At 34.3% G+C, this 576,716-nt stretch overlaps 1 protein-coding gene across 1 annotated transcript; it reads left to right on the top strand.

Annotated features, from left to right (window-relative positions):
- The first annotated feature begins 94,295 nt into the window (after positions 1–94,295).
- Positions 94,296–478,610, top strand: KLHL1 (kelch like family member 1). The gene is made up of 11 exons (XM_047756059.1): positions 94,296–95,603; positions 234,230–234,412; positions 253,892–254,028; positions 273,267–273,463; positions 341,154–341,366; positions 383,054–383,240; positions 403,113–403,337; positions 440,499–440,661; positions 461,245–461,457; positions 471,026–471,197; positions 477,910–478,610. Exons 1-11 carry the CDS (start codon positions 95,101–95,103, stop codon positions 477,967–477,969), a joined length of 2,253 nt encoding a protein of 750 aa, XP_047612015.1. The 5' UTR covers positions 94,296–95,100; the 3' UTR covers positions 477,970–478,610.
- Positions 478,611–576,716: the final 98,106 nt, after the last annotated feature.

Here is a 576,716-nt window from a genome sequence, read left to right as displayed (position 1 = left end):
CAGAAACCAACTTCTCTGCAATAATTATGAACATTCTATGTTGTATAAAGACTATATCTACATATAAATATGTACATACTCATAGAATGTGACATCTCCTTTTAGACTAGCCTTTTTTTTTTGTCTTTTCTGGGGCCTCACCAGAGCATATGGAGCTGTAGCTGCTGGCCTATGTCAGAGCCACAACATCGTGGGATCCGAGCCGAGTTTGCAACCTACACCACAGCTCAGGGCAACACTGGATCCTTAACCCACTGAGCAAGGCCAGGGATTGAACGGGCAACCTCATAGTTCCTAGTTGCATTTGTTAACCGCTGAGCCACAATGGGAACTCCTAGACCAGCTTTTTAAGGTAAAGACACATACATTGTTTGCTTTGGAAAATGTGGTGCCTTGAACATATTCACTTCTCCTTCAATATTCTTTGTAATTCAATTACAACATAGAAGAATGACAACTACTAAATAATATAGACATCTATTCAAAGATGGATCCTTAAAATATTGATAATCCCTTACACAAACTCTTGTTTGATGTGGATCTAAAACATCAATTTTTGTCATTTGATTTTGTGCTGACAGTTGATTCAAGACCTCAGGCTAGTGTTTTTTCTCATGTAATCTGAGGAATAACGTCTTTGTGTAGGATACGAGACCCCCATCATCTGCAATTACTCAGGATTCAAATATTAAGATGAAGTGTCATCAACCACATTTCTCTAGTTCTGATTATTATTTTTTCCTATTCACTACTGCTCATATATAATATAAATTTAATAATTCAGATATGCTTCTTATATAAAGATGCACACTCTAGAAAAACACCTGTACAGTGGCTTTCACTGTTGAGAAACTTAGAGAAGACTGATTTCTAGGCCAAAAAACACCTCTAAAATATTTTCCCTAGTAGGAGTTCCCTTCGTGGCTCAGCTGTTAATAAACCCAACCAGGATCCATGAAGATGCAATTTCGATCCCTGGCATTGCTCATTAGATTAAGGATCTGGCATTGCTGTGAGCTGTGGTGTAGGTCACAGATGTAGCTTGGATCCCATGTTGTGGCATAGGCCAGTGGCTGCAGCTCTGATTCAACCCCTAGCTTGGGAACCTCCACATGCTACAGGTATGACCCTAAAAAGCAATATATATTTTGTACTATATATTCCCTAGTACAAAAAAAAATAAGTCCTTAGCCATTTCTTTGGCTACATAATTAATTGCCCTACATTATCCTAACCCCCATCTTTACTTCAGCCTGCTAGCTCCACTAACACATATATAGGTAATCCATATCTGTTGGAAGTCTGATAGGAAAACAGAAACCATACTCATTATCTTAACTGGAAAAATTAATATGAGAAATTAAGCAGTAATTAGAAAGTTAAGGGGGAAAATGGAGGCAGAGAAAAAATTATATTTGTGGGAAGTAGCTATGGTCTCTAGGGCTTTGTGTAGAAAGGGCAGACATTGGGGTTTAGTAGACCCTAGAACCCATGGCAGAGTCCTCTGAAGATGAGATATAACACATCAGGAACTCAGGGCAGGGCTTCTTCAAAAACTGAGACTCAAAATATTGAATAGGAATACTACCCAGCTTGTCTCTGAAGGTAAACATGAACCACTTTGGGGGGGTGGGGAGATAACTAAACAAACTGCTTTGGACAGAATGATGAATCTCTGTTAAGATGACACAGGAACAAGTGGACAGAAGTCCTTTCTCTTTTCTCTTCCCTTCCAGTCTCCCCCTAGTGATCTGCCAGAGGGGGAATAGGATTTGTAAAAGCCCACCCCTGTACCAAAAAGGAAAATGGAAGTGGGAATGCAAAGGAGCAACAACAGCTAAATAACCAGCACACAAACCTTATAGGAACTAATGCCCCTAATTTGAAGGTCTGATCTACATATTGTCACAGAATAAAATGATCCATGAATTGGGTTCCTTGAACACAAGCTTCATGGTACAATGTAAGCAATATTTGGACTGCTATCAGACTATAGGTAATAAGGAAGACAAAATCATATTCCTGCTCAACTGTTTATTATTCACAGATATAAAGCTAAATTTTTGCAAATTTTTATTAGTAAGCAATTGTTGCTGAAACTCGGCTCAGTTCACTGGTATAGTATAGAAACATGGAGGACGAGTTTTGGGGAAGTAGAAAGCAATAGCTTTATTGTTCTTCAAGTTAAGGGACCACAGAAAGCTAGTGCCCTCAAAACTGAGTCCTTCTCTGGAGGGGTGGTGGGGACTCTGATAACATTCAAGGAGAAAAGCATGATCAGCTCAGGCATATTCTTCTGATTAGTTGGTGGTGAGGTAATTGGAAATCAGGGTCAACAACCTTCTGGCTCCAACCTGTATGGGGTCTGTGTGATTGTGTACAGCATACAATTAACCTCTTCCACCTAGTGGGGCTTTCAGTATCTGCAAAACACTCAAAGGACATGGCTCGAAATATTATCTATAGTCCTTGAGGAAGAACTAAAGGTCCTTGACTGTCTAATGGCAGAACTATTACTATTTTGTCTTGCTTGACCATTTTCCTTTCTTTTTGCATTTTCTCACATCTCTGATTATCAAATTTATTCTTTGACTAAAGTTTTTCTATAGATGGAAGGCAGACAGAGGACATGATTGTGGTCTCTTTGGGAAGGTCCCATAGGATCCTCCTCAATTACTCAATCAATGATATTACCTGAATTTTTATGTCTGTGGCCAAGGAGATAAAAATCAATCTACATAGTTCACAGATTGCTTTAACAGGCTGAACCAATTATGAATTAAATTATTCCTATGCTAATATTCATCAACATATTTCTCTATACATTAGACAAATGTCTAATCAATTTGAATTGCATTATTCAGGTAATCACACCGTTGCACTAGCATAAAGAGGCATGAGTGCAAGTGTCATTTTTTGCAATTGATGTGTCCCCAATATCTAGCACAGTGCCCTACTTAAAATGCACCCCCAGTATATTATTTGTATAAAAAGCAAATGTCACTTATTCTTTAAAATTTTAGCTTGAGACAAATTTTACATTTTTTCTGGCTAGAACACCAGGATAATATACAAAAAGTCAATGACTTGGAAGTATTAAACTTATTTCCAAAGTTTCTAGCTCTCATCCAAAGATGTATTCATTGCGAGAAGCTGTCTTCACAAGACAAAGGCAAATTTTATTTAATGCCTAATTATACAATGTAAATTCAATATATATGATTTAATGTTGATTTTAAAGCCTTAGTCTTTTTAGGTTCCTGCATTTTCATTAAGAGAAATGAAAGAATATACTACACGCTGATCTGGCTCTTTCAATCATAAAATGTTCCTTTAATTAGAATACATTTTAAAATGTGTTGTAAATCACATTGTGCCCTGTGGTCAGATAGAGGACAGTGCATTAAAGATCAAAAATACTCTTGAAAGCATCTATGTTAAATGTATCAGTGTAGGAAAAAAAAACACATCTATACATACTACATATATATGCATGGCTACTATATGTTTTATATATAGGCACATCTACAAGTTAGTGCGTATATTCAAATTAGCTTTAAAAGCAATGTATAAGATATTTCATAATAGTTTATATTTCAAAATATTCAAAATAATATTATATATTTTTTTGTCTTTTTATGACCACATCTGGAGATCTTAGAATTTCTTGGGGTAGGGGTCAAATCAACGCTGCAGCTGCAGGCGGGGCTACAGTACAATAGCCACAGCAACAATGGATCTGAGCTGCATCTATGACCTACACTGCAGTTTGTGGTAATGTCATATCCTTAACGCACTGAGCAAAGCCAAGTATCAAACCCACATCTTCATGGACATTATGTCATGTTCTTAACCCCTGAGCCACACTGGGAACTCCATTATATAATTACTTTACCATGTTTTACACTGGATATTACATCTGAATATTTCATATTTTTTGAGTGAGTTCCCATTGTGGCACAGTGATTTCAAACCCAACCAGTATCCATTAGGTTGTAGGTTCAATCCCTGGCCCCATTCAATGGGTTAAGGATCTGTTGATGCCTTGAGCTGTGGCATATGAAACAGACACAGTTCAGATCTGGCATTGATGTGGATGTGACATTGGCTAGCCACTGCAGCCCCAATTCAACTTTTAGCCTGGGAACTTCCATATGCTGCAGGTGTAGACTTTAAAATAAAATTTAAAAATACTTTATTTTTTATGTTTTATACATATTAATTATGTAATATAGCTTACATAAATATTTATCAATCTATCCAATTGGTTATTTTTGAAACTATCATGGTTAATTTTATATGTTTCATTGATTCAGATGCCCAGATTCACCACTGTTTCTGGGTATGTCAGTGAAAGTGTTTCTGCTTGAGATTAGCATTTGAATTGGTAGACTCAGTAAGGAAAATTGCCCTCCCAGGTATGGTTGGGCATCCTCCAAACTTCTGAGGGCCTAAGTAGAACATCGGGCAGAGGAAAAATGAATCCATTCCTATTTTCCTGCCTCACTGGTGGAACTGGAAGATCTCATCATCTTCATTTCCCTTGCTCTCCACCAATTCTCCTTGTTCTTAGGCTTTTTGACTCAGACTGAAGGACACCCTTGGCTTCCCTGTGTCTCTAGTTTGCAGACAACAAATTGTGGGACTTCTCAGCCTTCATAATCACAGGAACCAATTTCTCATAATAAAGCATCATGAGTATTCTATTGGTTTTATTTCTCTGAAAACCATGACTAACATAATAACCAAAAAAGGACTAATACATTCTATCCATGGCACAATACATAGGGAACCTATGTATTTCTCATGAAGAGAAATAAGATCACCTTTGTCCTCAAGGTATTTGCAGTCTTTTAATTTCTTTTTTTTTTTTTAAGTAATTGACTTCTCAATCTTAAAGTAGGTCACAAGTATTTTCAAATAATGGTGCTGTCAATAATAATAATAAATACTTAAACAATAAGAATAATAATAGTGTTTGGAATTTTCATAAGACTATACATTTCCCAAAGTGATTCCCTGATTTCTTTTTTTTTTTTCCTTCCTTTTTTAAGGGCTGTATCTGTGGCATGTGGATGTTCCCAGGCTATGGGTTGAATCAGAGCTACAGCTTCTGGCCTATGCCACAGCCACAGCATTGCAGGATCAGAGCCAAATCTTCAATCTACACCACAGCTCACAGCAAGGCTATATCCTTAACCCACTGAGTGAGGCCAAGGATTTAAGCTGCATCCTCATGGATACTAGTTGGGTTGCTACCACTGAACAACAATGGGAACTCCCCTGATTTCTGATTTTGATTCAAGTATTAATATTAATATGTAGAAAATTCATCATTTTATATAAAAGAAAAATTAGGTCAGTGAAAGTTCATAAATAATATTGTTTATATATTTTAACTTTTATGTATAATTACTCTTAAAATCTAAGTGTAAATATTTTTTCCATAATTAAATTATATAATTTTCCCACACTATACAACATTATATATTTCTAGAATTTGAAATAAAAATCTGTTTTTTGCCATTTGCTCATGAATGGTAAACTGTCTAACATTTCTAACTATGAAAGCCAATATGAAACTTTGTTTATTCTCCTACATTCCCTCAGGATCTAATTTATGTGTTTTCCTTTGTGAGTCACTATTCCCACACCAGAAAGTATTGCTTTCTTGCCTAAGCTCCAGCAGTAAAATTCTTGATTTTGCCTTATAAATTGTATCCTACATAACACTTCCTAGATCTTCTTAGATATATGCAGAAGACATTTTATTTGGATGCAAAAGGCAAAGAGTTAAAAATGTTTAAGAACATGAAGATACCTCATTTACACTTATCTATATAAACTCTCTCATATATGTTGGAAATTCAGGATGGCATTTAGGATCCTGGATATTCTTAAGTGGGTTTCCCAAAGAGGAAAAGCAAATGCCTTTATTGATCTAGGTAAGAATGTGACAGCCTCTGAATATAGGAAACTTCTCATAGGCCTGAATGATGCTAAGGCAGGAAATCCTGTAAAGAACATCTGTAAGTAAAGGCACTTCTTCCTCCATTTACACTCATGTCTTCAACTTGAGTATAATGAAATGCCAATCCTAAGTATTCTTAAGAGAGCAGGATCAAAAGGGAGGAACACTGACTCTAGTGCATTTATAATGCCACAACTAATCCTACAAGGGGCTATGGAGATGGGCTGGACCTTCACGAGTGTCCCAAATTTGAGGCACAAGGACAAGGCCTTTGTATCCTCACATCAGCCATTTGATGGGGGTTTGAGACATACTACCCCAAAACATGGCACCTTGGCATCTTCACTAAAGGAGGTTGAACAAAGGCGTTGCAGGAAGTTCACTGTGGCTTCCTCCACCTCTTGCTCATTTTCCCTGAAATTAGGAGACAGCCTTCCATGAGAAAGATACTTTCCCTGTACCAGGAGGAAGGAAGACATTCTTATCACCAGAGAAAGAGAATTTGGGGCCAATAAATCTGTAAAAACAAACTTTGTTATGCTAACCCTCATCCTTCTAGTTACTTCTTCACCATTTGCTATCCTTGGCCCAAATCTCTTTGTCTTATCCATTTATCTCAAATGCATCATTATTTTGGCCTAAAAGGTGTGAACACTCCCTATTCTGATCAATTCTTCAGGTCTTCATTCTCTTGGGAATACTCCCACATACATGTAAAAATTTAGTGAAATGTGTATGCTTTTCTGTTCGTAAGCTGTCTTTGCAAGTTTAATTTTCAGAACCTGTCAGGGCTGGAAAAGGGTAAGGAAAAACTTTTTTCTCTCCTCCAATGGCATTGACTGTGGGAAGACCACTGGAAGGAGGTATAACCTTAGGGAGATGTTTCTCTGCCATCTAGGGCAAGACCCAGTGAGAAACAGAAGTGTGAACATTTATCTGCTGATATTATTAGCAACAAGTGAAATTTGTGTGTTAGTCCTGAAAGGGGCAACTAGGGAGTTCATCACATTATTCATGATAATAATTTCTCAAAGATTAAATGTATCACATTAATATTAAATTTATTTACAGACATGTTATTCTTTTGTCACTATTATTAATGTGAAAATTTCTTCCATTATATTCGGTTTTCTTTTGTCTCTTTTTAGGGCAACACTCATGGGATATGGAAATTCCCAGGCTAGGGGTCAAATCAGAGCTACAGCTGCAGCTTACACCACAGCCACAGCAGTGCTAGATCCAAGCTGCATCTGCAACCTACACCACAGCTCAAAGCAATGCCTGATCCTTAATTTTCTGAGTGAGGCCAGGGATTGAACTTGCATCCTCATGGATGCTAGTCAGATTCCTTTCCACTGAACCATGGCAGGAACTGCTCTTCCATTATATTTCTTAAAAGATTTTTAATGAAAGGAAATTATTGATTTTGTCCAGTAGTTACATAACTAACCATTTTATTGAATTATTCTTTAATTTTGTTATCTATGGTTCCATATGTATATGATTACCCCTGTAAGCATATCTAGTATACTTTGACTTAAAATAGCACTTTGTTCCTGGAAAAACAAAATTAGGTCAATTATTATAATTAGAACATTAAGAATAAACAACATTATTGATTTACAACTTCTTCAGTAGTCAACTAACAAAGCAATCGTGTGATCATCAATGTAATTGAAGTTTTCATGCAAAAAATACAAAAGACCAGTCAATATTAACAAAGCAAAAGATGCATGAAATTGCAACTGCTCTACAGTGACAAAGTTATAGTAGGCTGAAAGAAGACCTTAATGCTACCATACCTAAAAGAGGTAACTGCCTGACTGCTCTCCTTTCTTTGGTCAGCTCTTCTCAAGCCCTGGGAAACCCAAATCAACTCAATCATGCAAAGAAATACCTCTCAGGAGAGAAAAGTATGTAGAAAGTAACTCCCTGCAATGTAAATTTCTTATAAATCAAATGGGCATTTTTCAGGGTATAACTGTTGTGATTTTATGTTTATTTCTTCCCAATGTTTATAAAATTGGACATTTAGGTAGGGAATTGTTTGACAACTTAAAAATGTTAAATAATAATAATAGCCATCATCTTTCCTTGTTCCTTATGTTAATGAGAGGTTTGTGTTTTTCACCATTAATTATGATAACAGAATTTTTTCTCTCTTACTTTATTGTTTCCCTATGCAAAAACATAATGATGGGATGGAGAAATATATGCATATATACGTACAGTTATAGAAAAATTATGTTAAATAGTATTTAATTTTTCATTATGTTCCAAAATAATTGACATGCTTAACGTTTTTCTCTTTCTATGCTGGTTGCTACAGACATGATTATTTATTGTCATTTATTTTTCTTGTCTAATTGTTTCTCCTGGTAATCTTCCTCATGAAACTATGGAGTGGGCCTAATTCATCCAGGTTTTCATATTTGAACATATCTTCTGTTGCTTTTCACTCTGAATGGGATTTTAACTGGAAATAAAATCTGTGAGATACTTATTTTCCTGAGATTTAAAATATTTGCTCCACTATGTTCTAGAATTGATTGTTTCACTAAAGAAATCTAAAATAAGTCTACTCTGACCTTCCTCTTTTAAGGTTTTCCCTGTGTGTTTGTATTTTCTGGTCTGGATGCTCAGGGAACTTTTTTATTGAAGATTTCTAGTGAATTTTTTTTTAATGTATGCTTGTATGAATCTATATAAATAAAGTTTCCCAGTAGTCAAGTTTTCTTCAAGTCTTCCTTCATTTAAATTATATTATTCATATAGCTTGCAAGATGGCAGAAAAGTAAGAGGTTGTACTCACACTCTCCCACAAATACATCAAAAAAACACATCTACATGTAAAATGATTTGCACAGAACATCACCTGAATGCTGGCAGAAGAACATAAACCTCCAAAAAGGGCAAGAAACTCTTAATGGAACTGCATAGAACAAAAGAAAAAATAGAGAGAGAGAGAAAAGGAATCAGGATGTGTCTAACACTGCCCTAAGGGAGTTGTGAAGGAGAAAGGGAACCCAAACCCTGGGAAGCCACCTAACCAAAGGAAAAAAAAAAAAAAAAAAAAACAACGAGTCAGAGGGAACTCAAAGAAGCTGAGAAGAGCACAGCAGCAGGTCTGAGATCCAAAAAGCAGAGTGAGAGACACACACCATCTGAACCACTGGTACAGGCACCACAGACTGAGAAGCTCGGTGGGGCTGGGTGCTGAGACTTAGGCTCTGGAGTTCAGTCCCGGGGAGTGGGCTGGCGTTGGTGGTGTGGAGACAGCCTAAGGGACTAGTGAGTGGTGTGCTGCGTGTGGGGGGAGTGCTACACTAAGGGCTGGGGAGTGGAAAGCCACAGCAGAGGGAACCAGGAGAAGGTCAGGACCCACAGGAGAGGCAAGGGGCCACTGTTGGGAAGGGGAGAGGAAGAGGGGCAGGCCACCATTGAAAACTCATTGGGCCCCAGTGTGCACACTTGCCCACTGGATCGCAGAGAGGTGAGTGCTCCTTCCTGGCACCTGCCCACATGGATCTGGCCCTGCCAGCACCCTCACGTGCTCCTGGTGCCTGCACCCCTCCCTCACAGAGCCGGCCCCACCAGCCCAACCTGGACTGTGCAAAACTACAATTTGGCTCCCCCAAATTCTCAGATAAAGAAAAACACAAACATGATAAAGAACCTCAGAAATCATTCCCAGTTAAAGCAGCAGGAAAATTCGTCTAAAGGAATCAACAATGAAACAGATCTCTGCAGTCTGATGGACTTTGAGTTCAAAAAGGAGATAGTGAAAATATGAAGGAATTGAGAGAGGAGATGAACAGTAATGCAGATTCCCTCAGAAAGAAGCTAGAAAATATAAGGAGGAGCCAAGATTAACTAGAAAATTCATCTGCAGAGATACAAACAGAGCTCAAGGCAATAAAGACCAGAATTCAAAGGAATGAATTAGTGACATAGTAGATAAAATGGTGGAAATCACTCAAACTGGACAGCAGACACAAAATCAAATGAAAAAACATGAAAGCAATATAAGAGACCTATGGGGTAACATAAAGCAGGCCAATCTACGCAAAATAGGAATTCCAGAAGGAGAAGAAAAAGGAAAAGGGATTGAAAATATGTTTGAAGAAATTATGGCTGAAAACTTTCCAAATCTAAAGGATACTGATATCAAGATACAGGAAGCACAGAGGGCCCTAAACAAGTGGAACCCAAACAGTCCCACACCAATACATATTATAATAAAAATGGCAAAAGTTAATGATAGAGAGGATTATAAAGGCAGCAAGAGAAAGGCAAAGTGTTATGTATAAGGGAATCCCAATAAGGCTATCAGCTGATTTCTCTACAGAAACACTACAGGCAAGGGAGTGGCAAGATATATTTAGAGCACTGCAAATAAAAAATCTGCAACCTAGAATACTCCATCCAGCAAAAATATCATTTAAAATAGAAGGGGAAATAAAGAATTTCTCCAACAAACACAAGCTGAAAGAGTACAGCAATACGAAACCCATTCTAAAAGAAATATTGAAGGGATTTCCCTAAATAAAAAATTAATTAATTAATTAATTAATAAAAAAGGAAGAACTAGGATGGAGAAAACCACAAGTGGAAACCAGCCACTGAAATAAGCCAAAAAACAGATCCGAACATAAAGGTGTTAAGTAAAAAGAAAAAAAAGAAGACATCAAAATCATACAATGTGGGTAAGGGAGGTAAGAAAAAATAGATTCTTTCTTTTATCTTAATGATGTGTTTGAGCCTATATGATTACCAGGCTAATGTAAGCAGATATATGAAGATGTTAATATACTTAAAAAACAGGGCAACCACAAATCAAAACTGAAGATTACATTCACAAAAACTGAAAAGAAAATTACTCAAGTATAAAATAAATGGAAACCTTCCAAACCAAAAAAGAAAAGAAGAAAAGAAAAACATACAGTCAACTGAAAAACAAGACTTAAAGTTGCAGTAAATAAATATCTATCAATAATCACTTTAAATGTAAATGTACTGAATGCTCCAATCAAAGACACAGAGGGGCAGGTTTGGATAAAAAAGCAAAAACCTTCAATCTACTGTTTACAAGAAACTCACCTTAGGGTAAAGATTGAAAGTGAGGGGATGAGAAAAGATATTTCATGCTAATGGACAAGACAGGAAAGCAGGAGCAGCAATATTCATATCAGACAAAATAGACTTTAAAATGAAGGCCACAGAGAAAGACAAAGAGAGACACTATTTAATGGTTAAAGAAACCATCCAAGAAGAGGATATTGCAATCGTCAACATATATGCCCGTAATATAGAAGCACACAGATACCTCCAACAAATATTAACAGATATGAAAGGAGAAATTGACAGGAATACAATCATAGTAGGAGACTTTAACACCCCACTCACATCAAAGGACAGATACTCTAGACAGAAAATCAATAAAGCAACAGAGATCTTGAAGGAAACAATAGAAAAGTTAGACTTAATTGACATTTTCAGGACATTACATTCAAAAAACTCAGAATACATATTCTTCTCAAGTGCACATGGAACATTCTCAAGAATTGATGACATATTAGGGCACAAAGCTAACCTCAACAAATTAAAGAGAATAGAAATTATTTCAAGTAAGTTCTCTGACCACAATGGCATGAAACTAGAAATAAAGCATAGGGAAAGAAATGAGAAAAAACCTACTTCATGGAGACTAAACAATATACTACTAAAAATACCAATGGGTCAATGAGGAAATCAAGAAGGAAACTTAAAAAAAAAAAAAAAAAAAACCTGGAGACAAATGAAAATGAGACATGACCACTCAAAAACTGTGGGATGCCACAAAAGCAGTGCTCAGAGGGAAATTCATAGCAATACAGGCCTTCTAAAAAAATAGAAGAAAAATCTCAAATCAACTTAACCCACAACCTAAATGAATTAGAAAAAGAACAAGAAAAACCTAAAGTCAGCAGAAGGAAGGAAATCATAAAGATCAAAGAGGAAATCAATAAAATAGAGACTAAAAAAACAATTAAAAAAATCAATAAAACCAAGAGCTGGTTCTTTGAAAAAGTAAGTAAAATTGTCAAAACTCTGGCTAGACTCACCAAGAAGAGGAGAGAAAAAACAAATAAAATAAGAAAAGAAAAAGGAGAAGTCACAACAGATAATACAGAAATACAAAAAAAAATTAGAATACTATAAACAATTATATGCCAATAAATTTGAAAACTTAGAAGAAATGGACAACTTTCTAGAGACTTACCATCTGCCAAAAAAGGAATCAAGAAGAAATAGATCAACTGAACAGACTGATCACTAGAAATGAAAATGAATATTTCATAAAAACACTCCTATGAACAAAAGTTCAGGACCAGATGGCTTCATAGGCAAATTCTTCCAAACATTCAAAGAGGAACTTATTCTCCTTAAACTTTTTCAAAAGTTTGAAGAAGTAGAAACACTCCCAAAGATATTCTATGATGACACCATCACCCTAATTCCAAAACCAGACAAAGATACCACTAAAAATGGAAACTACGGGCCAATATCTTGGATGATTATAGACACAAAAAATTCTCAACAAAATTTTAGCTAACCGAATCCAAAAACATATAAAAAGATCGTACACCGCAACCAAGTGGGATTTATCCCAAGTTCTCAAGGATGGTTCAACATATGCAAATCAATCAATGTCATACACCACATTAACAAAAGAAAAGTCAAAAACCATATGATCATCTCAATACACATAGAAAAAGATTTGACAAAGTCCAACATCCATTCATGATCAAAACTCTCACCAAAGTGGATATAGAGAGAACATTCCTGAACATAATCAAAGCCATTTATGACAAACCCACAGCAAATTTAATCCTCAATGGAGAAAAACTGAAAGCCTTCCCAGGAAAATCTAGAACAAGACAGGGATGCCCACTCTCACCACTGCTATCCAACATAATTTTGGAAGTCCTAGCCACAGCAATCAGACCAACAAAAGAAATTAAAGGCATCCAGATAGGAAGAGAAGAGGTAAAACTGTCACTGCATGCAGATGACATGATACTATATATAGAAAACCCTAAGGATTCTACTCAAAAACTACCTGAACTGATCCACAAATTCAGCAAAGTAGCAGGATATAAGATTAACATTCAGAAATCAATCACATTTCTGTATACCAACAATGAAATACTGGAAAAGGAATACAAAAATACGATACCTTTTAAAATTGCACCTCACAAAATCAAATAACTCAGAATATACCTGACTAAAGAGGTAGAGGACCTATATGCCAAGAACTATAAAACTTTAATCAAAGAAATCAAAGAAGATGTAAAGAAATGGAAAGATATTCCATGTTCCTGGACTGGGAAAATCAATATTGTAAAAATGGCCATACTATCCAAAGCAATCTACTGATTCACTGCAATCCCTATCCAATTACCCATGACATTTTTCACAGCACTAGAACAAACAATCCAAACATTTATATGGAACCACAAAAGACCCAGAATCGCCAAAGCAATCCTGAGAAACAAAAACCAAGCAGGAGGCATAACTCTCCCAGACTTCAAGAAATACTACAAAGCCACAGTCATCAAAACAGTGTGGTACTGGTATCAAAACAGACAGACAGACCAATGGAACAGAATAGAGAACCCGGAAATAAACCCTGACACCTATGGTCAATTAATCTTTGACAAGGGAGGCAAGAGCATAAAATGGGAAAAAGAAAGTCTATTCAGCAAGCATTGATGGGAAACCTGGACAGCTGCATGCAAAGCAATGAAACTAGAACACACCCTCACACCAGGCACAAAAATAAACTCCAAATGGCTGAAAGACTTAAATATACAACAGGACACCATCAAACTCCTAGAAGAGAACATAGGCAAAACACTCTCTGACATCAACCTCATGAATATTTTCTCAGGTCAGTCTCCCAAAACAATCGAAATTAGAGCAAAAATAAACCCATGAGACCTCATCAAACTGACAAGATTTGCACAGCAAAGGAAATCCAAAAGAAAACAAAAAGACAACTTTCAGAATGGGAGAAAACAGTTTCAAATGATGCAACCAACAAGGGCTTAATCTCTAGAATATATAAACAACGTATACAACCCAACAGCAAAAAAGCCAATCAATCAATGGAAAAATGGGCAAAAGACCTGAATAGACATTTCTCCAAAGAAGATAAACAGATGGCCAGCAAACACATGAGAAAATACTGAACATCGCTGATTATAAGAGAAATGCAAATCAAAACTACCATGAGATACCACCTCACACCAGTCAGAATGGCCATCATTAAAAAGTCCACAAATAGCAAGTGCTGGAGGGGGGTGTGGAGAAAAGGGAACCCTCCTGCACTGCTGGTGGGAATGTAAACTGGTACAGCCACTATGGAGAACAGTTTGGAGATACCTTAGAAATCTATACATAGAACTTCCATATGACCCCACAACCCCACTCTTGGGCATCTATCCGGACAAAACTCTACTTAGAAGAGACACGTGCACCCGCATGTTCATTGCAGCACGTTTCACAATAGCCAAGAGATGGAAACAACCCAAATGCCCATCAACAGATGATTGGATTTGGAAGATGTGGTATATATACACAATGGAATACTACTCAGCCATAGAGAAAGAATGATATAATGCCATTTGCAGAAACATGGATGGAACTAGAGAATCTCGTACTGAGTGAAATGAGCCAGAAAGACAAAGACAAATACCATATGATATCACTTATAACTGGAATCTAATATCCAGCACAAATGAACATCTCCTCAGAAAAGAAAATCGTGGACTTGGAGAAGAGACTTGTGGCTGCCTGATGGGAGGGGGAGGGAGTGGGAGGGATTGGGAGCTTGGGCTTATCAGACACAACTTAGAATAGATTTACAAGGAGATCCTGCTGAGTAGCATTGAGAACTTTGTCTAGATACTCATGTTGCAACAGAACAAAGGGTGGGGAAAAAATGTAATTGTAATGTATACATGTAAGATAACTTGATCCCCTTGCTGTACAGTGGGAAAATAAAAATAAATAAATAAATAAATAAATAAATAAATAAATAAATAAATAAAAAGAAAAAAAGAAAAAAAGAAAAAAAGAAAAAAAGAAAAAAAAGAAAAAAAAAGAAAATACCTTGGAATACACCTGACCAAGGAGGTAAAGGACTTATATGCCAAGAACTGTCAAACTTTAATCAAAGAAATTAAAGAAGATGTAAAGAAATGGAAAGATATTCCATGCTCCTGGGTTGGAAAAATTAATATTGCAGAATTAGTTATGCTGCCCAAAGAAATCTACAGATTCGATGCAATCCCTATCAAATTACCCATGACATTTTTCACAGAATTAGAACAAATAATACAAAAATTTATAGGGAAACACAAAAGACCCAGAACTGCCAAAGCAATCCTGAGAAACAAAAACCAAGCAGGAGGCATAACTCTCCCAGACTTCAGGCACTATTACAAAGCCACAGAGTGGTTCTGGTATCAAAATAGACATACAGAAAAATGGAACAGAATAGAGAACCCAGAAATAAACCCAAACACCTATGGTCATTTAATCTTTGACAAAGGAGGCAAGAACATAAAATGGGAAAAAGAAAGTCTTTTCAGAAAGTATTGGTGGGAAACCGGGACAGCTGAATGCAAATCCATGAAACTGGAACACACCCTCACACCATGCACAAAAATAAACTCAAAATGGCTGAAATCCTTAAATATAAGACAAGACACCATCAAACTCCTGGAAGAGAACATGGGCAAACCATTCTGACATCAACTTTACTAATGTTTTATTAGGTCATTTTCCAAGGCAACAGAAATAAAAGCAAAAATAAACCAATGGTACCTAATCAAACTGCCAAGAAATTGCATAGCAAAGGAAAGCAAAAAGAAAACAAAAAGACACCTTACAGAATGGGAGAAAATAGTTTCAAACGATGCAACTGACAAGGGCTTAATCTCTAGATTATACAAGCAATTTATACAATGCAACAGCAAAAAATCCAATAACCCAATTGAAAAATGGGCAAAAGACTTGAACAGATTTTTTTTTTCCAAGGAAGATGTGCAGATGGCCAACAAGCACATGAAAAAATGCTCAACATCGCTGATTATAAGAGAAATCCAAATCAAAACCACAGCAAGTTATCACCTCACACCAGTCAGAATGGCCATCATTAATAAGTCCACAAATAACAAGTGCTGGAGGGGGATGTGGAGAAAAGGTAACCCTCCTGCACTGTTGTTGGGAATTGCAAGCTGGTATAACCACTATGGAGAACAGTATGTCAGTACCTTAGAAATCTATACATAGAAGTAACATATGACCCCGCAATCCCATTCTTGGGCATATACCCAGACAAAACTTTCCTTGAAAAAGGAAAAAGACACATGCACCCGCATGTTCATTGCAGCGCTATTCACAATAGCCAAGACAAGGGAACACCCCAAAGGTCCATCAACAGATGATTGGATTAGGAAGAAGTGGTATATATACACAGCCATAAAAAAGAGTGAAATCATGCCATTTGCAGCAACATGGATGGAACTAGAGACTCTCATACTGAGTGACATGAGTCAGAAAGAGAAAGACAAATACCATATGACATCACATATCTGGAATCTAATATTAGGGCATAAATGAAACTTCCCACAGAAAAGAAAATCAAGTATTCAGAGAATAGACTTGTGGTTGCCAAGAGGGAGGGGGAGGGAGTGGGCTAGATTGGGAGCTTGGGATTAATGGATACAAATTGTTGCCTTTGGAATAGATTAGCAATGAGATCTTGCTGTGTAGCACTGGGAACTATGTCTAGTCACTTATGTCTAGTCACTTATGACGGAGCATGATAGTATGAGAAAATAGAACGTGTACATGTATTTGTAACTGAGTCATCATGCTGTACAGTAGAAAAAAATCATATTGGGGAAATAATTTAAAAAATAAAATAAAATTTAAAAATATTTCAAAACTAACTAAATTACCTTATTGAAGAAAATTATATTTTAATGATAATTTTCTGTTTTGTTTTTGTTATTTTTGTTCATTTATTCTTTATCCTCTTCAAAAAGACAATTACACCAATGCACATCAATTTTTTCTTTCATGTTTATTATTTGCTTTCTAGTTTTTGCTTCTCATTTCTTTTAACCTCATTTTTTACTCATTCTTTCTCTGCTATTACAACATATTCCTAACTAGATTACCTGTGGAGTTCTTTTGCATTTTTTTTCCAACAATATGACCTATATTTCCCAGATGTTTCTCTCTCTTTGCATTTATTTATCAAGCTCAAATTGATATCTTACTTAACATTTCTTCCTTGAGCCATTGTCATCTGCTCTGAGGCTATATTGCATTTAGGTTCTTACATTTTCTTTTTCTTTCTTTCTTTCTTTCTTTCTTTCTTTCTTTCTTTCTCTCTCTCTCTCTCTCTCTCTCTCTCTCTCTCTCTCTCTCTCTCTCTCTCTCTCTCTCCCTTTCTTTCTTTTTATCTTTTTGTCTTTTCTAGGGCTACACCTGTGGCATATGGAAGTTCCCAGGCTAGGGGTCTAATGGGAGCTGTAGCCACCAGCTTATGCCACAGCCATAGCAATGCCAGATCTGAGCTGCATCTGCGACCTATGCCACAATGCAACACCAGATCGTTAACCCACTGAGTGAGGCCAGTGATGGAACTCGCAACTTCATGGTTTGTAGTCGGATTTGTTTCCACTTCGCCACAATGGGAACTCCAGTTCTTAGATTTTATAGGCAATAATTGTTCTTAGTATTTTTCTCCTTTTCAGTATTATCTTATTGGGTTGGAGTTATTTCTATGAAAAAAAGATTACCATGCTATTTTTTTCCTCCTTGGCTGTATAGCACTATTATGTAGTGTCTGTCATAGTTATTTTTTTTTAAATCCCTATGTATAATTGAATGGGAACAGCTCATCCTAGACCAATCATTTCCCATTAAAAGTAGTGATAGTAAAGTCAGAAGACGGGAGAAGAGTTCCAGGCACCTAGAGCAGAGAAAATTGGTGTTCCATTCTACTGTCTACTAGACACTTCTCATGGCAATTGTACCTTTAGGTATTACTTTGTTTGGCTTAAACATAATTTACTCTGGCTCACCAGAAACAGTCCACAGTACATTTATGAGAAAATTTGAAAAATCTGTAGTATTATTATGTTTTGTTCATCCTTCAATGATAAAGATAAGCACCTGCAGATATCTCTCACATCTTACATATTTCCTCCATCCTACTTTATAGTACACTCTTGTGAAAAGATGGCACAGCTGAGATTTTTCTTTGTATCTTCATTTTCCTCATTCCTTCCTCTCTGGGATGTCCAACTAAGACCAGGAGGCAGATTTAATTTTGAGTCCAGACCACACATACTGATTTGATTGTTTCAAGTATGGCATTATTTCTTTTTTGTTTCTTGGATTTCATTTCATGGATTCCCATCTGGTTGATGGAACTCTGTGCTTTTCTTGCCAAAGAAAAAAAAAAGAGAAATCCATCCATATATATATATATATGGATATATATATATACATATATATACACACACATATACACATATACATATATATATATAGAGAGAGAGAGAGAGAGATAGAATAGCAATATCAGAATGACTATCTTCCAGAGGAGAAATTAATCTTGAGACAATTAAAATTCAAATGGAGTTAGAGGGAACATAACAACAGAAATTGAAATAATAGGTAATGGAACAGTGTTTTGGTTACTGTTTAAAACTTATTGTCCTGCTTCCAGATCTGGAAACAGAAATCTTCCAGCTTACAATTTTAGTAAATAAATTGAGTTAAATACTGCAAGCATCCATATTGAGCACATTCTTACTAGATGTATTCAAAGTAAGAGTTAATGGGGGAAATCTGCCATATATTTATTCTAGCAGGCAAAGTTTATTAATTTCTCGGGGCTACTGAAGTGCTTGATAACAAGAATAATGGTGGGCAAAAGAGAAAAAACAGATGTTAAAGAGAGTTTTCAAAATAATTTATTTACAAAGGAAAATATTTTAAAATGAATATGAATTTTAAACTAATACATTTTTCATATATTATACCTGGGTTTGATATCATCAATATTCTTGTAATTACAACTATTAGTAGTAATAAAATTGTACTTTAAGAAGAAAAATATCAAATGAGGGGAAACAATCACAAGGAGTTCAGAAGAATATGTGCCAAGAGTGTATAAAAACCCAATGTAGCCTGTGATCCCCATCAACTTGCTATTATTTAAAACACTAGTCTTAGAACTACAAGGTAGGGAGGTGGGGGAAGCTGACTGCAGTTTCTGGAGGATTAATCAGAGAAACATATAGGATCTGGACAAAAAAAATGAAGTAACATGAAGGCTGCAAATTAAAGAACTATGAATAGGAAACATTATTTGAAACCCAGTTAATCAAAAAGAGAATTAAGTCAGGAAAATTACAAAATGCTAATTCTTAGGGCAAAACATCAGAAGAAACTCAAAGAAAATCCTACTTGAGGTTGTGAGGTCTAACATTTTGCTTAAGGCATCCAAAACTTCTTCCATCGAGTCAGCTATTTGCAAAGAAATTTCCTTGAGTGTGAACTACTTTGTCTTGCCTGGAAATCTTGCTTTCTCCAATATTTACCAGGAGCCTTGATGTTCTGGCTTTTGCTTGAATTCCACAAACATGAACCATCAAAGGAATATTAGAGGGAAAGATGAAATGTGGTCAGGTTTCTTACTTCTTTGATCTCTTTCTGTGGCAATGACCTGGGCTACCAATTCCCTTTGATGAGTTTGCCATTTTCCTTTAGAGGTCCTTGGGTACCAGGCATGGGGACAGAATTCCACTACTACTGGCCCTGGGAATGCATTGTGCCTACTATGCCTCCAAACTTTCCTATACACTTATCCTTTTTAAATTAGTCACATATGGTAACTTCCCTCAGTTTTGATCTCAGTGAGCTATCTTCCTGACAAGACCCTGAGAGATTCAAAGACTTCAAGTGTCAATCTCCATTATACTTATCAAAGATCCTAGTCCCAAGAAAGAAACAAACAAAAAGCTCATTCTTTCCTTTCTCTCTTTCCCCTCTTTCCTTCCTCTTTACTCCTCTCCTTCCTTTTTTTCCTTCCTTCCTTTCTACAACATTTTATTTCTTTCTCCTCCTTTCCCATCTTCTTTTCTCCATTCTCCTCTGTTTTTCATTCTTCTTCTTTTTTTTTTTTCACTCAAAAATATCTGTAGACCAGCTACTGGATGTTAGATTGTTCCAAGGGATGGCAAGAGAATAGTAACGAAAATAAAGCCCTCTAGTCTTTTGGATTTTACGTTACAGTGGAGGAAGACAGAAAATAACCAATTATTTACTACAGAAGGCAATGATATCTACTTTGGGGAAAAAAAAAATAAAGCAAGGAAAGAAGCCACACTGGGGGTACCTGGTGGGTTGTGCTATTTCAGAAGTAATCAGAAAAAAAGCTGCTCTGAAAAAGGCACATTTAAGTACAGAATGAATGGTGTGGAACTAAGTAAGGAGCTTGGACATCATGCAAATATATGGGAGAAGAGCATGCCAGACAATGGGAAAAGCAAATGATAAATACCTAACACTAGGTCAAAGGAATAGGTGATTCTCTCTGCTGTTTTTACAGCCAATATCAATGAACTTTATGCTAATCTGATGAAATGAATAAATCAGGATGTTTCCAGTAAACAAAATAGTAAGATAAAAAATTTAGGGAGTTCCTGTCGTGGTGCAGTGGTTAACGAATCTGACTAGGAACCATGAGGTTGCGGGTTCGGTCCCTGCCCTTGCTCAGTGGCTTAACGATCCGGCGTTGCCGTGAGCTGTGGTGTAGGTTGCAGACATGGCTCGGATCCCGCATTGCTGTGGCTCTGGCGTAGGCCAGTGGCTACAGCTCCGATTCGACCCCTAGCCTGGGAACCTCCATATGCCGCAGAAGCGGCCCAAAGAAATAGCAAAAAAAAATTTAGTAAGATGTTTGCTGTTTTAATTCTAGAATATTTATTCTCTAAAAATATTGATTCACATAAAACTACATGTAAACACCTTATGTGGCAGTGAGGATTTATTTTCTACTTAAACTTCGTTTAGACTTTATTTTCTTCTGTTTAACCTTATTAAAATGTTCAACTTTGAAATATTTAATTTATTTGCTGGGTTACTTTTAATAAATCAATTCTAACATCATTAAAAGTCAAGACAAGTAGGTTTCAAAACACTTTCTAATTAAATTATTTATATCTAGAAATTTCAACTGCATAGTTACCTTTATATATCCTAATCATATTTTAAACAATTCCTTATTGTTCTAAATTATGTCATTCCACTGAAAATTTTATTCAAATAAATGCTATAACTATTCCATGTTTAATTCACTTAGATTGATATGTTTTATACAAAAATATGTGAATATATAAGTCTAAATCAGCTTTCTAAAACTCAGATCAGTTACTAGGGCATCTGTGCCAAAAACATTTTCTATACATTCTTTAACAAAATTCCTTTCATTAGTTTTATTATGAGGCCTGTCAGCTGATGCAAAATTATATTTTATACTGAACTGCAATTATGACAATTTATTAATGTTATAGGCTTCAAGCCCCCTTCAAGAATATTAAACCCAAAAGCCTCTGGACATGTCTCATTGTAATGTTCTTTCCCCCATCTTGAGCAGCCTGCTCACTCCCTACAAGGGCAGGAATGTTGGCCATTCCTCACCTGGCCTCTGTGTAACCTGTTCCTCATGCAAATAAGATCCTGCAGTATGGGGGAATAAAAAGCAATTGTAAAATGAGTCAGGCCCTCTTTTTTAACCACATGTGCATGCATGTGAGCTCTCTCTCTTTAAAAAACTTGTAAAAGTCCAGACCTCCCGCCTCTATCCCTAAGTGGCAAGACCACTGTCTCCATCTCTGTGCCTCTGCAGCACTTCCCAGCTGTGAGAGCACCCCCCTCCCCCAACAGACTGCCCACACCTCCAAATCCTTGCTGCATGTGGGCAAAAATTGAGAGAAATAGCACAGAGACACCTGACATTAATGCTACCTTGTGACTTGGATAAAGGTAGGAATCAGTGGTCCCTAGAGGGATTTGCTCTCCAATTTCCACCTAAGATGCACTATTCATGGGGCTGTGTGAAGGGGAGGTACTGAGATTTTTTTTCTTGCCACCACCACTGCTGCCTTACCTGCCTGGCTTATCCCAGCTGTGGCTGCCCAAGGTGAGCATGACAGGGCAAATGGTTGGGTACTGGGTCTTGGTGGTCATGCTAGGGCCTCTACTGCCATTGGACCTGGCCAAGTAAGCTCCCTCCACCAACTGAGGCCCAGCAGGCCTACTCCTGGGAACTGCTTGCCCTGTGCTGCTGATGATGCGGCATGGGCCAGACCACAGGGCTCCCTGGCCTGCCAGGCAACAGCCCCAGATGACCCCACCATTCATTTTGGTGCATGCTTTGGGCAAGTCGTATCACATCCAGGGCCACAAATGGTACCTACTGCTGGGCCGCTCTGACAGGAGCATCAGCAGACCAAGGTCTGCATGCAAATCTGTAGTGTTCCAACCCAGGAGAGGATTCATTGCACAAAGTGTACAAAGTCTCGTGTGCTGTAGAAGCATGGGCTGGTTTTGCGGGTGGCCTGCAATGTCTAAAAATGAAAACAAGTCCAATGCCTCTTCTTCCCTCTTTCTCATGGCTCATTCCTCTCTCTCTGAACACCTGTTTACCTCTGTTCCCCTCCCCCACAGGCTGTCTCTTGGCAGAAATGCCTGGGCATGTCTGGCATTAGTCCATACCCTTCCGCCACCTATTCCTCCCAGCAGGAGGAAAGCTCAGCAGGAGCTCCACTGGTCTGGAAGCAAATTAAAACACACCTAGCCTGTCTATAAGTGCTGTTTGTGCTTGCTTGCCTGCCTGCCTTCCTTCCTTCCATCTTTCTTTCTTCTATTTTCCTCTTTCTCTACTTCTCTTTCCAGAACCCTCTGTGAATGGGTAAATATCTACAGGAGCAAATAATGAGTTTGGGCCAGGGCTATACCTTGATGTGTTCTGAAGGTCTCATAGCTCACTGCCTTAGTAACTTTTGTCTAAAATTGGTGAGGATTCCTCCTCATTTCACCCCAGCCTTCTCTTTCTTAATAAATTCTCCACTCATAGGCCAATTTATTATTCATTTTATTTTATTTTTTTGTCTGCCAAGTTGTATATCTTAATTTAGTTTTTCATTATTCAATGTACTGTTTTTTAAAGTATAGTTGATTTACAATGTTTCTTCAATTTTTGTCATATACCAAAGTGATCTAATCACATATAGCTCCCTGTGCTGTACAGTAGGGTCCCATTTCTCATCCATTCAAAATTATAACAGTTTGCTTCTAAAACCCCAAATGCCTGTCCATCCTACTCCCTCCCCACTGGGAACCAGAAGTCTGCTCTCCTTGATTGTGATCTCTTTTGGTTTTGTAGATAGGATCATCCGTGCCATATATTATATTCCACAGATAAGTGACATCATATGGTATTTGTCTTTCTTTTTCTGACTTACTTCACTTAGTATGAGAGTCTCCAGTTCCATCCATGTTGCTACAAATGGCATTTTTTTTTTTTATGGCTGAGTAGTGTTCCATTGTGTATATATAACACATCTGCTTAATCCATTCATCTGTTAATGGCCATTTAGGCTTTTTCCGTGTCTTGGCTATTGTGAATAGTGCCACAGTGAACACAGGGATGCATGTATCTTTTTCAAGGAAAGTTTTGTCTGGATATATGTCCAGGAGTGGGATTTCTGGATCTTATGGTAATTCTATATTTAGTTTTCTGAGGTACATCCATACTGTTTTCCATAGTGGTTGCACCAATTTACATTTCTACCAATAATGAAAAAGGGTACCCTTTTTTTCCACACCCTCTTCAGCATTTGTTATTTGTTGACTTGTTAATGATGACCCTTCTGACTGGCAGGAGGTGGTACCTCACCGTTGTTTTGATTTGAACTTCTCTAATAATTAGTGATATGGAGCATTTTTTTATGTACCTGTTGGCCATCCATAAGTCTTCTTTGGAAAATTGTTTATTTAGGTCTTCTGCCCATTTTTCAATTGGGTTGTTTGGATTTTTGTTATTGAATTGTATGTGTTGTTTTTATCCTGGTCCACTTTAAAGGAACCTCAGAGCTTTTCTTCTTTGTCTGCAGAAACTATCTCTGAAGAAAACCTCAGTGCCCTTACCCAAAACTTGGGGCAACCCAGGACAATTTCTCTTCCTCCTATGGAACAAGCCATGCTCCCTCTGTCAAGAGAAGAGACATTGGGCCAGCCACTAATTCCACCACCACTAAGGACCCCTCTCAGGGGGATGATAACACCTGGACTGAATGACCTAATCTGAGATAAAATATACCTAACAATCTTCTGAAGTGTGGCATAGAGAACTCAGACAAGGGTGAAACCTACTTCCATCAGGGGGTTCACTGTGCTAGTTGGCCTGGAGATGACCAACACCAGTCGTGGGTCCTGTGAAGCAGCTGTAAATGGTCATAGAGCATGCAGATTTGACCTGGGATTGCCCAGCTCCGAAGCTGCCAGTACAATCCACAAATCCCTTTTTCACCCTGTGATAAATCTCATTTGTCAAGGCTAGGGATGCCCAGTCCTCTCCAGGATCTGGGAGTGCAAAGTCATGCCACAGAACCAGGCCTCTCTCTGAGCTAGGGATGTCCAGCTCTCAGAGATTATCCATTAACTGCCAGGGAATTTAACCCATCACCCTCTCCTGCCATGACTGTCATTTTAAACGAGAAACAAATAGTCGGCCCTGTTGAGGATGCCTCTAAAATAACTGGGATCTTTCCTGTCCCTGGGTTATAGAAACCAACATGACGTGTTCAGGGTTGGCTCTCCCTGATCATCAAAATTCCCACTGCATTTGCAGAGTCTCTTATCTCAATAAACTCTTTCTCTCCACCTTGGCAATCACTATGCATCTCTCTACTACTGCTTTGAAATGGAAACCTTGAAGCCTCTGTTTTGCATGTTTGTATGTATCTATATGTGTGCTCTACTTGTATAACATTGCCAAAATTAATTCATAAAATAATTCTACTTAATCGACTTAAAGGAAATTAAGCACTTACACAAATTCTTGAAATGCATAAGGTAACTGGCCAGAATTAATTCTAGATTCACATGAAATGGAAATAATCAATATTAATTTAATACCTAGTTTTAAAATTAAATTTAGTTTTTCGATATAATTATGATAGACATGTCCTTAGAGTCATCCACATTAAGTATAACACCTTTATTGTACCTAAGTTTTAATAAAAATTAAGTAAGATCTTGTTATATCTGTTATAAAATTGCCAGCAAGATGGAGTTCCCGTCGTGGCGCAGTGGTTAACGAATCCGACTAGGAACCATGAGGTTGCGGGTTCGGTCCCTGCCCTTGCTCAGTGGGTTAACGATCCAGCATTGCCGTGAGCTGTGGCGTAGGTTGCAGACGCGGCTCGGATCCCACGTTGCTGTGGCTCTGGCATAGGCCGGTGGCTGCGGCTCCGATTCGACCCCTAGCCTGGGAACCTCCATATGCCCTGGGAGCGGCCCAAGAAATAGCAACAACAAACAACAACAAAAAAAAGACAAAAAAAAATTGCCAGCAAGAAAAATAACTTGGCATGAAGAAATGAAATTTTCATAAATAAATTAAATGTAAGTAAAATAAGAGATTTTGGGTAAACTTTTGGGAATTATGGTTCTAGGAATAGCTACTTAAGAATGATATCTATAGCTACTTGGTAATGTAAAAATTTAGAGTTATGCTGAATTAAGATAATGATGGAAACTTACTGAATAGCTGGGTCTTCTCCAAATGAAATGAGACACTGAAACATTAATTAGTGTACATTGGTTTCATTTTACAAAGAAACTTATGTTTGGGGCCACACTGAGGCATTTTCTATTAAAAAAAGCTTGCTTTTTAAAAATTATTGGTATTTCTGTTTAACAATCTATAGAGTCCAGATATAAAAGACAGTTCATGGTTACATAAAAAGGTAGGATGTGTGTTTTCAATAAAACAGTATGAGAATTAAAAGTAAGCTGGTACAGAATTTGGATTTGGTTTCTCTGTTAAAAAAAGGTTTTCTTAGAATGATATCTTCAGTGATGAATTATCAATTTATTTGCCTTTAAGTGACTTCTCTTTACTTGTAAAATCTTTCGTTGCTTTGGTTAAGTAAATAAGTATATTTCACAATGATCTATGAATCTATTTGTCCAAGTGCTTTAAAACTTTTTGATGTTTACATCAAATTTCCAAATGTCAAATTCTAGTTAAAGTTCTGATCTCTACCTAATTCAAGGAGCTTCATATGGCCTCTGAGGCATTGAAGAAAAATATTAAACTAACTGGGATTACTTTATGGGTTAATTCATGGAATATTGTCAAATGAAAGATATGGTGCATGTAGATAAAGTTTATTGAACTTCTATGGACAATTAACTCCTTATTGTCAGACTTTTGTGCCATCTTGATGCTCCTGTAGCAGGACAGTGGTCTGTTCCTAAATCGGAGAAATTAAGATAGGTAAACAATGGCTGTGAATTAAACAGTCAGCACTATGGGAAACCCAAGATGTGAGATTATTTATTCTTCTTGGTTTCTCTTTTTAAATACATGAATGAAATATTTTCTATCATAAGCACCATCATATGTAAAATTTAGAAATCAATCCAGTTGTTGAGTTTTTAGTCAATTACCTACAACTAGTACTGCTGATTTACTTTGGTGTGTTTCTTCCCTCCATGGCCTTATTAGTCAGCCCTTTGGTAATTTGTTCTAGGAAAAATATAATTCTATCCAAGCCACTATTAATATCACTATGGAAAAGCCAGTATATAACTTCCTTTAAAGATAAGGAACAGACAAAGCCAGGTGAACTGGGATATATTGGGCTACATTTGGTAAAAGCTCTTGATTTAAATTCCTGTATTTAACTTTTACTAATACTACCAACTACATTATTTTCCATTAATTTTTTTTTACAAATTATTATTTCTTATATAATTGAGTCTCTGAAATAATATACATTTCCATTTTTTTTCCATTTTTTTTTACAAATTATTATTTCTTACATAATTGAGTCTCTGAAATAATATACATTTCCATATGATATCATAACTCCAGATATGGGAAAATGCAATAAGAGGAATAACTCCCTAAACCATAACAGACTAGTAAAACAGGAGCTCCAGAGATTTTTGGCTACTGTAAATAAGGCCTAGTCAAGTAATAGCATATTGAGTGGCCTATCAACAAAAACTTTGCCAAACCTGGGAATGAATATTCCTAGCACCATGGGACCAAATGGTCATGAAATGCCTCCCAAAATCATGGTCAAACTTTTGACCATGGAGGAACCCTGTGAACTAGAGATTAACACTTGCCATCTGCCTCTTCATGGATTAAATTATAAACTGCTGCACCTGTTGACCCTCTACCTCCCCTGAATGGAGTTCAGGGTGATCAGGAATCAGACCCTCTATGATCTGGAAAAACTGATGGAACATGCCTTCATATAGTTAGATATTTTCAGGTAAAGATCTTTATGAGCCCAAATTATTGCATCTTCTCATATCTAGGAAAACAATAAATAATTAACAGTGATATCTGCTTTTGTCATTTAGGAGAAAATAAAATTAAAAGGCAAAATGGGATAGCTGTGGTTCAATAGCCAAGGTATTGCCAGATAATATTTTGGGAGTAATTTTAGACAAATGCTTTTATTGCGAAGAACTTATGTTTTATACACACTTGATTCTACTAGCCATTCTCAAACAACATCAACTGGCATTTGTGAGCTGCGACCTTGCATTTTCAAGATCTCCTCTTATAACAACAGAAATATAAAAACATATAATGACTAATAGCTCTTGTTATTTATATGTTAATACCACTTTAACAGTGAAAACCTACTTAGATAAAAAGACAACTAACTACCTGGCTACAAATCTCTCCAACGTGCCAGGTCCAGAATTAATTTCAAGCCTATTTCCTTTAAAAAATGATATTTCTTTTGTCTATTATTTTATTCAAACTGTCACATATCCAATTATTTCTGACTGACAGTTAAATATATAACTGCACTAAGTGGCATCATCACTTTAGAATAATTCCCTTACTGATCTTTGTCCTTGGTTTTTAATCAGCTTGTTAAGTTTGTTTCTACTAGAATACAACAAAATCCCCAAATGATAATTTGATGGGGATATTGACTATTCAATAGCCAGACAATATTACAACAAGCTGTCCCATGGAGCTGCACCTTCCTCTTCAGGAATTCCCTGATGGAGAGCAGGCAAAGGGAACCAGAACCCAGAGCCCTACAATGCTCCCATTCAGCAGGAAGCAGGTAGAGGAGTTGCCAGCCTTTTTCCCTTATAATCTGGATTCCCAAATGCCGTAGAATGAAATAGGCAGGTAGTTAGACATGAGCAGGGTATTCAAAGGGGCCAAAGACTTGGCCCTCAAGAAGAAGAGGGGGGAATGTTATAGGCTTCAAGTCCCCATCAAAGAGATTATACCCAAAAGCCTCTGGCCATGTCTCATTGTAATTCCCTTCCCACCTTGAGCAGCCTGGGCTGTGCACTCCTTATTAGGGAAGGAATGTTGGCCATCCTCACCCCACCTTTGTGTAACCTGTTCCCCATGCAAATAGGGTCTGCAGCATGGGGATATAAAAACAATTGTAAAGTGAGTTGAGCCCTCTTTTTAGGCATAGGTGAGTGCTCTCTCTCTGAAAACGTGCCTTCATATTAATAAATTTGTAAAATACCATTCCTACAAGGTGAGATTGCTGGCTTGATCTTGGCATCACTGCAGCACTTCTCAGCCAGAACAGCTCCCCTGCCAGACTGCCCATACCTCCAAATTCTAGCTAGTGTGTGGGCAAGATTCAAGAGAAATAACACACAGAGACCTGATACTAACATTAGAATAACAATTTTCAGCAGTAAGAACTTCTATTCAAGTTCATTACCATAGCAAGAGATGTGCTAAATTAATGCCAAATTAACTTCAAATCTACCTGAAGTCAAATCGATACACAAAATCACACTGTGAATTCCTCTATGAACATCTTTAATAGTGCAGATGCTAGCTGCATATAGTTTGAACATGCTGTACTTAGAAGATAATTTCCTTTAAAGTAGTCAATTATATTCTACAACTTTTAGTACATTTTGCTGAGAAACATTCATTTCTAAAACCTACAAAATGTCTTCAATATTTTTAAGGAAAGCAAATTTTTATTGAGAATAATCACTGTAAATAGTATTATTCTGCTTTAGCTGCAATTCCTCTATGAAGATAAAATGTTATTTTAATATTTTAAGAGAAATGATTCACAACGTAAATATAAAAAGCATATATGAGATTCTTAATCATTCTAATTTTAGAATATTTTTGAAATTCTTAAGATAAAGAATTAACATTTTATATTATAACAAAGGTTATAAAATAAATAATGAAGATTGGATACGCTAAGATATTTTTGATAAGATGCCTAGTATAGTACTGCACAGTTCCAATAAAGAGTAAATTTAAGGAAGTTTCCTTTTGGTGCAGCATGTTAAGTATCTGGCATTGCCACAGCTGTGGTGCAGGTTCAGTCTCTTCCACATGTCTCTTGTGTGGATAAATAAATAAATAAATAAATTTAAATATGGAATGTTAACTAACAAGTGACACATAGGAAAATATTAGCAACTGTTATTTTTGTGTCTTTTCTTTTTCTGGGACAAAGGATGAAATAAGTGAATACAGAGATTTATATCCACGAGAGTGGACCATTCACTGCATCTCTTAGTCTTATATTGCACACACCTCCCAGACCACAACCCCAACCACATCCACCTTGCACTGAGTAATAATTTAAAGGTAACTTTCACAGATAAGTTGAATACATTTCTAAGTTTATAAAGTACAAATTAATCCAAAATTACAAAAATAGGTTCATATTCTTTCAGACTGTTATGAAACCATTCCCTTTTTATTTAAAAACAGTTTATCTTCCAATATTTTTATTATATATTTACTTAAGGGATATGGATTATTAGGATAATATGACCCTTTTAGTCTAAATGATGTTTTCTTAACGTTGCTCTCAGTGTCAACTTCTTTCCCTAGGGAAACGCCAACTACTTTGAAATTGTAAAAGTGATTTTTGGGGGTTGTTTAGTTGCCATTATTTTTACATCTGTATACTCATAATTTTATTTTTATCACATAAGATTTCATGCATTTATATTATATAGTGAAAAACAATCCAATTATTTTAAATGGTTAAAAAAAACTTTTCTTTATGGCTTTATTGAGGTATACTTAGTATGCAAAAATTGCACATATTAATGGATATACTTTAATGAGTTTGGACTTTTTAAACTTTGTACTTTTATTACTCCTTTGCAGAAACAATTCCTTTTAATTTTTTTCTGTCTTACATTTTCTTGAAGTTATCTTCATATTTCTAAATGATCAGCTTACATTATTTCTTGACTTAATTTACTCATTAACCATTGATCTAATATTAATTGTAGAAGAAGAGTTAATTGATTTATCTGAGCCCCGGCCTGGGAACTCTGTATTCTACAGGGTGGCCTAAAAATTAAAATAAATAAATAAATAAAATAGTTAATTGATTTACATCTCATATGCCTTTCATAAATCCGTCTTTTCTAATAATTGCATCATCACTTTTATTATATGTACTAGGTATTTTTTAAGCTTTAAATGATAAGTTAAAATCGGGACACCTTTATTAATATAGAGCTGTGTTTATGATTCTCTTATTCATGACAAAAAAAGGTTATAAGAATTAACAATTCTCCTGACTCCTGACCCCATATATCTTTTCCACTGTTATATTTATTTATATTTGATTGAAATAATTTATTTTTATTTTTAATGATAATTAAATTTTTGTGCTTAGTAGTTACTAATCAAAATTCTGTGTTAATAAAGAGCATTTAATATGGTGTGTTTATGTAAATACTATTTTAGAAATAAGCACTGAGTTAATTTGAGTTGTCCGCAGACATTGGGGGTTGGGACAGATTGTAATAAGCATGCTAGAATATCTTTAAAGTGTTTTAAGCAATATTATGGCAGATAAGCATGGTTTTGATTACTCCCTTCTGACATAGAATTTTCTACTGATACTTGACTTTGTTCTCTTCAGCAAGACAATTTGTAGAAGAAAAATTATGCAAGATAATATAGATGAGAAGATAGTTATCACTTGCCAACAATTAATTAATAATTTTAATTTTTGTTTAAAATTCCCAAGTATATACAAGAGTTGAGCAGAATATTTGTTATGCTGATTTTTTTTTAAATTATAGCTGATTTACTGTGTTCTGTCAAATACTGCTGTACAGTCGATTGACCCAGTTATGTGTGTGTGGGGGGTGGGTGTTTATATACTCTTTTTCTCATATTATCTTCCATCATGTTCTATCACTAGTGATTAAATATATCTCCCTGTGCTATACAGCAGGATCTCATTGCTTATCTACTCCACGTGCTATAGTTTGCATCCACTAACCCCAAACTCCCAGTCCAACCCACTACCTCCTCATTCCCTCTTAGCAACCACAAGTCTGTTCTCTATGTCCATGAGTATTTCTTTTCTGAGGATAGGTTAATTGGGCCATATATTAGATTCCAGAATAAGTGACATAATATGCTATTTGTCTTCCTCTTTCTGACTTACTTCACTTAGTATGAGAGTCTCCAGTTCCATCCATGTTGCTACAAATGGCATTATTTCGTTCTTTTTTATGGCTGAGTAGTATTCCATTGTGTATATATAACACATCTGCTTAATCCATTCATCTGTTAATGGCCATTTAGGTTTTTTCCATGTCTAGGCTATTGTGAATAGTGCCACAATGAACACAGAGGTACATGTATCTTTTTCAATGAAAGTTTTGTCTGAATATATGCCCAGGAATAGGATTGATAAATCATATGATAATTCTATATTTAGTTTTCTGGGGAATATCCATATTTTTTTCCATGTTGGTTGCACCAATTTACATTCTCACCAACAGTGTAGGAGAGTTCCCTTTCCTCCACACCCTTTCCAGCATTTGTTATTGGTAGAGTTATACTTGATGACCACTCTGTCTGGTGTGAAGCGGTACCCCATTTTCCTTTTATTTTAATCACTTGAAAGTCCTTAAAAGTAAAAACTAAGTTTCCAGGAGAAGGTAGAAATTCTACCTGAACAATATCATTCTTTATTGAGTCATAATAAAGTTTTCTTCTTTTTTCTTTTTAGGGCTGCACCCACAGCATATGGAAATTTCCAGGCTAGGGGCCTAATTGGAGCTACAACTGCCAGCCTATGGCACAGCCACAGACACACCAGATCTGAGCTGTGTCTGTGACTGATACCACAGTTCATGGCAATGCTGGATCCTTATCCCAATGAGTTGGGCCAGGCATTGAACCTACATCCTCATGGATACTAGTCAGATTCATTACCACTGAGCCACAGTGGGAATTCCTATAATAAACTTGTTTAAAAACAACTGAGCTGAAGCTAAAAGAATGCTTGTAAGTAAATTTATAATCCTAAATGCATGCACTGTTTTTAAAGTGCTAGAAAAATCAATGATTTATGCATTGATTACATCAAAATGCATTATATTAAAATGGGGAGAAAACAACAAATGCACTCTAACAAAAATAAAGGAAAAAAAATGATGATAGTAGTGAAAAAGTACAAAAAGAAGAGGACAGTTAACCATACTGATAGCTGATATTTTACAAAGATTAGTAACAATGTTAAAACCCTAAAAGTCCTCACAAGGAAAAGTATGAAGAAAGCAGAAACTGACTAACATAAGGTATGAAAACGGTATCCAGATTTTTCATAAATTACAAATTTTTAAGTTATCGTGATCAATTTTATAGCAATAGATTTATCAGTTTAGGTTAAGTAGATACATTTCTTTCCTTTTTTTTTTTCTTTTGGTCTTTTTGTCATTTCTTGGACCTCTCTTGTGGCATATGGAGGTTCCCAGGCTAGGGGTCGAATTGGAGCTGTAGCCACCGGCCTACGCCAGAGCCACAGCAATGCGGAATCCGAGCCGCATCTGCAACTTACACCACAGCTCACGGCAATGCCAGATCCTTAACCCAATGAGCAAGGCCAGAGATCAAACCCACAACCTCATGGTTCCTAGTCGGATTCGTTAACTACTGAGCCATGATGGGAACTCCAGTAGACACATTTCTGACCCAAAAGATAATGGAAAATAGGGAAGCTCTGTCTATATAATAAAGTCATTGAAAGTATTTTCCTTTTGTTTTCCTTAAAGAAAGCTCCATATTTAAATTGGAGAATTTCTTTAGTTTTTAAGAAAAAAATAATGCCAATCTTACACTAATTCTTCCAGAAAATAAAAAAGGTATGTCTACTCTCCAACCTATTAGGACAGCCTAAATTTGATACCAAAACTTGAAAAGAATATTACAAAAAAGGTAAAGTTATGGATCAATCTGTCTTAGGATCATAAATGCAAAAATACAAAGCAAGTATTAACAAATTGAACATAGAAACACATAACCAGGCAATTGAAAATGTAGGGATACATGGATAGTTTAGCATTTAAGAAAATTGCAATATAATTAATGATATTAAGTGAAAGAAGTAGGAAAAATGGAATTTTCTTCATAGATACAAATAATCATTTGATTATATTCAACAAATGACAGAACAAAATTTAAATTTAAAAAGTCTTTTTGATGCTCAGTTCATGAAACACTAGAATACAGCAATTAGAACCACAATGACATAACACTACACATTTATTAGAACAAAATATATAAAAATATGTAAAATTACAAAATGAAGACGTAATAAAACATGTCTATATATGTATATATATGCAATACATTAAAATACAATATATTATTAATATCAGGTGATAGCAAAGAGGTAAATAACTGGAACTTTCATTCATTGATGGCAGAAATGCTAAATAGTGCAGTCACTCTGGCATTTTCATATTAAATTATTCTTAAAATATAATGAACAATTCCACTTCTAGCTTTTGCCCAGGAGAAATGACATGTTGTACATGAATGTTTATGGCGACTCTATTCATAATTGACCAAAATTGGAATCACTGTTCATGAATAGATAAGTAAGCTATACCTATATATTCAGTTTAATAAAGAACTAACAATCTATTACCAATGATACAGATGAATTTCATATGTATTTCATTGAAAGAAAGAATCCAATCTAAAAAGGGTTGTATGCCATATGATTTCACTTGCATGAAATTCTAGGAAAAGCAAAACTATTGGAACCAAGAAAAGATTAGTTGTTGCAAGGGTTTGGGGTAGGAGGAAATTGTTGACTACAAATGAGAGAGCATAGTAAAAGTTGGTGGTGTTATAGAACTCTCTGTATTCTGACTGTGGCAGTGGTTTTACAAATGTACACAAATGCTAAAATTCATGGAATCGTACACTGAAATATATAAATTGCATGTTATGTATATAAAAATAATACTAATCATAAATAACACTGCATATAGAAGGAAATTTCTTTTTTGGTAGAGGACAAAAAAGTAGAACAAATATGAAATTTAATGAGGAATTCATAAAAATTTAGCCTGCTAATTAGACAAGAGGATCTATTGGTAATACTTCTCCAAAGCATTGTCCTAAAAAATCCTAAAAAGTATAAATATTGGAAATGAAATAAAACTTTTATTTTTGCACATGAAATGACCATATACAGACAAAATCCAAAGGGAATATTAAAAAAAAATCTTATCTCTTAAACAGAAATTTAGTTTTTATGTTTAATAGAAAAATTGAAAGAAAAAGAGTGAAAGAGATAAAAGAAACATACCATAAATGGTAACTTTTAGAGAGATCTGAAATAGGCTAAATTATAACATTACCTAATGAGGAGATTCCAATCTTGAGTAAATGAAATAAAGCTGTGAGTATGCACCCAAGATAAAGCATGAAATTAGAAGGAATAGGAATTTTCTTCTTAGGGAAAATGCAATGAAGAAGGATTATATTTTTGTTTATCACATTCATAATTTATTTTCAAGTCTATTTTATTAAAGCTAAAATCCTATGTGAAATGAACAAAGCTTTGAGTGGGCTAGAGGAAAATTTTCACTTAACAATAGTCTCTAGAAAATTGGCTACCATATGAAAATGAGAGCTGAGAGCAAACTACTCCTATTGGTACTGGATAGAATTGAAAGTTTGTTCAAATGAGAGACTGCTTTTATCAAAAGGCTACTTTCAATACTCTATCCAGCAAGAATATCATTTAAAATAGAAGGGGAAATAAATAATTCTCCAAAAAAAACCCCAAAAGCTAAAAGAATACAGCAATACTAAACTTATTCTAAAAGAAATACTGAAAGGGCTTCTCTAAATAAAAATAGAACTAAGGAGAAATAGGTCGGATAAAACCACATTTGGAAAGCAATCACTTAAATAATCCAGCATACAGATCTAAAATGGAAAAAAAAAAAAAAAAACTACTGTAAAAGTGATGATAAACACAAGGAACAGCAAAAGGACAAGCATGAAGATGTTAAAAAAGGATTTAAAAATCATAGAATATGGGGAAGGAAACTAAGAAAATAAAAAAAAATTAAATTATATGTTTTAGCCTATATGACTATAAGGCTTAAGCAAGCAGATAGAGGAAGAGGTTAACATACATATAAACAGGGCAATTACAAATCAAAAACAAGCATTACATTCACAAAACTAAAGAGAAAAGTACACAAGCATAAAATAAACGGAAATCATCCAACAAAAAAGATAGGAAGGAAGGAGAAACATGGAATCAACTGGGAAATAAGGATTGAAATGGCAGTAGATACCTATTTATCAATAATCACCTTAAATGTCAATGGACCGCATGCTCCAATGAAAAGACACAGAGGGGCAGATTGGATAAAAAAGCAAAAACCTTCAATCTACTGCCTACAAGAAACTCACTTTAGGGAAAAGGACATACATAGGCTGAAAGTGAGGGGATGGGAAAAGATATTTCATGCCAATGGACAAGACAGGAAAGCAAGACTTTCAATACCCATATCAGGCAAAATAGGCATTAAAATGAAGCCTCTAAAGAAAGAAAAAGAATGACACTGTGTAATGGTAAAAGGATCCATTCAAGAAGAGGATATTACAATTGTCAATATATATGCCCCTAATATAGGAGCACCCAGATACCTACAACAAATACTAACAGACATGAAAGGAGAAATTGATGGAAACACAATCATAGTAGGAGACTTTAACTCCCCACTCACATCAATGGACAGATCTTCTAGACAGAAAAATTAATATGGCAACAGGGAACCTAAATGAAAAAATAGAAAGGCTAGATTTAATTGATATTTTCTATACATTACATCCAAAAAATCAAAATATACATTCTTTTCAAGTGCACATGGAACATTCTCAAGGATCGATCTCATACTGGGGCACAAAGCTAATCTCAACAAATTTAAGCGTAGAAAAATTATTTCAAGAATTTTCTCTGACCACAATGGCATGAAACTAGAAATCAACCACAGGAAAAGAAATGAGAAAAAACCTACTACACGGAGACTAAACAACATGCTACTAAAAAAACAATGAGGAAATCAAGAAAGAAAACAAAAAATACCTTGAGGAAAATGATAAAGAAGACACAACAATTTAAAATCTCTGGGATGCTGCAAAAGCAGTGCTTAGAGGGAAATTCATAGGGATACAGGCCTTCCACAAAAAAGAAGAAAAATCTCAAATCAACAACTTAATCCACCACTTGAATGAATTAGAAAAGGAAGAACAAAGTCAGCAGAAGGAAATCATAAAGATCAGAGAGGAAATCAATAAAATAGAGACTAAAAAAACAATTAAAAAAATCAATAAAACCAAGAGCTGGTTCTTTGAAAAAGTAAACAAAATTGACAAACGTCTGGTGAGAATCACCAAGAAGAGGAGAGAAAAAAAAAAAACAAATAAATGAGAAATGAAAACAGAGAAATTACAAGAGATAATGCAGAAATACAAAAAAAAATGAGATAATACTATAAACAATTATATGCTAACAAATATGACAACCTAGAAGAAATGGACAACTTTCTAGAGACTTACAGCCTGCCAAAACTGAACCAAGGAGAAATATATCAACTGAACAGACAGATCACTAGATATGAAATTGAATATGTCATAAAAACACTCCCTACAAACAAAAGTCCAGAACCAAAGGCAAATTCTACCAACATACAAAGTTGAACTTAGATCCATCCACCTTAAACTTTTTCAAAAGTTTGAAGAAGTAGAAACACTCCCAAAGACATTCTATGATGACACCATCACCCTAATTCCAAAACCAAAGATACTATCAAAAAAGAAAACTATACTCCAATATCTTTGATGAATATAGATGCAAAATTCTCAACAAAATTTTAGCCAACTGAATCCAGCAACATATAAAAAAAAATCATACACCACAACCAAGTTGGATTTATCCTTGGTTCACAAGGATGGTTCAACATATTCAAATCAATCAACATCATACACCACATTATCAAAATAAAAGTCAAAAACCACATGATCATCTCAAAAGATGATGAAAAATCATTTGACAAATTCCAACATCCATTCATGATCAAAACTCTTACCAAAATAGGGATAGAGGGAACATATCTTAACAATAAAAGCCATTCACAACAAACCCACAGCAAATATAATACTCAATGGAGAAAAACTGAAAGCCTTCCCATGAAAATCTGGAACAAGACAGGGATGCCCACTCTCACCACTGCTCTTCAACATAGTTTTGGAAGTCCTAGCCACAGCAATCAGACCAACAAAAGAAATTAAAAGCATCCAAATAGGAAGAGAAGAGGTAAAACTGTCACTGTATGCAGATGACATGATACTATATATTGAAAACCCTAAAGACTCAACCCAAAAACTACTTGAACTGATCCACAAATTCAGCAAAGTAGCAGGATATAAGATGAACATTCAGAAATCAGTCACATTTCTATATACTAACAATGAAATATTAGAAAAGGAATACCAAAAAAACCTTTTAAAATCGCATCCCCAAAAATCAAATACCTTGGAATACACCTGATCAAGGAAGTAAAGGACTTAAATATCAAGAACTATATAAAACTTTAATCAAAGAAATTAAAGAAGATGTAAATAAATGGAAAAATATTCCATGCTCCTGGGCTGGAAAAATTAATATTGTAAAAATGGCCATACTGCCTAAAGCAATCTATAGATTCAACGCAATCAGTATGAAATTATCCATGGCATTGTTCACACAACTAGAACAAAATATCCAGAAATTTATATGGACCCACAAAAGACCCAGAATTGCCAAAACAATCCTGAGGAACAAAAACCAAGCAGGAGGCATCACTCTCCCAGACTTCAGGCAATACTATAAAACCACAGTCATCAAGACAGTGTGGTACTGGTACCAAAATAGAAATATAGACCAATGGAACAGAATAGAGAACCCAGAAACAAACCAGACACCGATGATCAATTAATCCTCAACAAAGGAGGCAAGAATATAAAATGGGAAAAATAAATTCTTTTTAGAAAGTATTGCTGGGAAAACTGGACAGCCTCATGTAAATCAATGAAACTGGAACACACCCTCACACCATGCACAAAAATAAAGTCAAAATGGCTTAAAGACTTAAACATAAGACAAGACACCATCAAACTCCTAGATGAGAAAATAGGCAAGGCATTCTCTGATATCAACCTTACAAATATTTTCTCAGGTCAGTCTCCCAAGGCAATGGAAATAAAAGCCAAAATAAAACAGTGGAACCTAATGAAACTGACAAGCTTTTTGCACAGCAAAGGAAACCATAAAAAAAAAAAACCTTACAAATGGAAGAAAATAGTTTCAAATTGACTGACAAAGTATTAATCTCTATAATATACAAACACCCTATACAACTCAACAGCAAGAAAACAAACAACCCAATTAAAAATGGGCAAAAGACCTGAATAGACATTTCTCCAAAGAAGGTATGCAGATGGCCAACCAGCACATGAAAAAATGCTCAACATCACTGATTATTAGATAAATGCAAATCAAAACTTCTATGAGATACCACCTCACACCAGTCAGAATCGCCATCATTAAGCCCACAAATAACAAATGCTGGAGAGGGTGTGGAGAAAAGGGAACCCTCCTGTATTCTTGGTCAGAATGTAAATTGTTATAACACTATGGAAAACAGTATAAATGTACCTCAGAAAACTAAATATAGAACTACCATATGACCGAGCAGTCCCACTCTTGGACATATAACCAGAGAAAACTTTCCTTGAAAATGACACTTGCACCTGTATGTTCATTGTAACATTATTCACAATAGCCAAGACATGGAAACAGCCTAAATATCCAGTGACAGATGAGTAGATTAAGAAGATGTGGTATATATACACAATCAAATACTACTCAGACATAAAAAAGACCAAAATAATGCCATTTGCAGCAACATGGATGGAGCTAGAGACTCTCATACTAAGTGAAGTAAGTCAGAAAAAGAAAGACAAATATCATATGATATCACATATCTGGAATCTAATATGGGGCACAAATGAACATTTCCATAGAAAAGAAAATCGTGGACTTGGAGAACAGACTTATGGTTGCCAAGAGGGAGGGAGAGGGATTGGGATGCACTGGGAATCTCGGGTTAATGGAAGTAAACTACTGCCTTTGGAATGGATAAGCAATGAGGTCCTGCTGTATAGCTTTGGGAATTATATCTAGTCACTTATGATGGAGCATGATAATATGAGAAAAAAGTATGTATATATGTCTGTGTGACTGGGTTACTTTTCTGTACAGTAGAAAATTGACAGAACACTGTAAGGCAACTATAATGGAAAAAATTAAAAATCTTAAAAGAATTTAAAAAAAATGAAAAGCCTACTTTCTAAAACTCAGAGCTTAAGAGAATGTAAGAAGTAAGCCCAAAATCTTTAAGGTAAATAAAAGTAGTATAAATGGATTAGCTATGATTACTTGACAGAGTTCAGTAAAATATACTTATGATTTTTAAATTCTATAAGTTTAGCTCTATATTTCACCATTTTTGCTAAGTTATAGCACTATTAAAGATGACATGAATTAACAGATGGAATATGATCTTATTCTTGATATACTTGTAAAAAATATTTTATTCATAACAGTTTTTGAGCCTGACAACATTTGATAAAATAATAATCACTTGGTGTTCCCTTTGGGACATAGCAGAAATAAATCCAACTAATATCCATGTATATGTGTGTTTGATTCCTGGCTTTGCTCAGTGGGTCAGGGATCTAGCATTGCCATGAGCTGGGGTGTAGGTCGCAGATGTGGCTTGGATCCTGCATTGCTGTGGCTGTGGTGTAGGCCAGCATCTACAGCTCCAAATCAGCCCCTAGCCTGGGGACTTCCATATGCCATGGGTGTGGCCTTAAAAAAACAAACAACAACAAAAAAGAATAAAAATCACTTTATGCATTAATATATGAAAACATGCACACATAAAATATTTTTATAATAAAATGCTATAAAAGTAATTCATTTATAAATAGCCAAAGTCAAATGTTTTAAATTATATTTCAACCCATCTCTTTCTTTCATAAGTCAAAGGCTTGAGATCTTGTGAGTCCTTTAACACAGGAGGTGACAAACTATGTCTCATGGACCAAAGCTGACCCTGTACTGGCTGCACACCCCATAACCTAAGAATGGTTTTTATGTTTTTAAATGGTTGGGAAAAAATAGAAGGATAAATATTTTCCTTGAAAAGTATAGGGAATGCAAATTTCAGTGCACATAATTGAAGTTTTCTTGTAGCAAAATGAGGTTTGTTTTTTCCTACGTCACCCATGGCTTTTTCATGCTGCTCAAAAGAGTCAAGTTGAGACAGAGACTATATGGCCTGTAGTACTGAAAATATTTACTATCTTCCCCTTTACAGATAAATTTACTGACCTTGGCTTTTTTTTTTTTTTTTTTTTTTTTGACATAGTGTACAGCAAAGGAGATCCCATTACATAGTTTTCTAGGCATATTTTTTTTTTTCTGAAAAAGATTGAAGCAGAGAGGAACTCAAATATTTCGAGTTCTGTATTACATAGTTTCACTCTTCTACCTTAAAGAAAATTGTAAAAAGCCCATGCTGAGGCTCTTCCTAGTGGCTTTAAACAAAACGTCCTATTTAGAAAAACTGGCAATATCATACAGGATAACTCTTTTATTGCATTTTAAATGCATGCGGGGTTAATGCACATTTTTCATGCTGAATGGAATTCTCACGACTCTAATAATTTTTGCAAGCTTATTTCAGGGCTGTGCTATTTGACAAATTTAAATCAGAGAGAGTTTGAAGCCACAGCCCATTTTGTTTTATGCAAACATATCTCTTGTCTTCCCAGTAGTCTTCATTTAGGGAGGATTCCTTATTCCTATCAGATGGTCATTGTTAGGCCAAATGGAGCTAGTGTGGGGGAAACATATACTAGAATTATTTTCCCCCTTAAGACTTTGAGTTCTGAAAGAGTAGAAGGTGGTCCATATGCCAGTATTCCCTATAGACATGCTTGGCTGTGTCAGTAGGAGAGAACGAGCCTGATGCTAAGAGAGAATCACTCAGATTAGAAAATAAAGAGTGAAAAACTAACAGAATTGTTTAAATGTCCAGTATAAGATGGGCCTATAATAAACAAACATCTGGATGTCAAAGTTGTGTGAGCTCCAAATCAATTCTTTATTTATTTTTCCTATAATTTAATCTTGTTGCAATTTAGATTATTATTATTGCTTTTTTTTTTTTTTTTTTTTTTTTTTTTAGGGCTGCAGGTACAGCATATGGAAGTTCCCAGACTAGGGGTCAAATCTGAACTGCAGCTACTGGCCTACACCATGGCCACAGCAATTCCAGATCTGAACCAAATCTCTAACCTACACCACAATTTTCTGCAATGCCCTACCCTTAACCCACTGAGAGGGGCCCAGGGGTCAAACCTGAATCTTCATTGCTACTAGTTGGGTTCATTTCTACTGAGCAACAATGGGACCTCCCAGATTTATTGATTTTTATAAACAATGTATCTTTGCTAAAACAGTCTATAACCCCTTAAGGGTTTTTCCCCTTTGACAATTATTCTGGATTGAAAGAATATCCTCCTTAAAGTATTTTCAGGGAGTGCTCTTGTGCAGTAGTTTAGGGATCTGGCATTAACCCTGGCCCAGGAACTTCCACATGTCATGGACACTGCCAAAAAAAAAAAAAAAAGTATTTTTTTGAATGAAAAGGGTCTTCCTATCTGTTTCTCAAAACCATTTCCTTAAGATTTAGCTAAATCCTTCTCAGGCTGTAATAAGTGATCAGCTGGAGCAAAAACTAGATTTAGTTAATCATCTGCTAGTTTCCATGCTAAATACTTCAGCACAAGTTTATCATATGGCAAAAATAGCAGTAGATCGGGGGAAAACAAGTAATTAAATCAATATGAGGATTTGAAAATGCATGTAATGGCCTTATAAGATGAATTAATGCTTTCTTTAAATCTATCCCTGCTCCACACTGGGCTCCTTCAAATAACAGACATATTTACACTGATGTTATTGCTATGCCCACAAAGTAAATGTTATGCTAAAGGTAGATGTTCAAACAAATATCATTTTGCTGTGAGAGAACCTTGGCTAAAGGCCACAAAGTGGCCATTAAAGTGAAGAAGTAATCTTGAAGAGAGGTCTTCTTTTTCTTAACTACTGAGAGGAGATCTCTAGGCTCTTGGAATATCATGCCTGGTAGAGGTATCTTTGTCTTGGTCTTTTGGCAGTCAAATAGACAAACAGTATAATTTCTGATGGATGTAATTTATTTGGGCCATGCAGTATCATTTTTAGCTCTGAAAGGAAATGGAAAATAAAGGTATCATTCCCAAATTCAGGAAAAGGCTGGAGACAAAAGATCAGTAATTCAGGCTGTGTGTGAGCTCCTTCCAAAACTCTGGAAGCCAAGTGTTCAGGTGAGTTTCCTTGGTAGGCAGTACTCAATGTGTATTGTCATACACAGAGGATGGGAAAGTAATGCAATCCTAACTCCACAGGGAGAAGAGGATGGTTTTGCATTCGGTACTTCCGAAATCTGCCCTGTATGTTTCTTCTTCTAGCTGATTTTAATCAGTACTCTTTCCATGTAACTGTCACTCTAAAAAGAATAGAAAAAAAGCCGCTCCAAAACAACAATGAAAAAATAAAAACAAAAATCAGAAAACAAAAACTGTTTCCTTATATTCAATAATTTATTTTAATAATGGATATAGTTCACATAAAATATCCCTTTATTTCTGTCATCTCCATTTGTAATAGAGTAAAAATATCTTTGAACTAGTTTCTAAAAGATTTAAAATGTTCTGTGAGACTCTAATCAAAAAATCCACTGGTCCATTAGAAAAATGAACCAATTCAAGAGGTTGCATTTGTTTCTAGAAGTGGCAATTCTTTTCCTCCCATTTTGTTATTTTTACTGTATATTGTTTTCTCATATAAAAAAAAGTATTTAAGGGTTATGATGCATTGATTAGCAATTAAAGAAGATGTAACATAAAAAGGGCCTCATAATGTCCCATTAGCAAACTGATTTTATAACTTCTATGACGTGGTAGAAATTTATTTGTATTTTACCTACATAACTGGAAGTAAAAATGGATAGTTTGTCGGTGAATCCAATTATGAATGTTGAAGACCATATAAACAAAAATTTGGAAATAATTTGATAGTATGGTATATCCTTTTTTCATTAATGATCTACTTATGAAGATAGTTTATGGAAACTCATGCTTTAGAGAAAACATAGGGCTTGAATTTGTCACTTTTTTTAGTGTACTAGTAATCTTTATTTCACTGACTCTAGTTTAAAAAAAGGAAATAACCAATGCTCTGAATGATTAATCAAGATCATTTTTACTATGTATATCTTCTAGGAAGATAAGTAAATATAAAGATAATTGGAAACTTGTTTCCCTTTCATATAGACATTTTCATAAAATACAATAGAACCATATTTCTTTGTAGTTTAAACCTTCAAAAATTTTTAACTATAAAGAACTTGGAGGAGTTCCCATCATGGCTCTGTGGTTAGTGAATCTGACTGGGAACCATGAGGTTGCGGGTTTGATCCCTGGCCTTTCTCAGTGGGTTAAGGATCTGGTTGTGGTGAGCTGTAGTGTAGGTTGCAGATATGGCTCAGATCCCCTGTTGCTGTGGCTGTGGTGTAGGCCGGTGGCTACGGCTCCGATTCGACCCTTAGCCTGGGAATCTCCATATGCCGCGGGAGTGGCCCAAGGAATGGCAAAAAGACAAAAAAAAAAAAAAAAAAAAGACAAAAAAAAAAACTTGGAATAAAAGTCAAATAATTTGAATGTATGAAGTAATTTAGTGGTTAAATCCCCATAAAATTATGTGACCAATTTTCAAATCACTTCTCAGACCAAATGGAATTTGAAACTTACTTAAGTAAATTACTTAAGTTGATTTAGTGAATACACACATACACACACACACACACAGAAACACACTATGATTAAAGATACCAATTTATATGATATGAATAAATTTATTTAACATTTCATGAAGCAGACAGTGTCTGTTTCAAAGAGTCCAGAGAAGTGCAAGATGGGGCAGAAGGCAGCAAGATTTTACAGGATAAAAAATAAAGATTAGGAAAAGAAAAATAGAAAATGTTTGACTGGCTGGGGCCACCTAGTCAACCCTGTTTGGGATGAAAAGGAATAAGGAAATAAATATTGAGCCCAGAGTAGACTCGGCCTTTGTGGATTTGTTGACTGGATAGACTGTGTTTCTGGTCAAGCAAACCATGTACAGGGACAGAAAGTTATCCAAGCATCGGTTTGCTGAAGTGACACCCCAGGCAGGCGCAGCTCCCTCTTGGGCCTAGAAGTTATCTCCACTGTTCCTACTTTGGAACATCCTCTTGACCGTTCAAGAGAGTTGATTGAAAGTATTGATCTTATAGTGACTCGTAAATACATAGAGAGCCGTAAGCGTTCAGACAGATGCAGAGATCTCTTAGCTTTCTTTTTACAATTTTAGTCATGAAATGGGCGTGATAATACAAAACTTGCTTTCTTATAAAAGAACAATAGGATCCAAATTGACTTTATGACAGATGGAGTAAATTAAGGTTACCATCACCTATGGCTTAAATTTATTACTAATATTTGTAGAGAAGAGTCTGAAGACTTTTCTTCTGCTTAATTTTCTCAGTGTCCCCCCTCCACCTTTTTTCCCTTTTGATAGGAATAATCTCCCTGAAGTTTGCATTTCAAAGAGATGAGTAAGGTAAATAGAATGTGTTTCTTGGATTAGAAAAGGTATGGGGGACATGTCACCATTTCGTGGAAGGGATTAGGAAAAAAGAGTAATTTTGTCCTAAAGTTAAATTATTAGTTTTTCGAAAGTGAGAAAGAGGAAAAACCTTGGCCAAAATTTGAATAGATGTAAAAATTTGTAGATGTTTTGTGAAAAAGGAATCTTGGGGAAAGAATTTTATGTGTGGTCTAACTGGCTAAGTTTGAAATGGATTTAGTTAATTTTTTAAACATAAATTTTAATATCAATATCACATTGATACAAAATTAGAATTTGGTTTTCTCTCTGTTAAAATAAAGAAATAATTTATTATATTATCTGTCTGCTCTTAATAAGAAATTATAAACAAAGGATTTTTGTTACTTCTATTTTTTATTTCCTTATTTATTTTTCAGTTTTTAAGGCCACACCTGTGTCATAAGGATGTTCCCAATCTAGGGGTTGAATCAGAGCATCAGCTGCCAACCTGAGACACATCTGTGACCTACACCACAGCTGATGGCAATACCAGATCCTTAACCCACTTAGCAAGGCCAGGGATCAAACCCACATCCTCATGGATATTAGTCAAGTTCATAACCCACTGAGCCACAATGGAAACTCTCTTTATTACCTTTTAAATAATCTCCCTGAAAAGCAAAGATTTCACGTTGTATTTATTTGATTATTTATTTATATACTATCTTATTAATATTGAGATAAATTTTTAATAACTATATAACTTTATGTATTTGCCTTTGACATCTTTAATTTTCACATTGATTAAATGAATATTTTTGACAAACCCCCTCAATTTGGAAGCTGATATTCAGAGCCCAATAAGAACTTTCATCTTTTTTTTTTTTAATACTTCTCTCCTTAGCTAAATGAAACTGTGCAGAGGGAAAGAAAAATATTCCAAAAACAAAGAGCTCTAAATCAAGATTATAGAAATCTTTTGAATTCTATCTTAAATAATGTTCTCCCTGATATTTATAAATAAACTAAAAATTCTGAACTTAAGACACAAAAGTCTTTCTTGGAGGAACTTGCATTCTTTCTTGGTGCCTATGAGAGGTAATTGTTCTACCAAGTCTTCATGGACAAGTTGTCTATGCTGTCCTCTGAATATTAGCTTGCAATTTGACAAGCTTCTGACCATAGTGCTACTTTAAAACAAAACAAAACAAAACAAAAACACAAACACACTCAAAAAACATTTTAAATATCAGGTTCAGTCAGGGCAAACAGTATATATTATTGGCAGTACTGAACAACCCCATGGATATAAGAAACATCCTCAAAAATGGTGCAAAGGATAATCCCTTCCCAAAATTCAGAGCCTCTCCAAAAAATTGTCAAAAAAGGAAAAACTTGGATAAGGTCCCTAAAGAGCTGGCATTAGTTGATAGGGCACTAGCTGAAAATGGAGTACAACCATATTTTTGTCTGATCTTATCTAGCCACAGATGGGGTAAAAAACACATTTCTGTTTGGCCATATTTGGAGCCACCAGTCTGACAGTTGAGTTGTCTGCATGCACAGAAACTGACAACATGTATGTTTTAGGCAGGCAGAAAGCCAAGCTGAGTTCTCAAGGCAGAAAACTGTAGTACAAACAAGAAGACAATAGCTGTCTGAAGTGAGAAAAAGGATCAATGACCAATAGGGGCAACATAAAATTTTACTTCCTCTCTCAACAGGGCAGTACAGATATCCAGGAGAGCTGACTCTGATAAGAATTCTCACGCTTTGCTGGCTTCTGCAAGTTTTCCTAGGATTTCATCTACAGATTTCAGTGAAAGTAGTATATATAAACATAGCTCTTGTATCTAGAAAGATTTGGCCAGATTTTCTTTTTCTTTTTCTTTTTCTTTTTTTTTTTTTGTAGTTTCTCACTAGTTTTAGGGAACTAGTAGCTGTTTACCAGAGAATCCCTCAGTGTCCCTTCAACATTGGGAGGGGACCTCTTTGAGAGTGGATTAGAGGATGTTGCATTTGGTGTGGAAGGATATGACCAGACCTCGAGAACAATCTTTTCTCCAGTGCACTGTTTGATTGCAAATGAGATGCTGATTTCTGGTCTAGTATTTTGATAATTGACTCCCTTGGAGGGTGTAATGGGAGAGGCCCAAGTGTTGTCTTAGCTTTCTGGATTTGGAAGTACTATAGTCAAAAGGCCAATGACTTGATAGATTTTTTTAGTGGTCTATGGTGTCTTCTGAGTGGAAGGGCCATTCAGATAGTCTAAGTAGACTGAGAGTACTCAAGTAAAGGAGGATAGAGGAGAGTAATAGGAGTCATGCCTGTCTTTAGAGTCTTTTGTTTTAAATACCCCTTGTTTCTTTAATTTTTCATTAACCTTTTGCAATGAATCTTGCAATGTAACTATAGTGGAATCTTAAAGTCTTTGGGAGTGGCTGTATAGCAATTAAAACAAGTATCCTGTTCTGTTTGTTTGATTTGGGAACACTTGGTTTCAAGTACATGTCTTAAATGGATGATTTTGCTTAATTATAACTTTCCCAATAATGTCTATTGTAATTCCAGTTTGTCTCAGTAAGATTTTTCTATTTTTATAGATATCCACAGATCCCAGGACCACAGTGCTTAGACGTAAAATAAACAGGCATGTCAAAACATAGTTGATTCAATTCTTTGAAAATTGAGAATTACATTTTTTGGGTAGGCCTGGTGTCTCTCAGAGCCGAATTAATACCTTAGAGGGGTGCATCTCTGGGTTGAGGATTTTGTGGTGTTTTACAGTATATCTCACTACATTAAAACTTTCTTATAAGAATATTTCTTATTCTTTTTTATTTAGCACTTACTTAAACAGACAGACTGTTTTTAAAGGCCTGTAGAACTGCAAAATGGGGCAGAAGGCAGGAAACTTACTAGATAGAGAATAAAGAAAAAGAAAGAGAAAAATAGAAAATAAAATGTATATATATATGTGTGAATGGGTCACTGTGCTGTACAGTAGAAAATTGACAGAACACAGCAAACCAACTATAACAGAAAAATAAAAATCCTAAAAAATGGAAAATATATGATTGACTGAAGCTGCATAGCCAAACTTGTTTACTATAAGAAAGAACAATGAAGTAATTATAGAGTCCAGAGCTGACTCAATGTTTGGTGATTGGCTGACTGAACAGACTACATATCTGGTAAAAAATACCAAAGAATTTATAGGAACAGAAAGTTATCTAGGTTTCCTTTATCTGATGTGGAACTCTGGGCAGGAGCAGGTCTATCTTGGGCCTAGAAAGTAGTTTCAACAAATATGCTCTCACAGGGGTTCACATAGCCTGCTTTTGAAAGAGAAGTAAAAGAGTTAAGTGAAGAGTTGAATGTTAATTATAGATAGTAAGATTATTTTTTTATTTTTTGTATTACATAAACCAGGGCTACATTTCAGGAAAATATAAAAATCAAAGGTTTACTTTCTGTACATAAAATCAATTCAATATTGTTAGTTAAAATATGAAAATCTGATTTGAAATTTTGCAACCTATGTATTGTGTTGACAGGGAAAATCAAAATCATATGACAAATAGATATAGAGCAAGACTCAAATGGAATTTGAAATAGCATATGTAAGTATTTGTGAGAAGTAAGAAATAGAAAAATAGGAAGTGACAAATAGTTGCTGTCTGACTTTTTTATTTCCTGGTGGTGCAATATATGAGAGAAAGTTAAAATCAGATTTATTTTTCAAGCTCAGTATTAGCTAATACCACAAAGGTTAAGAACATTCTTTTTTATAATTTATTTATTTATTTTCCACTGGAGAGCATGGGGACCAAGTTACACTTACATGTATATATAATTTTTCCTACCCTTTGTTCTGTTGCAATATAAGTATCTAGTTTTCAATGCTACTCAGCAGACTCTCCTTGTAAATCCATTCCAAGTTGTATCCGATAACCCCAAGCTCCAGACCCCTCCCAACTCCCTCCCTCTCCCCCCCAGGTGAGCACAAGTCTCTTCTCCAAGTCCATGATTTTCTTTTCTGTGGAGATGTTAATTTGTGCTGGATATTAGATTCCAGTTATAAGTGATATCATATGGTATTTGTCTTTGTCTTTCTGGGTTATTTCACTCAGTATTAAGAGTCTCTAGTTCCATCCATGTTGCTGCAAATGGCATTATGTCATTCTTTTTATGCCTGAGTAGTATTCCATTGTGTATATATACCACTTCTTCCTAATCCAATCATATGTTGATGGATATTTGGGTTGCTTCCATGTCTTGGCTATTATGAACAGTGCTGCACTGAACATGTGGGTGCATGTGTCTTTTTCAAGGAAACTTCTGTCTGGATGTATGACCAAGAGTGGGATTGTGGGGTCATATGGAAGTTCTATGTATAGATTTCTAAGGTATCTCCAAGCTGTTCTCCATAGTGGCTGTACCAGTTTATATTCCCACCAGCAGTGCAGGAGGGTTCCCTTTTCTCCACAGCCCCTCCAGCACTTGTTCTTTGTGGACTTATTAATGACGGCCATTCTGTCTGGTGTGAGGTGGTATCTCATGGTAGTTTTGATTTGCATTTCCCTTATAATCAGCGATGTTGAGCATTTTTTCATGTGTTTGCTGGCCATCTGTATATCTTCCTTGGAGAAATGTCTATTCAGGTCTTTTGCCCATTTTTCCATTGACTGATTGGATTTTTTGCTGTTGAGTTGTATAAGTTGCTTATATATTCTAGGGAATAAGCCCTTGTCTGTTGCATCGTTTGAAGCTCTTTTCTTCCCTTCTGTAAATTGTCTTTTTGTTTTCTTTTTGGTTTTCTTTGCTGCGCAGAAGCTTTTCAGTTTGATTAGGTCCCATGGATTTATTTTTGCTCTTATTTCTGTTCCCTGGGAGACTGACCTGAGAAAATATTCATGATGTGGATGTCAGAGAGTGTTTTGCCTATGTTTTCTTCTAGGAGTTTGATGGTGTCCTGTCGTATATTTAAGTCTTTCAGCCATTTTGAGTTTATTTTTGTGCCTGGTGTGAGGGTGTGTTCTAGTTTCATTGCTTTGCATGCAGCTGTCCAGGTTTCCCAGCAATGCTTGCTGAATAGACTTTCTTTTTCCCATTGTATGTTCTTGCCTCCCTTGTCAAAGATTCATTGACCATAGGTGTCAGGGTTTATTTCCAGGTTCTCTATTCTGCTCCATTGGTCTGTCTGTCTGTTTTGATACCAGTACTGTTTTGATGACTGTGGCTTTGTAATATTGTCTGAAGTCTGGAAAAGTTATGCCTCCTGCTTGGTTTTTGTTTCTCATGATTGCTTTGGTGATTCTGGGTCTTTTGTTGTTCCATATAAATGTTTGGATTGTTTGTTCTAGTTCTGTGAAAAATATCATGGGTAATTTGATAGGGATTGCATTAAATCTGTAGATTACTTTGGGTAGTATGGCCATTTTTACAATATTGATTTTTCCAATCCAGGAACATGGAATATCTTTCCATTTCTTTACATCTTCTTTAATTTCTTTGATTAAAGTTTTATAGTTTTTGGCATATAAGTCCTTGACTTCCTTGGTCAGGTGTATTCCAAGTTATTTGATTTTGTGAGGTGCAATTTTAAAAGGAATTGTATTTTTGTATTCCTTTTCTAATATTTCATTGCTGGTATACAGAAATGCAACTGACTTCTGAATGTTAATCTTATATCCTGCTAATTTGCTGAATTTGTGGATCAGTTCAGGTAGTTTTTGAGTAGAATCCTTAGGGTTTTCTATATATAGTATCATGTCATCTGCATACAGTATCAGTTTCAGCTCTTCTCTTCCTATTTGGATGCTTTTTACTTCTTTTGTTTGTCTGACTGCTGTGGCTAGGACTTCCAAAACTATGTTGAATAGCAGTGGTGAGAGCGGGCATCCCTGTCTTGTTCCAGATTTTCATGGGAAGGCTTTCAGTTTTTCTCCATTGAGGATTAAATTTGCTGTGGGTTTGTCATAAATGGCTTTGATTATTTTCAGGAATGTTCTCTCTATATCCACTTTGGCGAGGTTTTTGATCATGAATGGATGTTGGACTTTGTCAAATCTTTTTCTGCGTCTATTGAGATGATCATATGGTTTTTGACTTTTCTTTTGTTAATGTGGTGTATGACATTGATTGATTTGCATATGTTGAACCATCCTTGTGAACCTGGAATGAACCCCACCTGGTCATGGTGTATGATCTTTTTGATATGTAGTTGGATTCGGTAGGCTAAAATTTTGTTGAGAATATTTGTGTCTATATTCATCAAAGATATTGGCCAATAGTTTTCTTTTTTGGTGCTATCTTTGTCTGGTTTTGGAATTAGGGTATGGTGGCATCATAGAACATCTTTGGGAGTGTTCCTCCTTTTTCAACCTTTTGAAAAAGTTTAAGGAGGATGGGTACCAGATTCTCTTTATACGTTTTGTAGAATTCGCCTGGGAAGCTATCTGGTCCTGGGCTTTTATTTGTAGGAAGTGTTTTTATGACATATTCAATTTCATTTCTAGAAAACAACTTTTTTTTGTTTGATTGAAGTATAGTTGATTTAAAATTTTTGAATATTTCTTCTGTACAACATAGATGCAGTTCTATAAATATACACATTTATCCTCTTTCAGATCCTTTACCCACCTAGATTATCACAGAATATTGGGTAGAGATCTCTGTGCTATACTACAGGTCCCTGTTGGCCAATCATTCCATATAATGCAATGTACATATGCAAATCCCAAACCTCCAGTCTATCACCCTCTACCAGTCCCCTTTGGTAATCAAAAATTTGTTTTCAAAGTATAAGAGTCTGATTCTGTTCTGCAGATAAGTTCATTTGTATCCTTTTTTTAAGATTCCACATATGTGTTATCATATGTTTGTCTCACCATGTAACTTCACTTAGTATGATAATCCCTAAGTCCATCCATGTTGCTGCAAATGGCATTATTTCATTCTTTTTTAATGTTTGAGTGATACTCTTTTTTAAATTTTTTTAATTGTTATTTCCCCAATACAAATTTTTTTCTACTGTACAGCATGGTGACCCAGTTACACATACATGTATACATTCTTTTTTCTCCCATTATCATGATCCATCATAAGTGACTAGACATAGTTCTCAAAATGTATATATGTTCCGCATTTCTTTATCAATTCCTCTGTTGATGGATATTTAGGTTGCTTCCATGTCTTGGCTATTGTAAAGGGTGCTGCAATGCACATTGGAACACATGTATATTTTTTTTCTTTCTTTTTTTCTTTTTAGGGCCGCAGCTATGGCATATGGAAGTTCACAGGCTAGGGGTCAAATCAGAGCTAAAACTGCAGGCCTACACTGCAGCCACAGCACTACCATTAACAACCTGCACCTGTGACTGTAGCTTGAGACATTTGTTCCTTAACCCACTGAGCTAGGCCAAGGATCAAACTCACATCTTCATGGATACTGGTCAGATTCTTAACCTGCTGAGCCACATGGAAAGTCACGTGTATCTTTTTAAATTATGATCTTCTCCAGATAGAGGCCCCGTTGTGGAATCAAACTTAAGTTTTTTTTGTTTTTTTGCACAGCAAAGGAAACCATAAACAAAATGAAAAGACAGACCACAGGATGGTCAAAAATAGTTTCGAATGAAGCAGCTGACAAAGGATTCATCTCCAAAATATAAAAACACCTCCTGCAGCTCAATGTAAAAAAAAAAAATCAAATATTGTGCAGAAGATCTAAACAGACATTTCTTCAAAGAAGACATACAAATGGTGATAAAACACATGAAAAGATTCTCAACATTGCTAATTATTAGAAAAATGCAAATCAAAACTATAATGAGGTGCCACCTGAGAGCAGTCAGAATGGGCATCATCAAAAATTCTACAAACAATAAGAGCTGGAGAAGGTGTGGAGAAAAAGAAAACTCTTCACTCTTGGTATGAATGTAAATTGGTGCAGCCACTATGGAAAACAGTATGCATGTTCTGCAATAAACTAAAAATAGAACTACCACAAGGACAATTTAATAAATGCAAAGTACTGTCATTTCCTAAATTAAAGGTGCTCCACCTACTAAAGGCATATGTAGTTGTAAAATGGGTTCTGCTACCTCTGGACTGCATATGAATTGGACATTGAAAAATCCATCTGTGAGTGAGGATTGCAGATTCCTGCCTATAGTATTCTTTTCAGGAATGGAGAAAAGGGCTTTCCCCTTTCTTTAAAACAAACGTAGGGAAATTTTAAGACATCCACCTGACAGTTCACTGTGTTTCCTGAAGTTCAAGAGACACTGAGATACTATTTGATTCCTGCCAAGAGAAATCTTAATATGGAAGTTGTAGCTGGGGTTACCATTTTCGGCAATGTGGTAAAGAAAACCAGCATGGGGAGGTTCTGTCTGCATTCTACAGGAAGTATATTTCTTATCAAGCATAGAGAATTGAGCAAAGAAACCTATCTAGGATCAATCTAAAAGAAACCTAAAGGACCGCCTCCAAGTTTAAAGAGGAACAGATTTCTTAAAGTCTGAGGGCTGAGGAGATAGTGGAAACTGCTGGTCACAGCATTATAATATCATGGAAACTGCAATTTGATCAGAAATTGAAAAGCATTTGCTAGGAAGGGGGTACTGACATTAAAGCCCTCTCTATCAGTCAGATAACCATTCAGTGTATTATTGTTCCTCTGTCTCCCCACCATCATTTCAACTCAGAGGGGCTCAAAATAGCAGATTCAGAAGTGGATAGGAAGAGATGGAAAGAAGGAAAAAGAAATATCCTTCCCTAAATGTAAGCTTTGTGGTCTTGTTATAGGCTTCATGTCCCCTTCAAGGAAATTAAACCCAAAAGCCTCTGGCCATGTCTCATTGCAATGCCCATTCCCCCACCTTGAGAAGCCTGGACTGCTCACTCCCTACTAGGGAAGGAATGTAGGCCATTCCCCCTCTGTCTCCTGTAACCTGTTCCCTATGCACTGTTCCCTAGTGTGGGGATACAAAAACAATTGTAAAGTGAGCTGGGTCTCCTTCTTATATGCACAAGCCCTCTCTCTCTCTCTCTCCCTCTCTCTGAAAATGTATTTTCGCTTGTAAACCCCAGGCCACCTGCTCCATCCCTACATGGCAAGACCACTGGCTCTCTCAGTGCCACTGCAGCACTTCCTAGGGAGAACAGCCCACCCTCTGGGCCGGACTGCCCACACCTCCAAATTCTTGCTGCGTGTGGGCAAGAATCAAGAGAAATAAAACAGAGAGACCTGACATTAATATAGTCTGAAGTAGAATGAGGTGGAATTGGGAAGACTATTTATTTATTTATTATTTTGGGCCACATCTGTGGAATATGGAAATTCCCAGGCTAGGGATAGAACCTGAGGCATGACAGCTGTGACCTACACCATAGCAACAGCCATGCCAGATCACTAACTCAATGTGCCATAGCAGGAACTCTCGGAAGACCGTTTACATTGAATTTTAAAGTAAAGTTTTAATATCAGTGAAAAAAGGGATTATTTAATTACTAAATTGAAATTCTACTTGTGGCTGGCATGGAGTAGAAAAACAATGAAAGCTGCCTAAAATTTTATTTAAGGGCCCAAAAGAAAATTTAAAAAATACTATTTTAAAAAGGCTTTAAGCAATAAAAATAAAATTATTGACACTTAACTATGTCACATTTATTCAACATGATTACAAATGTAACGACCAAGGAGTCACACGAGGGAGATGAGTGAGACACTATGGACCTTCTGCGCCTGACTCTGAAGAAAGATAGGGGACAATTAGAAGAGCAGTACATGTATATTGACAATACTTTATGCAAATTATGATATTTTGAAGAGAATAGTCTTTGCGATCAAGTTTTATCTGCCTCATGACAAGAAACAAGCTAAAAACTGTGTCTAATACTTGTGTTAGATCAGACATATAGCTAGGTATGATGAGAGAAATGGGGGCATGGGCCAGGTGTAAACAGCCAGGTGTAAAGAGGCTGAAAAAGAAAAGCTGGAATCTTCAGGCTGACAGGAAACCATATATTTTGGGTGATAAGTGTCCTAGAGGCAGACAAAAAAAGTGGGAGAAGGCCAGAATCTTCAGCATTTAAATGTAACATTTTGCTCACTATGCTTTTCATTATAATAAAATAACCTTGCAAATAAGAAGTACCTATCATGCGTTGACATGCCATGACACTTCCTATCAAGGCTAAATAAGGACAAGAATCTCTTGGACCTCTGGTAAGCTGGAGCTGAGATGAAAGTCAGGGAATATGATTCCCAAACCCAACCTTCCCCATTGTATATTTTACCCCTTCATTTGTAAGCCCCTCATAACCAAAGAAACTCAGGGCAGCTGCTTACCTGTCTGTCCACACCCCCCACCCCCCACTCTAAGGGTATATTCACATTTAAATAAATCCTCACCATACCCTCTCAATCTCCCTGTCTCATTTCTGAACTTTTTCTGTGATGAGACAAGAAATTTTCATTGGGAACACATGTTAATTGTTTTGACTATCTAGCTGTTCCTTTCCTCTAATGTCTTCTGCTCACACACGTATAATGAAGCCACTTGAATATCACCATAAGATGAAAGTGAAATAAACAGCAATGCTAAAAAAAAGTCCTACTCTCTTGTCCTCCACTATTACCACCATGTGACTTATTCTCATACTACATATTTTTCTGATTCATTTTCTTTTTTTTTATTTTAATGATTTTTATTTTTTCCATTATTACTGATTTACACTGTTCTGTCAATTTTCTACTGTACAACAAGTTGACCCAGTAACACATACACATATACACTCTTTTTCTCACATTATCCTCCATCACTCTCCTTATTTCTCTCCTTCATGACATTTTCTTAGGATCCCTCATCTTATATATAAATATGGGTATGAGTTTTTTTTTTTTATTTTCTCTCTTTACATGTTATTAATAACCTGGTAATCTCTTCACTTCAATTACATAGACAAGGACCATCATGCTTGGAAAGTTTACAGATAGATAAATAGATGATAGATAGATAGGTAGATAGATAGATAGATGATAGATAGATAGATAGATAGATAGATAGATAGATAGATAGATAGATGGTAGATAGATAATTGATTGGGGTGATAGACTAACTAACCTCTGAATTTTTTGACAAATTCATTATAAATAATATTTTTTGAAGACTAACAAGCATAGGTGAAACAAAAATAATTTCTACTGCTAAATTAAAAGTTTGAGTTTCTCACTCTCATTTATTTATTAAAAAGTAGTATTAATCCTCTTCTCCATGCCACGTATTGCACTAGGCATAGAGCTACATGTATGCTGAATTGAATGGATAAAAAGCCTTCATTAATTGTGATATCAGAGGAAATGGAGGCTCAAGTAGCCTCTATAAAACAATTAAACACACACACACACACACACACACACACACACTGCAACATAGTGATAAAAGCTATAAGGGAAACATAGAAGACCAAGGAAAGTCCCCTCTGAAGAAGGATGGTTTCAGGTGAAACTTGCAATATATGTAACAATGAGCCTAATGAACAGAAATAGGAGCATTTCAAGAGAATTGGGATGTGTGAAATCACTTACAGAGAACTAGGAGTTTTAGAAAAATTATGAGAAAATTGTATGGATGAAACATGTGTAGAAAGGGTAGAAGAAATGACACAAATTGTGGAAGATAAAAAAAAAGTAAAAAAGGGCTAAATCATTAAGGGTTTTGTAGGTCAAGACAAAGATTCTGAAATTTATGCTAAGTGCAGTGGATGACAACCATTGAGGGGTTTTAAATTGCTGAGTGAAGTGATCAATCAAAGTCACATTTACTGATTGTACCTCAATAATATCTCTCAGAGTTGTTCTATATTCTCTGTTCTTGCGGCCACTACTCCCATAGTTCTAATAAATCCACTGATGCCAGAACTTCTTATTTCTCACCTGAACTATTATAGGAGACTGTTAAAAGACCTCTCAAATTTGGATTCTTATTAAAGTACAACTTTGATCATCTCCTTCCTGTTCACTGACTCTTCATTAGCTAAAGTACATATTACCTCATTCCTTGTCTTGACATTCAAAACTCTCTATTTCTGTCTCTTCTCTTATTCTATATTATGACTTAGCTAGAAATCAACTTGAACTCTTCCATATTTCCTATAAATACTTGTAACTATTGTTTCCCATTATTTTCCCCAAGCAGTTTCCTGTGCCCTTCCCTGGAGGGTAAATTCTACTTCTCTATAGTGTAACTTCTCTCTGTGCATAAAAATGTAACTCTAATACCCCTCCCAGTATCCACAAAATCTTTGGCCACCTCAAGCCAAAAATTGTGTCCTTCCCTCTTTTTGTATTATAATTTAATGAATGAATTAATCAGAAAAATATGGATACAGAGATGTCATGTGACAGACCCTTGGCTACACTGTTTTTTGTTTTTTTTTGTTTTTTTTTTTTAAGTAGGATAATTATGACAGGTTTTCTGGCACTGAGAAACATAGCTTTGTACGGAAATGAAAGGTGTATCACAGAGTCTTGTAATTTGATAACTCCTGCCATAGAATTTTATACTATCAATATGAGCTCACAAGTAAACACTAAGTACTTTCTAGAGATGTCAGAGATGGCTTTACAAAGGAGGTATGCCTGGGCATTGAAGAAGACTACTGTTTTTAGACTAAATGAGATCAAGGGCATTCCTGAGAGGAGGAATGTTTGTTCATGTATTAGCACTTCCCTGACTGTGGAAGCTGTCTCTATTTTATATATTCAGTTTTCCACTGTCCTACTGTGCACAGGGTAAACAGTAAGTTAAATGTAAAAAAATCAATTTTAATATATCTTGAAAATTCAAACTCTGTAAAATTAAAGAATGATAAATATATGTCACATGAAGAGTCCAAAATTTTTTTGTGTAATAAAAGTTGATCATTTTACTTTTACCCTTTCTCTCTTCCTTTTTATAAATTTACTACATATGTATAATCAGGTGTAGATCACACATATGTACCTGGTATTATTTACTTGAAGATATTTTCCTGTTAACATTAAACATATAAAGCATATTTATTTTATTAGGCCTATTTTGGGGGGGCTATTTGAAACTATTTTCTCTACCAGCAGGATGAAATATTATATGGGCACTTTAGAAAATCATAATTTCATTTCTTGTGTTTTTTTAAAGTAATAAAAATAGGTAAAGATTCTTGCTGGGGATTGAAAATGCTTATCTATAAAATTCTCCTAAAATGTCAAATTTAACTTACAAAAAAATCTTGACTGTTAAATTTCAAGTTATAAAACAGAAGGAAAAATTTAAAGTAAAAAGAAAGAGGGGAATAATTAGTAATAAATCTTAAATATAATAAATTCCTATATTTAAAATCAGTATCAATGGCATTGCAGTATTTGAAACATAAAGAAGATTAAATGAGTGATTCTAATTTATCCATATCTATGGGCACTCTATATACAACAATTTCTTTTCTCCTGATTGGAAAGTCACTAAGCTCAATTTTGATCATTCTTGAGATGTGAGACACGATTGACAAGAAGAAAACCTTGAGGAAAGTAGCATATGTTCTGTCTATACCATGAACCTCAGCTAAAGCTAACCTAGCAAATGGGGGCAAATTACATTTTCCAACAGATTCAACATCCCTCAGACTTTATCCCATTTTAGAACTAGAAAAAAAAATAAAAAAATTCCAATTAGTCACAGTCATTTCAAATTATATTTGAAATAACACAAGTTTCATTTTAATTTCTTTAACTTGGAAATACTTATTTTCAAATTGACATAAAATGTTTCTTGTGTTATTTATTGAGTGTTTTCAAATTAATATTAGTTCGCTAATTAAACTCCAAGTGACAAGAAATTAAGAAATGCCAAAGTCTTAAAGAAAAGAAATATATATGATTTCCAAAATTAAATTCAGTTCCAGCAGAAAATAACTCATTCTAAACAAGTACTGAAAATTAGACTGACATTTAATACGTGAATATGTTACAAATCACAAACCATAATTTTTCCAAGGTCATTTATCTTTTCTGAGAACAGTTTCATTTTAATTTCTTTAACTTGGAAATACTTATTTTCAAATGTTTCTTGTGTTATTTATACACTATATTGTTTTTTAGGTGGAATATGCAGACATGAGAATGTGATTCTAAACAGGGGGTTAAGAACGAATCTTATAAGTGGTAAGAATATATATTTGGGCATTTCCATTATTTGAATATCTTGAAACATATCAAATTTTAATGTCTGTCTAACCTCTGTTAAAGATGTTGAGGTCACCTAAATTATACTTTCATTCTGTGTAAATGTAAAATCAGACATCTGTGCATTTATTTAGGGTATCTACCTAGGACCTCGAGCCTTCAAGTCCGCCCCAGACCCTCCTTTTTTAGTATTAAAGTCCCATGAAACTTTTCCTTCAGATAAACTAGAATAGCTGGTTATCTTTTTATTTGATAAAATTAAAAAATAGAATTCAGAAAGAAGAATGTAGAACTTCAGTAACTTTCCCGTGGAAATCAAATCAATTACCTCTGTATCAACACTGATTGAATTTTATATGTGCAAAGACTGTAATTTTACACATATTGCAACCATTGGTTTTATTCAATAATTGCTTATTATGAGAACATTACATATCAGAGTCTACATTATGTTGTTGAATATAAAAATAAATAGATACATTGAATCCTCTATTCAGGAAAGAAAAAAGAAAAAAGAATTATTCAACTAGGTTATTATGACACAAAACACAAGCTTTATATGAAATGCCATAAAAGTTCACAAAAAGAAAAGAGTAATGATATTCAGAGTCACGTTGAAGGAGCACAAAAAGAATGGATTCCTAGGTGACCAACACAACATAATTAGAATGTAGCCACTGGAAATATAACCAGATAGAGGAAACTGTACTTATTAAAGGACAGTACACATATAAACCATTCTGCCAATTGAATTGGGAAAAGTGAAAAGGATAATATACCAGAGAAATATTTCTGGGTAATAAAATGTGAATGCTAAATATCAACATTTACCAAGTTTTTATTTTTTTGCCAGGAACTCTATTATGTATTTCATTAGGAAAACAAAAACAAAAACAAAAACAGTTTATCTCCTCAGCTCCATTCTGGACCTATTTTATTTTCTTACAAGTACCAGTGGAGGCATAGAATCAAATGATCTAATCTTTTCATTTTTATCCCAATTGCTATTACAGAAAGATGGAATTGGGAGCAAGACTTATTTTAGTCCTTCAACATATCATTAATTAAAAGGCAACTATTAAGGTTTCATGTCAACACACTCTGTAAAGTAACTAATTTCAGTACTTTTAAATTGAATTAGAAGACTTCTTATGCATAATTTTATTTTTAGAGAGACAGAGCATATAAAAATTGTTTCTGTTGGGAAAAAAAAAATCTCCATAGAATTCCAGGCATGTAGGTATGACATAAACTTGCTGCAATACACACCCCAAAACGTATGTGCCTAGAAGAAAGAAGGCAGATATGAGGCACCACAGGCTCAACCCCAAGTTCTGCATCACCAAGTGTATGTATTCATTGGAACTGAGAGGAGCAGATTGGCCACATTTACCCATAAAGCCAGTTTAACAGTTTAAACATTTGTTTATTTCCTCTGTAAGCATGCAGCATGCACATTAAAAAAAAAAAAATATATATATATATATATATATATATATATATATATATATATATATATATATATTCTTAATTCTTAGCTGGCTTAAACAACACCAACAGAGATAAGAGAAATAGTTTACAATTACTAATTAATTGAAACAAATTCACTGCCCGAAATGTTTCATCTTTATTGTTGCTGCTTGAAATTTGAAAAGCACATCAAGAGCAGCAGGCAAAATCCTCTGGATGATATGCCAGAGCTACAAATATTCTAGATGGGAAGGAAGGAGGGAGGGAAGGAAGGAGAGACAGGACAGATTGCGTGATCATTCTTAATCATAGAAACTTTAGGATAAGTCAAGGGACATTTTAAAAAAGCATGTAGGGAGTTCCTGTCATGGCACAGTGGAAATGAATCCTAATAGGAACCGTGAGGTTGCGGGTTCGATCCCTGGTCTCACTCAGTGAGTTAAGGATCTGGCATTGCTGTGAACTGTGGTGTAGGTTGCAGATGCAGGTTGGATCCTGCATTGCTGTGGCTGTGGCATAGGCCAGCAGCTGCAGATCCGATTTGACCCCTAGCCTGGGAACATCCATATGCTGTGGGCGCAGCCCTAAAAAGTGAAAAATAAAAATTAAAATTAAAAAGTATGTAAATAGGAAAACAGAGTGTAATCTTTCAACTGTAAATTATTTTAAATAATTCCCCCCAAACTGGTAAATTACCTTAGGAGAGTGAATTAGATATAGCAACATGAAAAACCCTCTACATACTCAAAATAACCAAATACATTTATTAATTTATATTATAGTCTACTATCTGTTCACATTTATTCCCTTTAAAATTAATATCAATTTCTCTTAAAAAGCAAAAATTGGTGAGATAATCTGGCCCAGAGTGTGAATGGATCTTTTTCCCCTAATAGCTATGCACTGGCTAATGCCGATTTCTACCAAGCACAGACTTAAAGTCATGAAATCACAAACAGGGCTTCAGTCACGCTTTACAAATTAATTCATATAAAGTAATTAAAACATTTTTCTATAAAATGATGAAAGCATGACTCAATGAAGGCCTCACAGAGGTCCAGATCCTTCCAAATCCTTCTCCCTCAGGGACAGGTTTTAAATCTGCTAAATTCAACAATATAGAAAATTATGACCTTAACTTCCCCTTTAAAGATAAACAATTAGCGCTGTTAAACGTAAATTAAATGATAAGAATTGTGGAAGGGAAGATTTCAGGCCAAGGCCCAGTGCATACACAGCCCCAAGTTCTAAAAACTTTATCACGAGATTTTGTTCAGACTTCTCCCTCATACACACATACATAATATAAACACTATCAAATGCCTGTATTCTGTAAATGCTAAAATACATTTTAATAAATCAGAACTACCAGAGATTTGACTATGCCAACCTTCTGAAATATTAATTTTGTATACAATGTAATTTAATAGACAATATTTCCCACAAAAAGACTCTCTTTTTCATTAGAGTTCTCAACTCCAAGGTCTCTAATCTCAGCGTAGAGTATATCTCCTGACAACAAACTCCTGAAACTGCTCAATACAAATTAAAATTTTTGACACTATTTACCATACATAATACTTTGTGTAATTGTTTTTATGCCTACTACAAAATTAAATTATTTTAAAAATTTTCAAACTTATTTTTTTTTTCCTTCTTCCTCTAGATTACAATCTTCATAGAAGAGGAGGGTTTGCCTGATATTTTTACTACTATATTTCCAACATCTATAGCAATCCTTGGAACATAGTAGGACCTATTTTGGTGAATCAATGAAAACATTATAACCATTTTTGCATTTGGGGTTTAGTGGGGCAGAGCAATATTATAAAGTTAAGGGAGTGATATATACATATATAGTGATATACACATAATGTATACAAATAATATATTGTATATATAAATGCATATAATATGTATGTATATTTTTTTTCCAGAATTGGTTAAGACACCACAATTTTCTTCTTCTCAAGGAACATTGCATCCTCTTGTATTCTGCAAAGAATAAATTACAGTTAAAATAAGAATGTTTCAAAATTTAACTGGAAAAAAATACACTATTTTGCAGTTATAAATATTTTATTATGCCAAATATCATTCAAGTAAAAAATATATGGTAAAAATCTGTAGGGCTGCCACATATAATTGGGAAAGTTGTACATTACACAAAATGTACAAAGGTACCATTCACATCATTTAACAAGGAACTGGGTAAAATGATCTGTAAATGCAAAAATAAAAACTTAGGGTTTAACAGAGGGAATTTTTAGTCATGTAACCTTGTTAACAGTATAATTTTTAAATGGAGATAAATTCAAAGCACCTACTACAGAGTTTTTAATATCAACTCAATGTTTGTTTGTATGTAGCATATGGTGTAGAGTCAGTACGTACTTACCATATATTAATTTTGTCAGTTTCTACCACTTTCAGCACAGAGTAATAATTAGGTATAATGTGATTTTAAAACCAACACTTAAAAATCACTACATATTCAACTCACAATTTATTTTTAAAAATATCACCAGCAGGATTGGAGTTCCTGTCGTGGTGCAGCGGAAACGAATCCAACTAGGAACCATGAGGTTGCGTGTTTGATCCCTGGCTTTACTCAGAGGGTTAAGGATCTGGCATTTCTGTGAGCTGTGGTGTAGGTCACAGACGTGGTTCAGATCTGGTGTTACTGTCGCTCTGGCATAGCCCAGCAGCTGTATCTCTGTTTAGACCCCTAGCCTGGGAACCTCCATATGCCTCAGAGACAAAAAAAAAAAAAAAAAGTCACTATCAGGATTAATCAGTGATTTAATAAATATCTTTGCTTAGGAAGAGGGATAAATAGGTAGAGTGGCAGAGCCCATAAATTACAGTCATGTATTCCCATAAAATTTGCAAAAACTTCAATAACTGAATCTTCCCCTATAACTTTGGTATCAATTTATATAAATTATCAATAAAAATTCAAATTGTTATTTTGATAAAAGATTAAAATGCTAATTCTTCAGATAACAAGTGTTTAGTGTACAAAGGCTCTATAAGTCTACAAAGTGTAAATTGATATTGGAATAAGATCTGGATCACGTCTATTTATCCTCCATCCTCTTCTCCCACTCTTTAACTCATAATGTTGTACAGATTAATTTTTAAATAAATATTGAGTTACTATTATCATTGACTGAGAAAAATCTGCCAATTATTTGTGTCCTTTGTGTTTATTGGTGACTCTCTAGAGCCTAGAACTGTTCCTGGGACACTGAAAAACTAATTTCTGAATGAATAAATATCATGAAATAAGTTTAGAAGAACCAGATTTTTAAGTAACCAGAATTATCTTTTAGAGTTGTAAAATTTCCAGCTTCAAATGAAAAAATAATCATGCAAGTATGATGAAAGCAATTTTAAAAATTTAATTTAGATTTCATGGCTTGATGATAAAAGTTAACTTAGATCTGACCACATATTCTGGATTGGAGCCATCCAATCTGAATCATCAATTTCAAAGTATAGCAAACAATCTGGTTAAATTTAATGAATTATTAGAGCAAAGTGGAATATTTAAATAGTCCTGAAAAATGGTGTGTAGTATAACACAGAAGACATTGCAAAATATGAAATAGTTATATTTTGTAGCATTTAATTGCAATCATCACAACTATTTAACCAATTATCAGAGTTTCCATTAAACCTACCTCAAAACAAACAGTAAATACTAAAATCCTAGAACCAAAACAGCGGTATGATTGACAAGGCACTTCATCTTAGAATTAGATATATGTTCAGGAAATGTGAATCACCCAGAGCAACACAAATTCAAAACTATTTGCTATAAACAAACTGATCACGTCTATTCACATAATATTTTTCACTTTGTTAAATATAATATAAATAAAAATGTCCACTTAATTATGCCAAATTAGAAGTATCCATGTAAATTTAAAAAATTAAAAATGCATCAATGACTTCATAGAAAAAATAACATCAGGTACAAATAATGTTTGGAATAAGTTGAACCAATAAGAGCTGTTTCATATTGACACCCTGGATTTCCATGAAAAAATCTAGTCATGGTTGTAGCACTTGACCCTGGAAACACATAAGAAGTGTTAAGGTAAATATGAAGAATGAAGCTTCTAATTGTTTTAATTACATTGGAGAGATGACACTGAATGCCAATTTTTTAAATTAGATTTTTAAAGAAATCAGCCAGTGACTACTAAGTATTATTATTTTATACTGGTGTTTGTTAGTTCTTATGAGATAGGTGTTCTGGGTATTCTAAATTCATGAGAGCTTCAGATGTTTGTTGAAATCTTCAACCTACAAGGAACTGTGCATGATTGACAGTGCATTTTCAGATTAGCAGATTTCTCTAATATATTACACCTTTTTGGACAATGGTTTCATTTCAAATGGAGTCCTGTTTCTAGCCGGCATCACAACTAAACACTGTGCCACATTTAGTGGAATGGCACAACACCCTTGTCTTAAAGCAAAAAAAAAAAAGTCTTGTCAAATAGTCCCCTGATTCTGATTTTCTAAATAGTTCTATTGTACTTACAAGAAATACACTTTTACATTGCTGTAAATTTAAGTGATTCTATGTTATTATATTTAATTAAATAATATAGTTTGGTTTAATTGAGTGTAGTTTGAAACATTTCAGGGTTAAGTTGAAAGTAAAAGAACCCTCAAAATACCTGTTTTTTGAGAAAAACATAACTTTTATTTCTTTCTGATACTAAGAGTCTACTGGTAGAAGGTCTAGGGCTGTAAGGGAATTTTCTTGCTCATGGTCTTGATGATTTCCTTAATATGAAAGAATCAGAGAAAAGAAAGACTGTAATGATTATAGGGTTACTTTGGGAAAATGAATGGAATGAATAATTTAAGTGAAACAGTAAAGAAATAATGAGTTGACATTTTGATAGGATGTGGTGAAGCTATAGATGTAAAGAATTTAAAATTTGTATCTGGATGTTGGAAGACTTTTTTTATTATTAATTTTTTTTTTCATTTTATGACTGCATCCACAGTATCTGGAAGTTCCTGGGTCAGGGACTGAATCCAAGCCACAGATGAGACCTAAAACAAAGCTGTGACAATCCTTTAATCCACTGTACCAAGCAGAGGACTGAACCCTCATCTCTGCAGGGACCTGAGCCACTGCAGTCAAATTCTTAACCCATTGCATCATGATGAAGACACTGGAAGACTGTTTTTAAATGATGTGCAATATTTGGGAGTAGTCTATTTACCCTTTGTAGTTTTGCTTTATTTTGATTTTCAGATAATTGATTCAATTTGGTCTTTTACTATGTATCCAGGTAATCACTATAAATTATTAAAAAATAAGTAAAATTAGTCTTAACAGTAGGATATCCATGAGAGTAACCAAGATGACTTTGTGCTGGATTACCTATCAGGTACTTTTCCATAATAGCTCATATAAAAATCCTGTTATTATGAATGGGGTATGAAAGGGAAAAATGCTTAATAATGGTAAATTAGAGATGTCTCCAGAACTTCTCAGTAAGAAAACAAAGTATAGGTCTGTAGTCAGGGAAGAAGTTGATACTGGGAATGGAGAAGTAGACAGTATCACAATTCACCTGCAGGTAAGCCATGCAATAGACAATTTTGCACAGAATAGAGTTGTCCAACAAGAAGCTGAAATCACAAATAAAAGCCATTTAAGTAAAAGACACAATAATCACTGAGAAGGACAGTTACTGTAGACAGTGAGATAGGAAGGAGTGTCTGGTGTCACAGAAGTCAAACTAGGAATTTAAAAATGAATCAGGGAGTCTGTACCGACAAACCTGAACCAAAGACCTGATGTGTTATATAGGATCCTGAAAAGGGAGGGGCTTCTGCAATTGCATTGAAATACTGATTTATGGTCAATTTCTAGAGTACTCAAATGATAATAAAGGATAGGTCAGGCAAAGGAAAGTAAAATGAGGAAGAGTGGATTGTGTGGACCTGCAACCTCTGCTTGTCCCTAGTCTTTGTTCCTTTCTCTAAAGACCAGCTGCTGGCCCCCAGGAAACATGTACCCAAATGTACGCCTGCCTGTAAGCACCCAGACCTATGAAGATAACCTTCCCCATGGGGCTGAGACATCAGTGTTCCATTCTTTGATCAACAGGCTAACACCTTTAAACCTATATATATATATATATATGTTATCCAGTTTTATTCCACCTAGGAAAAAGATTGAGGTTGCTTTTCTTTTATGAGGGGTGAAAAAATAACATTTTCTTAACTACACTTTGTTCAGTAATTTCAAATAGAACAAAGACTTAAAAAGTAATAAAATGATTACAAGTTCACTGCTTTCTTAAATGAAAGAGATTTAGCACACGGTTTAGAAAGAACCTAGATTGCGGTGTTTTGGGGAATGAATTTTCATCACTGAAAATTACTTAGTAAATGTGGCATTTTGGAAAAAAATTAGGTACCTATGAAAGGAAAAAAATAGGCCATTCATTTAATCAAGTAAAGTATATTATTTTTGAGTATAATGAATTTAAATGATAAATGGAGTGGAAGAAAAGGCTAGATTAGGTGAGAATGAAACAAGAAAAGGCAGTACTACTAGAGGCAAATCTGTATTTTGTGTGAAGTGAGATACGGAGTTGCTCTAAGATAGTCAGGAGGACAAAGTACATGGCTATAAAGAAATAGTGGGAAGAACTCTTTGCAGCCTTCATTTCTCCTTTGACCCCAACTGTACCTTCTATGCTTTGCAGAATGCATGTAGCTAGATAATATGGACAGTTGACAGCCATGAGTTACTCGTCTAATGAGCTCCATTCTAATATATAAGTTTTTGTCATTAAACTCATATCCCCAAGTGGCCATTAATTCTGGTACTTAGCTTGTTATTATCTATTTTTTTTAAGTCAGACAAAAGGAAAACGTTGTTGCTATTCTGTAAGTATCTAGAACATCAAAGAAATCTGCCTGATTTATCCTGAGTCCAATGAATAAAACATGATCCCATCTTATATCCTGAATTGTTTTACTTTTAAAAGTATATGGTTAACTTTCAACTTTTTTCCTTGCTTCTGTTTAACCAATTTTTTTTTTTTTTTTTTTTTTTTGCTTTTTAGGGCCATACCCACGGCATATGGAAGTTCCCAGGCTAGAGGTCAAATTGGAGCTGTAACTGCCGGTCTACACCACAGCCACAGCAACACCAGATCTAAGCCGCATCTGTGACCTAGGTCATGGCAACACTGGGTACTCAACCCACTGAGCAAGGCCAAGGATCAAACCTGCAACCTCATGGTCCCTAGTTGGATTCATTTCTACTGTGCCACTATGGGAACTCCACAAAAATCTTTAAGACTGACAAGGAGTTCCTGTTGTGGTTCATTGTGTTAAGGACCCAATATTGTCTCTGTGAGGTTGCAGGTTTGATCCCTGGCCTCTCTCAGTGCATTAAGCATCTGGCCTAATATTGGCTGACATAACAAAGTACCATAAACTGGTTGGCTTAAAATGAGCTAAATTTATGACCTTTTAGTTGTGGAGAATAGATGCCCTGAATCAAAGTATGGTTAACAGGACCATGCTTATTCCTCAACTTCTAGGTAAGGAGATTTCCTTGCCTCTTCCAGCTTCTGATTGTTTTAGAGGTCCCTGTATTATGGCAGCATTACATCAAGCTCTGCCTCCATCTTCATAGGGCTATCTCCCCTCTCTGTATGTGTGTTTCTCTCTTTTTCATGGCATTCTCCTTCTTCTGTTTCTGCTTTCTCTTCATACAGGGCCATTAGTCATATTGGACTAAGACCTACCCTGATTCATATCATCTTAATTATATCCAAAGACCCTATTTCCAAATAAGGTCACATTCACAGGTACTAGGGGTTAGGACTTCAAAGTATTTTTTTGGGAGACACGGTTTAACTGTAACAATTATAACAAAACCAAGGCTTACAATTTTGCAATTTATATTCCTTCCTTCTATTTCTAAAACATCCCTAAACTATGTTTGCCAGCTTGGAGTGAGGCTCACCTAGGTCAATGCAATGATAGTCAAGGGCTAAATACCAATCCCAGCTCTGGTTATGGAGATTTTAGAGGCCACCTTCTGAATACATGGCTTCCACACAATGGAATCTCCTTGGGTCACTGAGTCACATTTAAGTGAGAGCTTCCACAAATCTCAACAGGACTTTGCACACTTAAGAAATAAACTTTTATTGCTAAGCCAAGGAGAAGCCAAGAGACTACCTTAATGAAGATGCACATATATATTAAGAGAATTTTTTACTCTCAAATGTGATTATTGAATTCTTTAACAAAATGTCTAAAAATAGATTGCAAAAATATAATATGTGTAAAACTCCCTTAATCCACAATGTACTGTTGGTGTTATATCTATATAACATTTTCTCCCACGATTTAGTATACACTATAGATCTTACTGTGCAACATTTTTTAAGATGAAAAGACATGATTAGTGATCAGTTCCCATTTATTTTCAATGCACTATGAGAGTGAACTGCTTCTCTTTTTTTTTCCATTTTTTAATGTTTTATTGAATTACTGTTAATTTATAAGGCCATGATAATTTCTCCTGTACAACAAAGTGATTCAGTTATTTTATAGATTTCTTAAATAACATTTAAATATCTAAAAAGCAAAAATGTTACATGGCATTGTTCCTAGTAATGGTCAATTATCACTCTCCATCTTATTTGTTAACCACTCTTGTATAAGTATGTGTTGCAGAAACATGTTTAAGCTAGCATATTTGTATTCACATATTCATTCATTTGTGCATTCACACAATGATTTAACAGATACTTGGGTGCCTATTATGTTTAATACTCTTTGCCTGGCTTTAGGTGTAACATAGTGAAACAAATAGGCAGGTTTCAGCTTGCACTGAGTTTACAGAACATGAGAGTGACAAGGAATAAAAAATGATGATACAGGTGTATAATTACACACAACCCAAGGTGTTATGAATGAAAGGCAGAGGCAAAGTAAAAGCATAAAACAAGGTAACGTATTCTAGGTTGCACTGAATAGAGAATGTTTTCACAAGTAAGCGATATCTTTTCACTGAGCATGTAATGCTGAGTAAGAATTAACTGAGCTAAGGGGTGACTGGTGGAAAGTGGTTCATGCAAAGGAAACAGGCAGTCCACAGCCCTGAAAAAAAAAATAGCAAGATTAATTCCAGGAGTGTATAGAGCTTGTGAGAAAAATGTGTGAAATGAGACTGAAGAAAAAATCAGGGCCAGAAATGTCAGGAAGCTGTAGGCCATGTTAGAGACTTTGTTCTATATACTAAAATTGATAAATGATTGTCATGTATGTAATTTGAAGACATAATTCTGCCTATGATTTGGAGAGGAAAAATTGGTCAGGAAAACAATTTGACAGACAACTATAGTATTTCAGTTTAGAAATATTTGTATTTTAGACTATGGGGATTGGAAATGGAGAGCAGTAAATTAATTTGACAGATATTTAGGATGTGTAGCATGTATACAATATGCAACAGATATGCAAAAACATTTCACTATTTCCTATACTGTGTATTTGCCTTTCCCAAGAGTTATCAATTTTTTTAATGTATTAACAAAATACTGATCTTTCAAGCAAAACTTTGTTGGAAAGCACAAATACATTTTAAGTAAATAATTGTAACAAATAGCTATTATATTGGCATGTGCAATACATTTGACTTTCTAAAACATAATGTCCTGATTGAGGGAAAAAAATAACTTAAACATTGCTAAGAACTGTTCTTTTTCTTTGGGGGAGGGGACTACAATTTTAGAGGAATGTTTCCTGCAGAAATGCCCTAGTAAATCTATTCACACACACATAAGGACATAAAAGCCTTGGAACAGAAAATTACTATTAGAGTGAAGAAATAATATGACAGTGATTTTTGCATCATGGAAAACGATATGCCAATTGCTAGCGCTTGTTATATTGTATAAATGTTAGCCCTTTGAGTTATGAATTACTATCTGAATCAATAGTTCTGAACCTTTGAAATTTATTACTAAGATTCTTTTTTTTTTAATATTCAAGTCAATACAAACTCTATGGGCCCATTAATCTTAATGTTACTTCGAAAGTGAAATTTTTTTCCTCCCTGCAACCACCACCTCATTCTACTCCTCAGTATAAACATAGCTTAAGTCTTCTTATTCCTTCAGTAGAGTCAAGTGAAGGACCCAATGAATTATATTGTAAAAGACAGTTATGGAGCACTAATATTCAGAAAGAACAGTGGGCATGAACATCATGGAGCTTTCCAACTGCTGAAAAGAATCTTGGTAAAGTGGTCCCAAGCTGTTTTATTCCAGATGCCCATTTTCACTTAATGACCATTAGAACAGGCAACAAAGCAATTAGCAGGTCTATCTAATGAAAGAAAACAACTGTCAGGTAAATCAGTTTCTAAATGACTATGTGTGTAAGATGATACGGATAAAAATAGGATGAAAGTCAGTTTCTCAATTGAAATAAAACTTGTGTAAACATTTTTAACATGAGCTTGCCCCTGGCATAATTTATATGTAACTTAATGAAATATAACCAACAAAATCAAAAAATCAATAAATTTAAAATATAAAGCAGGAAGGGCTATTGGTAACAATTACCACACACCTATCTTTTTTTAATATATTTTTTTTTATTTTCCCACTGTACAGCAAGGGGGTCAGGTTATGCTTACATGTATACATTACAATTACATTTTCCCCCCCACCCTTTCTTCTGTTGCAACATGAGTATCTAGACAAAGTTCTCAATGCTATTCAGCAGGATCTCCTTGTAAATCTATTCTAAGTTGTGTATGATAAGCCCAAGCTCCCAATCCCTCCCACTCCCTCCCCCTCCCATCAGGCAGCCACAAGTCTCTTCTCCAAGTCCATGATTTTCTTTTCTGAGGAGATGTTCATTTGTGCTGGATAATAGATTCCAGTTATAAGTGATATCATATGGTATTTGTCTTTGTCTTTCTGGCTCATTTCACTCAGTATGAGATTCTCTAGCTCCATCCATGTTGCTGCAAATGGCATTATGTCATTCTTTTTTATGGCTGAGTAGTATTCCATTGTGTATATATACCACCTCTTCCGAATCCAATCATCTGTCAATGGACATTTAGGTTGTTTCCATGTCCTGGCTATTGACCACACACCTTTCTAAATGAAGAATTCTATTCAAAATTACACAAGCAGATGAACTCTACTTATATGATTCCAAAAATCAAAATTCACTATTTAATAAAAGAATATTTTATTATTAGAGAGCATTGCTTTTTAGATAATTCACAAGAATTCTATTCACAATTACATATTCAGGTGAACTCTGCTTAGATAATTCTAAAAAACGAAATTCACTACTTAATAAAAATATTTCATTATTAGAGGGCATTGCTTTTTACTGAGTTCTCATTATTAATGACTTGAAATGTGCACTCTAACTACTTCCACAAAAATGTGGCTTACTCTCTGAAGCGAGACAAAAATCATATTGATTTTTTACATGTCAGGCCTTTGGATATTTAGTTCAAGCATGTGTTTGTGGGAGATGACATCAGGGCTTTCTCTTTTTCATCTGTTTTCTAATATTTCCAATGCCTTTAAAACATTCCTTTTAGGAAATGAATGATTGTAGAACTCATGCTCAGAAATCTTAATATTCATATTCTTCTGTACATATTTCTAGATCACAAACCTAATTTATTTTGGCTATTTACATGCACTATTCTATGTACTTTTGTCCATGATATTTAATAATTAAGACTAGATTAAAGGATAATATCAACATCTTACCATGACTGGAAAACTTCAAGTGAGTTAGCACCTCATTTACTAAAGGACAGCTAGCAGTTCTTTCACCTAAATAACAAAGTTAATAGGATCTATATCTCCTACCATGAACAATTTTTTGTCTCATTAGATCATATCTATTTCAAGGGTTGATGCATAGCTAATTGATAGAAAGAATTAAATGACGAAAAATAAATAAATTATTAAATTATTATATAATTTGAATTAATTTTTCTTTCTAATTTCCTGTTTGGATCTTAAATTTGCGCCCTCTATAGATGTAGATACATAGATTACAAATATATTGATTTTCATAGATATATAGATTACATATGCATATATATATAATTAGTGTAACAATATAGTTTCATGTTAAATGAGTAATGTATTGCATTAATAGATCAGATTGAGTATTATGTTCATGTTTTCTCCTACCATGAATCAGAGGAATGTATTGTGGACCCTTCCTCTTGTGCCATAAGAGAGTAATAGAAAATTATCTATGTAGATTATATAGATAAAAATTTCTCATGTCATAAGAAAAATGATAGAAAATTAACTGTGTATATATTTCCAAAACATGTTTCTTTGTATTTATGTATGCGTATCTATTACTGTGCTTCCAAAGTATCATGAAGAATAAATAAACTGGAAATTCTCAGAAAAGAAAAAGATCTTTCACTTACAGTGACCAGAGAAATCTTGGTCTTAACACATGTAGTACTGTATAGTCCTTGGAGGGGTGTGTGTCTTGTGGACATGTTCCAAGAACAAAGATAAAATAAAATGAAGGATATCCTTAAAGCAATTATCAAAATGACTGATCATGAACCCACATTAATAGCACCAAATGATTTGACATTTCTTCCCTTTATACCACTTGTCCTTATCTTTAAAAAAGCAGCCATATTTGTACTTCCTCTCCTTCTTTCCACATGCCCTCTCCCAAAAGTGGGGTTTGAGAGCAGGAGATGCAGGGAATGAATCTCAGTTATGAGAAATGTCTAGTAGGAGTGCAGGAACCTGAAATTCACAAGGCAGGTCACCTGTATACCATAAAAAATAGCACACCCTATGTGACCCCACATCAGTGGAGGTATCTCTGATATCTCTGAGGGACAGACAGAAAGACAAATAGGGATTCCTTTATTGAAATTGAGCAGAGAAACAGGCATCACCAAACATATAAGAAAAGTCAAAACCACCTAAGTGGAAAAAAAAGTCAACCAAAAGACAAATTATTAAGGAAACAGGATAAGAAAAAAACAAAAAGATTAGAATATAAAAGTAATTTTTTGTTAAAATAAGTACCTTAGGAATTGAAAATATGAGCATCAATATAGTATGAATCTCTTGCATGCAAACTCAAGCAAACAAACACCTGATTGTTAAAAGCAGAGCAACAAGAACTCAAGAAAACATCATTTTAGTTTTTAATTTTTATTTTATAATTATAAAATTATGGTTGATTTACAATGTTTCTTTTGTCGTAGAGTGGAGTGACCCAATCACACGTAATTCCCTGTGCTCTACAGTAGGAGTCCATTGGCCCTCCATTCCAAATGTTACACTTCGTATCCACCAACCCCAAACTCACTTTCCATCCCTCTCCTTCCCCAACCCCATGGCATCCACAAGTCTGCTTTGCATGTCTGTGATCAGTTTCTCTTTTGTAGATAAGATTATGTGTGCCATATTTTATACTCCAGATATGTTTCACATATCATCATACGGTATTTATCTTTCTCTTTCTAACTTCACTTAGTATGAGAATCTCTATTTCCATCCATTTTTTCATAAATGGCATTATTTTGTTCTTTTTATGGCTGAGTAGTGTTCCACTGTATATACGTACCACATATTCTTAGTCCATTCATCTGCCATTGTGCATTTAGCCTGTTTCCAGGTCTTGGTATTGTGAATAGCACTGCAATGAACATAGGAGTACATGTATATTTTTGAATGAAAGTTTTATCCAAATATAAGCTTAGGAGTGGGATGCTGGATCATATGGTAGTTTTATATTTAGTTTTCTGAGATACCACCATACTGTTTTCCATAGTGCTTGTACCCATTTACATTCCAACCAGCAGTGAAAGTAGGTACCCTTTCCTCCAAACCCTCTCCAGCATTTGCTACTTCTTGACTTGTTAATGATGGCCATTCTGACTGGTGGTACCTCATTGTAGTTTCAATTTCCATTTTTCTAATAATTAGTGATGTTGAATATTTTTTCATGTGCCTATTGGCCATTCATATGTATTCTTCAGAAAAAAATGTCTTTTTAGGTCTTCTGCCCATTTTTCAATTAGGTTGTTTGTTTTTATGTTGTTGGGTTGTATGAGTTGTTCATATGTTTTGGAGATTAGACCTTTGTATCAATCATTGCATTGTTTGCAATGATTTTCTTGCATTATGTGGGTTATCTTTTCTTTTTTTAATGGTCCCTTTTGCTGTGCCAAAGCTTTTGAGTTTAATTAGGTCTCATGGGTTTATTTTTGTTTTTATTGTCATTATTCTAGGGGGTTGATCAAATAAGATTTTGCTGTGATTTAGGTCAAAGAGCATTCTGCTTACATTTTTCTCTAGGATTTTTATAGTATCTGGCCTTATATTTAGCTCTTTAATCCATTTGAGGTTTATTTTTGTGTATAATGTTAGAAAGTGTTCTAGTTTCATTCTTTTACAGGTAGCTTTCCAGTTTTCCCCATATCCTTTTTTGAAGAACCTATCTTTCCTCCACTGTATGTTCTTGCATTTTTTGTCATATATTAGCTGACCACAGGTGATTGGGTTTACTTCTGGGCTTTCTATCCTGTTCCATTGATCTATACTTCTGTGTTTGTTTTGTTTCTTGCCATTATCATATTGTTTGATAACTGTAACTTTGTAATATTGTCTGAAGTCAGGGAGTGTGATTCCTTGATTTCCATTTTTTTTTTCAATATTGCTCTGGCTATTTGGGGTCTTTTGTTTTTCCATACAAATTTTAAAATATTCTGTTCTAGTTCTGTGATGAATGTCTTTGGTAAATAATTTGACAGGGATTGCATTGAATCTGCAGATGTCCTTGGGTGGTATGGTCATTTTGACAATATTGATTCTTCCAATCCAGGATGATGGTATATCTTTCCATCTGTTTGTGTCATCTTTTATTTCTTTCATTAGTGTCTTATAGTTTTCAGAGTATAGGCTTTTTTCCCTTTAGGTAGGTTTATTCCTAAATATTTTATTCTTTTTGATGTGATGGTGAATAGGATCATTTCTCCAATTTTCTTTCTGATCTTTGTTTTGAAATTGAAAATGTGATTTTAAAAATTCCAAAAATCAGAAGACCTGATGGTTTACACAGGAAAATTTTATCAAACATTCAGAGAAGGCTTAAAACCTTTTCTTCTGAAACTCCTCCAAAAAAATAGAAGAGTAAGGAACACTCCCAAGCTCATTTTATGTGGCCACCATCACCCTGATACCAAAATCAGAGAAAGGTACCAAAAAAAAAAAAGAAAGAAAGAAAGAAAGAAAAGAAAATTACAGGCCAATATCACTGATAAACGAAGATGCAAAATCCTCAACAAAATATTAACAAACTGAATACAAATATGTTCTAAAAGGATCATACACCATGAGCAAGTGGAATTTACCCTAGGGACGCAAGGATTTTTCAATATCTGTAAATCAATCAGTGTGATATACCACATTAATAATTTGAAAAAAGAAAAATTATATGATCATCTCAATAGATGTGGAAAAATATTTTGAAAAAATTCAACACCCATTTTTGATAAAAACTCTCCAGAAAGTCAGCATAGAGGGAACATGCCTCAACATAATAAAAGCTGTGTATGACAAACACTCAGCTAACATCATTCTCAAAGGTGAAAAACTGAAAACATTTCCACTAAGATCAGGAATAAAATAAAGCATGTCCACTTTCACCAGTACTATTCAACATAATTTTGGAAGTCCTAGCAATGGCAATCAGAGAAGAAAAATAAATAAAAGGAATCCAAATTTGAAAAGAAGAAGTAAAACTATCACTGTTTACAAACGGCATGATACTACACTTCAAAAATTCTGAAGACACTACCAAAAACTGTTAGAGCCCTTTGATGAATTTGGCAAAGTGGCAGGTTACAAAATTAATACACAGAAATCTATTGTGTTTCTATATACCAAGGAACATTGTTTTAAAGCTAGATCACCATTAAAGTACAGGAATGTAGATGGCAAATATATTTATCTTCAACCCGACAGTGGTAGGAAAGACTGGATGAGATTTTTGAGGCTTGGGGACAGGCAGATTGTAGAGGGAAAACAACAAGAACAAAATCAGGCAAATGATAAACAAGGATACTGAGTATTGTTGAAATTTTCCATTACTTGGGATAAAAGAGTCATCCATGTAATTATTTTTCTACCCAATTTATTGTTGCTCCAACATGACAAATACATGGCTCAGAGCCTTTTCACGTGCTTTTTTCTTCTTTGATGGCTATTACCCTGGTAACTGCCAAGACTCCCTTTTCACCCTCCCACTTCATTATTCAGGCGTCTTCGCAAATGTCACTTCATCAGTGAGAATTTCTTTAACCATATTATCTAAAATAATTTTTGCAGCACCCACAGCATTCTCTAGTCCTTCCCTTTTTTCATTTTTCTACATAATAATTAAATCCCCATGACATTATTTACTTATTTATTTTCTTGTTTGTCTTTTTCCACTAGGATGTAAGCTCCACAAAAGCATCTAGAACAGGTTTTGCCATTAGTGTAAAATAAGAAACATTATTAATTATTTAATGTCTTGGAAAGGGAAGAGCTGAGACTCCCCACCAATGTCCCTTTTGGAAATGATGGTTACTTGCTAGTAGGCAAGAACAGAAAATCATAAAGGAAAAATATGTTATTTATATCTTCTTTAAATGTTAAGGGAAGGATATGAACAAAAATGACATATGAAATTCAATAACAAATGCTTTCCACTGGATTTAATGTTGGGTCTCTAAATATAATTCTTACAAACAAAATTAGCAAAATAAATTCAATTCTGTTTGTATTTTATCAAAGAAAATCTCATTTCAAAAGGCCTACATCTTGTACTTAACATTTCAGATGACAATTTGACTACAAATTATGAATAACCAAAATTATATATCCTTTCTATGTTGTGATCTTAAATAAATGCAAGAAATCAATAAAGGGGGATCTTCAGTGACAACCAGAAGCACAGAGTAAAATATTTATTGTGAGAAGGATTTTCTCAGTGCAAGTAGCTCCTTTCTCTGCAGGCTCCTTTTTTTTTCATATATATGTATGCTCCATTTCTTAGTGGTAAATTCTTATTGGTTTAAAATAATATATTTAAAATTTTTCCACTACCCACTTATTGCCATTTGCTTCCTGATGATAGACTTTAGGGATGTTACCAATCAGTGGCATCTGTAGCACATACCCCTATCCCCCGTGAAGGGAAAATGACATTCAGTGAGACTTCATCACCAGGCCACCGCCCTCCCAGGGTGATTCTACCTGGCCTGGTCATATAAAGGGAATATAGGGCTGCCACATTAGAAATTAGTAAAAAATATTTAAAATAATAAATATTTCTCACACTCTCAAGACTCACTCTGATAGCTGTGATCCATGATTGAAAATTTTAATAACGTAATTCTCATCATCGCCATAAATCAATCAAGGCAAAATCTGAAATTTTGCATTGATTTATGAAATCAAACTTTTGCATAAATTTATTGCAATGAAATTTATTGCAGTTGTTGGAGTACATCATTATTGTTGAAGTACATTATTTTTTTTTAATGTCATGTCAACTTCAGAAAAGTCTAATTTTTTTCTTTATAGTTTTGGGCATCAATGTATTATTTTAATAAACAACAAGAATATTTTCTATCTATAATTCTATTTGTCATAATTTATTTATTAATTGAGTCCCATAATTTACATATTAACTAATAGTGCATTTATTGTAAATCATTTCAATATAGACACAGGTGTACAAATATGGAGATGAAAAATTGCTGAGTAGCTTTTCTATGCTGGCCCCTATGATGAAAAATGTAATTGAATTTACTTTCCTAAAAACTTTTTGAAACATTATAGTTTCTATTTTACAGATTAAGAAAGAAAGGCTCTAGGAAGTTAATTAATACCAGTTAATTAGTAGCAGAGCTGGAATTCAAATCCAAGTCATTTCACCAAGAGTAAGTCGTAGCTATATCATTTTAAGATTTTGGTAGATTTTTACAGTTATTTAGTTCCTTTTATTTAGTCAAGATGGAAGACTCATCAACACAATTTTCCTCTTGGTGCTCCTCTTTACTCTTTTATTGTTGCAGTTTCTTCTTTATGGACTTTCTCCAATTCTATTATTTGTTTTCTATATACAATTTCAAAAGAATTTCAAGTCATAGAAACTACATTTTTATAGAAGAAATACACAAATAACTTATTTTTCATTATGCACATTAAAAATGTAAATTTTTACTTATGGAGAGCTTGTTTTTTCTTTTTTATTTATTTTTTCCACTTTACAGCATAACTTATGGAGAGTTTATATTTCTTTATGAAACTTTTTTTTTCTTTCAGCTAATGTTGATGTAGATCCCTGTCTAAGAAACAGTGTACATAACAGTTGACAGTAAATGTTTTATTCAGTTAATTTTCAAGAATCCATGGATATTTACAATCATGTTTTATTCAGAACTAACACTCTGAATTTAAATCATGGGATAAAATGGACTAATAATACTTCAGTGTTAGAAAAATTGAAACTGTACATTCATAAGTTCAAATTGCAGGCTAAATGCAGAATACTAGACAAGACAAGCAAATTGAGATAATCTTGAGGGTAATTTGAGTTAGAATTGGGAAAGACTAAAATCTTGGAGATTATCAAGATGCAATTTCTGGGCAATATGTCAGCTAACCTACATTAATAATATAGGTCAAAGTCTGCAGATTTACTTGGGACACAGTATTATTGGTTATAAACACTTTACCTCAATATTTGTAAGAAAGGATCAGTGTGGTATGGTACTCTTAGAGGCTCTAGATCTAGATTGTAATTCAGAAAATGCTGAAGACTAGTTAAAAAACAATTGTATAGGTTACATCATTTTTTGATCTTTAGGTTAATAATCTGGAAAAGAATACTAATTATCTCTGTTTCCCAAAAATTACTTCTTCCCACAATATCCATTGCACCAAGTTCTCCCTGATCCAGGGTATTTGCTTATAAAATTTCTTTCTCTTCTCACTTTTCCCATCACTTGTTTCTCCTCATCCATCAGGCCTCAGCTTTGTTATTAGTCCACAGAGTTCTGCTTTCCTCTTGAAAGCCAGGCAATTTATAAAAGTGAGATAACATATGGAAAACTGCTTCAAAAATAGAAACCCAGCACTGTAATTTATATCCATTTACTTAAACAAATTCTGATGCTAAAATCCTAAATTAAATTAAGATATCACCTCTGTATGAAATCGAGTATTAATACTACTCAGCTTATTTCCAACACTTATTAACAAATGATCCTTGGCTAAATTATTAAGTTTTTCTGATGGAGAAGAAAATGTTTCTCAATGATATATTTATTTATTTGGATTCTGGTACTTTTCAAATCTTAAAAAAAAAAAAAAAACTTAAATGAGAAAGTGCTTAACTGCTTAAAACCTTTCCTTAACTTTCCATTGTAGGTACAGTTAAGTAAGAACTCTATACTGTGAATTATACAGTAACACCACGGATCAACAGTCTTCTCCTGACATGGTCACTAAGGATGGCCTTTATGTTCTCCAATGTTCCAGGCTTGCTGCTTTCTAAGTAGCTTTCAGTAGCCATTCTCTCCCTCATTTGCTCTTTATCCTGTGTTTATGTTGATTGTTTTTTTCATTTTTTTGCATTTTGTAATGATTTTTATTTTTTCCATTATACCTCGTTTGTGGTGTTCTGCCAATTTTCTACTATACAGCAAGGTGACCCAGGCACACATACATATATACATTCTTTTTCTCACATTATCCTCCATCATGCTCCATCATAAGTGACTAGACAGTTTCCTTTGCTACACAGCAGGATCTCATTGCTTATCCCCTCCAAAGGCAATAGTTTGCATCTATTAACCCCAGATTCCCAATCTGCTCCACTCCCTTCCCCTCCCCCTTGGCAACCACAAGTCTGTTCTCCAAGTCCATGAATTTCTTTTCTGCATAAAGGTTTATTTGCGCCATATATTACATTCCAGATATGTAATAGCATATGGTATTTGTCTTTCTCTTTCTGACTAACTTCACTCAGTATGAGAGTCTTAGTTCCATCCATGTTGCTGAAAATGGCATTATTTTGGTCTTTTTATGACTGAGTAGTATTCCATTATGTAAATATACCACATCTTAATCCATTCATCTCTTGATGGACATTTAGGTTGTTTCCATGTCTTGGCTATTGTGAATAGTGTTGCGACTGAACATACTGTGCATGTATATTTTTCAAGGAAAGTTTTCTCTGGTTTTATGCCCAAGAGTGGGATTGCTGGATCATATGGTAGATCTATGCATAGTTTTATGCGGTACCTCCATACTGTTTTCCATAGTGGTTTTACCAATTTACACTCCCACCAACAGTGTAGGAAGGCACACTTTTTCCACAACCTTTCCAGCATTATTTATTTGCTGGTTTGTTAATGATGGCCATTCTCACAGCTGTGAGATGGTACCTCATAGTAGTTTTGAGTTGCATTTATCTAATAATTAGTGATGTTGAACATTTTGTCATGTACTGTTGGCCATCTGTACATCTTCTTTGGAGAAATGTCTATTTAGGTCTTCTGCCCATTTTTAAATTGGGTTGTTGGTTTTCCTGCTGTTGAGCAGTATATGCGGTTTGTATATTTTGGAGATTAAGCCCTTGTCAGTTGCATTGTTTGAAACTATTTTATTCCATTCCATAGGTTGTCTTTTTTTTTTTAATGGTTTCCTTTGCTGTGCAAATGTTTGTCAGTTTGATTAGGTCCCATTTGTTTATTTTTGCTTTTATTTCTGTTGACTTGGGAGATAGACCTAAGAAAACATTCATACGGTTGATGTCAGAGACGTATTTATTTATTTATTTATTTGCATTTTATAGCTCTCTTCTTATCTCTTCATCCATCTATTTTATATACATAAACATATTTATATTTCTCTCATTCAGGTGGGTCCTATAGTCAACTTTATAGGGAGTGCTTCTCTAAGGACTCTGTATAAAATAGAAGGCAATCTGCACAATGCCATTTGCTATCTCACTTCTCTCTCTTGATCACTTGATAACACATACAAAATGTCTGGGTTTGTTTTTGTTTTTTTTTTTTTTAGTTGTTTATAGCTTTTCTCCCCCAATAAAGCATAGGTTCTGCATGGACAGTGGGAAGCCCCCTTTATGGTGCATGTTATGAGCACATAGAAAAAGTTCAATAAATATTTTTTCCATGATTGAATAGATTCCAAGAGTTTAATAACACATTCAAGTAATAAATCATTTCTACTGGGCTGTCTAAGAATTATTAGAAATTTAGCTGTTTCAATGCAGGACAGTCTTTGTCTAACTAAATGGCAGATTAGACTAATCACTTATTTTATTGAATATTGTGAGTCTTTCCTTATTGCTAATTTCATTTTTTAAATTGTAATTCTCCTGGACATCACTGAAACCAGTTATCACCATAATCATAAAACTCCCTTCTCCACTGTCTTCTTTTGGAATACCCTATTGAAAGGAGATTGAGTGGGAGTTGTATGCGTCAGTGACGTCTCCCAAAATATCATACTCTCGATAGCAATAATAAAATAACCACTGTGAAAAATTCAGTATCTTCTGTGAATTGACTCCATTTAATGTTTTGAAACTATCTTTAATGTCCAGCAAACATTACTTATGACATAAACTGACCTAATATCTGTGAAAAAGAAATGGAGTTAAAGATATTTGTTTTTACTTTAATGTTGTTGATTGTATTGTTCCTTATGATTGAATCTCTTTCAAACCCTATGTGTATTCGTGCGTGTATAAATGTATATAAGCATACATAAGCATGTATGTGATACGTGTTTGAATAGCAAATAATATATTCACATTGCTTTATTCTATGGCTTCACTCTATGGCTTTATTGGAAAACAATGCTTAAGCAGAGGAAAAGAGACTCAAATGGGTTAGTGAAACACAACCTTATGTAAAGGAAGTAGGCAAAATTAGGAGTCACATTGCTTAAGGAAATTAAAATTTTATAACTCTAGGTAATCTATAAAATTCTTTCTTGTTAACTGAAGAAATAGAGTCAGGCATGGCTGATTAAATCTGCAGTACTTTGTTATTGGTAACTCGGCATTTCCATGCCTCACTTTTGCATGTTTGGGAAACAGGCAGGTGAAATAATTATGAAAAACCAGCTGCAAATCTGTATACACATTATAAAAAATAGAAAAAATATTTAAAACATTGTATATTGTGAGTTAGTCATAACATTAAATCTTTGTGTGTATATTTTCTACCAAAAAGTCCTATTCCTTTCACTGCACAGGCCTGAGTAAGTACACAGCCAACTCTCAATACTAATTGATTGATTTATTGAAATCTCCTGCGGTTTCAATTAGCTCTGCATGGCTAGACATTTTTGTGAGTGTCAGAAATCCATAGTCTAGGTTTTCAATGCTTATTTATAGAAGTATAGATTTGTAGCAGTAGATCAGAAATAATGAATGAATCTTCTAGTGAGCTTGTTCTATTGAATGTAAGTGTCAATCTTAGATTCCCCAGGCAAGACTATACAAAGCCAAAGAAAATCTGTCTATCCTATGGTATAAATTGTTCAAGTAGTCTCTGCATGCACATAAACATTAGCAAGTGAAGAAATATTTAATTGTTGAAAATGTGTTTCTTGAAAACTAATTTTTTATAATTTATTTTATTCGAGTATGGTTGATTTACAGTGTTGTGTTAATTTCTTCTGTACAGCAAAGTGATTTGGTTATATATATGTACACATACTTTTGCCTATTCTCTTCCATTCTGGTTTGTCACAGGATATTGAATATGGTTCCTTGTGCTATATAGTAAGAGAAACAAATTTTAACGATTTTTGATGAAATATAGCTAACATTCCTATGCAAAACCAGCAGTTTGGCTAGAACACATACTTTCTACATTTGACTAAGTTTTACTACAAATAAAAACAACGATGTCAGAGTTCTCATTGTGGCTCCAGCGGTTAAGAACCTGATGAGATCTCCATGAGGATGCAGGTTTGATCGCTGGCCTCACTCAGCAGGTAAAGTGTCTGGCGGTAAGGTTCAGCATAGGTCACAGATGTGGCTCAGTTCTGGTGTTGTTGTGGCTGTTGGGTAGGCCTCAGCTGTAGCTCTGATTTCACACCTAGTCTAGGAACTTGCATATGCCACAGGTACAGCTATTAAAAGGAAAAAAATGATATGTTTTAATAAATATATCATATCAGGTGATTAACATATTTAAATTCTATGTACATAGGTCAATAAATATTGGTGGACAAGTTCCATAACTGGCAAAATTGCCTCTAATTTCCTCAATAAAATTTGTTTTATACACATTATTGGGGATTTACATACTGTACTGGGATTTTGAATTTCTTAAATAATTATTCAGTTCCTCAAATCTAATGTCAGTATTATTTTTATAGTCTCTAAATTTATTTCTTCATTAACTTTTCCCTATCTTTTCCATTCACAAAAGAAAGATTAACTTAAATGATTTGTCATCTAGAGCAAATATTTTTAATATATTTCTCCTACTTGATTTTAGAATATAACTTTTATATAGACATTTGAATACTGGCTAATCCTACAATAAAATTATATTAAAAATATTTTCAATTTTGTCATTCAATTGCAAAACCCTTAAGTCACCAAGAAAAGCAATGTTGTGATTAGTTAGGAAACCATACGTTGTGAATACCCAAGTGTACAAGAAGTTATATTTTTTTACAAATTGTGTGTGAAAATTGTGAGACTAACTACTGAAAGTTTTATTCCAAAATTCTGTCTATTCCAAGATGAAGTTTTATTAAATTCACAAATAACTTCAAAATAAATATAAATATCTACAATTACTTAAGCACCAGAAAAGTCTGAGTTAACACTTTTGTTTTGTTTGTTTGTTTGTATTTTTTTAGGACCACACCTGTGGCAAAAGGAAGCTCCCAGGCTAGGGGTTGATGCAGAGCTGCAGCTGCCAGACTATATCACAGCCACAGCAATGCTGGATTCTGGCCACATCTGCAAACTAAGCCATGGCTTATGGCAATGCGAAATCCTTAACACACTGAGCGAGGCCAGGGATCTAACCTGCATCCTCATGGATTCTAGTCAGGTTCTTTACATACTGAATTCCAGATAGCAGGTTTTATTTTATATGACTCACACAAAAGTCCAATGAAGTTGTCTTCCTGTATTAATGCCCATTTTGCAGATGAGGAATTTGAGACAAATAAATTAAAAGCATTGCCCAAAGCCATATAGCTAATAAGTAGCAGAAAAGGATTTGGATCATGATTTGATTTGAAAACCTGTGAAGTTTCCAATCTGCAATATTGGTTCCTAATCAAAATTCAAATAGGAGGAACAGCACATATAAACTTTTGCAAATGTTGTAATTTAAATATTCTTATGTAAATCACATGCAAATATTTTATAAAATTTCAATAAACTTCTAGGTAGATATTCTATTTTCTCAATTACTAATGTACTTTGCCCATGATTGAATATTATACATGGTGGTATTATACTATTAATATTATTACTATTATGTTATTTTGTTATTAATAATTCTCATATTTAATGTTTCAGAATTGTTTTCTTACAATTACATTTATTAGACTATGTGAATTCATATTTGTATCTTCATTACCTGCCACTGTGCTTGCCATTTGATAGTGCTTAATAAGCATTTATCAGTGAATGAAATACAGGATAACAAAACTGACTTTCAAACACTTTTTTGGCCACACCCATGGCATGCAGAAATTTCAGGGCCAGGGATTAAATCTGAACCCAAGCAGTGAGGAAAGCCATGGCAGTGACAACACTGGATCCTTAAGCCAGTGAGCCACCAGGGAACACCTCAAATTTTTTTCTTTTGTTTTTTTTTTCCTTTTAAGGCAGCATCTGCAGCATATGGAAGTTCCCAGGCTGGGGGTTGAATCAGTGCTACAGCTGCAGCCTACACCACAGCCACAGCAACAGGGGACCCAAGCCTTGTCTGCAGCCTACACCACAGCTCATGGAAACACCAGATACTTAACCCATTGAGCGAGACCAAGGATCGAACCCGCATCCTCATGGATATTAGTCGGATTCATTTCCACTGTGCCATAATGGGAACTCCCCTTTTTTTTTTAATTAAATTTTCTTCTCTTTCAAACCATAACCTCTTGAGACACCCTTCTTCAAAAGGACATAGTATAAAATTTGGCATATGTTAGTACCATGCCCTTGGGAGAAATGAAATCATATACATAATAACATATTAGATAACATGGTGAGAGGGATTCAAAAAATAAGAGAGAAGTGTTCAGGAATAGCACACATTTTGTTTTGCCATCATGCCTGAAATTTTCTAAATTACATTCACCCTCCAATTATGACAGTTGTTTGAAAAAATAATTTTTAACAGTAGATGCTCTTCAGATATGTATACTCAGGCAGAAGCCAAATTTAGAAAAGCAAGGATGTCTTTATTCAAACCCAAGTGTACTCCGTAGGTTATAACTAACTGCTCTGCTCCTAACACTTTCAGTAGTCCCTAAAGAATGATAAAGTACTTTAAGTATCCCTGTGGTAAAATCTGAAAAAACTAAAAATCCAAAAACCTGTGGAAAAGCTTTGTTATTTACTAAATCTTGATGAAATATAAATTATTTTAGCTGGTTAAATAGCCCATTAATACTTAAACTTGACCTAAATTATGTGAGCATCTCAAATCATTGAACAAGACTAGAAAGATATGGAGAAACAGATTATCTTTGGGGAACAAAAATAGGATGAGATTTATAAAACATACATAGCCTAGAGAATAAAAAGAAAAAAAAAAAAAAAGACTGTGAGCTTTGAGAAATCTATTCCCTAGAAATGTTAGACCTTATCAGAACTCCTGCTGCATACTTATATCATCTCTTAACTTGCTTTATCTCCATAGCATCCTAATGTTTTCTTTTCCCTACCTTGCTTTCTTCCGTTTATTCTTAATATGATTGCCAAGCTATTCTTAGAGGGAAAAAAGCCATATGCCATCACACCAATGTTCCATATCCTCCAAAGGCTTCCCAGCTCATTCAGAATAAAAACTAAACTTCCTGCACTGGACTTTAAGAGCCTATAAGTATTCAGGTGCCTGATGCCACCCTGAGTTCACCTCCAGCTTGGCTCTCCTTTCCAATCTCAGCTCCAGGTTGTATGGTCCCATAAATATTCCAAAATGAATCATGCCCCAGGGCCCTTGGTTTTCTATTCCTTCTGCCTGGGCTACTGTCCCATATTCCAGAACAACATAAGCTTTCACTTCCTTCTGGACACTGCCATCTTCCAATGGAGTTTGGCCATTCAGACTACTTAAATTTCAACCCCTTTCCCTTCAAAATTTTATGCACACTATGGTGTATGGAATTATTGACCAACAAGGATCTGCTATATAGCACAGGGAACTCCACCCAATATTCTGTGATGTTCAATGTGGGAAAAGAATCTCAAAAAGAATGGATGTGTGTGCATGTATAACTGTTGAACACCAAAAATTATCACAACATGGTAAATTGACTGTGCTTCATAAAACTTTAAAAATGACAAAAACTCTTCCTACTTTCCTTCTATGATATTGACTCCATAGATGTCTTCATCACTTGATATACTTACTTACCAGTTGAATTTTAATTTCTATCCCTAACTTCAAAAATGTAAGGTCAAGGAGTTCCTGGTGTGGCTCAATGGTAGCAAACCCAGCTAGGATCCATGAAGATGTGGGTTTGATCCCTGGCCTCACTCAGTGGGTTAAGAATCCGGCATTGCCATGAGCTGTGGTGTAGGTCACATATGCGGTTCGTATCTTTCTTTGCTGTGGCTGTGTTATGGGCCAACAGCTGTAGTTCTGAATCAACTCTTAGCCTGGGAACTTCCATATGCTGCAGGTGCAGCCCTAAAATGAGAAAAAAAAATAATAATAAAAGTCAATGAGGGCACGGATCTTGGTTTACCTCTTTTTTTTTTTTTTAATTGCCACATCCTTATCACTTTGAACAGGACTGACACATATATTAGGTGCTCAATTAAAAAATAATATGTGTTTGATGGAGTTCCTTTCATGGCTCAGTAGTTAACGAACCCGACTAGGAACCAAGAGGTTGCAGGTTCAATCCCTGGCTTCGCTCAGTGGGTTAAAGATCCAGCATTGCCATGAGCTGTGGTGTAGGTCGCAGATGTGGCTTGGATCCTGCGTTGCTGTGGTTCTGGCATAGGCCGGTGGCTACAGTTCCAATTCGACCCTAGCCTGGGAACCTCCATATGCCTCAGGTATGGCCCTAGAAAAGACAAAAATAAAAAATAAAAAAATAATATGTCTTTGAATAAATAAATCAATGTGTGGGTGGATGAAATTTTTGTTAAAAACAACAAATTAATTAAAAGTTGTGGATTTAAATGGAGACACTTTTAAAATAAATGTAATAATAACAATGAGATATTCGTCTGAATATTTTGTATATTGGTTTGACTCTTCCTAAAAATGAACATGTGGAATATATGCTGAAATATTTAATTTAGAATCCTTTAGTAATGTGACTGCAATATTCCAGAAACAGCTCACTTATAATTTTATGTATTCTTACACTAATACAAAATAACTCCACACACAAAGTTTTATAGTTTTTGTTTTTGTTTTTGTTTTTGGCTCTGTACGTCACTAGTGCCATTCTTCCCCTAACCTCCAAACTGGTCATTATTATTAATTCAAAAAGTGTATGCTAATTTCCTATGCCATGATAGGCACTTGGTTAGATACTGTGAATTCAACATTAAGTAAGACACCCTCTGTGCTCTGGAACCATTCTATCCTAGTTAAATAATCTGTTTTTCAAGAAATTATTATCTCAATAACAATTACTTTGGTTTTTAAGTCTAAACAGACACACACACAAATTTGGAAAGATCACTTTTGAGAAGCCTTGGAGTCTCTTTCACTTGAGTAAGGCTAGTAGTCTCTCTTTCATTTGAACAGAGTAAATTTATAGATAATTATGAGTCTCTGAACTCTGAACCACACAATTGATGAAAGAATATTGAGAATCCTAACCTATAATGAGTGTATCTTTTTAAAAATGCATTCTTGTATATGATAGGAAAAAATATAGCTACTGGAAACTACCTGAGATAGATAATACAAAAAATACCTGTGGAAAGAAGAGTTTTTAATTAATTAATTATTTCTTTTCTTTTTAGGGCTGCACCTGCTGTATATGGATATTCCCAGGCTATGGGTCAAATCAGAACTGCAGCTGCCAGTTTATACCACAGCCACAGCAATGCCAGATCTGAGCCACATCCATGATCTATGCTGCAGCTTGTGGCAATGCTGGATCTTTAACCCTCTGAGCAAGCACAAGGATCTAACCCTCATCCTCAAGGATACTAGTCAGGTTCTTAACCCACTGAGCCACAATGGGAACTCATTTTTTATATTAAATTTTTTATGGTGACTAATAAAATTTTATAAGGATTATATGGAATAATTTTCTGGCGTTAAGATGTCATGAAATTACAGTTCTTATCTTTATTTTCCTAGATCATTATTTAGGAAGAAAATTAATGAAATCATTTTAAAACTCTATATTTTTACCTAACTCTTAGAGAAAATATTCCTTATTTGATATGAGTCTATGTAGTATTAATATATTTAAAGAATCTAATATACTCTGCAAATTCATCTCTTGTTTTCTCACTGTTATTTCATTTATAATTTTGTCCTAGAAGTATAACCTAAAGTAGACTAAATCTCAAGAGTTTATTTAGTGTTATGATTTTCAAATTTATCTATCGTAATATTTTCAGATCTTACAGTATGCCTGTATTCAACACATGTCGTATTTCAACAACAGGAAAAATAAATCATTTGTGAAAATATAAACTATTAAGCAGTTTTCTCCTTAAAAGATTTCAATGTTATACAAAATGGGTAATATAATGTTTCCAGATTTTTTTATATTAGTACATTCTTAAAAAATAAGTACATGTATTATTTCATATGTATATTAAATACACCTACGTATATATTTTTATTTATTATATTATTATTATTATTTTGATTTTTAGGGCCACACCTGTGGTATACGGAAGTTCCCAAGCTAGGGGTCAAATTGGAGCTGCAGCTGCTGGCCCTATGCCACAGCCACAGCAATGCCAGATACAAGCCCTGTCTGAGACCTACACCACAGCTCACAGCAACGCTGGATCATTAACCCACTGAGCAAGGCCAAGGATCAAACCTGCATCCTTATGGATACTAGTTGGGTGCACTACCACTGAGCCACAATGGAAACACCTGATATATATTTATATATTTGTAGAAATATTTCCATAAAATAGGTAAAATTTCTTTTAATTATATTGCCCAGAGCAGTGTTATTAATCAAACAGAATCTAGTACAAATGTCAAAATAATGAATTTTCACTTTGGACATTCTGCACACAATTTCAGGAAGTAAAAAGATATGCAAATGAAACCTGGGTCATCATTAACATGAATGGATTCTTTTGGTGTCATTTTGAATCCCTATGTTTATTTAATGAATTCAGAAATTTACATATGAGAATTTCTTAAGTGAATGCATTTACTGCCTGATTCAAGTCAAGAGGTCAAATAAACTACAGAGGTAGAGTGATTAAAATGGCCCCTGAGATCAATTAAAAGCCACAAATATTTGGTAAGCAGTCACTTAATTGCTACTTCACTAAACCATACATATACTGTAATGAAGATTAATAGACTTTGACAGGTTGTATTTAATTTGTTTTAAGAAGTAGAAGCCCTTGATGCTATACATGAACTCACTTAGTATTAGCGCTACATGGTATTCTATGGCATTCATTTTGGAACTGCATAACTACCTTCTTTTAATTTCCACATCTACATCCACTCATTTTAAATGATATTGTCTACTAATGTACATAAATATGTTTCATTAAAGTAAAACAAAGATGAACAAAAACCAATAAAAATATAGGAGGCTTTAACGTCTGAACTTTCAAATTGGATAATAATGAGTCATACAAATGCTTTTGTTGAGTGTTATTATATAGAGGCAACTTAGCAGACATTTTAGAAGTGCTGTCAAAAAGATTCAGAAGGAAGAGAATTTGCTTTTCCTGGGGTAAACATATATCTCATTGATGTCTTTAAAAAATAATTAGTAAAAGATAAAATGTTTCACTGAGAAAATGTTTGGATCTGCATCTAATTGTGTTTATTGCTTAAATGTGTGAATTATAGGAACTTTCAGTGAGGTATATTTAAATTTCATGTTAGATGTAATAATTATGTGAAGAGTTTTATGTATGGGTATAGTAGTAAATGCTTGAGTATTCCATGGATTATCAACGCCCTGATTAATCTTTTTGGTAGGATTTTGTCAAAGAACTATGGCAATGATACATATGAACTCTCATTTGAAAGACCCTGATTGATTGAGATGATAGCTCAATTTAATTAACCAATAGGATTGGAAAAATTAAGTTGATTTTGTCTTTAAAGCAAAGTGCAATGCGTTTATTAGAACTCTTAAAAAGTGATCTTTATTATGTATATGTCCTCTTCCCTATTAGTTTGGTTATATTGAATTTTAATTGACTCAGAAGTACATTTTAAATTATAACTGGCTAAATAATCATCCTTCGTTGGCCCTTAGAGATAGTTACAAGGAACTTAATTCTTCCATATTTGCTACTAGTTGGCATCAGACCTAATGTAAATACTCAATTTATATTCCTCAGTTTGAATAGTGGATAAAGAAATAAATGAGTGCAATATTTCACAAGGCATATTTTAATGCAGTTTTCTAATATGTAAAGGTAAGTCATCATATCTTAGTAAATAATTTACTATTTTCCTTCCTCCCTTTCTTCCCCCCTTCCTTCCTTTTCTTTTTTCCTTTCTTCCTCTCTTTCTTTCCCTTTCTTTCTTTCTTCATTTCCTTTTCTCATCTTTATTTTCCTTCCTTTCCTCCTTCCTTCTCTTATTCCTCATTTTGTCCTCCCTTCTATCCTTCTATCCCAATAACAGAAGAGGACACTAAAGTTAAACATACAGGTAATCAATTATCTGCTTCAATGATTTCACTTTTAGTATAATATCAGGTATACTTTATTTTCCAAATTCTATATATTTCATTTGATAGTTTAGATGAATTGAAGCAAGGATGAGTATTGTAAGCAGACTGAAAATACAGAAAAGTAGCTATTTTAAATAATAGGCTGCAACAGTGTTTTTAGCACAATAAATATTGCTATAAGACTAACAAGGCATCAGGCATCCTCTGTCAAATATACCTTAATATGTTTAATTCATGTTCCTTTTTACTAAAACTCAATATTTCATTTTTGGGAGGTAATAGAAATTACTGACTGACCTTTGAACAGATAACATTTAAGCTATATAATAATAATATTGATACTGCAAAGTAGAAGGGGGATACAAAATGGAATTTCAGAATAACAACAAAAATAAATTTTATATTACAGTTTTTAAATGGTTACAGGTAGTAACTAAGAAACTATAGATATAACAGACATATTATTTATATTATGTTTATAAAATAAAATAATTTGCATTATATATATTTATATTAAATTAAATATTATATCAAGATAGAAAATCCATGGAGCATAAATTTCTACAAAAAGTAGTTAATTATATGCACTTCATATTTCTAAACTACCTCTGATGGAAAGTTTTCTCTGTCCTGCTTGTGATGTGAAATTTCATACATTGTTTTCTTCCCTAAGGGAAATACTTACTTGATTCAGTTCTTGGATAAAAATGATCTGTCACCATTGTTTGCTTTAAAGGCCTCTTTGCTTTTTTTTTTTTCCCTTCTTCTTTTAAACACAGAATACTGAAAGAAAAAAATCAAGTCACAGGGGATTGCAGTCCAGCTGTTGTGGCATAAATCAATATTTAAAATGCATAATAGTGATTTTTCTTCCTCTGAAAGTAGGGATTTTATATGCTTAATTTCTTCTTTTATTAAAATGTCCAACTTTGTCTAGGAAGGACTTCAAATTTAGCTTTGTTTCCTGTTTAGATTTATTATTCAACAGTGGGGTAACGGAACAGTAATATAACTGCATTTTTAATCTTTGATGCCTGTGCCCTCTTGGGGGTTGCTGAAGCTGTGAATTTCATGAATTGACAACAATCACATTCCTTACCCAGTTTGGGCAACTGCTAATCCTCTGACCCCAGTTTGCCTTTAGCAAAGGTGACTTTAATGGCTCATTAAAGGAAAAGCTGAAAAATTTCTAAGTAGCCATACCTAGAAAGGGATCCTAATCTTCATCATTCTAAATATAAAGGAAAACACATCTTTCCTTCTAAAAACAAGAGATTTTTGCAGAATACTAGCCTTTGGCTATATTCCTTTATTGTCTAGGTTTTGTCTTGAAATTCTCTTTTATCATTTTAGTTCACTTCTTGATTTATACTGAGAACAGCTTTTATTCTAAGACTACGAACCAAATGCACTGATTTTGCAAAACTCGTCCCCGGAGCTCGGATGCCCATCTTCAAATTTCTACCGTGTGCCTCTGGCCCCCAGGGTGAAGCACTGCCTGAGTGCATTAATGGCAGAATCACAATGTTATTGTCAGAATGGTGGCATCATCACACTTTGACGCTGGCATCCTCCTTTCTTTCTTCTCACTGCAGAGACACTAAGGCTAAAGGTTAAAGGATGAGGTTTATTAAGTAATTCAAGCCATTAACCTGCAACCTGCAAACCCATGGCAGCCTATTAAGTTTACGCAGCCATGATTCATGTTTGGTGTTTACTGATGCTAAAACATATTGCCTGTTTGTTTTACTTTTATTGCTCCATAGTAATGTAGCGAGGAAGAAGAATGAAAAAAAGGTGACAGGACCCACGCAAAGGACAATAAGAGCAGCAGACTCACTTGCATAAAGAAGATTGAAGCCTTCCCTCCCTCCCTCCATCTCTCGGTATAGGCCCCAGTGCACATCTGCGTCACTTACGGGGAGGAGGCGCTGAGGCAAAGAGAAAATTGTACTGTGAGGACCTTGACAGCTTCACCCGCGCGGGCTTTTCCTTTTGCTTTCCTATGTTTTCGGGAATATTTATTTTTTTTTTCCCTTTTACAAACTGACTATACAAAACTACCCCTTTTCTCCTTGCAGAAGGCATCTGACTTTCTCAAAGAAACCCGCAAGCTCTTCTCAGGGCATCCTGGAGAGGCCAGGGAGAGGGGCGCAGGTGCACCGGAAAGGCTGCGGGAGTGCGCTTCTTCGCGACTTGGGGATCTTTCTCTCTCTCTGCGCTCTCCTGGCACTGAACTCTAAGCTGCCAGGATAGGAGAGCCAATAGCTTCTCGACTGAGGTTCTGCGACGGGTGCATCCCAGGGAGGTGTATCCAGCTGCCACCGCCTCCCAAGCTTCTAGCCTCAGGGTGCGCAGACCTCTCTCCCTTCCGCATCTCCAGCTTAAGGGTTGTCCCTCTCCGCGATAACCACCGGATCCCCGGGCCGGGATCTGAGATTCTCAGCCCTCTGCGTCCCGCTCCTGCCTCTGCTCCCCGCGATTGAGCTCCCCACGCGCAGGTTCTGCGGACCTGACCGCAGCTGAGCCCCGCGGCTCTCCTCTCCGCCCTCGGGTTGTCGCCAGGCAGGGCACGTAGCCGCCTGGCCCCATCTGATCCCGGGGTGCAGAGGGCGCCTCCCTCCTCTTCCTCCAACCCGGGCTCTATTTGCCTCCCCCATCCGCTGCCCCGTCTACTTCTGAGCCAACTCAGGTCCTTTCGCCTTCCTTGCATCAAGCATGTCAGGCTCTGGGCGAAAAGACTTCGATGTGAAGCATATCCTTCGACTCCGCTGGAAACTCTTCAGCCACCCGTCGCCGTCTCCAGGCGGCCCTGCTGGGGGCAGCTGCCTGCAACAGGACAGCAGCGGCAGCTTTGAGCACTGGGGACCCAGCCAGAGCCGCCTACTTAAAAGCCAAGAGAAAGGCAGCGTGAGCACTTTCTGGAAGAAGCCTTCGTCTTCTTCCTCCTCTTCTTCGTCTGCCTCCACGTCCTCTTCCTCCTCTTCCTTCAACCCACTGAATGGCACCCTGCTGCCGGTGGCTACAAGGCTGCAGCAAGGGGCTCCTGGACAGGGCACCCACCAACCGGCCAGGACCCTCTTCTACGTGGAGTCCTTAGAGGAGGAGGAGGTGGCAGGCATGGACTTTCCTGGACCACATGAGAAAGGACTTGTCCTGCAAGAGCTCAGAGTGGAGCCGACCACCTCCAACCAGGCAACAGGTGAAGGATGTGGACACAGGTACAGTAAATCCCCATGGGACATCCAAGTATCTCTGTTTCCACTCATTTCCCCCATCCTCTTTTGCTCTGGTAGTTCCTAAATCTAAAATCTTTCTAGATGAACATTTTGCTTAAGAGATGTCAGGCCCATTTCTACTAACCCAAGTTGTAATCTCATTAAAAGTTTCCTAATTAATTTCTATTGTCTCATGTATATTGCTTTTGTTTTTGCGAGTTTACAGATTTGTAATCACAGATGGAACCTGTGTGCATTTTGGTAAATCTCCAGATGGAATGGTTCTCTTATTTCTGAGATTATAGTATTCTTCTGTCATCTTCAGTCGTTAACAGTTGGAGATCCTAGTTATCTGATGTGAGAAGAAACTTCCTTTACACACCATTCAAATGCATCCATATACAGGCCTAGAAACTGACCTGGCAGTTTTTCTGGGATTCCTGTGGCTTGAGGCTATATTCCAGGAGTATGAAGAGAACAGGAGGCCACTGGATAACCACATTATCTTCTCTTTTGCCCCAAAAGACAGAGTTTCTATTCACTATCCCAACTTTCCTTTTTTATCCTACTTTGTGTTCAACTTTGCCTTGTTCAAAGTCTTGTAATTAAACTGTTGCTAAGCCCCTTTGCATTCATCTGTCCTGGTTTATTGCCTCACTATGGAACTGTGTATTCTTAGTAACCAGGTCATCATTTATTTCTTGTTAATTTCTAATATTACATTCCTTTGAGTACAGTTCTACGTTCAAGACTTAAAGAAAACCTCACAGAGGAAAACTTCTGAGTTTTACATTTTTAGAGAATTCACTCATTCTGGACTAGATCATTACTTCTTTTGGCATATAGTGAGGATATGAAAAGATTTCCTCTTAAATTCATTTATCAGAATATATTATTTAGGAAGAAATACAGGAGAACATAGGAAAATCATAAGGAAACAGTTAATAAAATTTACCTTTAATAAAAAGTTAGAAATAGAAGCAATGTTTTAAACTATTGGTTGATTGAATGAGCTTCTTAGAGAGTTAAGTCACACAAAAACACATCAAACAAAATAATATTGTAGATGTTCCTTAAATATGTTGATGGATGCAAAGTTAAAGATTCAAAAATTATCCTAATTAAAAAAAATTATATGTATTTGAATTTGAATTTTAAGAGACTTGAACATAATCTAATATATGAATATCCTTAATATAAAATTAGTATTTTAAAGAAAGAGAAATTTAATTTGCAATTTTCAAGTATGAAAAAGTTTTTCCATATATGGGAAAACTAAATATGATTTTATCTATTATTCAATTAAGATACTTTACAAAATGGCTATAACTTCTTGTACCATTAATTCTATGAAGTTATTTGATTTATGTAGTCACTAGTGACTCATAGATTAACATCTTCTTGTTAAATAAAATATGATGGACTTTACCCTCTCTAAATTAGGGTAAACATATATATATATTTAGTTTTTGGAAATTGTCCATAAACATTTACTAATTTACCTTATATATTTAAAAGAAAACCAGGTACAACTTTATTGAAAGTGATATTTTTGTGACTCAGTCTGGAAAAAAAAAATAGATCATTTTTTCAGTTTTATAAAGTCTTCAAATCAGCCTACAATATCTACCCTTTTGGTAATATTAATGTTGAATTATAAAAAAATTTGCTTCATAAAATATATTTTGATGTCAAGAAGGCATATTTGGCATGAATACTTTCAGAAGACTTTCAAGTAAGTTGGAGAATTTGGAAATACTCATAGAGTATTTACTTAAGTTAAAATAAATTAAAAAATAAAACTAACAACTAAAATCTCTTTTAGGGGTAAAACATCTATTCGATTTGACTTCCAGTCCCTTACTTTTGAATATACTTCAGTGTTTTCACTCACAAGGATATGGAAATAAAAAGAATTCTGAAAATAAACCAAGTCCATCCCAAATCATCTTTACTTTTGGTATGAGATTTTCCTAAGATGTCTTGCATGTATAAAATAGTGAAAATCAGGTCTAATTTTATTTTAAATTTCTTATTAATTATTAAATCCTTTAGATAAATTTGAATTTCTCACTGGACAAATCAGTAACCACTAATAGTATTCTCATGGATTTTATGTATTCCTAAACATTGATAGACCATTGGCCCTCTGTTCATTACTGATTGACACCATGCTACTAAGCCTAGCAATTAGTCATTATCAATATATATTATTCTAATATATTGTAAGAATAATCATTTCTCATAAAGGACAGCATTTCCAAAGTTAGATGCTGAATGGAAAACCATATATAAAATATTATAGTAACACGAATTTACTTTTGTTTCTATCTTAACCCATTTCAGGAAGAAATCTACACAGCCAATGAGCACGTGTATAAACCATATAAACCTGAATGATCATTTTGATTACTTGGATCATTACTCTGTCACTATTCTGTGATGTCACATTTGATATTTAGCATTTGGTTTCATCAATTCTGACCACTCTGCTAAGCTAATCCTCATGTATAAAAAAATAATTGGCCCTTTTTCTCTTTCTTCATTTTCAGAAATTCTCTTTATTGATTTGGTCTCACACATCTTAGGAAAAGTGTTTTAGATGAATATAAGTAGCTCATTTGGTTTAATTTGTTGTTCAAACAGCACCTGGAGTTTGCTCAGTGGAAAGTTGTTCACAATATCAGAATTCTGGAAAGGTCAAATTATCATGGAGTTCAAATATAGAGGTGGCAGGAAGAGAGTAGTAAACTGATTTGCTGCTGAAACCCAGCCTCTATCTTTGTCCCATCCTACCAGACAGACATGAACAAATCTCAGTATCCGACTACCTTAATCATGACACCATTAAGAATCCTAAGTCTTACATCCTGCTCTATGCCACACATAATTTATTTTCTCTACTTTACTGTATGAACTTGCTTGTTGGAGTGTATCATTTTATAGCCATTCAGATCACTATATATTTTTGCTATGCATTATTTTTGGTCCAAAATTCTATGCGTAGTAAACTAAGAAACCAAAGAGAAATATTTATATTCTTGCAGTCTTTAGTGATGTGAGTGAGAGAAAAGATGTCATGTTTAACTATTGCTTTTTTAGTTTTCTAAATTCTCACACCATGCAGGCATCTATTTCAGTGGTTTCAGTCGCCATCCATAAGTGCTATTTTAGAGTCACATCTGAAAACCTAGACCCTACTCCTAACCCCCCAATCCATTGACCTTTGGCCTCATACATTCACCTCTCCACTTGACCTCTCTTATGGATATCACAGAGGCAATATAAACACAACATGTACAAAACTGAGCTTATAATCTTTCTTTCTCTTGCTCAGTTTTCTTCTTCTCCATCTTAGAAAATAGCTCGCTATCCATTAAGTTGTGCAAGCCAGAAATTTAAGATCATATTTGCCAAAATCCTCTTTCCCCGGATATTCAATATTCAACTAAGTCCTGTCACTTTTACTTCAAAAATGTACTCCCCTATGTCTGCCCCACATCCCTCCAACTCCCTTGTCTGCACCTAATTTTAAGATTCTATTGTCTTCCAACTAATCTTCTCTAATCTTCCTTCATTAAGTTTGACACCTGTAATCCTTTCTCCATACTAAAGTCAATAAAAACATGTGAAATAAAAATCTAAGCTATTTTCCCACATTCTGATCCTCCTTTTATTTTTCAAAAACATTTCCACCACACTGTGACCTCAATCCATCCTATGAACAGGCCCTGAAAGTGCTGACCCTTTTATGCCATCCAGGTTCTTCACTCACAATACCCCCTCCCCTTCCCCTGTCTTCAAGTCACAATGTTCTTCTTTATTATTTTTCTCTGCCCTGGGACCTCACAAATATTTCCCTTCCTTGTTGTACGGTGGCTTGTTTTCTCTCAATCCACTCTTTCCTGGATTCATTCTGATTCATTCTTGAGATGTCTTAAACAAAAGTTCTGTACCTTTCTCAGAAAAGCATGTACTGATATCCAAAGAAAATTCATTTCTTCAATTTATTTGTCCCCTTACTTTATGTTCTTAGATTAACTGCTCAATGTCTTCAATTTCTTATTTTAACCATATCTTAATGTCCATATGGCTTTTATTATTTGTCTCTAACTACAGTTGCCCAGTGAACAAGGTGTTTCTGTTTTGCTCATCATTTATCCCCATCACAGAGCATGTAGTTCCTCAATAAATACTACTGAGTGAATAAATATTTGTCATAATCATAATGAGTGACATTGATTAAGAACTTGCTATTTGCAGGATAGCTTGTTGAATATTTATATTGTACAATTTAATATTCAGATCAGCACTATGATTCTGGTACAATTATGGATCCCTTCATTAAAATGATTACATAATCATCCTATGATTATGAGAAGACTGAGATAAAGACAGGTGATTAATTCACCCTGTATCACAAGAAGAGTAGTACAGCTGGATTCTTAACCCTTGCTGTCTTGACTTCTGACTCCATATTCCAGGACGGTTTGGCAACTCTTCCTTCCTCCCACTTAAACAAACAGAATGCAAGAAAAGAGTCTCCAGCTAAGACTATGCTGAAGCAATTCTCTTATTTCCTTGGTGGAAATCATGCTTGTGTATGAATTTTTAGACTTCTTAACGTGAAAATCATGGACGATGCCTGATAAGTTTCAGTCAAAAAGGACTTAGCCCAAGTTAAAAAAAAAAACACTAAATTATTCCCTGCAGTATGGTTCATTTAGGACACTTTACTTTTTAATTAAACAAAAGTATGAGGAAATAACCTAGACAGGGAAAAATAATTTAACTTTGGAGTCCAAAAAAGAGCTTTATGGCAGAAAATCTGCTTCTGAAATTCAGAACAACTGATACAAAAAGTGCCACAGAAAGAGAGTATACACCATGAGACTCTCATGGAAATTGGTGGTATTTGTTTAGAATAAAAAGAAATCAGCTTTGCTTCAGTCAAAAGGAAAAAAAAAAAAAAAAAAAAACTTTAAAAGTAGCGAAGGACTTTTTCTTCAGGAAAGTAATTCTCAAACTTCACTTCTATGGCACACTAAAATAAAATAATGTTCGTAGTTTCCCCATGATCATAATTTCACAGTGAAAAAGTGTATAGTTATTTTACTCAATTTCATGTCTTCCTTTATAATTTATTCCAAGCTTGAGTGTCATACAGTGTTTGACATTAGCATTTAAGCCAGAACTTTCAAAAGAATACCTTGTTTAGAGAACTTTTTTTTTTTTCACTTATCTTAGGATGGATTTGTAAAGGGTAACTTTTTTTTTCCACTTATCTTAGGATGGACTTATGAGAATAACATAAAGGAAAAAGTAATAAGATCACTAGGTTGAATCTGCAGGTACCTTAAACTCCAGAGCTATCTGAAGGAAAGAGGTGGATCCAAATGCAAGATGAAATAAGTAAAATTCCTAATTGTAACAAACAATAAAATCCCCTACATAATTGAATTTCATTGATACATTTCTACTGAATATGTGTAAGCTATGTCATGAACCACTTTAAAGTAGTAGTTTAAATAATTTAAAAATAATAAAGAAATCCTCTCTGTCCAATCAAAATCATGGTTAATATTGAATATACTATTGATCTGACATTTATTTATGCTGACTTATTTTTTCTAAGTCTCAAAAGATAATTTGAATATTTGGAGGTTGATATGCCACTGATAAGGACACTTTAAATTTCACTATTTTTGATCAAGAGCTCTTAAAGAATTTATAAAAAATGAGATTGGCAGGGTATTTTAGAGTTATATCAAGATTCTGAACATGAAAATGTACAACATTTTAAATGGAGTATCATGGTAAGACTCTATTTATTTTATTTTACCATGCAAACTAACTGCAGGTATTTTTTATAGTAGCTGTTAAAAAAAGGATATGGAATTTACATATTCATTTAGACCAGACAGTAATTAATTTATTTTCTGTGATTAAGATAAGGTTATTCAAAACTTTGTAGAAAATATCTGTAGACATAGATAACCTGAGTATAATTAAATACTTGAATTGTAAGCCAATGAGGAAGATGTTTTGGCTGAAGGTCATGACACAGAAATGGTACTTTTTGAAAATAATGAGGGTCTTCAATAATAGTAATGAGTGATATCAGTTGATATTCATTGTAAATTCAGCTTTTCCCATTCTCTAGGAAGCATTTCTCCAACTCTGATAACTGATTCTCATAGGAAATCTTTTAGTTTGATTTCCTAATGTAGTTCTGTTTGTGATACTGTGTCCTGGTAGATCAACAGGACTCCTTTTATCCTTAGTTATGTTGGTGGATATCCAATCATGTATATCAGCATTTTCATTTTGACTGAATCAGGCAGTGATACAGGGGAGGGGAAACCAAGAAGAATATGAAAACCACCCTGGATTCAGAGAGACCTAGGCAGTGAAAACTCAAAGGTCTGTATCATAAAAGAGAGATGCATAAAAAAAAAAAAAACACTCCAGAAATCTGAGGAGGGGCCCCTTTAGTACTCAGATCAGTACTCAGTAGAATAAAGACAGGTAGATGCATTTAAGGAAACTACCCAAGGTTGGAGAAAATAATCACCTCAGAATTACAGGGGATAGTACCTGTTCCTAACAATGAGAATGGGAAACCACATGATTCGTGAGATTAGATAAAGTATTTAGAAGGGTTTTAACTGAATAAGAAGAAATAAGTAGTTCTAGAATAAACATTGCCATGGCTTATTAACAGCAACACCCCAAGGTATTAAACTGTTCCCAAGTAATGTAACTGTGCCCTAGAACAAAGTTGAAGAATAATTCACATATTTAGAAATATTTAATACCAAAAAGGTGGTTTTATCAGTTTGATATCCAATTGAATATAATTAGACCATAAAGAAATGGAAAGTATTAACCATAATAAGGAGACAAATCAGTTAAAACTGATCTCAAACTGTAGCAAAAAAGTCATTAGGTGATTACAACAATATTCCATATGTTCAAATAGTGAACCAAGGTCACAATAGATGACTTTCTGTCCCTTTTCATAGTAATTGTTCCTCAGTAGGACAGTTGTTTTAGTCTTTTAAGATATTCTCTATTTTTAGTCTCACCCATCTTTTCTCTAGTCCATATTACATACTGTAAGAGAAAATTTTTCTAAAGTTTGAATCTTGTCAGCTAGATTCATTGTTTCACAGTTTCCATAGATTAAAGCCGAAGTTTTTAATATAATCTAGAAGCACTCTGTTTGTCTGACCATGGTCTGAAGCCCCAGCCAGATCATCTGACATTGTATCCAAACACAGTTATGCAAATTTACTTGCTGTATTTTCTTCTAATTAACAACTGTACACATTCATGCTGGTCTGAACTTTACTAAGACCCTTTGAAACCTTCCTTTTCTGTACCTTTGAAAGTCCACATATACATATTTAGTACATCACTAGTTAAATTTCTTTAATTACTTAATTGTTAATTTTTATTACTAATCTTTTACTCTGTAGAAAAAGAGAGTTTTCTATCCATCTTTGTATCTCAGGAAGCTGGCATATTGTCTGGAAAAGAATAACTGATTCAAAATAGTCTTCATTGAGTGAAAGACCCATCAGATTTTTCTTAGGCTATGTTCGGCTTAGAGGACACCTTAAGTGTTCAAAATAGAGCTTAATTTAATATCTTAAGTAGCTAAAGTACAGCCTAACTCATGCCATTATGCAAAGGGTCAAGCTGAGACAACTATAGGTTAAGATCCACTGTCTTATGGAAGCAAAGCTAGAAGACTTTATGTCAAATATGTATTACGTCCTCTCTCATCATATTGTAATGAAAAGATGAGGTAAGGAGTGATTTACATGATAATTGTGACATTTTCCTATACAGGCAGAGTTTATTCTAGAACTTAAATTTTCTAAAGCTGAGTCCAGTTTTTTTTCATTGTAATATGAAACTGCATGCTGATATATTAGAGTAAGGTAAACCATATGAACTTAGAGAAATGCATGCTATACAAAATTATCAACATTTATAGATTGTACATATTTTCAGTGTGTGGCATTATAAAGGCCAAAATATTTTTCTGGAGTTCATTGATGATAGAATTCATATATTTACCATACTTAAAGGAAAATTTGGGATGAGGCAAATAAAATAATGTGAAAATATAGGAGTAAGAGCAGATGCAAGTGAGTCTTCAACTTCAGTTAAGGTTTAAAATAGACATATATCAATTTTAAGAAAAAATATTTACATTCAGAAATGATTTAATTTGTAGCCTTCGATAGCCTCTTTAATAATAGAAATTTAATTTTACATTTGAAAAAGTATTCTGATAAGAAATATATTCACTCCTATTCCGTAGGTTGTCTTTTCATCTTGTTTATGATTTCCCTTGCTGTGCAGAAATTTGCAAGTTTGATTAGGTTCCAATAGTATATTTGATTATTATTTTTTTATTTCTGTTGCCTTGGGAGAATATTTGTGTGGTTTACATCAGAGAACATTTTGTCTTACATTTTCTTCTAGGAGTTTTATGGTATCTTGTCTTATGTTTAAGTCTTAAAGCCACTTTGAGTTCATTTTTATTCATGGTGTGAGGGTATGTTCTATTTTCTGGATGTACATGCAGCCGTCTAGTTTTCCTAGCACTACTTGCTAAAGAGATGGACTTTTTCCCATTTTATATTCTTGTTTCTTTTGTCAAAGATTAATTGGCCTTAGGTGTGTGGGGTTATTTCTGGGTTCCTTATTCTGTTCCATTGGTTTGTACGTTTGTTTTTGTACCATAACCACACTGTCTTGATTACTGTGGCTTTGTAATGTTGTCTGAAGTCTGAGATCTGGGAGATTTTTGCCTCCTGCTTTTTTTTTTCCTTTCCCCACCTCAGAATTTCTGTTGAATTAGGAATTCTGGGTCTTTTGTGGTTCCATGTAAATTTTTGGACTATTTTTTCTAGTTCTATGAAAAATGTCATGGGTGATTTGTTAATCTACATTAAATATGTAGATTACTTTGGTTAGTACAGACATTTTAACAATATTAACTCTTTCCATCCAGGAGCTTGGGATAGATTTCCATTTCTTTGAGTCCTCTTTAATTTCCTTGATTAATGTTTTATAGTTCTCAGCATATAAATCTTTCACCTCCTTGGTCAGGTTTATTTCTAGGATTTTTTGAGATCGCAATTCTAAAAGGTATTTTTTATATTCCTTTTATAATATATCATTTTAGTATATAGAAATGCAACCAATTTCTGGATGTTAATCTTGTATCCTGCTAATTTGCCAACTTATTTATCAGTTCAAATAGTTTTGGTATGGCATCATTAGGGTTTTCTATATATAGCATCATGCCATCTGCATAAAGTGACAATTTTACCTCTTCTCTTCCAACTTGGATATGGTCTGTGTCTTTTTTTGGTCTAATTATTGTGTCTAGGATTTCCAATACTATTTTGAGTAAAAGTGGTGAGAGCTGACATTCTTGAAATAGAGTAAAATTGTTACTTATGATGCAGCTGACAAGGGCTTAATCTCCAAAACATACAAAGGAATTACACAACTCATTAACAGCAACAACAAAAACAAACAAGCCAATCAAAAATGGGCAGAAGACCTAAATAGCCATTTCTCTGAAAAAGACATATGGATAGCCAATAGGAACATGAAAAAATGTTTGACATCACTAATTAACAGAGAAATGCAAATCAAAACTATGAAATCAATGAGGTCCACCTCACACTGGTCAGAATGGCCACCACTAATAAGTCCACAAATAACAAATGCTGGAGAGGGTGTGGAGAAAAGGGAACCCCCCTACACTGTTGGTGGGAATGTAAATTGGTACAACCACTATGGAAAGCAATATTGAGGTTCTTACGAAAACTAAACATATACCTACCATATGACCCATCAATCTTGCTCCTGGGCATATATCCAGACAAAATGTTAATTCAAAAATATACACACACCCCTATTTTCATTGCAACACTATTCACAATAGCTACCACATGGAAACAACCTAAACGGCCATCAACAGACGAACAGATTAAGAAGATGTGGTACATATACACAGTGGAATACTTCTCACTTGTAGAAACCTGGATGCAACCAAAGATTCTCGTACTAAGTGGAGTAAGTCAGAAAGAGAAGACAAATACCATATGATATTACTTGTATGCAAAATCTAAAATATGGCACAAAATAACCTATCTCCAAAAAAGAAACAGACTCACAGACATAGAGAATAGACTTGTAGTTGCTAATGGGGAGAAGGAGGGAGTGGGCTGGACTGGGAGTTTGGAGTTAGTAGATGTACATTATTACATTTAGAATAGATAACCAATGAGGTCTTATGCTATAGCTCAGGAAACTACATCAAATCTCTAGAGATAGACCATGATTAAAGATAATATAAGAAAGAGTGTGTGTGTGTGTGTGTGTGTGTGTGTGTGTGTGTGTGTTTGGGTCACTTTGCTTTACAGCAGAAATTGGCACAACATTGTAAATCAAATATACTTTAATACAAAAGTAAACTTTAAAAAGAAATCTAAAAAAAAAAAAAAAAAAAGGAGTTCCCGTCGTGGCGCAGCGGTTAACGAATCCGACTAGGAACCATGAGGTTGCGGGTTCGGTCCCTGCCCTTGCTCAGTGGGTTAACGATCCGGCGTTGACGTGAGCTGTGGTGTAGGTTGCAGATGCGGCTCGGATCCCACGTTGCTGTGGCTCTGGCGTAGGCCAGTGGCTACACCTCCGATTCGACCCCTAGCCTGGGAACCTCCATATGCCGCGGGAGCGGCCCAAGAAATGGCAAAAAAAGACAAAAAAAGACAAAAAATAAATAAATAAATAAATAAATAAATAAATAAATAAATAAATAAATAAAAAGAAATATATTTAAAAGTAACATAGGCTATTGCTAAAGATAATGATAAAATGTAAATATTTTATATTTGTTAGGACAAGAGACAGAGTGGGGAATGAACTTGTTTCTGTGTGGAAGAATATGTTTAGTAGTGCTTCCAAGTCATCTGGTAAAATATAAAGAGAAATAAGATATGAGGACAGCATAGTATTTTCTTTCCTGTCATTAAGGTAAAGCTCATGGTATTGCTGTTCCTCTAGTAGTAACAATAGAGAAGATTCCCCCTGCCTCAAGGTAAAAATTCTTGTGGTAATACAGCAAGAACTTCTGAGCTTTCTTTGCAGAAATACTTACTATAAAACTATACAGACTTCACTTTCTCATCTGCTACAAATAAGGCAGCAAAAAAATTAAGGTGAATATTTCATTATCAAGTTCTGCAAGGCAAATATTAATGATGACTCCAAAATCAAGAGATGTTTGACTCCAATCTATGATTCAAAGCAAATTAGAATTAAATTTCTATTCCAAATATGAATAATCAACACAATGGAGGAGTTTATCTGACTTACAGTTAATAAAAGTTAGGAAGAAGTATACCATACAATTGAGTATCTTTGGCTCATTATAACATTTTTTTCAATCAGACGTAAGTATTCAATGATGAATTGTTTATTCTTATTATGGTATAAAGTATTATGTTGTATGGCTATAATAAAAATAATTTATCCATTTTCCATTAATCTCTATGTATATTATGACCCTGACACCACACTATTTTGACTAACATGGCTTCATACTAAGTCTGGGATCACTTAGTGTTAGTCTTCATATTTCCTCATTTTTTCAAAGTTGTCTTTCTAGTTATTTTCCTAGTTCCTTTGAATTTCTTAGTGAATTTTAGATTTCATTCTCATTTTGTTCCATGCACATAAAACATCTTTCTACTACTCAGGGCTTTAATTTCTATTAGCCTGGTTTTATTTATTTTTTCAGCATCTAGGTCTTTCACACCTTTTGTTGTAAGTATTATTATTTCATACTTTATTGATCTACTATGAAATATATTATTTTGAAATTTCATATTCATGTTGTTCCTTAATGGTATCTAGAAATATAATTGATTATTTCATATTGATTCTGTATCCTGTATCTTTTTGTAGATTCCATAAATTTTTTCTAAAAAGAAATTATACCTGAAAATGAAAAAAAGTATTAATTTCAAAATAAATAATTAATTCTTATGCAAATGAAAATGATTTTGATTTTCCTTTCCAATATAGATATTTTTTATTTTATTTTTTGTTTCTTTATTGAAATGACTAGCATCTCCAATAAAATGTTGAGTAAAAGTAGTGAGAGGAGACATCCTCATTTTGTTCCAGATTTCAGAAGAAACACATTTAGTCTTCCGGCATTCTGTTATTGGCTCTAGGTTTTTCACAGATTCTGTTTATCAGATTGATATTCTTATCTCTGAGATATCCTTTGTCTGATATTAATATATCCATTGAGCTTTCTTTTGAGTAGTCTTAGCACACTGTATTTTTCCATCCCTTTTGTAACTAATATTTGTGTTTATATTTAAAGTATGTTTATTGTGAGAAGAATATGCTTGAGCCTGGCTTTTTATATAATTTGATAATAACTGCTTTTAATTATAGACATATAAAGCTGTTACTTTTTTTGTTTGTCTGTTTGCCTTTTGAGGGTCACATGCACGGCATATGGAGGTTCCAAGGCTAGGGGTCAGTCAGAGCTGTAGCTGTGTCTGCAACCTACACCACAGCTGATGAAACACTGGATCCTTAACTCACTGAGCGAGGCCAAGGTCTGAACCTGCATCCACACGGATGCCAAGCCAGTCAGTATCCACTGAGCCATGTTGGGAACTTCTAGAGCTGTTACTTTTAATGTGATTATTGATACAGTAATGTTTTAAATTATAACGGTACAATGGATTTTCTATTTTTCCCATCTTTGTTACCATTTCATTTTTTTCTTTTCTTAGATTAATTGAATAACTTTTATAAGAGCATTTTATCTTTGTTGAATTACTAGCTACTTATCATTGTTTTGTTACTTTACTGGTTGCTTTAGGGTTTATAGTATATTTCTGAAACTACCTTCAAATTATGTACCACTTCACATTTAGTGTAAGTCCTTTACAATACTATGCTTTTATTTCTTCCTTCCCATTCTCAATGCTACTGTAATCATACTTTTATCTTACACATATAGTAAAACCTCATATTATAATGCTTTTATTTATTTGAACATCATTTACTTTTTAAATGTTCCAGATTTAAATAAAAAAGAATAATCTTAACTTTTATCCATGTGGTTATAATTTCTGGCAGTTTTCTTTCATTTATGTCAACTGGTATGAAAGAACTCCCTTTAACATTTCTTATAGAGTATGGCCTCCACTGATGAACTGTTGCAACTATTCTATGTCTGAAAAATTTTTATATTGCTATTATTTTAAAAAATATTTTGAACATATATAGAATTTCAGTTAAACAGATTTTTTTTTTTACTTACAGTATTCAAAAGATGTTGGTCCACCTATCACTTGCATCTTTTCCAATGAAAAATGATCCATCATTCTTATATTTATCCCTCTCAAAATAAAATATTTTCTATAGAAGTTTTAATGCTTTTCTATTCATAACTGGTTTTGAGAATTTGACTAAAATGTGACCTGTAATAGCTCCTTTCATATTTCTTGTGCTTAGAACCCATTAAGGTTGTTGACTCTACGGGTTTATATTTCAAACATTTCTCTTTTATTAATTTTTAAATTTTTTTAATTTTTAATTTTTTAAATTTTTTTTTATATTTTTTGCTTTTTAAGGCTGCATCTGCAGCATATGGAAGTTCCCAGGCTAGTGGTTGAATTGGAGTGCAGCTGCCAATCACAGCCAAAGCCACAGGAACCCCAGAGGGGGTCACAGCAATGCCAGTTCCTTGACCAACTGAGCGAGGCCAGGGATTGAACTCCTATCCTCATGGATACTAGTCGGGTTTGTTTCCACTGCTCCACAATGGGAATTCCTACCATTGTTTTTTTAAATAATTTTTTGTCCCCTTCACTTTTGCTTTCCTTTTAGAATTCTAGGTATATATTCATTAAGCCTCTTAAAAGGCTAAAACAGACCTACTTAGGAAAAATTACTAAGAAAAGGGGAAGAAGGAAAATAATATGGAAAATAAGGAGTTCCCATTGTGGCTCAGCAGAAGCGAATCTGAAAACTAGCATCCAGGAGGATGCAGGTTTGATCCCTGGCTTTGCTCAGTGGGTTAAGGATCTGGTGTTGCCATGAGCTGTGGTGTAGGTTGCAGATGCATCTCAGATCTCACATTGCTATGGCTGTGGCATAGGCCAGGGGCTACAGCTCCAATTTGACCCCTAGCCTGGGAACCTCCATATGCAGTGGGTATGATGCTAAAAAAGACAAAAAAAGAAAGAAAAAGTCACAATTGTCAATTAATTAAAGTTTCAATTATAAATGAGAAAGAGAGCAATAGTTGCAGCATAGTAAAGATATTATAAGAATTAAAATTTAGAAAACTCTGATAGGAGAATATGTTGGGACTTTGGATTTCATATGAAGAATAGTCCTGGACAGTGAAAACATGAAATATGCTACCATGAGAATGAGTTGGTAACTTGGGATGAAGATGTGGATTTCAAAGCACTGGAAATAGGAGCTACATGGCTTGGTGGGTGATCTATAGAAGATTAAATATGTCCATGAATATAGTTGGACTTGAAGGGTTTCAATGTCCTCAGTGATTAAAGGGAATAAAAAAAATCAGTCCAAGGTATATTAATATAAACAACTTACTTGTGTCCATATACAAATTCGATTTGGTGAAACTCACTAAAGGTGTACTTTTAAAATTTATTTATAAATTTATATATTTATATATTACATATACATATTTATACATGAAGTTCTTCAGTTTATATAGAAATTTATCTGCATACATAACATAAAATATATAAACATCCATGTGTAAATGGACAACATATAATCACAACATACTTATTAAAATATGCTTTTTAAAATTTATTTATTTGAGGCGATAAATAACTTCCCCAAAGAGTATAGTGATTCTTAACTAGCCAACACATTATTTTGCTTGAAAGAAAAACTGCTGGAACCAAGGAGATAATACCAAACACTTTGGCCTTAGGAAATTTAAAAGTATGCGTTGTTAGGTCTATTTCAAAATAATTTTTCAACATTCACTCACATGCCTATAATTTTCTATGTTGAATTCAATGAAAAATTCTATTTCTATGTTGAGTTTATATGAATAAAAATTCCTACAATAATTCTTTAGAAAAAAAAATTATGGTTAGCTCTATATTTCACACAGCTTTATCCAATATTCTACTAGTTTGGAGAATTGCACTGGTCCAGAAACTAGCCCAAAGAGAAGCATGCCAGAGTGAGTGGATGCAATATCACCAATCCATAGACAAGAAAGTCAAAGTAATACAATCGCTTCTGAAAAATCGACTGTCACAATCTCAGAAAGCATCATTCTTATTATTTCATTTTGATTACAATTATATTATGATGTTAAATGTAATTTTCTTTTTTAATATTATATTTTATTTAAAAGTAAATAGGCAGTCATTTTGGACTTTGATTTCCTTAGAGGAACTTTGGCAGTTAAATTTTTAGAAAGAAGGAAGGATGCTGCACGTGAAGTTACAAATATACAATTCATTCAAAGTGTAATTATGGAAACTTTATGATAAAAAAGGTTAATCTCTCTCAAATAACACATATATCTGAATTAGAAATTACATTATAATGCTCCAGTCATTATTAATCAGTTAAATGGTTTAAATTTGTATAGTTATGATATCCAGATTAGAAATAATTAGAAATATATTTTTGCTGGTGGGAATGTAATTCACTATAATTTTCAGGGGGAATAATTGGACAATATCCATTGGCATGAAAATAAAAGGCTTTTTTCCCCAGTAATACACATTTCAGAATTAAAAGCGCTAGAAGTTCAGGAACACCCATGTTCCGTGCTTGTTCATCGATAAGAAGAATGATAAGAAATCATTTCATACCCATCATGTAAAATATATCAAATAAAATATATCATGTAAATAAATATATATCCAAATATATCATGCAAAATATATAGAGGTCGAATAAGAATGATTAAGCATAGAATGTCAGGTAAAACTAGTGTTTGGTGAATAAAGTAATTTGTAAAAATTTGTATGAGATATGTGTCAAAATAATGTGTGACACATGATCACATTATATTAAAACTAAAATAAAATATCTCCATGTGCATGTTTTTTAAGAGTAAATACCTATGTAAGATCAGAGAGAATGGTAAAATCAAATACCACATTTTTACATTTGTTACCTAATGATTATAAGATTCTTTTCTATTTCTTTATGTTTTATATTTAGCTTTATTGATATTATATTTTTAATTAATGTGCTATGTAAAAGTTGCAAAAAGTTTAATTTATTAAATATTTACTTTAATAGAAATGCATATAATTAGCATCAAAATTTAGTAAATTCCTCTAGGTATTCAAAACAGGGTAATGTTGCCATCTAATGGTCATTTATAGATATTGCAGCTACATGGCCCCTTGTGGGGGAAAAAAGGTGAGGTAAGATGACCAAGAAGCTAAAATACATAATATGGTAGATAAATAAGGACACTAAAATATTCTAAGATACTGAAAATTTTACCATGGAATTACTTTTTCATATTCATCATATTTTATTTTAACTACACTATCAGGTAATGCTGATCTCAAAATTAATTTGAGAATGTGTTTTTATTTTTTGATGATGTCTTTATCTTTGTTAAATTCTTCATTTTGTTTATGTATTGCTTAACAAAATTAGTTAATTTTCTATCTATGTGCTCTGGTAGTTTACTAAAGTCCTTTTAGAAGAAATATTCTGAATTCTTTGTCAGACCATTAAAGATTTCCATTTCTTTAAGGCCAGTTATTGAAACATGATTTACTTTGCTGGTGTCATGTTTATCTGATTCTTTGGGATCTGTATATCCTTGTATTTGCATCTGCATTTAAGTTAAGCAGTCTCTTCTTCCAGATTTTACATGTTCCCTTTGGCAGGGAAAGACTTTCACCAGTCTGCCAGGTTGGGCCACCGGACCCATCAGCTGTATTACCTGCAGGCAGACAGGGCTTACAATCAAGTACCCTGGGTGGGCAAAGCCACTGCCAGTGCTCTGAAGCTGAAAGTGAGGGATCACAAGGTCAACTCCACAATCGCATTGGCCTGCAGGTTGAGCTCCATATTCAAGTGGAGCTGTTGGGTGGGCTCCCTGATTAGATAGGACTGCTGACTGCTTCGTGGTCAAAAGGGGTCACTAGCTGGACTCTGTAATCACCTCTGGATGGGTGAGGTCACAGGTTATCTTCCCTGGCAGGGTGATAGTACTAGTCAGACTCTGCATGTGTAAAAGTCTGCCAGTTGGGCTCCACAATTGCTCCTGGTGTGATGGGGCCTCAGGCTGTACTTCCTGACTAGAAGGTGCTGTGCCCTAAAATTGAACAGGTCCACAGGCTGAGCTTGACAATTAGGTAGGCCACTGACTATGCTCCTCTCTTGTGTGAGGTCACTGTCTGGGCTCTTTGGCTGAGCAGAACCTCCAGCTATTGGGTGCAGTTGGGTGAGACTTCAGACTGTACTCTATGGTAGGGCAGGGTCACTGTCTATATTATCCTAGGCCTCTGGTTGTGTGGAACTTCACTCTATGGTCTGTGATTTAGTGGGGCTGCTAACTGGGCTCCCTGCTTGGGCAAAGCCACGGTCTTTTTTCAATAATTAAACAGGGCCAGAAGCTAGTCTGTGCTGTTAAATGGGGTTGTGGCCCATGTGGTACTGTCGGCCAGGCTCCAAGGCTGCTCTGTATCACTATTCAGGCTCTCTGGCTCTACTCAACAGTTGGGCAGGGCTTCTGGCTTGGTTGCCTTCCCAAGCATGTCAGTGGGATGTACTCCAGGCCTGTCTAGATTCTGTGGCCAGGACTCCTAGTAGGGTGGAACTGGAGGCTACCTTCAGCAGTTCTTTGGGGTACAGTTTTTTGTTTTTTTTTTTTGTTTTGTTTTGTTTTTTTTTGCTTTTGTTTTGGTTGCCTGTAGAATGTGTTTAGCACTAAGGTGGAGATTTGAGCTTCCTTACCTGTCTGATGGGGCCATAGAATGGCTTCAAGGCCAGTGTAGCCTGTTGGCTGTGGACTCAATTCAGGAAGACCTGCCAACTGAACTCTCTGACCAGATAGGGCCACCAGCTCAGTTCTGAAGATGGGCAGAGCCACTGGCTGGATCATTGCTTGGGTGTTGCTATCAGCAGGACCTCAGTTGTCTAAATCTGAGCGATGCCTATAGAAACACTTTCCCCTTCTATTTCGTCCCCAGTGCCTGAACCCATAGATTGCCCCTTGTGATCCTTGGGAAGTGAGATTGGATATTCCTTCTCCTTCCTTTTCCCGCTGGAAACCATAGTCTTGATGAGCAACTGTGCCAGCCTGGTGGAGAGATGATGCTGTCAAAGTGACACTGCTTTTCTTACCCTTCTAACGAGGTACTTCTCAGTCCTGATGGCTCCGGGGGAGCTTCAGACTTACCCCAGGTTCTGGGAGTTTCACAATAGTGTCTTTTCTATGGATAGTTGATCATTCATCACCTTGTGATGGGTACTAATGGTGGGAAAAATCTATGCCACCTTTCGATGGCCTCACTCTTCCCAACTTTTCAAATATTATCAAAATGGACTTCGTTTTTTTTTTTTTTTAAATAATGGAGAATTAAGAGTGTCTACCTCACAGTAATTTCAACTACTTAATATTCTATTTAACTACAATGTTAAAAAGATGCTCTCTTGCAATAATACTATATTTCTTGTGAAATCTTCTGTTTTAAAAAGACCACCCATTTAAAATATGCAAACCAAATTTATAGAGTCTAAATTATTAGAAGAAAATAATTAGTTACTCTTAAGTCTGTATCTTCCTGAACTATATGGTGTTTCCAAGTTTGCCTTACCCATCTCACATGCATATTTGTTGAGGAAATCAAGACAGAGCATCTGAAAGCACCTAGAGACATTAACACTCTGCACCATAATATATCCAGCAATATCGGTAGTGGGGTCCATAATACCAGAGTTAAAGAAACTAGATTGAAAACGGTTGAAGTGTCACTTTTTCTCATTAGAACTTTATTTAGGTTTCAATATTGTCATGTGTAATTTGCTAGAGAATTTTTATACAGGACTTGGTTAGTAAAACACATAACCATGAAATCAAGATTACACAATAAACTGATGGTGTTCTCCAGAATGAGTCATTGGCTGTTATTTTTTAGAAAGAAGGAAGAGACAAGAAAGAAAGAAAAGAAAAAAAAGAAAGAAAGAAAGAAAGAAAGAAGAAGAAGGAACGCAGGCATAAAACGGAAGGAGAGGAAGAAGGACTGACGAAAGAAAGAAAGAGAATAAGGACGAAGATTGCCAAGAAGGTCATGTCCTTCATCCTGAACCTCCCCTCCCCCTCCCGCACTCCCTCCTCCATCCCGACCGCCTCCTCCTCCACCCTCCCGCCCTCCCTCCTCCTCCTCACTCCCGCCTCCTCCGTTCTCCCCTGCCTTCTTCCCCCCCCTCCCTCCTCTCCCTCCCCTCCCCCTCTCACCTCCTCCACCCTCCTGCCGTCCTTCCTCTTCCTTCTTTTCCTTCGTTGTGCTTCTCTCGTTCCCCCCCTCCTCGCCTTTGTCCCATTCTCTTCCCTCTTCTGCGCTCCCCCTCCCCCTGGTTCCACGGCCCCACCTATCCATCTCCCTTACTGCTTTTTCTCTTATTCTGTGGTGTTCTTCGGGAATCCATCTTTTACTGTTCTTTGGAAAGGTGACTGATAGGACGTAGAGATTGGTGGCGTCTTCTTCTGTTTCTTATTAGCCTCTTTCCTTTTTTCTCTTCTCTTCCTGCCCTTACGGGGAAGGGCGTCTTTTGCTGCTTTGTTCTTTTTTTCTTCGCCGCGCTCTTTCCCCTTACGTTTTTTCTTTTCTTCTTTTTTCTCTCTCTCTTTTTTGGCTGTCTTTTTTTCTCTTGTCTTTCTTTTTCTTCCTTACTCCGCCTCCTTGTCCTTTTTTTTCGCTCCTTCTTCTCTGTTTTGTTACTCTCTCCCCCATCCGTCCCACACCCCGCCCCCCCGAAGACCTATGTCAGGGCACGCCCTCAGGGGGGAGAGTGCATGGGTGGTATCGAATGATTCGTAGAGGATGGTTAAGGTGGAGTGAGGGAGGAGTATGCGAGGGGGGTATGGGGAAGGTGATGTGAAGGGGGGGGAGGGTTGGGAAGCGGAGTGGTGGAGTAGAAGTAGTTGTGAATAGGTGTAGATGGGGTGGGGAAAAGAAGATTGTTGAGTTTGAGGGGGAGTGGGTAGTGAAGTGGGGAGGAGAGGGCGGAGGGGGGGGGAGCGATCTCCGTCGCGGTCGGGGGTTTGAAGCGGGAGAGGGGGTATAAAGAGGAGCGCTCCGCGCGTTCGGAAGGGTGGGGGGGAACTGGCGGCGCGGCTTTGAAACTCATAAAGAGGTGAGGACTATCTGTGGTGGGGATTGCTGGGGCACAGGAGCGGGCCGTGTCTCTGGCTGGTATTGGACTGGTACCGAAGAAGGCGTGATTGTCGTATGGCTCCGCGAGCGTTCTATTTACCTTGCGCGGTCCCAGCGAATTTTTTCAGCGGCATGCCGGCGCGGGCTGGGTTATAGCTGGTAGTGGGGTGGGGCACTTTCTCTGTCTGTCTCGTCTTCTATTCTTTTTCTTGCTTCTTTCTTTCTCCTCTCTTTTTTTCTTTTTTTCTCTTCTTGTTTTCTTTTTTGTTTTTTTTCTGCCTTCTTTTTGTCTCTCTTTTTCTTTGTTTTTCATCGTGCTTTTGTCTCTGTCTTTTCTCTCTCCTTTTCTCTTTGCTTCTCTTCTCTTTTTTGCTCTCTCTATCTTCTCTTTCTTTTTTTTATTTCTGTTTCTTTCTTTTTTTTCGTTCTCTTCTCTTTTTCGTCGTTTTTTTGTCTCCTTTTTCTTCTTTCTTTCTTTTTTTCCTCTTTCTTTTCTCTCTTTCTTTTTTTTGTCTTTCTTTTCTTTTTCGTCTTGTGTCTTTTGATTCTCTTCTTTATTCTTTTGCTTTTTTTATCATTTTCGCTTTTCTAGTTTATCTTTTTCTCTCTTGTTTTTCTTTTCCCTTTTTTTTTTTTTGGTATTCTTTTTCTTCTTTTTCTTTAATCAATTTTTTTTTTTCTTCTTTGTTGTTTTGCTCTTTCTCTTTTCTTCTTTTTCTTTTCTTTTCTCTCTTTGCTTCCTTTTTTTCTTTACTTCTCTGTTCTTTGTTCTATTTTTTTTTTCTTTTTTTTCTCCTTTCTTTGCTTTTCTCTGTCTGTTCTCTTCTGGCTAAGACGGCCAGTAACCGGCACTGGGCCTACAGTAAATGGAAATATTGAAAACCCCCGACAACCAACATAATCCTCTTCATTTCTCTGAATATTCTCAGTTTTTGAAATACAATATCAAGACAGCTCTTCTGAGACTTCCTCTTTCAAAGAAGTAACATATTTGCAGGTTTAACTCTAGCTATGTCTTTCAAAATGCCATCTTGCCCTGAAGCTGGTAATTGTAATTAGAGTTTTCTCATTTAGCTAATTGTTGCTATAATAATTTGAATTAAGTTTCATCTTCACTCTGGTTAGATAATGTGGCAACTGATTCTCTTTATTCCAGTTCCTTGAGAAGAAATTCTATCCTGATAAGTCTGCTAATCACATCTCTCTCCTAGTGGAATGTGAGGCCAAGTCTACAGAGCACAGAACTTTCCACTGATTTGAGGTTTTACTTATGTTGTGCTGTTATTGTTGTTTGTTTTGTTTCTAAGTCTATTCTCACAGCAAATGCTTTTCAGGACTCTTATTTGGAAGTAGAGACACTTTTTTCTACTCAGTAAATAGACACACTTACCAATTCCCAAAATAGAGTTGTTCTGAAAGGTCATTTTGAATCTTCTCCTAAGGACACTGGTCAAAAGTTCTCAAAATTCCCAGAATGCATGTTAATTACACTAGAATTGAATCACCTCTTTGGGAATGGCTTTAAAGTTCTCATTTGGGGGTTACAGAACAGTATCTCCTCCCTGATCCCCAATAATGTTCATGGCCATGTAATCAGGGATCCCATTATACACAGAATTAAGAAAAATAACCATTTACCATATTCATGATAAAGCCAAGTTCATGGCATGCAATCTGCCAAGTCTCACAAGGCCCCATCCTTTCAAGGGTCCTAAATTTGGTTTAAAGCTCTACTATCTCCCTCTTACTTACAACTCCTAATAATTTTGAATGAGAGGCCCTGCACTTCATTTTACATTGAGTCTTACAATTAGGTCATGAGTTCTTGATAATCCTAAAAATGCAAGCAGAACAAGTTTTTCTCTTTCTTGGGTCTAATGTATCTTTAACTTTCCCTTTGAGAGATCTGCCAACCACTGTAAAACAATTTACTTTAAAATTATTGCAATAAGGTTTCTCAAAAAGAGTCCCAAAGTCCTGGGATCTCCTCAAATTTTACTTAGATCCTGTAACTCATATCATTGATTATATTGAATAGATCAGTGACTGAAGCGATACTTATTATTTGCAACAGTAATTACATTTTTAATCACTCTTTGAGCTGCATGTATCAATGCTGTATCAGAGTCAGTGAAACAGAAACTTGAAAAGCAGTATATCAAGGCATAGACATGAGGAAGAAACTATTTTTAGTAGCAGTGTGATTGGGTAGAAGAAATGGTCTTTGAGATTTATTCAACTCACTCCTTTCCCACATCTCTTGTCATTAATTTGCTTAGCTGGCTCAGCATTTAAGGGGGTTGTAACACAGATTTATTTCCTTACTTTGTTAAGTTAGAACAGTATGAGAGGAAAATCATGTTAGCAGGAAGAAAAAAATTTGCCGTTGTGGTTTTTCAATGGAGAAGGCAGAGGAAGGAGTGGGAGGGATCAAAAAGTTGTCCTCTACCCACCAGGTCAGCTAAGGAAGCCAATCAAGTTGCTACAATTGTAAAAATGGCAATTCTACAGTGTTTTCTTAAATAGGTCAAAGTACACTCTGGGTAAAATGGATCATTCTGCTTTAGATAGAGAACTGCAATGTAGTGTCTCACAATTGAATTCTAAACTTTCTAAATACAATCTACCCAGAAGGCTTCAGATGTGAAAGAATGAAGATTTTATGTTTTAGTCTCCATGACTCTAATAATTTTAGCAGGTGAACTTTTGCCTTTTTGAAAGTAGCTTTATTTTCCCAAATTGAATCCAGTCAGCAATAATTGAGTTAATATGTTCTTACATCAAAAAAATTTAGAGGAGTGCTTTATATTTCTTTTATATAAATCTTAGAGAGGATTCTACATACTCTTTGATGACCTTTCTGTCTCCCATAAGAGGGCTCATTTCCACATAATATCTTGCTTAAAGAATCCAATTTTCTCATATTAAAAAAAAACAGTGGTAATTTAAAAATTCATTCTCATGATTGGTAAAATTAAACATCACATTTTTGTAAAATACATAATTTTATAATCAGTTGTGAATGTTATCCTCAAATTATGTCACAAGAGAAATTATGTTTAGTTAATTATTCAAGCCCATTAAATAACTTTATACATGCATATCATCTTGATAAAATGTATATGCCAGTTTATAGTATAAACTGAAAATCCTATTGTCATTTAGCTTTTATAACTTAACCTTCACATTCCACTCTTTGATCCCCCAAGTGAGATCAATCCACTTGTGCCAAAGCTCTTTGTGTATGATATAATTGGTTCAAATTATCATGAGAAAACAAATACTTCGTCAAAATCAGACTGAAGCCAAGTACAAACTTCAATTTGGAAATTCATTTAAAAGTTAGTCAAATTAAACCTTCCCATACATACATTCTGTGTCAAAACATTTATTTTTCTTACAGTGAGTCAGATATTTCAGGAGAAAGAAAAATGGAAAAACTGGGTATTGCTGTTCCATTTTGGGGGTGGGGGATGTAACTGTAATCCAGGGATACCTAGATTTCCCAACCCCCATTTCATTATCTGTCAGAAGTAAGTTATTTGCTTATCAAATTGACTTAGGAACTCAGAACCAGTTCACTTCACTTGGTCTTTGGAAGTATGATTGACAGAGGCTGTGTTCGCTCTTCTAGATGAGCTTCTCTGAACATAACAGAATTTATTTACTCTATCACAATAATGAGATCAGACATGTCCTCTGTTACTCTCTAACCTCTTCTCCTTCCTTCCTCTCTCCCTATCTGCCTGCTCTCTTTCTGTCTTTTTCTCAAATCTTAATTTCAACTCACTAAGGTATTAACTTCTAGAGAAGTATCACACAGTTTACTTTCATTTTTTTCTGCTGGGTAGCTTTCTTGTGGAAGGGGTGCACATGCAACTTGATATCACTTTCTTAAGAAGTTCTTATAAAGAGAAATATTTATAAATGTTATCACGAAAGGGGATTTTCCTATTTTTATCCAATGATACTGAAAATTAAAGTCATATCTCATTATTTCAAAATCTTTAAAATTTATGAACATATTTTTGGATATAAAGCTTCACAAATATCATTCTGCAGTATAGAATTTCTGTGACAATGAAATAGTCTATGGATGAACTGTCCAAAGCTGTAGACACAATATCCACATGTATCTGAGCACTTAAAATGTGGCTAGTCTAACTGAAACTCTTAATTTTAAAATTTATTTAATTTTATTTATTCTAAATAGAAATATAAACACTTGTAACTAGTCTTTGTCATATTGGACTAACATGGTCCTATAATGAAAAAGATGAGCAACTTATTAATATGTTCAGTATGCTATAATATCATAGTGTAATTAAGAGATAATTTAGCACAAAAAATTGTTAAACTTGTGACCATAAAATTTTGTATTTATAATCCAGTGGTCACTTTACATTCCATAAGTCATTTATTGTAATTACTAATACTGTTTTTCATTAATTAAAAGTAAAATTTTATAACATGTATGGTATCTTATAAGCAAAATTCATTGCTACTTTATGAAATATATGATTATAGTTTTGACTATTATGCTTAATATAATATGGTTAGTATTTCATTTTAAATAAGAAGTAAGGTTTTAGGCCAGGATACAGTAGGCAAATAGCGAGTTGAAATAGAATAAATGTTCTGAACAAAGTTATATATGTAGAACTAATCATAGAAGTAATAAGTAATAATAAGATAGCTGATCCAAAATATAAAAGATTTGGACTGAAGTGTATAAAGTTGTATTAGTTTTTATTTGCTTTGTAAACAGTTATCACAAAATTAGTGGCTTTAAACAGCAATTATTTTCTCTATTTCCTTGAGTGAGGAGAAGAATAATGGTGTGGATTAGTTGTTTCCTCTATTAAGCCTCATAAGCCTGAACTCAAAGTGCAGGCTGGGATTCATTCTCATCTAGAGGTTTGACAGGAAAAGCTATTTCCAGGCTCACTTGTATTGTTGTCACAGTTCTTTTTGTTGTGGCTGCATAACTGAGGGTCCTGGCTTATTATTGGCTATCAGCTGGAAGCTGCCCTCAGGTTTTCAAGGCCACCCACCATTTCCCACAGCATTGCCTTCTCCATAGGCAGTTCACACATTGCCTTGGTTCCCATTAGACCAGGAACAAAATTGATCTCTAAGCTCTCCTACAATGGAGTCTTATATAATACAACTTAAGATAGCTATATACCATCACCTGCTCCGCATTCTATTGGCTAAAAATCACAGGTTCCACCTGCCCTCAAGGAAAGGGGAGTATATTAGGATGCATCTCACAAGGGACCACCTTAGGTTGTGTGGAGCACAAAAAGATATTTGAAATTTAGTTATGGAATGTATTACACTTAGCATTTGAACATCACACGTTTTGAAAATAAAATTTAATTAAAAATAAGTGCTTTAAAGACAAAACTTACAGTGTGTGATGCGGAGGGATCAAGTCAATTCACATTTTCATTAAATTGAGGAAAACAAATCAGAAGAAATGTTTGTTTTGTTTTGTTTTAATAGAACTCAAGTCAAAGGATCAATTTTTAAAAACACCTTGAATTATTATAGATAGATATCAGATAATGAAATCTTATATTTGAGCAGCAGCTTCTATAGTTTGAGAAAGCTAATGCAGTAACTAAGGAAACTAAAGAGAGTTGAGGGTGCTGAATGGAATAGGAGATAAAATTGTATTAATCTTGTATGCACAATTTATGAGAGCATCTCTTCAAAACAAATCTAAGACAAAACCAAGAAAATGTTTTAAAACGATATTAGAAACAACAATAATAGTGGAAGCAACTACCCAAAGAAAACATCATGATATCAGCCATACAATTGTTATATGAGTTAATGGGCTGGTGCCAAAACCTGGCCAGGGGTGGTGGGGAAGGAAGGACAGCTATGTGTAGTGGAACATGTGTAAATGTTTTCTCAGTAGTTTTTGAGCTGTATAATTCTGCACAAATATTCATTCTGATCTTGATGTAATTGGAAGAGGAGATAAAATTTCAGATGTCAAAAAATTTTGAAAGATAACAAGTGGGTGGAGGAATAGCAGTAAATGCAAGAAACAAGTGAAACCCCTGCCCTAAAAGCCTGAAGAAGGGGACACTAAACAGACGAGATTGTTTGATTAGCAGAACCCAGGACAGGCTCAGGGTGTAGAGGTGCCAGAAGATGCAGATAGGTTTGTTTCTGTTCTCCTGACAGAAGATAAGAAGATTCTTCTCTATGGAAAATGAACAGTTTCAGAGAAGTAATCTACAGGTCCATTTGAAAAAAAAATGTTGTGAGGAAAAGCTACAAAAAACAATATGAGTTCTCATTTTATGTTGGCTTTGAGAGATTTTTGGCCACACTTACAGCATTCACTTGTTTAAGGGACACATACAAATTGGTAAGGCCATATTTGTTTGTCCTTCTCTCAAAACAAGCAGTTCTTTGAGGCAGCTGGTCCTTATGCAAAATTTTATTTTAATTTAAAAATCCTAAGTTCTAACAAAAAATCACTATACTCCTGTAGCAGATTGAATAATTAAGCTCTGAAAAGAAGATAAAGAAATCTCCAGGAAATTATGAAATTAGTTAAACAGTTAAAAGAAGACAGATTTACAGCCTGATTATTAAAAACATTGCTGCTGAGTTAAAATAAATGGAAGGTGGTGAAGTGGGTGATTTTTGATAGCAGGAGATGCTCACAACAGATGATCATTTTATGAGGAAACAACATGTGGACTCCAATAAAAATTAGAGCTACAGTCAATTTTTTTTAAACTTTTTTTTTGTCTTTTTTTTGTCTTTTTGCCATTTCTTGGGCCATGTGAGGCATATGGAGGTTCCCAGGCTAGGGGTCGAATCGGAGCCGTAGCCAGCAGCCTACGCCAGAGCAACAGCAACGCAGGGTCTGAGCCGCGTCTGCAACCTACACCACAGCTCACGGCAACGCCGGATCGTTAACCCACTGAGCAAGGGCAGGGACCGAACCTGCAACCTCATGGTTCCTAGTCAGATTCGTTAACCACTGCGCCACGACGGGAACTCCCAATTTTTAAATGAAAGAAAAAAGGAACTGAAGTGTCTGATCATAACGAATGGTTGAAAAGGGGGAAGCAAGAGCAAGGTGAAAGAGAAAATGAATGGGTGAGAAAAAAACGAAGAAAGAGAAAGCAAAAGAAGGTAAATGTATAAAGAGAAAAAGAGAGTTTGTGTAGTGAAATACAAAAGATAAGTTGTTCTTGGAATATGCACACAAGCCAAAGCTGCAATTGTGAATGAAGATATGGAAGACTTCAGAATCACAAAAGATTACAAAGTGGAGAATGAAGGTGAAGCAAATAGAGGTAGAAGCAGATGCCAGGATATATGAGGGGAAAAAGAAGTATAGATCTTGTAGTCAAGATCAAAGAAAGACATCAAACCAAGATAGAAGTCATATACGCACAGAAGCAATAATCAGACCAGAGAACAGTAACTATAGAAAGTCCAAGGAGAAGGAAAAGAATACATCTGATGATTTAAAAAAAAGAAAAGAAAAGAAAAATCAGAAAGAAAGAAAAGAAGTAGATAATGTGAAGTTGGGATTCAAAAAGTTGAGAGAAAGTGGTAATAAGAATGAGGTCAAAGGGACCAGTCAAGACATTAAATCTGAAGGTAATGAAAGCTAATATGGTAAGATCTGAGATCAAAAAGAGAACTATTGTTTGAAGATTTTTAGAATGATACTGAAAATGGCATAAATTGAAGAATTGAAGTGACATCAAAATGAGTTGAAAGAAAGCTGTAGTGAAATAGAAAAATCATAAAGCTCAGGTTTCTTTTTTTTTTTTTTTTTTCTTTTTAGGGCCGCATCTGTGGCACATGGAGGTTCCCAGTCTAGGGGTCTAATCGGAGCTACAGCTGCTGGCCTATGCCACAGCCACAGCAATGCCAGATCTGAACTGTCTGCAACCTACACCATAGCTCACAGCAACACCGGACCCTCAACCCAATGAGCGAGGCCAGGGATTGAAACTGCAACCTCATGGTTTCTGGTCGGATTTGTTTCTGCTGGGCCACAATGGGAACTCCAAGCTCAGATTTTTGTTATTTTTTTTTAAATTAAAAAGTAAATCAGGACTGATGTGACCTACCAGATTTCAGAATATATGTTAAAAGCATTTATACATTGATAATGTAGATCCTGTGTCATTTTTTTCTTTAGGTTTTTAAAGAACTATTGCCTAAGTGTATGGCTTGCTCAGTATTGAACTGCAAGTTTTCTTTCTTGAATTTTGAAAAGAGGTTTAAATATTACTGTTTATTTGAATGAGACTAAGCGGGATTCCATTTTTACAACTCTTCTATTGCTAACATTTCACTTTCTGTTATTTAAAAAATAAAATAATTTACATCATTTTTTTCAATTTTTTTACTTCCCCAAAGCATTATGTTTTTTTCCTACTGTATTCTCACATTATCATGCTCCAACATAAGTGACCAGACATAGTTCCCAGTGCTACACAGCAGGATATCATTGCTAACCCATTCCAAAGGCAATAGTCTGCATCTATTAACCCCAAGCTCCCCAACGACCCCAATCCCTCCCCCTCCCCCTTGGCAACCACAAGTCTATTCTCCAATCCATGATTTTCTTTTCTGTGGAAAGGTTCATTTGTACCATATATTTGATTCCAGATATAAGTGATAACATATGGTATTTGTCTTTCTCTTTCTGACTTACTTCACTCAGTATGAGTCTCTAGCTACATCCATGTTGCTGCAAATGGCATTATTTTGTTCTTTTTTATGGCTGAGTAGTATTCCATTGTGTATATATACCACATCTTCCTAATCCAATCATCTGCTGATGGACATTTTATTTGTTTCCATGTCTTTGCTATTGTGAATAGAGCTGCAATGAACATGTGGGTGCATGTGTCTTTTTTAAGGAAAGTTTGTCCAGATATATGCCCAAGAGTGGGATTTCTGAGTCATATGTTAGTTCTATGTATAGTTTTCTAAGGTACCTCTATACTCTTCTCCATAGTGCTCAGAGGGAAATTCATAGCAATACAGGCCTTCCTCAAAAAGGAAGAAAAATCTCAAATCGACAACTTAACCCACCACCTAAATGAATTAGAAAAAGAAGAACAAACAAAACCTAAAGTCAACAGAATGAAGGAAATCATAAAGATCAAACAGGAAATCAATAAAGTAGAGATTTAAAAAACAATAGAATCAGAAAACACTTTGAGATGATTGAAAATAGAAACCTGACTTTATAAAATCTATGGGCTACAGAAAAAAGCAATTCTAAGAGGAAAGTTCAAAATAATACAACCCTCCACAAAAAAATAAAATTTTAACCTAAAGGGATTAGAAAAAAAATGATCAAAGTACAAAATTTATAGAAGGAAAATAACAAGTTTTCAGTGGGAAAAAATGAAACATGGACAAAACATAAACAATAGAAAAGATCAGTGAAACTAAGAGCTGTTGTTTCTTAAAGATTAAAAAAAATGATAAATCATTAGACAGACTCATCAAGGAATAAAAGAGAGAAGGCATACATAAATAAAATTAGGAATGAAAGAGAAGTTACAACAAATATCACAGAAATTTTCAACACTTCTATTCATTGCAGTATTGAATATCCCAGAAAACCAGCAAGACAAGAAAAAGAAGTAAAAGGAATCCAAATTGGAAAGCAGAAAGAAAATTGTTGCTATTTACAGATAATATCATACTACCCATAGAAAGCCTAAAGACTTCATCAAAAAAACTATTAGAACTAATGAAAAAATTCAGGAAAGTTGCAGGGTACAAAATTAATTTACAAAAATCTGTTATCTTTCTAAACAGGAATAATGAATTATCATAGAAATCAAGAAAATAATCCCATTTATAATTACATTAAAAAGAAGAAAATATCCAGCAGTAAGTGATAGACTTGTACTTGAAAACTATATAAGACAGTCATGAAAGAAATTGAAGATGATACAAAGAAATGGAGAGATACACTGTGGTCATGGATAAAGTGAATAATATTGTTAAAATGTCTGTACTACCCCAAACAATCTACAGATTCAGAGCAATTTCTATGAAAATACATATGGCATTGTCCATAGAACTAGAACAAATAATTCTAAAATACATATGGAGCCACAAAAGATCCTGAATAGCCAAAGCAACCTTGAGAAAAAACAGCAAAGCTGGAGGTACCATGCTCCCTGATTTCAAATTATGGTACCAAACTATCTGTACAAAAATAAGCACATAGATCAGTGAAACAGAATAGAGAGCCCAGAGATGAACCCATGCACATATGGTCAGTTAACCTACAATAAAGGAGGAAATAATATAAAAGGAGGGAAAAAAAGTCTCTTCTGCAAGTGGTATTGAGAAACTGGATAGCTACAGGTAAAAATGGAAATGACCACTTTTTCACATCACACAAAAATAAAACCAATATATATTAAAGACTTAAATATGAGACCTGAGACCATAAAGGTCATAAAATAAAAAAATAGTTCACTCTTTGACATAGGTCTTAGTGGAATTTTTTGAATATTTCTTCAGGCAAAGGCAACAAAAGCAAAAATAAATGGAACCAAATCGAACTAAACTTATTAAATATTATAAGTCCATTATACTTCAGTTAAAAGGAATAGAAATTTATGTTTTGGAAAATCATAAACTGAATCTGTAAAAGTTAGATTTATGTGAATAGGTCAGCATAATTGGTAGAGTTATACTCTTAGATTCTATATATCTATGAAATAGATATTTATATATTACATATTACAGAGTAATGCATGTTATGTGTTATTTTATATATTTTATTCACTATATTTTATGAAAAATCGATAAAATTCAAATTGAACTTGAAACTATTTTATCTCAGGATGTCAGGTTATTTTAATGACCAGAAGGTATGTATTTCATGTCTTTGCCAATAAGATCAGACTTAGATTGGACGTGTTGGTCAAGCAGTTAGCTAACATTGTTCAAGCCTTCTGTTTCTCTGTTAGCATTTTCTCAGATATGTCTTCTAATCTTAATATACTGGGGAGAACCTTTGGTGATACACTAAAAACAATAAATAAAAACAAAAATAAAACTACTGATAAAAGTAACAGTAACACCACTCTCATGTAACTAGTGCATCCAGTATTAGCATAACATTATGAGCATAGGTAAGATTCAAGAAGAATTCTGGTCAAAAATTCAGGGTAAACCAGGATGTAATAGCAGCTAGCACTTAAGATTCAGGAGATGGATTACAGCATTATTACAGACAAGTGACCCTTTTGTACTTTTCATTTCCTCCTTTTTGAGCAGGAGTGTGTATAATTTCTCTTCTGTGCTTATCCATCTATTATATGCAATGAGCATTTTTTGTAGACATTTTGTCTGTACTTTCACAGACCCACAGATGAAAAAGAATACTGCAGTAATAGCTGCACTTAATGGACCACACACAGGAGTCTCAACTATGCTTGAACTTAATGTAAATGATGGTATTTCAGAATTTGAGTTGACAGTATAATAGGATGAGCCTCTTGGAAATTTTTGGAGAAGAATATGTGTATTTTGCATCTGGGTGAGACCTGAGTCATGGGCGTCAGAGGTAAACACTAGACTATCTGCCACAGATAGACCTTAGAACATGGCCATGATACTCACACTCTATATAATAACCTTTGCCTGAATGTGAAAGGGACAAGCAACTTTCTTCTAAGGAATACTTCAAAGATGATGGTATTTAACTCACATGATTATGTTACACTGTAAATGAAAAGAAATCAGATGATAGATGTAGATGATATAGATATGTAGATATATAGATACATCTACATTTTGCAGCATACACACAAAAGATCCTGCTTGCTAGCTTAGAGAGAGTGAAAAGCTATGTTGTGAAAGGACCTATAAAGAAATCCACATGGCATGTATTTGTTGAAAGATTTTAGCAGTAAGGATATGAATTCCACTATCCAACAAAGCAAACTTGAAAGCTCATTCTTCTCCAATTTCAGCCTCCACATGGAAAATCAGTCTTAAATTGATTGTAGGCTTGTGAGTTCTCCATCATGACTCAAGAAAATTGAGAGATAATAAATACATAGAGAGTTTGAAGCTGTTAAATTTGTAGTGGTATATTATATAACAATAGAAAATTAATATACCACTGTGGCAGTTACTCAGAAATGAGGTATTTCCCAGAAGGTGGTATTTTCAATTTTAAATCTGAGGCATCCTTGAGCAAATTGGGACAAATTAGTTATTCTTAACCTTCCTAACTTTCTTGTTGGATCTGATGTGCATTTTAAAGTATACTTTGCTTAATTTTTGCAAAATTTCTATACAAAAGTTTTGATGACATGTACTTTGCAGTATTTCTGGAACAGGAAGTCTCTAAATGGAGTGATTGAATTAAAATAAGTCTCCGATATCCCTAAAAATAATATTGAAACCAGACAGTAATCTTTTAGAATAGTTGAATATTTAAAAATTTAATAAAATAAATTGTTGAACAAAATCAATTTAAAAAGCAGTTGTATTTCCACATAATGGTAGCAAACAATTGGAAAGTAAAATTTTAAAATAATGCAACTTAAAAATCGTCAAGTACCAAAGTGTAAACTAATGAAAGATATGCAAACCTTTCACAAAGAAATATCTGAAACATTACTGAGAGGAGTTCAATAAGATCTAAAAAAAAAAAAAAATTGGAGACATACCCTTTCCATAGATTGGATGACTTACTGTTATTAGTTCGTTCAGTCTATTAAAATACATCTACAGATTTAGTAGAATTGGAATCCAAGCTCCAGACAGTTTTGTTGAAAAAATTGACAAGCTGATTTTAAAATCTGCATGGAAATTCAAAGGATCTAGAATAACCTTAACAATTTTGAAAAAGATAAATAGTTTTAGGATCTATATCTATATCTATACCTTCTTATTTCAGGGCTTATCATAAAACTGTTCTAATCAGAACATTATGGTATAAGTGAGTAAAACAGAGAAAACACATAAATAGAATATAATAGGAAATTCAGAAATAGATTGTCACACATTTATGATCAATCACCTTCTTAAGTAATGAATCAAGGTACCAAGTCAATTCAACGAGGAAAGAAAAGTTTCTTTTAACAAACTGCTAGAGTAACCAAAACCTTGGTGAGAGCAAATTCAATTTCAATTTTTACCATACTCCATACACAACAGCTAATTTCACATGGACCACAGACCCAGATGTAGAACCACAAATCTTTTAAAAGAAAATGTACTAAAATAGTTTAATAACATCAATGTAGGGAAATTTTTTAGAGAGAAAGAAAAAACTATGAATTTGAAAGAAGGGTGATATATTGGAGTTCATCAAAACTTAAAATAACTGTTAATCAAAAGACTATTATGAAATGAATGCATATGCCGCAGAATGGAAAAATTATTTATTAAATGACTATTTTGGTTAATAGAAATATTCTCTATTTTACATCAGATTATGAGTTACACTGTAAGTAACTGTCAAAAGAAAATATCTGTAAGTGGGAAACACACTATTAATTATGACTTGAAACTCAGAAGTAAGGAGAGTAAATGAAGTATGCAACGTTTTAATGGCCAAAATATCCCATCAAAATACAACTGAAAATAATTGCCTATAAAAAATAATTTGAGCTGAAAACCATAGGAAATTGAGCATGTAATATACAGGCATATACTAATAATACACAAAATAAATTGGTGTTAAAATATAAGAATATTTTTCAAACTCAGTAATAGTTTATGATGAAAAATATAAAGAAATCTCATTCACGTTCATCATCCTGGTAAAAAACTTAAATAGCTGTCACACAGATTGGGGTTGAAACTTTGAAACAGTTAACAAAAGAGGTACTCTTTAGTATTTTTGGAAGAATTGTGAAATGTTAAAGCATTGAAGGAACGTTATGATGACAGCTATAAATCTTAAAAATACAGATACTATTTAAGTGAGAGTTTCTCGACCTTGGTACCATTGATATTCTGCCCAGATTTTTGTAGCTGGGTCTGTTCTGTGCATTGTAGGATTTTTAGGACATCCATGACCTATACTCACTCTCCCCAGTGTGACAGCCTAAACTGCCTCCTGATTTTTCTCAATATCCTCTGGAGGAAAAAATTGCCCCTGGTTAGAACTTCAGTTTGACGTTAACCCCTCAAAATATGTTTGTTACATTGTTATGGTATCACTTTTCCTAAAGAATATGAAAGACCATCAAAAGTATAAAAAATGCAGAAACACCATAGAGTATTACGAAGTCACTGAAATGAGTTAGCATTATACTGGTTGATTAGATGGACTGCCATAAGGGGCTACTGAGTAGGAAGAAAAGAAGGAAAAAAGAGTTCCTGTTGTAGCTCAGCGTGTTAAGAAACTGACTGGTATCCATGAGGATGCAGGTTCAATCCCTGGCTTCGCTCAGTTGGTTAAGGATCCGGCATCCTATGAGCTGTGATGTGAGTCACAGACTCGTATCAGATCTGGCGTAAATGTAGCATCGGCTGAAAGCTGCAGCTCTGATTCGACCCCTAGCCTGGAAACTTACATATGCCACACCTGTGGCCCTAAAAAAAAAAAGAGAGAGAAAGATAAAGAAAAAAAATACACAAAAGGGAAACAAGGTAGGAAGAAAAATTCTCCTAAAACATAAAGAAGCACTTTTAATTTTCAAAGCATTCTATTCACACATTTGAATCCAATTTGTATCAATATGATGTAATAAAATAAATAAAATGGTTGAACATTAAAGAATTTTAACATGGCTGTGGCTGGCCAATATATGAATCTATCAACATATTTACAAAACAAATATGAGCAGAAGTTCTAGTGAGAAGAGGAGATATGAAAAAGATATAAGATTAATCTCTAAATTTATCTGAAAGATACAGAATTACTTTAAGAATATATTATAAATGATTAAATTTTAAATCTCATCCAGTTATCATATCTCTTTCTGCATTTATGATTTCCTTTTGGGAGGTAAAGATGTTACTGTGGTCACTTAATAGTTGCACTCTCACAGCCCTTGCCAAGTGTTGACGGGTGTTGGCAATAAGAGCCAAGCTATGTTGGCACACTCTTCAGATTCATCCCTTGGTCCAATCAGATAGCACACAGACTAGCAGATACACAAAGGCAGTCTGAGACCCATGCCAACCTGTATCTTTTCAGACTCTGCCAGACTTTGACCTGGCTGCATGTTGACTAATGAACAGCATGCCATGTTAGTGGCAGTAACTGCAACAAGAAGATTCATCTTGGCACCTGTCCACCACTCCCTTTTTTCAACTACTGAGTCAGAGAAAAATGAACTGTTAAGAACTAGAATATACCTTCATGTCCTGGTGTGTACGTGCACAGGATATCTGCTATGGAACCATTCTAAAAGTATTCTAAAAGAGCAAAATAAATTAAACCAATCAGATGAGGTATAAATTGAGAGCTCAATATCCTGAGCTCAAATCCCAGCTCTAACACTTACCTGGAGGTGTGATCAAGGACAAATTACTTAGCCTTTCTCAGCTTTTTTTTTCCTCTCTAATCTGTTTATAAAATGAAGAATCATATTACCTACTTCATTGTGTTGTTATAAAAAGTTAATATTCTTCAAAGACTTCGAACAGCACTTACATAAGCATTGTATTAATGTTTGCTGTTGTTTCTCCTCTTTTGGAAATATTGAGACCATAAGGTATGCTAAGTTGTCATAACATATATTTACTCTGTTCTAATTGTGCTGATGAAACTAAAGGATGTGTTGATCCTTAAGTTGGACATTAATAAAGTGAGGTAATATTTTAGACACGACGAAATGAAAGTGAAATAGCACAGATTACAGAGATGTCATAAAAAGAGTTAGCAAGTTACAAGTCTTGGAAATTTACAAAGTGTCTACTATAGCATATATGAAATGGACCATAAATTTCAGCATACTTGGGAGTCTTTGAGCAATAGACATTGCTATGCTTCACCTACCTTGTGGGACATTTTGATTCAGTGAATGTGGCATGGGTTCTGGGAATAGGAATTGTTAAGCTAAGAAACTTATATGTGATTTTTAGTGTTAACCTGGTATGGATACCTTTGATATGGATCAATTTTACTGAAGTGATTGACTCTGGCTTGCCCTAGGTCTATGTTCTGTGTAGCCTTGGAGAGTCTACGTCAAAGGCAATATGTATGGCATGGTAGATAATTGTCAAGTTTATATATTTCTGCAAATGGAATAACATTCTGTCTTTATTCAGGTTGAGTAGCATAAAACTGTTCCATTCCTCTGTTGGCCATCAAACTATGCAACTTGTCAAGTGGAAGGGCTGACAATTTTAGGTCTATGAGAAAACCAATGTGCGTATTTTGACATAGATAATTTTAGATAATTGATTGTTTTAACTGAGTCATTTCAACATAAATAGGTTTTCATGATTTTGACAAATATGTAATGAAGTATGTTGTTATTTATATTCTTATGTGTTTATTTTCATTTTTTGGTGAATAGCTCCAGTTGAAATGCATTTATAATTTCAAAAAATATTTGTGCCAGTGCACTAAATAGAGTGGTGACATTAACAGAACAGTAGAGCTGGCAGTGATCTTGATGAGCTGGATTGCATTCTCATTTTATAGATGAGAAGGCAAGGAGACTGAGTCTCTCAAATGTTAATTGACCTTTACAAGGCCCCAGATCTCATTAGTGACTTTCCAAGTTCTAGAAAATTATTTGTCTGACTGTGAAGCTAATATCCTTCGCTAAGCTCTCTGGCCTTCAAATAATTCTGAGTCTGCATCTTGTTTTTATTGTTGTTGCATTTTTATTAATATTTGGAGAGAATGTTTGGAAATTATACAAACAAAAGTTTTCTATGATTAAATTTGTCTTTAAAAACTTAATGGGGTATTTAAATAACTTTTTGAACATCATAAATTTTATAATACCAAATACTTTTTTTCTGTGTGACTTTGGAGCCTGCTGAATATGACCTTTTAAATATAAGCAGATGAAAGTGAATCTACCCTCCTCCCTGGGAATGCTGTACTAAGATTATTGGCTTGTGCTTAAAGTGGTCTAAGAACTGTCTGTGATTTTTTTTTTCTCCTTTACCCACATGAGTTAATTCCCTTTGTTAGAGCATTCTAGGCAGACTTACAGAGCTAAGCTATGCCAGCCCTGTAATTCTTCCCTAATTCAGTTTAAACCAGGCAGAACAGATGCAGAGAGAGACTCAGCTGGGTAAAGAATGGCTCTCTAGAAGGACACCTGTAAAGAACAGGTTAATAGAATCTTTTCCAGTAAAGGATTTTTAAAAGAATAATAAATATGGACTGAATTCTACTTGACCTTTTATTTAATGAGAGGAAAGTCTTTGGGAAAAAACACAAAACCTAACAAGGTAAATATCACAGAAAGGGCACAGAACATGTACAGAGGTTTTGCATGGTGGTTGTTTCATTGGGTAGAGTATTATTTTCCTTCTCTTTTTGTACTTATAGTTTCTAATATTTTATTAATATCATTTTAATTAGTAGAATTTATATTAGAACAGTTTAATTTTACTGTTGAAAAGTTGAGCAGAAAGTACAATTTCCTCTATTATTCATATCTCACATAAGTGTAAGAATACATTTGGTACAATTGATGAACAATGCTGATATATTATTTCAAAAAAGGTCCACTGCTTACATTAGGATGCACTTTATTCTGTATTGTTCCACAGATTTTGCCAAATGCCTAAAATAATGCACTAACCAGTCCAATAACATACAAAATATTTTCACTAACCTGAAAATTCCTTGTCCTCCACATATTTATTTCTGCTACCAAAGCTTTAAAAATTATTTTCTTAAGCCTATGTAGGCTTGACTTTTTCAGGATCTCATATAGCTGGAATCATACAATGTATAGCCTTTTCAGATTGGTTTCCTTCAGTTACCAATATATATTTAAAGTTCTTCCATGTCTTCTTGTACCTTGACAGCTCTTTTTTTAAAAAATCATTGAACAGTATTTTATTTTATGAATATATATACCACTGTTTTTTTTTTTTTTTATCCATCATCTATCGAAGGACATCTCAGTTGCTCCCATTTTTTTTGGAAATTATGAATAAAGCTTCTATAAATATTCATGTGCAAGTTTTGTACATACATAAGGTTTTGATACATTTGGTTAAATACCTAGGAGCACAATTGCTATATTATATGGTAAGAATATTTAGATTTGTAAGAACTGTCTTCCAAAGTGGCTGCACCATTTTACAATCCAGTCAACAATGAATGATAGTATTTGCTTACTCCACAACTTCACCAGCATTCTGTGTTGTCAGTATTTTGTATTTTGGGAATTTTAGTTAGTAGGTGCACAGTTGTATATCATTGTATTCTAATATCCAATTTCCTAATGAAATATGAAACATCTTTTTTTATGTTTGACTTCAGTATGTCTTTTTTTGGTGAGGTATCTGTTCAAATCTTTTGCTTACTTTTTTTCTTATTTTTTAAGATTTGAGAGTTCTTGTGTCTTTTGAATAATATTAATTTATTAGCTGTGCATTTTGCAGAAATTTTCTCCCTCTCTTCAACTTATTTTTTTCACTCTCTTTAAGAGAAATTTTGCAGAGCAGAAGTATGTAATTTTAATGAAGTCCAACTTACAATTTTTTTTCTTTAATGTATCAGGTTTTTGGAGTTGTTGTAAAAATTCATTGCCAATCTTGAGGTCACATAGATTTTCTTCTCTGTTAGCTTCTTGAAACTTTACAATTTCATATGTACTACCTACGCCATAGCTTGTGGCAATGCCAGATTCTTAACCTACTTAGCAAAGCCAGGGATTGAACCCACATCCTCATGGATATTGGATATGATGTCAGGTTCTTAACTTCCTGAGCCACAGTGGGAACTCCTATTTTTTATATATTGTCGTATTTTATTTACTAATATTATATTGAGGATTTTTGCATAGTCATGAGAGATACTGATCTGTAGTTTCCTTTTCTTGTAATGTCTTTGTCTGGATTTGTCTATGGGAATATTCCTTCTCCTTCTGTGTTCTTGAAAAGATCGTGAAGAGCTATATATAACCTTTTCTTCCTTAAATGATCAGAAAAAAATTTACCAGTGAAAAACATCTGAGTATTGTGTTTTCTGTTTTGGAATGTTATTTATTTTATTCAATTTTTTTTTTTTTTTGTCTCCACCTGCGAATGTGGAAGCTCCCTGAGGCAGAGATCAAACCCATGCCATACCAGTGAGCTGAGCCACTACAGTGACAATGCTGGATCCTTAACCTGCTGAAACACAGGAAAACTCCTTGATTCAATTTCTTTAAAGTTTATTCAGATGGTCTGTTTCTCCTTATGTGAGTTTTGGTACATTTTGTCTTTTATCAAATTGATGCATTTCATCTTAAGTTACTGAATCTGTGAGCATACAGTTGTTCATAATATCCCTTAATTATTCTGTAAATGTTCATGTGTTCAATAGTGATAGTTACACTTTTATTTTTGATATTAGTAATTTGTTTCTTCTCTCTTCTTGGTTAGCCTGAGTAGGAATCTATCAATCTTATTAATTAAATTAAAGAAACAGATTTTGATTTCTTTGATTTTCTCTATTGTTTTTCTAGTTTCAATTGCATTAATTTTTTTTCTGATTTTTATTTTATTTTCTTTTTCTTACTTTGGATTGAGTTTTCTCTTATTTTCCTAGTTCTAAGAGTAGAAACATAGACAATTGATTTTATTTCTTCTCTACTAATATATGATTTCAAAGCTAATAATTTCACTCTACTGCTTGATGCATATATTGATAGGTTGTGTTTTCATTTTCATTTAGTTCACAGTATGTTTAATATTTTCCTGAAATTTCTTATTGATCTATGTATTATAGAGAAATATCAAAACTCTCCAAATATTTTTTGGATTTTCCAGCCGTCCTTCTGTTATTGATTTCTAGTTTAATTCCACTGTAGTCTGAGAGTATACTTTGTATGATGTCTGCTTTTTAAAAGTTATTAAGGTAAGTTTTATGACCCAGAATGCCATCTATCTTGGTGAATGTTCCATATGAGATTGGAAAGAATGTGTATTCTGCTGTTGTTTGATGAAGTATTCTATAAATGTCAATTAGATCCAGTTGATTGATGGTCCCACTTAGTTCAACTATATTTTTACAGATTTTCTGCCTGCTGTATCTATCCACTACTTACAGAGGTATGTTGAACTCTCCAAATATAATAGTAGATTCATCTATTTCTCTTTGAAGTTCTATCAGTTTTGTCTCACATATTTTGACACTCTCTTATTAGGCACATAGAGATTAAGGATTGTTATGTCTTCTTGAAGAATTGACCCTTTATCACTATGACATGCTGCTTATTACAATTTTTATTGCTCTAAAGTCTGCTCTGCCTGTAAGTAACATAGCTGTTCCAGCTTTCTTTTGAATAGTATTAGCCTGGCATGTCTTTCTCTATCCTTTTACTTTTGATCTATTTGTGTATTTATATTTAAAGTGAGTTTCTTCTATGCAATATAGAGGTGAGTCTTATTCTTTTTTTTTTTCCTAATCTAAAATTCTCTGACTTTTAATTGTTTTATTTATACCATTCACATTTAAAATTAATAACTGAAATTATATCTACTATATCTTAACTGCTTTCTATGTGCTGTTTCTTTCCTCTTTTTTTTTTTTGGATAGGCAAGAAATAGATTTATTAGGATAGGATACTTGTGAGAGATGCAAGTGGGCAGGCATGGAAGCTCTGCCTGGAGGATCCAGTGGGCTAAAGGTTTATCATCCAAAGGGAGTTGGGGTTGGAAATCTTCCACTTTTTCCTGCCTTTTTTTGGTCTTCATTGGGAACTTCGTATGATTCAATATTTGGTCCTCTCAGCATATCAAGTATACTTCTTATTAAATTTTTATTGTTGTCTTCAAGTTTTAAATACACGAGTGATATAAACCCCCTTCCATAAAGCATGTCAGCTTTACAACTACTTTGTAAGTGTATCTTACAACATGTACCTCATAACACAGTGTTCCCAATATCCCCTCCATTGGCTTATCACATCTCTATCATTTATTTCACTTATCCACAAGCTACAACAACCAAATACATCATTGTTACTGCTTTGAACAAATTATTAAATTACAAAAAGAAAAGAAAATTTTGTATATTACCTTTGCTTATTCCTTCTCCAGTACTATTCCTCTCATTTTGCAGATATAATTCCTAACCTAAATCATATTCTTTCTCTTCGTATAACTTCTTTTAACATTTCTAGCAGTCCTACTGGTAACAAAGTCTATTTTTCTTCATCTGAGAATGTCTTTATTTCTCCTTCATGTTTGGATAATAATCTCAGTGTAAATAAAATTTTAGCTTGGTTTCCTTTGCGTTCTTGACTTCAACACTTTATTTATGCCACTCTTTTTGCTTGCATAGATGTGATATTTCAGAAGAAAAATTTGATGTAATTCTTATCTTATTCTTCTGGAGGACTGTTGCTTTCCCCTCTACCTGGTTTCTCTCAAGGTTTTCTCTTTGTCTTTGATTTTTGGAAATGTAAATATGATATGTCTAGATAAAGAATTTTTTAATATTTGCATTGCTTAGCGTTACCCAAGATTTATGGATCTGTGGTTTGGTATCTGTAATTAGTTTTGGAAAATTCTCAGCCATTATTATTATTATCTCAACTATTTTTTCTGTTTCTTTTTCCCAGTCTTCTCCTTCTGGTATGTCTCTTATATACAATGTTACACTTTTTGTAATTGCCCCACAGTTCTTGGATATTTTCATTGTTGTTTTTTTTCTCTTTCCAGCTTTTTAATTCTGGGAGTTTTTATTGACATGTCTTCAACCTCACTGAATATTTCCTTAACTTACATGGTCTATTGACGAGCCCCTCAAAGCCATTTATTTCTGTTACCTTTTCTTTTTTTTTCTTTCTTTTTTTTTTGGTTTGTTTGTGGTTTTTTTGTTTGTTTGTTTGTCTTACAGACACACCTTTGGCACATGGAAGTTTATGGTCTGGGAATCGAATTTGAGCTGCAGCTGCGGCCTATGCCATAGTCACAGCAACACCAGATCCAAGTCACATCTGTGGCCTACACTGCAGCTTTCTGCAATGCTGGATCCTTAACCCACTGAGTGAGGACAGGAATCGAACACACATCCTTACAACACTATATTAGATTCTTAACCCACTGAGCCATAATTCTTTTGTTTCTTTCTCAGAGTTTTACTTCTTTGCTTACATTGCCTATCTGTTTTTGCATGTTGTCCACTCTTCCCATTAAAGCCTTTAGCATGTTGTAAATGTAACATATTATAGCATGGTAGAGTAGCATTTAAAGTCCCTAGCAGAGTTATTGCAAGTTCCCAATTTGCTAATTTCAAAATCTCTTCCATATCTGAGTCTGGTTCTGATGCTTGCTCTGCTTCTTCAGACTATATTTTTCACCCTTTTAGCAAGCCTTGTGTGTTTTTTTTTTTTTTTTTTGAAAGCAATACATGGTGTATCAGGTACAAAGAACCTTAGGTTTTATGGGCATCTGGCTAGAAGATAGGCTTTGTTTACTGTTTGCTCAGGCTCTTATGTCAGATGCCAAAATTTGTTCTGTCCTTCTGTTTGTGCCTCTCCTCTGCCATTTTATTTGTTTAATCCCTAGATACTCTTTCAAAAGCATCTAAGTTTTACAGTTTTTTTAGCTGTAACCCCCTCAGGCATTATTAATGTGGTTGTAGAGGTAGGGTTGTGTAAGCCCTCTATAGTCTTCTAAGTATCAGTCTTTTAGTGAGCCAGAGTTTCTCCCAGGTGGATTAGGTTTTGACAAAATCCCAATAGGTTATGCTGCCGTAAAATGGTGTAATAGTTCCCTTGAGGTTCATTCTTCTTAAAGAGAACAGAGAAGTCTGAAATTATTTCAAAGGAATTTCTCCTTTTTCTCTTTCCCTGGTGGCAGCAAAAGATGATTTATACTCAGATCTTCACATTAATACTCTGCTAGTAGGTCCCTGAAGTTAAAATTAGAAAAAAATGTGGACCTCCACTAAGACCTTGCCCCTACAATATTTAAGTGTCAGGCTAAATTCCTCATGGCTTTATCTGAATTTTTAATGCGGAGGGAAAAAAACTGATAATATAAACAAGTAAATCGGAGTTCCCGTCATGGCGCAGTGGTTAACGAATCCGACTAGGAGCCATGAGGTTGCGGGTTCGATCCGTGGCCTTGCTCAGTGGGTTAAGGACCTGGCATTGCTGTGAGCTCTGGTGTGGGTCGAAGACGCGGCTCAGATCACATGTTGCTGTAGCTCTGGCGTAGGCTGGAGGCTACAGCTCCGATTGGACCCCTAGCCTGGGAACCTCCATATGCTGCGGGAGTGGCTCGAGAAAAGGCAAAAAGACAAAATAAATAAATAAATAAATAAAGTAAATCAATCTATTAAACTATTTAATAAATTTACTCTCAAATTTTTATGTCAGAATATGCATGAAGCCATAAGCTATTTAGTTCTTTAACAGATAAGCACACACATCTTCTTTATTTCAACTTACAAAATAGGCCCATTTTATACATTGCAGCATATGCACTACTGCACATAGTGACCCCAAATACATTGGAAGTTTCCTGTAGATAAGATGACATTTTTGAAATTTAACCTGGAGTCCACAACTCAGATATATGCTGCTACATAAGACAAAGGATTTAAAAAATGACATAGCAACATCCAAAACAATATACCTTTTCCTAGAAGACCTTAAAGATCTCAATAAAATCAACATGATTTTTTGATTCATGTCACTATAAATAAAATGAAAAATAGCGTTTTCACTTATACAATTTGATGGGTCCAATGGTCAGTACTTGAATGAACAACATATGGCTTTCCATGACAAAGAAAACTTTGAAAATGAATAGCATATTCTGCTGAAAGAATAACTCTCTGACAGCTAGTTTGTAAATACAAAGCCTTTCAAAAATTATTTATACTTTGTGTATTGCACCAAGTTTAGAAAGATTGACACATATTCCTGCTACTATAAAAACAAATTCTAATATTAATTAAAATAATATTAAGTAAATGCATACTTAGAAATATTATTCTCATAAATCATAACTAACAGAATATCAGAGACAATATTTAAAATAAATGTGAAATAAGCTAGACAAGGACAAATGCTGCATGGCATCACTTAAATGCAGAAACTAAAAAAAAGTCAAACTCTGAGAAACAGAGTAGAAAAGTGGTTGCCAGAGGCTGGAAGGTGGAGAAAAGAGGGAGAGGTTGGTAAAGTGCAAACTTTCAGCTGTAAGATGAATAAGGCCTAAGGATCTAAGGTAAGATATGGTAACCATAGCTGATAACACTGATGGTGATAACACTACATTACATAACTGACATTTACTAAGAAAGTAGAACTTAAATGTTCTCATAAACAAAAAATATGTGGGCTTTTTATTAACTAGATTTAGGGAGTCATTTCATATTGTGTGTATATATACATCATATTGTATGAGTGTGAATATATATATATATATATATATATATATATATCTCAAATCACCACAATGTACAATTTAAATATATTGTAATTTTATTTCTCAATTATATATTAATAAAGCTGAAGAAAATTTAATGAGAAAAATGAATTAGCATGTAAAAGACATTTGTAATAAAGTTGAATCCATGCTTCAAAAATTTTAAATTAAAATTGATTTAAAATTAGCTTGTTTCTCATATGATAATTAGGTGTCTGTACACACTCTGGACGGATCCTTAGGAAAACAAACTCAAGCTTTTTTTACTTGCTTTTTAGAGCTGCACCCACAGCATAAGGAAGTTCCCAGGTTAGGGGTAAGATTGGAGCTACAGCTGCCATACTAAGCCACAATCAGAGCAACACAGAATCCACACCACCTCTTCAACCTATACTGCTGCTCAGAGCAATGCTAGATCTTTTACCTACTGAGCAGGGCCAGGGATCAAACTGGCATCCTGAAGGTTGCTGGTTGGATTTGTAACCTCTGAGCCACAAGGGGCAATCCAAGCATTTTTATTTAGAGTAAAAAGCAGCCTTTGGTGTTACCAGGGTAATTAAACCTGTCACTCACTTCTCCATAAAGATGGATGGAGAATATTGATCGCTGTGTCTGAAATGGTCTCAATGTTCAAGATGGTTGGTATATCTGGACTAGTCACAGTGGGCTTGTCAATATTTCTAGAGTCTTCCTTCTTACCAGTCTTCGGGGATTGGGGGGGGGCAATTGTAACTTTCTATTTCCTTTGTACCTCCCTCTAGATCTGGGTAAAATTTTGCTCCACTGGTTAGTCATGTTATCTGAGGACAGCAGTGGCTATGGTGGAGGTAAGGATGGAGGGTGGTGCCTCTCACTGGCTTCAATGGTGATTCTAGAGTCCACAGTTCTTAAAAAGTCCCACTGTTTTTGTATTTCAATATCTAGAGCCTCCTCCAAAAACCTTTTGTGTAGGAATGTGTCATCTCCAGTACCTGCCCTAGTTCTGCCTCCCCTTTTCAATAGTAAGAAGGAATTCCACTTGAATAATATGCCCATGAAGGACCACAGCCTAGGAGGCAGGTGATCTGGATGGCAGCTTTGCCCTGGCTCCTCACAGGCTCCCCTAAGGCAGATAAAATAGAGAGTAAGTTATAATAAATGTAACATAGGAATGGGAAAAAAATTCTGCCTACCTCACAGGGCAAGCAAGATAATGCTATTAGATCAGTGCATTACATAGAATACACATTAAATCAAAGACATTGCTTATATACTACCTTTTTCTTTCTAAAGTACCATGTGAAAATGCTTCGATAGATTTTGCCAAAAAAGCCAAACAAACATTTAGTGCATTTTCTTGTAGCTTTTGAATACTTATTTAGTCACTCTGGAAGATCATGACATGATGGTTTTATCCAGTTGTGCCAAATTATAAAGCTGAATTGTGGAAATCAGAATGTGAAAACCATGAAGATAAAGAGTTGGTTTTCTTCATCTATATCCCTAGTGCTCTGGCGAGTATCCAGAAAGTGCTCAATAAATATTATTTTATATATTAACCTGGAAACTATGCTTTTGGAATCATAAAGAAAACCTGAATCTCTAAACAAGAGGAAATGTTCTTAGCTGGATAGTTAAATTAGTTTAATTTGAGAACTGTTATATACAAAACAATTGTTTTTCATTCTGTTATAATGTAATATTTCCACTTTCTGTGGAAGTGTAACATATACTGTGGTTACAAATAGGAATCTATGGCACAGGCTACAATGTGCCATGCAAATTATCCATTACAATGCCAATGACGACAGGGACAAGGACCATTTTGCTGCTGCTTTGTGAAGCCTGTCTCTAATGACAAGAGAAACAAATAAAAGAAAATGTCTCCAAAATGCAGTCTCTGCAATAAACCTTTCTCACTACCCAGGAAGGATTAGGAATCCAAGACCAAAATGGAAGTACTACATGGAGTTTCTGATACACAAACCTATTTTAAATGTAGCTCTAAAGAGGAATTTTGCTCATTTTCCTTATTTACTAAGTCATTAACCAGGAGTTAAATTATTCATCAAAAATGTTTTGATCTTGTCTCTATTGTTTTGTATTATTTACACTTTGAATGCCATATTTAAATCTCTTCTCTCATGCTTCACACAACTGCCATATATTAAGTGTCCAATAAATGCTTGTTAAACTTGATTCATAAAGATCTTTTTTAAAAAATATCTCATTGGCAGATGATTTAAACTGACTAAATTGGTAATTTTACCCTTACTTAATATGCTTCTAAAATGTGCTTCAATTTTCTACCACCTCTTGAGAACTCAAACCTTGTGTATAAATTCACAGTGCAGACAGTAAAAAGCACAGCTGGTAAACCACAGGGCAAATTTGCAAACCCTTGTGTTGCTTGATTTAGTTCAGTTAATTACTGTTTATTTTGAATAATTATGCTATAGTCTGTAGTTTAAAAAACATTTTTGTCTGAGCAAATTGATAGAAATATTTATCAATGTCTCTAGTTAATGCTTTAATTTCCCCCAGATAATCACTGTGGAATGCAAAATTTAGCACACTAGTCTCCATAATAGGAGTTGATATATGCTTAGCCTTCTCTTTTAAATATTTTTTGCTTTATCCTGGTTTTGATGAAGCAATGAATGTTAGCAGTAAACCTGGGAATTCTGATTACCATCTGTCTGATCCACCTGCTAAGCCCTTACATCAACTGATGCTCAGGTGTCATTGAACAAAGGCACTTCTTTTGACATTAAAGTAAATCTGTAAAAGTTCTCTTTATAATTGGTTTACATTACTTGTTTTTGCTCAGTGTATTTTCCCTCGAACACATAGATTTAAAGATTAAAATCCAAGGGAAAATGTGATGGTCTTTAAAATCTCTCACTCTTATTTTTTTTTATTTTAAACAGTAGCTGATGCTGCAAGGTGTACTTCTTCCCCAGTGTTAATGAACAATACAAGTAAATTTTACAAAATGACTGCTTTGCTGGTTGTGGTAGGAATAGGCAAGCATCTCAGCATTCAGATGTTCATTCTTAATTAGATTCTTCCTACCTCGTCCCAATCTATTATTCTCTCCTTGATATGGCTCAAGGTGTAGGGAGGATTGGTTCATATGCCACGGCCTAGTGAGATTTGATCAGGAAACTGGTCCTGGCGATGTTCCTGTGGTCATCTCTTACATGCAAAGTTCTTGGCTTGAATAACCCAGGGATATGAAATCCTGCATAAAAAGTACCAACAACTTTTAATAATTAGAGCGGTATTTGTCTTGTCACAAAGTTATAGTCAATAAACATCCTTAGTTTATCAAATCAACATCATTTAATTATGGTCTAGGTGTTTGCCAAAATCACCATCTTTGTCCTTTTAAACTGATTCATTTTTCTAAATGCACTCTTCCCAACTGTAATTAAATACAGCTGAACTTTAGTTTTTTAAATGATGTGTATATTGTAAAATATGAATTTCTTAAAGGTGAGCAACATGTGGTTATGGAAAAGCCTATCTCAGATTTTGGTTCTTTTCAAACAATATTAAATAAGCTAATGATAATTTTAAAGAAATATCAGAAGTGAAGAAATAAATAAGATATCATGTAATATTTATTTTCTTCTTACTTTTCCTATTTGCTTCCTTGTTCCCTCTCATAACATATTTGTGTTAGCAAGTGAAGAACTGATGTGGGGAGAACTGACCTTGGGCCAGGAATTGCAATTGAGCTGGTGAGCAGACTGGGCCCCAAGACAATGTGTGATGTGTTTCAGAACAAAAGTAAATGAGATCAACAGCTTTCATTTATTTTGGGACAAATCTCTTTGAAAATGAAAATTATGAATAATTTTCCCACATTCCCTATGCATATAAGCATATATAAAAATTTTTTCAGAGATTCAGACACCTATGACACCATATATTTGATAATTTGGTGGTCAGTATTTCAAATAATTAGGAAACCATAAATTTATTCAAAACAGTTAAAATCTGGAAATAATCCAAGGGAATATTTTTTAAAATTATGATATTTTTATGTAGTGGCACACTACTGAGCAATTAAAAAAAAAGAAGTTGGTTTCCAAAAGTATGTACTTTGTAATCCTATTCCTATGAAGTCCTGAGACAGGCCAAAGTTATCCATGATTATAGAAATGAGATGTCTTGACCTGATCAAAAGATTTTATGGGAATTCGCTGCCTAAGAATATAATGAAACTTTCCTGGGTGAGGGAAATAAAATACAATTAAAAATGAATCATGGTTTCACACATGTACACATTAATAAAAATCAGACATACTGTACATATGTGTGCATTTTATAGTACTGAGATTACATCTCAAAATTAATTAAAAGAAATTAGATAATCAAGGGAACTGAAGAGCTGAAAGCTCCAGAAAACAACATCAAGACCATGTTTAGGAGTCAGTTTCTCTAACCTTGTTTTAAACTTAAGTCAAGGAAGGTGGTCGAGTCTGTTGTGCACTAGCATTGGCAGGTGGACAAGTTATTTATTACATTTATTCTAGATATACTTACTCTGCCTGACACAGTATTAGGCAATACATGTACTATGATCAACAATGGTCACTAAACTTGTAAGCTTACAGTTATGTAAATATTAACCAAACAATTGAAAGTATGTAACAGGACAACCATGATGAAGACTACCACTCCAGGTATGTGGACAAAGACTGAACATCAGCTTCTAAATGATAAGTTATGCCCCTGTACATAGTGACAGGAAACACACTCTAGCATCCCTATGTATTTAATATTCACCTAGCAAATTTTGATGGCCAGCTGACCAATGTAGCTATTCCTGCTTTGTTCATTCTCTTTGCATGCTGATTAACTCGTCCACATAATTGTTGCTCCGTTCAGGATGTACCCATGTCCTTTAGTTAGTCTTCTACTTAAGGCTTGATAGTCAATCAATTCTCAAGATAGAAATTTTCAGAACTTACAATTATTGACTTAGTATTTTGATGGATATTTTCCTGACGAAAACAACATTTCACAGTAATGGTGTTCTGGTTGTTTTGAGTTAACCCTTCTGAGTTTAAGAGCAGCTCAGATCCTAGGAAGGAAAAGAAGACATCCAGTTACATAAACCCACATATAATAAAATCTAAGTCAAAAATCGATATTTTCAAATTTACTCTTCAATGTAGAACATCTCACAGCAAAACAAGACACTTATGCATCACAGTTGTGAGGTAGCTTGCCAGGTTGTGTTATGAGCAACAGAGTACTGAATATTTTCAAATTTTTCTTTCAAAATTAGAATGCATTCAAAGTTATATCAAGAGTTTTCCTCTTTATTGCTTGGATATATTTAGGATGAAAATATGAGGTTAAACATTTTGTAAAATAAGCGATTTTGCAAAACCAAAATTGTTTTTTATTTACATGGAAGTTTCTGATAAGGTATGCTATTAAGTAGATGCAATATTGTCATGTGTGTTAGGTTGTGATTTTGCATTTTTCTTTTCCTTTATAATTTATATTTTCTATTTTCATTTAAATGTTATCAATGGCTAGATCTTTAATGACAAATTGGCACAGGGAGATGAGAGTGTGAATGAAAGTGACAATATACACATTACTGTACTAACAGTTAATTAATTATAGCAGTCAAATCAGAAGTCAATTAATGATGCCAGTGAAGATTCACTAAATTCATTACATGTTCAAATCCATAAAAGCTATACTTGGTAGTTTTGATAAAGAATGGATCCTTTTTATTTTTTTTAATTTTTTTCCCTTTTTTTTTTTTTTTCCTTTTTAGGGTCATGCCTGTGCCATATGGATGTTCCCAGGCTAGGGTTCAAATTGGAGCTGCGGCTGCTGGCCTCCACCACAGCTACAGCCAGAGCAATGCAGGATCCCATCCACGTCTGTGACCTACACACTGTTCACAGTAACACCAAATCCCTAGCCCACTGAGCAAGGCCAGAGATCAAACCTGCATCCTCATGGACGCTAGTCAGATTCGTTAACCACTGAGCCACGATGGGAAGTCTGAATCGATCCTTTTTAGAGTTAAAAATTATGCACTTATTATTAATGCTGTCTCTGGAGTGGCTACTTCAAAAAAATAAAAATACGATTCTTAGAAAAATATAGTGCTGGAATAAGAAAGACACATATATCTAAAGGACCTCATATATACCATCAGCAAGAGTCTACATAAAGAAAAGCAATCAGATGGATCTGGATACTTAGAGTTTTAGATAAAGTCTTAGAATCACTGATGAATTAAAACTGAATTGTTTTCAGAGAAAACTAAATTGCCGTTAAGAAAGGTTAGAACCTGTGGCCAAATTTAACAGTACTATCCCTAAGAAGCAACCTTGATGTGCCTGGGAAAGCTAAAATGAAGAAGGAGATTTAGAAGAGAAAATAAAATTCTTTATTAACTTAAGGTAAAAAGAAGATAATGGAAAATATCACATACTTTTGAACAGAAGGGAAAACTCTTAAAAAGGAAAATTCATTTTTTAAAATTAATTTTTAAGTTATTTTCTTTTTAACAAACTTCTAGTTTACAATTCTGTTACAAAATGAGAATTGGGATGAAATTACTGAAACTGATAAGAATAATCTTAGCTAATAAATGTTAATAAGACAGGCCTATATAAATTCTACATTTATTTAATCATCAATTTATTTATATTCAATTTAATGAATATCTATTTTTATCTTATACTAATTAAAGGTGAACTACTTCAGTTTTAAAAAGAAGAGGAGGAAAAAATATTATGTATCTTACACTGAGGATTTTTGATCTAGATTTCTCCTTCAATATCTTCATGTACCCTAAATAATTTATCTAGGTTGCATGTAATATAAATATATTTAGAAAGCACACATTTTATGTTTACAGCTAAATCATTCAAATGATTTATACCAATATATTTCTGTGAAAAAATCTCAAATTTAAAATTTAAATCTAAAATTTAAAATTTTCATGTCTACCTCAAAATTTCTTATGAGTTTAAGACAGATAGTCCTATATGAATATGGATTTTCTGCTGCCTCTCAAATTTATGATGTTTAGGAGAAGACAATTTTTATGCTCCCGGCTATGTCACAAAAGCCAGAATCAGATACTTCTCCTGCTGAGAATGAATAATAGCCGGATTGAAAATAAACACACAAACAAAAGCAGTAGACATCAAAGATTTGGGGAGGCAAATTCCTGGAGTAAAGAGAAGGGAATTGAGATAAATCCCATGTTGGCAGCTACTTTTAACTTCAAATCCATTGTCAATTTACAAGGCAGCATATGCAAAAAAGTCATGTAATATATATTTCCAAAAATAAACTCTTATCTGGAATATATAAAGTACATGTATAGGCATGGAATATACAAAAACCAACATTTTAAGAAATAGCAAACTCGAATAGGCCACTTTACAAAAGCAGACATTCAAGTGGCTGATGTTACAATGACAATTACAAACAGTGAAATGAAGCTAAGTACCCATCAGAATGGCTAAAATTAAAAAAAAAAAAAAAAAGAGGAGTTCCTGTCATGGCTCAGTGGTAGTTAAACCATCTAGTATCCTTGAGGATGCAGGTTCAATCCCTGGCCTTGCTCACTGGATTAAGTCTCCAGTGTTGCTATGAGCTTCAGTGTAGGTAGCAGATGCAGCCCTGATCAGGCATTACTGTGGCTATGGTGTAGGATGGCAGCTGCAGCTCTGATTTAAACCCTAGCTTGGGAACTTCCATATGCCAAGGGTACAGCCCTAAAAAGAAAAAAAAAAGAAATGAGAAAAGAATATTCAGTATCTCCTGTTTCCAAAGAATCAGTATTACTTCTGACGTGCTTGTAAATTTTTCAACTAGAGCTGAAAATTGTTTGGCAGTATATTGATAAATATGAATACACATAATACTTTATGAAACACCAGATCCACAACTAAACATTCAGACTTTCTAATTAATCACATATATGAAACAAAATATATGTGAAAGGAGTTTATTACAACATTATTTGCAAGAACTCAAACTGGAAACATCTAAATATTCATCAACAGTGAAATGGATAAAATATGGCATGTTCATACTATGGACCTTATTAAAACAATAAAAATCAAACTACTGCAACATACAACAAGGTGAAACTCACAGACCTAAATCTGAGAAAAATTCACACAAAAAATAGCACAGAATTTTACACCAGATTAAAATTCAAGGCAAACATGTGTTTATTTAACTTGTAAAAATTCTATTTTTATCAGTTAAAATGTTACCATGACAGGCAAATGCTTTCCCTAATATGCTTTTTCGTTCACACAAAAAAAATGGAGAGCTGATAATGTCCAGCTCATTGCCTTCTCACAGAAAGTAAATGAGATTATGCATGTAGAGTAACTAACACAATTTGTGTCATATAGTAAATAAATGTCTCTTTCCAAACTCCCTCACTTGAACCTACTCTGAAAGAGTCCATTTCCCAGGTATCTTGTATTTTAGAATAGAAAGCTTGGAGGCATCTTTTTCTGGTCCCTTTTTTTTTTTTTTTTTTGTCTCCCACACTAAATTAGTCATTAATCCCTTTATTCCTCAAATACATCTCCATTCTTTATTCTTCTTTCCTCCATTGCTGCTATTTTAAGTACACTTTCACAGCAGTATTGTGATTCATTTCCCTGTCGATGTTTTTTCCTGCTAAAGTATACTCTTTATTTAATTCTCTGCATTAAGTTTCTAAAAACATAAACATAGGACCACAGACATAAAAAAACAAGCTTATATTTATCAAAAGGGAAAGGGGGGAGAGATAAATTGGGAGTTGGAGATTTTAAAGTATAGACACACACTACATATAAAATAAATAGCCAACAGGATCTACGGTATAACACAGGGGACTAAATATTTTATAATAGCCTATAAGAAAATTAACTTTAAAATAATAGATATATTATATAAAATTATATATATATATATGAATTACTTTGAAGGTGATGGTGGTAACTTTGGCTTTGGTTGAAAGTTTGATGGAAGAGGACGTTATGGTAGTGAAAATGGCATCAGAGATAGTTATGGAGGAAGTGATGGTGACTATAATGGATTTGGAGGTGACAGCATATAATGTTTTTGGAAATTATAGTGGACAACCGCAATCAAATTATGTACGCATGAGGGGAACAGTTTTGGCAGAAGCTCAGACAGTCCCTATGTTGGTAGGTATGTATCTTGTGGCAGAAGTGGTGGATGTGGTAGCAGCAAGGTTCTCAAAACTGAGCAGAAAAGGGCTAGAGTTCTTAGCAGGAGAGCAAGAAAGGAGTGTCAGGAAAGCTAACACAACATTTAAATTACCTATACTTCAATAAAAAAAAATCTTGGAATTCCATTGTGGCTCAGCAGATTGTCACTACAGCAGCTTGGGTTGCTGCTGTGGTGCAGGTTCAATCCTTTGCCCAGAAACTTCTGCATGCTGCAGGTGCAGCCAAAAAGAAAAAAAAAAATCTCACTTTTTCACAAAGATTTCTGTGTCTCCCACTACTTATACCATGAAGAATAAAATTAGCACTGAGTATAATGCTCTCCTAAATCTGGCACTCATCTACCTCTTTATCTTTTTTAAAACATTTTTATTATAGTTTATTTACAATGTTCTGTATATTTACAATATATAGACACATATTCTTTTTCTCACATTATCCTCCATCATGTTCCATCTCAAGTGACTGGATATACTTCCTTGTGCTGTACAGCAGAACCTCATTGCTTATCCACTCCAAAAGCGATAGTTTGCATCTACTAATCCCAAAATCCCAGGCATCCCACTCCCTACCCTCCACCTTGGCACCACAAGTCTGTTCTCTATGTTCATGAGTTTGTTTCTGTTTGGTAGATAAGTTCATTTGTGCCATATTTTAGTTTCCACATATAGATGATTTCATATATCATTTGTCTTTCTCTTTCTGACTTACTCCCCTTAGTATGAGCATCTCTAGTTGCTGCAAGTGACATTATTTTGTTATTTTTATGGTGGAGTAATATTGTGGTAAATTGTGTATATGTATCACATCTTAATCCATTCATCTGTTGATGGACGTTTAGGTTGTTTCCATGTGTTGGCTGTTGTGAATAGTGCTTCAATGAGCATAGTGGTGCATCTATCTTTTTTCAATTAAATTTTTGTCCAGATATATGCCCAGGAGTGGGATTGCTGGATCACATGGTAGTTCCATATTTAGTTTTCTTAGGAACCTCCATACTGTTTTCCATAGTGGTTGTACCAATTTATATTGCCACCAACAGTTTAAGTTTTTCTCCAAAACCTCTCCAGCATTTGCTATTTGTAGACTTAATAATAATAGGCATTCTGACTGGTGTGAGCTGGTAACTCATTGTAGCTTTGACTTGCATTTATCTAAAATTAGTTATGTTGAATATTTTTTCATGTACCTGTTAGCCATTTGTATGTCTTCTTTGGATAAATATCTCCCAGATCCTCTACCCATTTTTTAATTGGGTTGTTTGAGTTGTATTTGTTGTTTGTATATTTTGAAGGTTAAGCCTTTGTCAGTTTTATCATTTGCAATAATTTCCCCCATTCCATAAGTTGTCTTTTTTTATGGTTTCCTTTGATGTGCAAAATTGTTGTAAGTTTGATTAGGTCCCATTGGTTTATTTATTTATTAATTTATTTATTTTTTCTGTTGCCTTGGAAGACTGACCTAAGTAAACATTTGCATGGTTTATGTCAAAGACTGTTTTACTGTGTTCTCTTCTAGGCGTTTTATGCTATCTTGTCTTACGTCTAAGTCTTTAAGCCACTTTGAGTTTATTTTTGTGCATGGCGTGAAAGTGTGTTCTAGTCTCCTTGATTTATATGCAGCTGTCATTTTCCCAGCACCACTTATTGAAGAGATTGTCTTTTTCCCATTTTATATTCTTGCCAACTTTGTTGAAGATTAATTGACCATAGGTGTCTGGGTTTATTTCTAAATTATTTATTCTGTCCCATTGGTCTGTATGTCTGTTTTGATACCAGGACCACACTGTCTTGATTATCATAGTTTTGTAACTTTGTCTGAAGTCTGGGATAGTTATGTCTCCAGCTTGCTCCCCCCTCCCCCAGGATTGCTTTGGAAATTCTGGGTCTTTTATGGTTCTATATAAATTTATGGACTGTTTGTTTTAGTTTTGTGAAAAATGTCATGGGTAATTTGATAGGGATTGCATTGAATCTGTAGATTGCTTTGAATAGTATGGCCATTTTACCAAAGTTAATTCTTCCAATCCAGGAGCATGGAATATCTTTCTATTTCTTTGAATCCTCTTTAATTTCCTTGATTAACGTTTTATAGTTCTCAGCATATAAATCTTTCACTTACTTGATTAGGTTTATTCATAGGTATTTAATTCTTTTGGTGCAATTTTAAAAGGTATTGTGTTTTTATATTCCTTTTCTAATATTTCATTGTTAATATAGAGAGATGCAACCAAGTTCTGAATGTTAATTAATTTTATTCTGCTACTTTGATGAATTCATTGGTAAATTTGAGTAGGTTTTGTGTAGAATCCTTAGGGTTTTCTAAGTAAGGTATAGTAAGTAGTATGTCATATGCATAGAGTGACAAATGTACCTCTTACCTTCCAATTTGGATACCTTTTATTTCTTTTTTTTGATTAATTTGGCTAGGACGCCCAATAATAACATTGAATAAAAGTGGTGAGAGTGGGCATCCTTGTCTTGTTCCAGATTTTAGTGAGAAGGCATTCAGCTTTTCTCTGTTGAGTATTATATTGCCTATGGGTTTGTCATAAATGGCTTTTACTATGTTAAGGTATGTTCCCTCTATACCCACTTTAGTAAGAAGTTTGATCATGAATGGATGTTGGATTTTGTCAAATCTATTAAGATGCTCATGTGTTTTTTTGACTTTTCTTTCATTATTGTGGTGCATGACTTTGATGATTTGTGTATGTTGAACCAGCCTTGTGAATTTGCAATGAATCACACTTCGACATGATGTATGATCTTTATTATATGTTGTTGGATTCAGTTGTCTAAAATTTTGTTGAGAATTTTTACATCAATGTTCATCAAAGATATTGGCCTATAGTTCTCTTTTTTGGTAGTATCTTTGTTTGGTTTTGGTATTAGGGTTATGTTGGCTTCACTTTGAAAAAGTTTAAGAAGGATAGGTATATAAATTCCCCTTTGTATCTTTGGTAGAATTTGCCTGTGAAGCCATCTGGTCTTGGACTTTTGTTTGTAGTGTGTGTTTTTATTACATACTCAATTTCATTTCTAGTGATCTGTCTTTCAATTGGTCTGTTTCTTCTTGATTCAGTTTTGGCAGGCTGTGTGTCTCTAGAAAGTTGTCCATTTCTTCTAAATTGTCAAGTCTGTTGGCATATAACTTTTCCTTGTGTTCTCTTATGGTTCTTTGTATTTCTGTGGTATCCTTTGAGATTTCTCTTTCTTCATTTCTTATTTTGTTTATTTGCATTCTTTCTCTCTTCCTCTTGTTGAGTCTGGCCAGAGGTTTGTCAATTTTCTTTACCCTCTCAAAGACTCAGCTCTTGCGTTTATTGATTTTTTTCTTTTTCTTTTTCTTTTTTTTTTTGAATCTCTAGTTTATTGATTTCTTTTCTGATCTTTATTACTTCCTTCCTTGTGAGGATTTTAGGTTTTGTTTGTTCTTCTTTTTCTAATTCTTTTAGGCAGTAGGTTAAGTTGATTTGTTAATTTGAGATTTTTCTTCTTTTCTTTCTATGGGCTAAAGAAAGCCTATATCACTATGAATTTCCCTCTAAGAACTGCTTTTGCACCATCCCACATATTTTCAATTGTAGTGTTTTCATTATCATTTGTGTTGAGGTATTTTTTAATTTCCCTTGTGATTTCCTCATTGACACATTGGTTTTTTAGTAGTATGTGTTTTAGTCTCCATGTTACCAGTTTTTTCTCATTTCTTTTCCTGTGGTGGATTTCTTCTTTCATCCCATTGAAACTAGGGTTTCAGTCATAGAAGATGCTTGAAATAATTTCAATAGTATTAAATGTGTTGAGGTTAGTTTTGTGCCCCAGTATGTGCCTAATTTTGGGAATGTTCCATGTGCACTTGGGAAGCATGTATATTCTGATATTTTTGGATGTAATGTCCTGAAAATATCAAGTAAGTCTAACTTTTCTTTTGTGTCATTTAGGATCTCTTTTACCATATTGATTTTCTCTATAGAGGATCTTTCCATTGTGTGAGTGGGGTGTTAAAGACTCCCACTATGATTGTATTCACATCAATTTCTCCTTTTATATCTATTAGTATTTGTTGTATATATTTGGGTGTTAAAGCCTCCCACTATAATTATATTCACATCAATTTCTCCTTTTAATGTTTGTTGTATATATTGATGAGTGCAATATCCTCTTTTTTTAATTGATCCTTTTATCATTAAATAATGTCCTCCTTTTTCTTTCTTTATGGCTTTAATTTTAAAGTCTATTTTGTTTGATGTAAGTACTCAAACTCCTGCTTTCCTGTCTTTTATATTTACATGAAATATCTTTTTCCATACCCTCACTTTCAATTTTTCAATTTATATATGTCCTTTGCCCTAAGGTGTAGGTGTGCCTGTTTTTGGCAAAATATTGTAGAGTTTTTTTTGGTTTTATTTTCATTTTTTTTTTAAATCCAGTCTGCCATTCTATATGTTTTGATTGTAACATTCAGTCTATTGACATTTTAGGTAATTATTGATAAATATGTATTTATTGCCATTTTAAACCTTGTTTTCTAGTTGATTTTATGTTTCTCTTTTGTTTCTTTCTTTTATTGGTTGCATGATTTCCTTTTATTTTATACTTGTGTCCTCTTTTTTAGTTTTTGTGAATGTAATATTTTGTTTTGATTTGAGGTTTTCCAACTATGTTAACCCCTTCCTGTATCTGCTTGTCTCATATAGGCTCAAACAGATTCTAAATATGTTTGTATATTTTATATATATTTTATATATATAATATATGGAGAGAGAGAGATGTATATAGAGTCTAGATTTTCTTATTTTTCTTCCCCATATTTTATGATTTTAATGTCCTTTTATAACATCTTCATTTTTATCCTTTTTCTCTTCCTTGTGTTTATCATCTATTTAAAATTTTTTTTTCCTTTTAGATCCATATACTGACTTATTTAAGTAATTACTTTCCAATTATGATTTTATCCATTGTATAGCTTCTTACTTCTTTCCTATTTAAAGAAGACCTTTCAGTATTTCTTTTACAATAGGTTTAGTATTGCTGTATTCTGTTAGTTTTTTTTTGGTTGGAGGAAATTCTTTGTTTCTCCTTCTATTTTAAATGATATTATTATTAGATTATTCTAGGCTGCTCATTTTTCTCTTCTAGAGCTTTGAATATATCTGGCCACTCTCTTATGGCCCATAGTGTTTCTGTAGAGAAATCAGCTGATGGCCTTATTGGGGTTTCCTTATAATTAACTCTTGTTTTCCTCTTGCTGCCTTTACATTCCTGTTCTTATCTTTAACTTATGTGATTTTACAATATGTATTTTGATAAGTTGAGTTCAACTTGTTTAGTGCTCTCCTTCTGTGCTTCCTGTATCTTGATATCTGTTTCCTTTAGATTTGGAAAGTTTTCAGCCATATTTTCTTCAAATATATTTTCAATCCCCTTTTCTTTTTCTTTTCCTTCTGGAATCCCTACTATGCATTGATTTGTCTATTTTATATTATCTCATAGATTTCTTATATTGCCTTCATGTTTTTTCATTTGGTTTTCTGTCTGCTGTCCTGATATGGCAATTTCTATTTCTTCCAGGTTATTTATTAACATTCCTCTGCATACTCATTCTACTCTTCAGTGGCTTTAACTCAAGTTGTGTCTCTCCAGATGAATTTTCTAATTTTTCTGGGCTCCTCCAGATTACTTTCTTTCTAAAGTAATCTGCATTACTGTTTATATCCATTCTTTTTTTCTTTTCCTTTCTTTTCTTTTTTGTCCTTTTAGTGCTACTCCCACAGCATATGGAAGTTTCTAGGCTAAGGGTTGAATTGAAGTTGCAGCTGCTGGCCTACACTATAGCCAGAGCAAGGCAGGATCCAAGCCATATCTGTCACCCACATCATAGCTCATAGCAATGCTCAATCCTTAATCCACTGAGCAAGGCCAGGGATCAAACCCATGTCCTCATGGATACTAGTCAGTTTCCTTACTGCTGAGCTATGATGGGAACTCCCATCTCCGCTCTTAATGCCTTCATATTTGCTCTTAATTCCTTCAGTATTTTCACTATATCCTTTATGAACTAGGTGTCAGTCAGAGGTGTGTTTCATTGTTTACTCCTTCCAGAAAATTCTCCTGTTCTTTTATCTTAGAATGGTCTCTAAACTTCTTTTTGCTTATATTTTTCTTATTCTGTGAGTTTAGGGAAAACACGTACTGTAATCTTGGAGGACTATCTATATATGAGGAAAGCCCTGAGTAGTTTATGAGGGCTTATTATATATGTATGTATGTATGTATTTATTTATTTTGGTGTGAGGGCTACTTTTGGTTTGGATGCTTGCCATCTCTTTCTTTAGTGTGTGCAGGCTGTTATCCCTCTGCTGGCGTTAGGCCTGTGCTTGCATCCGGGGAGGTGGATACAATGGGAAGGGCTAGTAGCCCGTGCCTAGTTGCTGGGCCCTTGACAGTGGCAAGGACCCTTGGGGAGGTGGCACAGGCTCCTCCTGGTGGCAGGGCCCTGGAAAGTGGCAGTGACACTCTGGGAGGCATATTCGGCACCCAGGGTGTTTGGCAGTGGCAGCAGTGGTCACAGCAGCTGTGGCAGCAGCAATGTGTGTGCATTCTGAGGGGAGTGTTAGTGGCCATGCCCACATCTGGAGTCTGAGATGATTGAAGTGGTTTTCCTCCATGGCCTGTGGCCCATGAAGAAGCATCCCACTACCCATAGCCCATGCAGGACACCCCTCACTTCCCAAGAACTTGCATGTTAACAGAGAAATATATTCTTACAGCAATTGATCCCTCTTCTTTTGCCCTCCCCAACAATGGTGACTTTCTTCTCCTGTGGGCCCAGGCCTCCTCCCAGTTTCCCTTGACTCTGGGGAGTCCACTCCTCAGCCATGGCACATCACTCCTTAGCCCCTCAGGCTGTCTCTACATAGCCAGCCCTAGTCTTCTCCCTAGAACTGACCTCCAAAGCCTGATTCCCAGGGCCCAGCTACCTGCACTGACCTCCACCCCTGAGTGTCTCAGGCTGCAGTGTCTTGGATCAGTGGGACTGATGTTCATCTCTCTCTCTGCTTTGCCCTCTTCAGTCTGGCTGCTGAGCTTTTCTCTGAGGGTTTGAGTTCCCTCCATTTTGGGTGATCTCCCAACCAGTTAGGTGGTTTCCCAAGGTGTAGGTTCCTTTACTCTTTCACAGCCCCCTTTCAGGGATGCTGGTCCTGTCTTACTTCCTGTTTTTTTTTTTTTTTCCTCTTCTCTCTCTGTTTTTCCTTTTCTTCTACCCAGTTATGGGGAGGGTTTCTTGCCTTTTTGGAGGTTTTAGGTCTTCTGCCAGCATTCAGTAGATGTTCTTTGCAAATTGTTATACATGTACGTTTTTTGTTATGTGTTTATGAGAGAAGGTGAGTGCCACATCTTACTTCTCTGCAATCTTGATCCCATGAGTCTTTTTATCTTTTTGACTTCATATAAGACTTGAAATTCTACCTTTTTCCTCAAGGCTACAGACAGATTTCATCAGTTACATGTAGCTTTTCTGGTCTTTTCCTCAATTGAAGTTAACATTCTATTTCTTTGTATACTCATAACAGTTTGTTTAGTACATTTACTGCAATAATCATTTTCTGCCTTTCTGCCTTGTATTTGTTTCTGTAAAGTGTATACTTTTGTTTTTCCCAGTCAAGCATATGTTCTCGAAGATCAAACAGCATGTATAATTCATCCTTTTATTTCTCCATATTCAAGAACAAGTACTAGCATCTGAGTTTTTCCTCCCCTGCCCCAGTGATTAAAATGAATTTAATATGCATGCCTTGGAGAGAGAGGAAGAGAGCCTGTTTCAGAGGAAACAGAAAAATCCAAGTTAGGTTTTGTTTTCATTTTTAAGGAGAAATTTTAAAAAATCAGTCAGTAAGATTTTAATAATTATTTTACTAAATATTGGTATACAAAATTATTTTTTAAAATTAGTTATAGAAATATTGGAGTTCCCATCATAGCTCAGTGGTTAACAAACCCGACTAGCACCCATGAGGATGCAGGTTTGATCCCTGGCCTCGCTCAGTGGGTTAAGGATCTGGTGTTGATGCGAGCTGTGGTGTAGGTCGCAGATGTGTCTTGAATCTGGTGTTGCTGTGGCTGTGGCATAGGCCAGCAGCTACAGCTCTGATACAACCCCTGGTCTGGGAACCTCCATATGCTGTTGGTGTGGTCCTAAAAAAGAGAAAAGACAAGAAAAAAAGAAATATTAAGACGTGTCATGGTGTGTCTAGGAGAAATTTTTTAGCAAAAACAGGTTTATTAAATTCAAATTTTAAGTAATGCTTCAAATATGGAAATGCCTCAGTCAGAATATTTCTTCTATATTTGTAAGATAAAAGATATTGAGCTTTTTTTCTTGCAGTTTAGTTACCATCATAGTAGAGTTCTATTTCCCTCTAATATAGCTAGCTCCACCAAAAATACTTCTCACAAATACTGGAGAAATGTGAGAAATGATAAAACATTCTCAGAACTGTAACTTACCTTTCTCACCAGCCCCAAACAGCAAGTGTATTGATTTTGTCTTTATGTTTCATGGTCAAGGATATAGTATGTAGCCTTAAAAAGAATAATACTACATATACTATTTTAAAAAGAGATAACTTATATTTCACCATGGCTTCATGAACTTTGAATTACACTAATGATTGATCAAACACATTTTCTGTGCCTTAGAATTTTTGCTACTTACTGTGAATTTGGATTTCAGTATGAACTGAAATGAAATTCAATGCCCTATGCAACTGCTAAGAAAGTAGAGATCAATGGCAAGTAAATTGAAATCTAAGTGTCTGAAATATTGGAAATATATAAGAATAAAAATTAATCTACAAAAATGTAGTTTTATAGAGTTTGACAAACCAGAATAACTCAATAAAACTAAAAATGAAAAAGAAAAAGCTTTATTTCCATTTTTTTGTTAGGATTTTTATTTAGGAGCCCACAAAAAAAAAAAAAAAAAGAAGATATAGCTTCCCTTAGATGTACTGCTATCTCTAGAGTGTTAGTAGAACAAATTGGCAGATAATTAATAATGAATCATAAATCACAGATAGGAAGGAGCCCCTAAAATCAGTGAACTATCCTCTCATCTTACCTAAGAAACTCTGACAATATCTTTATCATGTGCCCTGTTACTGTATATTTAAGTGTTGTTAATGTTGAAGTTGCTTCCTTTTATTGAGTTAAACTTGAGTCATGGAGTGTCTGCATAAAATACTTGCCTTTTGAAAGGAAATGTCTATGTGTTCTTTCTGTTGAATATCGAGTATCTTCCGTATTGATTTTCTCAACAGTAGACAATAATGGCTAAGTACACTACAAAGAAAGAACTCTAGGAAAACACTGATAAAAAAAATAAATAACCAAAAGTAAAACCTAGTGAGCTGAAGGCATCTATCAATAAAGGATCTAGCCATTATCTGTTATTCATTTTCATTTGCTAAATAGAGAGATGAAGTCTCCAAAATCTTGTGAGATTTTGATTTTAGGAGTATTGCTAATTAAATAAATGCTCTGAAATTTCTACACAGCATAGTTAGGCAACATGAATAATAAATTATTAAGCCCCAATTTTTTACATGAGAAAATAATTTAATCCTTATTTTATAGAGCACCCTAACTACACACACCACACACCAATTTTCATAGAAATCTGACTCAGTATCTTTCCCACTAACATATGTTATATTCCAATTAAACCTATCTTGGGAGTACACCTGACTTCCTTATACTCACCAGTGTTGATTGTTGATTTCTATTTACAATTCTAAGTATGATGTTAGATAAAAAACTTATTTGCTATGACTAGCTATGGAAAATACAATATTCATTTTCCTAGAATAGTAATTATTATCATGAAATTAGTTAATGAATATGAAAACAGTTTCAAAATGGTAAAGATGTCATAAAGCTTGATGACAATATATTGAGGATTATTATGAAATTACTCTTATAAAAATGTTATGCTTAGGGCTTGATAGTTAACATGTGTCTTTTGTCATGATTAAAAATGTTTTTTTAATGTTGTATAGGCTGGAGAAGTGGAAGTTTGTACCACCATAATTAAACTCAGAAAAAATAAATTATTAATTGAAATCAGTGTCATTAACTGGCCAGATCAATATTTATTTTAATTAAGCCTTAGAATACCAGATATGACAGGTAAAAGGGGAATCCGTCAATCAGAGCTATCCTTTAGAAAATTTCTGAAGTGCACAATACTTCAGTTTCAATGCTCTTTATAAAGAAAGGAGTAAGAGTTAAAAAAAAAAGGCAAACCTCACATCACTTTCTTTAACTGATCTTACCAGAACCTCAAAATTCACTTAATATTTTATAATCTTAAACCTTATGAAACTTTAACTCTTTAGATAAAAGTTTAATACAGAGGTAGGTGCTGACTTCTGAAGAAGAATTTTATGGAAAAGTTTCTTAAGGAAGAAGACTCCAGAATCACTGTGAATATTTCATGTAATACAAGTCAGTTTCCATCAAATGCCTTCCTTTTGATGAGATATAGAACATCAAAAAAAGACTTTCAAACTTCAAATGGATTCTATTACTAATATTAAAGTGATAAAATTAGACGGTTTTTTAATAGTTTCTCCTGATCAGTTAAAGTAGCAGTACATTCATAGTAAAAAGTTAAGGCAGTAAATTGATTGTTTAGAATTTTAAATTTACATTTCACATTCTGGAAAAATAGTTGTTAAGTTATTACTCCCAAATAAATTATATATTAGTCTGCTTTATTCCTCATTAAATTATTCCCTATTTTAATATTTTGCAGTTTTACATACTTTGATTTTTAGCAAGTAGAATAATTTCGTCTCCAGGGTAAGCCAAAACAAATTTGAATAATACCAAATATGCATTTCTAACTTCATGTTCCGGGAGTACCAAATCACTTATCTTGGCCTCGTTTTCCTCATATATATAATGGGGACAAAAATACCTTCTTTTCTCACTTTGAGGTTTGTTACAAAGATAACAAGGGATAATGTACTGTATATAAAAGCACATTGTAAATCATAAACTCCGGTGTAAATAAGCCATTAAAAGTTTACAGACCTTCAAGTAGTGTCACTGGTATGTAATAAATTATAAATGCTTATGTTGATGGCAACGATCTTCAGCAGATGGTGAGGACACAAGTGATGAAGTAGCAGCTCATTTGTGTGTTGATTTAGGGGCTCATTAATGTTTTATCAGGAATTCAGACCAAGGTCAAGCAGTGATTACTAGAAGAACTCTGACATCTGATAAGTTGTTGCCTAAGTATTTCAAAATGTGGGTAAGGGAATTTAAAAAAAAGAAAAAAATGTAGTTTTACAGAGAACAAATAATATTTCTTCAACTTAAAGATAAAAAGAAATAAAAGAATGGGGTTCAGTTTTAGATAGGAGAATGGGCTTCATCACTTAGTAACTCTAAAACAGATCCTTACCTAAATATTTTGGACTTGATTTTCCATATTTACAAAGTGGATTTTAATATTCCCCTTCTCATAGAAAACATTACAAGAAATACAAAATTTTAAAAGTGAATAAATGTAATTCCTAAACTATAAGTTGTTAATCAAACATTTATTTTTAGTAGCAAGGATATTGCATTTAATAAAACATGGTAAAACATGGTAAAACGTGAATTTCTTTTTAAGAGAAAATGAATTTATCCCAATAATTTAGGCCAATTTCAAAACCAAAATAGATAAAATGATTTTCATAGCTTTACCCTTATAGCTTGATTTACTTTTTTTCTGTTTTTTCCTTTTTAGTACCTTCCTTCATTTTCAAAATCTTTCTAGTTGGCTGCCTTGTCAGAAAAATTTGATGTAATAATATCTCCCTGTAGTTATTCAACAATCTCCTTGCTTACTGAAGAATATGAATTGAACCAGTCTGTCTTTTATCATTCAAATAAGTTTAAATATTTTTAAATCTAGAGGTAATCACAAAATTAAAACTGAATCTTAAGTTGTATTCTGAAATATACACAGAATTTAGGTAATTATTTATTCTAAATAATATCAACATTTTTGATAGGTGGATGACCACAGGAGCTCAGGTCCAGAGATATAAAGATCCATGTCAAAGTTTTAAAGCTGTTCACTGAAAACACCAAGACTGGCCTCCAGCTTCACATAAGGTGCATTTTCTATACTACTTTTGAATATTGTTCTTAGGCCAGAAATTTAGAAGCAGTCAGCAAAGAAATAGGATATAGTTAACAACATCCACAGGAGGTAAAAATTTACATTTTGAAGTTTGGAATTTAATTTTGTTTCTAATATACTTCAATTCATATATTTTTAAAGCATCTTATTCTGAATTTGTTTTGTTAAATTGAAATCACTGAAAATGACATTCAGACTATTGCCTAGAGGTTAGAGAAATGCTCCTTTTCAATAAATCAGATTTTTATGTTTAATAAATGAATTCCCTATATTATTATTGAGAAACAGTGAATGGGTGAAATAATGGGTCTCTGAAGAACATGGCCTTCATAAACTCCTCTACATGGGGCCAAATTTGTTCCTGTATGATTGTTACTACATACATACACACTAATTTCCTTTTTAAGCTAATTTGAGGAATATGGATATTTATGCACAATGACCTAGTTTCTAGGTTGGGATATAATCTCCATTCTCTAAACTAAAAATTTATGATTTTTTTTCTTCTCTAAAAGCAAACTGGCCAAGCTAAGGTTTTTTTTTTTTTTCTTTCTTTTTTCTTTTTTTTTTTTGTCTTTTGTTGTTGTTGTTATTGCTATTTCTTGAGCCGCTCCTGCGGCATATGGAGGTTCCCAGGCCAGGGGTCGAATCGGAGCTGTAGCCACCGGCCTACACCACAGCCACAGCAACGCGGGATCCGAGCCGCGTCTGCAACCTACACCACAGCTCACGGCAACGCCGGATCGTTAACCCACTGAGCAAGGCCAGGGACCAAACCCGCAACCTCATGGTTCCTAGTCGGATTCGTTAACCACTGTGCCACGACGGGAACTCCCTTGTTTTTTTTTTTTTACATTTTTTTCTTTTTTTTTTTTATATCTATGATATTGAGCTTTTATGTAAAGATTCTCTGTTGCACAAACATCTCAGACCTTGAGCTCTTCCTGTATTATGGACTGGTCAGTCCACACAGATATTCTTGTGTGTGTGTTCAGATGGCTCAGCTGCAAACGCCATAAGAGGATAAGAGTTTTTTTGACTGTGCTATTCATAATCTCTAACACAGGATAAATATTCATTGAATGAGTTTATTGCAAGCAGTTAATGTAACCTAAGTTTGTAACTGTGATCTAATGTCAATAATCGCTAGAAAAACAAATGCTTTATTGCATTAGATGAGAGAAGATAGAGAGAATCAAGTGTGGGAGCTTCCATGCTTACTATGTGAAGCTAGGAAAACCTGGGCTGTGATGGTAGAAGAACCTGTGTCCGAGTCTAGAGTCTAACACTCCATACCTGTGGGATCTTGGTGTGTGATTTATTTCCCGAGAGGTACGTTCTTCTTTGTCAAAGCGGGACGATTATCCTTACTTTTATGAGGTTGTGTAAGGATTAAGTGTAATAATGAAAACCATCTCACAAAGTTTGCCAAGGTGGTCCTCCTGACTGTGTTTCCCACGTTATTCTTCATGACCTTTTCTCTCACACTCAAACCCCTAGTGACAAACACAAGAACTATGTTCAGTCCTTTGCCCGTTTTTTCATTGGCTATATTGCTTGTCCAGAGTCTTCCACTTTCCTGGCTGTCTGGCCAAATCAAGTCTTTCTATAGCAAACTTTCCCGGCTACTAATAAGAGGTTCAACATTTCACCCCTTTGACAAAGAAAGCAGAGAAATAAAGTACAAAAGAGCAACTTAACTAGAAAATATTTCCTTAGAGATGTCAGTTGAAGGCGTGATTGAACAAAAGCAAGTTTTACTGGGATGAGGCCGTTTTCAGGTGTAGAGTGTAATATTTGATTAAAAGTTTTGACAAAACTGGTAGAGGAATCTTTTTGCTCTTCTGGAAACTAAATATTAGCTTCTGTCCCTATGAATGAGCGGCAGTAGAACAGGACCACCTGACTTGAAAGAACTAATATGAAACATTTTATTTTGCCAAATAAGGAAATGTATTATGAGGATCTCCATTTGTCAATTAGCGAAAATATTTTCTTTAAACTAGATATATGTTTATAAGGGTAATGCCAACAATGTTCAAACATTTAAACATATTTTGTGCCCAGGCAAGTTTAGAAGTCTGAAGGGGATTTCTCATGTTCTGTTTGTTGGTTTTTAATTTTTTAATGGAGTTCAAATTGTTATATTTATTTATTAGCTCTTTTCCTCACTCTATTGCTTGCCAAGTGTAAGCCACTTATCCATGTATCCCCTGCCATGTGCAATTTATTTGACAGATGGTAAATATTCCATAAATGTGTCATCGATTAAATGTAGTTTTGCTTTTAGAAAACAATAAGAAAAATCCCTATTTTAGAGTATATTTGCTATTAAGAGAATGCTTTCAATTAGGAATTATACCTAATGAAACTAAGGACTTAAAAAAATCAGGATAAAACATAAAAGGGCATTTGTATGCTTGATTTGTTGGATTTAATCATAGATTATTTTGCTCCTGATTGCAATATGTTTGACTTAATAATTTTTAGAAAGTAATCCAATTTTTTTCTTTTGGAAAGGTCACATTGGAGAAGGAACACACAAACTTATAGATGATAAGTAGAGGAATCAAAGCTTTATTCTTTGAGTTGCACGTTGACTTTGTGGTTGTATTTCAAATAGCAATTTTTGCTGTGTGTGTGTAAAAATCCTCAAAATCATTTCAACCATGAATTGCTGTAGATAACACTAGTGAGAGTTAAGTGTTTCTATTTCCTTTTTATACCAAAAACATTGGTCACAGAAGGTTAAATGACTTCCCCAAGTTTCCTCAGTGGGTTATAATCAAAACTGGAAACAGAGCCCAGGAGTTCAGTTCAATTGTATGACTCCTATATGCTGACTAAAACCTGACAGATTATGTCTTCCAGCATTTTTTTTCTAATAATAGAGGTAAAATCCATACTCTTTATGCCTCAAATACAATTCCAAATGAGAATTAGGTGAAATTTTATAATATTGAAAATAATACCAATAATCTAATTTAAATTTGTATATGGGGAAGCTCAGTTTTTTGTTTTGTTTTGTTTTGTTTTGTTTTTCCATGAAGACCAATCCAAAGACCAGGTATGTATACGTTTGGAAATGTGAATGCTGCCAGAGGGAAAAATAATGTAGCTCATAAATAGGCATGTATCTTACTACCAGGTGTTTTAAAATAAATTTTTAGGGAGTTCCTGTCATGGTACAGCAGAAATGAATCTGACTAGTATCCATAAGGACATAAGGATGAGGGTTTGATCCCTAGTGTCACTCAGTGGGTTGATGATCCGGTGTTGCCCTGGGCTGTGGTGTAGGTCACACTCATGGCTTGGATTCCACATTGATGTGGCTGTGGCATAGGTTAGCAGCTGTATTTCTGATTCAACCCCTAGCCTGAGAACTTCCATATGCTGCTGGTGCAGCCCCCCCCCCAAAGAAAAAACAAGCAAAAAAATAAAATAAAGTAAAATACACTTTTGTCAAACTGATAAGGAAAGGAAAAAATAGTAATATATGGGCTTATGGATTTTTTAAATGTGAATTGTATAATTTAAATAATTTAACTAATATTTATTGTGGGTATACTATTTTATTATTTTTATGTAAAAAGATTTTTTAAAAAGGTAAGGGACTAGGAAATGACTAAAATGATGTTACTTTTCTAAACAGATTGATGAGAAGACTCTCTAGAAGATTTTCTTTGAGCAGAGATATAAATGCAATAAGGGAGTGAGGTAGCTGTGCTGTAGAAAAGAGAAGAGCAAGTGAAATGCTTTTAGGAGGAAGCAAATGTGCAGTGTTGTAGGAGCATAAACAGACTCCAAAAACCCAGTTTGACTGAGCCATGGGGAAAAGTTGTAAGAGAAGAAATAAGTGGGGAAGAAGAGAGTAGGCTACATAGAACCTTATGGGTCATCATAAGAAAGAAGAATTTAATTCTGAGTATAATGGGAAGCTCTTGGAGGATGTTGAAGAAAGGATGACAGATACTTACTTTTTATAGATTGCTTCTGCTGTAAGACAAGAGTACGCGTAAAGGTGAGTGAGAATTGCAAAAATATACCAATTACAAAGCAATTGCAGAAGTGTAGGTGAGAGATGATGGACCAGTATCGGACTGGTAGAGGTACCAAGAGACTCATTTTATTTTAAGACTTTTGTTTCTAGAAAGATGGGAGGAGATGAACTCATCCATATTCTTCTGGGTATATAGATATAGATATAGATATAGATTGATGTATCTAATCTATTATATATATGGAGATAGAGAGAGATCTTGGGTTTTTAGTTTACTTAACCAGAGAGATAGGGAAGATGTATATATCTTCCATATATTTATATATGTATATAAATTTCACTGAAATCTCAACTTGCAATTGTATTTGAGGATTAAAGAAGAGTAGACATTTTATAACTTATTAGAAATAAATGTATATATAAAATATAAATAAATGTATATATAAAATACAAACATGAATATATTTATAATATACAAGTATATGTTTTATATTTATATATATTTAAGAAGATAGACTATAGAGAGAAGAAAACAGACTTTTTAGATACTGTGGGACCCAAGGAATGAAACAGTGGCAAGTTCTCCAGGTTTTATTTTTGCCTTACATAGCCCAGATTCAATTACAGAAAAGTCAGCAGCCTGGAAATACCAAAATGAAGAGAGAAAAGCCCCAGGAAAATCTGCTCTTTGTAGCCAAATCCTAGTAATAGGTCATCTAAAACAAGAGAAAGTTTTATTAAGAAATCTTTTAGATAAACAATCACTTCAACCAGATACAAGGGGGAAAAAAAATACATCTTCTTTCTAATTTCTACTAGCAAACGCTGACCGGGGGATCTAATCACCCACACTAGCCAGGGAAAACATAGAGTCCACTGCAGTGGCCTCAGAGAAGGTCAACAGGGAACTAATGAGGCAGTGCTCCACATACCCATCAGAACAGTGTCAGAGAGGACATGCTAATGCACAAGATTTAAATAATATCTAGAATCTGGTGTCTTATCCTCACATTGCAATAATAAGGCCCCCTTCTCTCCAACCCCATTATTTAGTACCATGTTGGGAGCCTGGATTTCTAGCCCCACTGAGGAGTAACAGGCACCTTTTTTCCTCTAGAGTAGGATATTGTCAGAGGAGGAGGGGAGCACTAGTGTACTCAGGGTGTGCACCATCATTCACCATCACCAATGCTACCCCTCCACAGTGTCAGTGAAAGCCAAGTGGGAAGCAGAGATAATGTGTGCCTACCCCTCCCAGTCAGGGTGACATCAGTACAGACCTAATGGGGCGTCTGACTTCCCATCTCACCCCAACCCAGCAGTAACAAAAAGCAACTTGCAGCCATCACAGAAGCTGAGTGGAGAATCTTGACTTAAATATCAACATGAAAATAATGAGGCTGGAGTTCCCGTCGTGGCGCAGTGGTTAACGAATCCAACTAGGAACCATGAGGTTGTGGGTTCGGTCCCTGCCCTTGCTCAGTGGGTTAACGATCCGGCATTGACGTGAGCTGTGGTGTAGGTTGCAGACGTGGCTGGGATCCCGCGTTGCTGTGGCTCTGGTGTAGGCCGGTGGCTACAGCTCTGATTGGACCCCTAGCCTGGGAATCTCCATATGCCATGGGAGCGGCCCAAGAAATAGCAAAAAGACAAAAAAAAAAAAAAAAAAAAGGAAAAGAAAATAATGAGGCTGTGCCTCACTTTACCCATCACAGGGGGGTCAGAAAAGACACCCTAAAGCACATAACATCATAATAGAAAATCCAAAATGTCCAGTTACAATTGACAATCACTCATTATACTCTAATCAAGAAGATCTCTAAACAGAATGAAAAAATAAAACAACATAAACCAGCACTGAGATGACATAGGTGTTAAATTATCTCCCAAGGATTTTAAAGCAGCCAACATAAAAAATATATATATTTCAAGGAGCATTATAAACATGCTTGACATAAATAAAAGAAACTTCATCAACTGCGTACCAGAGATAATTTCTGGAAGGAAACTACAGAACTAAAAAAATACAATAATTAAAATAAAACTCAATTGATAACTCAATAACAGAATAAAGAGAAGGTAAGAGGAAGGAATTTTTTAAGTTGATGATAGATTTGTAGAAATTCCTCAAACAATAGAGGGGGAAAAAAAGACTAAAAAAGAAATGCCTCAGGGAAGTGTGGACTACAGTGAAATATTAATCATTTTCCATTAGAATTCCATAAGGAGAGGGAAAGGTGAGATTTAAATGTATTCACATAAATAATAGCTGAACAGCCAAATTTAATAGACAAAATAAAACAAAAACTAATGCTATCAAACATAAATTCACAAATTAAAGGTGAATGAAGCCAAAACAGAATGCACGCCCTTCAAGTTCACATCATATCATAATGAAATTTTTTTTTCTTTTGTCTTTTTAGGGCCGCACTTGCGGCATATAGAGGTTCCCAAGCAAGGGGTCGAATCAGAGCTACAGATGCTGGCCTACACCACAGCCACAGCAACACCAGATCCAAGATGCATCTGCGACCTACACCATAGCTCACGGCAACGCTGGATCCTTAACCCACGGAGTGAGGCCAGGGATCAAACCCACAACCTCATGGTTCCTAGTTGGATTGGCTTCTGCTGCACCACAACAGGAACTCCCATAATGAAACTTTTGAAAACTAAAAACAAATAAATAAAATATTGCAAAATATCCAGAAAGAAATGAAGCATTTCCTTTAAGGGAAAAACAATTTAGATTACGGTGAAGTGTTCATTGTAAATTATGGAGGTCAGAAGGAAGCAGCACAATATTTTTAAAGGGCTGAAAGAAAAGAGCCATCAACCTAGAATTCTATATGGAATTAAAATATTCCTCAGAAATGAAGGGGAAAACAAGACATTCTCAGATGAAGGAAAGTCAAGTGAATTAGTCACCAACAGACCCACTCTAAAGGAAGACTAAATGAGCTTCTTTAAACATGAAAGAAGTGATAAAAGAAGGAACTTTTGAATATCAGGATGAAAAAAGAGAAAGCAAAAAGAGTAAAACTGGAGTTCCCATTGTGGCTCAGTGGAAATAAATCTGACTAGCATCCATAAGGATGCAGGTTCTATCCCTGGCCTCGTTCAGTGGGTTAAAGGTACGGCACTTTTGTGAACTATGGGGTAGGTCACAGACACTGCTCAGATCTGGCATTGGTGTGGCTGTGGTATAGGCCAGCAGCTACAGCTCTGATTTGACCCCTAGCCTGGGAACCTCCATATACCATGATTGCAGCCCTAAAAAAAAAAAAAGAAAGTAAAATTGCTGGTAAATACAACAGATGTTCCTTTGATTCTTGAATTTTCTAATTATATTTGGTGATTAAAGCAAAAATTAAAGCATTGTCTATTGTGGTTACCAATGTGTGTAGTAAATGCAGGAGGGTAAAGGCATATGAAGTAAGGTTTTGATACTTTTAATCCAACTGGGAAAATATTAACACACCAGAATTTTTTAGTTGTATATAGTGGAATACATGAGCAACAACTAAAAAAGGTATACAAAGAGATACATGAAGAAAATACTAAAGATAAATCAAAATGTAATTTTAAAAATTGTTCAAGAAACTGAAAGCAATAAGAAGAAAACAAAGAAAGAAAAATTGCAGGAGTTCCTGTCGTGGCGCAGTGGTTAACGAATCCGACTAGGAACCATGAGGTTGTGGGTTCGATCCCTGCCCTTGCTCAGTGGGTTAATGATCCGGCGTTGCCCTGAGCTGTGGTGTAGGTTGCAGACGCGGGTCAGATCCCGCGTTGCTGTCACTCTGGAGTAGGCTGGCAGCTACAGCTCCGATTAGACCCCTAGCCTGGGAACCTCCATATGCCTCACATGGCCCAAGAAATGGCAAAAAGACAAAAAAAAAAAAAAGAAAAAGAAAAAGAAAAAAATTGCAGAGAAACACATAAAACATAAATGAAACGACAGTTAAAAACATTTATTTTTTGACAGGTGCTGTCAAAAAGATGAAAAATAAGCTGAATGTGGGATTAAATCTAACAACGTATCTGCCAGAATATTCATATCTAGAATGTATCAACAACTATCAAGATTCAATGATAAAAATACCAATCTATTTAGAAAATATATATGCAAAGAAATGAAGTAATATTTACCACAAGACATACAGATGGGAATCACAGGAAAATATGTTCAGCTTTACTCTGCCTTAGTGAAATAGAAATTAAGACCATAATAAGACATCACTACATATTATTAAAACAACCCACATTTAAAAAAAAAAAAAAAAAAAGACAATCTTAGATACTAGCAGGAATGTAGAGAAACTAGGTCTCTCTGACATTGCATTTGGGAATATAAAATGGCAAAACCCCTATAGAAATTAATTTGAATTTTGATTAAAAAACAATAAAAAACCAAAAGAAAACAAAACAAAAACCTAGTATGATTCAGAAACATATTTGGGCTTTAATTCAAGAAAATGAATACTTATTTCTGCACAAAAATCTCTACAGTATTTTTCATAGCAGTGTTATTTTTAATAATTAATAACTGGAACGAGTCCAGATATCTTTCAACAGATTAATAGTTACACAGACTGTGGAACATTCACACCATGGAATACTACTCAGCAATCTAAAGGAAGACAAACTATTGACAGACACACAACATGGATGGATCTCAAAGGCATAAAAACAAAACAAAACCAAACAAAACCAAAACAACAACCATACCAAAAATAGGTCACATACTACATGATTCCTCAAAAGGAAAACACATTATTTTTTGTCAAGGGTTAGTTATGGAGGGGAGGGAGACTGGGAAAGGTTGGTGTGACTTTAAATAAGAGGCACAAGGAAACCTGTAATGAAATGAAGGTACAGTAACGTTAGACTCACATGGCAGTTATTACAGTGATCACATGAAATGTATAATATGTATGTTCAAGGGGTTCCCGTCATGGCGCAGGGGTTAACAAATCCGACTAGGAACCATCAGGTTGAGGGTTCGATCCCTGGCCTTGCTCAGTGGGTTAAGGACCTGGCATTGCCGTGAGCTGTGGTGTAGGTCGCAGACGTGGCTTGGGTCCTGTGTTGCTGTGTCTCTGGTGTAGGCTGGTGGCTACAGCTCTGATTAGACCCCTAGCCTGGGAACCTCAATATGCCATGTGAATGGCCCAAGAAATGGTAAAAAGACCAAAAAAAAAAAAAAAAGAAAGAAAAGAAAAGGTGTATGTTCAAAATATCTAAAGAAATAAGAGTTGTTAATATAATGAAGAAGAATTCATCAAAAAAGATTAAACCTGTTGACAAAAAGGAAAATGGACTTTCGGGAAGTGAAGAAAATAATAACCAAATTTAGAAAACCCAATTACTGTGTTAAATAGCATTTAGTACTGAAGAGGAAATTCATGAGCTGGAAATGGTTTTAGATCTATTACATGAAACAGAAGCACAGCACACAAAGACAGATGATGTTAAAAAAAAAATACTAGGGAGTTCCCATTGTGGATCAGAGGGTTAAGGACCCAGTGTAGTCTCAATGAGGATGAGGGTTTGATCCTTGGCCTCACTCAATGGGTTAAGATGTAGCATTGTGACAAGCTGTGGTGTAGATCACTGATACAGCTTGGATCCAATGTTGCCCTGGTTGTGGTCTAGGCCTGAAGCTGCCATTCCTACGCACTTCCTAGCCAGAGAATTTCCATATGCCACTGGTGTGGATATAAAAAGGAAAAAATAAATGAAAGAAAGAAACATTAAAGAAAACTTAAGATAGCGAGAATGGAGGGATAACTTTTAAACATATTTATTCAAAACATCTGAAAGAAAAAAGAGAATTAGGGGATGATACAAAGATTTAAAAAGAAATAGTTATTTAAAAGTAATAAAAAACATATTCTTAGATTTTAGATAAGTTACAGATAATATAAATAAAAAGAAACCCACATTAAACAAAGTGTAGTTATACTGCAAAACACCAAAGACAGAGAGAAAATCCAAAGCTCAACCAAATTTACACAACAGAATTGAAACAGTGTGATACTAAATTTTCAAGGCAAAAGTAAAATCCAGAACACTGTGGAATTATATCTTCAAAGTTCTTGTTGGATGAAATGTAAATATATCAGGAGATATACTCAGTGATCTTGTATCTTTCAAAAAAAAATTGATAAAGCCATTTTCACAAACTTCCCATATCCACCTAGATAAAACTGGTGTGTGTTATTCCTGAATAAAGTAAAACTATAAAATGAAGTAAATGGCCACTAATTATTTAAGAAATATGACTAGTACTTCCCAATGTAAGAATCTTTGTAATCACAGGAATTATTCAATACATTGATATTCATCATTGAAACATTTATGTGTGTTATTAAATATTTTATTGCACAATTGCTAAAGCAGTAGTAGCATGAAATTCAATATTTCATGAATCTTTCCTTTTGACATATACTTTTTCTTTATTTTAATTCACATACAAGAATGCTCCTAATTAAATTATTAGATACATTTATTTCTTTAGCATTATCCACTGTTTAATTCCATATCAGACTTGATAAAGTTCTCACCACCTCATTTGATTCCCCCAAAATGAGGAATTTAACATCAAAGTTTTTGCCCTTCCCTCATGAAACTCCGGTTGTTCATGAGTTTCTGTTTTCTAGATTACCAAAATTCTACAGCCTCCTTTCTCTAATTTTCTAAGTCTCTTACTTGTTGTAGAGTGAAACAGTGACTCTGCCTCTGTCTCCAAATCTTCATAAAGAGTCCTAATTTATAAGCAAAGGACCTTTCACTTAATATTTACCTAGACTAGTCCTGCTTATACAGTTACTGATAAAAGTGATTTTTTTGTTTGTTTAATGTATAATTGTAATTCAAATTAATATCGCCAGCAAATGTTATTTCATTTAGTAATTATGCTATTTTAAGGAAACACCTATATATTCTTTTTGCGGTAAAGACAACTGCAAAATTTTACTCTCCCATATTCTTGTTTCTGACAAGGGAACTTTTTCTCAGTTCTGCTCCTGATCCCATACAAGCAGTGAAGCATAGAAATGCAGTTACCATGACAACTGTTCCACGATGGTAAGGCGAGCTTGTATCATTCTATCTGTGGAGTCCCTGTTAGCAGACAGATGGAGATCCCAGGTTCATACCCTTCATTTTTTATGACTCTTGTGAACTGAAGATTCCAATTTAGCATAGAGAACAGAGACGTTTTTCTTAAATCAAAGTCAGTAGTAGGTTGTTTTCTATAGTCAACGTTCTTTAGTCTCTTATGTATGAAAGATTTTGTAATAAAGCATTTGTTTAAACGTTCAATAAGATAGCAACAGTAACTCATTTAAAATTCATGTATATTCATAGACTAAGACAGAAGAGTAAAATTATGCATGAGTTAAAAATTAATGATACATAAGTTCTAGAGAATTTTTTTTTTTTTTTAGAAAAAGCTGCCTATATTATTGGAGCAATTGAGGTGATTCTTAATACTTAAGTAACTAAAACTATTATTTTTTTGCCTGAATTTAGGATAGTGCTATGATTCTCAAAAAAATGTCCCGAGATGTATCTGAATAAAGAAAAAGTGAATGAGGGCAGAATTTCACCCCCAAAATACACTCTGTGGCATAAGGATTATTTTAGGCTGATTATTTTTAAGAGATGGTAAATGTAGGAAAAGCTCTGAAAATCAAGTAAAAGTTACCCTTTTGTAAGAGAAATTTAAGTTTATAAGAGAAATCTTTCTTTGAAAGGGTGTCTCCCTTGCTGTACGGGAAAGGTAAAATGATTAAATCTCTGGAAACTCCTATCAAAAGAAAAGATAGAAGGTTAAATTTTCTTAGCAACTGTACCCTTGCTTTTTGCTTTGCCAGCTCCCCTTTCCTCCTTTGTCTTTTGTCTTTATTTGGAGATGGTGTTTAAAATGAGAGCCTGGGCCATCAGGGAGTCATGTAGTTTTTCTGGGTCTCTCCCATGTGTCCTGGAGGTATACATGATATTAAACTCCTGTTTTCCTCCTGTTAATCAGTCTTACTATAGGGGGATTTCAATCAAAAACTTAGAAGAGTTGAGAAAGAATTGTTTCATCCCCTATAAGAGTATACCCAAGATTTTGGTATTTGGTCTATGTTAGGGCTTAGTGGTCATATTTTCATTTTGCCCCATTTGTTAGTGGTTCAGGAGCAGCCTCTATATGAGGTTTGTTTGAGAGGAAACTGGAAACAAAGCTTTCCCTCATCACTTATTTAGATAAAAAGAATAAAATTTATCTTCCAATACAGGTCAAAGGAACATAAAGTTATTCAAGGAACACACAAAAAATACAAACAACTAGTTCAGAAGGACAATATTTGAGGAACAATAAAAATAAATATAGTGAAGTGTACATTTTAATACATGTCATTTGAAAAAACTACACTTGTAGATTCAGATTGAGAAGTACTAACAGGAAGAAGCTTCACTGAATTCCGTAGGCAGTATCTATGCTAAAAAATTAAGAGCTACAAATGACAAGGAAATTGAGGGTGCTCATTGTATTTAATGATCATTAAAAAAGAATATTAGTTATTTGAAAAAATCTAAAATCTAAATCATTATGGTTGCAAATTGATATATTTTAATAGAGTGGAATTCAAATTAATATAGATCATTTTTCATACACATATTGATGCATATCCAAATGCACATAAGTGATATTATTCAAAACTAATTTAATCTTTTGAGGAATTGTTGAAAATCATACATTTTTAAAATGAAGAGCACATTCAACTATTTAATGATCATGGAACTTTAATTTTTTTTATTTTTTGTTAAAGCTATGTAGAAGAAAAAGACACTAAACTTTCACAGGAAAATTTTATATAAACTTGTTAAGAAGGGAAACACACAATTTGCATGGCATTATTCTGGCTCTATTTCTAGGCAATGGAAATCTACTATACTCGTTTTGTCAAATTTATCATTGTATTTTCTACCAAGTTTTCTCCAGAAATAAGGTGTAATAAGATATTACCAGATTCTACTAGTTAATATTTAAGTACATTGGTTTCAAATCTTCTTTCTTTTGTTAGTGAAATAACCACCTGTCCTATCAATGTTTTTTGGCTTTGAGAATCTTGTATATTTTGCAAGTAATTACAGCAATTACTACCTACTCCCATCAAGTCCTTTTTTACTTTTTTGCTCCATTCCATTACTCCATAATCATGGCATCTATTAGCATGCTAGATCCCATGTTTAGCACTAAATACATATATTTTAAATGTGTACAATATACCTTTAAGGTAGCATGCATATCTATTCTTTACTAGATTGTGAAATTGAAGAACACCTGGATTAAACTGGTTGCCCAAGTCTCTTTATTAGCGGTGTAATCAAGATACAAGCCCAGGTCGTTCATATTATAAATCTTACCATTTTGTTCTCTACACCATATCTGACTGCCCTTTGAAATCCTATGATACTTTTGACTCTTTTAGTTTCACTTAGCCTTTTCCTTCTTATTGTTGTCACATTTATTTTTCAGTAACACATTCTGGGTGGTTCAGGAAAATGTTCGTATCATTTACTTATTTTTTCATTGCCTAGGATAATACCTTTCCTGTAGTATAGTATACTGACACTCTAAAACTGAAGAACATATAGCTTCTAATCAGATAGCCATTTATGCCTGCCTCTCCAGCAGAAAGTGATGGTGATTAGGTATCTCTTATTGAGAGCAGTCAGTTCACATCTAGTACTGGATCCTGATTGATCATCCAGTATCAGTTTGCAAAGAATGTAGAGGACTGCTGCCTCTTCATAGCTGATATTTGGGAATGGGTATGTTAGATGTCATTTATTCTTTAGCAGTTTCTTAGACCATACCTAAGGGAAAAAGGAAAACATTTTTTTTCTAGGAATTTTTGGTGTATACAAATTAACTTTTGTCACAAATCTTGAGTAACCGATAGCCCCCAAATCTTCTTTGCTTTCACAACTATTTTTTTCTTACCCAGGGACCCAGGCACCAGTTAAAGCTGGCTCTGCTCCAGGATGTAGGTTAGGTCCAGATCAGCTCCATGTGCTTTCAGGGTCTGGAATCTAAGCTTAAAGAGTACATTCTACCTTAGATGTGATGGGCTTACAGTGGAAGGCAAGAGCTTAGGAGAGCTGAATGATATTTGTAATGCTTCTTACAGCCCTATGCATAGAACTCCACCATTGTCACTTCTGCTTTCATTCTATTGGCAAAAGAAATTTACTCAAAAAGCACAACATCTAAAATTTCAAGTCCTGGGCTTCATTCCATCAGATTGGGATATAAAGTGGAGAGTCAGTGTTTGCTGATCAATAACATACTCCACTGTGGTCTGCTTTTTTGGTTACAGAAATTCACTACATATATACCTTTCTTCTGCACCCAGTATACATTCAGGCTTCCCAAAGAAGACATTCTGAAATTTGCATTCAAACATGGTATCAGGCTCAGAACACAAGATCTCGTGATCATGGCCCTCTCCAGATCAGTCCAGATATAAGTCATCAGCAGCCCCCTCCACTCACATTCACACACAAAACATATTATGACAGAGAGTCAAAATCACTGCCATAAAACTCATTCAAAAAGGGGAGGGGAGGAATGGGAGACTTATCACAGTGCTTTTTATGGCAATCCTAAAATACTGTCCATCTAATAGTGTAAGGTCCCCCACTCAAGATGGCAATGTTCCATGATTAGGACAACTATTGCTCCCTGGAATTTGCTCCCTCAGCCATGAAGCTGGATTCCTCCATGGATAACTCTCCTTTTCCTTTATCAGCTTTGGCCACCATTCATGATAGACCTGGGAAAGATTCATTTCTTTTTACCTGAGCAGAGTGCCTAGACTGCTTCCTGACCATAAAAAGGGAAGAAACATTTTACATTTTGAGTTGGCATGGTCTCCTTTAATACAGGTTTGCACCCAAAAGAAAAAAAAAAGTAAATAATCTAATCCAATAAACTCCATGTGCTCACAATCATACCAATAATTTTTCCAAGCCTTGTATCTCTACTTATAAATGCAATCACAAGTAGTTTGAGAAGTTCAGTTTTCCATGGACCTCAGTCTTGTCCCCTTTTCATTGACTCAGTTAGTCTAACAAAAACAATTTGCTGGGGCCATTAATCAAATCAGAATTTTCAAATGTCTTAAGATGTCTTATGACTCAAAGTATACATTAATTTTATCTTTTGTAAAAGATATTTAATATCACTCCAAATCCTGGAATTGATAAATTCTTTCCTTCCCATTTCACTGGAAAAATTTGTTTTTCTGATCTCACCTACTGCATACCTTAGCCAATGAAGTTAATAAAATAAAAGTCCTTCTAATAATGCTATTTTAGGAATTTCTTTGGCCAGAGCCATAAAACCATTGCATCTTAACTCTTCTAGGTCAGTAGGTTTATCAAATATTTCACCACTAAATATTTTAGCTACAATTATTCCAATTTCTATTAACAGATTCCTCACTGTTTGCCAACTGACTCCAAAACCAGTCCCAAATATTTTGTTATCTTTAGTTAGCTGTTGCAGTGGTAAGGTATTTAACAACATAATTTTTTTTTATATTGTGCACTTTGAAAATTTTGTTTCTCTGTTAGGTAACACTAAGGGGCCTTTGAGAGGAATAGTAACTTCCCTGGGAGAATTGCAATATAGTTTCCCCCCACCCCTTCCTGTTCTATGAAATGCAATCACTTCAGACTGCTACAGTAGAGAACTTATATTTGTATTCATATCTTATCTTGGTTTTGTGGCTGCAAAACTCTATCCTGAAGAAATGTGGGCTTTGTTGGGAGCCATGGAGGAAAAGAAAAGAGCAGCATTTACTTTGAATGGATTCTAAAAGGGATTTATGCTCCACCATTCTCCTTAGGCAATTTTTTTTTCCACCAAAGCAGTCACTGTATCTCTGTGCCTTTTTACTTTGTCTCTGTTTTTCCAGATCAGGAGTCAGAGATAGCAGGTTTGTAAAAGAGAAGTAAGTCTATTTTTTAACCTTTTAAAAGCATTATATTTTTAAAAATAATCAAAATATTTCAATAGCCTTTTTAAATGTAAACAAATATCCTCTACCATATGGTTCTTTCAACATTTAATCTTTCATATTTATTCTTGTATTTGAAAATATTCCTGCATTACAGTCTATGCTACCAATTTTGTTCACATTATGAGGTGCTTAGTACATGCACAAACAACAGCATGAACTCAATAACTGTTGTTATTTAGAACTCTTTTAAGCAAAAAGCCTTATCTCTCTCTATTTTTAGCTTCATAGGGCCACACCTGTTACATATGGAAGTTACCAGCCTAGGAGTCAAGTTGGAGCTACAGGTGCTGGCCTAGGCCATAGTCACAGCAACGCAGCATCCAAGCTGCATCTGTGACCCACACCACATCTCACGGTAATGCTGGATCCCTTACCCACTGAGGGAGGCCAGGGTTCAAACCTGTATCCTTATGGTTACTAGTTGGATTCCTTTCCACTGTGCCACAACAGGAACTCCCGGCCTTCTCTTTTAAACTCAGCTATATAGATAGTATGATTTTGCTGTTCAAATAATTGTGTCTAGAAACAACTTTATATCATCCAGGAAGGTTTTGTGTGTGTGTGTGTGTGTGTATGTGTGTGTGTGTGTGTGTGTGTTTCAATTTCAGTTATACATTTATCTCATAACATTTTAAAGTAATAGCGATTTGTGACCCACTTAATTTTCTATGTGTAACTCCTTTGGTGCTACCAAATATTCATTTATCTAGATTGATTTATTACTGACCCTGTTGTGCTTTAACAAAGGAGCTCTTTCACTTTTAAGATCAAAATTGCAACCAAAAGGATATCCTCCTGGCCTTTCACTTCAGGATTTTCCTGCAGTGAGCAGGGACTTTTTGGATAACTTTAAGAGGAAGGTCAATATGCGGAGACTTGGCTGCCTTTCTCTTGCTTTCCTGAACCTCCAAAATGTTTTACCAGAGTCAGTGCTTTTTGGGACTGGTACTTTATTAGCTTTAAAGCTTCTACTGAGAATTTTTATCTCTGTTATTTAGCAGACTGGGCAGTCTATGACTAACATGAAGTTGATCAGAGAAAGTTTACATATGACAGTCATTTAATCATTCTAAAATCCTTTTGATTAGAAAAAGCAAAAAAAAAATAAAAAATAAAAAATAAAAAAAATAAAAAACCCACAAAAATTCCTGAAAATAGTTTGGGAAGTGAGTCAGAAGAAGAATTTCTGGCATGGTGAGATGAAGAGAAAGAAGAATTTATTAAGATAAGAGATACTGCAAACACAATGGAAGACTTCTTGATAATCAGGGAGAGCCAACCATGAGCATGTGGTCCTATCAGTTTTTAAAACCCAGGGAAAAAGAGAAATCTTATGATACACCTGCTGACCTGCTCATTAGCTGGGGAGAAAGGAGTCTTAGGATTGGTTGAGGGCATATACGGCCCCCACAGAAGTATGGCGAGGAGTGGGCCTCATAAGTTTCCTCCTAAGGGGACAGGAAGGAGTAGGCCAGGTTGTTCAAGGTCGGGGAGAGGGCATTACAAATGAGATGAGTGGGCGGATGATAGGGGTCTGGTAATTCTTATCTTGGCCAGAGGCTTGGAATTCAAGCTCCTTGAAAGGGCCTTGAAGTCCAACAGGAAGGACACATGTTTTGAATGGAGTTTATGTTCTGAATTCAAATGGCATCTCTCTGGTTTACCTTTTCTTAACTTGTACCAGAGTTGGCTGTGCAGTTTTAGTGTGGATAACTTTCTCAAGATACATAATAAATTACCTCTGAAAATATTACTTAAAGATTTCATGATTGTTCTTTTCTTTTGTTCTTTTTGGTAGTAAGAGCATACATAGGAAACAAAGGAAGACTAAACTCCATTACACTGTGTACCAGAATTCTTAAAGATAAGAAATAAATGAAATATCAACCTGAGCATCTATACTGATATATAAAATTCCACCTCACATTCAAGCGAAGAAGGTAACCACTTAGAATCTTAATCTATGCTTTGAATAAATATATAGAGGTCTAGACATCATTAATACATCATACTCATACATTATATTTACAACATCCATGAAAAAAGTCCTTCTTTACCATCATATAGAATTCTGGGCATCATTTAGGAAAAGTAATCAAAAGACCTTGACTTTGAATAGCAGCTCCAAATAGTGGAAATATGGAGACTTTAGAGTTACCTGACCTGAGTAGATTCCTGAAGAATCACATCAAATTCATGTGTATGCAAGTTTCAGATTCTACATTAGAAAAACAGTGCTTTCTTCATGGAACTATTGTGATATTTATAACTGTCTAAAGGGCCTGACTAATACTAGGAACTCATAAACTTTTAGCAATCATTATCTCTGTAATTGTCCTTTAGACCAGAGGTTTTTTTTTTTTTTTTTTTTTTTTACAATGGAAAACACTTAAATTTAGGGGCACAAAATGATTTTTCTGGAGTCTGTAAAATTTGGTTGTGATGATTATTGTACACCTATAAATGTAATAAAATTTATTGAGTAATTAAAAAAATAAAATAAAATAAGCAAAGAAAAAAAAAAGACTTTTCCAGAGACATAAGAGTTAGGCTATTTTTAAGAAAATCAATTTGCATATCCTTAACTTTTATAAGCACCTCTCCCTAAACTTGATCCTTATAAAAATGCATCTGTGCTGTACAAATTCTCCTTTTAAACTTCCTGTCACAATTATCATTCTCCTAACTTACAAAAGGAAGGAAGGAAGGGAGGAAAGAAGGAAGAAGGGAATCTTTTCTCCTAATCCTAATCTTGTAATGGAGCATTTGGTGTTAAAAAACTTGTAGACTGAGTAAAGAGACAATTTTAGATTACATTTATTTGCAGAAGAACACTTGGAAGCAAAGAGGTCTTCTGGAAGAAAAAATAAAAATAAAAACACTAGTCTTTATTTCATTTTTATGAAATACTCATGTCAGGCCATCCTGTTTTTCTACCTCTCTCTCTCTCTTTCCTCAGGCTCATTTCCCTGTTACCTATGGATTACAATTGGAAGTCATAGAGTTAGCCTGGGAATATAACTTACTGTGTTTCGAGTAACCTGGTGGCCTAGGGGTTAAGGATTTGGTTAAAGATTCAGCATTGTCACGTTGTAGTGGCTTGGGTTACTGCTTTGGTGGGGTTAGATCCCAGCCCTGGAACTTCCATATGCCCCAGGCCCGGCCAAAACAAAACAAAACAAACAAATAAAAAACTTACCATGTTTATTTGCATAAAAACTTGACAGACTTTTAATCTTAAAATTGTTTCACATATTTGGGTCATTTGCCAATTCAGTTAGTGAGAGACATTTTCCATATATTAAATAACATAAACTTGTTGCTACAAAGTTTTGAAAAAATATATTAAATGCCTCTATTAGTTAGAATTCTCCACAGAGACAGAACCAATTTCATATAAATATAAAATGCAAAATTGGCTCAGGTAATTATGGAGACTAAGCTGTCCCATGATCATCTGCTGTTTGCAAGCTGGAGACCTAAGAAGACTGGTGATGTAATTCAGTTTGAGTCCAAAGGCCTGAGAGCCAGAAGAGCCAATGTTGTAAATTCCTGTCTGAGATAAAATGTCTCAGCCCAGCAGTGAGGCAGGAAACGGGGGCAGATTCTGCCTTTTGTTCTATTTGCCCCTGATCTGACTGTATAATGCTTATCTACAATTGTGAGATAAATCTACTTTCTGAGAAAACTGATTCAAAGGTTAATCTCATCCAGAAGTAATCTCACAACTATTAGAAATAATGTGTAATTTTAGCACCCCATGGCCAGTCAAGTTAAAACAAAATTAAACCTTTTGAAGCCTTTCAATATTGTCTAAAATATTAGGTCATGTTTCCTTTGCAAAAATTAAACTTACAAAAAAATTTTGTGTTCAGTTAATCCTGAAGGAAAAATATGTACTTTTATTATTAATTTATTTTTAAAAAATTTCATTGAAGTAGTGTTGACTTACAATGTTGTGTTAGTTTCTGCTGCACAGCAAGGTGACTCAGTTATACATATATTCATTATTTTTCATATCATTTTCCATTTTGATTTATCACAAGATATTCTAGTCCCCTGTGCTAAATAAACAGGAGGACCTCATTGTTGATCTGTCCTAAATATACTAGTTTGCACCAGCTAATCTCCAACTCTCAATCCTTCCTTCTCTAACCTCCCACCCCTTGGCAACTACAAGTCTGTTCTCCATATCTGTGAATCTATTTTTGTCTCATAGATATGTTCATTTGTGTCATATTTCACTATAAGTGATCTATAGTATTTGTCTTTCTCTTTCTGACTTACTTTGCTTAGTATGATAATCTCTAGTACCACCTGTGTTGCTGAAAATGGCATTATTTCATTACTTGTTATTGCTATTTAACATTCTAATATTACTATTGTAATATTCTAATATATATTAGAATATCCTAATAGATTCTTATATGAGAATTTTAGAATATCACTTAGCCGTCTTCATATCTTCCTTATCCATTCTTCCATCAATGAACATTTAGCATTTAGGTTGTGTCCAATTCTTGGCTATTGTAAATAGTGCTGCTATGAACATAGGGGTACATGTATCTTTTTAGTTATAGTTTTGTCTGGATATATGGTCAGGAATGGGATTGATGGATCATATGGCAACTGTATTTTTAGTTGGAAAACTTTGTACTTTTATAATGATGGCATCTGGTAACTACCTTTTAAGTAAATTATCAAACTTGGTGTTGATAATCAAACAAAGAATAGACATCATGACATATTGTGGCAACTGTTTGAGATGAAAATAATGTGAATACTTGCCACAGTGTTTAATTTTCAGGCCTAGATTTCCATTTACTGGCAATATAAAAGGTATGTAAATAAGAAAACATTATGCAGAAGCAATTAAAGTCATATTGTGAGCTTTTCTACAGAGAATTTTCCTGGTTGCTTCAACACAGTTAATGTCATGAAGAAAAGAAGAAAGAAATTTTGGAGGATATGAAGTGGCTCTAGGTTACAGCTTTTCAAACAGAGACAACAAATGCAATCTATGAACTGGCATGGATCCTAGATTAAAATAATAATAACAGAATAAAAGATATTTGAGGCAATTAGGGAAACATGAATGTAAAGTGTGATGATGTTACAGAATTTTTAATTTTCTAGGTGGTGAAAATGGTATTAAGTTTGTTACAAAATATCTTTATCCTTAGGAAATTCATAACCTAAGTATTTTGGTGTAAAGTATTATGATGTCCTCAAAACACTACCAAGTGTTACAGGGAATAGCAAGTGTATGTGTGTGTGCGTGTGTGCGTGTGTGTGTGTGTGTGTGCGTGTGTGTGCTGGGGGGGCACACAGCACATGTATGGAGGAGAGCTGTGGAATGATAGCATATCTACAAAATTTTAACAATACATCGTGTGAAAAGAATATAGGTATAGAAGTTTTACAACTTTTTGATAGGTTTGATAGATCTGGTATTTTTGTTTATTTTCTAAATAGTTAGTGAAAATGTTATATGTAACCCTTCTGAATATGTGAAGAAGCTATACTTTCCTAACATTCTAAAGGTACAGTGAACAAAGATGTGAACAGGAAACGCTGAAGAACACTCTTTAAACAAAGGGATCGTTTAAGACAACAAAGACGTATTCTCCATATGGAAAACATAATCAAAACTTCAACATAAATAAACCATCATGTAGTTCTGAGCTTTGTGATGTATTTTATTCAGTATAGATCTTCATTTTTGAGAACTCTTAATACAGTTACAGTTTGCCAGATTGCTTGCTCTATAAACTATGCATCAAGGAAAGAATGAAATTAAGGCATAAAAAGGCCTAAGGTTTGACATATGCTTAGGGAATAACTTCACATCTGTCCATTTCAGATAGTAGCATATAAAATAACTAGCTCTGTGTTTTCTAAATTCATCTAACCTCAGTGTCTAGTCCACTAATTTTGATACATAAAAATCAAAGATTTTTGCTTATATTCATTACCTATGTTATACCTTAAAGTCACACAAATGCTAATTTTACTATAAATCAGATAATAACAGACTTTTTCTAGTTTTTTATTTTAATTTTTTTCATAATATGTCTGTTTTTCTATCATATATTATTACAGATAAATTATTTCTGTTTTTTTAATTTTGGAGTGTGATAAAGGCAATGACAAAATATTTCAATGTGTTCTGTGTATAAAACTCTGTTTTTGACCCCGTATCAATAAGAAGGTGTCATTAGTCCTAGTGGTGACCAAAAGAAATACATAGGAATCTGATCAATAGAACACAATAGAAAGCCCAAAATAGATCTATGTAAATATGGTCAGCTGATCTTTGAGAAAGCAGCAAAAGAATCCAATGGGAAAAAGATAATCTTTTCAACAAATGATGTTGAAGCAACGAGATACCCATATGTCAAAAAATCAATGAAGACACAAACTTACACCCAGCACAAAAATTAACTCAAAATGGAACACAAATATTAAGGTAAAATGTAAAACTATAAAACTCTTATAATAAGAAAACATAGGAGAAAAATCTAGGTGAGTTTGGTATGGAGGTGACTTTTTAGATAGAACACCATAGGCATGATCCATGAAAGAAAGAATTGATACGCTGGATCTCATTAAAATTAAACCTTCCTATTCTGCTAATGACACTGTCAAAAGAATGAAAAGACAAGTCACAGATTAGAAAAATATATTTACAAATGAAATACCCAATAGAGGACTATTATCTAAAATATATAAAGAACATTTAAAACTCAACAAGACAACAACCTAATATAAAAAAATAGGCCAAACCCTCAAAAGATACTTCGCTGAAGAAAAATATACAGATGACAAATAAGCTTTTAAATAGATGCTCAACATTATGCGTCATGAGCGAAATGCAAATTACCTCAGGCACAGCAAGAGGCATCATATTCAGGAGGTAGGACTTTCTATGAAGGATGCCTATTAGATAATTATCATGGCTGAAGCCTGAGAGAATGGCTTCTAATTAAGAAAATGTGCATCTAAAGGTTGACTGCAATCATTTCCAGATTTGTTGTGGGTACTCTTCCTCTGCTGTGCTCCAGGACACCAGAGCCTTCTTGAGGGGAGCATTACAGGTAGCTAGTGCCAGGTTTTTACATTCAGTGCCCTAGTTTTTGAAGCTGCCTCCCAGAGAATGCTCCTTGATCACCTGGCTCTGTGATCAGGAGGGCTTGATTTCCTGGGCTCCACATGACTTCTTGGAAGGCTGTCACCACTATGACACTGGACAGATAGCAAATTAAAGCATACCTCTTAGGCTTCCTATGAAAGAGGACTTTTGGCTTATTTTGGACCTTCAGCCTAAGGGGTAACTTCAGGTTTGGCACACATCTAGCAAACTATGAAGTGTTTCTCAAGAATGGAGCCTGTGGATACCACCTTAATGATCTCCCTCTGTCTTACTCCAGTATGCCAACATCTCCCAGAATAGAACATATACACCTGTTTGGAGACCAGGAGACACTACCGGACTATTGGCAAGGGGTGCTTCTGCTCACAGTCCTACATGTCAATATATATTTGCATACTTTTAAAAGTTGCTGCCTGAGAGTCTAGCTTACAAATATCCTGAATCTAAATGCCAAGATACCACCTTAGGTACACTGATAGGTCTTGGCACATCCTCAATTACTGGGAACTGTTAAAAGTGTAATAGGATGCTTGGATAGCAAAAATGTTTGAGAGATGACAAAGAGTTGGAGCAGGATAGAAATATAAGGTTTATCTCCAATACAAGGCCAATTCTTCAAGATTGAGAGAGGTGGTTGTTTCATCTACTATATAGAAACCAATAAGGAGAGTTGAGCAAATTAAAACAAAAAGAGGCCTATATTCCAAATGAAAGAACAATTTAACACCTCAGAAAAAAAAAAAAAACAATGAAATTAACATAAGCATGTTATCTAGTAAAGAGTTCAAAGTAATGGTCATAAATATGCTCACCAAACTGAGGGAAGAATGGATGAACACAGTGATAACTTTAGCAAAGAGAAAAATAAGACAATGTGAAGTAGAAGTCACAGAGCTGAAGAATTTAATAACTAAACTGAAAAAAATGCACTAGGGGGGTTCAAGTGCAGACCAGATGAAGCAAAGAAAGGATCCATCAACCCAAAGGCAAGGCAGTGACACTCACCCAATCAGAGCATTAAAAAGAAAAGGGAATGAAAAGAAAACTGAAAGCTTAAGAAGCTTATAGGAATATATCAAATGAAGTAACATTCATTCGTATGGGTTCCAGAAGAAGGGGGGGTAAGAAATATTATTTGAAGAAGTAATGGCTGAAAACATCTTTAACCTGGGGAAAGAAACAGACATCCAGTTTCTTGAAGTCTAGATAATGCCAAATAAGATGAACTCAAGATATTAACACATTATAGTTAAAATGTCAAAAGCTAATGGCAAGGAAATAATACTAAAAGCAGCAAGAGAAAATAACTTGTTATGTGCAAGGAAACTATGAGCATAAGACTATCCATAGATTTTTCAGCAGAAAATTTGCAAGCCTGAAGGGAGCAGCCACCATATTCAAAGTGCTGAAAGAAAAAAAAAAAATCCAAACCAAGAATATTCTACCTGGTAAAGTTATCACTTAGAATTGAAGGAGACTTTCAAGTGTCCAGACAAGGAAAAACTGAGTTCATCACCACTAAACCAGCCCTACAAGAAATGGCTTTTTTTTTTCATTTTTAAAGGTTTTATTGAAGTATAGCTGATTTACATATGCTGTGATGATTTCTGCTGTTCAACAAAGTGATTCAGTTATACCTGTGTAGACATGAATTCACTTTCAAATTCTTTTACCCCCATAGTTTGTTAAAGGGACTTAAGTTAAAAAGGGGGGGGTCTAATTTGTTATAAGAAAACTTATGAAAGAAAAAATTCTCACTGAAAAGATAAATATATAATTAAATCAATGGATTAATTATTTACAAAGTTGGTCTGAAGGTTAAAAGACAAAATTTATCACTGTGTTCATCCAATCTTCCCTCAGTTTGGTTAGCATCTTTAGGACTATTACTTTAAACACTTTATTAGATGTTACATTACTTTCTTTAAGTTTTTTTCCTGAGTTTTTATATTTTTCTTTCATTTGGCATATGATCCTGTTTTTCCTGATGTGAGGACCCATATAGACTAGAAGTGAAAAATGGAAAATGAAAAGAAACCTAGATTGGTTATACTCACATTGAACAAAATAGACTTCAAAACAAAGACTGTAATAAGAGACCAGATTAATTTTCATAATATAAATGGACCAATCCAACAAGAAGATATAGCACTGTAATATTTATGCATTCAACATAGGGCCAACTAAATATATAAAGCAAATATCAACAGATGTAAAAGGGGAAATAGACAGTAATACAATATTAGTAGGGTATTTCAATACCCTACTTACATCAATTTATATAACATCCAGACAGAAAATCAATAAGGATACATTGGGCTTAAATGACAGATCAGATGAACTTAAGAGATATCTACAAAACAATTCATCCGAAAGTAACAGAATGCACATTCTTCTCCTCAAGTGTACATGCAATACTTTTCAAGGATAGAATGTATTACACTGCTAAAGAAGTCTTAATGAATTTAAAAGGACTGAAATAATATCAAGCAGTTTTCTGACCACAATGGTGTGATATTAGAAATTAGTTATATGAAAAAATGGAAAATTCACAAATATTCAAGATTAAATAACATAATACAAAGCAACTGATAACCAAACAAGATATCAAAAGAAACATAAAAATTTACTTTAAGATAAATAATAGTTGAAAATATAACATTCCAAAATTTGAGAAATGCAGCAAAATCAGTTCTAAGAGGAAAGTTCATAGCCATAAATATCTACCTAAACAAATAAGAAAAGTCTCAAATAAGCAACCTGACTTTACATCTCAAGGAATTAAAAAAAGAACAAATGAAGCCCAAAACTAGTAGAAGGAAGGAAATAACAAAGATTGGAGCAGAAATAAATGAAATAGAGATTTAAAAGACAATAGAGAAGATCAATGAAACTAAGAGCTGGTTTTTGAAAAGACAAAATCAACAAGCCTTTAGTTAGAACCACCAAGAGAAAAAGGAGTATAAATTCAAATAAATAAAATTAGAAATGAAAAGGAAATACCACATTTGTAACACAAAGATTTAAAAAGAATCATAAAAGACTGTATTGAACAATTATATGCCAACAAATTGAACAGCTCTAAGAAATGGATACATTTATAGAAAAATACATCCTACCAAGACTGGATCATGAGGAGAGAAAATATGGACAGCCCAATTACTAATAAGGAAATTTAATTGGTAATCAAAACTTCTTAACAAAAGGGCAGAACCAGACAGAGTCACTGGTAAATTCTACCAAATATTCAAGGAAGAATTAGTACCAATCCTTTCTAAATTCTTCTAAAAAATAGAAGAGAAAGAAATCAACCAATCTCATTTTATATTGCCAGAATAACACTGATATCAAAATTAGACAAAGATACTATAAGAAAATAAACTTACAGGCCAATATCTATTTGTAAGCAGAATTCAACAATAATATTAATACAATATGATCAGTAGAATTTATTCCAGGGATACTAGGCTGCTTCACAACTCCACAAAATAGTCAATGTGATATACCTCTATACTGTTTTCCATAGTGTTTGCACCAATGTACATTACCACCAATGGTGTAAGAGAGTTCCCTTTTCTCCACACTCTCTCCAGATTTTATTATTTGTAGACTTTGAAGATGGCCATTCTAGCCATTCTGGCCTAGATTGTTGGTAAGGTGGTACCTCATAGTAGTTTCAATGGTAAGGTGGTATCTTATAGTAGTTTTGATTTGCATTTCTCTAATAATTAGTGATGTTGAGCATATTTTCATGTGTTTTTTGACCATCCATACGTCTTTTTGAGAAATGTCTATTTAAATGCCCATCAACGGAGGAATGGACAAAGATGTGGTACATGTATACAATGGAATATTACTTAGCCATTAAATGAATGAAATAATGCTATTGCAACAACATGGATGGACCTAGAAGCTATCATACTAAGTTAAGTTAGTCAGACAATGAAAGACAAACATCATATCACCCATATGTGAAATATTAAAAAAAAAAGGAACAAATGAACTTATTTGCAGAACAGAAACAGACTAATAGACTTTGAAAAACATATGATAACCAAAGAGTACAGATTTGGGGGGATGGGAGGGATAGACTGGGGATTTGGAATTGGCATATGCACACTGCAGTATATGGAACACTTGGCCCTGAGAACCTGCTGTATAGCACAAGGAACTCTACCCAGTATTCTATGGTAATTTATGTGGGAAAAGAGTCACAGAGAATGAATATGTGTATATGTATGACTATGTCATTGTGTTGTACAGCAGAAGTTATCACAGCCTGTAAATTAACTGTACTTCAATGAACCTTTTATAAGTAAATGAATATACATAGATAGAGGCACTTATATACATATATACACACATAGATTATATAGATAGATGATAGATAGATAGAAAGATAGAAAACACAACTCAGAATAGATTTACAAGGAGATCCTGCTGAGTAGCATTGAGAACTATGTCTAGATAGTCATGTTGCAGCAGAACAAAGGGTGGGGAAAAAATGTAAATGTAATGTATACATGTAAGGATAACTTGATCCCCTTGCTGTACAGTGGGAAAATTAAAAAAAAAAAAAGACAGATAGAGACAGAGAGAGATGAATCACTTTAATCCATTATCAAGATAAGACATAATATAAAAATAAAGGCTATAACACAGTTGATATATCAGTAATATCATTTATATATATATATATATTTCCACTTAATGAATTCAGCAGACGTGTGTCTTGTGTTGACTACCATTTTGTGTCTTGATTATTTCTGCACTAGAATCCAGAGATAAAATGTATAGCCCCAGTTCACCAAGTAGTCTCAGATTATAGAGTGAAACAGTCAAGTAAATCAAAGATGAGAGCGTAGGCAAATGTGCTAAATCTGCATACACGGTGCTACATACTGAGAAAAACGCTTAATCTCTAATTTAATGACGAGGAGAAGGGGATCACAACAGTCTTTTTAAGAAAGTGCGATTCTGTGAGTCTTGAAGGACTAGTGTGAAAACACTGAAGGAGAGGAAGAAAGGCAGAAAAAACTCATGTTTCTTTAAGTCTCCTCAGCTAGTGAACCATTCTGCAAAAGTCATACCGTTTTGTATATTGGTGTCCTTACAATTTTTTGTCTTAAAGCTCAGTTTAGGTATTGATACTGCTAAGAAATAATTTGAGTCTTCCTTAAACAGATCTTTTTTTCTATTTAAACTATTAAAGAATTTAAATATTCAAGAGACTGTATAATGTAGTAGTTGAAGGCAAGAAATCAAATTGCCCAGATTCACACCAGCATCATTTACAAACTGTGTACCATTGGATACACTATTTATCCCTCTGTGGCTCAATTCTATCATGTAAAATAAAAATAATAATAGCATCTACTTCTGAAAATAGTTGTGAAATTTAAAAACATAATATTTGTACAATATTTAACACATAATCTAACCTGGAGTATTTAATGTGCCCTTTTTTTTTTCCTATTTATTATTTATTTTTGGCCACATCCATGCCTGTGGAAGTTCTTTGGCCAGGACTGAATCTGAGCCACAACAATGACAATGCTGGATCTTAACCTACAGAGCTACCAGAGAACTGGAATGTGTCAGTTTACTGTTGTTCTTTCACCAAATCTGACGCCCCTCCACCAGCCCCTAAAGGCGACCCTAAAGGCCTTCTATTTTTCTCACTTTTTTTTGAAGAGAGCAGTACCTGTTACTTCACTTTAATAAGTGGGGCCAGCTGAAAACATTCTTCTTACATCCTATAGGAAAAGTGCCCAAGTTTGGGACCTTTCTTAACTCTCAATGGCTTCTCAGTTCTGCAAACTTCCTTTCTCTAGGGTTCTGGATGCTGTCTTTCTTTTTGTTCCTCTCTCCAGCCCTACTCCATTTTTTTTTTCCTTTTGGATTTTCCATTTCCTCTTGGCTCTCTTCTATGGGCTTTTAAACACCTCATTTTTCTTCTATTCTCAAAATGCTAAAACACATGACCTTCCCTGGATTTGATGCTTCTCTCTGGCTGGCTCTTAGGACATGTCTTCTTGATTTAAGTTAACAGGAATGGTTTACATTGAAATATCCACATTTCTTGGAATTGAACTTCAGGTCATCAAATTCCATTGAAATAATTGCCTTTAAGTTGACATAATAATACTCTAGTGATTATTTTATTTTCAAGTATTCTGCCAACTTATATACTCTTTAACCATCTGTTACCTCCATTTTTTTTAAGTTCTCTGACCTGTTTGCTTTATTTTTAAATTGCTTTTAATAGTTTTATTGAGGTATAGCTGATTTACAAGTTTGTGATAATCTCTCCTGCACAACAAAATTATTCAGTTATACAAGTATACACATCCATTCTCTTTCAGATTCTTTTCCCGCATAGATTATCACAGAATATTGGGTAGACCATTTGCTTTAGTGGCACCATTTTTATTTCTGTTTCTCTGCTATCTTTCTGGCTTCTTTGCTGTCTCATCCTTTTAATATTGGTGACCTAAAGGCCTTCTATTTTTCTCACTTTACAAAATATCCCAAGGTGACCATATTCTAATCATTAATTTCAATTCTTAAATATATACTATTGAGTCTTAATATCTATTTTTTCTATCCAGACTTCCCTTTAAATCTTCAGGATTTGGATTACCTGTATTACCCATATGTACCTCCAACTCCACATTCAACAACTGAACTAAGTCTATTCTCCCAATCTACTCCTTTACCTAGATTCCATCTCACAAAATGGCATAGTCATTCCACAAATCACCTAGGGTCTAAACTTCAAAACCACTCAAACATTCTCTATCACTCTCCAAGATCTGACACTAATCTCCATAGTTTTCACATCTCTTTCCTATTATATAAAGCCTTCATTACTTTTCATTTGCACTGCAGAATAGCTACCTAATTACCCTGGAGAAATATGGCAGCATGGTGGGTACGGGAGCAGTCTCTATATCCCTACTATCTGAGCTCAATTCTTGCGTCTGCTACTTTATAGCTGTACGACACTGGCAGTTTACTTTATCTCCCATTCCTCAATTTCTGTATGTATAAAGTGGGGATAGTCATGATCTATATCCTGGGGTTGTTGTAATTGCATTTGTTAACATGTACAAACTCCTATCTGATTTATAGTAAATGCTATATCTGGGTTAATTGCTCTCTTAGTTCCCTATAGAGTTTTTCGTTTATAGCTTTTGAGATAAATTTTAAACTTCTAAAAATTTGCACATAAAGCACTTTATGATTTCACCCCCACTTTTAACTTACTGTATTATCTCTTGCCCCTCCAAGAAAACGCTTGGAGATTCAGCCACAACATGATACTTGTGTTTCAAATAATGTTTTGTTTTGTTTTGTTTTGTTTTCACTTCCATACCTTCAATCCTCTTTACTTTGCTTTATCAATATTAGAATTTTGTAGTGATAGGTGTGTTTGTGAGTGTGTTGTTGTTGCTGCTGTTGTCATAGAAGGCCAGGTTAAATATGGAGGACTATAGATTTTTCTGAAGGGATGTGGGGTAGTGCTTTTAGAAGAAAGAGAAAGATCATCACTAACCTGCATTTTTGAGGGTGTTCTTTCTTGTACAAAGGTCAGTGAATTTTCTTTGAAAAACTTTAAGTTCTGGAACTGTTATCTTCATCAAAACATGCAAGAAATCATCCAACCTTTCTGTACCTTATTTTTATTGAACTCTAAAATTAAAGCATTTAACATATAAGGGTCTACCAAATAGGAATGGAAATGATGCAATGAGAAAATGTCATTTGATGAAATAAAAGTATGACTGTATAAATACACATACATACATACACACATATATATACGTATATATGTATAAGTACTATAGAATTGAAATATTACCACAGCATCCTTGAAATATTTTTAGTCCTGATCAATTTTGTAAATCATATTATTAGTATAAATTAATGTAAACTGGTTTTATTTATTTATTTATTTATTTATGTATTTATTTATTGTCTTTTTGCCTTTTCTAGGGCCGCTCCCGCGGCATATTGAGTTTCCCAGGCTAGGAGTCTAATCAGAGCTGTAGCCACCAGCCTACGCCAGAGCCACAGCAATGTGGGATCCGAGCCGCGTCTGTGACCTACACCACAGCTCATGGCTATGCCGGATCCTTAACCCACTGAGCAAGGCCAGGGATTGAACCTGAAACCAAATGGTTCCTAGTCGGATTCGTTAACCACTGTGCTACGACGGGAACTCCTAAACTGGTTTTTAAAATATTTATCTTTTACTCCATTTTTCATACGTAATTCACTATGTAGTGTAATACTGTGTGTATTATTTTAAAATTGTTTAAAATATTGTGAAACAATAATACATACATCTATAAACCTACTCTAAATAAAGGTGTGTGGGGGGAAACTAAGCTAACATATTAGGTTTAGCATCATTTTTTTTTTTCCCTGAAAAGCAAATATGTTTTGACTATCTGTTCATTTGGTTTAGCTCTTCTATATTTTAGCCCTGGAAGCTGGCTGAAAATTCATAAATAACCAACATTACTAGTATTATCATTCGTACTACATTTTTCTGTATGACTTCACAATGGTTTAAGCACATCGATATTTATAACAGTTTCATAGCAATTAGAATAACATTTTGAATGTTAGAGATTCTCAATATATATATGTATGAGTGCTGCTATAAGAAGTTCGAAAAACACTCAGACTATATTTTGTGCTTCTTTATCTCTTTCACTAGCTTTCAATTCGATAGACTCAGGGATGATTTCTTAGCTGTCACACTCAAAATATAACATTTCTATAATTTTCCCCTTAACTTTTTATCATCTGATAAATGCTATTAGAATTCTTATCATGTATTGCAGCAGAATACTCCAACATTCTCCAAAACAAAAAACAATGAATTTTATAGCCATGTGAAATTATTGATTTTTTTTATAAAGTTGTGCACTCATTTTAACTTCAGTATTCACTCTTCTTTCTCCTCAAAGAATTTGCCATTGACTTTGGTTATTAGGAAACTAGATTATACTCTATTACTTAAGAAAATTAATTAGAAATATCAGTCATTTTCATCTTATTTTGTCTCAGTTATTCAGGAAAGATCATTTCTTTTTCTCTTGCAAATTTATGAATTCACATAAGTATAAAGATGTTTTATTATTTGACAGTCTCTGTCAATACTTTTTGTTAGCATTTTATTTTTGGCATGTATATCCTCAGAGACAACCTAAGAGTGTATATATTTTCTCTCCTCAAATTTGTTTCCCAGCTCTCGTTATATTAGCCACCAAGTAAATGCAACCTATTAGGCAGGACTGATATAAATTTTTTTGTAATTATAAGCTTTAGGGTATATACAATAAACTCATTTTAAATCACTGCTTTTGGTGTCTATAATGAGTCATGATAAAATGGACTGTTTTATTAAAATCTGGAATTTACCATATGCAGAAACCTATATTATGTCAGTATGGAATCTGTTTTATATTATAGCTCAAATGGAATTGTATGTATCTGCTATATAAGCTTCTACTCTACCAGGGTAAAAATAATACATCCTAGAAATTTGTTTTTTAACAGCTTTAAAATATTTGTATTAGTTATGGTGCAAATATGATACTGAATTACTATAGGAAACTAAGTAACATGATTCATTGTGTACATGAATGTGGTAAATAACTCAAATCATTAGAAACCAAAAGACAGTTACAAGCTATTCTAATACATAAAGCAGTTCTTCAAATTTGTGAGGTAATTTCCACTCTGATAAAATTAGGATATGAATATGGCACTATTTTAACACTATCATCTGGCCACTTCTCCAAGTTACCAACAAGATAAAACTTTTCCTGGGAGACTGAAATTTTTTACTGCTCAGACTATTTAAAAGAGCTGTAAGAAAGCTCTCTACAATCAAGCAGAGTAACAATGTAATACATAATAACAAAGGTTTTTGCAGATGGGTTCTCCCACTTCTTTTTTAAATTTTTGACAAAATATTTTTAAAATATGACTTTAATATCTAGAATTCCTTTCAGTATGTACTTTGAAGTGATACTTTGCTTTTTATGAAGTTTTTGATTATTCATATTTATTTTTCATATTGTTTCTCTTCATTTTCTTCAAAAATTAAAAAAAATTCTATTACAGTTGATTTACAATGTTGTATCAATTTTTGCTGTATAGGAGAGTGACCCAGTCATACAGATATATACATTATTTTTCTCATACTTCCTTTAAAATTAATTGGACACCAGAATTTGTTGAACTTGGTTTTCTTTTCCTAATATTTTTAAGGGTTATGTTTCAATATGCAGTCTAGAGATCATCATGAAAATGAATTATAAACAATATACAAGAATTAACATATAAATAGTGTTTGATGAGGAATAAAGTCAAGCAATAAGTTGTTATATGTCAAAAATATAAAGATTATGGTATGAAGCGCTTTTTTTAAAAAGCTCTAGGACTTTCTTGTACAATCACAAGTTTAATAACACCTACTACCACTTAAATAGCATCTTCGAGCCTCCCTGTTTCTTTCCAAAAGCCACCAAATAAATCCTCTTAAATTACATTCCTGGAGTTTACAAGCAGGAGAAGGTTATTTTGGCAAAATTTGCCTTGAGAAACAAGAAATTTAAATTTATGTCAATAAAGTAGAAATCCATCAATATGTTAATAAAATACAGAACAAAAGACATAAGTAAACAAAATTTCAAGACTCCACTCTAAAAGGTAAAGAAATGAGAAGGCAAAAAGTGTTAAGAGAATATGAACTTATAACAATAAAAATGGGAAATAATAAAAATATAAACTGATTGAAAAGAAGTCAAACACTAAGCTAAGACAAACTTTTGCTCCTAAATGACAAAGGAAAATGGGGAAGGAATTTTATGCAACAGGATAATTAAACACTAAATAAAACAAAACATGGAGGCCCTCATAACCCTTCAATTTTCCTGGAGCATAATGCCTATTTATGAAATTTTCAAGCTTAATAGAATTTTGAACCTATTATAAACAAATTCACAGGAACTTACCAGTAATTTGAGGTGTTATGTGAATACCAAGAGCAAATATTTACTCTCTTCATTTGGAGCAATATAAACAGCCTTCAGAGAATGCTATAAACAATTGGAATAATAAGAAGCAACATAATGTAACAAAATTTTGCCTGAATAGAGTAACAAACACTTGAGGAGGAAAATATGAGTCCCAAACCTAAACTTTTCCAAGAGCTGGATTTTCTTAAAAATATTTATACAACATTGGAGTTCCCGTCGTGGCTTAGTGGTTAACGAATCCGACTAGGAACCATGAGGTTGCGGGTTCAGTCCCTGCCCTTGCTCAGTGGGTTAACGATCTGGCATTGCTCTGAGCTGTGGTGTAGGTTGCAGACGTGGCTCGGATCCCACGTTGCTGTGGCTTTGCTGTGGCTCTGGCATAGGCCAGTGGCTACAGCTGCGATTCGACCCCTAGCCTGGGAACCTCCATATGCCGTGGGAGCGGCCCCAAAAATAGCAAAAAGACAAAAAAAAATACATTATATATCTGGTCCTATCTCTCAAGTATGAATCTGAACTTGTAAAATTTAATAATCAGAACAGTGACTGCAAAACTTTCAAAGTAGAGATTGACTAATCTCTTGAAAACACTAGCCAATGTTAATGGCTGGTGGTGAAAACCTACTTTTTCTATCCTTATTTATTCTTTCTTTGCTGTCAAAAGAGATGCTCTTCAAAGTGGAAAAAAACAGAAAATTAATTGGCGAACACAAAGTATTACCAAGAAAAGAAGAAGTGTATAAATAACTATTAAAAATATGTTAGTATTTGGTCTAGATCTTTTTATTTTATTTTATTTTATTTTATTTTATTTTATTTATTTAGTCTTTTTAGGACCACACACGAGGCATATGGAGGTTTCCAGGCTAAAAGTCAAATTGGAGCTGTAGCCACTGGCCTACACCACAGCCACAGCAACACAGGATCCGAGCTGCGTCTGCAACCTTCACCACAGCTCATGGCAATGCCAGATCCTTAACCTACTCAGCGAGGCCAGGGATCAAACCTGTGTCCTCATGGATGTTAGATTTGTTTCCACTGAGGCATAATGGGAACTCCTGGTCTAAATCTTTTATACTAAAATTCTAAGCATTCAAATGAGGGTTTCTTCATACTTTTTGAAGTATATCAACAATCAGGAGAGAATTCATACGGCTGGATAAAAGCAAATATTCTGCCTTCTAAAAGGGAGGAGATGTTTTCAGACTATATCATAATGACCTGGCTATTGATGGAAAAACAATGCTAATGTACCTTAAGGTTTTGTGAACACTAGAAATTAGTTATCATTATTCATGATTTTCTGTATTAATTTGGACAAGTAATGTTATAGAGTATATCTTTATTTCAGGAAGACATTTTATTTTTCCACACAAAGTAAAACAGTTAGTGTATATGAAAAGATATTTGTTACTACTTGAACAATTTGACTGGAAAAAAAAGGGAGTTAAAGAAAGACTGATTGGAAGTTTTCCATTGCTATTTCCTTGGGTTTGCTTATTCAACAGGCTCATCTATTAGTTTTCCAAAGGTGAGAAATCATACTCATCAAATTTGTGTTAATTCCAAAAAATATTGGGAAATATTGAAACATTTTATGTGACACAATTCAAAATAATGTTGACAGGCTGAATTGACCACAGGAATTATTAATAAACATGTAAGCTTCTTACTGGCTCCCAAAATAGATGAATGTAGGATACAAAATAGTATCTTAAAAGGTTTGTATGTCAGGCAAAATTCAGCATTTTAGTTGACAGTGGCAATCCTTCACTCTTCTTTTTTTAATTATCATTATTCAGAATGAGTCATGAGCCTAATATTTTAAGACAAAAAAATGACAAATGTTAATTCATTCTCTGAGGACAATAAAGATAACAATTAATCAATTAGTACTTATCTATTAATGGAAAAACAAAGAAAAACATGACCTACAAGTGTATTGCCTCGTTCAATGCTATCACTGAGATACTGCATATTCAAATCAGAAAAACGTTTCACTCTAAAAGATTTTACATATCATCTACTTTTTCACGGCAGGCATGGTGTCCAAGGTGCTATGTCTACTAGTTTAATTAAAAAAAAAAAAAAAGTAGGAGTTCCCATCTTGGTGCAGTGGAAATGAATCTAACTAGGAAACATGAGGTTGCAGGTTCCATCCCTGGCCTTGCTCAGTAGGTCAAGGATCCTGCGTTGCGGTGAGCTGTGGTATAGGTCGCAGAAGTGGCTCTGATCCCATGTTGCTGTGGCTCTGGTGTAGGGCGGCAGCAACAGCTCTGATGAGACCACTAGCCTGGGAATCTCCATATGCAGAGGGTGTGGCCCTAAAAACACAAAAAGGAAAAAAAAAGAAAAAAAAGGGTAAATTTTTCCGCACTCTAAACATTTTTTGGCTTATTAGATTTATAAAAAACAAACTTTTATTTTTAGCTATATTCTAGGTAATGTTTAGATTATATACATTTTCTATGCATATAGAAAATGACAGCCTGAAATTAATGTTTTGGTTTAATTATGTAGTAGATGTTTAATTAAAACATCAGTCAGAATGAGAGAAATTAAAATGAACTATTTTCCACTTAGCCTTCTCCATTTTCTTCAAAGTAGACATCAAATTTGAAAAAAATAGAAATTATTCTAAGGTTAGAAAACTTGTTGACCTTATATTCACATGCTGTATAATTTGGCTCTATCCTACAGGAATATGAGACGGTCTAAATTTTTGGAAAGGAAATAAGTTTTAGAATATGGATTATTATCAAAAAGTGTAGAATCAATTTATTTCTTCGAAGTGAGAAATATTACCTCAAAGTGAATTTTCTGATATTTTTTCATAAAATGTTTTAGAAGACTAGAAATTAATTATATTACAAGCTGTACATTCAGTTTATATGGGGCTTTAACCTTGAATTTTTCTGAAGCCTGAGCAAAAATAACCCGAAAGTCTTCCTTTTCTTTTGTAAGTACTGCTTTGCAACCCTGTATCTACAATTTTTTTTTTTTTTTGCCTTTTTAGGGTCACACCCATGGCATATGAAGGTTCCCAGGCTAGGGGTCAAATTGGAACTGTAGCTGCTGGCCTGTGCCGTAGCCACAACATGCTAGATTCAAGCTGCGTCTGCCACCTACACCACAGCTCATGGCAACACCAGATCCTTAACCCACAGAGCAAGGCCAGGGAATGAACCTGCATCTTCATGGATGCTAGTCAGATTTGTTTCCCCTGAGCCATGATGGGAATTCTAGTACTACAATTCTATAATGAGGAGTTGAGTTGGTGTTTTTTGTTTTGTTTTGTTTTGTTTTTGTCTTTTCTAGGGCCGCAACTGCGGCATATGGGGGTTCCCAGGCTAGGGGTCTAATCAGAGCTGTAGCTGCCAGCCTATATCAGAGCCACAGAAACACCAGATCCGAGCCGCATCTGTGAACTACACCACAGTTGGCGGCTACACCGGATTCTTAACCCACTGAGTGAGGCCAGGTATCAAACCCACAACCTCATGGTTCCTGGTTGGATTCCTTAACCACCGAGCCATGATGGGAACTCCCTTTTTTTTTTTTTTTTTTTTTCATATTATGAAGTCCAGACTAGCCAGTGAAGGGATTATGACAAAATATTTTTCAATGCTCAGGTTAGTAGACACATTGCTGAAAAATTTACAACTTACTATTCAAGATATATTGTTTAATTTTCAGACATGTTGCTGAAAAGATGATAAATTAATACTACAAATATTATGATTATGAGAAGCATTTAAAAGTGCACTATAAAAATATAATAATTTAGAAGTATTTGGGAAAACAGCTTTTAACATTATAGATTACCTATGTTTTGTCAATGAAAATGTCTCTGAGAAGTCATGGACAGAAAATAATGGGAAGAGTGAAAAGTTAAGTTTGACTGGAACTCACCATTGGGGAATTTGCCTGAAGGAGCTCATTTTGTTTGTTTAATGCATACAATCCAAATTATTGCCAAATTCCATAGTGGTGTTTCTATCCTTATCTTAAGGAATCTATCAAAAGTATTTAGTGAACTTCGTTTTATCGTACTTTCTTACTTTGGCCCTTTGAGACACCAGTTATCTCTTGGTTGTTCTTCGTTATGTTTTGGTTTTTTCCTTTAACTTTTCTCTGGAAAGTTCTTCTTAGCTTCATTTGCTGTTCTTCTCAGGACTCTGTTCTTGGACATTTTACACTGCATGTGGTCACTATGCAAACTACCCCAGTGGCATGTTTTTAAATACCATAAGTATATGTTACCCAAATGTATTACTCAAATTCTTAACTTTCCCAGAACTCAATAATGTATAAACAGCCTAATTGACATTGCCACTTATATATTTTCTGGCACTGAATTCTTGTTTATATTCATTTCTCCTGCCTCTTTTTCATCTAAGTATGGGTAAAATTCATTCTTCGAGTTGCTAAGATCAAAAACTTAAATAATCGAGTATTTCCTCTTTTCTCCTCTTACCCTCATACTTTATATTCAATCTAAATACATACTCTGTCAGCAGTATCTTTGGGAAATATCCCAAACACTTTCCGTATTCTTCGGTACCACCCCAATTCAAAGTAGGATCCTTAATCGTAGTGGACTCTTGCAACAGACTTCTAATTGGTCACCTTTGTTCCACCTTTGTCCAAGGAAACTCTTCTAAATGCAGCAGCTAATTATCTTTGTAAAGCATGATCTTCCCATCTTACCAAAGATCTTACCTAGGCCTAGAAGACTTAAAGAAACACACAGTCTCCCTTGTTATTCCACTCCAGCTACACAAGCTTCCTTGTTATTTCTAAACCACAAACCATTCTCCTGACATATTTTCTCTTCCCAGATACACACATATCCTTCTTACTCACTTCTTTGGGCTACTCTTAAATAGTCATTTTATAAGAAAATGGTAATTTCTTCCTCTTTTCCGATTTCATTCTACTGCTTAACACTAATAACAACATGGCTTGTATTCCTGTCAATGCAAAGGTAAGCTGCATGAGAACAGGAATTTTGTGTCTTTTGTCTACTGCTGTAAATGCTGGATTTTTTGTAAAGGCAGGGGAAGATATTTGTTCAAAACTGGAAGTGGGGCAGAAAATTTAGGGTGATGGTCAACTTCTGATATGTTATTAACTTTTTCATCGTTTGTCTCCAATTATATAAAGAAATAACAAACTTAGGGACAAAAGAAAACAAAAAAAAATAGTAATAAACCTAAGCCCCAGCCCCCCAAAATATGATCCCTATTCCCTCTGTACTTCAGTCAAACAACTTCTTTTCTTACTTGAAGCAGAGAAAAGCAGGAGAGAGAATATCTTCATGCACAAGTGATAATAAAAGCTTCAGTGCTGATAATATACAGGAAGAGACGTGGAATTGCTAATTTTGAAGGAAAGATAATGGGAAAGAAAACAAGACAGAATGGAACTTCAGGGGGGAAAAAGTTCTTAAAAAGAAAAACAGTTTTTTTGGGGGGGTGATTGTGGAAAAAGGAAAGAGGAAAGAAGAGGACAGGAGTTCCCCTCGTGGCTCAGTGGTTAACAAACCCATCTAGTATCCATGAGGGATGTGGGTTTGATCTCTGGCCTCTCTCAGTGGGTTAAGGATCTGGCATTGCTGTAAGCTGTGGTATAGGTCGTAGAGGCAGCTCAAACCCTGTGTTGCTGTTCCTGTGGTATAGGCCAGGAGCTGTGGCTCTGATTTGGCCCTTAGCCTGTGAACCTCAGTATGCCACAGGTGTGGCCCTAAAAAGAAAAAAATGATAATAATAATAAGAGGGCAGGAAATTGGGAGACTGTTATCCAGCTGATCGAACTTGCATGGACTGAATATCTGATTATTTGACATTAAGGTTCTTACTCTTATAAAGCACAAAATACAAACAAACAAAAAACCATATAAAACAAGGGAAGGCTCATAGGATTATCAAACCTATTCTTTCAATACGTATGGTTTAGATTAACTACTGCAGACATTGAATAAAATTAATCTCTTTTCAAAATTACATGCACATATTCAGTTCATCCTCCAGGAAACTAATTGACCTATGGAGGGAAAGAGGCCCTTTCCCCATTAAGAGCAGTCATTGGGGGCTTATTTGGGATGAGATAAAGGGCAATAGATCAGGCTAAAGTCACTGTCTCCAGAGGAAAAAAAAATTTTTTTTTTTTTTTAATGGCTGTACTTGCAGGATATGGAAGTTCCCAGGATAGGGGGTCTCTGAGCTGCAGCTACCTGCCCATGCCACAGCCACAGCAACACTAGATCCAAGGATCATCTGTGACCTATGCTGTAGCTTGCAGATCCTTAACCCACTGAGCAAGGTCAGGGATAGAACCTGCATCCCCATGGATACTTGTTGGGATCTCAAGCCACTACCCACCCCAGGAACGCCCTACAATTACAAATATTAAAATGTAAGGAGTCTTCTCATATGTATTAATGGGGTTCACTGAAACTAATGCATGTGGAGTTCCCATTGTGGGTCATCCAGTTAAGAACCTAACATAGTGTCCCTGAGGGTGTTGGTTCGATCCCTGGCCTTGCTCAGCTGGTTAAAAATCCAGTCTTGCCACAAGCTGCAGTGTAGTTAGGTCAGATCCCGCATTGCCATGGCTGTGGCACAGGCTTGCAGCTGCAGCTCTGATTGGACACCTGGCCCGGGAACGTCCATATGTCACAGGTGCTGCTGTTAAAAAAAAAAAAAAAGAAAGAAAGAAACTAATGAATGTGTAGGGAGAGGGTCCTTTACTTGCAAAAGCAACCTGAGACATTCTTCAGGTTGAGTTAATACAACAAACATTTGTGATATACTTGTAGATTTTAGGACACTGCTGAATACTTGGTAGACTAGCCTAAACACAGGTTTTCCATTTCTCCCTCACTTAAGACACAACAGAGTATGAAATTATTATTGTTCATTCACTAAAAAAATCTCACCATTCATTTTATCAACCGTTATTTACTCAAATTATCTTAAAAATTCTTGTGGTTACAGCAGACCATACATTCTTAGAGCATACAGCCTGGTGAGGACAGACACTATAAAAAAAAGATGCATAATATTTAGCAAGGGGACAGTGTGGTGGCAGATAAAAGCCAAGGAATAAAATAGAAGAAGAAGGAACATATGAAACACCTGGGGAGAGGAATGTCACAATTTCAGCCTCAAATATTTTCCTGGCAAATATTCCTTCAATGATTAAATTTGTTTTTCTGGGTTGAAAAAAGAATTCATCTTTGCTTATGGTCAAAAAAAATAATTTCTCAGTATTTTATTTCTTGATAAAATATCTTCTATGAGTATTATTTATAAAATATTTTAAATTTATTGATGAATTCGCTGGGTCAGTTAATATGCAGTAAAGTAAAACTTTTTTATCAGATTTTGTGGGCATTTTATTTTATTTGAAGAAAATTTTCCATTGAGGGCCAAAATGGAAAACTGTTGACATGGATAAGGATTAAACTTAAGCACATTAGATAAAATTATTTTTGGCAGTTATTCTTTAAAGCAGCTTTGATTTTTATGGCTATAATAAATTTATTTTCAGTTACTAAACAGGCATAAATATGCCTTCAACCATTATATATCTTCAAGATGCCCATTTTGTTCATTATACTTTAAATGCAATATTAACCTGGATAAATAAAAATGTATTTATGCATTAGTATTCTCCAAGGTTAAACATTAAATCAAATTAAATCAATTACATCTACATGTAATAACCTTTTTAATGGCTCCTTCCACTCACGCTCATGAATTATCAAGACTTATTGGTCTCCACTGATTTTTTATATTAAAATTCTGTGGCAAAGTAATGATGAATGTGGATAATTTCCAATCTCTAACGTATATTCTCATTGTGCAACATCACAAATCTATAAAATTATTTGCCAGTAGATATTAGAAGAAACATATTGCTTACATTAAAATTTTGGAAAACAGTAATATTTTGCTACAATAGTGTAATATTTAATATAATTTATGCCGGAATTAAATGAAGTAAGTATTAAACATTTGAAAACATATTTTCTTCAAATGTGTGAGTAAAATAACTGAAGCTCAATATTAGATGTTTGTTTATAAACACCTAAGACATGGCCCACAGTGATTTGAAGATTCAGGAACATCTTTAATAAAGTGAGCTTTGAACTAAAGCTTAAAGATGTGCAAGTGTTATGTGATAGAAGGTATAGGAAGTTGGGGGACAGGTGAGTATTAATACCATGAAATTCTGAAGGAGAAATGGGAAATATCAGCAAGCAGTAAATTCTGAGAGACAAGCAGTGTTCAAATTATGAAAATATTTTGTTTTTTTTCTGTATTTGTTCTATGGATGAATCTGAGCCATTCCACAATTTAATGCTTTTGAAAACTTCATTGTAAAACCATCCTAAACATCTGAGAACTCTGTGACAGTGAGTGGATTCTGAGCCCTGGATCTGTTTCCCATTCTGTATTGCGTGTAGCTCAAGCACCACAGGGGTAGAAAACTGAAAGTGTAAACATCCTGTTGTTGTTTTTCATATATTCTGTATCTAAACTTGTTTTTACCCAAATTTAATTCTTCCAGTTTTGCTTTTCCATTCACTTAACTTTTATTTTAGAATTGCCTTCTCAACATTTAGAGTCAAGGGGTGACCTTTGTTCATTATAGCACACGTAACAATTATTCAAGTAATATATATATATATAGCTAGTGTTTAATATTTTGAATAAATAAATACTTTTATTAGCAACACTTGAATTGCATAACATCATAGAGCCTTCTGGGTCACTGATTTATTTTATTCCACTCAAGATTTATTTTATTAAATTGAATTTTAAGTTTATGCTATCAGTTTTTAACAAGAGTTATTCTAAATAGCCATATTTTGGAAACAGATTGTACTATCCCTATAGGAATACTGCTGTGGATATTAATTATTATCCTATACAAAGCCCCAATTCTTTTATAGTAAGTACTAGAATAAGCTTTGCTTACTTAAGCTTTGTCAGATTTCAGTAAAGAAGAGATTGACAAGTTCATATGCAAAATGTAATTAGAATAAAAACATTATTTTTAAATAATTTAGATATAAAGGAACTTAATGTCGATGTCTAAGATATGTTGCTTATTATATATATATATATGTTTAATTGTTAATAGTAATATTTGGACCAATAAACAGGAATAAACTATAGCTACTATTTACTAATTTGACACTCTTAGAGCCTCACAGTAGGAACTCAAAATGAATAAATATCTAGTTTCAACCAATGTATCACTTGTGTTTTAGAAGATCATGGCTATTCAGGTCTAGAATTTGTATTTGCTACCATTTAGTGTTACTTCTAAAATTATACATAAAAAAAAAAAATCGGGTGTTCCATGAAAAGGTGAAAATAATTAAATATTTTTAAATTTAAGTTGTAATCAACTTGTTTTTACTTTGATATGCATTTATAACAAGCAGTAATTATAAAATAAGATTTAAACTGCTTTTTCTACAAATAAAATTGTTATATAGTTAAATGTTAATATTTGTAACATGTTACCAAATTTCACATAGTTAAATTGTATAAAGGACTAATATTATAAGATTCTGCAATAATTTGAAACTTAAAATTTCTTATTAATTTGAATAAGAGTGAGAAACTTCCTGGGAACTTCCATATGCCATGGACATGGCCAAAAAAAATTGTATTTATTTTTTTAATTAGAAATAATGGAACAATCATATTTCTAGTTAATCTTACATATGCACAAATTCCTTTTCTTTTTGCCTTTTAAATCAAAGTGCATTACCATTATATTTTATTATAGTTTATTAAAGTTGATAGCATTATGCATGATAAACTTAAGAGCTATGATACTATTGTTAAAATATAGATTTAGGAAAATTACCTGATTGCAGCTATGAATCCAGTGCTTTTCTCTTGTTTCAAAGTTATTAAGGGAAATGCTGCTGATAATTTAATCTATAAATAATTTGAGAATCTATCAACACCCTATGATACTAATTAAAATGGCAAAAACATATTTGAAACTTGTCATATTGTGGTAACTAAGCTTGTGCATTTGATTTTGAAAAATATTGTCTAAGAGTCACTATAAATTTACAGAAGTTAGACATCATTACAAGTTGCTTCCAGTATTATTCTGATCTAAAAATAACTGTTCCCCAAAATCACTCACACATGGAAGTGCATATATATCTATGATATACTTATTTTTAAGTGAATCTTTCACTCTGAGTTTCTGACATATATATGGGAAACATCTACTTTTAAAACAGTGTAGCCTAGAACAGATAAAAATGGGACTTAAGTTGAGGTATTTTTGGTTTTGATTTCTTTTTGGCCATGCTAGCCACAGGTGGAAGTTCTCAGGCCAGGGATCGAACCCAGGCCACAGCAGTGACCTGAGCCACAGCAGTGACAGTGCTAGATCCTTAGCCTCTAGGCCACCGGAGTTGATGTATTTTAAATAATACAAAGACAAATACCAAAACTAGGTACTTGTATCTTTTTATAATTCAGGTAGAGGGGTAGAGATGGGAACTGCTTTTTATTGTAATTTATTTACAATAAAAAGAATTTCAACTTACCTAATGCTTTCTAACTTTAATGTTAAAATAATTAAAAAATAAATAATCACAGGCCATAATCATTCATTAGAACACAGAACAAAAACACAAATACAGACACAAATATATTCATTCACTATGGAACTGTGAAGAGAACTTTGAATCCCTTAAGAATTTTTTTTTTCCTTTTACTCTATATAGTGCAACATCTTATTTGTTCATTTGGCTGCATATAAATAGTAAAAATGTATTTCTAGCTATAAAAAGGAATTATATACTCTGAATATGTGGCAATTCAAACAATGAGCTGAATAAGAGAAAAGGGATTATGAGTGATGGAAAATACAAAAAAAATTGAATAAAACCAGCAAATGCGGCTTTCCATGCAGGGAGTGTGTGCTCAAGTACTGAAAAGGAGTTGGTGGGAATAAACACCCCAGTCCTTCTTGTGACATCTATTCCACAGGTTTCTTTCAGGGAGAGAATATTTCACACAGGCTAAAATACATATTATTTGTATCATCTGACTCCTAACTATAGGTTAGATAAGAAATCTGATGTTGAAAAGAAAGCAAACAAACAAACAAAAAACAGCCACAACAATAACAAAAAAATAAAATTTAATTTTATTTTTTGAATAAAAATCAGATAGTTTCAGACTAATTGAAAACAGCAAGAAAATCTCCAATGTGATGATGCTTTATTAGTCGGTGTTGAAACATATTTTTTTTTTTTTATTTTCCCACTGTACAGCAAGGGGGTCAGGTTATCCTTACATGTATACATTACAATTACATTTTTTCCCCCACCCTTTCTTCTGTTGCAACATGAGTATCTAGACAAAGTTCTCAGTGCTATTCAGCAGGATCTCCTTGTAAATCTATTCTAAGTTGTGTCTGATAACCCCAAGCTCCTGATTCCTCCCACTCCCTCCCCCTCCCATCAGGCAGCCACAAGTCTCTTCTCCAAGTCCATGATTTTCTTTTCTGAGATGTTCATTTGTGCTGGATATTAGATTCCAGTTATAAGTGATATCATATGGTATTTGTCTTTGTCTTTCTGGCTCATTTCACGCAGTATGAGATTCTCTAGTTCCATCCATGTTGCTGCAAATGGCATGATGTCATTCTTTTTTATGGCTGAGTAGTATTCCATTGTGTATATATACCACCTCTTCCAAATCTAATCATCTGTCGATGGACATCTGGGTTGTTTCCATGTCCTGGCTATTGTGAATAGTGCTGCAATGAACATGCGGGTGCATGTGTCTCTTTTAAGTGGAGTTTTGTCCGGATAGATGCCCAAGAGTGGGATTGCGGGGTCATATGGAAGTTCTATGTATAGATTTCTAAGGTATCTCCAAACTGTTCTCCATAGTGGCTGTACCAGTTTACATTCCCACCAACAGTGCAGGAGGGTTCTCTTTTCTCCACAGCCCCTCCAGCACTTGTTATTTGTGGACATATTAATGATGGTCATTCTGACTGGTGTGAGGTGATATCTCATGGTAGTTTTGATTTGCATTCCTCTTATAATGAAACATATTTTTAATGGTACAGCTTACTATGCTTACATTATTTCGTAAGTTTAAAACCTACCCCTATACAATTGCAACTTTCTTCACTTATTAAAACAAAATGTTAATGAGGCATAGAAATGTTTCCTGTAATGAGATATTTCCCATTACATTTTCCCATCTTGTATCACTCAATAAATAGTAATGCTCTGGGAGTCAAAACTCACTGTTTTTATTCAAAATGCTTTCCTTACTTATTGTGATCCCATTAATAAAAGTGGTACTATTAAACAATTGGTATCTTTATTGGTAGGAAATACTACCTGAAATTCAATAAGTGCTTTTCTCAATAATATGACATAGGGCATATACAATATATAAAGTTTATGATTCCTTGTTGAAAATAAGTTGTGTGGCATTAATAGATATTGGTTTATTCTGATTTGGTGGTCCTTGCTAGTCTTTTTTTTTTTTTTTTTTAATATCAGAGTGTATTCTTCTTGTAAGACTTTACATTTTCCAACTTCAAAATCTTTAGATGTATTTATTTAGAATATCATTTTATCAAGTGCCTATGATACAGTTTATCATATTCTCATTTTACTGCATTAAAATCAGGTTGTCACAATCATTTTATAAGTTTCGTTTTGAATGTTTATTCAAAAAATATTTGGGGGTTTCTTTGACTTACAGAGGGAATACTTAACATTTTAGGAATGAAGATTATGAGAAATGCCATTTCTTAATTTATTCAAAAACATGTGCTTATGTCTTATAGCCAGCTTTCATGTATAGAGTTCTGTCTTTTCAGAGTCCTAAAGATTTTTGTCATTTTTGTGGACATATAAGTGTGTGTATATCTACTTACTGTGTCTGGAGATATGGCCCCCACATTTGGGTACACTCATGTGCATGGCTGGCTATGCATTCAGATAAGCATTGTACATAACCATATCCATTAAACATCTACTGGGGAAAGCCAAGTTGGTCATTTATCCTAATATCTTCCCAATATTTTCCACAGTTCTTCCAACCATAATGTATGGTTCTTATTTAAATTGACAATTATTCTCCTCATACTACTTTCCTCTTCTGTCTTACATAGGTGCTGATAATAATTATTTTTTTAGTGACTCGAATACAAAACTCTATCATATATTTGAAATTGCACTAAGTATATATACCTAAAGCAATAGCAAATTAATTATTCATTAGTATGGGTTTGTTATTTGGATGTAGATAAATTAATTAGTTTTTACTGATTCTAAAATTGTATACCTATAATAGAAAAAAACCTCAAAAGAGGATCAGTATTATAATAATCACTTTCACAGTAAAATGCCCTGCATTCTCTCTCCTAAATCTTAAATTTGTCATTAATGTTCATGATTATATAATACTTTATCTTTTAAAAAGTGAGATTATAACATCCACCATCTTTTTTTTTTGTCTTTTCTAGGGCCACTCCCATGGCATATGGAGGTTCCCAGGCTAGGGGTCTCATTGAAGCTGTAGTCACCAGCCTACGCCAGAGCCACAACAACACTGGATCCAAGCCGCATCTGCAACCTACACCACAGCTCACAGCAAAACCGGATCATTAACCCACTGAGTAAGGCCAGGGATTGAACCCACAACTTCATGGTTCCTAGTCGGATTCGTTAACCACTGAGACATGACGAACTCCCATCTTTCTTAAATTTACCATATTTTCAGGATATTGAAAAATTGTGTTTATTCCATAAGCATATGAATTTTTAGATACCAAAAATAAAAATATTTAAAAATATACACAAGATACAGCTTATACCATTAAGAGGCCTTGTGGGAAGGCTAATGAACCAAGGACAACATTACTACAGTGCTTTGGATGAGGAATTTACAATGTGGAATATACATCAGAGAGGTGGAATTTAATTAGATTCAGTCTCTGGGGGTGAGGATTAGGGAATATCCATCAAGACTTTGTGGAAGAGAAGATTCATAAATCGTGTTTTAAGAAATTGCTAAGTGAGTTTCTGTTGTGGCTCAGGAGGTTAAGGACAGGACATAGTGTCCATGAGGATGCTGGTTTGATCCCTGGTCTCCCTGAGTGGGTTAAGGATTTGCCATTGCAGCAAGCTGCAGCATAGGTTGCAAATGCAGCTCAGATCTGGAGTTGCTATGGCTGCAGTGTAGGCCTGCAGCCACAGCTCCAAGTTGGCCCAGGAACTTCCATATGCTGCAGGTGCAGCCTTGAAAAGAAAAAGAAAAAGAAATAGCTAAGTGCTGCATAGTAAAGTGTAGAGAAGTGATAGTCTTCTCAGCAAAAACATGTGTAAAAGCTCAGAAGATGGATGAAATATCAGGGGAATTTGTAGCATTTCCTTTTAACTTAAGAAAGTGGGTTTTGTGATAGAAAGGCAGAAGAGGAAGGACTCACAATACCAAAAGAAGGATTTTCCAACAACTTAACTAAGGGCTGCTTCAAGCTGTTGAGTGGTGAGTCAGAACTGGAGACATGTAGCTAAGATTGAGACATGACAATTTTACTGCTGTGTAACTGTGATTTAATAAACCACTTTTATGTGAACTTCAATTTTGTCATCAGTAATGTGAAACAAATATGTACATGTTGTTCCTGTGTGTTCATCCATGTACTCACTTATTTATTCAGAAAATGTTTATTAAGTGATATTACACATTTACAGCACTGCTTCCAGTTTTGAACAAATATCTTCCCCTGCCTTTACAAAAAATCCAGTATAGATGCATTGTTTATAATGGGAAAATTGAGACACTAATATTTAAAAAGAGGAATGAAGATTCTAGAAAAACATTGAAGTGATATCTTGATGAGTGGAGGTCAAGGAGTTAAAAGGATAGTGTATCTTGGAAGAAGTGAGAAGGTATGGTGTAATAGAGATTAAAAAATAATTCAAATGAGACCCATGTTCAAGATTAAAGAATTGCTGTTAAGTGGACAGATTAAATCTTGTCTTAAAGGTTGGATTGTGAAATTATTTTATTTATTTTTTAGTATAATGCAATTTGTTTGCTTATTAAAAGTCCAATGATCCTAAAGTCTTTATAATCTCTCCCCTTTTGTAAATAAAATTTGGTTGTATTAAACTAACTCTTGAGAGAAGAGATTGGAGCTACCACATGCTCTTCAGTGATTTTGCCTATGAGTGTTTTGTTTAGGCTGCTCAAAGGGGTAATGAACATATGCATAGAATAGTGTTTTATTCACCCACCAATGGCAGATAATATTGTCCAGTCATATTAGTATTGGTTGAAATCTAATTGATGGTGGAGATCCACTTGAAAATCACTATCAAGCTAAGGGAAAATTAAAGTTGATAGACTTGCAAAGTTTTCCCTTTTTCCAACAAGAGGAGAAACACGCACTCAGTGTATCATAATGGTAGTTATATTTTTGTTATCTACTTGGACTTGTGAATATAAGCACAACTGCCAATCAAAATTAAAATTAAATCATCAGGGAGAAATAAAGTATAACTTTACAAAAAAAAGAAATAAAAATAAAAAAATAAAAAAACCTGCTACCTCAGCCAGCTGATCCTGGTTGACATCGACATTAGGATGACAGGATAAAAACTAATGTTTTAACATCTTCAAATTAGAACACAATTATTATATGGCCAAGATGGAGCCCTCTAAGAGCTTTTCTATAACCAAAGAAAGAACCAGGACAAAACTGAAAGCTACATAGTTTTGGATACCTAGCATTTCATAGATTAGTCAAATGTTTTATGTTGTCATTTGTTGTGTGAGTCTTTATTTTCTGGTGTGATATTTTTCCTATTTGTCAGCTCTGCAGGGTAATAGCTTCACCATTCCTGAACTTTTCTATTTCCAACCTCTCCCTTCTGGAATCCCATTTCCATTAACAAATCATTGGGCAATACATTTCCATTTAGAATAATGGTTTAAACTTTCTCACATACACCACATATTGGCCATTAGTTGGCCTTAAATGTAGATCCCAGATAAGAGTTAGAATAAGTATGTATAAAGGAATACCTGTGTATAAAAGCTTTAATACCTAAAAATGGGTTTACCCAAATACCTGTATTGACTTTCAGGTTTTGTAGGTTTTATCTCCATTACATCTTCCCAATCCATGTTCATTCTCTTAACAAGCGCTTCATTAAATCTCATCTAATCCAAGTCTGTATAACTTTCTCCTTTGATTACTACAAGAATCTTCCTGTCTATAATCTTTCCTCCTTCTAATCCATATATTCAATTATCTCACTACCCTGCTTTTAAATGGCTAATTACTTGAAACAGCTCTTTCCAAAGTTTTCTGTGGTGCTCAAGTTCCAAAAAATGTTAATAGGAGTTATCCTTTGTGCCACTCTCTTTCTTAAAAGATTAACAAACATTAAAAAAAAATTAAATGTTGCCTCAAAGATAAATGTATCTGGGAGAAGAGAGCCAAACAAAATTAAATTCATTGTATTTTTATTTTTAAGTGTGACAAGAATCTTTAAAGGGAGACAGTGAATGTGGCAATTTTTTCAAACAGATCATCACTATTTTGATCTCATGATAAAAGTGTTCCATGAAATACCTTGTCAGATGCATCTTAAAAGAGAAATTCTAATCTCTTTAACATGCCATTCAAAATGTTTTCAGCCTCTCTCAACATACCTCTATAGACATCTAAATGCATTTGATTGCTTCCTCTTAACATAGCATCCACTTTTCTCTGACTTTCATTTTTTGCCTTAAAATTGTATTAATTCTCTTATTCATCAAGAAATATGGTTATCATGCTTCAAGGCAAAGCTTACATATTACTCAATTGTCAATAATGCAAAGCAAGTTGTTTCCAGAGTATTTGTTGAATAATCCCAATTTTAGTTACTGATTGGATATGACTACTTGAGACATTTTATATTTATCCTTCTTGGGTATTTTACTGGATCTGTAGACTAAGGATTCATGAAACTAGGGAACTAAGAGATTTTTGGGAGGTCTGTAAATTATTCATCAAATTAGGCAATATTTTAACCAGTCACTTTATTTTCTCTGTCCCATTCTGTCTTACATTATTTTCTGAGATTCCAATTTCAGTAGGGTAGATCAATTGACATTTCCTACATGTTGTTGAGGCTCTCTTTATTTTTTCAAAATTATTTTCTTTTCTGATTTTCACTGATGCTTTCTTCTGCCAACTCCAATCTGCTACTAGACCTAACAGTTAATTTCTTATTTTAAATATGGTGATTTGTATTTCTAGAGTTTGTTTATTTTTTCCAATTATATTCTATTTCTCTAATCTCTTCATGCATTGAGATTATAATTTCCTTTAACTCTTTAAACATATTTATAATAGTTTATTTAAAAGCCTACTTTACTATTCAAATATCTGGGCCATTTTAGAGCCTTTTTTTATTGACTGATTTTTTTCATAAGTAATTGGCATATTTTTCTTCTTTGCATATTTGGAAATATGTAAATGTATGATGAACCCTGCATGATAAGAAATCTGCATTGTATTTATTTATTTATTTATTTATTTATTTATTTATTTATTTATTTATCTTTTTACAACCACAAATGTGGCATATGGAATTTGGGTCAAACTGGATCTGTAGCTGTTGGCCTGTACCACAGCCATAGTCGCACTGGATCCAAGCCATATCTGTGACCTACTTCACAGCTTGCTACAATTCAAGATCCCTAACTCACTGAGTGAGGCCAGGGATCAAATCTGTATACCCACTGATATTTTCTTGGGTTCTTAACCCACTAACCTACAACAGGAACTCCACGTTATCTTATTAAAAAAGTGTTTAATTTCATTAGATCAAGCAGTTATTTTACTGGTAGCTGCCTTGATGGAACTAAGGGTTGATTCTTAGCTTTGTTAGGAGTTCACAGAATAGCTCTTACTCCATTGTGTGCTTCTTACTCCCTTTCTGTTACCTCAGTATAACGCCAGGTGTTATAAGGTCTCCCACTCTGGCTGAACCAAAACTTCAATGTCAATGCTCCCAGCCCTATGTGAACACAAGTACCATTGCTCTTATCTTATCCCCTTAGCAACCACTCTCTGCATGTTCACCGTCCAAATATTAGCCAAGGATCTGCAAAGAACCACCCCACATACTTCCCAATACAACATTCTTCATCCACACCTCTGGATGCACCCCTCCCTTCCAGAGCAATAGTCAATAAATTTTACTGCTCTACTAGCCCAAAGTCCAATTTACATCCCTTCAGCTTAATGGGGACAAATGTTCCATCTATTGTCCACATCTGAAAACAGTTACCTTGAGCATTTGGTGTTGTTTTATGCCTGCTTATGGAGGGAGACAGGGCAAGTCTGGTACCATCTCTTTTGCCATGATTAGAAACTATCACTGATTTAAAGAGCCAACTTATCATGATTGTATTGCCTTAAAAACATAGTTCTATCATTTTCTCCATTCTATCTTCTGACCTGATTATGCCTGGATGGGACTATTTTAATTATTTACTATCACAGCATTTTATACATATATTTGTATACATTTCACTTTATTCTTCTGTTTCAAAGTTATCATGACTAACTTCATATGAACTGAAAAATCAGCTGAACTATATAATAAATTATGGTGGACTATTAGAATTGCCATCAGTACACTGTTAACCTTTTTATTCAAGAGAGTGGAATAACTTTTTATATTCAGTTTTTCTCTTATGATTGTGTGTGTGGTGTGTATATGTGTGTGTATTTAAATATACATTATGTATGTTTGTAGATTTATTCCTAGTTATTTTATATATATGTAGTATTTAAAGTAATATTTTTGTTTTATTTTAAGTTTTTTTTTTTAAATTTTTGAATGTATTGAATTGTCTGTAACATTACCTAGGTCAGGGACATTTGTGGGAAATTATTTTTGGGGAAATGTCTCTATATCTACAATATAAATTGGTTTTCTAGGGTTAATATGAACAAACTGTATATTATCCTTGAATATTGTTATTTTCATATAAATAGTCTGAGATGTATACCTAGAGATGATTAAAATATTCATTCATGAGTGTTTTGATTTTCTCTCATTCTGCTGTCATTTATGGCTTGTTATTTCTCTCAGCACACACCTTTCCTCTGTTGCTAATTTTAGCCATATGTTGGATGTTTGGATGTTTTTAAAACTTAAGTATAATCTGCGCTCTAGTTTTTTGGCAAAAATTAAACGTATTTCACAAATAGTGCATTTTATCAAATAATTTTTATTTCCAGGACCTACCAAAATGATTTGGAGATATGTGTTTTAAAATCTAGTAATGTACCAGTTCCTGTTGTGGCGCAGTGGTTAGCGAATCCAACTAGGAACCATGAGGTTGTGGGTTCGATCCCTGGCCTTGCTCAGTGGGTTAACGATCCAGCGTTGCCGTGAGCTGTGGTGTAGGTTGCAGATGCAGCTAGAATCCAGCGTTGCTGTGGCTCTGGTGTAGGCCAGTGGCTACAGCTCCAATTAGACCCCTAGTCTGGGAACCTCGATATGCTACGGGAGTGGCACTAGAAAAGGCAAAAAGACAAAAAGAAATTAAAAAAAATAAAATCTACTAATGTAATTAAACATATACGGACTTCTTGGTGATTAAACATTCATGCAATTTGGGCATAAACTAATCTTAGTATGATATGTACTTTTTCAAATACACAGTTGAATAAATGAAATTTACTTTACACATTCCTTCTTTTCTTCTGCCCTTTGTTGTTTGAAGTTTAAAAATATTAAAATATGGCTAGGAAGTGGGCTATTTTAAAATATTTCTTCCTAAAATTAATAAAATAAAGGATAAAATAAATTAATTAATAAAATAAGAAAAAAGGATATACAGACAAGTTGCATCATATCATTATTGAAATATAAAGAACTTTAGGCTGAACAAAATTATGTCTTCTCACTCAAGTTTGGGATTTTGATAAGAACTATTTTCATAACAAATAAATGACACTAAACACATTCTCTGATGAAAGTGTGAAAACATTAGAAATTAAGAAAGAAATATAGCTGAAATATTCATCCATTAAGAAATTTTAAAATATGCATTTTAAGTAATTGTTGAATAATAATTTACTTTTTACATAAAATTCCTTGGAAGTCTTGGTAATTGAATTCAGGAGATAAAAATAAAATTAGATGCTATTATCCTTATTATCTTATCTTTTTTAATTAAAAAATTAAGATGAATTTGATTCATCCAACAAAAGGCAGAAAAAATTTAATTACAAAAATCTGTGGTAGGGAGTTCCCGTCATGGTTCAGTGGTTAATGAATCCAATTAGGAACCATGAGGTTGCGGGTTTGATCCCTGGCTTTGCTCAGTGGGTTAAGGATCCAGCATTGCCATGAGCTGTGGTGTAGGTTGTAGACACGGCTCAGATCCCATGTGGCTCTGGCGTAGGCTGGAGGCTGTAGCTCCAATTAGACTCCTAGCCTGGGAACCTCCATATGCCATAGGAGCAGCCCTAGAAAAGGCAAAAAAGACCAAAAAAAAAAAAAATCCATGGTAAATAAAAACCAAAATGGAATCTCAGGAATAATTTAAAATATTATTATTATTTTAAATACAGTCAGAAGCATGATAATAGGAGGAAAATTTTATTTGGAAGACTTTACAACTTAGGAAAAAAAATCTGAGCTGAAATATTGACAATAGCTTTCATATTTTAGGAATATCTTTTTCTACAACCTAAATGTAAATATGTATAACTGGTTCACAATGCTATACAGTAGGAAACATATATATATATATACATATATATATATATACACATATATATACACATACATATATATATGTATATATATATAAATGATACAAAAAATAAACAAAAATATTTACAGCATGCTGAATTATCACTAAAAATATATCTGTTATTTAAATAATAATTTATTTTTCTAAAAGAGATTTCTCTTTGGAATAATACTGATCAGTATGTCTCTATTTAGCTTAGTTATATATGTATTTTGATATTTGATAACAGCCAAAACATAATTTTGTTTTCTAGTCATTAGTAATAAAATGTGAATGTCATCAGTGGTCTAGTAAGTGAACTTGGTTATCAATCCTAACTTCTTTAGTTTTCCAAAAGTTCCATGTACATCTTGTCTTCTGAATAGCAATTTTGCTAGTATTGTTAACTGGCAGGGTAAACCAAACCTTTGTTCCTGAGGGTCCTGATTCTTTACTGCTCATTTTGAATGGGTTGTCACAGTTCTTCACTGATCCCTATTCTAGGATATAAGATTGCTAAGTGGCACCCAAGTCAATACTATACAATACTCCTGGTTTCCAGACAGTTCTTATTAGCTACATTTTATAAGCAAAATTTTCCTTAGTAACAGGGACCAATCACCGTAAACAATAGAGTAAATTCTTGCCTGTTGATTCAGAGGCATGAGAAACCTTAGCTGGTCGGAGGGAGGGGAAAGTTTGCATTTGAAAACAGGACTGCCAAACCTTTATTGCCCAAAGATTTATTGCAAGAATTCCATGTACTTCTAGCATAATAATGAGACCACTCACAGCCCATCCAGACCTATCACCTTACATTTCATGGTACCTGGTCATAGGCTACTTCCTCCTCACGAGGTCTGTGGTAAACATGGACTAAGATGACTATCAATGATCCCTGCCTTCTGATAATCATACTCTTGATATATTGCAGCCCTCAACCCCCCCAGTATAGAAAGCACCTGTGACTTGATTCTAACCAATACAATATGGCAAAGATTACGCATTAACTCTCTAGTAATTATGTTATACAAGGTGCCATCTTCCAATTAGAATTTAGAATTTAGGGATCATCTGTGCTGACTTGATGAAGAAAGCAGCCATAGTGAGAAGGCCCATGTGGGAAAAAACTGACATAACCTGTAAACATTTTGGGGGTCCTTTAGGAGTTGAAAGTATCTTTTAAGACCTGAGGATGGCTTCTTGGAGCTGAGGGCATAAGCCAGATGAAAGTCACCAAGAAGCCACAGTTCTACAGACACAAGGAAATTAATTTTGTCAATGCATTGAGTGGACTTGAATGCAGGTTCTTCCCTGGTTGAGCCTTGAGGCAATAAGGCAGCCTGGCCAATATCTTTATTGCAGTTTTCTAAGACCTTGATCAGAGGACCCAAGCCATGTCTTGACTCTAAAGCTGATACTTTTGCGGGTATTCATTACTAACAATAGAATATTAATTGGGTCTTTGGTAGTGGTTGAGGTAGAAGTGATAGAACAACAGAAATAGTTCTAGGGTGTCTGAATCTCAAGAGTCTAAAATGTACTTCTGAATTTCCTGAGACCTATTCTCATACAGACCATTCCTATATAATAATAGGGGGCTAATGCACACATCCTTCTTTATGACTTTGTAAATCATAATGCACTAGTCAGTTCATAGTTGTTTTCTAGACAGCACTTAATCTTTCCTATGATCCAAGAGTAACCCAAGAGTTGCTTCTCAAAAAGAAGTTTACTGAAAGAACTATCCATTTGCTCACAGTTTTTCTGGGCTATAATTCTCTGATCTCACTGAACACAGCTTCCCTGTAGTATTCCAATAAGCCACAGACACTTCTACCACTATTTAATCTTCTGGGTCTTATGACTCCTAAGGCAGAACAATTTGTACAATAGCTGGAACCTCCAACAGAGCCCTCTCTTGCCCTGGGACTCATGATAAACTTGTGATATTTTTGGATAATTTGTGTGTATGGAACACCTAAATTTGTGTTATTTCTCATCTAGATTCTGTGTTACGTCTCCAACAAAAGGAAACATCAAACTCTACCTTTTTCTTAGTGGCAGGTGGTACAAAGTACATCACTTAAGTTCTTTTACTTTAAAGGTAATTTCTTAACATGCTCCAACTATGGTATCCATAGGATTTTCATCAATGTGACAGGTTCTTTAATTTTGCAGGCCTTTTCTTACTTACCCTCTGGCAAGTAAGACATCTAGCATACTTACTATTCACTACCCACCAGACCCAATGATCTTAATACATAGATGTCATGGACGTATATGATGTTTTATGGGATAGCAAGGTGATCAGATTTCTTGTAAACTCTAGGGAGAAGGAAAGTTGTCCTTTTTTCTGTGGTTAGATATTGAAGTGATGCGATGTTCCTATTTGGACAAAGTAAACAAGGTCTTATTTCCCTAATAATATTGATTGAGGGAAAAATTATTATGACAAACTGATAGCTTCATACTAAATGCCAGGGCCTGTATTGATTTTCCTCTGTAAAATTATCACATCTGGAATGTCATCTCCAATTATCATTGCTACCTGATTGTGTTGGTGATAATGTAGTTATTATTTAAGATCATCTGGAATTTGTACTTATCAAATTAATAAATTTATTTGGGATAGAATAGAATCTCTGTATTTTCATATTTAAATTTTTAATGTGGCACTAATATCTGCAAATTCTTTCTGAATACTTCATAGCTTTGGATTTACTACAATAGTATGTGTGTGGTGGTTCAGTTGACACCTTCTTCCTTAAAAGACCTGACTTTGTGGGTAAGAAAACCAGTATGAGAATTGTGAAAATTTCTGAATACATCTTTTTTAACTCTCCATTCTGGGACTGATGAAATAACTGAAATTTGAATCCATCAGCCCAGAAAACACACCAGGGTATGGGTTTGGGCAAATTCACAATTTTTACTTGGCTTTCATAGGCTTCCTCTCTGGTGGAGATGGTAGGTTTTTACAATTGTGAGGTAATTATTTCAGTTCAGGGTAGCATTTAATAACTACTGAAATGTTTTGGTATTTTTCATTTTGTAGTGTCTAGGGCCTAATGTCTGGGGGAAGTATGGATAACTTTTTTCCATTATAGATTCTGTAGCAATTTTTCAGGGTCCTTTCTTAAAAGAACCCAGTCTTTTTTTTTTTTTTTGTCTTTTTGCCATTTCTTGGGCCGCACCTGTGGCATATGGAGGTTTCCAGGCTAGGGGCCAAATCAGAGCTGTGGTCACAGGCCTACACCAGAGCCATAGCAACGCGGGATCCAAGCCGCATCTGCGACCTACACCACAGCTCATGGCAACGTCGGATCCTTAACCCACTGAGCAAGGACAGGGATTGAACCCACAACCTCATGGCTCCCAGTCGGATTCATTAACCACTGATCCATGACAGGAACTCCCATTAAAAGAACCCAGTCTTATATTCAGTGAAGAAGCTCTGAATCTCTGAAATAATTTAAATAAAGTAACTTAGGAAAGAGCATAATCCACAATAGTTGAACTCAGATATCTCAAAAATCACTTTTTTTCCCTGATTAAATATACCAAGAAATAACTTAATGGACTATCCATTTCATGTAAGTACCTCATAATAAACTTCTTTCTTCCAGAGACATTTCTAGGTAACTAAAATCTGGTGATCACTGCTCCATTCATTCTCCTGATCATAATAAGAACCAGCAAATGTTTTTGTTTTGTTTTGTTTTTGGTATAAAGGACCAGATAGTAAACATTTTTGGCTCCAGGGGGCATATGGTCTCTGTCACAACTACTTGACTTTCTATTGTGGCAGGAAATTAGCCATAGAAAATACATAATATAACAGATGCATTGTGTTCCAATAAAACATTATTTACGAAAAGAGGCAGCAAGCTTGATTGGACAACTGGCAGTGTTATATAATGTCAATACAACAATGTTGCCTTTGATTCTTAAGTATTATCTTCTAGTACAATATTGCCATTGATTTCAAAGAGCTCGATTTGTGTCATTAGAACCTAGGTTTATTTACTATAGATCTTTAAAATTATACTATTGATCTCCTTGCCAGTAAATTTCTTAATATTGAAAAGAATGTTTGCTAAGCCATTCATAGATATACTTAAATAAGTTGGCCATGATAGATCCACTGATTTATTCCACATACTTAAATATTCTTATTTCTTCTACATTATGACTGGGAAATGTTGGCATTATATATTCTAGGATTTCTATTAATTCAGATTTCCATTAGCCCACAATAGATGTTATGGCAACTGTACTGAATCCTATGACACAACATAAATGCATTTCACTCAGGTTAACCTTAATTTGATATCTTCTGAATCTTTTACTACAAATATTTCCTAGATACCTATCTAAATAAGTTACCACATTATTGTAATTCTTTTGGTGTATGGCATATCTTCTCAAAGCTGACCCTAACATTAAATGATCATTCATGTGTTAATTTCCAACTGCATTTAATATTAGAAGCACTTTCAGAATTTTATAATATTTCATACTGCCAGAATCTCTAAATTCCCTAATGTCCTAAATTTTTCCTTTCTTGTGTTGAGAATTTTCAGTATCTAAATGTGGTTTATTTGTCAACCATTATCATCATGATTCAACCACAATTTTTCTCATTCTGAGTTTAAAATATATCATTTCGATTTTATAATTTCAAACATTTAAAAATAATTTTAAAGTATATGTTTGTAAAGATTATGTATAAATTATTCAAAATTTAAAACAGGAAAACCACAAATGTATTATTCATGTTTTGTTTATATTTTAGATATCTATTTGTTATTTAAAGTAGATATAATTTCTCAAGGAACATGTACTTTACTGAGGTGCATCTGATTCGTAAAAAGTACCCTTTTTAGTTCACAAATACTATTGGTCACATTTCCACATCTGGTATTTTTTCTTTTTTCTTTTCGGAAATATAATTAAAAACTTAAGTCACAAAGTCATTCCAAATGCATGTTCTATTTATTGCCACAAACATCCTATGAGGAAATTTATTCATGCTATACTGTTTTAGAGACAAATTAATTGAGATTTCAGAATGCCATTAACTAATGGTATCTAGAACATATACTGTTTCTCCCTTCCTCAAAAGTTATTTCTTTCTCACTCTCTTTTTTTTTCTTTTTTTTTAATTGTTCTGTCTTACCAGTGTGCATGTGTGTGTGTGTTTCAATACTTCTGATAAAAAGCCTTACTCAAAATTCCAATTATCTAATAAAAGAATGTTGTACCAAGAAGCAACATTAAAGACTACATTCATTTTTCTTTTTTCTAAATAGTAGAACCTGGTAGTTGAACTTTATTCATTATAATATTTCATGGACCTAAACCTCTATCATGGGGATAATAGAAAGAGTTGAAAATTAGTGTGTTTAAAATAACCAGACATTTATTTTGAACACTAGTTTACTATTCCATACAAATATATGATGACGATGTTTCATTCTCTAATATTGTAATAACACAAAGCTGATTTAAAAAATTTATTTATTTGCACTTTCCCTTTTCCTTTCTTTCTTTTTAATAACAAAATATTAACTTTAAGTGGAGCAGATTTAAAGTTAAATACATATTTAATGCTGTATTTTATTGTCAGAATTTTTGGTCACTTTTTGATGTTTAATATAATTTGTAATAAGGAAACATGGTTTTAAAATGGTTTTATGGTTTTAAAATGGATATCAGTGTTCCTCATATAAAATAAGCAATTTAAAAAGTAAGAAAATAACAAGCAATTTTTCACTAAGAAATATTTTTAAAAGTTGAAATCAGTATCTCCTTAATGAAAACATAATGTAAAGAGATATACATTTTATGCAGAGTACACTAAATTTGAAGGACTAAAACAGTAATTTTTAACTTAAACAAAAGCATCTTTCAGAGTTCCCATGTGGCCCACAGGGTTAAGGATCCCATTTTGTCACTGCAGGGGCTTGGGTCACTGCTGTGGTGCGGGTTCAATCACTGCCCCCAGGAACTTTTACACACACAGAAATGAACATTTCACTACTTTCAGGACTTGACCAAGAACTATGTGTCAATAATTCTTTTATTTGATGTTTCAGACATCTTTTTATTCTTTCCAAACCAAAGCTAATTCATCTTGAGAGAGAAACAGAATATTTATTGCAAGTTTATTTTGCTGTTTTAGTTCTAAGTTACTGACCTTAAAGAACTAATAATAATGCCAGGATCTAGTCTTAGTCAGAGACCCATGTTTGAAATAAATGTATCATAACATCTATTTAAATTATTTTTAAGTATTACTACAGTTTATTTAATGTACTTTTTAGTATTTTCACAATGCACATAAATGTGCTATTAAAGAATACATGAAACTATAATCTGATTATAGTACTTACATATGTTTTTCTTCACCTAGAGCTCTGGAAGCTATTCAGAATTCAACAAAGCAATTCACACATACATTACTAAGTACCTTCTGTGTGCCAGATACTCTGTTAAGTCTTGGAATATAAATTCCTTTAACAAAAATATACTCTTATGTTCTAAGAAACAAACAAAAAATTAAAATTAACTAATTATTCAATAAATAGTTACTGGACTTGTAAAATATTCTATATATCAGAGATGTATTTATTTATTTATTTTATTTTTTTGTCTTTTTGCCATTTCTTGGGCCGCTCCCGCGGCATATGGAAGTTCCCAGGCTAGGGGTCTAATCGGAGCTGAAGCCGCTGGCCTACACCAGGGCCAGAGCAACGCTGGATCTGAGCCGCGTCTGCAACCTACACCACAGCTCACAGCAACGCTGGATCGTAAACCCACTGAGCAAGGGCAGGGATCGAACCCGCAACCTCATGGTTTCTAGTCGGATTCGTTAACCACTGCGCCATGACGGGAACTCCTGAGAGAGATGTATTTAAATTGTACTAAGTAGTTGCTATGTCAGGTTAAACCACAACCACCAAAGATATGAAGATTAAAAGAAGTCTTAGAAATTATCACGTTAAGTGAAGTCAGTCATACAATGAGACACCAACATCAAATGCTTTCACTGACATGTGGAATCTGAAAAAAAAGGACACAATGGACTTCTTTGCCGAACAGATACTGACTCACAGACTTTGAAAAACTTATGGTTTCCAAATGAGACAGTTTGGGGGTGGGAGGATGCACTCGGGTTGTGAGATGGAACTCCTATAAAATTTGATTGTGATGATCATTGTACAACTATAAATGTAATAAATTCATTGAGTAATTAAAAAAAAAATAAAAAAGAAGTCTTAGGAATTCCCATTGTGGATCAACAGAAACAAATCTGACTAGCATCCATGAGGACTCAGGTTTGATCCCTGGCCTTCCTCAGTGCGTTAAGGATCAGGTGTTGCCATGAGCTGAGATGTAGGTTGCAGACGCGGCTCAATCTGGCATTACTGTGGCTGTAGCGTAGGCCAGTGGCTACCAGTTCCAATTTGACCCCTAGCCTGGGAACCTACATATGCTGTGGGCATGGTCCTTTAAAAAAAAAAAAAAGAAAAGAAAAAAGTCTTAAAGAAGTGATATATAAACTGATCTCTGGAGTTCCCTTGTGGTGTAGAAGGTTAAGTATCCTGTATTGTTACTGCAGTGGTGTAGGTTCAACCCCTAGCCCAGGAATTTTATGTGTTGTGGGAACAGCCAAATAAATAAACAATAAACTAATCTTTTTAAGGAGCATAAATTTTTTCATGAGAATGTTAATGTGTTGTCAAAGTTTCATTAAAAATCTATGTGTGTGAAAGCTATAGAAGAAAGTAGTGTGATACATTGAAAGAAAGTGGAATTACTTGGTATGGCAAGAATTAAAGCTTGTACTAAGAGGTATTAAAAGTTGAAGAAAGTATCAGATCATATGGGAACTTAAAACCCATGATATATTATTTGAACTAGGAATGTAGAGAAGACTGGGAGCTGCTTGGCAGCAAGCAGAATTTATGATGTAATAACATTGTATTGGCACATAGGTAGGCATTTTAAAGTGAAAACAGATGGGTAATTTGGGGGGTATTATAGCTTTTTTAAAGTTAATTCACCATCTAATTTTCTAGAAGTAACTATGTCCCAGTCCAAGAGCTAAGTTATTTCTCTACAATCCCAGTATTTTTTAGAACAAAAATAGGAAAATATGCTTCATCTCAGATTTGTTTAGTACAGAGCAAGCAAATGAATGCTATTTAGGCCTGAATTGTTTAGTGCAGGAGGAGGAATGCCTGTTGGTCTGCAACTCAGATAAGAAATGAAAACTAAAGCTAAATAAAGCCACAAAGAAAAGACATTAGTGCCCTTGGCAAAAGAATTTTCATTAGATGAGCGGTTGAGGAAGTAAGATTGCAATGGATTGAGTAGCATTCAGAGGCTTAAGGATTAAGATAATAAGTTCAGAGGATACCTCCAAGACATACGCTTAAGAAAAGAAAAAAAGAAATAGTTATGGCTTGAGTAATTCATGAGGTTGTTAAGTGAAAGGACCATAAAATGCAAAGAGGTGAAAAGGCAATTTATTTGGGGTCTTAGAATTACAAATAGAGTTTCACAAATTTTATTATGGGAAACCAGAATAGTGTACACTGGAGGCCTTCCCCTGGGGGCAATCTTCCAACCACAAATAAAGACTTCACCAGGTAGATTTTGAAACCAAACATGTGGTTACCAAAGAGGAAACATTGGGGGGTGCATAATTTAGGGGGCTGGGGCTGGGGTTGACATATACACAGTACTGTATATAATAGAGACCTACCATATGGCACAGGGGAAACTACTTAATACTGTGTAGTAAACTCTGTGGGAAAAATATCAGAAATAGAGTATATATACATATAAGTGTAACTGATTTACTTTGTTATGAACCTGAAACTGACTTTTTAAGTAAACTATACTCAAATAAAATTTAAAAAAAAGAAAGACATAACCAGATGGAACACAATGAAAGGAAGGGTCAAATGTGAAGTTAAATCATTGGTCAAAAGGATACAACCAATATCCACTGCAGCATTATTTACAATAGCCAAGACATGGGAACACCTAAATTTCCATCAACAGAGGAATGGATAAAGAATATATGGTGTATATATATATACAATGGAATATTACTCAGCTATTAAAAGAATTAAATAATGCCATTTGCTGCAACATGGATGCAACTGGAAATTATCATACTAAGTGAAGTTAGACTGTGAAAGACAAACATCATATGATATCATGTATATGTGTAACCAAAAAAAATGAAAAAAGGATACAAATGAAAATATTTACAGAATGGAAAGCGACTCACAGATGTTGAAACAAACTTATGGTTACCAAAGGGTACAGGTTGTGGGGAGGGATGGACTGGGGGTTTGTGACTCACATATGCTCACTGTGGTATATGGAATTATTGGCCAGCAGGGACCTGCTGTATAGCACAGGGACCTCTACACAATATTCTGTGACTATGTTGTAAACAATCCGAAGGAGAATGGATATTTGTTTATGTATAACTGAATTACTTTGTTTACAGTAGAAATTATCACAACATTGTAAATCAACTATACTTCAATAAAACTTTAAAAATAAAAAAAAACCAAATCATAAGTCTATTATATTTGAGTAGCCTAGAAGTCTTCCTTATTGGAAAACAGAAGTGTTATCATAAGAATAGGTTTTTGATGTTGTATAGTGAGATAAAGGTAGGTGTTTAGAAGCAGAATCTGATATTTCCAGATAATTTCAGGGTCCTACTGGAGCAAATGTTTTTTGTAGAACTATTGGGAGTGGTGGTGGTTATTTGGTTCTATTGACCAAAGGAGGAAAGAATGCTATGGGTTATAGTAAATGAACAAGATAAACTAGGAGAGTTAAACATTTAAAATTTGTCCAGTGAAATGTGTACCTTTAACACTATATAATTCCAAGGGAATTCCCCAAGTAGGAATAATCTTTTTTCAACAGTATTTTGGCCACCACAAGGGCAAAGGTTCATCTGAAAGGAGAGGATTCTCCACAATGGGAATACATGCAAACCATCACTAGAACATATTTGTATCCTTGAAGGGAAGACAGATGGACAAAACCAGTCACCAGATAGTAAAGGAACCAGGAAGCAAAGGAAAGTGGCCTCGAAAAGTATGGATAAGTTTTTCTGGGTTATATTTAGGACAGATCCGACATTTTGACACATGCTTCAACTGTGAGGAAGGTTTACAAAAGTGTTGTTTTCCTCAGCTATTATTCCATCAGCAACCCCTGCAAAAAGAACATCACAGCTCTGTGGCCCCTATCAAAGCCTAGTATGTTCATCAAATGAGCATCCTGCAAAAATCCATTTCTGTTGATTCTTAGCATGCAAGTGCCCATCTTTCATACTACCCTTTGAATCTCCATATCCTTCCAAAGCAGCCAACATAGTGTAAACAGAATGACTGAAAAGAAGATGTTCCTTTATGGAACCTAAATCTTATAATGCTGCCACCTTTGCCAATTGGTTCCCCTTTCATTCTTCAGTGTTATCTTTGGAATGCCCTAGGAAGTTTATTACTGTCAATTATTTGTCAGTAAAGTCTTAACAAAAGTGGTCATTTTTATTTTCATTTCCCACTGAAGTTAAGAAAACTTTTAAGAATTCCAAAGTCATGAGCTGCTCCAAAAACTTACCTGCTAATGGTGTTAGTGATCTTAAGTTTTATGTACCCATGATAGTTATAGATAGCTGATGAGCCAAATTGACGAGATCAGGAGTGATCATTGTTTCCCAGTTGTACCCATTTCATCAGCCATTCAAGTTTTTCATCTAATACTCCAACAAAGTTTGAATTAAAGAGGATTTGGGCACTGTTTGCCTCAGTAGGAACAGTTTTCTCAGAATCCTGTCTGTAGACATGAATATTTTCACTAGGTCTTTGTGTAGAGGACTGAATTTTTCCCTTGGTGAAGGAGATGGGAAAAAGCCCAAGAAACTGTTTCATGAAGGGCTCAAGATAACTGTGAAGCTAGTGCCACCATACTGATGTCCTTTCTTTGAATATTATCTAAAGGGTAAACCAGCCAGCAATCATTGGCCAGTGTCTGGCTTGGCTTTCTCTAAGATGCTCATTATTTGATACAAGTTAGAGAATCCTGGATCATACATTTGTTATCACAAGGTTAAATTCTTCTGAAAGGCTGAAGAGGTCCTCAGTGGCCTTGGGAAATTCCTGAATTATGGCCCATATTTCTGCAGGGGGCCAAGGTCTATATTCTACTAGATGGCTGGTGCCATCAGGGTTGAAAGTAATGACAATGGGAAAGATTTTTGATGGTAAGGCAATTAGATAGGGAGATTTTGGAGGAGGAACAGGAGGGTCGGAAAGATAAAATGACAGCTAAGCAAGTTCTGGATAAGCAGGCACTGAAGGAGAAGGAGAAGAAGAGGTCTCTTGAGCCATTTCCAGAGCATTTAGATGAGAGCGAAGATATTTATTTGCAGTAATGAGCTTATAAACTGTATCCTGGAGTGAAAAAAATTAAGATTCACCAAACTTTTGTGTTTCCTGAGTTCCTTGGAAGGCTTCAGTATATCAATTGAAATAGGCTTCCCACTGTATTTCTTTAGTTTCAAACCATTAACTTCTAATTGTGCACAAAAAAAAAAAAAGATCATTTTGGAATTTCAAAATTTCCCTATTGTGGCCACATCTATTTTATATCATCTCTGGGATACCATTACAATGTAACTAGGTAAGCACAAGAGGCAGCCCCTTACTTTGTGCACTTGTGCCCAAGAGGAATTCTAGGCATGGGAGAATCCTCCCTTATAAGAGTCTTAGGCTGCAAATATCCCATTATAGTGCACTCAGTGAAAGAAAGCAACCTGTTATGTGATCCATCCAACAAGACACCCAGGAATAAAAGCCTAAATCTCAACCAAGTAAAGAGACTCAGGAACAAAAGGACTTACGATGCAGGCCCAGGGCCACCATGTAAGGGATCTTGTTCAAATCTCTTGTTTACTAGGGAAAGCTATGTTTTCTTAGGCCAGATAAATCTGGTTCTTAGCAATTATTCATCAGCTTTAATTTAGAGGGTTCAGCAGAAGTCCAGCATGGGCAGCAAGCATGGATGTAGCCAGAGCATATCACAATCACTTGTGATGTAGTTCTATTCACAAGGTCAAGAAAAAAATGTTATTCATTTTATTGTTTTATATATCTTATGTTGGAGAAGTCTTAAGCATGTTTAAATTCTGTTGGGAAGAAGTCATATTGGAATTAAATTATATTTTTTAAAACTGGGAGCTTTATATTGTTGGGTCACAATAAGAATAAAAATTACAATGTTAGATCATATTATCTGAGAAACTCTCAGATTGCAAAGAAACTATAAATTTTATTTAGGTTGAAGACATAAAAGCTAGATAGTAACAGCAATAATCCAATGTCAGATTTTTTTCATAATACTCATAGGAAACATGGTAAAGATATAATCTCCATTTCCTAAATTGTAAGATGTCATTTGTTAAAATAATAAGCCTAGATATGTGATGGGAAGAAGATTATATAATGAACTGTAGCTTAAAAATCAGAAGAGCCCTGAAACTCCTTTTTATATCCTGAACCCAAGTGCAAGGACAACAAGCCTTAATCAAGTCTAAGATCAAGAAATGATTTATGAGGAAATGTGTAAGCACTGTGACAATGACTTTATAGGTAGAAAATCAAGTCAAACCAGCATTACTATTTCTCTGCAAATCAACTAGTCTTCAAGAACAGTGACTTGTTTTCATATGGAGAAATGAAGCATGGGAACTTTTAGGATAAAAATCTGGGAGTCAACAGGAACTCTGTATTGAAAAAAACATTTTTTTTTCTTGTTTCTTCTTGTCATGTGGACGTTCCCAGGCCAGGGATCAAACCTGTGCAATAGAAGTGACCTGGGCTGCTGTATTGACAACACCTGATCCTTAACTCTTCTGCACCACGGAACTCCTAAAAAAATCACCTTCGAACTAATATCCAGCTTTCTGTTCTTTTAAGACTTATTCTCAAATTACTTTCAAATTCTTCAGAAAAGACGCAAGTCGACATCACAATCGAGAAATGCTAGTGTACCTGGATTATGTAAAAGATGGCTATCTTGACAGTAATTAGCTTTTTGACCTTGAATTAATCCTGTCAAATTCTATGTCCTGTTTCACATCTCACCAAGCTTTAAAACTGAAAGTGAAAGCAATTCGATTTATTGTACTATTTTTCTCCAATATTGTATCCATCACAAATTGAGTGTTTTGAAAATAAAGTATATTAAATTATTTTCCCAGTAACACTTCCCAAACTATGAAATTCTTAGTGAAATGTAAAACTTTCGCCCCTCAATAATATATTATCTAACTTGTTGGAAATTGACATAAGGATCTGAATGGGGTCTTTATCCCAAGCCTCCTTTATAACAATCTGGAGCCATTTTACAGAGTTGTCTCTTATATCTTGAATTTTATATGCTATTCATGTGGGCTGATACCAGATCAGAAATATCAGGATCTTAATGGAGGTAGTCTTGCTGTAAATCTCAAGCTACAGTCCCAACTCGATTCTCCTTAGTTATATGAGAGTCAATGGTATTATGCTCATTTTTGATTTAAAAATTCATCTTGTAGGACATTTTGTGACTTTCTGTTCAGTGTGTTAATGTCTGGAAGAATTCTACTGTTCTTGCCACATATGCCTCAGCCTGAATTCCTAAAATATATTCTGGGAAATGACCATATTCCTGGGTTGTAATTTACAAATTTCTGAAAGAAAAACATATGATATAGCAAAACTTCTATAGTTTTAAACATTTAAAAGAAAACGTGTAAAGTCTCATGAAAATAACCGTATCGTGTAGACAAATATTGTAGATAACACAGAACATAAATGATTTTAATGGATCTAGATTTGCATATTTCTCTGTAGAATTTTTAGATCCTATATGTGCTTAAACATCTTCTGGAGGTGTTATCAGATATATTTTTTTTCTTATCTAACTTTTATGGAATTTATTTTTTATTTGCTTACATTACATTGGCAAGACCTTCAGAAAAATGTTAAATAGAAGTGGTACTAAAAGCTTTCATTTTCAATCTAAAGGAAAAAGGGATTCAACAAAATTTGATGTTTGCTGTATGAATGAATGAAGTGGCTTTATGTAATTAAAACTGTTCCTTAAGTCCAACTTAGATATGATACATTGTCAACTATATATTTGATATGTTTATTATTTCTTTTTTATATACATTTATGTATTTGGTTGTTAATATTTTGCTTATAATTTTTCAAAAATGTTTAAGAGAAACAGTGGCCATTAATTTTCCTTCCTTGTAGCATTGTAACATCCTTTTCAGGTTTTGTATAGAAAGTCGCCAGATTTCTGTTGTTATTTGTTTTTTTGTTTTTTTTTTTTTGGTTTTGCATTGGTTTTACTATGATAGTTTTCTTTATCATGGAATGTTCAGTGAATCTTAAATCTGTGTCTTGAGGTCTTTAACACATTTTTGAAAACAATTGACCATTATTTCTTCAGATGGCTTTTGCCCCATCTTGTCTTTCCTGTGCTTTTCAGACTACAATTACATAGATTTTTAAATTTCTTACCATGTTTCATTTGTTTTCCAAACTATTGCTTATAGATTTTTGCTTCAATATTTTTCTACTTATGGTTCTTTTTTTTACCATAATTTTTTAAAATTTTTATCTATTTACTTATTTTAATTGTTTTTTTTTCCATTGTAGCTGGTTTACAGTGTTCTGTCAATTTTCTCCTGTACAGCGAAGTTAACCCAGTCAAACGTACATATATGCATTCTTTTTCTCACACTATCCTTCATGCTCAATTATAAGTGACTAGTTATAGTTTCCAGTGCTATACACCAAGATTTCATTGCTTATCCATTCCAAAGGCAATAGTTTGCATCTATTAACCCCAGATTCCCAGTCCACCCAACTCCCTCCCCTTTGGTGACCACAGGTCTGTTCTCCAAGTCCATGAGTTTCTTTTCTGTGAAAAGGTTTATTTGTGCTGTATTCCAGATATGTGGTATCATATGGTATTTGTCTTTCTCTTTCTGATTTACTTCACTTAGTATGAGAGTCTCTAGTTCCATCCATGTTGCTTCAAGTGGCATTATTTTGTTCTTTTTATGGCTGATAGTATTCCATTGTATGTATATACCACGTCTTCTTAATCTAGTCATCTGTCAATGGACATTTAGGTTGTTTACACATCTACTAAATAACTGTGATCCATCCATTTATAGTTATCTGTAGCTCCTGAGAGCCTGTTTCTAATGACTATTTTTCCCAAATTTTATTTCTTTATAGACCTGCTTTTTTTTCCTTAAGGTCAAGTATTATATATGTGTACAAGAAATCATAGAGTATGAATGAGGTTATTTCTTTCTAAAGAGGATTTATTTTGACTGTTTGTGAGCATTTCCATTAGAAGATCACCTTAACGCACTTGGGAATTTCGTTGATTCAAATCTAGGTTTCAGCCTTTGTTTTAGCTTGTCTATTTTCAGTTCTCCTGATTTCTAGGATACAGTCCTTCAGGGAGTTGAAATTCCATTTATTTACCAGAACCCTGTTCTTGCTTGTCCTTTAACTCGAATTTTTTTTCTTTCAATTTCTGTTTAACTTCTCAACATCCCATAAACTATTTTCTGCTTATCTAGCATGCTTAAAAATTAGCAAATACTGTGAGGGGAAAAGTGGCAATAATAGCCTTACCTGAACTTTCCTTGATGGCTCCTGGTTTGCCCTCAAGTATCCACTCTGAAGCCTGTAATTCCAGTATCCATTCCTCCTCCAAGCTCCATGGTACCAGCAGAGGTCCTGCTTAGTTGCCACATTATTAGTTTCTGAGCTTCTCAGACTCTAACCTTATGGTGTACATAGTTAGTAGATGCCTTGAGGAGGAAAGAAAAAGCTGTGTAGAATTTCGAGCTGATTTCCATGAGTTTATCCTTATTCTAGAATCTTGTTCTTTCAGATCCTGGCTGCCTTAGTAGCTATAAGTATATTAAAGAAGTTATTTTAATATTATATGTAACATTTTGTGGTGTGCTTTGTGAGAGGTTTAGCCAGTACCAATTTATTGTATTGTAAGTAGAAGCAAATTTTCCATGTTGCTTTCTGTCTTGAAATAAGCCACTTCATCATTATTGTTAGGTATTTAATAAATTTTTATTTTTAAATCATTTTAGATATGTATTATCAAAACACTTGATTGAGCATGCTGAGTTTATCATGCACCTAAGTATACTGAGTCTTCTTATATGGAATATGGTACCTTAAAGTCTTCACTATGAAGTGGTCTATGACATTAATAAACATAGTAGGTAAATTGAAGTATCACGCATTTTATAAAATAATCCTAAAGTTTCTCACATGTGTGTTTATATATGTGTATATGTATACACACGCAAGATCAAAACATCTATTAATAATGAGTTAATGCATTCTGTATGTTTTTGTTTAATTAGTTGGGTGTAGAATATGAAAAAAATTACTTTCACATTTGTGTTAATCTTTTTTATAAACTATGTTTTATAATTTCTCACAGTAAAAATCTCCTACTTATGTAAAGCAGCATTTACTATAACCTCATAAGAGTAGTAATTTAGAGTAGTATAATTAGATGGAATTAGATGGTCTATCTTGATGTCAAATTGATTAAATTAGTAATTACTTTTAGAATAAGCATGTTTGTAATTTACCATTTCTGTGACTTTTTTCAATTTTATTAATTTACTGTTGCAATAAATACAGATAACCTATCTTTTAAGTCTCTTTAGCATGAGAAAAAATTTACAATCCTTATATTGCTTCCTAGCGTTCATTTAACCCAAAATGGTTTTTTTCTGATATATTAACAATGACGAACATTCTAAAACTCAGTATGTAGTTCAGAACAATTGGAAACATTTTATAAACCCCATATATATATATATATATATATTTTTTTTTTTGTATGGTTTGCAGGCTGTCAGCAGCTAGCCATTCACTAACACCTCAGAGTGATATGGACTCCAGTAGCTCTGAAGAATTCTATCAGGCCGTGCACCATGCTGAACAAACCTTCAGGAAAATGGAAAGTTACTTGAAACAACAGCAACTCTGTGATGTTATCCTGATTGTTGGAAACCGAAAAATACCTGCACATAGGTAAAGTAATCTGCCTTTATTGGAAATACTCATTCATATGTTTAGAATGAGAGTCTGTTATGTATATTGCAAAATATTCTATGATTTGAGAATTAAGGATCCACATTTCTGTGAATTCCCTCATAGTATAGTGGGTTAAGATTTGGCATTGTTACTTCTGTGGCTCAGGTCATTGTTCTGGTGTAGGTTTTATCCCTAGTGTGAGAACAGTGACTGCCTGCCATGTGGCAAGTGCTGCCAAAAAAAAAAAAAAAAAAATTCTAAGAAGGCTTTGGTATTATCAGGAGAATTATAATGGCAAGAAGAAAGTAAAGCTAATATAAATTGTTCCAAAATAAAACTTCCTCTAATAAGAATTAAAAAATACTCAATTTTATTGATTCAGAATCATAGTAAGTGGAAATCAATTTAAACTGAGGATGATGTAACCTACTGATTTTCTGTCAAAATTGAAAGGAAATCAAGTTATCTTGGGTAGATATTGTTTAATTGTTCAAGTAGGAAATTCAACATATTTAAGTGACATCTTTATTTTATGTTTATTAAAATTCTTTGATTTGTGGTACACTGATATTAATGGTAAGGCCAATATATTTAAAGACTAATACACTTTTAAGCACTCTTTATATACTTATGCTTGATAATTTTAAGTTACATGAAGTGGATATCTGATTATTTCCCATGATTATATTGATTTGCTATCAGTTTACTTTTGAAAATTCATTAAATTGAATGTTGATTTTATTCCCATTTTTCTGTTTATTTTTTGAAAATTTAAATAAGGGAATAATTTTAATTTAATTTTTTGTTACTGATTATTTTATATATTTGATACAAGGGTAAATAGCCTTAGAATACCTTGATTTATGTCATTTAATACCATTAATACTTATGAATAAAAAAAATAAATTAACTGTGAATAGTAAGTATTTTCAATGTAGTACTCATCCCATGTTTTTTAGTTTAAATTGTATTATCTAGGTAATGTATATACACTAAGTGTGGATTATTAAAAGATTCCCAGAAAACTAAGACTGTTTCTACTATGCTAGTAATATTAAAATGTGGTTATTGAATTTGAACCAATACATTAGAAATGCATAAGAACATTTGACATTAACTAACTAATCCACACCATATGGGGTTTAATCTATCAACTAACCATGGCAACCATGGCAATGATTCTTTTTCTTTTCTTTTCTTTTCTTTTCTTTTTTTTTTTTTTTTGGCCATGCCTGTGGCATGTAGAAGTTCCCAGGCTAGGGACTGCACCACACCACAACAGCTACCCAAGTGCCTGTAGCAACAATGTCAGATCCTTAAACAACTACACCACAATGGAACTCCAGCAACAACTCTAATATATAAAATTCACACTTATATTTCAAGAATTGCTATGAACTTTCATTATTAGCAATAGAGTAACTAACAAATAGTCATCATTATTGAGAAATCCAATATTGTAATATATGTGGTGAATAAATTATTTTGAGCTATCATATAATAGCATGTAGATAAAAATTCTATTGTAAGATTTTTAATTTGAGAATGTAGCTAAGTTTATTTCATTTAAATTACTTATTAGTTAAATAATTAGATATACATTTGTGTAAGAAGATAGAATTCAATCAACTCAAAAGTATATTAACACATCAAATGCTGATTCAAGAACAGAGATTTATAAAATTTGTATTATAAGTTTTTATTGATAATGATTTAATATTTCTCATTTGAAGCATTTTTGGACAATATATTGAACAATTGTTTTTTTATTATTCTTCTTTAGGTCATTAATATTTTTTCTAAATAACTTGATTAAAAATCATGCAAGCTTTGAAGATAATAATCCATATGACTAAGAAATAAAATTGTTTCTTGGTTTAGATTAGCCTAAAATATCTAAGCAATATATTACTTTTATACATATTTTATATTTATAATTTTTTAATTGTTTTTTTTAGGGCCAAACCCATGGCATATGGACGTTCCTAGGCTATGCATCTTATTGGCGTTACAGCTGCTAGCCTACACCACAACCATAACAACATGGGATCTGAGCCACAACTGCGACCTACACCACAACTCACAGCAATGCCAGATCCTCAACCCACTGAGCGAGGCCAGGGATCAAACCTGCAACCCCGTGGTTCCAGGTTTGATTAGTTTCTTCTATGCCACGATGGGAACTCCAATATTTATAAATATTTTTAACACATATATTTTATATATTTAGAAAATTTTAAGTTAAATATATTATTGTCATGTCAACCTTCTATACTTTCCTTAATATGATAAGAATGATTTTACTCTATCCATTAAATTCATTTAAATAAGGATTTATATTTTATTATTCTATAGTCTAAAACTTTAGCACAATCTTGATAAAAGTAAATCTTATAATTATATTTTGAAGTTAAAAATATATTAACAAATATGTGGGAAAATATTTATGGGACACCTGTGAAAGGCAAGAAATGTTTCCAGTAATAGCATGTACATTGAACTTCCTGATTTATACTCTCAAAAAATGAACTGACTATAACTAGTGCAAAATTAAATTGTTGCCTTAAACAAATACTCATCTTAGCAATAATAGAAATGAATAAATTCTTAAGTTACACTTTTATATTTTGATTAGTACAGTTGAGTGTTGTCTTTGGCCATACACACACACACACACACACACACACACACACACACACACACACACACAGTGCATATGTATATAATGTTCCAGTCATTAGTAGTGAAAAATATGGGACTATTGAATAATTTTAAATAATAAAAAAGAAATTACTTGCATTAAGATCTACTGCTCCTCCAGGAAAGACATTGCAAGCCACTGCTATAAACTGTCATTCATAAAGATCATATATTTTTACTTTCATATTAATTCAATTGTCATTTGAAATTTTCAAAGCAAACTCTATTTAAGTTAACAAATTATGACCATTAAATAGATCTCCATAAAACCTTTAGTTTATGTGATGGTTTTGTTGTACATATTTTTTTATCTTATGTATATCACAACTATTAATTCATTTATGAAATGCATGGCAGTATAGATATATAGATATGTTAGGTTATTATTAGGCATGTTTTTAAGTAGATTAGCTCTGAAAGACTAACAATGCTTAAAATGACATTAACACATTTTAAGCATGAAAATTAATCACATTTTGATTTTATCTATGCTTTAGATCCTCAGAAAAATTCCAAAATTAAAATAGACTTCTCATAAATGGCCTGGAATAATTGATTAACAACAAGTGAACCAAAACTTTTGAAGGTAAATCTCTGAATACTACATATAGGAATTTTTGGTAGGTAGGCTGGGATGTCAGATGCTGAAAATTAGACTGACAAAATCATGTTAGTAATTGGACAAATTTTCAATAGTAAAAGAAGTTTTCACTGCCAATTCTTTTATAATGTACAGATATATAATAAAATACAGTTAAGCTTTTGAAAGTTTTTTCTCCCTTTAGCCATTACAAAGAATAAATTCATTGGTTAGAAACAAAGGGGAAAATCTTAACTACTAACGATCTCTGAGTTGGAAATAGTGTTATTTATATGCGTAGAAATAGTATGGAAGGATATATGATATACAGTCAACAAAGCTTATTCGTAGGGAGAAGGGCTCCTTGGCAGAATAAAGGGAGGGCTGATATTATTTTTAATGTATAAATATATGTCTTCTTTGAACTTCTGAACATGAACATTTTATGATAAAATAAAAACTTAAGTGAAAATGAAAATGATATGTGATGAGGACAAAAAGGATTTTGCTCTATAGACCAAAAAACTGAGCATTTCATAAAATATTACATTCTATTTTCATTTTTGTGCAAGTTTGATAATGAATTTAGTTATTTCAGGAATATAGTTATTGTTTTAATGTTCTTTACTAAGCACTAGTATTAACAAAATAGTTGAGCTAAAAGTAGGAACTGATATTAATAGAAACATGTTTGTTTATTTATTTAAATTCAAATAATTTTATTATATTTATAGTTATACAACCATCATCACAACCTAAATTTAGGACATTTCCAAGCCAAACCCCCAGTCAATTGCCCTCTTCAACCTATTTCCTTTGGTAACTATAAGTTTTTCAAAATCTTGAGCCAATTTCTGTCCTGCAAATAAATTCATTGTATCATTTTTTTAGAGTCCGCACATAAGAGATAGCATATGACATTGGGGTCTAACGGTCTGACTAACTTCACTAGCGTGATAATTTCTAGGTTCATCCATGTTGCTACAAATGCCATTATTTCATTCCTTTTTATGACTGGGTGATTTTCCACTGTGTATATAAACCACATCTTCTTTATCTACTCCTCTGATGATAGATATTTAGGTTGCTTCCATGTCTTGGTTATTGTATACAGTGCTGCAATGAACATTGGAGTACATGTATCTTTTTGAGCCATGGTTTTCTCTGGATAGATGCCCAGGAGAGGGATTAATGGACCACGTGGTAATTCTATTTTTAGTTTTTTGAGGAATTGCCATACTGTTTTCCATAGCAGTTATACCAACTTAGATTTCCACCAAGAGTGTAAGAGGGTTCCTTTTCTCCACATGGTCTCCAGCATTTATTATTTGCAGACTCTTTGAGGATGGCCATTCTGTCTGGTGTAAGGTGGTACCTCATAATAGTTTTGGTTTGCATTTCTCTATTAGTGATGTTGAACATCTTTCCATATGCTTTTTTGGCCACCTTTATATGTCTTCTTTGGTGAATTGTCTATGTAGATCTTCTGCCCATTTTTTGATTTTTTTTTTTTGTTTGTTTTTCTGGTATTGAGCTGCAGGGGGTGTTTATATATTTTGGAGATTAATCCCTTGTCAGTAGTTTCATTTGCGAATATTTTCTCCCATTCTGTGGGTTGTCTCTTCATTTTGTTTAGGGTTACTTTTGCTGTGCAAAAATACTTATGTTTAATTAGGTACAATTTTTTTTTAAATTAGTTTTTTTTTTTTTTTTGTCATTACTGTAGGAGATACTGCTGGACCTGAGAAGATATTTCTGTGGTTTATGTCAGAGAGTGTTTGGCCTGTTTTCCTCTAAGAGTTTTATAATATCTGGTCTAATATGTAGGCATTTAATCCATTTTGAATTTATTTTTGTGTATGGTTTTAAGGAGTGTTCTGATTTCTTTTTTTTTACATGTGACTGTCTAGTTTTCTCAGTACCACTTATTGAAGGGACTGTCTTTTCCCCATAGTATTTTCTTGCCTGCTTTGTCTTAGATTAGTTGAAAGTAGGTTCATGTGCTTAATTCTGGGCTTTTTATCCTTTTCCACTGATCTGTATTTTGGTTTTTGTGCAAGTACCATACTGTTTTGATAACATTAGCTCTGTAGTAAAGACTGAAGTGAGGGAACCTGATTCCTCCAGCTCCATTTTTCTTTCTCAGGATTGCTTTGGTTATGCTGGGTCTTTTGTGCTTCCAAACAAACTTTAAAATATTTTGTTCTAGTTTTGTGAAAAATGTTCTCAGTAATTTGACAGAGATTGCATTGAATCTGTAGATTCCCTTGGGCAGTGTAGTCATTTTGACAATATTAATTCTTCCAATCCAAGAGCATGGTATGTCTTTCCATCTGTTTGTGTAATCTTTGATTTCTTTAATTAGTGTCATATTTTTCAGAGTGCAGGTTTTTTGTTTCTTTAGGTAGGTTTATTCCTAGGTATTTTATTCTTTTGGATGCAAAAGTAAATTGGATTGTTTCCCTAATTTCTATTTCTGATCTTTCATTGTTAATATATAGAAATGCAGTCAATTTCTGCCTACTAATTCTGTATCCTGCAACTTTATCAAATTCATTGATTAGCTCTAACAGTTTTCTGATAGCATCTTTAGGATTTTCTAGTTATAATATCATGTCATATGCAAACAGTGAGAGTTTTACTTCTTCCTTTCCTGTTTGGATTCCTTTTTGGTTTTTATTGCCTTCACTAGGACTTCCAACATTATGTTGAATAGTAGTGGCAAGAGCTGACATCCTTGTTTTGTTCCTGATCTTAGTGGGAGTTCTTTCAGATTTTCACCATTGAGAATGATGTTAGCTGTGGGTTTGTCATATATGGCCTTTATTATGTTGAGGTAGGTTCCCTCTATGCACACTTTCTTGAGGGTTTTTATCAGAAATGTGTGTTGGATTTTGTCAAAAGCTTTTTCTATATCTATTTAGAGGATCGTATGGTTTTTACTGTTTGTTAATATGCTGTATCACACTGATGATTTGCACATATTGAAAACTCCTTGCATCCCTGTGATAAAGCTCACTTAATCATGATGTACAATCCTTTTAAAATATTGCTGAATTTGGTTTGGTAGTACTTTGTTGAGGATTTTTGTATCTATATTCACCAGTGATATTGGCCTGTGATTTTCTTTTCTTTTTTTTTGTAATATTTTATCTGGTTTTGATATCATACAATTAGTTTGGGAGTGCTCTTTCCTCTGCAATTTTTCGGAATAGGTTCAGAAGGATAGGTCTTAATGCTTCTCTGAATTTTTGATAGAATTTGCCTGTGAAGACATCTGGTCCTGGACTTTAGTTTGTTGGAAGTTTTTTTTAATCACAATTTCAATTTCAGTACTTGTGATGGGTCAGTTCAACTTTTCCATTACTTCTTGGTTTAATCTTTGAATATTATACTCTTCTAAGAATTTGTCCATTTCCTCTCTGTTGTCAGTTTTATTGACATATTATTTCTTGTAGTAGTCTCTTATGTTCCTTTGTATTTCTATGATATCCATTGTAACTTCTCCTTTTTTATTTCTAATTTTATTGATTTGAGTCCTCTCTCTTTTTTGTTTGATGAGTCTGGCTAAGGGTTTATCAATTTTGTTGATCTCTTCAAAGAACCAACTGTTAGTTTCATTAATCTTTTCTGTGGTTTTCTTCATTTCTATTTCATTGATTTCTGCTCTGATATTTATTATGACTTTTGGTCTCTAACTTTGGGTTTTGTCTGTTCTTTTTTTTCTAGTTGTTTTAGGTGTATAGTTAGGTTGTTCACTTGAGATTTTTCTTGTTTACTAAGGGAGGATTTCATTGCTATAAACTTCACTCTTTGAACAGCTTTTGCTGCATCCCATAGATTTTGGATTGTTGTGTCTTTGTTGTCATTTGCTTCTAGGTATTTTTTATTTCCTCTTTGATTTCTTCAGTGATCCATTGGTTGTTTTGTAGCATGTTGTTTAGTCTCCACGTGTTGGTGTTTTTGCTGTCTTTTTCTTATTGATTTCTGGTCTTATTGTGTTGTGGTTGAAAAAGTTGCTTGATATGATTTCAGTTTTCTTAAATTTACTGAGACTTGATTTGTGGTCCAAAATGAGATCCTGGAAAATGTTCTGTGTGCACTTGAGAAGAATGTGTATTCTGCTACTTTTGGATGGAATATGCTATACATATCTATAAAGTCCATCTGGTCTAAAGCATCATTTAAGGCCACTGTTTCCTTGTTGATTTTCTGTCTGGCTGATCTGTGCATTAAGTGGGGTGTTAATGTCCCCTGCTATTATTATGTTACTTTCAATTTCTCCTTTCAAGGTTGTTAGTGGTTGCCTTATATATTGAGGTGATCCTATGTTGGGTGCATATATATTTACAATTGTTTTATCGTCTTCTTGGACTGATCCTTTGATCATTATGTAATGTCCCTATTTATCTCTAATAATATTTTTTATTTTAATGTCTACTTTGTCTGATATGAGTATTGCTACTCCTGCTTTCTTTTGATTTCCATTTGCATAGAATATTTTCCTCCATGCTCTCGCTTTCAATTTGTAGTTGTCCCTCAAACTGAGTGGGCTTATTGAAGATAGCATGTATGAGGGTCTTATTTATATAACCCTTCAACTAGTCTAGGTCTTTCAGATGGGACATTTAGTCCATTTAAATTTAAGGTAATTATTGATATGTGTTCTTATTGCCATTTTATTAATTGTTTTGGATTTGTTTTTGTTGGCCTTTTTTCTTTGCTTCTCTTGTTCTTTCCTCTTGTGCTTCGATGACTATCTTTAGTGTTGTGTTTGGATTGCTTTCTCTTATTTGTGTGTGTATCAATTGTAGATTTTTGGTTTACAGTTTCCCTGAAGTTTTGATATGGGGTGTGTGTGTATAAATTAATATATATATATTAATTTGTTGGTCTCATAATTGTAAATGCATTTCCAGTATCCTGCATTTGTAACCACTTCTGGATCTGGTAGCATATTTGTGTGTGGATGATCTCCCACCTTTACTATATATATGCCTTTTTTGGTGATCCTTGCTATTTGTAAAATTTTTGTTTCCAGTTGTGGTTTTTTCTTTTCTATCTGGAGAAGTTCCTTTAGTATTTGTTGTAAAGCTGGTTTAGTGGTGCTGAATTCTCTTAGTTTTTTCTTGTCTGTAAAGCTTTTGATTTATCCTTCAAATTTGAATGATAGCTTTACTGTGTAGAGTCATCGTGGTTAGAGGTTTTTTCCTTTCATCATTTTAACCATATTATGCCACTCCCTTCTGGCCTGCAGAGTTTCTGCTGAAAAAATCTGTGAATAAACTTATTGCGGTTCCCTTGTGTGTTATTTGTTTCTTTATCCTGTCTTCTTTCAATATTTTCTCTATGTCTGTAATTTTGATCAATGTATCTTGGGTTATTCCTCCTTGGGTTTATTTCATATGGTACTTGTGCTTCCTGGATTTGAGTGAGTGATTCCTTTTGCATATTAGGGAAGTTCATTGCTATTATCTCTTCAAATATTTTCTCTGGCCTTTTCTCTCTCTTTCTCCTTCTGGCACCCCTGTAATACAGATGTTGGTGTTTTTAAAGTTGTCCCAGAGTTTTCTTAGACTGTCTTCATTTCTTTTCAATCATTTTTTTCTCTTTTCTGTTCCACATCAATGATTTCCACCAGTGTGTCTTCTACCTCACTTATTCTTTCTTCTGTCTCCTGTATTCTTCTGTTTGTTCCTTCTAGAGAGGGTTTTTTTTTCAGTCATTTTATTTTGCATCTCCTATTGCTTAATCTTTAACTCATATTTCTTTATTCAATGCTTTTTGTAATTTATCAGTATTTTTCTCCAGTTAATTTTCAAGATCTTGAATCTTTATTCTCATTAGTCTAAAGTCTTTTTCACTGAGGTTGGTAATCTCCAGATCACTTAGCTGTTTTTCTGTTTTTTTTTTTTTCCTTGTTCCTTTATCTGATTTGTAATCCTCTGCCTTTTTATTTTGAATTAATATTTAGTGCAGTATCCTTGTTGCAGAAAATAGGGTTGTAGCTCCTCTTGTTTCTGATGTCTTCCCCCCTGGTGGTTGAAGTTGGTGTGAGGGCTTGCTGCAGCCTTCCTGATGGGAAGGACTTGTGCCTCAAGAAACATATTTAATAGAGTAAAAAGAAATTTATTTCACAAGTAACTTAAATATTAATACTCTGGAGTAGGCAAGTAGTAATATTTCTCCTTACTCATGGAAAATTTACTTAGATAGATATTCTTTAATTGGAGAAGAATAATTTATCTTTTTCACTATAATAAGTCCAATATCCACCTAAATCTCTTAATCATCTTGGTCAGTTTATAATAGGTCTGTACAAACTTCAGGAAAAAGAGACAGATCCCTGAGCCTGCTAGCTTTGGTAACCCCAGGCAATTCCTTCAGCTCTAGGCAGTGCCCATAGCACCGGGTTCCTGAAGGGCTCCTGTGGACACAGGTTGCCAACAGGAGTAATCTAATACTTTAATAAGATGATGTGTTAAATTTCATTGAATCATTTTCTTCTTGAGATTGAAAATGAAATCTATTAGTATAGAGGTTAGAGGACAAAGGAACTGTAGGTAAAAGAATTAGTTAATGGATACACATTATAACAATAAGCATATTATGACATGAAAACAAAATATTAGGGGATAGTAGGAGAAAAAAGTCATGTATGTGACTGCAATTAAGTTATTAGTGTAAAATAGATTTATTTTTATAGTATATTTTATGTAAGCCTTATGGTAACCACAAAACAAAAACCTGCAGTAATACACAGAGTAAATGCAGAAGAGAATCAAAGCATACACTATAGAAAATCATCAATTCCCAAAGGACTGCAATTAAGTTATCAGTGTATGTGACTGCAATGAAGTTATCAGTGTAAAATAGATTTATTTTTATAGTATGTTTTATGTAAGCCTTATGTTAACCACAAAACAAAAACCTGCAGTAGATACACAGAGTAAATGCAGAAGGGAATCAAAGCATACACTATAGAAAATCATCAATTCCCAAAGGAAGATAGCAAAAAAAGAAAGCAACAAGGGACCTGCAAAACAGACAGAAAAAAATAAGATGACAATATAAATCCTTACCTATCAATAATTACTCTAAATTTAATTGGATTACATTCTTCAAACAAAAGGCAGAGTAGATAAATGGCTTAAAAAATAAGGCCCAAATATATCCTTCCTCCAAGAGTCTTGCTTCAACTTTAAGGACATAAATAGTGGAGAAATGGAAAAAGTTATTCCAAGCAAATGGAAACAGAAAGAGACCACAGGTATCTATAGTAATTTGATCAAAATAGACTTTAAGCCAAAAATGGTAACAAAAGACAAGGATGGTCACTATATAATGATAAAAAGGATCAATTCGTCAATAGTGTATAACAATTAAAAATATGATAATCTTTTCAAAACAAATGTTTATACCAAATTCACATGTTACATGTCAATAATGTCTCAATAAAACTGGGGGATGGAGATATGAGAAACAGAAAACATTTGTTTTGCATGTTTCCGATCATTTAGATATCATTTTAATATCCTCTTCATGCCTATTAATAATATTCTGCAGTATGTTTTCTATGCCTTGTTGGTGATGTGAAAGGATTAGAAATTGTGGTAACTTTCTTCATGAAACTTCCAATTATCTTGAGGAGGACAGTTATGGAAATCATTATACTTATAAGTAACTGCAATTGAAATAAATGGTTTTGATTCTAAGTGTAGGAGATAATAAAACAAGAAAACAAGTAACATGACAGAGTATCATGTAAGTACTTTTTAGAGAATTTATGTATAAGTTCAGCCTAGTGAAAAAGACCAAGTATGCTATTTTAGATAATTAGAATAGAATGGAAAAATAGAGTAGTAAAAAATTTGTGATTGTGAAAATTTTGGTTACCAGCTTAGGGAAATTGGAGAAATTTGTATTGAAAATTTTAGGAAATTAAGCCATAAATGTAGGACAAAGTTATTATAATAGACCTTGAAATACAGTAGAGAAATTTATATTTGAAGTGATATGTTTTATTAGAAGTTCATGTAGGTTCTTGAACAGGGCAATGACATAATCTATTCAATAGTAATAATTAAAGAAATACTAGTTAACACTCTGTGTTGATTATGTGTCATGCACTGTTTGAAGTACTTTGTGTATACTAACCTCCTTTTTTTTCTGAAAAGGAGGAAAATTATTTCCCCCACCTTTTTGTTATAGAATAGAAAATGGAGAAATTAACTCATTCAGCCAGAGTGTTCATTTAATAAGTGATAAAAATAGCATTCAAATCCATGCAGTCTAGCTACAGAGTAATGCATAAACTACAGTGGACTAATCATAATTTATTCAGACAGCTCTGAAAAATGGTACAGCTTTAGAAAATGTACAAATGATGCGCACAGCAAAAACTAGTTAATGATCTAGGAAATTGTTAGAGTTAGTACAGGCATGAAATGAGGATCATATAAGCATAGAAAAAGAGACGAGCTGAGAAAATTTTGTGAACAGTGTCATAAGTCAGGATCTCTGAAGGTAGAACTGGAGACTGGAATTCAGGTATGCAATATTTATTTAAAGAGTGATTTCAGAAGATCAGGAGAGGACACGAGAAGGAGCAAACCAAGGACATGATCTCAGCTGGAGCCTTGTTTCATCCTTAACTCCTGAGATGCTCTGGAGCAAACCTTGCTCTAGAGTGAGTCATACTCTGAGGAAAAGGGGTGGCTTTTTAATTCCTTGGTTCTACTAGGCATTGCCATGGGGCCCATTCACAGCCTGAGATTAGAATGAGGCTGTAGAAGTTGGAGGATGAGGGAAGAGGAGCAGGAGCAAGTAAAGGTGAGGCAGCTTCTGTTGGGCCAAATGTGATTCTACAGGCAAGGGTCCACTGGGCACAGTTAGGTGCCAACATCATTGGTTTTGGGGGCATAGTTGTACCTTATAAAAGGTCTGGGCACAGGAACCACAAAGTCCAATATAAGAGGAAAGATGGATTTTGTGTCATATTTGACATAAGTGGTGAAGCAAAAGACATAAGTGATAAGTCCATAATATCTACTGTGAAAATTCAATATATCATTGATGAGCTTTTTAGTGTCAGGGAAACAAAAATGAAACAGACCTCACTGGGAAGACCTTGAGTTGCATTAAAGGCACACTGGAATGCTACAGAACTATCTGGTGAGCAGTTTCCATGGGCTATAATAAAACCTATAAGAAGCTATAATAAAACCACCAGGAAAGTTATAATTAAGGCCATGTTCAAAGATGATTCTGAAACAGTGAGTCTCAAGGCAAAAATTTAGAGGCCTGAGGAAAAAACTTGGAGGAAATGAAAGAGTCAAGAAGTAAGACTAGGAGGAAAAATCAATGACCTGAGGTGAGCTGAAGTAAGAAGTCTGCACTGCCTTAGCAAAAATAGGACTTGAAGGTGTGGGAGATCTCCAGTTTTCAAAACCACAATAAACTGGTGTGGGGCTTAGAAAAGTTTAATAGCTTTGAAAGGAAATACATTTGTAGTGACCGCAATAGAGATTTTCCAGACTGGCTGCACACATTCACTTGTTTACATGTTTTTTTTGCTCCTGTTTCCCTTGCACTAATAGAAGCTATATATGCATACATAAAGATATTATTCCTGCTATGCATTACTTCCCACTTTTAACATCTAATTCAAATTTTATATGTTACTAAATATAAATGAGGTATAAGTTTTTCTGTACCCCTCTTCCTGAGTTAGTAATGTTTCCTATTTTATAGGGGAAGATTTTGTATTTGATGGTAAAGATTTCATGTAATTATTTAAGACTAAATTCTACAAGTCTCATAATATTTTCCTGTATTTGCTGTAGCATGGTTGCAAGTAAAGCCCTTATATATGTTTGATTTTAAACATTTTAAAAACCAGTTTAATTTTAAACTGGTTAACTTTGTGTCAATAAACTTCTTATGTTTTAGAAAAGATATATATCCAACTGGTTTCGGATAGCTGTTTTTCATATCAAATAATGTTATATTTAGTTCTTTTGATAAAACTGATCATTTGACACTAATTGATCTAAATAGCATGTCATAAACATTTATAGATACCTGTATTTTAACTATTTTGTCAAATTTTGAGAATATAAAAAGTTGAAATATTCATTTACTGCTTATTTAAATGTGCAGCAAACTGATAACTTTAAATATTTCTAATATTTTACTACCCTGGGCATTAATATTAATGGATGAGTTAAAATCATGAATCCTATTCTTAAATTCATAAAGTATATGTTGAAGGGATTCTTTTCAATTGAAAGAAGGGATGTCTCTCTTTGTTGAAATTAACGTTCACTATACCCTCCACTTATAAAGAAATAAAATATACAGCAGGTAAAACTGCAAAATAAATAATGGAAAATTATTGACTTGAAAATTAAAATAAAAAAATCATTTATCTCCATTGCCTTGCAATGTTAGTAGAAGCAAAAGTGCATTCAAAGTTTATTATCAAATTGTTAACCTTAGAGATGTAAGCATCACATTTAGTTTTTTGATGTGGAATATAAGATGGTCTAGGCTTATCTTATAGTTTCCTAGTTCCACATCTGTGATCTGTTCTTTTTCTAAGGAGGCTTTAAGGTAAATACAAATTTACACACATATAAAACATAAATAATTCTATTTTATTTTAAATATTATGAACCATAAACTTACACTGATCCCTCTAATTTCAATCCATTTTAAACAGAAAGAAGTTTCAGGATTAATTCAAACAACTGTTCAAAACAGTTAACTACAATTAACTTTTTATTATTATTCTTACAATTCCATATTTCTTTAGAATCAGAATATATTGGGAAGTATTTCACTCAGTCATATTAAAATATATCTCCAGTTAGTATTTTAAAATATACAAAAAACTTCACTTTTATTTAAATATCAATAAGACACAAGAAAATTGAAATATTGGTAAATTTTCTCTAAAACTATCAAAAATAAGTGGCATAAAAAATAAAAATTAAGAATAACTATAAGAATAACCATTAGCTAAAGTAATTCTCCCTTCTTAGCTTCTACTTTTTGGAGGAGTGTGGGTGCAATGTCCATTTTACAAATGAAGTTTATAATATATGGAAAAAGGCAGGAGAATGTAATCCACCATCAAGAGTAAAATCAATCAGTGAAAAACAATCTGGAAACAATCCTGCTGTTAAAATTATCAGTAAAGCCCAATAAAGCAACTATGAAAAATAATTTAAAATATCTATAGGAAAATATAAATATAATAAGGAAGGGAAGGGAATATTGAAAGAGATTTGGAAAAGTTCAAGTCACTAGAAATCATCTGTAGTAAAACACAGAGTAAAAGAAAGATTTAGTGTAAATGTGAACTCATTCAAAAACTTGTAAAGCACTCGATAATTGAAGCATTTATGTAATTAGAGTTCAAGAAAGAGTTAGACAGTGAATTGGGTGAAAAAATGAGGAATTATTTGCAGACAATTTTCTCTTCTTTTCCTTAATTTTTATTTTTTGTCTTTTAAGGGCCACACCCACAGCATACAGAAGTTCCCAGGGTAGGGGTTGAATCAGAGCTGCAGCTGCTAGTCTACACCACAGCCACAGCAATGCCACATCCCAGCCACATCTGTGGCCTATGCCACAGCTTGCAGCAGTGCTGAATCCTTAACCCACTGAGGGAGACCAGGGATTGAACCTAAATCTTCATAGATAGTAGTCAGTTTCTTAACCCACTGAGCCACAATAGGACTCTTATTTGCAAATAAATTTCTAAGTTTGATGAAAAACATCCATCCACTTCTCCAGGAAACTTAGAAAATGCTAAGCAGAGTAAATAACCACATTCAGATAACTTAAGGCATCATAGTCTAACTGTCAAAATCCTAAAATAAAGAGGAAAAAAAACTTAAAGTAATTGAAGATAAAGGGCATAATATATCAGGAAAACAATATAAGAATGAAAACTGATTTCATATTAGAAACAAAGGAGTCAATAGAATATTATTTTTCAGTTCCAAAGAAAAAAATATCACAACATAGAATTCTATATCAAGTGAAAATAACTTTATATTATCAAGAACTAAAAAATGATATTTTAAAATAAATGAAAGCTGGGAGAATTTATTGTCATCAGACTTACACTATAATAAATACTAAAGACAGTTCTTCCACTTGGAGGGTTTTAATACCAGATTGATGACTGCTTCTGCAGAAAAATACAGAGCCCATAAAAAGTAAAGGACTAGGCACATATACAATAAATATTCGATTTTGCATATATTCTTCTTTTAAAAGATTCTTCACTGAGCAGGAGGGAGTAAGAGAAATTATGCTATTGTAAGATTCTTACAGTGTTCACAGGGTAGTACAACTGTATTAGATGGTAGACTGTTACTAGGTAAAAATTAATGTAATCTCTAGACAGAGTCAGCAAACTTCACTGCAGCGGCAATATCTGGCATGCAGGTTGGTGTTGGATGGACCTGGACCTAAAATTTATTTCTGTATTTTCAATTGATTGAATTTTTTTTACAAAGAAAAATATGCAATAGAGAATATATTTATGACCCTCAATACCTAAAATACTTAATATCTGGCTCTTTATAGCAAAAAAAATTTGCTTCCTCCCTACTCAAGAATAACCACTTTATAAAAAATGCACACACCCATGCAAGTAAAAAAGGTAGTTAAAATATAAATGAATGAGATAAAACAAAAAAAAATTTAAAAACCCAAAAGAATAAATGGAGTAAATAAAAACAAATATGAATGAGCAGAATGTTAGTTAACCTTACATATAATTTTATGAATAATACATATTAATACATTTCAGAAACTGGATAAAATAGACTGATTCTTGAAACACATAAAAATTGAAAAAAAATAGAGTATATAAACAATCTTTGTGACTTATTCAGTAATTGAAATAGGATTGAGACCAAAGTAATATTTTCTTCAAGAAAGCTCGAGAACATGAAAGGAGAAATTATTTGCTTTCTTCTATAAGTTGTTAAACAAAATTAAAGAGCTGAAGCTACCAGCTCATTTTATGAGGCTAGTATAACCTTGATTCAAGAGTCAAATAAGGAAATACAAGAAATGAAAATCAGAGGTTCATTTCTCTTATGATTTTAAATAGAAAAATCCTAAAGATAATTTTGATTGAGAAAAAAAGGCATTTTATGAATTTTAGCAACCACATTTTATAAAAGTGTTTAGCAAAGCTAAAAATTAAAGGAGTCTTCCTGACTTGGTCAAGGTCAAGTTTATACACAGGTACATTCAGTTGAGCATTCTAGTGAAAGGAAAGACAACCTATGGAATGGACAAAAATAGTTGCAAATGATGCAAACAGCAAGAGTTTAATCTCAAAAATATACAAAAAATTCATACAACTCAGCAGCAAAAAAACAAAAAACAAAAAAACAACAACAAAAAACAACCACCCAATTGAAAAATGTGCAGAAGACTTAAATAGACATTTCTCCAAAGACATTTGGATGGCCAACAGGCACATGAAAAAATGCAAAATCACTAATTATTAGAGAAATCCAAATAAAAACTTCAATGAGGTACCACTTTATACCAGTCAGAATGGTTATTATTCATAAGTTTACAGATAACAAATGCTTAAGAGAGTGTGCAGAAAAGGGAACCCTCCTACACTTTTGCTGGAAAGGTAAACTGGTAAAACCACTACAGAAAACGGTATGGAAGTACATCAGAAAATGAAAACAACCATGTTATCTAGTAGTCCTAATCTTTGGTATCTATCCAGACAAAACTTAAATTCAAAAAGATACTTGCACCCCTGTATTCATTGCAGCACTCTTCACAATAGCCAAGACATGGAAACAACATATATACAATGGAATACTACTCATCCATTAAAAAACACAAAATAATGGTATTTTCAGGAACATGGATGGAACTAGAGACTCTCAAACTAAGTGAAATAAGTCAGAAATAGAAATACAAATACAATATGCTATCACATATGTGGATCTAAAATGTGGCCCAAAGACACATATCTACATAAAAGAAACAAACTCATGGACATAGAAAACGGACTTGTGTTTGCCAGGTGGGAGAGGGAGGGAGAGGGATGGACTGGGAGTTTGGGGTTAATAGATGCAAACTATTGCATTTGGAGTGGACAGGCAATGAGGTCCTGCTCTATAGCACAGGGAATTATAACCAGTCACTTGTGATGGAACATGATGTAAGATATTATGAGAAAAACAATGTATATATATATTTATAAATAGGTCACTTTGCTGTACAATAGAAATTGACAGAACATTGTAAATCAACTCTAATAAAAAAATTAGAAAATAAATTGTACAATATAAAAGAAGGGAGACTCCAGCTGTGATTTGTGTGAGATAGAGAACAACTCATTTTCTCCCCTGATAGAGCTACTGGATGAGGTTTAAAGAAAAGCAAAAGAAAAGGATTTACATAGAATGAACAGGAAGTGATCAAAAAGAGATTATTTGTAGATGATATAATCATCTGCATAGAGGACAAAACAGCGAATCCAAAGAACTAGTAAGATAAGATAAGATGAGGTTTAAAGAAAAGCAAAAGAAAAGGATTTACATAGAATGAACAGGAAGTGATCAAAAAGAGATTATTTGTAGATGATATAATCATCTGCATAGAGGACAAAACAGCGAATCCAAAGAACTAGTAAGATAATTCAGTACATGTGCCAGATAAAATATGGATCTATGAAAGTTTCAACTAAAGAATTCTAAACCAGTTCCCATCATGGTGCAATGGAAACGAATTCAGCTAGGAACCATGAGGTTGCGGATTTGATCCCTGGCCTCGCTTAGTGGGTTAAGGATCCAGCATTGCCATGAGCTGAGATGTAGGTCTCAGATGTGGCTTGGATCTGGCATTGCTGTGGTTGTGGCGCAGGCTGGCAGCTATAGCTCCAATTAGATCCCTAGCCTGGGAACCTTCATATGCCGCGGGTGCAGTCCTAAAAAGACAAAAGACAAAAAAAAAAAAAAATTCTAAACCAACATTAAAACAGAATTTTTTAAAAAGTTACTACACATAATTTCAACAAAACTATAAAGTATGTAAGAATCAACCAAGAATACACAAGATGATTTTAGGAAAAATCTTTAAAATTTGAAAAGAAGCAGTCGAGATATTCTAAATATATGAAGAAATGGTTTATACTTTTATATTGGAAGACTTTATATGAAGAGATACCAACCATCCCCCATTAAGCATAAATTTGGTACTTTTTAATTAAAATTCCATTTAATTTATTTGAAGATTTTACTTTAAATTTTATATGAAGAATAAAATCCACTAATAGTTAAATTAAATAAAAAGAAGGATTTGCCACATTGATTATAAAAACATATTTAGAATGATATTATTTAAAAACATTATATTGGCACCAGAACAAGCAAATAAGCAAAAAAAAAAAATCAACCAAAAAAACCCTCAGAGACAGATCACTGCACATTCAGGACTCAAATGGTTGATATATCAGCATCATTAATTCACTGGGAAAAATCAAATTCTTTAGTGGTACCACGAAATGTGGGTGAATATGTAGAGTGAAATAAAATTGGAATCTAGGGTGTTTTCATTGTGACTCAGCAGGTTAGGAACTGGAATAATATACTTAAGGGTACAGGTTCAATCCCTGGCCTTGTTCATTGGTTAGGGATCTGGCATTGCCATGAGCTGTGTTGTATGTCATAGATGCAGATGGAATCCTGCATTACTGTGGTTGTGGTGTTGGCTGGCCATTGCAGCTCTGATTTGACTGCTAGCCTGGGATATGCTATGAGTGAGGCCATAAAAAGAAAAAAAAAAATTTGGAAATCTAACCAAAATGATGAAAGACCTAAATATGAAAGAAAGAATTATTAAAAAATTATAGAAGAAAATGTAGGACAATGCACTGTGACCAAATATTGGAGTAGAATTCCTAAATAGGTTTTTTAATTCATAAGACAATAAATAGATAAGTGGATAGATAGATGAAATATAGATACATTTACATGGATGATGATACAAGATAGAAGATAGATATAGGTAGATAGAAACAGATAAATAATAGATAGATAAATAGATAGATAGAATCCTAGATAGATAGAGTCCTCTGCACTGTCATCTTGTTGACCTTAAATTCATTGCCTAAATTAGATCCTGTATAACTCTTTCAGGCTTGTTCTGAGCTCAGTCTCCGACTATTTTGCTGCCATGTTTACAAGTGATGTTTGTGAAGCCAAGCAAGAGGAGATCAAGATGGAAGGAATAGACCCCAATGCCCTCTGGGACCTTGTCCAATTTGCATATACAGGTACAGTAAAAGAATTGTAGCTTCATGTTGATGTCTTATGAATTTTAGAATTTGAATATAGGTTTTAAAGGTTAAAAACAATGATTAGCTTTTATCTTTTTTTTTCAGTTGAAAGACTAACATAAAAAAAATCAAACTACCTTTTTATTTTTCCCTGAAAATCACCAATGTATATATGTATCATATGCCCTGCTCTCTTCCACAAAGAATCTAAACTGGGTATAATAATAGTCAATGGAATGAGCTTGGGAGAAAAGAGAGGTTATTAATTATTATATATAAATTTGTTAAAACTTCAAGAATCGGGAAGAGATTTTCTAATATTCTTTCTTTTAGGAAATGATGACTTCAAATATTTTTCCTTGTAATATGCTTATTTCAATATTAAAGCCTTCACAAACCATTTAACATTGACTTGACAAGCTTAGTTAAAAAGGAAAAAAAAACTTAGATTTGTGAAAATGGCTAGTTTTTGAAACTTTTTTCTGATCTACTGTTTTTTTTTATTGGCCTTTGCATGACACATATATGCCATATACATGGCACAAATACATGGCACATATATATCACACAAATATATAGTACATTTATATGGCAGAAATATATGGTACATACATATGGCACAAATAATTTTGCCATATTAGCCAACACTTGTTGAATATTTCCCAATGTGCAAATATTAGCTGTTTTTTATGGAGAATAAACTAATAAATAAACCATTTCTTTGCCTTCCAGAAGCTCACAGTCCATGTGGAGAAAAGAGTTAGAAGAGGGATAAATATGATAGAGTACCAAACATTGAGAGGAAGTTAGAAGGCATAAAACTTGCTTCTCAGAGCATCATCATGGCTCACATTCATCCAAAACATTCCAAGGAGTTTTAAGATTAATAAGAGAACGGGGCTTACTATAATAAAATTGTGTGATAGAAGCAAAGGCAGATTGTCTGGATTGAGGTAATATTTTTTAGAAACAGCATGTAGTTCATTTTGCCTGAACTTTTGATCATGGTATGAAATTAGGAAAGAGAGGCTGGTGCCTGATTACCAAAGCAGCAGGACCCTAGCTTAAGGAGCTCTGTTTTTCCAGGATTTCTGGTTACAGGGAAATAAGAGATGGTGTTGTGAAGATCAGCCACTAGAACCAAAATGTGTGGAACTGATGGGGATCAGTCCCCTTGAAGGATTTAGCTTCTCATAGAAATGAGTTTGCTGCAGCAATGTCATCTTTACTCAGGAAATAAAATCTCTTTAGAGAGAAAAAACTCTGGGTGCTTGAATCTCACAGAAGCAATGTGATGGAAAGACAGACATTTTTCAGCCTCTGTGATTTTTAAATTATGTTTTGTCAAAGTAAATGTTGCACTGGACAAAGTTAAAGAGGTAAGGAAGTCTCTCTTTAGGGCTGTTGCAGTAGGTGGGAGAGACCAGAACTCAGTCTTTACCTAATTCTGCTGAGACAAAGGGTAAGAAGATTTTTAAGTGCTGAGGTGGGAAAGAGAACGCAGGTCATTGCTGATTGGTTTTACCTAAAGGAAAAGTAACCTTTCCCCTATCCTTGAGACAGAAGGTAGTTTTACAACTTGAAACAATGTGCCCACTCAAATTATGTTCTTCCCCTCTCACAAAAACTGAGAGACTGGAGTGCTATTTCCCTTGATGTTGGCATTTCAAAGAGATCTTCCAGGTCCTTTAGGAAAACATTCCTGGGTTTTAAATCTGTCAAGAGCCCATTTTTTTAAACTTATTTTTTTTTAAATAATTTACATATCAAAGCAGTAGAGAAAGATATATAAGTACACATTTTCTAAAGTAAATGCTCTAAGAAAAGGGAGATCAAAGGCCTAGAGTCAGGAAGTAGCCTGTATAAATTTTAGCAAAGCTGAGGGGGCTTTAAGACCATCTTGTTCAATTTCAATTTGCATGTAAAGTGAAATAGTAGTATAAAGGATCCTGGCCTCCCAGCAAAGAGAGAGAAAATGTAACCACATTACTGTTTCCTGGAAAGGGAAGAATCATGAAGCTAAACATTTTAGGGATCCTTCTAGCAATGCGAAGGCGTAGATCCAACACTTACAGCCTTCATGACCTGGCAGCCTTGAATTTCTTGCGTGCAAAACTAGGTCAAAAGATACTTATCATCGCGCAGCAGAAAGTTGGAAGGTGTTTCAAAGCTCCCTGCTGAATGTAATGACCTAGATTTGGCTCTGCTTTGTAGAGGCCAGGCAGGATACAAAGCTGCCTTTCAGTCTGCCACTGCCACTCTGGCCTTTGCTCAAATATCCGTATTTCATGGGTAGTTGATATATTTCCAATGGTTAGTTTATAGAAATGTAATAGATGAGCAATTAGTTCATATAGTAACTTTGGGGGAGTTTTAACCATAATATGTTAATTATGTACCTTGTCTTTTGCTACATTCAATGTAAGACATTATAACAATGGAAGAGATCAAGTGAGCAATGGTTATAGAAAGGGACAAATTGGAGGTATGTGTATATGTGTCTATTTAGCTAACCTACTAGCTGATCTCTAAGTCTTTCCTTTGCAGAAGGCTAAAAATAGATGCATCACAGGAAAGAGAGGCAATGAATGAGCAGTGAGATCCTCAAAGGGTCATCTAATTGGGAATATTTTCTTAAATTCTGAAGTTCAAGAGGCTTTGGAGAAACTAAGGAGGTTCATCTATGTCAAGAATTGACAGTTAACTACTAGCTGTGGAAGTATTGTGCCCAGGAGAGATGGGTACAAGTACTTTCAAATGATTTAAACAGATAAAAATTTCCATGAGATCTGGAAAGTCTTTTAAGTTTAAAAGAACTATATGGAGCTAATTTTTATCTCATTAAAAGTTAAAGAATGAATTGGTAAAGTAGCCTGGAACGAATTTTTAACTGAGATAAGCTTCAATGATTATAACGTATAATAACCTTTGTTTTGAAGAAAGAGAAATCATTCTTTAAAGGCTTCATGGGGTAAAATCTGTACATGGTCTAATAAATGGGAGGCATTCTCTCTATTTATCTTTCTTTTCCCCTACACCAGCAAATTAGGAATGAGAAAGATTGGGACTGGGGGCTTGGTCAAATTTCATTAAGAACCAAAACAAATATCTAGGGATTTTTTTTCTGGTAATTTGGAAGGATGATATGGGTACAAAGAGCTGACTGCTGGGTGATAACTTAAATGGAATTAGAATTTTTCCTAAAGGAAAAATGTATAATAATGAAAAGTTTAATGCTAGAAATAGGTAATATTGAATAAAGAAAACCAATAAAATCTTATGTTTACAACATTAAAGAAAACATTTTTGGAAGTATGAAGGGTAAAGATTCAACTATAAAAATGATGACTAACTATCACAATGTCAAATCTAACTTCTTTCTGTACAATAAAAGGAACTGTAAGGTCAATTTTTTTTTTCACATACTGTATAGCTCAAGAATGGAAAGGAAATGAAAATTTACACTGATGTTAGAAATAATTGTACATCTAACGGGAAAGTTCATATCACCTTTCTAAATTCTTGATCAACTATTTAATTTCTTTTTTAAATTTTTCTTTTGGGTTTTCTTTCTGTTTGCTTTTTTTTTTAATAGGGAAATTAAAAAAATTATGATCTTAGTCATATAGAACAAAGAACTATTTAGCAACTTTATGTGTTATAAAATAATGCCCTTTGACCATTTGGTGTCTTAAATTTAAATTTGAACATTTAGTTGTAATCCATGGAATATGCAATTATAAGATTGTGTATCAGTTATTCAAGTTCAAGCCTTAATTCAGTTAAAAATATTTGGGGACTTGTTGAGTGAAGAGGGATGCACTAAGGGCTACAAAAGAAAATATAAATTGAGACTGGATGGAAACAGTAAAATGACATACATTTTTGCCCAAAATCGGTAATGAATAGACTTATTGGAGCTGGGCATAGTGAAACAGCTTTTTCACTTATGTTTTCAAAAGCAGTAAGATCTAAGTATCACTATTTATTTAATTATAACCTCAGTTGTGTAGTGTCAAACAGACTTAAAACTAGCTTTTTAAATGTTTTCCTACATAAAATGGAGCTCCTATTTTGTAGGTGTACTCATCTAGAAAAAAACCTGGGATATTATTATTATTTTTTTAATCTGCAGTAAAGCCTGTGATTTGGGATAATCAAGTCAAGGCTGTTTTGGAATTATTCTACAGGACATCCTCAGAAGCATGGAATAAGAGAAGAAAAAAAAAGATAATATGTTTATAATTTTCATCATTCTACCTTCAAATTATTTAGAAAGTTAGATGGTATAAAAGTTTAGAAATTCCATCCAGCATTATAAATTTGCAAGTGGACACTTTTATATGGCTAACTATTTAATACAAAGCAGAGGCACCCAAACTATTTTTCGAGAATTACGTATGTGATATCTCAAATAAGTATTGACAAAAATCATCATAAGTCAAAATTTTGTTGTTCTCTTTTGAATTAATATGAAGAGACATATTTTTTCAATGCTTAAGAGATGCTGAAGTTTTCAATGCTGCCTAGTCAGTGAGATAAAGTAAATTGACAAAGATCAATAGTAAGATGTTGAACCTATTATTACAGTAAAATGTCAGAACACAAGTTGAATGGTGTCATCTCTACTGAAACAATGTCCTTTGTAGAGTCAATTATGATGCAGTTCCTTACAGTGGCTTATGACTCTTTTGTTCTCACAGTTGTCCGGGTAGCTTACATGAACCCCTAAGTTGCTGGATGGAAGCTCACTGGAGGCTTAAGTCAACCTTCCCCCTGGTCTAGCACTAGTTCCCTGAAGAGGGAAATGACACCTGACAATTTGGGCACATTAATACCTAATAGCTCTTGCCCTATGAATGCACTGAACACCTCCAAGTTTGACTACATGCCTACTGAGTGCTATGCCTGTGGTGCACTCTGGCTGAATTACACATATTCTCTGCCTTTAAGAGACTTTTCAATTTAAGATATAAAATACTAATTTTTGTTACTTTCTTTTGGTATAAACATACTTTATGATGTACACAGCCTGGTGTTTCCTCATTAGAGAATGATATAAAACAAATTTTGAGGGAAAAAATATTTTGAGGGCTACTATATTGATTTTGTGAATTATATATATCTAGTGAATTTTATATATATATATATATATATATAGTGATATGTACATATATGTATACACACATGACTATGTGTCTATGTGTGTGTGTGTGTATAAATTCTAGCTGAAAATTGATGGTCACATTGTGAAAATGAAAGAGGAAATTTAATATATTTGAAAAGGATGCTCTGGGGTTCACTTTGTTTTAAAGTTGCCTCAGGCTGATAGAAATTTCCTTCTGGTTTATCTCTTACATAGTCAGTATTATCCTGACATACTTGAAAATATACTGTGTTCATTGATGCGTAAGGAAATGGAGTTTGAACAAATATAGAAGATGGGATTGCGGGGTTACTAGAAAGTGTCAGGTCCTGTAGAGAACTGATAAAGACAAGGTTTAAATAAAGGGAGCTGTCCATCTAGCAGTGGTATTAAAAATAGGGATAGAAAATTAAACTGCCAAATGGCAAACCTTTAATCACACTGAAGACTTAACTTCCTTGTGAGGGGGAAAAAAAAAAGAAAAAGAAAGGTTTGTGTGCCACTGAAGTTAAAGAATGTCTTAGTACATGCTAAGGAATAGTAAGATGGTTCCTGCTTACTGCCAAACATTTGAACAAAATAAATACACACATATAGGAGCTGAGATGTTTAATGTTCCGCTTTAATATTAAAAAATATACATCAATATACTCAGCCTGGACTGGATATTCTAATTCCCTTCAGAATTTTTTATTGTAATTAAATTATTGTCTTATATTTATTACTGGTTTAATTCAAGTGGCATGTGTATTCAAGTACATTAGCAGAATATTAGTTTTAAACTGAGGGCTTTTACTAGATGAGAAAATCCTGTACTCAATTTTAGAAACTGAGCCTTTAATGACTAGTTTTATGTATTACTATTACCAACTAATTAAAAATATTGATTTATTTTCATAAGATGGTGAAATTATCTATGTGTATCAGTAAGAAAAAAAAGTAAAAATAATAAAGTAAAATAAAATATTCTAGTATTGTCATCATTTCCATTATTTTACCAGAAAACTCTGTGTGCAAAACTTGAATACTATAAAATTAATTGGGGAAACATTACTGTATTAAATAATTTAAAATGATGTATAATTTGTAAACTGTGCAAATTTTGTAGTAATTATTGAATGCATTTTTGTTTGTGCTTTGGGGTTTCATAGACAGACTGACGATGAAAAGCCATGTGAAATGATATTTGCTAGCTATAGAGGAAAGGTTTTGTCTCTTCTGCGCTGTAACGCACATCTACTTTCTGAGTTTCCAAGTAAGGAAAATCTCTCAGGTCTCATCTTATAATTAACTTTGCTTTCTTAGAAAAAAAAATCTGCTTTGATTTTATTTTATTGTAGGTCTCAAACTTAAAATTGCTTACATTTGCCTCTGCTTTGGGTACTAGAAAAGCATAAAGTGAATCAGAAGCCATTACACCAACTGTGCAGGGTACTTGCTTGTATTCTTGTGCCATTAATGTTATATTGGATTGCATTGTCTCAGGAGTATTTTATCCTCACTCTCATCCCAAAACAGCTGTATGCTTTATTTTGTTCTATTTGAAGGGCAGTTCCTATGTATAGTGCAGTGTGTTTTATTTAACACTGAAAATATCTGTGATCTTTGGCCAGGACTTATATTCAAATAGAAATCATTATAATGTGGGCATCCCAGTATTCATTCTTGTTGTGGGGCATTTATTCTAGTTGGCACTACCTACTTCTTAGTTTTCATTAAGAATTTTGATGGTAGCCTTCGGCCTCCCCCATATTATAATTTAGAATGTTAGTTAAATTACTTAGCTTTAGGGAGTCTTAAGATTACTCAACTGTGAGAAAGGGAAAATAAGAATGTGTAAGGGAGAAGATTATTTTAAGGAAAAATCAACTAATAAAATTAAGTAGTTTTAGTATAATGCTTAGCTTATTATTAGCATTTATTTATGAAGATTATTCATAATATGTATTTTTATAAGTTTTTGCAAATCCTTTGCATATTCTGTTATAAAAAACAAAGACTGAGAACTGGGGAGGGAATAATTACTTCATTCTTTAAACATTCATAACTTTTGAATCCAATTTATTGTATGCTTCAGTATTACTGTATGATTTCAATTCATATGTATGATTCCATATACATTTTTAGTGGTACATGTTTTGTTTACACCATCGACTGTAATTTTCTTACCTTATATATATGAGATGTTTTATCATATATTACACTTATTATTTTATCTCATCTGATCCACACAGCAGCATTCTGAGATTGATAGTTACTCAAATTTATTGTCAGATACGGAAATGGAAGCATCATAACACAAAGGTTAGGAAAATAACATAGACATGGGGAATTCCCTGATGGTCTAGTGGTTAGGACATGGTGCTTTCACCACTGCAGCCCAGGTTCAATAGCTGGTCTGAGAGCTGAGATCCCACATCAAGTTGCTGCATGCTGTGCATCCCCCCCCCCAAATTAACATAGATGTGAAATTACAGTCTAGTTTTTCCAGTGACATTTTGATGTTCTTTCTACTAGTTCTGAAGCTACTCAACATTATCTGATTAATATGAGGAGAAATGCTGCTTTTATGTACTTATGCAACTGCCACATTGTGTGAAAAAAATGTGACCTTCTATTGAGCTAGTATCAACTATTAATCAAATATATTTTTTCCTTATAATTAATTTCCCTTTACACAAAATCATGAATAATCTAAGGAAAGTATACAGATGCTGCCCAAATGGAGAATTGTTTGTGGTTGCTTTTAGCGCTATTTAAATCCTCAGACTTGGGACTTCCTTTGTGGCTCAGTGGAAACGAGCCTGAGTAGTATCCATGAGGATGCGGGTTCAATCCCTGGCCTTGTTCAGTAGGTTAAGGATCTGGGGTTGCCATGATCTGTGGTGCAGGTCGCAGATGTAGCTTGGATCCCACATTTGTATGGCTGTGGTGTAGGCAGGCAGCTACAGCTGCGATTCAACTCCTAGCCTGGGAACTTCCATATGTTGAGATCCTAAAAAGCAAAAAAAAAAAAAAAAATCTTCTCAGGCTTGGATATTTTCAAATTCAGAAATCTGCAATTTTAACTCTGATTTTTTTTATCTAAATAAGTAAAATTATAAAAACACTAGTCATGTTTAATATTTAATATTTAATATTTGAGGATGTTTCACTCACATCTGTTACGTCTGACAATACTCACCTTTTTGTTGAAATTGGGAAAACTGAAGCATGAACTTTTCACATATGTTTCTAAATAATATATAGCTTTTAAAATACTACTTTGAGTTTTGACTATTTCTCAATACTTTGCATTTAAAATTTTATAGGACTGATGTTTTTTGCAGATGGTATCAAAAAACAACTAAATGCAGTGAAAAACAATAAAGAAAACAAACACAAAACAAACCCAGTCACTCCACCCTTCTAAGACTTCCAGAAATTATCATTTTCCCTTGGTTTGCCATTTTTGATGAGGAGTTACTTATCCTTCATGTTTGAGAAAATAAATTTATAATGAGAACTCCAAGCACTTTAATTTTAAATGCTTTGTTTTCCTTGAATAAGGGACGGTAAGGGCTACCCAAGAAGAAAAGCCAGTTTCAGCCAGAAATGGATTGCATGCTTTAAGACATCCTAAAGGGGCACCTTATCCCTGACCCTTTTAAACTGTGGGCTTGATTTTTCGCAGGCACACTGTAGCCACAACTGAACTTGCGTTCCACTCCTAGTCCTCAACCAGAGAAAACACTCTATCCAGATGGCTATCTTGTGAGTCTGAGGCAGGTTTCCCACCCCAGCTTTTCTTCTTTTGTGGAGAAATGTTTAGAAGTAAGTAGAGAAGGGGCTAATGAAGAGTAAAAATATCAGTAAAGACAATCTAGACTAGTAATGGAAATTCACTCTTGCCAGAAGAATTGTAAAATCACTTTATGTTGATTGAATATATAACATTTTTATTCCTGATACATTCATATCTACAAAATGTAACAATACTTTGAAATATATGTCATTAATTATCATCATGTGTTTTCCTGGGCTAAACTGTCTACTTTATGATAAATGGGCATTTTTATATAATAGGACATTTTTGAATTTTTTGACAAATTATTTTACTTATCATTAAGTTAAAGAAAATATATTTAGATCTAAGTGCAAACCTTATATCTTATATTCATTTAATTAATATTTGCCATTACAAAATGGCTTCAGAATAAAATATGTAAATGAGGGAAATTAAGGTGTTAGTAAATATAAATGGATGATCTAGGGTAGTGTTTTGGGAGGGGATTTCACTGGTTATCTGAGAATCAACTGTGTACTTGCTGAGGAATAGTTTATAGTATTGCACTTTCCTTAGTCCCAGTGGGACCAAGAAATATTGATTATGACTATGGATTTTATATGTGATTTTTAAAAAAACATGAGTTCTTATAGTCAGAAAATGAAAGTAGTAATCTCTGACCTATAATTGTAGCAAAAAGGGAATTAGAAAACATACTAAGCATATTTTGAGTGCCAAGATAGCACTCCAGAGAAAATTATCTGCTAATCAAGTAAACAAACAAAAACAATCTGGCAACTCAGAAGCCCCAGAGTACAAAGGAAGAGGGTAAGATGGATGGCTTTATGCAGATAGGAGTGTAGAACTCCCAGTTGGAGTAAAATATCATAACTTTTTCATTTCCACTATATGACCATCCGAGGTAGTGTCCAAAATATTTAAGCATCCAAGATGGAGCAACTTCAATTCAATTCACCCTAGTTCTTTGAGAGCATAGTGTAACAATATGTAGGTACAGTTGCTACAAAATCAGTCTAATGAGAAGGTGTATTCTCTTTATCCCTTTCAATCTCATCTGTATTTTCTCGATTGAACTAGAACAATAAAGGAAGAAAATAAATCTAGAAAATCATTTGCAGAAGCCACAGTATTATAATATTGGTCATAATTCATTCCTAATTATCAAACTCAAATCTGCAACACCCATGATACGACTTATATCTTAAGTCTATTAAGATTGTTTTTATTCATAAAAATTATATGTTGATCTTTTGTTTTAGCTTCTCCATAAACAAGACAAAGGAAGAAGCATAGTCAGTTATGCTATAAAATAAAAACTAATATTTTGCTCAACAAAAACAGAGGTTTCCGATATTAAAATCTGAGAGGAATATTTTTGAGTATTTGAATACTTGTAAGACACAATGGTGCACTTCAGAAAGCCTCATTAAAATGCCAAAAGTAGATATAATAATGAACTGTTGGCTGATTCAAATTTGAATTGTGCTGACCAGAATTATAGATTATTAAAAAGTTCATGTATTAATCAAGAGAATATTAAAATCTTTGGATCAAATTTTGTTGGGTTCAGAACACATGGAATTTGAAGATATTGGTTTTATCTATGCTGAACTCAAAGAGTCATGTTCTATGTAAATATGTCTTAAAATATGTATATTCACAACCAAAATTGCCTTGACTATTGAGTGACACACTGCTTTAGATTAATCTCTATAGCAAGTAGTGGGAGTGGGAAATATGCTATTTAGTTAATTAGGGACAGAGTAATAAACTATAGTACACTGAAATAAGAGGCGACATTCTATCCTTAAAGTCAAGGAGGTTAAACACCTGTGCATGAGTGTGGATTAAGGGAATGTTCGGACAAAGTCAAGATTTTTACTGAGCAATCAATTCCTTGTTCTTTCCAATGGATAAATGTGTAAAGATAGTAGATTTAAAACAATTTAAGTACATGAAAACTACTGACATTTTTGGTTCTAACTCAACACCCAGCGGACTTTCCTAAAGACAAAGGGGTGCAGGTTTAATGGAAAAAGGATGATCTTTGTGGTCCCAACTACTTTCTTACTGTTCCTTGAACACACAGTTCCCTAACTTTTCTAACAGTGAACTTTTGAACTCTGAGGTATATATAGCATTCAAAACACATAAACCATGCTTTTCTTATGGCTCAAATGCAGGCGAGACTTTTTTTATTAATTAAAATGTTCTAAGCTTATAGAACTTCCAGGTATAGATTATCATGATGTTTGCTAAAATTGGTTTGCTATAATTTTTAGAGTACACTCAGGATTTTCCTCCAGGAAAGAGAGAGAAAGTGCATATTAGGCTACCTGTGCCAGTAATGTCGTACATAATAGATTAAGGGAAAATTTGACAGAAGTAAAAGTCTAAATTGCAGTAAAAATCAATTAATTTTGGTAATTGTTAAAAAGACATGTAAACTTATTAAATTTAATAAAGTGATATAAACCAAATATTCCCATAGATCTCCTGTCTTTTTTTGAAACACTGAAAAAACCCTAGGAATTTATTGATGTAAATAAATTATTATGTAATTAAATTCTAAATTATATATGTAATTAATCTGCTGTCAAGGAGATAAATCAAAGCTCCCCACTTCTTAAAGAGGGGCTGTTCATAGGGACTTCCTTCCAGAGAGCAGGGTATGGAAAAGGGGGTAAAATGTTTCTTGTACTACGCAGAAACCTGACAAACACTACTCCTACCATGTAATCAAAATTGATGTGAACAGTGATAAGTCATCTTGATAGTGTATACCCTTGATATGATGTGATGAGACCAAAGGCCCATAATCCTGGTGTAATCATAATTAGATAAATCCCAACTGGAGGACATTCTGAAAAATACTTAAGTAGTACTTTTGAAACTGTCAAAGTCATTAAAATAAGAAAAGGCTGAGAAACTGTCACAGCTAAGGGTTGCCTAAGGATATAAAACAACTAAATGAAATGGGGTATCTTGCCTAGGATCCTGGAACAGAAGAAAAGGATAATATGTAGAAAACTAAGTACATGTGAGTAAAGTATAAACTTTAGTTAATGATAATACAACAATGCTGATTAATTAATTTAACAATTGTGCCATAGAACTAACTAGCAAAACTAGATATGAGCTCTGTGGAAAATCTTTGTGCTATCTTTGCAAGTTTTGTGTAAATCTGAAGTATTTTAATAAAAAATTATTTTTAATTCCTATGAATTACTAAAATATCCAATATTAATTAAACTCTAGTTTAGCAATGTATTATTTCTTGCTCTTTCCATTAAAAATAGATAGAGATAGATAGATACTAGGTAGATAGACAGATAGATAAATAGATCAGTTATTTAGTTTATTTTATAGATTTTACAGGTGGTTTTTGCACTCCTCTGGTAAAATGCATTCTTTTTTCAATGTAACTGATTTTATAGATAAAATAGTTATACAGCACAATTGTTAAGAGTATACAACTTGAATATTAATTAGAAACAGTACAGATTCATATTATTTTATAATCTTCACATTTTTCTCATTATATTTTACCTATATTAATTCCAATATGATGTGTATTTAATGATCTCTTGTAGAAAATCAGAGTTTGAGTCTGCTGGCATGTGTTCAAATAAACAGTTGTTTTAAGCATTGATTTAATGTGAGATTACAGCTAAATATAGCACACATTGGAACGCTATTTCAAAAGTCAGTCCCTTCTTATTCCCTTCGTTGATTTGAAGGAGAATGACACTAATCCTATCAATAATACTTGTAGGGTCAAATTCAACCACTGAGGTTTTACCCTATTGCTAATTATTGGGTTAAAACATGGTCATGTATTAAGCTTTTTTTTTTTTTTTTTTGCCAAGGCAACGAAAAGGAAACACTTCTGGGGAACTTTCAGTAAAGATTTTTTCACTGATGCAAGGGAAATATTCATGAAGGAATACTTTCTCTTTTTATGGGTATACTCCTGCCTGAATTTGAAGCTTGAAACTATGGCAACCATAAGGGAAACAACAAGGCTCTTAAGAAGATGGCTGTTTCCTGATGATGTGTTAGTTCTGGGGACAACTGTCCTCTGGACTTATCAAGAAATATTATAAATATTTCCCTATTTTGAAAGAAAATTTTCTTAGAGTCTTATTTTCCTATAGCCATGGGATCCTTAGATATTTAAAATTTCATCTAAGTATCAGATATTTTAAGCCAATTTTCAATGGAACCTATAGTGAAAACATACAGATTTTCCCTCTCAATAAGCAAGTCTAAAGCAATTTGTGAACATTAATGTCCTGAGAGTTAACTTTTGGTGGATGTACAGAATAACTTTTTTTTTTCACTAACAGTAGTCATGGCCTTTTTTCAAGGTTCACTTTTAAGTCAAATACTTAGCAGATTTTTCCTTTTTATCATCCAAATCTGTCAAAAAAAAAAATAGCCAGGTTCTAGATATAAAGAAATGTATCATGCATGGGGTAGCTCAATTTGGGTGCATTCAGGCTCAACACTTACATTCTATTTGTGCCTTCTGGCTTTTACAAATGGATTCTATTATTGTATACATTCCAAGAAAAAAAATAGAATGTTTTTCTCTTTGAAACAAACAATGCTTATATTCTGCCAATTCACATCCAAAGTTACCTGTGAAAATTTAGTTTCTCTCTCTCTGTCTCTTTTTTAAGTAAGGAAGAGTGATGAGATGCCCAGCTAACATTTTATCTAAATTATTATAAAGTACAATGTTAGATCCAGCATTTGAATTTGAACTGAATAATTATTTGCTCTTACACAATCTATAGCTCATTTTACTGCATAATATCTCTGAATCACTTTCCAGGTGTTTATCTGGGAAGGTAAACATACTAAGATGCACATACAAACATACACAGTACCCACCATTTTGTATGTTAGAGTTACACTTATAAGATTATTTTAACAATACTTTAGTCAAGCAATTTAAATTGATAATAGTGTATATGAAGTTTCCAGGACTGTAATAATATACTCTATATTTTGTAAACTTAAGAAAAAAGGTACATATAACCATAACTTTTCTGAATTATAACATTCTATCTCTAATTTTGTTAGTAGAGTTTTAATAAAAACCCTCAGAAAATATTTGCAGGTGCTAGTCAATTCTACTCGCCTTGGTTAATCATCTTTGTTTTTTTTTTTTTAAAGATTTTATTGATGAATAATTGACATACAATGTACTATACACATATAAGGTGTACAACTTGTCCTATGTATGCAAACATAAAATCATTATCACAATCAGGATAATGAATGTACCCATCACCCCTTTTTATTATCCATCTTATTGCCTCTCCTCACCATTAACCCATAATCAGATACGGATAATCTGATTTATGTCACTCACAATAAACACTTTGGGTTGGTTAAGAATTTTAATTAAATTGGGTCATAAGAGTTATTTTTTGTCTAGTTTCTTATACTCAGCAGAATTATTTGACACTTAGCATTATCCACCATGATGTTGTGTATATCAATAATTCTTTCTAATTTATTGCTGAATAGTAACCTTAGGAACAGACCGACTACAATTTGTTCATCCATTCACTTGTTGATGAACAATGGGTTGTTTTCAATGTTTAATCATTAAGAAATAAATCTACTACATGCATTCATGTATAAGGATTTATCACTGACATATTCTTTTATTTCTCTTGAGTAAATACTTAGGAGTGGAATAACTGAGTCATTTGAAATGTGAAACTGTAAAGCTGTTTTCCAAAATGGTTATATCATATCACATTTATACCAGTAGCACTGATGCATGTCATTGTATTTCACTGCACTTTTTACATTGCATTCACCTAAACACTAATGATGTTGAGCATTTTACATTCATTTATCTTCTTTTGTGGAATATCTACTTAAATAACTTGCCCGTTATATTTTAATTATTGAGTTTTAGAGTTTTGTGTGTATTCTAGATAGAAGCAATTTATCAGATATATGATTTTGCAAATACTTTTTTCCAGTTCATGGTTCACCTTTTTGTTCCTTTCCTCTTGTCACTTGTAGTGATTTTTATAAAGTCCGATCTAGCAATTTTTTTCTTGTCGATTATGCTTTCTGATGTTTTATCTAACAACTTATTAATTATCTTAAGATTACCAAAGATTTCTCCTAAGTTTTCCTAGGGAAATTTATAGTTTTAAATTTAGGACTGTGATGCATTTTGAGTAATCTTTGTATATTGCATGGGATATGGATTAAAATACGTTTTTGAACATGGATATCTTCTTGTACAAAAACTATCCTTTTTCAATTGAAATGTTTTTGTGCCTTTGCAAAACTTTACATATGTGTAGTTCTATTTCTAGAAAGATTTTCTTTCCCATTGATCTTTTTGTCTGTATTTAGATGAATAGCAATACATTTTAATTACAGCAGCTTCATAAAAGTCTTAAAATCCAGTAGGGTTATTATTTCTGCTTTGTCCCTTTTTCAAAATCAGTTTGGTTATTCTAGGCTATTGCATTTACATATGAACTTTAGAATCAGTTTTGTGATTTCTACATAAAGTCAGCTGGGATTTTGATTATGACTATAATAAATTTATAGATTATTTGGGCTTAATTCAAGTCTTAGCAATGTTTTCTCTTCCAGCCCATGGACACAGTATATCTCAAACATCACCTACCACCCAAACTATTTTAATTAGAATACTATGTTGGGATATCCCCTAGACTAATCCTCTAGGTTTGATGCTTCACTGGCATGGCTCACAGGACTCAGATACAGATATACCTGTTATGTCAAGTATAGATATACTTGTTATGTCAAAAGGATTCAAAGCATGATGAGGAAAGGGAAATGGTGCATAGGGTATGGTCCTGGGAAAACCAGGAGCAAACTTCCAAGGTTGGCTGTTCAAGTGGAATAGCACAAGACACACTTTAATTTCCTCTGCAATGAGTTGTGACAAAGCCTGTGAGTTGGCCTGTGAGTTGTTGTTAACAAGGAAGATCCATTAGATATTTGGTGTCCTGTGTTTTATTGAGGGTTGATTATGCAGGAAGCCTCTACTCTCAAAATTCAAGAGTCCCAGAAGGACAGCAGGTGTTAGTATAAACCATAATGTTTACAAAACAGTTCAGGCGTAGTGAACCATTTATGTTACTGAATGGGAACTCTCTTGAAATCTAACTTTTCAGACACCAGTCAAGAGCAAATCTTGCAAGCAGTCTTTTCAGGAAGAGCAGTTCAGGCCTGCTATGTTCTTTTCTGCAAAAATGCTATTGAGAACAATGAATAAAAATTAAAGAATGTCACTCTCAGTGTTCTGAAATCATAGTAAAACGGAATGTATAAAAATTGTACCTACTGGATGTATCATTTTTAACTGATTTTTACAAGAGCTATGCTAAAAAGCATGCAAATATCTTCTTGATAATCTTACTGAAAAATTTTAGGTAAAATCCTCTGAAGGTCATAAATCATGACAATATTGTATATATATAATTGCTATACTTATAATCAATTGTAAATAATAGATTTAATAAACTCATGTTATCTCTTCTATATTTTTTATTTTCATAAATATACATAATAAAATCATCTAAAATCTATAAAAATACAGGTTTCTACAATTTGTAGAACTTTGCATGTTTAATATTCATAAGCTTAATATAAGTAATATTAAAATCATTAAAACTAGTGTAAGTCCTTCAACTTCAAATGAAGGTTTTGTTGGACATTATTATTTAATGACAGTGTTATTGTATGTGAACTATAAACACCTCGGAGAATTTTATTGCTCTTGGCAGATGTCTCCTCTGCTAAAATGAACTGTGATATTTAATATTTTAATAGTTGATAATATCTGAACTACAGGGTCCTTGTGCATTTATTAATATCTTAGAAATTTAAATAAGTATTTCTTACTTTTATCATTGACAATGTCCCTCTTTTATATCAAAATGAAATTTAGGTAGCTAATTTAATAGGAAATTAATATGTAATAAAAAGCATTTTAATTTCCTTTCAATGTATACTGTTCACTTACCTGCTTTTTTCTTCATCAAATCCCTTTCAACATGATTTTTTTGCTCTTTTATTCTTTCAATGAAACTCATAAATAAAACATAATACACTTTATCTATTAAACATGTTAAGTTATGGGTGAAATGTCATGTGTGAAATAAAAATTATCCTTCACCCAACTGATTAATTACTAATTACAAAGGGAAACACTTCTTTAAAGTGAAGATATCTATGGCAAATATTATTTTAAATAAGGTACCAAATTTAACACCATCAACAGTAGGATATACTGACGTTGTGAACCTTTCTATATATAAGCACCAAAAAGGGTTCAGCATCACCTTTGTGGTTTTCCTGACAAAAAAGTTCCAGTGAAGTCTAATCATGGGGAATAATATGAAAGACTCAAATTGAGGAATTCTACAAAACCTTTGGTCTGGGCTCTTCCCTAATATAAATGCTATGAATAACAAAATCATGCAAAGTTGCTCTAATTAAGGGAGACTAAAAGGACATAACAAGGAAACGTAATGCATGAGACTTAATTAGATTTTGAATTTAAAGAAAAAAATCTATATTTTATGTGGACATTTAGGGAAATTTGCATTATAGCAAATAATATTGTATCAATTTTGAGTGTGTAAATAAAGTCATGAAGGTTACATAGGAGAATGCTTTTTTTTCTAGAGAAACATACCAAAGTATTTAGGGGTGAAATATGTGATGGTTAGAAGTACTATCAAATAATTCAGCAACTACAGCATAAATATACACTCATAGGTAAATATAGCAAAATATTAACATGAAAAGTTAATTAAAACCATATTGCATTTATTGTACTATCCTTGAACATTATTCTAAATTTTAAAAAAAAGCTAGAATAAAAAGTCTGGTATAAAAAAAATAAAAGAATTTATAAAGATTTTTTTTAATAAATATTCTGTTCCTGAAAGGTGAATTTTTGAAAGTAGACCACTTCTCCAACATGTCATAAAAATAAATATTAATGATGGGAAAAGGAGAGATCTAAGAAAAAAATTGCAGTAGCATCAGAAAGTCAGAAAGCATATTCCAACTGGCATGAATGCACATCTAAATTTCAATTAAATGAGATCATATTAATAATAAAAGTTAGTCAATTATTTTTCCCTATGGTTTTACACTTGAGTTTCAAATGTTGGCACTTAGGACAGCTTTAAATTACATATTCAAGTAAAAACTTGAGTTTATTTTTGGAGCATTTTTGGCTTGAATATTGAGTATTACTTTTTGAAGCTAAGAGTCCTGGGTGTAGGTTCAGAGACTCAGGCCCCTTATGCCCCTGTATCTTCCATCCACTAAGATATTATGTCAACTTCAGTTAACTGGTAGAAGAGAAAGACCAGGTACAAAGCACATTTACAGCATAAATGCTTTGATGTGGTAGCAACACACATCTACAGATGTGTATCATGATGTTAGTATGTGGCCTGACTGTGCTCAGGAAAAATGAGTGAAGATATTTCTAGTGGAGTATCCATCTATTTCACAAAAGCTTAAGATGGCATAAACCACTTCTGAGAATGTATGACCTAGAATATGGTGACAGAAAATCTGAATGGAACTAAACCTATTAAATATATGTTGAAATGCTAAATGAAATCTAAACCTAAATAGTTTAACTTAGAAGTTTTCACACATGTGTTTTATTAGCATTCCAGAAACAACTCCATTATTTAATAAATTATTCCAATAGTTAGAAAAAAGAGGCAACACTGAAGAGATCAATTTTTGAGGTTAACTGACCAAAAGAAAAATTATAGAATATTATAATCATAAGCACAGTGAATTAAATATACTACTAGCAATATGCAACACATGCACACATAAATATATATATATATGATTATTCAGATATAGGTATTTCATATGGATATACATATGAATATATTATATTGTCACAAATTAGTGCATATTTTTCTCTCTTAACTTTGTAGATATGTGTTGTGAAACATTTCACTTTTTTTTCCTTAATCCACAACTAAAAGTAAAATCATAATTCCTGACGTATAGGACACAGATGCTTTAGTTGAAGCTGCATTTATGCACTAGATGTTTTTGGACATTACCAGGGAAAATGCCAGACACTTAAAACAATTGTTGGCTTTTAGTGAGTTATATGTATTTGGATTATCAATTTAGGTTCAGATCATTTCTAGAAGATTGGCCTAATATTTCGAGTTACAAAATGGTATGTGTCATTTCATGTTTTTAACAGTTTCATAATTCTTTTCACTTAATGTTTAGGTTGCTTGGAATTAAAGGAAGAAACCATTGAAAACCTTCTTGCTGCAGCTTGCCTTCTTCAGCTTCCTCAAGTAGTAGAAGTGTGCTGCCATTTCCTCATGAAGCTCTTGCATCCATCTAACTGTTTGGGAATCCGAGCATTTGCAGATGCTCAAGGATGCATTGAATTAATGAAGGTGGCCCACAGCTACACAATGGTAAGGAAACTTAAGTTTTTAATAATAGAGACAACTGTATTATCATAGGTTAAAATAATTACTATCCCTGCATTGAACAACCTTTTTTTTTTGTCTTTTTGCCTTTTCTTGGGCCGCATATGGAGGCTCCCAGGCTAGGGGTCGAATCGGAGCTGTAGCCACTAGCCTACGCCAGAGCCACAGCAACGCGGGATCCGAGCCACGTCTGCAACCTACACCACAGCTCATGGCAACACCGGATCGTCAACCCACTGAGCAAGGGCAGGGACCGAACCCGCAACCTCATGGTTCCTAGTCGGATTCGTTAACCACTGCGCCACGACGGGAACTCCTGAACAACTTTTTTAAGTTTGAAATTAATTTTGCATTTTTGGCACACTTTCATTATGGGATATCATACAGTATTTAATAACCTCAAAGTAAAAATTATCACAGAATGGACTTTATGATTGCTTTATGGCTTTATATTATATAGGCAATATAGATAGATATATTGACTATTTGAGATTTTAAATGGTGTTTATATTTTTTTTCTTAATTGCTCCTGACATAGCTATCTTTTGACAACTACTTCCACATCTGGCCTTTTATTCTTTTCTTTTTCTTTGTAGTTAAGAGCTAACAGTTTATGCCACAAAAGCTTTTTATTTTTTAATTTTTTTTCATCTTTCTGACAACCTCTCTACCGTGGACTGAGTTGTATCAACCAAAATTAAAGGAGTCTCTTTTGTGGCTTGCCTGATTAAGAACTTGGTATAGTGTCCATGAGAATGCAGATTCAGTCCCTGGCCTCGCTCAATGGCTCAATGAGTTAAGGATCGACATTGCCACAAGATGCAGCTCAGTTCACAGATGTGGCTGTGATCCAGTATTACCAGATTTGGTGTTGCTGTGGCTGTGGCATAGGCCTCAGCTACAGCTCAGATCCAGCCTCTAGGCGGGGAACTTCCATATGTCACAGGTGTGGTGTGAAAGAGAAAAAGAAAAAGAAAATTTAATATTGAAGTCTTACTCCAAAAATGATGGTATTTGGAATTGGGGACTTTGAAGTTATTAGCTTTAGGTGAGGTCACTGTGGTGGGTCCTTCATGATGGGATTGTAGCTTTATAAGAGACACTAGAGAGTTTGCTTCCTCTCCCTCCACCTGTGAGGACACAATGCGAAGATGACCATCTGCTAGCCAGGAAGAAAGCCTCGCTCGAGAAACAAATCTGCTTATACCTTAAACCTGGGACTTCTCAGCCTCAATAACAAGGAGAAATAAATTCCTGCTGTTTAAGCCATCAGGTCTATGGTGTTGTGTCATGGCAACCCAATATCTCTAATACACTTTTAATCATAACATAGTATGTTAGGTATGGGTTTGCCTGTAAGATTTGTGGAAGGATATTCAGAGGTATAGAGTGTGTCGTATTTATTGGTATAGTGAATATTGGATTTCAGAACTCCTGGGAACTTCTATACTAAGGGGAAATTATTTAGATATATAAACCAGGTGATTATTTTTTTTTTGTAAATTTGACTTTCAATGCCATTTTCATAATGGGTTTAAACTTCTGAATTCCAGTCAGTAAATAGTCTTAAAATACTATAAGCCTATTTTATACTTTTTGATTTTGACTATATATACAAATATGTATATATGTAGGTATTTTAACAGCTTTATGAGATATCAAAAATCATTCAAATTGTACATTTTAAATGTTTGAACTTCATGTTGTATGTTTTTGCTGTCATTGTTATCTCCATTCTAGAACTGAATAATCATTTACAACAGTTTCATACCCATCCTATTTCATATCCTAGCAATAATCAATCTAAAAGCACTTAAAACAGTGCATGGCATATAGCAAGTCTTATATAAAATGCTACCCCTTTTTCTATTGTTATTATTAACATTTTTAGTGATTTAATTGTTATTATTGAAACAATTAATTGTAAAGAATAGAACTTTCCCTTTTCAAATCAAGGGAATAATTCACATGAAATAAATCTCATTAAGCTTTATGGTTGCTATTTATTTAAATACTTACTTTGCGATTTGTCACCTTTTCAAATTACTGACAATTGGCCATTTAAAAATCTTCTCATTATTATTCTTAGATAGAATTTCAATATTATTTTAATTTTCTTCTTTAATCCTTTAAGCAGATTAATAAATGGAAATATAGAAATAAAAGGAAGAAGATACATGTTTTGTAATTCTATAATAAAATTCTTCATTTGAAATAGTCCGTGACAGAGCACAGTACTACTGCTGAAATTATGTGAACCATATAAAATCAATGTAAACAAATATGTAATCAACCAAAATATCGAAGTCCAACTGCTGTCATTTAATTACACATACTCCATTAAAATTAGGAGCTCCTGGTTAGCTAAGCCAAAGAACAATATGCCTCCCTATCCAGAGGGATAATGGTCCCTTCTGGTCTAATTCAAAATTATTAATTTAGTAATAAACATGTTTTTCTTGCAGCTGCTTGGAATGATCTGCAACTTATCACACAATAGTAACAATAAGTCTTTAAACACTTTAAAATATATGCTTTATAGTAAAACATAAGTAGAACAGAAATATGGAAGAGTTCTGAGTCACTCAATATTCTCAATAACTCTATCTTAATTTACATTTGAGACTGTGAATTGATTGCTAATTATGTCATGTCTATTGGAATCAAAATTATTTCAAATTCTTTTGAAAACATGAAGCTCCAGTATTCTCCAGATTCTCATGGCTTACTATTTTAGTGGAGAAAATTTACTGACCAGTTGTCTTCCTAGATTATTATTTTCTCTAAGTTCAAACACTTTAAAATGAGTGTTTGCATCTGACATTGTAATTTCTTGCTATATACTTGCTTCTGATCCATGTTTATTCCTGAGTATTTCCCTAACCAATCTATTCAGTCTGTGTTTTGGGAACAGATTTATTATGCTATCTTTTTTTCTTCTTCTTAACTGCTTTAATAACAAACCATCCCAGTTTTTCTACTACCTCTGGTACTGAATTTTATTTATTGGCTCTAAATATGTGTTCTTTGCTTGATTTATAACCAACGTTATTTTTTCTAATTTACAATTGCCTTGTCAAAATGTTTTAGCAATGAACTTGATCTTCAACATCCAGATCTTGCTGTCGGTATGCCTTCGCTTTTTATATGCTTTGCTATGTTTCCTTTGAAAATTTCACTTATTTATTTGGCTTGAGCTATTGATTTTGTGTGGATGATTTCAAAATCTATTCAGGGAAGGTGTCCCTGCTTGGCAGTGGTTCATGTGCAAAATACTGGAAAATTTTGATTGCATGCTCAATATTAGGTAGAAGTGTGAAACAAATTTTAATTTAAACTTTGGCTGCATGAAGATAGAGATAGCAACAAAGTAATTGAAGGAAATAGTTCTCCTGTACTCTATTAATCAGAATTCATTATGATACCTGTTCTCAATTCTGGATGTTACATTTTAAAAGCATTAGAGAGTGACAAACAGAAAAAAAGATGAGAATAACAATAAGTGTAAACATTTTATAATCAATTCAAATGAAGAATAGTTGAAAAATGGCTCCTTAGCTGGATAATACTGGGGTATGAATTTGATAGAATGAACTTGCATTTTTAAAAGTGGTGTTAAAGTGTTTTCTCATTGTTTTTTCATTTTTTTAGTATAAGCTTAAAAAAAGTAGTTTTTAAGTGTTTTCTCATTTGTTTTTCATTTTTTTAGTATAAGCTTCTTTTCAAATTAAATGTTATGAAAGAGTAATATTGTTGTTGACCAACTTTGTTTGAAGATGGATGGAAACTCCAGAGTCTATATCAGTCTTCTGACTTTTCTTTCTCTCCTGGTCTGTTTCTACTGATTCTCAATGTTACTTCCTTTCAAGGTCAACTTTCCCTTTAGAGGAGACTTCTGGATCTTCATTGTTTTAGAAATACTTCATTGTTTTAGGTATAGAAGATAGAGGAGGAAAAGCCATTATTTCTCCACACACAGATGCAGGGAGGTATATGAATAAAACTTGAAGTCACTTCTAAGTGAGCCCTTGAAAGTAATTTGCTTCACTCTCTAGACTGAGACAGTTGATGGGAGCCTTCTAGAAGTTCTTGAGGAATTGAGTGCCTTTATGGTGCTTTTGCAAACAATTCACACTGAACATAAGGTTGAGATCACTAGAAGAAAGTTCCCTGACATTTACTTCCAGAGCCCTTTCAGTGGCTGTTTAGAACTCCAATTCCCATTCTACAATCTTTCTTACATAGAACATAGAGAGACTAGTTTTCCTAATCTAACAATGTCTTCAACACATCCAAAATAGCAGGTTTAAACTCCATATTTTGATGGGCATAGTCCTCCACAGCTAGTTTCTGAACAACCACCTGGGCATTTTTCCTAAAAAATAAATTGAATTCCTATCACCCTTTCTAAATATATGTCATGAATTCCCTTCACTTGGACTTTACTCATGATATTCCTCACGTCTAGAGTCTCTGGTATCTAAGTCTAAGTAAACTCTTATTTCCAGTTTAAGTTCATCTATGCATAATAAATATTTTAAAACTTTCTTTGCATTCTCTCCCTCATTTAATCTCTTAGTATTCCTTTTCTTAGGATTATGTGATAAATTTTCTTCTGCAATTATCTTTTATATAGTTGTTACGGGTCTGAACAACTCTATTGAAATATTTTATGATAGAAAATAATCCTTTCCATTGAGATTTGTTTTGTCCCAACAAATTACCAGCACTTGTAATATATAAGTTAAATCTTACAATTCCCACCAATGTTCTTTTAGATTTATGATTCTCAAAACTCCTGAATTCAGTCATTCAACAGGACTACCCATAGTTTTCCTCTAACTTTCTTTCCAGTCATATTTCCTATCATTGTTTTCCCTTTTCACACAATTCCAGCTATACTGAACTTCTTGCTCTTTTTTGACTATACGCATATTACCTGTTGACCTTTGTGCTGTTCTTTCTTCCTTCTGCCATAAACACTCTTCTACCAAGTATTTATATCTTTTCTTTGCCTCACTTAAAAATCTGCTCAAATGTCACTTCCACAGAGATTGCTTCTATAGAGAATTCTACAGAAAGTACCATTGCCTTCAAAACTCTCTATTTCCTTACATTTCTTAATATCCTTTAAAGTACTTTAATTCTCAGGTTTATACCATTTATTTGTTATTAAGTGTTGTTTGTCCACCCTCACCATTAATGAGGTATATCCTTGGGAGCATGTTTTTTTTAATTTTCTGAACCTGGGAACCTAGATAAATATCTGTACATAGCATTAATTGGTTGAATGAATGAGTGAAGGGGTGAGTGATTGCTCACTACTATGTACCAGGAGTTGATGAAGGTGGCACTGGGGATAAAATGGTGACCAAAATAGGTAAATGTTGCCCTTAGAGTCAAGTTGACTATGTTGAATGCAAATAATCACCATAAATACCAATTATATGTATGGAAAATTCTACAAAGAAAGAGATTAAAACAAGTAAAGCCTCTTTAAGTAAGTGATACTAAAACTGTTATAAAAGATAAAGCATAATTAGTCCAGTAAAGAGTTAGTTAAAGAATATTCATGACATAAAGAAATGAATATACCAATGATCTGAGATGGGAAGAAGCTTTGTTCTATTTAAGGATATGCAAATGTGTTGGGATGGTGGGACAGGCAAAGAAGAGGCATTGAAAAGGAGCCTGGAGGATTTCCTGTCGTGGTGCAGTGGTTAATGAATCTGACTAGGAACCATGAGGTTGCAGGTTCAATCCCTGACCTTGCTCAGTGAGTTAAGGATCCAGCGTTGCCATGAGCTGTGGTGTAGGTCGAAGACATGGCTTGGATCGCAAGTTGCTGTGGCTCTGGCGTAGGCCGGCGGATGCAGCTCTGCTTACACCCCTAGCCTGGGAACCTCCATATGCCCTGGGAGCGGCCATAGAAAAGGCAAAACGACAAAAAAAAAAAAAAGAAAAGGAAAGAAAATGAGCCTGGAGATTTTGGCAGAGCAGAACTTTGCAGAGTTATGGAGACTTTGTTAAATAATTGAAATAATTGGTATTTTGTATTAAAATAATGGTAACATTGAAATTTTCTGAGCAAGTAAGAGCCAAGATTTAATTTTAAGACTAATCATCAGATAAGCATGAAAAGAAGGCAAGAAGAAAGACCAAAAATAAGGTTAGTACTACATTACAGGCCATTATGTGTATTTGCACACACATACTGGATGAGTGAGAAAGAAAAAGAGAAACAGGTACCTTTAGCTTCTGCCATCTTGTTTGATGGTAATGATTGTTTCTACTGGTGCTGGTGGTGCACAAGTTAAGTATATAGTATCTATCAGGCATAGCTCTAAGTGTTAAACAAACTTTGGAAATTTAATCCTTTCAAAAGTCCTGCAAGATGCATGATATATTTATTGTAAAAATGGTATAATTGAGGTTTAGAGAATTTAAATAATTTACTCTGGAACAATAGACAGAAAATACTAGAATTTAAGCCTAGAGCTGTCTTTTCACAAATTTCAAGCTCTGACTTATATGCTAATGAATATATAATGATTATATTTTATCCATAATATCAAGTATAATTTCTGATATCCAGAACACCTCAAAATATGGATTACTTGAGACAAATGGACATTATAACCCTAAAACGCAGACAAGAACTCCATGAAGATTTGGCCCCTCAGTGTTTTCATTCCCCCTGTTCATGTCACCCTCACTTTCCGCCCAGTGCTTCCAGCATGGCTTGCACCTTTCCACGATGTTTATGCTAGAGGCAGAAGCATGGGCAACAAGACTAATTAGAGGCTCTTATGTTCAAGGCCACTATGTCCAGTAGCTTTGAAAAGTAGGAGTATCAGAGCTAAAGCATAAAGCCTTCCGGAGTCAGTGTAACAGCAGCAGCCGTTTCAGGGTCCAGGACTCTAAAAAAAATCCAGTACATGGTTCACTTGTCCTTCAGGGCCACTTAAGCAATGCCAGAGATAATGAACAAATCTTATTTATGTGGTTTCTGCTTATTGTTTTGAAATACCTGACATTTCTCAAGGTTTGAGCCAGCAGCATGCTTTTTAAAAATCTGTACCAATAACCCTTCTAATAAACTGTACATTAGAGTTGGCTTTGGGAGAACAAATGGAATAAAGTGTCTTTGCTTTTCAAAGTCATCAAAATAAAATTCATTTCATCCATATACCTCTTAGGACAATTATGTGACATATTTGTACTAAAATGGGGATTTGAATGTTTTCTTTTTCTTTCATTAATTATTCTGTGTTAGTCCTTTACAGCATCTCATATACCTATATGGTCTGAGTAATGAGTTTAACTAAGTTGGTATGCAAATGTAAACCTGAAAATGAGCAAATTTCGACTTTCAGAATGTCTTTTAAAATTGATGATAAGTGAAGGTGCTGGGTGAGGACAATAACAAGTTGGAGGACAACTGTCATTGATGCTTAATCTTCACACACCAGAAGAAAGCATGTGAAAGTCTATGTAGATAGGAACTACCTCTTTTCTTGTTTATGATTTTCTTTGCTTGCTCTGTCCACAATTTTTTTTTTTTTTTTTTTTGCTTATTAGGTCTGCACCCATGGTGTATGGCATATGGGAGTTCTCAAGCTAGGGGTAGAATCAGAGCTACAGCTGCTGGCCCATGGGACCTGAGCCACGTCTGAAACGTCACGGTTGCAACACTAGATCCCCAACCCACTGAGCAAAGCCAGGGATCAAACCCACATCGTCATGGACACTAGTCAGATTCCCTTCCATTGCACCACATCGGGAGCTCCATTACCAGTCTAATGTAGGAGCTGTTCCTACATTAGACTGGTAATTCTTCACAGGTAGTTTTCATTTTTGTCCTAACTCACAGTTAGTGTCTATTGGCTTAGACTGGAAGATGATTTGAGTGGAGGAGTTTCCAAATATTACCTCTTAGTTGCGTTCAGTGTTCTACAAAAACAGGATATTCAGATGACACCAGATAAATTGATAGAGGTGTATAAGAAATAGCAATATTATAACAAATAATTATTTACTCATGTAATTGTAGTTTGACTATATAGAACTTTGTAATTGTTAAGATTCTATAAAATAACCATAGTGAAATGAACATTTATGACAGTTTCAAAGACTAATTAAGCATAATCACAGAGGATCAAATGAAAATTATAATCTTTCTAAGGCCTCATTTTAGACACAGCCCATTTCTTCTATTCAGATGCTCTTTGAATATGTTTCTATTTTAGGCATTCATATTCAAATGGAAGACATTCTATTTTAAGAAATGCATCCTTCTGCATTGTTGTTGATAATGGTGAAAATGATAATATTCATTTACTTGGAAAAAATCTGTTTGTTGTAAGAATTCTTTCATTTACATACTCTAATTTTATTTTCATTTCTTCTACTGAGCTATTTCTAAAACACGAAGACTCAGCACTCAGCTATATAGTCACACCACAAACATACACACATGTAGAGTTTTTTGTTGTTACCGTTGTCCAGCATGTTTAACTTTTTTAGCGTTGCCCTATGTCTTGAATTGATTCTGTGACAATACAAATAACAAAATTCTAAGAAGGAACACTAATGTTTAAAAAATACCCTTATAAACCCACATTTAAGGGATTTTCATAGTCACTTGTAAGTAGTCCTTTATGTTTAATTATTTCAGTCATTTAATCTATAAAATCCCCTTCTAAGATAAATAATATTTCTACCTATCAAAATAATTCAAAAAGGACTTCCTATATGAAGGAAAACCCAGAAATGTTTTGGCTACATTGCTGCCCTTTCAGTTTGCAGCCACAGTTCTTCAACAATGAAATAAAAAATTTGCTTTAGTACTGATTTTTTAATGCATGTGGAAAATCCTGAATTTGTATGCATATGAAAGTATCGCTTTATTACAATAATCTGCACATCGTGAACCAATGTTATAAAATATTTATATTTTCCATTAAGGTAATGAATCACGTATTATGGAACTTATTTCTTTTTATGCTTCCTTTTAGATTTTTCTTTTAATGTCATTTCTGTTAAGGAATGTACTTGTCCTTAAAGATTTTTAATGGTATTTTTTTTAAAGAAAAAAAAGATAAAGGTATCAAAGATAGTTCACAAGAAACATGCTAATTCAATCTTTGCCTGAGGAGAAACCCAGTCTTCCCTTTGTGCACAGGGCAGTATAGATATGGGGTTGATCATTTCCTTAAAATAATGCTTTCAGAAATGCACAACCAAACACAATTTAAAGAAAAAGTAACTTCCAAGAGAGTTTCAGATGTTCCTCCCAGACCCAAGTTACTCTAAATATATTAAAGTTCTACAGAGTTAGATTATCTGTTCCATGAGGTTACAAACTGCATCTGGCTTGTTTACTGCTAGATTCTTAGTTCTTAGGATAGCACCTTCCTCATTTTAGATACATGATCAATGAATGTTTGAAAGAAAGAATAAATGAATAATTTCACATAATAATCTGAAAACCTGTTATAAAATTTATCAACTTAAGAAATATTATGATTAATAAATTGAAGTGACATGTATTATCTGTATTTTACAATAATTTAAGGTATTTTAGGAAGCCTAATTTTAGTTTCGATGCTGCTTTAATGAAATATATTTAAAAATAAGTACATATAGGCTGTACCATGATCTTTGGAGTTCATTAGCTTTTTTACATCAGCTATTTCAAAACTGCTTAACAGGTAACACTATTCCACCTACTGAGTGTGTATATATTTATAAATAAAAATAAGTTTAAGTGGATCTATTTCATATTTGAGGCCTATATTTAATATTTTGGAGCATTTCAAATAAACAATAGTCATACTTAAATTTAGTTTCCATTGCAGGTCACTCTGCTAACAAGGAATAAACCTAGTGGTTTCATAAAGGGCACATACTACAAAGAATTATTAGTAGGCTAAATGTGTCCTATTGTCATATGTAAGTGTAGTTTACATGACATAACACATCAAAATTTAAAATTATTACATAATAATAAGCAGAAATTGGCAAAGGTTTGAAAAATGAGATTCATCTCCTTACCTCACTATGTAAATTCAATGACTAGTCTACTTTAGGTGGTGAGCTTTATTCCAATGATCATTTGTAATTATTCCTATTGTTATATATTTGATATAAGACAATGTTTGTTTGAGCAACATAAAAATATATTGTAGTTATGTTAGAGTTATATGCTTTATAATTAGTAAAACACTTTCTGGAAAATAATGAAGATTAAACATTTTTTAAAACAAAATTGACTATTTTATCAATACCAAACCTAAGTGGATTTAAGACTAAAAAAAGGTTCAAGCCAGATACACTATTCCTAAGCATTTATTTAAGACAATTTGCATTTTAACTGGAACTACAGTTAAAGGAACATGAAGAGTTTCCAAATATATGGATAGAGATAGAATTCACTTTCTTCTCTGGTTCTATTTGAAGGAGAATAAATGATGATAATTAAATGAGGAGACAGGATAACACAAAAGGTAGAATAAGCACAATACTTTTCCAGAAAATATATTGCAATTGAACTAGAAGAAAATTAATGGAGTTAAAATTAGAGTTTATGCATAGTCACTGATTAAGACATATATGCATACATTTACCTATACAAGTAGACTTCTTTATCAGCATTGACTGAATATATTAATCAGGAAATAGTTTATATTTTAAGTGGTAAACTCTGTAATAACCCTAGTTTACATGGTTTCAAAAATTTACATTTTCCACTTATGTATACTTGGATCATAATCATTATTATTATATTCACTTTCATATTTTAAAAATGTATAAATTTGATACAGAACTAGGAAAAGCATAAAAAATATTTTGAAATCATTTAGAATAGTATCTCCATTAGTTAGGTTTGCTTCATCATCTGTATTAACAGGTACCATTTGAGGATGCAATAATGTGCTCTTTTTTACTTTGGAATAGAATGTGGCCAGTTGTATTTTATGAATTATTCAGAAAGATTACAGAGAAAGATGTCATTACATATTGTATATTTGAAAGTCCTGGGTATTCGGTAGGTAAAAAGCCTTTAGTGATTTGTGATGGTTTTGTTGTCAGTAGGTTGAAACCTCACTTGGCATAGGAAAGAATATTATTTTACTAGAGCTTTGAGAATAAAAAATGGACAGTTTGACAAACTCACTTGAAATCCATCATAGTAAATTGACATTCTATTTTTCACTTTTAAAATTATAAAACACTGAGAATTATTGCCTTATTTTATTTCAAGAAGGCAGATATAGGCGTGATGTTTTCCAGCTTACTACAAATAACATTTTGTAATAACCATAACTTAAGATAAAAAACACTGAGATCTATAAACTTCTATTAGTAAATTCACCTTTTGGCAGTCCAGGCAATACAGATGGGAATCAATGAAGTTTCAGCTCTAGGCCAAAATAAAAGAATTTTCTGATAGATTAACAGATAAAAAACTTACTGCAAGATTCAGTTTGGATGAACAATATAATATAGTTCAAACATCAACTCTTCATTCAATGGTATTTTTCAATATCAAAGATTAGTAGAAATAGATGTATTTTACTCACCCCAAACCAAAAGCTGACATAGTAATATAGAGATCCCTTTTACTTATTTTAAAAAGGCAGTATAATACATATCAGAATTAGATTTTGAATCATACATAATTCCTTGCAAATATTAGTTTTTATTGTTTTCACACAAAATTATGACTAATAATATTTTATAAATGGATTATTAGTGTATTATAGTCTTAGAATTAAATACTGTGATCTAAAATTTTAATTAATAATGTCTTAGACTGTGTGACATAATACTATTTATGAAAAGATGGCACAAAATTGAGATTTAAAGGAAAAAAAAATGATCAAACTTTTGCCACAGACACTGTGGAAGTATCTCCAACCAGACAGATAAACTCGATATTTTCTCAAGCCCTTCTTTAAAACAGAACCTGAAGGTCTAGGTTGAACTCTATCATGTATTCATTTTGTCCAGAACATGTTCCCACCAGTGCTGATTTAATTTGGGCCAAGAGTTTCATACTTTAATTAGTTTCAAATTTTTCCAAGACCTGATCACTAAAGGCATTTGAGATTTTCAACACCTCTAGAGCAAAAAAAAAAAAAAAAAAAAAAGTTGAATTACAAGAAAAAAATACATTGAAAATGATCAGACTTATCTTTTAAACTATGTTTAATGAAACCATGTGTCTGTGTCTTTGAGCAATTCACTGGAGATCTCTCTCATTAATGTAAACTGATGAAGTTTGCTAGAGAACATGCTTATCCTCTGTGGTCTATTACAGCCTTATGATTTTCCAAATATCTTGTTAAGTCTGAAATTCCATGAAATGTAAATGTATTTCTAGATAATGTGGCTAAGCACCATTTTACCCTTAAATAATTAAACCTTAATGTCTCCACAAGTAGAATGTTATCTGATAATAGTAGGGGATTATTAGATAATGGGTGAAGAAGGAATAAATATTTCACTTTCTTTTTTCCAGATGTTTTGTTTTATAAAAAGAATATTATTGAGATATAATTCACTTACCAAATGTTTCATAAAATTAAAGTGTACAATTCAATACTTTTTATCATATTCATAGAATTAGCATACATCACCGAATTAATTTTAGTGTATTTCCATCCCTGCAAAAAGAAAATCCATACCTATTTTCAGTCATTCCCCATCCCCAGTGGAAGCCTCTCCGGTCTTAAGCAATCAATTATCTACTTTCTGTTTATATAGATTTTCCTATTATGGATATTTCATAGGAAGTCAATCATGTAATAAGTTGTCTTTTAAGACTGGCTTCCCTCACTTAGTGTGTTTTAAGACTTATTTATGTTATAACACGTGCCAGTACTATTTTTTTACTGCCAAATAATTTTATGGATATACACTTCATTTAATTTCTCCATTAATCAGTTTATGAACATTTGGTTTGTTTAAACTTTTAGGCCATTGTGAATAATACTGCTACGAATATTCATGTACAGGTTTTTTTATGGATATAATATTTTTATTTCTTTTAGGTTTGTAACCAGCAGTGAAATGCTTTTATGGTAATTGTATGTTAGAAATTCTGAAGTCCTGCCAGATTGTTTTTCAGATTAGCTATACCATTTCACATTTCCTACAGGAATGTGTGAGGGTTCAAGTTTTCTACATCATTGCCAATGATTTTTTTATTAACTTTCTTATTGACTTTAGCCATTAGTGGTCAAGAAGTGATGTCTTATGGTTTGGATTTGCATTTCCATAATGTCTAGTGAAATATAACCTTTTTTCCTGTATTTGCTAAATATTTGTATATGTTCTTTGGAGAAATATCTGTTCAGTTCTTTTGATTACTTTGTGATTGTGTTATTTGTCTTTTTATTTTTGACTTGTGGACTTTTTTCTGTATTCTAGATAGAGGTCCTTTATCAACTATAGGATTTGCAAATCTTTTCTACCATTCTGTGGTTGCCTTTTCAATTTCTTAATAATTCTTTGAGGACAATTTTTTTTAATTTAGATAATGTTCAATTTATCTATTTTTCTTTTGTTGCTTGAGCTTTTTGTGTCACGTCTAAGGAACCATTGACCAATCCAAGACCACAGTTTTAAATATGCTTTTTGCATAGTTTTACATTTTTAGCCCTTGCTTTTAGTCATTTGATTTATTTTCAGTTAATGTTTTGTATGGTGTGGAGTAGGGCTCTAAATTTACTCCTTTGTGTGGATATCTAGATGTCACATGAAATTAAAGATAAACTTGTAAAATTATGCAAATAAACCTGCTGGAATTTGGCAGAGATTGCATTAAATCTACAGATCAATTTCAGAAGTATTGCCATCTGAACAATATCAAGTACTATTATCCACTAACAAGACATATCCTTCTATGTATTTAGTTCTGTAATTTCCTTCAACACATTTTTTTGGTTTTCATAGTATGTTTTACACTTTTGTTAAATTTATTCCTGAATGCTTTATTCTGTTGATGCTATTATACATGTAAATGTAAACTTAACTGTATTTTTCAATTTTTCATTACATCAAATTGGACTTTTACTACTTCATTTCTTTGGTTTGCTGCTCTTTCTGTCAGGAATGTCTTTCCTATAATTTCAATTAAAAAAACTATTAAGTCCCATCTCAATATTTTTATCCCCGAAGAAGTATTTTTCTAAAATTCTAAAGGGATATAGATTCTTGATTTATAGATGTTCAGAAGTTTTTTCATAGTACTAGTATGAAGATTATTTTCTTCAAATTTAAAATATTAGCCTAATGGGAATTATTTTTCTCACGTTATTTAATAAAAATTCAAGACATTTAATATATGCCTTCATCACATCATATGATCAATAAATTTTAATGAGTTATACATGCGCCCCTTAATTACCTCCCAGATGCAGTTCTGGTTTGTTGGGTATAGGAAATATACCACCTTTGGAGTCCCGTCGTGGCTCAGTGGTTAACGAATCCGACTAAGAACCACGATGTTGTGGGTTCGATCCATAGCCTTGCTCAGTGGGTTAAGGACCCGGCGTTACTGTGAGCTGTGGTATAGTTCGCAGACGCAGCTCGGATCCCGCGTTGCTGTGGCTCTGGCGTAGACCGATGGCTACAGGTCTGATTAGACACCTAGCCTGGGAACCTCCATATGCCGCGGAACAGCCCAAGAAATGGCAAAAAAAAAAAAAAAAAAAAGAAAGAAAGAAAGAAAAAAGAAAAGAAATATACCACCCTTAGAATTTAGAGTTCAATCACGCATAAGAAATGTGTGGTTCAGGATGATGGAAGGAATGTCCCCAAATAAAACTAGACGTCTACCATTATTAAGTTAATAGTTGCTTTAATAATTAAAATGAAGTAGAAATAGTTATTGAGTTTATTTTTAAAACTTATGAAATATAGGTTTAAAAAAGAATAAACTTGTTCTATGTACACTGACTTGAAGCTTGCCATTTCTTAGAGAATGAATATGTATTAGATTTGACTGTTTCCATTGTTACACAAATTCACAGTTTTTATGATTAGATCCTATCCCTAGCTATCAATTTCAGTGTGTTTTATATGTGTTTATTTCTTTATTTTAATGTAAATCTTTAGAAAGCCTGGAGCACTCAAATTCACTTAATTGTAAAAATAACAGAATGTGCTATATTTAGAAGCTATTGTTTTTTATTAAAACATATGGAGGAAAAGAAGTAATTGTTTCCTATAACAAAAATACCAAAATAAAGATGATTTCACAGAAAAGTATATATTTTATCATATTTTAGCTAAATATAGCATAATAATTAGTCTCTTGACATATATATGTAACACATAATATCATGTATATATATATGTATGTATATATATACACATATACATATAAGCGTATAAGATTTTTACATGATGCATTCAATAAACTAAACATTCTTTAATTAGATGCTTAATTTATATTTATAGTATCTAATATCTCCCTCTATTAATCTATCTTAGAGAAATGAATTATTAACACAGTTTCTGAAATGCCAAGTATCCAACACAAAATAATACTACCTAATAATTCTTGAAAACTTTCCCTGCATTTGGCACAATGTTTTACATATATTAGTACAACATTCCTATAGATAGGTAAAATTTTTTTTCTCATTTTACAGATAAGAAAACCAAGGCACAACAAGATTAAATGTCTTGCCCAAGTCATCCAGCTAATGAATTGTAGATCCTGAATTTTGAGTCTACAACACAAGTATCACTGTGTAATGCTGTCCTATATTATAAGACTATAATCATAATATCACTTTATTGGAAAAATATGTTTTTCAAAATGATGTTTTGAAGAAATACTGAAGAAAAAAGATATCTGGACTTTAGTTTAAGGATAAATACTGTGAAAAAATGCACTAAATTTCAAACATGAACCAAATATGTAAAGTATTTCACAAGTGGCTTCAGTGGATCTGTTCTGGCAGATCCGCCCTGGTGGACTCCTGAGGGACTCCAAGGCAAATTGCCTAATTTCCCACAGTTTATGTAGAGTCTAGAGCAGAGCCAACAAGTGTACTTTGTAAACCCACACAATGGGTTTCATGAAACACCACACAGTGGACACCTCTGGTAGAGGTATACTCCTGTCTCCTCTCCCAGTAGGAGTGCTACAATCCCCATTCCCTCACACTCTAATTCATAATTGGATCTGGGGGCTTCTATTACAAAAAAAATAGGGACCTGACAGGGCTATGACAACCATAGAGCAAAGAGGAGGCTTTGTTCAACATCCAGTGCAGGCTTTGCTCACCACGACATCACTCAAACCACTTATCAAGGATATAGTGGTCACCACACACTCAGGAAAGAGGCTGCAGGCATTCATATGAAAAAAAAATAGAACTTGCAACAAAAATATTAAACCAACATAGGCTACACAGGGATGTTCCCACATAAAAATAGTCCTTCAAGACCAGAGAATAGGAATGTTTTTTCCTAAACTCATAGAATATGAGAAATATAAGTAAAATAAATAAGTAGATGAACCACTCTCAATTAAAAGATACAAATGTCCACCAACAGATGATTGGATTAGGAAGATGTGGTATATACACACGATGGAATATTACTCAGTCATAAAAAAGAACAAAATAATGACATTTGCAGCAACATGGATGTAGCTAGAGACTCTCATACTGAGTGAAGTCAGTCAGAAAGAGAAAGACAAATACCATACGATATCACTTATATCTGGAATCTAATATATGACACAAATGAACCTTTCCACAGAAAAGAAAATCATGGACTTGGAGAATAGACTTGTGGTTGCCAAGGGGGAGGGAGTGGGGTGGTTGGGGAGCTTGGGGTTAATAGATGCAAACTATTGCCTTTGGAATGGATTAGCAATGGGAACTACGTCCAGTCACTTATGATGGAGCATGATAGTATGAGAAAAAAAGAATGTATATATGTATATATAACTGGGTCTCCATGCTTTGCAGAAGAAAAAAAATTGTATTGGGAAAATAACAATTAAAAAAAATCAAGAGAATTCCCCTGAAAAAGCAATAAAACAGGTGTCTTCAGTCTGATATACACCAAGTTCAAAAAGAAGATAATTAACATACTGAAGGAGCTAAGAAAGGGTATTGATAGAAATGCAGATTGCTGTAAAGAGAAACTAGAAACTATAAAGAGAAGCCAAGAAAATTTAGAAAACTCATTTGCTAAGATGAAAGCTGAGCCAAAGGCTATGAAAAGCCAAATGAATAATGCAGAAGAATGATATGTGATCAGGAAGACACTAGATCGCCCAGTGGTGAAAATAAATGGAAATCACTGGTCAGAACATCAGATAGAAAACCAAATTTAAAAAATGAAAGAAATATGATACCTATGGGATAATATAAAGCTTATTAATCAATGCTTAATAGAGATTCCAGAAGAAGAAAGAGAAAAGAGTATCAAAAATGTATTTGAAGAATTATGGCTAAAAATTTTCCAAACCTAAAGAAGGAAACAGATATCCAGTTCTAGGAAGTACAGAGGGTCCCAAACAAGATGAATCAAAACAGATCTACACCAAGATATAATTAAAATGACAAAAATTAAAGAGACTATTTTAAAGGCAACATGAGAAAAACAGAGTTAATTACAAGGGAACTCTCATAAGACTATCAGTTTATTCCTCTACAGAAACATTGGCAGGCCAGAAGGAATTGGCAATTTTGAATATATCAAAATTCTGACAGGGAAAAAACCTGCAAACTAGCATAATGTACCCAGAAAGATTATCACTTAGAATAGAAGGTGAGATAAATAATTTCTCAGATATGCAAAAACTGAAAGCATACAGCAATATTAAACCTATCCTAAAGGGAATATTGAAACGTCTTCCTAAATAGAAAAGAAGCAAAATCTATAAAAATGTGAAAATTACCATTGGAAAGTAAATCCCTTAAATAAGCCAGAACATAAGACTTAAAAAAAAAAAGCATGGACTACAATGAACAGCAAAAGGAAAAACATGAATATGTACAAGAGGACATAAAAATCATAAAATGTGGGAGTTTCCTTCATAGCTTAATGGTTAATGAACCCGATTAGGATCCATGAGGATGAAGGCTTGCTCAGTGGGTTAAGTATCCCGCATTGCCATGAGCTGTGGTGTAGGTCTCAGACTTGCATCCCACAGTGCTGTGTCTGTGGCTTAGGGTAGCTGTAGCTCAAATTTGACCCCTAGCCTGGGAGCTTCCATATGCTACAAGTGTGGCCCAAAAAAGCAAAAAACAAACAAACAAAAAAATTGTAAAGTGTGGGAGAAGAGAGTAAGACAATGGAGATTTTTTTCTCCAGAATGTGTTTGAGTCCATATGACTACCGGTTTAAAGCAAATAGATATAGGAAGTATTAAACTTACTTGAAAAAACAGGGAAACCACAAATAAAAAACATAAAGTAGATTCTCAAAAAAAAAAAAAAAGAAAGAAAGAGAACACAAGCAAAGAATAAAAGTAATCAAAAATATAAAGTGCAAGGCTAATGAATAATATTACTATATTTTAATCAACAACCTAAGGTTTACCTCTAATCATGAATAAACAAGTGTTCCTTCTACAGTTCAAGACTGATGCTTCCACTTGTCTTAATCTCTACCCACCTCTAGCATTATAATTATTTATTTCTATTAAATATCTTCTTGCCTAAATCACCAAGTCTTTTTTGTACTGACACAATCTAATCCACATGCTATTCTCTTTCTCCACTTCCCCAGTTCCATTCACTCTACATCACAATTTTTAGGTCACTGTACTGACAAGTAAAGAGAAAAGACTAAAAGGAGATGGTTCAGCTTAGTTGGCTGTGAAGCCTTTTATTAGCAACAGAAAGATCAAGTTTGTCTGGAGATTAACTTCCAAAGGATTTGGGGGTGGTCAGGAATCAAGGAATATTTTGTTTATTCTCTATCCACATGCTCTGCCTTCCTCCTTCTCACCATGCACTCACAACTTAAGACATACCACCTAATGGAGAACAGGCAGACCACAAAAGTCCACAAAAAATAGGGTACGCTTGTTTGATTCAGGTCTCATCTGGTATCATAACTCAAAAATATCCTACCCAAAGGGAAACAGAAGAGCCTGTGCAGGGTTCAAAACAAAAACTTTGCTGAATATCACCTGTACTAAACAATTTTATAGTGACAGAGTTCCTTTAATGTAAACTGAAACAGTGGCAGCCTTCCAATGTTTTAACAGGCATAGAGAGTAGAGCACACTACAGAATGATGCAGAAGTTGAGAACACAGTAAACCCCACAGGCCTTCATATTCTGGAATGAAATATAGAAGCAATGTTTCCCTGAGGGCCTAGGGACAACTCGCCTATTCCTAGGGTTTTAAGATATAGGTTTCCAAAATATTAAATTATATTCATATATCCAAAATGGATCACCTAATTTCAAATACCACTCAATTTCTTAAGATTTGTTTTATATTTTTTTATTACCACTATAAAAAATTGGGAGTGACAAAAGTTACTTAAAAACAATTAGGTATACATTTCAAAAAGGTAAAACACGACTTTAATACAAGCAAAATTAAAACTATGACTCACAAATATGTACTGAGCACATGCCAAAAATGTATTTATCTCATGAATGAATACATCAGCAGGATGGCAAAACTAGTTGAAGGAGACCAAAATCACTAAGAAAAAAGAATGCTGAAATAAATTTGCAATGATAAAAAAAAAAAAAAAACTGGTTAATGTCAGGTTACATTAACCTGACATCAAGGCAATAAAACATCAAGGTTTATCTTTAACATAAGACAGAAACAATTCAAGTTATCATGTAGTTTCACTGAGCATAAGTCCTGATCAACTTAAAATTGGTAAGTCAAACAAAGGTATATTCTCCTAGTAAATTAAACACTTGTTCAATGGTAACTATCACACAACATTCCAAGATGGCATTAAAATTACATATAGAGCATACATGCATCTTATTTACAAGTAATGCATAATATTTCTTAGCAAAACAGAAAACAGAAAGAAAGGGCAAGGGATTGAAATTTCTTCACAATTTTACCAAAATAAAATTAATGTTTACAATAGATGACTATAAGTTAAAGAATGTGCCTATTTATATATATATATATATTAATTATTATAATCCTAATAAGGCTATAAGTACTATATTTGCAAAGAAACTGAGGCAAAGAAAATTTCATTAATTTACTGAACTTCACTCAGTTAGTGAATGATGGTGCCAGAATTCAAATTAGAGGAATTAGTTTCAAAGTCTGTAATTTTAACCACTGCATTCACTAACTCTCTTCCTTATACCCTGGTTTTCCTCAGTTGTTTTAGTGACCTAAGAGTCTCTTCCTCACATCAGCCTCTCCTAAAATCACCTCAAAGTGTAATATAATGATGATGATGATTCTGCTTAAAAATGGTGTTTTAAAAAATAACTAGATAAGAGCATCTCAAGAATGTATTTTGATTGACCTGTAATAGACATTTTAAATGTTTCTCTACAATTACTACACCAGCATCAGAAATCTAGCATCTACCCTCCAAACCACTACCCCTAAGCAACACAATGGAAATCTTTTATTTTTTTTAGAAAAGCAGAAAGACAGATATTTGGTCAGTTTCTATTCAATGTATTAGCAAGTGTTAAATCTGTGTTCCAAATATGAGTTTTGTTACAGTTGGGGAACCCAAAATATCACTACTGAGACAGAAAACTTATTTGCCTTAAATACAGTTACACTGTTGAACCATGGAAATTCTTGAACCCTCATTACAGTAATGGATTCAGCCTCCACTAAGACATGAAAAAGTTGTGGCCAAGTGGATGAGTGACTCAAGAGTTTAATAATCCAGCTGACAATAAATAGCAAAAAGACCAAAAAAAACAAAAAGAGTTCCCGTCGTGGCGCAGTGGTTAACGAATCCGACTAGGAACCATGAGGTTGCGGGTTCGGTCCCTGCCCTTGCTCAGTGGGTTAACGATCCGGCGTTGCCGTGAGCTGTGGTGTAGGTCGCAGACGCGGCTCCGATCCTGCGTTGCTGTGGCTCTGGCGTAGGCGGGTGGCTACAGCTCCGATTCGACCCCTAGCCTGGGAACCTCCATATGCCGCGGGAGCGGCCCAAGAAATAGCAAAAAGACAAACAAATAATAATAATAATAATCCAGCTGTACTTTTTGAACCTAATTTTCTGCAGTATTTAACACCAATGAACACTTTCTTCTTTAGAATCCCCGACCTTGATTTCAGGGCATCCTTCATTTCTGTTCACCTTTCTTCCCTTCTGCTTACAGACCCTGACTTCTCTTCTGGTGAGAGTTCACTCTTCTGTAGAATATCTCATTTTTTCTTACCTGAGATGTTGTATTAACTGTATTTGTCTCTCCTAATAATTCATTTCAAAATATTTTCTTAGGTAATATTTGATATTCATCTGTAAGGTTTTCTAATGTTTTATTTTAAATGTCTCTTCATGTTAAGTGGTTTATAATGTAAATTTTGAAGCTGAGACTATATATCAGTGTTATCAAGTATAATAATCAAGTGACCTTCCACACCTGTGCTACTCAACTTAAAAGTAGAATTTCTAAAGAATGCTTCTCCGTGTGTGCTCCTCAAAATACTTTCTATCCATTTTTCCCTTAGTAGTAAATACTATCCCCTGAAAATAGCAAAAAAATTGTGTTTCTGGAGTTCCCATCTTCGTGTAGTGGAAAATAATCCGACTAGGAACCATGAGTTGTGGGTTCTATCCCTGGCCTTGCTCGGTGGATTAAGGATCTGGTGTTGTCATGAGCTCTGGTGTAGGTCACAGATACATTGTTGTGGCTGTGGTATAGATCAGCAGTGGTAGCTCCGATTAGACCCCTAGCCAGGGAATATTCCATGGGTGCAGCCCTAAAACACAAAAAAAAACAACAACAAAAAAGAATTTTGTGTTTCTAGAATATGTATTCTTGGTAACATATTTACCATATATGTATGTACCCCTAAAATTTTATTGTTTGATTTACTTATCTTAAGCTTTATAGGAATAGCATTAAATTGTAGTTTTCAGTGGAAGTGAAAAGGAATTTTATTATTTACTTCTTTTACGTTAGGTGGTTAATACTTTAATATAAATCTGATTAAATTTATTTTCAGCTAAATATTCTTTACTGGTTTCTCATAAACTATAGTAAGTATAAACTATTAACATACAGTGTTTTCATAATCTGTATAAGGTTTCTTTTTACTGAGGGAAGAAGTTTTCCTGTTTCTTATAAAGAAAATGTTAATTGCAGTTGTGACCCTGTTTTAGTTTTTTATTTGGTGCCTGCAAAACCACCCTCAAAACTTTTTTATTATGCTTTCGTGTAACTATGTTCTTACATTTGTTGCAGAACTTATTACACTTTGTGTATATTGTTTACTTCTAATTTCCATTAGACATTGATTTTAAAAGCTAGAGGCTATTGATTCACCTCACCTAAAACTTGATAAACTATTGTTTTGATTAAATTATTGACAAAGGAATGAAAGGTAGTGTGAGAACATGAATAAGGGAAAAGGAAAAATAAAACCCCACATAATATTGAGAAAAAGAGAGAACAAGAGAAGAAGTTAAGAAGTTCCCATTGAGGCTCATCAAGTTAAGAACCTGACATAGTGTCCATGAAGATGCAAGTTCAATTCCAGGACTCACTCAGTGAGTTATGTATCTGATGTTGCTGTGGCTGTGGTGTAGGCTGGCAGCTGTAGCTTTGATCTGATTTCTGGCCTGGGAACTTCCATATGCTGCAGGTGTGGCCATAAAAAGATAAAGGAAGAAACAAACAAAGAAATTATTTTTAAAAAAGAAAAAAATGTTTAGGAATGGAAGACTTATTTTCCAATTGAGTTTGAAATGATGAAGTTTCATCAAATAAGGAGGGCAGAAATTTGAGTGATTTGTTGCATAATTAGAACACTATAAAATAGTTTCAGAAATAATCATAAACCTGAATTAATGAGACTGTGCCAACTTTCAGCCCATATATTGCAACATTTATATGGAAAATCCCCATTTGAAACCCCTAAGACATTGTCGTGCGTGACTGAGATTAGCTGACTAGAAGCCCATTGCACACTCATTGAAGGACAGGGATTATATCTGCATTGATAGACACACGCATTATAAATCATGCTGCAGACAATGAGTGACCTATCCTGCTGTGTAACTTTATATTATCAGATTTAGTAAAGTGTTTGATAAGGTTTCTTTTTACTGAGGGAAGAAGTTTTCCTGTTTCTTATAAAGAAAATGTTAATTGCAGTTGTGACCCTGTTTTAGTTTTTTATTGGCCAGATTTTCTTATGGAAAAGAAATATGTCCCTCGTTACTTGGTCAGTAAGATCATTTACATTTTAACATACAGAAGCCTCCTTGTTATCTGACAAGTCGGTGCTGAAACAGCATGAGTCATTAATTTTTATGCAGAAATAGGCTCTATGAATATGCTAAAAGGGGATAAGGGTTAACACTTAAGACACTTTATGTATTTGTATATGTAATGTTTCTGTTCATTTCATGTGCAACCTTTACTTTATGAGTGTATACAAAGGAAAATTAATGTTTGCAAGGTGTTTTTTATCAGAGATAATACATAAACAAACAAATATTGGCTTAACTATTTTTCTCCTAAGAACAGTTGTGAACGAAAAACTCAATGAATAAGAACCTTTTACCTTCATTGTTACCCTTTGTTCTCTGACTATTTTTAATATGAGAAGTCATATCTGTATACAATTCCATAATATAAAGGGCTCAAGGCTTTCATAAATTTATGTAAAATCTAATATTTTCTTAGAACATGTGAAAACAAACACAAATAAATACCTAAGAAAGCCTATTTATTTTGTACTACATTACTCATCAATCTAGCTTTCTTAATTTTTATCAATTTAATGCTAATTTTACCTTAATTTTTTACCCCATTTTTTTCTTTCTGAGAGGTATAAACTAACTTTGCATGTACGATTCTACATGGTGACATTGATTTAGAAACATCACTTTTATTATAAACCTTTCATGGGTACAATTTGACTATCTGTTAAAAAAATACTATGAACTATAAATGGACTAGTGTCCTATACCTGTTAACATGTATTAACTTTCCTAATTTCCTTTTATAATGATATGAACTTATTGCCTTCTGAAATTTGGTAAGGCAATCTCATATACATTTTAAAGGAATGGGGATTCTGGTAGCAATGGTAAGCACTATTTTTACAACTCTTTTAATAAAACTCTTAAAATGAATGAAAAACAAAAGAAAAAAGAACTAGTATATGAACCAGCAATTCCACTGAATATGTATCTGAAAAAAAAAAACAAAAGCACTAACTCAAAAAGATACATGCACCCCAATATTCAGAGCAGCACTATTTACAGTAGCTAAGACATGGAAGCAACACAAATGTCCATCAACAGATGAATAAATAGTGAAGATGTGGTATATAAATATATAACTGGATACTACTCAGCCATAAAACAAAAACAAAATTTTGCCATTTGAAGCAACATAAATGGGCTTGGAGGGCATTATGGTAAGTGAAATAAGTCATACAAAGGCATATACTGCATGATATCATTTTTATGTGGAATTAAAAATTACAAAAAACTGGGAGTTCCCATTGTGACTCAGCAATAACAAACCCAACTATTAGCCATGAGAATGCAGGAGGGGCTAAGATCCAGAATTGCACTTATCTGAGGTATAGGTAACAGACATGGTTAGGATCTGGTGTTGCTGTGGCTGTAGCATAAGTTGGCAACTCCTATTGGACCCCTAGCCTGGGAACTTCCACATGCTGAGGGTGTGGCCCTAATAGGAAAGAAAAATTACAACAAATTAGTGAAAAAAAATAAAACAAACTTTCAGATATAGAGAACAAATTCATGGTTATGTTGGGGAGGGGAATATAAGGGTGAGGAAGTGCGAGATACAAACTATTGGTGTAAGATGGGCTCAAGGAAGTATTGCATAATACAAGGAAAACGGTGAATATTTGGTAATCATTGCAAATGGAAAGTAACTTTTAAAAGTTGTATAGAACTTTTTTAAAAAAATTTAAAAACAAATAAAGGAGAAAATTTATCCACATTTAAGTTAGAGAGAATAACTCAATAATGTAAATTCAGAAGGACAGAAACTGCCAAGTAAGTAAATTTAGGCCAAATGCAGAAGGGAAGCACCAATTTGACATACATCTTCTGTCATTTATATCATGATACAAGCAGGGGAATTATGTGGGAAAGTGAATTCTACTCTGAAGATTTGAAAAAATATGGCTGGACCATTAGAGATATGAGGACTCTCCATTTATGTTCAATCAGCTGAACTTGAATAATGGAAGAAGCAGCATTGAAAGAAAAATATTTAACTTTTATTTTTTGACCATTTATAACATAAATTTGAGGATGAAGCAGTACTAAATAGAGAACAGAGAGACAGATGTCTGAGTAGATTTTCTGTGGTGGTGCCCTGTGATGGTGTTTCAGGATGCTCTGGCTTCTCACCCAGACACTGGGCAAGGCTATACTTCTCAGGATACTCTCCAGTACTTATGATTACACCTCCCTACAGGGTTGGGCCTGCACGTGGGATTCCACCTCTTTGGGGAGAAACATTTGTATCATTAAAGTACCCAGAATGCATTTTTCTATCATCTGTTTTTTTGTTTTTTTTGTTTGTTTGTTTGTTTTGTTTTTGCCATTTCTTGAGCTGCTCCTGTGGCATATGGAGGTTCCCAGGCTAGAGGTCTAATCGAAGCTGTAGCTGCCAGCCTATGCCAGAGCCACAGCAAAGTGGGATCCGAGCCGTGTCTGCAACCTACGCCACAGCTCACGGCAACGCGGGATCCCCAACCCACTAAGCAAGGCCGGGGATCGAACCCTCAACCTCATGGTTCGTAGTCGGATTCATTAACTGCTGAGCCATGACAGGTACTCCTCTATCACCTGTCTTATGTATCTTTTCCACTCAAAAACTTCACAGCTGAACAAAAAATTATACATGAGCAATTCAAGCATCCAGTTTAAATTCTATGGATAAAACTCAAACTATGTCAGATGAAAAAGAAGATCAAGTTTAAGAAAATGTGCAGCATCCATCCTAGATACATATCATTCCCTAATGCAGATGTTTCCATTTAATGGTGATTATCAGAATCACCATCTTTAATGAGAAATCATTAATGAGAAATAATGATAAATCAAAATCATCATGCTTTAGTGAGAAGCAGATATTCTATAGATAGCTGGAGGAAATAAATATTTCTCATAAATACATAGATGCTTTGAAAGAATATCCTATTTAGTATAGGAAAGGAAATATAATTTTCATAGCTCATTTATCTGAGTTAAACATTAAAGAGTAAAATAGCCAGCCCTCAAATAGTTGCTACTCCTGGGTCAAAATGCCAAGTTAGTTCATTATGGTTCCAGATAAGCTTGTTCATATCTTCAAATTTCATATTCCAGATACATGATGCAAAGACATAAGCTGTATTTCCAAAAATTCATAGAGGTACTATATAGAATTGTGAATAGGTTGTATGTTTGATCATGTGGCCTGATAGAAATAGTGTCTGATTAAATAGCTGGGAAATTAGGAAATGATCAACTGTGAAGGGACTCTATTATCATAATAAATAATTTGGACATTTTTCCTAAACTGAATGGGAATCTTGAAAAGTAGGATAAGAGAATTCCACAAACTGTGTTTTACAAGGATTATGGAAAGGTGAATGTAGGTTATTGATTATAGAATGGACACCCTAGAAGTCAGGAGAAGTGCTGAGGCCATTTCAACAAACTTTATGAGATGGCACATTTAGACTCTCAGAAAGGAGAAGTATTTGGGAAATGTTAACAGAGTCAGAAACCACCGGATGAAGATTGGACATGAAATCCATTGTGTTTGACCTTTAATTACATTGTACTGTGTGGTTGACAGATTTGTGGTTTGATAAAACATGTTCTGTTATCAAAAAATATCTTCAGATCTGAAGCTGGCTGACAAAAACTGACTCTATGAGATACGCTTTATGAGGGGAATAGCAAAGAAAAGAAAGTATACAAGAGGGGAAATCATCAACTTTGTTTCTTCCTCATCCAACATTCAGTTCATGACCAGGTAAACATAAACTGCATATTTAAAATTGCATGCTATATGAGGTGAAATGCAAGTGACATTGCTAAAGAAAATATTTAAGAATTTTAATAAACATGTTAATAATATAAGCTATATTTACAAATTATATTTTAAAGATAAGTCAATAATTAAAACACAAGGCAAAACCATATTAAAAACAAAACTGAATTAAAGCAGCAGATCTGGAGTGCATTCTTAGTTCATCCTCCCTTCCTGAGGTAGTTCCCTCCCTTCCCATATGGTATAAAGGGCTCCTCCATGGCCCTAGAGCAGCCCAGGTGAAACCCAACCCAGCTCTGCACCCTCCCCAGTCCAGCAGAGTCCCCTGCATGCAGGTGCTGATGGACTTGAATAGTGCTGGCAAACTTGGAGAGTGGACTTCAGCCAAAGACACACTTGTGGCTGCAGAGCCTGGTGGTTTTGTTATCCTTGAGCCGAACTGATTCTACCTGTGGGACCTGGCTGAAAAAGATGCTTTTTCCTAGATTTGTAGGCCACATCAGGGCAGGATGTTGGGAGGGGTTAGTTAAAGCCATGAAGGAGATAAAGGACAACATGTGATTTGGCAAGGTGTTCATCTGCACCAGACCTCTGATAAGGTTTGACTGCTATGTGGTCCAGAAGTACAGTGGGGTAGAGAAGAACCTAGGGTCTAGTTTGTAAAATGCATTATCCACATGTGGGGTTAGCTGCTGGTCTTAGGGGACTTGCTTACTGATGACATGACATGGAGGCCAAGCAGAGATCCCAAAATTGGTGTGCATTTGTTCATCTATTGCACAGTTACCTGACCCTGCCCAACACCCACTACCAGCCCCCACCCCACCCCTGCCAAGGATAATATTGCTCCCTTGGAGTGACAACTGGAGGGAGATCATACAGCAAGCGGATAGCCTCTCAGTGGGACTGAATGAACCTGGAATTCCTCCAGAAACAAGCCAAGGGTCTCTACAGTGAATAGTAGCTGAAAGGAAGGAAAGAAGGCAGGGAATCCTAGCATGGTCAGTGACTTGGTGCTCCAGCATGACATATGATACTCCTATGCCCTCCCAGACCCAGCCACCTGGTACTCTCCAAGATGATGGCACCTGGTGCATGGCTGGCATGGAAATACCATGTGAAAATCAGTCAGGAACCGCTTAACTTAAAAAATAAAATGTCTTACAACAACAACAACAACAAAACCCCCAAACTCCTAAAATTAAAATTTCAAAGCTATATACTTCACTCATAGAAAAGTAGATGCTAGTCATACTATTTTCCAAGGAGTTTATAAATCAAACTTTGAAGGTAATGAAAAACAGCAAAATAACATCTAAAGGAAAAAATGGAGTGAAAATTTCTGTTCCAAAAAAAGCAGGTCATTCTTTGGTTAAAAAAAAAAAAGGACAGAGAGAGAAAAAAAAAAGAAATAACCCAATAGAAAGTTGATTCATACAGCTGAAAATGTCAAGGATGGGATAAACTTTAGGCATGGCCAAATGTTGTTTCAGAAAATGAAGTTGAGTTCTTTCATATTTCCATCCTTTATGTTGGCTCCAGTCCCAAATTCTGCATGATTTATATTCCTATTATTCACTGATATCAAATCATTATGCTTTACCTATTCATTTAAATGTTATACTTCATTTTTATCTAAATTATGTCACAGATCTTTTAATGAATTTTTATCTTAGTAGGAAATTCTTTATCTGTGGTGTTTTGGTCATAAATCACATAGTTTGCAGACATTAAAAATTTCCGAAACAGTCTTAAATTTTGGAGGCCATGTTAGAGCAGTAAATATACTTCAAGTCCTTACCATTCCAGGCACCTTGCTACAGAGGCTGATATAATGTTGAATATGACAATATTTTTCTCCTGAAAAAAGTTTTCAGTGGTGGAATTTGCCCACAAAGGAAGAGATATTTGTCTCTGAGGAACTTAATAAAGACTAGATGATTTAATGCCTGAACTAAGACTTGAGAAAGATTAAAGAAGAAAAAAGAGCAGGGAAGGAAAAAAAGAAGTGAAGAAGAAAAGAAAAGCAATAGCATGGATAAAGAATATAGTAAGAAAACACTAAACAAAATGAAAAGATAACCCACAGAATCGGAGAATGTATTTGTAAATGAAGTGACTAAAAGGGGATTAATCCTCAAAATTTATAAACACCTCCTGCAGTTCAATACCAAAAAAAAACAAACTAACAAACAACACAATCAAAGAATGAGCAGATGATCTACACAGACAATTTCCCAAAGAAGACATACAGATGGCCAAAGAACACATGAAAAGATGTTCAACATCACTAATAGTTAGAGAAATGCAAATCAAAACTACTACGAGGTACCACCTTACACCAGCCAGAATGTCCATCATCAGAAAGGCTGCAAACAATGCTGGAGATGGTGTGGAGAAAGGGGAATCCTCTTACACTGTTGGCAGCGATATCATTGGTGCAACCACTATGGAAAACATTACAGATATTCCTTGAAAAACTAAAAATAGAATTACCATTTGACCCAGCAGTCCAAATCCCGGGCATCTATCCAGAGAAAACCATGACTTGAAAAGACACATGTCCCCCAGTGTTCACTGCAATACTATATACAATAGCCAAAACATGGAAGCAACCTAAATGTCCATCGACAGAGGAATGGATAAAGAAGATGTGGTACCTATACACAATGAAATATTGCTATTGCTCAGCCATAAAATGGAATGGAATGATGGCATTTGCAGCAACATGGATGGACCCAGATGTTATTGTGCTAAGTGAAGTTAGTGACACACCAACGACATATGCTATCACTTATATGCAGAATCTAAAAAACGAATACAATGAACTTCTTTGCAGAACATATACTGTTTCACAGACTTTGAAAAACTTACAGTTTTGAAAGGGAACATGTCAGAGGGGAGGGTGAGGGCTGGGAGTTTGGGATAGAAATGCTGTAAAATTCAGTTTTGATGATCATTGTACAATTATGAATGTAATAAAATTTGCTGAGTTTTTTTTAGGAATATAGTAAGATATTAATTAGTGGTAATTTCTGGGTTTAATACATTGCTTTTAAATAGCTTCATAATGTATCATACATTAACTCAGAGGGTTAAAAGTATAGTTTTGTGAGTTATCTTAATCACATAGCTGTATCCTAAACTGTAGATTTATCTTCCATTAAAAAAAAATCTAAAAATTCTTTCTAAGACCCCAAAAATTATTCAGGCAATGAATAGGATAATTTTATTGGTAGATATCATTGTTATTTGATAAGCTATTGTGAAAGTATTTTGGAAGGAATGACCAAACATATGGGCATTAAGATAAGATTTTTTAAAAATTCTCTCCAGCAGAAAAACAATAATGACTACAAAGTCTGAATATATTTTACTTTGAATTGTTCAATAGTGGTGTAGTTTATTTATATTTTGTGAACTTCCTTTAGGTATTTGCTGTTTTAGACTTCCTTATACTGTAATTTTTAAAGAAAATTCCTTGGAATAATATTATGTGAAATATTTTACAACAGGGTGATATTTTTCACTCTGTAAACATTACTTATGTGTATGTAGATCCATTTGGAATAAATCCTCTCTGCACGTAACAGTATGCTTATTCTGCACAAGTTTTGCCATAAAGAAGTTGCAGTAAAGATGTCCTCTGGACTAGAATATGTCAAATAAGCATCGAACTTGCAATTTTACTCCCTTTTCTTTTCTTTTCTTTCTCCCTCTTTCTTTCTCAAACATACAGCCAATTATTCCCCTACTCTATTATATATTAGTATTATATTGTATATATACACAATATATTATTTAATATAATAAACAATTAGAAGCTGTTATAATTTAGATTAAGCCACATTAAGGAACTTAGCATATAGAATAAACACTTTTTTTTGGACACACCCACAGCATATAAAAGTTCCCAGGCTAGCCACAGCTGCGACCTAAGCCAAAGTTGTGGCAACACTGGAACTTTAACCCACTGCACTGCGTTGGGGATTGAACCTGTGCCTCCACACCAACTTGAGCCACTGCAGTCAGATCCTTAACCCACTGTGCAACAGCAGGAATGCCTAGAATAAATATTTTAAATGGAAAATACTTCTAAATTAGCAAAATTTATCATGTACAGTATATTAATATTGATTATTTAAAATATTTCATATATGGAAAATGTCAGTATAAAAAAGGCAGGTACTCTATTTTAACATTGTGAAATGACAGGCAAAATTCTGTAATCAATTTTTAGTTGATGAACTTGGAAAAAATATTGATAAATAGGAGTTCTTTTATCAAACTGTCACTTTGTTTACAAAGGAAACAAAAATAATATAAACCAACATAGAAATTAATGTCTAAAACAGGTAGTATAATGAATAGGTATTATTTTTGGTTCATGTGATAGTACATGTTATATAACTTAAAAATAATAATTATTCATAAATAATGTGTATTATATATTTCATTTTGTCAATAAAGGAATCTTTCATTTTACTGAAAATGTTTTTCATATTTTCTCCTGAAATTCTTCATGTACTAAATCTGGGGATAGAACAAACTATGTAATTGTTATATTCCCCAGTTTTTTGATCACTTGTTTGCAGTGTTGAATCAGATCATAGATCACAGAAAGGATGAAATATTCCCATTTTTGCTTTTGCTTTTGTTTTTGCTTTTTAGCTCTGCACCTGTGGCATATGGAAGTTCCCAGGCTAGGGGCTGAATCAGAGCCTCAGCTGCTAGCCTGCACCACAGCCATAGCAACGTGGGATCCAAGCTGTGTCTGTGACCTATACCATAGCTCAGGGAAACATCAGATCCCTGGCCCACTGAGCGAGGCCAGAGATCGAATGCACATCCTCATGGGTACTAGTTGGGTTTGTTTCTGCTGTGCCACAATGGGAACTCCAAGAAAAAATTATTGTGTCAACTCTTCCTCTCATATCACTTCCTTACCATATTCAGACTTAAATTACAATACTAATAACTGTTTCTTATATTTTCATATGGAGGTTCTAATTCTTCTGGATCTCTGAAAATGTTTCTCCATATTTTTCCTTATCTAGTCTTTCAATCCCAGTGTTCTGGTCTTTCTCCTCTCTTTTGAGCTCCAAGGATCACTTCCCAAGCTCTGTGTATAGTAACTAACAGTTGATATGTTCTAAATAAACTAATTATGTTCTTTAGCAAATTCTTTCCCACTCTTAGCATTTCATATAATGGTTTCACCATCTATAAGGTAACTTAGGTTAATAAACTGATGGTCAAAATAGATTTTTCCCTCTTTTTCATAACCACTATTTAAATAACTATGTAAGAAAATACTTACGAAATTCCTTAAAAAATTTCCCCATCTCTTGTTTCATTCTAATTTATCCTGCATCCTAATAATAGAATCTTATTTTACATAAAAACTTGGGAATTCTCTTAATTGGTTTGCATCCTTACTGTATAATGCTCCAACTCCTTACAAGACCCCCAAAGCACTCTTTAACAATGCTCTATTTCATTTAATTAGCATGTTTCTGGTTTCTCTATCCTCTCCATCTTTTCCCACAGAATATGTGCTACCTAAACTGAAATTAACCTTCTTGCTGCATTGCTAGTCCTAGAAGACTACCCAAACAAATATCCACCCAAACATTCATGCATGTGAAATAGGTCTTCAGAATTATTTGAAACTAAAGCTAAATTTTATGTATAAAAATTAAATATTATTAATATTTTATATGAGTTAAGTGTTTCTAGGATTTTTTTCAAGGAAGACAACCACTATGTCAATAGACAGAAAGTCATAAATATCTTCTGCTCAGAACTTTACCATAGATGTTTTCTATATTTGAAACTTAGTGCCAGTTTCAACGCTGGTCATGTATTTTAGTCACAGTATAACACAATATAGCTTAAGCAGCCATGGTGAATCTATGTGTAATATATACTTATTTATATGTTCAAACAGTAAAGTATTTTTTTAATGAGAAATATTCGGGTAAATATTCAAAATTGTGTTTTAGAGCTTTGCCCTCAAATATTGGCCATGAATGGACCAATATTGCCAATCTATCAACTGTTTGGGGGTTTTTGTTTGTTTTAATGAGGCAGTGATTATGGCAGCACTTTTTGAAGAAATAGGTAATAGACATTGCAAAGATATTTTATCTTTCTGAAATTTAAGGGAAAGTTTGAAAATCAGAGACAGTACTATGATGTGAAAATAAGCATTTAAATCAGAAGAGTAAAAACTAATTTCTTACAGAATAGCCAGATGATTTCAAAATGTGACAATAGTGTATTACTCTTAACAATTGAGAAAGTTTGCTAATACAACCTGAAATACAAATGAAGATTTTTTTTCTAATCCTTTAAGAGTTAGACTGTTTTAAGTAGGCTTGATAAGATGGAGTATGATGGTAAAAAATATGTGTAATAATTTCAGTCAAGTGGATTTTCATTACAAATGGAGAAAGATTCATGCATCGGGATAGAAATTTTGTTTCTTTTGTTAAAATTCTATTTTAGTACCAAAAAGGAATTAATGAGAACTCAACCATATTTATAAGGGATTTGTACCTGAGATAAAATGAAGATTATAAAAATATAATTCTGAGATTATACTTTTTGTCATTGTTAAAAATGACTAACTCCAGGAAATATAAAAAATCCAAAACCAAGAAAAAGGATCAAATAAAAACCCTCAAAATAGCACCAATACAAGACAACTTTAATGTTAAAGTGTTTTGTTCCAGCCCTGTTTGCTACATATTAATTTACAAATTCAGACCATGTTGTGATCAAGTGGATCTTGAAGGGACAATAAAAACAAAGTTTTCTCACAAGTGCCCTTGTATACCTACTTTGTGTGTCCCCTTTTCCTTATCCAACTAAATAAAATCAAAGATAAGTTCCATGACTCTTCTGATACTTTTTACCCAATGAAAGTCTTCCCAGGAATCTTGAAACACAGAAACAGCCTCATTGCTGTAATTAAAATGTTCAGTCTTGTCGAATACTTATTAGCTGAATCCTGTGAAACCTCAGCAACTGCTTAATAAGTGGCAAGTCTCTTGGGTTGTTAAGAAGGGAAGAAAACAGATAGTATATTTACCTGCTAAGAATTTACTGTGAGGCCACTTTGCTAATCAAAATTCCTATACCGGTTATTTTAGTTTGGAAAACTTTGGTACACTGGGTTAATTCAGAGAGCATCAATTGATCAGTGTGGCAATCTTATTAAATAGTCTTCTGGGTCACTGTGAGAGTGTACATTTGGAAAACTTTGACTGACTTATTCCAGTGTTTATCTCCAGTCATTTATCAGGGATTATTTTGACAAGGAGATACTGTGGGTGTGGCACATGGTTAAGAACATGGATTTTGGGACACTGGATCTTAGCCAAAAGGCTGAGAAGTGATAAGAAGAACGTGGATTTTGGAAGCAGACTGCCTGGATTTTTAATTCACTTTGAAAATCTATTCAAGGCAAGAAACCATATTGTATTCATTTTTCTTACCTTTAAAAGGGTATGATCATACTATCTACCTCACCTAGTTATGAGTATTAAATAATGTATTTAAAATCTTAGAATTTTAAAGTATGAAGTCAGAATTTTATTTTAGTGACAACCATTTCTAATGATATGGCGTTGGCAGGAATCCAAGGTTTAGGAATCCAGGAATCTATGGAAATAGACTAGCTCAAGTGAAGTCAAAGGCTTACTTACTTTTTAATGTCTAGGATTTGAAATAAAGGCTTGCCACAGAGTAAATAATCCATAAATGTTTTTAAATTGGTGAAAGGAACATTCATCATGTCTGCTTTTCAATATTAGTTACTGTGAAAAATATATAGCCAGTCCCAGAATTTGGTCAAATTAGAGTATAAAGAGAAGAAAGATCACTCCCAAGTTAACAGTGCATGGTACACTTCACTATATAATTTTAAAAACCGAGTACAGGAGTTCCCATTGTGGCACAGCAGAAACAAATCCAACAGTAATGGTGAGGTTGTGGGTTAGATCCCTGGCCTCACTCAGTGGATTAAGGGTCTGGCATTGCCATGAGCTGTACTGTAGGTTGCAAATGCGGATTGAATCCTGTGTTGCTGTGAGTGTGGCCTGAACCAGCAGTTACAGCTCCAATTTGACCTCTAGCCTGGGAACTTCCATATGCCCTGGGTGTAGCCCTAAAAAGCAAAAAATAAAATAATAAAATAAAATAAAATTTAAAAAATAACATAAAATGGTGTAGAGAAAAAAACTGAGTTCAAAATTAAAGGGTAATGATTAAAATTTATCAAAGTCAAACAGCACTAACATGTCATCATTGCTACTGCATGTGAACACATGATTTCCACATCACACTTGGAAAAAAATTCCTTTGATCACATTTATATTCTGTTGAATTAGTCAAGATCATTGCTTGGAGACTTCTTTTTAGGGCCACATCTACAGCATATGGAAGTTCCTGGCTAGGGGTTGAGTCAGAACTGCAGCTGCTGGCCTTCGCCACAGCCACAGCAATTCCAGATGTGAGCTGCATCTGCAGCCTGCACCACAGCTCCCAGCAATGTCAGGTCCTTAACCACTGAGCAAGGCCAGAGATGGAACCTGCATCCTCGTGAATACTAGTCAGGTGTATTACTACTCAGCCGCAATGGGAATTCCTGCTTCGAGACTTCTGATGAACATCATCTATACAACTTAGAATTGAACCAACCCAAACAGTGTTTTGATGTGTTCTATGTAATTTTAGAGGTAGGAAACAAGAGTGATATACTCAAAGTAGAAGGAATATATGAAAAGCAGTTTGAATTGCTCTCTCAATTTCTTTTTTTAGGGTAACAATGACATAGTCAGTTTTGCTTTCTCTAATTATTTTAGTAAGCTATTCCATTACTGCAGAAAGTACAATTATGAGAGCCATCACGAAGAATATATTAACTACAAGCTGTTGGTTGTAAATCTTCCAAAAAATTTAAAGAAAGTATATCAGGACAATTGATCATTATCTTATCCAAACCCAATATTGTTCAGCACCATTGTATTTAAAACATGTTGAAGGAAAATATAACTTAATAATTATGTGTGAATCCTGGAGCCAGAATTAAAATCATTCTATGCTCTTCTCAGCCACATACAAACTGTGTAAACTTGGCTCTTTACTTAAACTGTGTTTAAATTTCTCAAATGTTAAACATGGACAGTCAAACTGTTTCTACTTTTTAGAGCTGTTGTGAGACTTGTGTGTAAACTATGAGTTACTTATATGGATTCTGTCCCTATGTGGTACCAGAGTTACTGAGAATAAGATGCAAGAAAAATGATTTTAATCAAGTATAAATATTTTTTAATAGTGTCAGCTCCTTCATTTGCTTGAAATTTTTCATAGATAGGAAGAATGCCTATGTTGGAGATTTGTTAAGGATATTTGAAGAGAGATTAACACAATAGAAATCTAGCTGAAACACATGTAGATTTCGTCTAATATTCATATTTTATTATTCTCAAGGTGAGAATCTTCACAATGATAATTTCAGCCCTACCTAAAAATACCCTAGTTGAAACTCATAAAATTTAAACATAGTAACTTTGTCAAGAAGTCTTTGACTTTCATATTTCTTGACTTCAGCAAAATTTAAACTTCCAAAATGAATTGGTTTTTCTCATGAAATAATGACTATAAAATAATCTTTCATAAGTCTTTTATACAATCTCTTTTAGTGTTCAATTTAAAAAAAAAATTTAAAAACCCTCTGTTCTATATATCAAAAGATAAAAATATATAATAGTTACATTTCCTTTATTAAATCTAAACTAAAAATGGCGTTTGCTGATAACTTTGAGTGTGTTTCTCTTTAAGGACATAGGGCACATAGTAGGCATTCTTTTAAATGAATATGATAAATTAAAGACAGAATACTACGATCATTGATGCGAGACTTGTCTTTACAAAACAAGACATACAAGACCACTCTATTTTATCTGGATGTTTTATATGCCATCTGTATTCTCTTTACATCATGTTCCCTGGATTACAACTGATCTCTCCACTTAATTTCTGTATTGGTCTATAGGCTTTCATACTTCTCTACCTTCTTCTTTAGGAATTCTATATGTGTCCATAATAAATTCTCAGGACTAAAATCCAGGGAACTTTTATTTTTTATTTTTTATTTTATTTTTATTTTTTGTCTTTTCTAGGGCCACACCTGTGGCATATGGAGGTTCCCAGGCTAGGGATATAATCTGAGCTACATCTGCTGGCCTATGCCAGAGACACAGCAACGTGAGATATGATCCGCGTCTGCAACCTACACCACAGCTCACAACAATACCGGATCTTTAACCCACTGAGCAAGGCCAGGGATCAAATCCGCAACCTCATGGTTCCCAGTTGGATACATTAACCACTGAGCTATGAAGGGAACTACTAAAATATTGACTAGGAGTTCCCTTTTTGGTTCACCAGAAACAAACCTGACTAGTATCCATGAGGACATGAGTTCAAACCCTGGCCCCACTCGGCAGCTTAAAATATCCAGCGTTGCCATGAGCCATGATGTAGGTTGCAAACATGGCTCAGAACTGGTGTTGCTGTGGCTGTGACATAGGCCAGCAGCTGTAGCTCCAATTGGACGCCTACCCTGAGAAATTCATACACCTTGGGTGAGGAAAAATTAACTAGTTTTTATTTCTTTCTGAAATGATTTTTATTTTTTCCATTATAGCTGATTTACAGTGTTCTGTCAATATTCTACTCCACAGCGAGGTAACCCAGTTGCACATACATGTATACATTCTTTTTTCTCACATTGTCATGCTCCATCACAAGTGACCAGACATAGTTCCCAGTGCTATACAGCAGGATCCCATTGCTTATCTATTCCAAAGTCTATTAACCCCAAATTCCCAATCCATCTCACTCCCTACCCCTCCCTCTTGGCAACCAGAAGTCTGTTCTCCATGTCCATGAGTTTCTTTTCTGTGGGAAGTTTCACTTCTGCCATATATTAGATTCCATGTATAAGTGAAATCATATGGTATTTGTCTTTCTCTTTCTGACTTACTTCACTTATGATATACTCTAGTTCCATCCATGTTGCTACAAATGGCATTATTTTGTTCTTTTTATGGCTGAGTGGTATTCCATTGTGAATATAATGGCATTTTCTTCTTTTTATTTATTTATTTATTTGTTTTGTTTTAGTATTTTTTTCCACTGTACAGCATGGGGACAAAGTTACTTTTATATGTATACATTTTTTCCCCACCCTTTCTTCTGTTGCAATATAGGTATCTAGAAATAGTTCTTGATGCTACTCAGCAGGATCTCCTTGTAAATCCATTCCAAGTTGTATCCAATATCCCCAAGCTCTGGATCCCTCCCACTCCCTCCTTCTCCCCTCAGGGCAGCCACAAGTCTATTCTCCAAGTCCATAATTTTCTTTTCTGTGGAAATGTTCATTTGTGCTGTATATTAGATTCCAGTTATAATACATGGCATTTTCTTAATCTAATCATCTGTAGATGGACATTTACGTTGTTTCCATATGTTGGCTATTGTGAATAGTGCTGCAGTGAACAGGCGGGTGCATGTGTCTTTTTCAAGGAAAGTTTTATCCGGATATATGCCCAAGAGTGGGATTGCTGGGTCATATGGTAGTTCTATGCATAGTTTTCTAAGATATTTCCATACTGTTCTCCATAGTGGATATGCCAGCTTACATTCCCCCTAAAAGTGAAGGAGGGTTCCCTTTTCTCCACACCCTCTCCATCATTTGTTATTTGTGGACATATTAATGATGGCCATTCTGACTGGTGTGAGGTGGTACCTCATTGTAATTTTGATTTGCTTTTCTCTACTAATCATGGATGTTGAGCATTTTTTCCTGTGCTTGATGTTGAGCATTTTTTCATGTGCTGTATATCTTCTTTGGAGAAATGTCTACTCAGGTCTTTTGCCCATTTTTCAATTGGGTTGTTGGCTTTTTTGTTGTTGAGTTGTATAAGTTGTTTGTATAATTCAAGAGATTAAGCCCTTGTCAGTTGCATCATTTGAAACTATTTTCTCCCATTCTGTAAGTTGTCTTTTTGTTTTCTTTTTGGTTTCCTTTGCTGTGCAAAAGCTTTTCAGTTTGATTAGGTCCCATTGGTTTATTTTTGCTCTTATTTCTGTTGCTTTGGGAGACTGACCTGAGAAAATATTTGTAAGGTTGATGCCAGAGAATGCTTTGCCTATGTTCTCTTCCAGGAGTTAGATGGTGTCTTCTCTTATATTTAAGTCTTTCAGCCATTTTGAGTTTATTTTTGTGCATGGTGTGAGGGTATGTTCCAGTTTCATTGATTTACATGCAGCTGTCCAGTTTTCCCAGCAAGACTTGCTGAAAAGACTTTTTCCCATTTTATATTCATGACTCCTTTGTAGAAGATTAATTGACTGTAGGTGCCTGGGTTTATTTCTGAGTTCTCTATTCTACTCCATTGCTCTGTATGTTGGGTTTGGTACTAGCACCACACTGCCTTAATGACTGTAGCTTTGTAATATTGCCTGAAGTCTGGGAGTGATGTCTCATGCTTGGTTTTTTTCCTCAGGATTGCTTTGGGAATTCTGGATTTTTTGTGGTTCCATATAAAGTTTTGGGTGGTTTGTTCTAGTTCTGTGAAAAATGTCATGGGTTATTTGATAGGGATTCCATGGAATCTGTAGATTGCTTTGGGTAGTATAGCCATTTTTAAAATATTAATGTTTCCAACCCAGGAACATGGGATATCTTTCCATTTATTTGCATCCACTTTAATTTCCTTGATTAATGTTTTATAGTTCTCAGCATATAAATCTTTCACCTCCTTGGTCAGGTTATTCCAAGATATGTAATTTTTTTGGGTTGTGATTTTAAAAGGTATTGTATTTTTGTATTCCTTTTCTAATATTTCAAGTATACAGAAATGTGACTGGTTTCTGAATATTAATCTTATATCCTGCCACTTTGCTGAATTCATTGATCAGTTCAAGTAATTTTTGGGTTGAGTCCTTAGGGTTTTCTATATAGAGTATCATGTCATCTACATAGAGTGACAATTTTACCTCTTCTCTTCCAATATGGGTACTTTTTATTTCTCTTGTTTGTATGATTGCTGTGGCCAGGATTTCTAATGATACATTGAATAAAAGCAGTGAGAGTGGGCATCCTTGTGTTGTTCCATATTTTAGTGGGAAGGCTTTCAGCTTTTCTCATTTGAGTATTATATTTGCTGTGGGTTTGTCATAAATATCTTTTATTATATTAAGGTATGTGCCCTCTATACCCACTTTGGTAAAAGTTTTGATCATGAATGGATGTTGGACTTTGCTAAATGCTTTTTCTTGTCTATTGAGAAGATCATGTGCTTTTTGATTTTTCTTTTGTAGTGTGTTAAAATGGTGTATGATATTGACTGATTTAGACATGTTGAACTATCCTTGTGAACCTGGGATGAATCCCACTTGGTTGTGGTGTATGATGTTTTTTATATGTTGTTGGATTCAATAACCTAAATTTTTTTTGAGAATTCTTGCGTCTATATTCATCAAAGATATTGGCTTATAGTTTTCTTTTTTGGTGATGTCTTTGTCTGGTTTTGGTATTAGGGTGATGGTGGCATAATAGAATGCCTTCGGAAGTGTTGCTTTTTCTTCAACCTTTTGGAAAAGTTTAAGGAGGATGGGTATAAGATCCTCTTTGTATGTTTGGTAGAATTCACTTCTGAAGCCATCTGGTCCTGGACTTTTATTTTTAGGGAGGGTTTTTATGACATAGTCAATTCCATTTCTAGTGATCTGTCTATTCAGTTGGTTTATTTTTCCTTGATTCAGTTTTGGCAGGCTGTAAGTTTCTAGAAAGTTGTCCATTTCTTCTAGGTTGTCAAATTTGCTGGCATACAATTGTTCATAATATTTTCTCATGGTTTTTGCATTTCTGTAGTATCTACTGTCATTTCTCCTTTTTCTTTTCTTATTTTGTTTGGTTTATTTTCTCTCCTTTTCTTAGTGAGTCTAGCCAGAGGTTTGTCAATTTTATTTACCTTTTCAAAGAATCAGCTCTTGGTTTTTATTGATTTTTTCTATTGTTTTTTGAATCTCTATTTTATTGATTTCCTCTCTGATCTTTGTGATTTCCTTCCTTCTGCTGACTTTAGGTTTTGTTTGTTCTTCTTTTCTAATTCATTTAGGTGATGTGCTAAGTTGTTGATTTGAGACTTTTCTTCTTTTATGAGGAAAGCCTGTTTTGCTATGAATTTCAAAATCTATGGGATTTTGAGTGGTTTTTTTTCATTATCATTTGTCTTGAGGTATTTTTTAATTTGATTCTTGATTTCCTCATTGACCCATTGGTTTTTAAGTAGCATGTTGTGTAGTCTCCATGTGGTTAGTTTTTTCTCATTTCTTGTGGTTGATTTCTAGTTTCATGCCATCGGGGTCAGAGAAGATACTTGAAATAATTTCTATACTCTTAAATGTGTTCAGTTTAGCTTTGTGACCCAGTAGGTGATTGATCCTTGAGACTGTTCCATGTGCACTTGAGAAGAATATATATTCTTTGTTTTATGTTTTTTGTTTTTGCCATTTCTTGGGCCACTCCCATGGCATATGGTGGTTCCCAGGCTAGGGGTCTAATCAGAGCTGTAGCCACCAGCCTATGCCAGAGCCACAGCAACGTGGGATCCGAGCCATGTCTGTAAACTACTCCACAGCTCACAGCAACACCAGATCCTTAACCCACTGAGCAAGGCCAGGGATTGAACCCACAACCTCATGGTTCCTAGTCAGATTCATTAACCAATGCACCATGACGGGAACTCTGAGAAGGATGTATATTCTAATTTTTTGGGTGTAATGTCCTGAAAATGTCAATTGAGTCTATTTTTCTATTGTGTCATTTAGGATGTGTGTTGCTTTATTGATTTTCTGTCTAGAGGATCTGTCCATTGATGTGAGTGGGGTGTTAAAATCTCCTACTATGATCGTATTCCCATAAATTTCTCCTTTTATGTCTGTTAGTATTTTTTGTAGATATCTGGGTGGTCTTATGTTAGGGGCATATATATTGATGATTGTAATATCCTCTTCTTGAATGGATTCTTTTACCAGTAAATAGTGTCCTTCTTTGTCTTTATGGCCTTCATTTTAAAGTCTGTTTTGTCGGATATGAGTATTGCAACTCCTGCTTTACTGTCTTGTCCTTTGGCATGAAATATATGTTCCCATCCCCTCAATTTCAATCTTTATGTTTCCTCTGCCCTAAGATGAGTCTCTTGTAGACAGCAGATTGAAGGTTTTTGATTTTTTTATCCAGTAGGTTGCTGTGTGTCTTTTGATTGGAGCATTCAGTCCATTGAAATTTAAGGTAATTATTAACAGATATGTACTCATTGGCATTTTAAACTTTGTTTTCCAGTTGATTCTGTTTCTCCTTTCTTCCTTTTTTTTTTTTTTTTTGGTTGGATGATTTCCATTTGTTTTATTCTTGAGTACTTTTCTTTTTAGTTTTTGTGAATGTATTGTTTGGTTTTGGTTCATGGTTGCTTACTTTCCTTCCCCATATTTTATGATTTTGAAGTCCTTTTTTTAACATCTTCATGTTTGTCCTTTTGCTGTTCCTTGTGTTTATCATCGCTTTTACAGTTTGTTTGTTTTTTGTTTTTTGTTTTTTTTTCTCTTTTAGATCTATATGCTGGCTTATTCAAGTGATTGCTTACCAATTGTGGTTTCTTCCATCTTATTTCTTTTTATTTCTTTTTTTTTTAGAGAAACCCTTTCAGTATTTATTTTAGAATGGGTTTAGTATTGCTTTACTCTTTCAGCTTTTGTATGTTGGAGAAATTCTTTATTTCTCCTTCTATTTTAAATGATAGTCTTGAGGGATAGAGTATTCTAGGCTGCAATTATTTTCCTTTCATCACCTCAAATATATCATGTGACTCCCTTCTGGCCTGTAGTGTCTCTGTAGCAAAATCAGCTGATAGCCTTATGGGGGATCCCTTATAAGTAACACTTAGTTTTTCTCTTGCTGCCTTTAGAATCCTCTCTTTGTCTTTAACTTTTGACATTTTTATTATAATATATCTTCGTGTGGGCTCATTTGGGTTCAACTTTTTTGGGGCCCCTTGTGCTTATTGTATCTGATATCAGTTTCCTTTAGATTTGGAAAATTTTCAGATGTAAGTTCTTCAAATATATTTTCAAACCGCTTTTCTTTTTCTTCTCCTTCTGGAATTCCTATTATGCAGATTGGCCCACTTCATATTATCACATAGATCTCTTATATTGCTTTCACGTTTTTTTCATTGATTTTCTGTCTGCTATCCTGATTGAGTGATTTCCATTATTCTATCTTCCAAGTCATTAATTCATTTCTCCGTATTATTCATTCCAATCTTTACTGCCTTTAGCTCAGTTTGCATTTCTGCAAATGAATTTTCTAATTTTTTTATGTTCCTCCATATTTTATATTTCCTTTCTAAAGGAATCTGCATTACTTTTTATCTCTGCTCTTAACTCATTGATATTCAGCCTTTATTCCTTCAGTATATTCTCTACCTCCCTTTTGAACTCAATGTCTATCAGATTGAAGAGATCTGTTTTATTGTTTGCTACTACAGGGGAATTCTCCTGTTCCTTTAACTGGGAATGGTTTCTGGGCTTCTTCATCTTGCTTATGTTTTTCTTTTTCCTGTGAGGTTGGGGAAGCCAAACTGTAGTCTTTGCTTATATGCAAGAGCACCCCTTTGTATTTTGTGGGGAGTTACTATTTATTTATTTTTGGAGTGGGAGTTTGAATATTTGCTGTCTCTTTCTTTGGTGTGAGCAGGCCATAATCCCCAGGGTGCTGATTGTGTTTCATGGGAGAAGGAGGCAATGGGTAGGGCTAGTAGTTAGTACCTGGTTTCTGGGCTCTTAACAACAAGGACCTGCAGGAAGGTGCCACTGGCTACCCCTAGTTACAGCGCTCTGGGAAGTGGTAATGAGCCTTATGCAGATTGATGATGTTCCCAGCACATTTGGCAGTGGCAGCAGCATGGCGTGTGAGTTCCCAGGGGACTGAGGGCAGCAACAGGTAGTTTTCAATTGCAATGCCCTCGTCTGAGGTGATTGGAGCTGCAAATTGTGCCTGTTCAGGGAACCTTAGTGGTAGCAGGCCACGCCTACCTCTGGAGGCATTGATAACTGCTGTGGTTTGCCCCCACCACCTGCAAACCACACAAGAAGCACTCCCTCTCACTTAGCCCACACAGGAGGTGCTACACAGGCTTCTCCTAATTGCAGGATCTTGAGAAGTGTCAGAGATCAAGCGTGTGGGCCCTGCCTGGAATGTTCGGTAGTGGTGGCAACTGGGCTGGTGTATATCCATGGGTTTGAGAGCAACAATAGGTGGTGTTTGGTCACAGTGCCCTCCTCTGTGGTGCCCTTGAGGTAATAGAGGCTGTAGGTGGTGCCTGTTCATGATTCTTAGAGGTGGCTAGCCATGCCCACCTTTGGAGTCAGTGATAACTGTGGTGGTTTGCCCCCACCTCCTGTAGACCATGCAAGAAGCACTTCGTCCTGCTTAGCCCCCAGAGGAGGTACTGCGCTGACTTCTCCTAGTTGTAGGGTCCTGGGAAGGGACAGTGATCAAGCATCTGGGCACTGCCCAGAGCATTTGGCAGTGGCAACAGCTGCACAGGTGTACTCCCAGGGGAGTGAGAGCAACAACAGCTGGTGTTGTGTCACAGTGTTCTCTGTCGTGCCCTCTGAGGTGGTTGGATCTGCAGGTGGTTCTTGTTCAGGCATCCCCAGGGGTGGTGGGCCACACCTACCTCTGGAGTCAGTGATAACTGCAGTGGTTTGCCCCCGCCTCCTGCAGACCATGCAGGAAGCATCCCATCCCACTTAGCCCATGCAGGAGGTGTTGTACCAATTTATCCTGGTAGTAGGGTCTTGGGAAGGCACAGTGATCAACTGACTGGGCACTACCCAGAGACTTTGGCAGTGGCAGCTACAGGGTGGGTGCTTTCCCAGGGGCATGAGAACAACAACATGAGGTGCTGGTTTGCAGTGCCCCCCCTTTTTTTTGCCAACCCCTGAGGAGACTGGGGCCACAGAGCCCACTGACAGGACCCCAGTGGTGGTAGGCCACACCTCCCTCCAGCCTCCAAGAAGACCACCACAGTCTGTCCCTGCTGCCTGTAGCTCACGCATGAGGAACAAAGTTGCACTTAGGCCCCTGCTGCCCACAGCCCAAACAAGAAGCGCCCAGTGTCCCATAGACAGAGGAAGTGGCTTCTCACCACCTTAGCCTGTGTCAGAGCCACCCCACCCTCTAAGAGCCCTTGCATGTGCAGGGATATTCCTATGGTGGTCTACCCTCCTCTTGCCCTCCCAAACAATGTGGGCCCAGACCTTCTCCCAGGTTCCCTCTGCCAGCTTTCCACACCCCAGCCCACAGCATATCACTACCCCACCCATGACACACCATTCCTTAGCCTCTCAGGCTGTCCCCACACAGCCAACCCCAGTCCTCTCTCAGGGACTGATTTTCAGAGACAAAGTGTAAGAGCCCAGCCCCTGCCCAAACATCTCAGGCTGTGTTGTCTGGGGAAGTGGTGCAGATGGTCTATGCAGCTCTATTCTGCTTTGCCCTCCTCAGTCAGCTGCTGCACTTTTCTCAGTGACTTTGAGGTCCCTCTGTCTTAGCTGATCTACCATCAGTTAGGAGGCTTCCCAGGATGTGGGTTCCTTTTCTCTTTCACAGATGCCTCTCAGGAATGCTAGTCCCATCATGATTGCTTCTCTCTCTCTCTCTTTTTTTTTTCTTTTGCTCTGCCCACTTTTGTTAAGAGTTTCTAGCCCTTTTTGGAGGTTTAAGTTCTTCTGCCAGCATTCAGTAGGTGCATTCACAATTGGGTATTCAAATATGTGAACAAAAACAACGTATTATAAAGCAACTAAAATCTCCACATATGATTAATACTTTGTAAATGTTATTTCTACCCTACTCACCTGTTTGCACAGTATCTTTTTTTTTCTTTATTTATTTTCCCACTATACAGCAAGGGGATCAAGTTATCCTTACATGTATACATTACAATTATATTTTTTTCCCCACCCTTTGTTCTGTTGCAACATGAGTATCTAGACAAAGTTCTCAATGCTACTCAGCAGGATCTCCTTGTAAATTTATTCTAAGTTGTGTTTGATAACCCCAAGCTCCCGATCCCTCCCACTCCCTCCTCCTCCCATCAGGCAGCCACAAGTCTCTTCTCCAAGTCCATGATTTTCTTTTCTGAGGAGATGTTCATTTGTGCTGGATATTAGATTCCAGTTATAAGTGATATCATATGGTATTTGTCTTTGTCTTTCTGTCTCTTTTCACTCAGGATGAGAGTCTCTAGCTCCATCCATATTGCTGCAAATGGCATGATGTCATTCTTTTTTATGGCTGAGTAGTATTGCATTGTGTATATATACCACCTCTTCCGAATCCAATCATCTGTCGATGGACATCTGGGTTGTTTCCATGTCCTGGCTATTGTGAATAGTGCTGCAATGAACATGCGGGTGCACGTGTCTCTTTTAAGTGGAGTTTTGTCTGGATAGATGCCCAAGAGTGGGATTGCGGGGTCATATGGAAGTTCTATGTATATATTTCTAAGGTATCTCCAAACTGTTCTCCATAGTGGCTGTACCAGTTGACATTCCCACCAACAGTGCAGGAGGGTTCTCTTTTCTCCACAGCCCCTCCAGCACTTGTTATTTGTGGATTTATTAATGATGGCCATTCTGACTGGTGTGAGGTGGTATCTCATGGTAGTTTTGATTTGCATTTCTCTTATAATCAGTGATGTTGAGCATTTTTTCATGTGTTTGCTGGCCATCTCTATATCTTCTTTGGAGAAATGTCTATTCTGGTCTTTTGCCCATTTTTCCATTGATTGATTGGCTTTTTTGTTGTTGGGTTGTATAAATTGTTTATATATTCTAGAGATTAAGCCCTTGTCAGTTGCATCATTTGAAACTCTTTTCTCCCATTCTTTTTTTTTTTAATAATTTTTTTAATTTTTTTCTCCCATTCTGTAAGTTGTCTTTTTGGTTTCTTTTTGGTTTCCTTTGCTATGCAAAAGCTTGTCAGGTTGATTAGGTCCCATGGGTTTATTTTTGCTCTAATTTCTATTGCTTTGGGAGACTGACCTGAGAAAATATTCATGAGGTTGATGTCAGAGAATGTTTTGCCTATGTTCTCTTCTAGGAGTTTGATGGTGTCCTGTCGTATATTAAATCTTTCAGCCGTTTGGAGTTTATTTTTGTGCATGGTGTGAGGGTATGTTCTAGTTTCATTGCTTTGCATGCAGCTGTCCAGGTTTCCCAACAATGCTTGCTGAATAGACTTTCTTTTTCCCATTTGATGTTCTTGCCTCCCTTGTCAAAGATTAATTGACCATAGGTGTCTGGGTTTATTTCTGGGTTCTCTATTCTGTTCCATTGGTCTGTCTGTCTGTTTTGATAACAGTACCACACTGTTTTGATGACTGTGGCTTTGTAGTATTTTTTGAAGTCTGGGAGAGTTATGCCTCTTGCTTGCACAGTATCTTATAAATATACATGTCCCATGAGCTTCTTGTTTGTTTTGGGGATGATATTGCTCCAAGACTTTATTGGGTTATGCAGTCTCAGAGTTGGAAAATTGATGGGAAAATAAAAAAATAGGCTGAGAAAGAGGGAAAGAACATGCAAAGTAGTGCATTTCTGAGCTGTTAACAGCTTAATAATAAAACACAATTCGTAGTTTAACAATAAGCAACTTTTCCCAATAGTACACATTAAACCATGGTGGCTCAGATAAAACAAATTATCTGCCAACACATCTTGCCTTCTGTTTCTCAGAGATCAGAATTTGTACCACAGTACATTGTTTCTCTCTTTCTCTTCAAAACTGAGTTAACCAGCTAATGCTTCTCCTGTTAGTTGTCCCAGTATCTAGTTCAGCATAAATGTTATATCTACTATCAAATCTTTCCCCTCCACTAGAACCCAGGATCTCTTGTTCAACAAATCCTTGACTCATAAGAAGTAGCACAACTTCATAAATGAGTTACTGTGAGTAACACCAAGAAAGGCTAACCTTAAATCTACCTCTAATTCCACTAGCTCATGAATTTTAACAATTGGGGATTCTGGATTAAATACCAACATTGATTCAATGCATTATGCCCTATCTTGGAAGAAAATGTTCAGCCATAGATGGTACTGTGCCCAAAGATGGTGCTTTATCAAAGCCCACAACATATTGTTCACTATTCTTTCGGCTAGATATTAAATTAATGAATTTCATATTCAAGAGCCCATCGTCATACTGGCTTTGCCATAAAATAGGTTCACTTTTCTGAGGTAGTTTTTTTCAGTGATAATTTTGTCAGTCATGCTACATCAATGGATTAAGAATTCCCTATACGTTAGATGGTATTGAGGAGCAAAGAAAGTAAATTTTCTAGAGTATACATCTATTTCAGGAAAGATGAATTTCTACCTCCTGCAAAATAGTAGGGTACCTATGTAGTCCACTCTCACCAGCTGGTTAGCTTGTCTTCCCCAAAGAATTTTGCCATATTGGGAATTCACAGTGATACAGCTAAATCAGCCTTCTTGAGGCAGAGCTCATATTTTCAGGCCTGAATACAACTTTCATTTGGGCTATCATGGTGATATGTTTATGGGCCCCTTATAATAACAGTGGGGTGCCTAAGGGAAGGAGATAGCTGATGTCCATGACACAAGTAGCTGTCCACCTGATTGCTGAAAGCATCCTCTGCAATAGACACTACCTGATGAACATTCAAGAAAGATCCTTATTTTCAATGGCCACTGTAATGGACCTACTGGCATAAGATTACTCCAGTACTCTTTGCCACAGATCTTTCCCCATTGTTCCTTTAATGCTTCTCACCAACAAGCCAAGCTATTTGCCTGCTCAGAAGTCCATGTGTAATTTAGACTATCTCTCTTTTCATATGAAGTGAGAATCCAAGTGTACTGTTCACAGCTTTGGCTATGAGAAAATTTCCTTTCATCACTTTCTTGGTTAGTACCAGTGTACTATTCCAAGAATTGGATTCTTTCTTTTTCCATAAATTTATTGTAAGTAACCCCATTTGTATTGAAAAAATAGGTGTGTGCTTACTAGTGCCTTTTAGACCTGCTGAAGACAATGCTTCCATTTAAAAATTGCATTCTATAATGGCTAGGGACTACTCCTACTTCATATTGCAATGGATTTAATAACACTGATCCATTTTCAGGCTCTGGATGTTCCATGGTAAGATCCTCCATTAATATGTAAGGCCAATAGTGTTACAAGTGAACTATTTTTTCAAACAGAGATCAATTTTTATTTGCAGAGAATTGTCTTGCCACAGAAGTTTAAAAAATTTGTACCATGATTTTATCACTGAGACTTGCTAGCTTCTGTTTACATTTTTATACACCATGGATACTCCCAGAACTAATCATCAGTCATGTGGCAAAAAATGGCAGGGGAGGTTATCCAACAACTAGGACTTGGATACTTCAGCCCCATTAGAAACCAAAAGCCTGAATAATCAACCTACAAATCTGTTTGAATCATATTCTTATGTACTTAAAAAATCCAAAGGAACCTAATAAATGTTGTGCCTCATTTTCTCTGATTGGCTGCATGAGAAGAAATGATTTAATCTCTATCTAGAGAAGTTCTCATTCTGTACTCTAGACCATGAGATTATTGAAAAGTCTACAGATGCAGCAGATCCACAAATCTCGTAAGGATTTATTTCTCATTTCTGGCATACATGTGTTTTTCTAGGTTATCTAGAATAATTGTCACTTCCTGATCACTGAATCCAATCAGCAGAATGATGTATATCATCAATAGAGTGGATACCTTTGACGCTTGGTAGAATGTCAGGACCATCAAGGTTTTGTAGGTTCTTGACAGAGAATATATTTATATTATAATAAGTGCTCCAAGATTATGAAAGTGTACCACCTTTGTTATATAAAGACAAGCTTTCCTGATAATCTCCTGATAATCAGAACTTAGGAAAAAGCATTTTTCATGTCAATAGCTGATACTAATCCCCCAGGAAACTGTCTGTGAGAGTCTCCTCATACCTAGGGGCTCCACCTGAGGCTGGCCCCGTGCCAAGCTTCCTGAGTCTGACTTGTTTCTTTCTTTTGGTAAATTCTGGTCACCCTGCAGAGATAAGCCACAAAATATGAATTGTGTACTTCTGGATGTAACTTAAATTCTCAGATATTGAAGTTCTCTGGTGGCACAGTGGGTTAGGATTTTGTATTGCCACTACTGTGGCTTGTGTAGAAGCTCTGGCTCTGGTGTCATACCTGGCCCAGGAACTTCTGCTGACCATGGGTGCAACCAAAAAAAAAAAAAGAAGAAGAAAAAAAATTCTCAGCTATTGATATTTAATAGCATTGCACAAATGAATATGAATAAACTTCATGCTAATCATTTAAAATTTTTATTTTTCTTCATTTATAATGACATTAAAAAAACAAATTCACCAGGACAAATCAAAAGAGATGCTGTGGAAGAAAAGAAAGATTTTGTGTGTACATTTTATAGCCTTTTTTCCCTTCTCTTTGAACAAAAGACTTTGCATCTTCACTTTGAATTGTGCTTCACAAACTCTGTAGCCAGCCCTGCCTCCAGGAGATTCTGATACATGCAACAATTTGAGAACCGCTTTTCTAACACATCAGGGAATGGAAGAGAGAGCTCTTCCAGCCGTTAGTATATGTCAGTTCCATATTTATACCTCAGGAGGTAATTGCTGAGAAGATTTATGGAGACCTTTTACCTACACTGAGATAAAACTTCATTTATTGTGCAGCCTCTACAAGTCTCACTATAACCAGAGAAGCATTATGGCATTTCAATGTCACCACAAAATCAGTCTTCAGAGATGCCAGGTTTCCTTTTCTCTGTGCACATCTACCCTGGAAAAGTCTGCAGATCCCTCTGGGGTAGCGCAGAAAGAAATTTATTACATAAACTTGTATATTTATTTACTGTGTATACTTCTCAAGGGATCTCATTCTCTCCCTAAAATTAATATATTCCACATCTGTGAATGTACAGCCATCTAGAAATTGTAAGAAGGATTAGAATTTGCCATTACAGTGGCTAATATCAGCTTTCTTTTATTTAAATGAAGAAATAACCCGAGCGGAAACCCATCAGTGTCACCCCAGGACTTGAAGATCAATTCCGTAGATTTCCGTGGATCTAGGCAATCCATATCCCACGCAGGCCCCCTGCTCTTATTTTTGGTATAGCTGTCTTGTCTCTGCTGATTAATTACTGCCCTCTAGATTCTTCCATTCTGGAATATTAGACCCCAGGGAGATGGCAGCATTTCCTGCTCCTGATCCGGGCTTTCTTAACATGACCGTGTTGTTTCAGCATCATTCACTGAGCCTTCCCAAAGAGCATGCAATAAAGGGATTTCTGGTTGTTTTCAAGTTGTTTTCAATGGTTGTATTCCATTCTAATATATCCATTTCACTTTGACTTATGTCATCTTCCTCAATATATGCTAATGAAGGCCTGGTGTCTTCAATTCAACTCATCTACAGGCTTCAATGTAGCATTCATGCCCACTATTGAAACAAGCTTCTGGCCAGCATGTATACAGGATTATGCTGAATACTGAGTATGACGGAGTGTCTTCATAAATACATTTTCTTACCTTCATTCTTATGTCCCCATCTTTGGCTCTATCCATTAATACCCTGGTTTCATGCATACCCTTACTCAGCTCCTAAAATTGTTTTGACATGAATGTTAGTTATTGCATCAGAGTGTTTGCTTCTCTACCTGGAGTGTTTTCTTCTCTATGCAAGACTTGACTCTAGTATTTATCCTAGAGGCAATGATTATTCATGGGGAAAGGAATTAAATTGAACAAAACATATTGGTGGTTGTTTTTTGTTTATGTTTGGTATGGTTATTTGGGAGGAGGGTTTTCATAACAAGGGATAAAAGAATCCTCTGCAATCTAGAAAGGAAGCATTCATAAGAATTTTATGTTCAAGATTTCCAGGCCTTTTTCTCCAAAACCTATTCTAGTCGACAGGATCCTACTCTTATTATTTATGCGATGTTTTTCTTTGAAAAGAAATAAACAAGATTTACATTGTTTTTTATTTATTTATTTATTTTTGTCTTTTTGCCTTTTGTAGGGCTGTACCTGCGGCATATGGAGGTTCCCAGGCTAGGGGTCTAATTGGAGCTATAGACGCTGGCCTACACCAGAGCCACAGCAACCCGGGATCTCAGCCACGTCTGTGACCTACACCACAGCTCATGGCAACACCGGATCCTTAACCCACTGAGCAAGGCCAGGGATTGAACCCTCAACCTCATGGTTCCTAGTTGGATTTGTTAACCACTGAGCCATGACAAGAACTCCTAGATTTATGTTATTTAAGATTTATCCTTGTGAGAGCTTTGACACCTAGTTTTTACTCTCACTAGTTTGTTTCTTCATATATAGAGATTAGATATTATGTGTGTAAATTACATCCTTTATTTACTGGCCTGTAAGTTACAATGTCTCTCTCATTGTCTAGTGTTAGAAATCCCTTCATTGATTATTCTCTAAATAAAACTCTTTTTGCTTTATTTTATAGTCAACCTGGGTACTACTCTGAATTTTAGTGGAATCTCATAAAAATTATAGGAAGTCAATGATAATATTTGTAGATGTAATAATTCAACCAAAAACATTTCATATTGCTGCCAACTCATAATATGAACTATCATGTAGCAATTATTTTTAATTTGTGATAAAAATAAAGCTACATGTTACTGAGTAAAGATAAAAAAGTACCATTGTGTGATAAGAGTGTTACAGAATATTAAGTATTAAAACATGGTCCTTTGTCTAAATAAACTTGATAGAAAAATTTAAAACATTTTAATATAAATTGCATTATATTGCATACCTTAAGAGTTATCATAGAAATAAGAGTAATGTATTTTGCTGGTGATCTCCTACATGGTATCTAGAAGGAATTAAAACAAAGTAAACTAAATTGTAAGTAAGCAAAAATTGGATTTGCGGTAGTCCTATATATCAAATGTCAATCAAATGTCAAGGTAATTATTGACCCTTCCCATCATCCACTTAAATCATCCCTTTATTTTCCATTAAAACAATGAACTATGGGAGTTCCTGTCGTGGTGCAGTGGTTAACGAATCCTACTAGGAACCATGAGGTTGTGGGTTCAATCCCTGGCCTTGCTCAGTGGGTTAAGGATCTGGCATTGCCGTGAGCTCTGGTGTAGGTCACAGACATGGCTCGGGATCCCATGTTGCTGTGGCCTTGGCATAGGTGGGTGGCTACAGCTCCGATTAGACCCCTGGCCTGGGAACCTCCATATGCTGCAGGATCTGCCCTAGAAAAGACAAAAAGACAAAACAAACAAACAAACAAAACAAAACAAACAAACAAAAAAAACAATGAACTACACCTGTGGCTTGAGAAATTATATGTAGCACATTGAGTGAATCATATCCTCAGAATAGATCTGTTGATATGGACTCCAAATCTAGGGTTTTTATCAGATGCAATGTACTTAGGGAACCTGAACAGGAAATGAATGGTGTTTTGTAGTATGGTAAGGCCTGAGACAGTGGAATGCACAGGCAGGAATGGCCAGGCCAAACTGGGAGAAAGTGTTAACTACAGTCAAGAACCAGTGGAAACTCTCCAGGTAGGATAAGAGGTCCAAAGTGATTTATCCAACAAGAACTACCTAGCACATTGGCTTGAGAGATCTGCCCCTGAACAGAATCATTAGCCTTGGGTAGGGACTGGGTAGGTGGGTCAGCTTTTCCATGTTGTTTTGGTACTTTCTGGCCTAAGTAGCAGTCTTCAGGGCTGGTTTAAGATGCTAGCTGAATTTCCATGTAGATCCCAGTACATCTTTTCTTCTGGGGCAGAGAACAATTCATTCTTCATGTTTATCTGACAGTCATGCTCTGCTTCTTGGTTCTTTTGTTTTTCATTGTAGGGGACTTTTGGGTGGGCATCTTTACAGTTAACAAAAAGCTTATTACTAATAGATCTAATTTTATCTAAATCTCTTGATCCCATGGAAAGGGTGAGGAGGCTTATTTTATATGCTAGTGTATGTCTCACCAGTGTCACAACTAAAAAATCAGGCCATTAACCACATTCAATGAAATTAAAAAATGGCACATTTGGGTGGTGGCCTGGGTCACCAAGAAGTTCTGCTCATTGTAACATATGCCCTTTACTGCACTGAGTAAGGGCAGGTCTCTCTCAAGTTGGACAGAACCCATACTGTATTCCATCCCAGTAGAACTTAACTGGAAAGAGTCATCAGTAAACTAAGTTAATAATCTCATCACCTATTGTTCCCACACTATCACTCTAAACGCAGAGGACAACCAGGTATTTCACAGGGCTGCTATTGTCTCTGTTAAAGTACTCCAGACATGGTTTTCAGTGGTAGCTACCTCATCACAGTGGATCTAACTTGTCAAAGCCCAAGCAGTCATCAGCTGAGGAAGGAGCAGGTCTAAGGTGCACATGCTCTCTCATAGCCCACCTTCCCCTCCTCCTTAGACAAAGTCAAAACACTCTGGAAGAAGGGGTCTGCACTGGTACACCCCACAAGGCACCTCATCCCTCATGAGGTTTAAATAAGATTACATATGTAGTTTTAGCAGCAAATTAACCCAGTCTCTATGGTCTCTTCAGGCTCTTAGCTGAAATGATCTTGAAGGTAATCCACCTGTATTTTCATTAAAGTCTCAAGCCTCAATTACTTACTTTCTTTGTCAGGGGTTTGCTTAGAGCCAAACTAGAGCATCATTTGATGTGACCCAACATGTTAGGGACCCAGCAGTTCAGGGTTCCAGTAGCAGATAACCATGAGCAATAGCCAGGAACAGTTTCCTTAGCTTTTTAAGAGACTCTTTGTTAGATTCATAATTGGACCTGCAGTTAAGGATGGCCAGGAGTTGGAGGCTAACTAAAGAGAAGAAGCAATGGTCCTCTGAGAACTGAAAGTTTTCTGTAAACAATTTAAATATAATGTCTTATTTTTTGATTCTAAGTAAATTAATTATAAATTGAATATTGCTTTTGAGAAATTTAAGCTCAACTAGATAATACTCGCCTTCCATTGATCAAATAACCATATTTCTCTTCCCATTCCTTCAAGTATAAAAGCCTCAAAAATATGAGTTCCTCGAGGTTAGGGCCATGCCTTTTCTTCTTTATACTTAAATTTCCTAAAAGAATTCTTAGTATATTTAGGCACATAGTAAGTTTTAGCTGAATGACAAACTCGGTGAGAGTTATGCTTCATCTATCAGCTTCATCCACTAGATTTTTAGATAACAAGAATGAAAAATTGATAAACTGAAAAGTCAGGCAAACTGGTAAACAGATTTCTAAAGATTTCTTTCTCTGCCCAAATCCTCCAATTAGTCCATCAAATGCTAGTCTAGACATTGCTGTGAAGGAACTTAACAGATGAAATGGACTTGATTAATCCACCAACTTTAAGATGAAGTGATTATATAGGATTATTAAGTGTCATGACATGAGCAGCCTAAACACAAAGAGGAAGCCAGAAGAGTCAGAAGTGCACAAATAACAGAAGAAAGGTGAAGCTGAGGGAGGAGAGACTGGAAACATGAGGATTCAACCCGCTTTTGCTATATTTAAAATTGGAGAAAGAGGTGCAAAGCTAAGCAAAGCAGGAAGCTGAGAATGACCTTCAGCCAAGAGGCAGCTAGGAAAGGGATCTCAGACCCACAAGTACATAGAATTGAATTCTCCCAATGACCTGAATGAGGTTCGAAACAGATTCATTCTCAAATCCTCCAAAAATAAAGGAGCCTTGCCAACATTTTAATTGTGGCCTTGTGAAACCTGGAGCAAAAAAACCAGCTGAGCTACACTTTGCCTGGACTCCTGACCTCCGGAACTCTGAGATAATCAAGGGATATTTTTTCCTCAGCCACAAACTTAGCCGTGATGTGTTACCTCAGCAATAGGAAATAAATAAACCAATAATTCTTCTTACATTAAATAATCAGAAAAATAGTTATTTAATGGATTTATTAAATGTGAAATCTGTACATTGAGATTATTTTTAGAAATAAAGAATAGCCTTTTCCATACTAAATCTCTGTGGGATGGCAATGTATATAGCCTATATGAGGTATGAACTTCTGATTTTCTTGACTTTTTTATGCATCTTATTTATAAAATATAATAATGTTCCATGGAATTACGTATGGTACCCGCTTTCATATTTAATGAATCACATGAAACAACATATGTTGGGATATAGCTAATGGTTATTTTATTTGTTGTGAGATTAATTAACGACATGCACTAAATTATTATCTAGCAATCCCAAGGGATTTTGTTTGCTTGTTTGTTTTTTAGGGCTGCACCTATGGCATATGGACATTCCCAGGATAGGGGTTTAATTGGGACTGCAGCTTCTGGCCTACACCACAGCCACAGCAATGCAGGATCTAAGCTGCATCTGTGGCATGCACCACAGCTAAGGGCAACATTGGATCTTTAACCCACTGAGTGGGGACAGGGATTGAACCCTAAATCTTTATGTCTACTAATCAGGTTCATTACTGCTGAGCCACAACAGAAACTCCCAACTCAAGGGATATTTATTACATATTTGTATAACCATTAAGAGGATTATCCCTCTTTATTTCAGTTATTTTTACTTAGAGTAAAATATATTCTTGCATTAATTTTTATTTCATTTTTTTTCTTTGGAAGACATAGCTTGATTTTTATTTTTTTGGCAATAATTACAATTAGGCCTGCTGTTTAAAATTCTCTTAAATACGGATTCCCATCATGGCGCAGTGGTTAACGAATCTGACTAGGAACCATGAGGTTACAGGTTCGGTCCCTGGCCTTGTTCAATGGGTTAAGGATCCGGCATTACCGTGAGCTGTGGTGTAGGTTGCAGACTTGGCTTGGATCCCGGGTTGCTGTAGCTCTGGCGTCGGCAGGTGGCAACAGCTCCTATTCGACCCCTAGCCTGGGAACCTCCATATGCCGCAGGAGTGGCCCTAGAAAAGGCAAAAAGACAAACATAAATAAATAAATAAATAAATAAAATAGAAAATGAAATAAAATTCTCTTAAATAGGTTAAATATATGATTTTTAACATTGGGTTGTGGCCAATCAGTAAATTGGTCCATCACAGAATGGAAATAGTCTAAATCATTTTATTAAAAACTAAATGAGTGCAAAATCACAATTAAAACTGTACACGCTACTGTAGATACCTTAATGGTCTTAAGACTGCAAAATTGTACTCTACTGGAGAAAGCTAATGCTGTTTCTTACCGCAAAATAATGTGGTTATATAAGCAAGTTCCTTACTAACTACTTTTTTTTTTTCTAAGCATACTTTTTACCCCAACTGTCTCGTTATTTCAGACTATGCATATAACAACATTGCTGACAAGTCATTTATGCTTTCAAGCACAGTAACAAAAGACTATATAAATCTAGGTTGACAAAACAATCCTTTTTGGTTCTGCAAAGAATTGTTTTCTGTTAAGACAAGGGATAAACTTTGAATTTCTTGTATGTACACACTGCACACCACCTAATAAAGTATACCTTCTTACATATCAAAGCTTCTAAAAGTCAATTTGCTGTAAGATACCCTGGGGGAAAGAAAGAAAGAAATATTATCTTGTGTTAATTTTTTCTTACAAAGTTGTAGACAATTATTATATTTTTATCAGGCATTATAACTTCTTTAAGAAAACATTTATGTTATTAAGTGGCTTCAACTCTGTTGCAATTTAAAAAAATGTCTTCGAACACATAGGTATGCTATAATCCCATGATTTAATTGGCAGTAATGCAATTTACCCCGTAGGCTGGCGCAAACCTGTGACTTTCATTAAGACTGTGCAGAGTTTTTCATTCTCCACCTAATTTATTGCCTATTTATAAAAGGCAATATTGTTACTCTAATAATTTATACATGCATTGTCACACAGTTTACAAAGCAATTACAGGTTTGAGAATAGTAACATTTCTGTTAAACCAAAAAAGAAAAAGTATAATTCTTCAGCTAATTGGGCAATTTTTCTTGGTGGTGAAGTTTACAAGTGATTTCTGTATGTTCCCTTTTCTTATATTGATAATATGTATCACATATTAAAACTTTTGAACAATACATCTCTAGTATCAAAAGAAGTTCAAACTATCACAAGAATTAAAGAATCTCCCCCAAATGATTTTGCATATGCTTTTCATAGCATTGTATTGTTTAGGATTTTATTTTTTTCCCTAATCTCACTTGTGCTTGAAAGCAAATCAGAAAAGTTTCTAAGGGTAGGTGCTTATAGAACCTATTATCAAGGTGAAAATATATCTTAGAATAATTAACTTATGACTAAGAAATATTAGAAATGGGATGTTTTCCCAATCATTTATACTTAAAATAATTTTTATTAAAAAATAATTGACATTTTCTCTACAATTTCTAATGCATCATCTCTTTAGAAACAATTTGTCAGAAAACACTGCCAGTCATAGACATATATTTTTCTTAATTTTTTTCTCACATATGATAATGTTGAAAGATGCCCACAAGAAATTATTTTTGATATTTGTGGATTATTATAAAATGCTTCTTTTAAAAACTGATTAATATTTTGGGAAAAAAGTTTCTACCAATGAAGTAGCCAAACTTAGTGGGTGGTAAAGAATTAAACAAGAAAACTGGCAGCCATTAACTTTAGTCCAGCAGATTTGGATCCAGGTAGTTTTTCTGTAGTTGACAAAGTGTATGATATAATATACATATAAATGATATATTATATACATACAACAAAATATATTATACAATATTTATATATAATATAATACTGATATATAGATATAGTTATTTATGATAACAAAGGACTCATGCATGTGATATCAATTTTGTATACTGCTGCTATTTTTTTTCTTTATGGCACTGGGCCAGGGATTGAATCGGTGCTGCAGCTGTGGCCTACACCACAGCCATGGCAATACCAGATCTGAGCCACATCTGTGACGTACTCCCAAGCTTATGGCAATGTCAGATCCTTAACCCACTGTGTTAGGCCAGGGATCAAACCACATCCTTACAGAAACAACACTGGGTCCTTAACCTACTGAGCCACAATAAGAACCCCTGTGCATTGCTATTATTAAGGACCTAGTATATAACCCCACTACTTAAAGAAGTTCCAGTTCATAGTCATTTCCTAAAGACTGATAAAAAATTTGATGAGAAAAAGAAGTTGTATATATTGATAACTCTTTGAAAACTATTTTGTTTTCTGAATGTGTGTATATATATATGTAAATTGTTTGAAATGACTTTTTTAGACACTGGTTGCTTCAAATTTGTTTTACTGCCTTTAGAAAATGTCTTAAGAAAGATAAAAAGATGTATAATAAGCAATATAGTCTGTGAAAAACTGTTTCAAATTTGTTTTTACTCTGAAAGAGCAAGAAAAAGCAAGCAGCTATTTCAGGGGAAAATCAGTAAAAATTGTATCTTCTACTCTATCATCATTTTCTGATTTTGAAAATTATGATCCTTTAGAGAGAAGAGTAATAGTTTTCAGGCTTTAAAGACCTGATGTAAGACAGAAAAAAAAATTAATCTTCAAGTATTTGTAAAGCTGATGAATAGAGTAATAATATGTTTGCCTTAGAATTAATGAGAAAACCCAATTTTGCTTCAAAATGAGGACAGCTTTCTGACAGAGCTATTCAACAACGATATGCACTTTCTGTTGGGGGGTGGATTTTCCATCATTGAAAATAATCACAGGGTAAGCGTTACACAGAAATACATACTCTGTGCTTTAAATTGAGTGGCTTCAAAGATCATTTCTGATTTGAGATTATATAAAATTGCAAAAATCCTAATATTTAATCCATCCAGATAATGACATATGAGACCAACATTTCTTTAGTACTCTCAAAGTATGTTATTTTGTGAGAAAACTTTCCTTGTCTTAGGACTTGTTATTCCAGACAGAAAAAGTGTATATCTCCTAACTGAAACTCCTCCTTGGCCTCCTTTGTACCATTAAATATCTAATTTTTTTCTGTCTTGTCATAAAATGTATATATTTCTCTTTTAACATCACTTGTCATCCTCATTTTGAAAATAAGCTACTTAGGAGAAATAATCTTTTTTTTTTTTTTTTGTCGCTGTATCCCTAGTATTAGTAATAGACTGGGTATAGAAAATTATTCTATAAAAAATTATTGATTGACTAATCAGTAAAGAAAATGAGGAAGGTAAAGAAACATTAACAGAGCTAGCAAAAGAGGCTGAAAAGAAGGGTAAGCTCTGATGGAGAATAGTTAATGTCTAATGCTTATATAATACTTGCAATGTGTCATGTACTTCTCTGAGAACAGTAAATGTATTTAATCTTCACACTTAATTCTTACAGCAGTGCATTAAGGTGAATACTATTTTTATACCCATTTACCAATAAGGGACTCAAATTCCTAACATACGGCCAGTGGGTAGCAGGGTTGGGCTCTAAATCGGCCAGCTCTCCAAGTCAATAGTAATCTACTGACTCTTCATAATCATAATCACAAGGTCACATTATAGAACCCAATTGTAGGAGGAAAAAGTTGGAAACAAGATCCAAATAAGCATGCAAGAATCAGGATGAATATATGTTGCATAGATCAAAGAAAGCCAGTAAGTCCAAGATTGATGGGCAGAGGGGAACAAGAAGTGGGAATTCATGGAAGGATGGATAGCCCAGGCCATGTAATAGGATGAAAGAGCAAATTCCTAATCTCAACCTCTCTTGACTAACAAAATGACTATGTATGAGCTCCTATGAGCCTCAGCATTCCTATCTGTAAAATATCAAGGTGTGGTTATTTCTTAATGAGCCTCTTCACTTTGAACTCCAGGATAATGCTCAAGAGCTCAGGCAGCAACTTTGACACAGTGATTCAAAATGATTTTGACCTAAAATGGTCAGAGTCCTGACAGTAAAATCAGTGTAGAAACTTTAAGAAAATGCTCCTTCTTAACTCTTGATAACTGGGAGATTGGCCTTTTATGCCCTGTTTTTTTAGAAAGTTTAAATTCTAGGGGAAATGGAAAAAGTATATATAAAAAAGAAGTTGATCTTAAGAGTAGACCACTTTTTCCTGTTCCCAACACACCTTTGGGTTATGGGAAACCTAGTATTTTCTAACTGCATCATTCTATAAAATAAAGTATCTAGAATGTATTACTTTAAAAGATTGGGAATAATTACAGTGTTTTCTTAGGTTTATGTGAGAGTTTTTAACATAACTGTTTCTTAAAATTTCTCTTATGATATATGTTATTTTTCTAGGACTGTCATAACAAAGTACCAAAAACTGGGTAGCTTAAAACAATAGAAATTTATTCTCTTGCAGTTCTAGGGGCTAAATTCTGAAATCAAGATGCTCGTAGGGCCACACTCTCTCTGAAGGTTAGCCAATCTTTCCTTGGCTTTTCCATGTCCTGGTTGTTCCTGCTAATCCTTGACATTCCTTGGCTTGTGCAGCATGATTTTATCTCTGTCCCTCCAATTTCATATGACTTTCTCCCTGTGTCACTTCTGTCTTCTAATGAGGTTCCCCCCAGTGTATGTCTGTATCTCACCAAGCTTTTTTTTTTCTTATAAGTGCACCAATCATTGAATTAGGATGCACTCCAACCCAGTAAGACCTATCTTAACTAGCTATATCTGTAAAGTCAATATTTTTGAATAAGGTTATGTTGTGAGCTTCCAAGTAAACATAAAGTTTGGGAAATACTATCCAATCCAGTTCATGTTGTAGCAGGAAAGACATTGCTTCAAAAATCAAGAGATGCAAGTTTCATCTCCTGACAAGACTAGAATTATAGATATATCAGAAACTGTCAAAACTTTGCTGGCATAGGATGGTTCTGGAATTACAACTTAGTAATTCTATGACTTTAGACCAAAAGTTTGCAATTTTTTATACTTACATAATGTCTCAACCAGAAGATGTAGACAATTCTCAGGCTCGCCTTTCAGTTTTCTGTTTAATTTGACAGTATGTGCTTCCTAAGAAGTCATCTTTCTTTCTTTCTTCCTTTTTAAATGTTGTTTTATTGGAGTGTAGTTGACTTCCAATATTGTGTTTGTTTCAGGTGTACAGCAAAGAGAATCAGTTATAAATACATCCTTTCTTTTATCCAATATAGGTTATTACAAACTATTGAATAGATTTTCCTATGCTATACAGTAGGTTCTTATGCTTTACTTTATTCAGCAGCATGTGTAAATTATACCCACCCTGTCAAGTCTTCCCTCCTCCCAACAGTTTCCCCTACGGTAACTACAAATTGGTTTTGAAATCTGTGAGTTTGTTTCTGTTTTACACTTAAGTTTTTTAAATCATTTTTATTAGATTCCACATATAAATGATATCATATGATATTTGCCTTTATCTAAATTACTTCACTTATTTATGAATTTACTTTATTATAATGATAATTTCTAGGTCCATCCATGTTGCAGCAAATGGCACAAATATCCAGCTTTCTAACCAATAGCTTTTAACATTGCAATTAAATAAATCCCTCACTCTGGTAATTTGAACTCAAACCAGAGTTTCTGTACTGGTCTGGTAAAGGATTAACTTTCACATCACAATGCTTAAAGCAAAGGTTGGGAGATTTCTCTGACTGGCCACTGGTCAAAAAGTGCAAGATGGTGTGACATAGGTTCTAAATCAGTAGACTTTCATAGCAGAGTTGTCCTTGAGTTAACTATAAGAAATAGATAATGTGTTGTTTTGGGAGTAGCTATTAATGAAGCAAACATTAAAGTTAATGTTAAAGTTATTTGAATAATAATAAAATATTCTACCATTAGTTTAATATCTATATTTTAAACTAAACCAGTAACTAAAATGTGATTTTTAAAAGAATTTACTTGTATCTTCTTTGAACTGATTATATTGTTGTTAGCCAACTTTTTAAATTATGTAAAAAAAAATAGGTTTCCAATGAAATTTCAAGTGAATTACTACTTATTGATGTTTTACCAATAATAGGAAAAGGGAAAATAATAATAGAATTAAGAAACAGGGAGTTCCCGTCGTGGCACAGCAGAAACAAATCCGACTAGGAATTATGAGGTTGTGGGTTCAATCCTTGGCCTCACTCAGTGGGTTAAGGATCCATGTTGCCCTGAGCTGTGGTGTAGGTTGTAGACGCGGCTTGAATCTGGCCTTGCTGAGGCTCTGGTGTAGGCTGGCAGCTATAGCTCTGATTAGACCCCTAGCCTGGGAACCTCCATATGCTGCTGGTGCGGCCCTAAAAGGACAAAAGACACACATACACAAAAAGTATTAAGAGATACAAGGAAATGAATATTAGAAAATATATTTATATCAAATTCAGGACATAATTATTAAAATGGTCTATTTAGAATAAAAGAGAACCATTAAGTTTTATATCCAGAAAAATTATTTGAAGTTTTATGAAATAGCAAAAATAGAGACTAGAATTTCATATTTATTTATGTAATTAATTAGGGTCATTGCATCTCATGTAATGGCAACTTAAGTTCCCTGCTAATATCGTTCCTTAAAATAAGTAAATAAAATTTATTTAAAATAAATTTTTCAATCTATGTGTAAAAGATGTATAGATACATATATTCCCATTTAATGGAGAGACTGTCAAAGTTTTAGAGAACATTTATTACATTACATGGTCTAAATTACATTTTCAATGTTTTTTTCCATAAATTTTTCTGTTCTTGACATACTAAATATGGCACTTTTTACTACATTATGTGCTATAATGTCTTTATTTATATGGTGTCCCCTGTTCAGAATACATCCCTTCCTATTTCCCATTTTCTAACTTATTCTTCGACGTAATATCCTAGTTCCATACGATAAATAAGCTTTTACAGAGTTGCCGACAGTCATTTTCTAGGCTTTGCCCATTGTCTGTGTGGCCCATGTGTGGTAAGCTTTTAAATGCAAATCTGTTTCATGTTCCCCATTACAATTATCCAGGACCAAATGTTAGGTGTTCAATAAATCTGAATACAGTGAGTGTTTGAATAAACTTAAGGATATCGTCCAAAAAGTGAACAGGCAGAAATGTTTGATGCCTCTCATTACCTGATCTTCTCAGACAATAAGGACTTAGCTAAGGTGTAAGAAAACTATTGTGAATTGATATTTTTTTCGTTCTTTAGTGAATAAAAGATAATGAAACTAAAGTAATTGGTTTCTAGAAGTTAGACTGCAAATACCACAGGGAAGTATTAAGCACAATTTGATTGGAAGGAGACCTGATGAGGGGAAAAAAATAATGAGCTAAGAGAACTTTAGAATTTCAACATACATAAATTAAAAATATATATATAATATGCATCAGTGTGATGGATTCAGTAACATCTGATACTAAAGTCCAGTTTATTTACAGCAATATTTACAATATTGCTTGTTTCCCAAAGAAGGAGTATCACTTATAAAGGTACAAAAGTACATGAATATAATCTATATTAGATGCAAGAATAAAAGAAATAAAAGAAAATTTGCTGAGGTGATATTAAATGAAGCTATTATCAGAGCTGTATGAAAAAGAAATCAAGCTGTTAAAGGCTATACCCTTCCTATCAGCTAGATTTCAATTTGACTCTAAGTTTTCTAGAGGCCAAATAAAAAAAGATCTGATCAAGTTCATAATTTACAACATCCATGATAAAAGCAAACCAATTTACTCAGGAGAAGTACAATTATTCCTGCTATTAAAACCTGAAAGAAATTTCTCCCAAGGGTCATCATAAAGAGGACACTGTAAAATATAATGAAATATGCCTTGAACAATATCTTTATGACAGACACTGTTAAGAGTTTCACAGAGCTGCTTTTTTATGGTACCTCTCAATCCATACTTATGGTCTAGCTAAACAATTCTGTGTGTAGTTTAATAGAGGCATAGATTTTGAGTAACTAGAAAATAGATGACAAAAAGTCTTTCAAAGATTCTTCAAAAACTTTTTTAATTTTACTGCAGCTCTTTAGAGAAATTTGGTGGCACTAAATCTCAGAACACTCAATTGGTTCAGTAAATAGTTATTGGTCATCTATAATTTACATAGCACTGTATTAGCACAGAGGAAACACAGGGGACAAAATCTCCATGAAATTGGCTATTCTATAATGCAAATGTAAATAAAAATAACCTGTGACCTGAAAGTAAAGTTCACCTGCTTTTCTAAAAGCCAAAGGTACTTTAAGCCTTGGATTCAATTATATGAATGCACTCATAACATGGGTCAAGTGTCTCTTCAGAAAAAGGCTTTGATCCTGCTCTGACATACTGGTAAATGGACACTTGCTGACGCTTCTGCTCTGTTTTAGCATCATCACAGTACCTTTTGGGGAAGAGATCTAGTCCCATTCTACCTCAGGTTTTACCCTTAAATAACATCCAATGGAGATTTCTAACACAAGCGTGGCTTTAAAACTAGGATCTGGCATAAGCACACTGTGGTATATGGAATGGCTTGCCAACAGGAACCTGCTGTGATAATCTATATGGGAAATCAATCTGAAAGGCAATGAATTACTTTGCTGTACAGCAGGAATTATCATAACATTGAAAATCAACTATACTTCAACAAAATTTAAAAAATAAAAAACAACTTATTAAAAAAATAGAATCTGAGAAGCCTTAGCATGGTCTTCCTTGGCATTGTCTCAGGAGATATGGAAAATAATGGAACAAAGATGAAGCCCAACAGTTCAATCTCTGTCTTCTCCAACCATTTATCAACCACAGAAGACTTTCTGATGAAATGTAAGATTCTTGAATCATAGTTTTAAAAATATGTTGTGTAAAACACTGCACTACTCTGTACTATCACTAAAATTTATTTTTCTTCACAAAGATCATCAATATATCTGTTCAGTAAATACATACTGGTCACTTATTTGTTCCAGGATCTAGATATGTAAGGTTAGATGTCAAAGTCTTTGTCACAAGGAGTTTATATTGTGATAAGTCCTCTAAGTGTACCAAAGGTTAGGCAGCAGTTTGTCCACTGCTGTGTCATGGATATAAACACCATGCACTGTGCATATACAGGGCATGGGGCAGCCAGGTGAAATAACAGTGAACAGAGAATCCAGAAATCCACCCATAAAATGTGGTTGAGGTAGTTCCCACCATGGCTCAGTGGGTTAAGAATCTGACTGCAGTGACTTCGGTCATTCAAACATGAGGGTTTGAGGATAAGGCATTGCTGAGACTATGACATAGGCTGCAGCTGTGGCACAGATTCAGTCCCTGGCCCAGAAACTTCCATTTGTCTCAGGTGTGCCATAAAAAAAATTTTTATAAAAAAGGCAATTTTGAAATTGATTCTTGAAAAATTACAAAAATTGAAAAACAAAGTGGATACTAGTCATTTTAAGTAATTGAGTGAGCATAAGGCAAATTGAAAGAAGAGTAACTTTCGTGGCTTAATGTGTCTTAAGTCTCAAGGATTATATTTTAATGAGAAGCACATTAGGTTGGAGATAAGTATTAAATCAAAAGAGGTCAGATCATGAAGAACTAGCATGTTTATAAGAGATTTGAACCTTCCCAAAAGCAAAATGAAGGAAAGATTTTAGAGCAGTGCCATAGCACATTCTTGTTTTAAAGATAGCCTTCTAGCCCTAGCTTAGAAGGTCCACCAGAGAGGTTAAGGAGAGTCAGGCAGAGTAATTACTGGGTTATGGCAGAAATCTAGAAGAACATAAATAGGAATCAACCACCTTTTATTTATGAATTAAGCCCAAGGAACTCACGAGATGAAGGAGGTTTGAGAGATAATACAAGAATGGAATGAATGGGATTTTGTGACTTCTGTGGCCTATCTGTCCTTATTTTTTTTTCCCTTCTGAATAAACCATGATGCATCTTATAGTGTTACTCCTCTCCGTGTAGTCTTATTCCCACTTTCTGGCTGATGGATATGTAATCAAGCTTTTAAAAAGGTGAAATGCTATTCTTTTCATATTCACCAAACCTTACAGAGCAGTCCACTTGAAACTTGAACATTTAGTACTTTCTGCCTGCATAACAAAGCTCAACATTATAATCCTCCAGTTATTACAAGATCTGTGCTGTCTCAGATACATTTACACTTCAATTACACTCACAATGCTTTCGTCTTAACAGCTTCTAGTTTCTGAAGGATTAAGTCTCAAGGATTATATTATAATGAGAACAAAGGTTATTGAGTACTTTTCTCATTTCTTTCTGAGATGCTTTGCTAGCTAAATAAAACTGAGACTGAATTTATGCCAAGCTGTTTTCTCCCTGTAGGAAAACATAATGGAAGTCATAAGAAATCAAGAGTTTTTACTGCTTCCAGCTGAGGAGCTCCATAAACTCCTGGCCAGTGATGATGTAAACGTCCCTGATGAAGAAACCATCTTCCACGCATTAATGATGTGGGTCAAGTATGACATGCAGAGGAGATGCAATGACTTGAGTATGCTTCTTGCCTTTATAAGACTGCCACTGCTTCCACCACAGGTAATTACATGTGATGCTGTTTTCATTGCTCTGACCTACTGAAAATGCTCTATTAAAAGTAAACAAAACATTTTTTATTTTTTCATATTTTTTTTAGATTTAATCAAATATTCTTTTTAAGATAAAGTTGATGGTGGAAAATGATGGATCATGGATGGGTCATGGGACTGAATCCCATCTCTGTCACTTATTGAGTCATAGTTATATGGCTATAAAATGTCAATTTCTCTGAAATTTAATCTCTTCAACTAGCAAATCAAATTTTAATATTACACAAAAGTTTTATGAAGATCAAATTAGATACTATGTGTAAAGTACTTAATCTCAATAGAATATTTAAAAGATTTTAGAATATTGCAGTTACCAATTCTCTGCTTCCTTATTTTGATAATTGATCTATCATCTATCTATCTATCATTATCTATCTAAGTTAAAATAATATGATGATTATCTGATGAAAATACATATTCTACAGCAATCTCTAGGGTATCTTCAAAGCCCAAAGCATAGGATTTCAAACTGCTATAGAAGGCTATGATATATTACCAAATATTACAGAGTTATGAAGTAACATCATTTAGCAATTGAAAGTATAGAAACTTTGATCCTTGGAGCTGAGGAGAATCCTGACACAAAATAAACCAATCACTTCATTTTACTGATGAATTATGACACAGGTGAATTGGTAAAACACCAAGTTCATTCAGCTTGTAAGAAAAAGAGTAACTATTTTCCCCTGATTTAGAGTCTTTGCCCTTTAAACCAGGTCGTAATGTTGCAAAATTATCTATGTACAGCATTGTCAACCCAGGATCTGTGTGATATCAGACTATTCAAAAGTAAGCTTGAAGGTGGTTCTAGCCTCTGAAATGATAGATAAAGCTGTGTGTGTATACATTTTGTATGAGAGATGCTGGGGCCTGTTCACTGGGATCCAAACCACCATCAACATTTTCAATAATCCATATAACACCAAGAATGTAAGATGGGAAATTAGGAAATCAGGAAACCATGATATGCAAGTATGCCATGTTAATAACAAGTGAAGAAGTGACAGAGAAGTATGGTCATATATTAAGATTAGTAAGTTAAAAAAATTGCACCAAAATTGGGAAACAAATAAAGCTTTATAAATAAAGAAATAATTGTGTTTCTTCTGGCCACTGAAATGAGTAAAGGAATAAAAGCAGAGAGAAAATTTAAGGAAGTCCTGCCTAAACAAATTTTACAAATTTATCATAACACCAGGCTCTTGTAAAAGGAGGGGAAACACACATTTTGGTAACTGGACAAAGAGGGAACTGTGAAGCTGTGCGCTGGATTTTTCTGAATCTTGCCACATATTCTCAGAGCTTGGGGATCTTCTCTTAAGAAATGGTCAGTGATCACTGTTAGCCAGTAATAGGTAGATAGCCATTAATCAATGATAGATGAGGTGGCAATTGGTCCCTTTAATCCTGCCCACCCTTTTCAAGAGTTTGCCGAAATATGGGGAGCTTTCAGTTAAATTGGTGCTCAAAAATTATCATGTATAATAGGGCATACACCAGGGGAGGCCAAACCAGGGATTCATCTTTTTATAATATCCCCTTTCTTCATACTCTCCTTCCCCATTATTTTGTCATCAAAAACGGGAGCTGCTCCTACCCGTACATCTCACCTAAACTATTACATCAGAGCAGAGATGTACATCCCATAGCTTCATTTGTACCTAAGGCTACAGCATATTATGTATGGAGTTTAAATTATGATTGGTTCAGCTTTTTATTTTGATTACTGAAACAATATTTATTTATTAACATTGTAAAATAATTACTATGTTTCAGTGAAACTAACCAGTAAAATACTTTTTTTTTTTTGTCTTTTTAGGGTCACACCCATGGTATATGGATGTTCCCAGGCCTATGGGTTGAATCAGAGCTACAGCTTTGGCCTACGCCATAGCCATAGCAATGCCAAATCTGAGCCACATCTGTGAACTACACCACAGCTCATGGCAATGCTGGATCCTTAACCCACTGAGTGAGGCCAGGGATTGAACCTGCATCCTCGTGGATACTAGTCAGACTTTGTTTCCGCAAAGCCATGATGGAACTTTCAAGTAACTTTTATCACCATGTCCAACAGGCATACAAACACAGCATATTGTCATACCTCATCTCTCAAACTGGGGTCATTGCAAACATAACTTCATATATATTTTCAAGCAACAAATATGCAAGAGGAAAGAGTAAAGCACATTTTCTTTTCGTAGGAATGTCTTTAGATATAGGAGGGACTGTGATTGCCACAACTAATATTAATGAGTTTCATGTCATTAGAAAGCGCTTCTCGTACAATATTTCTAATCTTAAAAAACACAGCTGCAAGATAGTGGTTATTAGTTATATTGTACAGAGAGGTAAACAGATAGGTTCAAAGACATTAGGTGATTTTTTTCAAAGCTCATAAGACTAGTGAAAAATCTAGTTTTCCTGCAAATCTGGGCTGGCCAGATATGAAAATACACAGACATTTCTACCATGAGTGAATGTTGTTTGTTTATTTGCTATCTTTAGGAGATCATTAAAATGTCCTAAATAAAACAATTGTGTACATTCCTATTAAAATAAAAGCTGAGAAAGAGTCCCTGGACATGATATATTTTATCTCATTTAATTTTTATATTATCCCTATATAGGAAATATTATTTCTATCATTTGATAAATGAATAAATTGGGAATTAGCATGACAATCATCTTCCTATAAGTTGTAGAACTCAGGTTACTCTATCTAGTTGTGTCTGATATGAAAGTGTTTCTTCTACCACTGAAAGGAAATAAGTGCAGTATCTATTTCTGCATCTGATTCCTATTTACCTCATGTACACAAGAGTTTTAAAAAGTTTAATTGAATCTAGTATTTTCCAGCCTTTTACATGAACTTTCAAAGCTGCTAAGCATCTTAAGATCCTTAAGAAAAGCATATGGTGATCAGAAACCATTTTTTCCTTGATTATGAAACCATTAAATATGAGTTTTATTTCTGACAGTGCTTAATGCATGGATTTTTTTAACCTTCAAGTGATTTGTATGTATATATGTCTTATTATATTACATATGTAGTTATATAATATATTGCATATATTATATACAAAATTACATATTATAGTATATAATTACATAATATTTAATTGTCATATAACAGCACAACAAATTATATCTTAAAATACTAGCAACATATTTAAAGGAAGAAGAGCCTACATTTTCCTAGTATAGTAGGAGTTTATTTTGGACTAATTTTTGAAGGAGACCTGAGAGAAGAATTTGGCTTGTGTTTTTGTAAGATAATTTCTATACATGTAAATGATAGGTTCAGGTGAATGACAGAACAATATTGGAAGACTAGGTATGAGCTGTTTATAGTATTGTTAAGCATAGCATAACAAATTATTGACCAAGGCAAGAATGGAAAGGCAAAGAAGATTTAGAGATGGTTAAGACAAAAAAAAAAAGAGAGAGAGAGAGAGAGAGAGAGAAAATATATATGCTTCTAGGATAATGTTAAACTGAATAACCTACAAGTTTTTACACAGCTAGCAGTTTCTATTTAGTGAATGCACAAAAAATAACTGCAGAGTGAAAATAAGTAAAAATAAAGACAGTGACAGAAATTTTATTCAACAAAGAAAATGTCTTTAAAGGTTGATTAGAAGTTCCCATCATGGTGCAGTGGAAAGGAATCCAACCAGGAACCATGAGGATGCAAGTTTGATCCCTGGCCTCACTCAGTGGGTTAAGGATCCAGCACTGCTGCATTGTGGCACGGATCACAGAGGTAGCTTAAATCTGGTACTGTATGGCTGTGGTGTAGACCACAGCTGAAGCTCCTATGCAACCCCTAGCCTGGGAACTTCCTTATGCCACAGGTGTGGTCCTAAAAAAAAATCTAAAAACTTCGGCGGCAACGGAGACCTATTTTATCCTCTATTGAAATATGTTCTGAAATAAATTCAGTTGACTTTGCTATAGAAAAGACCAGAGGAAAAAGCAAAAATTGAAGAAATACATAATTGAGATATAGTCTAAGAAATGGTGAATGACTTCTATTATCTTTTTAAATAAGTAAGGAACAGGATTTTGCATAACAGTTTTCATGTTCTTCTTGGATAACCAGATATTTTACAATTTCAACAGAACTGGAAAAATGGAAATGTCTTTTTGGAGAATGGGTGGTTATGTATATAAATATATGTATTATAAGGCGGCCACTCAGTTTGATTTACTTATTTTTCTATATTTCTTTTTTAAAAGTTGCAATAAAAGAACATGTTGCGGAGTTCCCACCATGCAGCAGCGAAAACGAATCTGACTAGGAACCATGAGGTTGTGGGTTTGATCCCTGGCCTCACTCAGTGGGTTAAGGATCTGGCATTGCCATGAGCTGTGGTGTAGTTCACAGAAGTGGCTCAGATCTGGTGTTGCTGTGACTCTGGCGTAGGTCAGCAGCAACAGATCTGATTAGACCCCTAGCCTGGGAAACTCCATATGCCATGGGTGTGGCCCTAAAAAGACAAAAGACAAAACAAACAAACAAAAAAAACAAAAAAAAAAAAAACAGGAACATGTTGCTACGCAATAAATGTTTTAACATTCTGTAACTATTGTTTCCACTGGTTTTTAACTCACTTCATAAGATGGAGCTTTGTAATATTTACATATATGTTTATTTGTAATATGTGTATTTTAAAAGCATGCATATATATCAATTTCTGTATCACTATATCAATGAGTGATATAGAAAGTAGAAACGTACTGCTCTCAAAAAATCAAGGAAACACACTTCCATGTATGATCAAGCCAAAAGTCTTCAAGGAAATTCTGTTTTATCACAGATCTAAAATTATTTGAAATGTTGGATATATATCAGTAAACTTTCATTCACATCTTGGAACTGACATTTATCTCTTTTGAGTCCACAAGGAGAACCATTTCTCACAATTTTGTAACAAGTATACCTACTTACTCTTAAGATAAATAAATGGTGTGTATTTATTTGTATAAACATTTGTTTTCTGTAGCAAAATAAGAAAGGAAAAACGTTGCAATTTATAATAAGATATTGCCTCAGTTTAGAGGAATATGGCTTGATCAAATAATAACAAAAACAAAATAACAAGGAGATTGGAGAGTTTAATTTAAGGAGACAGATGCTATCTTTGTCTTATAGGGATTAATTATTTCTATGCAAAGCTGTAATAAATTAATTCCAAAAGATTCTTTATGGCAGTTATAGCAATATGGGACAGGAAATGTCTTCGACCATTTACCACTTTGGAAATATGACAATTGATCAGATACCAGAGACATAAAAACTCTGTTGTCTATAAAAATTACAGCCACAACTAAAAAACCTAAAGAAAAGCAAGCAAAGTGACAAAGAGCAAATCAATAGAAAGAAAGCATTCATAAATCACAGCATAAGATATACACAGTACATTACTCTCCTGAGTAATTTATATGTTTTATTTGATCTTACTTTCTCAAAGCAAGTGTAGGTAAATTACTCCTTGACAAATCCAATACTTCCCTAAGTTTGTCAGTATAACATTCACTGTTTAGTGTATTATATATCTTATCTTAACAAAGGAAAAACTCTTAACTCTTACAAACGAGTAAGGCAAAAATAATTAATCAAACACTTTAATACAATCCATTACAGGTCTCTGTTATTTTTCTTTTTCTTTTTTTTTTTCTCTCTCTCTCTCTGATTTGCTTGCTCTTTGACTAATTAATGATTCTACCAGGTTGTAAGAGTTTTTTTAAAAAAACTAGAGGATAGTGTTATTCTTCTCCAAAAGAGAAAACAGTGTCTTTAAAACAGAAATACACAGACAATATATACTTCTAATATTGTATAGATTTATCTATAAGTTCTATTTAGATTCATGATCATTTAATCTACTGTGACATTCACAGTTCAAGTTACAAACTTAAGAATATACAAAATCATTTTATTTCAATTTTTTTAAGTCAACATGTTATTAATGTAAAAGATGACATGCACAGACTCATATATACAGGTTATGGTTACTCCCTTTTTCCAAGTAAAGAAAGTGGAGAAGCTGGAACTTATTTTGACAGTCTTTATTTTTGCTACATTATGTGAAGTATTTCTGCTTTCATCAAGGAATGATCACACTGCTTCTGGTTTTAACACCATCTTTCCTCATACTGAAATTTCCCTACTCCAGTAACTCCCATCTTTTCTACTCTGAATTTTACTTTATACTGGATCATTTCAAATAATTTATAAAGATGCACTGCTTCAGACATATTAAAACAAAGCAAAACTTCCCAGATTCCTTTTGCCAACCACTCCAATTCCCTGTTCCTTTTCCAACAAAATGTGTAGTTATCATTTTTTTATAGTTACTAAATCTTTACTGAAGTTTCAGTGCATCTTTGTAAGTTATTTGAAATGATCCAATATTAAGTAAAATTCAGAATGGAAAATATGGGAGTTATTAGAGTAGGGAAATTTCAGTATGAGGAAAGATGGTGTAAAAGCCAGAAGCAGTGTGATCATCCCTTGATGAGGCAGAAATACTTCATATAATATAGCAAAAATAAAGACTATCAGATTAAGTTCAGCTTCTAGACTTTCTTTACTTGACAAAAGGGAGTAACCATAACCTGTACATATGAGTCTGTGCATGTCATCTTTAGTAGGATCATTTATAGTTACTATCATTTATAGTTACTAAATGATGGTTATTAAATTTAATTACTAATAACTTAATATATAGTTATCATTTATAGTTACTAAATCTTATAGTTACTGAGTTTTTTCAATTCACTGTAGCAGTTCTTCGAACTAATCAACATCACTCAAAACATCCATGCTAAAAAAAAAAAAAAAAAAATCCATGCTGTCATTTTCCCCCCACCTGACTTGTTCTCATCTTTACTTAGCACAATCAATCTGGCCACCCTTACTCAGTGATAATTGATAATTCTTTCTATTCTTTGATGTTGCAATAACCCAGGACACTTTATTTTTTGCATCAAGGATAACATTTACTTCCATTACTTTAAATACAATCCGGAGTCAATTAAAAACTCTGAATGTTTATATTTAGTTCTAAAGTTTACATGAAAGATAGATTCAAAAACCCAGGTAAATACTTGACATCTCCAGTTAGATATCCAATAGCTATTAAAACCTTCACCTGTCCAAAATGGAAGATTTCAAAATCCCTAGACTCCCCACTCCTGCCCCATTCTTAATAAACATCACTCCAACCCTTTAGCTGTTCAGGCCTAAATTTTAGAATTCTTTTTAATTCTCTACTTTGCATTGTAATTAACATTCATTTCCTTAGGAAGTCCTTTTGACTGCACTCCAAATCATATCCTGAATTTTTTTTTCAATCTTTACACCTCTACAGCCACATTCTAAAACAAGCCATCTGCATCCTTCTTCTGCACTTTTGAAACACCCTACTATTCATTATTCCATCCTTTATGCTTAACTACTACCTGAATTTCTATTTAGCTGCCAGATGGAATTTTTACATGATGAATCAATTCATCTCAAACTTAAGATTTATACACTTACAATAAAATTCTGACATCCTGTTCTGCAAAGCCCTATATCAATTGTCCCATGACTACTCTTCTGACCTCATGTCCTACCAATTCTCAAGACCCTACCGGTACACTGATATTCTTTCTGTTTCTTCAGCAAGTCAAATTTATTTCTTCTATAGTATGTTTATATCACTAGAAGTTGTGACAGCCAAGAAAAGAGAGGGGTGGCTATACAAACAGTTTTCTCAGGGGTAAGCAATAAAGGGGGAAGCATAATCTACAGATAATTAAAGACAACAATAAAACTAAACTTTTTTTTTGTCTTTTTGCGTTTTCTAGGGCCGCTCCTGTGGCATATGGAGGTTCCAGGCTAGGGGTCGAATCAGAGCTGTAGCTACGGGCCTATACCACAGCCACAGCAAATTGGGATCAGAGCCGCATCTGTGACCTACACCACAGCTCATGGCAACGCTGGATCGTTAACCCACTGAGCAAGGACCGGGACTGAACCCGCATGGTTCCTAGTTGGATTCGCTAACCACTGCGCCACGACGGGAACTCCAAAACTAAACATTTTTGTTATGACTATACCTTGGTAATTCTAAACAACACTGGTGATAATACATTCCTACCTGCTGGGTAGAGCTGTTCATTACACCCCTTTTCTGGTCCTTCACTGACTAGAAAGTATCACCCCATCACAGCATAACTGACTCTTTCTTATTAAATACATCTCAACTAAAGTATGTGCTCTTCTTGGCACTTTTGTCAATTATTTTCTTGCATAGTTGTAGATGTTTTCATTTCTTTCCATATGAAAGAAATTTTTCAGAAAATCAGATTTAAAGTTCTTGTTCACCAAGTTCCTGGCTCAGCTGATACTCGATAAGTGCTGAATTAGCATTTGGAAAGTTTATGACAGGTTTTAAGAATTTTAGCTTCATCTATTCTAACTATCTGCTGATATGTGATTTGTCTGAAATACAAGAGAAAGCTCTGCATTTGTGCATTACTTTGGAGCTAACAGTGGGTACCAGGAACAGTGACGTAAAGAGGGATCAGAAGACACTGATGCAAACTAAAAAGCCATTGTTCGATGGACAATGGGAGGCCAATATTGAGTAGGATATAACCTTTCACCGTTTTGTTCTCTTAGAGACATTGATGAAATACATTTATCAAAATCATACTAATACATCAGTCAGTGGTATATTTAAAACAAAATGGCTGTAAGAAAAATCGCTTTCATTTTCATTGCCAGCATAATAAATCAGAAAACAGACGTCCATTCCATGAAGAAAGGAAAACTGAACTTAAATAATAACCTAGTTCATAAGTATTTTTTTACATATTAAATAATATATGTAGCATTTACCAAGAGGCCACGCAGTGTAAGAACAATTAGTTTTCTCATTTAGACATTAAAAAGAGAATTTCATATTTTGTTCATACCTATTTTATTTAAGAATAATATAACTAAAATAGGATATATTAATTTGTAAGAGGGCTAAAAAAATTGTGAAACATTTGTAATAAAGGAAATGCCATTTAAATAATTAAAAGTTTTCCAGTGATTTTAACGTAGGACCTAGGGAAATATGAATGAACTCTTAAAGCCACTTTAATATTTTAGTAAGTAGAGTTTATACAGATGAAATCTAGAGATTAAACTTAGACTTAAGAATACTCAATCTCTTGGCAAATCTCAACACTGAAACCTTAGAAGAGAAAATGTACATTGATCCAATTATGAGATTATTCTTTTATTTTCATAAGTGATTCTTTTAGGTATACACAAAATACATATATTTCTACATAGTCTTGTCCACATTACTACCTTTATAAAATATTTTTGCTTGTTTCCCTTTGAGGAAGAATAAGGCGGTCTTTGGGCTGAAGCAGAGTGATGCAAGGGGTGAGTTGCTAGAATTCAGAGAGTGAGAAAGCAAATCATTAAATGTCTGTGAAACCATTCAAAGAACTTTGGGATTTCCTTGGAATGTAATGGAAACCACTGCAGAATTTCAAGTAGAAGAGCGTTTGATCTAACATACACAGTTCAATGCACTCTCTTTCGTTGCTGTGTTGAAAACATATTGGAGGAAAACAAGTACAGAAAGTGGAAATCGGTTAGTAGGTGATAGCAATTTAGAGGTGAGAGTTTTTTGAAGGGGTCATGTGAGGATAATAAGGTAGTAGCATTCTAGATATATTTTAAAGTAGAGCTGGTGAGATGGGGAAACGTGAGAGAGGAATCAGAGATTCCAGAGGTTTCTGGCATGAGCCTCAATGAAGAAGGATGTACTTTTAATATTTCTATGAGGCCTCTAAGTGGAAAATGTTGTGTCAGCATCAAATGCATCATTCAGGAGTTGTGGAGTTACACCCAGGAGATATAAACTAAGAAATTATTGGCATATAGATATAATTTGAAGACATGAGGTGAGGTGTTCTCAGCAAAGAAGTGAGTATGGATAAGTAAGGGGAGAGGACTAAAAATGATGTTCTAGGACACTGAAACTTTACTGTGTTCAAAATAAAGAGAAGAAAGAACCTTGTGACCAAAATGGCTAAACTATTCAAATTGAATAAAAACCAAGGGCGCTTAACATCCTTGGGTTTCAGGGAATAAATCATCACATAGGAGTGAGGATACTGATGAGAAGTCAAATAGACTGATGCCCAATAATAATATATTTTTATTTATTTTTATTTATTTATTTATTTTGTCTTTTTGCTATTTCTTGGGCCACTCCCGCGACATATGGAGGTTCCCAGGCTAGGGGTCTAATCGGAGCTGTAGCCACCGGCCTCCACCACAGCCACAGCAACACGGGATCCGAGCCGCGTCTGCAACCTATACCACAGCTCAGGGCAACACCGGATCGTTAACCCACTGAGGAAGGGCAGGGACCGAACCCGCAACCTCATGGTTCCTAGTTGGATTCGTTAACCACTGCACCACGACGGGAACTCCCCATATTTTTAAATTTAACAAAATGAAGACCATTGATGACTTTTACAAGATGATTTTCCGTGGAATAGAGCTAAGCAAACATAGGAAAACTAGAATGTAAAAGAGTAAAAGCATAGAATCATTAAATTTGCAAAACTGAACAGAAACATTAGTCTAAACATGGCTAGGTTTATCAGCCTGGGTCCACTGAGGAGAAGAGACATTAAAATATCAACATGTAAAATTTAAATAAAGAATCAAAGATTTAGAGTTAAGGAAGATTTGAAAAGTAAGAAGGTAAGAGAACTCCAAATAATACAGAAATAGTGTATATAAGGAGTTACTACTACCTCTAAGGCTAATACCAACCCCAAGAGCTGAGAGCCAGAGCTCCTTGAAGAGGGAACAGTCACGGAACCCTGGATGGCAGAGAAGACACTGGGGTATAGCAATGGCGGAAATTGCTATAAACCTGTTCTGTAGAACTTATTAGAAATCTTTCCTGTATATATCCCAAAAGAGAGATCCTACTGCAGAATTACCTGAGGAGTTTTTTGGAGGAAGTTTCTGAGTTGTCCTGGCCAGCACTAACTACAGGAGGCATGCAATGGAGAACTTGCAGGAACCTGGCAAGTGGGCACCTCATATCAGGAAGCAAACTCTTTCCTCCTGCATTGTTTCTCCAGTGCCCATTATTGACAAGGCTGACCGCAGTGCTGGTTGGCAAAGAAAAACTATTTAAAGTACCCAGATACAATTTCACAAAACAGCCTTAAAGGATGATTTTGGAGCTGAGAGTTAATAAATTGATAGACACCAAGCCAGGGTAGTGGAGACAAGCATGTTTATATACTTACAGGTGTGACCCAGAACAGAGGGAAATTTTATGATGTTAAGAGAGAGGGAAGAATTCTTGAAATATTTTCTTTAAATGTACTAGAGTAGGTGGGATTTTATGTAAAGAGATGGAATGACTGTAGAAGAGAATTGGAAATTTATCTATGTCTACAAGTGAAAATCTAAAATATTCATTTACAGATATTGGTAGATGAGCAGATGCAGTAATGGATCCTACTTTGGCTCTGCCTTTAACTCAATGTTTGATTATGAAATGTTTATTCAGTTTCATTAGGACCTAGAGATTATCATACCAAGTGAAATTAGACTGTGAAAGACAAATATCATATAATATCACTATATGTGGAATCTAAAAAAAAAAAGGATAAAAATGAACTTATTTGCAGAACAGAAACAGACTCATAGAGAGAAAAACTTACAATTGCCAAAAGGGACAGGTGGCAGGGGGAGGAAAGGGAAGGGATAGACTGGGAGCTTGGGAAGTGATGGACTGGGGGATGGACACTGAAATATATGGAACGATTGGCCAACAGGGACCTGCCTGCATAGACAAATCTACCCAATATTCTGTGATAATATATGTGGGAAAAGAATCTGAAAGAGAATGGATGTGTGTACACTTGGTTGTACAGAAGAAATTATCACTACATTGTAATTCAACTATACTTCAATAAAACTTTAAAAATGAAAATTTGATTAATGGATGTCAAGTTTAAAGAAAAAAAAACTCACTTTCCACATCAAGGTAAACAGAAGATGGTAATATTCCTTCTGAATATAAGATAGTATGATGGAAAATAGGTTTTAATTTCCTAAGAATTGATACCTGCTCAAAATTCTGTGACATAGATTATTTTATAGAGAATAAAGTTATGTATGCCTCCTCATGTGAAAAAAAGCATGATATTTCAAACCTCTAGTAAACTTTTCATTTACTCAAAATAAAGTAATACAAAAAAAAAAACCCCAACAACCTGAAAAATGCTTTTTGTTCACCAAATAAATGTTTCTTTAGCGAAATATAGATTCCTTAATTGTAGTCATTTTTTCCTAATAGTCATCATTTACAACTTTCAATGACAAAAATTTAAAACTTAAAAAGTCAAAAGTTTAAAATTACTTTGCAAATTTCTATAATTTAAAATATTCCTAAGAGAAAAGGAAGCAATCTATAAGCTATGTGAAGAAACCCCAAGTGAAATGAATTTTATCATGTGTATTGAATCGACTCCTACTGTGATTTTAATTTCCAAAAGTATCATAAAAATAAAAATTTATTATTTTAATGATTCTGAAAATGGAAAAAAAATACCCCCTCTAGAAGAGCAATTTAACACTGATGTCTGTCCAAAAACTTAGGCACATGTACTCTTTTCCATTCTAATAAAATGGAAAGCACCTATAGGTTACCCAATATAAAAGTTGTTCCTTTAATAATATTCATAAAGTAACAGTACACTGCTAATATTATAAAATACTTTTATATTATTTTGCATAAATATTCAAAAGTTATTGGAGCAATGTTTTCCTATCCAAAATTTAAGGGGAAATTATCCTAATGGTGTTAAATAGCATGCAATTTCATATTCTAACCATTAAGAAAATGATGCATATGTTAGTTTAATATCTCCCACATATTCATCAAATTTTCCAATTTAATTCCTGATTGGAGGGAACTTTATTCACTTTCCATAAGATCAATTTAAGTTAATCAGAACAATTCAGAAATGGCTATTATCAGAAATATTTGTTAGTTGGAGTTCTCTTGTGTCTCAGTGGGTTTTTGGGGTCCCTGCTGTGCCATGGCTTTGATCCCTGGCCCCAGAAATTCTGCATTTTGTGGATGTGGCCAAAAATAAGGAATATATATATATATATATATATATATATATATATACACACACACACATATTTGTTATTCTTCTGTTACTCCATCAAGCAGAATTCATCAAGTGGGTGCATTACTTTCTTTTTTCTTTTTTCCATTTTGATCCAAACAATAATTTATGAAACACTAGTGTGATTTGTTTTTTGACATTTGTTAATTTGAATTTATGTCTAATCCCATATTTTCTTCCCACTATTAGCTTCCTCATCAGGTTAATATAGATAAGCTTAGAATTAAGTTTTTAATAGTTTCCACGGAAAATATTTAAATGGTTATTTGACACCACACTCAGATGTGTATATGTACCTTACTTTTGTTGCCTAATCTCTGCCTCTCTCCACCAGTGCCTAATAGAAACATGGAGACAAACCTTGGAGCTAAGGAGAAAAAACAGCTTTTATTACTTTGCCAGGCAAAGGAAGCCACAGCAGGCTAATGCCTTAAAGACTGTGCCCTCCACTGGGAAGAACTGCAAGGAATTTTATAGTAAAAAGGAGAAAAACAGGCTTTCAGATAGGAATCAGGTTTGTGGCAAACATGAATTATTTCTTTGGGGGAATCTTAGTCATCAAAGCTGGCATCTGGAGATCTCAACATGATCATGGTGGTGGTCTTCTGGGTTATTGCCTAGAAAAACCGTACTTGTGAAAATGGTGTATTGATCAGAGTTGAGAACAAACTAGGAAAGTTCCTGAAAAACATCATGTTCTGATAATCTTTGACCACAGGCCATGTGCTCAGGATACCTAAACTAGTTTATGGGTAACTGTGTATAGAGTGCTATTAAGCCACAGAAAACCACAAGGAAGGACTCTGAGCTGTTCAATGTTAAAGTATTCATTTCTAGAAGAAGCATAAGAGATAGAACTTTTCTCATGTGTATATTATGACTATGTCATATGTGTATCTCTTGTAAGGGAATCAGGATTGTGCCCCAAGGATGTACTATTGTTTCTTGATTCTTCCTCCAGTGTCTTTGCATCCACTTTCCTTCCCTGATCAGCAAATGTCTGAACGGCCATGGAGGCTGAATGAGGCCCATTTCCTACAAACAAGAAATGGGGACACATAGGGCCTTGCTCGGTTATACTTTCACAGTATTTATTGCATAAAGGACTTTCAAAACCAGCCCATTAATATTTTGCCAGTAGAAACTGAAATTAAAGCAGAGTGTTTTAGGTAGTGTGTTTGTTTGTTTGTTTGTTTTTTGGTCTTTATGCCTTTTCTAGGGCCGCTCCTATGGCATATGGAGGTTCCCAGGCTAGGGGTCGAATCTAAGCTGTAGCCACCAGCCTACGCCAGAGCCACGGCAATGCGGGATCCAAGCCGTGTCTGCAACCTATACCACAGCTCACGGCAATGCCAGATCCTTAACCCACTGAGCAAGGCGAGGGATGGAACCCGCAACCTCATGGTTCTTAGTCGGATTCGTTAACCGCTGAGCCACAACAGGAACTCCTAGGTAGTGTTATTATTTTAATAACTCATGGATACATGTAAAATGAAATTTAGAAATCCTCTCAAATGAGAATTTTTTCCTCCTATGAGAATAAATTTTTAAAAAACAACAACAACAAAATTTTTTGACTCATGTCTCGGTGTTTAGCCCTTGTTAAAGTTATAAACTGCCATCATGACACACAGAGCAGGAAAGAAAACACAGATACAGAATATCTAAATTTTTCAAGTTATATCTCAGGTGTAAAACTAGGTAATTTAAACCACAAAGACTAGTTTTATTCTAATTTACAGAAAAAAAAAAATTCCTGACCAATTAAGTAATACTTAATTATCTAAAATGTATTCCTTGAAATTATAATCATATAATTCTTATTTACAGTTTTTCATTTTTCATTATAATATTAATAAATATATCCATATATTTTATTTCTCTACTAAATACTGTCTTTAAGTGTATTTTATTTTAGAATTAATGAAAATTAACATAATCATGATTGTGTGTTTAAACTACTGATGGTACTTGTAAAATATACATCTATGTATATCTATATTTGTTAACATTTTCAATAGTCATGTCTATTTTTATTTATTTAGCAGTAAAATATGCTGATATAATGCTAAATGCTTAATGCTTGTTATCTCCTTGAATGTTTCGCTACTCATTCTTATGTTTTAGATATTTAGTTTACACATGAAGAAACTGAGACTTAGTTAAATTATCCAAATTCAAATCTTGTGGGAAAAGGAATAAAAAAATAATACGTGCAAAATATTTAAAGTTTTTTTCAAAATGCATTTCAATTTTGATCATTAAAATTCTAATAGTCTGCCGGGGTCCCGCCCCAGCGGTCAGGGGATGTCCCGAAGAGGAGGGGCAGCAGGTGCAGGAAGAATAATGGAGACGCAGACACTCTCGAGTAATGCTCAAGCAGTCTCAAATTTATTGGTGGACAACAGCGAATTATATAGGGGAAAAGGCTAAAACTGACATAAACAATGGAAGATCAATATCTCAAAATTTTCCAAAAAACATAGATAAACTTTTAAGATTAAAAAGCATATGATTTGGGTAAAGTACAGTCTAAAAGCATAAAATAGAATTGAACACCATAAAAGAGCAATCAAGCAGGAACTAGGAATCATGTAAGCCACACATGACCTTTATAAAAGTTACAGATATATTGTTTTCCTAGAACAATCATCTGATTATAAACCTAACAACTATTTTACTTTTAACTTTATTATTAATAGATTTCTATACTTAAAATACTTAATTCAATAAATCAATGATTATCAATAACTACCTATAACTCCTAAAACTTACTTATTTACTTACTAAAAACTTAAAACAATTTTAGCTAAATAATGCATACCAATATTTTCTAAGATCTCGTGAAAAACAGAAGCCAAATCAGAGACCCATTTGAATGTAGACAGTGGGGAGCTATTCTCCCAGAGGTAAGTTGGAGGTTTAGCAGGCAAAGATAGTCAAAGTTAATAAATTCCTTTCTTGAGGTAAGGGACAGGGAGTTAGGTACAGTAAACAAAGCACAGATTGTTTACCAAAGAGCAGAAACTTAAAGGTATGTTTCCTCAGGCATAATGTCCTCTAGTTTCGGGGGTCTGTCAAGCCTGTTGTTTTGCAGCCCTTTCTACAGAATGCCCTGGACTTCGTCATCAGGCAGATTTCCTTCTCCAGAGTGCCCTGGACTTTGTCATCAGGTGGATTCCATTCTTGAAACTCGGCTCCCAGCAATAGTCTTCTTATAATTGTTACACATGCTCCTTATTCACTGAACATAAATGAATTATAGAACAAAAATCTAAAAAAATTTATTATGGGGGACTTCCTGTCATGGCTCAGCAGAAACGAATCTAGACTGGTATCCATGAGAACACAGGTTCAATACCTGGCGTTGCTCAGTTGGTTAAGGATTCAGCATTGTCATGATATGTGGTTAGGTTGCAGACTCAGCTCAGATCCTGCATTGCTGGGGCTGTGGTGTAGTCTGGCAGTTACAGCTCCAGTTCAGCCCCTAGCCTGGGAACCTCCGTATGCCACGGTGCGGCCCTAGACTAGGAAAAGATCGGTCTCCTAGACTATCTACTTCAAAATATTTAAAATATTTCACATTTCACATAATATGATTTGATAGACTATGTTAAGATTCCTAATAATTTGTTTTTTGTTTCCACCTGAATTTTAATTATTTTATTATGGTTTCCTGACAAGCAAATGTACACCTAAAAGTTGAGAGTGAAGTCTTATTTAGTGCACAAAACTAAGGATTTAAGCCTGGGGCACAGAATCTCAGATCACTCTGAGAGACTCCTCAGAACAGTCAAGGGGGAAACCAAGAGTCATAGGAGTTTCTGCAAGAAAGACCAGATAGTTGGGGCACTGAAAAATTTCTGTTAGTTAAAGAGAACTAGACAGGGCAGATTAAGGAATTCAGTGTTTTTCTACATGTGGAAATATGCAAGAGTCTGGGCTAACTGAAATCATTCCTTTGATATGCGAACCAGCTATCTGGGGCCAGTACCCTGTGATTTTTCATCCTCAGGATATACCATTAGAGGATGTGGTGGTATAGGGTTAGGGCATGGCTGCAGTGTCTGATGATAGGCATTCTGTTTCCACCCTGAGTTCCCTCAGGGCTCATCATCTATGGAAGCTATAATGGCTAATGGGTGCAAGATCCTTTGTTTACTTACAACCAGGTAACAGTCTTAGTCCACAAATAGAGTTGCTGAGGTTATACTTTCCTATTTGTGGTACTCCTGCAAAATTCAAATCCTTTACAATTCCACAGTTAACACCTTTGTTTTTTCTTTGAAAACTGTAGGCAGCCTAGAGTTATATATTACTCAGTACTTGGGCAGAGTAAATACACATTAAACATATGTAAAAGGACAAAATATGTGATCTTTACATCCAAAAATAGGAGTTCCCATTGTGGCTCAGTGGTTAACGAATCCGACTAGTATCCATGAGGATGAGGGTTCCATCCCTGGCCTTGCTCAGTGGGTTAAGGATCCGGCATTGCCATGAGCTGTGGTGTAGGTCACACAAGCGGCTCGGATCCCACATTGCTGTGGCTGTGGCATAGGCCAGCAGCTATAGCTCCTATTAGATCCCTAGCCTGAGAGCCTCCGTATGCCAAGGTTTGACCCTAAAAAGACACACACACACACACACACACACACAAGCCAAAATAGCCCATATTTCCCACAGGATAAGTGAAAAGTTAATGCCAAAATGATAAAATTACTAAAACATTGACAAAAACATGCTGTGGTTTCTCTTATTAAACCTTCTTATTATGTCTATAGTTGTTCTCTAAAATATTTTTTTCATTTTTTTATTACTCAAATGAATTTATCACATCTGTAGTTGTATAGTGATCATAACAATCTGATTTCACAGGATTTCCATCCCACAGCCCAAGCACATCCCCCCACCCCCCAAACTGTCTCCTCCGGAGACCATAAGTTTTTCAATGTCTGGGAGTCAGCATCTGTTCTGCAAAGAAGTTCAGTCTGTCCTTTTTTCAGATTCCACATGTCAGTGAAAGCATTTGATGTTAGTGTCTCATTGTACGGCTGACTTCACTTAGCATGATAGTTTCTAGGTCCATCCATGTTGCTAAAAATGCTGGTATTTCGTTCTTTTTGATGGCTGAGTTATATTCCATTGTGTATATGTACCACATATGGATCCACTCCTCTGTTGATGGACATTTAGGTTGTTTCCATGTTTTGGCTATTGAAAATAGTGCTGCAATGAACATTGGAGTACATGTATCTTTGTAACTCATGGTTTTCTCTGGATAGATGCCCAGGAATGGGATTGCTGGGTCAAATGGTAGTTCTATGTTTAGTTTTCTGAGGAATCTCCATACTGCTTTCCACAGCGGTTGCACCAATTTACAATCCCACCAACAGTGTACTAGGGTTCCTTTTTCTCCGCACCCTCTCCAGCACTTATTCTTTGTAGACTTTTCGATGATGGCCATTCTGGCTGGTGTAAGGTGGTACCTAATCGTGGTTTTGATTTGCATTTCTCTAATAATGAGTGACACTGAACATCTTTTCATGTGTTTGTCGGCCATCTGTATGTCTTTTTTGGAGAACTGTCTGTTTAGATCTTCTGCCCATTTTTGGATGGGGTTGTTTGTTTGTTTTGGTATGGAGCTGCAGAAGGTGTTTATAAATTTTGGAGATTAATCCCTTGTCAGTCGATTCTTTTGCAAAGATTTTCTCTAAAATACTTTTAATAATTTACTCTAGGCTAGCATTTCCCAGCACTTTGTCTCTGGACTAATACTATTTGAAGGTATGTCTCACCCAAAAAAAAAAAAAATTCATGTTAAAAAGAAGTTTATAAACTCATCTTGCTATATCCCCCCTTTTAAAATTTCACAATGCAAATTGTCACAGTAATCTCTTAATAAATAAATTCACTTAATTCTAACTCATGGAATCCCTGGCTTTTCTAAAGAACAGTTATTTCAAGTAAAGACTATTGAAGTCTCATGGAAAGAATGATGTACAGAACACAGTAGGAAAGCACTGTCCTGTGTGGTTTTATTTCTTAAAGTTTTGGAATTCTTAATGGAAAAGGTTAATAAACACTGGGTTTTCATTTAGAGTAGATTATCCTAAATTAAGGGTTCTAAGGTGTGTTCGTATTTAAAGAAATTGGCTTCTTCCATTTCTATGAGTCTACCTCCCACAAAGTAGCCTGCAAAATTGGCTTTGCTGAACTGGAAAAGCAGCACATTCAGTGAATTCAATAAGCTGACCTATAAAGACCTGGAAATAGAGTCATAAATAAAAATGAATGTGTTATTCTCGATTCAGTCAGCTGTGAGGGTTTTCCAAACCATTAAACAACTTCTCAATTTGCTACAAATTCAGCTTAAGTGCTGTACTCTATTCAAAAGGAGACTAAGAATAAGAAATGACAAATATATGGAAAGAATTTAGGAAATGATGAATATTTAATCACAAGGAACACCTGAAATTTGGTTCCAGGGAGTAGTCACTCATAATATTCATCTATTATAAAAATAAAAGATATAACCAGATCCTGACCATTAGACCATTAGATTTTACCTCATGCTAGTATACATTCATGCTAATGCTCATCATTCTCAGTATATCCTAAATATATATGTGTATATATAATATATATTGGCATATCCTGTATGTGTGTGTGTATATATATGTACACATGTATAAAAATATATAATGTATGGGTGAATCCTAAATATATATGTATGTATATATATAGTTGATCAAATAAATAAGCTATGTCTGAAATATAAGACCCATTTAAATGGTAAATGTCTATTTCATCTGATTGGTCAACTTTTTTAGGAGAGTGGAATAGAATCCCATGTCCTGATCTCATGTCCAAAAATAAAGCATTGAAAAGTGCTTTCTTTTTAAATAAATCCCTTCTCGACATCTATGGCCTTCTTACTCCATGTGTTCCCAGGCTTTGGGAATTTTTGTAAATATACTTTACAAATTTCTCAATCTCCTCTTTCCTCATGTATGATCATTGCTTTTAGATTAGGCTTTATTCTTTTTTGCAAAGGACCCTGTGTTAATTGCCTAACTCCTGGGCCATCTTTCCCTACATGTATCTGTTCTATACAATGCTTTCGAGTGAATTTTATAAAACACAAATTTAATCATGTTCAAGGGCTTTAGAACACACAATCAGATATATACATAGCATACCATATCCTTAGCATTACATACATCATTCTTTGTTATCCTCTTTTCTGAAGTTATTAATCTACTTGTAGAAAGGAAGAGATTTTTAAAAAATTCTTTTCTGGTTTAGCACATGACAAGACTTCACACCCTTAAGTCCATACCCTGAACCTCATATTTAGACCTAAACATGTTTGATTAGCTACCTGCTTCACCAACTTGGGATTGACTTTCCTATGTGACACATCCGTGACCATATCTACTCATTTGCAGAGATGGGTGAACTTCTCAGTGTAGTTATAACACCCTGTTCTAACTTCATTCCATAGCACTGATAATATTTCATTTAGATTATTTAGAATTATGTGTTTATGTATCCTAATCTATTGTAAGTTCCTTACGATCTTAAGTTCAATATCTGACACACATTAGGTACCTAATAACTGTCTCTTGCAGTGTTAGGGATTTTTAAAAATTGTTGTTTATCATGTCTTTAAATCCAAATTTTAGACATATTACACGGAATTTTACTAGTCTTTTATCTTCTGGGTGTGACATTTTTCTTGAACCATGTAACTTAAAAATTAAACTCAAATTTCTAGGTAATGCTCTGATAAAATGTTGGAAAACATACAAAACACAAGTGAAGTCTGACATTATTTCCCATGACGAATGCTGAAATTAAAATTTTTAATATGAAATTACATTATTTTAATATATTTTGCAGGAATTAAAAAAAAAAAAAAAAGAGGATTTCCCATCATGGCTCAGTGGTTAATGAATCTTATTAGAATCCATGAGAATGCAGGTTCAATACCTGGCCTTGCTCAGTGGGTTAAGGATCTGGCATTGCTCTGAGCTGTGGTATAGATCACAGACGTGGCTTGGATCTGGAGTTGCTGTGGCTGTGGTGTAGGCTGGCAGCTACACCTCTGATTCAATCCCTAGTCTGGGAACATCCATATGCCATGGGTGTGGCCCTGAAAAGAAAAATTATATATATATATACATATATTACAGGAATTTCGTTTTTTTTTTATTTTTGTGTATACATATATGTATACATTTATGTAAAAATATATAAACCAATCCATATACAAATATATTTATATACTTATATATGAAAAGAATGTTTAATATTTTCCTTATTAATCTAACATTTTATTTTAGTGTATTTTGTCAGACGAGTACTTTAATAGCACAGAATATCAGTTTCTATGATTCTTCAGGGAAGAATAGAAATGAAGCCATTATCTCTTTGCTGTGACCATGACGGATTTTACATACTTAACAAGAACATGTTCTTTATATGTATAAAGTCCTCAGAGTAACAGAAAAATGTCATAAAAATAGTACCATTGTTTCAGAAAGCAGAGTGATTTAAAAAAATAACATTGACTCAAAACGATACTTGAGGGTTTCATGACTCTGCCCTTTGACTGAAACAAATGTAAGCAGACATAACTGTATTTATTGTTCATTAAGTTGTTTTGACTATTAAGTTGAGGCACATGCAAAATATTAAATAAAAATTTCCTGAGAGAAATGATCGTGGAAAGGCTGTTCTAATGTAAGAATACATGAATGTCAATGTTTGCATCCTTCAATAGATACCGAATGTGGGTATTCATTTGCATTGTCAGAATGACATCTGAAAGAAAATCAGATAATTCATTTATCCAGTACATCCACAATAATAAATACTATTTTAATTAGGGATCAGTAAATGTGAAAAACATTATAATTTCAAATATAAAATCAGTCTTGCAAGTTGGGGTCATTTTTTTACCAAAAGGAAAAATGCGAAATTTCTCAACTCTTAGGGCTTTTACATTAACTTTGTTTCCAGGATTCATTCAACCCCAAATTCTCCCCACAGAGAAAATTGAGAGGTAAATGTAAATGAAATATATTTTCATTACTTAACATTTTGCTTGCATCTGTCTATCCTTCTTTCAGTACTCTGTTCTCCCCTAATTCCCTGAAACCACAGAAAGCTTCATATTATAGTTTTCTATCCTTCTGTTTACATTCCGGGTTGAGCCTTGGGATTAGGATTTTTCCTAATTTTTTTTTCTTTAATTAAAATAAAATTATTAAATGTCTCATTCTTTCAGTTTTTCTGAGGATTGATTAGATTATATGACAGCAAAAGAAAACATAATTTAAAAGAACAGTATAAATAAAATTGTCACCCAACTGCATAAGACCAGTTAACAAGAAATACATTGTGCCTGGATTTCCCTGATGACTCATAGGGTTAAGGGTCAGTTGTTGTCACTGCTGTGGCTGGGGTCACTATTGTGACGTGGGTTTGATTTCTGGCCACAGAACTTCACATGCTGTGGCACAACCAGGTCCAAAAACAAGAGAGATCCACACGGAGATAGAGAAACACCATGTACCTAATGGCAGGCCCTTAAGAAATTTCATAAGAAGAAAATAAAAGATTTTATCAATTAAATTGCAAAGCTGGAAATAATCTTTAAAGGTAGCTGACAATACACAAATACAGGCAGAGTAAAACAAATGAAATATGACAATCTTTTGCTTATATTGTCGTTAACCAAATATATCAGTTGGCTTGGTCTGCCATAAAAAAAAAAACTGCTGTAGACTATGTGGCTTAAATAGTGAAAAATTTATTTCGTCACTCTTCTGGAGGCCAAATATAAGAAAACAGAAAATTTAGTTCACGAGAGCCCTCTTACTGGCTTGCAGACCTGGCCTTTCCTCTGTAGAGACAGAGAAATGTTGAGGTGGGGGGTGCAGGTGCTCTGGTTATCTTCCTCTTCTTATATGTACACATGGACACCAGTCCTATCTGGCTAGGGCCCCATCCTTATGACCTCATTTAACCTTAATTATCTTAAAAGCCCTGTTTTCAACTGTGATCACTTTGGGGACTAATACTTTGAAATATACATTTGGGGAGGATACCATTTATGTCCTAAAACCAAGTATAAAAAGTTCACTTTTTATGGAATGTATGTTTATACCTAGTGAGTTGTGATAATCTGAAGGTCATAGGAAACATTTAACAACAAAATTAACTTAATCTATGTTACTGGCAAAATAGTAACTTAAAAAAATACCTCATTTGTGAAAATCTACATTTTAATGAAAGGGCCTTAAAGGATTTCTTGAATATCCTAAGTGTAGGCATTAAATACATGCTCTACCACCTAAAAGATCCCAGAGCATTTTGGTAAAATGGAAACTTTTAATTCCAAATTCAAGACTTTGCTCTTGAGTCTACTGTTTTCTCATATCTGGTTTCCCTTTTTTGTGTGTGTGAAAAACTAATTTATATTGTATATATTATATATAGAATATTACACAATTCATATATGAGTACCAAATTCCCTCTGTCTATCTCAGTTTTCCCCTCTAATCAATTATAACTTGTATATAATTTATTTCTTTACCAAGTTACCTAGAAATATTTATTATCTTATTACATGATCTATGTTCAAAGATTAAGTATGTATGGCCTGTAGAAGAGCAAAATTTGCCATCTCAAAATGCATCTCTTTGCCATGAGGATTGATGTAGGTTGATTATTTTTTAATTTTTTTATTAAAGGTATAGTTGATTTACAATTTTCCTTCAATTCCTGCTGTACATCAGTGTGACCCAGTCATATATATGTGGGTTGATAGATGCAAACTATTAAATTTAGAATGGATAAGCAATGAGGTCCTACTGTACAGCACAGAGAACTATGTCCAATTTCTTGAGTTAGAATATGATGTAGCTGATTATTTTTAAGGCCTCAAAACTCAGAAAGAATTTTTGACCTGTCTGCTAACGGCGTGAAGACTGTAGATAGAGGATGTGTCTGGGAGGGGAGCTGTGACTGTAGACAACTAGAATGAACTAGTGGTGTGGACAGGGAGGAACCTAACAAAGTCTGCTTGTTAAAATTCCTCTCTGAGCCCCACAATCTCTGTATAGTCCAGAAAACATTTATTTATCAAACATTTGCTTTTCCATCTCCATGCGAATTGCTTTCTTCCTCTTTGAAGTCCCAAAGGACTACCTCAGACATCCTCTTCTGTCTTTATCTGAAGAGGGTATTTAAGGTGAGGGCTTCAGGCATTTTGAAGAGCCAATTTTCCTGGATCTCTCCCATGTACATATTTTATTAAACTTTTGTTTGATTTTCTCCTATTAACCTCAAGTCAATTTAATTCTTAGACCAAACAGAAGAACCTAGATGGATAGACGAAAATTTCCTCTTAACCAAAAGCCCCTTCCTCTGAATGAAATATGTAATAGTTTGTACAACAAAATAAAAAAATATTCATCCCTTTATATATTAAATTATTTTCTCTCTTCTTTATCTTCTCTTTTAGGGCAAGATAAGGGGCTATTTTGACAAAATATGAAATCATAAGCTTCTTTATAAAATGCTGAGTAGATATTAGGAGAAAATGATTGAAACATATTCAAGCTGATAAAATTATGTGAACAGATAAATTGAGACATTAGCAAGATGTAGAGAGATATAAAAATCATTCATCTATAAGAATTTAAAAGCAAAATCATGAGGACATAGAGAATGAAGTGGTGAAACTAAAACTTCACTGGAAGGTAATCTGGACACAAAAACTTAAAATCAGTTCATTCTGTCTTGGGCCATGACTTGATTTCATTTATTTAGTAAGGTACAATCAAATATTTAGAGACTAGCACATAGAACAATATTTAATGGCCTGTATTATTAAAGACCTTCCTGAAATCATTTAGAGGTGCTATTAAGCAACATATCTTCTCTCCCCTGGTAACTAGAAGTTTAGTATTCTCTCTGTATTGGAATCAGAACTCCCCATATGGATGAGATTACCACAAGACATAAGAAACTGACTAGAATTTATAAACTACCTCCCCCATGAATACCATAGAAGAAAATCTGGGCTATACTTTGTTAAATTTCATTAACTTATTTTCAATTAAGAATTCTACTAGTTATGTTTTTTTTCAAACAATGTAATTCTGAAAACATTACCCAATTATCCAATCATATAGGAATTATTAATATATTTTATAAATCTGATAAAATGAATGTTTTATATTATATATCTTGTCCTAGATCCTTTTTAAAATGAGTGAAACCTGAACAATAATTTTAAATAATGTCATATGATTTAAATATATATGAAATATTTTCACAGACTTTATCACATATAATGCTTTGAGGAATGTAAAAAAGGCATTATCCATATTTTGTGTATGAAGAATTAAAATTCATGAAATTTTCTTCATGTGAATAAAGCTTGAAAGAGTTATAGCCAGTACTTATACCCATAACTTTGGATGTCTGAATCTATAAACATTCCATTATGTTTATTCATTTTTCACTCTTTAAAAATTTTATGCTATATTTTCCATAGATACACAGGTACATTTGTTCATTTGTTTTTAAAAGAAGCCAAAATATTGCTCTACTGTAACTCTCTTTCTTTGAGAATGTGGTCCTTAAAAGTTGAATCAATAGCCTCTGTTAGATAAAAGGAAACTTCATATGTTCTTATTTGTTTTCTGCTTGTTTGTACTAAAAATGCCTTTTTTGTTCAGTTAGATTTTGTACAGCTTATATTTAGAAATTCTCATTACTTATACTCAATGGCTCCTAGTATAACACTGAACATTAATAATCAGTGTATTTATTAATATCCACTTTAGGTTCTATTTGTGGCTACTTGGTGAGTCTCTCATTAATTCAAAACTTACATCTCACATTTAAATAACTTCAAACCAATGAATGGATTGTTTCTGATGACCACGTAATTGACAGAAAGAGTAGTAAGTGAGCTAATCAAGGATGGTAGCACACTAAGCAGATACTATTTAAACTGTAGATTAGCCTAAGTTCCTCTGTGGTTATTTCTGCTACAGTCCCAAGGTTATTCTCAGCTTTTATACACATACACTGTGCTAACAGTTATTTAGCATGAGCTTATCTGAAGCTGAAACTAGATTTTTTGATACAAAACACATTCCACTGAAATTCTGATGGCTTGTTGGCCTTTACCTGCTCATAGTTAGTAATTTATCCTTTTTCTTTTATTTGGTTAAATTCAACTAAGGAATCTCTGTTAAATATCAAATTGATTGCTATTTGTGTTTTTTTTTTAATTCTAAATGTACTAAAATAAAAAGGAATCATTTTTAGTTAGATTTATTGAGAATTTTCTTTTCCAAATATTGTTTCTTCTATATAATAATTCAACAACCTAGCAACTTGAAAGGTAGTTAGATCAAAAGATGATTGATAGATATATAGTTTTTATATTATGTATTGGCATATAGTAAAATTTTATAATTATTGACAAATATTAACCAAATCATATTTGTCAGAAAAGAACATAACCATCAAAGGATATTTCCAAATTTCTCATATGCCAGTTATCTCCATTTATTCATAAAGCATTTTTAAAACCACCCAGTGTAGATCATCCCAGTGTTCCTGAGGGCACATGGGAAGTTTATTATCCAAATTAAATTGCTCAAATTATTTCTTTCCTTAATCTTTCTGCTATATTTGGTATTGCAAACCTCCTCTGTTTTACACTTTTCTTCTTTCTCTTCGAGTCGTATATGATATGCTATACATTTCTCTCTAAGTCTTGCTCTTCCTTGGTTTTTGTTCTTTATTGCCTCTCTTATACTTGTAGGTGTTCACTAAAGTTGAGACTGTAGCTCAGTGTTTTCCTATATTCAAAATCTTTCAGTTTTTTTTTTTACCTCTTCCAATAACTTTAAATATTTCATGAAATATCATGCCCAGGTGTAAAAATACATAGTCAATGTTTTCATCCCTGATTTTTCAAATAGTTTTTTTTAAATTGTAAAGTCATTACTTTAGCCTGTATATTAAGCTTTATATGCATATTTTCATATAAATATTTTTTATTTGAAATCTGGGTTCATTTTATAGACATATTGATTAACATGCAAATCAGTCATATACATACAACAAGGAAACAACAAAAATCCAAAATGTTGCCATTAGTAGAATACTAGCATCGATCTTTTGGTGAAAATTATTCCGGAAGTCTCTTCATTTATTTAGTCAATAGCTCACTCATTTCACAAAGGATTTCTAAGTGTCATCTATGTGGAAGGAGTATGTTTTATGTGTTTAGCCCTGAATCAAATAGTATAATGTAGCTTACATTTTTAATAGGAAGGGGAGGACAGGGTGGAGAGGTGGTGACAGATATCAAATAAACCATGCATTCACTATAATTCAGATGGTAAAAGAATTATGAATTAAAATAAATGAGACAAGATAAGAGAGGCATCAGGATTGACTATCTGGGCAGGTTGGCCAAGAAAATCCTTTAAAAGAAGTGACTTTCAGCAAATACATAAAGGAAATGAAGAAAAATCAAAATGGATATCAGACAAAGAGTGTTCCAGGAGGAGGGAATATCAAATGCAAAATTTTGAGATGAGACTATATAGAACATAACTAAGAAACAACAAAGAAGCCAAGTTAACTAGAATTCTTTAGATAAGTTAGCAGGGGTGTAGAAGATGAGGTCAGAAGTGATCAGGAAGTAGATAATACAGAGCTTGTAGACAGGAATGGGTACTTTAGCTTTTATTCCAATTCATGTAGAAAGTCACTGTAGGATTTTAAGCAAAGAAGATATACATCTCATAGGTTTTTTTCCCTTATTTTATTATGGAAACATTAGAATTATTCAAAAGTAGAGAGTAATTATATCTTAAAAGAATTGTTCTAGTTAATGTGTCAAAAATATACTATATGGTAGCAATAGCTAAGATCCCAGCAAGAGAGAAAATTCACTGACAATGGTTCATAGGAAGAGGTATTAATGACAGCACTACTTAGAAAAATGTGGCCTCTGTTGAGGAAATGAACAAGGGATATTGAGGACTTGGAGACCCTGAATTATGAAGATGATGGAGGAAACCTTATTACATAGTCCCCAAGGACTGGAACTGTGGCAGGGAAGCTGCCTTTCTTAAGCTTTCAGCATAAAGAGACACAACATAAAGACAGCCACTTTACTCAGGCAGTAGGAAAGACACATTCTTATCTTCCCTTCCACTTCTGACTTTCTGCTTATAAGTCTTGTTGGCTAAACCCAGACAAAAACAAGTCAATGAGGAAGCCAGGAGATAGAGTTTCAGAAGGTTCAGTCTCACAGAAATGAACAGGAGAGAGTAGTGAATAATGAGGAGGCAAATGAGAAATAACCAGCACAAAGGAAAAAGACTGGAAGCAGATTTATTAGTTAAGAAGTATTACAATTCTCTAGGTGATGATGGTGCAAACTTGTCAGCGGATGGTATTAGTAAATATATTCTGGAGATATCTTTGAGGTCAAACTACAAGTATTTTCCAGTGGATTTGATATGTTGAGTGAGAGGAAACAAGGATTCGATGTGGACTTTAGGGTTTATATGGTTATGTGCCTTCTAATGTAAGGATTGAAGTGTGTATGAATGAATGGATACATGAGTGAAATAAAATAGAGAAAGATATGAGAGACAAGAGAAAGAGATTTTAGTTAAAAATTAAGGGAGTTCCTGTTGTGGCTCAGTGGTTTACAAACCTGACTACTATCTATGAGGATGTGGGTTCAATCCCTAGCCTCGCTCAGTAGGTTAAGGATCCAGCATTGCTATGAGCTGTGGTATAGGTTACAGTCATGCCTGGGATCTGGTATTGCTGTGGCTGTGGCATAGACCTGCAACCATAGCTCTGACTGAACCCCTAGACTTGAACCTCCATATGCCTCAGATGTGGCCCTAAAAAAAAAAAAAAAAAGAAATTAAGAATAGTATCTCACTAAACAAGATGTACTTTGAACAAATATTATTACTTTGAATTCTATTCTACTTGATGTCTTTTCATTCCTCTGGTCTATGATCTTTCTCCTTGAAATATTGAAATATCCTTTATTCTTTTCCATGCCTGGTGATGAGGTATCTATCATTATTGATTCAGTCTAAGGAAGACGGTCTGTTGTAAATACTTCTCTACCACATAACAATTGGTTGATTCTGTCTTCCTGTTTCTTACAGTGCTTTGGTCATATATCTATTAGTAGTGCTTTACTAATAATAGAAGAATTTTAGTTACAGTCTCACAGCTATTTCTTGTTTTCTTCGTAAATTATGACATCTTGCAGTTCAGAAAAGAATTCTATTTATGGTTATGTTCCTAAGACAGTGCCTTTAAAACAGTATGAACAGGAAGAATGTCTGTTGCATCAGTTAATTAAATGTACTCTTGCTTTTCAAAAGTAACTTTTTTAACTCATATTTTTACAAAGAGAAAAGTCACTTAATTGTTATAACTGATGGCATATTGTTTTTAAGCTTCTATCCCTACTGATGGCAGAAAATTTATACTTAATAGAAAAATTAGAAAGTTAGAAAATAATTTATGGTTCACAACTTTGACTTTCAATTAACTATTCAGGAAACTGGAAGTTCAAAGTCCTTATTAGGGCTGTCTCTTCTGTCTCAAAGAGTCTTACCTCAGTCTTCGTCTTCCTTTAGATGAGGTCTGTTGGAAGAAGATGCTTACATGTGCTTACAATGATGGGGAAGCTTATCTTCTATACTCTATCATCTGGGTCCTGGTGTACTCTCAACTTTCAAATACACAATACAGTTTTATTAACTATGGTCACCATGCTGTTCATTTTATCCTCAGAACTTATTTATTTTTTAGCTGGAAGTTTGTACCTTTTGACCAGTTTCACTTATACCTCCCTCCTCCCTGCCTTGCCCCTGGCAACTGCTAATGTGTTATGTGGATTTGGGTTTTTTTTTGTTGTTGTTGTTTGGGGAGAGTTTTTAGATTCCACATTTAAGTGAGATCATACAGTTTTTGTCTTTCTTCTCTGACTTATTTCTCTTAACATGATGCCCTGAAGATCCATCCATGTAGTCACCAATAGCAAGCTTTTATTTAAGGCTTTGTCCATTCATCATTGATGGACCCTTGTTTTGTTCCCATGACATGACTATTGTAAATAATCTGCAATGAACATGAGGATGCAAATATCTCTTAGTGATAATGACTGGATGGATCATAAAGTAGTTCTGTTTTTAATTTTTTGAAGAACCTTCATACTGTTTTTCATATTGAACTCACCATTACATCCCCACCAACAGTGCACAAGTGTTCTCTTTTCTCCACATCCTTACCAACACTTGTTTTCTCTTGTTTTTTGTTGTTGTTTGTTTTTTTATGAGAGCCATTGTAACAGACAAAATCTCTTTGTGAAGTGGAATTACTGAATCAAGTGATACCACTTTAAACAGTCCTCTTCCAACATATTAAACTGATTAATATAATTTCTTCAATGACTTTTAATTCTTATGTAAGTCCAGGAGGGTTATCTGTAAGGAACAGAAGAGTAAATAGTTTAATGATTCTTGTTTTGTAAAAGTCAACCAACTGAAAACTGGACTGTTGGATAAAAATCTATGAGGCTTTTCCACACGGCTTGATACACTTCTACTTAACTGTAAGTACTAGAAAATAATGGTCATATGCTCTATTACATTATAGATTATATTATAAATTACTATATATTATCAGTTACTCCATTATAACACAAATTCTATTGTAAATCATTTAAGTTAGGAGAAGATGTGTTACTTTCTGCAAACCACAATACATTTGGCATAGGGATTGACATATTTCAATTATTTTAATACCTTCAGTATTAAGATGAATAAGCTTCTATTTTCCTTATCCCTAAAGTTTGTTCAGTCAGGATATTTGAACAACTCATTTCATACCCAAACTTTAGAAACTCTGCAGACGGTTTGTATGCCCAGTGGAATTAGCTTTACTTGGGAGAATTATTTTAATCCCTTATTGACTTGCAATATGCATCCACCTTGATGTTTTCACAGGAACTTATTTCACTGATGATGATCAAAAGAGGTATGTTGGGCTTTGATCAGAGTAAATCTAAAGAAAGCTGGGAATCTGCAAATAGGCAGTGATTAAAATTCTTTCTCCATCGTCTCCAAGTGAAATGAGGAGAGTAAAATACTGACTGATACCTTATAATTAGTGTGAGACAAAGTTAAAGGTTTTTATTTAAAGATAATTGAGTTAGGGCTGAAGCAAAACAAAAATTTAATGCTGGGCCCACATTGTTATTGAAACTGGTGAATTCAGTTTTCCAAATAATAAATTAATGCAGTCTCTTCTGTTGTTTAAGGTAGTTAACTCTTCTGGATATGTCTGGCCACATGTAGATTTACCCCCTTTAAGGAAGTTGTACTGGAGAATACTCCTTACACTTAGTACATTGCACTTGTTATCTATGGTTAGTCTGAGTGTATAATATTACCTTTTAAACAGAGAGATTTCTTATAAGAAAGCTCACAGAAATATAGGATAACAGTGAATATCATAATTAAATTTTATTCCTTCAGGAGCCTTTTACTTATCACAGATTGGTTTGAATTTAGGTTATGATTTGAACTCTCAGATTGGTTATAATTGATTCTTCAATTTCGGAAAACAAAGACTAACATTGAAATGTAATTAATGTTCTAAGATATTAGTAAAATTATCCAACAAGTAATAAGTAAATATGTAAAGGCTTTTTTTTTTTTTCCTTTAGAAAACTGGTCTTTTTTGTCTTGGTAACTAGCAGAGCTTTGCACGAAAAGGTGATCCACAAAGGTAGTGTAAATTATAATTTAGAAGATTTTCAGGCCAAGGAAGAGCTATATAGAGACTAGGCACATAGAATCATGCTATGCATCTTTAGAAAGTAAGAGGGAGTTTAGAAAATGGAAACATCAAGACAAATACAAATGTTTGTTCATAATTTTATTCTAAGGAGAAAGTAAATTTTATTGATGCTTCAAAAAATATTACTCAAACATTGTGATAAAGTTCTCCGGTATATCTCTGGACATAAATCCTGGGACCTAGGCATCTCTCCATCATGACAGCTATAATACAGACATAGACCAATACATATTTAACATGTTGAAAGTTATTACTACATGAAGCTCAAAGGTTAAAAATGACTTCAGTTAATCCAGTGCTACAGATTATGCAAATCTCTCTTTCAAAGCTGTCACAGTGTCTTCAAAAAGCACAAAAGTGCAATTTACATTTTTCTCAACTGTCTTACTGATTCTTTACTGAGGTGGCAAATATGACTTACCAACCACTAAAATATGTGTTTCTCACTCAGAAATTTTTGTGGAAGGGCTAAAGAAGGCGTAAATACAAACAATAGTTTCCCATGATGAATTTGCATGCATTTGAACACATTATTTTCCAATTATCCTCTTGCAAAATAAGATTATATAATACAAAACTTTATGATGATATACTCCTTTCAATTTTATTTTTAAACTTCAAATAAATACAGTTAATATTTAAGAATAAAACTCATATATATAACCATAAAAGCAAGCAAGCTTTTAAACAGTATATATTTCTACTGGTGACTACAAAATAGAAGCAATACAGTACTAAATCATAGATTAAGGAAATTAGAGATCTAATTGAACTTAAGCATATTGATTTATACATGAAAATATAGACAAGATTTTTAAAAATTCATTGACAACACAGGGTGAATCCAGTATTCTCACTTAAGAGTAGGATGTTTCAAAGATTTAAAATCACACTAGAGATGCTGTAAAGATATTTTTCACATGGGGGATAGTAAATAGAATAACCTTGTCAAAGGTAAAGGAGTTATAGTGAGACATGGGCCTGAATCAGTGTGTTGTTGTTTTTGTTTTTTGTTTTTGTTTTTTGATTTTTAGGGCAGCACCCATGGCATACAGAAGTTCTCTGGCTAGGAGTCAAATTGGAGCTGCAGCTGCTGGCCTATACCACAGCCACAGCAACACCATATCCTAACCACATCTGTGACCTACACCACAGCTCACAGCAATGCTGGATCCTTAACTCACTGAGCGAGGCCAGGGATTGAACCTGCACCCTCATGGATGCAAGTAGGGTTTGTTACCACCGAACCAAGACAGGAACTCCCTGAATAATGTGTTTAAACTTACATTATGGGATTCCTACCATGGCTCAATGAGTTAAGAATTCTACTGCTGCAGCTCAGGTCTCTGCAGAGGTATGGGTTTGATCCCTGGCCTCACATAGTGAGTTAGAAGATCCAGTGTTGCTACAGCTGGGACTGGGATTCCATCCCTGGCCCAGAAACTTCCATGTGCCAAAGTGTGGCCATTAAAAGAAAAAAACGTATATTAGAAAACATTCAGGGAGTTCCTATTTTGGCTCAGCAGTAATGAACTAGAGTATTAATCATGAAAATATAAGTCTGAACCCTGGCCTTGCTCAGTCAGTTAAGTATCCAGTTGCCGTGAGTTGTGGTTTAGGTCTCAGATATGACTCAGATCCTCTGTTGCTATGGCAGTGGTATAGGCCAGCAGCTGTAACTTGGATTCGACCCCTAGTCTGGGAAACTCCATATGACACAGGTGTGGCCCTAAAAAAGACAAAAGACAAAAAAAAAGAATCTGACAGAGGAGTGGATCAAGAAGATGTGGTACATATACACAATGGAATACTACTCAGCCATTAAAAGGAACAAAACACTGGCATTTTTAGCAACATGGATGGACCTAGAAATTATGCTGAGTGAAGTCACTCATACAATGAGACACCGACATCAAATGTTTTCACTGACATGTGGAATCTGAAGAAAGGACAGAATGAACTTCTTTGCAGAACAGATACTGACTCATAGACTTTTAAAAAATTATGGTTTCCAAAGGAGACAGTTCAGGGGGTGGGAGGATGCACTGGGGTCGTGGGATGGAAATCCTATAAAATTAGATTGTGATGATCATTGTACAACTATAAATGTAATAAATTCATTGAGTAATAAAAATATTTAAAAATAAAAAATAAATAAAAATAAAAGAATCTGCCTGCAACTGCTCAGGTTGCTGCAGAGGTACAGGTTGGACCTAGGCTCGGTTAAGTGGATTTAAAGCATCTGGTTTTGCTGCAGCTGAGACATAGGTTGCAGCTGTGACTCATATTCAGTCCCTGGCCCAGGAAATTCCATATGCAGTGGACCATAAAATAAAATAGATTTTTTAAAAGTCTGATATGACTGATAAAAACAAATTATGTCAACCATGGCCTGAGCAAAGTAGTCCTACTATTTCTGTGAGGACTTACCCTGGACTCTGAAGATTGTGTCATATTTTAATGGAAGCCACAGAGGGAAACTCATTATAAATATCAATTTTTCTTAAAGGCATAATCTATTCAGATGAGTAAAAGCAATCAGAACAACTAAGTTATGAAATGCAGAATAATGTGCACTAGGGTATTACGGAAGGTAACTGAATAGCTGAAATTAAGTTATATTATAGAATTTACGGCATGCTAGTCTGAGGCAGATGAATAATGTCTTGCCAAAAGGAAGAAAATAATGCATGGTTTTGAATATAACCTAGACAGGAGTAAATTAATGAAGATGTTCTAAAGAGTAGGGAAAAAGGTGGTAAGAATAGATTAGTGGTAAGAGAGACTGCAGGTATCCAGGATCCATTGTAGAACCTGGCACAAAATAGGTGTTAACTAAATATTGGTCGAAAGAATGAATACATGCATGCATGCAAGTTCCAGAGTCTACTTGGGATGTCATAATTTTTTTCAGGATTGACTTGATGTTCACACATGGCACAGGATCACTTACTTCAGTCTTAGAAATTCTGAGATTTCAAACTACCTATCAAACTGCAAACCCATGCTAAATATATATAAGTTAATCATACATTATAAATGTATGAAACTCATTTCACTTGTCGCTAATAAGAACTATCATTTGAGTTAATTTTATGAGCTCTATTTATTTGATTATGTCATTATTCTTCTCTACTTGTACTGTGAGCTTAGCCAATTATTTTTCCTCTTAAGGCAATTGAATATTTCTATAATTCAGAATAAAGTTAATGATGCTTCTCCTCATTTCATAGTTGGTTTCTTCCAAATAGTTGAGCAGGAATCATTCAGATGTATCATTCTTATGTATCAGATGTATCATCCATATATATCAGATGGAAACTTTAGCATGTAGGTAATTTACATTTTCCTTTTAACATTATAGCACTGAAAGAGAACATAGAAAGCTCTATTATGTCTACTTTTCTCATTTATTCAAAAATAAAAATAATATCTTCACACAGTTTAACTGGAATCATCAGCAGAAAGAACTAGAAGATATTTCAAGTCTCTTAAAATTTTACAATTCTCTTCTATGCCAAAATTCTTTTCAATGATGCTAATGGGATTTTAAATGTGATAAGAACTGTCTACTCTTATCTGAGTTTCTTTCAGGATTCAGACAAATATTCTGGCCACAGTTGAGCTAGTTTCTCTTTCAAAAGCTTAGGCTGTTCCAGTTTCAGCAGATACTCAAATAATAACTGAAGAAAGGCTATGAACATGGGCAAGCCAAAACTTAACATTGCAAAGTGTTCAGCATAATTGTCCAGTTTCCCAATTTGTTTTTCTTTGAGAAGTAGGACCACTCTGTGAGCTCACCATTTATTGTATTGCTACAAAGTTCTGTAACAAACTCTTTTTACCAGCACTTTATGCTGACAGTTAAATAGGCTTAAGGTTCAAGGTAACACTCAGTGTGTCCACTGAATCGTTGTTTCTCTGTGGAATGCCTTAGAAACTGTTTAACAAAAATGCCTGAAAACATTTCATTTGTATCCCCTACTTATAAGACATTGAAGTAGAAAATCATTTTTCCTGAAGCTTATGGTATATAATAATATTTAATCATTCATCTTATTCATTGTGTCAAGCAGAAAACTTGAAAGAATATGTATGAGACTGTCAGTTGTTCTCTAAGGGCTGTCACTTCTAATAGGAGTCTGTTTTGTTTTATAGATTCAAATTCTGTGAGTTGATTATCTTTGCACAATACCCAATAGCAAGACAAAAGTTTCAAATACTATGAAATAATATGAGGCATACCAAATTTTGTCACTCTCTCATGAATGCGAGAATGTTTTCATAACCTTAATAGCCCAAGGATATAATGTTAGAAGAGTTAACTGGTCTTTGTTCCATAGTAAATTTAATTTTATATTTCTTTAAGTGTTTATTCAATATTACATTCCATTTTCTTTCTTTCTTTCTTTTTTTTTTTTTGTCTTTTTAGGGCTGTACTCCTGGCATATGGAGTTTCCCAGGCTAGGGATCAAATCGGAGATACAGCTGCCAGGCTATGCCACAGCCACAGCAATGCAGGATCCAAGCCACATTTGTGACCTACACAGCTCACGGCAACGCTGGATACTTAACCCACTGAGTAAGGCCAGGTATTGAACCTGCAACCTCATGGTTCCTATGTTGATTCATTTCCATTGCACCACGATGGAAATTCCACATTCCATTTTCCAATGGACTCTTTAAACAAATAAAAAAATTATAGACAGATGTATATGCTTTGCTTTGTATAGATCCTTTTAGTTACCTTGCCTTTTGACTTATGCCTTCATTCATGCAGTGTTATGCTTACTTAAATTGTACAGTGTTTTTAAAATTTCCAGACACTAACATTATAGGAAAATGTTGATGTATTTTGTATTTCCTTAATAATATTACATTGTATTTTATGAATGTTATATGCAGGACACATTTTTTATAAATATTTTCTGCCTCTTACTGCAAAATCAGTTTTATGCTCTCTATATAGTAAGAGTAGATTTGCAACACAAATAAATTTGTTTATTTGAATTTGTTCACTTATGATAAGACAGCTGTTACCATGTTGAGGTAGCAATTACACAAGCAAGTTACTGCAGAGGCTCATGACTAAGATTCTAGCAAAGAGGGTATTTTCTTTGACATATTAAATCAAATTTGGAGAGACACTTTTTTGAATTATATTTTCTTATTCAGAGATTCAAAAAACAGTGTAAAATCTAGATACTTAAATAATGCATTTGGTTTCAATGAAGCAATATTTTCAGAGCCATAATTTCCAATTTACAGCAAGTATCTGAAATAAATTCATATAAATATTCTTGGAAAATGCAGTTTAAGAAATGTCTAAGTGTAAGCATACAGTATTAAAACACATTAGTATTTTTATGTTGGTCAATTTGTGGTTAAATTTCTCAAAATATGAACACTCAAATTATTTGTATTTTAATAGTCAATGTAATGGTCACTTGAAAGAAATATTGTTTTAATAATTGTATTCCCTTGTATTTTTTCCTAATTAAATGAACCTAGTACTCAAGCCAATGGAACTTTAAGAGCATATAAAAATAAGATAATAATGTTTTAATATAACAATTGCAAATAACATATTTATTATAATTAAAAGTTTATAATATTTCTGGCAACTGGAACTCTCTAACAAAGTTAGTGTCAAGAATTTTAGCTATTAATGGGTGAATTATTCTGATTTTTATATTAGTCAATTTTGAATATCATACATGAGTTTTTTATGTTGTTTATTTACTCAGTTCTCTTCTGCAGCTATAGTTTTAACCTAAAACTTGCCAGTCATTATTTACTCACAAACATAGAAAGTTAGAGCATATTTGCAAAGCAGTTGTCTAACCAACATGGATCCTATGTTCAACCTCTTAGAATTTTACACAATGGTAATTGTTCTTATACCCTATGCTATCTTCATATTCAGTCTTAGGGTATTTTTATTTATGATGTATCTTCAAGATTATAAAATTTCTGAAACATTATTAGTTTGTATACAGTGAGATTTTTTTCTTGAGGTTTAATACCCAGTTTATAAGAACACAGTCAATAATTATCCTAAGTATAAGAATATTCTAACAGTGAAGATATTGAGAAAGTTCCAAGGGCATTTTTTTTTTGTAAGCTAAATTGTACTATGATTATCTCCAACTGGAAAGGGTTTTGGTATATAGTATCTTAAGAATAAAATCTGACTGATAGACAATTAGTGTACAAATTTTTATACATAAACATAAGTATGTTTCAAACGTCTATGCAATTATTGAAACATATTGATTTTTTTTCTAAGTGGAACAAGAAAGGAACTATCACTGTACTTTAAATTTTTTCAAAAATCTAAGAATGTAAAATACAAAACTTTCATTGTATGTGGAGGAGCAAAACTTGTGTTAATCTTGGATCATTGCAGAATATCTAAAAATAATTCAAGTTTAGAGGACAGTTTAGAAGTTCCTTTGTAGTGTGGCACATTAAAGATCTGGCATTGTCACTGAAGCAGGTCCAGTTACTGCTGTGGTTCAGGTTCCATCCCTGGCCTGGCAACTTCCACATGCTGTGGGTGTGGCCAAAAAAATAAATAAGTAAAGGACAGCTTAATCATCTTTGTGTCTGAATTTGGGATGAAATAATCCTAAGAAGTGTTGTCAGAGGAGATGAAATACACATATAAGTCATGTGGTGCCCATAAGCAAGAAATAGTTGCAAGTAATAATCTGAAAACACACAAATAAAAAGTACAGTGAATATGAATTCAAATTCCTTCCAAATAAAGAATGTTACCAAATTATTAAGAGTACACTAAAGTTAAGTCATTTTACAGAAGGTTTTGCTGATAAAATACAAAATATCATTTAAGTACAGAATAAAGTACAAATTTTCTTTTGTATATCTTCCAATTTATACCATAAGATACTCTATAATGAATTTTTATGCATACATCTATCAACATTGAGAAATTCATTACTCTCTAAAAATTATTACTTGAAAGTATTTTGAAACTAGTAACTCAGAGTTGACCGTCCTCTCACATTTTATTATTACAAGGTTCCTATATTTCCTTTTATAATTGTCCATTATATGCAAAAAAATTAAAATAATCCTTATATATCTTTGTGTGCCTGTTTAGAAATACATATTTAGCAATGAAAATAGATGATAAAATCATTACCGTCTATTTTTTTTTAGCTTCAGCTTTATCATCAATGTATCAGTATGTGTCATCTTACTGAATTTTACCAACACAGTATTTCCCTTAAGCTAACAAGGAAGTTTGTTCCTGGCTTTTCATTGGTCGAGTCATTGCCAGGAAAGAAGAGCAGTCTTTCTTCTTCCTTTTGGGCTCTCCTCTTATCTTAGGGTATGAGCACTCTCCCTTCTGGCCTCCTAATTCTATTTCATTAAGGTTTCTGTTTATTAATATTTTATAAATAAAATAATAGTCCTTGAGAAAAGAATAAAATGGGTAGGAAGGCAACTGAAGTTTTAGTATATAATAAAAGAAGCATAAACAAGACTTTAAACATCTTTCCCTTCTATTTTCCAAAGCATCTGGTAACTCATACATTACACTCCTTATTCAACCTTAGAACAATTCTCTTTCCCACATTTTATATATTTGAGTATCTTAGGTTTTTTTTTTTTTAATTCTTTATGACACCTCCAATGATAATTTACATGTTACAATGGCTAAATAAATTTACTTAAGGTCCATGTTAGTGTTAAAATTAATTACTTAATTATATTATGCCATCATATATTAATTTATTCATTCAATAAACACTTGTGTAGTGACTGATGAGGTGCAGGTTCTTAACAGTGTAGAAGAAAATGTTAGTGAGTCAATGTTAAATTTTGAACTTACGAATTTTCAAAATTTTTATGACAGATTTGACTCACTTGAAGTGAAACAGAACTCATGAAAAAAAAAGAATCAAGGAAAAACAGAATCTAAAGAGGGACAGGGAAAGAAGAAACAAGATATTTTAGATATATTCAAAGAAATGTACATAGAAGAATTTCTGGAGATGATAAGCTGCTGTAGTAAATGAGGCATAATAGAGCTTAAAACTCTGGTCTCACTGTATGGCTGCTTCAGGTGCTGGATTTTTCGTATAAAACATTTTAGTTTCACTATTAGAAACTATTACCTTGATTGATATACAGCTTCTAAAATGATTTCATAATTAAAAAGATGTTATAAGCAAATTTGTTTTCATTTTTTTTATTTGAAAGAGGTTTAAACTATACCTAGAACATCTTAAATTAAATATGTAAATATTTATCATAGGCATTTTAGGACTTGGTTTGTTAAAGATTTTTGTATTTATTTATTTTTTCCTTTTTAAGGACACACCCATGGCATATGGAAGTTCCCAGGCTAGGGGTCAAATCAGAGCTGCTGCTGCTGGCCTACACCACAGCCACAGCAACAAAACATCCAAGGTATGTCTAAGACCTGCACCACAGTTCATGGCAACACAGAATCCCTGACCCACTGAGTGAGGCCAAGGATCAAACTCACGTCCTCATGGATACTAGTCAGATGCGTTTCTGCTGAGCCACCACAGGAACTCCCTAAGATTATTTTTTTTAATTTACTTCATTGTACATATTTATGGCCAAATGGGAAACTTTTTTTTTTATTTATAAACAGCTTCCAGAAAAGGAAAGAAGTTGAAAAAGTGATCTTTAGAAATTCCTTTATATTCTATAACAAAATAATAAATAGTATGCAATCAAAAATAATAGCTGGATGGAGTTCCCATCTTGGCACAGCAGAAACAAATCCTACTAGGAACCACGAAGTTGTGGGTTCGATCCCTGGCCTTGCTCAGTGGGTTAATGATCTGGTATTGCTGTGAGCTGTGGTGTAGGTCGCAGACGCAGCTCAGATCTGTCATTGCTCTGGCTCTGGTGACTAGACCCGTAGCCTGGGAGCCTCCACATGCTGTGAGTATAGCCCTAAAATTAGGACAAAAGACAAGACAAAACAAAACAAAAATAATAGCCAGAGTTCCTACTGTGGCTCAGCAGGTTAAGAATCTGACTAGCATCCATGAGGATGCAGGTTCAATCCCTAGCCTCTCTCAGTGGGTTAAGGATCTGGCATTGCTGTGAGCTGTGGTGGTGGGTCATAGATGTGACTGGAATATGGTGTTGCTGTGGCTGTGGTGTAGGCCCACAGCTGTAGCTCTGATTTAACCCATAGCCTCGGAACTTCCATATGCCACATGAGTGGTCCTAAAAAAAAAAAAAAAGACAAAAAAATAATATCCATTCTGTTTTGCATGGAAGCCATTCATTTTTCTCACGTTTATTTGTCAATACAATCAATTCTTACAAGATTTTGCATCTCCCAGGATAGAAGTAATACAAGAGGCACTATGCTTCTAGTTCTAATTTATGCCCATCTCTATAAAAAGCACTATTAACAGTTATTTGTATTACTCACAGATACTGGCCGACCTAGAAAACCATGCGTTATTTAAGAATGATCTGGAATGTCAAAAGCTGATTCTGGAAGCAATGAAATACCACCTATTGCCAGAAAGAAGAACCTTAATGCAAAGTCCAAGAACTAAACCTAGAAAATCTACAGTTGGAACTCTGTATGCCGTTGGAGGAATGGATAACAATAAAGGTATTTAGTTTTTGATTTTTAATGATACACACTCTATCATATGACATTTTTTCATCACTGTAATTTATGTAATAACAACAAACTTCACAGAAACTTAGCTTCATTCATTAATATTTAAGATTAAAGGAGAATTTAAGTCATTTCCTAATTTTCCTTTTTTTCAATCTGTAGTTGCTTCTACTTCTTACTCATCTTTTTTTTTTTTTTTTTTTTTTTAGGGCCAAGCTGTGGCATGAATATGGAGGTTCCCAGGCTAGGGGTCTAATCTGAGCTACAGCTGCTGGCCTACACCACAGCCACAGCAGTGCCAGATCCGAGCTGCATCTGCAACCTACACCACAGCTCACATCAATGCCAGATCATTAACCCACTGAGCGTAGCCAGGGATCAAACCCTCAACCTCATGTTTCCTAGTAGGATTTGTTTCCACTGCTTAGAAAATACAGGCTAAATAATTTATTCCATATATTGAAAACTGAATTTTAATTCTAAGTAAACAAAATGTTACATGCTAGGCACATGCTTGCTGAGAATAATATTATGAAGAAGAGAGTTTCTGTTTTTGACAAATTTAGAATCTCATACAGAACCCAGACAAATAGTCAGTTATAAATTAGTGCACTGACTGTGGTAATTACCATTTATGTTTAATTTTGTTTACCATTTTTCCCTTCAAAGGAAGATTTGTTTAAACCCAAATACATACATTTGAAGGTTTTATTCTTATTTTCTGTAGTTAGTGGAAAAATCTTCATGAATGTGTGTCCTCTTCAGCCTTTTTTTATGTATGTCTTAATTTTCTTGAACCAGTAGACAAGACAATATAATTGTTTGTGTTTAATAATCAACATAGTCATTCATAGTATGTTTAATATGTATGTAAAAAATATGGCTGGCAACAAAAGAGTGTGATCATATATTCAAGCTCTGTTAAAGGAGCTCTTCTTAAAGAATCAAGATGAAGAAACCAAGCTTGCTTCAACCAGTGTGAAGTGAGATCCCAAAATCACACCTAAAAGGAAACAGTTTATGTACTAAATAGGGAATAACATACATTCCCATTTTTTATTGCTCAAGAAGATATCTTGTGGTTATTAGATGGTTTTCACTAGTTTAATTTTTCGAAAGCTTTTATTACTCTTTACCAGGCTATTGCTTTCTAGTTATTATCACATTCAATGAGCATTAGAATATTAATGTGTATTTTTAAAAGCATAATGATCAGTTTAAAAAGGTAAATAATTTGCTGCTTTAAGAACTAGGAAAACGGAAACTCCCATCATGGCTCAGTGCATTAAGAGGCCAACTAGTATCCATGATGACATGAGTTCGATCCCTGGCCTCTCAAGGATCAGATGCTGCCATGAGCTATGGGTGTAGGTCACAGACAGGGCTTGGATCCCATGATCCCACACTGCTGTGTCTGTGGCACAGGCAGGCGGTTGCAACTCCAATTCAACCCCTAATCTGAGAACTGTCATATGTCGCAGTTGCAGCTCTAAAAAGAAGAAAAAAAAGAACTGGGAAAATGGCATTAAGTTCTCTCCCTCCCTCCTTGTCTTCTTCCATTCCTCACTCCTTCTATAATATTATTATTTAAGAAAAGAGCATATCTAAAAAGTTTCCCCCCCAAAAAGATGTGGTGCTTTAAAACCTTATTTTATAAATGGTGAAACACAAAATATTTTAGATGCAAATATGACTCAAAATAGCCCCAAATTATACTAAAATGCCAAAAAATGATTTTATACTAAGAAAACAAATCTATGAATTTACATCTTGTGCTTTTGAGAGTAATAAATATCAAATAACATGTTACCACAGGACAAACATGCTATCTCTTAGAGTAGAAGCAAGAAAACTTTATTGCAAAAGTGGAGTGGGCACAGCCCTGTGGGTCTCCAGGGCGCAAAAACCTTTCCATGTCATCCATTTCTTGTTCTTAGGAAATGGGCCTAATTCGGCCACCATGACCTTCTCTGAGTTCCTAGGGACAGGTTCTGACAATTGCTGATCAGGAGGGGAGGAACCCTCAAGCAACATTAGTACAGCCTTGGGGCAGGATCCTGGCATTTTATCCACCTAAGATAAAAGTTATATTTCTTATGCTTCTTTTAGAAATGAATACTTTAAAACAGTTTAGAGTCTGTCCTTATCCTTCTCCCTGACTTAATTGCATCCTAAGCACAATCACCCTTAAGCTAAAGATTAGGCACCCTGAGCACAATTGCCTGTGGGTTAAAGATTATTAGCACATAATGTTTTGTCAGGAACTTCCCTTGTTTGTTCTAATCTCTGATCAATATGCCCTTTTTGCAAGTATCCTTATTCTAGGCAATAACCCAGAAGACCACCATCCTAGATCTCCTGACTCCAGCTTTTGACTAAAATTCCCCCCAAAGAAAGAAAAATGGACATTTGTCCCAATCCTGATTTTTATCTGAAAAAAAAACTGTTTTTCTCCTTTTAACTATAAAACCTTCAGCAATCCTTCCCATGAGGGGGCACATTCATTAAGGAGTTAGCCTGCTGTGATCCTCTTTTCCAGGTAAAGCAATAAAGCTATTTTTTTTTTCTCCTTTACCCAAAACTCTATCTCTGTGTTTAAATTCAGCATGTGCAGGCAGAGGGCTGAATTCTGGCAACAATTATAACATATAAAAGGTTAATTTTATCTAGAAAGTAAATATCCTGATGACCAGTGACTTTCAATAAGTAGATTTATCCAAGGCTCAGATTTTATAAATGGATAGTGATTTTATACATGTTTATCAAATGTTAAGGACAAATGAATGGCATTTGCTTTTAAAAAATACTATATTCTACAGAAAGAATGCCCATACAAGAACAATTCTATTTGTAAATATTTTAAAAAATAAAGAATAATAAATAGAAAGAAAGAAAGAAAGAGAGAAAGAAAGAAAGAAAAAGAAAGAAACAGTGAATCAGTTTAGCCCATGACTAGGATTGAACAATAAAAAATAAATTAACATTAATACAAAAATCACCATGCCAAAAGAGCCAAAAGTAATGACTAATTTAAAGTTTTTAATTTGACATCTTTAAATAAAATTGTCATAATATTAAAAAAAAAAGAATAAGGCCTCTATTGAATTAAGCTGTTTGTTAGCATTTGAATTTCTCTAATCTTTTACAGTAAGCTTCTGGGACTGAAGAAATTCTTCAGAAATTAAACTTTCTGAGGGATGATGAATCTCATTTTAGAAATGAATAATACTATCAATTTATTTACTCTTACACTTATCTATTAATCCCAGATGATTAAAAAATGTGGTAAAACAGGTTATTTAAAAATTATTACTGATTAAATCAGCACTAAAACAGAAAAAAAAAAAAAATCTTTTTGAAGGACCCTTCAGGAATTCTTACCATATCCTCAGCCATCAAGCAATGGGACATTAAATATATCTTATAAACTTAGATAAAAATCTGACACTACCAAAATTCAGAGGACCTGCTTTTCCTGTTGCAGCAGGAATGTAGAGAAGCCCAATGTTTCAAGAGACTGAAAGAACAACTAGGATATTTTCAAGGTAATTCCTAGTATTTGCATAGTGCTTTTACTGCTTAAAATGTGTTTCCTACACCTTATTAACTTGTGTTATTTCTAAAGAGGCACTAAGATTTTATCTTAAAATTGTGTTCTCTTTTTTCGAAAGGTAATGTAGAAAAGGAAATTAAACTGTAAAAAGACATAAAGTAATCAAAAATATATATATTCAGCAAAAAATTGGAATTTAACTTGCATGGCTAATTTTAAAAATGATACAGCACAATATACTACAATTCAATACAATGATCTACAATACTTTGTGTTTGGAGGAATTATTTACATATTTATATTGTCCCTTTTAAGGCTATATAAACATTTCATTGAATTCCTCTTCATCTCCATAATTACTGGGATTCAGATAATAATACTTCTTAGAGGATTGATAAACTATGGGTACAACCCTTGTAGATTTTTCTGTAGATATGAAAATTCAGAGCACCATTTTTCTCTTTTCCTCTCCTTTCTTGTTATATTCATACATACATGCAGTCTTCAATGATGCACTTTTTTTTGCACATCTATTTTGTGCCAGGCTCTATGTTAAGAAATTATGTACCATGGAGAACATTATGAATATTAACCCTACTTTATAGAGCTTCCAGGTTAACCTGAGCAAGTGAATAGTAAACAAAATATTTGTAAATAAAATGAGCGTTACAAGAAGGCACTTGCAGGTGCAAACAGTTTTATGCTTAGAACACAATCTAATCTAGTCTAGAAAAATAGAGAAGTACAGAGAAAGTGTATCACAGTATTGAAGTGGCAGGGTGGATGGAGTAGTATATTCCATACTAGAGGTATATTAAATGTGAAAGTTTTCTGTTGAAGTGTGACATCTTCAAAAATGAAGAGAAATCCCTTATGGCTGGAATATAGCCAGTGGAGAAATGAAAGCAGCATGGTAGTGGAGGAAGAACATAAGCAGACCTCAGGGAAATGCTTAGCAGGGTAGATTCTATATGAAATCTAAACATCATAGAAAGTAGGTGATGTTCCTAGTGGAGAAAGTAGGCTTTGAAAACAGAGAGATGCCTGTTCAAATCCAAAAGTGTTACTTAAAATCTCTAGTTTAACTTAACCTTTCTCGATATTATATTGCATTTCTGTAACAATTACAATGATTAAATGAGATGGTGTATGTAAAGAGCCTGAAACTAATACAAGGCATTCCAACATGTTTGTTTACTGCTAAAAAATTATCAGAGAACCCTGGCTGATTTTCCTAATAAGGTTACAGAATAAAGCAAGCCGTCTGGGATCTTGGTGCAGCGTGAAACTATAGGGGTTCTATGAAATAGCAGTAATGTGACACAGGGAAGAAGACAGGAAAACAAGGTATTCATAGAAATGACATTTGTATGAATAGCATTATGTACAAGTTGAATGCCTTAAACAACATTCAAGAATTAGGCATCACATGAATCATATGAGAGAAAAGAATCAAGTCATAAATGAAGTTAGCAGTATGTCTTGAAAAATGTGATTTAATTCATTGCCATTACTGGAAAATACTGAAAAATAAATCTTTAACAATGTAGTTATCTGTAGCATATTTAAGGCTAATTAAATCATTGACATATTTATTCATGTTTGTTCTACCTGCTATGAATGAGAAATGAGGGGACATATACTATCAAACACCATTTTACAAAAAAAGCAATAAATTTTTTAAAAAGCAGCTTCTACTAGAACAATGTTTGTTTTATTTTATTCTATTTTTACTTATTAGGGCTGCCCTCACAGCATATGGAAATTCCTAGGCTAAGGATCCAATTGGAGCTACAGCTGCTGGCCTACACCACAATCACAACAACACAGGATCTGAACCATATCTTCGACCTACCCCACAGCTTACGGCAACACTGGATCCTTATCCCACTTTGTGAGGCCAGGGATCAAACCTGCACCCTCATGGATCCTAGTGGGGTTCGTTAACCACTGAGCCACAAAGGGAACTCCTGAGAACAAATGTTTAAATGCTCTCCATTGAAATCAAATGTAGATTTAAATCAAGGCAATGGATGCTACCAATAAATTGCTCTTGTTTTGGTAAGAATTGTATTACAAATCACACAAGAATTATCATAAATCCTTTAAAAGTTTGGTTTAAAGTGAAACATTAATTCCTTACTCTCAAGTGCTTTCAATGACTTACACTCATGTGTGATTCATGTAAGCTATGAAATAAAATTTGATGCTCTTGTTTAATGGAATATATTTGTATCAAAAATCTATTGAATTTATTTTCTGATGTAGACAATTCCATGGCAATAGAAATAATTTGGTTTTCATAGAAATAGTATTTTTTGAAGATACACTTTGTTTCATTCTATTTATGAACACATATTGAAAATATGTAAATATATAAAACCCTAAATAAAAAAAGGAAAACCAACTCTTAGCCTATTATTTGGATACAATCATTGTTACTATCATTAACATAGCAGAAAGTAAACAAGAAATTGCATGTATCCAAACAGAGGCTAGTCTAGTAGGGATCCTGAGGAATGAGTGGCATTTAAAAAGGCATATATATTGGTGAAGGGTTTTTAAGTTGGAGGAAAGAGTTCAGGAAAGATTTTCACTGCATCTGGAGACTGGGTGATGATTTAGGGAGCTTTTTTAAAAGTATAAGAGTTGATTGTGCTCTGATATAGGGTGTTGACAATAGAAATGGAAAGAAGAAGACACTGAATAATAGGGCTTGATGACTAATTGAAAATAAGGAGAAAGGAGAGACAGAGCTGAAAAATTATTCTTTCGTTTCAAATGTGGATGATGGGAGGGCAGGTGACACCATTAACAAGAGGAAAAGAAGGTTTGGAAACAAAATTGATTTTGACTACATCAACAATAGCCATGTATTTAGTAAGTTAAGGATTTTATAAAATCCTTTCGAGATATTATTTCCATTGATCCTTTTACAATGGAGGTGCCTGGGGGATATCCATGCAAAGATGTTTGTTCAACAAGAAATTGGAATTGAGTCAGAGAGACTGGTCCTTTTTTGTTTGTCGTTCTTGACAAGTCTCATTCACATTAGTTTGCTTCTTTTAAGTGTTTGCTAAGATTGCTTTGAAGTTATAGTTAAATTCATTATTCTGTGGAGCTTTTGGGGTCCTAATTGAAGATGATTTTGTCTACCTAAATACAGAGGTAGACTGAGGCAAGCTATAATTACCAGAAACTGAGTTTATTCCGGACATAGTTAAAATATTGCAATTTGGGAAATGCAATCTCTAGCAAGCTACAGCCTAGCCCACTGAAGGTTTGGGATGGCCTTTATTTATAAACAGGGAGTGCAAAGAGGGTAGATTCCAAGCAGAATCCAAGAAGTTAGTTTCATTGCCTTGAGGATAGGGAAAGATTCTTGGCAGATGGCTATTAATGTTTGGCCTTTAAATCAAGCATCTCTGGGAAATCGGTCTCTTGGTTCTTAAATATCATCTTCATGAGGGCACATGCATGAGATTCTCTATTTCATATTTTCTGGTTCCATTTTATATTTAAATCCTTTCATACCTTTCTCCATCAAGTATGAGTCAATTTTAACCAAGAACCAGGGCCACCTGTGACAAATAGCCTTAGTAATCCTCTTCAATACTCCAAGCTGAATGCAAGTCTCTGGATCACTCCCCCACCTGATGTTTGGCACAAGGCAGGCGTCCCAGATTCTATTGTAGGTATAGACAGCTACTGCAAGGAAATGCTGTCTTTTGTACTCAGTTGGCACTTTTGACCCCAGGTTTCACCTCACTGTTCTTCAGCTATTTGTCTGAAGTTTTTTTTCTTGGAAAGTTTGTGTTGTGTTTAAGTGCAGCAGTGCAAAAACAAAAAACAAAAAACAAAAACTAGTGCTATTGTTGCAGTTTGCCCAGATTTACCATCATTTCAATTAGAGGGCACATTAGCATGTCTTCTATTTTTTAAAAAACATAAGCTCCCTTTTTATTTTGCATTTTGAGTTTTTCTCCACAGATTATTTTGGTTTATGCCCTATACTCTTTGGAGAGTGTTTTGTTTAGAATTAAACTATTAACAATCTTGACAATTCCCACTTTTTACATATTTATAAAGTAGATCATTAATGTTTCCATGGCTAGATAATTCTTGAGTATTCACAAATTTGGTAATACTATATTCATATGTGACTTCTTCCACACCTCTAAAAGGAAGATAATAATTCTACCTCAAAATATTAAAGTATATCATGTAGTAAATTAGAACAGTTCTGGAGTTTCCATCATGGCTCAGTGGTTAACGAATCCAACTAGGAACCATGAGGTTGAGGGTTCGATCCCTGGCCTTGCTCAGTGGGTTAAGGATCTGGAATTGCCATGAGCTGTGGCATAGGTTGCAGACGTGGCTCAGATCCCACGTTGCTGTGGCTGTGGTGTAGGCTGGTGGCTACAGCTCTGATTGGACCCCTAGCCTGGGAACCTCCATATGCCACGGGAGCGGCCCAAGAAATGGCAAAAAGACCAAAAAAAAAAAATTAGAGCAGTTCTGATTATGATGTAGATGATGACTCACTAACAACTTGATCAAATCCTTACATACTATTCCTATAGCAAATGCAATTCAAATCCATGCCTGATCTTCAATAGAAATCAATACATATCTTTGATCTGAGGCATTGTTAGCAAATATTCTGAACTACAAATATAAACTTACTAGTATATTTTTATTAGAATAGAATAGATTAAATTCCCTTTCCTAAATCATAAGCAACTTAAAGACAGGAACTTTGCATTTCTAACATCAGAAACAATTGTTACTTACAATAGACTTTTGGTGACTGTCTGCCATATTTAAATTACAATCTATTAAACTAATATTAGTAAATATCCAAAGTGAACAAGACATATGTATATGTGTGTTTACATATATATTGTATAATATGTATCAATATAAACTTTTTAGAACTATGAAATTCCCCTTTACTTCAAATTTTTCAGTTTTGAACAGCAAACTGTAAACAAAGATCGCCACTACTTGAAACATTTTTCCAACAGGACACTTCAAGAAGAAAAATTAATGTAAATCTATGTTATTGGTCCTCAATAAGTGATCATTTCAGAGGGAAAAATTATTTAATTGGTGACATATATATGTATATATAAGGAAGTATAACTGACATACAGTATTATGTTAATTTCATGTGTTACAACATAGTTATTTCACATTTAAACACATTATAAGATCATGATCACAGTAAGTCTAGTAACCATCTATAACTACACAAAATTATGACAGTACTATTGACTAAATTTTTATATAATATATTATATTCTTGTGACATCTATTTTATAACTAGAAGTTTGTTCTTTTTAATCTTTTTCACTTATTTTTCCAACCTTCCACATCCATCTTCTCTAGCAACTAGCCCTTTGTTCACTGTATCCATAAGTCTGCTTTTGTTTTGTTTGTTTAGATTTCATATATACCATATATACCATAAAGTAAAATATACCGTATTTGTCTTTGTCTGACTTTTTTTTTTCTTTTTTTTTTTTTTTGTTCTTTTTGCCATTTCTTGGACCACTGCCACGGCATGTGGAGGTTCCCAGGTTAGGGGTAGATTCGGAGCTGTAGCCACTGGCCTTCACCAGAGCCACAGCAACACGGGATCCAAGCCACGTCTGCAGCCTACACCACAGCCCACAGCAACGCCAGATCCTCAACCTACTGAGCAAGGACAGGGATCGAACCCGCATCCTCATGGATAATAGTTCGTTAACTGCTGAACCATGATGCAAACTCCTTTGAATATCATTTATTTATTTTTTTCTTATGTAATTTATTTTTTTTTGTCTTTTTGTGTTTTCTAGGGCTGCACCCACAGCATAGGGAGGTTCCCAGGCTAGGGGTGTAATCAGAGCTGTAGCTGCTGGCCTACACCACAGCCACAGCAACATGGGATCTGAGCCACGTCTGCAACCTACACTACAGCTCACGGCAATACCAGATCCTTAACCCAGTGAGCAAGGCCAGAAATCAAACCCACAACCTCATGGTTCCTAGTCAGAATCGTTAACCACTCAGCTGTGATGAGAACTCCTCTTATATGATTTCTATAGCAGGATGTTCAACTATATATTGAATATACGTGGCAAGACTGGGCATCCTTGTCTTGTTCCTGATCTTGGAGGAAATGCTTTTAGCTTTTCCCCATTAATATGATGTTTCTGTGGGAATGTCATATATAACCTTTATTAAGTTGAAATATGTTCCCCTACATCTACTTTGTTGAGAGCTTTTATATCTTAAACAAATGTGGAATCTTGTCAAAATCTTTTCTGTATCTATTGACATAATTATATAATGTTGTCTTGGTATGAGTTCATCTCTGGAACTCTCTGTACTTCCTAGACTTGGATGTCTGTTCCCTTTACCAGTTTAGGAGTGTTTCCAGCCATTATTTCTTCTAATAGTTTTTCTTTCTCTTTTTCTCTCTATTTTCCTTCTAGGAAGCCTATAATGCTAATGTTAGTATGTTTGATGTTGTCCCAGAAGTCCCTTAAACTATCTTTATCTTTTGATTTCTTTTTTCTTTTTACTATTCTGATTGGGTCTTTTCCACTAGCCTGTCTTCCAGATCACTGATCCATTCTTTTGCAACATCTAATCTGCTGTTGATTACCTCCTCTGTATTTCATGTGTCAGTTGTTGTATTCTTCAGCTATGATTTGTTCTTTTTTTATATTTTTAGCACTTTGTTAAAGATCTCACTGTGTTTTTTCATTTTCTTCTGATCTCAGTGAGCATTTTTATGACCATTACATTGAACTCGTTTTCTAGAAGATTGCTTATCTCCATTTTATTTAGCTTTTTTATTTTCTCCCAGAGGATTGCTCTAGTTCTTTCATTTAGAACATATACTTTTGTCTCATTTTGCCTAATTCTTTGTGTTTGGTCCTATATACTACATACATCAGCTATATCTCTTAGTCTTGAAAGAGTGGCTTTGAGTAGATGGTATCCTTTGGGACCCAATAGCATATCCCACATGGTTACCAAGAGAGGTACTCCAAGATTATCCCTGGTATGGGCTGCATGTGCCCTCCTGTTAGACTCAGATGTGATCACTGCAGGTACTGCTAGTGTGAGGAGGCTGGCCCTGATCTATAATGCATCTGGCTGAAAGACCCAGCCACAACTGATACATGTTATCTCTTATGAGTGACTAGCCCCTGGTGTGAGAGCTCCTGTGGAGGAATATGTGCTAATCTAGGACATCTGCCTGACCTGACATTGTAGAGAGCCACTTTGGATGGGCTCTACTGCCAGTGAAATGTGCCTGCCATGACCAGTGGTACAAAGAGCTGTTTGGATGGTCTCTGCTGCTGACTGATGGTGAATGTTGGTTCTGGTAGGTAACCATTTTGGAAGGGCACTGGTTTGTTCAGGTCCACAGGTGAACCTGGAGTGTGCATTATGATAATAGTTAGATGAGAAGAGTAAGAAATGTAACCCACCAGTGATGGGCCAGCTAAGTAGAGGATGAGGAAAAAAAAAAAAAAAGACTGGGCCATCTCCAGCTCCTCTATACCCAGAGAAATTTCCAACAGACCCAAGCCCCTCAGGGACATACCTAAGATTTATCAATGAAACTCCTCAGTATGACTCAGGTGCTTTCAAACTGGTTGCCTCTGAGTTGAGCTTCATAGCAAGTCAGTTTTTTGTGAGATTTTAAGAGAAAATTCTTGGTTTCTTACAACCCTGCCGCTCTCCAAGACATAAGCCCCACTTTTTTTTTTCTTATTTTTTATTTTAAAGATTTTTATTTTTTTCCATTATAACTTGTTTACAGTATTCTGTCAATTTTCTACTGTACAGCAAAGTGACCCAGTCACACATACATGCATAAATTCTTTTTTTTTTCACATTATCTTTCTCCATCATAAGTGACTAGATATAGTTCCCAGTGCAATACAGCAGGATCTCATTACTAATTCATTCCAAAGGCAATAGTTTGCATCTATTAACCCCAAATTCCCAGTCCATCCCACTCCCCTGCCCCCGGCAACCACAAGTCTGTTCTCCAAGTCCATGAGTTTCTTCTTTGTGGAAGGATTTATTTGTGCCATATATTACTTTCTGGATATAAATGATATCATCTGGCATTTTTTCTTCTCTTTTTGAGTTACTTCACTTAGTATTAGGGTCACTTTTTCCACCCATGTTGCTGCAAATGACATTATTTTGTTCTTTTTTATGGATGAGTGGTCTTCCATTGTGTATATATACCACATCTTCTTAATCCATTTATCTGCCGTTGGACATTTAGGTTGTTTCCAAGTCTTGGTTATTGTGAATAGTGCTGCAGTGAACATACAGGTGCATGCATCTTTTTCAAAGAAAGTTTTGTCTGGATATATGCCCAAGAGTGGGATTGCTGGGTCATATGGTAGGTCTATATTTAGTTTTCTGGGGTACCTCCATTCTGTTTCCCATAGTGGTTGTACCAAGCTACATTCCCACCAACAGTGTAGGCAGGAGGGTTCCCTTTTCTCCACACCCTCTTCAGCATTTGTTATACATGGACTTATTAATGATGGCCATTATGACTGATGTGAGGTGGTACCTCATAGTAGTTTTTATTTGCATTTCTTTAATAATCAGGGATGTTGAGCATTTGTTCATGTTCTTGTTGACCATCTGTATATCTTCTTTGGAGAAATGTCTATTCAGGTCTTTTTCCCATTTTTCAGTTGAGTTGTTGACCTTTTTACTGTTGAGTTGTATATGTTGTTTGTATAATTCAAGAGCTTAAGCCCTTGTCAGTTGCCTCATTTGAAAGTATTTTCTCCTATTCTGTAAGTTGTCTTTTTTTTTTATGATTTCCTTTGCTGTGCAAAACCTTGTCAGTTTGATTAGGTCCCATTGGTTTATTTTTGCTTTTATTTCTGTTGCCTTGGGAGACTAACCTGAGAAAACACTTGTAAATTTGATGTCAGAGAATGTTTTGCCTAATTCCCTTCCAGGAGTTTGATGATGTCTTGTCTTACATTTAAGTCTTTAAGCCATTTTGAGTTTATTTGTGTGCATGGTTTGAGATTGTGTTCCAGTTTCATTGACTTACATGCATCTGTCCAGGTTTCCCAGCAATGCTTGCTGAAAAGACTGTCTTTTTCCCATTTTATATTTTTGCCTCCTCTGTCAAAGATTAATTGACCATAGGTATCTGGGTTTATTTCTGGGTTATCTATTATCTTCCATTGGTCTGTATGTCCACTTGTTTTCAAAGCCAAATATTGTGGGAATTTGACCTCCCTGTGCAGGTCTCCAGTACTAAGGAGAGTAACATGATATTCAGAACCTTTACTACTCAGGGATGACCACCACAGCTGTAATATCCTTCCTGTACCTAGTTCCTGTGTTGGACGTAGGGTGGGTGGGGATCCTGACCAGATTGCATGTGGTCTTTCCACTCATCTCACTGTGGCTTTATCTTTTTATCCTTAGTTGTGGAAAACCTTTTCTACTAGTCTTCAGGTCATTCTTGGAGACAGTTGTGTATATGTAGTTGTAATTTTGGTAAGTCTGTGGTAGGAAAGGAGTCCAAATTCTTCCTATTCCTCCATCTTTTGGCCTCTGTTTAAACTTCATAAGCACATGTTTCATATTCTTTTACCTAAACTTCTGTCAACCAACATATTTTGATGATCCATCCAAGGTGTCATATATATCAATAGTTCATTCTTTAAAAATTGCTTAATAGTAATCTGTTTATACAGTTTCCTGTTGATGAACACTTGGAATATTTTCAGCTTTAGCTATTATAAGAAAAACTGCCAAACTGCTGTAAGAAGTCATGTACAAGTATTTTTTGAGACCTCTTCATTTCATGTATGAGAGGCATAATAAACCTGTGTTATGAGATACATGACTTGGAAACAGAAAATGCATGGAAAACATCACAAAAATACCTCTTTGTGTCTTAAAAGTCATGCAAATATATGAGTAAATAAATCACCAAAATGTACTGTTTTTACCATAGCTAATCATTACTAAACCTTTTTTGCCTTTTCTTGCTTTTTGTTCTCCTAATAATATCACTCACATGTTAGATAACAACCTGGGCTTTGGAAATTTTTTTTTTGTCCACATGAAATATTCTTTGATATAACAGAATCATTGGATTTATTTTTATTTAATGTCAAAGCTTTTGAAGAACTTTATGTTAGTTCTGTTTCACACAGGTAATTTTGATGCCTGACTTTAAAAAATTCCTTTTAAGATCCTGCAGCACCGATGTGGTTCAGAAATACTAATGTAGACTTGCAGATAATGATCTATACACATAATGATACACTTTTCAAGTGATGATTTGATACCAAGATAAAAATTCATGGATGAATACCAAAGGGAATAAGCACATTTAATTTACTCTATTGCACTTGAGTCATATTAACTATACATATTACTCAAGGAATGCAGCCATACTTGTTGAGAGAGAGAGAGATAATTTCAGTGATGAAGTTGATGTCAACCTCAATTTCTCTGGAGTAAGCAAGAGATGCAAGAAGTGAAAATACCAGTGCCTCAGGAAGTTCCAGTGTCTATATTGGGTGGGGAGTATAGTTATACATTTAATTACTTACTTTTTATTTTGTATAAGATCCAACCTTACAAAAGTATTAATATAAAATAAAGTATTTTATTTTGTATCAACACTGAAATACACACCAAAAATATTTTCATACTAAATTAAACTTTTGAAAATACTGCGATGTATACATGTGTGAATTTATCTAAGTTCATACCATTGTGCATTTAGTAGAAATGTAAGGGATTTGCTTTGGTTGAAGGAAAATCAGGACTGTGAGAGGCACTGTTCTTTTCTTGACACAAAGCAGCCGCTTAGTGCTATCCTGTATACAGCATGACAGCTGGAAAGCAGAGGCCCCTCTGACTTAGACTATGGCATTTATAAGAGAATATTTACTTTCAAAAAAGAATAAGCAGAGAGATAAAAGCTGAGAATCAAAATGATATATTTTGGAAGTAAAGGAGAGAAAATAAGCATACATTTGCATTATTACATTGTTCTGCTTATCTGTGAACACTAAATGTAGCCTAGTTAAAGATATATCAAGTATGCTGATGACACATTCACACCACTTAGCAGTGACTATTCCTTTAGAATGTGATTGATTGAGTGGGCAAGAGAAAGAACTAAAACTATCAGGATTGTATTGCCTCGTTGTTGATGGGTCCTTGCAGACACTGGTCTGTGTGCAGTTCTCATTAACCTGCAGGTGTCTAATCACACAGCCTTACATCTTTCATGTGAACTCAAAGCAAATTTTCTTAATATAGCTAATAATAATAGGAATCTTGGTGAAAAAAAATTAGAGAAAGCATTAATTCTTAACTATGAAATAAAAACTTAATTTCCTTGAGATTTTTTATTGAATCATTTTATTATGGAGCATATATTATGGTATTTGAATATTTAATGGGTACCTTGGATTTTCATATATGTAAAATTTAAAATTTTTCTAACTCTGTGGGGAACTGATATTTTTCTCTTTCTATTCAAAGAACTTGGCCAGATCATTTTATCCTGAATTTTTCTCATCACACTTTCCATCATTGTCAGTATTGTTGAAAGGCAAAAATGGAAATTGAAATAGGTGAAATTAACCACCTTGGCCTGATTTTTAGTTCCTTGGCTTGAACTGGACAAATGATACTATCAAGAACTTTTAAAGAATAGCTTTTCATACTGCAATTCTATAACTGGATAATTTATAAAGCATTTAACTCAATAGTAATCATATAGATCTAAGAAAATGATTCACTTACAATTCTGTGTCAGAGAAACCTGAAAATTTGCAACTTGGGGAGGGATAACTTTAAAATACTAGATGGCTTTTTCTAAAGAAAAGCAACATAATAAGGCTTATTCTTTCATCTTTGCCCTTTTGAGGACTGCCCTACTTGATGTCTGCCTCAGTAACTTCATTCAGTCACTTAGGTTCCATTTCAGCACGTTTTCTTTGACCTTGAAGTATATCATGGGAGATTACCCATTCAAAGTCATCAGTTTGCACCAAGCTATAGAAACAACTCAAAACCAGGAATATCATCGTGTCAGCCTAAAATCAGTTTGTTTTGAAGAAAAAAAAAATTATCTTCTGGACTAGATATTGACCTACTGGGCTGTTACGAAATATTTTATGGGATAACCACGCTTTTCCAAGGGTCTCAGGGGAAGAACGAAAGAAAGTTAAGCTATCTTTTCCCTTAACAATCTTTAGAATCAGGAAAGATGCTCATGTGTTAAATTAAATTCTGGTTGTGCACATAGTTCCCAATGAGTCTTGACACCAAGCTTAGTGACTATCTTGACTGTAACCATTTCTGGTGTCTCTTCTGAGGATGGATCAGGGTTAAGATTATAAGTTAAATTCTTCAAAATTTAGTCCAATAATAACTTAATTTTGCCATTTTGTACTCAGACTATGTGGGTCACTTAATTGCACATTGTGTAGATCTTTCAATGAATGTGGATTAAATAATAAATTGGTGTGTTATGATAAAATACTATCACAATTATGAAGTCTTGAGTATTGAGTACATTCTTTTTGATCAGTCTCCCTGTGAATGTATAGTACATGATAATGAATATATCATTTTTTAATAAATTAATACCTCCTTTTTGCAGGCCCACAGCATAATGTCTATGTGTATTTGTGCGGGCCATTTTCCCTTTCAATCACCCTTGCTGACATTTTCAACAAAGAATAGAAAAATTATATAGCATATATTTTTTTTCATTTTGGCTACACTCATGGCTTGTGAAAGTTCCAGGGCCAGGGATCAAACACACCCCACAGCAGCAGCCAGTGCCACTGTAGTGGCCAGAACCCACTGTAGTGACACTGAATAAAACTTAACCGGCAGCACCATTAGGGGAACTCCTGTAATAAATATTATCTAGAAAATGCTTCTTAAATTTTTTTAAACTTTGAAAAAATATCCTTAAAACAAGTCTTTAAAAAAACTTAGTAATTTTAATAATAATATAAATAGCAAGGGCTTGGTTTATTTTAGGCAAATGTTAGTTATAAAAATAAATATTTAATTGGAAAATGTCAAATATATGGGTTTACAGTCAACGAACGCATTAAGAAAATGAATAAATAAAGTGTACTTGTAATAGTGTTTTAATATCTGTGGGGTTTTTTTGCTATAAAGTTGTTTTAATACATGAGTTCTTTGCTGTAAAAGAAAATGTAGCTCAGTAATAATGATAGAAAAAATAACCACAAGCTTCGACTTACCTTTTTAAAAATATTTTTCCTATGAGATCACTAGCATTACCAAAAGCTGTTTTTTAAAAAATAAATTAGTATTTTAGTTCTAGAACTAGAATACATTTATGTCAAACTATTTAAAATAGGAAGTTACAAATCAAATAGTCAACTCCTCCATTTCCTAAATGCTCTATGTATTTTATTTCACACACACACACACACTTCCCACAATAGTCACATCAGTTTAAGGTCAACTAAGTGTTTCGATATCAATATCAAAACTACACATTTTCTAAATTTGTTGGAAATTCAATGGGATTATTTAATTTTAGGAACACAAGTAATCTTTCAACATTAACATGATATTCTTATTGCTTTTCTATTAATTGCCTGTTAATGCATTAGCATATTTCTATTTTAATGTTTCTAATCAAAGAAATTCACTCCGTGTTATATTTATAAGAAGTTTTTGTTGCTAATATTATCAGTCTTTATGTTTTTTAAATTTGTTTATTTTTGATGTATCTATATTTTAGACTTGGATGGTTAGTGATCACATATACGTTAATATATAGTCAATAAATTCTGTGTTGTAGATTTTCCTTATTTGACTTTAGGTCCACCTAGAAGTGAAAATTAATCAACTACAATTTAATATTCTAGGATGTATAAAGTTTTAGTAGAGTGTGACCAAAGGCAGTTTACTTAAAATACCTTTTTTTTTCTATTAATTAATTTTTATTTTATTTTATTTTAAAAGACCTAAATTCTTGCTTTCCCCTCAGACCACTATTCCTCCCATAACCACAGCAACAACAGCAACATCAACAACATACAGCATACATACAGTGAGCTCTGTATGGCCTGTAATAAATTGTCAAAGACATGAACTTTATTTCTTTCTCCTCTAATTCTCAAAGTGTTTTTAAAATATTGTATTGAGATATAATTTGCATACATAAAATTGGTTCATTTTATGTGTACATTCAAGGATTTCAAGTAAATTTATTGTGTTGCAACCATCATTACAATCCAATATTAGATCCAAAGGCATCTCTCTCTTGCCCATTGGTGCTTAGTCTTCATTACTCCCCTAGCCCCTGGAAACCACTAGTTGGCCTCCTGTCTCTATGGATTTGCCTATTCTGGACATTCCATATAAATGGATTCACAGTTTTCTTTTACTTAGTGTGAGTTTTTCATGTTTCATCCATGCTGCAGTATGAATCAGTATTTCATTCCTTTTGATGAACAAATAATGGTATATAAATATGCACATACCACATTTGTTTGTGGATGTTGGTTTATTTCCATCTTTGGCTACTCAGTAGCCATTAACTTCACACATTCTCAATTATTTTCTTTTAGAAAGATGACTGTATCAATTTCCTACAAAGGTTTTGACCAAGGTTTTGGAAATTAAGGAAAGTAGTTATTTACTTATTTACTTCCTTATATACACTTTCTGCTATAATTTGTCAAGAGATAGTCATAAGAGAGAGGTTTTTGCATACAACTCAATTTTTAGTTTGGCATTCGTGAAATCCCAGTGCTGTCAAGCTTTGAGAATTCAGATGACCTTGAAATTGTTTAATGATTTAGTTCACCTTGGAATTTCAATTTGTACATATTTGAATAAAGCATTCCATATAAAACATAATGAATACATTTAAACATAAAATAAGCACATTTATTTAAATAATATACCTTATGCTACTAAGTAGTGTGGAATGACTTTTATGAATATTACAGTTTATTTTTATTCTAAAGATAATAATAGCCTTGTAATACTTCATACTTAGTCCTATGAAAATTAATTCATAATTTAATAATGTCAAAAACAGATTTAATTCATCTAAATTAGTATTTATATTACTACTTTGTTACTTTTGAATAAAAATTGAGCAAAAAATATGATTTTTTACTTCAATTAGCAAAATTTTTCCTGCTAAGTTGTTTGTATTTGTTTAGTTCATTGCTGGTTAGGTTTGAAATAGTAAATGAGTCTCAGGAGGAATATTTTCTCTAATTTGCAACCTTGTAATACAAGTAAAATGATCTTTAATGCATAAGTGAAAGTACACAAGAATGTTGACTTATAAATGTGGTTATACTTAATTATTAAAGATGAAACATTGACAAATCTGTCTAAACTCTTAGATCAAACACTGAAGTAAGATCAGTGTTTGCTGGCTTATATTTTTATTGTATAAACCTAGTTCAGGTAGATGTTTGCAGTATGAAATGTTAACTGAGTCCATTAAAACATACCTCATCATCAATTTAGCTTATTCTTTCAATTTCTATTTTCTTTGTCTGATTTATTATAGAAATTTTAAGAAATGGCAAAAAGACAAAAAAAATATTTTAGGGAAGATAAGCTATTTTATTTAGACCTATCCTCTTAATTGATAAGGATAGAAGATCATTTTATGTCTCTAAATTCTATTAAGTTATTCTCTGGATGCATTTTTTAAAAATAAGGTTTAAAAATCACAGTTAGCATTTATTTACATATTTTAAAACTGATTTTTAAAACCACCTGTTATTTAAAGGCATAAGAAATTTAAAGAGAAACATGGTAAATAATTTATTAAATTCACTTCACTTTCAGAAATTATACAGGTAACATACATAGCTTGGTTATTTAAAAGGGCTGTAATAAATTTCTTTTCAGGCTAGAATTATGTTACACTTTTTTATAACACAGTGTTAAAGAGAAGTTTTAAAATCTATTCACAAAACTGTGCCATGCCCAGTGGTGATTCTATTGAGTAAATAGTTTAGCATGAGACTATTATGTAATTTAAACAAGCTGAACATTTGTGTCTACTTAAATCATCAGTGTCTGCCAAGAAGAGAAAGTAAAGTACTTAAATTTAAATAACTACTCCTTTTGTTTTTCTGCCATTTTTTTCTTCAAGAAAAATGAATGCAACAAGAATATTTCACATTCTAGTTTGTACAGTATCTTGGGACGATTGTTGGATTCTTGGTAAATGGTGACTGTTTGATTTTATATTTTATCAGGAGCTACAACCATAGAGAAATATGATCTCAGAACAAATTTATGGATCCAGGCAGGGATGATGAATGGCAGGAGATTGCAGTTTGGTGTGGCTGTTATTGATGACAAACTCTTTGTAATTGGAGGTCGAGATGGCTTAAAGACACTGAATACTGTTGAATGTTACAACCCCAAAACCAAGACTTGGACCGTCTTACCACCAATGTCAACACATAGACATGGTCTAGGTAAGATCTCTTAATTTACTGATATTATTTATAAAAAACATTTTATTGATGGTAAAAATGTATGCTAAAATATAATATTGCTGTCATCAATTATCATTAACTTTAGGTTAAACTGTGGACTTATTTGGAATATTTACTTTAAATTTTCCTTTGTTGATCATGTACATTAAACTGTTGAGAGCAATGTCAAATATACCAAAATAAGTAGATCTCATGTTATCCTCAAAGTTTTCATAATCTGACATCATACAACCTGCAAAAATTATTTGATATCAAGAAAAAAATGCAGAACTCTCAGAGAGATCAAAGCAATGCAGCCTAGAGGAAAAAATGATTAATGTGAATAGAGGAAAACTTAATTAATGTGGCTTACTCTCACATTACTAGATAAGTAAGTCTAGCTATATCATTGCACTTAATTGATTCCAACTTGAAAATTCCATGGCAAGAAGGCAACCTAGGTTTAAGAAAACAATGACACATAGACTGGCTCTAGGGCTCAATATGATAGGATTCACTGGATCTCTATGATGGAGTAAATACCTGGAGATGGAGAGAATTATATTTGGATACAGAAAATCTGGTTGTGAGTTTTTAATCTACCATATGATACTGGCATATTTTCAGGCCAGCAATTAAACTATCAGCATCTGTTTCATGGTTTGTCACCAATTCAAGGTTAACTAGATAAAAATCTAATGCTGACAACTGTGGAAAGTAACATAATGTCTTTCTATCAAAGGAAATCTTTCTTACTCCATTTTGCTCCAGTTTTGGCTGAGACGCCTTCCTGCGACACCCCCCCCCCCACACTTTCCCAGTAACAATTTGTTTACAATTAGCCAACAGAGAAGAATGTGTGCCCTGATCTGACCAATAAGAAGGGGACAGGTACATCACCTGAATTAGGGATAAATAGGGAGGTCTCTTCTTGTGCATGCTTTTTGAGTACCCACATCCTTTTGCAGAAGTAAAGAGCCTTGTCGATATCTCCCCATGTTCATGTGTCTCATTTTCTGACACTGACGATCCAAGACATGTCCCCAGGACAATGAATATGAAGTCACTTATAAATTGTAAAGTCTAGGAGTTCCCATCATGGCTCAATGCTTAACAAACCCAACTAGTATCCATGAAGATATGGGTTCAATCCCTGGCCTCGCTCAGTGAGTTAAGGATCTGGCATTGCCATGAGCTCCATTCTAGGTCGCATACGTGGCTCAAATCCAGTGTTGCTATGGCTGTGGTACAGGCTGGCAGCTAGAGCTCTGATTTGACCCCTATCCTGGGAACCTCCATACGCTGCAGGTGCAGCCCTAAAAAGACCAAAAAAAAAAAAAAAATTTAAAGTCCTATACAAATATTTGAAGAAGAGGAATCTATACAGTTCCTGAATTTGCACTTTTTATCATGTGGATTGTAAGAAGAAAAAATTATATTTTCAAAGATCTGAAATATGTCAGATAGTCAACTAAATACATTTCATATATTTAGAAATACACATTAGAGAGATATCAAGGTTTAATTGCAAATCCACTGATTTAAACATTCATAGGTAGTCAAAATCATAGAGAATTTCAAAAACAAGTATTAATGATAATTCAGCTTTTGAGTTCTTCAGCACTGCAATTCCCATTTTTGTCTACCATCATCTAAGATAAATTTAATTATAAAAATAAATAAAATAGCTCTAAACTAAAGCAATGCACATTTTGTTCTTCTAGTTTTTGCCTTCAAATTGTCCTTGACCTTTGTGCATCATCTTCAGGTTGCTCATTAGTAAAATAAAGGAATAGTAATACATATTTTAGAAAATTTTCAAGCTCCCCAATTTTTTGTTTTAAATAAAAAATGATATAAATTCTTTAAATCAAATAGCCCCCGAGTATAATATGGAAAATATGAACAGCGAATTATTTCTCAGGTAATATTATATAAAAAGTCTCTTGTATGACATTTTTCAAATATATGGAAGGATTTTGGCTTTCATATCCATGTAGAAGCTCCAGCTATTTGACTACCTATGTTCCTGTCTGGGTAGATATATAGAGAATAAACAATCTAGATTGGAATTTGGGGAATTTAATGTCTTTCTTTTTAGACAATTGAATTCCTTTATCTTAAGATATGCTAAAGTTCATTTAGGTAGAATATTTGCATATCAAGAGAACATAGTAGAATTTTTTTCACCAGGAATACACCTTAAGTGGTGTAATTTTGAGTGTTTAAAGTGTATAAGGTATTGGTTTGCCTCAAATCCTATCATACAAGCTGCTCACCCTTTAGACTCCAGTGATGAGTAGGATGGTAGTCTTAGAATCTGTCCTTTAATTTGTCTTATTTGTTAAACAATTAATTGCATAAGTAAGGTTGTATAGAAAATGTTATAAGGCATTTTATAAGACGTGATATGTAATGCACCATTTCTCTCAAGTTTTAGTGACTCAATACAGACTCTAGTAGTCCATTATATTCATGTTTAAGCTTCTCCCATTTTGTGCTTTTTTATCTGCTTTGCTTCCGTTATCAAGTAGATCACCTCTCCTTCTATCTCATGTCATTGGCTTCCTCTGTGGTTTACTTGTTAGTGGTTATTGCTTTCTGTTAATTTTAAGAAATGTTCTCCACTACAGTACTCCCCACAATCAGACATGATTGAGTTAGTAGGTAAAATCATACCATAGGACATTGTTTCTGGGGATAATTTTTATCTGAAATGGGCTCGTGGTTTGGTAGCAATGCCCAGTACACAGAAAACTCCTTTGGCTTGGATGCCAATCCAAGGTCCAAATTGGACAGCCAGATTGACAGCAACACAAGACTCATGTGTATTCTATGAAAATGCAAAGTGCTTCCTTTAATGATCAGTCAAGTTTTTATGATCAGTTGAATAGCAGGAAGTTCGGCATTACTTATCATACCCAAATGTAATAAACATCCTTTGCCTAAGATCCTATTCCTTCAGTACAACATACCAGTCTGTGATTTACCTTCTTCTTTCTTCCAGGAATTTCAATTACATAGATGTTAGTATTTCTTATTTAATCCTTTATATCCTTTATGTTTAATTGTATATTTTCCTGGATTCCTGTTTGATGAATAATTTCAAATTGTGCTTGACCTGTGTGCATCATGATAGGTATCTTGTGCATTGATGTCTTAATCTCAATTAATTTGTTTTTTACATTCTCACTATCCCTACTTGGTAATTTATTATGATTGTTTCCTTCTTCTTAATGGCATTAGTACCCTCTCTTTTCTCTGAGAGGCTATTTATTATGCCTATTTCAAATTCCTATCTGCCTCATTAATTTATTATTTTTATTATAGGTAATCATCTTCCTCCAACACATCTTTTTTGTTAATTTTTTTAACTCAGTGAATTTTATTACATTTATAATTGTACAATGATCATCACAATTTCCAACTCATCTTTTTTCTCTCTCCTCTTACTTTTCTCTTTCTCTTATTAGTCATTTTTTTTTCCTCCTCCTCTCCCTCTTCTTTCTCTTCTTTCTCCTCTTCCTTATCTCTCTCCATTTCTTCTTCCTCGACTTCTCTTGTAATTCTATTTAACAGTAGTTGTAACCACTGAAATGTATGAATTTTTAATCATGCACTCATATGAAAATATCAGATACTTTGGATATTTGTATAAAGACCAAGACTTTGTGTCTTTCTAAAACATTCAGGAGTGGGTAGGAAAATTACACCAGAGTATGGAGCCCTGATTTTGCAAGCTGACTTTGCCTAATTCATTTGCTTTTATTCCTAACATGCAGACTTCAGGGACATGACTACTTACCTTCATTTGTACATAAGTATCCTTGAACCTTTCTTCATTATCTGTGATGCCCTAACTACAGGGCTGGGAGCTAGAATGGGAAGGGATATTGCTAAACCAGCAAGTCTGTTTGCTTTTGCAGTTCACAGTTCCTCATGCAAGCTGGACTCTTATTACATCCTGATGTTATCCAACAAATCCTGGCCAGTTCCGTGTGGGCACTGCTGTTTCACTGCTTGGAAGTATAGAAGATGCAATAACTCTTTTGAAGAGAATGATGTGGCATAGGAAAAAGAATGCAGATCAATTTTCCTCCAAAATATTCCCCCAAGGCAGTGACATGGATTTTTTTTTTTTCCCCATTCAGGATGTCACGGCTGACTCTGCTTCTCTAATCACTTTCACAGTCTTGATGTTAGTTTTTAAAATATGTACGATGAGTCTAGCTTTGTTGTAATCACCAATATTGGGTTTGAGTGTAAACCAACAAACATAGACACTAGTTCTTTATTTGTTCATAAACTAGAATGTCCCATTTTTAGGTTTTTTTTTATTAAAGTATAGTTGATTTATAATGTGCCAATTTCTGCTGTGCAGTAAAATAACTAAGTCATATGTGTATAACACATATTATATATATATTATATATAATACATACGTATTATATATGTATACATTCTTATTTTTTAGAGACTAACTCACCATGATCTATTCCAGGAAATTGGATATAGTTCCTTCTGTTATATAGTAGGAAATTATTGTCTATCCATTCTCAGTATAAATGTTTTTAACCCTAAACTCCCTGTCGATCAACTCCTTCCCCCTTCCCACTTGGCAACCACAAATGTTTTCTCCATGTCTGTGAGTCTGTTTCTGTTTTGTACATCAGTTCAGTTTCACCATATATTAGATTCCACATATAATTGATATATGAAATTTATCCTTTTCTTTCTGACTTACTTCACTTAGTATAATTAATCTCTAATTGTATCCATGTTGCTGTAAACCACATTATTTCATTTTTTATGACTTAGTAGTACTCCATATATGTACCACATCTTCTTAACCCATTCATCTGTTGATGGACATTAAGGTTGTTTCCATGTCTTGGCTATTATAAATAGTGCTGTACAGAATTTCTCATTTATTTGCCATCATAAACCAATACCTATATTGTGGTATGCAGTGAGATAACAATATTGACTATGTATCCCATATTATTCATTCAGGTTCAAGAGCTAGAGTATAAAATAAAATTTTAAAATATAAAAACTTGAAATAACTTCTTTGATTTATATAGTTTTCTGTCATCTTGATCTGCTTGGAAAAAAAATTTCTTACATCATTGTACAGGAAAGATATGAGTTATTTGGTTGCTAAAGTTTAAGATGTGGTCAAAATATTTTATGGCTATTAATAAATGAATAATTATCATTATCATTATCATTATCATTCTGCTGGATAAAATTGTATTCAAATTAAGTCAGTGACAATAAGGGAGTAATGCATCTGTCTAGAGAATTAAACTAATTAAGATCATAGTTATCTCACTATGCTAAGAATTTTAGCATGTATGTCTTTGAAACACATAATTCTATATATCATATCTTCCTATTTTACATTGTATAAACTTGAATAAGATATTACTATAATACACTGTTTGCAATCAAGTCATTTTTAGGAGAAATTGACAAATGTCAATATAGTCACTGTTTATTATGGATTTTCTATATGCCATGCTCCATGTTGTATGTTAAATATATGGTGGGCATTGTTTTTGTTTTTGTTTTGTTTTATTAGTTTTCAGTTGAGATACGATTAAGTGCTAAAGTGTAGAATTGAGTTATTTTAGTCTATTCACAGAGTTGTGCAGCCTTCACCACTGTCAAACTCCAAGAAAACATTTTTATCATCCTAAAGAGAAACCCTGTAACCAATAGCAGTCACTTGTCATTGTAGCCTATCCCTATCCCTAAGCAAAAATTAATATATTTTCTGTCTATAGAATTGCCCATTGCCAATTTTGGACATTTCATATTAATAGAATCACATAATTTGTGGCTTTTTTTGTATGGCTTCTCTCACATAGCATAAATATTTTCAAGTTCCATCCATTTTGTTGCATGTATCAGTACTTCATTACTTTTTCAGTTGAGTAATATTCTGCTGTTATGATTTATCACATTTTATTTATATATCATTAACATTTGGATTGTTTCCACTTTTTGGTTATTATGAATAAAAATGCTATGATCATTCATGTATGCATTTTTGTGTGAGTATATGTATATATATATACACATACATATATATGTCAAATTGTTGAATCATATTGTAACTCCCCATCTTTAAGTTTTGGAAGAACTGCTCAGGTGTTTTCCAGAATAACTGCTCCATTTTCTATCTCCTAAGCAATATATGAAGATGCCAATTTTTGCACATTCTTGAAAATAGATAATCTCAATTCTTATTTTATTAAAATGGTCAACTATATGAAGTAGTATCTCATAGTTCTATAGAGAGTTCTCTAATGAATAATTTTAAGGAAATTTTCATGTGCTGATAGGCCTTTTACATATCTCATTTGGGTAAATTTTTATTCAAATACTTTAACTAGTTTTTGTTTGGACTATTTTCCCTTTTATTGTTGAGTTGTAGTTGTTTATTTGATATTCTATATATTAGTCCTCTGTCAGAAATAACATTTGCAAATATCTTATCCCTTTCTATGGGTTCCAATAGCTTTATTGATACTTTCTTTGAAGCATAAAAATATTAACTTGAGAAAGTCTAATTTAATTTTTTTCTTCTGTTACTTGTGCTTTTGGTGGTATATCAGAGAAAATGTCTAATCTATGGTCATAAAATTTATGCCTATGTTTTCTTTTAGAATTTTTTAATTTTTATGTCTTAAATTTAAAAACATGATACATTTTGAATTTTTTTTTAATATGGTATGAGATAGCAATTCAACATGATTCTTTTGTATATTGATCTATCATTATTTGTTGAATAAAATTCCTATTGAATTACCCTGACACCATACTCAAAAATCAATTGGCCATAAATATGAGGGTTTACTTATAGATACTCAATTCCATTCCATTAATATCTGTGCCTATCTTTATGCCAGTACAATAATGCCTTGATTACTGTAGCTGTGTAGTAAGTTCTGTAATTGGATAAACTCAGCCCTCTGACTTTACTCTTTTTTTTGACTTTACTCTTTTTTTTCCCTAAAATTTTGTGAGCTATTCTGTCTCTTGCATTTCCATACAAATTTTAGAATAACTTTCTAAATATCTGCAGAAAAATAGCTGGGATTCAGATATTGATGGTGTTAAATCTGTAGATTAATTTGTGAGCTTTGCCATCTTATTAATACTGTCTTCCAATCAGTGAGCATTATGTTCTATTTACTTAGGTCCACTTTCTTTCACTTCCTTTGCTAAATATTTTATTATATCTGATGTTATTGTAAATGTAATGACTTCATATTCATTTTCTGCTTTTTCATTGCTAGTGTCTATAAATACAAGTTTATATTTATATACTGAGCTTGAATCCTGAAAATTTGCTGAACATTTTTATTAAATTAGTAGATTTTTGTTGATTTCTTAATATTTAAGATATTAGTCTGTAGTTTTCTTTTCTTATGATGTCTTCATCTGACTTGAGACTCAAGGTAATGCTGACCTGATAAAATTATTTGGGGAATGTTCACTGATCTATCCTCTGGAATAGTTTGTGAGGACTCATGCTAATTCTTCTTTAAACTTTTAATAGAACTCATCACTAAAGCCAAGGGAACTTAGGTGGGCTTTATTTAGTGAAAAGTTTTTAAATTACTAATTACTCTTTACTTTTTATTGGTATATTTGGATTGTCAGTTTCTTCTTGAGTCTGCAGAACAGCAAAATAAAATCTTGGTTTCCTTCTTTGTTTTGCTCATTAGAGTTTTAAAGTTCCTGTTGGGACTCACTTATCAGCCAAATTTAGTTTGTATGTATCAATCTTAGTTTTTCAGAGTCAGGAAAAAAAAAAGTAACACAATTATTGGCAACTATAGAAGAAAGCAGCTCTGTGAATATTCTCAAACAAGGATATTCAGATGCTGAGGAAATGTAGAAAAAAATAGTCAATGTTTACTGAAATGTTGATATCTTTTACCCACAACCACCTTATAATATAAATATTTTGTTGCCATTTTAAGATTTAAAAAACTCATAAACAAAATAGTTAATTTTCTCAATGTCACATCATCTTCCTAGAAAGACTTTTAATTTTAAACTAAGCTTTTTTGATCCCAAAGTCATAATATTTCTAATACAACATGTTGTTGCCAATAAACTAATAATATGAAAGATATATATTTAATTATATTCTCCAGTAATTACATTTCCTATATTTTTTACTTTATCAATTAAAACTCATTCTATCATTTTATCTGCACAAAATATCAATTCAATATCTATGAGTATCTGAATGAAAATGATGATTGTAAAAATTCCTGTAGAATGATTTTGAGAAATAATTCAACCAAAGAACTTTAGATTTGAAGGATTTGTCTGTCTGTTAGATATAGATAAAATAAGTAGGTAGAAAAATGGACTAGATAGATAAATTCTGTGCTGATACACTATTCATATATATTCTCCAATCCTAATGTGAGTGAAAAGGGAAAATACTGACAGAGCCAAGTTTGTTATTTTCATATCAGTGATTTTGATACAGTTGAAATGATACAATTTGAACTAATATATTAGGACAAAAAGACCTTTATATTCTGCCACTTAAGGATTATCTAACTTATTGGCTGGTCCACCATCCAGTCTTCCTAATGCAAAAGCCTTCTATGCATATAGACTCCAGGAATTTATGGATCTACAAGCTATCAAGATTCCTAGATATATTTTAGGGATTAAAAGAAAAAATATATACGTCTATATAACATTCTCTGAAAACCCAGACATAGTTCAGCTTCCAGTAGAAAACTTACAGGATATAAAGACCATAAGTATATTTGGGGAGTTCCCATTATGGCTCAACAGTAATTAAAGTGACTAGTATCCATGAGGATGTAGGTTTGATCCCTGGCTTCACTCAGTGGATTAAGGATCTGGTGTTGCTGTGAACTGGGGTGTAGGTCAAAGATGTGGCTTGGATCCTGCATTGCTGTGGCTGTGGTATATGCTGGCAGCTACAGCTCTGATTCAACCCCTCACCTGGGAGCTTCCATATATCCCAGGATTGGTCCTAAAAAGACAAAAAAAAAAAGTATTTAGTATCCTTCAATAGATGCCATAATATATTCATCCTTAAAATAATCAGTTTAAAAAAGAGAAAAAAGAAAAATATGACACATCTTTAAATTTAAGATGTTTACTGCCATTAAATATTAAATAAAACTTTTGGAAAAATAAAATTAACATAGTCTCTTAAAAATCATTAAGAGGAAATTAATTAAAAGTATGGTAGAACAGATGAGACAAAAATTCAATAATGAGGAGTATGATATCCTATCCATGATAGTTTTAGAAAAAGAGTACTGAGAAAGTGGGAGAGAAAAATAAGAATTAGGAGTTCCCTCTGTGGCTCAGTGGTTACTGAATCCAACTAGGAACCATGAGGTTGCAGGTTCGATCCCTGGCCTCACTCAGTGCGTTAAGGATCCAGCGTTGCCATGAGCTGTGGTGTAGGTCGCAGACATGGCTCAGATCCCACATTGCTGTAGCTATGGTATAGGCCAGGTCTACCGCTCTGATTAGACCCCTAGCCTGGGAAGTTCCATATGTTGCAGTTGTGGCCCTAGAAAAGACAAGCAAAAAAAAAAAAAGAAGAAATAAACAGAGAATTCCTCTGAAGTATAACACATGGCCTCTGTTGACCTGAAACAAATAGAGTGTCAGGTATTTCTTTAGCAAGAATGGGTTGGTTTATCTGGGATCAGTACAGAATTGTAATTGTGAGGCATGTGAAAGTTCCCACACAGCAAGGGAAGTTAGATATTTTTTAGAGGGGGAAAGAAAGTTGGGAAGTTATAGTAAACAAAGCATCCATGATTTTTCATTATCTTAGTCTTTGCCAGGAAAGAAGAAGTGTCCTTCTTCCCATCGGGCGCTCTTGTTCTCCCAGGGCATGAAAACTCCCCCTTCTGGTGCCCCAGTTCTAATTCAATGAGATTTTTGTTTATCAATTTTTTTTACATTCTCCCCATTCATCGAGAACTTTCTCTGAAAACAATGCTGATCAAGAGTCCACTTTTCTAGTTTCAGAGGGTTTTTTGTCTCTAAATATGAGGAAACAACTTTCCTGGGTATACTGTCTCATATCAGAAGGCAAATGCAGAGATTGGAAGCTTTTTAAGGTTGCATTCAAGTAACAAGGTGGGGTTGAAGGCACTTTTTGTCTAAAGTCCGTATGTTATTACAGTCTTAGATATGATAGATCATCTGAAGCTTTGACAAACACATTTGTAATAGGCTTAATTTTAAAGGGACAAGCTCTGACAATTTCAGAGGAAAAGAGAGTGGTGAGGGTTTCAGGAGAAAGAAGGAGTTGGGTAAGAGAATTGCTATGGGGAAATTGAAGGTATAATGGAAGTATGGACAATAAAATGGGAAGGAAGAAGATGGACCCAAAGGTGGAGTCTGGCCATGAGGAACCCAGGCAGAGCAACAAGTTGGCTCTGGAGCTGGAGCCTGGTAAAAGGAAGCTAAGGAAGAAGAAGAGCCTTAGGCTTTGCAAATCATTTATTTTATCTTCTTAAATCATTTATTTGGCTTGGTCAATCCTAAAATCTTATTTCTCAGAGAGGTAATATTAGACTCTTGGTAATATTGAGATGTTTCAAAATAACAATCAGAATAAACTTTTATTCAGTTCTGGAAACTTTTGAACTGTGGTAGTACTGTTCAGTTTTAAGGAAATTAAGTTTGAGGATTTCAAACTCTTTTCCATGATGACCATTGATATTTGAAATTGCCCTTGGTCGGGTCTGTACGTTTAATTAGAAAAGCACATGGGGAAGAAACATGTATTTTAAACATAAAATTGACAGGAGTCCCTGGGTGGGATGGAGGGGACCCTCAAAATTATTAGAAAAATCTGGGATCCCCATTTCTCAGAGGTTTTCCTCTAGAGTAAAGAACAATTTTTAAACCGCTCAAAGAGTTTGCAACACAAACAGCTAGGTTCAAACAGCTTGCTAGCTAAATTTAGCCAGTCCTAAGGAGACAGTGTAGTCCCTGTGAGCCCAAAACAAAGGCTCTTTTATCCAGGCTCCAGAGAACAGCTAATTCCAAAGGAATAGGCTGTAGGCTGAATAACGATGGAGTTTCAGAAAAACCCCTGTTCCCTAAGGAATGGGTTGAAGTCTAGAAGGTTTAGGAGAGGCAGACCCTTGTCCTGAAGGGAATTGCCCAAAGGTGAGCCAATTTCAGTGAAATAGTCTGTACTCAAATTTATACCAAATTACCAAACATACAGGCAAAGGTTTAACCAGAAAGACAAAAACCTTTAAATCATGTATTTTTCATTTTTTAAAAATTTTATTGAAGTATAGCTGATTTACAATGCTGTGATAATTTCTGCTGCACGGCAAAGTAATTCAGTTATACATGTACACATCTATTCTCTTTTAGATTCTTTTCCCACATAGATAATCATAGAATATTGGTTAGAATTCTTTGTGCAATACAGCGGGTCTCTGATGTGCAATCCTTCCATATAACTCAGTGTGCATACGCCAATCCCAAACCCTCAGTCCATCCCCCACTCCCAACCTGTCCCCTTTGGTAACCATAAATTTTTCAAAGTCACTGAATCTGTTTCTGTTTTACAAATAAGTTCATTTTTATCCTTTTTTTAAGATTCCACATGTAAGTAATAGGACATTTTCTTTCACCATCTGACTTACTTCATTTAGTATGATAATGTCTAGTCCATCCTTGTTCCCCTAAATGTCATTATTTCATTCATTTTTATGGCTGATTGATATTCTGAATAAGGCCTTATTCAAATGCAAAGAAGAAAATTACAAGTGCCAAGAGGGTATGAGCTAGGATCACAGAAAGGTGTTCTTTCAAATTCCAGGACCAGCAAGAAAAGCAGTGAATGACAGTGGGATTAATTGGGGGTATAACATCTGTTTTCACTCCAGCCTTGGAGCCTTTAGCGGTCCTCTCTGGTCCTTTTATGACCTAAATAAAATGACTGCCAGATATTTCTCAAGTAAAAATTGGCTTATTTGGGATCAGCAGAGAACCACGATCAGGCTTTGCATACACCATGAGCCATGCGCAAGAGCCAGCACAGGAAGGGAAGGTGAGGTTGTCTTAGAGGGGAAAGAAGTTGGGAGGTTAAAGAAGAGTCAATAGCTTTTCATGGGCAGAATAATTGCCCAGAAAAGTCTTTCCTTTTCCTGTTGGGCTCTGCTATTGTCACCAGATGTGAGGGCTCCTTTTGCTGGTCTCCCAGCTACATTTAACTGAGGTTTTTTGATTGTTCGTTTGTTTGTTTGTTTATTTACTACTCTAAAATGAGTAGCCCAGAAAGCAACCAGAAAAATGAGTGAAGAAAGAGCAAATTTAGTCTGTCTCTATCACACTTCAGAATGTCAAGAATAAAAAGATGATATCTTCCAAAGAGGGAAAAATCACACATAGGCTAATGAGAAGAGTAACTATGAATAGACAACACTTAAATAACCACAATGAAATACTCAAGTTCATAACAAAGGAAGGATGATCAGATTGATGTCTGGCTTTTTATTATCCAATCTATGCCGGAGTTCCCATTATGGCTCAGCAGTAGTGAACCCCACTAGCATCCATCAGGACATGGGTTTGGTCCCTGGCCTCGCTCAGTGGGTTAAGGATCTGGTGTTGTTGTGAGCTGTGGTGTAGGTCAGAGATGCAGCTTGGATTCTGAGTTGCTGTGGCTGTGGTGTAGGCCAAAACCTGCAGCTCCGATTCGACCCCTAGCCTGAGAAATTCCATAAACTGCAATTGTGGCCCTACAAAAGCAAAGAAATTTAAAAAATCTATGCTAGCAAATAATAAATGCATTCTTCAAGCTTCTGATAGTCAAAGGTTTTTCAACTTATTTACATTAAGTCAAACTGTTACTCACGTATGAAGGAGAAAAAGGGCATCTTTAGACATTTTGGTTCTGCTGATTTCAGGAAGGACATGAACCTCAAAATCAATTCTCATAAACTTGAGCCAGAAAAATGAAAAGAGCATCTTAAGAAGAATTATTATTCTAATATTAGGATTCAAAGATCTCCTTCACTAACAGGAAAGGTAGAGGATAAACAGTTCTACATTCACAGAGTTCTTGACCTCATTGGAAAAATCGGTCATTAGATGGTCACTTTGTAAAAACAAAATATGGGACTCCTTCCCACCAGCAAAGACTTGAGTAGTCCTGATATGTCACTGAACTGTCCTCCTCCTTGTTGTTTAAGAACTCTGATTCCACTTCTGGCCTGTTATACTTGACTAAAGGATAATTACTAAAGCAACCTGAGAATGTTGCACTCAGAACAGAGGATGAGGTAGGCCAGTGGGGCATCTGCTTATATGCATCCAGAAATGCTCAGAAGCTAGGGGAACAAAACAAATGTGATTTCACAAAGCAACTAAGAGAAATGTGATGTTAAAATTAAAATATTAAGAAACTTTTAAAAACAAATATCAAGTATTTAAATTAAGAAAATTCCTGATTATATGTATGAAGAAAGAGAACCCAAAGTGGCATTTATTATCAGTCTTTTACCCAGCTTTTATAAACTGTACTTCTAACAAGTAATAAATGGAGTGAAGATAATATCAACCTAAGAAAACCTTGCATTAATTTGTAATACACACCTATAGACCAGAAAATCTCATTTTAAATCATGAGTTTTTATTGTCTTTGAAGGAATACTTGCTTCAGCTTAGCTTCTGTTTCTTCATTTATATCAGTATATGTTTGTCTTCTTCAGGTCTCTCTTGCTTAAAAATTAGCATTTCTCACAAGACCAAGAGGGCCTAGGTTTCTTTAAAAATTTCGCAATTTTCGAAGTAAACAAAATTCAAAACTGCCCACTCAGTTTTATGTATCAGATTTTTTTAAAAAAGACATCATGTAAAGAAAAAAATATATAATAAATTTGGGGATAAAAATAAAATATTTAACTCTTTCAATTATATATATATATATAATTATACATACTAATACACAAATATAGACTCAGGTCCAAAATTTTCAATACTTAGGCATGTGTGACAAAATAGAGAAATTTCTGAATAGGATATGAAACATAAAAAGAAGTTTTTAGAGCAGGTGACTATAGCATTCATTTGAAACTTTAATATTTGAGTAAACAGAAAATCATAAGGTAACTTTTCCTCAGCAGATGTGATATAAACAGATGTGCATAGAGTTTAAAGAATATTTAAAACTTAATTCCTTTAGTTTAATTTTATCAGTTCATGGAAATATCTTGTACACAACATTAGCAATGCCAGCAAAAAGAAAGAAATGAAGGAGAGAAAGAGGGAAGGATAAAGGAAGAAAAAATAAACAATAATAAATTTTAAGACCCTTTTCAACAGAATGTGATTTTATATACTATGATTTATAAACTCTAAATATTAGTGAAATCCTCTTTGTCTTCTGTGAGCCTATCACCCATTGAATGCTAAGCTTAGATATTCCCTGGTGAGTTTCCAGTGAATTATGTTTTGTTCAAATAAATTCTTATGGTTGCACTCATGGTATATGGAAGTTCCTGGGCCAGGGATTGAATCTGAGCCTCAGCTGTGACCTACACTAGGCTGGGGATCAAACCCATGCTTTTGCAATGACCCAAGCTGCTGAGTTGGATTCTTAACCCATTGCACCACAGCAGGAACTTAAAAAAAAATTATTGAAGACTTTTTAAGGCTAAGAATTCCATTAGCGCTTGGGGAAAAAATGAATAAGAAAGAGGACCAACTAGTATATAGAACTGTTGTCCTTCTATTTATATACACCAGTTCTATATACTAGTTGTAAATGTTTTCTTAAAAATAAAAATTATTCATTCAGACGCAAAAATTCTGTGCTTTATTTATTATGAAATACTCTTATTAAATCTATTATTCATTTCTGGATGTAAAATTTTATTTATTTATTCTTTTTAGGACTGTACCTGCAGCATGCATAGGTTCCCAGGCTAGGGGTTGAATTGGAACTACAGCTGCTGGCCTACACCACAGCCACAGCAATGCTGGATCCAAGTCACATATACAACCTACACCACAGCTCACAACAATGCTGGATCCTTACCCACTAAGCAAGGCCAGGGATTGTAACTGCATCCTCATGAATGCTAGACAGATTCATTTACACTGAGCCATGGTGGGAATTCCATGGAAGCAAAATTTTATATCACAAGATGTATGACCGATCCTCCTCATGGTTCTTCTGCTATCTGCGGCTATCTTGTCTTTTAAACAGTCAGGAATTGTATATTATCTTTCTACATGATATTGTATTGACAATGGTGTCAAAATTTGTGGACTGAGTAGAAAAAATTTCTTGGAAAAATGCTAATAAAGGCTAGTGGAAGATCTTCTAGAGTCCTGACCCTTGAAACTAGGATCTAAATACTGTTCCCTCTTTATGCAAAATCTTGAGAAATATGCCTGTTTAATCTAAGATTCACAGTATTACTTTTCTCTTCCTGAGAAATTGGTCAGTTTATATCTCAATAAAATTGTAGATAATGTAATTAACTAGGTTTTCCTCTGTAAATTAAATGTTATAAAGTCTAGAATTAAATATAATTAATATAAAAATATGCATTTTTGTAGTAATTTCACATCAGTTTTACTTTTTCTTTACTTTTTTTAAAAATCTTTTTTAGCAGTAGTTTTAATAAAATATATACATCTCTATTTTATATATTTTTGGAATTACCTTAATTTTTCAAAAATAAAATGAGATGATAGGGCAAAGATAAGGCTAGCAGAATTGGTCTAGCTAAATTCAAGGAAGATTTTTGTAAGAATATTCATTTGTTAAATTATTCCACCATTCGAGTAGAATTAATATTGTACTACTACATACTACAATACTCATGATAGAGTAAAAAGATGAACAACATTTTATACTTAAGGATCTTATAGCTGAATAGGGAGACCAAAAAATTTAAAAGGCAATTAAAATAAAGTGTTACAAGTAGAATAATTGTTATGATCATAATGTGTTAAGTCAGAATGGATAGTGAGAAAAGGATTCTAAAGAGAGGTGATGCCAAAACTGAATCATAAAGTATTAACATGCCAAAAAAAACACATTTCAGTCAACAAAGCAACATATGTAAAAACACAAATGTGAAAAGGAAGCATAGAATATTTGAGTAAAAAAACACAAGATTATTTGAAAACAAAGTAGTTTTAATAATTATGGATTATCACATGAATATATTTTGAAATATAATAAATATCCTTTTTCATGTTGAATCTGCAGTTATTTCAGATACAGAAAAATATATAACCTCTCTAACCCCACTCTTTAATATTTTAATTAAAATTTTACATTTAATAACAAAATATTTATTTTTAAGTAATTTCTTGTCCATAATTGGCTTGGTATATTTGAATTCAGCACAGATTTAAATAGCAAATGTATAAATTCACTTGATATATTTTTCATAGTGAATAGAAAATAAATGAGGTTAGGTTTTTAGAAAACTGTGAGGGCAGTTTGGTCACTCAGGTGAATTGCACAGAAAGAGCCATTAACAGAGAAGGAAAAAATATTAAATCAAATACAGAAAGCAAACCACTTCTGTTCCTGTTATTCTGGTTATGACTGCTAATTTTTTATTGCTTTTGATTTTGAGGGTTTATCTGGGGAGATTATTTTATTCTGTACTTTGTCTTTTTTTCATTGATGTCTTCAACCTGAATGATCACACAAATCCTCCATGTTTCAATTTGAAATGCCTGTTAAAATTACACTTAATGGAAAAATACCTTTAGTCTTCATAATTTCCATCTCAACGTGCAGGTAGTAATGGGATGTTAAACCAACCTAAACAAATATTTATGTGAACTAATCGACATTTAAATCTACGGAGTAGCTGAGATAAATTTACTTTAGAATAATCTTAATTTTTCAAATGAAAAAACAGGACCAGAAAAACTAAGGAGCAGTTCCCCTTATGGCTCAGTGGTTTATGTACCTAACTAGTATCCATGAGGATGTGGGTTTGATCCCTGGCTTCCCTCAGTGGGTTAAAAATCCAGCGTTGCCCCAAGGTATGGTTTAGGTTGCAGACATGGCTGGAATCCCATGTTATTGTGGCTGTAGTATAGGCAGGCAGATGGCTGCAGCTCAGATTCCATCCCTAGCCTGGGAACTTCCATATGCCCCAGGTGTGGCCTTAAAAAGTAAAAAACAAACAAACAAAAGACAGACTAAGCACTAAGATTATTGAAGCTCATTCAGCTCATTAGTGGTAAAAGTTGGTCTGGAATTCTCCACAGATTTGAGGTTTGTTTTGTTTTGTTTTGCTTTCTGCCCTGATTTTCTTCTATTACGTGTCTTTTTTTTTTTTTTTTTAATTTTAGGGATGCACCTGTGGCATATGGAGGTTCCCAGGCTAGGTATTGAATTGGAGCTCTAGCAGCTGACCTATGCCACAGCCATAGCAATGCCAGATCTGAGCCACATCTGCAACCTACACCACAGCTCATGGCAATGCTGGATCCTCAACCCTCTGAGCAAGGCCAGGGATTGAACCTGCATCCTCCAGGATACTAGTCAGATTCATTTCCACTGAGCCATGACGGGAACTCCTGCACTGATTTTCTACCTCATTCTGATTGTGTATCACTATTTCTTGAATAAATCAAGTTTATTTTACACTCTAAAGTATGATGAGTCTAGAAGAAAGCCAAGTTTTGTGGGGTTTAAAGATGAGACTTTCCTGGAGTTCCCGTCGTGGCGCAGTGGTTAAGGAATCCGACTAGGAACCATGAGGTTGCGGGTTCGGTCCTTGCCCTTGCTCAGTGGGGTAACGATCCAGCGTTGCCGTGAGCTGTGGTGTAGGTTGCAGAGGCGTCTCAGATCCTGCGTTGCTGTGGCTCTGGCGTAGGCCGGTGGCTACAGCTCCAATTCAACCCCTAGCCTGGGAACCTCCATATGCCACGGGAGCAGCCCAAGAAATAGCAAAAAAAAAAAAAAAAAAAAGAGACTTTCCTTAAGAAAGAAAAATGTAATCACTATCTTAACACATTATTAGAGCCCCTTTGTTGGTCCCAAAGGAGCCTGGTAAATGAGGGGCTCTGAGCCTTAAGACTCATCAATCTTATAGAAATTTCTTTCTCAATGAGCAGAATTTTCAATATTTATTCTAAGATTATGTTTTGCTTTAGTAAATAATGTAAGTTGATGTTTTTCTTTTTCTAGAAATTCCTGATGGGATTATATTACATAAAATTCATATTATAGTCAAGAGTATTAGTTTATAATTGTATAAATGTCTTCTTATTTTATATAATATAAAAAAGCTATAAGCTTACAGCCATAAAGCTTTCATATAGCTTCAGCTCTACATTTCAGCTGTAAAGTTATTAAGGGTAAAAATATTTTAAATGAATATGTAAATATCCACATGCTGCTTTGTGGGTATGCATACTTATAATGCTAGAGTAACTGGATAAAATATTTCTAAATCATTAGAACCATTGTTCATATACATAAGTCTAGAGATTTGTGAATTATTGGCAACTACCAGAAGACCAAATATTTATTTAAAAAACTGTATCATGGCCAATGTTCTAACACACACACACAAATCTTTTATTTGCTATTTTATTTTTGAATTATATTTGAACTATATTTATCTTTGAATTTTTGTCCTGTAATACTTTAGGCAGTCATAAAAATACATTTCACCTAAATTACCCCCAAAAAAACCTAATGAAAGTAAAAGACAGTGTTTTTTAATTTTAGGTGAAACCAGATCAGCCTTCTTCATATCTTTACTCAAACCACCCTTGCTAGAATGTTAGCCCTCAGAGGACACAATTCTTGTTTTTCATGGCTTTATGTCTTAAGCACCCAACACATATAGAAAACCAAATATTTTAAAATAAACTAATATTTTAATTCAGAGGGTATACCATATAAAGTGGAAAGTACTGGTATTGGTACTAATTATTCATGTGACTATTATGATAACAGATGTTTATTTTTACAAGATATATATGACTTTTTTTCAAATGTTTAGATCTTTGAATCACTAGTAATTTTTTTTATGCCAGTTGACCAGCAGTGTAGACTCACTCTGCCTCTTTTGATGTCACTTATGTAAAACGGCAAACATTTTAAGACACCAAACACTAAGGCTTGAGTGCATCAGCAATGTCAATTATACAGAGTTAGGATCTAGTTGTGCCCTGAGTCGTGACTTATCTATTCATTTCCTGAAGTGATTTCATCATTCAGCACTACCAGGAAAAGATTTAAACAAAATTGCATTGTATATTTTTTTCCTTTGGTTAAAAAAAGATTTGATTGTCAGATTTAATACAGACAAAACTTTGTTCCAAAAACATTTTAGCTTTTCACAGGACCTGAAATCTCTGCTCAAGAAACAATATGGATGAAACATGATGTCCTAGCAACTTTTCTTCCTTTATTGTTTCTGTTAAAAAGTGGTTTTAAATGTAGAAATTCAAATAGAATTTGGAAGTGTCTTTAATGTAAGATGGCTTTTACAAAGAAAGATAATTCACTGGTTCTCAGTTAAATAATTCCTGAGAGGTAGCAGGTTCTGAAAAGTTAATATATGAGAAAATGTTATAGCATTAACATGCTACAATTGAATAAATGAGATAGACTCTCTGTATATTTCTTTTAAATCAGATTTGCATTGCACTTTAGACTTTGGGATAAAAGAAAAAAGCAATGCAAAAATTAATTCATGATCGTTTTTACACTCCTGAGGAGGAAGAAAATAAGGCAAAAATTATTTTTATTATTTTGCCAGACTGTACTATTTAACATTCTTAAAAGATGGCAAAAATGCAGAATAATTAATAGTTTAATGTAAAAAAAGTTAATATTACTGTATTTTCCATATCATACATATTCTTGTGCAACTATGTATTTGTATTCTCATGTTAAAATTTTATGAATGCTTTTTTGAATTAGATATTTTGATGCATCTTATAATCATACATATCTATAAGTTCATATATTCTTACAAGAATGGTACACTATGATTAATTCTTACCCTTCCTCTGAAAGGCTTATATTAGGACTCCAAGTATATTAAAAAGAATAATGCTTCATTGTTACTATTTTTCTGAGCATTTAACAGTTTTTTCTTTATTTTACAGAGACTTCTTTATGAAAGTCAACTTTTTTTTTTTATTTTTGCAATAAAACTATTTGCCTCACTTTTATTTTTGGAAAATAATTGGCTACTAATATTGAGTCTGTTATATAATTTACACACTAATTAAATTCAAATTGATGTTCTTATTCATTCAACAAATGTATTGCCAAGGATTTCCCTTGGTGCCAGAGAGGAAATTGTGAATAAATACAATCCTGTTCTCATATTGCTTTGGATTCAGCACAGTAACAAAACCATTAATCTAGTAGCTGTTGATTTTTGATTCTAGGACATTTTCTCTTTGTACTTAAGTAAGGGAAATACTATGTTTATAAATTAAATGTGCACGTTATTGTAATAGATACACCACATTATTGAGACTTTCAAAATTTTTCTATCAAAAATATACTTGTTTTATGCTACCAAATTTAAAAAGTTATGAAAAATTGACTTTAATTTGAAAATTGTTACATAGTACGTGTATGAGCTATTGACACAAAATGATAACTGGCTCTATGGATACATATTAATTATGTATGTATTATAAATAAATGATTTATAGAAATGGTATATATTATATATAAATGATTTATAGAAATATTTTAACTTTAGAATATAAATATTGAAGTTTCTTTTGTCAATATTTATAGGCTTCAATAGCTGTAGGTAGCTGTGGAATGTAATTTTTGTCACCACACACTTATTTTTTGGTGTTTGTAGGACTGCACTTGCAACATATTTTAGTTCCCAGACAAGGGGTCGAATCGGAGCTGCAGCTGCTGGCCTACATTACAGACACAGCAATACCATATCCAAGCTGCATCTGCGATCTACCCTGCAACATGCAACAATGCAGGGTCCTTAACCAAATGAGTGTTTCAGTGATTGAACCTGCATCCTCACGGATTCCAGTCAGATTCTTAACCGGCTGAGCCACAGCAGGAACTCCACTACACATTTATTGTTTGCGTCAATGAAAATGAAATATTGGATCAAATTCTGATGCACATATAAAATATTTATTTGCAAATCAGATAGAAACAAACAAATGGACACACACAACCTGATTTGTAATCTAAACAAAGTGCAGCTCTTTGCAGTGGAATACAAATAAAATTACCATTTAAATTAAGCAATTGAATTCCCCTATTTGGCCATACTTGAAAAAGACTTTGCCTTTGAACAGACTACTGAACAATCTATAATTATAATTATAATTTATAATCTTCTATGATCATATATGTTGATATGAATGCAGAGATGTTTCTAAAATGTTTCCCTTTATTCTACATATCTTAAAAAACTGCTAATTTTATTAAAGGATAGAATATTTCTGTTATCAAGTATGTGAACAATAAGTATAGAGTTAAAATAAATGATATGCTTGCAGCAGTCCTGAATCTGAGCTTCTGATTAGAGTTGTTTAATGCCAACTAATCAGTCTACTTTGCAGCCCATTTACCAAAACTTATTTTAGATAAGGATAATTCTAATACTAATTAATAGGTCTCAATAAATATTAAAATAAAAAAATATGAAAAATATATTGTATTCAGTATGTTGACATATTCTAAAATAGAGATAATATAGAAATTAGAACTTTTAGATTTTTAAGAATAAAACAAATTTAAATTATTGCTAGTACATTATTTCACATTTGTTAAATGTATAAATTCTCACATTTGTTATTAATAAAAAGACAAATGTCTTGGTCTATAATTTCTGCTTTTTTTTTAAGGTTTTTAATCTGTATTTAAACAGTAGTCCAATTAATTTTTCCCTAATATACATCCTGTCATGTTGCTTTATTTATATTATAAAATATATTTCATTGACTATGTTAATTACATATAGTACAATCAAAATAAATATTGAAGACAGTTTTTTGTTGTATTTTGATCATGACAAATATAAATAATTGCATATTCCATAAATCAGTAAGCAGGAAAACATACTGATTATTCAGCATCTTATGCAATAACTTAATGCTGAACCTCAAAAATTGCTAAGCTTTAGAAATAAGTGTAAAATGTCTATGGGTAGAATTATAACTAAGAGGAATAAAGGGAAAATTTTAAGAAAAAATATGCAAAAAAGCAATTGCACTGGTGTGAATCCAGACAATTTCTTTATTATTTCTTAGACACAATTATGACTTTGTTTTTGACCCTTGGTATATGGAATCACATTAATCTGAGTTACATTTTTTTTGTCTTTTTAGGCCACACCTGTGACATATGGAGGTTCCCAGGCTAGGGGGTCAAATATGAGCTGTAGCTGCTGGCCTATGGTATTCTAGGCTACAATTTTTTTTTTTCCTTTCAGCATTTTAAATATATCTTGCCACTCCCTTCTAGCCTGTAGTGTTTCTGTAGAGAAATCAGCTGATAGCCTTATGGGGGTGTCCCTTATAATTAACGCTTTGCTTTTCACTTGCTGCCTTTAGAATCCTCTCTTTAACTTTTGCCATATAACGTGTGGACCTGTTTGGGTTCAACTTGTTTGGGGGCCCTCTGTGTTTCCCATATCTTGACATCAGTATGCTTTAGATTTGGAAAGTTTTCATCCATAATTTCTTCAAATATATTTTCATTCACCTTTTCTCTTTCTTCTCCTTCTGGAATTCCCATTATGTGTGGATTGGCCAGCTTTATACTACCCCATAGGTCTCATATTTCTTTCATGTTTTTTCATTTGGTTTTCTGCGTGCTGTCCTGATTGGGTGATTTCCATTATTCTATCTTCCATGTCACTAATTTGTTCCTCTGCATTATTCATTCTGCTCTTTAGTACCTTTAGCTCAGTTTGTATCTCTGCAAATGAATTTTCTAGTTTTCCTTGGCTCCTCCTTACATTTTCTAGTTCCTTTTTGAGGGAATCTGCATTACTGTTCATATCCTCTCAATTCCTTCAGTATTTTCACTATCTCCCTTTTGAACTCAAAATCTGTCAGACTGCAGAGGTCTGTTTCATTGTTGACTACTTTAGGTGAATTCTACTGTTGCTTTAACTGTGAATGGTTTCTGTGTTTTTTCATCTTGCTTGTGCTTTTCTTTTGCTGTGAGTTTGGGGAAGCTAAACTGTAGTCTTATAAGGCTACTTCTATGCAAGTGTACCCCTTTGTATTTTTTGGGGGGTTACTATTTATTTTTGGTATGGGAGTTTGAATATTTGCTGTCTCTTTCTTTGGTGTGAGCAGGCTATTATTCCAAGGATGCTCAGTGTGTTTTCAGGGAGATGGAGGCAATGGGTAGAGCCAGCCATCAGTGCCTGGTCATTGGGCTCTCAACAGCAGCAATGGCCTAAAGGAAAGTCACACAGGCTATTCCTAGTTTCAGGGCCCTGGGAAGTGGTAATGAGCTCTAAGCAGATCTACAATGTGACAAGAGCATTTGGCAGTAGCAGCAGCAGGGTGCGTGAGTTCCCAGGGGATTGAGAGCAAGGACAGTTTGTGTTTGATTTCAATGCCCTCCTCTAAGGTGATTGGAACTTCAGGTGGTGCCCATTCAGGTACCCCTAGTGGTAGCTGGCTATGACCACCTCTGGAGTCAGCGATAACTGTGGTGGTTTGCCCCAGCCAACTGCGGACCTTGCATGAAGCAACCTATCTTGCTTATCCCACATAGGAGGTGCTGCACAGGCTGCTTCTAGTTGCGGGATCCTGGGCAGTGACAGAAATCAGGCGTGTGGGTATTGCCCAGGGCATTTATTTGGCAGTGGCAGCAGCAGGGTTGGTGTATTCCCAGGGGAGTGAGAGCAATAGCATATGGTGCTTGGTTGCTGTGCCCTCTTTTTTCTTTTTTGCCAACCCCTGTGGTGACTGGAGTCCAGGGTGAGCCCACTCACAGGCCCCCAGTGGTGGCAAGCCATGCCTCCCTCTGGCCTCAGAGAGGACCACTGTGGTCTGTCCCTGCTGCCTGTATATCATGCAAGAGGTACCACATCACACTTAGCCCCTTGATGCCCTTAGCCCACACAAGAGATGCCTGGCCACAATTATCCTGCACAAGAAGCTCCCAGTTTCCAGTAAATGTGTAAGAGTTTTCTGACCACCTGTAGCCTGTGCCAGAGCCACCCACCCTAAGAGAGACCATGGGCATGTGCACACTCAGGTGCAGGGAGTTTTCTAAGGTGGTCCATCCCTCCTCCTCCTGTCCTCCCCAACAGTGGCACCTTGCCTCTCCTGCAGGTCCAGACTTTCTCCCAGGTCCCTCTGCCATGGAGTTCCCCTCCACAGCCCGTGATGTACTCTTCCCCACCAATGGCACACTGCTACTTAGCCCCTTAGGCTGTCTCCACACTGCCAAACCCAGTCTTCTCCCCAGGACCGACCTCCAGAGCCTGAGTCTCAGTGCCCAGCCCCTGCCCAATCTTCTCAGGCTGTGGTGTCCAGTGCAATTGTTCAGATGATCTTTGCAGTTTTCATTCTCCTTTGCTTTTCTCAGCCTAGCTGCTGCACTTGTATCAGCAACTTTGAGGTCCCTTTGACTCAGCTGATCTTTCCATCAATTAGGTGGCTTCCCAGGTTTTGGGTTCCTTTTCTCCTTCACACCTCCCTCTCAGGAATGCTAGTCCCTTCCTGATTCTTTCTCTCTCTCTTTTTCTTTTGTTCCACCCAGTTATGTCAAGAGTTTATTACCCTTTTTGGAGGTTTAAGTTCTTCTGCCAGCATTCATTTGATGTTCTGTGTGAGTCATTTTACATGTAGATTTTTTTTTTTTAATGTGTTTGTGGGAGAGGGTGAGCTTGACCTCTTACTCCTACACCATCTTGCTCTGCTCTTCTGATCAGCATTGTTTCGATAACCAGCTGTTACAGCAGTGAAATAAGCTAACCACATTTTCCCAAAGAACGCTCTAAATATTATGCATTTGTTTTATATTTACTTACGCCCTACATATATTAACAACAAAGACTAAGATCCATTACTAATTAAATAATTATATCTCATGTGTTTTTCTATTGTACCAGAGAGATATGTATTATCTTAGTATCTCCCCTTTAGTTAATTTCCCCTAATACCAAAATTAAATTTCTAAAACACAAATCTGATTGTCTATTGACTTCACTAGAAAGACCAAAGTCTTTAACAAGATATTCAAACTTATCAATATTTATCCTTTACCTAATGTTATCGTAAGCTCTGCCACTTTCCTCTACCACTACACTCTGAGACTGATCACTTAATATCTTAAAATATTGGAAAAACTCAAAGTTAATTTACAGTCTACTTTGCACAATCTCTTGCCTCCACCCAGGCCAACTCTTCCTCTATTTTCTGCCTAGAGAATTCTTATTCATCACATAATCTTTGGGTCTAGCGTTATTTCCTGTGTAAAGTCTTCCTTTACCATCTTTGTAAAGCTGGTCGTTCTTTCCTCTGCATTCCTGATACATAGTGGTTTTAGTATGTAATCTATAACCCAAATCACATTTATTTAATTATCATATATAGGCCATTAGCCCCTAGAATGAAACTGTCATATTCATTTCTATTTAATTGCCAAGTCATATTAGACTTTGGTTAAAGTAAATGGAAGACACTATCTTCATTTGTGGAAAATTATTAGTATTCCCATTTAAAAAAAAAAAAAATAGGAGTTCCCATTATGGCTCAGTGGTAACATATCTGACTAGTATCCATGAGATCAAGGGTTGTGTTCCTTCCCTCATTCAGAGTTAGGGATCTGGCATTGCTGTGAGCTGAGGTGTGGGTCACAGATGTGGCTGCTTGGATCTCAAGTTTTGGTGGCTGTGGTGTAGGCCTGCAGCTGTAGCTCTGATTTAACCCCCAGCCTGGGAACTTCCACCTGCCATGGTTGTGGCCCTAAAAAAAGCTCCATGTTAAGATAAAACACACACTTGTTCAATTTCTATATATGCCTGATGTTCAAGTACATATACATACATATTTTTTCTTTTAGTCAGTGGAACCTGGAAGAATCTCAGGAAATCTCAATTCATCCAAGAAATAATTATCAATCAACAAAATATGCACAGTCTTAATTAATGAAGTTATTACTAATTACTAGGCTTCTACATCCATCACTTCAAGGTCAATGTGTAACATAAACATTAACTATGCTCAAATGTGGGAAAAATTAACCTCTGAGAGACCAAATAGGAAAAAAATTGTACTGAAGTATGCTTCTTGGCCATAAATCACTTGATATGTCAGTCTTGACCTTATACTTGATAAAACATCTCCTTTAAACCTTTAGACACTTGTTTTAGTCAAGGTAGCAGCACAATTATATTTTCATCTTCTGTTCTGATAGAAAGTTTTCTTAGAAAATGAAAGCAATTTAATTCTTTAGTTAAAATATATATATATATATATATATATATATATATAAAATAAGCCAGGACAAAGTTCCCTTGTGGTCCAGACAGTTAAGTGTCCTGCATTACTGCAGCTATGCCACAGGTTGCAACTGTGGAATGGGTTCTATCCCAGGCCCTGGAACTTCCACATGCCACAAGTGTAGCCAAAAAGTAAATAAGCCAGAAAAATCCTATGATTCAAGTATAATTCAAAACATGTTAACTTGGAAAAGTGATATTCCAATTTCTTTTTTTTAGCAATGTGGAAATTTCTCCTTTCTTCTGAAAATTAAAAAGTCAAATTGCTCTATATGAAATAATGGAAGAAAAGAAACATTTTTCAATTTTAAAAACAAAAAGGTTTTTTCTTTACTATTTGTAATCAAAGTAATGTCTTAAATGAAACATCTAATTTCTTATTCATAGTGATTTTACTTAATAAGTTGGAAATTAATTCTGTAAGCATTTATTAATTAATTAATATTAATGCTCCACTAGTCTACATCTTAAAAATTATATATAATCAAGAATCAATACAATTTTATCATAGAGGAAGTTTCCTTAAAGAGTTATCTTTTAATTTGCTTTCAAACTACTACAGAGCAGTTTTGACACTGATAGGAATTCCGTAACTTCAAATACTGCATTTCAAACCACTGAAGAAGATTAATTTGTTAGTCTAAGCTTTAGTTTGTCTAATTAATCAGTTCTTTCTTTCTTCCACATCACTTCATGGTTCATTCACCCATTATTGAGTATCCACTAGGTCCAAATCACAGTTGTGTGTGCTGCAATAATTAATCAAATTTAAAAAAATCTTATTTTAACAGAGAATGCAGTTTCTTAGATACAATCCTGAATTACTTTAATACAATATAAAAAGAAATGCAAACTTTATTAAAAAATTGGTAAACTTTAGTTGCATTCTTTGGAGCTCGGTAAGTAAGACAAAATTTTATTTCTGGAGATTTCAGTGAAGATTGAATGATAGGTAGAATTTTGATATGCTGCCATAGGGAAGATCTTTTATATAAAGTACAATGCAAGAAATATCAGGAATGCTACTCCCATTTTGACTCAGTGGGTTAAGGACTTGACATAGTGTGAATGAGGATGCTGGTTCAATCCCCAGCCTGAATCTGTGGGTTAAGGATCCTGAATTGCCTCAAGCTGCTGCATAAGTTATAGATGTGGCTTGGATACAGTGTTGCTGTGGTTGTGGTGTAGGCCAGCAGCTGCAGCTTAGGTTCAACCCCTGGCCTGGGAACTTCCATATGCCTCAGTGTGGCTATAAAAAGGAAAACAAAAAAAAGGAAATGTCATGAAAAATAGGATACATGGAACATATGAAACTCTAATTATTCCATCTTACTGTTTTGAATAATTTATGACTAGATTAGCGATAGATTCAACTTTAAAAGTTTGGCCATGCCCATAGGGAATACTAGAGGCAAATTTCCAGTTCAGGGATCCCTATGTGCTGCAAGAACGGGCTGGCATTAGTACCTCCACAATGTGCAATGACTGTCTGTATGTGGTTGGAAAGAAGTGTGGTCTTGGTGCAAATTTCATGGTGGATACAAACAGGCAATGGTCAATTATGAGTGGCATATCTTATTGTTGCTACAACAATCAATAAAAGTAAGCACTCTTTGACATTCATAGCTTGATTTTTTTCATTGTTTTGATCAAGTGATTCCCTTAACTTTCAATGTCTGTCAATATTTAAGTCAACCTTTACATTCTAGCTCACCTCATCTAGTTTATTCTATCTCCTCATCTTCTGTGATGTCTTCTCTAATTACTCAAATGCAACCTGTGGCCTCTATAATACTTGTCTATTTTACCTCATTTGTAATTTTTACTTTAAAAGTCAACAATGTGTAGCTATAGAAGAGCTGGCATTTAGAAGAGTAACACTTCAAAATCTATTACAATTGCAATATATTTTTTTACATGTATACATTATAGTCCCCTTTTATCCGCAGGGAATATGTTCTAAGAACTCTGGTAGATGCCTGAAACTATAAATAGTACCCAACCCTATACAAACTATGTTTTTCCTATTCATAAATATCTATGATAAAGGTTATTTTCTAAATTAGGCACAGTAAGAGATTAGCAACCATAACTAATAATAAAACAGAGCAATTATTACAACATACTGCAATAAAAGTTAATGTGAATATGGCTTCTATCTTTCTCTGTCTCAAAATTTCTAATTGTACAATACTCACCCTCTTTTACTTGTGATAATGTGAGATGATAAAATGCCTATGGGATGAGATGAAGTAAAGTAAATTATGTACACATCATGACATAGCATTAGGCTACTATTGACTTTCTGATGATATTCCTGAAGGTGGATCACCTTCTTTGGGAGATGCTGAATAACTGAGTCATGACGATATTGATGACGGGATGTCAGGAGCAATTGGTATTGATGATTGGGGGTCTTGGGAAGGACAGAGTGGATGGCATGAGATTTCCTCTTGCTGCTGCTCAAAAGGGCACAAAATTTAAAACTTATGAGTGGTTTATTTCTGGTATTTTCCATTTAATATTTTTAGACAATGGTTGACTGTAGGAACTAAAACCATGGAAAGAGAAGCTGTAGATAAGGGGGACTACTATACAATATTATTAAAAAAAAAAAGACTCAGGATTGCATGAAATCATTCTTGGGCTTTTCATAAGACAAAGCATATGTTCATTTATAAAATTATTTACAGAAGAATTTTTTTCATTTGTCAAAGGTGTTGTATTAGTACTTTAAGCTGCCCAAATCAGGGCACCCTCAGAAATAGACGTATTATGATACACTCGAGCATATTTAAATCTTTAACTGGTTCCTTCATAAGATTATCCTCATATTCCCTGGAATGATACTGCAGGCTGAAATCTGATTAGAAGAACTGGGGTCTCATTATATTGAATGCTTACATAACATTAAAGATGTATCAGCTCTTTTCTAAGTGCTTTGTATGAATTATTTATCCAATCCTTGAAAGACCCCTATGCGTTAGACACCATAATTAGCTCAGTTGTACAGATCAGGAAACTGAGGCACAAGAGATGAAGTAACATTTCCAACATCACATAGCTGGAATACATTTTTCAATAGACGGAATGTGCTAATGGAGTAATTGAAGGAGGAGTATGAGGAAAGATATTTATAAATACATCCTTCATATTTGAAAGTTATTTCCTGAATCTCTCCTTTTTTTCTTATATCAACTTCCAAAAAATCAGGACAAAACACCGTCATCTCTCACATATACTCTTGACATGGACCCATCTTTTTCATTTCTCCATACCACATTCAGTATGATGTCTTTAAAAAAAAAAAAAAAGGTACTGTTGCATCATAGCTCCACTTTAAACATTTCAGTAGCTTCAAATTGCTCTTAGGATTAAAAAAAAAAAATGGGGGAGTTCCTGTCGTGGCTCAGTGGTTAAGAATCCGACTAGGAACCATGAGGTTGTGGTTTCGATCCCCGGCCTTGCTCAGTGGGTTAAGGATTTGGCGTTGCTGTGCACTGTAGTGTAGGTCGCAGACTCGGCTCGGATCTGGCATTGCTGTGGCTCTGGCATAGGCTGGCAGCTACAGCTCCGATTAGACCCCTAGCCCGGGAACCACTATATGCCACGGGTGCGGCCCTAAAGAAAGAACAAAAGACCAAAAAAAAAAAAATTGGCATATAAGTCTCCATAGTATGTGGTACCTTAACTCTACAGCCTTGTTGTGCACCATACTACCTGTCCCTAACTCTCCGTGTTTTTTTTTTGTCACATTTGCCTTGTAGTTCCTCACACTCTGCTTCTTCCTATCACAAGTTTTTATACCAATCATCCTTCTTCCAAGAATTCCTCACCCCCAGTGAATCCTAATCTTTCCCTAGATCTTAACTCAGTCATCATTTGTTCATTTGGGATAAGAGCCGTAGACAGGTACTAAGGTAGCAGCTACTTGATGAAATCTACCCCTTCCCCACACACCATACACTGTGGAGGATATGACTTATAGACTATGACCATAGTTATTGGAAAGCTGAATGGTTGATGAATAAGTTCATGGAATTGAAGTCGTATAGTAATAAAATTAAATGTTAGCTTACTGCTAAATTTCTACGACTACCTACCTCAGTTTTAGACATTTATATGTAACTCGCACCTCCCCACACACATATGCAAGATATGCGTGAAAGACCTTAGAAACTTGCAAAGTAGGCATATTATTAGTAGGAGATATTCTGCCATAGTTCTAGAAAAATTTTCATTTTCTACTGTGGCAGTCATTCTCAATCTTGACTGGACAGAAGAGTCAAATGAAGGAAAGTTTTTAAACATCTCAGTGTTTTGGCCTCATCCCAGTCCAATCAAATCAGCATCTCTCTAATTCAGATATTAGTATTTTTTCAAAGAGTCCTACATGATTTCAATGAGCAGCTAATATTGACGATCACTATCTCCATCAAAGAAAAAATGAAATACACTAATTCAGATTATGAGTTTTCCTCTTTGCGAAGCAGGCAAAAAAATATGTATTTTAAGACTAGATAATTTTGTAGGATTACATGAAAAATATCTTAGTAATGTAGTCTACTTGTGGTCAATATTGTAAAATACGTTTGTACTATCTATTTGTACTTTACATTATGATTTTTTGGAGATTTACATAGAGTGTATTATATATATTGTATATTATATGCCTTTATAATATTGGGGAAATTTTCACAAACTCTCTCCCTATCCTTCAATGCATGTGTGTTTATCTTTTACAAAAGATATATATATCTTTACTGTTTTCTATATATATATATATATATATATATATATATATATACTCACATATATAATCATATATAAACACACATACCTGTATGTACACACAAAATATATGTGTTTTAATATCACTGGGGATATTTTATAAAGTAATGTATATAATATATATTATTTTATTATCTATTTCCCCATTTCCCATTTTCAAGATATTTGTGTTAAATTCTTTGCACAGAAAAATTGTAAATGTTCATTTTTATGAATTATTATTTAGTAAGTCATTTCTCCTAAAGTAAAATTATTTGATTGTGGCAGAAATAAGTCACCCTAATCATTAGTTTTAAACATTTACTAGATGCTACTACAAACTTGATGATTTTTGAAAGTGTTTAGAAAAGAAAATCAGAAACAAATTTGCCTAGAAGTTCAAATTCATATTACAAAGACATTGGTGACATGTATACATACACACACATATATATGTATCTATGTATTATGAATTCCACAAAGTACATATATATATACACTATAAAGTATATATACATATTTCTATAAAGTAATAGTATTATTATAATTTATTTAACAAAATGATTAAATCAAAAGAAATTTAAATACATTATTATTCTTCTAAAAATACATATTCCTTACCTAGACAAAGAAAGTTTCCTATTCCACAAGCTCATGCTTTTTAAATTATGTAATTAATGGTAAATATGTAAACAGTAAAGCAATATTAAAATTTTGATTCATGTTTTTATTATTTTGCATAATTAAAACACATTCTCTTTAAATTGGAAGAATTAGAATTTGGAATAAATTTAGTAATATTTTGATAGATAACATTAACAAGGATAGAGAAGATTTTTTTAGGACAAGTTGAGATTCAGATTGTATTAATATTGAAATTGTAGTAAAATAAATACTTTGAGGTAACTTAGGTGGGCTGTAAATTTTGGTTTTAAGTGAAAACATTTGGGGAATGAACTTTACAAATGACCATCCACATGATTGCTCTCTATATTCAAAAACCCAAGTCTTCATTATATTTGTGCTCTAAAACCCATATGGAAAACACTAAACTTTTTAACCTGTGCTATTGTACATAAAAATTAGGAATTGTTTACTATTTTCATTGGACTATCTTGAAGAAAAATTATACAGAAAATTTCTAATATTTTATTGCAGAATTTTAAAGAGGAATATTATGTGTAATAGCTAGTGTTTAATATAAATAATTAATTATATGTATAGAAAAAGAACATTTTGGTAACTGTAAACATCAAAGATATATTATAAATTTTTTATCACAATCGTGCAGTTATTTAGCTTGAGACATAAAAATATTAGATATTTCCATTGTTTTCATTTCATTAATGTTTTCTTAATGCAGGTTTAATATTGTTACAGGAAAACATTTCTGCATTGTCAACCTTGCCTCACTGCATCTGTAAAGATATTCTTAGTAAAGCAAAAGGAAGAAATTGAATGTATCATTCTGATTTTGAAATTATTTTGGCCTAATTATTTTCTCTACTCAATGAGACTCTTCTGCAAGGGAAAAAAAATCATACAATTCTGGATATATAGTACTTGCTCAACTAATTATAAGTGTTTGGGAGAGGAATTTAAGTTTTGAGGGTGCTGATATATCTTACAATACTTTGTTATCCTGTTTACAATTCTTAATGTCTCATCTTTAATAACTAATCATGAGAGATCATACAGACCTTTTTTTTATGTAACAACTGAAATTATTAAAAGCTTGCCCTTTACTGAGCACTGCTATGTATTTTTATTTAATCTTTACATAAATGCCATCAGTTAGGTTCTCTTGAAGGACTAGGATGCTGAGATAGAAGACATTTAAGGTGTTTTTCCCAGTGTCACACAGCTGACAGAAATAAACTCTGGTTTGAGCCCAGGCAATTACACTCCAATGTAAGAACTGCCAATGTCACCCTTCTGCCTTTTTTCTGCCCTCCACCTTGACTTTTTCACCCAAAATACCTTGGTTACTTAAAGAATATTAATATATAAAATCATTCAGTTATTTTATGTGTGTATTTTTCTATATTCTCCTTTAGAATCTAAGCTCTATTTTTTTGTCCAGTAGCAGATATAAAACATTCTTTTTTTTTTCCCTAGAGAAAGTGAATAAACACCTGTGTTGAAAGATTAATGGCTTATCTAAATATTTGACTTATTGCAAGAAATATTTACTAGTTCTTACTTCAATTACTGTATTTTACTTTCTATCAAAATTATAATTTTAATTTAAAATATTCCAAATTATGGTAGTTACATAGCATAACTACGTAAATGTTTGCACCAAAAATAAAGTTAGAAATCTTAAATGTATACATTTAACTTTTGGTCTTGAAGGAATAATCAATATCTGAGTAAGCCTCTTAACCATGTACAGTTATGAAAGATGAATAAAATACAGAAATCAAAATCCTGAAGGCATCAGAGCGAAACTAAGGCAGCAGGTACTTGAAAAGCAAGGTGAAAAACTAGAGACAATATAAACTTCTATCAGCAATGAAATGGACCTATAAAATTTGCATTTCCATACAATGCTATAGTATGTGCAATGGAAAATAATAAAAGACTGCCTCACCGAACAACCTGAATGAATGTCATAGACATCACTTAAAAGGAGGAAGACACGTCTAAGTTTTAGATGTTATAACAAAATATTACATATTGGGCATAAGCAAGAGAGCTTTATTTCTTAAAGTTCTGGAAGTAGGGAAGTCAAAGATCAAAGTGCTGGCAGATTATGTGTCTGAAGAGAATCTATTTCTTGGTTCATAGGCAGTTATGTTCAGCTATGTCCTCATGTAACACAGGAAGTGAGGGAGCTCTCAGGGGTCTCTTAAAAGACGCACTAATCGCACATATGAGGGCCTCTCCCTCATGACCTCATCACCCTTAAAAAGCCCCTCTGCCCCTCTTAACATCTCATATTGGGGTTAGAATTTCAAAATATGAATTTTGAAGGGACATAACTTTCAGTCTTTAGCACACAAAAAAAGGATATATTAAATTATTTAATTTTTAAATGTAAAATAGGGAAAACATTATAATGGTAAGAAAAAAACAGAAAAAGTATTACTTTTCAGAGACAATTTATCAGAAGTTGCATATTGGCATAGAAAATAATGAAAGTCATGGGTATATAGTTTTATCCATAGGAAAATATAAATTTTTGTATTTTATATATGTTATACTTTATGAATAAAACATTTTTATAAATCAAATGACCTCAAAATTTAAAAAATCAAAGATTAAAGATTTTTATAAATATATAACTGATTAAGTAATTACCATACTTGATTAAAACTTGTACTGTGCTGGTTCAGAACCTCCTTTCAAATTCAAAGATAACCTTTGTCTTTTCAAATCCAATAGAGATTTGTACTTGGTCAGAAATGTGCAGGTAAGTGATTAACCCATCCTTCTAGAAACACTCTGTGCTCTTAGTTTTCAGACACTAAATCTTCTGGAAAACCCTCCCACCTATCTGGCCATTTTCTCTCTGTTTTTTTCTTGCTATTTTTTTTCTTGTAACTGATATTGAAGCCATTCAAAGTAAGGTCTTGCTTACTGTGAAAATATATTCTGTTTTAGTTAAATATTTAGCTAATATACATGAGATCAAGGAGGCCAGACACTTTGTCTTGTTCACCTTTGTGTTCTTGGTCCTGTGCCTTTGGTGGCAAGAAAACTTCCTGATACATACTAATAGATGTTCAATGACTAGTAGTTGAATGAATAGATGGATGGATGAATAAAAGTGATGTCATTTAACTGTCACAACAATGTTTGGGGAATGAATCTCCCTGGGTCAGACATTTCTACGCAACTAACTTTCTTTTATTTCTTTCCTTCTTTTCTTTTCTTTCTTTCCTTCTTTTCTTTTCTTTTCTTTTCTTTTCTTTTCTTTTCTTTTCTTTTCTTTTCTTTTCTTTTCTTTTCTTTTCTTTTCTTTTCTTTTCTTTTCTTTCCTCCCTCTCTCCCTCCCTCCCTCCCTCTCACTCTCTCTCTCTCTTTCTTTCCTTCTTTCTTTTCTTTCATTCTTTTTTATGGCTGCACCTGTGGCTTATGTAAGTTCCCAGGTTAGGGGTCAAATCAGAGCTGCAACTGCAGGCCTGTACCACAGCCACAGCCACACCAGATCCAATCCATATCTGTGACCTATGCTACATCTTGTGGCAATGCCAGATCCTTAACCCACTAAGTGAGGCCAGGAATTGAATCCCCTTCCTCATGGACACAATGTTGGGTTCACAATCCAATAAGCCACAATAGGAATTCCCTCTGCACAAATTTTGAGCAAGGCACTGACTGTCATCCCTCACAAAACTTTTATAACAGAAAGACTAAGATAAAGATAGTGCCTATCTATAAAGTGAAAGTAGGTATACTTAAAAGCATGAAGATAATTCTCTTTCTAGAGCAGTGGGCATGTAATTTTATTTCTCATTATAAATTAATTTAATTTCTTGTAATATGACCCTCTGCATGTACAGGTTTCATCTGATCCTTGTCAAATCAAAACTTGTATTAAACAAACAGAAAAGGAAGACTTTATTTTAAACCATTGCAGTTAGAGGAGACACCAGACTGAGGCTGAACTCTACTTCACTAAAACAAAGGTGGGAGAGTTTTTAAGACCTGGAGTGAGTGGAGGGAATCAAAACAAAAATTTACTTTTGCAAATTGGCCTTACCTAAATGTCAAGTAAATTGTCTCTCTTCCAGACAAGAGGTTATTTTACAACTTGAAGCAAGGTGCCATACAAAGTTAAACTCCTACCCTCCCACAAAGACCAGGAGATAAGGATGTTACCTTTCTTGATAATTGTATTTCAAAGAGATGGCTCCCAGCTCCTTCAGAAAGAAAGCCCCAGGGTTGCAACATTGGCAAGACACTTAATAAAATACATATCAAAAGAACAGAGAACTTGTGATTTGCAGTGACAATTTTTTTTTAAGTAGATACTCTAAGGAAAGTGAGGTCAGGACTCTAGAGACAGGAGAATCCTGTCCAAAGTTTGGTCAAGCTGAGGGAAAGGTTAAGGCCCTCTTGGCAATTGGGGTTTAGAGAATGAGTCAAAAAATAGTGATACTCTGACAATTTCTGCTGCTCTGAGCAATAACTACCCAGGAGTTTTCCGTTTTCTCTCAATATGCATGTATTTGTGGCAGTTAAACATGTCAACTAGCAAGTAGGGTTAAATCATAAATACTTAGAATTCTTTACAATCAGACATTGAATTTTGAACTTTTTTTTCTGCTCGTTTAAGAAAATTATCCTGATTAAGACATAAATTTGTTGGAAAAACAGTGTATAAAATTGTATATATCTTCCCATTGATGACTCACTCATAATTAATTTTAATTGCTTGTTTTTAATGAGAGGTATAATATTTCTAAGCTTTATTAAGTTTATTATGAGGTGACTGGAAAGCCAAAACACAGAGAACCCTAATCTGAAATTCAAACTGATATTATTGCATTGCTTAATGCAACATTGCTTAAAGTAATAAAGTACTTTATTCAGCAGTGTAGAATAGTCTTCCAAAGTAGAAGCAAAAGACACATCATCTCTAATTTTTAGATTTCACTTCTTCATATGGATATAAATAAGGCATTTATTTTCTTTCATAAAGCATCTAGGTAATAATATTGAGTTTTGATTCTAAAATTTGTTTCCACTTGAATGCAATGATTCAATCAACACTGAAAAGTTTCTACCTTAACTGCAGTTGTTTCTTAACCACTAGAGCCTATTCTGAATGACATCATAGTTTTCCTGTTAATTTGGCTTCAGAATCTGACTGTGGAGTAAATCCATTCAGTTTTCATTTTTCCTGTCTTAGGCGTGACAGTACTTGAAGGACCTATTTATGCTGTGGGAGGCCATGATGGCTGGAGCTATCTGAACACAGTGGAGAGGTGGGATCCTCAGAGTCAGCAGTGGACCTTTGTAGCTAGTATGTCAATTGCCCGAAGCACAGTTGGTGTGGCATCATTGAATGGCAAGTGAGTAGACCTTCCTTTTTGTATTCAAAAAAATTTTTTTTTCAATGAATATTCTTTTTAAAAATAATTTCTAGTCAATTGCTTTGATTAAAAAAATCTTTTAAAATCTATTGTCTTTGATGTTTTTTAAAATTTAAACTTCATGGATAATTGACAGACTGACCATATTTTTTCTGGTTGTCTCTTCTTATAAAATGGAAACCTAAACTTCACCTTAATTGCTTGTTAAAAAAGCATCAAATATATTTCATGATAAATTTATGAAAATAGTTTGTTTTGTGAAATAAAGATTTGCATATTTATATGTAAGTACATATGTATATATTTATTTATATTCTTTCTGCCAAAATAGTCTGAGGAGCCTTCACAAGACTACTAAAAGTTTGGTACTTATTATAACTTTTAAAAATTTTTTATTGTTATTTCCCCAATACTTATTATAATTTTTTGAATGATTATATCTGTCTTTGCTTTTTCCTTTTTCCCTTTTCCCTTTTTCCATTCCTACTATCACCCTAAATCAGGGATTTTCAAACTCAACACTGTTGATATTTTGTGTCAGATAATTCTTTGTTGGGAGTGGAGCTCTGTCGTGTGCTGTATGTTTAGCAGCAGACTGGCTTCTATTCACTGGATACAAGCTATATCCACCTGCCCAATACCTACAGGCATTGACTAATATCCCTTTAGGGTGGTAAAATTATACTCCCTCTCACTCCCATGGGAAATTCTGACCTAAACAAAGATAATAACACCTCTAGCCTGGACGACTGCAAAAGCTTCCAGTATCCTTAATTCTCTTTCCCCTAAAGTCTATTTGCTAAAACAAGCAGAGCTGCTTTACACATGCAAGTAATATGTTAATCTCTTCAAGAACTTCTCTTTGCAATTAGAATACAATGTCTGTCATTACTTAAAGGGATCAACTGGATCTTCTGTCTGCCTTCTCTACATTTTTTCCCTATGCATCAGCCAAATTGTCCTTTTATCTATGCATCAAAATGGCAAGCCCTAACCCAGTTAAGTTGCTTTGCACTTGCCTTTGTCCTTGTTTGAAATGCTATTCCTACCAATCCTCATGTACCTGGGTTTTTCTCATTATTCAGATTTCATCTCAAGATTTGTCCACAAAGAGAGTTATTTACTATTCATTCTATTTAAAATACACCACCCTGAAGACTATTCCAAACTGTTTACTGTTCTTGAAATTATATGTTACTGTTTTCTATCTCTCTTCACTAGACATACATGTTCAATAAACGATGGGTTTTTGTCTGCAACATATAATTATATGTTCATTACTATATCCCTGGGCATAATACACATTCAATATTTTTACTGAGGAAATGTTTAAATAGTTGTTCTATCCAGTTTAGTTACTTTTAATAACCTTTGAAATCTAAACCTATTTTTCTAAATATATGTGTATATTTATACATTTATTATTATAGCCCAATATTGAAGAATAAATGAGTTGTTTTTCTGATCTAAAATGTGTATAATCCTTTTCTGTGACATTAAAAACCCTAGGAAATTCAAATTTTAATGTCTAGGCAGTAAGTGATTTTATACCAAAAAAAAAAAAACAAAAAAACACCCACAAAACACCATTAATGTAAGTGAACTCAATAAATTTAAGTAACTAATGTTGACCTGAAACTAACAGACTATCATGTATGCCTTCAGCATAGAGGGGGTTATTCAGATCAGAAGTGAACTGCGATTTGGGGTGTGCAACAAGGGCAAGCACATGTAAGTTTTCATAGAGATAAAAAGGAATTTGGGAGGGCTATCATTAAAAAGAATAGTTTTCTATTGGTGAAGTTCTTGCCAGGAAAGAAGTCTTTCTTCTTCTTGAGCTTTATTATCATCACAGGGCATAAGAGCTCTTCCACTCCATCTCTCAATTGTCTTTAATTTTAACATCCAAATTATGTAAATATATATATATATATATATACATTTAAATCTAAAGTGATGTATGTCTAAAATATTTTTCAAACTTGGATATTATAAATAAGATATGCTGAATACCATTAGAGGTAAACTTTTTGGTACATTTCTAACCATTTCTTTAGGAAGAATATCAAAGTGAATTTTAGGAGAATTGGAACTGAATTATTTTTCATCTTCAAGTAATAATTTTAATTTAAACCTTTTCTTCAGTAGGTTTTACCAAAATCTTCCTCAATAGGGTGGTATGAAAAATGCCTTCCATCCTGGCCAATGCTTTGTGTTATCATTTGTCATAATTTCAAAAACTTAATTGGTTTTGAAAAATACTTTATTTAAATGCAAAATTTTGTGGTTAAGTTTGAGTATATTGCTCATTATATTTGATCATATTTGTTTCTATACATCTATTTTAGAATACATAATGATGTTTTCCATTTTCATCGTATTAACTTACTGCATGCACTTATTATTTTAATTGTACATATTTTTGACTCATAAATTTCTTAAATGTTTACATCAACCTATTTTTTTTTGTCTTTTTGCCTTTTTCTAGGGCTGCTTCCCATGGCATATGGAGGTTCCCAGGCCAGGGGTCTAATCGGAACTGTAGCTGCCGGCCTATGCCAGAGCCACAGCAATACCAGATCCTAGCCAAGTCTGTGACCTACACCACAGCTCACAGCAACACCGGATCCTTAACCCACTGAGCAAAGTGAGGGATCGAACCTGCAACTTCATGGTTCCTAGTCGGATTTGTTAACCACCACGCCACGACGGGAACTCCTACATCAACCTATTTTTATTTATGGTTTCCCCAGGCTTAGGCTTCAGTTTTCATTCAGGTTTATTTCATGCTTAAAATTATATTCTTAGTGTCATATGTACTTCCTGAAAATTCATTTAGGATTTTGCCTGGAAATAAATATTTACAGATTAATTAGAGAAAATGTGAGATCTATACATTTGAAACTTTTATTTCTGAAAATGTGACCTGACTTTTATCTCTTAAAATTATTCTCTATGTATTTGAGTGGTTTTAATTTGAATATAGGTTTAATATTTTCTTTCTGAGTTTATTAACATTTCTTTGTATTTTTGAACATTTTAGGTATATTTTTGTTCATATATTTGTATGTGTTAATAATTGTATATTTATAGTGCACTGGAGAAGAAAGTTCAAGTATATATGCTTATAATAGCCAACTTACTAAATACATGTGTCAGTTAGTAGTTTTTCACTTATAATAAATTTTCCAGAAAGATAAACATGGTAAACTGCTAATGAAACTTTGTCATTCTTAGTATTTACATTTATTACATTTTTGATTGTATTACTTTTATTTTTAGAATAATGACATAAATAGTAATGACACTGGGTGACCTCATCTATGTCTTCTAATTGTAAAGGCTGTAATACTTTATAGTCTGTGTGATACTAGTTGTTATTTAAGATAATTTGATAATGTGAAGTTAAGGCAGGATCTTATTATAGTTTGTAATTTCACTAATTAATATTAAAAATTAACCTTTGTATTATGTTTTATTAAATTCCTTCTAAAACGTATAAAAATGATATTTTTCTCATTTGATCTACTAATATGGTAATTTACATAAATATTAAAACTGTAATTATTACCTACTTAAAATAAAACCACCTCATCCGTGTTGCATTATTCATTTAATATTTTGTTGCATTCTATAGTCTGATTTTTCATCTGTGTTTGTTTTATATATCTTTTGAAAAACCATTTCATAATATCTTCCATTATGATATGAATCTTCTTTTGGCATAACATCATAACATGAGTTCAGATTTTTTTTACAGTTTATCTGCTGCAGGTATTGACAAACATGAGAAATACATGTTCTTGGGAGTTCCCGTTGTGGCGCAGTGGTTGACGAATCCGACTGGGAACCATGAGGTTGAGGGTTCGGTCCCTGCCCTTGCTCAGTGGGTTAACGATCCGGCGTTGCCTTGAGCTGTGGTGTAGGTTGCAGACGCGGCTCGGATCCCGCGTTGCTGTGGCTCTGGCGTAGGCCGGTGGCTACAGCTCCGATTCAACCCCTAGCCTGGGAACCTCCATGTGCCTCGGGAGCGGCCCAAGAAATAGCAACAACAACAACAACAACTAAATTAAAAAAAAAAAAAAAAGAAATACATATTCTTGAACATGAGAAACAATAGAGGAAATCATTGGTACATTACTATATATATTTTTTCTTTTCCCTTTAGTAGTTAACATTTTACTGAGATTCTAAAACTAGCAGAAGGCAGTCAGATCCTCTAATTCTGTGACTATTAATAATAATTCATTTTTTATTGTTATATTTTCTTTTGTACTGTTATTATCTTCCTAATTTGTTATTTTTATGTGTTAGCATTATACTGCTTTTGTCTTTTCTTACCTTTTGTCGTTGTCATTATTTGGTTTTTGTTTTTATTTTTAATCAAAGGTGTGCAGACAGTGAAACTATACTTGTTTTCTTATTAATTTGTGCTTGGCTTAATTTTATTTTTTATGTCTTAAGATTCAGAATTTAACATAATATAGTATTAATAATTGTCCCTGTAGTTTATTCTTCTTTAATATATCAAAATTGTCATTTTAAGTTTTCATTTCTTTGTTATTAAGCACAGTAGTGTTGTGAATATCCTTATATGTACATGCCCTTGTGAGCATGTGTACATATTTTATTTGGGTGTAGACCTGGAACTGGTATTGCTAGACTCTACATTATCTTTATGTTTAGCCTTAATAGATATTGCCCAGAAGATTTTGAAAGTGGTTTTCCTAATTTTATGTACACTTTAACAATGTATTAGGATTCTAGATACTGCCATCCTACTGATTTGGTAATGCCAGTTTTTATCTTTTGAGGTTTTTATCCACTCTGGTAAACAGTGCTATCTATCATATGCAGTTGAAGACCGAAATCAAGCACATTTTATAGATTTATTACCCATTTGTATTTCTTGTTGCTAAAGTCCAAGTCTTTTTCCTATTTCCACTGAGATTTGTCTTTATCATTTTGCTTTGCGGAGTTCTTCATAAGTTCTAGAAATTATGTCTAGATAAATGTACTTCAGTTTGTTATCTCAATTATTATTATATTCCTACTACTACTACTACTACTACTACTATTATCTTCTGGGAAGGATATTTTGATTATAAAATTTATTAGACTTTATGTCTAAAAGAAAATTTCCTGTATCTTCACATATTTGTTGTAAATTGGCTTGAGTAGTAGTATAGTGTTGGCAGCCTTGTATTGCTAAAGTAAAGTAGATATTAGTTATTTAATCTTCTGTCATGTTTTAGGGAGTTGTGTGCTAAGTCCAATAGGTTTTCATCTTTAATCTTTTTTTTCCCTCAGTGGCAGAAAGCAACCTTTTATTTTCTTAATTTAGTTTAATCTTTTTTTTTTTTTAATCTCAGACCTTAATTCTCATAGATGTCTTGACTACATTTCTATCAACTAGGGTATAATCAAGAGACGAAAACTACACAAGCAATTTATCAGTTATTCAACATAAAGATAATTTAATACAGTTTTGTTTTTTTGTTTTTTTGTTTTTTTTTTGTCTTTTGACGGCCATTCCCATGGCATATGGAAGTTCCCAGGCTAGGAGTTGAATTGGAGTTGTAGCTGCTGGCCTATGCCACAGCCATAGCAGCACCAGGTCCAAGCTGCATCTGCAACCTACACCACAGCTCACAGCCATGCCAGATCCTTAACGCACTGAGTGAGGCCAGGGATTAAACCCACATCCTCATGGATACTAGTCAGATTCATTTCTGCTGAGCCATGACAGAAACTCCCAAATATTTGTTAAGTATAACTAGTTAACTAAAAAGTCAACAAGAGAACATCATGTAATAGAACTCTCAACTAAAGGAAACAGCTACCACCCTAGCATTTGGAAACAATAGAAGAGACTGTAATACTTAAAATGTAGAAGCTCAGGGGAGGGGCCCTATGCATTGAAATCCAGACATTTGTGATTGGACCCCTGCAAGGTGGAGCTAGTGTCTCTGACACCAAAGAGGTGCTTTTGGGCCTGGGACCCCCCTCTCTGGGGAGATGGTGCTGGTCTGTTGTTGCCGATAGCTCTAGGTGGCCTGAAAAAGGCTGATTTTGCAATGTTTGCAAAGTACCAGTTAGATACAACTGGATGCTAAAAGGAATTATGGGATGACTATCACAGGAACAGGAAATTAACCAAAAGGAGCCAGACCCTTCTTCCTCTAGTCTTTTAGTCTCCCTCTAGTATCCATTTACGTTACATCCTAAAAGAGGGAACCAGATGGTAAAGCAAAAAAAGGTTTGCAGAGTTGTCCCCACATCAAAAACCAGAGTACAGAAGAGAGAATGTGGGCTGAGAGACAAAGGCCTAACTACTGGTATGACCCCACTTTCAAAACGTTTACCAGGGTGTAATCTGATGGCTACTTTTCCTTCTTTTAATTTATCATTTTAAGATTCATTTTAACAGTCTCAATCATGTCCTTATTTTACATAGGAACGTTTTTATTTACTGAGAATTGCTTTTTTGTTTGTTTGATTTCTTTTCCTTTTGGTCTGAGAATATATTTTTTAGTAAGTATTTATGTCAATGATTGTATGCATGTTTGAGCACTAATTTATTTTCTATAAACATCATTTCTCAGTGATTTTATTTCTTTTCCACTTAACTTGGGAAATTTTTTTCTGTATTTTTTTTAATTTTATTGTATTTTTTTAAATTTTTATTTTTTGTACCTGTGGTATATGGAGGTTCCCAGGCTAGGGGTCCAATCAGAGCTACAGCTGCCAGCCTGCACCACCAAAATGCCAGATCCAAGCTGTGTCTGCAATCTACACCACAGCTCACAGCAGTGCCAGACCCTTAACCTAAAGAGCAAAGCCAGGGATGGAACCCTCAACCTCATGATTCCTAGTCAGATTCATTTCCGCTGTACCAAAATGGGAAGTCCTCTATATATTATATTTAATCATTGCCATTTTGTTTATGAATTTTACCATTTCCAGAACAGACAAAAAATATTTTCATTTTAATTTTGCTTACATGATAGCCTTATTTGACATCTCTCTTTCCTTTCTGCCTCATATTCATCTTCTGTCGATTGAGGGTGCTCTCTGTCTTCCTAAAAATCTCTTGTATCACCAAATGTATATTTTCTTAAATATTTTTAAGAGCACAGTTGACTTATTTTTCCTATAAAACACAAGTTATGAAAGTTCCCATTGTGGCTCAGTGGGTTTTGAATCTGACTAGTATCCATGAGTACGTAGGTTCTGTCCCTGGCCTCTCTCAGTGGGTTAAGGATCCTGGGTTGCCATGAGCCATGGTGTACGTCACAGATGCAGCTTGAATCCTGCATGCTCACATCACTGTGGCATAGGCAGGCAGCTGCAGCTCCAATTCAACCCTTAGCATGGGAACTTCCATATGCCACAGCTGCAACCCTAAAAATCAAACCAAAATAAAACAAAACACAAGTTATAAATTATATACTTTCTTCACTTTGAATAGTAAGTTTTTCTTATGTATTGAAATGACTCTTATCCCCATTTATTGTGCTTGTTTTTTTTCTCCTGTGAACTCATTGTGATTTGTCCTGTCATGGAGCAATTAAGTCTCATTTCTCTCAAAATTCTACTCTGAAAATTTTTGCTAGAAGTTTAATTAATGTCAGTTTCCATTATTATTTCAAAAACCTCCCTGATGAGAAAGGAAAGGTGGAGCCAAATCATGGAAAGCCAAAACAAATCATTCCTCAATTTAGTTTCCTGTGTGTTTGGTAAAGCTACTTTTCTGCAGCAGAGTTTTAACTCTTAAACTTTCCACTAGCACCATCTTCCATATCGGATAATATTTATAGACATTCCAGCTAAATTCCTTTGGTTATAGTTGTTGAGAAAAATCCAGAACTCTACTATCGCTGCTACTTAGGAAAACCAATGTGTAAAAGTGAAAAAGTGTTAAAATTATATATACTCTTTTTGGCCCTATAGTGATGGGGTGCTACATAGAAAAAAGTGGTTAAGGGTGTTCTTCCAGTAAACTCCTGTTCATACTATGATTTTTCAGAAAAGGGAAAGTTATTACTAATTTTCAGTTTGTTCACATCTGCAAGTTATCTAAAATAAATGTTTTAGAATTGTTCCTGTATGAATTAGGTGTGTCCCATTCCTCAATTCTCTCTTAAAACAACTTTTTATTTCATTGTGCCTTTTAATAGCAATTATAGAAAAAAAGTTATCATTTGTGTTAATATTGTCATTTTACTCACTAGATAATATATATAATTATTAATATAATTTTTGTTCCTATATTTGTTTTTTCTCTTTAAAGGGGCTGTTTTCCTTAAGCTTTACAATGTTTCTCTTAAAAATGACCTAGTTAGGAAATTAATAGTAAAATTTCATATTCTTATACATTAAATATTAAAAAAAATAACTGCCCTGCATGCATATCTATTTGTGGATAGCAAAGCTCAGGATAATATATTTCTCCTGGATGTTTTCCTATCTCCTATACATGAAAGCATAGCCATTTTTACCTCTATTTTTTCTAATATTTATGCATTTATGTAACACCAATATGTTTATTTAGGGACTTTTTCTTTTGACTTACATTAATGCAGATAGATTAATCTTGTGTGTCTTTTAGAAAATCGATACCTCACTGACACAGCAAATTTACTCATCAGGGATGAGTAGTAGTGTTACTCCCTTCATTATCTTATTCATTTGTTTCACTATTCTGTAATGAGAACACACATTCATTAAAGTTTTAGTATTTCTTATTAAATTATTTATAGTTATTTTGCACTACAGCTTTGTTACCCTTCCATAACACTTTACTGTGAAACATCGTTTTGTATATGTGTTTTCTTATAAATATCCAAACTTACTCAGAAATAAAGGTAATACAAACTTAATAAATGACATATTTAACGTATAGTACTGTAGCAAATTTTCACATGTTTTTATAACTGAATTGTTTATCCAATTTCCTTCCTTTTAAATTGGCTATACATGGAATTAATTATTTGTAGTTTTTTCTTGTCCTTGTATTTTTTGGTCAGCTAGGATATTTAATTTACTTAAGAAATCCTATTTAGTACCATTCTTCACATCAATTCTCAGAATGTGAGTGTATTTAAAATTTTTATTATTGAAAATGTTACATTTTAAGTATATTTTCCCAGATTTTAGCCTCATGTTATGAAAACTTTTTGAATAATTTCATTTTTTAGAATAATCTTTCTCCTTTAAAACATTATAGTACAGATCTCATTTGGATTATTTTTCAATTCCCCTTAGTGTGATTTAATGGCCTCAAAATTCTGTAGTTTAATGACTGTCTCTTAATGTCTGGTACCTTTTCCTCTTTTACTCAGAGAGAAATATAATCACCAAAAAGTGACCTTTCACTTCAGACCCATATCAGAAAATTGTTTCAACATCACCCTCTGACAGTCATTTATTTTTCTGTCACCTCTGCTGACATACATTTTTCCCTCTTGTTTTATTTTCACATCTCACTAATGTGTCATTCTAACCTATTGCTTCTCTGATTATTATTTTGAATAATTTTCCCAATTAAAGCTAATAAGAGCCAGTGAATAGCCCTCTTGAGTTTAGATTATTCAGGATACCATTTTCTTTGTGGAAAAATTAGACATTGGTCCATGGCTTAAAAATAATGAATGTATTCTAATGGATTCAAGAGAAAAAGTATAACAACTTTATGAAACATTTGGTCAATCTTCCTATAAGACAGATTAAGCTAAGTGGTAGATATGCCATTTCATGACAGAACAGCCACAGGCTTACTTGATGAATAAGGAAATACAAGAAAACAGGGAGTAGACATTCTGGTGATTGATCATACAACATCTTAAACTTTCCAAATAATATATACAGTAGTAATTCTTTTTGTTTCTTTTTAATAAAAATTAAAGTATATTTGATTTATAGTGTTTTGTAAATTTCTGCTATACAACATAGTGACTCAGTCATACCTATATATACATTTTTTTCTCTCGTACTATCTTCCATCATGTTCTAGCCGAAGAGATTGGGTATAGTTCCATGTGCTGTACAGTAGAACTTCATTGCTTATCCATTCTAAATGTAATAGTTTGCATCTGCCAACCCAAACTCCCAGTCCACCCCACTCCCCCCCCACCCCCCCACTACCTTGGTAACCACAAGTCTGGTCTTTTCTTTGCCTTAGCTTTGTTCTTTCAAATTTGACTTTGTAACTAAAAAGGTCTTTCTGGTTTATTTCTTTTTGTTTCCTGAGTTAGCTCACAAAGCAGATACTCATACTGCCTAAGCATGTGTACAAATATTCTTGAATTTTAATAGATGTATGTGGTATGTTACCTGGAAAATCTGCAAAACTAACAAAAGCGAATGAGTTTGTTTTACAATCCACCGTGCAAAACTGAGTCACTCATTCATTCAAAAATCTCATGTTAAAAAGACATCAAAAAACTGTAGTTTCTGCTCAGTCTGAAAATGCATCTTGAAATATCATGAAAATAGGAGTCATGTCTGTTGTTTTCTCCAATACATGCCAATATGTAGCAGAATGCCTTACATCTTGCCTCAAGACCTGTCACTTAATGTGGTACACTCTAAGACCATTTCTAATTTTGTATTCAAACTTTGATGTTCTTTTTCTTAAAGATGGAATCCCAAATTGTATAAGCTTTCATATAATAAACATGTTACTGAACACAAGCCTGTGTACCTGAAGCACAGTGAGGCCAAACAAAACAAAACATTGGAGTTTGGAACATAGAAAGATTTATCCCAAGGGCCATGCAAGGAGAGGGCTGACTCATGTTCTAAAAAAACAAAGAAAGAAAGAAAAGAAAACCAAAACAAACAAAAAACTGCAAGAAAACACAACAACCACAACAAAACAACAACAGCAACAATAAAATGAACTTCCCAAAGGGTTTTACCAAAGTATTTTTAAAGGCAAGCAAGGGAGGAAGTGGTTGGTTGTTGCAAACTTCTTTGTTTAGGAATTCTTTGTTGTTACAGCTGTCCACTTAGGTCAGTCAGGTCAAGATGTTCCTGTAAACATCCAACAAGACAAATGTTATTCTCTTTTCTGCAATTTTTTGTCTGTATATGAATAAAAAAGTGTTATACCCTTAAGGTCAGAACTTTGGGGATGGACTATCCTGTATATTTCTAGGAAACATTCTTAACATCAAGCAAAAGCAGCAGTGTACAAAGGTTAAGATAAAACAAAGAGATCTAATATGAAGTCAGACTTTTTCTTCCTTATTATAAGCAGTTTGTATTAAAATTTTATTATCTCAGGTTCATACTTTAAAAAAAAATCATTTGTTTACTAAATCTCACTGAGGCTATTAATAGGCCTAGGATTTTTATGATTTACCTTCTGGAAGAAATGATTTCTAAGCATGGACTTGATTGATTTATCAGATTTGCATAAAGTAAGGAAGCATGCAATGAGAAGAAATAAACTGTGTCTGGCTCCTGAGTGTGAAATGCAAACAAAAGGAGGTAAAGTTAAGTCTGCCTGAGAAAGAGTAGCTGAAAAGATTGGCTAGAAAAGCAGCTTCCAGGTCATACAACAACCTGGCTATTGTAAAAATATTATAAACTGTTAAAAAAAAGTGCAGTTACATGGTTGTATTTCTTTTTCTTTTTTTTCTTTTTGTCTTTTTGCCATTTCTAGGGCCGCTCCTGCAACATATGGAGTTTCCCAGGGTAGGGGTCTAATCAGATCTGTTGCTCCTGGCTTATGCCAGAGCCACAGCAATGCAAGATCTGAGCCGTGTCTGCAACCTACACCACAGCTCATGGCAACACCGGATCCTTAACCCACTGAGCAAGGCCAGCGATTGAACATGCAAACTCATGGTTTCTAGTCGGATTTGTTAACCACCGCGCCATGATGGGAATTCCTATATTTCAATTTTTTAAAAATCACTACAGCTGAAGAATAATTTATAATTGTTCAAAGAAACTATTAAATTATTAGAATCTGACCACAAAAGTAGACTGGCTGAGATATAGTCCAGTGTTTCAAAGGGATTACTTGATAAATCATGCCTGAATTAAAATGTGTAGTATTAGAGTTCCCATCGTGGCACAGCAGAAACGAATCCGACTAGGAACCATAAGGTTGCGGGTTTGATCTCTGGCCTCTCTCAGTGGGTTAAGGATCTGGCATTGCCGAGAGCTGTGGTGTAGTTTGCAGATGTGGCTTGGATTTGGTGTTGCTGTGGCTGTGGTGTGGCTGGCAGCTATAATTGATTAGACCCCTAGCCTGGGAACCTCCATATGTCATGGGTGCAGCCCTACAAAGACAAAAAAAAAAAAAAAAAAAAAAAGACAAAATGTGTAGTATCAACAATTCATTATGGCTCTCTGTTTGAGCATAGCCACTGCCTGAATCTAGAATACACTGATTTTGTAAAATAGGCTTCTTCCTTCTCCATTTTTCATTCTTAGGACCTGCTTCTCTGCCATCCTATGTCCCAGGCTCAGGAGTTCCTGAATATGCCTTGATTGTTCACACTCTTTTGCCTTTTCACATTGTCCTCTCTCTACCCAGATTTCCCTTCCATTTTTTTTTTTCCTTTTAACTTGTGGCTATTCCAGTACCCATTTAGTTTCTCTCTTCAGATTTTGATCTATTTTTTTGGATACATTTGAAAACCCTCTAAAGTGATAACCTAATTAATACAGCTCTAGTTCTCTGTGTGCATTAAGTTCCATGTGGAAAGATCAGTACTGAACAGGATTCAGAGTATTATAACTTGAAAACAACAGTGTAAGAAAGCATTAAAAATATATTAAGATTTGCTTTTATCTAAATAAAACCTAAATGAGATCATTTATACTTCCATAATCCAAAGCATAGTTTCATCTGTAAATTTCCCAGGAACCCTTTTAAAAATTCACCAATTTAAAATTAATCCTTCCTTTTTTTGTGTTCCCAAAACATGTGATTGATATTTTTTTTTTCAGAAATTTGTCAATATCTTATTTCAGTGAAACTTAAACAGGTGACTTTCCTATGACAAGTTCCATTCATAAATCATGCTTTTTCAAGAACTGGAAACCAGTGCTTTGTTCATTTAAAAAAAAAATGTCCTTGCTATGATGATAAATTAAAGAAAATAAATTAAATCTGCTCTCCAAGTGCTTACATTATGTTAAGGGAAATAAGAAACAGCAAAAGAAAGAAATGCAGAACTGTAATAGGTATAGGGTGGGAGTTGTCAAGGAAAATCGAAGGATTAAGATTGAAATGACAACTTCTACCATTTTTTGGCTTAGTAAATTCTACCAAGTTTTGGGATGTAATTCATCTTGTTTATTTATAATTCTCTAAGTTTTTAAAGAAATAAAGGTACTTTCTAATAAATAAAGTTATGTAGATTTTATTATCTAAATGTTATAATAATGGCAAGTCTATTTTGTTTGGGGGAGGAAATTATGCTCAGGGACTGAGATTGACTTTGCCAGCAATTTAAACACAAGTTCACTATAGGAATTCCACAGAAAGATAGCACAGAGTGTTGTGTCTCCTAATAAACCAATAAAGAAATAACACACTCCAGACTCATGATAGATTAAATATACCATTGTTCAAGGCAAGGAGAGATGATAGAAATAAACTCCAAATTTTGTTGAAATGTGCCCTTTCTATGAGTTTTGGTTTCTGAAAGAGGTGGTTTTGCCAGCCAAGAGCTGATGCCCAGCTGCCAGTGCAGAAATAGCCCTCAGTTGCAAGAGCATGTTCCTAGGGAACAGTGGCACTGATGCTGACAGTCAAGGCCACCTTCTTGGGGATGTTTTGATGGTTTGTCACTGCAGCTGATAAAGAAGTCACTTTTACCATGGCGGGAACTAATGTCCAAGATCGTCCAAGAATTAGAATAGCAAAGGGTAGCTTTTTTCAGACCAAAACGCTGAGCTAGCCCTCACAAAAATCTTTTTTATTTATACTCTAAATGTCCCCTTTGCCATAATTTCTTCTCCACAAGTCTTTATTGAAAAGATCCCAACAGGGCGCTTCAGCAGCTGGGCTACTAAGTGCTTATCAATCAAAGCAAATGAGATGATGACATCCAGACACAACTTATTTCATTCTTATATCAAATCAACTTTACTTCTAAAAATAACTTCTCTTTCTTATTTTTGATCATAAACAAATAGATTTGAAATCATATCAAACCAATACATAACATTGTCTCAGACTGATTTGGCTACATGTACCAACATTTCTTAATAAGTAGGAACAAAACAGTAACACAGCCTGTTGTGTAAGCTTACTGAAATTCTGCTTGCTGTACTGTCAGACACTCAGCAAGTACTTCTCATGGAAAGATTCACTGAAAGGTAAGTGCAGGAGTATTCTAATCACAGGATTGACAAGCCTTATCATGGAATAAGACTAAAGAGTTCGCTATCAATTGGAAAGCAAAGGATCAAAGTTCTGGATCTGGAGAGTTGCTTCAAAGTTGTTATCCTGCACTTTACGCAGCCGTCCCTAAAGTTATATACTAGTGATAAAATATGACAAAGATTAAGTAACCTTTCCTAAAATTTCTGAGGTAAAACAAAGTGGAATCAAAAAAGACTTTCTAGGGTTTCTCTCTGTGGTGCAACAGGATCAGTGGTGATTCTGGAGCCTTGGGATGCAGGTTCATTTTTCATCGGCCCAGCACAGTGGGTTAAGGCTTTGGTGTTTCCATAGCTGTGGTGTAGGTCACACTCACAGCTCAGATCTGATCCCTGGCCTGGGAACTCCATATGTCTTGGGGGGGCAGCCAAAAAAAAAAAAAAAGCTTTTTAGTAAAAACACACCTGAACCGATGAGAGATGAATGAGAGACAAATATGCAGTAACACATCCTATGAAGTAAAAAGGTACATTGCATAGAAGGCACAAGGGCACATGAGGCTGGAAAAGATCTAGTGCTGTGGCAGAAACTTCGAATTGCCTTTTAATAGTCATTCACTCCTTTTTATATGACAATATAAACATCAAATATTAGCTAGACAAATGACCACCTAAAATAAAGACATTTTCCAGCACCTTATCAGTTAGGTATTGCCAAGTAACTACGCTGTAGTCAATGGGATTTGAAAAGTGCCTTGTGCAGCTTAAAAAAAAAATGGATTCTTGAAAGGACAGAGTGTGGCCTTTCTTCCACTGTACCTTCATCCTTCCGTTTGAACCGTGGTTGTGATTCATAGGACACCTCCTTGGGAAGTCAAGACAAGAGAGTTTGGAAAAAAATTCTTCATGGAGTTTTTACATTACTACACATTTTGCAAGAAAAATATTAGCAACATTTTTCACACTATCTTCTCAAGCATATTTGTAAATCAAACAGCTTTGGAAGATACAGATCCTGCCTTTCTTTGGGGCAGAGATCATATTTCTTCCTTGATTGGAATAGTAGTGTCTCCCTTCAGAGCAATGATTGGGCAGTTTTACTGGCAGCCCGTTTAAGAATCAACAATTCCTAGAGTCCAGGTTCCCCAGATGTGAGAAAATGCCTCTATGTAATCAGCCTTCACCTGAGTCTCTCTGTATCACCTTGTTGAGACTTGGGACAGGGAGGACCAGAGTAAACATGGAGATCATTTTGCCTGTTGTGCTATGAGAAATAAAGTCCTTTCTTTCTGATCTAAGAGTCTTGTGCCTTCTACCAGAATCTCTGAAACTGTGGTAGGTTAATTTTTTTAGTTTTCAGATGTTTACAGTTTTCTTTTCTCTTTTCTGGGCACTCTGCAGAGTATGAAGTTCCTGGGCCAGGGGTCAGATCAGAGCCACAGTTGTGATCTATGCCTTTCTTCACAGCTCTTGACAAAAGTTTCTATCCTACCGATGTTAGGTTAAAAGTCAGAAGCAACCTGGGTCTCAACACCTATCTGCAAAGCCACTTAACACACTTTTGAACCCATATACTAACTAGTATATAATTTGTTTCCTCCAACTGCCATATTGTATATATAGGCAGGCCCCAAAGACATTGCAGGTTTGATTCCAGAAGACCACAATAAAATATACACCACAATAAAGGGAGGCACACACATTTTTTGGTTTCTGAGTACATATAAAAGTGACATTTACACTATACTATAGTTTATTAAGTTTGCAATAGCATATCTTTAAAAACAGTCTATGCACCTTAATTACAAATGCCTTATTGCTAATAAATGTTAACCATCATCTGACAATGCAGGTTTGCCACAAACCTTCCATTCATAAAAAAATACAATATCTACAAAACTCAATAAGGTAATGCACAATCAAATGCAATAAATGCATAAATCCATTGATAAATAAAATGGGGTATGCCTGTACCAGAATATAATATATAGGGCACTAACTTATACGGGTATCTAGCAACTAGATCTCAAAATATGAAGGCCAGGTTGCTAAACTTTACGTAAAACTTGTCTGTAGTCTGAATAAACACATAAGTTGGGGAAAGTAGTAGGGAAGACATATTCATTTTCAGCAAAATTCTACGAGTTTGCTTGAGTCAGAGATATCTCTAACCTCCTGGCGATTTTTGGCATGCAAGGTATATACTGGCCAATGTTCACAGCAAACTGACCTTTGACACTGATATCTCCTAAGAATGTTGTTGTTCTGTCTTCTTCTCATTGCCTCTGAATGAAATCTTAACTCCATAGCATGGCATACAATTCCTTTCACTCTCAGTCTAACTTTTCATCTCACCTAAGGCATCTTTTCTTTCTCCTCCTTCACTACCACCCAATCCATCAATATGACATGCCTGCCACTCTTTATTTATCACCCACTGTGACCTTTCATGTCCCTTGTCTTTCCACATAATGCTTTCCCTGTATGTAATGCTTTCCCCTATTTCTTCATCTTACAAAATTTTTACTCATCTTTCAACTCTAAGTTAAAATGTCAAATTTCCTTTCTTCCCATGAAACAGTCAGCTGTCACTTTTTATATTGTCAGTGCCTTTACTTCTAGCATCAGATTCTTTTCTGCTCTTCAGATTCTCAGCATCTGATTTGCCATGGCAGTGAAAAGCAGGGAATCAGTCTAAAACATGATTAAATAGATTGTGAGGGGAGAGCTGAGAAGATAAATTCAGATAATTGTTCATGAACTTTTGTGTCTTCAGGGTAGCCTTTATTCTAATTCCAAAATCTTTTAAAGTATTGAAATACAGGTGTTGGGTTTTAATAATGGCTCCATAAAGCAGTCCATAAGGACAATATTATCTCTTTCACACAATTACAATTTTCTCCTTTTTTTCAAAATTTTTTTTCAGAAAAATGTAGTGTATTTACTCTTTTCAACTAATTTTTCCCTAGTATTAATATTTTATGTTATCAAAACTAAAGTAATTTCATTGTTAATCTATAGACCAAATAATACTATAAAGAACATGAAAAGGGATATATCCCAAATGAAATTAAACACTGATAATATAGTTTAGGCTTTAGTAAATAATTTATAAAATAACAATTACCGTATACCGAACATTCATTTTACAATATTACAATGTTTTACAAATATGTATTTTCAAATATTATGTCATATTTGTTGAGGCATTTCATAAATTTATTTTTTATAAACCTTGTGCTACTGAGTTTTATTAGAGGAGGTTTCACACAAAAGACAGAATGAAGATTGGTTTATATTATACTTAATTATGTTAAGAAGTCAATGATATTGTCACTTGTATGGCACATTTTATTTCCAAACAAAAGGCTATGCTAAAAGGCTCCATATTTGACTTCTATAATGTAGTATGTTTAATAATTTCATTTTATACACGTTTAGCTATTTTTTGTATATATTAGCATTCTTTAATAATTTTTAAAAAATGTGATAAATCGTTGCATAAATATTTTGGTATTCAGCAGCGCTGGATTCAGATAAATCAGTAGTATAATTTGTCGCTATAAAGTGTATGAATAAATAGAGCAGTTTGAAGTCAACTAATCCATTAAAATGATAGAAAAGAAAAAAAAAGGATATTTTTCTTATATATAAAAGATGTATCAAAGACTGTGTTAGGTGCCCTTCATGAAAATAGTTACCCAGTAAGTAAAATCTCTGCAAAAAAATAATACCTCAATATTATAGTGTGCTTCTTATGAGTTAGATCTTCAATTTAAATGAAACAGAAACAAAGTTCAGATTTTGTGAAGTATTTAGAATGATAACAACTTCTGAGTAAATAGTCATTTCACTTCTGGGTGATTTTCCAAGCTAAATTGCCCAATACTTGTCCTTTCAATTGCTCCTATTAGTTAATTTCAATATACTGCTAGATTGAGGGCTGGCAGACAACTTGTGAGTAATCAAGCAAAGAGAACACTTGGGCAGTCAGAAACATTTTCTTAAGGCGAGCATTAATAGAAACATAAACATCTTTTAAAAATATCTCCAGGATTCAAAATCAGTTTAAACATTATATTTTAGAGTTATTAAAAGATTTTAGAGGGTAATTTTTTAAATCTATTACCTAAACCACCTTATATGGTAGGTAATATCTTTCTATGCATTTGCTTAGTCAGAAACTGAAAAGTACAGAATTAAGTCTATTTACCAATATATTAAGCTTAATGTCCACTAGGAAAGCAAAACATTTCATGACATCTAATCTCATTAAAGTATAAGCAAGACATAAAATCCTCTACTCAAAATCCTCTATGGCTTCCTTTTTCACTTGATGTAAAGGTCAACATTTGTTTTAGACATCAGACAAATATCTAGACACCTGTGTGAGGTTCACCCTTTACTTCCATCCCTTATCTCATCTGCCACCCTGCCCACAATCTCTGCTTCTACCACTCTGGCTTCCTTGCTGCACTTGAAGATTTGTGCTCATCTGTTCAGGTCATCTCAAACCTTCTCCCAGATATTGTAATCACAGCTCCACTCCCACCCACTGCATTCCTGACCCCACTTTCCTGCTCTAATTCTACAGCCCTTAGAATTGTATAATACATGTGCCTATCGTGTAAATTTTGTCTATGCTTTCCCCTTGTAAAATTGAGGACAGGGAATCCTGTTTGTTTCATGGATATATTCAAAAAACTCTGGATAGTGCATGACATGTACCAGCAATTCAAAATATGTATCTAATAAATGAGTAAATAGGGAGTTCCTATTGTGGCTCAGCAGTAACAAACCTGACTAGTATTCATGTGGATGCATGTATGATCCCTGGCCTTGCTCATTGGTTTAAGGATCTCATATTGCTGTGAGCTTCAGTGTAAGTCACAGATATTTGGATCCGGCATTGCTGTGGCTGTGTGTAGGCCGGTAGGTGCAGCTCTGATTCCACCTCTAGCCTGGAAATCTCCATATGCCTCAGGTGTGGTCCAAATAAATAAATAAATAAATAAATGCAATTCTGTGCCTTACTGTGATGCATTTTCACAACTATGATCAAACAGGCAAGAACCATTTTCTTATAAATAATAATATATTTTTATTTTTGTATCTTATTAATGTATTTTAAGTAACTTTTATGTTGTTCAATTTATTTTCCTGAGTTCCTATTAGACTTCTCATTAATTAAATAGCAAAATAAGTTTATCAAGTAACTTTCAGCAATATTCAGTCAGACTAAAATCATCATACTCTCTTTTGCTATAATGTCTCACCTATCCATGTAACATTAGCCATAGTTGAGGCATTAAGAAAGCTGAAATTTTGTCAATACCTGTATAGATTATTCAATTTATTTACTGTTCTAAAGTGTGAGTACAGAAAATATACACTGAGCTATAGGGAATGTTTGGCCACTGAGGACCTTCTGTGTAGCACGGAGACCTCTACCCAATATCATGTGATAATCTTTGTGGAAGAAGAATATGAAAGAGACTGGATGTGTGTACATGTATAACTAAATTACTTTGTTATAAAGCAGACATTATCACAACATTTTAAATCAACTATACTTCAATAAGATTTTTAAAAATGAAAAAAAAGAGCACAAATAGTAGTAACGATTTACATGCTAGCAAAATCAATTGCTAAGCAACCAGTAAGATAATCAGTTTTCTTCTGATTATGTTCATTTTCATGAAAAACTGAAAATAGATATACTCGATTCTTTTTTTTTTTGGTCTAGCCCAAGGCATGAGGAAGTTCCTAGGCCAGGGATCAAAACTACACCACTGCAGTGACCCAAGCCAGTGCAGTGACAACATGGATCCTTAACCTGCTGAGCCACTAGAGATCTCCCTACCTTATTCTTTTATAAAATAGATATTCCTCAATATACGTTAAAATATTTAAAAGATGTAATTATTTATATAAAGTAGTTTACATCTTACATTGTAGAAGTAATAAAGTTTAGAAAATTATAGGTTTTTTTATCTCATCTAGTAGATGGCCCGTTATAATCATGAGAATTCCAAGTATATGTAATTATTTATAGAATTCATTTAATAAACATTTCCATGTGCAGTTTTGTATTTTTAACACATTTGAGACTCATGCTGTGATCAAAAATTTATCTTTAAAGGATTTTTCCTTTTCTTCATTTTGTCATACATAGAGTAATACTAAATCATGTTTTCCCAATTGTGTTTTTAGGTTGTATTCAGTTGGAGGTCGTGATGGAAGTTCCTGTTTGAGTTCAATGGAGTACTATGATCCCCATACAAATAAGTGGAACATGTGTGCTCCAATGTGTAAGAGGAGAGGGGGTGTTGGAGTGGCCACATGTGATGGTTTTCTTTATGCAGTAGGAGGTCATGATGCTCCCGCTTCAAACCACTGTTCTCGGCTGCTAGATTATGTTGAAAGGTAAGACTCCAAGGTACAGTTATAGTGAAAGAGACAATGTGAATTACATTGATAACTAATTCAAGTGATTATAAAATCTGCATAATTTAGGAAAGTAAAATCAACTCCTAGATCTGATTTTTAATCTCTCCTATTACACACATACAACACTTTCTTATTTTTCCTTTTCTCTTTCTCTATCCCTCCTTTCCTCCCTCCTTTTTCCTTACCTCTTTCCATCCTTCCTTCCTTTTTTCTTTCCTTTCTTTCTTCAACTAATATTTCTTTAAAGCCCTACAAATTTTTCACATGACCCTAAAGTAATCTTTAAATTTCTCATGAATATATTTAAAAGTCTATTAAAATGGTTTCCAGTGACTTTTAAAATGTATGAACATTTGTTAATCCTTTTAAAAAATAGATTTTTTTATTTGTTCTATACATCCTGTCTTGTTTGTTCTACTACTCTCTTCAAATCCTTAAAGCTGAACTATGAATTTCTTTGTTTTACACTGTACCATTCTTAACTTAAGACAGGCTTATTAGAACTACATTGCCTATAATCCTTGCATAGAGATGAAATACAGGTCCTCTCTTAACTCTTTCTAAACATGGCAGGTGCACAGAGGTTAGAGTGACAAGATACCTTGGCTTCAGGCTTGGTCCAACAATCCACACACTTCCTGTCATGGTTATAGCTGAGTTCTCTTTAATGGGGGGTGTGTCACTTAAAATTATTACGATTTGAGAGTTAGAGAAACTTACGGTGACATTTCCTATTACATAAAGACGCATATTGATACAAGAGGAAAAGAGATTGGGGAATATTGAGGTTAGTTTTTTAAATTCAACTGGGATAGGATAAGTCATTCTATTGTAATGAATAAGTTCAAAACTCTCAGTGACTTAATACTATAATAGTCTTGTTCACGCTGCAAATCCATGAGAGCTCGGTGACATTATTACTCTGGTACTCGGAATGATATATAATCTAAAATATGGGCACTGCTGCTCTCCCTGTTAGGAAAAAAAGGAAAACCAAAAAACAAAACCAGAGAGTAGTACTATATTGTTCATTCCTTCTTAAAACTTCAGCCTTTGAGTAATGTAATTCTCTTTGGTTTATGCTTTGATGGCAGTATCGTCATATGCCCATTGAAAACTTCAGAGTGTGGGAAAATGTTATCCAACATTTTACCTGTGAGAAGAATAAGAAATATTTGATGAATCACACTGATGAGCACAGCAATTTTTCTCTTAATATTAAGAAATCAAATCCTTTATATTCGTGCTTATTAGTGAAATAGTCAGTTGGAAAAAAGTGATCTCTCTTATTTATGATATTATTTCCCAAGAATATGTATTTTTTACTGAGAATAAGGCCACTGGCAAGATATAGCTATTAGTGAATAGGCTCTGTCAAATTAAAGCCACTTCTAGGTTAAAATATAGAAACATATTTAATGATACTGCTACTTTGTGACATGAACTATAGATTGATAGCTATATAGACAATAGAGGATGGCATTAAGCTCACCATAGTCTCATTTCAAAGTCCTCTTGTCCAGTGAAATTAGGAACTATAGGTGTTATGGTGAGGACAGTGGTCAAAGTAATAGATGAATACTTTTATACATACAAACATGCAAACATTTATTTAAGAAATACTGCTAATATACTGACAGATTATTCACATTTTCCTCTGTTACATTCTTGGGGAAAATGACAAAGAAGATGAATATGATGAGTCTGCTACCTTTAAAGCAAATATATAAATGCCACAAATAAAATGATATTTCATACACTTCTTTTCTAACTTTAGCCTCTAATGTATTAAAATGTTCTTTTGTGAACAGAGGCATAAATAATTCTGTCTAGGGACATATTTATGCTGCAAAAATGTATTTAAATAAGCATAGCTATTTTAAGTTATAGGAGTACAGTGGGTATGAACAGCTTAAGTAATGCAGATGCATGCAGTATCATCGTGATTCTTATCCTAGCTCATACCCAGTGTCAGATTAATAGCATTTTTGCACTTTCTATTTGATATTAATGATTTCACATGTAAATCATCAATAAATCACAATAGTACCTTTGTAGAATTACTTTGCACATATAATGTAAGGAATGTTTCTTAGTACATAATTATAGGCAAACAAATCACTAGAAATAGAAAGTAGTGTACAAGGGTGTTTTATATTTAAGTATATAAGCATATAGATAAATGCCAATGATTTCTTATGGAAGTGCAAAAGTATTATAAAATAATAGTGTTAAATACAGGTATAGGACACCTATCAAAAACTGTAAAGAGTCAGGCTTTGTTAAATGCAAGGAACATTAGTACCTCAAATAAAAGCAGGTAAGAAAGCAGGGACTGAGAAGAGTAAGTTTAGAATAGATGATGGAACAGCATAAACTAACTTTGCAGCCAAGGCTCACTCTAGTGAGAGGAACTTAATGGACAAAATCAGTATTCAAAAATACGTAAATTCTAATAGAATTTAGGCCAGAAAGGTACAATTCATTGACAAAAGCACATTCAAGAGTTTGCATTGCGGCTCAGCCAGTAGGACCCAATGTAGTCTCCATGAGGATGTGGGTTTGATCCCCGGCCTCACTTAGCAGGTTAATGATCCAGCATTGCTGCCACAAGTTGTGGTGTAGGTCACAAATATGGGTTGGATCCAGCATTGCTGTGACTGTGGCAAAGGCCTGCAGTGCAGCTCTGATTTGACCCCTAGCCCTGAAACTTCCATATGCCACAGGAGGAGCTGTCAAAAGAAAAAAAAAAAAGAAAGAAAGAAAAACAAAAACAAAAAAAAAGAAAAAAGAAAAACTCATTTATCTATATATTTGTTCAATAAAGTTTGTTTTTTCTGTATATTTCACTGTAGAAATTTGAGCTTAAATGCATTTTAAAAAGAAATAAATGAATAATTAGAGTGTTAAGATCAAAAACAAAGCTGGAAACCAGGCAATGGATCAGAAAATATGTTCAAAGTCATTAGTATCACCACGGCTAATAAGAGATCAAAACCACTTTTGTCCTTGAATCTGCATTCCAGTAATGAAACTTAAGAGGAAAGGAATGTGAAGATAAGAGTAACCTCCTAAAGCAGCCTTTGTAATGTCCACTCTTACTTCTTCCAATCTTTCCCCGTTATAGTAGTCAGAGAAATAGTTCCATAATGCAGATTTGATCTAAAGCACAATGGAGTTTCCCTCTGTACCAGTTATCATCATTAAAAGTTTTTGTTTTCCATCAATTTTTCCAGTAAACTAGTCTCTATGTGCTGGTCAGGATTGCATTTGTCTGTACCTATATTCCTCTGTTTGGCACAATTCCTGGGACTAAGTAAGCACTCAACACTACTTCTAACAGGCCTCAAATTTCTCATAAGGAAAAGCAGCAGGAGGTATATTGTATACAGGTCATTAGAAAGATTGATTTTTTGATGGACGGATGGGTAGATGATGGATGGATGGATAGATGGAAGGATGGATGAATGTTTGGATTGTCTGATGGAAAGATAAATATGTAGATAGATTTTGAATTGTTACTTGTCTATTTGCATGTGAAAACCCATTTCCATCATCATAGACCAAGTATTAATGATTTGCATGTATTTTAGGCTTATATTCAACAGGCAGAACATTTTTTGATGGAGCTTAAAATATCAAGCAAATATTCATATATTAGTTGAAAATGAAATCATTATACAATATCACTCAAAGGCTATTAACAATGATCACCATTTTTGGTATATTACTTTTAATAAATATACAACTTTTGTTCAAAATCTACCAAAATCTACTCTAGTCAAAATAGAAAAGTCACCTAACATATACAGGATTTAATATATTACTGTCATATTACATCAGTGTAAATATCACTTTTTTTTTGTCTTTTGTCTTTTTATGGCCGCACCTGTGGCCTATGGAGGTTCCCAGGCTAGGGATCTAGTCAGAGCTGTTGCTGCTGGCGTATGCCAGAGCCACAGCAATGCCAGATCCAAGCCGCGCCTGTGACCTACACCACAGCTAGCTGCAACACCGGATCCCTAACCCACTGAGAAAGGCCAGGGATTGAACCCGCAACTTCATGTTTCCTAGTCGGATTCGTTTCTGCTGCACCAAGGCAGGAACTCCAAGATTATGTATTTTTATTTTTAGATGTTTGTTAATGTAAGTTTTGCTCTCTGACATAATACCTTATTCAATTAATTAAATAATTCTTTAAAACTATTGCAAATATTATGGAATTTTGGATTTTTTCATTTCTCTTAATTTCTCTTTTCATTTTTTGGTTTAGACATAAAGAATTTATAAACACTGAAGATAGAGATAAGAAGTGATTTACTTTTTATTTAAATTATGAATCTTATCAATCAGACTTTATATAGAATATAATATATTCATATTTTCAATATATGTGAGATCCTAAATTTTCTACAAAAATGTAATTAATTGTTTAAATTTAAAAAGTTAGCTTGTCACTTTAGTGCATTTTAATAAGATATTTCTTTTTCCTCTTCATAAGATCTTATTGTTGGAGCCAGTCAAATGAGTGTAGCATGAAAATGCTAACTAGTTTGTTGTCATTGTTTTCCTGTTGTTGTGCATGCATAATTTTTTCTCTTTCTTTGATAACAAATTATATTTATATTTCTGGTAGACACATTTACAACAGATGGAGATTCTATGAGAGCCTGCACATGTAGAGGGCCTGTTTTATAAGCAGATGCAATAATTATTAACTTATACCATAGCCATACTAATTTACATTTGTGATTAGATATTTGCCTCAATGGCTTATTAGTCAAGTGTTATCTTTGAATTGGTCCGCTGGACCCACGGAGCAGTAGAATAATCTGTTGTCCTGGGATATTCTGTCTGGAATACTGGCATTGTGGTAATTTATCTGCCTGCTTTGGAGGAAGGAGAACAATTCTGTGGAAGGTAGATGAACACAAAAAGATGAAACATGTGATGTCTTATACAGATGGAAGTACATCAGCTTTGCTATCAAGCTGTAAAATTAATTTTCATGTTGAGAGAGCTATTTGAAAATTGGTAATTTGGAGTTCCCATCGTGGTTCAGCAGAAATAAAATCTGACTAACATCTATGAGGACGAAGGTTCAATCCCTGGCCTCACTCAGTGGGTTAAGGAAACAGCATTGCTGTGAACTGTGGTGTAGCACTGTGGTGTAGTGAACTGTAGATGCAGCTCGGATCCTCCATTGCTGTTGCTGTGGTGTAGGCTGGCAGCAGTAGCTCCCATTTGACCCCTAGCTTGGGAATGAATGAAGTTGACCCCTAGGTCCACAAATGTGACCCTAAAAAAGACAAAAAAAAAAAAGAAAAAAAATGGTAATTTGGAGTTCCTGCTGTGGCACAGTTGGTGGAGGATCTGGCATTGCTGCAGCTGTGGCATAGGTCATAACTGAGGCATGAATTCAATCCCCTGGCCTGAGAACTCTATATCCATGAGTGTGGACCAAAAAAAAAAAAAAAAAAAAAAGCAGAAATTCATAATTTCTGCTCACAGAACTAGTAATAATTTTGTGTTATATTAGTAGAGAATATGACTACATAAAGAATCTATTTGTCCTTCATTATGAACTGTTAAAAGGCATTAATTTTTAATTTTTTTTTTTTTCTTTTTAGGGTACACCTGCAGCGTATGGAATTTCCCAGGCCGGGGCATGAATTGGAGCTACAGCTGCCGGCCTATATCACAGCCAAAGCAACACCAGCTCTGAGACACATCTGCAACCTACCACAGTTTATGGCAGTGCTGGATCCTTAACCCACTGAGCAAAGCCAGGGATTGAACCTGATCTTCCCAGGTTCTTAACCCACTGAGCCATGGCGGGAACTCCATATTTATTTTAAAAAGTTACTTTTTACTAGCATACACATCTCCTGGATATGCTCCATGTTCTGTTGATTGACAGCCATGTAAGTGATATTTTAAAGCTTTAACCATAAAACTACATGCTAGAGGAGCTTAGCTGGTCCTTGCTTTCTCTGGTTCTGTTAACAACTCATTTCTCACTTTTTCAACCTCAACAAATAGATATAATAGAAAATGACCTAAGTCAAAATAGAATTTTTCACCCACTTTCTTAGAAAAGTTTAAGTCAAATTAACTTAAAATATCTTTGTATAAAAATAAGCAAGGAATGTTGAAAGTGGGGCAGAAATCTAATTACTTTGCCCATTAAATAGCAGATAAATTTTTATCCTCAGATTATGGAAATAAATAGTGTTTGAAAAAGCAATGCTACCTCAAAAACTTCAGTGGGGATTTTCAATGAGAAACCAACTTTTGTTCTATACTATTATATGCCTTTAGCAAGTTTTCTTTTCACAGCTAATTTTAGCTACTATATACTCTTGCCTGAAGACTATAAACTTTAATAGAGTTCTTGATAAGGAGCTCACATTCAGGCCAGGAAGGCCATAGAAAGGCAGACAGCCGAAATACAAAAAGGCCCCCACACACACACACACTACCCCTGCTTTTCTTTTTTATAAAAGACAACCTGAGGCAAAAACAAAAAAGAATTCTTAGAACAAAATTTGTCAAAAATGTGAGCTGAGTATGATAAGAGTTCATTGTTAGTATTTGCTTAGAAAATGCTTATACATCTGTGGATCCTCCTCTATGCTAAAACAGCTTTTTTTTTTCTTCATTTGGGGGTAACAATTATGTGTAACACCATGTTAAGAAGTGAATCCACAGAGTTCTAAATTTAGAAAAAAAATTAGATTTTGTCATGTGAAAACAAGGATAACCATTACTGGGTAACTTTGAATTTGTATAATTTCTTCATAAATATCTGGGAGAGAGAGTGTATACGTACGTAGGATGGGGTGGGGCTTGGACTCAGTTTTGTTTTGTTTTGATTTTTTTTTAGCAATATATAGAAATTGAAATATGATCACCATTGGCAGATATGAATTAAAATATTGCTGTTAAACACATAAAATATGTTACCCACCAATGAAAACATATATAATTCAAATATTTGGATTTCTAGAATTCACTAAATTTTAGAAATTCTTTCACATTTTCTTCAGGAAAAGAATGATATCTATTTATAAATGTAAGATATTATTTCTAAATGTGTACCTAAATATAAGACACACTAGTGTTTTCTTAACTTCTCCGGAGTATAAGAGAATTTTTTTCATTATTTGAGAGTCACATAATATTTCAGAAACCTTCAGAAATGCATTTATTATTGCTTAGTGCACCAGCATTAGCTGCTTTCTCTTTTTGTCTGCCTTTAGCAGTGATAAAGTCCACTTTGTAGTCAGTAGTTGAAAAAAATGCTATAGAGCTAAGTAACAATAAAATGGAGACTAAAATATAGCTTCAGAAAAACTACTTAAGTGAAGTGATTGTGACAAAAAGCAGACTAGCTTCTGTTGAGTGAATAAAATATAAAAGAACATTCATGTTTCACTGAAATTAAAATAAATTTAATTTTAAATTTAAAATAAATTTAAATTTTAAAATAAATTTAAAATAAATTTATTGCAAAAATTTCCTGACATATCATTATCACAACTAATAAAATTTTCAATATTCCTTATTAAAATAAGGAATTAAAATTTCCAAAATGTCCTAATAGTTTACCTGTAAATTTGGATTCAATTGTCACTCATCTTGTTCTGCTACATTTTAAAGTCATATTTAATTTAGAACAGTTACTTCTGCCTAGTTATTCCTTTATTATTACATTTGTTTGCCTTGAAAAATTCAGTCAGTTATTTTGTAATATTTTGCGGAATGTATGATTTGATTCATTGCGGTGTCTATTCTCATCTTTCCTTTTTTGTCCTCTTTTTTTTATGTTTACATATTTTTAAGTGTTCATGGTAGAATTTTACATATCTTTTTTTTTTGGTCTTTTTTTTTTTGCCTTTTCTTGGGCCGCTCCCGCGGCATATGGAGGTTCCCAGGCTAGGGGTTGAATTGGAGCTGTAGCCACCGGCCTACACCAGAGCCACAGCAATGCGGGATCCGAGCCGCGTCTGCAACCTACACCACAGCTCACGGCAACACCGGATCCTTAACCCACTGAGCAAGGGCTGGGACCGAACCTGCAACCTCATGGTTCCTAGTAGGATTCGTTAACCAATGCGCCACAACAGGAACTCCAAAATTTTACATATCTTAAAGAATATTTTGATAGCATATACTTTGAGTTTGTGTCTATGTCAATTTGTGACCTTCTACATTTATTAATTATAGCATGTAAAATTACATCTATTTGCTTGACTGCCTTGCTTTAAGGTGGTCCTGATTTTACAGACATTCAACCAATCTCTTATTTCACATATATCATCTTGTCTGTCACAACTTCTCCAGCCATGGTGTGTAAATACATGTAATGTGTTGGGTGAAATATTTTCTATGAAATACGAATTTCAAGATCCTTGGGGTACTCCCAATCTTTTTTTTTTTTTTTTGGTAACACCTTCTTTATTTTCAATAAATCATAGGTAGTTTTCTTGGCTTATTTGCGTATGTTTGTTGTTTCTTATTTTAGGAGCCTATGGGTTGAAATTTTTCAAAGGGTGGAAAACAAGATTGAAGTCAAAAAACAACATAGGAATATATTTGCCCTATTTGTAAAACAAACAGGCAAGCAAACAAACAAACAAAAGATATTCAGCTGGTCTTCTTTTACTCTACCAAAGTCTGACTAGATGTCTTGTTTTCTATCTGAATGTGCAGTTGCAGGTTAGAGACAAAGGAGTGGCTTAGCTCAAGTAAATAATCACCACGGAATTTTTTTGGATTTTACCATTCAATGTGTAAAATATCTCAGTTTCTGAAAATTTAATTCTTTTTGGCTAAAATTCAATAATAATAACTTACACTCTCTGCTTCAATCTTATGATTACCAAGCTCTCCCTTTCAGTGGATCCTTAGTAATTGTCGCTGAAACATAGATCTGTTCCTGTTGTAATTTCCCCAAGTTTCAAAGGTTCCTTATTTTTCTGTTGAGTAAACCCCAAAACCCCTCTCACTCTGGGAATCCAGCAATCCATAAGCTGATCAAAACCCACCATTTTAGGCACTGCTCCTTCTCATAACTTTGAACCTATCCATACTGCACACCTGCTTTCCTCGAAGTTAGACATGCATTTTTATTAACCCATGTGTTCTTTTGTACAAATTCCTCCTTTCTTTCTCTCAAATTTAAGATATACTTTCACACTTGATTAAAAGGAGACTTCAACTATGAAGTATTTCATAATTATCCCAGAATTTTAACCATTACTTACATTTCATAACTATAGCACTTTGCTTCTATTTTTAAGAACCTCATTCCACTGTGGAAAATAGTTATTTACACACCTACGTCCTTGTGGAAAGAAATCATGATATTCATTTTGTCAGATGACTCTGCATCCATCCAATTAAGAGTTTAGGTATATATTTTAAAACTGCTTAAATTATAGCAAGTCAGACATTGTGAACATTGGCTCTTGAACTCCTGTTTATATAGTAAAAGTTAAATATGATTAGAATGTTATGTTCTGTTATCCTTACATTTTAGATATGATCCCAAAACGGACACGTGGACCATGGTGGCTCCTTTGAGTATGCCCAGAGATGCTGTTGGAGTCTGTCTCCTTGGCGACAGATTATATGCTGTTGGTGGTTATGATGGGCAGACATACCTCAATACTATGGAATCCTATGATCCACAAACTAATGAATGGACACAGGTAAGATTGTTTCCAGCATAACTTAACTTAACATATAAAAATTTATTTCACTTACTTCCTTTGGGAGAGGGGTACATATAGCAATGTATCTTGTCAAAGTACTCTGAACTCAAAGTGATTGGTTTTCTCCATTTTCATGATCATCTCATAAAAAGTTCATCAAATCACATTTTTTGTACTTTTCTCTTGCTCATCTTATAATAATAAAATTTATATTAAAAAGTGAAATGCTTCAGCGTGATTTCCACTTTATTATAAGTAATAACAAGAGGCAGAAACTGAATTTTAATTAGCTGAAACAAAAAGTAAAAGTAGAATAAATTGGTTCACAAAAACTTAACTTGTGAATATTGGATTTTACAGATAGCAGAAACAAGAGGATGGAAGCCTACAAAAGTCAACTTTCTCCCTTCTGTTTTTGCTTAGCTATCTTTGGTAGGTCCTTTGCTACACACTTCAGAGAGAATTTTCCAGAGTAGTGCTTCTGGAAGCTCCAAGTGGGAACTCTCACAGCCATAATCAGAAAATAAAAGAACTCTTTGTTCAAGAAAAAAGAAGAGCAAACATCAAATGGTTCTAAATGATCTCTTGTATAAAAGTGCTCATTCCTGAACAAACATTGGCCAAGAAGATGGAGTGAAATAATTGTCTGATCTTAAGTTATTCCTTAAATATACACTATAGTTAGACATTCAGGATCGTGCTCAGAGAAACTCCCAGTCTGGTCACAGAGCTAGAAGATATGTGTTGGTGTGTGTGTGATATTAGGGTGAAGATTAGGGCAGGACAACTCAATTATGGTGGAAAAACCCTTACATTGCACACCTACTATAGACTTACTTGTAATGAAAGGAATGGATATACTTTCAGACTCGTGTCCTTATATTTAATTGATCGATAGTTTTAGTGTAGTTTCAAAAAAAAATAAATATGTCAGTATTTTTTTTCTTTTCTTCTTTCTTTCTTTCGTGTCTTGGCGTGCGTAGTTTCGTGTATGAGTGCGTAGGGCTTAGTGTCGTTATGTTGTTCTTCGTGAGTTATCTTTCTTTCTTGTTTTTATTGATTCTTTTCTTTCTTTCTTCTCTCTATATTTCTTTCTTTTTTTTTTTTTCTTTCCTTCCTTCCTTCTTTCTTTCTTTCTTTCTTTCTTTTTTCTTTTCTTTCTTTCTTTCTTTTTCTTCTTTTTTCTTCTTTCTTTCTTTCTTTTTCTTCTCCTCTTTCTTTCTCTCTTCTCTTTCTTTTTCTTTTCTTTCTCTTTCTTTCTCTCTCTTCTTTCTTTTTCTCTTCTCTTTCTTCTTTCTTTTTTCTTCTTTCTTTCTTTCTTTCTTTCTTTCTTTCTTTCTCTTTCTTGTCTTTTTAGGGCAGTGCCCATGGCACATGGAGGTTGCCAGGCTGGGGATCATATTGGAGCTGTAGCTACTGGCCGATGCCACAGCCACGGCAATGCCAGATCCAGCGACGTCTGTGACCCACACTGTAGCTCACAGCATGCCTGATCCTTATCCCATGGAGAAAGGCCAGGGATTGAACCTGCATCCTCGTGGATACTAGTCAGATTCTTTTATGCTGAGCCATGATGGGAGCTCCTTTCAGTATTTCATATTTTTCTCCTTTATCAGAAACTTAAAAGCAAGATACAATTTATACAAACCAAGCATTTTTCCATCAATGGGTGCACTTAGTGTATAAAGGGCTTTATTTTGGGTCATAGAAAATGACTAAAATTTATCTGAAGAACTTGAACTTTGATTGAGATACATTTCCTTTAAATATTCTTACTTTTAAAGATACATAACTTCCTTAATTGTGCCCATTTTGATGAGACATGTTCAACCACAATTTTAAATAGGCAGATTTGAAAGTACATAACCAAAGTCTTAATGGCCAATTTAAGGTATTTGCCTCATGAATTTTACTCTTCTCTAATGGAAAGTTCTTTGATTTCAATGAAGATACCTTGAGTTGGCTAAGAAAGAAGAAACAAGATATGAAGGAAGAATAGGAAGTATTTGGAGAACTAGGTCCTGTGATTCTTCTGTTTTACTTTAATTGTCAGAGAAGAAGCATTCCTTACTCAAAGAGCAGCAAATATAAAATGTTATAATCATTGCACTGAGAAATTAGAGGGTATATTTTTAACTTTTTACCTTTCTGAGTCCCTAGCGTTTACAAAGGGAACACTGTGTGAATTAATGATTGTTGATTTGCTAAGGAATTATATGACTTCAATAGTTTATATTTTAAATTTGCTACTTTTACAAATGAACAGTAAATAAAGAAATTTTATGGGCATATAAATGATATAGTATAATATCTTCATTACATATTTATAGTAATGAGCTATTATGATTATCATTCCTCTAAAATTGAAATCAAAATAATGTATATAGTAATAATAGGTAAAAGCTTCCTAAAGACCATTTTCCCTCATCTGTATTTTATTATACTCTTCTGAACCATATAATATTTTGCAAACAGCAAAGTGGTATTTAGAATGTTTTATATCTACTTTATTTTTGTACTATAAATGTTAATTTTAAAGCTCTTACTTTAAGATTTCACCTCCATAACTTTTCATTATTTATATTTTTAAGACTCTCAAGGGACCATAAGCAAAACCACACAAAATCCCTTTGAAAATTTTTAAGATTCCAGACCACTAGAGAAAATTCCTGTATTTGCTAGCTAATGCCTGTCACTTTTCCTTCAATTACCCCACAAATGGACAAAATCAATTAGTTATTCAATTTATTATTGGCACGTTCAACTGGCCAAGCATTATAATAAGAAAACTATATTAAAGTATCCAATAATTTATATTTGGAAAACACCCCAAGCTTGCTAGACTTGGATATAATGAAAATAGATTAGGGAGCATTTGTCAGATTCATGTCTTAGGAGCATTTATAACTGTATAAAACAATTATGCAGAAAACAGACACATGCAAGAATGTGTATTTGTGTTTTAAATAAATTTGACTTTATCATGTAACTTTGGGTTTAATTTTTGCATTTGATTTGAAAAAACAAGACGTGTGCTTTAAGACATAAAATGAACATTTTCATTTTGTTTCCCCTAGCCTAGGTAAAATCACTTTCATGGGTGCCTCTGGTACATTGTCATGGTGCTGTCATGTTGTGTCTAGCTGCAGCTGTAAAGAAACAAAAGAGAGAATGTCATTCACTGTCATATCTCCAAAGACTGGCATAGTTACTGACATGGGGGGGGGGAGATATGTGAATGTTTCCTAAATACGTTAATTGTAAATTATTTTTGCAACTCGGTTTACTCTGTCATACATGAATTTGCTTTATTTGCACACAATAGATATATAAGATATTTAGAAGGAGTTTCAGGGAAGCCTGAACTTACTAATAATTGATTTCATAGCCAACATTTTTAGGTTGTCCTTCTAAAGCTGAAAGGTGTAACACTAGAGGGCGAACAGGGCAGATTGTTAAACATATAGAGTCAATAAGCTAAAGCTGGCCCAAGGAGAAAGAGATGAAAAGCTCTGAAATATTTCAAATGTATATTATGTAGAATATATCAAATGCTGAAAACAGAATGATAAGTCCTGGGATAATGGAAATACTTAACACTATGAGAGAACTTAAATGTTGGATAGAGAAATCTTCCTTTAGAAAATGATATGTAGAATGAGGCATGGCCAATGAGTGATGGTTAAAAAGATAAAAATAAGGGGAGTGGTTTGGTTTAAGGAATGGAATAATTAAAAAGTTGCAGAAAGGAGAATATATGGCATGTTTCATTGTGCAGGAAATAAAGTGGTGAGAAACAAGTTTGGAGAGATAAATTGGATCTATGACATGGGCCCCCAAACCATGTTATAAAATCTTGGCTTTACTATAAGCCTAAGGAGAGTTAATGAAGTATTTTAGGCAGAAAAAGAAATAACCAGAATTATGTTTTAAAATTATTGCACTTGAACACAGTAGGTATATGGAATGATTGGCCCACTGGGACCTGCTGTACAGCCCAGGGAACTCTACTTAATAGTCTGTGATAATATGTATGGGAAAACAATCTGAAAAACAGTGGATGTGTGTGTGTGTGTGTGTGTTGTGTGTGTGTATTTATATATGTGTATATATATATATATATATATATATATATATCAATTACTTTGCTGTATAGTGGATATTATCAAAGCATGCAAACCAATTATACTTCAATAAAACTTTACAAAATGAAAAAAATAATTGCACTTGATAGGATGTGATGAATGATTAGGAGAAGCAAGATCAAATTCAGAAATTTATTAGGACATATTTTAGTAATTCACTGTAGAGGTGGACAATTTTTCCTCGACCCTTCTTGTTTCTTTGGCTAACCTAATTTTAAATTGGCATAAAACAGATTAACAGAAGAAGAGCAATTTAATTTTGTACAAATGGAAATCCCATAAGTATATGAGACTCAAACAAGTGACCAAAGCAAGGAGCTTTTGTACTTTCAAACAACGAAAAAACAAAATCATGAATAATTAACAAGACAAAGTGGTTTGGACTTGAGGTAGTAAGTTGGTGAAGAAGTTCTGAGATTTTAGACAACATTCTTGGCCCTAAAATCCCTTCTGTCTGGTAGACAGAATGTACCATATTCTATGGGAGATTTATCTCCTGTTTCAAGGCATCAAAGAAGGGTCAGAGTGTCCCTCCTGTATTCAGTGTTTCCCAAGTACCTTTAGTTCAAAATAATCAATATGCCAAAGTGGCATATTCTACAGTGGCATATTCTGCTCCTCTTCACACAGGGTGAAACTGTAACCTGAAGTAGGTTGAAAACAGTAGGAATGAGTGTAATTAAGATGATTGCAGATATATTTATGAGATGATGATTATTCAGGTGCAAGGTTAAGAGGTAAAACCAAGGTTGTGGATGTGCTCTAGATTCCTGTCATGAGCACCTCGGTAGCAAATGGTATCATTCACTGTCCAAAAAAAATACAAACGAGTAAATATGGGAGAAAAGAACAGAGATACATTTTTATATGAACATATAAGCATGTATAAAGGTAGAGATGCAAATATAAATATAGATATAAAGTAAAGGCATTCATGCCATACTTCATCCAGAAACTATGCATAGTATTTTTCAGTATTGAAGGAACATCAGAGTGTGTTTGGGATACCTTTCATAAATACAACTACCCAGTACTTCTTTCATTCATTCCTACAGAGTGGTGGGGCTTGAACACATATACTTCATTAAAGTCCCTAGATGACTCTGATGTGAAACTAAGCTTGAAAATCATTAGAAACTAAAAGAGAGACAATGAAAACTGTGTGTATTTAGGAGTCAAAAATATTTCAAAGTTTAGACATTGATGTCATCAGATTTACATATTATCCCTTGACACTCCAATCATAGAATTATCATATAGAGATCACAGTATATGATGGGACTGTAATGATCTATAAAAATTATTCTCAACACACAATATGTTATCAAAATATCACATGGCTCTCTTCTCATTTTGAGCAAATTTCTATCAGAGAAACAAGAAATGTTACACTAAATTAGATTTTTTTAAAGAAAGAATACATTAAATTAAAGGAATAAAAAAATCATATGGGAAAAACTATTTTTGTTTCTATTTGTTTTTAACTTGCTAAGGGATGGCAGATTACAATAAGAACATTTAAACAACTAATTTATAATTAGATAATGGTGGTCATTTTCATCTTTAGAGCATGAGACCATGTCTTTTCTCAATAAATAAGATAATGCATATGATCTGAGGTTATTTTACTCCTAGATATTTTTTTTCTTACATTTAACTCACCTTTCTTCAGTTCAAAATAATATCCTATAATTTCTAGTCTACTCTGGTATTTTTAATGTGCATAAATTGTTCTTAGAAAACCAATAAAAATAATTGATATCAGAAAGCAAAAATTATTAAAATCTTGGCTTACCTCCATGGAATAAGTTTTCATTACAAACTCTGTAAAAATTATGGTTTTTAATATATTCTCTTCAATTTCAGGGTTATTTAAAAAATCTCACTTCTCATTTCAATGACAGTCATGTGGAATTTTTTTTTTTTAATAGGCCCTGTAGCAATTTTAATTATGGTCTATTAATGATGAAATATTGAAGTTACATCTCTGTTTAGAATGAATGAATAATATTTACTTAAGTATAATATCTGTGGAAATAACTTCACAATAACTTCAATAACTGTAATAGCTATTTCATCTAAAATATGCTCCAAGTTATCACTGTGAAATATCATCACGAGCGTGTCCACGCAAACTCCAGAATATACCTTTGCTGGAAACTTTTCTTTATAAGCTTCAGTTCATTAAAAAATATTAAAGAATTTATTAGTTTTGTTAAAAATTCTATGTGATTTCATGTATTAAACATTTCAATACAGATATTATTGTTTTTGTAAGTGTCATTTTCATTGTTTTTATATTATTGATTATTTTCATGCATATGAGGGTTTTTTCGTTTTTTTGTTTTGTTTTGTTTTGTTTTTGGTTGCGTACATGTACAGGTACTTGATGTGGAATGTCATTTCCCAGACTAGGGATTGAACTTGGGCCACAGTGATGAAAGCACTGAGTCCTAGCCAACAGAATACCAAAAAACTCTCTGAGTATTTAAAAAAATTATAATTTGTATATTTTTCTAGGATAGTAATTTTTTTCTTAAATTGTGTTTCATCTTTTTCAACAGATGGCTTCCCTGAACATTGGGAGAGCAGGTGCCTGTGTGGTAGTCATCAAGCAAACTTGACTTATTTTTATTTGAAGAGATTTTATTTGCTGGAGTGGTTATTTTTATATCTGAGGGCAAAAATGAGAACTTCCAGATATGAAAACTCTTCAAGAACAAGGATTTTGGCAGATTTACTTACTCAAGAGAGATAGAAGATCAAACAGAATTATGGGAGACAAGAAAACATCAAAGTACTGTAGAAACACTATCTGTTCATGTATTAGTTAGGTCAGGAATGGTTATTGGTAATTTGTATTGTAGCATACAATAACTAGAATTACCAAAGGCTTGTTTTGCTTGACCAGTTGAAAGGAGAGACCTAGATTTGTGACATGGATAATTTCATGACTACAACTCATCCAATTGCTTTGTAATCTGTGGCGCTATCCAAGAGGTTACCAAGACTAGAAGATGTGATATTTCCTATGACATAATCTGATTGATTTACTAATTTCTTAGTCAGATATTGTCCTACCAGGAGGCAGAATGATGATTTATTAAACATGTTTCTTCCTCATTCTCCAAAGCTATGCGGACTTAGAGAAACAGTCTCATGCTTGTCTCTGGCATTCAGAAAACAAAGTGTCCTGCTAATCAAAGCTGCATATGTCATCCTAGAAGATGGTTTAAATTTATTGCAACTGAATAAGCAATCTGAATTTGGCAAACACGAATGATTGTTTTCATTAGTCTTACCATATTGCTTTGCTTTTTGAACACGCTGAGCCAAAGAATCAGTACAATTATAGGCTTTTGCCTTATGATAACGCTCAGTGTAAGCATGGAAGCTAGTTATTCTGAATGATATATACATATATATACACACACACACACACACATATATATATGTATATATATCCATTGCATGTTGAAGTCCTTTAGAATTTTGTTCGTAAAAAACTCTTAGAATTTTGGGAAATAAATCTATGATCTGTTCATTTGTAGTGTTAATGATCATTGCTAGAAGGAAGGCAGACTTAAAAATCTCATTCCCCACTTTTCAAAATTGTTACATTGATATGCACATTATTTTATGCCAAATGTTTGTAATTGTTTAAAGCATAAAGTGGAAACATAACACATGTCCTTAATAGATCCATGTTAATTTTAAGTATAATTAATAAATAATAGAAAATTTGCTTTTATCAGTGTATCTTTTTTCCATAAATTTCAATTCAGAGCTGAGTAAAAAATTACTGCAGAAATAGGCACGTTATTTCTTGACATTTCAAAAATCAAGAAATATGTATTTTCATCAAAGCATAAGTTTACTTCTCCCTAAATACTATGCTGACACCAAAAGTAATCTTTAATTTTTGTTTTCTTTGGTAGTCACTCATTTGAGACAGTTAGCAATAGTGCTTGGAAAAATGCACATCTTATAATAAGAGTGCTGATAAATGTTAAGGAGCTCAAAAAGCAAGAAATTCCCTCTTTTTGAGTCAATGTAAAACATGGAATTGGGTTCTATTGTTGGGTGGTGGGAAAATATTTGCAATCTAATAACCAAGGAAAGTATTGATAGTATGTGTCAAGGAAACATTAGAAAATCTGAAGTTTCCCAACATGTGGATGTGATCAAAGTTATTAGTCACATTTCATTTCAGAAAAATTATGTAATTACAAATACAAGTTGTTAAGAAAATATCAATGATTTTTAACTTTAAAGATGCATAGCATAAAATTTATCATCTTAGCCATTTCAAAGTGTACAGTTTAGTATTGTTAAGTATTTTCAATTCCTTTTGCCCACATATTTTCTCCAATACATAGAATATACAGAAAACATTAGCTAAATGGAGCAGACAAATTATGTTTGAAATATTAAAGAGTAGAGGAGAAGATAAAGTAGTGTATATCTATTTTTTTTTGTCAGCAAAGTTACAGTGGTCATATTTAAAACCTTGAAAAATACTCTATAAACTTTTTTATAAATAAATATTATTTTTCTTGAGAGGGAATTTTTCTTTAATATATTTGTTGCTTTCAATCAACTATTTTCTACATATAGATAATATTAGCCTTCTAACGTTTATATTTCAAAACTGAAGTGTGCATACCCATTTTACCAAATGAGAACGTTGAAAGAGATTTTTTGACAATGAACTCTAAGCCTATATAATATAGGAGGAATGGACATCATTGTGCCATTTATTGAAAAGCATATTGTCCACCAAGGTCACCTGCTAAATGAGTTCTGGGACTTACGATCTACCCTGCCATGACTCCAATCCAGGATTCTTACAAATTAACTCTGTCAGCTCTTAATTCAGCTATGCTAAGAATTCCCCTTTGGAGTGAAATTTTCTTTTCAATACAGGATTTACTATTCGGCTCTTTTCTTCTGAGTAGATGCTGAAACAATAGACTGAATAAGAATAGAAGCCTTAATTATTAATTACATCATGTATAGTTTGAAGAAACCATAGCCTATATTTAGAAAATAAAAACATTCAGAGTTCCCATTGTGGCACAGTGGAAATGAATCAGACTAGGAACCATGAGGTTGAGGGTTCGATCCATGACCTTGCTCAGTGGGTTAAGGATCCAGCATTGCCATGATCTGTGGTGTAGGTTGCAGACATGGCTTGGATCTGGAATTGCTGTGGCTTTGGTGTAGGCTGACAGCAACAGCTCCTATTAGACCCCTAGCCTGGGAACCACCATTTGCCACAGGTGCAGCCCTAAAAAAAAGACAAAATAAAATAAATACAAATATTCAACCAACTTGCTGAAACCTATGGTAAAATAATAACTCTGGAAAATTTAAAAAAGCTGAAATATAATATAAAAAATCTTTATTCTTATATTTCTAGATTGAAATGACGCTATAAAAATTTAAGATTTTGGTGTTCCATCATGTCTCAGTAGAAACGAATCTGACTAGCATCCATGTGGATGCAAATTGGATCTCTGGCCTCACTCAGTGTGTTAAGGATCTGGCATTGCTGTGAGCTGTGGTGTAGGTCATAGATGCAGCTTGGATCCCAACTTTCACTGCCTGTGGCATAGGTCAGCAGTTACAGCTCTGATTGGACCTCTAGCCAAGGAACCTCCATATGCCATGGTGCGACCCTAAAAAAAAAGACAAAAAAATTAAGATTTTGCAGCTTTGTAGAATTCTTTTAAGCATATCCATGTCACTTGTTAAAACTGTACACACTTGTTAAAACTGTGGTTTTATTTAGTATTTTAAAAACATAAAAAATTCAGAGTTCCCGTCGTGGCGCAGTGGTTAATGACTCCAACTACGAACCATGAGGTTGCGGGTTCTATCCCTGCCCTTGCTCAGTGGGTTAACGATCCGGCATTGCCATGAGCTGTGGTGTAGGTCGCAGATGCGGCTCGGATCCTGCGTTGCTGTCGCTCTGGCATAGGCTGGCAGCTACAGCTCCTATTAGACCCCTAGCCTGGGAACCTCCATATGCTGTGGGAATGGCCCAAGAAATGGCAAAAAGACCAAAATAAATAAATAAATAAATAAATAAATAAATAAAATAAAAAAATTCAGTACAAATAATAAGAAAAATAACTAAAATTAATCTTTTAAGTATGAAGGGAAGCAGAATTTGCCATCTCAAAATATGTCCCTTTGGTATAAGGATTGTCTTATCTGAGCTTGTTAGTTTAGAAAAGACAGAAAACACAGCAAAACTCTGAAAACTTAGTAGATATTTTGTTAGAGACATTTATACTTATATGGGAAATTCCATTTGTAAGGGTGTCTGCCTTTCAGGATGATTTGAAGTTTACTGACTGTAGTGGCTAGTGACTTTATTCTTGTAGAGGAAGAAAGTAAACGACAATTTTTCATCCACATGTGATTATCGTCTGACTTTATTTTGTGGATTTGATGTCCAAGTCCTTAAGGATAATTTTTAAAAATTAAATTATAGTGTATTTACAATGTCTCTTCAATTTCTGTTGTACAGCAAAGTTACATAATTACACACAGTTGCCTGTGCTATACAGTAGGAGCACAATGCCCATTCCAAATATTACAGTTTTCATTCACCAACCCAAAACTTCCCTTCATCTCACTTCCTTCCCCTCCACCTTGGAAACCAAAAGTCTGCTCTCCATGTCCATGACCTGTTTTTATTTTGCAGACAGGATCATCTGTGCCATATTTTAGATTCCATGTATAAATGATATCATTTGGTATTTATCTTTTTTTTTTAAACTTACTTCTCTTGCTGTGTGAATCTCTAGTTCCATTTATGTTGCTGAAATGGCATTATTTTGTCTTTTATGGCTGACTAGTATTCCATATGCACCACATCTTTTTAATCCATTCATCTGTCAAAAGACATTAAAGATGTCCACTTTCACCACTACAATTCAACATAGTTTTGGAAGTCCTAGCAAAGACATTCAAGGAAGAAAAATACATAAAAGGAATCCAAATTGGAAAGGAAGAAGTAAACTATCCCGGTATGCAGATGACATAATACTATACTTGGAAAATCCTACAGACATTATTAGAAATCTGATAGAACTCATCAATTAATTTGGCAAAGTTGAAGGATACAAAATTAATACACAGAAATCAATTGCATTTCTATATACTTACAATGAAAGATTGGAAAGAGAAATCAGAGAAAACATCCTATTTACCATGACATCAAAGAGAATTAATACCTAGGACTAACTAACTAAAGAGACAAATAACCTGTACTCTTAAAAATGTAAGAAGCTGATGAAAGAAATCAAAGATGACACAAACAGATGGAAAGATGCTCTTGGATTGGAGAATCAATATTGTCAAAATGACTCTATTACCCAAGGCAACCCACAGATTCATTGAAATCCCTATAAAATTTACCAAGGGCATTCCTCACAGAACTAGAAGAGAATATTTAAAACAACAACAACAACAACAAAAAAAAAAAAAAACAGAAATTTATTTGTGGAGACCAAAATTTCAAAATTGGTATTATTTGAGAAAAATCCTCCCTTGAACCCTCCAGAGACTCTAGAGGAGAATCTGTTCTGCTCATCCAGCTTCCAGTGGCTACTGGCATTCCTTGGTTTGTGGTTGCATCACTCCCTTCTGCCTCTGTGTACTCATTCCTCTCTCCTTAGAATAGAATATTTTAAAATCTATATTGAAACAAAAAGAGCCAAAGAAATATTGAAAAAGGAAAATTAGAAATGGAGGAATCAGGCTCCCTGACTTCAGACAATATTACAAACCTACAGTTAGCAAAAAACAAACAAACAAACAAACAAACAAACAAACAAAAAAACTATAGTACTGGCACAAAAACAGAAATATAGGAAATATAGTTCAGTGGAAAAGGATTGAAAGCCCAGAAGTAACCCCATACACCTATAGGCAACTCATCTATGACATGGGAGTCAAGAACATACAGTGATAGAAAGATAGTCCCTTCAATGCTGGGAAAACTGGAAAGCTACATATAACAGAATGTAACTAGAACACTATCTAGCCCCATACACAATTATAAACTCAAAATTGATTAATGACCTAAATATAAGGCCAGATACTATAAAACTCCTAGAGGAAAACATAGGCAAAAAATAGAACTATTTTTATTGAATCGCAGCAACATTTTTTGATCTACCTTCTAGAATAATGACAATAAAAACAAAAATAAACAAATGGGACCTACTTAAATTCAAAAGATTTTGCACAGCAAAGGAGACTATTAAAATAATGGAAAAAAAAAACAGACAAAATGGGAGAAAATCTTTGCAAATGATGCAGCAGACAATAGCCTAATATCCCAAATATATAAATAACTCATACAACTCAACAACAAAGAAATAAACAATCCAATGAAAAATGGGCATAAGACTTAAAATTCTCCAAAGCAGGTATATGGCTGCCCAACAAGCATATGAAAAAATGTTCAACATCACTAATTATTAGAGAAATGAAAATCAAAACTACAATTAGTTACCACCTCACACCAGTCAGAATGCCCATCATTAACAAGTCAACAAATAGCAAATGCTGGAGGGGCCAGTGGAGAAAAGAGTACCCTCGTTCACTGTTGGTAGGAATGTATACTGGTATAACCAGTATGGAAAACAGTGTGGAGGTACCTCAGAAAACTAAATATAGAACTATCATATGATCCAAGGATAACGTTAAAATAATACTTCTTCCCTGGTTTTCCTGCTATGGTGCGGTTTCAGTGGAGGTACTGGTTTGATCCCTGGCCTGTACTGCAGCTGTGGTGCTGGTGGCAGCTGCAGCTGGGATTTGGGAACTTCCATATGCTGTGGAGATGGCAGAAAAAGATACACGAAGAAATATTTCTTTTTCCCCTAGACATTCCTGGTCTTTTTCACCATCCACTACTCCTTTAAATAACAGTGAACTTGTAGCACTGTAGTAGATGGTTGACAGCGTTGGGAAAAAAAAAATTAAAAACAAGCAAACAAACAAAATTCTCCAATCCAGAAAATCTCTCCACAAGAGTCATATGAAAAATCTTTTATTATTGAGTGATCGTGAAACCAGAATGTAATGTACATTACAGTCAACCTGTCAAGAGATTGCAAAGATAGAAAATCTTTTCCTCTTATGTATCCAAGCAGATACAACTCATTAAACATATTTTTTCAAGATAAACAGTATCTACTTCTCAAGTGAGAGGGCTTGACAGCACCATTTATCACCCATTGTTCATCCTAATTTTACCCAATAATTGGGGTGACCATCTGTGTTAGCTAGTTAGCTTTATCCAGAGGAAAAAAAACTATACTTCTCGAAATTTTATAACAGCTGGTAATTTTGCTTGGATTAAGGGTCCCACCAGGTAGAATCCTCTCCTCCAACAGAAGCTGGGAGGTAGGGTGCTGTCTTCTTTGAGAGTTACATTTCAAAGGGATCACTTATATGTCCTTGAGAAAGACAGTCCTAGGTTATGAAGCTGATAAAAATTCTGTCTAGTTTTTAAAAGCATTTATAAATATTTTAAAGAGAGAAGAAAGTATTCAAAAGCAAAATTTTTCTAATTTAAATGCTATGAGTAAAAAATGGGAAGGAAAATTTTCTTCCCTTTTTCAACAGAGAGAATTATTCCTCTTAAGTTTTGATTATATTTGTCATTAAAATTGATATCAGCATATTCTCCTTCGAGTTGTTTTTCTATCTAACTTTAGGAGATTTAGTAAATGCCTAGATATACAAGGAAATTTAATGTGCTTAAATTTATATGAGCACAACTTTGCTACACCTAAGAGTTTGTTAGAAAGGTTAAATCTGGGACCCACCCAGAGTTACTAAATGAAATCATGCTTTTTAACAAAATACCTAATGTTAACCTCAAGAAACACCAACTTTATTTTATTTTTTTGTGTGTCTCCTCATTTATTTATTTTACTTTTTTTATTACTCAAATTTATCACATCTATAGTTATATAATGATCATAACAATCTGATTTCACAGGATTTCCATCCCACAGCCCAAGCACATCCCCCACTCCCTAAACTGTCTCCTCTGGAGACCGTAAGTGTTTCAATGTCTGTGCATCAGCATCTGTTCTGCAAAGAAGTTCAGTCTGTCCTTTTTTCAGATTCCACATGTCAGAGAAAGCATTTGATGTTGGTGTCTCATTGTACGGCTCACTTCACTTTGCATGATAATTTCTAGGTCCATCCATGTTGCTAAAAATGCCAGTATTTCATTCTTTTTAATGGCTGAGTAATATTAGTCATCATTTTCTGCACACTCTGTTTCTCTCTCTGGTTTTATCAATGAAGGCACCAATAAGGAGTTAGCAATCTTGTCTAGTTCTCATATTTACTTAATGTACCCCAGGATAAACTTTGTCAGGAATAAAGGCAATGTTTCTGTTCTCATTTGTTTTCACTTTGTCCAAATGTTTTAATTGGTTCAGAAACTATATGTGGAGGAGGGTGCTCCTGCTCCTCATTGGATTCCCCCAAGTTTCAGTATAGAAATAGAGAGGTGAAATGCATAAATTCTAAGCCATTACAATTATAAAACCCGACAAATTTTAAAAAGGAAGATACAAGAGAAAGCACATCCTTTGCTCATATAATATCTATTATCTTATAATTTGTTTCAGTATTTCCAACTGGAGAGGACAAAAGTAATCCCTGACCTCAAATAGCCAAATTTTTGGTTTATGGTCAACTGATTCTTTTCTCTAATTTTCTTTCTCTTTTTTTAACTTTTTTTTTTTTTTTTTTTGGCTTCACCCATGGAGTGCAGAAGTTCCTGGGCTAGGGATCAAACCTGTGCCGTAACAGTGACAACAGCCAGATCCTTATGGTTAGGCCACCAGGAAACTCCCCCAATCAGTGACTCTTAGTATCCTCAGTTCTCTTGAAATGATTAGTTCAAGTTTTCTTCAGAAGTAACCCCCAGCTGACTTACATTAAAAAACAAAATTCAGGAAGTTCCCTTGTAGAACAGCAGGTTAAGGATACTCTGTTGTCACTGAAGTGGCTCAGGTTGCTGCTGTGGCTCAGGTTTGATCCCTGGCCTAGAAGCTTCCACATGCCCACAGGCACAGCCAAAAACAAACAAACAAACAAACAAACAAACACCCCAATAACAACAACAACAAAAATTCAACCTAGTAAATTTGAAGATGTAATTGACTTTATGCAATGATTCATGAATCGAGCAGCACACCATCTAGCAACTAGAAAGGAGCTCAGAGGAGGTTGTATGTAATGGAAGAATTTTAAAGGAAGAAGATGGAGAAAGGGTGCTATTAACAACAACAACAACAAAAAAGTAAGGGAGAAATAATTATCTTAGGCTAGGAGTCCTTTTGGGGGGGGAGGGGGAGGACAAAAGAGGTTTTATCATGCAGATTGCTTCTTCTTCCCCTGCAAGATGATGAAGAAGGCTTATCAGACAGATTACCTCACTGGTGATGACCAGAGTATTCCAAACCGGTTGATTAAAATTACATTTCTGAAGAAGGTCAAATCACCACTTAGGTTAGGTATTAAATGTATTTAGCACAAATGACATTATTTGGGGACTCTGTTTTTCTTTTTACCACTTAGAATGGCAAAGCTCTTCCCTGCTACTGAGGATCTTGAATTTTCAAAGTGAATCAGAATTGATGTATAGATGAGGGAGTAAATCAAACCCACAGCAGGGTCTTTTGTATAAAACAGAGGAATGTAATTAAAATGTTCATATTGTTAGAAGGTAAACAGAGGCATGATAAAAAGTTTGAGGTATTTGAGAAAAAAAATAATTACAATCAAGCAGCCACAAATTGCAAGTGTTTAGGAGCACTAAGCCAATAGGATAGAAGAGAGACTTACATAGAGGAGGTGCAGAAACAAAGAAAGGAAATTATTTGGTTGTCTGTAGCTTAAAGCTTAGTTGGTTATGATTGGCTGCCCTTAGCAGTTTGATTTTGTAACTCAGGGGCAATTATAGGTTTAGACTTCAGTTTACTTCCATAGGCTACCTTTGGTATTAGAACCATCTCAGTCAATGGCCTCCATGTTTAATTAATTTAACAGCATTAATAGATTTTAATGTGTTAGAAAATCAACTGTAAACAGCATTTGGATATTAAAATTATTGAATTTATAATTTTATAATGTGGATATTAAAATTATTGAATTTATAATTTTAATCTTATATTAATTAGAGCTGACTAATTTTTGAAAAGGTTTCTGTCTTAGGATAAATACAAACTTAAAACACATGCATGTTATATTTATGTGTACAATAAAATGTTGGAGGGAGTTTAAATAATCTATAAATTGATCTGATTGTTCAAGGAAATTTAATGTGCTTAAATTTATGTGAACACATATAAATCAAGGGACCCTTTAAAAAGTTTATTACTATTTTCATAGATTTATAACTAAAATACCCAGACTTTGAAAGTTCATTTTAGAAACATAAAGAAAATGTTATTTGTTTATATAATTAGTTTTAAAAGTTGATTTTTATTTCATGAAGAAAATAACTATCAATAGTCTTTCTCCAACCTTAAATGCACTTACTCCAAAACAAGAATGTTTAATATTTATAAAGTACTTTCACATTTATTATTAATTCATCATTACCTCTGTATTCAAAATAAGTTTCTTCAGAGTTATAATCTATCCATCATAGAATAAAGAAAAGAATTTTATGATACAGAGTTGAAAATACATTTTATTAAATACGCTAAATTACATATAAAATTATGAGAAAATGCTTAATATTGGCTCCAAAATTAAACTAACTTGTGGATACTTGGTTAATGCCAGTAAAAAATGTAAAGTGTTTTTCTTGTGCTTAGATAATATATAGTCATTATACCTTGGTATCTTTAATATAAGTGTATTAGTATTTTAGCTCATTTTTCCCAAATTTGGACAGATCATTTCTGTTAGTTAAGATATTAGAAGGTATTTATTTTATTTCTTTTCGTTGTTGTTGTTCTGTTTATGTCTGCCCCTGTGCCATATGGAAGTTTCCAGACTAGGGGTCGAATTTGAGCCTATGTCACAGCCACAGCCACAGCAATGCCAAATCTGAGCCACATCTATGACATACTGCATAGATAGGTTGCAGCAATGTTGGATCCTTAATCCATCAAGCAAGGCCAGGGATCAAACCTGTATCCTCACAAAGACAACATTGTATCCTTAACACACTAAGACATAATAGGAACACTTAAATGTATTTCTGCTTAGTAATAATTCAGAAAGTTAAGTTATGACTGTTTGGAAATTCACAATTATATCCCTTACCCCCATGCCCAAACAAAAAAATGCTAAAATTCTTTTGGAAATAGTATGCATTTGAATGCCTATGTTTTTCTGAATGTCCCAAACCTCTTCCTTCCATCACTTCTATTCTCAGATATAAAAGGTGTGCAATAATTAGCTAATACAGATAATACGTTTAGATATTAACAGATTTGGGAGATGCTTATAGGGAATTTATTTTTAATTTAAATTTCTGAAAAGGGGAATTAGATTAAAGCTGGTTTAATGTCAGTTAAAAAATTGGTAGAATCCCTAAAGGACTCTAGGAAACAGACCATGAAGTGTACACATTAGGGAGAATAGCTAAATTGCATGTCCAAGCACTGCCTTGATTGATTTTTACTCTGATCCTCTCCCCAAATTACATCTGCAAAAGTAACCATGGAAACTAAAAGCTTGACTACAGGAAATGAACTGGAAAAGTAATACAAAAGAGTACAGTAAAAGCAAATCTAAGGTGACTTCAGCATTGAAGAAGTATCTTATTTTATCTTATACTACATTCAACGAAAGTTGAAATAAATCCTAGGAAATCAACAGCTCCTACATACTATCAGGAAGAGTAGGAACAGGAAAGTAGATTAATCACGAAACAAAATGTTTATTTTTTGTTTGTTTTTGTTTTTGTCTTTTGTCTTTTTAGGGCTGCACCTGCAGCTTTTGGAATTTCCCAGGCTAGGGGTCAAATGAAAGCTCTAGCCACCAGCCTGTGCCAGAGCCACAGCAACTCCAGATCCAAGCCGAGTCTGTGACCTACACCACAGCTCATAGCAACACTGGATCCTTAACCCACTGAGCGACGCCAGGGATTGAACCTGCAACCTCATGGTTTGTAGTCAGATTCATTTCCATTGCACCATGATGGAAACTCCCAAAATGTTTATGTTTTGATGGCTAGTCTCCAATTTTCCATGTGTTTTTTGCTTAGCAAGTGGTTTAGCACATATGAGAACATTTCTTTAATAAATACTCTTGTGTATGCATTTACAATAGCAATGAATAAAATCTATGGTCATAAAAGATATTATTTTAATGACATGTGTTGTTATTCATATATTGTGCTACTATTTTGAATAAAATACCTGTCATAACCAGTCAGAAATTTGCAGAAAAATCTCAGTTCTTCAATTTGCTTCAAGTTATGTAAGCATATACAAAGCATAAATTCATAATAAAATTATAAATAATTATTTATAATTTATAGGATACAGGTAAATTAAATGAAATACATTCAAAGAACCCATATTGGTGTAGGAGGCATAAGTGTAAATTTTTTTTTATATCTAAAGCAGTGAGAATAACGCACTTATAAGCAAATAATTCCTGTACCTTGAATAAATGTTGAGGTAGACTAAGTGCTAGGTGTAAAAGAAGTTGATGAGTAAACAGTAAATTGATTGAGAATAAGAAGAATTTAGCAAAGAAACCATTTATAAGGATAGAAAAGTTGGAGGAGGGATTCAAAGTAGGCTTGGAGGAAGATATAGAAATAAATTACACACTTTTTAGTTTATTTGTTTGTTTCCTTTTTCAGCTGCACTCACAGCATGTGGAAATTCCCAGGGCAGGAATCAAATCCGAGCTGCAGCTGCAACCTATGCCACAGCTGTGGCAACACTATATCCACTCACTGTGCTGGACCAGGAATCAAACCTGTGCAACCTCTGAAATAAGACCAGAACCTGAACCCATTGCACCAAAGTGGGAACCACCAGAAATTATATTCTTTCTCTAACTACCTCCTACTTATCTCTGACATACCTACTACTGCTAAACCTTGTTTGGAGATGGGGCATTTTCTGCTAGGTCCTTTCTTAGAGGCTCAAAAATAAATCTCAAATGATTTTCTGATGAATCTTTAGAAAATGCATTCCAAATGATATTTGAGATTCTTATGTTAACAGTGCTAAGTAGCTCTGATTTGGGAAGTTGTAGGGTGCCTCTCTCTTTTCTGTAACACCTCCAGAAAAATAAACATTATATGTATTTATAAATCTACTTTTCTTTAACTATAAATTATGAATGAGAATCAAAGTGGTAGGAAGTACTGGACTTTCATTTTGCTGGTTTACTCCAGCTTACTAGTTTACAATTTTACTAGTTCACTTTATCTAATATTTGTAGCAAGTTTGATGATATATGTTACTAATTCCCAATGGGATGGTGTCCCCTCTATTTGTCCTTTCACCATTGTCTCAAATGCAAATCACAGGAAATCAGATGGAGAGAGAAGAACAGAAACTTCATTCATTGATCAAGGGAAAGAGAAGGGAGAGCTCATGCTCTAAACACACCTTTTCCTTAAAGGGGAGATGGGAAGTACAATAACTTTAAGGGGTAGGATTAGGCACAAGGAAAGGAGTGGAAATTTCCGAGGGAAGCCAGGCACAGCTAGGGCATTTCAGTCTTCCACTGTTCTTTGAACAAGGCACATTGTGCTTAGCAGACTAAAAATGCCTCTCTTGCATGGAGATCTCAGCATGATAATGAAGCAAAAGTAACTTCTGGAAAACTCCATGTCTCATTAGCACAGTTGAGTTCCTCTGGTCAGTTAGATCTGGTTTGGGGCATTTGACCACTGCATATCTCTCAAAGCATAGCTGCAAAACATCTATCAAGTATCATGTACTATTGAAACAAATAGAAATAAATGAAGGCGAGAATCCTTTAGCCCTCAGGGGCTGTTATGGGTGAAAAATACAAAACAGTTTCTTATGCATTTAGGAAGTATCCTTCATTAAGTTACAATTTGGATTCAGACCACACCATCTTGTATCTGGGCTCTACCTTTTACCTGATATGTGACTAGGGCAGATTACTTAACTTCTTCATTTCTGAGATTCCTTACTATAAGTATACTGCAACTATTAAACATGAAAATTATTTTAGCTGCTTAGAACAGTACCTATTATTGAGCAAGTCCTTGATGAATATTAATATAGTAAACAAAACAAATAAAAAGTCTCCTTGAACTGTGAGAACAGCAATGCATGGCAATTTTCTATAGAGAAATGCAAAAGGTGTTATAGTTTGAGATCACGTATTACTAAATAACCATTTTATTAGAAGGAATTGTACAAAAATATTTTCATGAAGTTTACTTTTTCTGAGAAACATATACCTATTAACAGAGCCTGAGTTAGTATTAGTACTAGGTCTGAATAAAAAAAAAAACAAACTTTTTTTTAATGTAATCTAAGCAAATAACTAGGTCATCAGGTAATTTCTTACCTTATTAAAGCAGTCTTGCTTGTTAGAAAAAGGAAAAAATTTCTAACACAAAAGAATAAGAGTAAATTGTCAAAAATTAAAATACATTTATAAGCACATAAAAATGACCTCTTCTTGCCATACTCAAACTGTACCTAGTGTCAAGCTATTTACTAAATTCTATTGACTTTTTTAATAAACAAGTTTTGTAAAAGACAAAATTTACTGAACTATTAGACATGATATTACTCAGTTTAGTATAATAGGAGAATAATTTATTAAAGATGTTGTAAGACTAGGGAGGGAGTGTAGCGTTAGAATTAGGTAAATAAGGGAGTCATGAAGAAGGATGAGTCTTAACTGAAGGATGAAGATGCTTTGTTCTTAGAATATGCCAGTGAAACATGAGCATTTGAAGTTGACCATTTCTCAGAACATGAAAGGGGAGGGGAATATTTCTCAACCTGCTTTCCAGGAAGATCAGACTCAGATAAATTCAACACCTATAGTACTGCAATTGCCCAAGATTCGTATCATTCAAAGCTGAGCAATCCAAAACATCCTGAACTCTGAGTGAATTAAGATCTAAGAAATGGTTTCAGGAAGATTCTTGTTGATGTTGCTCCAATAAAACCAACTGAATACTTGGTTCAGAGGTAGTGGAACAGGTCAATTGTTTTAGGGTTCTGTATATTAGGCTTCTTAAAAGAGTAATACCTAAAAAGTGTGTGTGTGTATTTAAACTTGTATTAAAGAATCATCCATTGAACCCCAAATATCACCAATCCAGTGGATTCTAAGAGGTTATTATTAGAAAATCTTAGGTTTGAAGAGTGAGAACAACTGAAAATATTATGCAAATTTCCTCATTGACATTGCAAATATGATTCTTGACCACAGAAATTTCAGAGAATTTTCAGCAAACAAATCTATAGCAGTTGTTTCTGGCCACTGCTTATGGATGTATATTCTCTGGAGGCCAGCATTAGCTGGTTGTTCCGCATGTCCTATCAAATTTCTTGAAGTTCTAGAGCTAGAATTCCAGCTCTTGGTGGTGTTACACAGCCTTTTTTACTATTTGCATAAAGTCATGCATACATGATCCATACATTTTTTTCAGACTTCCTTAGTGGCCCAACAAGGCCTTGCCCAGGGAGAATCTGGCTCAGGCAAGGTCTGCTGTAATGGTGAGTTTTATCAGAATTTTATCCTGTTGTCAGGGTTCATCTCACAAGATTTACTATTTTCTGATAGGAATATGGAAACTCAGGCTTTAGTTCTTAGTAACACTGAATCTAGTGAGAAGGAGAAAACTGAAAATGATAATTTAGACGTTTTTATCTAGATATTGAAGGAAATTTATAAAAATTAAAAGTTTGAGCATGTTAACAAGTTAATAATTTCCACTCAATTTTTCAAAGAAATACTCAAAATGGATTTTCACAGGATGAAATTAAATCTTTTTTGCAAGACAGTCAGTAATCTGAAATTTACAAAGTGGTGCCAAATAGCTTAAGACAGTGAACTGATAGTCTGAAAATGTGGGAGAATTGTTTTCTATTGAAGTATAAACATCTTATCTACAGTTTCCCTTATACTATTTGATGAAAAGTAAATTTTATAAAGGTTATTCTTTATTATAAAATAAGGCTGGTCTGATTAGGTTTGGCCTGATTACTCTCACACATATAGAAACTCTGATAATTTACCATGTGGTTCTTTCAAAATTTGCTTTGCTGGATTCTCCAATTGGAGAGTCTAAGATTGGATTTTTTAAATTCTTGTGAGGCTAGAAAGTCAAAGTCAAACAAAGAACTTGACATCAGATGTATTTGTAGTAACTATTAATGTAGGCGAATTCCTCTCTTTTTAAAGTCCCCCAAATATCTTCATGTTCTTGAACCTATTTCTTTAATAAAATGCATAACACAAACACCTATCCAATTTTCCCAAGAGACCTTTGTAAGCATTGCCTCCATAAAGTCAGTTTTAGTTTCTTAAATATATCTGGTCATATCAGACTACATGAGCATTTTGCTCAAATATGATAAATCCAAGCTTGTGTGCCAGCAACACAAAAGCCAAATTCTGATCATGAGTGTTTGCAGCAAAGTAAGGGTTTATTGCAGGGTACTAAGCAAGAGAGTGGGAGACAAGCCTCAGATCCTCTCCAAATTGGTCTTTGAGTTGGGGCAGCAATCATCTAATTATTGTCTTGGGACATTTCTTAATTGTAGTTTTGAGAGTCAGGATGCCTATAATTTATGAGTCTCTGATCTGGTGGTCCAAGACCTTGGGTCTGTTAGCCCATTTTACTCTGGAAAAAACAACCAGAGTCAGTACATTAACAATGTTGTTGACAACAGCAATTTTAGTCACCAGGTTCTGGTTAAGTTGGTACAGGATTAAGGTCAGAGGGGACAAGAAAAAGAATAAAGTTTTGAATAAGGAGGTTAATCATAATTACACAGGGGAACTCAGTTTTAGGGGGACTCAGTCTTAATGATATTCCAGGCAAGGCCTTGGGTACATATTAATGTTTTTAATCATGTCCTGATATTACAGAGAACAGATTCTTATAGTACCTGTCATAAACCAAGTCCAGCCATATGAGAGTGATAAAAGGCAATTTATTTGCTTGCTAAAACAATGAGTCAGCCACCATCATTTGAGTTTGGAAGAACTCAAAGGCAGGCAGTATAGTAGGAAATTGTTCATAGTTTAAAAAAAAAAAAGAGGAAGTGTTGAGCTATGCTCTGACTGGAGTTTGTGGATTTGTGGGATGGAGAAGGAACTAGAAGTGGGCTAGTTAGAAGTGAAGCATCTCATGTTTGTGTGGCATATTTTGCTTTCTCAAATTAATCCCGAATTGTAAGGGGCAGGGGAAAAATAATAAAATATGATAAGGCCAGGTTTTTTTTATATACATTTCAATGCTGTTTACTTAGCTGCATATTCATAATTTTATAGTTAAAATTATAAATCAGAAAACAAGTAAAATTTTAAATTAGAAACTTGGAAACTATCCTATGTGAATTTGATGATGCATAATACTTTTTGGAGGGGTAGGTAATGATAATCATATAAAAATTTGAGTTAGGTAAGTATTGATTAGTCAGCCATAATTTTGTTATAAAAGAAGTAAGTTTCAAATTGAAATCTACCATACAATAAAAATTTCTCAAGGTGATATTTACATCTTCATAGACACAAGCTATTCATTCAATATTTTATGTAGAGTTAAAAGATAAACTGCAATAGGGATCTGCTCTACAGCACAGGGAACTTTACTCAATATTCTATGATAATCTGTATGGGAAATGAATCTGAAAAAGAATGGATGTGTGTGTACGTATAACTGAATCACTTTGTTGTACAGCAGAAATTATCACAATATTGTAAATTAAATATACTTTGATAAAACTTTTTCAAAAAGATAAACTGAGGCATATTAAAATTTTTAAGAGTTACTTTGATCAAAAATCAATTGAATTGTGCAGTTTCCAAACTAACAGATACAAAGGAGCTCCCAGGAGCCATACAAAATCAAAAACTTAGTTAGAAGGGAATGCGAACAGGGAGTTACACTTGGCAACAAAGTGGGTCAGTTATTGCAACATTACTTTCCTTTACAGAATGGTATGAGTCTGTCAGAAAGATTACCTGTTGATCAGGTGATTCCTCATTGACTGTCTTAAGAGTCCATTCCTGGGAGAGCCAGGAATATATTGTAATTAAACTTAAACTATAATTAAGTTAAACCTAGGTTTGATGATATTGGGCCTAGCATAAGTGACTCCAGTTAGGGCCTGTTGCCTTGCTTTTAACATTGGGCTCAATGAAGTCCAATGATATGATCCCTGTCCATTTAATGGGTGTGATCACCCCCTTAAATGTAAGATTAACTGGAACAAATAAAAGACAAGCTTCCAGAAGCCAAAAGGCAGTGCATTTGTAGTTAGTATCAGAAAATAAGAACTATTTCTATACCAGTGAATGAACACAGGATTATAAAAATCACAATTCATTTAGTATCTTTAAGGTAGAATCTATATATCTTGTTAGATTCTTACTATTTCTTTTTCCAGAGTAGGCATTGTTTCTACTATATTGTAGCTAATCCACTGTGGTTTAGCAAACCACCCACTGTGTTCAGAGGGCAGGAAGAGACCAAAGAAAGAAGCAGACCACCCAGATTGGAATTTGGAAATTTTAATAAGCAAGGAAACTTACTTATGAAGATCGCCTTGGGCAGACGCAACGTGAGTAAATCTCCACCTTCACCCACCACGTCTTAAAAGTTTATATAGAGGCCTTACCTGGGTTTGATCAAGTATTTAGTCCAGATGGTCTCACCACCTTACTGTCTCAAAACTAAGTCCTTTGGAACAGCTCCAACTGTGGGAAAGGTAGGCAGAGTGTATATTCCAGGGACAGGGAGGAGGTCAGGAACCTCCCATTGCCTATGTCCAGCTCAAGGGGCAGTTGGAGGTCACATTTGTCCTCCTTTTTTCCCCTCTTTTTGACCATACCCATAGCATGCAGAAGTTCCAGGGCCAGGAATGGAACATGTGCCATAGCAGCAACCTGAACCATGTCAGTGACAACACCAGATCCTAAACCCACTGATCCACAAGGGGACTCCTCACATCCTGTCCTCTTAATTACATAGACCAACATCCACAAAATATAAACATATTGAATTTGACCAGTGAAAGCCCATTTCTTACTTTCACTCGTTAATCACTGCTAATTAATAAGAAAATTAAATTCATTCCTTTGCAGTCTTCCTTCTATTATTGAACTCTTTTTTTAATACCAGTAGTGATAAATGGAAGAAAAAGTCGAAGTGATTGTCTCATATTATTAAGACATTAATCATTATCTTATATTTTAAGCTCCAACAGCAATCTTATGGAAATAGCTATATTTACAGACTAGGTATTGCAGTATTTTCCAAGTTTTCTCTTTTCTTAACACTATAGACTTTTAAAGTTCTCTCTTATTTCCAATTTTGTCTTCCTGATGTTTCTTAAAGGTCATCTTGCTATCCCTATTACAACCACAGGGCTGGTATTTAAAGAGAGGCCTTAATATTTTTATTTTATTAAAATATAAATTAGTGGTATGATGTCTATTTAGAACTCTTGTAATAATTTTCAAATTCCTTAACTTTTGTTATAAAAAAAATAGTAATTGACTGAGAGAGTAATTGAAGTTTTAATGCCTGAAGTTTTCATCCCCTACATCAAGCTGTATTTTCATTTTTGAAAAGGAAATCTCTGAGTTACATTTCCTAGTATTCAGTATCTATCTACCTGACACTGGGAAATATATATATATATATATATATATAATTTTTGAAGGGGTTTAGGACACATTATTCTAAGATATGGCACCTTGGCATACTGGGTATTTTAAGCTGAGAGAATTTGAGAAAACAGCAGAAGCATAAAGGCTACTCTGACCTCTTCCAGCCCCTCACCCTTCTTTCCTGAAGCAGGTTATACAATCTTCAAGTAAGTGGTGGCTCCCCTAGTCCTAGAGAAAAGGGGTATCCTTATCTCTGAAGACAAAGGGAGACCAGGAATAATCCTAACAAGCTGGCCTTGTTAAGCTTCCCCCAGTTTACTCTAATTACAACAAACTAATTTCTCATATTCCTTTGCAACTATCCACTCTTCATCAAACCTAGCCTAAAAGTACCAAGGTCTAACTGTTTCTTTGAGCCTTCATTTCTTTGTAAGAACTCTTGTGTTGCATAAAACTTAAATAAATGTGTATGCTTCTCTCCCATTACACTGGCTGCCTTTGCCAGTTTAAGTTTCAGATCTAGCCTGTGACCCTAAGAGAGTCGAGAAAAATCTTTTCATCCCCTACATTTTCATTTCTGGTTCCCTCAAAATTTTTTGTGCTATTGTTGCCTTTGTTTATTTTTATTATTTTATGATTTGTTCTATATACTTCCTCTTTTTATTGTTCTAACATAAACTTATTTTCTCAAAAGCCATATAAAATGGATGCAAGTACTCTTATCTGTGAAATGGGGTTATTAACCCATTAATATATTATTTATAAATTATATTAATATAGTACCTGGAATAAAGTACATAATAAATAATGACATTTACCTGTATTAGATATATTCAGTAGGTACTATGAGTATATTTTTTAATTTTTAATTAAATTTGATTTGTCTTTACTCCTTGTAAAAATATCTCAACCACCCATCACTGCCATTTCAATACATTCATTTTGTTTATATGAGAAACATGACTTTTTTTGAGAATTGGAATTTAATTATATTTATTTCTTTTTCTTAGTTAAATGTTATTTACTCTGAAGAATTACATTCTCTCCATATTTGATTATAAAAGACCACCAATTTCCCCTAATAACAGAGCTATGGTTTATCTTTAAGTGGCAGTAGGTAATAATAAAGCTGTTTCTCTCTCTTTTTTTCCTGCATTGTTCATGGTCAGCAGTAAAAAGAGAGGCTGGAGTACTCATTAAGTTGTATATTTGATGGCCTTTATAAAGCAATCTTCAGTAGCAAATAAGAAAGAAGCAAAATTGAGCAATAAATAAAGCAACAAAATTGAAATGAATTGCACTTTGCCTGGAATATCATGAAGACAAGGAAGAAGAAAATTCTGTTTCTTGTGAAGCATGCATCACTTGCTTATCTTTTCCTTTTTGCTTTATAAAGCCTCTTTGGGGGAAATAACAATTTTTCATGGAAGAACAATGATCATCACTTTCAAGGTTTTTTTGCTAATTGTGATGCAAAATCTAACAGAGTAATCATTGCCCCATTGGAATGTCTTCATGTCTGACATCCCACTTTACCCCACACATATAGAAATTCCTTCCTTCTTTTCTTCTTTGTCTTCCTCCCTATTTCCATTCCTCCCCTCCTCCACCTTCCTCTCTCTGTTCTTCAATAATTGCATTTCAGAATGGCAGTTCTTCCAGCAAAATGTTTTACTTTTAACTCCATCCACTTGGGTTATTCCAGAACTGTCATTTGTATTGATCTTCTTCTTAGCCAGTTTAACTCATTTGATCATAGATATTTGTCCATAATTGGGCCTTTCATTATATACTTATGTCCTGAAACTGGATGATCCTAAGACCACAGTTTCAGCATAGAAATACTCTCATCATCTTTTATTAGGGTCTCAAGACTCACACAGATGCTTGGCATTCTTTCTATGTCTGAGTTTTGGAATATATTTGATGCAAGAAATATAATTCCAAGAGATATAATTCTAAGAAGGCCTAAAGTTTGTTCCTGATTATCTTTCAGGGACAATAGACACTGAGAGCCAACATAGAGTGATTTCATATCTGGTTAAAAATTTTAGGCTCTTCAAGTAAAGCCTGTACTTTATCATACATTCATTCATAAACAGAAATAATAATTACACACACACACACACCATACGTCACCTAAACAGCCTCAAGTTATCTGTAATAAGGATTCTTATTAAAAATTTTCCAGTCTATTGAAGATAAGTAGTTTTGTCAAAAACAATAAAAACATCATGCCAATGTTAACTGCTCCAAAAGTTTCTAAATATTTGTTTCTATTTCTGTGCTTATTTCCTCAAAGACCTGTGACAAACAATGTAGAGCATCATACACCGAACTGAATATCTTTATTCCCATGTAAATATCACTATATCAATTAGGATTAGATTTTACTGGGAGCACTAAGATTAACGTATTGTGGAGTTCCCCTCGTGGCGCAGTGGTTAACGAATCCGACTAGGAACCATGAGGTTGTGGGTTTGGTCCCTGCCCTTGCTCAGTGGGTTAACGATCCGGCGTTGCCCTGAGCTGTGGTGTAGGTTGCAGACGCGGCTCGGATCCCGTGTTGCTGTGGCTCTGGCTCTGGCGTAGGCCGGTGGCTACAGCTCCGATTCGACCCCTAGCGTGGGAACCTCCATATGCCGCGGGAGTGGCCCAAAGAAATGGCAAAAAGACCAAAAAATAAAAATAAAAATTAACGTATTGTAAAAAAGAGAGAATGGAAGTGTATTTCTGTTTCATTTGAAGTCTGAATGTATGAATGCCAGGGCTGGTATGGCAACTCTCTTTTTTAGGGTCCCCAGATACCTAAGCTTTTTTTCACTCCATTGTTGATAGACTCTATTGGTTTTCCCTTTGAGGTATATGTTGCCTCCAACCTTGGTCGTCATGTTTGTATAAAGGTAAGAGAAGCCAGAAAAGAACAAATAAAAATGGGAAAGCACTCATGTCAACTGTCTACTGAAGAAATTCCAAACAAATGACATACGACACTTCTGTTTTTATCCAGAAGTGTCGTATGTCATTTGTTTTTTGTTACATAGCCACACCTAACCACATGAGAGTGCTTGAAATAAAATCTTTATCTGGGGAGTTTGACTGATTCAAAAAAAAAAGGAAGAAGAAATTATAAATTGTACCTGCATCATCATTACATATACATAATTTAGTGGTGAAAAGCTTTCCTAGCAATTATGCCCTTGATTTATTACTTAAAAGAAAAAAAATCTATCTACAATTTATTTGTCCTTCAAAACGATTTGAAGTAACAATTTTTTTCCAAGATTGGAATTGCTAGAGCTGAGTTTCTGCTCATACTTTGGCTATTTCAATAAACAAAATGTAGATTTAATTCTAATAGAGTTCAATGACTCTTGCTATTAGATATGAGTGATAGTTAATTTCACTGCATCAGTAACTTTGACGTAACTGGACAATCATTTTCTCAGTAGTGTAATTTACTGAAGCGACGAAAGGAGGACATACAATTATCATTTTAAATAGATAAAACATATTACTTTTGGGATGGATTAACTACTGCAATGGCAAATTTCATGGTATATCACTTTCCTGAATCCTGTGAGCCATTCCAGGAAAATAGCCAACCTTAGATGTTAGTAAATGCTCCCAAATTTGTAGTCCTCTGGGCATCATGGGAGGTATCCTGATTCCTCAGAATTGTGGGAGAAGTTATTGCATGTACACATAATCATTACATACATGTCATAGTTTAAATTAATTAATTGCAGTTTGTTGATTTTTACACCAGTCACAGACACTTGCTTGATTTTTAAATAGTTTAAACTAAAAGACATAGACACTAAGATCTTGGGAAAAAAAAACAAAAAAATACTTGTCTAAGTACTTAATATATTATTCAGTGATGCTATTAATTCTGCTTTTGTATAGGCACTTCTGTTTGTTTCTCTAGACTATTTTATTTAACATATGTTAAGTCAGAAAGCGTAAATGAAATATTTTATGTAGTATATGTTAAGTCAGAAAAAGTCTAAGACTTCTATTTGTGAGTTAAGTTTGCACAATTTCATGTATATTCCGAAATAAGTGTCATACTGCTAGATCTGAGAAACAGACCACGTATAATACCAAAGACACCAACCAGGTTAGCATCTTAATGCCAGTTCCTTGACCTTCCATCTCAGTCCTCATTGAGTGATACGGTCCCTTGATCTACTCAGGCTTCTATAACAGTACCATAGCTGGGTAGCTTATAAACAACAAAAATTCATTTCTCACATTTCTGGGGGCTGGGAAGTCCAAGATCAAGGTGCTAGCAAAATAGGTGTCTTGTGAGAGCCCATTTCCTAGTTTATAGAGAGCTATTTCCTTGTTATATCCTCAAATGGTAGAAGCAGGAAGGGAACTCTTCAAGGTTTCTTTTATAAGGGCACTAATCTCATTCCTGAGGGTTTCATCCTCATGACCTAATCACATCCCAAAGGCTCCAACTCTTAGTACTGTCACTTTGAGGTTAAGATTTTAGCATGATTTTGATGGGGATACAAAGTTAGGTCCACCGCTCACAGTATCCGGTATTAATTTGATAGGCAGTGGGTTCATATGTCAGGAGTGGAATCCCAGAATTACAGCACTGAGTATTTTTATAGAGCAGATGTTACATCTACACATTTTCCTTGCTGGAAAAAGAAAGAAACTTCACCCTTAATCTGAAATGCAAATATCGCTCTGTATGAGGATTAGAAGGTGTTCATGTTCATTACCCAGAGATTTAATCAAATGTCTCAGCGAAGGGGTAACTCAGTTTATTATTGCTCTAGAACACAAGTAAATCTTCTTTAGGAAGAGAAGGGGAATTTTTACCATCCTGAATTGTGTTCAGGGAGTGATATGCTGTCTAATTTTATTATAGCCTTTTTTTTTTCTTTTTCCTACAGAAGGCCTGAAATGTACAGAAAAACAGAAATCCATGGAGAATCATCTCTTTGTCCTAGATGTATGCTATAATTATAAGAAATATTTTTAAATTATAAACTTAAAATTTTCCAGGGAAGATTTTTCATGTTTTGAGACTCTAATATTTCTTACATTACCATATTATTTTATTTATTTAAAATATTATTGTTTTAGAGGGGGCAGAGAAAGATGGCATAGGAGTAAGAGGTTGTGCCCAGCTTCTCCAACAAAAAAATACATCTACATGTAAAATGATTCACACAGAACATCAACTGAATGCTGGCAGAAGAACTTACACCTCAAAAAGGATAAGAAACTCTTGACATAACTAGGTAGAGCGAAAGAAAAAAAGAGAGAGAAAATGAATCAGGATGGGACTAGCATTTCTGAGAGGGAGCTGTGAAGGGGAAAATGAATCCACATCCTGGGAAGCCACCTAACTGAAGGAAAGATCAGCCAAGATGCGGGGACCTCAAAGTTGCCAAGAAAAGTGCAGCAACTGGACTGAGAACAGCAAAGCAGAGTGAGAGCCACACAGATGATCTGAACTACTGGCCTGGACAACACAGCTGGAGATGTTTGGGTGGGAGCTGGGTGCTGAGACTTAGACTCTGGAGGTCAGTCCCAGGGAGAAGACAGGGGCTGGCTGTGTGGGGACAGCCTGAAGGACTAAGGAGCAGTGCACCATGGGCAAGGGAACAGTATGCCTCAGGCTGAGGAGGGGAACACCAGGGCAGAGGGAACGCTGGAGAAGGTCTGGACTTGAAGGAGAGGCAAGGCACCATTGATGGGGAGGTCAAGAAGAGGGGCAGACCACCATAGGAAACTCCCTGCACTGGAACCTGCTCATGCCAGCAGGCTCTCTGAGGGCAAGGCGACTCTGGCACAGGCTACCGGTGGCGAGAAGCCTCTTGCTCATTTAGGGGAGACTGGGAGCTTCTTGTGCAGACTACTGGTGGTCAGGCAACTCTTGTGTGGGCTAAGGGCATCAGGGGGCTAAATGTGATGTAGTGCCTCTTGCACGAACTACAGGTGGCAGGGACAGACTGCGGTGGTCATCTCAGAGGCAAGAGGGAGGCCTGGCTTGCCAACACTGGGGGCCTGTGAGTGGGCTCCATGTGCATCTGCAGTCAATTTAGGGGTTGGCAAAAAAGAAAAAAGGCACTTCAACCAAGCACCATACACTGTTGCTCTTGCTCCCCTAGGAACACACCCAACCTGCAGCTGCCACTGCCAAATGCTCTGGGTGGTGCCCATACACTTGCTCACTGTCCCTTCCCAAGACCTTACAACTAGGAACATCTGGCACAGCACCTCCTGTGTGGGCTAAGTGGGACAGGAATCTTCCTGCAGGGTCTGCAGGTGGCAGTGGCAAACTGCCACAGTTATCCCTGGTTCCAGATATGAGCATGGCTCAATGCCACTGGGGTTACCTGAACAAAAATCACTTGCAGCCCCAACCACCTCAGAGGGCACCACAGAGGAGGACATTGTGATGGAATACCACCTGTTGTTTCTCTCGCTCCCCTGGGAGCACACCCGCCCTGCTGCTGCTGCTGCCAAACACTCTGGGCAGTTCCCAGATGCTTGATCACTGTCCCTTCCTAGGAATCAACAACTAGGAGCAGCTTGTGCAGCACCTCCTATGGGGGATAAGCAGGATGAGGTACATCTGGCATGGTCTACAGGAGGTGGAGGCAAACCATTGCAGCTATCTCTGGCTCCAGAGGTGGGAGGGGCTTGCTAACATGAGGAGTCCATGAACAGATACCACCTCAAGCCCCATTCATCTCAAAGGCCCCACAGAGGAGGGAATTGTGACCAAACACCACCGACAGTTGCTCTTGCACCCCTGGGAACACACCCGCCCTGCTGCTGCCACTGTCAAATGCTCTGAGAAGTACCCACATGCCTGATCTCTGTCACTTCCCAGGATCCCACAACTAGCAGCAGCCTGTACACACCTCCTATGTGGGCTAATTGAGTTGGGTTGCTTCATGCAAGGTCTACAGGTGACGGGGGGAAATCACCATAGTCATCACTGACTCCAGAGTGGCCATGGCTTGCTAGCACTAGGAGTTCCTGAACAGGCACCACCTGCAGTTCCAATCACCTTAGAGGAGGGCATTGCAATCAAACACAAACTGTCATTGCTCTCAATCCCCTGGGAATTCACGCACCCTGCTGTTGCTACTGCCAAATGCTCTTGTCACATTGTAGACCTGCCTAGAGCTCATTACCACTTCCCAGGGAGCTGTGACTAGGAGTAGCCGGTGCCACCTTCCTGAATGTCGTTGCTGCTGTTGAGAGCCCAATGACCAGGCACTGATGGCTGGCCCTACCCATTGCCTCCTCTCTGAAAATACACTGAGCATCCTGGGGATAATAGCCTGCTCACACCAAAGAAAGGGACAGAAAATATTCAAACTCCCATACCAAAAATAAATAGTAACCCCCCCAAAAATACAAAGGGGTACACTTGCATAGAAGTAGCCTTATAAGACTACAGTTTGGCTTCCCCAAACTCACAGCAAAAGAAAAGCACAAGCAAGATGAAAAAACACAGAAACCATTCACAGTTAAAGCAACAGTAGAATTCACCTAAAGTAGTCAACAATGAAACAGACCTCTGCAGTCTGACAGATTTTGAGTTCAAAAGGGAGATAGTGAAAATACTGAAGGAATTGAGAGGATATGAACAGTAATGCAGATTCCCTCAAAAAGGAACTAGAAAATGTAAGGAGGAGCCAAGGAAAACTAGAAAATTCATTTGCAGAGATACAAACTGAGCTAAAGGTACTAAAGAGCAGAATGAATAATGCAGAGGAACAAATTAGTGACATGGAAGATAGAATAATGGAAATCACCCAATCAGGACAGCACGCAGAAAACCAAATGAAAAAACATGAAAGAAATATGAGACCTATGGGATAATATAAAGTGGGCTAATCTACACATAATGGGAATTCCAGAAGGAAAAGAAAAATAAAAGGTGAATGAAAATATATTTGAAGAAATTATGGCTGAAAACTTCCAAATCCAAAACATACTGATATCAAGATACGGGAAACACAGAGGGCCCCAAAGAAGTTGAACCGAAACAGGCCCACACCAAGACATATTATAATAAAAATGGCAAAAGTTAAAGATAAAGAGAGGATTATAAAGGCATCAAGAGAAAAGCAAAGTGTTAATTATAGGGAACCCACATAAGGCTATCAGCTGACTTCTCTACAGAAACGCTACAGGCCAGAAGGGAATGGCAAGATATATTTAAAGTGCCAAAAGGAAAAAAAACATTGCAGCCTAGAATACTCTATCTAGCAAGACTATCATTTAAAATAGAAGGAGAAATAAAGAATTTCTCCAAATAAAGCTAAAAGAATAGAGCAATACTAAACCCATTTTAAAAGAAATAATGTAAGGACTTCTCTAAATTAAAAAAAAAAAAGTAAGAAGAATTAAGATGGAGGAAACCATGTTTGGAAAGCAATCACTTAAATAAGCCAATATACAGATCTAAACATGAAGATTTAAAAAAAAATCTAAATCATATAATGTGGGGAAGGAAAGTAAGAAAATATAGATACTTTTATTATTTTAATGATGTGTTTTAGTCTACATGACAATCAGCCTATATGACTATCAAGCAGATAAAGGAAGGAGTTAACATACTTAAAAAACAGGGTAACCACAAATCAAAACCGAATATTACATTCACAAAAGTGAAAAGTACTCAAGCATAAAACAAATGGATACCATTGAAACAAAAAAAAAAGAAAACAAAAAAGAGAAATATAGAATCACCTTGAAAACAAGGTTTAAAATGGCAATAAACACATATTTATCAATAATCATCTTAAATGTCAATGGACTGAATGCTTGAATCAAAATCACAGTGTGGCATATTGGATAAAAAAGCAAAAACCTTCAATCTGCTGTCTATAAGAAACTCACCTTTGGGCAAAGTACACATACAGATTGAAATTGAGGGGATAAGAAAAGATATTTCATGTCAATAGACAAGACAGGAAAGCAGGAGTTGCAATACTCATATCAGACAAAATAGCCTTAAAAACAAAGGCCATAAAGAAAGACAAAGAAGGACACTATTTAATGGTTAAAGGATCCATTCAAGAAGAGGGTATTATAATCATCAATATACATGCCCCTAACATAGGAGCACCCAGATACCTACAACAAATACTAATAGACATAAAGGGAGAAATTGATGGGAATACAATCATAGTAGGAGACTTTGACACCCCATTCACATCAATGAACAGATTGTCTAGACAGAAAAATCAGAAGGCAACAGAGATCCTGAAGGACACAATAGAAAAGTTACACTTAATCGGCATTTTCAGGACATTACATCCAAAAAAATCAGAATATACATTCTTCTCAAGTACACATGGACCATTCTCAAGGATCAGTCATATACTAGGATACAAAAATAACCTCAACAGATTTAAGAGTATAGAAATTATTTCAAATATCTTCTCTGACCACAATGGCAAGAAAAATCAACCACAGGAAAAGAAATGAGAAAAACTTAGCACATGGAGACTGGACAACATGCTACTAAAAAACCAATGGGTCAATGAGGAAATCAAAAAAGTACCTTGAGACAACTGATAATGAAGACATAACCACTCAAAATCTATAGGATGCCACAAAAGCAATGCTCAGAAGGAAGTTCATAGCAATACAGACCTTCCTCAAAAAAGAAGAAAAATCTCAAATCAACAACTTAACCCAACACCTAAATGAATTAGAAAAAGAAGAACAAACAAAACCTAAAGTCAATAGAAGGAAGGAAATCATAAAGATCAAAGAGGAAATCAGTAAAATAGAGATTAAAAAAGACAATAGAAGAAATCAATAAAACAAAAAGCTGGTTCATTTAAAAGGTAAACAAAATTGACAAACCTCTGGCTAGACTCACCAAGAAGAGGAGAGAAAAAACCCAAATAAACAAAATAAGAAATGAAAAAGGAGAAGGCACAACGGATACTATAGAAATACAAAAAAAAAGAGAGAGTGAAAGAGAGAGAATACTATCAACAGTTATATGCCAACAAATATGACAACCTAGAAATAATGGATAACTTTCTAGAGACATATAGCCTGCCAAAACTGAATCAAGAAGAAATACATCAACCAACAGACTGACCACTAGAAACAAAATTGAATATGTCATAAAAACACTCCCTACAAATAAAAGTACAGGACCAGACGGCTTCACAGGTGAATTCTTCTAAACATATAAAGAGGAATTTATACCCATCCTCCTTAAACTTTTTCAAAAGGTTGAAGAAGAAGGAACACTCCCAAGGACATTCTATGATGCCACCATCAATCTAATATCAAAATCAGACAAAGATATTACCAAAAAAGAAAACTACAGGCCAATATCTCTGATGAATATAGACACAAAAATTCTCGACAAAATTTTAGCCAACTGAATCCAACAACATATAAAAAAATCATACACCACGACCAGGTGGGATTTATCCCAGATGCACAGGGATGATTCAACATATGCAAATCAAAGTCATACACCACATTAACAAAAGAAAAGTCAAAAAGAACATGATCATCTCAATAGCTGCAAGAAAAGCATTTGACAAAGTCCAACATCCATTCATGATAAAAGCTCTTACCAAAGTGGGCATAGAGGGAACATATCTTAATAATAAAAGCCATTTATGACAAACCCACAGCAAAGATAACATTCAATGGAGAAAAGCTGAAAGCTTTCCCACTAAAATCTGGAACAATATAAATATTTCTAGTCTCACCATTGTTATTCAACATACTATTAGAAGTCCTAGGCACAGCAATCAGACAGACAAAAAAAAAAAGTTATCCAAATAGGAAGAGAAGAGGTAAAATTGTCACTGTATGCAGATGACATGATACTATATATAGAAAATCCTAATGACTCAAACCAAAAACTGTGTGAACTGATCAACAAATTCAGCAAAGTAGCAGGATAGAATATTAACATTCAGAAATCACGTATATTTCTTTATACTAAAAATGAAATATTAGAAAAGGAATACAAAAATATAACACCTTTTAAAATTGTACCTCAAAACATCAAATACCAGGGAATACACCTGACCAAGGAGGTAAAGGACTTATATGATGAGAACTATAAATCATTAATCAAGGAACTTAAAGAAGATATAAAGAAATGGAAAGATATTCCATACTCATGGGTTGGAAAAATCAATATTGTAAAAATGGCCACACTACCCAAAGCAATCTACAGATTCAATGCAATCACTAACAATTGACCCATGACATTCTTCACAGAACCAGAACAAACCATCCAAAAATTTATATGGAACCCAAAAAAACAAAAACAAAAACAAAAAAACCCGGAATTTCCAAGCAATCCTGAGGAACAAAAACCAAGCAGGAGGCACAACTCTCCCAGACCTCAGGCAATATTACAAAGCCACAGTCATCAAGACAGTGTGGTACTGGTGCCAAAACAGACTAAAGACAAATGGAACAGAATAGAGAACCCAGAAATAAACCCAGACACCTACAGTCAATTAATCTTTGACATAGGAGGTAAGAATATAAAATGGGAAAAAGTCTTTTCAGTAAGTCTTGCTGGGAAACCTGGACAGCTGCATGCAAATCAATGAAACTAGAACACACCCTCACACCGTACACCAAAAGAAACTTAAAATGTCTGAAAGACTTAAATATAAGACAGGACACCATCAAACTCCTGGAAGAGAGCATAGGCAAAACATTCTCTGGCATCAACCTTACAAATGTTTTCTCAGGTCATTCTCCCAAAGCAACAGAAATAAAAGCAGAAATAAGCCAATGTGTTCTAATCAAATTTAAAAGGTTTTGTACAGCAAAGGAAACCCAAAAGAAACTAAAAAGACAACATACAGAATGGGAGAAAAGAATTTCAAATGATGCGACTGACAAGAGCTTAATCTCTAGAATATACAAACAACTTACACAGCTCAACCACAAAAAAAACCGATAACCCAGTTGAAAAGTGGGCAAAAGACCTGAACAGGCATTTCTCCAAGGAAGATATACAGAAGGCCAACAAGCAAATGAAAAAATGCTCAACATCCCTAAGAGAAATGCAAATCAAAACTACCATGAAATAGCACTTCACACCAGTCGGAATGGCCATCATTAATAAGTCCAAAAATAACAAATGCTGGAGAGGGTGTGGAGAAAAGGCAACCCTCCTGCATTGCTGGAGGGAATGTAATCTGGTACTACCACTATGGAGAATAGTATGGAGGTACCTTAGAAAACTATGCATAGAACTACCATATGACCCAGCAATCCCACTCTTGCACATATATCTGGAGAAAACTTTCCTTAAAAAAGACACATACATCCGCATGTTCATTGCAGCACTATTCACAATAGCCAAGACATGGAAACAACCCAAATGTCCATAGACAGATGATTGGATTAGGAAGATTTGGTATATACACACAATGAAATACTATTCAGTCATAAAAAGGAATGCAATGATGCCATTTGCAGCAACATGGATAGAACTAGAGACTCTCACACTGAGTGAGGTAAGTCAGAAAGAGAAAGACAAATACCATATAATATCACATATCTGTAATCTAATATAAGGCAAAAATGAACCTTTCCATAGAAAAGAAAATTATGGATTTGGGGAATATACTTGTGGTTGCTAAGGTGAGGGGAGGGAGTGGGATGGATGGGAGCTTGGGGTTAATAGATGCAGACAATTGCTTTTGGAATGGATTAGCAATGAGAACTATACCTAGTCGCATATGATGGAGCATGATAATATGAGAAAAAAGAATGTATACATGTATGTGTAACTGAGTCACCATGCTGTAGAGTAGAAAAAAGTAACCTATTGGTGAAATAACAATTGATTACAATTAATACTACTTGATAAGAAAATAAATAAATAAATAATATAATATCAAAATTAAAATATAAAATATTATTGTTTTAATAATGTAATAATATAGTGGTATACAAGGCCACTTCCCTTATGGAAATCATAATCCTGTATTGAAAATAATGTATAATCACACAAATGGACAGGAAACTGCAGATTTTTAGAGGGCTGCCAATAGAATTTTTCAATTAGAGGAACAGAGAAAGATTATCCGAGGCACTTATGCTGTTTAGTGAAGAATGAGTACAATTTGTATAGGAGAACACTACTAGGAGAGAGTGTCACATGCGTGGAGACAGTATCAGCATACATAGCCTGTTCCCCACGCAGAGCAAATGAAGGAATTGGAGCAAGTGTGTCCCAGTGTGATGAGGTGCTGCTGTAAGACGTACTTCTCAATTTTTTAAGGCCAATGGGCCTTTCTTATTTTAATAAATAACCACAGATGTGTTTTTTAGTGAGAGAATAAGTATGGTGATTTGATATACACTTTCAAAAGATTCCTATCGCCACTGTTTATTGAAGTAGACCTGTCAATATAAATGTTTCTCCTAGGATGAAAGCAAAGTATGGCTCACAGTGAAGTAAAAAGAAAGTTGCAGGCTTCATGTGTAACCAGAATTTCATGACCTATAAACATCACATACATATTACCACAGGCAGAATTCTAAGATAGCATTAAGATGCCTGCCTGATCACTTCTGTGGCACTCTGTATTATACTATTCCCTTGAGATAAGGAATGATTTGTGAATATGAAGGGATATGATCCCCTGATTAGTTACTAATCAGTCAATTCAAAATGAAAATTGTTGAGAAGGCCCTCTACTCATCACATATGCCCTTGAAAGGGGCTGCATCCTCCTGAAGTCTGGGAAATTTTAATGTGAAGGAGCAATGAAGGGGTTATGTATCCTTGATATAGCCTTGGAAGCTCAGTATAGTCTTAATTTGACAGTCAGTGGGAAAATGAGTCTGCGATCATAGGACTATAAGCTACTGAATTTTTCCAATAACATGAATGGGTTTGGGGAGAAGATGCATGCTGACAAGGTAGTCTAAGTCCCAGCCAATACTTTAATTTCAGCCTGTTGAGAACCAGCTATCTGTGCTTAGACTATTGACTCAAAAAAAAAAAAAGAAAAAGAAAAAGAAACAGTGAAATAATTTGCAGTTGTTGTTAAGTCCCTAAATTTTAGGTCAATTGTTATGTAGGGATAGAAAATGGTATGTGTGTATGTGTTATATATGTATTTAAAGGCTAGTCCTCTAATTATTCTTGACAATCCATCATTCCTGTGTCATCAAATTTCTAACTTTGTTGTCAAATTAGGATAAAATTGTAGTCAAACATTTATGAGAACTGTTAGTCATGGCTAAACAAAAATGCATTGATATGAAACTATAATTGCTCATGAGACATTAATAAGAATTTAGGATTATGGCAGAATTAAATAAAAAATGTGTTGAGGATACTTTCCAATCAGATTGATTTGAACATGTTCACATGTGTGGTTTGAATAGGGGGCAGATGCAGCTATTGAGTCATAAATTAAATTATTATTATTATTTTTTGGTCTTTTTTCCATTTCTTGGGCCGCTCCCACGGCATATGGAGGTTCCTAGGCTAGGGGTCTCATCAGAGCTGTAGCTGCCAGCCTATGCCAGAGCCACAGCAACGCAGGATCCAAGCCGCATCTGCAACCTACACCACAGCTCACGGCAACGCCGGATTCTCAACCCACTGAGCAAGGGCAGGGATCGAACCCGCAACCTCATGGTTCCTAGTCGGATTCGTTAACCACTGCGCCACGACGGGAACTCCATAAATTAAATTAATGCTCTCATCATATCTCATCGGAAAAAACTCATGTCAGTACCATGCATGACACCTCAGCTGAATCATTTCTAAGCAGCATTATATATTTTCCAAACTGAAATTAAGTAACTTGAAAACTCTAGATGTAATGTATTAAAACACAGAAAAATGATGGTTGTTGTCAATTCAGTCATTTTTTTCTTTATATATGCAACCTAACTTCTTTCTCAGATGTCCTTAGGTTTTACTTAAATTTTTAAATGTTGAAATTATCCCGAATATGGAATAAAAATATTTTAATATTTAAATATTATTTATTTTACAAGAATTACATAGAAAAGGAAAAATTAACCATATTATATATATAAACATTTTCACATATGTTTATGTGATAGTAACTAGTAAAACCAACTATTAAAATCTATTTCCCCAGTGACATTTTTTATATACTCAGAAGAATAATTCATGTATTTGATAAACCTGTACATATATATACATATATATGTATAAGCATATATAAACTTGTATATGTAAACCTATGTATACATCTATATATTCCTGTGTGTCTATATGCTTATATTGAGAGATATAGCTGTGTGTATACACACATATACATACAAAGAAAGAGACCTTTATGTGTTTGCATATATGTACATATACGTGTGTCTATGTATATATATAAACCTATATGTATACAAATACATATTCACATAAATAAATGAATAAAAATTCATTCATTTATGGATACAACTATATAAATGTATGATTAGAAAAATCTATATATACACACATATACACATATACATATATATGCAAAAATTTTAAATCCCTGTTATCTACCCAGAAGATTGAGAATCACATCCATTAAATGCATAGCAAAGGCTAGTTGACTGAATGAAATAAAACATTTATAAATATTATATAAATACATATGTTTCATTGCAATTAATGGTATGTGTTACATTCCATATAAACAATAATTTATTTCAGAGGGAAATGTTATTTTTATAATTTTTAATAATATTAAAATTATGACTTCTTCTCAATGGAAAAACACAGATTTGACAAGAATCTTTTCATTTCTTGTCAAAGGTAAGTTGGAAGATTTCCCATCAATGAAAAAGCAATAGTACTAACTCATTTTTGAGTGACACACAGGCAAATACAGAACTTTTTGTTTCTGCATTGTATAGGGAAACCTATTTGCCAAAGATGTCAAATGCTTCACAACTATATGTTAATGATTATGGCTGTCCTTTGCTAAACTATAACATAAAAACAATCTATGAAAATATGAGCCATCCAAGATGAGCCAAAATGTTATACTTTTGAAATTATAATTTCTAATATTTATAATTAGCTAATATTTAACATATTTCAAATGTATTATTCAACTACCAGTGTTTTTAACTAACAGTAGTTTCACACTAATTGAAAGACACAATTAAAAATATGAAGTACAAAAGCAGGAAGTTTCTAAAAGTGGGGTGTTGATATATCTATATAAAAATTCTCTAATTTGAAACATTACCCAGGTCTAGTATTTTGACATTGTGTGTTCAATTGTGTGTTCAATATTTAGATATTGTAAAAATAAATTTAGCTACCTAAATTGTCAAATAAGGATACTATTTGAGCTAAAGGAGTTAAAACTAAAACTGTTTTTCAGTGAATCATCTTAAAGGCATTACTGAAACTTGGTTTGTATACTAAGATGCAGAAATGGATGTACAATAATTAGCTAGATTTTATATTATGTGCTGTATGATAGAAAATATTGTAATAACTTCTTTCTCCTAGTATCCCACACATTATATATTGTAGAAATAATGCTGAAGAGAATCAGTGATGGATAGGATTTTATGGTAGAGACAAATAAACTAGTTGGTGTTATTGATTCATTATATTAATTGTGCTATTAATATAATATAATTAAAAACAATTTATTATAAAACATATAGAATATGAATAATAGAATAGAAATTCTGTCATAAGAAACTATTTTAGACACACACAAGTTAATTAGTATAATTTATTTGGCCAGTAAAGATTTTAATGTTCCCACTTCTGTATGCAAAACAAGGCTTGAAGAGTAAATATTTTGAGGATGATTATATAGTTAGTAAGCAGTTAAAGCTGTTCATATTCAAGACTTAGTTCTTGTAACCATCCTTCTTCTATAGCATCTCACACAATCAATGCACTGAATTTTTGACATATAAAATATTGAAAAAAATATTGACAATTTTTATTTAAAAATAATTTTTGACTGACTTTGAAATCTTTGAATGAATTGTTGAAGTAAAACATTTGCCTCTTGCTGTACTTATTCTTCTCATTACTGTTTTTGAAAAGAAACACTTTAAGTGAAGGAAATGATGACATTGAGTATAAAAAGGAAGTGTTACTTAATTTGTCAATACACACACCTTTTTACTACAGTAAAGTGCTTGCCAAGTAGTTGTACAATATTGTCTTCTTTTGTAATGAAATGAAGATTTGACTGACAAATAATACAGGCTTAATTTTTTAAGTGAATGGGATTTTCTGAGTGCTTAATGTTTTGCCTCTGTAGGCTCAATGAATCTCTTTTTCCAGATGAAAAGAGTTGAATTGGAGATCATGCCTCTGTTTTGCAGTCCATTATTAAGTCCTAACACAGTAGCCAATGTCAATTTGTGTGTAACATTTCCATTTAAGCTCCCAAGAATCAGACAAAAAGAACAGCAACGGGAACTAGGAGCCAAGACCTGCCCTTTAAATGATGATTCAGAAGAAAAGGGTTATGTTCCTGTTACCAGCTCCTCTGAGTATGCTAAGCAGAGAAGCCTTTACCAAACTGAACATTAAAGTAATGAATATTTTTATGAAAACAGAAATAGTATTTTCTGAAAAGGAAACAACCAGGAAAATTAATTCTGGAGAAGTAAGATGGGATGAGAAAGGAAGACATTCAGACTGGCTTGTCATTTTAAAGTAAGGATGACAGAAAAGCAGGCGGGAGAAACAAATCATTTCATCCATCTAAAACACTGATTTTTCAGGGTAATGAAATATCACTCTTGAATGTTTCTATATTAATATTTAAATTTGGCATGTTAGAGGACAAAAAAATTTGCAATCTTTTAAAAAGTCAATTTTAGTCAATTTGATGACCTCCTGTAAATTGAATGGTGTAAATAACTTGATTTTCCAAAATATTCATTATGACATATATTCCAATTGAATTTTACAGATGTTTAAGGGTTTCTGTTGGAAATTGAGTGTACGAATTTAGATAAACAGTTTTATGTGATGCAAGATCCTTCACAGCAGTTAATATGTTAATATGTACTATAAATTTCTATGATTAAGGGAGAATTTTCAGCATTTCCACTATAATTTCCCTTTTGTTCTCATTTATTCATTCACTCACTCACTCAGTAAAACTTTTTTTTTTACTGTGTGAAAAAACAAGGTGCTATTCTAGACCCTAGGAATACAGCAATGAATGAAAGAGACCTTCTTACCTTCATAGAGTTTGCATCTTAACTGAGTATCTTGTGGGTCTAATATCCTCAATAGCAATCTTTGAAAACTACTAACAGAATATGTACACATTATCTGAGTTTAAGTCTGGTAATAGGTAACAATTGTCTGAAGTGGGATAGTATTGTAACTGGATATTTTATTAGCAGAGACCTTGAGACCACACTGAGAATATACCGTCAAGAAATAATGCCACTCAGTATACACAGCTGATAAAATTAGGCAAAAAGGATCAATAATCATAAATATTATTTGAAAATTCAGACACATAAGCTAAATGGTAGATTAGAAAATCATCCAATTTCATAGTAAGGATTATGACTATAAATTAAAAGAATTGATACACTGAAAATTCTAAAATTTCGATGCACAAATGGCAAGATTTTTATTATTCTTGTATTTAGAGTACTGTCTAAATGCAAGGTGATATTCTCTTCCATTTAGCCAAAGACCACCACAGAGCTTTTTGCATCCTAAGTTTTTCTGAAGTTAGCATAAGTACATAGAAAGATCATTTATCAGGAGTGAAACAACTGGGCGTTCCGGTCATGGCATAGTGCCTTAAGAATCCAACTGCAGTGACTCAGGTTGCTATGGAGGCATGGGATCAATTCCCAGCCCGGTACAGAGGGCTGAAAGGGTCTAGTGTTGCTGAAACTGTAGTGTAGCTCACTGCTGCAGCTTGGATTCAGTCCCTGGTCTAGGAACTCCCATATGCCATAGATGTGGCCATATTAAAAAAAAAAAAAAATCCCAAGAGTAAAACAAATATTCTATGGTATCATTGTGAGTAGTGGTTGAGCCAACCTAATTCAGTGATATTCGTTATAATCAATGAGGGTATCCCACAAGAGTGATGGTTGCCCGTGAATGAGGCTGTCTTCCAGGGATTACCAGTGGCTGTGCCCAGATGTTATCATATGTGTGAATCTCATGAACATAGGAGATACAACAAAATTTTTTTTTTACACGTATTGGATGTGGCTCGTGCTTTGTATTAAAAAGAGATAAGAATCACTGAAAGTAGATCTTTACATATTTTGATCACTTGTAATCTCAACCAACAAAGCATTTTTGCTAATGCTCACAGTGGTTTATAATTATTACTTAATTATTGTTTAGTTATAGGAAACTGCTGACTGTTGAGAGTTCTATAATGTACCAGAACTTGTATCATTTAACTCAGCACTTAAAACCCAGCCAATTAAATATGATCATCTTGATGTTGCAGAAGAAAAAGGACACATCAAATTTAAATAATAGATGAAGTTCATATAGTGGTCCTGACATTTTAAATCTGATTCATGAGAGGCCAAAAACACACTGGTTCCACAATTCTCCACTTTTTAATCAGCCCTGAGGTTTGTTTTGTTTGTTTGTTTAAGAAAATGATACAGCCTTTAATATGGTAGCACAGTGCCCAGAACACAGAGAATACTCAAAAAATATTTGTGCATGAAATTAGCAATATGATTATGAAAAGTCTTTACTCTCATTTACAAATAAATAAATTCTGTATTAAGATTCAGTGTAAAGATTATCATCTAGCAATAGGAAATGACCATTCTATTTTTCACTACAAACTAGAAATATGTTTAAAAAGTACTTTCTATCTTGAGATACCACTTTCCAAGCATGTTTCTCCCACTCCACTTCTCTAAACTTATTTGAATATATAAATTGACTCTTGGATATGCAAATATACATCACAATTTGAATTAAGTTAAAATAAATTTCGTAGAACATACGACCAGTAGTTGAATTGGTTTCTTTTTACTGCGTGTTTATTTATGTATTTATTTGTTAGCAGAATGCATTGCTTAAGGAAAGACAATTTTGATGTTTACAAATGTGTCCTGGTTTGCACACTCAGAAAAAATTGCAGCCAACTCAGTTTTGTTAGTCATTATTTATTGACCACAATCAGAGTTAGTTACTCAGGTATAGTGTTCCTAAATTATAGCAATAATGTTTATTTTTATGTTAATAAATTACAACTTTAATTAGAAACTCAGGTGATGTTTTTCATTTCTGCTATTCTCTTTATTGTTATTTAGAGACCTTATAGACAATCAATACTCTATTAAGTCTTCAAGCTAATAGTTTGTATGAATCAAAAATTCAAAAGCTAACTTCAATAAAAAAATATCATTATCTTGTTGTTTAATATTTATTATGGACCACATTTTTTCAATGAGCTTTGACATTATTTATAATGGTTTTAAAGGATTCAATAAAAAACCCATAAAATGAAAAAAATTCTATTTGCTTAACTTGATAGGCTATTATTTTTAAACTTGAGGTCCTTTATATATTGAATTAATTAAAATTTTATTTGAAGAAAGGAGACCAAAGAAATTGAGCTAAATATCTTCAAAGATTTCTAAAGTATAAAAAATTCCCTTATATCCTTTTTACATTTTACTCTTATTATTTCAAATTATTCAAAAGTCAATAATTATTAGCAATAGATATTATCTGCCATTCTCCTATACTAAATTCTATACTTTGGTTTCAGTTTTTGGAATGATAGATGACAAAGAAAATCATACTTTCACAAACCTCCATATTTTCTAACACAATATGCAAGAAACAATAGAAATTTTGATCAATTTTGAAATACAGATGTTATTAAAATAGTTAATTATTCAAATAAATATTACTTGAGCATAAATTTTGTTGTGGTTACCGTGTTATCTTCCAAGAGGTGTACAAAATATGACACATCTTTGAATTAAGTTAGGAAAAATATTTGTATATAAAATATCATAAAATTGAATGTAAACAAATGAAGGAATTTTTTTTTTTGTCTTTTTCTAGGGCTGCACCCAAGACATATGGAAGTTCCCAGGCTAGGGGTTCAATTGGAGATACAGCTGCCAGCCTATGCCAGGGCCACAGCAACACAGGATCCAAGCTGCATCTGCGACCTACACCACAGCTCATGGCAATGCTGGATCCTTAACCCACTGAGCAAGGCCAGGAATTGAACCTGCAACACCATGGTTCCTAGTTAGATTTTCTAACCACTGAGCCATGACAAGAACTTCAACAAATGTAGGAATTTTGAGGTAAAGTGAACTCCTATGTGTTAGTGAAGATCAGAGAAGCTATTTTGGATTTCATTTGGATTTACTGCACTTAAAAAAACCAAGCAGTAAAAGTTAGGATTATGTTCAGCTGAGAGTAAGAGAAATCAAAATTCGGCAATGGTTTAAACAGTCAAAATATCTAGAGGTGTGCATATGAGGCTGATAAAGAATTTCTGCTCCACAATGTTCTCTGAGACTCAGTATCTCTTTGGTTCATTGCTGTGCCATCCCTAAAGCATAGCCCATATCTGCTGAGTACAAACAACTTAAATTTCAGATGTTTGCATGGAGAAAGACATGAATAAGAGCAAAGGTCATATAGCGTTTAGTTATTGTTAATGGATGATGAAAACTGCTTTAATATTCCTCTCAGCTTGATCAAAATTTCTACAGATTTCTTCCTGACAGAACGTCCCTGACATTTCTTTTGTAAAAGCATTTAATCTAGAAACTTGTGATTTCAAATTTTTCCTCTGCTCCCCTTTTGAAATGTGAGGTGTTTTGAGGTTTTTTTTTTTTTTTTTTTTACATATTGACTTTATTCTGTAACCTTGCTAAATTCACTTACTGGATCTTATGAGGTTTTCCATACCTCCCTTAAGATTTTCTGTAGGTACACAATCATGTCATCTATGAATAAAAACAATTTTACATCTTGCTTTCCAATTTTCAAGCCCTTCATTTCTTTTATGCCTGATTGTACTGATTAAGATCTCTGGAAATATCTGAAATACATATAGAAGGAGCAGATATCCTCACCGTGTGCCCATTCATGAAGGGAAAACATTTAGTCTTTCATCATGAAATATGATACTGGCTGTAGTTTGTTTTTTTTGTTTTTGTTTCTTTCAAACCCACAGATGCATAGCTATGTTCCTTATTTTGTAGAGGTGTGTGTGTGTGTGTTTGTGTGTGATTGCATGTGTGTTTTAATAAGATGAAAGGTCAAATCTTTGTGTTACCCATAATAACTTAGATAAGTAGTGGATGTCTTCCTTTTTCCACTGACTTCATGCAAAATACTTCAAGAATCTAAGAGATAATAGAACCACAAGGCAGGAGGAACCTGTGTCGCCAAATTACCAAATAGAGGACAGTCATTTGCCCGTATACCAGGAAAATTCACTGTATTCTTCAACTGAAATTTTGTGGCTTATTTGTTGCAGCAGCAGTTACTCCAACAAATACAGAAGTTAAATTTCTAATGTAAAAACTTACACAATTACAAGTCTTTCCCTAACATAATTATGATTTAGAACAAAATATAAGGGGATAGTACTTAATGTTGTTTAAAAGGGAGGGATATTGAATAATATCCTCCAAACTGAAAAAGACCTTGACACCAAAAAATGAAGCAGACAACTCCATAAAGTATAATTTGGATCCTATTGCAGGTAAACTACATATGAGTGGAGAGAGATTTGGAAGCATTTATAGCGACAAAAATGCTTGGGCTATGAAAGAGACATAGGAGGACTTAAAGGGGCCAAAGTTAAATAAATAATTTGCAGCCATGTAGGTCCCATCGTGGCTTAATGGTTAACAAATCTGACTAGCATCCATGAGGACAAAGGTTCTATCCCCAGCCTTGCTCAGTGAGTTAAGGATCTGGTATTACCGTGAGCTGTAGTGTAGGTCGCAGACACAGCTTGGATCTCAGATCCTGCATTGCTGTGTCTGGAAAGCAGGCAGCTACAGCTCCAATTCAACCCCAGCCGGGGGAACCTCCATATGCCATGGGTGCAGCCCTAAAAAGCAAATAATAACAATAATAGTGATAATAATAATAATAATTTTCAGCCATGAAAGGGACATAGAAAGCTTTAAAGGGGCCAAAGTTAAATAAATAAGTTGACTCACAAAGGAGAAGCATTCCGTGACAATGGGAACCAGGGGTTTTTCCTCCCTTGGGGGTTTGTAAAGATCCTTCCTCATGCACCATTAGCCATCTGAATCAGCAAAAGAAATTCTTCCAAATCTCATATCTGATAAAGGCAAGAATAAACATTGATAGGAAACACATCTGACTTGAGCAAATTCCTTATGAATAGATTAGAGCTCAGTCGTGCAGAAAGGTGAGGGGGCAGGATTGGGAACTAAAATGAAGCTGACAAAATGGATTCAGTGTGGTCCAACCACATAAATGTTAAGATATTCCTGGGACAGTATCATGTCATATATGGTTATTACCTGCTGACACCAACAATGCGTTTTTTTTCTTTACCTTTTGACCCTCACTTAGTCCGGTCAATCTCCCACCCCTACCTCTGACAACTATCAATCTGTTCTTTATATCTTTTTATTGTTTGTTTTGTTTTGTTTATATTCCACATATGAGAAGTCATATGATATTTGTCTTTCTCTGTTTGATTTATTTCACTTAGCATAAAGCCCTCAAGGTCCACCTATATTGTTGCAAATGACAAGATTTTATTCTTTTTATGGTTGAATAATATTCATATATATACAGTTTATACATATATATGTGTGTATATATATGAAGTTTCACAATTTATCCATTCATCCATAAATGGACACTTAGATTATCTCCATGTATTGACTATTGTAAATAATGCTGCAATTAATATTTAACATGGAGGGGGTGTCTATATGTTTTTCAAATTAGTGTTTTTATTTTCTTCAGTGGAAACACTGTATTACATGGTAGTTCTAGATTTTCGAGGAACTTATGTGTTGTTTTACATAGTAACTGTATCAATCTACATTCGTGGCAACAATGCAGAATTTTTTCCTTTTCTCCATAACCTCACTCTCTGAAATGTATATAAATTTTCTGGCAGCATCTAGTCAGTTTTACAATGCAAGTATGTCTTTCTCAAGGAAATGGAGCCATGCCTTTCAAAGGTAATCATCAGGAAAATAGTGGTCTTATCTCCCAGTTTCTGTGGGAATGTAGGAGCCTAACTTTGATGAATGCAGGTTAGGAAACACAGCTGGCTTAATTACAGAGAAAAAGATTTGCCAACTCAGGAATAACTCATTGTGCTCAATCCACCCCAGTGACCAACTTGCCCACACTGCTGTTTTGTCCTTCACTTATTTTCCTCTACTCACCTCAGGGCGTAAACAGACTGCTGCCTTTTGTTACAGTGGAGTTGATGTCAAGTTCCCTCCACTTTTGCCATAGCCTTAAATAAAGTCTATCTTGAATATTTAACTAGATTTGTTACTATTTGTCTTTGACAGAGTTTACCTGAAGCTGCCACATGAAATGTATTCCTCATCAGATTGACCAGAACTTGTTGCAAGGCCTCTGGAAAATGCAGTCTTTCTTCCAAGCAGTTATATGTTGAGTAAAAAATTCTACTTTTATGAAAGAAAAAGATAATGAACATTTGGAAGCTACTAAGTTTAGTTTAGAAGGGAAAAAAATTACATAAATAAAGTTTTGTGACTAATGCTTGCCCTCCACCCCAGCATACCAGGACAATGGTAAATGTTAATCACCTTTTGCCATTTACTGAGTTCTACTGTAGAATTTTACTAATGCAAGGGCCTTGCGTAGGCTTTTGCTACACTTAATCTGATAATCCTGGAGGGTTGAATGTAGTTTTAATAACGTGTGTATTGGTTTTCCATTCTCTTACTAGGGTGGTCATTTCACGTCTCATTTTTATGGCTCTTTTAATTCCCTGGTTTGTCCATCTTCATCTTCAATAATCAGCTCATTCACTCAGTGAGAAAAACTTTCATAACACCTTGCCTTCAATTCCTATGTATACTTAATTACGTTATCATTTGAGTCTACTTGGTTCCCCATATGCACTTTGATTACAGTGCATATGGGTCTAGCCTGTGGTCTAGACTCACCCTGTCACGTCTCAGTTGATGACAGTTCATCCTTCTAATTGCTCAGGCCAAAAATATTAGTGCTATCCTTGAATTCTTCCCTTGTCCCTCTGCTCTCATTCATTACATCTGACAAAATTGTAAGCACATCCTTTAAAATATATGCGGAAGCTAAACTCCTTTAACCATCATTATGCTCTCTGGCTACAACCATCACCAAAATATCTCTTGTGGTGATCCAGCCTTCAAAATGGAAAAGTGGCTTCCACACTTGTTCCTCTTCAGCTTATTTTCTGTAGTTATCAGGAATAATTCTCTCAAAATTAAATTCATGTCACTCTTTTGCTTAAACTCAGAGTAAAGCCATTTATCATTATCTATCTGGATTAATTCCTGTCTATGCTCTGCTGTGTTGCCATAGTATTAAAATACCTTACCTACTCTATAGCATTATCACATTCTAAAATACTTGACGATTTATACAATTCATATGTTTGTTATTTGTTTTATCTGTTTGCCCTAAGGAAGAGAAAGAAAATTCCAGAAGGGAGCCATTTGTGACTGATTTCTTCACAGGTGTGTCCTAGAAGTCTAGAATTGTGCCTGACATACAGAGGGACACAACCAGTATTAGTCAAATGAGTGATTTCTACTCATTGTCTCAGTTGACACTGAGTAGAAATTCTTCCTGCAGAACTTTCCTCTATTCCATGAAGAATTTGAGCTTTATATACTGTCTCTATGTCCTTCCTCTACCTTCATCTCTTATCCTCATTTTTGGCATGCATTCCTAACCTCTCTTTTCTCTCTCTGCACTGTTTTGTAGGTAATATTAAACAATTACATAGGTTTCAATGCCAAATATATGGTGACAAATTTATACAGTTTTATCCCTCAAAACCTAAATATTTTGTATCAGGCACATATATCCAACTATCTGCTCAACATTTTGATTTGGTGAAATTACCATCATTTCCAAATGGAATGATCACCACATTCCTACTAAAAACCTATCATACTGACCTCAGCAAATAACAGCACCATTTGCAAATTAAAGTTAGAAACTCAGAATCCTATTAAATATAATTATTTTATTTTATTAATTTTTTTTTGTCTTTTTGCCTTTTCTAGGGCTGAACTGGCACCTGGAGTTTCCCAGGCTAGGGGTCGAATCGGAGCTGTAGCCGCCGGCCTACAGCAGGGCCACAGCAACGCGGGGTCTGAACCGTGTCTGCAACCTACGCTACAGCTCACGGCAATGCCAGATCCTTAACCTACTGAGCAAGGCCAGGGATCGAACCCACAACCTCATGGCTCCTAGTTGGATTCATTAACCACTGCGCCACGATGGGAACTCCTATTTTATTTAATTTTAATTATATGTTTATACTAGCTTTTAATTATTTACTATTAATTTTCCCCAGTAAACTAAATTCCATGAAAGCAAGGAAATGTCTACTTCCATCACCACTCTAAATACAATTTGTGTGTATGCATGTGTTTACATTAATGTTTGATAAATATTATGAATTATTATTTTAATGGTCACCATATGTATCACTATAAAATGTAATTGTTGATTCTTCTAAGGCTATTACTACACTGTTGATCAAAGAATAAAGCACAAAAATAATAATTTTTAGTGTCATAATATTTTAGTGGTTGAAAGGAACTCTGGGAAATTAAATCAGCTTTCTCCTTTCACAGATAATTTAAAGCCCTTAGAAGAGAGAATAATTGACAGTGGTTATTTGTAAACAGTGACAGAATACAATCTAGAGCCCAAATATTCTTTCTACTTTTTTTCATTATCACTTTTTTGAGACTTCTGCTTCAGCCAAAGTATTATGAGTATATATCTAGTTTTCTAGTAGTAATATTTTATTTGTTCAACTAGCCTACTGTTATAAGGAAAATTAAAGCAGGGTCTATCTTTATTTTGTTGAATGTATTCTAGTACAATTTAGTACAATGTCTAGTTCATGAGAGAATTCAATAAATATATTGGATGACTATGAAAATGTTGACTCCTTGAAACAACAATATCATGCCTTCATGAATGAACCATGCAATTAAAAATTTCAGGGTTTGGAATAATGTAATGTATAGTAACAGTTTATATACCCATAAGCTAGTATTTTGCAACTCTGAGTGCTCTTTGGATTATTTGAAAATAAAATAATGTGAGAATGCTCATAGTTTTACCTTGATTTCAGATGCCTAGTAATCTATTTTTTGTATTGAAAATATGAATAAATGATCTCTTCACTCTACTAGATATATCAATATTTTCATGAATTAATAAAAAATATATAAAATAGAATGTTGTATTTTTCTAAAGGTTATTCATCACCAATAGTATTTTAAGTATTATAAGATATATTTCATTATTAGGATTAAAGTAGCCTAATACAGTATTTCACACACAAAGTACATCAGCATTCCATTTTATTTAATGATTCCGGATTTTTCACTTTCATACAGTATTCATTATTTTTTTACTATTTTTATAAAAAAATAAGCAGAAATTTCTATTTAAAATTGTTTCTATTGAAAAGTGGAATTATCTACAATGTATTTGCAATATTAGGTTTGGATTTAGGAGAAATTTCTAATTTGGTTTGCACTGCTATAACAAAATACCACAGACTGGGTAGCTTATATATTTCATATTTTTATACATTTTTTGCTCACATATCTGGAGGTTGGAAGTCTGAAATTAAGGTGCAGCATGATCCTATAAGGGCCCTTTTCTGGGTCACAGATGTCTCATTGTAAATTCACATGTGGCTAAGAAGATATATGGGATCTTTTTTCTGTGAAAACTCATCAAATTCATGAGGGCTCCACCATCACAACATAATCACCTCCCAAAGGCCCCACTTCCTAATACTATCATATCAGCTTTGGAGGGTGGGATTTCAACAAACAAATTTGGGGGAGACAGAAACATTAAGATGTTAGCAAGAAATGTTTTGTATTTATCTTCTGCCCCCAGTAAATAGAGGTTATGTCATCCTGATCAATGTGAAAGACTCCAAGCTGCCTCCCCCTCACATTTTTTATATTTATATTCCTTCCTCTAATTCTTCCTGGACCCCTGGTAACATTATGACAACTCCCAAATAAAGGGATATGAAAACGTGTAGTTCAGTTGGTTCCATGAAAGAAAAATACATTATGTTTTCAGGAAGTTGCATGAGGAATGCCCACTGTGGCAGAGCAGAAACAAATCCAGCCAGTATCCATGAGGATGCGGGATCAATCCCTGGCCTCATTAAGTGGGTTGGATCTGGTGTTGCTGTGGGCTCTGGTGTAGGTCTAACACAACTCAGATCTCATGTTACTGTAGCTGTGGTGTGGATGGGCAGCTGTATCTCTGATTCAACCCCTAGACTGCGAAAATCTATATGCCACAGGTGCAGCCCTAAAAAGCAGAAAAAAAATGCATGAAGTAATTTAAATATTCTGACATTCAGTTTCTCATAGCATAATACATGTTTAATAATAGCAGCTTCGGAATGTAAATGAAAAAGACAATTTGTAGAAAAATAACAGATCACACTATTAATCGTTATCTTCAAAACATGTCTATTATTAACATTTTTCTCTCAATCTTTTAGTACTTTAATTGAATAATCATTAGTTTATCATATGCACATGTAATATGCAATATTATATATGAAAATACTATATTATACATACATTATATATAGTAATTTAGTGGTTAATTTATTTCATATATACAGTTGTTTGTATGTGGATAGATCAACAGGTAAATAAACATTAAATTATGGAAATGACTGAGAGAGAGGTTGGTTTAATGCAAATATACTATAAAATGCTGAAAAAATCTATAAGAAAATCTTGCAAAACGTCACACATTTGTTTTGACATTACACAGAGATACATATGTGTTAAAGTCCATCTAATGCAAAATTTTTATCTTTAAAGCATAGCTATGTGCATTTTCCTTATCTTGTAATCCAAACAGCATTATACTATTGGTTAATGTTTTATTTATGTGGTCTAGCTGATTTGGGGTTAAGTATTATGTATTATTCAAATAAGTTGTTTATATAGAGTCTTTATGGTGTCTATTTAGACAACAATTTTAAAAAATCGAGAGAGTTATGAAAAGTAATATCATATTTACATTTCTTTTGTATTTTGCTATTTTACCAAAGATGTTTAAAGTAATATAGGGAATATTAAATATTCAAGATATAAAGTATGATTACTATAATATGCAAAGGTTTTTAAATGGTTTCACTGACTGTCAAAAACCTCTTCTGTTGTTGACTGTGGTTCCTTAAAGCACAGATCCAGGAAATTTTCATTGATCATGCCCAATTGTACAGGGATTGAGTAAAAGACTTTTTAAAAGGTTTCTTCAAAAGAATGTGCCCTAATTAGTGACCATTGCTTCTCCACTTGTCATAGGTCTTTCACTCACTGCAGTCCAGTACCTGAATCCAACCCAGTTCTCTGAGTTCATTTGAAAGTTGGTTATTTGAAAACAATGTTCATTTGAAGTTGGATTGGCTCTTCTCATTCTTTTTTTTTAAAGATTGACTTAATATTTTTTAATTGATGTAATATTATGTAAGTTTAAGATGTATAACGTTGATTTGATACATTTATATTTTGTAGTATGATTATCACAGTAGCTGTAGCTAACACCTTTACCACCTCAAATAATTATCATTTATTTTAGTGGTGGGAACATTAAGATCTAGTCTCTTTGCAACTTTGAAGTATATAATACAGTATTTGATTATAATAACTCGACTGTGCATTAGATATTTTTCATCTTCCAGTTGCAAGTTTGTACTCTTGAATATCTACCCAATTTCTCCATCCCTTTGTCCCTAGTAACCATCATTCTGCTATCTGTTGCTACAAGTGTCGCTTTTTTAGATTCCACATATAGTGATATCATATAATATTTGTAGTTCTATATCTGACTTACTTCGCTTAACATAATGCCCTTAAAATCCATCTATGTGGTTGCATATCGCTGGATTCCCTTCTCTCTTATTGATGAATAATACTCACCTTTTCCAATTCATCAATTAATGGGCACTTAGGTTACTTTTTGGCTATTGCAAATATATTTTTTTCTCTTTAAGGCCATATCAATGGCATATTTCCCAGGCTAAGGGTCAAATTAGAGCTGCAGCTGCTGGCCTATGCCACAGCAATGGCAATGCAGGATCTGAGCTACATCTGTAAACTACACTGCAGTTTGCAGCAACACGAGATCCTTAACCCTCTAAGTGAGGCCAGGAATCAAACCTGCATCCTCACAGATATTATGTCAAGTTCTTAACCCACTGTGCCACAATGAGAATTCCCATTGTGAATAATTTTGCAATTAACATGGAAGTATAGATATATTTTTGATATCCTGTCTTTATTTCCCTTGGATATACATCAAGAAATAGAATTGCTGGATCATATGGTAATTTTATTTTTAATTTTTGAGGAATCTCCATCCTATTTTCCATAGTGCCTGAATCAATATACATTCCCATTAAAAGTGAACAAATATCTCCTTTTCTCCACATCCTGGTTAGCATTTGCTATCTCATCTTTTTAATGACAGCCATGCTAAAAGTGTGAGGTGATATCTTAATGTGTTTTTAATTTTGCATTTCCCTGATGATTAGGTTTTCAGGTTTTCAGGTACCTGTTAGCCATTTGGATAGCTTATTTGGAAGAATGTCTATTCAGTCTCTCTGCTTATATTTCAATTGGATTGAAATTTTTTGTTACTGAGTTGTATGAATTCTTCATATATTTTGGCTATTAAGCCATTGTCTGGCATATAGTCTAAAATATTTTCGCCCATTTTATCGGTTGCCTTTTCATTTTGTTGATTGTTATTTTTACTGTGCAAAAGCTTTTTAGTTTGATCTAGTCTTTGCTGATTTTTGCTATTTTTACTTGTGCTTTGAGTATCATATTGAAAAAATCATTGCCAACACCAATGTCAAGGAGTTTTGCTCTTGTGTTTTCTTCTAGGATTTTTAAGGTATCAATCTTATGTTTAATATTTCTAGTTAACTTTTGTAATTGGGGGTTGATTTCACTTTTCTCCATGTATTTACCCAGTTTTTCAGCACCATTTATTGAAAAAAGTGTCCTTTCTTCATTGACTATTCTTAGCCTCTTGTCAAATATTAGCTATATATGTGAGGGTTATTTTTGGACTCTATTCTGTTCCATTATTCTATGCCTGTATTTTTATGCCAGTATCATACTGTCTTAATTACTATAGCTATGTAGTATAGTTTGAATTCAGGAAGTATAATATCTCCAAACTTGTTCTTTTTCAGTGTTTCTTTGACTTTTCAGGATGTTGTACAACAAAACAACAGCAAATATCATACTCAACAGTGAAAGTTGAAAGCTTTCCATCATTAGGAACAAGACAAAGAAAAGGGTGTTTAGTCACTCTTATTCAACATAGCCCTGTTCATTCTATCTGGAGGAATTAGGCAAAATGAAGAAATAAAAGGCATCCAAATTGGAAGGGAAGTAGTAAAATTATCATGATTTACAGATGACATAAATGCACGCACACACACACACACACATAATGCTATAAGACTCAACCATAGAACTGTTAAAGCTAATCAAAGATTTCTGTAAAGATCCAGGATATAAAGTCAACATACAGAATCAGTTACATTCCAAATGCTAACAAAGTATTGGAAAAGGTAATAAAGAAAAATATCCCAATATTCATAATAGTATCAAAACAATAAAATGTTTAGTAATAGATTTAGTTTAACCAAGGAAGTGAAAGATCCATATAACCAAAACAAAAATTTTGATGAAAGAAATTAAAGAAGGTAAGCAAATGGAAAGATAACCTCTGTTCATGTGTTGGAAGAATTAATGTTGTTAAAATAACCATATTACCCAAAACCATCTATAGTTTCAAGGCAAACCTTTTCAAAAGGGGCAATTCACAGGAAAAAAAATCCTTAACTTTGCATGCGATCACATAGGACTCCAAATAGGCAAAATTTTAACTAATATTTTAACAAATATTAACAAATGGATAAAATATTAGGTAAAAACTGTTAAATCATGAAATTTAAAATAAATTTTTTACACTTCTCTGTTAGAGACATAATAATCACTTTGGTGATACTTTGGTTTTCCACACAGGCAAAAACCAAGACTGCCAAAATCTTGTAATGACCTAGTATTGCCAAAGTTAAGGAAAATATATATTTCCAGTAATCCCCCAAAATATACTCCATACAAGTGAATTTTCATATGGAGAAAATAAAATGCCACATGAAATTCCAATTTCAGTGGAGAATGAAAAGTTCTAAGTGCAAAATCAATGGTGACAATGTAGATAAAATATTTAAAAACAACTGAGACATAATACAAATTTTGTTTTAGCCACATTATTCATTCAACATTTTAATAATATATTTTATACCATGAGGGGCAGTTAGTAAAAAATATTTAGATATCAGTATATGTTAATTTTATATTGTGAGTAATTTTTAAAATAACTTTATTCCTCTACTTTTTGGGTAGTGGAAGTAAAATAAATATAGAAGTCCAGAAATCTGAACTTGTTATATAGAAATTGAACTAATAAATATGTTAGTATTCAACAATAGTGAATATAGAGTAGACTTTTTATTTCATGGAAAAATATTTTAAGTGTTAAAATATGTGGCCATTAAAAGAGTATGGTCATATAAGACTACTATAAAATCATGATAAAATATTAATTAACTCCAGCAGTTCTTAATAAATTTTGAGTATTACGCATAAACCTTGGCAGGTGTTAGACAACATGATAAATTCTGAAATTCTGCCAGATGTCAATGGTAATACCTACTTGACAGTGATAAGTATAAAATGTTAACAGAGAAAATCACTTCAAGTAGATTATACCTGTCAAGGCTCAGCTGGCTGTAACTAGGAGTGAATATAATAGTTGCTTTGATGTCCCCTAGGGTATGCTCTGGAAGAAAATGTGGGTAGATGGTGGAAAATATTCCTCTAATTTCTATTCAATCTGTGTTCTGTCCTAAAGAAAAGAAAATTTAGGGCAACATAATACATTATTACTTTCCATTGTTTTGAAAGAATATAGAGACTGTTAGTGTCATGTAATATTTTGACTTTAACAACCCCACAAAATAAGTTCTTCTAGGCATCCTTCAATGTGAAAGTTTGCTTAAATTTCAGATGTTTACTATAATCATCTTCCAGGTTCTAGAAAAAGATAAGAATTTTACTAATAAAACTTTTCAATCTGTAATTACATCAAAACAGTATAGTCAAATATTTGGGAAAGCCTAAATTTATCCAGTGCTATATGTCAATTATATCTCAACCTAACTGCAAGATAATGATTTTGAGGCAGACTTGTCTAGTGCATTAAACAAACATATGTTTTTTAAATAAAAGGATTGTTTTCCATCCTCTTTCCTTCCCCGATAGCATGTAGGTGTGCTATGTCCATTGGTGATGAAGTAATTGTTTTACACTCAGTTTTATACCAACATAAGTTTTAGGAAGTTAATAGTTGGAATTGCTGTTTAAATCACTGACGCAAAAAAAGAATAAGCAAAAGCCAAAAAAAAAAAAAACAAGAATACAGCCATTCTCCAATTTCAACATATTTTAAAATTTTATAAAGAGAAAAAGAAGTGTAACTTCTTTAGACTGAGTTATTATTTTCATTGTCCAAATCATATAGAACAAAAGGATCTCTAAAACTGGAAAAAAAAAAAAAGGACAATTCTCCACCACCCTTTATAGAGGGTCTTAGTTTTATTTTTTTCTATTTTTACATCCTAGTGGATAGATTTTGCTATTTTATGGATATTAAAACAACAGGCAACACAGTGAAGACCATAAAAACTCAGCAAGTTTCACTCTTTGGCAGTAATTCTCAGTTTTTTCCCATCAGAACAGAGCAATAAAAACTCAGAGGAAAATCTTAATAGGATATATGGCAATTCCTAGCCATGAAGCCTGAGTTTTTATCTTTTCTATAAGCTGAACCCCAAATTACTACATTCTTCTGAGTGGTAAAAGCCACTCAGTGTGTGTAAGTGTGTGTAAGTGTGTGTGTCTGCCTCTGTGTGTGTGTTTGCCTCTGTGTGTGTGTGTGTGTGTGTGTGTGTGTGTGTAAGAGAGAGATTCATCGAACTCCAAGACTCTCGGTAAAGTTTTGGCTTTCTTTTATAAAAGATTTATTATATAAAAGAATTACAAAAGAATAACTTAAGATAATGTACAAAAAAAGAAGGAAACCACAGGGTCAAGATTAACATGTAGCTAATTACAGCATTTATAGCTCAGGAATAGAAGGAACTCTACCCTCACAGATTTATTTAAGACTTGAAGTATTTAAAACTTACTGAGACAATAATGCATCAGACTTATAAAGTGAAATCTGAATGCAATAAAAAGTATGACACTGATATATCACATGAAATATTTTGGTATTTAGAAATCAAAATTATAAAAAATTACTCTGGAATGCTTCTTCAAAGATCTCATTTGGACTCCCTCTTTAGGTTCCCTGTTCCTAGTTTTTGGCCACTTCACCTAGTAAACTGATGCTTAGTTGGTCTTAGGATTTATCCTATGATATCCTTGGTGGCTTTGTATTTGGAGCATCAATCTGCTGGGGGAGAGGAAATTTAAATATCCTTCCTTTTGGGGGGTAGGGGGATGTGCTTGGTCTGTGGGATGGAAATCCTGTGAAATCAGATTGTTATGATCATTATACAACTACAGATGTGATAAATTCATTTGAGTAATAAAAAAATGAAAAAAAATCCTTCCTTTTTAAGAATTCTTTTCTAATCCCTGTGGAACCACAGAAAAGCAGTTTTAACTAGGATTTATGATTTGTTTATTTTCATAATCAAAACCCTAACCTGTTGTTCAAAAAATAAACAAGAAGATAGTTTCTCTGTTTTATTATCAAATATTTGTGTGGTTGTTACAACTTTTCAGGTTTTATGAACATCTCCTTAGAAAAGAAAATCATGGACTTGGAGAAGAGACTAATAGGCCATTTTAAATGCATTGCTATTATTGGAGTTTCTGTCTTAGTGCAATGGAAACGATTCCAACTAAGAACCATGAGGTTGTGGGTTCAATCCCTGCCCTCGCTCAGTGGGTTAAAGATCCGGCATTGCCATGAGCTGTGGTGTAGGTGGCAGATGCAGCTCAGATCCTGCATTTCTGTGGCTGTGGCATAGGCTGGCAGCTATACTCTGATTTGACACCTAGCTTGGGAACCTCCATATGGTGTGGGTGTGGCCCTAAAAAAAAAAGACACTACTATCATTAATATGATTTTATACATCCATTCATACAGATTATCTGACTGACCATTTATCAGTGACCTCAGTCTACCAAGAGTGGAAATAAATTATTTGTAGGTTATTTTTAAAAAAATTATGATAAATCATAACAATTTATTTAATTTTATATAGTACAGGTATTACAAATAAATAGTAAAATGAATACTCTTGATCCAAACACCTAATCTAGAACCTTGCCAATAACTACACTGCAATTTTCCCCATTTTTCTCTCTGCCTATCTCTAGAGGTCACTGCTATAGGGAATTTTAGCTCTGTTGAGATTTTTGTAACTTTTTGTATTAAAAGTTTGTGTGTATTATTCTGCGATTTGCTTTTTCATACAGTATTATATATCTACGATTGCCTGTTTCCCTGTAATTTTTTACACACCTTATAAAATTGAATAGATGTATAATCTATATCCCAGTAATTTTACTCTTAGATATGTACCATAAGAAAAAAAAATGTTTATTCTCACTAGTAGGCATGTACAGAATTCTTTACTGCAGCATTGGACATCAGAGCAAAAAGCAAAAAAATTAACTAAAAGGTTAAGAAGTTAAATGCCTAAAAATTCAGAAAATTTGGATTTGGATAATTAACTGTGGTAAACTCACATCATAATATACCATGCAGCTGTACTTTATTTTTGATATACAGAAATAGTTAGTCCTAAAAATGTCTTTTTAACCAAAATGATTTTCTATCTGATAAATAGAAAGCTGTATTCAGGGAATTCTGAAAGTATCATTAAGAAAGTTCCAATCTTCGATTGGAACTACTCTTGTTTTTTAAACTTGCTTTGTTAAAATCAGCCCTTCTCCAGTCTCTTATCTCCATTTCATTTGTTAACATTGTTAGAGATCTGAATGCTCCTACTTTGATCCAGAGCTTCTTTTCCCCAGGTGCTTCTATTTGCAGACAAAAATCTTTTATAGTGTCCATAGAGCACTATCAATTATTGATATAATATAGATCCTACAGCTGCTCTAGTTTTATAAGTGCTCTAAACCAACAACAATAAGAATGACATAAATAAATAAATACCTAGCAGGAATTTTACTGGTTGAAGAATAAAATGCTGGAGAAAGGAAATCTTAAAAAAAAAAAAGAAAAGGCAGCTGAATTACTTCTGCTTGAGTCAGATATTGTTTCCCATGAGGTTTGTGAATGAATAGTGGAACAGACCAGAATTTTGAGGAAAAATGATGCTATCTATGATAGTATAAAATAGTCTGTAGAAGTTATAAAATATGTCCACAGTAAGAATGATATGCACACATATTAAGATGAGGTTTTCAAGAAGATTATCTTGAAAACTAAAAGATTAACCTTTATGAGCAGTGGTTTCTTTCTACTAAAATAATTTTAAGACTATTGAACATGATACTTATAATATAACTCTTCTACTGCTATGTTGGAAATTTGGAAACAATCAGAGATGAGGCTAAAAGGATGGAGAGGAAAGAATGGAAGGACACAGACAGATGGAATGCCTTGGAGAATTAAACAGTCTTTATTTTTTCTCTTTTTCTTATAGCTAAACTTGTCAATATAACTCATCAATTCAGAGTACAATAACTGTTTATTGAATAAACATCTAACTGTCTTTATGACTGCAATGGACACTGAAATTATAGTGGTGAAGAAAAGAGAAGGTGCCATCCATCAGGAAATACTCTACTATTTTCTATATTTTTCCATCTTTTAGTCATTACTAAACATAAATATTAGCAAATTGTCAAAGAGATTACAGAGTTGACAATTAAAATATAATTTTGGTGTGACTATTTTTGCTATACTTATTACAAAACATGACAAAGAAACTGGTCAAAGTCTAAACATGAACAAAAGAGTGGTGGAATTGCAAAGAGAAAACTTTCAGTAAAAAAGAAAATCAACCTATCTATTAATCAATCTGCCTATCCGCATAAACACATGCATACATGCACACATGCATATATATATATGTATGTATTCATATGTCACCTACATATACATACATACACATATATGTATTCATGCATGCATATACACATACATACATTTATACTATATTACTGAAACCTAATTCCTCAAACCTTTTTCAAGTCATGTAAGTAATTCTCTTTGCTTAAATTCAGTTTTTCTGGGAAATCAAATGTGAGAACACAGAACAAATAAACAGATGTGACTGGAGATTACATTTCCTATTACTTGAATTTAGATTTATTGAATGAATCCCTTTCAGAGTGTTGTTTGACTTGGCAAGGCAAGAAATCAGAACAACAAAAAAGGGGGAAATGTTTATATTAAGAAGCAACTGTTAACACCAATAAAATGTGATTTAGTTTTGGTTTAATTTTTGGATATACCTATGTGATATATCAGAAAATGTGAGAAGTAAATGTAGTTGCGACTATCCTTGAATATTCCACATTAAAGAAGAAAACTGCATACATAATATTGACATCAAAATAAATCCTCCTGAAAACACCATAATTAATGGAATTTATACTGTAAGTGAATTAGGTTAAGTTTACTATGATGCAACCACTAGTGGCACATAGAACCAATGACACATAATACCTTTAGAAAACATGACTATGACACACCGTGGTACAAGTCTTAGGCAAAACATAAAGCCGCTACATATTATTACATCTTTCAGTCAGAATTGATTAAGTAGATTTAATTTTAACTTGATTTTCTGGTTATGCTTTAAATTTTACTGTTTACATTAGTAATTTACATTTGGAAAGGATGACAAACAAGGAAATATCATTGCCATATCATCACAGTAGAAGCCTACTGAATCACTCTAAACATGTATACATATGTATATCTATTCTCACCAAATATTAATCAGAAAACTTTAATTTTTACTCTTAAAATTTCATAATATTCACACAAGAGATTTTGTGATTGGCTTACTATATACAACGCTAATCTTTTATTCAATGAAATAGCTATCTGAATTTTTTTTTAATTAGAAAGCTGTAATTATACTCCTTAATCTCCTTCACTGTAGGAATATTCCCTATACCAAAGGACATGAATAGGCAATCCTTTAAAAAATAAAATGCTTCTAGATAGCGGCAGATGAACAAAAAATGTTCTACCACCTTTAGAAGTCCAATAAATTAAATTAAAACAGTAGGAGTAATATGAATTCATTACCCAGAGTTCCCACTGTGGCTCAGTGGAAACAAATCTGACTAGCATCCATGAGGATGCAGGTTCAGTCCCTGGCCTTGATGAGTGGGTTATGGATTCTGCATTGCTGTGAGCTATGATGTAGGTCACAGACACAGCTCAGATCCCTTCTTTCTGTGGCTGTGGTATAGGCCAGCAGCTATAGCTCCAATTCAACCCCTATCCTGGGAACTTTCATATGCCACAGGTGCGGCCCTAAAGAGACCAAAATAAAATTAATTACTTCCAAAATTAGGTAAATTAGAAATAAAATATCATAATAATCAATATTTGCAAGTTTTTGTGTATTAAAAGATAGTGGTGATACAAATTGGTAACATATTTGGGAGAATTTTTTTGGAAATATACATCAATCTTCAAATTATTTATACCTTTGAATGTGGCATTTTATTTATTAGAATATATCAAAAGGAATAATCTGAAAACTAGACAAACATTTACCCCATTTGAAAAAATTCAGAAAAAGTAATCTCAATATTATTAAAAGATACTTAACGCATGCCATATAAAGTAGGTATATTTAAATTCACTAAACATCTGTTGCATCCTTTCTCTTTTCCAAGCTCCATGTTGCAAAGACTGACAAACACAGCACTCATTTTCAATGAACTTAAGGGTGTGTGTGTATCCCTTCACCCTACCCTCTGATCATGGCATATTTTTCTCCTTTACTCCTTTTATTCTTCCTATAGTTTACATTTAGTGTTCCTTAAGGCCCAATGGGTGTTCTTTTTATGAGACTTTTTCTGACACATATAAATTGTTGGGAGCTTCACAGGTATAACCTGAAATGAGCTTGCTGGCAGAGAGGGCAGGGAGAGATGGAGAAAAGAGGAAGACCACTGCAGATTGGTAAGTGACAGGTTTAATAAACCAGGGAACCTACTTACAAGTTTTGTTTTGGGTGGCCATAAGATGAGTAATTTTCCACACTCACAAACCAAATCATAAACTTTTATATAGAGGCTTTAACTGGATTTGGTAATATATTATATACAGATAGTCCTCAAGATCACATTTCTATCTCAAGGCTATATTTGGGGGGCAGCTTCTGGCAGTGGGGAAGACAAGGGCAGAATGCATATTCCAAGGATGGAGTAGAAGGGGAGCCTCCAGTTGCCTGAAGGTCACATCTTCTGGATGGCTTCCCCTAATGTCACTGAATTTCCTCTGATACAATAATAACTTTAACATTGTTTCTATCTCAGACCTCTTGCCTGAGGACTGAATTTAAATTTCCATTCCAAATAAATGATCTAAATATCTCCCAGGAAACACAAGACTGAAACCCTAAAGTGAAACTTTGTCACTTCTCTGAAACTTGGTTCACCCTTGATATCCCTTTGTTTGGTGAATAGCTCCATATCTTTACAGTTGCAAAGAGGAACCTCATCCCCCTGCAAAGTCCATATCCAATCTCTTGAATTTCTGTAGAACATTCCTTTTCATGGACAGTATTTTCCAACTCTACATCCAAGAGGACCCATTTTTTTTTTTTTTTTATAATTTTCCCACTGTACAGCAAGGGGATTAAGTTGTATACATTACATTTTTTTCCCCACCCTTTGTTCTATTGCAACATGAGTATCTAGACATAGTTCTCAATGCTACTCAGCAGGATCTCCTTGTAAATCTATTCTAAGTTGTGTCTGATAACCCCAAGCTCCCGATCCCTCCTGCTCCCTCCCTCTCCCATCAGGCAGCCACAAGTCTTTTCTCCAAGTCCATGATTTTCTTTTCTGAGGAGATGTTCATTTGTGCTGGATATTAGATTCCAGTTATAAGTGATATCATATGGTATTTGTCTTTGACTTTCTGGCTCTTTTCACTCAGTATGAGATTCTCTAGTTCCATCCATGTTGCCGCAAATGGCATGATGTCATTCTTTTTTATGGCTGAGTAGCATTGCATTGTGTATATATACCACCTCTTCCGAATCCAATCATCTGTGGATGGACATTTGGGTTGTTTCCATGTCTTGGCTATTGTGAATAGGGCTGCAATGAACATGTGGGTGCATGTGTCTCTTTTAAGTAGAGTTTTAGGACACATTTTTTGAAAAAAGTGATAGGTCTTCATGGGTTAGACTAGCAACTAGCATAGTAATATGTAGCTCAATAAATGTTTGATGAAGATTTGTTGAAGGAATGAATGAATTAAATATGTTGGAGCTATCTTTAGAGGTATTTCCATTTAGGTTAGGGAAACCAGTGTTTTTAGATGATTTAAATTCTTCCAGAAGAATGTTATGACTAAAATATTGGCATAACAAACTGAAATGGGTTTCTACTTATAGCTATTGATGAAAATTGATTTTGTTTCCCTAACTATACTTTTAAAATAAAAATATCTTGTATCTCAAAATGGATGCTCATTATATAGGCTTCTTTAGAAGACGTTGGGTATTAAAATGTCCATCATCTGGAGTTCCCACTGTGGTTGAGTGTGTTAAGAATTGAACAGCAAGTGTTCGGTTTGCTGTGAAGGTGTAGGTTTGATCTCTGGCCCAGCACATTAGATTATAGCATCCAGCACTGTGGCATAGGTCACAGCTGCAGCTTGGATTCAATCCCTTCCACATGTGATAGGTGTGGCCAAAAAAGTTCATCATTTATATAATGATTTTTTTGACAATACAACATGGAAATACAAACAATTCTGAATATATTACATTAAAGAAAAATTAAGTTAATTGCTAAGAAAGCTAATATGGATGCTTGTGTTTTTAACTGAAATTCAAGTTTACAAAAATTGCTTTGGATCTACATGGATTCCATTAGAATGACAAAAGAACAAAAATCTGTAAGGTAGTTTTGAAATACACATGAGAATTTCAATGCAGGAAATTCATTCATTTACTCATTTTTTACTTCAATTGATATTTATTGAGTACTAATCATATGCCAAACACTGTTATTAGCACTGGAATACATTAGTAAACAGTAGAGGTAAATTTTCTTGCCTACATGAATCTTACATGTTAGTGACAGACAATAAATAACACATATGGAAATTATAAATAACATATATGGTAACTAAATTTTATTTTACATTATAAATATATAAAGTAAAAGAGAAAGTGAAAGAAAGATAAGAGGAAAAGACAATATTGAGAAAAAATGGTAGATTGTAATTTTAAATATAGGATCAAATTAGACATTGTCAGGAAGTATGAAAAATAATTGTTTTTCATTTGGCTATATGAAGAGAGTTCTTGATAATCAGATAGCCAGTGTCAAAACTGTAAAGTAAAAGAGGAAAATGAGTGTTCTAAAAGAGAAGAAAACATCAAAAGAGAAGGAAAAAACATTTATGGTTACAGCAGAGTAAATGCTCTGAAGAAAATGAAAATGAAATCATAGTGATAATGGAGAGGTAAATACTAAGGGTAGTTTTAGGATATAAAAATATGCTGGCTATTCTTTGGGTAAAGTTGGGAGATGATTCAGGTTGTGCACAGAATATTGATATGACCTGGCTAAAATGTGAAAAGTCTTCTTGGTTACTTTCAATATATATGTTAGAAAAAAACAAAAATAAAATAAAAATAATTCTGTTTAAAAGACCTAGTGTGGTTTCTATTTCCTTGCCTAGATCTTGTCTGATCATGGTAAGATAGGTAAAGAAATACTTCTGAACACTGGAGGGATGGGGTTTTCATCAGTGGAGATAGGAAAGTCAGTGAGTAGAGCAAGATGAAAATTAACCCGGCCTAACAATTTATCTTCGTATAAAAGTTGATACATTAAATGGAAAGTTTAAATGAAACAATTTATCAATGGGAAGAGGGGTCACAACTAGAGAGGTCAGTTGCAAAAGTGAAGACATACAGAATTATAGTAGAAACTGCTAATCATCTATCAAAATTTCTTCTCCCATTATAATAAAAATTTGGTTTGCACAAGGCTATTTAACTAGATATTGTTAAGCTTTCTTATTATTAGTGAGTTAAGTTCTGGTCATTGGACTATGAGAAGGGAAGTATAATTTCAGATCTAAGACTTAAGACATAAGGCATGCTTCTTCAAAGCGCTTTTCCTGTCCCCAGTGGTTGGTCTAAACCGTAGAGACAACAATAGCATTACAGGGGACCATGAACTAATTACTCGGATGACACTTGTTTCCTTGAGAAACAAAGAAAACTATACTGTGATAAAGACATTAAATTTTATGTTGTATAAACTACTGTGTGTCAGTGTCTCTTTGACATAGCAACTTTGGTCCTATAATATATAGACAGTATGTGTGATGAAATTATTTCAAATTATTATTATTAACACTGTTATTATTAGTTCTGGGTTAGTTTTATTTCAAAGAGTTGTAAAAACTTACAGATGTGAATGAAGGGAAACTGTCAGTTATATTGCTGGAAACTGAGAAGTGATTTTCATTAGCGTCTTGGAAATAAACATTTATTATCCTTCCTTTTATTAACATTTCTTTTAAATTTTAGGCCAAAATTTTTTTCCAGAGTTTTCCTATACTAAAATTAGCAAATGTTGCACTTCCTCTGCTCTTGAAGACTAAAGTAAATTTAACTGAATAAGCAAAAATCTTTCAATGACAATGATTTTAGAACATAGAATAACAGAAAATGCATTTGCAGATTTCAAGTTTAATTCTCTCTTTTTCATTTTATTTCTTTTTTCAAAAATTTCTCATTATCTGCTATTGAAATATAGGCATTAAAGCCCATAAGTACTTTCTCATGTACACTAATTTTTCTACATTTTTATTTTTTTTAAATCCTCTCCATAATAATGGTATTGGTGAAAAATGATTGAATAGATTTATCTACATATTGATATATTGTCTTCCCCAATCACATTAAAATAAACCAAAGAAGACTTTTAGTTATTTTAGGAGTTTTGTTCACAAACATATCCATAACATTCATCTGTTCCCATATCAATATTTAGTACATAAAAAATATGATATTTTAAATAATGTTCTGAACTCTATGTTCTCTGGAAATGCATTGCGAATGCTGGTGTTGATATTAGACACTGATATAAATCAGAAGAAACAGATAGCACTTACTGAACTGCAAATCTGAAAAGGCTACATGTCATCTCCAAGATATATATTTCAGAAAGGAAGTACTAACCCAAGAATTTTCAATCATTTCATGAAGGTAATATGTTTATATTTTCTCTAAAAAAAATTAAAAAATAGTGTGTCCTGGATGCAACCAGAGATTCTCATACTAATTGAAGTGTCAGAAAGAGAAAGACAGATACCATATGATATCCTTTATATATGGAATCTAAAATAAGGCACAAATGGACCTATCTATAAAATGGACTCATGGATGTAGAGAATAGACTTGTGGTTGCCAAGGAGGAAGGAAGAGGGAGTGGGATGGATTGGGAGTTTGGGATTGGTAGATGCAAACAGTTACATTCAGAATGGATAAGCATTGGGGTCCTGTGTACAGCACAGGGAATCATATCCAATGTCTTGGTGAGAAAAAGAATGTGTGCATGTGTGTATACGGCTGGGTCCCTATGCTGTACGGCAGAAACTGACACAACTCTGTTAATCAACCATCTTCTAAAAAAAAGTAAATACATAAAGATAAAAAATGTTCATCCATTTAATAAGAATATAGGAAATCAAATTAGAAACAAAACAAAAGCAAATTTAAAAAAAAAGTAGTTTGTGCACAATTCTGATTTTAACCACAGAGGTAAAAGATGGCTTTGCACTCTTGACTCAGGCAGACAAAGAAATAGAAAATATATGAAACAGATTTCAGATACTAGACAAAAGGCAGCAGAAGACAGTGATGCCCAATGAAAGAGAGGTTCTAATCTATAGCACAGGGAGGGGGATAATTAAAAGGGCCAGCTTGGCAGTCACTTGAGTTGAAGAAATGGTGGTTAGAACTTGGGGAGACCATAGCAGCTAAAACTCACAGGGAATAACTCCAGAGGGAGAGAGTATTGAGTCTTACATTTCCTAGATTTTTTTTAATACTTCAAATCCTTGAGTTCTCTTCCCTGGCCATAAAGACTAATCGAGCGTGCTTTATCGAACAATAAATTCTTTCATATCTCCATAAAAAAAAGAACAGAATTCTAGGAAACTAAATTTTTAGGTACATTTATAGCCAAATATATTTTAGACTTCAAATTATATCTATGTAAAGTCAATTAAGCTATCAATAAAATTGACCTTTAGTTTAGCTTTGAGTATAAAATTACTGTATTATGAGATGATACAGTATTGAATTTGCTAGAACAATTGTGCCACTTTGAAATAGGAGAGCCAGTTGTTGTTAAAGAGCTTTGTTAAATCAATATGTGGTTCAATAAGTGAAAATTCCCTCATGCTAATTGCTCTTTGGTAAATATATCCAATGGAAAAACTTGTAATCAATAGGTATAAAATTCATTATATACTATGAACTCAAATTAAAGTCATCACAGATATTCATCAAATGAATTTATAACTTTGAAAAATAAAGTTTTAAAGTTATTTTTGAAAATAATAAAATCACTGGCAGTAATGACTAAACAAAAAAAGTACAAATGAAGAAATGTTCTTTTTCTTTAAGGTATCTGTTTTAACAGAAACTTCTGAGAATTTTAAATTATATTTAATTTATTTAACTCATATTTATTCACATCAATCCAAGCCTTAGGTGAAAAGAAATTATATTATATACACCTCCTAAATGAGATAAATATGTTTATGCCAAATTTTAGATAAGAATTAAAGTAGATATTCATTTAGTACCAATCCAGTTGTTGTAACTGCAGTTCTATAATCATTGAGTCACATTTGCTACAAAATTGGAGTAAATTTCTGGTCTGGAATTCAGAAATAAATTCATTCATATTTCCTAATCAATGTGAAACATGTGGTTTACTGTTTCTACACTGGCTTTGCACAGCTAGGGTGCATCAAACTGTATATGCTGTGTTAAAAAATCAAGTTTAACTGAGAAGAAAAAAACCATAAACAATGATTCTTTCCAATTAAAATGTTTGGCCTATCACTTGGACCGTTGCCATGGGCCCCAAACTCTGTCTCTGCTTTCTTCAATGCACTGTGCACAAAGCAGAGGTTCCTAAAACATAAGTTGTGGGAAGTTATCTACTTGCTTGTACTTTAGTCATGACATACCAGGCCCTGGATCCTCCAGATCCTATAGACCACTCTAACCTGATCCTGAGCACAAGGGCTGCTTTCAGATTCATGGTCATTCCAAGGTCCCTGCATAGCATTATTCTTCTGCTTGGAACTCTCCCCTTGCTGCTCCTTTATCTTTCTAGTCCATCAGGTCTATGGAAAAATGTAATGCCTGAAAGGTCTTCTCTGAACAATTTCTCCAGTGTTGGTTGACTTTGAATATCTCTAGTCCATTTGAATATCTGTAGACCGAGTCACTGGAATTTCTTCTTCTTTGTTTCATTTTTAAAATTTTATTGAAGTACAGTTGATTTACAATGCTGTGATAATTTCTGCTCTACAACAAAGTGATTCTGTTTTGCATGTACACACTTCCATTCTTTTTCAGATTCTTTTCCCATATAGGTTATCATAGAATATTGGGTAGAGTTTCCTCTGCTATGCAACAGGGCCCTGTTGGACAGTCATTCCATATACTATAAAGCACTTGTCATACTTTTTTATTATTGTTGGCTGTTTGCATTTCTCTCTTCCATTCTATATTGTAAAATGCATAAGGACAAGGACTGTATTTATCTTTATCCACCTAGTGCTTAACTCAATGCTGGCACAAATTAGGTAAACAGTAAAATTTTTAACAAGTAAAGATTTTATACCCAACATCTGAATAGGTAATTATTTTTTACATCTTCTACTTACAGTAAAATTGATATTTTATTTATAGAAAACAATGTCACTTTGTTTTTCTAATATCTTTGGTGAATAGGAAAGTAATCCACTCATATCCCTTTTGTGATTAATAATATTAATTAGAAAGCTGGCTTTTAAGAATCATGAACACATTTGGAGTTTACGTAATAACCAAATTTATGTCATTAATATAATTCCTCCTAATAGCCCTTGGTAAGAAGCTCTAGAAGGTCACTGTGGAGGGATAGAAAATTTGTGCAAAGCTAAGGAATCTCCTAAGAGCAAATAATAGACATCCTTCCTCTCTTTATGTATTAATGTTATTAGGACATGTATGATAAAAAAAAAAGTTTATCCCAATTGAGACACTGATGTTGTATAATGGAAATGACTATTAGGGAGGAGGAAATTTGGGCAGGTAATCCAGGCTCAGCAGCAGGGCCAAAGGGAAATTAGAGAGGCCTGGCTTTCACAGAATACGTGGCTTCCCTTGAACACTGCTGAGACAACTGCCATAGCATAGAGAGAGTAATTTGGCAATATGTTTGTTCACAAAATTATAAATTAAACAGGCACCATCTGTTTGGAGGAGACTGTTTAGTAACCCACAAGGTTTACCATAGGTATAGTACTGTCTTCTATTGAAAGACAACCAAGGTCTAATCAACATGGTGGTGAGCAAGGCTCTCTATTTGTAAAGGACTAGTTTACTACAGGACACATAACTAAAGCAATTTCAACCAAAAGCCTTGCCTGCTAAAGGATTGCCCAGTGCCTGCCAACTTAGTCCAGAAGTTCTGGGAAGTTTGGTGAAGGGAGAACTACATGTAGATGGTCCATGTTGCTTGAAAATTAATAAACAACATGGATTTATTTTACTATCTCTAGGAGTGTCGGTGTCTCATTTATATCCCACTGATCCTTACTATGTCCACACACATAGGCCCCAGTTCCAACTGCCAGTCCTTGTATTTTCTTGACTGAATATTCCGACCACAAGAACCTGCTCTGCCTAAGTGCTTAGCTGGTGTGAAGTGTTGCAGAATTAAAGCAACCCTTGGAAAATAGCACTCAACCATGGGAATTGGTAGCTAATTACTCCAACTCCTACACCTTTTAAGAAGAATAATTGAGGAATGGATTTAATACTTGTACTCTGATTTCCTAAGTGGGATTAATTTCCAGTGGCTCAGAACTTGATAGCATACACTTTATTGGCCTTCTTTATTTCCCTGATTATATTATGTGCTAGGGCTACTGTAACAAACAAACTGAGTGACTTAAAACAGTAGAGATGTATTCTCTCACAGTTCCAGAGGCTAAAAACAAAAAGTCAAGGTGTAGGTAAGTGTTGTCCTCTCTGGAGTCTCTAGAAAAAATTATCTTTTGCTTCTTCCTCACTTCTGATGTTTGCCATAAATTGTTAGTGTTCTTTGTCTTAGAGCCCCATCACTTCAGGTTCTGTTTCCATCATCACATGGCCTTCTCCCCTGTTTTCCTGTTGTATCTTTGTATCCAAATCTCCCTTTCCTTTCTCTTATAAAGTTATTGAAAGGAGGTTTCACCCTAATCCAGTATGACCTTATCTTGATTAAATATGTAAAGACCCAGTTTCCAAAGATGGAAATTCCTGGTGGACAAGGGTTTTGGTGTTATACTTTTCAACTCAATACACTTCCTCATCTGTGTTCTGCTGAGACCAGCTCAGCAGGTGAGAGCTGAAGAACGGGTGCTGTGAAACTTAAGAAAAGGTTAACATAAAACAAGACACAGAGACATTTATCTCAATCAAAGGTGGGAACAGGGGGACTCAAGGTCTCAGGGACCAAGATTGCCTCTTCAAGAAACCACTCTACTTTTGCTGTGCTCTTTAGGATTACATCAAGTGAGGAGGGGGCTTTATATTTTTAAAAGTCACTTAACTGGTAGCTGGTTAAGATTTTACTCTGACCTTTAGGCATTTAACAACCATTAGCATTGAGGAAGCCTGGTGTCAGCTGTCTATGCATAGCATCTAGCGAATCACCATTGCGCTTCCATAGATGGTTTGCCTATCTGTGGCAACCCAGCATGCTTAGGTTTGCACCTCGTTCTCCTTGCTGATGCACATCCTGATAATGACCCCTCATAAGTCCCTTGGGGCCAGGAGGCTCATCTTCCTCTTATTTTAACAGGACATATCATGCTTGGCAAACACATGCCTATCTGCACAGGTCCAGCATGCCTAGAGCAACGCATTATGTCCTCATTCAGCCCACCACATGAATAACTTATGCCTTTTGGTCTTTGTTCTTAGGCTTAAATTATTTACCAGCACTGTGACTGTTTTTCAAACAGGAACATAGGGTAAAGGTAAAGCAGGACAGGATGGAGATTTCAGCATAGAAAATAGAAGCAGAGAGGCTAAGAAAATATTGTAGAGAAGTTCCCGTTGTGGCTCAGTGGTTAACGAATCCAACAAGGAACCATGAGGTTGCAGGTTTGATCCCTGGCCTTGCTCAGTGGGTTAAGGACCCGGCATTGCCATGAGCTGTGGTGAAGGTTGCAGATGTGGCTCGGATCCTGCATTGCTGTGGCTCTGGTGTAGGCCAGTGGCTACAGCTCTGATTGGACCCCTGGCCTGGGAAACTCAATATGCCGTGGGAGCGGCCCTACAAAAGGGAAAAGACAAAAAGACAAAAAAAAATTGTAGAAACATATCTCCCCAACAGTGTTTTCCATAACCAGTCTTCCTCAAGGTCATTTCACAAAGAGGAAAGTTGCACTTAAGTCTTTGTTTCCAGATCGCTTTTGGAGAAACTCAAAAACCTTGCTTAAGAACCAGGCAAAAGTCTTATATGTGGTAGATGTCTGTCAAGATGATGCTTTCTTCCAGTTACCCTCTTTGCTTCTGGATTAATATATAGTATCAAAGCTCACCATGGAGTAATAAAGGAAGCACTTTCATTGTTTAAGAAGGTAAGAGATTATTCATTAAGTCAGCTAGAACCAGGAAATCATAATTAGGAATGTATTGTCATGGTGCTATGTCAGTGGGGGCTGGATATAATGCAGAACAAAGTAAAGTTTATTAATAACTTGGTTCCTATATGATTTCATAACTAATACCTTGTCAAGAACATCTGGAGCTAGCCTCAATATACTAGCAAAATGGGTTATTCATGCAAAATAAAATATAATATTTTATTATTATAAAATAGGCTACATGATAAATGGAAATGAGGTAGAAATGCCAGAACAGACTTTGCTCAAAAGGCTGATAGCTTGGTAAGCTAGAGATTTATTATGTAAGATAAGAGAATCCAGCAGTTGACTATGCTCTCCAGAAGGGCTCTAAAGATAATAATTTCCCTAAAGCAATTAGGAAGCTGTGGTATTGTTAAGAACCCAGTTGTGGCTACCCTCTTTGCAGTCCGGGTTTTCTGGTAGAAGGGCTGTTATTCTACAGAATTGAATAATGTTGGTGGGGAAGATAGGATTCCAAAAGAACCGAGGTCAAACTCAGCACATAACCACCAGAGACAATGGTTGTAATAGCAACAAGGCTGATATGATATTCATGACTTCCAGGGGTCTGTGGATGTCTAACTGCAGTGTTATTAAGGACAAGGTAGTTGACCAGCCATTGAGCATAGTTCTTGACTCCTATAGTAAAGACATTTAAAGAGTAGGTGACCAGAAGACTGACAGCAAATTCCACAATGTAAATCACAATTCCATTTTGTTTTCAAATTTTTTTTTTTTTGACCATGATGAACAACACTTTGATGTGGAATTTCAGCTCCCAGACCAGGGATCAAATCTAGGCCACAATTATGAAAGCAAATCACAATTTTTAATCCAGTTTCCAGACTTTAGCCATTCCTCAGACCCAAGGCCCTTTTATTGAAAGGGAGTTCAGGGATATTTGATAAATAAGGGCTTGGGAGTTTCCATGGTGACTCAGCAGGTTAAGAACCTGAATAGCATCCATGAAGATGTGGGTTCAATACGTGGCCTCACTCAGTGGGTTAGGATCTACCATTGCTGCAAGCTGAGGTGTAGATCACAGATGTGGCTGGGATCTGGCATGGCTGTAGGTGTGGTGTAGGCTGGCAGCTGCAGCTCCAATTCCACCCTAGCCTCGAAATGTCCATATGCCACAAGTGCAGGCCTAAAATAAAATTAAAAAAAAATTAAAGAGAAATAAGGACTGAATGCTGTAACACGTATGCAAAGTAATAATTATTCAAACGTACCTCAGAGAAATCTATAGCCATTCACCAGAGTAATTGTGTACTTGAGAAAGAATCCTTAAAAACTTCAAGGATTACTGACTATACCTTAGACTATCATTAATATCAGGGGCCCCTAGTTAGGATGAAAGTTTACAATTCCAGATGTGACGTGAAGTACTACTTCAAGTCCATCTCACAGTGTATAAAATGGGTCTTAGCACTATCTTCTACATTAGTAGGAAAATAGCTAACCAAATGGAAGTTTGGAATGGACACAAAGTCATGTTTAATAACCTGGCTCTGACATCCTTGTCATTTGGGTGATGTTCTTCAAGATGAAAAGTATACTGGTGTTCAACAACCAGTACAAGCTGATCTATCCTATCATGTAGAATAAATGGATTTGAGAATCCAAAGGGTGGAAGTAGAAGGAACATTTTACAATTATTCTCAGTGAATGACATATGGAACTTCTACTTCTTTCAGAAAATTTATACTCTGCTTGACTCTACATTTTGATCCCTGAAAAGGCATTTTTCTCTAAAGGGACGTAGTAGGATAAAGCTGCAGCTACTGCCTGGTTACTTGGAAATCCTTATGCCAGGAAACCAGAGAACAAAGGGTCACTATACTAGCAGAAGAAATTGATCATTCCACTATATAAAGTATAGAGAAAGCAATGTCTGAAATTCAGGGGATTAATGTCCCTATGCCTTGTGATGACTGTAAATATATAATTATATTATTTCCTACAATAGAAATAACTGGAGACCAGCAAAACTGCTGGTGGCAAATTATAGGAATATAGGAAAAGCATACTGCTTTGTATATTGCTGCCTTTGGATCAATTTAAGCTGTGGGTATAGTGGATATCCCAATAACCCTCTTCTAAATGTTTTGTTATGTTTTATTTTGTTTTAAGAAAAGTTTACTAGCTAAAAGTTTGAAGAATTGTGGAAGGACAAAGTAGAGTTAACTTGGTATACAAGTAGATATGTGTGATAAATTTCTCATTTTTATTCAAGCATTTCCTAAGATATGAAAATGTGATCTTGTCATATTACTGCTAATGTGATGTAAAGAGGGAAAACTCACTGTAGTTTTGCTATTATCTTTAGAGTTTGGCAGAGTATACAGATAGAGAAGTTTGTGCCAAATCTTTGAATATTTCTGAAACCAAAAGGCATGCTAGAGAAGCTTGCAAACCTACAATGCATAGAGAAAACAGAAAGGTGTATTCTAGAAAAAGAAGGATCAGAGATGCTCTCCCAAGTTCCCACAGCTTTCAGTCTTCAGGAAAAAAAAAAAAATGGAGTTCTCTAAGAATATCAGAAACAATGGAGTTTGGATGAAGTTAACATTGACCTCCATCTCTTCAGAATACTATTTCACAGACAGTAATAAGTGACAAAGATAGCCAGACCAAATCAAACTTAAACCTGGGCCATTTCACCACTGAGATGAGCCTAATTTTTTTGTTTGTTTGTTTTCTTTTTTTTTTTTTGTCTTTTGCCATTTCTTGGGCAGCTCCCATGGCATATGGAGGTTCCCAGGCTAGGGGTCTAATCGGAGCTATAGCCACCGGCCTATGCCAGAGCCACAGCAATGCAGGATCCGAGCCACATCTGCAACCTACACCACAGCCCACGGCAATGCCAGATCGTCAACCCACTGAGCAAGGGCAGGGATCGAACCCGCAACCTCATGGTTCCTAGTCGGATTCGTTAACCACGACGCCATGACGGGAACTCCATGAGCCTAGTTTTTAAGACCTTTGTAACACCCTTTTTTTCCCTTCCTCAGTCCACCACAGAAGAGGCAGATCCAGAAAAGGGAGAGAGAAGAACAGAATACCCCCAAATACATAACTTTAATGCACTCATCTCCACTGTAGCGAGATGAAATAGAGAAAGAACAGATCCTCCTTTCTCTCTACTCCAAACTCCTGGGACTGAAACAACCATTCAGGTGTTAGTTTCAGAAAACTGATATATTACTTGAATTGAATTTTTAGTAGAGGTTTAAACATAAGGTTATTTAGAGATTAATAAAAGAAAGTGTATGGAAGTATCATTTAATCTTATAACTGTGTAATATACCAATCATTACAAAGGGAGAGTCCATATTATCCAGTTGGTGCAAAAATAAATAAATAAATAAATAAAATTAAAAAAAAGAAAAAACACAGAGACAAACAAAAAATAAAACATGTCATGTTCAAAAGTAATCACATTTATACCCACTGAATTTTCATTATTCAACCAGCCAGTTATATATCTGAAAACCCAAATGCAGTACTAGAGATCATGGAAGACACTATATCAATTATTTTTATAATAAAAGTAATGATAAGCAAGACATGTTGATCCAACCAATATATCACTGGTTGAAAGTTAGGATCCTCTCAAAATAATAGAGTCGGCCCTCCCTATCCCAGGTTACACATTTGCACATTTAGCCAAACATGAATGGGAAGTATTTTAAAAATAAAACTTCCAGAAATTTGCAAAAAGTAAAACTTGAATTTACCATTATTTTCATAGCATTTATGTTTTATTTACAACTATTAGTATAGTATTTACATGGATAAGGTATTATAGGTACTCAAGATAATACTTTAAAGTAGATAAGAGGATGTATGTGAGTTATATGCAAATACTACGCCATTTTACATAAAAAGTTTGAGCAGGGAGTTCCCGTCGTGGCGCGGTGGTTAATGGATCCGGCTGGGAACCATGAGGTTGCAGGTTCGGTCCCTGCCCTTGGTCAGTGAGTTGACGATCGGGCATTGCCGTGAGCTGTGGTGTAGGTTGCAGACGCGGCTCGGATCCAGCGTTGCTGTGGCTCTGGCGTAGGCCGGCAGCTACAGCTCCGATTCGACCCCCTAGCCTGGGAACCTCCATATGCCGCGGGAGCGGCCCAAAGAAATAGCAAAAAGACAAAAAAAAAAAAAGTTTGAGCAGACTCAGATATTGGTATCCACAGGAGTCTGGACCAATCCCCCAAAGATTCTCAAAGAGGGAAAACTGTAGTTTAAACACAAGTGATTTATTTGAGAGTTAATCTTGTAACACCTGTAGGGGAGTTGAAGAGGAGAAAATCAAAAGAAGACAATTCTCGCACTTATGCTCCACCTGTTACTTGACACAGAGAATTACTATCAGTTATGAACACTGAGAGCTCTCTCTGTTATACATTTTCCCTAGTATTTTTTATTTATTTATTTTTAATATAGATAAGAGTGGTGCTAGAATTATGGGAGGGGTAGCAGAGTCAGGCTACCTCCTAAAAAGCTATTCTGATTATCTATCATTTTTAACAGCACACCGCCAAGATTATTTGTTTATAGGCAGAGTCATTTATTTTGCTTACATATCTGCAATTTGATCAGGACTTGGTGGGGGATTCTTTTTTTTTAAGTTTTGAAATATAGTTGATTTAAAATGTTGTAATTTCCACTGTACAGCAAAGTAATTAAGTTGTACATATTTACTCTTTTTCAGATTCTTTTCCCATATGGATTATCACAGAATACGGGGTAGAGTTCTGTGTGCTATATAGCAGGTTCACATTGGCATATTATTCCATAAGCCTCAGTGCACATATGCCAATCCCAAATCCCCAGTCCATCCCTCCCACTCCCCTTGGTGGGGAAATCTGTCTGTTATCTGTAGCATCAGCTAGAGTGCTTGGACTTGGGCTAGAGGACCACTATCAAAGCAGGTTCATTAACATGGCTTGAAGGGTAGTGATGGCCACTAGCTTGGTGCTCAGCTAGAGCACTGGCAGGAATTGCTGGACACAGGAGCTTTTCAATGGGAGTGCTTGGGATACTCACAACATGGCAGTTTAGGCCCAGGAGCTGGCACATCATTTCCTTTCTATCCTATTGGTCAAAATATTAATGTAGTTCTGAGATATTCAGGAAGAAGGGACATCGAACTGTTTAAACAAACAGACCACTAAATATAAGCAGGAAAAAGGAGGGCATGGGCCAAATGGCAGGAAAGCAGGCACCTCGTAAACAATGAAGTCCTTGGGAACCTCCAGACTGACAGGTGATGTGTCATTTTGCAGTTATATGTCCTACAGGCAGACAAAGAAAGGTGGGACTCTCTGATTCCAAATGTAACCTTTTGCTCATTATGCACTCATTACAATAAAATTAGCCTTGCAGATATGAAGTACCCATCATGTACCAATGCCATGACACTTCCAATCCAAGCTAAATAGGACAAAATACCCTCTTCCCCTTGGGAAGGTCAAGTTGAGATGAAAATAAGAGAAGATGGCTCCAAACCTCCCTCTCAAATGGATATTCCATGCATTTTTACCTCCCAGGAAGGTGAAAGCTTGCCAAAGAAACCCAGGGCAGCTACTCAGCTGAGTTTGCCTGCTCTCCCTTGAGAGCATACTATCACTTAATAAATCCTCATTTTACTTTCTTGACCTCCATGCCTCATCTCTGAATTCTTTCTGTGAGGAGACAAGAACCTACTCTCAAGTAATAGAACCTCTTCTTTTATGGAAGGAGTGAGAGAGACTCCTACCACTGCAGGTAAATGCCCAGTTATTTATCTCTCTTAAGAATGAAAGATGTGACCCTACTCTCCCTTCTTTCTCAGTGATGTGACTGACATATCAGAAGCTCTAACAAATCATTTCAACCATTTAAATTTATTTTCCCTGGTTTAAAGATTATGGATCCATTTCATTAGCTTTATTGAGAATACCTTGAATTTTATTTGCATGTTTTAGTCCTTACAAATCCTTTTTGCAAGAGTTCTCATTATGACACAGAGGGTTAAGAGCCCAACACTGTCTCTGTGGTGTAGGCTGGCAGGCACAACGCCGATTCAACCCCTAGCCCAGGAATTTCCATATGTCCCAGGTGTAGCTGTAAAAAGAAAAATCAAACAAACAAACAAAAAAAAACTTTTGCATACATTAGATTCATTATTTTAAGATATCAGGAATCTTTAGAATCCTGTTATGAATAGGGAAAATAAAATAATAGGGAAGGAAATGTATTTAAGCTAAATCCTCAATATAGCACATTAGCAAATTGAAATTGTGCTTCCCAATGCAGCTATCAGCTAAATTGGACCTATCGCTTTGAATTTCTCCATGCCCTGTTCCTTTTCCCTTGCTTGCCCTGTTGTATTGTGTTTTCAAATCATGATTGATCTGTTCCACCTTCCTGACAATTTCCTTTGTCACTAGTAAGGCTCGAATCTGACACTGAACATAGGTATGACCAGGGGGACACTCGGAGTCTGTTGGCAAGAAAATCACCCTAAATAAGAGTTTTCTTGTCTGCGTGTTTAAATATCTGTTGTGTCAGATGGTTTTCCCTCAACAAACCTGTCTTCTTCCTAGGGAGAGAAATGGTCTTGTGGAGGAAACTCTCTCTGAATAGAAACATGATTAGCTGTAGGGTAAATCATTTGTGTGCTGAAATGAATTCTTCTCTGTGGCTTTGTTTTGAACTATATTACCCATATTCCTCACAAATACAAAATTGGTCAGCTGAACTTCATATCATTTTGATGAAATGAATAAACTCAGTGGGGACTACCACTGGTGCTCAGGGTCTCCAAGATGGTAGAGCTTGCGCTCATTTTGAAGAGTTATCAGATAAGAACAAAAGACAATATGAGCTCCAAACAGGCAAGCTGATTTCATGTTTGCCTCAGGCAAACCAAATGTTCGCTGTTGATTTACTGTCAAATTGTGAAAGCAAAGGCTATAAAAGCAAAAACAATCTTTGTTCTTTTTTTCCCCATTGTGTTTCCTTGATACCCTAAAGTAAATATGATTTGCTCTGGATGATATGAAGAAGAGTTGGCTAGACTTCTGATTCTGGAAAATTTCAACCATTTTAACATTGTGGACATGAGTGTTAAAAAAAAAAAACCAAACTATTTCTGGGACAAACATTAGAAATATTGTTACACAGACAGGGGAATTGAGTTTCAGTGATCTCTTTCCACTTTAGCATCCTTGTAAATGCTGTGAAGTTGAGGTAAGGCAACAACAAAACAAAATGTTAGTTCTGGTGTCCTGGCATTTCTTTAGAACGGCACAAGGCACAGCTCCATGAAACATTAGTTATAATGACCAGATAGGTCAATATAAAAATATTTAAATGCAATTTCCCATGTGAACAAGACTCTTTGTTGTTGGAAAATATCTTGCTGAGCATGAAGCATCATTTCTCACCTGAGTGTGTTATACCAATCAACCAATAAGAATTGTGGCAGATTAAAATTTTAAATGAGCACTTTTTTCCCTCCATGTTAAAAATAAAGATGTTGGAGTTCCCACTGTGGTTCAGTGCCTGTGGATGTGGGTTTGATCCCTGGCTTCCCTCAGTGGGTTAAGGATCCAGTGTTGCCTCAAGCTGCAGTGTAGGTCATAGATGCAACTTGGATCTGGTGCTGCTGTGGCATAGGCCAGGGGCTGCAGCTCTGATTCTACCCCTAGCCTGGGAACTTCCATATATTGCAGGTGCAGCCCTAAAAATTAAAAAAAAAAGAAGAAAGGTGTTTACTTTCCTAACTTTATTAAAAAATGTGTAGAAAAATATTTAGATACTTTATAGGAATCTTTCTAACCTAATATGATTTATACTGTTAACAATATCAAGAGTCAGATAAGAAACTAGAGACTCAGAAAGATTTACCTAAATGAGCAGAGGTAGGAAGAGGCCAAATGTATATTCAGATTCATATTTTACTGACCTGAAAATGTCTGATGAATCCTTTACATGTTATAGCTCCTACTGATCCTAAAGCTGTCAGGATCATTTACTTAATGTTCTCATCTTGAGGAAAAGGGTCTTAGCATATATTCTACCCATTAGGTAAAAAAGAGAAATCTTAATAATTTTGACATTATGTTAAAATTTAATACCTACAACTTTAATTAAATAATACGATAAACCAGATCCTTTAAATTGTATTACATTTAATAGCAATAAGTATGTGTTTGTATATGTGCTAGTACATTCAAATGAACATGTGATGTCACAATGCTACTACTTTTAGACTCTAGTCAGCCTGCCTTATCTGAGGGTTCTCAATCTATGGATTTAACAAAATGTGAATTGAAAATATTATTTTTTAATTCCAGAAGCTTCAAAAACAGCAAAACTTGAGTTTGACACATGCTGGCAAATATTTACATCACATTTACATTGTACTTAACCATTTACATATCATTTGGATTACATAGGGATTGTATGTAATCTAAAGGTGATTGAAGGTATACAGAAGGATGTGCACAATTTTACATAAGCACTACAATGGTTTATATAACAGATTTCATCATTCTTACATTTCGGTATCTGGAACCTGTCCCCTACAGATATTAAAAGATGACTGTAGCTCCTATTTTTGGTAGGGGTATTATATAGTAGCAGAATTTGCTACCCCAGAATATGTCCTTTTGGCATATCAATAATCTTAAGGTTTTGGGTTTTTTTGTTTGATTTTTTTATGTCTGCACCCATGGCATATGGAAGTTTCTGGGTCAGGGACTGAATCCAAGCTGCAGCTCTGACCTAAGCTACAGCTGTGGCAACCTCAGATAATTTAACCCACTCCACCTGGCTAAGGATTGAACCTGTACCTCCAGGGCAATACTAGCCACTGACATCAGATTCTTAACCCCAAACCCACAGCAGAAACCCAAAGCTGGTTATTTTCTAAGAAACGGCAGACTTGGGAATAACTGAAAATCAAGTAGGAATTATTCTTTTGTAAGAAACATTTACATGTATAAGGGAAATCTTTGTGAGGGTGTCTTCCTATATGTACCAGGAAGAAGAAAATGACCAAATGTCTTAAAACACTTATCAATGAAGAATGCAATGACTTTAATCTGTACAACAACCTTACCCAGTTTATTGTGCTTTTCCTAGTAATTCCCATATCTGATTCTCCCTGCCCTCAACATCATCATTTTTCTTCAGCTGAGAATGGTATTTAAGGTGACTCACTCAATTTTCCTGGGTCTCTCCAGGGTATACATATTATTAAACATCTGTTTGCTTTTCTTTGGTTAATCTGTCTCATGTCAGTTTAATTCTCAGAACAGTCAGAAGGAGCTAGAAGAGTAAAGGAAAATTTCTCCCTCCCTGACAGTACAAAGCTGTGAAGAGCTAGGAATTGGAACACACTATTTCAATAATCTGGTACGCATTTCTTCCTTCTTTTCCGTCTACAAATAATTTTCCAATTTTAAGAATTCCTAGCTGGAGGCTTATTCCTGGTCTGGAGGTTCTTTACAGATGTTTGGTATTGTAAATTTTACACTCCAAGAAGTTTCTTAGAATACTCCAATCTTTTAATTGAAAAATATTATTTTGAGGAATTTTATGTTTATTATATTTATTTTGCATAAGTAGGAACTGATCAATAGTTTCTTGAGGAATTTTTATTATTAACATATGGGACCAAGTAGTAGTTAAATAAATTTTTATAAATATGTCCCCAAATATCTAAAAGTATACTATAATAATTATAAAGGGTTAGTTTCTTTGGAGTATAGAGTATACAAGATAAATATGAAAGAAGCTTCATGTGACACTAAAGACCCTTTTTTTACAGTTTTATAATACAGTTAAGAAGCTATTATTACTAAATGAAACTTGGATCCCCTCACCATGTGCAGTAAAGACAATCTACTGACACTGGTTGTGGTGAAGGAAAGTGCAGCACTTATTGTAAGGCACTTAAAGAAGGAGAATGGGTGGCTTGTGTTAAAAACCCTGGAACTCCCTGAAGGGTTTCAGCCAAGGATTTTTAAAGGCCAGGTGAGGGAAGGCCATCCCAGGATATGTGATCAGATTCTACACAATTCTCCGAGTGTCTAATGGTGAGGTAACAGTGTGGTTTCACAGGGTAGATTTATCATCAACCCTTAGGTGCTTTAGGTGACAGGAGGTCTGGGAGGTATGCACTCATGTCCATCAAGCAGTTAATTTCATCCAATTGGTGGTGGTTTTAGCATTGTAAAACAACTCAGGGACTGTGCATCAGATACTATTAGCTAAGTACTTCAGAATGGAGTTGTTGCAGAGGACATGAGGGAGGAATCCATGCCAGGAAAGCCCCATAGTGTTCTTCTTGGTTCGACTATTCATCTAGAAAGCTAGAATAAAATTCTTTAAGTGAACACTAACCTAATAATTTTTAAGTGAAAAAAACTCCCACGTATTTTAAAAAGATTCTTTGCCTAATATGCATGAAGAAGTAGTCATCCGTTTGGAGCAAAATATGTTGTTTTAACTATTCAGAATTCAAGTCTTCCTGTTCTGTATACATATTTTTATTTGTGTATTTCTTGTTTCTTTTCTGTGGGTCTGATATGTACTTGCCTATAGAGTTTAAAAGCAATTTTTGAAACCTGACAGAGTTATCTTACTTATATACTTTTTTTCCCCATAATGACACTGTCATAATACATGAATGCTCATATGTCCTAAAAAATGTGTTATTTGCTTTTGACTTAGAAACTAAATTACAGTAGTAACAAGTACCCATGATATCTGTCTCTCTTATTCTAAATATGCTGGCTTTGGCTTTTATGTGACACAGATTCCAGAGCAAGCATAGAGGTAGATAGTAATTATTAACTTTTTTTCTCACATTCTTGTTCAGGAGGTGGTTTCCTAAATGCTATACTAGATTTGGAGAAAATAATATTACCTCTGTGACCCATATTCTTCCTCTAATCTCCTGAAGTAGGCTTATTGCCCAATGAACTAAGAAACACAATCACACGAAAACAGCCATGATGCAAATATAGTGAACTGGAATAAGTGTAGAAAATGGAGTCATCCCACTCTTCTCCAAACACAAATCTGGCCTGTGAAGTGGAGATTTTGGAAGACACAATTCATAAAGCATGTCATATGGAGGAAAGGTTACAACCAGATTCTAATGTATAGTCTATAGTTAAGAGTACCATGAGATATTACTGGGAAATATGAAGGGGAAAAAAGAGTGTCTCAGACACAAATAGTTATAGGAAATTGTTGGTTAAACAGAGTTAAATAAGTTTATCCCAATTCAGAATTTCACAAATCCCTGAGTGCACTGTGAGCCACTGAAAACTGGTATATATTGTGTAGTTAAAAGGTTCTGCACCCAATTCCTTGGTTGGAGGTGTGGGGCATTTTTGCACACTTACCTGGAGATAACATCAGATTCAACAGGTAAAAGGCTTAGTCCCCACAAGATGGCCTTTCACTTCAGATGCCTATCCAAACCCAGATTCCTGTACTTTGAACCCACTAGCTACAGATTGGAGGTTCCAATGACCCCACCTCTAATTCAGGATGCCAATCACAGGTCAAAGTTGTTACTTGTACTTCTGATGACTGGCTATATATCAAAGGTGCCTATTGTAAAAGGATGTGACTCAGCAACCACCAGATGGAAGAGGTGAATATGGAAAGATATGTGGAAAGGTTGTATATAGAAAGCTTTTATGCTTCTTGAAAATTCCACTCTCCCCAAATATCTACATATTCACCAACCTGGAAGCTCTAGGAACCTTCCCCTTTTGGATTTTAGAGAGGCTCCATTATAAAGACATGATTGATTAAACTATTAGCAGAGCAACACAAAAAGCCAAACTCTGACAGTGGATGTAAGCAGCAAAGTAAGAATTTATTGCAGGGGGCCAAGCAAGGGAGTGGAAGACAAGTCTCTGATCCAGTCCAACTCGGTCTTTGAAGTGAAGGTATTTTTAAAGGAGAAGAACAAAGAAGCTGAAACTAACCATCATCTTATGACATTTCTTAATCATAGTTTATAGAGTCAGGATATCTGCAGTTTATAAGTCTCTGGTCTGGTGTCCATGACCTTGGGTCTGTTGCTCATCGTGCCATGGAGAAACAACATGAGTCTGCATGTTAACGATGTTATTGACAATGGCAATTTTAGTACATTAATAATTTTTCAACTACAGCAATTTTCGACATCTGACTCTGGTTGATTTCTGTGTTTGTAAAGTACAGGGGACAAGAAATGGAATAAAGGTTTGGATGGAATAATTAATCATAAAATCAGCAGGGGAACTTGGTTTTGGGGTAACTTGGTTTCACTCATGGGCTGTCTTCACTATCAACCCAATGAACGGATTTGTTTTTCCCTTCTTCAATCAGAGTGATGGCCTTCCAAATAAGATTTTGTTCATTCATCTTGGAACTGCCATATACAAACCAAGCAAATCTTTGTTGGTCAGTAAAGAGCTGTTTATAGGGCACTGCCCAAGTAACAGTGGACTCCAGCAGGTCCTCACTATTCCAGACTCAATCTTAGGGCAAAAGAGTCTCCCTACCTGTAATTAGCTCTTCCTTGCATTCCACATACAGCATGATCCTGTACAAACCTTTTGCATTTTGTTATGAAACTCTTCTGGGCATTGCCATTCCATTAGAGTGTTTCTCTGACCTCATCCTAGACATTATAGCTATTTCAGATTTTAAGATCATTATATGCACTTCGGCCATAGAGGTAACTTCAATTAAGAATGTCCAATGGTCTCATTGCTATTAACCCCAAGCTCCCAATCTATCCCACTCCCTCCCCCCTGGCAACCACAAGTCTATTCTCCAAGTCCATGATTTTCTTTTTTATGGAAAAGTTCATTTGTGCCATGTATTAGATTCCAGACATAAGTGATATCAATGAGATCCTGCTGTGTATCACTGGAAACTATGTCTAGTCACTTATGATGGAGCATGATAATGTGAGAAAAAAGAATGTATGCATGCATGTGTAACTGGGTCACCATGCTGTACAGTAGAAAAAATAATGTATTGGGAAATTTTTTTAAAAAATTAAAAATAAACAAACAAACAAAAAAAAGGAATGTTCAATGGCAAGGTAGAAAATGTCCCTTTCATGGAAATTCTCTGGCACAATGTCCCAGTAATTATTTCTGGGAGTGCTCATAAGGTTTTTGTCATAGGCCTCCATCTGTGTTCCACATAGGGTTATCACACAAAGAATTTGTCTCCATCCCCACTCCAGTTTCTATTCTATCCTATATACTGTGTGTGCTCAGACAATCTCACTGTTTCCTGTTTAGAATGTCCAATTAACATTATCTGAAGGACAGATTTACATGCCTTCTCTTTTATAGCACAGTTAGCCTTCTGTATCTGTGGTTTACACATCTGGAGATTCAACCAACCTCAGATCAAAAATATTTTTTAAAAAAGAAGGTCCAGAAAGTTCTAAAAACAAAACTTGACTTGGCCTCTCTGACAACTATTTATACAACACTTACACTGCACTAGGTATCATAAGTAATCTAAAAGTGACTTAGAATGTATGGGAGGTTATATGTAAGTTATGTGCAAATATTTATGCTATTTTGTATAAGGAATTTGATCATCCAAGGATGCCAAATATTACCCCTGGAACTAATTCCTAAATCCTCCTTGGATACCAAGGGATTTACTGCACTAGGTAAAGGGAATGCTCCCCAATGAGATACAGTGTCCTTCTCCATAATACAGTCAGGTAAAAGAAGGTAACTGCTTTACATAAAGCCTGTTCAGACATATGAATTCTCCTACATACTTTTGCTTTCATTCTCTGTACTCTTATTCTTATATCTATTCTTCAGTTTCCTAAGAGTAGCCTCTATTAGGACTTCATACACAGCATTGTATATTAAATAATAAATGGGCAAGTATTCCCTAGCCAAATATAGTATTCATTTCCAGAAAGCATTCACACAACCTCTTTACACAAAACTTATTTAAACAGTACAACTTTTATAATCCTATCAATCCTTACCTGTATACATTCTCTCAATCTAATTATACCCAGAGTCAGGTTTGGCCAATGGGTTTTGGTACCAGAGTTCTTGAGGCTGCTGTACAAAGAGCCCTGGCAACTTCTCTACCATGTGACAGATTTACTGACTCTTGGGCAAAAGCCTTGGATCCCCAGCTGGGGGTCCAGCTGAAGGACTTTCAGTCTTTATTTTGATTACTTGGCCCTGATCACTGCCCTAAGTGATTGCTGGTCAAAGTTTCTCATAAAATCTCTACCCTCCAGCTTTAAAAAAATTTTCCAATTTGAGTTAAATAAGGCAGATTTTGTTGGGACCTTTTAATGTTGAGTAACAAACAGGGGATCTCTTTGTCCCCCCAAACTTTGGTAGTGCTATAGTAAAACCTTTGTTTTGGGAGTTCCCGTCGTGGCTCAGTGGTTAACGAATCCGACCAGGAATCATGAGGTTACGGGTTTGATCCCTGTCCTTGCTCAGTGGGTTAAGGATCCAGCGTTGCAGTGAGCAGGTTGCAGGCACGGCTTGGATCCCACGTTGCTGTGGCTGTGGTGTAGGCTGGCAGCTACAGTTCTGATTCAACCCCTAGCCTGGGAACCTCCACATGCCGCGGGAGCAGCCCAAGAAATGGGAAAAAGACAAAAAAACAAAACAAAACAAAACCTTTTTTTAACCTTTGCAATGTCAGTTTTATTCATCCCACTTCTTAATAACAATTTAAATATTTCCAATGGGAATAGTCTTATACCCTACCCTTTGTTTTTTATTGCTTTACTCCTGTCAATATTTGCTTTATTCACCTTACTTTTAATAACCTTAAAAAAAATTCCCACCTGGATGGAAAGAGTCCTTTGACTCTCCTTTTGGCCTCTTTCCATTTGCTTGTTAATTATCCTAATGTTTTCATTAACATCTCTAAGACCCAGGAGGAGAAGTTGAGGCAGGAAATTTGATTAGGCTTCTCAAATTGACCCTTATTTTGGCAACAATAACATTATATGGAGGGGTTCGTGTGAAAGGGAATCCCTTAATCATAGCATTTACTATGACCTAGGTAACTGGCAATTCCTCTGATGAATATCTAGGTTATCATAAATCTAGTTTCATAAGGCTTTAACAGAAAGCTAGGTCTGGGGAATTACACTTGGCATTTATGGTGGTGGTGGGGGAGATTGACAGCCCCCTTTCTCAGGGTAAAGAGACAATTGTTCTTACCCATTCTACCAGACTGACTGGATCACACTCTTGGCTGCAACACCTGTGATTATTCTGCAGTGAGCTATTGGTCCTGTATCAACTCAAAAATACTCTTCCATTCTGCAGCATTCAAAACCAAAGGTACAGCTCTTAAATTACTTATCCTATTAATCCATTTTATGAAAGGTTCTTCAGGAAGCTGCTGATACCTTCCTTCACACTATAGACTCTGGTTTCAATAATTTTCTGGTTTTAACATTCCTCTACTTTCACTACATTCTTGGCGAACAGTTTATTCTAAAAAGATAAAACTCAGGAACAGCCAGATCAAAGGGATGCACAGGACAAGGTATGGGGAAAGGGCAAAGAGCTTCCAGGCCCTCTCCCAACATATCACTCTCCCTGTCTCTCCACATGTTCACCAACCTGGAGATTTTGGTCAACTCCAACAGTTTCATTTTTATGGAGATGTCATTATGGAGGTATTACTGATTAAATCATCTGATGTTTGTGGCTAACAAAAATTGCTAGGCCTTCTGCCTTTCCTAGAGTTCTAGGGGTGGAACTGAAAGTTCCAAAACTAATCATAAGATTAACTCCTCTGATAGCTAGCCCCCATCCTTAGAGTCTGTCCAATAGTCACCATATTAGCATAACAAAAGAAACTCTATTTACTCACAGTAAATTCCAAGGGTTTTTGGATCTCTGTGCCATAAATCAAAGACTAAATGCATATTTCTTATTGTATATTGTGATAGCACATTCGTTTTCAAATTTCATAGAAAGCTACATTACTTAAACACATCATGGGATATATTTCAAAAAACTTCTCTTTTGTGAAACAACAACTGATAAAAATGCTTCTTATCCTTTGTGACTATAAAACAAAAAAGGTAAAATGAAATTACTTGTGTTAAAAGGAAAATGAAGTTGGCCAACACAGGCACATTAAAGAAAAACAAAACTTAACTTTACCCTTTACCTAATACAAGTTGCAGGAATTTACAGCTCTTCTCAGAATTCAACACAGGACATTTGGACTTCCTTGTTCCCCTGATCAGTTACCTGATCCAAATAATGAAGACACTTAGGTGACCAATCAGCTAAAAATAACTTCTTTATTTGAAACTGAATAGGACCTTGTGGGGCCCTCCTGACTACAAAAGCCCCTTTGTGTTTCCAAAGAAAAATTTTAGTCTCCCAAGCTTTCCCTGAGTTCCAAAGAGTAGACTGTAGCAATTATTAATGGGAAAGTGAGGGGCTGCAGAAACAAAGGAAAAGCAGTTAAGTAAGAAAAGTAATGATGGCTTAAATAATAGCTTAAGGGATATAGGTAGAAATCTGATAACATACCCGAGTTGTTCTGCAGAAACTAAGACCCAAGTAGAGGATGGTGACTACACGCAGACTACAAGCACATAGCCTCTAGATTGGCTGGAACAAGAATGGTGATGATGAAGATTTCTGAAATATCACCCTCTTACCTCCTTACCAACCAATCAGAAGAAACTCAATCCTCACCCTAAATGTTGCCTTTAAAAACCCATTCCTGAAAACTCTTAGGGAGTTTGGGTCTTTTGAGCATAGTTTTCTTGTTCTCCTTGTTTGCTCCTAAAATAAACACTCTACTTTTCTTCACTACAACCCAATGTCAATAGACTGACTTTGCTATGTGGTCAGCAAACAGACCCAATTTCACTTCAGTAAAATGTTTACCCCATAAAAACCCCCAGTATGTAAGGAACTTGGAATTCATTGCTCCCAAGAGTTTTCAACTTGCCAGTCAAACTCTTGCAATAAACTCTTCTTTTTGCTTTGTTTTACTCAGTGTGCAGAGTCTGTTTTTTGACATGAAAGAAGACATGTTAAAATTCCCCATATCCCCACTTGAGAGTCTTTGTTGTTCTTACTGTTCAATATTACATTTAGTTCAATGGTTCTGTTATTCAACTTTGGTCCAGATGTTTCTTCCTTAGAAAACAATGAAATAGAATATTTCTTACATATCCTTCTGTCTTTGATATAAATTCAGGGCCCAGCATTCCAACTGATTTTATATGTTGGAAGTTTACCCTAGACATCCATGTACATTTAGAGAGGTTCTTTTGATTAGCCTGTTTACAACTGACAGCTGAAAGGGACAGAGCTGTTGCCTTCCCAGCATACATTCACCCTGGCCACGGTGGGCAGTTGAGATGAGTGAATGCAGTTGAGATGAATGTGACCATACTCTCAGTTTAGAGATTGCTCTGTAATCTCAGCCTTCATGCCTCAGTGATTGATTTAAACATGCCTATCTCAGTTAGCACAAAGCAAATCAGGAGACTTCTGGTAGGCTGAGTAAATGGCCTCCCAAACATGCCCAAGGCCCAGTCACCTAAATCTGTGAATATTACCTTATCTGATAAAAGGAATTTTGCCTACTGGATTAAATTAATGATTTGTGGTATAGAGATTATCCTGGAATATTCCCTTGAGTTCTAAATGACATTACATGGATCTTTATTAGAAGGACTCAGGAGGAGTCAGAGAGCAAAGAGAAGGTCATGTGCTGATGGAAGCAAAGATTGGAATGATACATTCTGGAGATGGGGAAAGGGCCTACCAGTCAAGGAATATAATCAACCTCTGGAAGGAGCCACTAGCAATTGAAAAAGGCAAGAAAACACAGCTCTCCTCAGCAGTTTCAGAAGGCATCAGGCCTGCAGATGCCTCAACTTTAGCCTAGTGAAAAGTGTTTCAGATTTCTGATCCCTAGAGCTCTAAATTTTTGCTATTTTAAGCCACTAAATGAGTGGTGATTAGTTACAGCAGCAATAGAAAACTAATACAGGATTAGGATACAATCAGTGAGTTTTTCTTGTATAGCTGGTTATAGGTTTCTATGTGGTATATAGAACAGATAAGAGGTATGAAATCATTTCTGCCATTAACCACTATGTTAATGACAAGGAGAGTAAAACTAAATTTGAAACTGACAAGTAATGAGAGTAAAACTAAAAAAGTTACAAAGAAGCAGGATCAAAACCTGCTTAAAATCTGCAATGATTCAGGACAGTTGCAATTTCATACATTTAGAAATTCTCATTACTGAGACTTTTACAACCACTTTCAATGAGAAGCAACCTCATTGATATAACAGTTTTACACAAGACATCAATATTTTAGAAACAACATCTAATTTGGTTTCCTAGTTGGATGAAGCAAGAAGGAGGTCCTCTTGGTTTAGAACAACATAATTGAATAGTAAGAACTTCAAAGCAGGCATAGTGTTATGGTGCCTGTTTTAATCACTGCTATATCCTCAAAGTCTGCAACTGTTCAATGAATATAAATAGGTATTCTATAAATATTTTTGGAATGGGTTGATGATTGAACATAAGAAGTACAAAGTGTTACTACAGTACCATTATCAGACAATCTTGACTTCAAAATGTTTTGAGGTCTGAGATACTGAATATAAACTGGCTAGACAGTAAACGAAATAGAACTCTGACTCACAAACTCTGCAACACTCAGCACCAGTCAGAACTTGGTTCATGACTTTCAGCTTCCAAATTTTTGCCCTGATTTCAAATCAAGACCAACCAAAGAAAACCAAATATATCCCCCAATCCAACCACATAAGATGCCTAGCTTCTACTTGGACTTGAGCTTCCCACTCTCAGGAGCTTTCAATCAGAACATCCCCAAGTTCTTCCCTTTTTACACAATAAACCTTTCTCATTTTTTCCATCTACTGTTGAGTCTCTGTCCAACAAAATGATTTGGCTAACTCTGAATAAATAGGTTCTATTTCCTCTAATTTGGATTGTCTACATTTATTTCCACAGCCATACAAAGGAGGATGACACTGATTTTTATTTTAACTTTTTGATTGTCTTAGTCATTTATGAATAAGAATTAGGTTCTGTGAAATAGTATCTTCTCATTAAAATTTCACCAAGTAAAGTAAATAGATAAGCATTAAATTGTTTATGTCCCAAAATGACATACTACTGATTCAGACTTTGCTTACAGTTTGACCACTGGGGTTTCATTTAATTCATTTATTTATTTATATATTTTTGTCTTTTTAGGTCTGCACCCGTGGCATATGGAGGTTCCTAGGCTAGGGTCCAATCTGAGCCTCCAGTCCATGCCACAGCCACAGCAATGGGAGATCTCAGCCACATCTGTGATCTACACCACAGCTCACGGTGGATCTTTAACCCAGTGAGAAAGGTCAGCAATCAAACTCATATCCTCATGGATACTCACATCCTCATGGATACTGAGCTAGGACAAGAACTCTTAATTCATTTATTAATTTTAGAAGAGGCATGCAAAAATTAAAATTCTCCAGATGTAGGGCTAAGTACAATGGTAAGGTACTTAGTACTGAGATCCTGCTCCTGATCTCAGGGAGTTTACATTCTAGAATCATAGAAAAGGCACTAAGTGGCATGTTCACATAGTTATATATTTAATTATAATTTTAGTCAGGGCCAAGGGTAGAAATTCAGGAAGATAAAATGATATGCTTGCAAGGGTTCCAGTATTGAGTTAAGGGGTCAACTGAGAAGGACTTTATGATTGAATTGCCCCTCCCATTAATTATCTTCAAAAACTTTAGGGATTAGTCCTGATTCCAGGAAGAAGTTGAAATCCAATGACTGTAATTGAATTCCTGTCATTCTGGTAGAATGGGACATAAAAATAGAAATAATTTTGGTTTATTGGAAAATAAAGTTCCATTTCTTTCATATTAGAGATTTTGGACTCTGATTCATACCCACTATACTTGTATCCTTGTATACCCTAAGGAGTTGAAAATGATTATATCAGACTCATTATTTCCTTTGTAGAAATATCTGTGCTTTTATAGGGAACTAGCCATTTGAAAACAAGTGAGGAAAGATGACTTGAAAACTCTTTGGCTTTTATTACTTCAAAACACAGGGCACATTCCATAATTTATCACCAAACCTGTCCTCCCCTACTTTTCTAGTTATCATTTCTCTTGACACTCTTAGTGTTTTCAGCATGTCAGCTTCTTGTACTTTTACATAAAACCTATTTTCCTAGCTTCCTTTTTCCATTCATGTGTGGTAGTCAACTTGAATTGCCTTATTTTCTTTCTTTTGCTTATATACTTATTATGTATACCAAGGCTAGGTATGATCTCTATGAGTTTTTTCCTACCTAACCCAACTTGAATAAATGGTATCAATTTCCTACTTTACTTTTATGATATAGCACATTTTCATTTAACTAATTCAGTATTCTGAAATATTTGGAGACAAAAATTATACACTTTAGTCCTCTTCATTAACAACATTGATTATATGATTGTTCAAATTTCTATTTGACTTTTATTTTACCTAGATATATATTTTTATGAAATTAAACTTGAAACAATATAATGCTTCATACAACTAAAATGTGATCTCAAAGATATATCATAATTATTTCAGCAATATTTGCAATTTTGGAAAACATTTACTTGGATATGTTATAAGCAGCAATTTATAGTGGTTTAAGAGGCCAGGTTCTGAACCAGACTGTCTCATCCTGACTTTTGGATCTGCTACTTACTAGCTGTGTGAACATGAGCAAATGACATCAATATTTGTGTCTTCATTTCTTGAACTGTTAAATGGGGATATTTATAGTACTTGACATAGAGTCTTATAGGGAGATATCAGTGGGTTAAAGAGGTTAGTACAATGTCTTTCACATCATAATTGCTCAGCATATTTTACCCATTAATACTATTATAGTGGTAGGAAAATAAGGCAAGGAATCAGTGTTGATGTCAGTATATGCCAGAAAATATGCTTGTTATTTCATCCATCAAGGAGCTATAGTCTACTGAGGGAACAAAAATACAAGATCAATGTACACCACCATGTTTGATGCCACAATAGAAGAATGTACATGGGACATTGTGAACATTGTGGGAGCAGCACTAGAGAAGAACAATCAGGGGTTAGCTATGGAGTTCTACCAGAAGCTAGCAACAAAGAAAAGGAGAAGCAGTGTTCCAGGCACACACAGGCACACATGAATGCAATGGTACTGGGAGACCAGGGCACATTGAGCTTCTGCCTATAATATGTCAGTGGTACTGTATGTTGTGGTCAACAGAGGAAAATACGCATTAGATTATGAAAGGGTTTAGTACTGCATGTGAAGGTGTTTGGATTTTACGTAGAAGATATTGGTAAAAAATTAACCATGAGAATTTTATTATTAGGTGATTAGTTTAAAGCAACTATTTGTAAAGACTGTGGCCAATAGAATAGGAGGAAATGAGGTAGAAGTTGGGAAGTCAAGTAGAAGGTTACTGCACTAATTCAGAAATAACCAGCAGAGCCCTAGATGGAAGTAGAAACATTATACAGAGGGATGATAATATCAAGAGAGCTGATAAGAGAAAATAATCTAGAGGTGGAAATGGGAAATTATGAGGTATGGAAATGTTTGCATAAATAACATGTTAAGCTAAGAGGGATTTCAAGATGAAGAAAAATAATAGCATATATATATATATATATATATATATATATATATATATATAACTGGCTACATGATTCTGAATGTTAAATAGTCTCAGACTTAAAATAGTTTTGATCAGTCAACTAGTGTCAGTAAGGAAATATTGGCCTTAAAAGACACATTTGATCAGCAAGGTATAATATATAAATAGTACATTCCATCAAAAATAGCACAATGCACATTCTTTTCACATGGACATGGAAAATTCTCTGGAATAGATCATAAAATAGGCCAAAAAATTAGTATAAGTAAATTTAAGAAGACTGAAATCTTATCAAGCACCTTTTCCAACCACAATAACAGGACTAGAAATCAACTACAAGAGAAAAAAAAATACAACAAACTGAAAAAAATACAAATGTGTGGAGGCTAAACAATATGCTACTAAACAACCAAATTGGTCACTGAATAAATTAAAGGGGAAATAAAAAAAATACCTGGAGGCAAATGAAAGCAAAAATACAATGATCCAAGACTGAAGTTTATGGCAATACAAACTTACCCTATGAAACAAGAAAACTCTAAAACAACTAAATTTAACACCTAAATGAACTAGATAAAGAAGAACAACTACAATTTTTCTTCTACTAATTTTGGATTTTGTTTTTCTTTCTCTAGTTCATAGTGTTTGATAGATTTGGGTCATTGTATTTTTATTACATTTGTCTCCAGGTGTTTTTTTAATTTCCTCTTTAATTTATTCAGTAAAGTGTAGAAAAGATCAATGAAATGTAGATTTTTTTAAAAGGATAAATCAAATTGATAAAATTTTAGCAAGACTTATGAAGAAAAAAAAGAGAGGGTCCAAATAAATAAAATCAGAAATGAAAGAAGAAATGTTGCAAACCATGCCACAAAACTGCAAAGAACCATAAAAATATTTCTACAAACATTTATATGCCAATAAATTGGACAACATAAATTCCAGGAAATGTGCAAACTCCCATGACTGAATATGGAAGAAATATGAAATATTCATAGGCCAGTTCCTAGTAATGAAATTGCATTTGTAATAAAAGGACTTCCAACAAACAAATGTTTAGCATCAGACAGCTTCAGAGATGAATTCTACCAAACATTTGGAGAATTAACACCTACATTTCTCAAACTACTCCAAAAATTTGCAGCGGACAGAGTTATTCTGAACTCATTCTAAAAGGCTAGCACCACCCTGATAATAAAACAAAAAATAATATCACAAAAATGCAAACTACAGGTCAATTTTTTCATCCATGTTCACTAAGCATTACGGATAAAAAAAATCTTCAACAAAATATTAGTAGACTGAATACAAGAATATATTTAAAGGATCATATACTGTGATCAAGTGAGATTTATCTCAGGGATGGAAGATAGTTAGATACCTAAAAATAAGTCAGTGTGATACTCTACATAGAAAAAGCTTCTGACAAAATTCAACATACATTTATTGTAGTAACTCTTAACAAAGTGGGTATAGAAGTAATACACTTCAACACAATAAAGTATGAAGTGACAAACCTACTGCTGAAATCGTACTCAATGGTGAAAAGCTGAAAGAATTTCCTCTAAGATCAGGAACAGCACAAGGTTATCCATCCTCACTACTTTTATTCCACATAGCATTGGAAGCTCTCACCATAGCAATCAAACAAAAAAATAGAAATAAAAAGGACTCCAAATAGGAAAGGAAGATGTAAAACTGTCACTCTTTTCAGATGAATATCCTAAAGATGCCAAAAAACTATTATGGCTAATAAATGAGTTCAGCAAAATTGCTAGATACAAAATTAACATACAGAAATATGTTTTATTTCTAAACACTAACAACAAACAATCTGAAAGAGAAATGATGAAAAAATCCCATTAGCAATTGCATCAAAAACAATAAAATATTTAGGAATAAATCTACCTAAGGATGTAAAAAGCCTGTATTCGGAAAATTATTAAGACACTGATAGAATAAATTGAAGGCAACACAAACAAATGGACAATATATCATACTCATAAAATGGAAGAATTAATATTGTTAAAATGACCTTACTAACCTAAACAAACTACAGAATGGTTAATGCAATCCCGGTCAAAATAACAATGACATTTTTCACAGAACTAGGATGAATAATTTAAAAAGTGTATGGAAACACAAAAGATCCTGAATAGCCAAACAAATATTGAGAAGAAAAGAACAAACTTGGTAGTATCACACTTTCTAATTTCAAATTATAAAGACATAGCTACTGTAATCCACACAAAATGATTCTGACATAAAAACAGACACAAAGATCAATGGAAAAATTTTGAGTTCAGAAATGAATGAACACTTACATGGTAAAATAATCTACAACAAAGGCAGCAAAAGTATACAATGGAGAAAAAACAAGCATTTTCAGTATATGATGTATGGAAAAACTGACAGCTACATGCAAAATAATTAATTTAGACTACTTCCTCACATGGAATAGAGAAAAACACAAAATTAATTAAACACTTAAATATAAGACCTACAATCATAAAATTCCTAGAAGAAAACTTAGGCAATACACTCTTTGTCATAGACCTTAGCATTATTTTTAGATATGTCTCCTGAGGCAAGGGATCCAAAAGCAAAAGTAAACAAATGAGAGTATATCAAATTAAAAAGCTTTTGAACAGTTAAGGAAACTCTCAAACAAAAGAAAAAAACAGCCTACTGAATGGGGGAATATATTTGCAAATTATATATTTCATAAGAGTTTAAAATCCATAATATGCAAAAAAACTCATATGGCTCAACATCAAACATCAAATAATCCAATCAGAAAATGGGCAAGAGACCTGAATTGACATTTTTCCAAAGAAGGCATACAGATGGCCAGCAAACACCTGAAAAGATGTTCAACATCACTTATCATCAGGGAAATGCAATTCAAAACCACAATGATATATGGTCTTACAGCTGTCATAATGGCTATCATCAGAAAGAAATCAAATAACGTGCTGGTGAGGATGTGGAGAAAAGGAAACCTATATTTTCGTAGGATTGGAAACTGGTGCAGTGACTATGGAAAACAGTATGGAGTTCCTCAAAAAATTAAAAATAGAACTACTACATTATCCAATAATTCCACCTTTACATATTTTTCCAAAGAAAATAAAAGCACTAATTCAAAAAGATATATACACTCCTATGTGTATTGAAGAATTATTCACAATATCTAAGATATAGAAGCAACATAAGGGCCTATGTATGGGGGGATCAAACTCACGTCCTCATATATATGCAATGGGTTGGTTACCATGAGCCATGACAGAAACTCCTTAAGTGCCTATTGATAGATTAATGTTTAATTTAATACTCATAAAAATAATTAAATTTTGTCATTTGCAACAACAAATGAGAGGGTATTATGCTATGTGAAGTAAGTCAGAAAGAGAAAGACAAATACAGAACTTTGCCTCATTTAGCTGAGGGTAGAAGTCCTCCCTGAAAATTCCTATTAGTTTCAAAATACTAGCTATGGTCAGTTTACTCAGACCAGTGGCTTCGCATTTTGGTTACTGTTTTTTAAAGGAATATCCCCAAGAAGATTAAGATGGCAGAATAGAAGTACTGGAGCTCAACTTCTCTCCTAAAAACAACAAAATTCACAACTAAAAGCTGAGCAATCTCCACCCAAATGGACCGGAAACCTTAAAAAAGATAACCTACTCCAGAAGAAAAAGAGGAGGCCACATCAAGAGGTAGGAGGGGCAATTTCATGATATAAACAACCCCATACTCCCGGGTGGGAAGCCCCACAGACTGGAAACTAATTGGTTCACAGAGAGAGACTCACCTACAGGAGTGAGAGTTCTAAGCCCCACATCAAATCCTCACGTGCTAGGATCTGGCACTGGGAGAAAGAGCCCCTGGAGCATCTGGCATTGAAGGCCAGCGCGGCTTGTGTGCAGGAGCTCCATAGGACTGGGGAAAACAGAGACCCCATTCTTAAAAGGCGCACACGGACTTTCACTTGCACTGGATCCCAGGGCAGAGCAAGGTCTCCATAGGAATCTGGGTCAAACCTAACTGCAGTTCTTGGAGGACATCCTGGGAAAACAGGGGTGAATGTGGCTTGTTGTGAGGGAGGGACATTGAAGGCAAAGCTCTCAGGAATATTCAGCAGCAGTGCCTTTCTCTGGAGGTGGCCATTTTGGGAAAATCTGGCCCCACCCATCAGTCAGTGCTGAGAAGCCCCAGGCCAAACCACAATCCAGGTGGGATCACAGCCCTGCCCCTCAGTAAACAGGCTGCCTAAAGAACCCTCAGTCACACAGCTGCCTCCAATCCCATCCAGAGACTAAGCCACACCCACCAGAGGGATTTGAATTAGCTCCACCTATCAGTGGGCAGGCATCAGTCCCTCCCATCAGGAAGCCTACAGCAAGCCCCCATAAAGACTTCAGCCACAAGGAGGGCAGACACCAGAGGTAAGAGAGGCTACAACTCTATTATCTATAAAAAGGTCACCACACCAAAAACCTATAAAAATGAAAAGACAGAGAACTGTAACTCAGATGAGGGAGAAAGGAAAACCCCCAGAAAATCAGCTAAGTGATCAGGAGATTCTCAGCCTCCAGGAAAAAGACTTTAGACTGTTGATGCTGAAGATGAGGCAAGACATTGGAAATAAACTGGAGGCAAAGATGGATAACTTACAGGAAACACTGAGCAAAGATATACAAGATATAAAACTTAAACAAGAAGAGATGCAAAATACAATAACTGAAATAAAAAACTCACTAAAAACCACTAACAGCAGAATACAGGAGGCAGAAGAACGAATAAGTGAGGTGGAGGATGGATTAGTAGGAATTATGGATGCAGAACAGAAAAGAGAAAAAAGATTGAAAAGACATGAAGAGAGTTTCAGAGAACTCTGGGACAATGTTAAATGCAACAACATCCATACTATAGGGGTGCCAGAAGGAGAAGAGAGAGAGAAGGGGACAGAAAAAGAGGAACATCAATCACGATTAATGCCAATGCTATATTTTACACTCATACACTCATATTTTATAGGGAAAATTTAATATATTAATTTAACATATTAATAAATTGTATTGCTCTTAGGTTGATACGTATTCAACCCTATATTCAACAAGATATAGAAAATTTTTATTATCCTCTGAAATACCTTTTTTTTTCCCTACATCCTACCCCTCCACACCTCATTCCCTGCAGCTTTTGTTCTGAGTTCTATCACTAAAGACTAGTTTTGTCTGTTACTTGACTCTAGAATGAAGTTGGGGGTGGGTAATTAAGGGAGCCAAATCCCTCGAAAATCTCTATCTACCGTCCCCTTTTCCACAGCTGTGAGTTCAACGAAATATGGATTCTGTACAGTAGCATGCATTTATTGAAAAAATTCGTGTACAATTGGATCCCTGAAGTTCAAACCTCCATTGTTCAAAGGTCAGCAATATATAATCTTTATTATTTTGTGTCTGATTTCTTAGGCTTTTTTTTTTTTAATAAAAGATGTGTCCATGTTGGAGTACCTTTCATGGCTCAGCAGTTATTGAACCCAACTAGCATCCATAAAGACACAGGTTCAATCTCTGGACTCATTCAGGGGATTAAGGATCCAGCGTTGCCATGAGCTGTGGTGTAAATCACAGATGCAGCTCAGATCAAGCATTGCTGTGGCTGTGGCATAGGCCTATGGCTCCAGCTCTGACTCAACCCCTAGCCTGGGAAACTCCATAGGTTGTGGGTGCAGCCCAAAAAGCCAAAAAAAAAAAAAAATTGTCCATGTTGTTTGGAGTACCAGTAGTTAGTTTTCTTATTTATTTATTTATTGTTATAGCTAAGTAGCAGTACATCATTTGAATATATTATAAGCTGTTAGCCATTTGTCCATTTCTCTGATAATGAAATTAGGGTTGTTTCAAGATTTTGTCTATTATGAATAAGGATTGTCTAAAAATCCTTGTATGAATGTTTTGGAGAACAAATATTTTCATTATTTTTTGATAAATGTGTTATAGTGGAATTACTGGCTCCTAAGATATATACATATACATATATATTTATGTATATATATGTATTTTATGAGCCAGATATTACAAATAAGTGTATTATATATTTGTATGTATTTGTGTGTGTGTATATATATAAAACTATAGTCTTTTTATAATAGCAATATATTATTTTGTCATACTGTTAAGAAATGCCAAATAATTCTCCAAAAAATCTGTACCATGGACCACTCCAAACAATGGAGTGTGAGTTCCAATTGCTCCACAACTTCATCAATATTCTGTTAGACTTTTTTAACTCTATGCAATCTGGTGAATGGAAAATGCTAACTCATTGTGATTTCAATTAGCATTATTCTGATGATCAAAGATGTTGAGCACTTTTTTATGTGTTTGTCAGTTATTTGCATGTCTTGTTTTGTGGTGTTTTAGCTTAAGTTTATGCCCATATTTTTGTATATTTTGCTTTTATTTTTATTGGTGATTTTAAAAAATCTTTTATGTATTGTGGATACATATTCAGAATATTTAGTAGTTTATCAGATATAAGTAAGGCAAATGGTTTTTCTTTTTCTTTTTCAAGGCTTGTGTTCTCTTCCTAATTTTTTTTTTTTTGCTTGTTTGTTTGGTTTTGGTTTTTTTTTTTTTTTTGGTGCTCTTTTAGTCACTTTAGGGCTGCACCTACAGCATATGGATGTTCTCAGTCTAGAGTTTGAATTGGAGCCACAGCTGCCAGCCTATGTCACAGCCGCAGCAATGCCAGATCCAAGCTGCATCTGCAACCTGCATCACAGCAGGTTGCAGCAACAGCAGGTCCCGAACCACCTGAGGAAGGCCAGTGTTTGAACCCACATCCCAATAGATATCAGTCAGGTTCTTAACCTGCTCAGCCAAAACAGGAACTCTGGTATATTTTAATTAACTGAAATTTTTAATTTGGGTAAGTTCAATTATTTATTTTTTTCCTTACATGAGTCCTTTTTTTTTTTTTTTTTGATCTGTCTAGTAAATCTTTTTCTACCCAGCAAAGATGTATTTCTTGAATTTCTGGTTTTGAGGTGAAAATATTCTACCACTCTAATTATTTCTCTTAATAATTGTCCACATCCATCTTCTCATTCATAGAATGGAGTGCAACATATTGAAATAATCAATGAAAGCACCTTTCTATTAGAAGTAACTAAGTAATTATGGCTTCTCCAAAAGAATTATTAAAATTCCAAAGCATCTTGACAATATTTTCATGGGTTACATTTTTGTGGATGACAGTATATTTATTTCCCTAAGAGAAGTGGGAAAAATATCACCTTTACATCAAATTTTATACAAAACACTTTATGAGGGTATGAAACTCTAGATATATATCTGGTCAGCTGGGAAAATCTTTTAACTACACAGGTTACTGATGTAATTAAAAGTTACAGAAATTCAAACCTATAAAGTGTTTCAAGGCAATAATTATGCAAATACAAACTCGTGTTTATTTTGTAGTATACATAGAGTAGCTAGAGATGGATTTAAATTCATACTCAAACATAAAAGTACAAACACTCTTGGTGATTTTTTTCTTCTAAGAACCAAAGAGATTTGGTTATGTATAGTCAATTTTTATAGGCTCATCCTACAGATGTGTAACACACCATTTGAATTCTTGATTAGAAGTGGCACTTCTCTTAAGACATCTTTATTCTTTCATCCACTGGCCACAGGATGCAAAAAAAAAAGGATTTTAAATGAGTAGTAGTGTCCCTAGACTTAAAGAAAATCATTGTCCAAATGCTTACCTTTCAAAACTCTGAAAGCAAAATATTTTTTCACTCCTTTATAATTTTATATATATATATATATATATATATATATATATATATATATATATATATATGATACATATTATGATATATATTATGGTAAAATATATTATGGCCACACCCACAGCATATGGAAGTAACCAGGCCAAGGAATGAATCCAAGCTGCAGCTGTGACCTACAAGGCATCTGTGGCAATTCCAGGTCCTTTAACACACTGCACTGGGCTGGGGGTCAGACCTATGCCTCTGCAGATACCCAAGCCATTGGAGTCGGATTCTTAACTAATTGCATCACACCACAGGAGGAATTCCTCATTTTTTTTTTCTTTTTAACAGCCATACCTGTGGCATAATGATGTTTCCAGGCCAGGTGTTGAATTGGGCTGCAGGCCTAGGCCACAGCCACAGCCACAGCAACAGCAACA

The sequence above is a fragment of the Phacochoerus africanus genome, chromosome 13 (assembly GCF_016906955.1).
Source record: "Phacochoerus africanus isolate WHEZ1 chromosome 13, ROS_Pafr_v1, whole genome shotgun sequence".
Lineage (NCBI taxonomy): Eukaryota > Metazoa > Chordata > Mammalia > Artiodactyla > Suidae > Phacochoerus > Phacochoerus africanus.
Note: the sequence above shows the minus strand (reverse complement) of the source record. Positions and strands in the feature narration are given on the sequence as shown.

Coding starts and splice junctions, on each gene's coding strand:
- KLHL1 (XM_047756059.1), top strand. CDS start 95,101: ATGTCAGGCTCTGGGCGAAAAGACTTCGATGTGAAGCATATCCTTCGA. Junction 341,367..383,053: donor TGCCACTGCTTCCACCACAG/GTAATTACATGT, acceptor TATTACTCACAG/ATACTGGCCGACCTAGAAAA. Junction 440,662..461,244: donor GTGGCATCATTGAATGGCAA/GTGAGTAGACCT, acceptor TTGTGTTTTTAG/GTTGTATTCAGTTGGAGGTC.